The sequence below is a fragment of the Phyllobates terribilis genome, unplaced genomic scaffold (genome assembly GCF_046119375.1).
Source record: "Phyllobates terribilis strain yellow unplaced genomic scaffold, ASM4611937v1 Scaffold_12__6_contigs__length_324123572, whole genome shotgun sequence".
In the NCBI taxonomy this organism is placed as follows: Eukaryota; Metazoa; Chordata; class Amphibia; order Anura; family Dendrobatidae; genus Phyllobates; species Phyllobates terribilis.
This window is the reverse complement of record NW_027362772.1, coordinates 76364682-76941397: the sequence shown is the minus strand read 5'-3', so window position 1 is coordinate 76941397 and position 576716 is coordinate 76364682. Positions and strand designations below refer to the sequence as shown.

Sequence of the window (576716 nt, the reverse complement as noted above, 5' to 3'; positions counted from 1 at the left end):
GCCTGCTCCCCCTACTGGCCTGAGACAGGAGGCATTGCATGCTAATGTTCCCCTGACCAGAGAACCTCCCCCTTGCTCTCAGACACAGCTTTATTACACTTGTGGCATCCAGGTAGGGTGACACACTACAATGACTGTATTGCAACATGGAGTCAGGGCTGTCAACTGTTTGGTTTGCACACAACAGATCAGCATTATAACTGTACAATATAAGGGCCTCCTTTTGGGCAAGGTTATGTGATGTGCAGGTCACAAAGGAAGACAGAGATAGGAGAGAGGAGGAGTCACACTAGATTTATATTCTCAACAACCTTTGCTCCAAACAGTGTGTTGGGCTTGCTCCCGCCTGCTTTTCTGTGAGGAAACTAATCGGGGTTACACAGACAGTTGTCCTGGGACAAGAACTCTGCCCTTAAGTGGATAAATTTTTTATTAGTCACCATCCTCGGATGGGTTATGACTCGCCCTCCCAGAGCGGTGGGGTACACGGAGCCGGGCCTTGCAGATGTCGCGGGGATGCAGTCGTGGCCTCGACCCGTTCCGTGCCCAGGGCAGTCACCTGAAAAATGGGCTTTTTGGATGAGTGGTTGTTCGACTACGCCACCTGTGGTTTCTGGTGAAGGCCAACAGCGCTGCAACAGTCCTCTGAGGCTGGTGTTCTGGCAGCTCAGTTGGTAATACTCCCCACAGGCGGAGTAGGCCTCAGGGCAGTGTTTGACGTACTGCGTGGAGGTTTGGTGGGTGCAGTGCCGCGCAGGAATAAACAAGCTGAGGTGGTGAATGAAGTCATCCGGGTCTTTACTCACTTTAGATGCACTTTCAGCCGCAAAGCTTCTCTCTGCTACACGCGGCGTACTGCGGCCACCGGGAAGGGGGTTCAGCACTTCCCAGGTAGATCAGGAGCACCTGTCAAAACCCCGTTGGTGTGTTCCTCTCCTTCTTATCTCCTCCCGCTTGTGTTCCTCCCTGGGATCCACTAAGCCGCCGGGCTTTTCCAACAGTGACGTGAAGTACACAGTCAGATATCGGGGGCCGGTCACCCCTCTTGCAGCAGGAATCCCTCTGGCTAAGCCAGAGTGGAGAATACAGGTGGCGACTCTGCTCCGTCCATATCACCCTGGGATACTTTTGCCTGTGGAGCCTATCTCCTCTGCTCCCCTCCAAGGCCTTCTTAGAACAGGACCCTGACCGGGCAGAGACACTTGTTAACTCTGTCCCGCTCCTCGTCTCAAGGCCAGAGAATGAGGACCGTGAATCTTCAGCCAGCTGCAGATTCTTGCTGGACCCTGACAGAAGACTCACAATCAAAAACCTTGAACTAAAGATGGCCATATATTATATATGATTCTATAAGTGCTTCCTGTAAGTGTTTCCTCCACCCTCACCCACTACTTAGTTCCCCCTATCTTTGGTTCCCCCCCATCTCCTCTATCCCGGGACGGGGCAGCACCCTGGTGCATTTAGGCCCCCTACAGGACAGGAGTAGTGTAGTGTTGAGTGTGAAGTGGGGTCCTGGGTGATGCTCCATCCTTACCTGGAAGAGGAGATACCACACCTCTATCTGAGGTGCAGTACCCCTGTGGCGACTGAACCCTCAGGGGCGCCACAGTTATCTTTTAGTTTTTCATAAAATACTTTGTGCAGATATCTCAAATGCTAGGTGCTATGTTCTGCAACTTAGAACTAAGGAATAGGAGGGAAAAGCTGTCCTTGCACTGAGACTCAGCTTAACCCTACGCTGGCATGGGTGCCCTATTTCTTGTGAATAGCCCCACCGAAACTCCTGCACTGAACTCAAACGAAGACCTGTAGGAAGGGGAAAGGGGTCCCTAAAAGATCTAAGGACTGGATGCAAAAACAGGAGACCTTCCAACAGAAACATTAATTGCAGAAACGAAGATTAACGGGAACAAAACTGGTGAAACAAGAAGTCCCAGGATGTCAATTGTCCAAAGCACAAAGAACTTAACATGCAACTTAGCCAGAGCACGAGCGAAACAACACTGATGTCAAGCGGGGAATGGGAGACAAGTGCTGAGTAATAAGGAGTGCAGAGATCACGTGACCAAGACACCCAGCACCAGAGGAAAAGACAAGAAGCCAGCAAACCACAACAAGATGGCCGATAGTAAAACAACATAGATTCTAACACTAGGAGGACGTTATCCCCTGACTGCATTTTGACCACTATACAGATGGTGGAGGAGGGATAATGCTATGGGCTTGTTCCTCGGGGGTCGGCCTCTGCTTCTTAGTTCCAGCGAAGAGAAATCTTAATACTTATGCACAAGACATTGTGGACAATTGTAGCTTCCAGCTTTGTGGGAACAGTTTGGGGAAGACCATTTTCTGTTCCCCATGACTGTTCCCAGTGCTAAAGGTCCATAAAGACATGGTTGTGGACAATTGGGGTGGAAGAACATGACCGACTGGTCCTCAACCCCATCTACGAATGTAGACTGTGAGCCCGGCCTCTCCTCAACATCAGGATATGACTTCACAAATGTTTTTCTGGATGAAAGGGGAAAAATTCCCACACACTCCTCCAAAATCTTGAAGAAAACCTTCCCAAAAGATCAAGAGCTGTTATATCTGTAGAGGAGCCAACTCCATGTTAATATCTATGGATATAGAATAGGCGGAAAAGCTCCTAGAGGTGTAATATGTGTTGGTCTGAATACCAACCAGGCAGTGTTGGACTTAATATTGACTAATAGGCCTGATAGAATAACTGAGGTACAGATAGGGGGGCACCTAGGTAATAGCGATCATAATATTATCAATTTCAAAATGCCCTTCAGTAGGGTTATCAATAAGGGAACAACTAAAACATTAAACTTTAGGAGGGCGAAGTTTGATCAGCTGAAAGAAAACCTTCAACTTATTGACTGGGACAAAGTTCTTAATCAAGGAAATACGAATAGTAAATGGGAAACCTTCAAAAGAATTCTGAATACTCAGTGCGAGAGGTATATACCGTATGGGAATAAAAGGGCCAGAAATAAGAGGAAACCAATATGGTTGAATAAGAACGTAAAAGGGGCGTTAAATAGCAAAAAAGAGGCATTCAAGAGATTAAAACAGGAAAACAGCAAGGAGGCACTAATGTGTTACAAGGAAAAAACGAGAACCTGCAAAAAACAAATAAAAATAGCAAAGGAGGAAACAGAGAGACGTATTGCTAGGGAAAGTAGATCAAATCCCAAACTGTTCTTTACGTATATAAATAGTAAAAGGATTAAATCGGATAATATTGGACCGATAAAAAGTGATGAAGGCAAAATCATAGAGAAAGATGAGGATAAAGCTAATCTATTAAATAAATTTTTTTCGTCAACTTTCACAAAGGAAAAAGAACTAACAGGCGAAATGAGAAGTGACAAACTTAATCCTCCACTAAGTATGACAAATCTAACCCAAGCTGGGGTACAGAAACGCCTCAGTAACATTAAAATAAACAAATCACCAGGACCTGATGGCATACACCCACGGGTACTAAGGGAACTAAGTAATGTGATAGACAGACCGTTATATCTTATATTTAAGGACTCTGTTGAGACTGGGTCTGTACCACTTGATTGGCGACAGGCGAATGTAGCGCCAATATTCAAAAAGGGAGCAAAAAGTAACACCGGAAACTATCGGCCGGTGAGTCTGACGTCCGTTGTGGGCAAAATTTTTGAAGGCTTTATTAATGAGGCAATCATGGAGCATCTTGATGCTAATAATCTATTAACCCCGAACCAACATGGATTCATGAGGAATCGCTCCTGCCAAACAAACCTGATTGACTTCTACGAGGAGGTTAGCTCTCGAGTAGATCAGGGGGAACCAGTGGATGTCGTGTATCTCGACTTCTCAAAAGCGTTTGATAGCGTGCCACATAATAGGTTGGTATACAAAATGAGAATGATGGGGCTGGGGGAAAATGTCTGCAAGTGGGTAGCTAACTGGCTAAAGGATAGAAGGCAGAGGGTGGTTATAAATGGAATATACTCAGATTGGGTAAGCGTCACTAGTGGGGTACCACAGGGGTCTGTACTAGGCCCAATGTTATTTAATATCTTTATTAACGACATAGTCAACGGGATAAATAGTAAAATATCAATATTTGCAGATGACACAAAGTTATGTAAAACAATTAATACAAAAGAGGATAGTGAAGACCTACAGAGGGATTTGGATAAGCTGGGTAGGTGGAGCATTAAATGGCAAATGAGGTTTAACGAGGAGAAATGTAAGGTCATACATATAGGAAGGAAAAATGGAAGTCACCAGTACTCACTGAATGGGAAACCATTGGGGAATTCAGAGATGGAGAAGGACTTGGGCATCTTGATTGATAGCAAACTAAATTGGAGTGCCCAAAGTCAGGCCGCTGCTGTAAGGGCAAACAGGGTAATGGGATGTATCAGAAGAGGTATAGCTGCAAAGGATGAGAACATTGTTCTTCCACTGTACAAAGCACTGGTCAGACCACACTTGGAATACTGTGCTCATTTATGGGCCCCAATATATAGAAAGGATATAAATGAGCTTGAAAAGGTACAAAGGAGGGCAACAAAATTAATAAGGGGAATGGAGGGACTGCAATACCCAGAGAGGTTGGCAAAACTAGGACTATTCAGCCTGGAAAAGAGAAGGTTGAGGGGGGACATAATAAATGTGTACAAATATGTTAGGGGACAGTATAGAGACCTTGCCCGGGATTTGTTCAAAAGGAGGGATATTACGGTAACAAGAGGGCACTCACTAAGACTGGAAGAGAAAAGGTTTCAGCACCAGCATAGGAAGGGGTTCTTTACGGTAAGAGCAGTGAGAATATGGAATTCACTGAGTGAGGAGACGGTAATGTCGGATTCACTAAACCAGTTCAAGCGGGGACTGGATGCTTTTCTAGATACCAGGCAGATTTCAGCATATACTTAAAAATAAAATAAAATAGTAGGTTGATACAGGGATTTATTCTGACTGCTGGTTTCAGAGTCGGGAGGGAATTTTTCCTCAGGTGAAGATTGGCTAAATCATTTGGGGTTTTTGCCCTCCTCTGGATCAACTTTAGCAATTACAGAACTAACAGGTCGAACTTGATGGACGCAAGTCTTTATTCGGCTTTACTAACTATGTAACTATGTAACTATACTTTTGTCGATATAATACATCTCAAAATCCCCCCGCCTTTGACCTTTCATCTTGAGTTTCACATATATTAGTTACCACTTCCCTATTTCATAAAAACATCTAGATAAGTATTTATTATATTCTCTGAACTGTTTTACTTTAAAAAGACAGAGGCGGCACCAGATTACCGACCACATCAAAAAGGGATTAACTGTCTAGAAATGTCAACGCATGCAGAATAGATATTTGTTCAGAAAATGAATATTGACAGCTGTAGTCGGTGTCCTATACTATAGCCGAGCTTTGTTAGTCATTTTGATCACTTCATACCTGGTAGAAATGATTTTAACTACTTCTGGGCCTCTCATAGACTATAGTCTGGGCAGTCTGACGTGACAATCTAAAAGATTTTGGGTACTAGAACTTTATCCGAACTTTAAGCAGAACTCGAACCCATAGAAGTCAATGGGGACCCAAATTATGGTGGTTGTAAAATATTCTCTCTATCTTCCGGGAGAAGTCCGTGTTCAGAGTTCAGCACCGGAAACTTTACAGTCCGGGTGACTCATCTCCAGTCATGTATAGACCGACTCGCACAGCTGGAGTGAAGCAGCACTGCTTGCTCAAAGTTTGCCCTGAGTTACAAAATCCCTTTACTAGATGGGTTCTGCTGATCACATTCCTCGCCTCTTGAGTGGAGAGCAGATAGAAAGAGCGTCTCTGGCTCTGGAGGTCACGTACACAAACTATCCACTGATTTGAATGGACACTGTGTAATACTTCATTTATCCTGTGGAGGCGCTGTGGGGAAACTCAAACATTTACCACCAGGTTTCCCCACATGTTATATTTGATTCTGACTTTTCCAAAGTTCAAAATTACCTCATTACCGAAAATGCAGAGGCAGTAGTAGTACGCAGCACCCCCAATGCGTGACGTGGGCTAAAAGTCTCTCTGCCATATGAGAAGACCCCAGTATTATAACACTTTAGGGGTGGGACGCATAGTTACAAATTTATATTGGGTCCCTGAAGCCAAAAACTCCCACCAAAGCCGAGCACGTCAGAATTTGCTCAGTTCTTCAAGGCTACAAATAGCACAAGAATGTGGAAGGAAAATGGTTAACACATCTCTTTGGGGAATTGCACACCATGATCTTGTGGTTCATTCTCTTCTTCTCACACTTTGCACATGGTATGTCACTTATCTGTACATCTGGTCATCTCCTTGCCTTATAAGGCCTTTTCAAGTTGAAGCACAGGTATGGATTATTTAAAGGGTTTGTCCACTTTACGATGTACAGTACAGACCAAAAGTTTGGACACACCTTCTCATTTAAAGATTTTTCTGTATTTTCATGACTATGAAAATTGCACATTCACACTGAAGGCATCAAAACTATGAATTAACACATGTGTAATTATATACTTACAAGAAAGTGTGAAACAACTGAAAATATGTCTTATATTCTAGGTTCTTCAAAGTAGCCACCTTTTGCTTTGATGACTGCTTTGCACACTCTTGGCATTCTCTTGATGAGCTTCAAGCTTGAAGGATCCGAATGTGGTGGATATTCGGATGTGTTGAGGCACAGAATTCCTTAGGATGGGGGATATTTGGGAGAAGTCTTGGAGGAACAAATAAGTGTGGAGGAGAGGAGGTGGTCCTGGTAGGACCAGAGATTACGTGACGGAATATATTGGGAGATTAGTTCAGAGATGTATGGAGGAGAAAGGTTATGGATGGCTTTGTAGGTCAGTGTTAGTAGTTGAACTGGATATGTTGGGCAATTGGGAGCCTGTGAAGGGATTTGTAAAGGGGGGTAGCAGAGGAGTAGTGAGGAGAGAGGTAAACTAGTCGGGCAGCAGAGTTAAGGACAGACTAGAGAGGTGCGAGAGTCTTAGCAGGTAGGCCAGAGAGGAGGATGTTGCAGTAGTCGAGGCAGGATATGATGACGGCATGCACAAGCAGCTTAGTAGATTGAGGGTTGAGGAAAGGATGGATTCTGGAAATATTTTTGAGCTGGAGGCAACAGGAGGTGGCGAGGGCTTGGATGTGTGGTTTGAAGGACAGAGCAGAGTCGAGGGTTACACCGAGGCAGCGGATTTCTGGTATAGGGGAAAGAGTGATGTAATTTATTGTGATAGATAGTAGAGATGAGCGTTGTTCTACTCGAACTGTTCGCCAATCTCAAATTCGAGCTGTTTTGGGCGGTGTTCGAGCCGGTCGGCGAACACGAACAATTTGAGAAAAATTCGGCTGTTCGAGGTTATGTTCGATAACTGTTCGTGCACCAAAATCATAACTGGATTTTTTCTCAGTAATGATGAAAATTAATGTTAATACGCAGTTTGAGTGTACAGCGGGGCGGGGGGAGGGGCAGGGGATGGATCTCTGCAGGAACAATGAAGATCTCCATTTTTTTTTCTCTTTCCCGCATTTGCAGTGGGAGGTGCAATCTGTCAGCCTATCAGCAGCGCACACACGGAGCGAAGTGCTTTTTTTCACACAAGCAAGGGCATGTGTGATTGGCAGTGTATGTCACATGTCCTTGCCCTATAAGACCAAGCCATTTTCCCCGTCGCCACCATTTTCTCACTGCTGCAGCTGCGTGTTAGACGGCACCGCTGTTGCTGTGTGCGCTATACCTTGTTAATTTCAAGCCAATTTTCGCACAAATATACAGATAGCTTGGGAGTAGGGAATAGTTGTGATTGCAGTCCTTTTAAGGACTAGGTTACAGCATTTCCTACGACTTTTATCAGGCAGGTCTGTGCTCTTAAATAGATAGATTGTGGGAGTAAAGACTAATTGTAATTGGAGTCCTTTTCAGGACTAGGTTACATCAGTTCCTATCAGTTTTTGCCAGGCAGGTCTGTGCCAGTGCTGTGCAAGTTTTTTTCACAGCATTTGGCTGAATCTAGCAAAGCTAATCCTTTTTGGCCTATTGCAGAGTGTGTTAGTCAGTGGAGTAGCCTATCTGTGTTGCAAGATATACCACCTGTGTATAGAATACCAATTTTTTTACTGCACCTAGTGAAGTAAAATCTTTTGGGCATAGCATCATTCTATTAGTCCATCTATACTGACCTCCATCAGGTTGCAAACTGAATATAATTTTTTTCTGCATCTAGCTCTGAAAAAATATTTGGGCTTCTAGCAGTGTGTGGGACTTGGTCTATTAGTCCATCTATACTGACCTCCATCAGGTTGCAAATTAAAAATAATTTTTTTCTTCATTTATCTCTGAAAAAATATTTGGGCTTCTAGCAGCGTGTGGGACTTGTTCTATTAGTCCATCTATACTGACCTCCATCAGGTTGCAAATTAAAAATAATTTTTTTCTGCATCTAGCTCTGAAAAAATATTTGTGCTTCTAGCAGTGTGTGGGACTTGGTCTATTAGTCCATCTATACTGACCTCCATCAGGTTGCAAATTGAATAAAAAAAATTTCTGCATCTAGCTCTGAAAAAATATTTGGGCTTCTAGCAGTGTGTGGGACTTGGTCTATTAGTCCATCTATACTGACCTCCATCAGGTTGCAAATTGAATAAAAAAATTTTCTGCATCTAGCTCTGAAAAAATATTTGGGCTTCTAGCGGTGTGTGGGACTTGGTCTATAAGTCCATCTATACTGACCTCCATCAGGTTGCAAATTAAAAATAATTTTTTTCTGCATCTAGCTCTGAAAAAATATTTGGGCTTCTAGCAGTGTGTGGGACTTGGTCTATTAGTCCATCTATACTGACCTCCATCAGGTTGCAAATTAAAAATAATTTTTTTCTTCATTTATCTCTGAAAAAATATTTGGGCTTCTAGCAGCGTGTGGGACTTGTTCTATTAGTCCATCTATACTGACCTCCATCAGGTTGCAAATTAAAAATAATTTTTTTCTGCATCTAGCTCTGAAAAAATATTTGGGCTTCTAGCAGTGTGTGGGACTTGGTCTATTAGTCCATCTATACTGACCTCCATCAGGTTGCAAATTGAATAAAAAAATTTTCTGCATCTAGCTCTGAAAAAATATTTGGGCTTCTAGCAGTGTGTGGGACTTGGTCTATTAGTCCATCTATACTGACCTCCATCAGGTTGCAAATTGAATAAAAAAATTTTCTGCATCTAGCTCTGAAAAAATATTTGGGCTTCTAGCGGTGTGTGGGACTTGGTCTATTAGTCCATCTATACTGACCTCCATCAGGTTGCAAATTAAAAATAATTTTTTTCTGCATTTATCTCTGAAAAAATATTTGGGCTTCTAGCAGCGTGTGGGACTTGTTCTATTAGTCCATCTATACTGACCTCCATCAGGTTGCAAATTAAAAATAATTTTTTTCTGCATCTAGCTCTGAAAAAATATTTGGGCTTCTAGCAGTGTGTGGGACTGGGTCTATTAGTCCATCTATACTGACCTCCATCAGGTTGCAAATTGAATAAAAAAATTTTCTGCATCTAGCTCTGAAAAAATATTTGGGCTTCTAGCAGTGTGAGGGACTTGGTCTATTAGTCCATCTATACTGACCTCCATCAGGTTGCAAATTGAATAAAAAAATTTTCTGCATCTAGCTCTGAAAAAATTTTTGGGCTTCTAGCGGTGTGTGGGACTTGGTCTATTAGTCCATCTATACTGACCTCCATCAGGTTGCAAATTAAAAATAATTTTTTTCTGCATCTAGCTCTGAAAAAATATTTGGGCTTCTAGCAGTGTGTGGGACTTGGTCTATTAGTCCATCTATACTGACCTCCATCAGGTTGCAAATTAAAAATAATTTTTTTCTTCATTTATCTCTGAAAAAATATTTGGGCTTCTAGCAGCGTGTGAGACTTGTTCTATTAGTCCATCTATACTGACCTCCATCAGGTTGCAAATTAAAAATAATTTTTTTCTGCATCTAGCTCTGAAAAAATATTTGTGCTTCTAGCAGTGTGTGGGACTTGGTCTATGAGTCCATCTATACTGACCTCCATCAGGTTGCAAATTGAAAAAAAAAATTTCTGCATCTAGCTCTGAAAAAATATTTGGGCTTCTAGCAGTGTGTGGGACTTGGTCTATTAGTCCATCTATACTGACCTCCATCAGGTTGCAAATTAAAAATAATTTTTTTCTGCATCTAGCTCTGAAAAAATATTTGGGCTTCTAGCGGTGTGTGGGACTTGGTCTATTAGTCCATCTATACTGACCACCATCAGGTTGCAAATTAAAAATAATTTTTTTCTGCATCTAGCTCTGAAAAAATATTTGGGCTTCTAGCAGTGTGTGGGACTTGGTCTATTAGTCCATCTATACTGACCTCCATCAGGTTGCAAATTAAAAATAATTTTTTTCTTCATTTATCTCTGAAAAAATATTTGGGCTTCTAGCAGCGTGTGGGACTTGTTCTATTAGTCCATCTATACTGACCTCCATCAGGTTGCAAATTAAAAATAATTTTTTTCTGCATCTAGCTCTGAAAAAATATTTGGGCTTCTAGCAGTGTGTGGGACTTGGTCTATTAGTCCATCTATACTGACCTCCATCAGGTTGCAAATTGAATAAAAAAATTTTCTGCATCTAGCTCTGAAAAAATATTTGGGCTTCTAGCAGTGTGTGGGACTTGGTCTATTAGTCCATCTATACTGACCTCCATCAGGTTGCAAATTGAATAAAAAAATTTTCTGCATCTAGCTCTGAAAAAATATTTGGGCTTCTAGCGGTGTGTGGGACTTGGTCTATTAGTCCATCTATACTGACCTCCATCAGGTTGCAAATTAAAAATAATTTTTTTCTGCATTTATCTCTGAAAAAATATTTGGGCTTCTAGCAGCGTGTGGGACTTGTTCTATTAGTCCATCTATACTGACCTCCATCAGGTTGCAAATTAAAAATAATTTTTTTCTGCATCTAGCTCTGAAAAATATTTGGGCTTCTAGCAGTGTGTGGGACTGGGTCTATTAGTCCATCTATACTGACCTCCATCAGGTTGCAAATTGAATAAAAAAAATTTCTGCATCTAGCTCTGAAAAAATATTTGGGCTTCTAGCAGTGTGTGGGACTTGGTCTATTAGTCCATCTATACTGACCTCCATCAGGTTGCAAATTGAATAAAAAAATTTTCTGCATCTAGCTCTGAAAAAATATTTGGGCTTCTAGCGGTGTGTGGGACTTGGTCTATTAGTCCATCTATACTGACCTCCATCAGGTTGCAAATTAAAAATAATTTTTTTCTGCATCTAGCTCTGAAAAAATACTTGGGCTTCTAGCAGTGTGTGGGACTTGGTCTATTAGTCCATCTATACTGACCTCCATCAGGTTGCAAATTAAAAATAATTTTTTTCTTCATTTATCTCTGAAAAAATATTTGGGCTTCTAGCAGCGTGTGGGACTTGTTCTATTAGTCCATCTATACTGACCTCCATCAGGTTGCAAATTAAAAATAATTTTTTTCTGCATCTAGCTCTGAAAAAATATTTGGGCTTCTAGCAGCGTGTGGGACTTGTTCTATTAGTCCATCTATACTGACCTCCATCAGGTTGCAAATTAAAAATAATTTTTTTCTGCATCTAGCTCTGAAAAAATATTTGGGCTTCTAGCAGTGTGTGGGACTTGGTCTATTAGTCCATCTATACTGACCTCCATCAGGTTGCAAATTAAAAATAATTTTTTTCTGCATCTAGCTCTGAAAAAATATTTGGGCTTCTAGCGGTGTGTGGGACTTGGTCTATTAGTCCATCTATACTGACCTCCATCAGGTTGCAAATTAAAAATAATTTTTTTCTGCATCTAGCTCTGAAAAAATATTTGGGCTTCTAGCAGTGTGTGGGACTTGGTCTATTAGTCCATCTATACTGACCTCCATCAGGTTGCAAATTAAAAATAATTTTTTTCTGCATCTAGCTCTGAAAAAATATTTGGGCTTCTAGCAGTGTGTGGGACTTGGTCTATTAGTCCATCTATACTGACCTCCATCAGGTTGCAAATTAAAAATAATTTTTTTCTGCATCTAGCTCTGAAAAAATATTTGGGCTTCTAGCGGTGTGTGGGACTTGGTCTATTAGTCCATCTATACTGACCTCCATCAGGTTGCAAATTAAAAATAATTTTTTTCTGCATCTAGCTCTGAAAAAATATTTGGGCTTCTAGCAGTGTGTGGGACTTGGTCTATTAGTCCATCTATACTGACCTATATCAGGTTGCAAATTAAAAATAATTTTTTTCTTCATTTATCTCTGAAAAAATATTTGGGCTTCTAGCAGCGTGTGGGACTTGTTCTATTAGTCCATCTATACTGACCTCCATCAGGTTGCAAATTAAAAATAATTTTTTTCTGCATCTAGCCCAGCCAATAGTTTTGGCCTAATACCACAGTTTGGCCACTCAGCTCTGCTCGGTTACCATCCATTGTTTTTTTGTGCAAACAACTCCAGAGTTGTGAATTAGTTAACCACCAAAATGAGTGGAAAAAGGCCTGCTGCTGGTGGAAAGGGGAATAGGCGTGTTGGGAAGGGGAAAAAAGGTTGTGTCCGTGGGGTAGGTGCAGAAGAAAGACCATCTTCCAGCCAAACTAAAATGTCTACTTCTTTTAGCGGACAATGTGATAAGATCCCTTTCTTACGGCCACGCCAATCGCTACAAATTCCAGATGAGGCACAAAAACAGCAGGTGCTTCAACGGATATCAAGTGCTCCTTTAAGTGGGCTCTCCTCCACATCAACTTCAACATCACAAATACTCCAGTCCTCAAAGGTGTCACCCAAATCGCACTTGCTTCCTCACAGCTCCCAAATCTCCAGCTGCCCGTCTGAGTATGAGGTAGAACAGATGGTTGAGTCTGCAGAGCTGTTTACTCATACTATAGCCTGGGAATCAGAGGTCGACTCCAGCGCTTCTGTGAATCCAGACGAGGAAATGATCTGCACTGATGCCCAGAATCTTTATGAGTCGGATCCAGGACCAGACGCAGAAGGTTCTGACCATAATGTAGACCCTCATTCCCAAACTGTAACTCCTGTTGGTGGAGACAATGAGGAAGACGATGATAAGACTCAAATACCTGATTGGAGCGACAACTTTAGTTTTTTGTCAGGGCAGGAACAGGTTGGCTCTGAGGACGACGGGTGTGATAACGCACAGGGTGATGATGATGAGGTCGGAGATCCCACTTACTGTCAACCCACAGTCAGCCAAGAGATGAGGTCAGCAGAGGAGGTGGAGGAAGATGCTAGTGACGACGAGGTCAGGTTGCGCCTTCCTGGACAGAGACGTAGTACTGGAAGCACGTCAACAACTGCATCCTCAAACACAACTCTGCCTCTCACCACAAGTCGTGGTGGCTCTTCAGGCCGCATGGGTGCTAAGCCTTGCATAGCCTGGGCATTTTTTCAGATCGATAAAGATGACCCAACTCGTGTTATCTGTAACATTTGTCAGCAAAAGCTAAGTAGAGGCCAAAAAATACATAGTTTGAGTACTTCATGCATGAACCGGCACATGGACATGAAGCATAAGTTGCAGTGGGAAGCTCAGTGTGCTACAATGCGGCCTAGCCGGCCGGGCCAATCACCGTCTGCCATATCTTGTGCATCCGCGGCCTCTTCATCCTCTGTGACTGGGGGGACAGCAGTCACACCTGTTTTGGGGCGCAGACCTGCCACCTCTTTACCCGCAACAGCCAGCGTGATTGGCAGGTCATCATTTTCTTTGGAGGTGGTAACACCAGCTGGTGTTGAGCGCTGTCCGACATCAATAGCACCACCTTTGGATCAAGGCAACCTAACATGTCCGCCTGCATCTTCCTCACAGACCGGCAGTTTGCCGGGGACACCCTTTTCAACCCCGTCTAAGCACAATAGCCAGCCCTCGGTCCCTCAGATGTGGACAAGTAAAAGACCATTTCCTCCTAGCCATGAGAAAGCTAAGAGGTTGAATTTCACCATCTGCAAGCTCTTGGCTACAGAAATGCTGCCTTTCCGCCTGGTGGACACAGAGGATTTTCGAGACCTTATGTCCGTCGCAGTGCCCCAGTACCAGATGCCCAGTCAGCACTACTTCTCAAAGAAAGGTGTGCCTGCGCTCCACCAGCATGTCGCACACAACATCACCGCTTCTTTGAGAAACTCTGTGTGTGACAGGGTGCATTTCACCACAGACACTTGGACGAGTAGGCATGGACAGGGGCGTTACATGTCGCTGACTGGGCACTGGGTAACTATGGTGACAGCAGGACAAGGGGCTGCTGTCCAAGTCTTGCCGTCCCCACGAGTTGTGCGTCAATCCTCTTTATGTCAAAGTTCCTCCACTGCTTCTGCCTCCTCAACCTCCTCTCGGTCTTCCACCTGCACCCAAAGCCTGTCTGGTCATGCCACAAGCTTTCTAACTGCGCAGAAGGGATCCTGCACACCTCCTTACTATGCTGGCAGTAGGGCTCAACGTCATCAGGCGGTTTTTACATTGAAATGTCTGGGAAATGTGAGTCACACAGCTGAGGAGTTGTGGTCAGCTCTGGAGAACCAATTTCATGAATGGTTGTCTCCACTGGACCTGAAACCAGGGAAGGCCGTGTGCGACAATGCTGCAAACCTGGGTGCGGCCCTTCGCCGGGGCAATGTCACACACGTGCCTTGTATGGCTCACGTGTTGAACCTGGTTGTCCAGCAATTTTTAGCCCACTATCCCAGACTAGATGGCCTTCTGCAGAGGGCACGGTCGCTGTGTGCTCACTTCCGCCGTTCGCATCCCGCAGCTCAGCGACTTACATCTCTACAGAAGTCGTTGGGCCTGCCACTTCACCGGCTAAAATGCGATGTGCCTACCCGGTGGAATTCAACTCTGCACATGTTGCAGCGACTGTGGCAGCACCGACAAGCCCTGGTGCAATACGTTCTGACGTATAGCCTGGGCCAACGAGATTCAGAGGTGGGGCAAATCACGCTGGAGGAGTGGTCTCAGATCAGGAACCTATGCACCCTTCTGCACAGTTTTGAAATGGCGACGAAGATGTTTAGTGCTGACGATGCCATTATCAGCATGACTATTCCGGTGATTTACATGCTGGAGCACATGTTAAACAGAATTCGGAGTCAGGTGGTGGCACAAGAGGAGGTGGAGGAAGTAGAGGAGGAGGAGTTGTATGCGGAAGGGCTAACATCTGCAAGGTCCAGACGGTCGGCAGCACCAAGGCGGCAGGCATGTGAGGGTGGGGGAGATGGTTTTACCAGGGCGCATGGTAGCAGCCAAACTAGTGAGGAAGGTGCAGGAGCCCAGGAAGAAGTGGAGGACGAACTGATGGAAGACTCATCAGATGAGGGAGACCTTGATCACATTTCTGTTGTGCGAGGTTGGGGGGAGAGGACAGAGGAAGGAAGCATGATTGTTACCTCGCCACCAACACAACAGGGACTTGGTGCTCCTGGATGCGCAACACACATGAGTGCCTTCTTGCTGCACTACCTGCAACATGACCCTCGAATTGTGAGAATTAGAAATAATCCTGACTACTGGGTTGCCACACTGTTAGATCCCCGGTACAAAAGTAAATTTGCAGAAATTATTCCTGCCATAGAAAGGGATGCACGCATGCAGGAGTATCAGCAGAGACTGTTGCAGAATCTTACATGTGCTTTTCCACAAAATACCAGTGGTGCACGTAGTGAATCTCACAGTTCCAACTTGCCAACCGTGGGACCGTCAAGTGTTCAGCACTCAAACCGTAACAGAACCACAGTATCTGCTGGTAACATCAATTTTGTGGAATCATTTCACCACTTTTTTAGCCCATCCTTTGCAAGGCCACAGGAGACAAGAAGTCTGACACATAGTCAACGCCTAGAGACGATGGTACAGGAGTATCTCCAAGTAAACATTGAAGCCACGACTGTGTCACTGGACCCTTGCTCTTTTTGGGCTTCCAATCTGGATAAATGGCCGGAGCTAGCCACTTACGCCTTGGAGATCTTGTCATGCCCCGCAGCCAGCGTTCTGTCTGAACGTGTGTTCAGCGCTGCTGGTGGTGTGCTGACAGATAAGCGCACGCGGCTCTCCACTGATAATGTAGACAGACTCACGTTCATAAAGATGAACAAATCATGGATCCGAAACGACTTTTCTACCCCTGTGTCATCCTGGGGAGAGTAAAAGCTTGATGATTGGTTAAAATCACCCTACCAACCGTTTTAAGCTTTCAAATTACTAATCATGTTTATCTGTATCTTGACTGGAAAATAATTTGGGCTTTGTAGCAGTGTGCAGCACTGATCCTATTAGGCCATCTATAATAAGCTTCACCAGATTTAAAATTAAAAATAATTTTTAGCTGCATCTAGCCCGGAAAATAATTTTGGGGCTCCGAGATGCGCAAGACACATAAGTGCCTTCTTGCTGCACTACCTGCAGCATGACCCTCATATTGTCAGAATTCGAAGTAATCATGACTACTGGGTTGCCACACTCTTAGATCCCCCAAACTTTTCGATCAACCTTTTCATTTTAATAAAGACCAAAAAAATGGTCATTTTTGAAATTATAAGCATTAGCAGGTTGTTAGAAACTGAAATCAAACAGTTTTCAACTCAAAACTTTATTCTAGGTGATGTTACATTTTCACATAGGACCCCTTGTTCGAAAGGAGCTTCTGAACTCTCTCGTCCATTGAATTTGTCAGGTTTTGGATGGTTTCTGCTTCAATTGTTTTGCATGAGGACAGAATACCCTCCCAGAGCTGTTGCTTAGATGTGAACTGCCTCCCGCCATCATAGACACTCCTTTTAATGATGCTCCAAAGGTTCTGAATGGGGTAGAGGTCAGGGGAGCATGGGGGTCACACCATAAGTTTGTCCCCTTTTATGCCCATATCAGCCAGAGATGCAGATGTTTTATGTGCAGCATGAGATGGTGCATTATCATGCAGAAAAATGATCTTGCTGTGAAATACACGGTTCTTCTTCTTGAACCATGGCAGGAAGTGCTGTTTGAGAAAATCCACATACATTATGGAGTTCATCTTTAGCGCCTTCAGGGATCCTAAAGGGGCCGACAATCTCTCTCCCCATGATTCCAGCCCAAAACATTACTCCACCTCCTCCTTGTTGGCGCTGTAGCCGTGTTTGCGTGGGGTGTCCATCAACCAGCCATCCTCCACTCCATTCATCTGGACCATCGAGCGCTGCACGGCACTCATCCGTGAACAAAACAGTTTTGAAATCAGTCTTCATGTAATGTTTGGCCCACTGGAGCCGTTTCTGCTTGTGTGAAGTGGATAGAGGAGGTCGACAGGATGGCATATGCACAGCTGCAAACCTCTGAAGGACCCTGCATCTTGTTGTTCGGGGGACGTTGGAGGCACAAGCAGCTTCAAAAACTTGTCTGCTGCTATGACAAGGCTCTTTTGCCGCTGCTGTTTCAACCTGACGTAATTGCCTGTAGGAAAGAGTCCTCAATTTGCCCTTATCAGCACGCACACGTGTGTACTGTGAATCAGCTACATACTTCTTGATTGCCAAGACACTTCATCCTGATCATCGCACAATGTTGATTGTAGTCATGCCTTGACCTAAACACTCCACAATTTGTTGCTTCTCAGCAGCCGACACATCCTTTTTCTTTCCCATTTTGGCAGAAAATGTAGGCTGCTTAATAATGTGAGAGAGCCTTCTTAAGTAGTCTTGCCTTTCATTGGACACACCTGCCAAACTAATTAGCACAGGTGTCTGCAATTGCTTACAGTGATATAAAGAGCCCTGACACACATCACCATCAATGAGTTTAACTGACAAACAAACAAATTCTTCCCTTATCACTCCTAAACACTTTTTGCATAATAATTTGGAACGCGGTGTACATGTGCTTTTCCACAAAACACCAGTGGTTCACGTAGTGAATCTTACAGTTCTAACTTGCCAACCGTGGTCTGTATGGAATTGTTCAATAAAGGGCCCAAAATTAAGATAACATAGATGGGAGAGGTCTCTATGAATAGGAATTCCTAAGTATTTGATACCCTGTGAGGGCCAGGCAAAGGGAAAGTTGGACTGGATGGAATCCTATATGGATTTAGGGAGGGAGACATCGAGGGCCTCAGACTTCGCTGCATTGATTTTAAAATTTTACCATGTAACAAAGTGATCTATTTCAGCCATAACAGCAGGGATGGATATATGTGATTGAGTGATATATACTAGGACATCATCAGCAAATAGAGAGCACTTGTACTCGGTGCCTCCCACCTCAATCCACCTAATATTGGGGTTATGGCGAATTGATGAGAGCAGGTGCTCCGTCACTAGGATGTATAAGAGAGGGGACAGAGGACATCCCTGCCTTGTCCCATTGGTGATTGTGAAAGGTGATGAAAATGTTCTGACGCACCCCCTGGGCCTTGGGACACCCGGAGCCGGACACTTTTTGGTGGATGCTGGTGGTTGTAGTCTTCGTGGCGGCGATCCGGTTCCGTGGCTCAGGGCGGTCAAACCAGTGGCGGAACTATTTATGTGGTTTTGATGTTTAAATGTCCGACTACGCCACCCGTGGATTGCGGTCAGAGTGAACCGCCGCTACAGGGCAGACCGCTAAGGCTGGTGTTGTGGGTGCAGCAGAGCGTAGCATAACTCCCCACGGGAGGAGTATAGCCTCAGGGCAGTGTATGCGGAGGATGGGGGTGATGGTGCAGGGCAGCAGCAGTAACGACACGGAGTCAGTGATGCAGTTCAGGGCCTTTACTCACAGTTCTTATTATCCAGACCACGTCTGCAGGTAACGGCTGCCCACGTCGTACTGTGCTCACCAGGTGAGGGGCTCAGACAACTCCCAGATAACTTTGGAGCGCTTCACAGGACCCCCTTTGTGTGTCCTTTGTCTGGCCTTTCTTACCAACACTTCTGTCCGGCTGCCTCGGGCCTCCTCTTGGTAAACTTGGCGCCAGTTTCCCTGACCCTATGTGGTGCCTTCCTAGCGGGTGGAGCAAGGGGCTGCGCCACATAAAATGTCAGAGCCTCCGGTTTCTAGCTGAGGGTCGTTTCCTGCCTCCACTAGTTCGGGGACCGGTCTCCCCCTTTGGCCTGACCCCTCCACGCAGGTGGATTCGGGCGTGCGGTGGCGACTCGCCCGTCCGCACCCCTGGGATCCCTTCATTCCTCGTTCCTGGAGCCTTCTCCACTCCTCTTCCTTCCTTCTCCCTCTTGCAGGCCTGGGCCTCTGTTACTAGGCCCGCCTCCGGAGCAGAGCTCATGCAGAGCCCCTGCTCCCTGCCACTTCTGCACAGACTTCTCTGCACTGAACTAAGATGGTGCCCACCTTTTATACTCCCTTCTCAATGCACCCAGGAACTGCTTCCTCCCTGCTCCTGCACTGCAGGGTTCCCCTTCCTCAGTGTTCCCTCCCCCCACTCCAGCCAGGGACAGGGACTGTCGTGCCCATCTCAGGGGCATATTGGTCGCCCTGCCCCACGGCAATGTGGTGTAATGCATGCAGGTGTCGGGTCCTGATCCACACTCCATCCTTATCTGAGAGTGAGATATCACACCTCTGGGTGAGGTGCAATACGTCTGTAGCAACCGAGCCCTCGGTGCTACAGTTCCATTTATCTTCAGCCTAGGTGACGTATTGTGATACAGGGCCGTGATTTTGGCTATAAAAGGGTCCCCTAGACCCCTACCCCAAGCTTTTTAAGAGAATCATATATGGCGTGCCAGGAGACTCTATGGAATGCTTTCTCAGCATCCAACGAGAGTATCTACTTACAAATTTTTAACTGCATCTAGCCCAGGAAATACTTTGTGCCTAGTAGCAGTGTCTGCTAGTCAGCGGATTATCCCGGCTGTTAAGCAAGCTACACCACCTGTAGTTTGGACACTTAATTTTTTCAAAGGAAATGCTTCGGGACCACGGGATACTTAGTGAAGAGCATCAGGAGGCACCCCAAGGCATAGGGGCTGGGACTGGCACTAGGATGCCTTGCGGTGGACAGCCGAGCTCGATCCTTATAAAAGCTTTTTAACTGCAGCAGCTTTAGTGGACGCTACTGGAGCTGGAATTACGCGGCTGCTGGCATGAGACTTGCCCTCCAATAGATCCTTGTAAATGGATTTAAAGTGTATTCATTCAAATTAGAGGGACAATTTAAATTAAAAAGCTTAGAGCTGCCTCCACCACAGGGGGGCTCTCTCGACCCACCAGCGGACAGGCACCAGTATTGGGAGAGGGGGGCTGGCCGTCAGGGTTCACCGCGGCTCTGGCACAAACCCGGCGACACGGAGGTGGCACGGGCAGGAGCGGACTGGCCGTCTCGGCTTCTCACTTTTTGGATTTTAGAAGGGCATGACATGCCTATATCTGTGTCTCCCCCTCCTTTTACTCCTCCACCTCTTTTCTTTTCGCATGACTATATGTACTTGTCACTTTTCCATGTGTTAGTTGTGTCTTCTGAGCAGTTTGTCAGCTTTTGGACACCTTTGAAGGTGTTTTCTATGTGTTTCTATGTGTTTTTGTTTGCCTGCCATTGGTTTTAACGGTGTTCGAAGGTGTTCGACGAACAGTTCGACGAACAGTTCGGCGAACACACGGGTGTTCGACGAACCGAACCGAACTCGAACACTACGGGGGTGGCTCAACACTAATAGATAGATCAGATGGGGAAGATATGCGAGATGGAGGAGAGATGATGAGTTCAGATTTGTCCACATTGAGTTTGAGGAAGCGAGAGGAGAAGAAGGAGCATATGACTGATAGACACGCTGGGATTCTGGACAGCAGAGAGGTGACGTCTGAGCCAGAGAGGTAGATCTGGGTGTCCTCAGCGTACAGGTAATACTGGAAACCGTGGGACTTTATGAGCTGTCCCAGGCCATGGTATAGATGGAGAAGAGTAGGGGTCCTAGGACAGAGCCTTGAGGGATTCCAACAGAGAGAGGGTGGAATGAGGAGGTAATGTGGGAGCGGGAGACGCTAAACGTGTGGTTGGAAAGGTATGAGGAGATCCAGGATAGGGCAAGGTCTTTGACACCAAAGGAAGAGAGAATCTGTAGTAGGAGGCAGTGGTCAACTGTGTCGAAGGCAGAGGACAAGTCTAGAAGGAGGAGTATGGAGTATTGTCGTTAGCTTTGGCTGTAAGTAAATCATTAGTAATTTTAGTAAGGGCAGTTTTGGTGGAATGGTAGGGACGGAAACCAGATTGTTGGTTGTTGAAGAGAGAGTTAGTTGAGAATTGGGAGGAAAGTTTAGCGTAAACATGTTGCTCAAGGAGTTTGGAGGCGAATGGGAGCAGCGATATGGGGCGATAGCTGGACAAAGCGGTTGGGTCGAGGGATGGTTTTTTGAGGATAGGCATGATTGTGGCATGTTTGAAAGCATAGGGGAAGGTACCAGAAGTTAGTGATAGATTAAAGAGATGGGTTAGGGATGGGATGAGTGTAGGAGTGAGGTTGGGGAGGAGGTGGGATGGGGTGGGGTCAAGTGCACAATTGGTGAGGTGTGATTTGGAGAGGAGGCGGGTAAGCTCCTTCAGTGATGTTGGAGAGATAGGTTATGGGGGAAGGGCTGTGGTCTGGAAAACAAAGGGGTTGTGGTGGTCGGACAATGAAGGCTTGCCTTGTTTGGTCAATCTTGTTTTTGAAGTGTGTGGCAAAGTCCTCAGCAGCGATGAGGGAGGTCAGAGGGGGCAGTGGAGGGTGGAGGATGGACTTAAGAGTGTTGAATAGTTGTTTGGGATTGTAGGATAAGGAGGATATGAGGGTTGTAAAGTAGGCCTGTTTAACGGAGGTGAGGGCTGATTTGAATGCGAATGTTGCTTGTTTGAATGCAGTGAAGTCATCTTGCGAATGTGTTTTCTTACAACGCCGCTCTGCAACCCTGAACGCTTGCCGAAGCTTTTTAGTGAGGTTATTGTGCCAGGGTTGTCTATTGATTTGTCGCACTCTGCCGTGCACAAGAGGGGCAACCAAATCAATAGCTGATGTGAGAGTGGCATTGTAGAAAGCAGTGGCGCTGTCTGTGTCATGGAGTGAAGATATGGATGTGAGTGGTAGAATAGAGTCAGAGAGTGTGTGAGTATCTAGATGTGCAAGGTTTCAGCAAGGGCGTGCTAGTTGCTGGACATGAGTGACAGGCGAGGAGGACAGGGATGAGAAAGTGAGTAGATGATGGTCAGATAGGAGGAGAGGGGCGATTGAGAGGTTAGATAGGGAGCAGAATGGGTTGAAGATAGGGTCCAGTGTATGTCCGTCTGTGTGGGTGGCTGAGGAGGACCACTGAGTGTTGTGAAAAGTATTATCAATATACTGAGCACAGTGCAGAAAGTATGTAAAAAAGTACCAAAATCTAATCCACTCATTGCATTATAGTAACCAAACTAAGCAAATAAAAGAGGGTTTTTTTTCCATAAAAGGAACACCTGATAACATAGGATAAAGGGCGTCCTAATACTCCAGAAAGGCTTCAGTGTTGAGGTTTTTTAACTTTTAATGAACTTTTAATTTGTTTCAATAAACCTACATTTTTTGTCCAGTTGGTTGTGCCGGAGACTTAGTTCATACTTGCCAACTCTCTTTGGAGTCTGTGAGGTCTTCCCCGTTTCCGAGAACCTACCAGACGTTCTAGAGAGTTAGCAAGTGTGAATTCAACCCTTACCATGCTCTGCATCTACAATTTTTTGTTCAAAATGACCTTAAACTTCTGTGCCTTCAAATCGCTACATATCTGCATGTATGTTTAGTTTTTTCCCGATCGGTTGGTGGGCACCGCTATGGGTGATACATATAACATGGTGGTTGAGAGATGTGATCATTGGTACCATGTTCTAGAAGCTATAGACCCAACCCTGTTTGATCCATGAGGTGCTGTAAGTTTGCCATGACATTGATGGAGGGAGATGGTGATGATTAAAATTGGTGAGTGCGTGCCTATATGGAGCATCGACATTGAGCCAGTGGCTTACATGGACAAGGAAGTCCTACAAGGAGCAGATTTCTGTCACAGCTGAAAATAGTGCGGCAAGGGTGCAGAGGCATTTGGTAGATGGAGGTAGGAGCCTGCCTACAATAGTGAGGCAGAATAAAGACTGAGTGAATAATGCATAGATGACGACTCCGTCTTGACCCACTAATGGATTCTGAAATGTGTTAAAGAGACTGTACCTGACAGCTGCCTCGTTCCCAGCTCTGTGAGAGTAAAGTTGATTTACACATCAGCAGACAACTAGCCTGCTGCCCAAGTTTGTCCATCTTCTAAATGATTTTGCAAAGTTACTTAGTTGCAAGTAGATTGTATGGATAAAGGCATAGGGATAACCTCCACGTCACACCTACAGGAGCTTTTAAAACATCCAATTCTACACCCATAGACATTAATATGAAGTTGGTCCTTTTGGAGATATAACAGCTTCCACGCTCCTGGGAAAATATTTTGGAGGTAGCTTTGGGAATTTTTGCCCCTTCATCCAGAAGAGCATTTGTGAAGTCAGTCACTGATGTTGGGGAGAGGCCATGTTCTCCTTCTCCATTGTAGTTCATCTAAAGATGTTGGATGGTGTTGAGGTCGAGGATCATGTTCTTCTACACCAAACTGCCACAAAACGTGGAACTTGTTTTCTGTACTGATGGAACACAATAAGCTTTCCCCAAACTGTTCCCATAAGGTTGGAAGCTTCAATTGTCTGCAATGTCCTGTGTTTAAATATTAAGATTTCCTTTCTCTAGGGATAAGGCTGAGGCTGACCCCTGATAACAGCCCATAGCATTATCCTCCTCCACCAACTGTACAGGGGATTGTTCTCCTGGCATTTACCAAACCCAGACTCCTTTGCTGATGTTATACCAGAGGAGGTCTGGACTTTTCGTTGGTGACTATTTTGCCCTCTGCTCCTCAGCATTCTGTGATCCCGCTTTGTAACTTTACGGAGTCTCCACTTGCATAAAGACTGAAAGATAAACCTGAATTCAATGCTTAAGATATGGGGCCCAGTGACTTTTCTCTACATAATGTAGCTGCTAGGACAATGTCCTGACAAGCTTGCAAGCAGTTTAGTCCCTTTTCCTACCATTATCCCTGTAGGAGTTAGGTGTCCTTGCCCCTGTGTTAAGCATGCCACTATAAATGGGGAAATCTACAAATAAACGATCAGATACTCTTGTAGACTATTCTCATCCTGTCTGTACAGTAGAATCACTGCTTTATTATGTGCCTGTTTGCAGATTATTGTTTTATTCGTTTTTGCGATATCTGTTGTTGGAGTTTTGTGGTTGTAACATGAAGATCTGAATGATAAGATCCAAACTGTGAGTAGTCAGAGCGTCAGCAGTTCATCGAAAACCGCAAAAATAATAACAGCAAAAAAAGTGACTTTATATTTTGCACTTTCATGAGTAGATCAATAGGAGTGAGATACCATATTTATTTGGAAACCAATTTGGAAATTTCTTCGCGAAATAGGAGACAAACTGCACAGCGCTTTCAGTTGACTCCCGTTCACTAGACCTTGATGTTTGTAAATGGTGGAGCTTCATGCAGGGCTTCTTCTGCTCACATTGATTATGCCGGGGTATCACCATTGGTCAAAGGAGTTTGGTAAATATTCACAAAAGTGTCTTAATAGTTGTGTGACGTGAATCTAGAGGGTGTTGTATCTGCGGTGTGCGCCTAGTGTGTGAGTGGTGTGTTTTCATAATGTGTTCAGCAAGTCAATGATGCATGTACGGCATGTTAGCATGTGCCGAGCCGTGATACACAGACTTCTCAATTCAGCCTTACTTTGGAGGACCATGCGTTATACTGAGACCCCATCTGTGATGGCACTGTAGGCAAATTAGTCACTTACTTCTAGGTTCCTGATCATTTGGGATCCCAGCAGAAGACAAATCAGATTATCAAAGGTTGACTTGTCCAACAAAAATGAATTGCCCAAAGTAGACAACCCTTAAAACACACATGAACGTTTAGGCAAAAGGCTACACTGTGAAATGTGATTTTAAGGAGAGCCGGTCATGTTGATAATGGCATCAGATTTATAGGCATGAGATTATAAAACAAGAGAAGCTGATTAGATTGATGTACATTTTGGTACTTATTTTATTTACTTTCAATAAATAAAATGTGTATTGTATTTATTGAAATCTCCGGTATTTGGATGATTCATGTAGGCATTGCTACTCATATGAATCCAGTGGGTGATTCTTCTCAGATGAGTCCAGTGGGCTGTCCAACTCAAATGAGTCTAGTGACCTGACCTATTCAGCGATTGACAGTCTTGTATGACTGTGCAAGCAGAGATAGCTGTCAATCATTGAGTAGGACTGCCCACTGGACTCATGTGTGGGTGGTTCTTCTCATATGAGTCTAGTGGGCAGTCCAACGCATGTAAGTCCAGTGGGCAGTCCTATTCAGTGATTGACAGTCTTGTATGACTGTGCAAGCAGAGATAGCTGTCAATCATTGAGTAGGACTGCCCACTGGACTCATGTGTGGGTGGTTCTTCTCATATGAGTCTAGTGGGCAGTCCAACGCATGTAAGTCCAGTGGGCAGTCCTATTCAGTGATTGACAGTCTTGTATGACTGTGCAAGCAGAGATAGCTGTCAATCATTGAGTAGGACTGCCCACTGGACTCATGTGTGGGTGGTTCTTCTCATATGAGTCCAGTGGTCAGTCCTACGCATGTAAGTCCAGTGGACAGTCCTATTCAGTGATTGACAGTCTTGTATGACTGTGCAAGAAGAGATAGCTGTGAACCATTGAGTAGGTCCAAACAATTTATTTATATGAGTATGACTGCCCACTGGACTCATATGAGTAAGACTGCCCACTGGACTCATATGTGTGTAGTTCTTCTCATATAAGTCCAGTGGACAACCCTACTCAAATGAGTCCACTGGGCAGTCCTATTCAGTGATTGGCAGTTTTGTATGACTGTGCAAGCAGAAATAGCTGTGAACCATTGAGTAGGTCCAAACAATTTATTTATATGAGTATGACTGCCCACTGGACTCATATGTGTGTAGTTCTTCTCATATGAGTCCAGTGGACAGCCCTACTCATGAGTCCAGTGGGCAGTTCTACTCAAATGAGTCCAGTGACCTGTCCTATTCAGCCACTGACAGTCTTGCTTGTATGACTGTGCATGCAGAGATAGCTGGCTATCACTGAGTAGGACCACCCAATGGACTCATATGAATAGGACAGCCCACAGGACTCATGTGTGGTACTTCTCATATGAGTCCAGTGGGCAGTCAAACTCATGAGTCAAGTAGGTAGTCATACTCATATGAGTCCAATGGGCAGTTCTACTTATATGAGTCTAATAGGCGGTCCTACTCATATGAGTCCAGTGGGTGGTCCTACTCAATGATTGACAGCTATTTCTGAATGCACAGTTATACAAGTAAGACTGTCATTTGCTGAATAGGATCGGCCACTCTATTTATATGAGTAGGACAGGGCACTAGACTCATATAAGTAGGACCGCCCACTGGACTCATATAAGAAGAACTGCCCACTGGACCCGTATACGACAAAAACAAGGGATTTCAATAAGTAAAATACAAGTTATGCTGAATCTTATCCCATAAACTTGTATAACATTCTGCTCAGCTTCTCCTCTATACCATGCTGCCTACAGATCGGACTAACTGTACAACATGATAGTTTCCCTCTAAAGTAAAATTTAAGGAATACCAAAACCTTACCATTTTCCTTTTGGATTTTTTTTTTTTTTTTTGTTACCATAGGGTTGTAAATACAGTGATGGCAATCCCATGATTTTACTCTTGTGACATGTCTCATCGTAGCACTAACCTTACACAGTGTACATTCTCTATTCACAGCGCTTATTAAAAGCTAAGAACGAGGTCAAACTTTTCCTCAATCCATTACTGAAAATAAAAGTAAAACAAATAGATGTTTTCTTCTCCATAGAAGTGACTGAGATCAAACATCTCCGCTGCTTAATTCAATTAGGAGAAACATCAATCACGTTTAATAGAAAACCCAGCCGAACAGTCCCCCTTCTTCTCCCAGCCCTGAGTACACACTCTGATCTTGTAATTCCCTCATTCAATTAGAGAGTAAATCAATCAAAGTTAATTAAAAATGAGAACACTGTCCTGGATGAAATAACTGTACTGTCTGACTATTCTCGCTGAGTTGCAAAAAAAAACAAAAAAACTGTCGGCTTCCGGCAATATTGCTCCGATTGTATATCAGATGATCAGCCACTTCTGAAATGACCTCATTTATCATAATGGAGGACATTTAAATAAATTAACCTGGTTATTAATAGGTAAAAGGAACTTTTTTTTAAGAGAAACAGCGCCACCTCTCGTCCTTGGCTGTACTTGGTATTGCAGTCCAGCACCATTGAAGTTAATAATAGTATGCGGCAATACCAGAATTAGTCCCTGGACAAGCATATCGCTGTTTCTAGAAAGGAAATTTACCTTTTTTTTCTAATTTAGGACAACCCCTTTGTCCAGATATTGGTATTTATTGTTATTTATAGTATTACAGTAATAGCGAACACAAGATTGTTTTCTGACCTCTTTCAACATTGACTGATAAGGTATTTACCTCCAATAGGTGTCACCAGTGATAGTTTTCGTTCTTTCTGGGAGAAAGCTAAATTTGCATATTTTTTCCCATGGTGCATTGCCAAAAATGCCATACACAACTTGTTGTAAGTAGAGATGAGCAAACCTTTTGATGTTCGGGTTCGGCGACTAAACCCAAACATGAAAAAAAGGTCAGTGTTCAGGTACTCGAGCCCGAACATGAACTCAAACAGGGCCCCGAACAACTGTAGATTCCCATGCTGTCATCTGCGTGACAGCGCGGAAAACAGGGGCTATGATCGGCGGGAACATCGTCAGGTGTCAACATGGTCCCGGAGCTGTGACAGTGACCCGCGGTAAAAGCTTACCACGGGTCATAGGCGCCTACTTCTCCCATCAACCGGTGCCTGCTGTCACTATTAACAATGAGCGCAAGCGTCGCTGATGAGAGAAGTAATCTATTCTTTAAATAAAAATAATAAACACCATATACTCAATTACACCTTGACCCCGATGCTCTCGTCCCCTGAAAAAAAATAAAAAAACATCATATACTCATCTTAAAACCTAATCCCCGATGCCCTCATCTCCTGTAATAAATAAAAAATAATAAACCACCATAATACTCACCTATTTGCCGTATTCTATATAATAGCAAGTGTCCCACGGCGATCTCATGAATAGAACGGCCACATTGTGACATGTGACCGCTATATTCAGCAGCCGCGATACACTGACAGGAGCGTCATCGCTCCTGCAGTGTATCGCGAGGAGCTGCAGGCAGAGAGGTCTCATGAGTTTAATCAGCTGATTCAACTCCGATGACCTCTCTGCTGGAAGTTCAGCCTGTACACTGACACAGAAGTGATTACACTCCTGTGTCAGTGTATAGCCTGCTGTCCTCTAGAGCAGTCATATCAGTCACTGCTGATGTGACTGCTCTAGCAGTGGCCCAGATCGCCGTGGGACAATCTGGATTGTCATCGCGTCGGACAGGTGAGGGATAGGTTTTTTTTTTATTTTTGGTTTGTCACAGGTGATGAGGTCTTCAGGGCGTTAGGTAAGTTTTTTTTTTTGTAAATTAAGAATTAATAATAAAAAAAATGTGTTGTTATTTCAAATAAAGGATTTTTTTCTGGCTGTGTCTTTATTTCTCAAATTTTACTTTGGGATTAGTAATGGGGGCGTCTTATAGACGTCTCTCCATTACTAACCTGGGCTTCATGTCAGCCACCAATGCAAGGCTGACATGAACCCCAACCCTATTACCCCACTTGCCACCACTCCAGGGCAAGTCGGGAAGAGCAAGGCTAAGCTCCAGATTTGGTGCATCGTAGTATGCACCAATTCTGGGGATGCTGAGAGCTGATATTATTAGCCTCGGAGGGGGCCAGAATCCATGGCCCCTACCCTGGCTATTAATATCAGCTTACAAGCTGTCTGTTTAGCCTTTGCTGGTTAGATTTTATAGGGGGACCCTAAGTCAATTTGTTTCTGAGGCCCCCCTATAATCTAGCCAGTAAAGGCTAAGCAAACAGCTGTGAGCTGTTATTAATAGCCAGGGAACATCTTTGGCTAATGGTCCCTTCCCTGGCTAGTAATATCATCTGCATGTACTGACAAAACAAGTGTGGCATTAGAACGCAGTGTTTTGGATGCAGCAAAAATAATCACCCCGGGTCCGACGGTAATCCAAGGGTTAAAGCGATGTCCCACGTTTCTTTTTTCAAATATCTTTATTTCGCTCCAAAAAGCATTAATTGCTGTACAAAAACGCTTTAAAAAAACATGCAAAAACGCACCAAAAACTTGTTTTTTCCGCAGCAAAGTGAATGAGAAACCTGAAGTGTCATGCACACGTTGAGTATTTTTTGACTTGCAGATTTGGTGCAGAAAATAATCTTCAGCATGTAAATTCTCTATGTGTTATTGCCGCATTTTTTGCCTGCGTTTTTTTCAGTGCATTCAATGGGTGAAAAACACAGGAAAAACGCACCAAAAATGAAAATAGAAAATAATCTTCAGCATGTCAACTCTCTGTGCATTTTTGTCTGCGTTTTTCACCCATTGAATGCACTGAAAAAAGGCAGGCAAACTCGAAACAAAACGCAACAAAATTGTAGCAAAAACTCAGGCAAAAAAACACAGCAAAATCATGGCTAAAAACGCAGGTACAATTGCAGAAAAATCACAATTTTGCCAATATCGAATTTTTTATAACAAAAACAAAAATAGAAAATAATCTTCAGCATGTCAATTCTCTGTACGTTTTTGCTTGCATTTTTCACCCAAAATTGTGGAGAAAACACGGCATAATAGTGGCAAAAATGCATTCTAAAAAACGCAGGTAAAATAGCGGAATAATCACAGGCAAAATCGTGGGAAAAATGCTAGCAAAAAAAAAGACAAAATTGTGGCAAAAACACAGGCAAAAAAATGCAGCAAAATTGTGGTAAAATCGCAAGCAAAAACGGAAACAAAAAAACGCAGGTACAATCACGGCAAAATCACAGGCAAAAAAACGCAGGCACAATCATGGCAAAATTGCTGCAAAAATGGAGGCAAAAAACACAGCAAAATTGCAGGCAGCAATGCTAGCAAAAAAACAAAGGAAAAATCGCAGCAAAAACACAGGCTAAAAAAAACATACACAATCGCGCCAAAATCACAGGCAAAAAACGCAGGCACAATAGTGGCAAAATCGGGAAAAAAATCGCAGGCTAAAATGCAGGCAAAAAACACCGGTACAATTGAGGCAAAATTGCGGCAAAAATTCAGGCAAAATAATGCAGAAAAATCAAGGCAAAAACACATGCAAAAAAATGCAAGCACAATCGCGGCAAAAACGCAAGCAAAAAATAGCGGGAAAAACGCAGGCGAATAAACTCAGCAAAATCACAGAAAAAATGCAGGCAAAAAAAAATCAGGCACAATCATGGCAAAATCGTACCAAAACACAGGCAAAATAACGCAACAAATCACGGCAAAAATGCATGGGAAGAACCATAGGCACAATCATGGCAAAATCACAGGCAAAAAAATGCAGATATAATCGCGGCAAAAGCGCAACAAAAACGGAGACAAAAAAAAACAGGCAAAAGTGCGGCAAAAACGCACACAAAAAAATGCAGGTAAAATCACAGCAAAAACGCACACAAAATAACGCAGCAAAATCAAGGCAAAAATACAGACAAAAAACACAAGCACAATAGCGGCAAAAACAAAGCTAAAAATCGTGGCAAAAACACAGGCAAAAAAACACAGCAAATTTACAGCAAAAATGCAGGCAATAAAAAGCAGGCAAAATCGCACCAAAACACAGGCAAAAAAGACAGCAAAATCGCGGCAAAAACGCAGGGAAAAAACACAGGTACAATCGTGGCTAAATTGTGGAAAAATCACAACAAAAACGAAGGCAAAAAGACACAGGCAAAAAAACGCAGGTACAATCGCGGCAAAATGCCTGCGTATTTGCTGCGATTTTACATGCAATTCTGGCACGATTTTGAGTGCATTTTAGCCACGATTTTGCTTGCGTTTTTGCTGTGATTTTGTTGCATTTTTGCTGCAATTTTAATTGCGATTTTGCCTGTGTTTTTTCAATGCATTCAATGGGTGCCTGCGTTTTTGCCACGATTTTACCTGTGATTTTGCTTGCGTTTTTGCCAGCGACTTTGCAGCGCCTTTGCCTGCATTGTTGTCACGATTTTGCCGTACTTGTGCCTGCGGTTTTTGCCTGCCTTTTTTGCCACAATTTTGCTGTGCTTTTTGCTTGCGTTTTTGCAGAGATTTTGTTGCGATTTTGCCTGCATTTTTTCAGTGCATTCAATGAGTGAAAAATGCACAGGGAATTGACCTGCTGAAGATTATTTTTTATTTTAGTTTTTGGAGCTCCGGTGACCTCACTTACAGCACCACTGATTTATGACAATTTTCTCATGCGGCAGTGCAGCTTTCAGCTGAGGAACTCATGTGACCACTCTCACGACAGCTCATCGCGATACACTGCAGGAGCGATCAACTGCAGATTCGGCTGTGCTATCAGTGAGATTGCCGTGGGACACTCAAAGTTAGGCCACGGCCCCATTATCAGTATTTGGTCAGTATTCGGTCAGTATTTTTTCTCAGGAGTGGGAGCCAAAACCAGGTGACCAAATGCTGATAGTGGGGCCGTGGCCTTACTTGGACTACGGCGGACAAGTGAGGATTATGGTGGTTTATTATTTTTTAATTTATTACAGGAGACGAGGACATCTTGGATTAGGTGTTAAGGTGAGTAAATGGTGTTTTTTTTCTTCAGGGGATGAGAACATCGGGGACAAGATGTAGGTGAGTATAATATGTTTATTATTTTTATTTAAATAATTAATTATTAATTTCATTTTTTTTTTTACTTTCACTTTCACTGTGGAAGCGCCTCTGATGAGAGACTACTGCTCCCATCCAGCGGCGCCTGCGATCGCTATTTACAATGACAGCAAGTACGTTTTTACCGCAGGTCACTGTCACAGCTGTGGGATCATGCTGACACCTGAAAGTGAGATCCCGCAGCGCTGTGACCCGCGGTAACCAATCACAACCCCTGTTTCCTGCTCTGTCACGCAGATGACAGCATGTAAAACTAGGGATGTTTGTCCTCGGGCTAACTTTTGCCGATGTATGCGAAAAAGGATCGGGAACCCAAACACGAATGCAAATGAGCAGCGTCTGTGCCGAAAAAAACTAATGTTTGCCGAACATGTTTGCTCATCTCTAGTCGTAAGAAGATCTAGTCTCTCCCAAAGCTGTGTCAAGGCCATTGGCTATTACCTAAAAGTGCTGGAAAAAGAAGGACGGTAAATAAAAGTGTAGTTTATGTGAAACAGCTGTCGCTTACTTTCCTCTTTATGGGTATATACTGTATTTAACCATAATGCATGATCTAGTCTGCCCCCCCAAAGGAGCTAAATCTCTACTGATTCCAAACCATTATCCAATCAAACAAAAAAAGTGGTCATAAAGAAGGTAGGTAAAAATTAGGTACTTACAATACTTACACCCCTTTTTAACTCCTATTTTTTAACTCCACTTTGTTTCCAAAGGGATCAAGCCTCAGAAACTGAGCAAGGCTGGAGTGCCTCTCCATGATAGGCATGGGAAACACCTTTGCACTTTGGGATAGCAGGAAACCATTATCCAATCAAACAAAAAAGCGGTGATAAAGAAAGTAGAGAAAATTAAGTACTTACAATACTTACACTACTTTTTTAACTCCTATTTTCTAACTCCACTTTGCTTCCAAAGGGATCAAGCCTCAGAAACTGAGCAAGGCTTGAGTGCCTCTTCATGATAGGTATGAGAAAATCTTTGCACTTTCGATTGCAGTCTTGTTTGATGCCCTGGAATATAAAGTAAAAGATTCTGTACCCAGGAATGGCCTATAATACGATACAGCCTATAATCTTAATAAGCCAGACGTTTAGATGTGTTAATCCAAGATAAATACACTATTTTGTTTCCGTTGACTTGTGAATGTATGTGTATTTATGTGCCTGGTCAATAAGAACAGACCAATATCTGTATAACCCTGATTGTTGTCTCCTCTTTGATTCTGGAAAAATGAATATTTACTAATTATGTTGATTAACCTTTGTGGACCCTGTGGCTTACTGACTTACAAGACAGGAGGACAAACTAAGCAAATTCATTAAATGCTCAAACAATGAAACATGAGGCTGCCTTTTCCCCAACCTGTGACTGATGACCTTACATAGATATAAATACAAACAGAGATGTCTGTAGTTCTGCAAGCAGAATCAAGGAGTATCAGTAAGACTTTACAAGGAGAATGAGAGACATCCTTCAGGACAGTATATGGATAGCATGGCGGTTCCATCCAAAGAGACACAGATTTGGATTCTACATGATTCCCGGTCTAAGGGTATCGGCCCTGACTGGAAAGATACAGATCTGCTCCATTAACCATCAGAGAGACCATGGATACATTTGGGGAGACCAGGTTGGGATGAGGAAGTCACCTGGCCCCATGGATGTGTTGTTTGGGGTTGTCAGGAGGGACCCACCGATCGCCTGGAACTCAAGGAGACATTCGGAGAAGCCAGATTGGGACCCGCCGGTCATCTGGCCCCATGGAAACTCTTGGAGAGGCCAGGGTGGGATCCTCGGGTCTCCTGGCCTTGCATCTCAATGGACTGCTAGTTTCCTAAGCTTGCCATACGTCCTCGATGTGGGGGCCCACCAAAAGCGGGGGGCCACTGGTTGAGGTAATTGACACTGGAAGTCCCAAAGTCGCAGCTGTTCTATCCCAGGCCGGGGGAGCGGAAGGGTGAGACTGTGTAATGTTGTACCATTTTGGGTATTTGCTGGGACTGTTATATATGTTTATTGTCTGCTTTGTGGTTCAATAAAGTATTGCCACGCTGTTTTACCCTCACCCTGTGTTGTCTGAGTAGTGTTACGCCCATGGAATACCCTGGTTCTTCACAATACCATTTGCTACTTTTTTGACTATTTCTGGAGATCATACTGTTAGGGCCAACAAGGAGACCTGGTGCCTTATTGTTTTAAAAATGCTATATGATTTGCCAGGAACGGAATCATTTTGAGAAAGAAGAGCATGTCTGTCCTGCACTACTGTAGGCTGATCCACAGCCTGTTCAGAGACTATTCCATTTTGGACAGTTCAGATATCAATGAAGAAGAGGATTAAAACCCCATTCCTTTCCCCATTTCCAAAGAAACATAGACCAGGCCCCACTTCCCATAGAGAGACAAAGACCTAACTCCCCTTCCTATAGAGAGACAAAGACCTGCCCTCACTTTCTGTAGAGAGACAAAAACCTATCCTCACTTACTGTAGACAAACAATGACCCACTCCCACTTCCCATAGATAGACAAAGACCTTCCTCCACTTCCCATAGAGACACAGACCTGTCTCAATTTCCTGTAGAGAGAAAAAGTCCAGCCCCCACTTCCTGTAAGGAGACAAAGTCCCACCCCAACTTCCTAAAGAGCTACAAAGACCCTCCTCCACTCCTGGTAGACAGACAAAGACTCACCTCCACTTCCTATAGAGATAAAGACACCCTCCTCCACTCTTGGTAGACAGACAAAGACTCACCTCCACTTCCTTTAGAGATAAAGACACCCTCCTCCACTCCTGGTAGACAGACAAAGACTCACCTACACTTCTTATAGAGATAAAGACACCCTCCTCCACTTCTGGTAGACAAAGACTGACCCCCAGTTGCATTAAGGAGACAAAGACATACCTCCACTTCATGTAGAGTGACAAAGACCTGCCCCCACTTCCCATAGAGAGACAAAGGCCCATCTCTATTTCCAGTAGAGTGACAAAGACCTACCCGCATTTCCTATGGAGAGACAAAGACCTGTCCCCATTTCCTGTAAGAGACAAAGACCCACCCCCACTTCCTGCACAGAGAGAAAGACCCATCTCTACTTCCTCTAGAGTGACAAAGGCCTACCCCTACTTCCTGTAGAGAGACAAAGACCTGCCTGCACTTCCCATAGAGAGACAAAGACCCATCTTTATTTTCCGTAGAGTGACAAAGACCTACCCACACTTCCTATGGAGAGACAATGACATGTCCCCATTTCCTGTAAGAGACAAAGACCCACCCCCACATCCTGTAGAGAGCCAAAGACTGGCCAACACATCCTGTAAGAAACAAAGACCCACCCCCTCTTCCTGTAGAAAGATAAAGACCTGTCACCACTTCCTGTAGAGAGACAAATACCTTCTCCCACTTCCTGTAGAGAGACAATGACCACCACCCCCACTTCATGTAAAGTGACAGAGACCTACCCCAACTTCCTGTAGAGAGACAAAGACCCGCTCCCATTTTCTGTAGAAAGAAAAACGCCCACCCCCACTTTCTGTAGAGAGACAAAGACCCGCCGCCACATCCTATAGAGACAAAGACCTGGCCCCACTTTCTGTAGAGAGACAAATACTCTCCCCCACTTCATGTAGAGAGACAAACACTTGCCCCCATTTCCCTTAGAGACAAAGACCCACCCCCACTTCCCGTAGAGAGACAAAGAACTGACCCTACTTCCTGTAAAGAGACAAAGACCTGCTACCACTTCCTGTAGTCCATCTATAGGTCATTGCTGCTTGACATTTATTACATTTGAGAACAGACAGTTAGTCCGAAGGGAGACACCTAGTGGTCGGCACTTTTGAGTGATTTTTCGAGGGTAAGATAATATAAATTTTACATAAAGTGATTTGAAGACTGTCTTTTTATTACATTATATATCAAATAACAATTTATCTGAAAGTACAGGGATAAATTACAGTACGTGAAAAAAATAAAATCTACCTGCTTATGAATTTATACAAGATTCAATGAACTCAATAAGGGCCGTTAAACTGTTAATCTTTTAACATAATTGATTACTATTTCCCCCACTATAATATCCTACAAGTGTATATGTATGTGAGTGATAGATCCTGAAAAATGGATGCATAAAGCTATAGACATAAAAAAATGTGTTCTGGAAAGACTCCGGCATCAGGATGTAATTGTGCATACCGCCATCTAGTGGTACAAACACATCTTGCAGTCTTTATATTCCTTGTTAGTTCTTTGAGTTTGTTATCCAGTTATTACTTGCATCCCTAAAGCATCAACAGGGAAAAAAATGTCCCAAAGTGCATTGGTGTATATGATGAAAATGTCAAAGAGCCCTTTAAGTATGTATCGGACTCTTTTCGAGTAGTTGCAGGGAATAGCAACTACTCATCCGCTATCTCTTGTGCATGATTAGACACTCGTGACATATACTTCTCGGACCCATTATTGTGAATACAAATTTACTACAAATAAATAGTGTCACAAACTGGCCACAAAAAAAGTGCTGCACATCATAACACTAGTGGCATAAACATAATAAACCGCAATAAAATTAAATTAAAGAGTAACTAAACTTTCAAATTGTATGTTGCTAATTCAATCCAAACTTGAAAGTTGCTTACTGTATTTACTACTTGTACTACTTTTCTGTACTTACTATGCAATGGGAGTACAAACTTTGGCAGTGGAGGGGGAGGCGCCATTGAAGTGTGCTCACTCCCAGGCAAGGTATTTAGTGCATGAAGATAGCTCTGTGATTCTACCCTTATAAGCCCTGCTACATTGTGTCTCTCTTGCACTGTGCCATCAGCAGTAACTCCTCCAGCACTATTGTACCCAGCACTAGCAAAATTAGGCAGCGTTGCTGTGCTGTCTTTTGAAACACATAGAAATACACAGTGTGATCCTCCTGAGTTCTGAGAGGAAGACACCTGCACTCGATACCTTGCAGGGGAGTGAGCACTCTCCTAAGGTGCTTCCCGTCCACTGCCAGAGTTGGTACTCCTTTGAAAGTACAGAATAGTCAGACAAATTAATTATGGAGTAAGCAGGAGTTTGGAAGCAACTAAGATACAAGATTTCTCCATATAAGAAAAGGGTTTGCAAAGTTAAGTATCTTTCAATATTGGACAGAATTAGAAAAAAATGTTTAGCTACTCTTTAAAGGTATAGTACAGAGTTATTAGCACCATTGGGCAGAACATTACAAACATAGTTACTAGTGATGAGCGAGCACTAAAATTCTTGGGTACTCATTGCTCGGATCAAGCAAATTGGAATACTCGGGTGCTCGGTCCAAGTAACAAGCCCAATGTAAGTTTATGGGAAACACGAGCATTTATCAGGTGGCTCCCCCCGGCGGTCTGCAGAGGGCCTAATAATTGCCAAAATCGATGGGAACATTGCTCAAATGACATAGGAACAGCATGAGGAAGACCCCTGGAAGAATCTCATCCATCAGGTCACTGCTGTCAACAACATTGTCAGAGGTGTAACGCCACTTTTACAGACTCACAATAAAACATACAAAAACTAAACCAAAATGGATTTTCCTGGGAAAAATGTTAAGGAACATCCTTTCCAGGGTAATGACTTGTATATAAGGCAAAATAAATAACCAAAAACAAAAATGTTCTTCCACACCTTGGGCTATGTTCACAAGTAACGTTTTTGATGCGTTTTTTCATTTTGCATTGCTTTCAAAGGTGAAAAATGCATTCACCAGGAAATGTCAATTTAACATTTTACTACCTTATCTGGCCATGTGGTGTGTGACACATCATCAGACACATCCTGTTTCATTTATGAAGGAGGGACTCTGGAAGTAACAAACACTATTTTTATAGGGCCATCAGGCAGCCCTTACTATTTTTAAAGGGTCAGCAGTCGGCTATGCTTTGTTGTTACCATTATTAAAGAGGGGTTCAGCTATACTGTTATTATGTATGCAGTGACTGCAAGGGCTGCCAAATATTTGGACGCACCCCAATACCCCTTTGAAGAGATATTGAGGAGGGTCTCAGTTAAAAAAAATGCTCCCATTATAAAGGAGTGGGTCTCCTATAGTGGTAATGCCCATGCAGTGACTGCAAGGGATGCCAAAATTTGGGAAAAACCCCAATACCAATTTAAAGACATATAGAGCTGGGCCACAGTAACAACATGTTCCCATTAGAAAGGAGCAGGTCTGCTATACAGTTATAGGGTATGCAGTGAGTCCAATGGCTGCCAAAATTTAGGAAATACCCCACTAAAAATTTAAAGACACATAGAGCAGGGCCACAGTAATGACATGTTCCAATTAAAAAGGAGTGGGTCTCCCTTACTGTTTGCCCATGCAGTGAATTCAACAGCTGCCAAAAATTTGGAGGAACTTCAATGCCCCTTGCAACAGACGTAGAGGTCAGAGGGCCTCCTGAAAACAATGTTCCCATTTTTAGGAAGTGTGTCTCCCATACTGTTTGCCTATGCAGTGAATGCAATGGCTGCCAAAAATTTGGCGGAACTCCAATGCCTCTTGCAAGAGACTTAGATATGGTAATATGGTAGATATTGTGGTGATATGGTGGTGGAGGATGAGGATGAGAATAAGAAGGAGGACAAGAGCAAATAGACAAAATCAGAAAGCCTACCCATGTCTGGGTGTGAATACAGAGGTGCATGCGAATAGAGTTAGACTTCCCAAAAAAAAGACATTGTATTTGAGTTTATGCTACGCTGCTATCATTGGGTGGTGTTGATAAGTCTGGCCCAATCCAGCCCTTGTTCATTTTTATAAAAGTCAGCCTGTCAGCATTTTTACTAGACAGTCGAAAGCGCTTAGCGGTCATAATTCCACCGGCGGCACTAAAGCTGAAGCACAGCAAGGGCGGCGGAAGCTGTAGCTCACTTTCTAAAATGGGCACACACGTGGCGTACTTTGACAAGCAGATGCGACAGATCTGGGTAGGTTTTGAGAAACAGCTGAGGTTAAGCACATGGGCAATGCATGGTACGTGTGTGCGTTCACCTCGCTTCAGAGCCACCACCAGGTTCCGGCCATTGTCACACACGACCATGCCTGGCTGTAGGTTCAGTGGTGTCAGCGACAGATCTGCCTGCTCTTTCAGAGCTGTCCACAACTCTTCAGCGGTGTGCGGCTTGTCACCTAAGCATATTAGCTTCATCACAGCCTGTTGCCGCTTGGCCGAGGTAGTGCTGCAGTGCTTCCAGCCTCTGACTGATGTGCTCATTTCGGAGATGGAGGCTGAAAAGGAGGAGGAGGGGCAGGAGCTGTAGAATGTGGGGGCAACCCTGATTGACCCATGGCCCGCAATTCTTGGCATCGGGAGGATGTGTTCCGTCCCAAGGTCTGACTGTGTCCGGGCTTCCACTATATTAACCCAGTGTGCTGTCAGCGAGATGTACCGTCCCTGCCCACAAGCACTTTTCCAGGTGTCCGTGGTTAGGTGGAATTTCCCAGTAACTGCATTTTTGAGGGCACCTTTGACATTGTGGGACACGTGCTCGTGTAATGCAGGGACGGCACACGGGAGAAATAGTGGTGGCTGTGGACTGAGTACCGAGGTTACGGAAAGCTTCCATCTCCACGAGCCTAAAAGGCAACATTTCGAGCGCAAGCAGTCACGAAATGTGTGAATTTTGCACTGCGGCCTGTGGGACGTTGGCTGCGTATTTTCACTTGCATTCCAAGGACTGGGGTAGGGACAACTGAACGTTGCACTGGGACAAGGACGCGCTTGCTGATGGTGCTAGTTGAGAGTGTGCAATGACATGGGCAGGTCGGGAGGCATCTTTGCATGCGCCATGGACAGGGGATTGGCGTGCACGTGACGCGCCCCTGGGCCTGCTGTGTTGCGCAGCGTCTCACGCACGGGGGCTTACCCGGAACCGGATCAGATGAGGGTTGTAGTCTCCGAGTGGTCCGTGCCCAGGGAGTCAAACGCGATGTGTGGCAGTCTTGATAGATGTTATTTGAGTGTCGACTACGCCACCCGTTGATTTGCAGCTATGGAGCTGCCGCTGCAGGGCAGACCGCTGAGGCCGGTGTAGAATTGTGCAGCGTGATAGTATAACCCCCAACGGGAGGGGTATGGCCTCAGGGCAGCCGACGTGGAAAATGGGGGTAGCAGGAACTACTCAGAGACGGTGCGGTGTAATTCAGGGTCTTTACTGGTAACAACGATAGACCCTCCCGGAGTACTTGCTAGCGAACGGGGCCTGGTCAGTCCTTGAGCAGATGGGATCTCCCCTGGCCAGGCGGAGTTGTAGGCCTCCCAAACTGACTGTACTCTTCTGGCTACCTTGCTAGAAGCGGATATAAGTAGCCCACGTCCCTGAGTGTACCGTGTGGTGCTCACCCGTATGGCCGGTGACTCGGGGCCTTCTAATGGCTTCCGCTCCACAATGGTGGTGCTGGTCCCACGCGTGCCTTCGGGTTTCTGGGCCTGAGGACCTGAAATCCCCTGCTGGTCGGCTTCTGCTGCTGGGTAAGAGTTAGTCCCCACAGCCTCGGACGCCGGGTCCGGTAAGAAAGCTTCTCAGTCAGGGCGAGCTCTGCAGCTGCCAGCCCCTGACTTGTAGTAGTATTGCTCCCACTGAGCTTCTGCTGTTTCTTCCTGTGACTGTTTCTTGTCTCTACTCTCCTTGACTGACTAACCCTGCTTCAGCCCCGGGTTTTTATATAGGGGAAGTTCTTCCCCTCCCAAGACTGGGCAGGAGGTGTGGCATGCACAGGATCCCTGGCCAAGAGACCTCCCACCTGCTCTCAGACATAACACTGCTTGTTACTGTGGAAACCAGACCCCTGGGGTGCCACACACGCACAACAGCCGAAGAAGCAGTGGTGTCACCCACATACACTGTTTCTGAACCCTGGGGTTCGGCCCACTTAGTAGGGTGCTTTGCTGCCATGTGCATGATCATGCTGGTGGTGGTGGTCTGGCTGCTAGTTTTGCTACCCCTGCTGATGCTGGCCTGGCAGGTGGTGCAAATGGCCTTTTTGTGGTTATCTGCAGAATCTTTAAAAAACAACCAGACTCGGGAAGACCTAACAGTTGTACTAGCAACTTCCATCGTGTTGATGTTACAGGGAATGCTTTCCCGCCTTGTGTCTGCAGCCACCACACTGCTTCTTACTGCCTGTTGTAGTGCTACGCCTCCCTTCCCCCTGTGTGCTGCTGTCCTTGCTCTGCATGTCCCCCTTGTGTTCTTTAGCCCAAACAAGTCTCTTCTGCTTGTTGCCTGTCCTTAGTAGTGGTTTCCTAGCAGCTATTTTACCATGAAGGCTTGCTGCACAAAGTCTACTCTTAACAGTTGTTGAAGAGATGTGTCTGCTGCTAGAACTCTGTGTGGCATTGACCTGGTCTCTAATCTGAGCTGCTGTTAACCTGTGATTTCTGAGGCTGGTGACTCGGATAAACTTATCCTCAGAAGCAGAGGTGACTCTTGGTCTTTCTTTCCTGGGGCGATCCTCAAGTGAGACAGTTTCTTTGTAGCGCTTGATGGTTTTTGCAACTGCACTTGGGGACACTTTCAATGTTTGGCCAATTTTTCGGACTGACTGACCTTCATTTCTTAAATTAATGATGGCCACTCGTTTTTCTTTACTTAGCTGCTTTTTTCTTGCCATAATACAAATTCAAACAGTCTATTCAGTAGGACTATCAGCTGTGTATCCACCTGACTTCTGCACAACACAACTGATGGTCCCAACCCCATTTATAAGGCAAGAAATCCCACTTATTAAACCTGACAGGGCACACCTGTGAAGTGAAAACCATTTCCGGTGACTACCTCTTGAAGCTCATCAAGAGAATGCCAAGAGTGTGCAAAGCAGTCATCAAAGCAAAAGGTGGCTACTTTGAAGAACCTAGAATATAAGAGATATTTTCAGTTGTTTCACACTTTTTGTTAAGTATATAATTCCACATGTGTTAATTCATAATTTTGATGCCTTCAGTGTGAATGTACAATTTTCATAGTCATGAAAATACGGAAAAATCTTTAAATGAGAAGGTGTGTCCAAACTTTTGGTCTGTACTGTATATGTTGTGGAATATCTATACTAACTCTAAACAAGCAAATCTCTTCCTGACTCAGCAGCACCTCTCCCTACTCTGCCTGATTCCGAAGTAGACTGTGATGAGCATGGCGGCGCCAGGTCTGATATACCCCTGATGATGCTGTGCAGCGAGCCAATCACTGTAATGACACAACCAACATGGCTACGGCATTACAGTGAGTGGCAGGCAATCCCTGCATGTTCATTGGCTCTCTAAAGAGCGCCAAACATGCAAGGAGGGGACCCAAGTTCCCACCCGAGCAACCCGGAAATTCTCGCCGAGCGACGAGCTTGTTGAGCACCGTGATGCTTGGGCAAGTATCGAGCCGTGGCGAGCACATTAGCTCGTCACTAATAGTTACTTTCTCAACTCTCTACATGCAATATATCACAAGATTTAACTTTTTGGGGAGATTTCTGTGACAGTGTTTCATATAATATTTCTAGCGGTTTGTCAGTTATATAGTATCTCTGGTGGTCTTCACAGATTAAGAGGACAACATTGACATCCATCATTTATGATGCTTTGGGGCGGTTTGAGGGGTAATATCTAATATCACTGGAGGTCCAGCCAGGTCTACTATTTTTGGTAGTTTGGGGAAAAGAAAAGAGTATCTTTAATTACATTTTAGTTTAATCTTATATACACATCAGATCCCTTCTTTTCCTTCTCGCAATCACTCAAACATTAAAATTCTGTCTGAATTCAGTCACCACTAGAGGGAGCTCACTGCATAAGGATTTAGATAATACTTATGGGGCTTAATAATAAAATCACCAGGCACTGAATTATCCATAATGGTGGATATTGATTTGAATGATTTGGACAACGCAGGCACAACACAGCATTTACTAACTGCAGCATCTTTTCAGGTCCTGACTATTAACTGTGAACTATATATCTCAGCAAATGTTTAAAAACATGAAAAGAAGTTCACTTTTTTTTTTTGTTTTGCCATGTCTAAATTAGTTATCAGCGTTTTCTGCAAACTATATGTTAACCACTAGAGGGCGACAGATGCACACGAGACTGAATCTAAGTGTTTCCATTATAACTCCCAAGCTATACTAGAACAGCAATGTTCAGGGCAAAAATAAAAATGGGACCCTCAAAGACTAAAATATTGTACCAACAACTCAGTCCCATTTAATGAATATATAAGGCAATGTGCAGTGTGTTACACGGATATAGCAGTGCTTGCAGAGACATTACTGGGGTCTTTAGGGTGGGGTGACCTGGACTGCAGAAGCTTGATAAACTTGATGTATTTGTCAATAAGTTTAAAAAGTTATGAAAAATTTATAATTGTACTTCAGTAACCAGATAAACATCTGACTAAAAGATCTAAAAACACAGAGGCAGCAAACTGTGCCTGTGTCAGTCCCAAAATTTTTGGCCACAACTGTATTTGAGCATCTACTTTATGGTACCACTGTTACTATATCATCATTTTTGCTGCTGTGACGACACAGATACTAATCTTAATTACCCAGACATCTAGATTTGTTAGGCAAAGAGAAATACACTATTGTGTTTGCGATGACTTTTGAATGTATGTGTTTTTCTTTGGCCATTCAAGAGGGACATACCAGTATTTGTATAAACCTGAATGTTGACTTCTCTTGGTCTGGAAACAATAATGTTTGTTAATATGCTAATTACATATTGTGCTAGGCCAGCTGGTTGTTGATAGTGTTGAGCCACCCCCGTAGTGTTCGAGTTCGGTTCGGTTCGTCGAACACCCGTGTGTTCGCCGAACTGTTCGTCGAACTGTTCGTCGAACACCTTCGAACACCGTTAAAACCAATGGCAGGCAAACAAAAACAAATAGAAACACATAGAAAACACCTTCAAAGGTGTCCAAAAGCTGACAAACTGCTCAGAAGACATAACTAACACATGGAAAAGTGACAAGTACATATAGTCATGCGAAAAGAAAAGAGGTGGAGGAGTAAAAGGAGGGGGAGACACAGATATAGGCATGTCATGCCCTTCTAAAATCCAAAAAGTGAGAAGCCGACACGGCCAGTCCGCTCCTGCCCGTGCCACCTCCGTGTCGCCGGGTTTGTGCCAGAGCCGCGGTGAACCCTGATGGCCAGCCCCCCTCTCCCAATACTGGTGCCTGTCCGCTGGTGGGTCGAGAGAGCCCCCCTGTGGTGGAGGCAGCTCTAAGCTTTTTAATTTAAATTGTCTCTCTAATTTGAATGAATACACTTTAAATCCATTTACAAGGATCTATTGGAGGGCAAGTCTCATGCCAGCAGCCGCGTAATTCCAGCTCCAGTAGCGTCCACTAAAGCTGCTGCAGTTAAAAAGCTTTTATAAGGATCGAGCTCGGCTGTCCACCGCAAGGCATCCTACTGCCAGTCCCAGCCCCTATGCCTTGGGGTGCCTCCTGATGCTCTTCACTGAGTATCCCGTGGTCCCGAAGCATTTCCTTTGAAAAAATGAAGTGTCCAAACTACAGGTGGTGTAGCTTGCTTAACAGCCGGGATAATCCGCTGACTAGCAGACACTGCTACTAGGCACAAAGTATTTCCTGGGCTAGATGCAGTTAAAAATTTGTAATTAGATACTCTCGTTGGATGCTGAGAAAGCATTCCATAGAGTCTCCTGGCACGCCATATATGATTCTATTAAAAAGCTTGGGGTAGGGGTCTAGGGGACCCTTTTATAGCCAAAATCACGGCCCTGTATCGAAATACGTCACCTAGGCTGAAGATAAATGGAACTGTAGCACCCTGAGGGCTCGGTTGCTACAGAGGTATTGCACCTCACCCAGAGGTGTGATATCTCACTCTCAGGTAAGGATGTAGTGTGGATCAGGACCCGACACCTGCATGCATTACACCACATTGCCGTGGGGCAGGGCGACCAATATGCCCCTGAGATGGGCACGACAGTCCCTGTCCCTGGCTGGAGTGGGGGGAGGGAACACTGAGGAAGGGGAACCCTGTAGTGCAGGAGCAGGGAGGAAGCAGTTCCTGGGTGCATTGAGAAGGGAGTATAAAAGGTGGGCACCATCTTAGTTCAGTGCAGAGAAGTCTGAGCAGAAGTGGCAGGGAGCAGGGGCTCTGCATGAGCTCTGCTCCGGAGGCGGGCCTAGTAACAGAGGCCCAGGCCTGGAAGAGGGAGAAGGAAGGAAGAGGAGCAGAGAAGGCTCCAGGAACGAGGAACGAAGGGATCTCAGGGGTGCGGACGGGCGAGTCGCCACCGCACGCCAGAATCCACCTGCGTGGAGGGGTCAGGCCAAAGGGGGAGACCGGTTCCCGAAACTAGTGGAGGCAGGAAACGACCCTCAGCTAGAAACAGGAGGCTGTGACATTTTATGTGGCGCAGCCCCTCGCTACACCCGCTAGGAAGGCACCACATAGGGTCAGGGAAACTGGCGCCAAGTTTACCAAGAGGAGGCCCGAGGCAGCCGGACAGAAGGGTTGGTAAGAAAGGCCAGACAAAGAACACACAAAGGGGGTCCTGTGAAGCACTCCAAAGTTATCTGGGAGTTGTCTGAGCCCCTCACCTGGTGAGCACAGTACGACGTGGGCAGCCGTTACCTGCAGATGTGGTCTGGATAATAAGAACTGTGAGTAAAGGCCCTGGACTGCATCATTGACTCCATGTCATTACTGCTGCTGCCCTGCACCATCACCCCCATCCTCCGCATACACTGCCCTGAGGCTATACTCCTCCCGTGGGGAGTTATGCTACGCTCTGCTGCACCCACAACACCAGCCTCAGCGGTCTGCCCTGGAGCGGCGGTTCACTCTGACCGCAATCCACGGGTGGCGTAGTCGGACATTTAAACATCAAAACCACATAAATAGTTCCGCCACTGGTTTGACCGCCCTGAGCCACGGAACCGGGTTGCCGCCACGGAGACTACAACCACCAGCATCCACCAAAAAGGGTCCGGCTCCGGGTGTCCCAAGGCCCAGGGGGCGCGTCAGAACATTTTCATCACCTTTCACAATCACCAATGGGACAAGGCAGGGATGTTCTCTGTCCCCTCTCTTATACATCCTAGTGACGGAGCACCTGCTCTCATCAATTCGCCATAACCCCAAAATTAGGTGGATTGAGGTGGGAGGCACCGAGTACAAGTGCTCTCTATTTGCTGATGATGTCCTAGTATATATCACTCAATCACATATATCCATCCATGCTGTTATGGCTGAAATAGATCACTTTGTTACATGGTCAAATTTTAAAATCAATGCAGCGAAGTCTGAGGCCCTCGATGTCTCCCTCCCCAAATCCATATAGGATTCCATCCAGTCCAACTTTCCCTTTGCCTGGCCCTCACAGGGTATCAAATACTTAGGAATTCCTATTCATAGAGACCTCTCCCATCTATGTTATCTTAATTTTGGGCCCTTTATTGAACAACTCCATACAGACTACGTGAACCACTGGTGTTTTGTGGAAAAGCACATGTACACTGTGTTCCAAATTATTATGCAAAAAGTGTTTAGGAGTGATAAGGGAAGAATTTGTTTGTTTGTCCGTTAAACTCATTGATGGTGATGTGTGTCAGGGCTCTTTATATCACTGTAAGCAATTGCAGACACCAGTGCTAATTAGTTTGGCAGGTGTGTCCAATGAAAGGCAAGACTACTTAAGAAGGCTCTCTCACATTATTCAGCAGCCTACATTTTCTGCCAAAATGGGAAAGAAAAAGGATGTGTCGGCTGCTGAGAAGCAACAAATTGTGGAGTGTTTAGGTCAAGGCATGACTACAATCAACATTGTGCGATGATCAGGATGAAGTGTCTTGGCAATCAAGAAGTATGTAGCTGATTCACAGTACACACGTGTGCGTGCTGATAAGGGCAAGTTGAGGACTCTTTCCTACAGGCAATTACGTCAGGTTGAAAGAGCAGCGGCAAAAAAGCCTTGTCATAGCAGCAGACAAGTTTTTGAAGCTGCTTGTGCCTCCAACGTCCCCCGAACAACAAGATGCAGGGTCCTTCAGAGGTTTGCAGCTGTGCATACGCCATCCTGTCGACCTCCTCTATCCACTTCACACAAGCAGAAACGGCTCCAGTGGGCCAAACATTACATGAAGACTGATTTCAAAACTGTTTTGTTCACGGATGAGTGCCGTGCAGCGCTCGATGGTCCAGATGGATGGAGTGGAGGATGGCTGGTTGATGGACACCCCACGCAAACACGGCTACAGCGCCAACAAGGAGGAGGTGGAGTAATGTTTTGGGCTGGAATCATGGGGAGAGAGATTGTCGGCCCCTTTAGGATCCCTGAAGGCGCTAAAGATGAACTCCATAATGTATGTGGATTTTCTCAAACAGCACTTCCTGCCATGGTTCAAGAAGAAGAACCGTGTATTTCACAGCAAGATCATTTTTCTGCATGATAATGCACCATCTCATGCTGCACATAAAACATCTGCATCTCTGGCTGATATGGGCATAAAAGGGGACAAACTTATGGTGTGACCCCCATGCTCCCCTGATCTCTACCCCATTCAGAACCTTTGGAGCATCATTAAAAGGAGTGTCTATGATGGCGGGAGGCAGTTCACATCTAAGCAACAGCTCTGGGAGGGTATTCTGTCCTCATGCAAAACAATTGAAGCAGAAACCATCCAAAACCTGACAAATTCAATGGACGAGAGAGTTCAGAAGTTCCTTTCGAACAAGGGGTCCTATGTGAAAATGTAACATCACCTAGAATAAAGTTTTGAGTTGAAAACTGTTTGATTTCAGTTTCTAACAACCTGCTAATGCTTATAATTTCAAAAATGACCATTTTTTTGGTCTTTATTAAAATGAAAAGGTTGATCGAAAAGTTTGGGGGATCTAAGAGTGTGGCAACCCAGTAGTCATGATTACTTCGAATTCTGACAATATGAGGGTCATGCTGCAGGTAGTGCAGCAAGAAGGCACTTATGTGTCTTGCGCATCTCGGAGCCCCAAAATTATTTTCCGGGCTAGATGCAGCTAAAAATTATTTTTAATTTTAAATCTGGTGGAGCTTATTATAGATGGCCTAATAGGATCAGTGCTGCACACTGCTACAAAGCCCAAATTATTTTCCAGTCAAGATACAGATAAACATGATTAGTAATTTGAAAGCTTAAAACGGTTGGTAGGGTGATTTTAAACAATCATCAAGCTTTTACTCTCCCCAGGATGACACAGGGGTAGAAAAGTCGTTTCGGATCCATGATTTGTTCATCTTTATGAACGTGAGTCTGTCTACATTATCAGTGGAGAGCCGCGTGCGCTTATCTGTCAGCACACCACCAGCAGCGCTGAACACACGTTCAGACAGAACGCTGGCTGCGGGGCATGACAAGATCTCCAAGGCGTAAGTGGCTAGCTCCGGCCATTTATCCAGATTGGAAGCCCAAAAAGAGCAAGGGTCCAGTGACACAGTCGTGGCTTCAATGTTTACTTGGAGATACTCCTGTACCATCGTCTCTAGGCGTTGACTATGTGTCAGACTTCTTGTCTCCTGTGGCCTTGCAAAGGATGGGCTAAAAAAGTGGTGAAATGATTCCGCAAAATTGATGTTACCACCAGATACTGTGGTTCTGTTACGGTTTGAGTGCTGAACACTTGACGGTCCCACAGTTGGCAAGTTGGAACTGTGAGATTCACTACGTGCACCACTGGTATTTTGTGGAAAAGCACATGTAAGATTCTGCAACAGTCTCTGCTGATACTCCTGCATGCGTGCATCCCTTTCTATGGCAGGAATAATTTCTGCAAATTTACTTTTGTACCGGGGATCTAACAGTGTGGCAACCCAGTAGTCAGGATTATTTCTAATTCTCACAATTCGAGGGTCATGTTGCAGGTAGTGCAGCAAGAAGGCACTCATGTGTGTTGCGCATCCAGGAGCACCAAGTCCCTGTTGTGTTGGTGGCGAGGTAACAATCATGCTTCCTTCCTCTGTCCTCTCCCCCCAACCTCGCACAACAGAAATGTGATCAAGGTCTCCCTCATCTGATGAGTCTTCCATCAGTTCGTCCTCCACTTCTTCCTGGGCTCCTGCACCTTCCTCACTAGTTTGGCTGCTACCATGCGCCCTGGTAAAACCATCTCCCCCACCCTCACATGCCTGCCGCCTTGGTGCTGCCGACCGTCTGGACCTTGCAGATGTTAGCCCTTCCGCATACAACTCCTCCTCCTCTACTTCCTCCACCTCCTCTTGTGCCACCACCTGACTCCGAATTCTGTTTAACATGTGCTCCAGCATGTAAATCACCGGAATAGTCATGCTGATAATGGCATCGCCAGCACTAAACATCTTCGTTGCCATTTCAAAACTGTGCAGAAGGGTGCATAGGTCCCTGATCTGAGACCACTCCTCCAGCGTGATTTGCCCCACCTCTGAATCTCGTTGGCCCAGGCTATACGTCAGAACGTATTGCACCAGGGCTTGTCGGTGCTGCCACAGTCGCTGCAACATGTGCAGAGTTGAATTCCACCGGGTAGGCACATCGCATTTTAGCCGGTGAAGTGGCAGGCCCAACGACTTCTGTAGAGATGTAAGTCGCTGAGCTGCGGGATGCAAACGGCGGAAGTGAGCACACAGCGACCGTGCCCTCTGCAGAAGGCCATCTAGTCTGGGATAGTGGGCTAAAAATTGCTGGACAACCAGGTTCAACACATGAGCCATACAAGGCACGTGTGTGACATTGCCCCGGCGAAGGGCCGCACCCAGGTTTGCAGCATTGTCGCACACGGCCTTCCCTGGTTTCAGGTCCAGTGGAGACAACCATTCATGAAATTGGTTCTCCAGAGCTGACCACAACTCCTCAGCTGTGTGACTCACATTTCCCAGACATTTCAATGTAAAAACCGCCTGATGACGTTGAGCCCTACTGCCAGCATAGTAAGGAGGTGTGCAGGATCCCTTCTGCGCAGTTAGAAAGCTTGTGGCATGACCAGACAGGCTTTGGGTGCAGGTGGAAGACCGAGAGGAGGTTGAGGAGGCAGAAGCAGTGGAGGAACTTTGACATAAAGAGGATTGACGCACAACTCGTGGGGACGGCAAGACTTGGACAGCAGCCCCTTGTCCTGCTGTCACCATAGTTACCCAGTGCCCAGTCAGCGACATGTAACGCCCCTGTCCATGCCTACTCGTCCAAGTGTCTGTGGTGAAATGCACCCTGTCACACACAGAGTTTCTCAAAGAAGCGGTGATGTTGTGTGCGACATGCTGGTGGAGCGCAGGCACACCTTTCTTTGAGAAGTAGTGCCGACTGGGCATCTGGTACTGGGGCACTGCGACGGACATAAGGTCTCGAAAATCCTCTGTGTCCACCAGGCGGAAAGGCAGCATTTCTGTAGCCAAGAGCTTGCAGATGGTGAAATTCAACCTCTTAGCTTTCTCATGGCTAGGAGGAAATGGTCTTTTACTTGTCCACATCTGAGGGACCGAGGGCTGGCTATTGTGCTTAGACGGGGTTGATAAGGGTGTCCCCGGCAAACTGCCGGTCTGTGAGGAAGATGCAGGCAGACATGTTAGGTTGCCTTGATCCAAAGGTGGTGCTATCGATGTCGGACAGCGCTCAACACCAGCTGCTGTTACCATCTCCAAAGAAAATGATGACCTGCCAATCACGCTGGCTGTTGCGGGTAAAGAGGTGGCAAGTCTGCGCCCCAAAACAGGTGTGACTGCTGTCCCCCCAGTCACAGAGGATGAAGAGGCCGCGGATGCACAAGATATGGCAGACGGTGGTTGGCCCGGCCGGCTAGGCCGCATTGTAGCACACTGAGCTTCCCACTGCAACTTATGCTTCATGTCCATGTGCCGGTTCATGCATGAAGTACTCAAACTATGTATTTTTTGGCCTCTACTTAGCTTTTGCTGACAAATGTTACAGATAACACGAGTTGGGTCATCTTTATCGATCTGAAAAAATGCCCAGGCTATGCAAGGCTTAGCACCCATGCGACCTGAAGAGCCACCACGACTTGTGGTGAGAGGCAGAGTTGTGTTTGTGGATGCAGTTGTTGACGTGCTTCCAGTACTACGTCTCTGTCCAGGAAGGCGCAACCTGACCTCGTCGTCACTAGCATCTTCCTCCACCTCCTCTGCTGACCTCATCTCTTGGCTGACTGTGGGTTGACAGTAAGTGGGATCTCCAACCTCATCATCATCACCCTGTGTGTTATCACACCCGTCGTCCTCAGAGCCAACCTGTTCCTGCCCTGACAAAAAACTAAAGTTGTCGCTCCAATCAGGTATTTGAGTCTTATCATCGTCTTCCTCATTGTCTCCACCAACAGGAGTTACAGTTTGGGAATGAGGGTCTACATTATGGTCAGAACCTTCTGCGTCTGGTCCTGGATCCGACTCATAAAGATTCTGGGCATCAGTGCAGATCATTTCCTCGTCTGGATTCACAGAAGCGCTGGAGTCGACCTCTGATTCCCAGGCTATAGTATGAGTAAACAGCTCTGCAGACTCAACCATCTGTTCTACCTCATACTCAGACGGGCAGCTGGAGATTTGGGAGCTGTGAGGAAGCAAGTGCGATTTGGGTGACACCTTTGAGGACTGGAGTATTTGTGATGTTGAAGTTGATGTGGAGGAGAGCCCACTTAAAGGAGCACTTGATATCCGTTGAAGCACCTGCTGTTTTTGTGCCTCATCTGGAATTTGTAGCGATTGGCGTGGCCGTAAGAAAGGGATCTTATCACATTGTCCGCTAAAAGAAGTAGACATTTTAGTTTGGCTGGAAGATGGTCTTTCTTCTGCAGATGTTACTGTTGCTTTAACACCTACCCCACGGACACAACCTTTTTTCCCCTTCCCAACACGCCTATTCCCCTTTCCACCAGCAGCAGGCCTTTTTCCACTCATTTTGGTGGTTAACTAATTCACAACTCTGGAGTTGTTTGCACAAAAAAACAATGGATGGTAACCGAGCAGAGCTGAGTGGCCAAACTGTGGTATTAGGCCAAAACTATTGGCTGGGTTAGATGCAGAAAAAAATATATTCAGTTTGCAACCTGATGGAGGTCAGTATAGATGGACTAATACAACAAGTCCCACACACATCTAGAAGCCCAAATATTTTTTCAGAGGTACTGTAGATGCATATAAAAATTAGTTTTAATTTGCAACCTGATGGAGGTCAGTTTAGATGGACTAATAGAGAAAGTCCGACACACTGCTAGAAGGCCAAATATTTTTTCAGAGCTAGATGCAGAAAAAAATTATATTCAGTTTGCAACCTGATGGAGGTCAGTATAGATGGATTAATAGAACAAGACCCACACACAGCTAGAAGCCCAATATTTTTTCAGAGATAGATGCAGAAAAAAATATATTCAGTTTGCAACCTGATGGAGGTCAGTATAGATGGACTAATACAACAAGTCCCACACACAGCTAGAAGCCCAAATATTTTTTCAGAGGTAGATGCAGAAAAAAATATATTCAGTTTGCAACCTGATGGAGGTCAGTATAGATGGACTAATACAACAAGTCCCACACACAGCTAGATGCCCAAATATTTTTTCAGAGGTACTGTAGATGCAGATAAAAATTAGTTTTAATTTGCATCCTGATGGAGGTCAGTATAGATGGACTAATAGAATGATGCTATGCCCAAAAGATTTTACTTCACTAGGTGCAGTAAAAAAATTGGTATTCTATACACAGGTGGTATATCTTGCAACACAGATAGGCTACTCCACTGACTAACACACTCTGCAATAGGCCAAAAAGGATTAGCTTTGCTAGATTCAGCCAAATGCTGTGAAAAAAACTTGCACAGCACTGGCACAGACCTGCCTGGCAAAAACTGATAGGAACTCATGTAACCTAGTCCTGAAAAGGACTGCAATTACAATTAGTCTTTACTCCCACAATCTATCTATTTAAGAGCACAGACCTCCCTGATAAAAGTCGTAGGAAATGCTGTAACCTAGTCCTTAAAAGGACTGCAATCACAACTATTCCCTACTCCCAAGCTATCTGTATATTTGTGCAAAAATTGGCTTGAAATTAACAAGGTATAGCGCACACAGCAACAGCGGTGCCGTCTAACACGCAGCTGCAGGAGTGAGAAAATGGTGGCGACGGGGAAAATGGCTTGGTCTTATAGGGCAAGGACATGTGACATACACTGCCAATGACACATGCCCTTGCTTGTGTGAAAAAAAGCACTTCGCTCCGTGTGTGCGCTGCTGATAGGCTGACAGATTGCACCTCCCCACTGCAAATGCGGGAAAGAGAAAAAAAAATGGAGATCTTCATTATTCCTGCAGAGATCCATCCCCTGCCCCTCCCCCCACCCCGCTGTACACTCAAACTGCGTATTAACATTAATTTTCATCATTACTGAGAAAAAATCCAGTTATGATTTTGGTGCACGAACAGTTATCGAACATAACCTCGAACAGCCGAATTTTTATCAAATTGTTCGTGTTCGCCGAACGGCTCGAACACCGCCCAAAACAGCTCGAATTTGAGATTGGCGAACAGTTCGAGTAGAACAACGCTCATCTCTAGTTGTTGACTTAAAGAGCAGGGGGATACCAACTATGCAAATTGATGACATGTTCAAACAATGAGACCTGAGACCTGCTCATTTCCCCCTGACCTGTGACTAATGACCTTAGCCATATAAAGTACAGACCAAAAGTTTGGACACACCTTCTCATTTAAAGATTTTTCTATATTTTCTTGACTATGAAAATTGTACATTCACACTGAAGGCATCAAAACTATGAATTAACACATGTGGAATTATATACTTAACAAAAAAGTGTGAAACAACTGAAAATAAGTCTTATATTCTAGGTTCTTCAAAGTAGCCACCTTTTGCTTTGTTGACTGCTTTGCACACTCTTGGCATTCTCTTGATGAGCTTCAAGAGGTAGTCACCAGAAATGGTCTTCCAACAATCTTGAAGGAGTTCCCAGAGATGCTTAGCACTTGTTGGCCCTTTTGCCTTCACTCTGCGGTCCAGCTCACCCCAAACCATCTTGATTGGGTTCAGGTCTGGTGACTGGAGGCCAGGTCATCTGGCGTAGCACCCCATCACCCTCTTTCTTGGTCAAATAGCCCTTACACAGCCTGGAGGTGTGTTTTGGGTCATTGTCCTGTTGAAAAATAAATGATAGTCCAACTAAACGCAAACCGGATGGAAAAGCATGCCGCTGCGAGATGCTGTGGTAGCCATGCTGGTTCAGTATGCCTTCAATTTTGAATAAATCCCCAACAGTGTCATCAGCAAAGCACCCCCAACACCATCACACCTCCTCCTCCATGCTTCACGGTGGGAACCAGGCATGTAGAGTCCCTCCGTTTACCTTTTCAGCATCGCACAAAGACACGGTGGTTGGAACCAAAGAACTCAAATTTGCACTCATCAGACCAAAGCACAGATTTCCACTGGTCTAATGTCCATTCCTTGTGTTCTTTAGCCCAAACAAGTCTCTTCTGCTTGTTGTCTGTCCTTAGCAGTGGTTTCCTAGCAGCTATTTTACCATGAAGGCCTGCTGCACAAAGTCTACTCTTAACAGTTGTTGAAGAGATGTGTCTGCTGCTAGAACTCTGTGTGGCATTGACCTGGTCTCTAATCTGAGCTGCTGTTAACCTGCGATTTCTGAGGCTGGTGACTCGGATAAACTTATCCTCAGAAGCAGAGGTGACTCTTGGTCTTCCTTTCCTGGGGCGGTCCTCATGTGAGCCAGTTTCTTTGTAGCGCTTGATGGTTTTTGCAACTGCACTTGGGGACACTTTCAAAGTTTTCCCAATTTTTCGGACTGACTGACCTTCATTTCTTAAAGTAATGATGGCCACTCGTTTTTCTTTACTTAGCTGCTTTTTTCTTGCCATAATACAAATTCTAACAGTCTATTCAGTAGGACGATCAGCTGTGTATCCACCAGACTTCTGCACAACACAACTGATGGTCCCAACCCCATTTATAAGGCAAGAAATCCCACTTATTAAACATGACAGGGCACACCTGTGAAGTGAAAACCATTTCCGGTAACTACCACTTGAAGCTCATCAAGAGAATGCCAAGAGTGTGCAAAGCAGTCGTCAAAGCAAAAGGTGGCTACTTTGAAGAACCTAGAATAATACAAGAAGGCCAAAACAAGATATACTTCCAGCGGAAATAAATATAAATGTATAAATACAAAGTTCATGAATATTCAACCAGCCAGAATAAAGGACCAATATAGGCAGAAGGGACAATCGGAAAAAACACCAAGAAAGAGAAGGAGAAGCCGACCATAAAGTCCCAAATGTCAAATGTGGTGAATAATTTCATGTTTATTAACAACAGGTGCCAACAATGAATTACAGATCAGATACATGATAAAAATAATTAAAAACATCTAAAAACAGGGGCGAGTGTCCGGATAGTATATGATATTCCGTGTGGGAGAAAATAAGAAAAATGAATGAATAAATAATCTATAAATACATAAAATAGATTCAAAATAGTTGTAAATAAAGTGCACAGCAGGATATAAGAGAAAGTGTCAGTGCAGTGAGTATTTTGATGTTTGCCCCAAAATTGTATACAAAATATGTAATATATATAGACATATATAGTAAGTCAGTAGCAGTATCAATGCATGATCTATGTTTATCAATATATATATACTGGGGAGACAGGGCAGAGAAAATCAATGCCACAAAAGAAATCAGCAATGCAAGTGCCTGAAAATAAGTGGTTAAACCAATGTGCACCTAAGGTAGGTATCTATCCTAGCATAGTCAGCATATAACGGGGTTGAAATTTACCTATAGATATGTAGTAAGAGGCTCCAACAGACCAGGCACGCGTCCCATTGAAGCTCACGCTCTGACGCTCACACTCACGCTCTGACGCTCGCACTTGCATTGCTGATTTCTTTTGTGGCATTGATTTTCTCTGCCCTGTCTCCCCAGTATATATCTAATATATATAATTGTCTTATCCCGTCTGTCTGTCTGTCTGTCTGTGAGTCTGTGTGTCTGTCTGTCCAGGAAATCCCACGTCGCTGATTGGCCGCGGCCTGACCAATCATGCGGGATTTGAGAACAAGATGTCGGCCGTTAGCGGCTTACCCTCACCCACTCAACCTCACACCCTCAGACGCTCACGCTCGGACGCTCACGCTCGGACGCTCACGCTCTGACGCTCACGCTCGGACGCTCATGCTCTGACGCTCACACTCACGCTCTGATGCTCACGCTCGGACGCTCACGCTCGGACGCTCACGCTCTGACGCTCACGCTCGGACGCTCATGCTCTGACGCTCACACTCACGCTCTGAAGCTCACGCTCATGCTCGGACGCTCACGCTCTGACGCTCACGCTCACGCTCTGACGCTCACGCTCTGACGCTCATGATCGGACGCTCACGTTCACGCTCTGACGCTCACGCTCTGACGCTCACGCTCTGGCGCTCACGCTCAGGCGCTCACGCTCACGCTCTGACGCTCATGCTCTAGCGCTCACGCTCTGACGCTCACGCTCTGAAGCTCACGCATTGACGCTCACGATCTGACGCTCACACTCACGCTCTGACACTCACGTTCACGCTCTGACGCTCATGCTCTGGCGCTCACGCTCACGATCTGGCGCTCACGCTCACGCTCTGACGCTCACGCTCTAACGCTCATGCTCTGACGCTCACGCTCACGCTCTGAAGCTCACGCTCTGACGCTCACACTCACGCTCTGACGCTCACCCTTTGACGCTCACACTCTGACTCTCACACTCTGACGCTCGGACGCTCACGCTCGGATGCTCACGCTCTGACGCTCACGCTCTGACACTCACGCTCACGCTCTGACGCTCACGCTCACGCTCTGACGCTCACGCTCTGACGCTCACGCTAGGATGCTCACGCTCTGACGCTCACGCTCGGACGCTCACGCTGACGCTCAGGCTCACACGCTCACGCTCTGACGCTCACGCTCACGCTCTGACGCTCACGCTCTGACGCTCACGTTCACGCTCTGATGTTCACGCTCTGACGCTCACGCTCTGACGCTCACGCTCTGAAGCTCACGCTCTGACGCTCACATTCACGCTCTGATGCTCACGCTGACGCTTTGACGCTCACGCTGATGCTCTGACGCTCACGCTCACGCTCGGACGCTCACGCTCGGACGCTCACGCTCTGACGTTCACGCTCGGACGCTCACGTTCACGCTCTGACGCTCTGACGCTCACGCTCTGACGCTCATGCTCGGACGCTCACGTTCACGGTCTGAAGCTCACGCTCTGACGCTCACACTCACGCTCTGACGCTCACCCTCTGACGCTCACACTCTGACTCTCACGCTCTGATGCTCTGACGCTCATGCTCTGATGCTCACGCTCTGACGCTCGCGCTCTGACGCTCACGCTCAGACTCTCACGTTCACGCTCTGACGCTCACGCTCAGACTCTGACGCTCACGCTCTGTTGCTCACGCTCTAACGCTCACGCTCTGACGCTCACGCTCTGATGCTCTGACGCTCATGCTCTGACGCTCAAGCTCTGACGCTCACCCTCTGACGCTCACACTCTGACTCTCACACTCTGACGCTCGGACGCTCACGCTCGGATGCTCACGCTCTGACGCTCACGCTCTGACACTCACGCTCACGCTCTGACGCTCACGCTCTGACGCTCACGCTCTGACGCTCACGCTAGGATGCTCACGCTCTGACGCTCACGCTCGGACGCTCACGCTGACGCTCAGGCTCACACGCTCACGCTCTGACGCTCACGCTCACGCTCTGACGCTCACGCTCTGACGCTCACGCTCGGACGTTCACGCTCTGACGCTCTGACGCTCACGCTCTGACGCTCATGCTCGGACGCTCACGTTCACGGTCTGAAGCTCACGCTCTGACGCTCACACTCACGCTCTGACGCTCACCCTCTGACGCTCACACTCTGACTCTCACGCTCTGATGCTCTGACGCTCATGCTCTGATGCTCACGCTCTGACGCTCGCGCTCTGACGCTCACGCTCAGACTCTCACGTTCACGCTCTGACGCTCACGCTCAGACTCTGACGCTCACGCTCTGTTGCTCACGCTCTAACGCTCACGCTCTGACGCTCACACTCTGATGCTCTGACGCTCATGCTCTGACGCTGAAGCTCTGACGCTCACGCTCTGATGCTCTGATGCTCACGCTCTGATGCTCTGACGCTCACGCTCTGATGCTCGCGCTCTGACGCTCGTGCTCTGACGCTCACGCTCTGACGCTCGCGCTCTGACGCTCACGCTCAGACTCTGACGCTCACGCTCTGACGCTCACGCTCACACGCTCATGCTCTGACGCTCACGTTCACGCTCTGACGCTCACGCTCAGACTCTGACGCTCACGCTCTGATGCTCACGCTCGGACGCTCACGCTCGGAAGCTCACGTTCACGCTCTGACGCTCACGCTCTGACGCTCAAGCTCTGATGCTCTGACGCTCATGCTCACGCTCTGATGCTCTGACGCTCACGCTCTGACGCTCGCGCTCTGACTCTCATGCTCCGACGCCCACGCTCACGCTCTGACGCTCACGCTCTGAAGCTCACGCTCTGATGCTCTGACGCTCACGCTCGGGCGCTCACGTTCACTCTCTGACGCTCACGCTCACGCTCTGACACTCACGCTCTGAAGCTCACGCTCTGATGCTCATGCTCAGACTCTGACACTCACGCTCTGACGCTCACGCTCTGAAGCTCACGCTCTGACGCTCTGATGCTCTGACACTCACGCTCGGACGCTCACGTTCACGCTCTGACGCTCTGATGCTCACGCTCTGACACTCACGCTCTGACGCTCACGCTCTGACGCTCACGCTCGGATGCTCACGTTCACGCTCTGACGAAAACATGCTCACGCTCTGATGCTCATGCTCAGACTCTGATGCTCACGCTCTGACGCTCACGCTCGGACGCTCACGCTCTGACGCTCACGCTCTGACGCTCACGCTCGGATGCTCACGTTCACGCTCTGACGAAAACATGCTCACGCTCTGACGCTCAAGCTCTGATGCTCTGATGCTCACGCTCTGATGCTCGTGCTCTGACGCTCACGCTCTGACGCTCGCGCTCTGACGCTCACGCTCAGACTCTCACGTTCACGCTCTGACGCTCACGCTCAGACTCTGACGCTCACGCTCTGTTGCTCACGCTCTGACGCTCACGCTCTGATGCTCTGACGCTCATGCTCTGACGCTCAAGCTCTGACGCCCACGCTCTGATGCTCTGATGCTCACGCTCTGATGCTCTGAATTTCACGCTCTGATGCTCGCGCTCTGACGCTCACGCTCTGACGCTCGCGCTCTGACGCTCACGCTCAGACTCTGACGCTCACGCTCACACGCTCATGCTCTGACGCTCACGTTCACGCTCTGACGCTCACGCTCAGACTCTGACGCTCACGCTCTGATGCTCACGCTCATGCTCGGACGCTCACGCTCGGAAGCTCACGTTCACGCTCTGACGCTCACGCTCTGACGCTCAAGCTCTGATGCTCTGACGCTCATGCTCATGCTCTGATGCTCTGACGCTCACGCTCTGACGCTCGCGCTCTGACGCTCACGCTCTGACGCCCATGCTCACGCTCTGACGCTCACGCTCTGAAGCTCACGCTCTGATGCTCTGACGCTCACGCTCGGACGCTCACGTTCACTCTCTGAAGCTCACGATCACGCTCTGACACTCACGCTCTGACGCTCACGCTCTGACTCTCATGCTCAGACTCTGACGCTCACGCTCTGACGCTCACGCTCGGACGCTCACGCTCGGACGCTCACGCTCGGATGCTCACGTTCACGCTCTGACTCTCATGCTCAGACTCTGACGCTCACGCTCTGACGCTCACGCTCGGACGCTCACGCTCGGATGCTCACGTTCACGCTCTGACGCTCACACGCTCACGCTCTGACGCTCACGCTCTGATGCTCTGACGCTCATGCTCTGACGCTCAAGCACTGACTCTCACGCTCTGATGCTCTGATGCTCACGCTCTGATGCTCTGACGCTCACGCTCTGATGCTCGTGCTCTGACGCTCGCGCTATGACGCTCACGCTCTGACGCTCGCGCTCTCATGCTCACGCTCTGATGCTCTGACGCTCACGCTCTGATGCTCGCGCTCTGACGCTCGCGCTCTGACGCTCAAGCTCTGATGCTCGCGCTCTGACGCTCACGCTCAGACACTGACGCTCACGCTCTGATGCTCACGCTCGGAAGCTCAAGTTCACGCTCTGACGCTCACGCTCTGACGCTCAAGCTCTGATGCTCTGACGCTCATACTCACGCTCTGATGCTCTGACGCTCACGCTCTGACGCTCGCGCTCTGACGCTCACGCTCTGACGCCCACGCTCACGCTCTGACGCTCACGCTCTGAAGCTCAGGCTCTGACGCTCACGTTCACGCTCTGACGCTTATGCTCTGACGCTCAAGCTCTGACGCTCACGCTCTGATGCTCTGACGATCACGCTCTGAAGCTCACGCTCTGACGCTCACGCTCTGATGCTCTGACGCTCACGCTCTGACGTTCACGCTCTGACGCTCACGCTCAGACGCTCTTGCTCTGACGCTCACGCTCGGACGCTCACGCTCTGACGCTCTTGCTCTGACGCTCACGCTCGGACGCTCACGCTCTGATGCTCACGCTCAGACTCTGACGCTCATGCTCTGACGCTCACGATCGGACGCTCACGTTCATGCTCTGACGCTTACACTCACGCTCTGACGCTCACGCTCTGACGCCCACGCTCACGCTCTGACGCTCACACTCTGAAGCTCTGATGCTCTGCTCTGACACTCACGCTCTGACGCTCACGCTCTGATGCTCATGCTCAGACTCTGACGCTCACGCTTTGACGCTCACGCTCGGACGCTCACGTTCACGCTCTGACGCTCACGCTCACACGCTCACGCTCTGACGCTCTGATGCTCATGCTCTGACGCTCAAGCTCTGACGCTCATGCTCTGATGCTCTGGCGCTCACGCTCTGATGCTCTGACGCTCACTCTCTGATGCTCACGCTCTGACGCTTGCACTCTGAGGCTCACGCTCAGACTCTGACGCTCACACACTCATGCTCTGACGCTCACGCTCTGATGCTCTGACGCTTATGCTCTGACGCTCAAGCTCTGACGCTCACGCTCTGATGCTCTGACGCTCACGCTCTGATGCTCTGACGATCACGCTCTGAAGCTCACGCTCTGACGCTCACGCTCTGATGCTCTGACGCTCACGCTCTGACACTCTGACGCTCAAGCTCTGATGCTCACGCTCAGACGCTCTTGCTCTGACGCTAATGCTTGGACGCTCACGCTCTGACGCTCACGCTCAGACTCTGACGCTCACGCTCTGATGCTCACGCTCACACTCGGACGCTCACGCTCTGACGCTCACGCTCTGACGCTCAAGCTCTGATGCTCTGACGCTCATGCTCACGCTCTGATGCTCTGACGCTCACGCTCTGACGCTCGCACTCTGATGCTCTGACGCTCACGCTCTGACGCCCACGCTCACGCTCTGACGCTCACGCTCTGAAGCTCACGATCTGATGCTCTGACGCTCACGCTCGGACGCTCACGTTCACGCTCTGACGCTCACGCTCTGACACTCACGCTCTGACGCTCACGCTCTGACGCTCATGCTCAGACTCTGACGCTCACGCTCTGACGCTCACGCTCTGATGTTCACGCTCGGACGTTCACGCTCGGAAGCTCACGTTCACGCTCTGATGTTCACACGCTCACGCTCTGATGCTCACGCTCTGACGCTCAAGCTCTGATGCTCTGACGCTCATGCTCACGCTCTGATGCTCTGACGCTCACGCTCTGACGCTCGCACTCTGATGCTCTGACGCTCACGCTCTGACGCCCACGCTCACGCTCTGACGCTCACGCTCTGAAGCTCACGCTCTGATGCTCTGACGCTCACGCTCGGACGCTCACGTTCACGCTCTGACGCTCACTCTCACGCTCTGACACTCACGCTCTGACGCTCACGCTCTGACGCTCATGCTCAGACTCTGACGCTCACGCTCTGACGCTCACGCTCTGATGCTCACGCTCAGACGTTCACGCTCGGAAGCTCACGTTCACGCTCTGATGTTCACACGCTCACGCTCTGATGCTCACGCTCTGACGCTCAAGCTCTGATGCTCTGACGCTCATGCTCACGCTCTGATGTTCTGACGCTCACGCTCTGACGCTCGCACTCTGACGCTCACGCTCTGACGCTCACGCTCTGAAGCTCACGCTCTGATGCTCTGACGCTCACGCTCGGACGCTCACTTTCACTCTCTGACGATCACGCTCACGCTCTGACACTCACGCTCTGACTCTCATGCTCAGACTCTGACGCTCACGCTCTGATGCTCACGCTCGGATGCTGACGCTCGGATGCTCACGTTCACGCTCTGACGCTCACACGCTCACGCTCTGACGCTTACGCTCTGATGCTGTGACGCTCAAGCTCTGACGCTCAAGCTCTGACTCTCATGCTCTGATGCTCTGATGCTCACGCTCTGATGCTCTGACGCTCACGCTCTGATGCTCGCGTTCTGACGCTCGCGCTATGACGCTCACGCTCTGACGCTCACCCTCAGACTCTGACGCTCACGCTCTGACGCTCACGCTCACACGCTCACGCTCTGACGCTCACGTTCACGCTCTGACGCTCACGCTCATACTCTGACGCTCACGCTCTGATGCTCATGCTCGGATGCTCACGTTCACGCTCTGACGCTCACACGCTGACGCTCTGACGCTCACGCTCTGATGCTCTGACGCTCATGCTCTGACGCTCAAGCTCTGACGCTCACGCTCTGATGCTCTGGCCCTCACGCTCTGATGCTCGCGCTTTGACGCTCGCGCTCTGACGCTCACGCTCTGACGCTCGCGCTCAGACGCTCACGCTCAGACTCTGATGCTCACGCTCTGAAGCTCACGCTCACACGCTCATGCTCTGACGCTCACGTTCACGCTCTGACGCTCACGCTCAGACTCTGACGCTCACGCTCTGATGCTCACGCTCACACTCGGACGCTCACACTCGGACGCTCACGCTCAGACGCTCACGCTCGGAAGCTCACGTTCACGCTCTGACGCTCACACGCTCACTCTCTGACGCTCATGCTCTGACGCTCAAGCTCTGATGCTCTGACGCTCATGCTCACGCTCTGATGCTCTGACGCTCACGCCCTGAAGCTCGCGCTCTGACGCTCACGCTCTGACGCTCGCGCTCTGATGCTCTGACGCTCATGCACACGCTCTGATGCTCTGACGCTCACGCTCTGACGCTCGCGCTCTGACGCTCACGCTCTGACGCTCGCGCTCTGATGCTCACGCTCAGACTCTGACACTCATGCTCTGACGCTCACACTCACACGCTCACGCTCTGACGCTCACGTTCACGCTCTGACACTCACACTCAGACTCTGATGCTCACGCTCTGATGCTCATGCTCGGATGCTCACGTTCACGCTGTGACGCTCACACGCTCACGCTCTGACGCTCACGCTCTGATGCTCTGACGCTCATGCTCTGACACTCAAGCTCTGACGCTCACGCTCTGATGCTCACGTTCTGATGCTCTGACGCTCACGCTCTGATGCTCGCGCTCTGACGCTCGCGCTCTGACGCTCGCGCTCAGACTCTGACGCTCACGCTCTGACGCTCACGCTCACACGCTCACGCTCTGACGCTCACGTTCATGCTCTGACGCTCACGCTCAGACTCTGACACTCACGCTCTGATGCTCACGCTCACGCTCGGACGCTCACACTCGGATGCTCACGCTCTGACGCTCACGCTCGGAAGCTCACGTTCACGCTCTGACGCTCACACGCTCACTCTCTGACGCTCACGCTCTGACGCTCCAGCTCTGATGCTCTGACGCTCATGCTCACTCTCTGATGCTCTGACGCTCACGCTCTGACGCTCGCGCTCTGACGCTCACGCTCTGACGCTCAAGCTCTGATGCTCTGACGCTCATGCTCACGCTCTGATGCTCTGACACTTACGCTCTAACGATCGCGCTCTGATGCTCACGCTCTGACGCCCACGCTTACGCTCTGACGCTCACGCTCTGATGCTCTGACGCTCACGCTCGGACGCTCACGTTCACGCTCAGATGCTCACGCTCACGCTCTGACATTCACGCTCAGACGCTCACGCTCTGACGCTCATGCTCAGACTCTGACGCTCACGCTCTGACGCTCACGCTCGGACGCTCACGCTCGGATGCTCACGTTCACGCTCTGACGCTCACACGCTCACGCTCTGACGCTCACACTCTGATGCTCTGACGCTCATGCGCTGACGCTCAAGCTCTGACGCTCACGCTCTGATGCTCTGACGCTCACGCTCTTATGGTGTGACGCTCACGCTCTGATGTTCACGCTCTGACGCTCACGCTCTGACGCTCGCGCTCTGATGCTCGCGCTCTGACGCTCACGCTCTGACACTTGCGCTCAGACTCTGACGCTCACGCTCTGACGCTCACGCTCACACGCTCACGCTCTGACGCTTATGCTCTGACGCTCAAGCTCTGAAGCTCACGCTCTGATGCTCTGACGATCACGCTCTGAAGCTCACGCTCTGACGCTCACGCTCTGATGCTCTGACGCTCACGCTCTGATGCTCACGCTCTGACGCTTGCACTCTGAGGCTCACGCTCAGACTCTGACGCTCACACACTCACGCTCTGACGCTCACGCTCTGATGCTCTGATGCTCATGCTCTGACGCTCAAGCTCTGACGCTCACGCTCTGATGCTCTGATGCTCATGCTCTGACGCTCAAGCTCTGACGCTCACGCTCTGATGCTCTGACGCTCACGCTCTGATGCTCACGCTCTGATGCTCTGACGCTCACGCTCGGACGCTCACGTTCACGCTCTGACGCTCACGCTCACGCTCTGACACTCACGCTCTGACGCTCACGCTCTGACGCTCACTCTCTGACGCTCATGCTCAGACTCTGACGCTCACGCTCTGACGCTCACGCTCTGACGCTCACGCTCGGACGTTCACGCTCGGAAGCTCACGTTCACGCTCTGATGCTCACGCTCACACGCTCACGCTCTGACGCTCACGCTCTGATGCTCTGATGCTCATGCTCTGACGCTCTGATGCTCTGATGCTCATGCTCTGACGCTCAAGCTCTGACGCTCACGCTCTGATGCTCTGACGCTCACGCTCTGATGCTCACGCTCTGACGCTTGCACTCTGAGGCTCACGCTCAGACTCTGACGCTCACACACTCACGCTCTGACGCTCACGCTCTGATGCTCTGACGCTCACGCTCTGACGCTCGCACTCTGATGCTCTGACGCTCACGCTCTGAGGCCCACGCTCACGCTCTGACGCTCACGCTCTGAAGCTCACGCTCTGATGCTCTGACGCTCATGCTCGGACGCTCACGTTCACGCTCTGACGCTCACGCTCACGCTCTGACACTCACGCTCTGACGCTCACGCTCTGACGCTCACTCTCTGACGCTCATGCTCAGACTCTGACGCTCACGCTCTGACGCTCACGCTCGGACGTTCACGCTCGGAAGCTCACGTTCACGCTCTGATGTTCACACGCTCACGCTCTGATGCTCACGCTCTGACGCTCACGCTCAGACGCTCTTGCTCTGAAGCTCACGCTCTGACGCTCACGCTCTGTTGCTCTGACGCTCACGCTCTGACGCTCTGACGCTCACGCTGTGACGCTCACGCTCAGACGCTCTTGCTCTGACGCTCACGCTCGGACGCTCACGCTCTGACGCTCACGCTCAGACTCTGACGCTCACGCTCTGACGCTCACGATCGGACGCTCACGTTCATGCTCTGACGCTTACACTCACGCTCTGACGCTCACGCTCTGACGCCCACGCTCACCCTCTGAAGTTCACACTCTGAAGCTCTGATGCTCTGACGCTCACGCTCGGACGCTCACGCTCTGACGCTCACGCTCTGATGCTCACGCTCTGACGCTCACGCTCTGACGCTCACGCTCGGACGCTCACGTTCACACTCACGCTCTGACGCTCATGCTCTGATGCTCACGCTCTGACGCTCACGCTCGGACGCTCACGCTCTGACGCTCACGCTCGGAAGCTCACGTTCACGCTCTGACGCTCTCACGCTCTGACGCTCACGCTCTGACGCTCAGCTCTGATGCTCTGACACTCATGCTCACGCTCTGATGCTCTAACGCTCACGCTCTGACGCTCGCGCTCTGACGCTCACGCTCTGATGCTCACGCTCTGAAGCTCACGCTCTGACGCTCACGCTCGGACGCTCACGTTCACGCTCTGACGCTTATGCTCTGATGCTCAAGCTCTGACGCTCACGCTCTGATGCTCTGACGATCACGCTCTGAAGCTCACGCTCTGACGCTCACGCTCTGATGCTCTGACGCTCACGCTCTGACGCTCTGACGCTCACGCTCTGACGCTCACGCTCTGACGCTCTTGCTCTGACGCTCACGCTCGGACGCTCACGTTCACACTCACGCTCTGACGCTCACGCTCTGATGCTCACACTCTGACGCTCACGCTCGGACGCTCACGCTCTGACGCTCACGCTCGGAAGCTCACGTTCACGCTCTCACGCTCTGACGCTCACGCTCTGACGCTCAAGCTCTGATGCTCTGACACTTATGCTCTCACGCTCAAGCTCTGATGCTCTGACGCTCACGCTCTGATGCTCTGACGATCACGCTCTGAAGCTCACGCTCTGACGCTCACGCTCTGATGCTCTGACGCTCACGCTCTGACGCTCTGACGCTCACGCTCTGACGCTCACGCTCTGACGCTCTTGCTCTGACGCTCACGCTCGGACGCTCACGTTCACACTCACGCTCTGACGCTCACGCTCTGATGCTCACGCTCTGACGCTCACGCTCGGACGCTCACGCTCGGACGCTCACGCTCTGACGCTCACGCTCGGAAGCTCACGTTCACGCTCTGACGTTCACGCTCTCACGCTCTGACGCTCACGCTCTGACGCTCAGCTCTGATGCTCTGACACTCATGCTCACGCTCTGATGCTCTAACGCTCACGCTCTGACGCTCGCGCTCTGACGCTCACGCTCTGACGCCCACACTCACGCTCTGATGCTCACGCTCTGAAGCTCACGCTCTGACGCTCACGCTCGGACGCTCACGTTCACGCTCTGACGCTTATGCTCTGACGCTCAAGCTCTGACGCTCACGCTCTGATGCTCTGACGATCACGCTCTGAAGCTCACACTCTGACGCTCACGCTCTGATGCTCTGACGCTCACGCTCTGACGCTCTGACACTCACGCTCTGATGCTCACGCTCAGACGCTCTTGCTCTGACGCTCACGCTCGGACGCTCACGCTCTGACGCTCACGCTCAGACTCTGACGCTCACGCTCTGACGCTCACGATCGGACGCTCACGTTCATGCTCTGACGCTTACACTCACGCTCTGACGCTCACGCTCTGACGCCCACGCTCACGCTCTGACGCTCACGCTCTGAAGCTCACACTCTGAATCTCTGATGCTCTGCTCTGACACTCACGCTCTGACACTCACGCTCTGATGCTCATGCTCAGACTCTGACGCTCACGCTCTGACGCTCACGCTCGGACGCGCACGTTCACGCTCTGACGCTCACGCTCACACGCTCACGCTCTGACGCTCACGCTCTGATGCTCTGATGCTCATGCTCTGACGCTCAAGCTCTGACGCTCACGCTCTGATGCTCTGACGCTCACGCTCTGATGCTCACGCTCTGACGCTTGCACTCTGAGGCTCACGCTCAGACTCTGACGCTCACACACTCACGCTCTGACGCTCACGCTCTGATGCTCTGACGCTTATGCTCTGACACTCAAGCTCTGACGCTCACGCTCTGAGGCTCTGACGCTCACGCTCTGATGCTCTGACGATCACGCTCTGAAGCTCACGCTCTGACGCTCACGCTCTGATGCTCTGACGCTCACGATCTGACACTCTGACGCTCACGCTCTGATGCTCACGCTCAGACGCTCTTGCTCTGACGCTAATGCTTGGACGCTCACGCTCTGACGCTCACGCTCAGACTCTGACGCTCATGCTCTGATGCTCACGCTCACACTCGGACGCTCACGCTCTGACGCTCACGCTCAGAAGCTCACGTTCACGCTCTGACGTTCACACGCTCACGCTCTGACGCTCACGCTCTGACGCTCAAGCTCTGATGCTCTGACGCTCATGCTCACGCTCTGATGCTCTGACGCTCACGCTCTGACGCTCGCACTCTGATGCTCTGACGCTCACGCTCTGAGGCCCACGCTCACGCTCTGACGCTCACGCTCTGAAGCTCACGCTCTGATGCTCACGCTCGGACGCTCACGTTCACGCTCTGACGCTCACGCTCACGCTCTGACACTTACGCTCTGACGCTCACGCTCTGACGCTCACTCTCTGACGCTCATGCTCAGACTCTGACGCTCACGCTCTGACGCTCACGCTCGGACGTTCACGCTCGGAAGCTCACGTTCACGCTCTGATGTTCACACGCTCACGCTCTGATGCTCACGCTCTGACGCTCAAGCTCTGATGCTCTGACGCTCATGCTCACGCTCTGATGTTCTGACGCTCACGCTCTGACGCTCGCACTCTGACGCTCACGCTCTGACGCTCACGCTCTGAAGCTCACGCTCTGATGCTCTGACGCTCACGCTCGGACGCTCACGTTCACTCTCTGACGCTCACGCTCATGCTCTGACACTCACGCTCTGACGCTCACGCTATGACGCTCATGCTCAGACTCTGACGCTCACGCTCTGACGCTCACGCTCTGACGCTCACGCTCGGATGCTGACGCTCGGATGCTCACGTTCACGCTCTGACGCTCACACGCTCACGCTCTGACGCTCACGCTCTGATGCTCTGACGCTCAAGATCTGACGCTCAAGCTCTGACTCTCACGCTCTGATGCTCTGATGCTCACGCTCTGATGCTCTGACGCTCACGCTCTGATGCTCGCGTTCTGACGCTCGCGCTATGACGCTCACGCTCTGACGCTCGCGCTCTGACGCTCACGCTCAGACTCTGACGCTCACGCTCTGACGCTCACGCTCACACGCTCACGCTCTGACGCTCACGTTCACGCTCTGACGCTCACGCTCAGACTCTGACGCTCACGCTCTGATGCTCATGCTCGGATGCTCACGTTCACGCTCTGACGCTCACACGCTCACGCTCTGACGCTCACGCTCTGATGCTCTGACGCTCATGCTCTGACGCTCAAGCTCTGACGCTCACGCTCTGATGCTCTGACCCTCACGCTCTGATGCTCGCGCTCTGACGCTCGTGCTCTGACGCTCACGCTCTGACGCTCGCGCTCAGACGCTCACGCTCAGACTCTGATGCTCACGCTCTGACGCTCACGCTCAGACTCTGACGCTCACGCTCTGATGCTCACGCTCACGCTCGGACGCTCACACTCGGACGCTCACGCTCAGACGCTCACGCTCGGAAGCTCACGTTCACTCTCTGACGCTCACACGCTCACTCTCTGACGCTCACGCTCTGACGCTCAAGCTCTGATGCTCAGACGCTCATGCTCACGCTCTGATGCTCTGACGCTCACGCCCTGAAGCTCGCTCTCTGACGCTCACGCTCTGACGCTCGCGCTCTGATGCTCTGACGCTCATGCTCACGCTCTGATGCTCTGACACTCACGCTCTGACGCTCGCGCTCTGACGCTCACGCTCTGACGCTCACGCTCGGATGCTCACGTTCACGCTCTGACGCTCACGCTCTGACGCTCACGCTCTGATGCTCTGACGCTCATGCTCTGATGCTCAAGCTCTGATGCTCACGCTCTGATTCTCTGACGCTCACGATCTGATGCTCTGACGCTCACGCTCTGATGCTCGCGCTCTGAAGCTCACGCTCTGACGCTCACGCTCTGATGCTCGCGCTCTGACACTCACACTCTGACGCTCACGCTCTGACGCTCGTGCTCAGACTCTGACGCTCACGCTCTGACGCTCACGCTCACGCTCTGACGCTCACGCTCTGACGCTTATGCTCTGACGCTCAAGCTCTGACGCTCACGCTCTGATGCTCTGACGCTCACGCTCACGCTCTGATGCTCTGACGATCACGCTCTGAAGCTCACGCTCTGACGCTCACGCTCTGATGCTCTGACGATCACGCTCTGACGCTCACGCTCTGACGCTCACGCTCAGACGCTCTTGCTCTGACGCTCACGCTCCGACGCTCACGCTCAGACTCTGACGCTCACGCTCTGACGCTCACGATCGGACGATCACGTTCATGCTCTGACGCTTACACTCACGCTCTGACGCTCACGCTCTGACGCCCATGCTCACGCTCTGACGCTCAAGCTCAGACGCTCACGCTCTGACGCTCACGCTCGGATGCTCACGTTCACGCTCACGTTCACGCTCACGCTCTGACACTCACGCTCTGATGCTCACGCTAGGAAGCTCACGTTCACGCTCTGACGCTCACACGTTCACACTCTGACACTCACGCTCTGACGCTCAGCTCTGATGCTCTGACACTCATGCTCACGCTCTGATGCTCTGACGCTCACGCTCTGACGCTCGCGCTCTGACGCCCACGCTCACGCTCTGATGCTCACGCTCTGAAGCTCACGCTCTGACGCTCATGCTCGGACGCTCACGTTCACGCTCTGACGCTCACGCTCTGACACTCACGCTCTGACGCTCACGCTCTGACGCTCATGCTCAGACTCTGACGCTCACGCTCGGACGCTCACGCTCTGACTCTCACTCTCGGATGCTCACGTTCACGCTCTGACGCTCACGCTCACACGCTCACGCTCTGACGCTCACGCTCTGATGCTCTGATGCTCATGTTCTGACGCTCAAGCTCTGACGCTCACGCTCTGATGCTCTGACGCTCACGCTCTGATGCTCTGACGCTCACGCTCTGATGCTCACGCTCTGACGCTCGCACTCTGACGCTCACGCTCAGACTCTGACGCTCACACGCTCACGCTCTGACGCTCACGCTCTCATGCTCTGACGCTTATGCTCTGACGCTCAAGCTCTGACGCTCACGCTCTGATGCTCTGACGCTCACGCTCTGATGTTCTGACGATCACGCTCTGAAGCTCACGCTCTGACGCTCACGCTCTGATGCTCACGCTCTGACGCTCTGACGCTCGCGCTCTGACGCTCACGCTCAGACGCTCTTGCTCTGACACTCACGCTCGGACGCTCACGCTCTGACGCTCACGCTCAGACTCTGACGCTCACGCTCTGATGCTCACGCTCACACTCGGACGCTCACACTCTGACACTCACGCTCGGAAGCTCACGTTCACGCACTGACGTTCACACGCTCACGCTCTGACGCTCAAGCTCTGATGCTCTGACGCTCATGCTCACGCTCTGATGCTCTGACGCTCACGCTCTGACGCTCGCACTCTGACGCTCACGCTCTGACGCCCACGCTCACGCTCTGATGCTCACGCTCTGAAGCTCACGCTCTGATGCTCTGACGTTCACGCTCGGACGCTAACGTTCACGCTCTGACGCTCACGCTCACGCTCTGACACTCACGCTCTGGCGCTCACGCTCTGACGCTCATGCTCAGACTCTGACGCTCACGCTCTGACGCTCTCGCTCTGACGCTCACGCTCGGAAGCTCACGTTCACACTCTGACGTTCACACGCTCACACTCTGACACTCACGCTTTGACGCTCAAGCTCTGATGCTCTGACGCTCATGCTCACGCTCTGATGCTCTGACGCTCACGCTCTGATGCTCGCACTCTGACGCTCACGCTCTGACGCCCACGCTCACGCTCTGACGCTCACGCTCTGAAGCTCACGCTCTGATGCTCTGACGCTTACGCTCGGACGCTCATGTTCACGCTCTGACGCTCACGCTCTGACACTCACGCTCTGACGCTCATGCCCAGACTCTGACGCTCACACTCTGACGCTCACGCTCTGACGCTCACACTCGGACGCTCACGCTCGGATGCTCACGTTCACGCTCTGACGCTCACATGCTCACGCTCTGACGCTCACGCTCTGATGCTCTGACGCTCATGCTCTGACGCTCAAGCTCTGACGCTCATGCTCTGATGCTCTGACGCTCACGCTCTGATGCTCGCGCTCTGACGCTCGCTCTCTGACGCTCACGCTCTGATGCTCGCGCTCTGACGCTCGCGCTCTGACGCTCACGCTCTGACGAACGCGCTCTGACGCTCACGCTCAGACTCTGACGCTCACGCTCTGACGCTCTCGCTCACACGCTCACGCTCTGACGCTCACGCTCTGACGCTTATGCTCTGACGCTCAATGTCTGACGCTCACGCTCTGATGCTCTGACGATCACGCTCTGAAGCTCACGCACTGACGCTCACGCTCTGATGCTCTGACGCTCACGCTCTGACGCTCTGACGCTCACGCTCAGATGCTCTTGCTCTGACGCTCACGCTCGGACACTCACGCTCTGACGCTCACGCTCAGACTCTGACGCTCACGCTCTGACACTCACGCTCGGACGCTCACGTTCACGCTCTGACGCTTACACTCACGCTCTGACGCTCACGCTCTGACGCCCACGCTCACGCTCTGACGCTCACGCTCTGAAGCTCTCGCTCTGAAGCTCTGATTCTCTGATGCTCACGCTCTGATGCTCACCCTCGGACGCTCACGCTCTCGCTCTGACGCTCACGCTCGGACGCTCACGCTCTCGCTCTGACGCTCACGCTCGGACGCTCACGCTCTGACACTCACGCTCGGACGCTCACGTTCACGCTCTGACGCTTACACTCACGCTCTGACGCTCACGCTCTGACGCCCACGCTCACGCTCTGACGCTCACGCTCTGAAGCTCTCGCTCTGAAGCTCTGATTCTCTGATGCTCACGCTCTGATGCTCACCCTCGGACGCTCACGCTCTCGCTCTGACGCTCACGCTCGGACGCTCACGCTCTCGCTCTGACGCTCACGCTCGGACGCTCACGCTCTGATGCTCACGCTCTGACGCTCACGCTCTGACGCTCACACTCGGACGCTCACGCTCTCGCTCTGACGCTCACGCTCGGACGCTCACGCTCTCGCTCTGACGCTCACGCTCGGACGCTCACGCTCTGACGCTCACGCTCGGACGCTCTTGTTCACGCTCACGCTCTAACGCTCATGCTCTGATGCTCACGCTCTGACGCTCACGCTCGGACGCTCACGCTCTGACGCTCACGCTCGGAAGCTCACGTTCACGCTCTGACGCTCACACGCTCACGCTCTGACGCTCAAGCTCTGACTCTCACGCTCTGATGCTCTGACGATCACGCTCTGAAGCTCACGCTCTGACGCTCACGCTCTGATGCTCTGACGCTCACGCTCTGACGCTCTGACGCTCACGCTCAGACGCTCTTGCTATGACGCTCACGCTCGGACACTCACGCTCTGATGCTCACGATCAGACTCTGATGCTCACGCTCTGACACTCACGCTCGGACGCTCACGTTCACGCTCTGACGCTTACACTCACGCTCTGACGCCCACGCTCACGCTCTGACGCTCACGCTCTGAAGCTCTCGCTCTGAAGCTCTGATTCTCTGATGCTCACGCTCTGATGCTCACCCTTGGACGCTCACGCTCTCGCTCTGACGCTCACGCTCGGACGCTCACGCTCTCGCTCTGACGCTCACGCTCGGACGCTCACGCTCTGATGCTCACGCTCTGACGCTCACGCACGGACGCTCACGTTCACGCTCACGCTCTGACGCTCACGCTCTGAAGCTCTCGCTCTGAAGCTCTGATTCTCTGATGCTCACGCTCTGATGCTCACCCTTGGACGCTCACGCTCTCGCTCTGACGCTCACGCTCGGACGCTCACGCTCTCGCTCTGACGCTCACGCTCGGACGCTCACGCTCTGATGCTCACGCTCTGACGCTCACGCACGGACGCTCACGTTCACGCTCACGCTCTGACGCTCATGCTCTGATGCTCACGCTCTGACGCTCACGCTCGGACGCTCACGCTCTGATGCTCACGCTCGGAAGCTCACGTTCACGCTCTGACGCTCACACGCTCACGCTCTGACGCTCACGCTCTGACGCTCGGCTCTGATGCTCTGACGCTCATGCTCACGCTCTGATGCTCTGACGCTCACGCTCGGAAGCTCACGCTCGGAAGCTCACGCTCAGACTCTGACGCTCACGCTCTGACGCTCACGATCGGACGATCACGTTCATGCTCTGACTCTTACACTCACGCTTTGACGCTCACGCTCTGACGCCCACGCTCACGCTCTGACGCTCACGCTCAGACGCTCACGCTCTGACGCTCACGCTCTGACGCTCACGCTCGGACGCTCAAGTTCACGCTCACGATCTGACGCTCACGCTCTGATGCTCACGCTCTGATGCTCACGCTCGGAAGCTCACGTTCACGCTCTGACGCTCACATGCTCACTCTCTGACACTCACGCTCTGACGCTCAGCTCTGATGCTCTGACACTCATGCTCACGCTCTGATGCTCTGACGCTCACGCTCTGACGCTCACGCTCTGACGCTCGCGCTCTGACGCTCACGCTCTGACGCTCACGCTCTGAAGCTCACGCTCTGACGCTCATGCTCGGACGCTCACGTTCACGCTCTGACGCTCACGCTCTGACACTCACGCTCTGACGCTCACGCTCTGACGCTCATGCTCAGACTCTGACGCTCACGCTCGGACGCTCACGCTCTGACTCTCACGCTCGGATGCTCACGTTCACGCTCTGACGCTCACGCTCACACGCTCACGCTCTGACGCTCACGCTCTGATGCTCTGATGCTCATGCTCTGAAGCTCAAGCTCTGACGCTCATGCTCTGATGCTCTGATCCTCACGCTCTGATGCTCTGACGCTCACGCTCTGATGCTCACGCTCTGACGCTCGCACTCTGACGCTCACGCTCAGACTCTGACGCTCACACTCATACGCTCACGCTCTGACGCTCACGCTCTGATGCTTATGCTCTGACGCTCAAGCTCTGACGCTCACGCTCTGATGCTCTGACGCTCACGCTCTGATGCTCTGACGATCACGCTCTGAAGCTCACGCTCTGACGCTCACGCTCTGATGCTCACGCTCTGACGCTCTGACGCTCACGCTCTGACGCTCACGCTCAGACTCTGACGCTCACGCTCTGATGCTCACGCTCACACTCGGACGCTCACACTCTGACGCTCACGCTCGGAAGCTCACGTTCACGCACTGACGTTCACACGCTCACGCTCTGACGCTCACGCTCTGACGCTCAAGCTCTGATGCTCTGACGCTCATGCTCACGCTCTGATGCTCTGACGCTCACGCTCTGACGCTCACGCTCTGACGCTCACGCTCTGACGCTCGCGCTCTGACGCTCACGCTCTGACGCTCACGCTCTGATGCTCACGCTCTGACGCTCATGCTCGGACGCTCACGTTCACGCTCTGACGCTCACGCTCTGACACTCACGCTCTGACGCTCACGCTCTGACGCTCATGCTCAGACTCTGACGCTCACGCTCGGACGCTCACGCTCTGACTCTCACGCTCGGATGCTCACGTTCACGCTCTGACGCTCACGCTCACACGCTCACGCTCTGACGCTCACGCTCTGATGCTCTGATGCTCATGCTCTGAAGCTCAAGCTCTGACGCTCATGCTCTGATGCTCTGATCCTCACGCTCTGATGCTCTGACGCTCACGCTCTGATGCTCACGCTCTGACGCTCGCACTCTGACGCTCACGCTCAGACTCTGACGCTCACACTCATACGCTCACGCTCTGACGCTCACGCTCTGATGCTTATGCTCTGACGCTCAAGCTCTGACGCTCACGCTCTGATGCTCTGACGCTCACGCTCTGATGCTCTGACGATCACGCTCTGAAGCTCACGCTCTGACGCTCACGCTCTGATGCTCACGCTCTGACGCTCTGACGCTCACGCTCTGACGCTCACGCTCAGACTCTGACGCTCACGCTCTGATGCTCACGCTCACACTCGGACGCTCACACTCTGACGCTCACGCTCGGAAGCTCACGTTCACGCACTGACGTTCACACGCTCACGCTCTGACGCTCACGCTCTGACGCTCAAGCTCTGATGCTCTGACGCTCATGCTCACGCTCTGATGCTCTGACGCTCACGCTCTGACGCTCGCACTCTGACGCTCACGCTCTGACGCCCACGCTCACGCTCTGACGCTCACGCTCTGAAGCTCATGCTCTGATGCTCTGACGTTCACGCTCGGACGCTCTGATGCTCTGACGCTCATGCTCACGCTCTGATGCTCTGACGCTCACGCTCTGACGCTCGCACTCTGACGCTCACGCTCTGACGCTCACATGCTCACTCTCTGACACTCACGCTCTGACGCTCAGCTCTGATGCTCTGACACTCATGCTCACGCTCTGATGCTCTGACGCTCACGCTCTGACGCTCGCGCTCTGACGCTCACGCTCTGACGCTCACGCTCTGAAGCTCACGCTCTGACGCTCATGCTCGGACGCTCACGTTCACGCTCTGACGCTCACGCTTTGACACTCACGCTCTGACGCTCACGCTCTGACGCTCATGCTCAGACTCTGACGCTCACGCTCGGACGCTCACGCTCTGACTCTCACGCTCGGATGCTCACGTTCACGCTCTGACGCTCACGCTCACACGCTCACGCTCTGACGCTCACGCTCTGATGCTCTGATGCTCATGCTCTGAAGCTCAAGCTCTGACGCTCATGCTCTGATGCTCTGATCCTCACGCTCTGATGCTCTGACGCTCACGCTCTGATGCTCACGCTCTGACGCTCGCACTCTGACGCTCACGCTCAGACTCTGACGCTCACACTCATACGCTCACGCTCTGACGCTCACGCTCTGATGCTCTGACGCTTTTGCTCTGATGCTCAAGCTCTGACGCTCACGCTCTGATGCTCTGACGCTCACGCTCTGATGCTCTGACGATCACGCTTTGAAGCTCACGCTCTGACGCTCACGCTCTGATGCTCACGCTCTGACGCTCACGCTTTGACGCTCACGCTCAGACTCTGACGCTCACGCTCTGATGCTCACGCTCACACTCGGACGCTCACACTCTGACGTTCACGCTCGGAAGCTCACGTTCACGCACTGACGTTCACACGCTCACGCTCTGACGCTCACGCTCTGACGCTCAAGCTCTGATGCTCTGACGCTCATGCTCACGCTCTGATGCTCTGACGCTCACGCTCTGACGCTCGCACTCTGACGCTCACGCTCTGACGCCCACGCTCACGCTCTGACGCTCACGCTCTGAAGCTCATGCTCTGATGCTCTGACGTTCACGCTCGGACGCTAACGTTCACGCTCTGACGCTCACGCTCACGCTCTGATACTCACGCTCTGATGCTCACGCTCTGACGCTCATGCTCAGACTCTGACGCTCACGCTCTGACGCTCTCGCTCTGACGCTCACGCTCGGACGCTCACGCTCGGAAGCTCACGTTCACGCTCTGACGTTCACACGCTCACGCTCTGACACTCACGCTTTGACGCTCAAGCTCTGATGCTCTGACGCTCATGCTCACACTCTGATGCTCTGACGCTCACGCTCTGACGCTCGCACTCTGACGCTCACGCTCTGACGCCCACGCTCACGCTCTGACGCTCACGCTCTGAAGTTCACGCTCTGATGCTCTGACGCTCACGCTCGGACGCTCATGTTCACGCTCTGACGCTCACGCTCTGACACTCACGCTCTGACGCTCACGCTCTGACGCTCATGCTCAGACTCTGACGCTCACGCTCGGACGCTCACGCTCGGATGCTCACGTTCACGCTCTGACGCTCACATGCTCACGCTCTGACGCTCACGCTCTGATGCTCTGACGCTCATGCTCTGACGCTCAAGCTCTGACGCTCACGATCTGATGCTTTGAAGCTCACGCTCTGATGCTCGCGCTCTGACGCTCAGGCTCTAACGCTCACGCTCTGACGCTCACGCTCTGATGCTCGTGCTCTGACGCTCGCGCTCTGACGAACGCGCTCTGACGCTCACGCTCAGACTCTGACGCTCATGCTCTGACGCTCACGCTCACACGCTCACGCTCTGACGCTCACGCTCTGACGCTTATGCTCTGATGCTCAAGCTCTGACGCTCACGCTCTGATGCTCTGACGATCACGCTCTGAAGCTCACGCTCTGACGCTCACGCTCTGATGCTCTGACGCTCACGCTCTGACGCTCTGACTCTCACGCTCAGACGCTCTTGCTCTGACGCTCACGCTCGGACACTCACGCTCTGACGCTCACTCTCAGACTCTGACGCTCACGCTCTGACACTCACGCTCGGACGCTCACGTTCACGCTCTGACGCTTACACTCACGCTCTGACGCTCACGCTCTGACGCCCACGCTCACGCTCTGACGCTCACGCTCTGAAGCTCTCGCTCTGAAGCTCTGATTCTCTGACGCTCACGCTCTGATGCTCACCCTCGGACGCTCACGCTCTCGCTCTGACGCTCACGCTCGGACGCTCACGCTCTCGCTCTGACGCTCACGCTCGGACGCTCACGCTCTGATGCTCACGCTCTGACGCTCACGCTCTGACGCTTACGTTCGGACGCTCACGTTCACGCTCACGCTCTGACGCTCATACTCTGATGCTCACGCTCTGACGCTCACGCTCGGACGCTCACGCTCGGACGCTCACGCTCGGAAGCTCACGTTCACGCTCTGACGCTCACACGCTCACGCTCTGACGCTCACGCTCTGATGCTCTGATGATAACGCTCTGAAGCTCACGCTCTGACGCTCACGCTCTGATGCTCTGACTCTCAAGCTCTGACACTCACGCTCAGACGCTCTTGCTCTGACGCTCACGCTCGGACACTCACGCTCTGATGCTCACGCTCAGACTCTGACGCTCACGCTCTGACACTCACGCTCGGACGCTCACGTTCACGCTCTGACGCTTACACTCACGCTCTGACGCTCACGCTCTGACGCCCACGCTCACGCTATGACGCTCACGCTCTGAAGCTCTCGCTCTGAAGCTCTGATTCTCTGATGCTCACGCTCTGATGCTCACCCTTGGACGCTCACGCTCTCGCTCTGACGCTCACGCTTGGACGCTCACGCTCTCGCTCTGACGCTCACGCTCGGACGCTCACGCTCTGATGCTCACGCTCTGACGCTCACGCTCTGACGCTCACGCTCGGACGCTCACGTTCACGCTCACGCTCTGACGCTCATGCTCTGATGCTCACGCTCTGACGCTCACGCTCGGACGCTCACGCTCTGACGCTCACCCTCGGAAGCTCACGTTCACGCTCTGACGCTCACACGCTCACGCTCTGACGCTCAGCTCTGATGCTCTGACTCTCATGCTCACGCTCTGATGCTCTGACGCTCACGCTCTGACGCTCGCGCTCTGACGCTCACGCTCTGACGCCCACGCTCACACTCTGACGCTCTGATGCTCTGACGCTCACGCTCGGACGCTCACGCTCACGCTCTGACGCTCACGCTCTGACACTCACGCTCTGACGCTCATGCTCAGACTCTGACGCTCACGCTCTGACGCTCACGCTCGGACGCTCACTCTCTGACGCTCACGCTAGGATGCTCACGTTCACGCTATGACGCTCACGCTCACACGCTCACGCTCTGACGCTCACGCTCTGATGCTCAGACGCTCATGCTCTGACGCTCAAGCTCTGACGCTCATGCTCACGCTCTGATGCTCTGACGCTCACGCTCTGACGCTCGCACTCTGACGCTCACGCTCTGACGCCCACGCTCACGCTCTGACGCTCACGCTCTGAAGCTCACGCTCTGATGCTCTCACGTTCACGCTCGGACGCTAACGTTCGCGCTCTGATGCTCACGCTTACGCTCTGACACTCACGCTCTGACGCTCACGCTCTGACGCTCATGCTCAGACTCTGACGCTCACGCTCTGACGCTCTCGCTCTGACGCTCACGCTCGGACGCTCACGCTCGGAAGCTCACGTTCATGCTCTGACGTTCACACACTCACGCTCTGACACTCACGATTTGACGCTCAAGCTCTGATGCTCTGACGCTCATGCTTACGCTCTGATGCTCTGACGCTCACGCTCTGACGCTCGCACTCTGACGCTCACGCTCTGACGCCCACGCTCACGCTCTGACGCTCACGCTCTGAAGCTCACGCTCTGATGCTCTGACGCTCACGCTCGGACGCTCATGTTCACGCTCTGACGCTCACGCTCTGACACTCTCGCTCTGACGCTCACGCTCTGACGCTCATGCTCAGACTCTGACGCTCACGCTCTGACGCTCACGCTCTGGCGCTCACGCTCGGACGCTCACGCTCTGACGCTCACGCTCGGATGCTCACGCTCGGACGCTCACGCTCCGATGCTCACGTTCACGCTCTGACGCTCACATGCTCATGCTCTGATGCTCATGCTCTGATGCTCTGACGCTCATGCTCTGACGCTCAAGCTCTGACGCTCACGCTCTGATGCTCTGACGCTCACGCTCTGATGCTCGCGCTCTGACGCTCGGGCTCTGACGCTCGGGCTCTGACGCTCACGCTCTGACGCTCACGCTCTGATGCTCACGCTCAGACTCTGATGCTCACGCTCTGACGCTCACGCTCTGACGCTCACGCTCTGACGCTTATGCTCTGACGCTCAAGCTCTGACGCTCACGCTCTGATGCTCTGACGATCACGCTCTGAAGCTCACGCTCTGACGCTCACGCTCTGATGCCCTGACGCTCACGCTCTGACGCTCTGACGCTCACGCTCAGACGCTCTTGCTCTGACGCTCACGCTCGGACACTCACGCTCTGACGCTCACGCTCAGACTCTAACGCTCACGCTCTGACACTCACGCTCGGACGCTCACGTTCACGCTCTGACGCTTACACTCACGCTCTGACGCTCACGCTCTGACGCCCACGCTCACGCTCTGACGCTCACGCTTTGAAGCTCTCGCTCTGAAGCTCTGATTCTCTGACGCTCACGCTCTGATGCTTACCCTCGGACGCTCACGCTCTCGCTCGGACGCTCACGCTCTCGCTCTGACGCTCACGCTCGGACGCTCACGCTCTGATGCTCACGCTCTGACGCTCACGCTCTGACGCTCACGCTCGGACGCTCACGTTCACGCTCACGCTCTGACGCTCATGCTCTGATGCTCACGCTCTGACGCTCACGCTCGGACGCTCACGCTCTGACGCTCACGCTCGGAAGCTCACGTTCACGCTCTGACGCTCACACGCTCACGCTCTGACGCTCACGCTCTGACGCTTATGCTCTGACGCTCAAGCTCTGACGCTCACGCTCTGATGCTCTGATGATCACGCTCTGAAGCTCACGCTCTGAGGCTCACGCTCTGATGCTCTGACGCTCACGCTCTGATGCTCTGACGCTCACGCTCAGACGCTCATGCTCGGACACTCACGCTCTGATGCTCACGCTCAGACTCTGACGCTCACGTTCTGACACTCACGCTCGGACGCTCACGTTCACGCTCTGACGCTTACACTCACGCTCTGATGCTCACGCTCTGACGCCCACGCTCACGCTCTGACGCTCACGCTCTGAAGCTCTCGCTCTGAAACTCTGATTCTCTGACGCTCACGCTCTGATGCTCACCCTCGGACACTCATGCTCTCGCTCTGACGCTCACGCTCAGACGCTCACGCTCTCGCTCTGACGCTCACGCTCGGACGCTCACGCTCTGATGCTCACGCTCTGACGCTCACGCTCTGACGCTCACGCTCGGATGCTCACGTTCACGCTCACGCTCTGACGCTCATGCTCTGATGCTCACGCTCTGACGCTCACGCTCGGACGCTCACGCTCTGACGCTCACGCTCGGAAGCTCACGTTCACGCTCTGACGCTCACACGCTCTGACGCTCACGCTCTGACGCTCAGCTCTGATGCTCTGACGCTCATGCTCACGCTCTGATGCTCTGACGCTCACGCTCTGACGCTCGCGCTCTGACGCTCACGCTCTGACGCCCACGCTCACACTCTGACGCTCTGATGCTCTGACGCTCACGCTCGGACGCTCACGCTCATGCTCTGACGCTCACGCTCTGACACTCACGCTCTGACGCTCATGCTCAGACTCTGACGCTCACGCTCTGACGCTCACGCTCGGACGCTCACTCTCTGACGCTCACGCTAGGATGCTCACGTTCACGCTCTGACGCTCACGCTCACACGCTCACGCTCTGACGCTCACGCTCTGATGCTCTGACGCTCATGCTCTGACGCTCAAGCTCTGACGCTCACACGCTCTGACGCTCACGCTCTGACGCTCAGCTCTGATGCTCTGACGCTCATGCTCACGCTCTGATGCTCTGACGCTCACGCTCTGACGCTCGCGCTCTGACGCTCACGCTCTGACGCCCACGCTCACACTCTGACGCTCTGATGCTCTGACGCTCACGCTCGGACGCTCACGCTCATGCTCTGACGCTCACGCTCTGACACTCACGCTCTGACGCTCATGCTCAGACTCTGACGCTCACGCTCTGACGCTCACGCTCGGACGCTCACTCTCTGACGCTCACGCTAGGATGCTCACGTTCACGCTCTGACGCTCACGCTCACACGCTCACGCTCTGACGCTCACGCTCTGATGCTCTGACGCTCATGCTCTGACGCTCAAGCTCTGACGCTCACGCTCTGATGCTCTGACGCTCACGCTCTGATGCTCTGACGCTCACGCTCTGATGCTCGCGCTCTGACGCTCGCGCTCGGATGCTCACGCTCTGACGCTCGCACTCTGACGCTCATGCTCAGACTCTGACGCTCACGCTCTGACGCTCACGCTCACACTCTCACGCTCTGACGCTCACGCTCTGACGCTCAAGCTCTGATGCTCTGACGCTTATGCTCTCACGCTCAAGCTCTGATGCTCTGACGCTCACGCTCTGATGCTCTGACGATCACGCTCTGAAGCTCACGCTCTGACGCTCACGCTCTGATGCTCCGACGCTCACGCTCTGACACTCTGACGCTCACGCTTTGACGCTCACGCTCGGACGCTCACGTTCACGCTCTGACGCTCACACTCATGCTCTGACGCTCACGCTCTGACGCTCACGCTCGGACGATCACGCTCTCGCTCTGACGCTCACGCTCGGATGCTCACGCTCTGACGCTCATGCTCAGACTCTGACGCTCACGCTCTGACGCTCACGCTCGGACGCTCACGCTCTCGCTCTGACGCTCACCCTCGGACGCTCACGCTCTGACGCTCATGCTCAGACTCTGATGCTCACGCTCTGACGCTTACGCTCGGACGCTCACGCTCGGACGCTCACGTTCACGCTCTGACGCTCACACTCTGACGCTCACGCTCTGATGCTCACGCTCTGATGCTCACGTTCACGCTCTGATGCTCACGCTCTGAGGCTTACGCTCACGCTCTGATGCTCACTCTCACGCTCTGACGCTCACGCTTGGACGCTCACGCTCTGACGCTCACGCTCATGCTCTGACCCTCATGCTCGGACGCTCACGCTCACGCTCTGACGCTCACGCTCTGACGCTCACGCTCAGACGCTCATGCTCGGACGCTCGGACGTTCACACTCTGACGCTCACGCTCTGACGCTCACGCTCACGCTCTGACGCTCACGCTTAGACACTCACACTCAGACACTCACGCTCAGACGCTCACGCTCTGACGCTCACGCTCAGACGCTCACACTCGGACGCTCGGACGTTCTCACTCTGACGCTCACGCTCTGACGCTCACGCTCACGCTCTGACGCTCACGCTCATGCTCTAACGCTCAAGCTCTGACGCTCACGTTCATGCTCTGATGCTCACGCTTGGACGCTCATGCTCGGACGCTCACACTCACGCTCTGACGCTCACGCTCTGACGCTCATGCTCTGACGCTCACGCTCAGACACTCACACTCAGACGCTCACGCTCTGATGCTCTGATGCTCTGACGCTAACGCTCGGACGCTCACGCTCGGACGTTCACACTCTGATGCTCACACGCTCACCCTCACACGCTCACACCCTCACATTCTCACCCTCCCATGCTCACCCGCTCCCACGCTCACCCTCCCACGCTCACCCGCTCCCACGCTCACCCTCCCACGCTCACCCGCTCCCACGCTCACCCTGTGCTAGCCGATTATCTCCCGGCTGCTCGCAGCAGAAGTACCCAGACCGGCGGCCTCGCTCCCCGGTCCTCCAAAATTCATTAGGGGCCCCAGGGGGATACATTGGGGAGTTAATTTAAAGTAGTGCGCAACCCATTTAAACACTCCTTTGCTGATTAGTTGCGCCCGGTCGGCCGCATACATATTCTAGAATACCCGATGCGTTAGAATCGGGCCACCATCTAGTATATTGATAAGCATAGATCATGCATTGATACTGCTACTGACTTACTATATATCTCTATATATATTATATATTTTGTATACAATTTTGGGGCAAACATCAAAATACTCACTGCACTGACACTTTCTATTATATCCTGTTGTGCACTTTATTTACAACTATTTTGAATCTATTTTATGTATTTATAGATTATTTTTTCATTAATTTTTCTTATTTTCTCCCACACGGAATATCATATACTATCCGGACACTTGCCCCTGTTTTTAGATGTTTTTAATTATTTTTATCATGTATCTGATCTGTAATTCATTGTTGGCACCTGTTGTTAATAAACATGAAATTATTCACCACATTTGATATTTGGGACTTTATGGTCGGCTTCTCCTTCCCACCTCTCTTTTTTGAAGAACCTAGAATATAAGACATATTTTCAGTTGTTTCACACTTTTTTGTTAAGTATATAATTCCACATGTGTTAATTCATAGTTTTGATGCCTTCTGTGTGAATGTACAATTTTCATAGTCATGAAAATACAGAAAAATCTTTGAATGAGAAGGTGTGTCCAAACTTTTGGTCTGTACTGTATGTAAATATAAAAAGGGTTTTTCTATCCTGCTGCTAAGAGAATGAGAGCATCAGAGAGACTATTAAGGACAGTAGTTTGGTAACATGGCTCCATCCAGAGAGACACAGATTTGGATTCTATAGGATTCCAGCCTAAGAGTATGTGCCCACTATGCATTTTTCAAGCGTTTACGCTGCGGAATTTCCGCAGCGTAAACGCTTGGGAAACGCTTGGTAATCCGTCCCCCATGGTCCCCAATGACAAGCCGCACTGTCAATGCCCATGCTGCGGATTTTTCCGCAGCGTTTATGCTGCGCTCAAAAATCCGCAGCATGTCCATTAATTTTGCGGACACGCAGTGTAATCGCTGCCATTGACTTGCATTGAAACACATATAATCCGTGTCAGTACATTCGTACACATGGATTATATGCGTTTCTATGTGCGGATGGTACCCAGGTCTGGAGGAGAGAAGATTCTCATCCAGACCTGGGTACCATTGTACCTGTGGAAAAAAGAATAAAATAAAAAATAAAGATTATATTCACCTTCTGGCGGCCCACGCAGTGCTTGTTCTCCTTTGCCGGCAGATCGCGAAGGACTGAAGGACCTGCGGTGACGTCACAGTCATGTGACGGCAGGTCTTTCAGTGCAGGGCAACGCGATCTCCCGACAGCCAGCACAGGAGCGCAGCAAGACTCCTGGGGCCATCGGAAGGTAAGTATAGGTTTATTTTTTTTATTTTTAAACATTCTTTACAGTCACACTATATAAATCCATGATGGTTGCATGGATTTATATAGTGTGACCAAGTTGTCAAGCACTTTCCAAGTGATGCTAAAATCGCTTGGAAAGCGCTTGACACCCGCATGCGGAAATGCATGTGAAGAACGCTTCACATCTGCATGTATTTGGCAGGAAAAACGCATGCACAATCTGCATGCGTTTTTTCTGCCAAGGAGATGCAGAAATGCTGCAGAAATTTTCTGCTTCATTTCTGCATCGTGGACACATAGCCTAAGGGTACATGGTCATGGCTGGAAGGATACAGATCTGGTCCATTGGCCATCAGAGTGCCCATGGATAAATTTGGGGAAGCCAGGTTGGAACAATGAGGTCACCTTGCCCCATGGATATGTTGTTTGGGGGTGCCAGGTGGGAACCCTCCGGTCGCCTGGAACCCATGGAGACATTCGGAGAATCCAGATAGAGACCAGCCAGTCATCTGGCCCCATGGAAACTCTCAGAGAAGCCAGGGTGGGACCCACAGGTCTCCTGGCCTTGTACCTCGATGGACTGTCAGTTTTCTAAGCTTGCCACTACCCCCTCTTTGTGGGGGCCCACCAAAAGCAGTGGGCCACTGGTTGAAGAAGTTGGCCCTGAAAGTCTCAAAATCGCAGTTGTTCTTTACCCAGCGGGCCAGTAGAGGGGTAAGACTGTGTAATTTTGCACCATCTTGGGTATTTATTGGGACTGTTCTATGTGTTTATTGTCCATTTGGTGGTTTAATAAAGCATTGCCACACTGATCTACCCTTACCCTGTGTTGTCTGAGTAGTATTATGCCCACGGAAGACCCAGTGTCTTCACATTTTGGTGGCAACAGTGGGATACTACTCAGCCCAGTGGATCTGGGGGAGCTGCAGGGGGACTGGTGTTAGCACAGACCGTCCAAGGGGCTCCACAACCAGGGAAGCATGTAGACAGACCCAGCAGACCATAGGTGAGGCATACACAGCGGGTTTCGGATGCTACCATGTCCCATCCCACCAGCCCGGCCTTAGGAGGAGGACCGGAGAGGATATACAGCAGCAACAAGAAACGGCAACTACAGAAGCTGAGCCACCTTCAACGGATTGAATACCACGCCACCGACATTCATCGGATTTACATGGTTTTACATTTTACATGGAGATGGCTCTTCTTAGTAAGCACCTGTACACACCAGCTTTCTGTTTTGGATGTGCCGGTCAGTTTTTTTTTTCGTTTATATGCATAGGCCTTCTGACTTAGCATTCCGTCTCTAAGCCACAGTTTTAATTGCAGCAGGTTCTTACCTTCCTATACACATGCAGACGTTAGTCTCTAAGACAGGAAACACATTGGTAGGTCCTCGTATTGAGAGATGCCTTATCGTGGCTACCAGGTACACATGAATTGGCCAATTTATGCGCTAAAATTTCTTAATTATTTCTATTTTTCTGAGCGGTATTGCTGTTCAAGTTTCATATACTTCATGGTTGCATACTTAGCGCTACAGAGTACTACTTTATTTGTTAGTTCTTCAGGACAGTAGTTTGGTAGCATGGCTCCATCCGGAGAGACACAGATTTGGATTCTACAGGATGCCAACCTAAGGGTACACGGTCCTGGCTGGAAGTATACAGATCTGCTCCATTGACTATCAGAGAACTCATGGAATACTCGGGTGCTCGACCCGAGCAACGAGCCCAATGTAAGTCTATGGGAAACTCGAGCATTTTTCAGGTGGCTCCCCCAGCGGTCTGCAGAGGGCCTAAAAATTGCCAAAATCGATGGGAACAGTGTTCAAGTGACATGGGAACAGCATGAGGAAGACCCCTGGAAGCATTTCTGACTCCCAGGTCACTGCTGTTAACAACGTTGTCAGAGTATTACGCCACTTTTACGGTCTCACTATAAAACATACAAAAACGTCCACATCCTTGTCCCACTGCAGCGTTCAGTTGTCCCTACCCCATTCCTTGAAATGCAAGCGCAAGTATGCAGGCAGCCAGCCACCCACCCACAGGCTGCAATACTATACTGCCAAATTTTTGACAGCTGCTTGCACTTGAAATGTGGCCTATTAAGCTCGTGGAGGCAGAAGCTTTTCACAACCTCATGCCAGCGGCGGCCAGGTGTCCATACTCGGCCCCCGGCCGTCACTATATTTCCCGGAATCGCCTCTGCCTTCCACAAGCACGGGTCCCACAACATTACCCGTGTCCTCCCCTGTACACTTACTGGGAAGGACGCCTAACCACAAACACATGGACAGGTGAATGTGGCCAGGGACGGTACGGAGCCAGTCCACAACTTTTTTTGCTGACAGTTGTATTTAGCTCGGTGAAAGGACTGGCATAGAGGGAAACCGTATCTACTCTGCGTGTCATTTCTCACAGGAACTTCTGTAATGCAGCTTGTTGCAGAAGCAATGGCAGCCCATCCAATATCAACTCGCACTTGTCTGTGGTGCTTTTACACACACACACATCTTTCTTTGTGCATTTAATTTCTTGAATACAGAGTTGGACAATGGCCTGTTCTGTAATGTGGTTTGAGAAATAACATGCTTAAGCATGGCTGATCCACATTAAAAAAGCAGCCATTGAGTGTCCAGGAACCTTTCCACACACTTTTCTTAGCCAGGACTGCTTCTCGGCAGGGATGGACCGGCCCACCAGAGAATCCTCTGGTGTGCCTTGGCTTCTACCTCAGGAGAGTTCATGATAGCGCTAACTTTGCAGCTGCTATGGGGCTCTTGAGCTGGGGAGAAAGGTGAGCCCTCAGAATCAAATCCCCTGGTGGGCACAATGTTTTTCAATCTGAAACAGCTTCTCAGTGGTGTATTTCACCACAGCCATATTCTTTAGCTCGGTGAAAGGACTGGCATAGAGGGAAACCGGCTGTCATTTCTCCGTCACCAGGTTCCGCCCATTGTCACACACGACCATGCCTGGCTGTATGTTCAGCGGTGAGAGCTACAGATCAGGCTGCTGTGTTACAGCTTTCAACAACTCAGCTGCACTGGGCGGTTTGTCAATTAAGCATTAAGCATGTTATCTTCAGCACAGCCTGTTGCCGCTTGGCCAAGGCAGTGCTGCAGTGCAGTCAGCTTGTGACTGATGTGGCCATTTCGGAGATGGAGGAGGAGGTGCATGAGCTGAACAATGTGATTACATTGTTGCTAAATTGGTGACGTTGTTTTTTATACTAAAGAAAGATCCCATTGCTTTGTTATTTTTAAGTTTTTTTTTTAAGACAAATGCATTCACCGGGAAATGTCATTTTAACATTTTACAACCTTAGATGGCAATGTGGTGTGTGACACATCATTAGACACATCCTGTTTTATTTATGATGGAGGAACTCTGAAAGTCATAAAGCCTATTTTTATAGGGACATCAGACAGCCCTTACTATTCTTAAAAGGCCAGCAGTCGGCCCTAGCTATTGTTAGAGAGCCATCAGTCGGCTATGCTTTGTTGTTCCCATTATTAACAAGTGGGTCTCATATACTGTTATTGCGTATCCAGTGACTGCAAGGGCTGCCAAAAATTTGGACGCAACCCAATACCCCTTTGAAGACACATAGAGGAGGATCTCAGTAAAAAAAAATTTCCCATTATAAAGGTGCGGGTCTCCTATAAGTGGTAATGCCCATGCTATGACTGCAAGGGCTGCCAAAATTTGGGAAAAATCCCACTAAGAATTTAAAGACACATAGAGCAGGGCCACAGTAACAAGGTACGACATGCTCCCATTAGAAAGGAGAGGGTCTGCTATACAGTTATAGGGTATGCAGTGAGTCCAACGGCTGACAATTTTAGGAAAAACCGCACTAAGAATTTAAAGACACGCAGAGCAGGGCCACAGTAACAAGGTACGACATGTTCCCATTAGAAAGGAGAGAGTCTGCTATACAGTTATAGGGTATGCAGTGAGTCCAACGGCTGACAATTTTAGGAAAAACCCCACTAAGAATTTAAAGACACATGGAGCAGAGCCACAGTAACAAGTATGACATGTTCCCATTAGAAAGGAGAGGGTCTGCTATACAGTTATAGGGTATGCAGTGAGTCCAACGGCTGACAATCTTAGGAAAAACCCCACTAAGAATTTAAAGACACACAGAGCAGGGCCACAGTAACAAGTACGACATGTTCCCATTGGAAAGGAGAGAGTCTGCTATACAGTTATAGGGTATGCAGTGAGTCCAACGGCTGACAATTTTAGGAAAAACCCCACTAAGAATTTAAAGACACACAGAGCAGAGCCACAGTAACAAGTACGACATGTTCCCATTAGAAAGCAGAGAGTCTCCCATAGTGTTGGCCTATGCAGTGAATGCAAGGGCTGCCAAAAATTTGGAGGCACTTCAATGCCCCTTGGAAGAGACGTGGAGGAGGGCCTCATAAAAAAATGTTCCCATTAGAAAGGAGCAGGCCTCCTATACTTGTAATGCCCATGCACTAGGTGTATGGGCTGACAAACATTTACCCCTGGGGGGTATACATGAACATACTGTATCAAAAAAAATTTTTACGGGCATCATAAACACCCTTTAAAAAAATTAGGTGGGTGTTGAATCACGGACCACGGTCACCCTGATGATATGGTGGTGGAGGATGAGGAGAAGGAGGAGGACAAGAGCAAATAGCCAAAATCAGGAAGCGTATACCCATGTGTGGGTGTGAAAAGGTGCATGGGAATACACCTCCCAAGAAAAGACACTGGATTGGAGTTTATGTTACGCTGCTATCATTCAGTGGTGTTGAAAAGTCTGGCCCAATCCAGCCCTTGTTCATTTTTATAAGAGTCAGCCTGTCAGCATTTTCAGTTGACAGGCGGATGCGCTTATAAGTTATAATTCCACCAGCGGCACAAAAAACCCGCTCTGATAAAATGCTGGCCGAAATTGTGCCACAACAAACACCCACATTTTCTCGCCTGACCTTCTTGTCCCAATTTCTAGGGGACCGCAGCACACCACTAGAGGAGTGTCAAAAGGTTGTTGGTTGGATAGCAGATAATGCTTCCAGTCACTTAGCCACCACCACCACCACCCTGTCTTCCACACGGTCATGTCTCAGTAGCCGTGAGTCTGGACCGCATATTCCTCCTCCTTCCTCCCACCATGCCGAGTACCCAGAGACAACTGATCCCAAACTTGGACACTCTGAAGAGCTGTTCACTTTTCCATTTATAGATTCGGGCCTCTCGCACGGTCCACTTGAAGCGGGGCAAGAGGATATCGCGTGTAGCGATGCCCAAATATTTGAGCAGCCACGGTCACACTAAGTCGACGGTGGGAAAGTGTATGGGCATTACAAGTATAGGAGGCCAGCTCCTTTCTAATGGGAACTTGTCGTTACTGTGGCCCTGCTCCATGTGTCTCTAAATTCTTAATGGTGTTTTTACTAAAATTGGTCAGCCGTTGGACTGACTGCATACCCTATAACTGTATAGCAGACTCTCTCCTTTCTAATGGGAACATGTCGTACCTTGTTACTGTGGCCCTGCTCTACGCGTCTTTAAATTCTTAGTGGGGTTTGTCCTAAAATTGTCAGCCGTTGGACTCACTGCATACCCTATAACTGTATAGCAGACCCTCTCCTTTCTAATGGGAATTTGTCGTTACTGTGGCCCTGCTCCATGTGTCTTTAAATTCTCAGTGGGGTTTTTCCTAAAATTGTCAGCCGTTGGACTCACTGCATACCCTATAATTGTATAGCAGACTCTCTCCTTTCTAATTTGTACATGTCGTACCTTGTTACTTTGGCCCTGCTCTATGTGTCTTTAAATTCTTAGTGCGGTTTTTCCCAAATTTTAGCAGCCCTTGCAGTCACAGCATAGGCATTACCACTATAGGAGACCCCCTCCTTTATAATGGGAACATTTTTTTTTACTGAGACCCTCCTCTATGTGTCTTCAAAGGGGTATTGGATTGCGTCCAAATTTTTGGCAACCCTTGAAGTCACTGGATACGCAATAACAGTATAGGAGACCCACTTGTTAATAATGGGAACAACAAAGAATAGCCGGCTGATGGCTCTCTAACAATAGCTAGGGCCAACTGCTGGCCTTATAAGAATAGTAAGGGCCGTCTGATGTCCCTTTTAAATATAGGCTTTATGACTTTCAGAGTCCCTCCATCATAAATAAAACAGGATGCGTCTGATGATGTGTCACACACCACATTGCCAGCTAAGGTTGTAAAATGTTAAAATGACATTTCCCGGTGAATGCATTTGTCTTAAAAAAAAACTTAAAAAAATCCCAAAACAATAGGATCTTTCTTTAGTATAAAAAACAGCGTCACCAATTTAACAACAATGTAATCACATTGTTCAGCTCATGCACCTCCTCCTTCATCTCCGAAATGACCACATCAGTCACAAGCTGACAGCACTACAGCACTGCCTTGGCCAAGCGGCAACAGGCTGTGCTGAAGATAACATGCTTAATGCTTAATTGACAAACCGCCCAGCGCTGCAGAGTTGTTGAAAGCTGTAACACAGCAGCCTGATCTGTGGCTTTCACCGCTGAACATACAGCCAGCCATGGTCGTGTGTGACAATGGGCGGAACCTGGTAACGGAGAAATGACAGCTGGAGTAGATACGGTTTCCCTCTATGCCAGTCCTTTCACCGAGCTAAAGAATATGGCTGTGGTGAAATACAACTCCCACTGAGAAGCTGTTTCAGATTGAAAAACATTGTGCCCACCAGAGGATTTGATTCTGAGGGCTAACCTTTCTCCCCTGCTCAAGAGCCCCATAGCAGCTGCAAAGTTAGCGCTATCATGAACTTTCCTGAGGTAGAAGCCAAGGCACACCAGAGGATTCTCTGGTGGGCCCGTCCAACCCTGCCGAGAAGCAGTCCTTCCTAAGAAAAGTGTGTGGGAAGGTTCCCGGACACTCTATGGCTGCTTTTTTAATGTGGATCGGCCATGCTTATGCATGTTATTTCTCAAACCACATTACAGATCAGGCCATTGTCCAACTCTGTATTCAAGAAATTAAATGCGCAAAGAAAGATGTGTGTGTGTCAAAGCACCACCGACAAGTGCGAGTTGATGTTTGACGGGTTGCCATTGCTTCTGCAACAAGCTGCACTACAGGACTTCCTGTGAGAAATGACATGCAGGGTAGATACGGTTTCCCTCTATGCCAGTCCTTTCACCGAGCTAAATACAACTGTCAGTTAGAAAAAGTTGTGGACTGGCTCCGTACCATCCCTGGCCACATTCACCTGTCCAAGTGTTTGTGGTTAGGCCGTCCTTCCCAATAAGTGCACTGGGGAGGGCACGGGTAATGTTGTGGGACCCGTGCTTGTGGAAGGCAGAGGCGATACCGGGAAATATAGTGGGGGCTGGGGACCAAGTATGGATACCCGGCCGCCGCTGGCATGAGGTTGTGAAAAGCTTCCGCCTCCACAAGCTTAAAAGGCCATATTTCAAGTGCAAAAAGCTGCCCAGAAATCTGGCAGTTTCAGTTTAGTGTTGCAGTCTGTGGGTGGGTGGCTAGCTGCATACTTACGCTTGCATTCCAAGTAACAGAAAACTAAGCAGATGGTGGCCTCTCTCATCATGGCCTCACCTCGGCACTATGAACTCTCCTGAAGGAGAAGCCAGGGCCCGCCGGAGGAGTCTCCGGTTCTCTGGTGGGCCCGTCCAACCCTGCCGAAAAGCAGCCCTGGCTAAGAAAAGTGTGGGGGAAGGTTCCCAGACACTCTATGGCTGCTTTTTTAATGTGGATCGGCCATGATTATGCATGTTATTTCTCAAAACGCATTACAGATCAGGCCATTGTCCAACTCTGCATTCAAGAAATTTAATGTGCAAAGAAAGATGTGTGTGTGTGTCAAAGCACCACTGACAAGGGCGAGTTGGTGTTGGACGGGCTGCCATTGCTTCTGCAACAAGCTGCATTACAGGACTTCCTGTGAGAAATGACACGCAGGGTAGATACGGTTTCCCTCTATGCCAGTCCTTTCACCGAGCTAAATACAACTATCAGCAAAAAAAAGTTGTGGACTGGCTCCGTGCCGTCCCTGGCCACATTCACCTGTCAACCTATTTGTGGTTAGGCGGTCCTTCCCAGTAAGTTCACTGGGGAGGGCACGGGTAATGTTGTGGGACCTGTGCTTGTCGAAGGTGGAGGCGATGCCGGGAAATATAGTGGCGGCTGTGGAACGAGTATGGACACCCGGCCGCCGCCAGCATGAGGTTGTGAAAAGCTTCTGCCTCCACGAGCTTAAAAGGCCATATTACAAGTGCAAAGAGCGTCCCAGAAATCTGCCAGTTTAGTGTTGTGGCCTGTGGGTGGGTGGCTGGCTGCATACTTGCACTGGCATTCCAAGTAACAGAAAACTAAGCAGATGGTGGCCTTTATCATCATCATGGCCTCACCTCAGCACTATGAACTCTCCTGAAGGAGAAGCCAGGGCCCGCCGGAGGAGTCTCCGGTTCTCTGGTGGGCCCGTCCTACCCTGCCGAAAAGCAGCCCTGGCTAAGAAAAGTGTGGGGGAAGGTTCCCGGACACTCTATGGCTGCTTTTTTAATGTGGATCGGCCATGCTTATGCATGTTATTTCTCAAACCGCATTACAGATCAGGCCATTGTCCAACTCTGTATTCAAGAAATTAAATGTGCAAAGTAAGATGTGTGTGTGTCAAAGCACCACCGACAAGTGCGAGTTGATGTTGGACGGGCTGCCATTGCTTCTGCAACAAGCTGCATTACAGGACTTCCTGTGAGAAATGACACACAGGGTAGATACGGTTTCCCTCTATGCCAGTCCTTTCACCGTGCTAAATACAACTGTCAGCAAAAAGAAGTTGTGGACTGGCTTCGTACCGTCCCTGGCCACATTCACCTGTCCATGTGTTTGTGGTTAGGCGGTCCTTCCCAGTAAGTGCACTGGGGAGGGCACGGGTAATGTTGTGGGACCCGTGCATGTGGAAGGCGGAGGCGATACCGGGAAATATAGTGGTGGCTGGGGACCGAGTATGGACACCTGGCCGCCGCCGGCATGAGGTTGTGAAAAGCTTCCGCCTCCAAGAGCTTAATAGGCCACATTTCAAGTGCAAGCAGCTGTCAAAAATTTGGCAGTATACTATTGCAGCCTGTGGGTGGGTGGGTGGCTGCCTGCATACTTGCGCTTGCATTTCAAGGAATGGGGTAGGGACAACTGAACGCTGCAGTGGGACAAGGATGTGGACGGTGATTGTTGCAAGTCTGCAACGACAGGTGCATGGCGGGAGGCATCTTCGCATGCGCCAAGAATCACTTATGATGGGCACACTTTTAGGCAGTGACCTGGAAGTCAGAGATGCTTCCAGAGGTCTTCCCCATGCTGTTTCCATGTCTTTTCAGCACTGTATGCATGTGTCTGATGATGTGTCACACACCACATGGCCAGATAAGGTTGTAAAATGTTAAAATTACATTTCCTGGTAAATGCATTTGTCTTGGTTGAAAGCAATGCAAAAGTGCAAAAACGCATCAAAAACGCAACGTGTGAACATAACCCAAGGTGTGGAGGAGTATTTTTGGTTTTGGTTATTTATTTTGTCTTCTATACAAGTCATTACCCTGGAAAGGATGTTCCTTAACATATTTCCCAGGAAAATCCATTTTGGTTTCGTTTTTGTATGTTTTATTGTGAGTACGTAAAAGTGGCGTAATACTCTGACAACGTTGTCAACAGCAGTGACCTGGGAGTCAGAAAAGCTTCCAGGGGTCTTCCCCATGCTGTTCCCATGTCACTTGAGCACTGTTCCCATCGATTTTGGCAATTTTTAGGCCCTCTGCTGACCGCCGGGGGGAGCCACCTGAAAAATGCTCGAGTTTCCCATAGACTTACATTGGGCTCGTTGCTCGGGTCGAGCACCCGAGTATTCCAATTTGCTTGACCCGAGCAACGAGTACCCGAGCATTTTAGTACTCTCTCATCACTAGTCATAACATTTTTCATTGGACAGCCCCTTTAAGTCCTGAGATAAAGTGGACTGAACAGGAATGTAGAAGTCATAAATGGAAGTAATTTAGGAGTTAGGTGTGTAGAGTGGCCCCTTTGCCTAACTGAGCTGGTTACAGCATACTGCAACCACTACACATACTGTGCCTTACCAAGCGAATGTAACCATCAAGAGTTGTGCCACAGTTTTAGCAAAAAGTAACATTTAAGATTTATTAAAGGGGAACTCATCACCTCCACCTCCGCCTCACACTTAATCGTGCTCCGACTGTTATGACATGATATCCCTTCCTTCATCTCATTATTTTTAGTGTCTACAACATTCGTTTATTATTCATCTACGCAAGGAAAGCACAAAAGGAGGAATTACCACCATCGATATCAGCTAAGTGTTAAGAGGAAACCAAAAATGTAGTAATAAGCAAAATTAATGTCAAGTCAGGCAAAAGAAAGCATCATGGAAAACCCCATAGGGGGAAGAGCTGTCAAGAATTTCGGATTTGCATATGTGGATTTAACTTAAGATAAAGACTTTTGTTAAGTGAATAAACATGTGATGTGGTTGGTTACAGGACAAGATATGAAGCGCCGTCTGATGATTTCGATAACATAAATCCTCATTCAGAATCTTCTTCTCTAGGCCATCACTGAAATGTTTAGTTTATATTACCAGTTCCTATGAGAGCATTATACACATCACACATTATGGGGGTTATTAATTCTTCAACACCAATTTTTGTATTAAAGGGATTTTCTGGTGCTATGTACAGTGGCATGTAAAAGTTTCGGCACCTCTGGTCAAAACTACTGTTATTGTGAACAGTTAAGCAAGTTGAAATGAAATGATTTCTAAAAGGCTTAAAGTTAAAGATTACACATTTCCTTTGTATTTTAGAAAAAAAAATATTTTCATCTTTTACATTTTAAAAATTACAAAAAGGAAAATGGGCTGATGAAAAAGTTTGGGCTCCCTGCATGGTTAGTACCTAATAGTGCCCGCTTTTGAAAGTATCACAGCTTGTAAATGCTTTTTGTAGCAAGACAAGAGTCTTTCAATTCTTGTTTGAGGGATTTTTATTCATTCATTGTTCCTTGGATAATTCTTCCAGTTCTGTGAGATTCCTGGCTCATCTTGCATGCGCTGCTATTTTGAAGTCGAACCACAGATTTTCAATGATGTTCAGATCAGGGCACTGTGAGGGCCATTGTAAAATCTTCAGCTTGTGCCCTTTGAGGTCGTCCATTGTGGATTTTGACATGTGTTTAGGATCAGTATCCATTTGTAGAAACCATCCTCTTTTCACTTTCAGTTTTTTTGCAGATGGTGTTATGTTTGCATCAAGAATTTGGTGAAATTTCATTGAATCCATTCTTCCCTCTACCCATTAAATGTTCCCTGTGCCATTGGCTACAACACAACTCCAAAGCATGATTGATCCACCCCCATGCTCAATGGTTGGCGAGATGTTCTTTTCCTAAAATTCTTTTTTCTCCACACATAACTTTGATCATTGTGGCCAAAATGCATCAGGTTTGTTTAGATGTTCTTTGGCATACTTCTGATGCTGAATTTTATGGTGAGGACGCAGGAGAGGTTTTCTTCTGAAAACTCTTCCATGAAGGCCATATTTGTGCTGGTGTTTCTGAACATTAGAACAATGTACCACAACTCCACAGTCTGCTAAATCTTTCTGAAGGTCTTTTTCAGTCAAGTGGGGGTTCTAATTTGCAATCCTACGAGCAGCTCTCGCTGAAATTTTGCTTGATCTTCCAGACCTTATCTTGACCTCCACTGTTCCTGTTAACTGCCATTTCTTAATTACATTTCAAACTGAGGAAAAGGCAACTTGAAAACTCTTTGAAGAACCCATGACTGCTGTTTTTTGTCACAAGGTTAGAGGAGGCTGGGTTTTTATCTAGCTGGGAAATTTGCATCATCTGGCCGTTCCTAACGATGATAGTGAACAAGCTATAACCCTAACAAGCTAATTAAGGTCTGAAACCTTGGTCAAAGTTATTTGAGCACACAAATCTTCAAGGGTGCCCAAACTTCTGCATCGGCCCATTTTCCTTTTCGCAAAGAAATATTTTTTTTAACTAAAATACAAAGGAAATGTTTTATCTTTAACTTTAGCCATTTTAGAGATCATTTCATCTTCTTCACGGCAGGGCTCAGAAGGGAAGGAGCGCAATTTGACTTTTAGAGCTAATTTTCCATTCAAAAAGTAAAATGGCGCTCCTTCCCTTCTGAGTCCTGCCGTGCACCCAAACAGTGGTTTATGACCACATATGAGGTATTTGTGTACTCAGTAGAAATTGCCCAACAAATTATAGGATGCATTTTATCCTGTTACCCATGTGAAAATTAAAAAATTTAGGCTAAAAGAAAATTTTTGTGAAAAAAAAGTACTTTTTCGTTTTCACAGATCAATTTGTGAAGCACCTTGGGGTTTAAAGTGCTGACTATGCATCTAGATAAGTTCCCTGGGGGGTCTAGTTTCCAAAATGGGGTCACTTGTGGGGGAGTTCCAATGTTTAGGCACACAGGGGTTCTCCAAACGCAACATGGTGTCGGCTAACAGTTTGAGCCGATTTTCCATTCAATTTGTTAGCGGACACCATGTCGCATTTGGAGAGCCCCTGTGTGCCTAAACATTGGAGCTCCTCCCACAAGTGACCCCATTTTGGAAACTAGACCCCCAAGGGAACTTATCTAGATGGGTGGTGAGCATTTTGAATCCCCAGGTTCTTCACAAATTAATCCGTAAAAATGAAAAAAGAAAATTTTTCTGGAAATTTTTTTTTTTTATTTTTCCGAATCAATTTGTGAAGCACATGGGGGTTCACAATGCTCACCACCCTTCTAGATAAGTTCCCTGGGGGGTTTAGTGTCCGCTAACAAATTGAATGGAAAATCGGCTCAAATTGTTAGTGGACACCATGTTGCGTTTGGAGAGCCCCTGTGTGCTTAAACATTGGAGCTCCCCCACAAGTGACCCCATTTTTGAAACTAGACCCCCCAAGGCACCTATCTAGATGCATTGTGAGCACTTGGAACCCCCAGGTGCTTCTCAAATTAATCCGTAAAAATAAAAAAGTGTTTTTTTTTCCACTTTTTAATTTTATGAATCAATTTGTGAAGCACCTGGGGGTTCCAAGTGCTCACTATGCATCTAGATAGGTGCCTTGGGGGGTCTAGTTTCCAAAATGGGGTCACTTGTGAGGGAGCTCCAATGTTTAGGCACACAGGGGCTCTCCAAACGTGACATGGTGTCCGCTAACAAATTGGAACCATGTCACGTTTTGAGAGCCCCTGTGTGCCTAAACATTGGAGCTCCCCCACAAGTGACCCCATTTTGGAAACTAGACCCCCCAGGGAACTTATCTAGATGGGTGGTGAGCATTTTGAACTCCCAGGTGCTTCACAAATTAATCTGTAAAATGAAAAAATAATTTTTTTGTGGAAATTTTTTTTTTCATTTTTACGGATTAATTTGTGAAGCACCTGGGGGTTCAAAATGCTCACCACCCATCTATATAAGTTCCCTGGGGGGGTCTAGTTTCCAAAATTGGGTCACTTGTAGGGGAGCTCCAATGTTTAGGCACACAGGGGCTCTCCAAACACGACATGGTGTCCGCTAACAAATTGGAACCATGTCACGTTTGGAGAGCCCCTGTGTGCCTAGACATTGGAGCTCCCCCACAAGTGACCCAATTTTGGAAACTAGACCCCCCAGGGAGCTTATCTAGATGGGTGGTGAGCATTTTGAACTCCCAGGTGCTTCACAAATTAATCCGTAAAATGAAAAAATAAATTTTTTGTGGAAATTTTTTTTTTTTCATTTTTGCTGATTAATTTGTGAAGCACCTGGGGGTTCAAAATGCTCACCACCCATCTAGATAAGTTACCTGGGGGGTTTAGTTTCCAAAATTGGGTCACTTGTGGGGGAGATCCAATGTTTAGGCACACAGGGGCTCTCCAAACACGACATGGTGTCCGCTAACAAATTGGAACCATGTCGCGTTTGGAGAGCACCTGTGTGCCTAAACATTGGAGTTCCCCCACAAGTGACCCCATTTTCGAAACTAGACCCCCAGGGAACTTATCTAGATGTATAGTGAGCTCCCCCAGGTGCTTAACAAATTGTGTAGTGTATGTCAGGTTGGTGTGCGGTGTGCTATAGTGTAGTGTATACACCACACACACAAACAACCTCACATACACTACAACACACACACCAACCTGACATAGGTTGGTGTGTGTGTTGTAGTGTATGTGAGGTTGTTGTGTGTGTGTGATGTTGTATATGTCATGCTAGTGTGGGTGAGTTCTGTAAGGAAGGTCAGGATGTGTTTAGTCCGGGGACATGTGATGAATTTTGAAGCATTCATTCAAACACAGTCCCGGTTTGTCAGGACACTTTTCACATTGGAAACGGGTGACCTTTCTTATCCCCCTTTTATGGCAGACTGGGCACCTTTTTCTAACTGTGACCTCACCGGGAAAATGTTGCCCTGGTACCACACGGGAGACTTGAGTTCCAGGGGTGCTGGGGCCCGCTTCTTCTTCACCTCTAAAAATCAAGGCCTTTATCACCGCCTCCTGGTAGTTGAGGAAGGTGTTGGTGGTCTGGCCTGCACATCGTGATAGCACATATGCGTTATACAGTGCCCTTTGAACGATGTGCACGGCCAGTTTTTTATACCAGACTTTCGCCTTCCGCATTGCACTGTAGGGCTGGAGGACTTGATCAGAAAGATCAACTCCCCCATGTGCTTGTTGTACCCCAGGGCACAGTCCGGTTTGTGGACCGGTGCTGGGGTACCTCTAACGGTTGTGGCCGTGATGCCGGGACCATGGATTGTGGTCAAGAAAAAGACGTCCCTTTTGTCTTTGAACTTCACCACAACCGTGTTGCCGCTACATTGGGCTCGGCTCTCACCCTTTGGGAGAGGCAGCTTAATTAGCGTCAAAGGGAGACCCCTCTGGGTTCTGCGCACAGTACCGCAAGCGGCGGTAGCTCTGGCAGAGAGGGACTGAAATAGTGGGATGCTTGTGTAAAAGTTATCAACGTATAGATGATAATCTTTATCAAGCAGTGGGTGGATCAAATCCCACACTATTTTCCCACTTACCTTCAGAGCAGGTGGACATTCTGGGGGCTGGATCCTCGAATCCTTTCCTTCGTACACTCTAAAGCTGTGAGTGTACCCTGAGGCACTCTCGCACAGCTTGTAGAGTTTTATTCCATACCTCGCCCTCTTACTGGGCAGGTATTGTCGGAATTGAGGGATTCATCCACAGAAATTTCCCTTTCGGGAACGTACACTTCAGCAAACTTGTTGCTGAAGTGTTCAATGACCGGACGAATTTTGAACAGTCTGTCAAAATTCGGGTCATCGCAGGGAAGGCTGTCCGCGCTATCCCTGAAATGTAAAAATTTGTGAATGACCTCAAATCTTTTGTGGGTCATCACCATTCCGAACACTGGAGTTTAATATAAAATATCAGTACTCCAGTATTGGCGGATTTCTGGTTTCTTCACAATCCCCATGTGAAGTACCAGTCCCCAATATTTCAACATTTCTACTGAGTCAACGAGACTCCAAGTAGAAAACATTGAATTTTGGTTTGCAGCAAAAAATTGTTGGGCGTAGATATTGGTCTGCTCCACCATGAGACTGACAATGGCCTCAGAGAAATAGACTTTGAAAAAGTCTATTTCTCTGAGGTTTGCTGTCTCAAACTGGATTCCTGATTGGGGAAGGAAATCAGGAATCCGTGGGGTGTAGTTTTCAGGGACGGGGGTCCACACTGGGGCCCTGGTGCTAGGTTGGCCGTGACTAGCACCAGGTGGAGGGTTACTCACAGATGGCTGTGGGTCTTCTTCCACGGCCTCCGGACGATGTCTTGATCTCTGACGTCATCTTGGTGCTGGCTCGGTGTCACTGGAGGAGGAAGAATGGGAGGAATAGAGGAACGTGGGGTCCTCTCCCTCACTATCAGCTTCGGAGGCAATAATAGAATATGCCTCCTCAGCTGTGTACGCCCTAGACTGGGTTGAGCGAGACGGGCGGGACATTTTGTGTGCTGTGTGCAAAAAAAAATCAAAACTTTATTATTAATGTCAGTGTACGTGTGTGTATGTGTGAGTGCTTGGTGTAAACTTCTGCAATCAGGTGTAGGGGACTGTCAGGCGTAGGGGACTGTCAGGCATAGGGGGCGCACTCAGGCACACGGGGCGCAGGAGGGGCGCACTCAGGCACACGGGGTGCACTCAGGCACATGGGGCGCACTCAGGCACAAGGGGCGCAGGAGGGGGCGCACTCAGGCACACGGGGCGCAGGAGGAGGCGCGCTGAGGCGTAGGAGGGAGCAGAAAGGGGGGCAGGAAGCCGGCAGTAGCAGCAGCAGGGGGGGTGATCACTGGGGCAGAAGGGGACAGAAAGGGGGGCAGGAGCAGACAGCAGCAAGGGGGGTAGGAGGCCGGCAGCAGCAGGGGGGTTTATCACTGGGTTGGGGGGGTGATCACTGGGGACGGGGGGGTGATCACTGGGGATGGGGGGGTGAGCACTCGGGACTGGGGGGTGATCACTGGGGACTGAGGGGGTGATCACTGGGGACTGGGGGGGTGATTACTGGGGACGGGGAGGTGATCACTGGGACAGGGGAGTGATCACTGGGACAGGGGGATGATCACTGGTACAGGGGGGATGATCGGTGATCACAGGCGCAGGGGATTTACAGTAAGCCTGCTGCTGCCTGTGATCACCGTACACCGGCTGGCAGAAGGAGAGCACCAGCCGGTGGATGGAGATGTGGGAGAGGGAGCGGAGGGAGCGGTAGGAAATTGGACTGGGGTAGAGGGGGAGGGTGGGGTCGGGGGCTAAGTGGGGGCTGGAGTCGGACAAGGGGGGGAAGTAATTACCGGCGGTGACAGCGGCGGCAATGGGGGGCGGCGGCGGATCGCTGGCAGAGGCGGATCGCTGGCGGTGGGGGTCGCTGGCGGGTCGCTGGCGGGTCTGGGGTCGACGTTGGCAGCGGGTAACCAAACTCCTCAGCTTCCACGGACGGGATGAAAGCTGCAGAGTTTGATTAGCCATAGTAAAGATCCTCCTCCACATCTGATTGGAGAGCTAGCGTCACATGGACATGTAGCACCCCGAGGGCTCGGCTGCTACAGGGGTATTGCATCTCGAACCAGAGGTGTGGTATTCCACTCCCGGGTAAGGATGGAGTGTGGACTAGAACTCAGTTAGCTGCATGCACCACATACATCCCATTTCCGGGGGACAGATCAACGGTACTCCCACCAGATAGATGTGCAGGTACGACAGCGTCTGTCCCTGGCTGGAGTGGGAGGGGGGGAGGAATATCCCAGTGGTGCAGGAGCATAGAGGGGAGGGACTCTGGGCATAGGAAGGAGCCCATTGGTGGCTAGTCACCTGGGCTCGGGTGTCAGAGGGAGTATAAAAGGTGGGCACCATCTTAGGAGTTCAGTTCAGTCAGACAGAAGAAGAGGAGAAGAGTAGTGACAGGGAGCAGCAGCCCTGTCTGGGTGCTGCTCCTGAAGGGAGCAAGAGAGAGAAAGACAAGAGGAAAGGAACAAGGAACAAGGAAGGAATGGAACCTGGAGAAAGGCCCAGAGACATGAAGGAAGAGGGAACCCGAACACGCTAGGAGTCAGCGGGTGAAGGGTTGGCAGATCAGGGTACCGGATCCCGAACTGGTGGAGGCCACTTATCCTCAGCCAGGAACCGGAGGTCGTGGCCACGTCTTGGCGCGACCACTCACTACACTCACCATGAAGGCACGCCACATAGGGTCAGGGAAACCGGAGATAGGTTTCGCCACCAGAAGGCCTGAGGAAGCTGGACATGGGTGGGTCCCTAGTGGGGACGGCCAGAGAAAGGAACGGAGAAAGGAGTTCAAGGTCACACTCTGGAACTGCCTGGGGGTTGGTCGAGCCCCGTACCTGGTGGACGCAGCACGGCTCGGGTCGTCATCACCTGCAGGACTGACACTGATAACATCTGTGAGTAAAGCATTGAAAACTGCAATCAGTCTCTGTGTTCCATCGCACTACCAGCACTAAAGGTACCGGGACGCCCTTTCTATCACTCCCTTCACCCGCACCAGCTGCCCTGAGGCCATACCTCTCCCGTTGGGGGTTATACCACCATTGCTGCACACATACCACCGGCCTCAGCGGACTGTTCTGCAGCGGCGGCCTTGCGACCGCAAATCAACGGGTGGCGTAGTCGACACTTAAACAACATCTACAAAGACTGCCACACACTTAGTTTGACCACCCTGGGCACGGACCGGGTCCCCGCCACTCGGAGACTACTACCCCCATCGGATCCGGCTCCGGGTATTCCCCCGCGCACACGTGCGCCGCACTACAGCACTGGCCCAGGGGGCGCGTCAGACACTAGCCCCAATCAGATCTAGGGGGGGGGACAGAGGTGACACTCCCCCCAGCCAATGGCTGATGCTATAAGCATCAGGCCATGCCCAGATTGTAAATATTTCACCAATTTTCATTGGTGAAATATTTAATTCATTCCGATTGGCAGTTTCACTAAAAGTGAAAGTGAAACTGCCAATCGGAGGGGTCCTAGGCACGGGCGGGTTAATCCACCCCCCGTGGGGTCAACTTCAGGTTGTCTAGTTGCATCAGCAACTGTGACACCTGAGTGACCACACTCGCACGCGCTGCAGGGGCGCGATCCCTCCATGTCACAGACGCTGTGACATGGGTCGGGAACGCACCGATTTCCATTGCACAGATGCTGTGACACGGGTCGGGAAGAGGTTTTAAAGGAAATAAAAAGTTAGTTTTGTTTGTTTGTTTTTTTTAGGTTTATTTTTATGTTTGACTTATTTATCTTTTGCCATATTACATACTTTTACACCTGCTAAGATTATTATATTTCTAACTGTCATGTAAGTAAAATCTGTATATTTACCAGTCTCCAGGTAACAGGAGGACTCTACAGTAAGTTTGTTTATGATGTTAAAAGCGGATTCTCCATGCTTTCCCCCATAGCCCCCATTGTAATTATGTAGAAAACATTACTTGTCATTTCAAATGAGTGTACATAATCTGTCCATTGTATGCACATGAGGAATACCATTATTTCTGGCCATTATATGACTTGAATCCTGCATTGTTCTCCATTTTTCCCCTCTGCAGTCTCTTTTTCCAATTTTCAGTTATCTCTGTGCTAGTGGGTGTAGACGTGCTGTTATGATGTCTCCCATGCACAGCACACACAGACAAGAAGGATTGCTGCTCTCCTGTCTTTGTATAGCATGTGTTCAAAAGCAGCAGCATGAAGGACATTATGCAGGGTGGGCCATTTATATGGATACACCTAAATTAAATGGGAATGGTTGGTGATATCAACTTCCTGTTTGTGGCACATTAGTATATGGGAGGGGGAAAACTTTTCCAGATGGGTGGGGACCATGGCGGCCATTTTGAAGTCGGCCATTTTGGATCCAACTTTATTTTTTTCAATGGCAAAAGGGTCATGTGACACATCAAACTCATTGAGAATTTCATAAGAAAAACAATGGTGTGCTTGGTTTTAAGGTAACTGTATTCTTTAATGAGTTTTTTACAAGTTTATGATCACTTATAAAATGTGTTCAAAGTGCTGCCCATTGTGTTGGATTGTCAATGCAACCCTCTTCTCCCACCCTTGTCACACTGATAACAACACCGCAGAAGAAATGCTAGCACAGGCTTCCAGTATCTGTTGTTTCAGGTGCTGCACATCTCGTATTTTCACAGCATAGACAATTCACTAACTGTAAACATGCGTCCTTGAACGCAGGTTCACTTTAAATCTATTGCCATGTGGGAAGCTTCCTGCACGGCAATAGCTAACAGCTGCTGGCCAATCACAGGCTGGCGGCTGATGTCAGCAAGCATGTCGCTGACGTATGACGTCACTGTCATGCGCCAGCGATCGTGCTTCCGGTAATGGGAGAGACAGGCACCGTTGCAGCCCTGCAAGGTAAAAAGAAACTTTTTTTAAAACTTTTTTTTTGTAAAAGATGCATTGTGGGGGCGGGATGGAAACATGGGGGCCTTATGGAGAGACATGGGGCCCTTATGCAGAGACATTAGGGCCTTATGGAGAGACAAGGTGGGCTTATAGAGACATGGGAGGCCTTATGGAGAGACAACGGGGGCAGGATGGGGAGACAATGGGGGCAGGATGGAGACAATGGGGGTGGGATGAAGACAATGGGGGCAGGATGCAGGACATTATTACTGTGGGGGCTAATTCTAAATATTATTACTGCTGTTACATATTTTATTTTTGAGGATACTGTTTTCAGTGAGGGGGGATCCTGTTCCTGAGCAGGGCGACACTATGTCACTTTTTTTATTTCATCTGTGTAGTGTAGAAGTTGGGGAAAATTGTGGTATGAGCTCTGCAAGCTGCTCTAGATAACTGTGTTATTTTATGCAGAGATGAGTCCAGGCTGGAAGAAGTGATGGTGGTGAAATCTGATCCTTAAATGGGCTGACAGTCTGTCTTATCTTAAACAAGAAGAATGTTAGGAGTTGTGAATATATTCAAGATAATCTCCTGTCATCACTGTGCACTGGCAGGCGGGTTTTTACAGAGCTCTACATATGCAAAACCGACACCTCTTGCAGCAAGCAGGAGGGAGGGGGGCTGAGAAGCAGGGAGTGAGATCCCTCACAGCATCTGTGAGTGGCATAGGATAGCCCATCCCCCGACCATGTGCTCCCTTTGTTTAGGAAACTATAATTCAACAGTGAGTTATGGGAAAATGATATGTCTGAGTGATACACAAAATAGATTTTCGTAAACAAAAAAAAAAGGAGTGTATCACCATTCCTTTCTTCACCGCCAAGCAAGCAAGGATAGGGAGATATGTGGCACAGCCTTTCATAAATCCCTAGGGCCACTGTGTTTAGTCTACATACGTAGCAGCGGCCTGGCTGGATCCGATGACACCAGAACCGGCTCACTAGGATCGTCCAGTAAGGAGGTATAGCCCATCTTAGTTTTGGGGAATCTGTAGCTGGAAGAGAACCAGGGTTGAGACTTGGGCTTTTTCAGGGGGCAGTAGGGGGAGTGACCCAGAGAGTTTAAAGGTCTCTTTAGCTAGAGCCCAGTGTCTTTTTTCTGGTTAGGTCGTGACATCAAGATGTGTGGGAAAAGTTCTTCAACCAAGTGAGGGCCCACAGCCTCCCATGTGGCAGCCCTCCCCCACCAGCCAGGTCTTCCCATCTAAACCGGTAACTGGCTTGTAATAACTGCTTTATATCTTTTTTACCCATGCTATTGTGCTTGCAACTCTGACCATTGTGTATGTATAACCCTTATGTATATAGTGTTTGTCTAGTGCGCCCTTACGGCAATTAAATATATAATTTAACCTTTGGCTGTTCTTTTATCTCGATCTATAAACCGCACATCATTTGTTTGTTCCAATGAACACGCTACCGGGCTGGTTTCTAGCCCGATATAAGTCTGTTATATCAAATAGAAACTGGGGCCAGCTCTCGCTGTCTGACCAGGCTCTACTTCACTGGAGCTAGTGAAAGAGCCTCTCAGCCTGTCAAGGTTGTGGGCAAGTGTGGTGCCACATCAGTGACTGAGTGGGTCTCCTTTCCTCACTCCCTGGTGCCTCCCTGTACCCGTGTGTACATGGGGTGTCTGTGCACACCTATACCAATCTGACCTTACGCATCCCTCCGGGGGTTTGGAATGTCCAATTGGTGCAAAGGGCAGATACGTACCACGTGCTTTGACTGACGTAATTGTGACGTCAGGTGGGTGGCAGGGTGTGGATCTATCACAAGTGGTGGCAACAGCGAGATTCTGCGGGGTCCCCCTGTTGCCGTTTCCTCACAGGCATCTTCAGACTCAATGGTGAGTCCATGAGGCAGCAGAAGAGAAGTGGCTTATAAATGGATAAAGAAGCATATTTCTCCTCTAAGATATATTACAAAGTTTATTTTATTCACTTGTACAATTGATTTATGCAAAGTTTCTTGACAATTTAGTTACGTATTACTGTTGATAATGATTTTCCTTTCTTTTGCCAGTGGGTATGTAACGTCTGGCACAATGACCAGTTCATCTGGATATCAACAGTAACATTTAGATGTGGGGCTAAAAAATTCTGTTGGCACAAAACTCACCTGACACATGTGCCGAAGACAATATTCAGCTTGTAGCAGAAATAATAAAGTGATGGCTCGTGCCCATTAGACTGATAGAGAAAGAGATTGGGAGAGATTGGTGAATGTTTTTGGTATGTCATTTTGAACTTTCAGGTGGAAACTTCAGATCCATCCCCCACCAGGAAATATTGTAAGTAAAGGCGGCTGTGAAACAATACTTCTACTATCTAAAGAAAAAGGAACAGTTTGGGAAGTTTTCTTTTTATTTTGACACAGAGAAAAGTCACTCTTTGTTAATCTATCGACAATGAGAAGATTGATGGACAATGTACTGCACTCTAGTTATTGTGTGGCACCATCTAAGAATTACTTGGCTTTATAAGTTCTCGTAATGGTTAACTATCATATAAGTCAATGTCCGACCCTTTAACAAGCTTTGCAACATAACTAGGGATATTAGCCAACTTTAAAACCATCCGGAGACAGCTGTTTTCGAGTTCTTGTTTTATTTTGGCAAAGTATGACATTCAGGGTACGCAGGATGCACTTTGAATCTAGGTAATGAATGGAATTAGCAGGGCAATGGCGGTGCACTATGTGTTATGTTTCTGGGCATTGTATGACACTGATTGGGTAGAATATGGGCCATTTGACTATGATCTAGGCATGGGTGGCTAGTAGACTGTAGCAAATAGCTTCACAAGACTCTGGTCAAGCAGCCTCTTTAGTAGTCTATGGCTAACATACCAGAGACCTCCTAGCAGGCATCCCTGACACCTCTTCTGATTGGCAAGACTGGTGTGACATACTCATGATGTTAGGCCAGTACTACTAATCAGAAGAGGTACTGGGGATGCCTGCAAGAAGGAGGAGGCTCACAGAGCCCTGGTCCAGCACCAAGGTCCTGCAAATCTTTTTGATCTACTCTACTGTTTCATGCTCATAGGACATCTTTGGTAGTACTTTATGGGAACATCTCTAGGGAGCACAGCATGGGGGAAAGCATTTAAACGCTGAATAAGCTGATGGGTCTATGCAAGGTAGATGTAGCAAAACTGAGAAGTCTGGTGAAGGATCAGATGGTCTTTCTTTATCATGTAGGACATCATGTCATTAGAGTTGCTAGTGGGACAAAAAACATGGGTGGTGTGAATCAGCACCATACATGGTACTAAATGTCTTCTCATTGTGCAACAAGCATCACAGTCTGAGACACAGGTGTGACTGTGAAAATATCCCCACCAGTGAATGATCACACTGTGTGTCATGAGTTATCAGTGATATTTCCTGTTTTATCACCTAACACCTCAACCACATTCTCCAGGCTATGTCTTTTCTATCTTTGCTCACCAGCTTTGGTGTAGGCAATCTGCAGGTTCTAGACCTTGTAGCACTAGCAATGATCTAATAGGTTTTGCTTTAAACATATGAAAAGGATTGTACCAAAGTTGTAAGTTTCCCTTATCCAAAGGCTCTTCAAAGCTTTGTCATTGTCTATAGCATTGCCAAAGATGGCTGACCACCAGAGATCAGCCTATCCCTATGGATAGGGAATAACTTAAAATCTTGGCATAACCGTTTAGAGTCATCATGAAGGCTTTTTCAATCAAGCACAGTGAATTAAAAGCAGAAAACTGCACGGGCAGTGAGAATATCTACAAGAAAGAAGAAAAAAAGATCAGCTCACTGTTTCATTGATTTTTGGTGGTCATGCGATATTCATTGAGTTTTATGCACTGATTCATGAACTGAGTCTACAAACAGCAATAGAAGCAAAACAGGTAATGGAAGATCCAGACCGAGAAATTAGATAAGATAAAATTTCTCTTTTATTTAATCTTCAATAAAATCATGTGGTGAATAAAAATATATTAAAAGGACAGGTGAGAAGCATTGCTCTACGCGTTTCGAACCCCAACAGGTTCTTAATCAATAGTTGATTATTAATCAATAATTAAGAATATCTACCGTATTTCGAGTCTGACTGACTCTAAATTGCAAGTTTATAGATCTACGTTTAAGAGTCAGCCAGACTCGAAACGCGTCAGATATTTTCTAATGTCAGTCACTTACACAATAAGCATGATTGCTTAGCACCAGCCTCCTCAACAATGCAGTGACACATCTTTTATTCACCTAGCCTAGACTATTTTGGGTATGGACATCTGTGGCACTCTTGTGGTAGTACTTCACCACATTCCCTTTTTAGTCAGTCCCTACTTGATCGCTCTATGGCTCTGCATCACTAAGTCATAGGGTGGCACATTAATAGGTGAGTACATTTTTCCCCCTCTCTACTATGTCTCAGGCAGGGTTGGACTGGGGCACCGGGACACCGGAGAATTCTCCGGTTGGCCCAGGTCCTCAGCGGGCCCACGAGCAGGATGCACGGGGCCCCTGCTTAACATGGCTGCCGGTGCTCCTCACTGCAAGGGCCTGTAGGGCTGATGAGGGCAATTTGACCTGCTTCTCAGACCCTCAGGCTTCGGGGGGGCCCATAGCCAAATTGCCCTCATCCTGTGCAGCGGGCAGGGATGGATCCCTCCAGCTCCACTGCTGACAGGAGGAAAACGGCAGCAGAGCGGAGGGATCTGTCCTCTGCTTCCTGCCTGGTGCTTCCTCTTTGACACAGGCACGCACTGCTTGATGACATCATCATGCAGCGCGAGCCTATGTGTCAGGGAGAAAGATGGCGGGCAGGAATCTGAGGACAATGTTGCGGGGGAGCGGGTTGAGAGGTAAGTGTTTATTTTTTAAACTAATACACTGGACTGGAGATGGTGAGAAATGGGGACAGCAAAGGTGATGGAGGTCGTGGGGGGAGATGAGGGAGAGCAATTGTGATGGTGGGGGAGATGAGGGAGAACAATAGTGATGGTGGGGGAGATGAGGGAGAGCAATGGTGATGGTAGGGGGAGATGAGGGAGAGCAATGGTGATGGTGGGGGAGATGAGGGAGAGCAATGGTGATGGTGGGGGGAGATGAGGGAGAGCAATAGTGCTGGTAGGGGGATGAGGGAGAGCAATGGTGATGGAGGAGGTGGGGGATGAGGGAGAGCAATGGTGATGGAGGAGGTGGGGGGAGAAGAGGGAGAGCAGTGGTGATGGAGGAGGTGGGGGAGATGAGGGAGAGCAATGGTGATGGAGTAGGTGGGGGGATAAGAGGGAGAGCAATGTTGATGGAGGAGGTGGGGGGGTGAGGGAGAGCAATGGTGATGGTGGGGGAGATGAGAGAGAGCAATGGTGATGGTGGGACGAGATGAGGGAGAGCAATGGTGATGGTGGGGGGAGATGAGGGAGAGCAACGGTGATGGTGGGGGCAGATGAGGGAGAGCAATGGTGATGGAGGAGGTGGGGGGATAAGAGGGAGAGCAATGGTGATGGAGGAGGTGAGGGGAGATAAGGGAGAGCAATGGTGATGGTGGGGGGAGATGAGGGAGAGCAATGGTGATGGAGGAGGTGGGGGGATGAGGGAGAGCAATGGTGATGGAGGAGGTGGGGGGAGAAGAGGGAGAGCAGTGGTGATGGAGGAGGTGGGGGAGATGAGGGAGAGCAATGGTGATGGAGGAGGTGGGGGGATAAGAGGGAGAGCAATGTTGATGGAGGAGGTGGGGGGGTGAGGGAGAGCAATGGTGATGGTGGGGGAGATGAGAGAGAGCAATGGTGATGGTGGGACGAGATGAGGGAGAGCAATGGTGATGGTGGGGGGAGATGAGGGAGAGCAACGGTGATGGTGGGGGCAGATGAGGGAGAGCAATGGTGATGGAGGAGGTGGGGGATAAGAGGGAGAGCAATGGTGATGGTGGAGGTGAGGGGAGATAAGGGAGAGCAATGGTGATGGTGGGGGGAGATGAGGGAGAGCAATGGTGATGGAAAAGGTGGGGGGAGATGAGGGAGAGAAATGGTGATGGTGGGGGGAGATGAGGGAGAGCAATGGTGCGGGTGGGGGGAGAAGAGGGAGAGCAATGGTGATTGAGGAGGTGGGGGGAGAAGAGGGAGAGCATTGGTGATGGAGGAGGTGGGAGAGAAGAGGGAGAGAAATGGTGATGGAGGAGGTGGGGCGAGATGAGGGAGGGTGATGGAAGAGGTGGGGGGAGATGAGGGAGAGCAATGGTGATGGAGGAGGTGTGGGGAGAGGAGTGAAAGCAATGGTGATGGAGGAGTGGGGAGCGATATGGCAATGGGGAGGTGGGGGAGATATGGCAATGGGGAAGGTGGGGGGGATATGGCATGGTGATGGAGGAGGTGGGGGGAGATATGACATGGCAATGAGGATGGAGGAGGTGGGGGAAGATATGGCATGGCAATGGGGTAGGGGGGAGATATGCATGGCATGGTGATGGAAGAGGTAGGGGAGATATGCATGGCATGGTGATGGAGGAGGTGGGGGGAGATATGCATGGCATGGTGATGGAGGAGGTGGGGAGAGATATGCATGGCATGGTGATGGAGTAGGTAGGGGAGATATGCATGGCATGGTGATGCAGGAGGTGGGGGGAGATATAACATGGCACTGGTGATGGAGGAGGTGGGGGAGATATGGCAAAGATGATGGAAGAGGTGGGGGAGATATGGCAATGATAATGGAGCAGGTGGGGGAGATATGGCAATGATGATGGAGCAGGTGGGGGGATATATAGCAATGATGATGGAGGAGATGGGGGAGATATGGCAATGATGATGGAGGAGGTGATGGGGGAGATATAGCAATGATGGAGGAGGTGGTGGGGGGAGATATGGCAATGATGATGGAAGAGGTGGTGGGGGTAGATATGACAATGATGGTGGAGAAGTGGGGGATGATATGGCAATGATGATGGATGAGGTAGGGGAGATATGGCAATGATGATGGAGGAGGTAGTCGAGATATGGCAATGATGGAGGAGGTAGGGGAGATATGACAATGTTGGAGAAGGTGGGGAGAGTAATGATGGAGAAGGTGGGGGAGAGCAATGATGGAGGAGGTGGGGGAGAGCAATGATGGAGGTGGGGGTGAGAAATGATGGGGAATTATTTGGACGCTATATGCTGTTAATATCTGGTCTGGTTATGGTGTGGTGGTATTTCTTCCTTGTATGTGGAATTATTTGGTTACTATGTGGTGGTAATATGTGGTCTGGTCATGGTGTGGTGGTATTTCTCCCTGGTATGTTGTATTATTCGGTCACTATGTGGTGGTAATATGTGGTCTGGTCATGGTGTGGTGGTATTTCTCCTTTGTATGTATTATTTGGTCATTATGTGGTGATAATATCTGGTCTGGTCATGGTGTGGCAGTATCTCTCCCTTGTATGTGGTACTATTGGTGGATTGTGTTGTGTATGGCGGTCATTTGTTCTCTCTGATATTAATTAGGAGAATACTTTATTTCCATTATTGATGAAATACTTGGAACAAGATGCACTTACAGGGGTTCTCTGGGGAAAGCAAATAATCCATTCTCCACAGGATAAGTGATACACTATTGATTAGTGGGGGTTTGACTGCTGGGACCTGCACCGATTGGTAGAATATGGAGCTTTTATCCCCATTAGACTGGAGCTCATGTGCGACTTGACCACTGATCCATTCATTCCCTGTTTTTTTTTTTTGGGAAGCCCTAAAGAGAATGAATGAAGCTGCGGTCAGACGTCCCACCTGCCGCTGCATTTTAAAATGGGGATAAGTGTCCAGTCAGGGATAAAACTTCCCCATTCTTCCGATAGATGCGTTTTCCAATGTTCGGACTCGAATGATCACTAAGTTATCACCGATCCTGTGGGGCCCTTGGATCAGTGATAACTTGTTTTAACCAAAGAACCCTTTTAATGCAAACTACCGTAATTGTACATCCCAGTTCTAGCGGTGCACAGTAGATGGGCAGGAGCCGCCTGTGATTTACAGTCAACGCTCCACTATAACAGGGATAATGGCTAACAGTTATTTGCATATAGCTGTAGGGTGGGCCCTAAGGATCAATTCCTCCTGTGGACTCCAGACACCCCAGTCCGACACTAGGTATCCTTGAGCTCCAACCCACTCTTATGCCCCTGAAAGTGACCACAATTGGTGGGAAACCAGCATCTAAATTCCATGGGTTACACTCAAGGGTCTGAAGCCTCTGTCCAGTCCCACGTCCTCCTTCTTGACTGGTGGCTCCTTTGCCTGAAAAGGCCATAAGTCATACAGGAGGAGATGACCCTGGGAGAGGAATAGAGCTAGAGTGACAGAGGTTTCAGATCTACCATAGCTCTTCAGCCTCATTTGCATATCAATTCTAACACTGATTTCTCTGGAATGGAGACAGGCCATCTAAAGGTATTGCTGGACTTGTCTTTCAAAGAGCTACAAGCACATATAAATAGTTTAGAGGGTGAAATCCTGCTGACGAATTCTCTTTATTTCTCCAGCCTCCGACTTGTAAGAGGGCAATTAAAGCATTGCTTTCCAACCCTCTTACGAGCATGTTGTTGTAATTTTACATACCAAAACACAACAAGGGCAAAGAAATGGCTTGGGAGGAATATATTATAAATTAGCCAAAAGGGGTGAACCCCATATTAGAATCCCTCTCTAGTGAACCATACATTTTAACTTTTATTGTTAATTGTATTTAAAATGCATATGGGGTATTATTAAAATATTGTCCCTAATCTGCAATTAATTGATTTCAATGTATTCGCCTATATTGTTTTAGTATCACTTATATAGCAGAATAGGACAAGTCATAAAACAGCACCAGTCCTCCTAACATGTTTCACCGCATATGTGGCATCATCAGGGGATGGGACACTGGCATGAATCCCCTGATGACACTTCATATGCGGTGAAACATGTTTGCGGGACTCGTGCTGTAATATGTTGTTATTTTATGTCTTTATTTTTAGGGCCCTTTTTATAAGTATCGGTATGTCCCTGTGAATGCATATATGTAATATACTGTAGTATCATTAATTCTGTTCAGTTTATTTTTCCAGAAATGAATTCTTTCTTCACATATTTACTCACTTATGAACAAAAATCCAACCAGACCAAAGAGGAAACTGATAGTTATCTCGGTTTGCATTTTTGAAGAAGTTTCTATTCTTACAGAGTTGTCTACACAAGATAACTGGCACTGAGCTGCCGTTCTTCCTCTTGAAGATACTTCAACTTCTGAAATATTTCAATATTTTTCAATGGCAGAATTATTTTTTTCATCTAAAGAAAAAAATAAAGGAAGTGCCATGCAATACTACATTTCCCTAAAGGGATCAAAGCAGGAGAAATGTGTTGTTGCACAAAACTTTCCTTGGCTATATGATACCAATTCCTGGGGGGTTTCATGTTCATAAACTGATCACTAGCAGGTTCATATTTAGAGAGGGGTTGTCCAGGAATTAAAAAAGAGTCAACATGTTTTGGAGAAAGAGCTCCACTTTTGCTCATGGTCGTTTCTAGTATTGACCCTCAGCCCCACTCAAGTGAGCTGCAATACCAGATACTGCCAGAGTGGCGCTGTTTTTTGCAGTTTTCATTTTTTTCTCCCCTTCTTCCAAGAACCATAACTTTTTTTTTATTTTTTCATGTGCATATTATGCAGCGTTGTTTCTTTAAAATACACTGATGGGCAGGAAAAAAAATTCCAAGTGGGATGAAAGGTAAAAAAAATGCATTTCCACCATTTTTATCAATTTTAGGGTGTACACAATGTGGTTAAAGTGACTTGGCAACATGATTCTACAGGTCAGTACGATTGCTCCAATACTAGATTTTTTGAGATACTTAAAGAGGTTGTCCGATCTTAACCAACAAGTCTGCAGTCACTCTATGGCTGCGCAATGAGGATTCTCCGAGTTGGTGGTCATGTGGCCACAAGTATGTGATTTGCATACTTTCAGCCACATTCCGACTAGACTGTATCTGGCTTCGCTCAATACATTTGCATTGAGGGAGGCATCTCACGTCTAGTTGGCATGTGACCACATGTATGCAAATCATATACTTCCAGTCATGGCATGCGGCTCACGGCGCAGTAACCCGAAGTTCCTAATAGCATGCAGTGCGAGCGATGTGAGGATTCACAAGTCTACAGTCACGTGGAGTGACTGCAGAATAGTGGTCTAAGGCCAGACACCCCCTTTAACTGTTTTATTTTCCACTTGGAGCTGTTTGAGCGCATGTTTCTAGTGTTACCATTTTAGAGTGCATATGACTTTTTGATCACTTTTTAGTGCAGTTTTTTCTTTCAGTGCTTTTTTTTTTAGTTCAGGAAAAGGAAGTTATTTAAACTTTTATCTTTTTTGATACTTATAATATTAAAAACAAAAGAAATTAACCTCAAGTATGTCCCCATCTATGACATATATATGTCACAAGTTAAGAAGAACATATGAATGCAAGATCTTAAAATAGGAACCGCGTACGGGGAAGTAACAAAGTAATCAAGTAATAGAGAAGTAGACCAGAAGTTTCTGTTTTACTTTTCTGTCGTCCAAACAGGGTTGTGCTTTTCTCTGTATCAAGGATTTTTCTGTTTTGATGTTACATTTTTTACGTAGTCGAACATTTTTTTTACTTATATAGTGCCATTAATTTTTACAGAGCTTTACAGGCATCAGTATGTCTTTGAAGCAGATCTGAGCAAAGTGTGGCCCGCAGGCCACGTACGGCTCTTTGGCTGCTCCAGTGTGGCATGAGGACCAGGACAGGCAAAGGGTTTCATGCAAGCCACCTATCATGATTCCACCCCTCAGTGTGTCTGGTATGCAGCTACTGACGGCTCATCTATCCAATCTGGTGCAGGGGCGTGCTGAAGTTGTTAGTACTTTGATAGACAGCTCATTGTCCAGTCTGGTGCAGGGGTGTGCTTAGCTGTCGATTTTTTGATTGACAGCTCAACCATACAATCAGAGACTGAGAGGTGCTGGGCTGTCTCCAGGTGTTCATTGTCCCAGGTGATTGCCTGGCTACTTAGCTAGGCTATTAGTCCCAGGCATCTGCAGGATGTTGCTTCAGCTAAAAGTGGTTCGTTTTCTCTGTGCTTAGAGTTTTGCTTGATAATCTTTCATTGCCTGACCTTGGACCTCATTCTCACCCTCCATCAGTTTAACCCCTTTGTTCTGATCCGCTATCCTCTGGTATTTCGACCTTGGATCGTTACCTGACTATGCCTTTGTCTCTTCCCTCTGTTGATGACTTACCCTCCTGGATTTTGACCTCGGACTCCTTGACTATCCCGACTCATGGCTGTACGTGAGAAGTGACTCAGAGTCACACCACCATTGTTAAATTTTAGAAAGCCAATTAACCTGTCTGGAGGAAACCAAAGTTGGCTTTTCATATTGTGCACATGTGGCACTAGTGTTGGGCTACCTCAGTATGGCTAGTGCCATTGCAGTATTATATTACATCTCCATTTTACTATAGCTTTTTCATTGGACTAAATAAGGGGGTGAATTCTTCTAGACTGAGTTTTACCCTAGTTTGCCTCACTTGGAGTACTCTCTGTTAGGAAAGGTTGACATGTAGGTTGGCAGAAGTCATCCATTCATAGTACTTAAGACCGCAGTCCTAGTTGGATGAACAGAAGTGAGGGCATGTCGAGTTCCTTCACAGTGGAAGAACGGTCATGGTAGGGGCTGGAACAGAAGATTGGGACAGACAACAAACTGGAAGACGAGGTCAGAACTGAAGAACAAGTTTTTGATTACTTAATGACTTAATTGATCAGGTTTGGAGGACGGCAATTAAAAAAGGTTGTTGCAACTGGGCATTGGTTGCTCCGCAGGGGCACTGGTGGAGGCATGCACCAATGAGACTCAAGCCTTGAGTACAGACGGACATTCAAGGGGAGGAATTAGAGAGCAGGAAAGGACGTGATCTGGAAAAAATACATACATGGGTGGGATCGGGCATAGAGAGGGGTGTGGAGAGCAATAAGGGACTGAGGAATTCCTAAAAATTAGTGTGGTGATATCATAGATGTAGATTTCATCTACTTTTTCCAAGTTTTATATTATAATTATATCTTAGAATTTGAAATACATTGCTTAATAAGCTAGGTGCAAAAATAGGAATTCATAGAAAGCTCATGTTTGACAAAGCCTATGCAGTCACAATGGAGGTCTTCACCTTTCCTCATTATTTGTCAACAGTGGTAACTAAAGCTTCACATAATGCTAAATTGTGAAATTGACAAAATTGTGAAACGCGTTGCATGGTTACACTCTGATTACAATAGAAGTGTGTTCTGTATTTATGTCTCTTACAAGGGGGAACAAATGTCATCAAATACAGTGATTCCTGGCTTCAGAAGATAGAAATGCAGAGAAAAATAGGATATCATTATAAATAAAAGTATTTAAATTCTTAAAAACTTTTGACTTGTCGTTGTACCACCACACATTTTAATTAGGGGGGGTCTATGTGTGGCGCCCCTGAGGGTTCGGTCGCAACAGGGGTACTGCATCTCTTAAATGAGGTGTGGTATCTCCCCTTCGAGGTAAGGATGGTGTAACTGTCAGGACCCCACCTCTGCATCCAACACTACACCTCTCCCACCTGAGGGGGGCTAATATGCACCAGGGTGCTGTCCCAGCTGGGATAAGTGGAGATGGGGGAACCAAAGTTAGGGGGAACCTAGTAGTGGGTGAGGGTGGAGGACGCACATTTAGGTTACACTTGATATTTCATATTTAATATTCAGCCATCTTGGGCTTATGGTCTTTTTGATTGTGATCTTCATCACTGAACGTGGCTTTCTGTGTGAACCTGCAGTTGATGGGGACATGGTCCTCGTACTCTGGCCTTGAGTCGAGGAGCGGGTTAGAGTTAACGGTTGTCTCTACCCGGTCAAGGTCCCTGCCCAAGAAGGCCTGGAGGGGAGCAGAGGAGTAAAGCTCCGCAGGCAAAAGGATCCCAGGGGGATGCAGACGGAGCGGTATACGCCACCTGTCCTCACTATTCTGGCCTAGTCAGAGGAATTCCTGCTGCAAAAGGAGTACCGGCCCCCGATATCTGACTCTGTCACTTCACGTCTTGGTCGGAGAAGCCCAGAGGCTCAGTGGATCCCACCGGGTAACGGACGGAGCGGAGTTGCCACCCGTACACTTGTTTTGTGCATAGTCCAGAGGGAGACCTGGCCTTAGTACACGTACCACACACGGACAGGAGATGACCTAGTGGGAAAAGACTAGGAACACTCTGGTGCGGGGTCCTGACCAAAGCACCTGACTACTCGGAGGTTGCCGACCACCGGTCCTGGTGGCCCCAGCTCGCCATGAGGAGCAGGGAGAAGCCTTGCAGCTGTGCATTCTACCGTGAGTAAAGCTTGGAAGACTACCCCTAAGGCCTCCAGTTTCTTATTGCAACGCGGCACCGCACAATACCGCGCCACATCTCCCACTACAATCCCCATCCTCCCGTCTCCTCTGCCCTAAGGCCCTGCCCCGCCTGTGGGGAGTAGTACCATCTGCTGCTGCCACTACATCCCGCCTCAGAGGACTGAACGCAGCGCTGGTGGAGGATCACCAGAAACCACAGGTGGCGTAGTCAATATAACCACTCGAATCACTGTCACCGTCCCTCCTAGCCCTTAACTTTTTAATGTGACAACCCTGGGCATGGACCGGGCCTAGGCCACGACTACATCCACCCTGCACAGTGGCCTGGCTTCCGAGTACCCCCCCAACTCTCAGGGTGGGCTAGCGAGCGGGGAAGGAGAGGCGTACCCTGGTCCAACCGACTCGGACGTATTACTATCATCGATCGCTCTCTCCTCCACCCGGGCGTCACAAAAACTTGGCGTAGTCGGCAGGATTGCGTGCCCGCAGCAACGGAAAGAAATTGCCCATTGCTACCGGGTACTGCGCGCCTTTTACCTTAGACTGTTGTTTTCCACTTAAAATGGCGCCCGCCCAAGAAGAACGGATGCCATAATGTGTAGAAAGGACAGCGTCCTAGCACCTCCTATCGTGGGCCTTGCTCCCCCATGGTGCCAAAAGAGCAGACCGCCCCTTCCATTAGAGACTGTCCGCGGGGTAGTGTCCGTCAAAACGAATGGGATGTCTGGAGGAGTGCCTGTTGGCCTGCTGCCCTGGAGCCGCCCCGAAAAGAGGAGGGAACGTAGGAAACCACAAGGTGCGGCCATAACAGTCCGAGACTCACCATACTCAGGAGCAGTCATGGACGCTGCTGAGGGAAGTCCACCCGAGACTTCCAAAGTCGGCCCAAGTCCTACTCCTGTCGAAGAGCAGGGAGGCATGTTCCTGACCCCGAGGGAAGCTGAATTCCTTCGTAGGGAACCCCAGACCTTGCCCGAAGGGTTGCTCAGGCCCAGCATGCAGCGTCCCCCGCGTGGCGGAAAGAGATGCTGCAGAGGATCCGGGCCCGCCGCCAAAGAGCAGCAACCCAGGAGGAAGAAGAATCGGAGGTCGCGTGCAGCCCAGGATCGGGTAAGAGTGATACCCCCGTCCCGGCTGCTGAGCCCACCGTGCCCCTCCTGGATCTGATGACGGAGTACCTACTACCGGGCGTGGTCACTTGGGAGCAAGTCTTTGCCTCGAAGCTGGAAGCCTCTGCCACTGCTGGAGGCCTGTAATGCCCCCTGCCTTCCATCTCGGAGGAACTTGTGCCTGCTGGGGAATCTACAGACCCCAACCCGGAATGGTCCGCACTCACCGAGGACCTGCAGCAACCCCTGCTGTCACCGCAACCTGCATCTCCAGTTACTTGGCCGGCGGCGCAGGAGCTGGCCTGGGACAACCAGGGGGGGGGACCTGATGGGCTTCCCCCAGGAGACCCGGGCTGAAGCGCGAAGGAGGAGCGAGCTGTGTAGGCAGCAAATCCTCCAGCTTGACAGGGAGCGACGGCAGAGGGAGATTCGCTGCGAGCACCTGGAGGTGCGCGCCAAGGCCGCAAAATCCAAGGCCCGCAAGGAGGAGGCAGCCTGTACAAACCCTCGGGAAGAAGGGCAAATTGTCCACTTTCACCAGGAGGCAGGATGGGGCTTCATTCGGAGTCCCCAGTTCGAGCAAGACGTCTTCGTCAGCCGGCGGGACGTCGAGCCGCAACTAAAGAAGGGACACCCTGGCCGGAACCTCTTCCCGGGTGACCTGGTTTCGTACACCCGCCACCACGGGGTGCGGGGGTGATACGCCCTGGATGTGCATAAAGTGTCCAGGAGTGACGCACCCTCGCGCTTTACAGTGGAGGATCAGCCAGCCTCCGTCGGGAGGAATGAACCTTTTCCCCGGTGGGGACATATGGAGTAAGCGGCCCCAGCGGCTGTAACCTTTTGCAGTTGACTTGTTCTTGTTTTATGTTAATTACCATGTTTTCCTCCCGGTTTAAAGAGACACTTGTCCCTGCGGACTGGCAGTAGACAGACTCTTCTATTGTATATAGTTTAAGCATCTATTTAGGTGCTCCCTATTGGTTTTATGTAAAACCGCTCTACTACTACCTCAGACCTCAGAAGAAAAACCTGTCTGGAGTGGCTCTCCTGGAGGTCCAACTCCGGATCTTCATGCCCTGCAGCCACCCCAGGGCCCACGTTGAGGGTTTGGGACAGGTCCCTCTTGCTTCTGAACTGACTCTTTTCTACTGCACTTTAATTGGTCTGTCTATATGCATAATGTTTCTGTGATGTTTTTATACTTTTGTATACTTTTGTACTATTCAAAGTTTGTAACGTTTAAGAAAAAGTGCCTCCCATAATGGGAAGATCGTTATGTTGTTATACAAAAATTTAAAAAGTCTGTACCATGTTTTGCTCTCTTTGCAGCCCGCGGACGTGCTGTGTTTCACCAGGGGGGAATGTGGCACCCCTGAGGGTTCGGTTGCCACAGGGGTACTGCTTCTCTTAAATGAGGTGTGGTATCTCCCCTTCGAGGTAAGGATGGTGTAACTGTCAGGACCCCACCTCTGCATCCAACACTACACCTCTCCCACCTGAGGGGGGCTAATATGCACCAGGGTGCTGTCCCAGCCGGGATAAGTGGAGATGGGGGAACCAAAGTTAGGGGGAACCTAGTAGTGGGTGAGGGTGGAGGACGCACATTTAGGTTACACTTGATATTTCATATTTAATATTCAGCCATCTTGGGCTTATGGTCTTTTTGATTGTGATCTTCATCACTGAACGTGGCTTTCTGTGTGAACCTGCAGTTGATGGGGACATGGTCCTCGTACTCTGGCCTTGAGTCGAGGAGTGGGTTAGAGTTAACGGTTGTCTCTACCCGGTCAAGGTCCCTGCCCAAGAAGGCCTGGAGGGGAGCAGAGGACTAAAGCTCCGCAGGCAAAAGGATCCTAAGGGGATGCAGGCGGAGCGGTATACGCCACCTGTCCTCACTATTCTGGCCTAGTCAGAGGGATTCCTGCTGCAAAAGGAGTACCGGCCCCCGATATCTGACTCTGTCACTTCATGTCTTAGTCGGAAAAGCCCGGAGGCTCAGTGGATCCCTCCGGGTAACGGACGGAGCGGAGTTGCCACCCGTACTCTTGTTCTGTGCATAGTCCAGAGGGAGACCCGGCCTTAGTACACGTACCACACAAGGACAGGAGAGGACCTAGTGGGAAAAGACTAGGAACACTCTGGTGCGGAGTCCTGACCAAAGCACCTAACTACTCGGAGGTTGTTGACCCCCGGTCCTGGTGGCTGCAGCGCGCCGTGAGGAGCAGGGAGAAGCCTTGCAGCTGTGCATTCTACCGTGAGTGAAGCTTGGAAGACTACCCCTAAGGCCTCCGGTTTCTTATTGCAATGCGGCACCGCATGATACCGCACCACATCTCCCACTACAATCCCCATCCTCCCATCTCCTCTGCCCTGAGGCCCTGCTCCGCCTGTGGGGAGTAGTACCATCTTCTGCTGCCACTACATCCCGCCTCAGAGGACTGAATGCAGCGCTGGTGGAGGATCACCAGAAACCACAGGTGGCGTAGTCAATATAACCACTCGAATCACTGTCACCGTCCCTCCTAGCCCTTAACTTTTTAATGTGACAACCCTGGGCACGGACCGGGCCTAGGCCGCGACTACATCCACCCTGCACAGTGGCCCGGCTTCCGAGTACCCCCCTAACTCTCAGGGTGGGCCAGCGAGCGGGGAAGGAGAGGCGTCCCCTGGTCCAACCGACTCGGACGTATTACTATCATCTATCGCTCTCTCCTCCACCCGGGCTTCACATATGAATCTAAACAGTCCTCCTTCTGCTCTCCGATGAGATGAGAGCAATGAGTGAGATGAATCAATGGAGCACAACGATCACTTTAGTGCTTATACCCCTTTTTCTCGTGATTGTTGGGGGTGATCACTTGTGGACCTCCTGTGATCAGATCTTCTGACATTTCACTATGACATATGAAAAGGTTTTTTGTTTTTATTTTATGATAGTTACCCTTTAAAAGTCTCCTAATTGGACGAGATTGACCAAGTGACTTGACTAAAATAAAAAAATACAATGAACACAAGTGTTTAATAAATCCTTTTTATTTCAGTCTCTATATAGTAAAAAAAACATATACTTTACATATTTTGTACCCCCAGAACTATTACTGCTGTACAATTACAAGTTTTTATGTTATTTAAAGGCATTTTTTTCACTTGACTTTTCTTTTTTTTTTACTACCGGCAAGTAGTTGCTAACTGCGTACCTGTTCTGCTTTAACAATCTGTTCAAGCGGTCATGTATCATTCCTTCCGGTGATTCTCCTGCTTCTAGTGACATCACGTCAACAGAGCAACTCCTTCTCTTCTGCTCTGCTCTGTCGACGGGCGTCATAACTGATGTCATGCTTATTGACAGCTGGCTCCCTACTACCTAACTGCGGGGAGTAGGCTGTCAATCAGCGTGACATCAGCAGTGATGCCCCGTCAACAGAACAGACCGAAGAGGAAAAGTAGCTATGGTGACATGAGGTCAAAGGAAGCAGGAGAATCGACACCTGAGATCGTTGCAGGGCAGAATAGGCAGGTAGTTAACAACTACCTACCGGTAAGTTCTTAGCCCCAAAGGAAAAAACAAAAAATAAATAACCCCCTTAAATGCATGTATTTTTGGCTGTAAAGCATTTTTGAACTGAGGTTTCTACAGCCTCTGTGTATCATAGTACATCATAGCAGACTGCAGAATCCGGTTCATGGCTAACTCCGTCAGCAAACTATTCCTGAATGATCTTCTAAGCTGATTTATGATTGTGTCCAAGTTCAATTTTTAACTGGCCAGACATAAATTTAGAAGACCTTTTAAATGCCCCGGGATCCTTATAGACTGGCCCTGGTTATTATAATATTGATGTTCAGATCTTTTAGATGAAGGTGTTCTCTAATGTGGCTTGTGCAAAGAAAAAAAGAATATAAAATAGAATATAACATTAAAGTTGCTATTTTTGAGTACAATATGACACGAACAGCATAAACCTAAAAAACATACAATACACATAAATAAATATACATTCTGTTGTGTTATTTATAGGCATAAACATATTTTTTTTGGTCAGTTTTTCAACATAGGTTAACTCAGAAAGTGTTTCTCTAGCGCCACCTATAAGTGACTTTCCTGTGAATCATTGTCCAAACCTTTATCCTGATAAAGCCAACAGTTGACGATTGAGTCATATATAATGGGATGGACATTGATCTACAACAGTGGTCGGCAAACTTTTTTGCACCAGGGACCGGCTTTAAGCAAGACCAGTTTTCAATGGCCCGGTGGGGGTGGGGGCGGGGCTTTGGTCATATGTGGGTGGGGTTATGGAGGGGTGGAGCTTAGTACATACTTATCATATAATTATGACATTTATAATGAGAATGTGATTCAACTTACCATAGGTTCAGAATGAGTGGGAGCACCAGGCTTGTTTCCCTGGATCAGTGGGAGCACTGGGCTTGTTTTCCTGCAACAAGACGGTCCCATCTAGGTCCCATCTGATGATGATGACCACTACTGCTGCTACTGGACACAGCCACTGCTGCTATGAATTTTCACTGTTATTTGCTTTTTTCACTTTAACCAGAAAATCTGCTGCTGGGCCGCACGACACCAGAACACAGCTACAGGAGTCATAAGGGTGGGACACCTGACATCATATCTAGCTGCCCATTAGCATCCAGAGCCCCTCCCCCTCCAACTCGCAGCTAGCAGGAGGGGAAGGAGCGCTGGACACACATGACCTGCTTGTCCCTGCTCCTGCCTGAGCACATTCTGCGAGTAGGGCCGCATGGATAATTATCTATTCACTGCCAGTCCCTCCTCCTCTTTTCTTATAGGCTACTGATCACATGCTGGCTTTCTCCCTGCTGATCCTCTACAACTGTCAGCGGCGCCGCAGACCGGCTGAAAAACCCCAACGGTCCGGTCCTGGTCCGCGGACCGGCGGTTGGGGACCTCTGATCTACAAGATAGCCATCTATAGGTTGCTCTACAGAGACAGTTTTCTTCTTACAGGGTCAAAGCTATATTATATACTTTTTCAAAAAGATTGTCCAGTGAACACAAATTTTCAAAAATCAGTGATAACTTTCTGACCGGTGAAGGTCCAACCACTGGGACCTGCACTGATCATCAGTAGGGAGATCTCCATTCCCAATGGAGCACGTAGCTTAAATTTTAGCTCTATTTTTCATTCCCATATGTGTTGAATCTCACAAAACTCGAATTCAATAGCTTTGCTGAATTTTCCCAGGAAATTCAACTTATGGAAAATCTGAAGTACTCTAAAGACTCCAATTGCCCTGAAAAGACATGAATGACACGCTAAGGTTTCATAGGACTGTGTCCAAACCCTTTTAAACTCTAACGCAAACACAATCTTGGTAATGATCTCAACATATATGGCTTTGGGGAAATGGATGATAACTGTTCTTCACACTGTGCTGTCACACACTATTTGCACAGTTTATTCAGTGTTTTATGTCTTTCTCTATTTCTATGGCTAAACTTTGAGCTGTGATGTGCTCTCACTATCCAGATTCACCATAAATTGCCTGCTGTATTTCCTCCACTATATTTACAGTCTATAATAGACCCTCTTGATTGCCTGTGCTATTCTAAGTTTTGTGATAGCAGCAAGGCTATATGGGGAAGCCTCACCTCGGAGCACAATATTTCACGTGATACTTCTCTGGCTCATGCAATCTTCAGTGTATAAAATGTTATATAAAATTTAAGCAAAGCAAAAATTGCAAGTTGTTCGAATTCGCCCATTTCAGAGAACCCCTAAAAATAAGACGCAAATTTGATTAGATTCTCATCAAATCGATCACTCATTTCTATTGTGTGATTATGGGGTTCACTCATCAATAATCTACTTCCTAAGTCTGAGGATTCCTTTTTGCCAAGACCTCCATATTATGGAAGGTGATGCATCTATAGAGTATGATAATGACTAGAGATGAGCGGATTGATTTGTGGGACTCCAGTCCAGCGTCCATGTAAGTGGTACCTTGAAGCTAGACGGTTGGCCTGCAAATATCTTACCTTCTGATGTCCCCTGGCACGGCATTTGATCTGTTAAGGCTAGTGTAACATCACTTGTGCTGTATGAAACACAGATAAAGTCACGCCAGCCCTGGCTAATCAAAAGCTGTGCAAGTAATGTCGAGAGGTAAGAGATTTGCGGGCCTCCCATCTAGCCGCTAGATACTATTGACCTGGCTGCAGGACAAGAGTCCTGCGAATCGATCCTCTCATCTCTAGTAAAGACCCAAAGTTCTTAAGCTCTTAGATATGCGACCAAGAAAGTCTAAGTAGAGGAGTTGTGTTGAGATCAAACTGAGTAAATATAGATGGTAGGACAATAATATTTTTTGGTTCCAATTTGTATTCTAGCAGTTTTTGATGCAATTTTTCTCTTTGGAGCTTCTCAAAACTAGATTTTAGAGTCTACCATAACTCCATTCTTAGTAAATCCCAGACATGGTAGTATCACCAGATGAAGACCAAGTGAAAGATTTTGATGAAGGTTGCCTTCTCTTGATATGCTTGGCCACGAATCGTGGGCATAGTCTTGTTTTACTGAACAATTCCAACAAGTTATTCTTGAATTTGGCTCCAATGAAGGCATAAAGAATAGGGTTCAGGCAACAATGTAAATAACATATGCAGGATGTGATGGATAACGCAAAGTCAATGTTACTTGTGACAGCACAATCATTAATTATTTCCAGCAGGGTCAACATATCGAAAAAAGCTACGATATTGTATGGAGTCCAACACAAGAAGAAAGCTACCACAACAGCTATGATAAGCCTCATCGCCCTCTGCTTCTTAAACCCCTGAGATCTCAGCAGAGTAATTATTATGTGGGAGTAGCAGAACAGCATAAAAATTAGAGGCATCAAAAAGACTAAGATTTGGAACAATATAGTCGTAGTTATCTTCCAGGACTTGGCATGGCCCTCGGGATAGTAAGGGTCACATGAAGAGAAATTGGTGCGAGACTCGAATGAGACGGTATAATACAGAGCATCCGGGATGCAAAAAATAAGACATAAAAACCACACGGCAAGGCAACTCCAGTGAACGTGTTTCTTCTTGTTTTTCTTGTAGATCTGGACAGCGTATACGATGGAGAGATAGCGGTCAATGCTGATACAGGCAAGGAGGAAAGTGCCTGCATAGAAGTTGATCTTGAAAAGTGACGCAACTATCTTACATAAGGCTTCTCCAAATATCCAGCCTAAAGTTGTTTGTGCCGCCCAGAATGGTAACGTAGAAACTAGCAGCATATCTGCCAGTGCCAGGTGAACAATGAACACATCCGTACTCTGCATCTTCAGCTTATTGGTCAACATCACCAATATGACGAGCCCATTGCCCAGCAATCCAGCTATGAACAATATGCTGTAGAAGGTTGGTAAAAAAATTTGGTCAAAAATCTTGTTCTCCTCATGAAGACATATACCATAATCTTCACCGTCGGAAACGTCAGAGTATGGAAATGTGATGTTGTCATAGTCTCCATTACCCTATGAGGAATACATAACAATGATCAGAATACAACACAAAGACCAGAACTATTATAGGACATTATTACACAATGGTACGGCCCGAAGACCAATCTGATTGCATGTAATAGATTAATACAACTGATTTACCAATTTTTTTTACTAGTTTCTAAAGCAGTGGTCTCCAACCTTTCTTACCTTAAAGCCAAGGCCCCACTATCAATATTTGGTCAGTATTTGGTCAGTATTTTTTCTCAGGAGTGGGATCCAAAACCATGTGAGGAACAATCAGAGAAAAGATATATTAGAAACAAGTCACCAATTCTGCATTTATCACCCACTCCTGGTTTTGACTCCCATTCCTGAGAAAAAAAACTGACCGAATACTGACCAAATACTGATAGTGGGGCCATGGCCTAAAAGAGAGTATCCGGGACTTTGATAATTTTTTCCTATGAGGCTAAGAACTTACAGGCAGGTATTTGCTAACTATCTGCCGTGTCTGATCAGCACCGATCTCTGCTGTCATAAAGCAGTCATTGGACCTCTCCTGCCAGCGATTCTCATGTTTCTAGTGAAGCATGACAAAGCAGTTTCTTCTCTTCAGATTTGCTCTGTTGATAGGGCATCACTGCCAATGTCATACTGATTGACAGCTGGCTCCCCGCTGCCTAACTGCGGGGAGTCGGCAGTCAATTAGCATGACCGGCAGTGATTTCCCATCGACTGCATATCGGAAGAGATGGTGCTGCTCTGTCGGGGGAGGTGAAATGAAGCAGAAGAGTCACCACCAGATATTATCGTCAGGTAGAACAGGAAGGTACTAGTTATCAACTACCTGCCTGTAAGTTCTAAGCCCCATAGGAAAAAATAACCAATGTCCAAGATAATTCCTGAGAGATGGCCGCAAGCCACATACAGCTCCCAGTGACACCCAGAGTCTACCAATACCGGTATAATGACAGCCAAAGCTTCTCCACTGAGAGTGCTCCCAGACCTTTTATCCAATATTCAATATGCCTATATCTAGGGGTTCCCACTATATCCAGGTAAATGCAGTATTCTTGCATCAAGCACACCCATCACACTATAGCACCCAGATTCAAGCAGTTCCCTAACTGGCAGCATTATCCTATTTCTAGATTACCATACTTATTCAACATCTGCCCACCTCCTGAGAGTACAAGGACATCCAAATTTTCTACTCACGACTCATAAAAGCCACCATTTGGAGACCTTCTCATCATAACTGTTTGATAGACCTGGTGCTAATACACCAAGCTGTCAGACAGCATCATGAGCCAGAGATCATTGACCTGCGATCCATATTAAGGACCCCTGTTTTAAAGTAATTAAATAGCTGTATTATCCATATTAGTATAGCCCCTGCTAGTGGTGACTGAAGGCAGCCAAAGTTTTATCATTAACCAGTAGGTCCGTGTAAAGGGCAGCAACTTTGTATGAAAAAGAAGCATAGACACCTATATAGTATGAAAAGCAAATATGGATCATTAACTTTAAAAGGATTTTCTAGGACTCGTTTTTTTAAGAATCAATTACCGTGCAGTCTTTAATAACATATTTGTAGTTTACTCTTTTCGCAGTATAGTCACAGACCTTCGTATTCCAGCTTATGTCCCTTCTTTCCACTGACCTTCCAAATCACAAGGCCATACACTCAGCATGTGATTTTGGATGCCAACTTTTGTGTATGCCGTATGCACTCCACGCGTTGTCAACACTAAAGTCCTGTGCAGGCTTGAGCCCTGCAGCCATGCGTGGTGAATACGCAGCGCATGCGCAGTGCGAAAAATTATGCAGTGGGCAATTTCAGTACATGTCCCCAAAGCAGGTGGCACATGCTAAGGAGGTGGGGTGAAGAATACAGCACAAGTGCACCAAAGGATGAAACTTTTAGGTATTTTGTATCTCATGGACAACCACATTAATAAAGCCACGGTACATTTGGAGGAACAGATCTGGTCTCTCTAAGGTCCTTTGATTTCTGTGTCCAATTCTAACAATGGAAAATTTGCTGTAAAGTAGGGGGGTGGCAAGCCTAAAATATAAAGTGGGAGATCTACTGGAACAAGCACCAAAGATGACCATGTGGCAAACTCTGAATATCAAGATATACCTGAAACTTATGGCTAAAAGTTCTCGATAAGTTGGTTACTCTTCTCTGAAGTTGTATTGATGGTATTGTTGTGGGCTCCAGATGTACTGAAATTGTAACCTAAAGAATATTTCATCTTCGGATTCCAGGTTTCAATCTAGAATTATCCTTATTGAGGACTACAGCCTATAGTATACTCCGGAGCTGCACCTTCAATTCTGTAAACTTCTACGTTAGAAACGTCTACTTGGCCAGCAGTGTGTCGATGGTCATGATTGCATAAAGATGGACAAAAAGTACAATTCTCAAGAAGGTCTTCACTTGTTCTTAATCATGAGAAGATATGACTCTTAGTGGTTGCAGCTCATTTACGGTACGAGACTTAGTGGTCAGGTTCAGGCAGGGGCACAAACGTAATTACAGTGTCGGTCTCTTTTTTTAGCAAAACAAAACATTTGTAGAGTTAAGAAAAGTTTCAGAAATTCCTAGATCTCACACAGTCAGTCCCTGCTTGAACACTGTTCCTCTTCTGACAGACTGGGGACCATCTTTTGGACTCTTTCTCAACTGTTTTACCTTGAAGGATCCTTACCAGATACTCACACTCTGGAAACTACTTTGGCGCACACTGTCTGATGACTCATTGTCTCGTCATTTTGCCACCAAGTGTTGGTAACACCCTCACCAAAGAGCGTAGTGGGCACCTTCTATACAGTCACATGTTGTCGTCAACACTCAGGGCTGTCGAGCAACGGCTCTATCCAGTTACTCAGCTCAACCCGCAGGACAATGACCACAGTAAAAAGAAACAAGCATGAGGCAAGAACGCAACAGTACAGCACAAAGAAAAACTATTGGAAACAAATGTGCATGAACAGTGTTAAAATTGTGTAATTCTTATAATAATAATGAATATGATATGATAATTATCAGGACATCACTTGCCCCTTGACCCACATCTAAATGTCCCATTTCATAAAAAGAGCAAAGCTAATCTGTAAAGGATATGTCTTGGGACAAGCTTGTTGACTGGTTCAAACAACAATAAGCAGAACTTTGAATTCAGCTCTGTAGTATAATACAGGATGTAACTTAGGATCAATACAGGATCAGTAATGTATTGTATGTATACAGTGACTGCACCAGCAGAATAGTGAGTGCAGCTCTGGAGTATAATATAGGGTGTAACTCAGGATCAGTAATGTAATGTATGTACACAGTGACTGCACCAGCAGAATAGTGAGTGCAGCTCTGGAGTATAATACAGGATGTAACTTAGGATCAGTACAGGTTCAGTAATGTAATGTATGTACACAGAGACTGCACCAGCAGAATAGTGAGTGCAGCTCTGGAGTATAATACAGGATGTAACTCAGGATCAGTAATGTAATGTATGTACACAGTGACTGCACCAGCAGAATAGTGAGTGCAGCTCTGGAGTATAATACAGGATGTAACTCAGGATCAGTACAGGATCAGTAATGTAATTTATGTGCACAGTGACTGCACCAGCAGAATAGTGAGTGCAGCTCTGGAGTATAATACAGGATGTAACTTAGGATCAGTACAGGATCAGTAATGTAATGTATGTACACAGTGACTGCACCAGCAGAATAGTGAGTGCAGCTCTGGAGTATAATACAGGATGTAACTCAGGATCAGTAATGTAATGTATGTACACAGTGACTGCACCAGCAGAATAATGAGTGCAGCTCTCGAGTATAATACAGGATGTAACTCAGGATCAGTAATGTAATATATGTACACAGTGACTGCACCAGCAGAATAGTGAGTGCCGCTCTGGAGTATAATACAGGATGTAACTCAGGATCAGTAATGTAATGTATGTACACAGTGACTGCACCAGCAGAATAGTGAGTGCAGCTCTCGAGTATAATACAGGATGTAACTCAGGATCAGTACAGGATAAGTAATGTCATGTATGTACACAGTGACTGCACCAGCAGAATAGTGAGTGCAGCTCTGGAGTATAATACAGGATGTAACTCAGGATCAGTACAGGATCAGTAATGTAATGTATGTATACAGCGACTGCACCAGTAGAATAGTGAGTGCAGATCTGGAGTATAATACAGGATGTAACTCAGGATCAGTACAGGATAAGTAATGTAATGTATGTACACAGTGACTGCACCAGCAGAATAGTGAGTGCAGCTCTGGAGTATAATACAGGATGTAACTCAGGATCAGTACAGGACAAGTAATGTAATGTATGTACACAGTGACTGCACCAGCAGAATAGTGAGTGCAGCTCTGGAGTATAATACAGGATGTAACTCAGGATCAATACAGGATCAGTAATGTAATGTATATACACAGCGACTGTACCAGCAGAATAGTGAGTGCAGCTCTGGAGTATAATACAGGATGTAACTCAGGATCAGTACAGGATCAGTAATGTAATGTATATACACAGCGACTGTACCAGCAGAATAGTGAGTGCAACTCTGGAGTATAATACAGGATGTAACTCAGGATCAGTAATGTAATGTATGTACACAGTGACTGCACCAGCAGAATAGTGAGTGCAGCGCTGGAGTATAATACAGGATGTAACTCAGGATCAGTACAGGATAAGTAATGTAATGTCTGTACACAGTGACTGCACCAGCAGAATAGTGAGTGCAGCTCTGGAGTGCAATACATGATATAACTTTGGAGGATAATGCAATCTGTAACGTAAGATCAATTCAGGATATGTATTGAAATGTGTTTACATATTGAATCAAAATCAGGACGTAACTCAGGATCTATGCAAGATAAATAATGCAAACAAGTATATGAAGTTTATGCCCAATCCACGGGCCGCATGGCTGTATGATCTCAGCCAGACATTTTTGACTCTGAAATATCGCAGCATCGCTGTCGGGGACCGTGCCGCATGGAAGATTAGTCGGACAGGTTGGTCTTGGGTGGTTTCTCCCTGCTCCCTCCCCTTGAGCGTCAGGTGTCTCCTTTCATGTGTGTATAGGGAGAGAACGCGCAAGAGAATTGGGTGGAGAGAAGCCACCGGGGCTGAAATCAAGCAGCCGATGTCTGATACATGCTGCCCGTCTATCTAGCAATCCTCATCTATCTATATGATTTGGTTAGATTCCCACTTTACATCACTTCACAATATCCCATACTGTACTAAACTGTTACAGCTAAACATTTACTAAAACGTAAATGCTTTCATTTTCAAGAATTAGTCATGATTAGTAATAAGAATATAGAAAGACATTTTTAAGGTTAGGAAACTTTACAACTGATAACGAAAACTATACTATAACACCTCCGAAATGCTAGACCCAAATGTGATGATAACTGTCATGAAGATACATTTTGGCATTGACAACTTAATTGTTTTTTTCATCAATTAACAACATTCAATTCTACATTAAAAGCACAAAGAATTACTAAATTCTAAACGTCACAAATCTTATATTAAATTTCCAGAATTCTAAGTTAAATTGATTACATTTTATTCAAAATTAAATAATTGAAATAATTGAATTCTACCAATTTTTTTTATTCATTTTGCTAGTTACTTAATTATGTTGTAAATGGAACTAATTAAACTTAACTGAATTCTGTTGTTAGTCCCTGAATTATATATTTTTTCAAATGTTGCAGTTAAATTTACTAAATTCTCTTGCAAAATTGACAAAATTATTTTATTACATTTTTTGATATGTATTGCAGAAATCAATGAATTCTTTTTGCTAATTATTTTGCTCCATTTCCAAAATTCAATTGTTGTGCAATCAAAAATGAAAATATTCTTTACTCACCATGTCGACACTATAGGACATGTTAAGCAGAAGCCCTTGTTTCAGTTTTAGTCAGCTCAACACAACATGGTTTTGTGGAATGTAAAGCATAGTCAGAAACACTCATAAGATATATGACAGGGAGGTGGGGATGTAGAATATAAGCACGTGCCTTTTGTCTGTGCCCACAAGCATGCATCATCTCATAGTAGAAAATCCATGAATCTAATATGTCAATCTGTGTCAAGCTGTTGGAAAAAAATAAGACCCAGCATGCCCTGCATTATTGGAACTAAGTGGCTCTGTAATAGTTGGAGAGCTACAGGTTTTAAATCAACAATGTAGCTATAGGAAGTGTAGAGGTAACATGAACATTCAGTCCCCAACACTTTCTGCCATACTGAAATACCTCAATATCATCAGTGGCACATATTACGGATTTTACATTGGGGTTCAAGAGCTTCAGGTTACACCTCTATTTAACACCATTACTCTATAGGTCCAATAAAGAAATTTGTGCCTACAGCAAAGGACAAGTGTGATGCTTACAGCAAAGGGTACATTTCAATTTAATGTAAGAGACATCACAATATTACGAAGCTAAAATGTAGACAACTGAAAACATATTGTGCTAACACCACTCATATACTGGTCACAGGTCAACACATGCAATTAGCATACTGGAAACATGCCACATTTGCCACTAATGGACTCGACACATTATGCACATGGTTCTCACACATTAGACACATGATGGACATAACACTAAAAACTGTACACATACCACAAATTCCACAGATACAATGGAAACATACTACAAATAGTATATAAATGAGAACGATAGTAGTGGTCTGTGAAAAATACATAGATTAAATGATAGGTAGAGAAAGCAATTGCAGAGTTGTCAAAAGCTGCAGACTCTATATGAAATGATCAGACAGATATACTGTATATTCAATACCTGCCTATATTTCCAGCTGCCTGTAAATTACATTCCTTTATTTTTCATTCTTGAAGTACAATAAACCAGGAAGGCAGTTTAACGTCCCTCAGTACTTTTTTTTCTAGCAAAGAAAATAGAATGAAATGAAAGTGTGCTTGCTGGCTTGATACATGGCCCAGCGATAAGCAACCATTTTTTGCATTTCTTGTGTATTTATCTTTATGATGGGTGTAATTTTCTTATTTTATTTTACCAAAAACGGTGCACTCTCTGTGCTCTTACATGATGGAGAACATGAATCACTCACTTTTGATCCCCAAAGCAGGGGTGCACATATGATTGGTACAACCTGTGCAGCAGCATGCCAATAGGTAAAGGGCCCATTTCCATCTCCAAAGCAGGTGGAATTGTGCATTAAGAAGAGCTATTGGACAGCAAAGGGCCCCTGTTCTTGTCCAGGGGCCTTCTTCTGTCTGAGTCTGCTAGTGCTCCAAAGTGCAACACACCGTAGATTCTTTGAGCAGAAACCAAGGGCAGGAACAATAAATGAAGTTCATGACTCACTGGGTGAATATTTTGAGTGGCAGCAATGCACCACCAAAAACCAGGATGTGTGGTGAAACCTCCACAGCAGGGAGCTACATATGCTTCTACGTTCAGGTGATGGTCATCCATCTCCTCCTATACTTCCTCCGTAACCTCAAAAGGCATGACCCCATCCCCGACAGCATCAGGGCACAGCCACCAGCCTTTGACGTTGCATGTTTGAACATTCATATCAGCAGCACAAAGTGGTGATTGATTATATCATGCTGCAGGCAAACTGGAGCTTTGGTTATTTTGATATCCGCTATTGGCAGTTGATAAAGAATGATAATTGCCTAATAAAACCCTCTGAATAGGCTAATAGTCATCTACCTCATATGTCTCTTGGAACACTCATCAGGATGCAACAGGGATGGAGGAAGAATAGCAACTTGTACATGTTCATTGCCACTCTATGACTGTTGGAGACCTCAAGGTGCATGTTTCATGTAGCAGAAAGTTTTGGGGAAGGGAGAAGGAGCAACAGGAGGATGTGGAGAAGGACATTTAGTTATTACATTTTTTTATAGATACCACGGCAAAAAATATTTGCAAATGAAAGAAATGCAATTTATTGATGCAGCCAAAATTATCTCAACATGAAACAGGCAGACGTTTCGGTTAGGGTGGCCTCTATTGGGGCCAAATGTGAGAAAGATGTGGAATTGCTCCATGAACTCATGAGTTATTCCAGGCACAGGCAGGGTATGAGGCTAACAATGAGAGTGGAAATGACGACAATGATGACACCGGGCAGGAAAAGTAACAGTCATATTGGTTGTGCTGGCGAGCATGGCAAGCTGCATGCTTGATTGCTTGTGGGATGTTTTTAGACCCACAATGTAAAAAAATTAATTAAATAATTTTTTCTGGTTTCCAAAAGGGAGTCAATATTGGCTCATAACCAGGATGGGTTGCGTGTCTTGCTTGGCAAAGCTTTTCCAAGCACACACCTGCCAATGGTATGTCTGGCCAGGAGATCTCATTTTGCTCCTTGCAGTGCCAATGCTCATCAGTAGTGATGAGCGAACGTGCTTGCCACTGCTCAGTACTCGCCAGAGCATCTCACTGCTCGAGATGCTCAGCGCTCTGCGAGTATTTCCTGGTTGCTAGTGCGGGATCTCGGGTCCCCTCCCTGCATGTTTGGCACTTTTTAGAGAGCCAATGAACATGCAGGGATTGCCTGCCACACACTGTAATCCCGTAGCCACGTTGGTTGTGGCATTACAGTGATTGGCTGGCTGCACAGCATCATCAGGTGTATATAAGACCGGGCGCCGCCATGCTCGTCACAGTCTACCCGGGAATCAGGCAGAGTAGGGAGAGCTGCTGCTGCGTCAGGGAGAGATTTGCTTGTTTAGAGTTAGTATAGGTATTCCACAACATATATCTATAATATCTATCTGAACTAACAGTCCTTCTGAGGACTAATCCAGCTGCATATACTCAGTGCAAGGCAGGCAGGCAGGCAATGTATGTGGCAGACTGCAGTGTATGATATAGCACAAGAGGGTCCATTGAACGACCTGTTAGTTTAGGTATTCCACAACATATACAGTACAGACCAAAAGTTTGGACATACCTTCTCATTTAAAGATTTTTCTGTATTTTCATGACTATGAAAATTGTACATCCACACTAAAGGCATCAAAACTATGAATTAACACATGTGGAATTATATACTTAACAAAAAAGTGTGAAACAACTGAAAATATGTCTTATATTCTAGGTTCTTCAAAGTAGCCACCTTTTGCTTTGATGACTGCTTTGCACACTCTTGGCATTCTCTTGATGAGCTTCAAGAGGTAGTCATCGGAAATGGTCTTTCAACAATCTTGAAGGAGTTCCCAGAGATGCTTAGCACTTGTTGGCCCTTTTGCCTTCACTCTGCGGTCCAGCTCACCCCAAACCATCTCGATTGGGTTCAGGTCTGGTGACTGTGGAGGCCAGGTCATCTGGCGTAGCACCCCATCACTCTCTCTCTTGGTCAAATAGCCCTTACACAGCCTGGAGGTGTGTTTGGGGTCATTGTCCTGTTGAAAAATAAATGATGGTCCAACTAAACACAAACCGGATGGAATTGCATGCCACTGCAAGATGCTGTGGTAGCCATGCTGGTTCAGTATGCCTTCAATTTTGAATAAATCCCCAACAGTGTCACCAGCAAAGCACCCCCACACCATCACACCTCCTCCTCCATGCTTCACGGTGGGAACCAGGCATGTAGAGTCCATCCATTCACCTTTTCTGCGTCACACAAAGACACGGTGGTTGGAACCAAAGATCTCAAATTTGGACTCATCAGACCAAAGCACAGATTTCCACTGGTCTAATGTCCATTCCTTGTGTTCTTTAGCCCAAACAAGTCTCTTCTGCTTGTTGCCTGTCCTTAGCAGTGGTTTCCTAGCAGCTATTTTACCATGAAGGCCTGCTGCACAAAGTCTCCTCTTAACAGTTGTTGAAGAGATGTGTCTGCTGCTAGAACTCTGTGTGGCATTGACCTGTTCTCTAATCTGAGCTGCTGTTAAACTGTGATTTCTGAGGCTGGTGACTCGGATAAACTTATCCTCAGAAGCAGAGGTGACTCTTGGTCTTCCTTTCCAGGGGCGGTCCTCATGTGAGCCAGTTTCTTTGTAGTGCTTGATGGTTTTTGCAACTGCACTTGGGGACACAATCAAAGTTTGCCCAATTTTTTCAGACTGACTGACCTTCATTTCTTAAAGTAATGATGGCCACTCGTTTTTCTTTACTTAGCTGCTTTTTTCTTGCCATAATACAAATTCTAACAGTCTATTCAGTAGGACTATCAGCTGTGTATCCACCAGACTTCTGCACAACACAACTGATGGTCCCAACCCCATTTATAAGGCAAGAAATCCCACTTATTAAACCTGACAGGGCACACCTGTGAAGTGAAAACCATTTCCGGTGACTACCTCTTGAAGCTCATCAAGAGAATGCCAAGAGTGTGCAAAGCAGTCATCAAAGCAAAAGGTGGCTACTTTGAGGAACCTAGCATATAAGACATATTTTCAGTTGTTTCACACTTTTTTGTTAAGTATATAATTCCACATGTGTTAATTCATAGTTTTGATGCCTTCAGTGTGAATGTACAATTTTCAAAGTCATGAAAATACAGAAAAATCTTTAAATGAGAAGGTGTGTCCAAACTTTTGGTCTGGACTGTAAGGCTGAGTTCACACGATGCGTTTTTCATGCGTTTCCGCGGCGTTTTTGCAGTTGCGTAAACGCCGCGGAAACGCATGAAAAACGCATGGTAGAAGGGCAGCAATGTTCCCCAATGGAAATCCGCATGTGCTGTGCCCATGATGCGGATTTTTCCGCAGCGTAAACGCTGCGGTCAAAAATCCGCAGCATGTCAATTAATTTTGCGGAAACGCTGCTCTTTTGCCGCCATTGACTTGCATTAGACCGCATGGAATCCGCATCACTGTATATGTTGATGCGCTTTTCATGCGGTCTAATGTGCGGATGGTACCCGGGTGTGGATGAGAGGACTCTCATCCAGACCCAGGTACCATTAAAAAAAAAAGAATAAAATAAAAAATATATATATTCTCACCTTCTGACGGCCCGCGCTGCGTCCTGCCGGCTTCCCGGGCACTTCGCGGTTGAATGAAGAAGGACCTTCGCTGACGTCAGAGTCATGTGACGGGTCACGTGACGCTGACGTCGGCAGGTCCTTCAGTCTTCACTGCCGGTAGCCGGGACCGAGCGAAGCAGGTTGCATGGATTTATATAGTGTGAAGTTGACAAGCACTTTCCAAGTGATGCTAAAATCGCTTGGGAAGCGCTTGTCAACCCGCATGCGGAAATGAAAGTGAAGACCGCTTCATTTCCGCATGTCCCTGGCAGGAAACCGCATGTACAATCCGCATGCGTTTTTTCCTGCCAGAGAGATGCAGAAACGCTCAGGAAAAAATCCTGAGCATTTCTGCATCGTGTGCACATACCCTAAGTGTGCTCCAAATTCAGGCATTTCAGGTCTCCATTTAAATTTTGTTGCAGTGTGTCAGTGAAGTTATTGACACGAGGTCGCTGTGAAAAATAGTAATCTACAGGCCAGCTATTTAAAACTGTTATTTTCCTTCACATGTATCACATATCACTGCGGTTCAAATCCAGCCATTTGTAGTGAACGTGGAAAATATTGTCCTCCATTTAAAATGGGCAAAGCGCGTGGCAAGGGAAAGGGAAGTGGACGTGATGTTGATCATGGTGCATGCAGAGGATGAGGCCAAGGCCGTGGGCAAGCTGAAATTGTGCCACAACAAACACCCACATCTTCTTGCTCGACCTTCCTGTCCCAATTAATAGGGGACTGCAGAACACCACTATTGAACACAGAGCAGTGTGAAAAGGTTATTGTTTGGATAGCAGATAATGCTTCCAGTCACTTAGCCACCACTACCACCCTGTCTTCCACACGGTCAAGTCTCAGTAGCCGTGATTCTGGACTGCATATTCCTCACCCTGATCCTCCTTCCTCCCACCATGCCGAGTGCCCAGAGACAACTGATCCCACACTTGGACACTCAGAAGAGATGTTCCCTTTTCCATTTATAGATTCAGATCTCTCGCCCGGTCAAATTTAAGCGGGGCAAGAAGCATAGTCTCACGAAGGCGACGGTGGGAAACTATCACAAGAGGTGGATGATGAGACACAATTGCCAGAAAGTCAGGAGGAGGACCAGGGTGCGGAAGTGGAAGATGAGGTGGTGGACGATGAAGTCACTGACCCAAGGTGACAAGCAGAGCAAGGACAGCAGTACACAGGGGGAGGGAGGCGTAGCACCACAACAGGCAAGAACAAGCAGTGTGGTGGCCTCAGACAGAATGCGGGCAACCATTCCCCGTAACATCAACACGACGGAAGTTGCCAGTACAACTGTTAGGTCTTCCCAAGTATGGTTGTTTTTTAAAGACTATGCCTATAACCCCAAAAAGGCCATTTGCACCACCAGCCAGGCCAGCATCAGCAGGGGTAGCAAAACTACCAGCCTGACCACTACCAGCATGATCAGGCACATGGCAGCAAAGCACCCGACTAACTGGGCCGAACCGAAGGGTCAAGCAACAGTGTCTGCGGGTGATACCACTGCTTTTTCCGCTGTTGTTCATGCACACCAATCCCCTGTCCATGGTGCATGCCAAGATGCCTCCCGCCCTGCACCTGTCGTTGAACACTCTCAACTAGCATCATCGGCAAGCACGTCCATGTCCTTGTCCCAGGGCAGCGTTCAGTTGTCCCTACCCCAGTCCTTGGAACACAAGCACAAATACGAAGCTAACGCCCCACAAGCCACACTACTAAATTCACACACTTCGCAAATGCTTGCACTCGAAATGTTGCCTTTTAGGCTCATGGAGACCGAAGTTTTCTGCAACCTGATGGTGGCGGCCATCCCTTGGTACTCGGTCCCCAGCCGCCACTATTTCTCTTGGTGTTCCGTCCCCGCATTACACAAGCACGAGTCCCACAACATTAGCCATGCCCTCAACAACGCAGTTACTGGGAAAGTCCACCTAATCACGGACACGTGGACAAGTGCTTGTGGGCAGGGACGGTACATATCGCTGATGGCACACTGGGTTAACATAGTGGAAGCCAGGACCCAGTGGGCCCTAGGGACGGAACACGTCCCCCCGACGCCGAGAATTGCGGGCCCTGGGTCAATCAGGGTTGCCCCCACCTTCTACAGCTCCTGCACTTCCTCCTCCTCCTTCTCTTCAGCATCCATCTCCGAAATTACCACATCAGTCGCAAGCGGGAAGCACTGCAGCACTACCTCGGCCAAGCAGCAACAGGCTGTGCTGAAGCTAATATGCTTAGGTGACAAACCACACAACACTGAAGAGTTGTGGACAGCTCTGATAGAGCAGGCAGATCTGTGGCTGACACCGCTGAATCTACAGCCAGCCATGGTCGTGTGTGACAATTAGTGTTGAGCCACCCCCGTAGTGTTCGAGTTCGGTTCGGTTCGTCGAACACCCGTGTGTTCGCTGAACTGTTCGTCGAACTGTTCGTCGAACACCTTCGAACACCGTTAAAACCAATGGCAGGCAAACAAAAACACATAGAAACACATAGAAAACACCTTCAAAGGTGTCCAAAAGCTGACAAACTGCTCAGAAGACATAACTAACACATGGAAAAGTGACAAGTACATATAGTCATGCGAAAATAAAAGAGGTGGAGGAGTAAAAGGAGGGGGAGACACAGATATAGGCATGTCATGCCCTTCTAAAATCCAAAAAGTGAGAAGCCGACACGGCCAGTCCGCTCCTGCCCGTGCCACCTCCGTGTCGCCGGGTTTGTGCCAGAGCCGCGGTGAACCCTGATGGCCAGCCCCCCTCCCCCAATACTGGTGCCTGTCCGCTGGTGGGTCGAGCGAGCCCCCCTGTGGTGGAGGCAGCTCTAAGCTTTTTAATTTAAATTGTCTCTCTAATTTGAATGAATACACTTTAAATCCATTTACAAGGATCTATTGGAGGGCAAGTCTCATGCCAGCAGCCGCGTAATTCCAGCTCCAGTAGCGTCCACTAAAGCTGCTGCAGTTAAAAAGCTTTTATAAGGATCGAGCTCGGCTGTCCACCACAAGGCATCCTACTGCCAGTCCCAGCCCCTATGCCTTGGGGTGCCTCCTGATGCTCTTCACTGAGTATCCCGTGGTCCCGAAGCATTTCCTTTGAAAAAATTAAGTGTCCAAACTACAGGTGGTGTAGCTTGCTTAACAGCCGGGATAATCCGCTGACTAGCAGACACTGCTACTAGGCACAAAGTATTTCCTGGGCTAGATGCAGTTAAAAATTTGTAATTAGATACTCTCGTTGGATGCTGAGAAAGCATTCCATAGAGTCTCCTGGCACGCCATATATGATTCTCTTAAAAAGCTTGGGGTAGGGGTCTAGGGGACCCTTTTATAGCCAAAATCACGGCCCTGTATCGCAATACGTCACCTAGGCTGAAGATAAATGGAACTGTAGCACCCTGAGGGCTCGGTTGCTACAGAGGTATTGCACCTCACCCAGAGGTGTGATATCTCACTCTCAGGTAAGGATGTAGTGTGGATCAGGACCCGACACCTGCATGCATTACACCACATTGCGGTGGGGCAGGGCGACCAATATGCCCCTGAGATGGGCACAACAGTCCCTGTCCCTGGCTGGAGTGGGGGGAGGGAACACTGAGGAAGGGGAACCCTGTAGTGCAGGAGCAGGGAGGAAGCAGTTCCTGGGTGCATTGAGAAGGGAGTATAAAAGGTGGGCACCATCTTAGTTCAGTGCAGAGAAGTCTGAGCAGAAGTGGCAGGGAGCAGGGGCTCTGCATGAGCTCTGCTCCGGAGGCAGGCCTAGTAACAGAGGCCCAGGCCTGGAAGAGGGAGAAGGAAGGAAGAGGAGCGGAGAAGGCTCCAGGAACGAGGAACGAAGGGATCTCAGGGGTGCGGACGGGCGAGTCGCCACCGCACGCCAGAATCCACCTGCGTGGAGGGGTCAGGCCAAAGGGGGAGACCGGTCCCCGAAACTAGTGGAGGCAGGAAACGACCCTTAGCTAGAAACAGGAGGCTGTGACATTTTATGTGGCGCAGCCCCTCGCTACACCCGCTAGGAAGGCACCACATAGGGTCAGGGAAACTGGCGCCAAGTTTACCAAGAGGAGGCCCGAGGCAGCCGGACAGAAGGGTTGGTAAGAAAGGCCAGACAAAGGACACACAAAGGGGGTCCTGTGAAGCACTCCAAAGTTATCTGGGAGTTGTCTGAGCCCCTCACCTGGTGAGCACAGTACGACGTGGGCAGCCGTTACCTGCAGACGTGGTCTGGATAATAAGAACTGTGAGTAAAGGCCCTGGACTGCATCACTGACTCCGTGTCATTACTGCTGCTGCCCTGCACCATCACTCCCATCCTCCGCATACACTGCCCTGAGGCTATACTCCTCCCGTGGGGAGTTATGCTATGCTCTGCTGCACCCACAACACCAGCCTCAGCGGTCTGCCCTGGAGCGGCGGTTCACTCTGACCGCAATCCACGGGTGGCGTAGTCGGACATTTAAACATCAAAACCACATAAATAGTTCCGCCACTGGTTTGACCGCCCTGAGCCACGGAACCGGGTTGCCGCCACGGAGACTACAACCACCAGCATCCACCAAAAAGGGTCCGGCTCCGGGTGTCCCAAGGCCCAGGGGGCGCGTCAGAACATTTTCATCACCTTTCACAATCACCAATGGGACAAGGCAGGGATGTTCTCTGTCCCCTCTCTTATACATCCTAGTGACGGAGCACCTGCTCTCATCAATTCGCCATAACCCCAATATTAGGTGGATTGAGGTGGGAGGCACCGAGTACAAGTGCTCTCTATTTGCTGATGATGTCCTAGTATATATCACTCAATCACATATATCCATCCATGCTGTTATGGCTGAAATAGATCACTTTGTTACATGGTCAAATTTTAAAATCAATGCAGCGAAGTCTGAGGCCCTCGATGTCTCCCTCCCCAAATCCATATAGGATTCCATCCAGTCCAACTTTCCCTTTGCCTGGCCCTCACAGGGTATCAAATACTTAGGAATTCCTATTCATAGAGACCTCTCCCATCTATGTTATCTTAATTTTGGGCCCTTTATTGAACAACTCCATACAGACCACGGTTGGCAAGTTAGAACTGTAAGATTCACTACGTGAACCACTGGTGTTTTGTGGAAAAGCACATGTACACTGTGTTCCAAATTATTATGCAAAAAGTGTTTAGGAGTGATAAGGGAAGAATTTGTTTGTTTGTCAGTTAAACTCATTGATGGTGATGTGTGTCAGGGCTCTTTATATCACTGTAAGCAATTGCAGACACCAGTGCTAATTAGTTTGGCAGGTGTGTCCAATGAAAGGCAAGACTACTTAAGAAGGCTCTCTCACATTATTCAGCAGCCTACATTTTCTGCCAAAATGGGAAAGAAAAAGGATGTGTCGGCTGCTGAGAAGCAACAAATTGTGGAGTGTTTAGGTCAAGGCATGACTACAATCAACATTGTGCGATGATCAGGATGAAGTGTCTTGGCAATCAAGAAGTATGTAGCTGATTCACAGTACACACGTGTGCGTGCTGATAAGGGCAAATTGAGGACTCTTTCCTACAGGCAATTACGTCAGGTTGAAAGAGCAGCGGCAAAAAAGCCTTGTCATAGCAGCAGACAAGTTTTTGAAGCTGCTTGTGCCTCCAACGTCCCCCGAACAACAAGATGCAGGGTCCTTCAGAGGTTTGCAGCTGTGCATACGCCATCCTGTCGACCTCCTCTATCCACTTCACACAAGCAGAAACGGCTCCAGTGGGCCAAACATTACATGAAGACTGATTTCAAAACTGTTTTGTTCACGGATGAGTGCCGTGCAGCGCTCGATGGTCCAGATGGATGGAGTGGAGGATGGCTGGTTGATGGACACCCCACGCAAACACGGCTACAGCGCCAACAAGGAGGAGGTGGAGTAATGTTTTGGGCTGGAATCATGGGGAGAGAAATTGTCGGCCCCTTTAGGATCCCTGAAGGCGCTAAAGATGAACTCCATAATGTATGTGGATTTTCTCAAACAGCACTTCCTGCCATGGTTCAAGAAGAAGAACCGTGTATTTCACAGCAAGATCATTTTTCTGCATGATAATGCACCATCTCATGCTGCACATAAAACATCTGCATCTCTGGCTGATATGGGCATAAAAGGGGACAAACTTATGGTGTGACCCCCATGCTCCCCTGACCTCTACCCCATTCAGAACCTTTGGAGCATCATTAAAAGGAGTGTCTATGATGGCGGGAGGCAGTTCACATCTAAGCAACAGCTCTGGGAGGGTATTCTGTCCTCATGCAAAACAATTGAAGCAGAAACCATCCAAAATCTGACAAATTCAATGGACGAGAGAGTTCAGAAGCTCCTTTCGAACAAGGGGTCCTATGTGAAAATGTAACATCACCTAGAATAAAGTTTTGAGTTGAAAACTGTTTGATTTCAGTTTCTAACAACCTGCTAATGCTTATAATTTCAAAAATGACCATTTTTTTGGTCTTTATTAAAATGAAAAGGTTGATCGAAAAGTTTGGGGGATCTAAGAGTGTGGCAACCCAGTAGTCATGATTACTTCGAATTCTGACAATATGAGGGTCATGCTGCAGGTAGTGCAGCAAGAAGGCACTTATGTGTCTTGCGCATCTCGGAGCCCCAAAATTATTTTCCGGGCTAGATGCAGCTAAAAATTATTTTTAATTTTAAATCTGGTGGAGCTTATTATAGATGGCCTAATAGGATCAGTGCTGCACACTGCTACAAAGCCCAAATTATTTTCCAGTCAAGATACAGATAAACATGATTAGTAATTTGAAAGCTTAAAACGGTTGGTAGGGTGATTTTAAACAATCATCAAGCTTTTACTCTCCCCAGGATGACACAGGGGTAGAAAAGTCGCTTCGGATCCATGATTTGTTCATCTTTATGAACGTGAGTCTGTCTACATTATCAGTGGAGAGCCGCGTGCGCTTATCTGTCAGCACACCACCAGCAGTGCTGAGCACACGTTCAGACAGAACGCTGGCTGCGGGGCATGACAAGATCTCCAAGGCGTAAGTGGCTAGCTCCGGCCATTTATCCAGATTGGAAGCCCAAAAAGAGCAAGGGTCCAGTGACACAGTCGTGGCTTCAATGTTTACTTGGAGATACTCCTGTACCATCGTCTCTAGGCGTTGACTATGTGTCAGACTTCTTGTCTCCTGTGGCCTTGCAAAGGATGGGCTAAAAAAGTGGTGAAATGATTCCGCAAAATTGAATTTACCACCAGATACTGTGGTTCTGTTACGGTTTGAGTGCTGAACACTTGACGGTCCCACGGTTGGCAAGTTGGAACTGTGAGATTCACTACGTGCACCACTGGTATTTTGTGGAAAAGCACATGTAAGATTCTGCAACAGTCTCTGCTGATACTCCTGCATGCGTGCATCCCTTTCTATGGCAGGAATAATTTCTGCAAATTTACTTTTGTACCGGGGATCTAACAGTGTGGCAACCCAGTAGTCAGGATTATTTCTAATTCTCACAATTCGAGGGTCATGTTGCAGGTAGTGCAGCAAGAAGGCACTCATGTGTGTTGCGCATCCAGGAGCACCAAGTCCCTGTTGTGTTGGTGGCGAGGTAACAATCATGCTTCCTTCCTCTGTCCTCTCCCCCCAACCTCGCACAACAGAAATGTGATCAAGGTCTCCCTCATCTGATGAGTCTTCCATCAGTTCGTCCTCCACTTCTTCCTGGGCTCCTGCACCTTCCTCACTAGTTTGGCTGCTACCATGCGCCCTGGTAAAACCATCTCCCCCACCCTCACATGCCTGCCGCCTTGGTGCTGCCGACCGTCTGGACCTTGCAGATGTTAGCCCTTCCGCATACAACTCCTCCTCCTCTACTTCCTCCACCTCCTCTTGTGCCACCACCTGACTCCGAATTCTGTTTAACATGTGCTCCAGCATGTAAATCACCGGAATAGTCATGCTGATAATGGCATCGTCAGCACTAAACATCTTCGTCGCCATTTCAAAACTGTGCAGAAGGGTGCATAGGTCCCTGATCTGAGACCACTCCTCCAGCGTGATTTGCCCCACCTCTGAATCTCGTTGGCCCAGGCTATACGTCAGAACGTATTGCACCAGGGCTTGTCGGTGCTGCCACAGTCGCTGCAACATGTGCAGAGTTGAATTCCACCGGGTAGGCACATCGCATTTTAGCCGGTGAAGTGGCAGGCCCAACGACTTCTGTAGAGATGTAAGTCGCTGAGCTGCGGGATGCGAATGGCGGAAGTGAGCACACAGCGACCGTGCCCTCTGCAGAAGGCCATCTAGTCTGGGATAGTGGGCTAAAAATTGCTGGACAACCAGGTTCAACACGTGAGCCATACAAGGCACGTGTGCGACATTGCCCCGGCGAAGGGCCGCACCCAGGTTTGCAGCATTGTCGCACACGGCCTTCCCTGGTTTCAGGTCCAGTGGAGACAACCATTCATGAAATTGGTTCTCCAGAGCTGACCACAACTCCTCAGCTGTGTGACTCACATTTCCCAGACATTTCAATGTAAAAACCGCCTGATGACGTTGAGCCCTACTGCCAGCATAGTAAGGAGGTGTGCAGGATCCCTTCTGCGCAGTTTGAAAGCTTGTGGCATGACCAGACAGGCTTTGGGTGCAGGTGGAAGACCGAGAGGAGGTTGAGGAGGCAGAAGCAGTGGAGGAACTTTGACATAAAGAGGATTGACGCACAACTCGTGGGGACAGCAAGACTTGGACAGCAGCCCCTTGTTCTGCTGTCACCATAGTTACCCAGTGCCCAGTCAGCGACATGTAACGCCCCTGTCCATGCCTACTCGTCCAAGTGTCTGTGGTGAAATGCACCCTGTCACACACAGAGTTTATCAAAGAAGCGGTGATGTTGTGTGCGACATGCTGGTGGAGCGCAGGCACACCTTTCTTTGAGAAGTAGTGCCGACTGGGCATCTGGTACTGGGGCACTGCGACGGACATAAGGTCTCGAAAATCCTCTGTGTCCACCAGGCGGAAAGGCAGCATTTCTGTAGCCAAGAGCTTGCAGATGGTGAAATTCAACCTCTTAGCTTTCTCATGGCTAGGAGGAAATGGTCTTTTACTTGTCCACATCTGAGGGACCGAGGGCTGGCTATTGTGCTTAGACGGGGTTGATAAGGGTGTCCCCGGCAAACTGCCGGTCTGTGAGGAAGATGCAGGCGGACATGTTAGGTTGCCTTGATCCAAAGGTGGTGCTATCGATGTCGGACAGCGCTCAACACCAGCTGCTGTTACCACCTCCAAAGAAAATGATGACCTGCCAATCACGCTGGCTGTTGCGGGTAAAGAGGTGGCAGGTCTGCGCCCCAAAACAGGTGTGACTGCTGTCCCCCCAGTCACAGAGGATGAAGAGGCCGCGGATGCACAAGATATGGCAGACGGTGGTTGGCCCGGCCGGCTAGGCCGCATTGTAGCACACTGAGCTTCCCACTGCAACTTATGCTTCATGTCCATGTGCCGGTTCATGCATGAAGTACTCAAACTATGTATTTTTTGGCCTCTACTTAGCTTTTGCTGACAAATGTTACAGATAACACGAGTTGGGTCATCTTTATCGATCTGAAAAAATGCCCAGGCTATGCAAGGCTTAGCACCCATGCGACCTGAAGAGCCACCACGACTTGTGGTGAGAGGCAGAGTTGTGTTTGAGGATGCAGTTGTTGACGTGCTTCCAGTACTACGTCTCTGTCCAGGAAGGCGCAACCTGACCTCGTCTTCACTAGCATCTTCCTCCACCTCCTCTGCTGACCTCATCTCTTGGCTGACTGTGGGTTGACAGTAAGTGGGATCTCCAACCTCATCATCATCACCCTGTGTGTTATCACACCCGTCGTCCTCAGAGCCAACCTGTTCCTGCCCTGACAAAAAACTAAAGTTGTCGCTCCAATCAGGTATTTGAGTCTTATCATCGTCTTCCTCATTGTCTCCACCAACAGGAGTTACAGTTTGGGAATGAGGGTCTACATTATGGTCAGAACCTTCTGCGTCTGGTCCTGGATCCGACTCATAAAGATTCTGGGCATCAGTGCAGATCATTTCCTCGTCTGGATTCACAGAAGCGCTGGAGTCGACCTCTGATTCCCAGGCTATAGTATGAGTAAACAGCTCTGCAGACTCAACCATCTGTTCTACCTCATACTCAGACGGGCAGCTGGAGATTTGGGAGCTGTGAGGAAGCAAGTGTGATTTGGGTGACACCTTTGAGGATTGGAGTATTTGTGATGTTGAAGTTGATGTGGAGGAGAGCCCACTTAAAGGAGCACTTGATATCCGTTGAAGCACCTGCTGTTTTTGTGCCTCATCTGGAATTTGTAGCGATTGGCGTGGCCGTAAGAAAGGGATCTTATCACATTGTCCGCTAAAAGAAGTAGACATTTTAGTTTGGCTGGAAGATGGTCTTTCTTCTGCAGATGTTACTGTTGCTTTAACACCTACCCCACGGACACAACCTTTTTTCCCCTTCCCAACACGCCTATTCCCCTTTCCACCAGCAGCAGGCCTTTTTCCACTCATTTTGGTGGTTAACTAATTCACAACTCTGGAGTTGTTTGCACAAAAAAACAATGGATGGTAACCGAGCAGAGCTGAGTGGCCAAACTGTGGTATTAGGCCAAAACTATTGGCTGGGTTAGATGCAGAAAAAAATATATTCAGTTTGCAACCTGATGGAGGTCAGTATAGATGGACTAATACAACAAGTCCCACACACAGCTAGAAGCCCAAATATTTTTTCAGAGGTACTGTAGATGCAGATAAAAATTAGTTTTAATTTGCAACCTGATGGAGGTCAGTATAGATGGACTAATAGAGAAAGTCCGACACACTGCTAGAAGGCCAAATATTTTTTCAGAGCTAGATGCAGAAAAAAATTATATTCAGTTTGCAACCTGATGGAGGTCAGTATAGATGGATTAATAGAACAAGACCCACAAACAGCTAGAAGCCCAATATTTTTTCAGAGGTAGATGCAGAAAAAAATATATTCAGTTTGCAACCTGATGGAGGTCAGTATAGATGGACTAATACAACAAGTCCCACACACTGCTAGAAGCCCAAATATTTTTTCAGAGGTACTGTAGATGCAGATAAAAATTAGTTTTAATTTGCAACCTGATGGAGGTCAGTATAGATGGACTAATAGAGAAAGTCCGACACACTGCTAGAAGGCCAAATATTTTTTCAGAGCTAGATGCAGAAAAAAATTATATTCAGTTTGCAACCTGATGGAGGTCAGTATAGATGGATTAATAGAACAAGACCCACACACAGCTAGAAGCCCAATATTTTTTCAGAGGTAGATGCAGAAAAAAATATATTCAGTTTGCAACCTGATGGAGGTCAGTATAGATGGACTAATACAACAAGTCCCACACACAGCTAGAAGCCCAAATATTTTTTCAGAGGTAGATGCAGAAAAAAATATATTCAGTTTGCAACCTGATGGAGGTCAGTATAGATGGACTAATACAACAAGTCCCACACACAGCTAGAAGCCCAAATATTTTTTCAGAGGTACTGTAGATGCAGATAAAAATTAGTTTTAATTTGCAACCTGATGGAGGTCAGTATAGATGGACTAATAGAGAAAGTCCGACACACTGCTAGAAGGCCAAATATTTTTTCAGAGCTAGATGCAGAAAAAAATTATATTCAGTTTGCAACCTGATGGAGGTCAGTATAGATGGATTAATAGAACAAGACCCACACACAGCTAGAAGCCCAATATTTTTTCAGAGGTAGATGCAGAAAAAAATATATTCAGTTTGCAACCTGATGGAGGTCAGTATAGATGGACTAATACAACAAGTCCCACACACAGCTAGAAGCCCAAATATTTTTTCAGAGGTAGATGCAGAAAAAAATATATTCAGTTTGCAACCTGATGGAGGTCAGTATAGATGGACTAATACAACAAGTCCCACACACAGCTAGAAGCCCAAATATTTTTTCAGAGGTACTGTAGATGCAGATAAAAATTAGTCTTAATTTGCAACCTGATGGAGGTCAGTATAGATGGACTAATAGAGAAAGTCCGACACACTGCTAGAAGGCCAAATATTTTTTCAGAGCTAGATGCAGAAAAAAATTATATTCAGTTTGCAACCTGATGGAGGTCAGTATAGATGGATTAATAGAACAAGACCCACACACAGCTAGAAGCCCAATATTTTTTCAGAGGTAGATGCAGAAAAAAATATATTCAGTTTGCAACCTGATGGAGGTCAGTATAGATGGACTAATACAACAAGTCCCACACACAGCTAGAAGCCCAATATTTTTTCAGAGGTAGATGCAGAAAAAAATATATTCAGTTTGCAACCTGATGGAGGTCAGTATAGATGGACTAATACAACAAGTCCCACACACAGCTAGAAGCCCAAATATTTTTTCAGAGGTAGATGCAGAAAAAAATATATTCAGTTTGCAACCTGATGGAGGTCAGTATAGATGGACTAATACAACAAGTCCCACACACAGCTAGAAGCCCAAATATTTTTTCAGAGGTACTGTAGATGCAGATAAAAATTAGTTTTAATTTGCAACCTGATGGAGGTCAGTATAGATGGACTAATAGAGAAAGTCCGACACACTGCTAGAAGGCCAAATATTTTTTCAGAGCTAGATGCAGAAAAAAATTATATTCAGTTTGCAACCTGATGGAGGTCAGTATAGATGGATTAATAGAACAAGACCCACACACAGCTAGAAGCCCAATATTTTTTCAGAGGTAGATGCAGAAAAAAATATATTCAGTTTGCAACCTGATGGAGGTCAGTATAGATGGACTAATACAACAAGTCCCACACACAGCTAGAAGCCCAATATTTTTTCAGAGGTAGATGCAGAAAAAAATATATTCAGCTTGCAACCTGATGGAGGTCAGTATAGATGGACTAATACAACAAGTCCCACACACAGCTAGAAGCCCAAATATTTTTTCAGAGGTAGATGCAGAAAAAAATATATTCAGTTTGCAACCTGATGGAGGTCAGTATAGATGGACTAATACAACAAGTCCCACACACAGCTAGAAGCCCAAATATTTTTTCAGAGGTACTGTAGATGCAGATAAAAATTAGTTTTAATTTGCAACCTGATGGAGGTCAGTATAGATGGACTAATACAACAAGTCCCACACACAGCTAGAAGCCCAAATATTTTTTCAGAGGTACTGTAGATGCAGATAAAAATTAGTTTTAATTTGCAACCTGATGGAGGTCAGTATAGATGGACTAATACAACAAGTCCCACACACAGCTAGAAGCCCAAATATTTTTTCAGAGGTACTGTAGATGCAGATAAAAATTAGTTTTAATTTGCAACCTGATGAAGGTCAGTATAGATGGACTAATACAACAAGTCCCACACACAGCTAGAAGCCCAAATATTTTTTCAGAGGTACTGTAGATGCAGATAAAAATTAGTTTTAATTTGCAACCTGATGGAGGTCAGTATAGATGGACTAATAGAGAAAGTCCGACACACTGCTAGAAGGCCAAATATTTTTTCAGAGCTAGATGCAGAAAAAAATTATATTCAGTTTACAACCTGATGGAGGTCAGTATAGATGGATTAATAGAACAAGACCCACACACAGCTAGAAGCCCAATATTTTTTCAGAGGTAGATGCAGAAAAAAATATATTCAGTTTGCAACCTGATGGAGGTCAGTATAGATGGACTAATACAACAAGTCCCACACACAGCTAGAAGCCCAATATTTTTTCAGAGGTACTGTAGATGCAGATAAAAATTAGTTTTAATTTGCAACCTGATGGAGGTCAGTATAGATGGACTAATAGAATGATGCTATGCCCAAAAGATTTTACTTCACTAGGTGCAGTAAAAAAATTGGTATTCTATACACAGGTGGTATATCTTGCAACACAGATAGGCTACTCCACTGACTAACACACTCTGCAATAGGCCAAAAAGGATTAGCTTTGCTAGATTCAGCCAAATGCTGTGAAAAAAACTTGCACAGCACTGGCACAGACCTGCCTGGCAAAAACTGATAGGAACTGATGTAACCTAGTCCTGAAAAGGACTGCAATTACAATTAGTCTTTACTCCCACAACCTATCTATTTAAGAGCACAGACCTCCCTGATAAAAGTCGTAGGAAATGCTGTAACCTAGTCCTTAAAAGGACTGCAATCACAACTATTCCCTACTCCCAAGCTATCTGTATATTTGTGCGAAAATTGGCTTGAAATTAACAAGGTATAGCGCACACAGCAACAGCGGTGCCGTCTAACATGCAGCTGCAGCAGTGAGAAAATGGTGGCGACGGGGAAAATGGCTTGGTCTTATAGGGCAAGGACATGTGACATACACTGCCAATGACACATGCCCTTGCTTGTGTGAAAAAAAGCACTTCGCTCCGTGTGTGCGCTGCTGATAGGCTGACAGATTGCACCTCCCCACTGCAAATGCGGGAAAGAGAAAAAAAAATGGAGATCTTCATTGTTCCTGCAGAGATCCATCCCCTGCCCCTCCCCCCACCCCGCTGTACACTCAAACTGCGTATTAACATTAATTTTCATCATTACTGAGAAAAAATCCAGTTATGATTTTGGTGCACGAACAGTTATCGAACATAACCTCGAACAGCCGAATTTTTATCAAATTGTTCGTGTTCGCCGAACGCCTCGAACACCGCCCAAAACAGCTCGAATTTGAGATTGGCGAACAGTTCGAGTAGAACAACACTCATCTCTAGTGACAATGGCCGGAACCTGGTGGCGGCTCTGAGGCGAGTCAAGCTCACACACTCACATGTGCTTAACCTCGTAGTTCAGCAGTTTCTCAAAACCTACACGGATCTGTCGGATCTGCTTGTCAAAGTACGCCGCCTGTGTACCCATTTTAAAAAGTCACCTAAAGCTTCCGCCGCTCTTGCCGTGATTCAGAAGCGTTTGCCGCTTCCAGCTCACTGACTGGTGTGTGAGGTCCCCATGCGTTGGAACTCTACATTTCAGATGTTGGGAAGGATTTGTGAGCAGAAGAGGGCAGTTGTTGAGTACCAGCATCAACAAGGCCGTCGGTATTCAGGTCAGACTCCACACATAAAACCTCAGGAGTGGACATGGATGACAGACATCTGTACCATCCTCCAAAACTTTGAGGACTCCACCAAGATGGTGAGCGGCAATGACGCCATAATTAGTGTCACCATCTCGCTTCTATGACTTCTGAAACGCTCTCTGCTCTCAATTAAAGAGGATACATTGCTGGCGGAGCACGATTAGATGGAGCAAGGAACCATACAGAGTGATTACACACAGCCCAGCCTCATCTTATCCCAACGTGGATTGGGTGACAATGAGGAAGAGGAGGAGGATGAGGAGGAAGAACAGGAGCTAGTTTCATGTGCTATAGACGTACTACCTGCACAACTGCCATATTGTTTGTTCAGCATGGATGGCCTGAGGACAGGGAGGAGGAGGAAGAGGAGGAGGATGAGGAGGAGAGCATGGTCAGTCATCCTATTGGTGAGGACACGGAAGTCTTGCCTCTTTGCAGTCTGACACATATGACTGAGTTTATGTTAAGTTGCCTTTCCCGTGACCCTCGCATTGTCAAAATTTTGGGTGACAGTCATTACTGGTTGGACGCTTCTAGACCCATGCTACAGGGAGAACTTTACGTCTCTTATTACTTTGTAGGACAAACCTAAAAAAACGGGGCAGTACGAGAAGGCCCTTGTTGCGGAATTAGTGAAAAAATTCCCATCTGAAAACGCTGGCGGCAGAGGTCACAGTTCGTTGGACAACCAAGGAGTACAGGCGAGAGAGCCACAACTCCAATCCAGCAGAGGCAGGGCAACACTGTCAAATTTCTGGGACAGTTTTCTCAGACCCTCCCATCGCACAGGCCCTGAGACGGGGTGTACTCTCACAAGGAGTGCAAAGTTTCGGAACATGGTGAGGGAGTACCTTGCCGACCGTACCAACGTCCTCCGTGATTCCTCTGTGCCTTATAATTATTGGGTATCCAAGCTGGACACGTGGCATGAACTGGCCCTCTACGCCTTGGAGGTCCTGGCCTTCCCCGCCACTAGCGTTTTGTCAGAGCGGGTTTTTAGTGCCGCTGGTGGAATTATAACCGATAGGCGCATTGAAAATGCTGACAGGCTGACTCTTATAAAAATGAACAAGGGCTGGATTGGGCCAGACTTCTCAACACCATCGAATGATAGCAGCATAACACAAACTCAAATACAGTGTCTTTTTTTGGGGAGGTCTAACTCTATTCCCATGCACATCTGTCTTCACACCCAGACATGGGTATACGCTTCCTGATTTTGTCCATTTGCTCTTGTCCTCCTCCTTATCTGCATCCTCATCCTCCACCACCATATCACCCCCATATGTACCATATCAACATATCTACTTCTCTTGCAAGGGGTATTGGAGTTCCTCCAAATTTTTGGCAGCTGTTGCTTCACTGCATAGGCAAACACTGTGGTAGACCCACTTCCTAATAATGGGAACATTGTTTTTAGGAGGCTCTCTGACCTCTACATCTCTTGCAAGGGGCATTGGAGTGCCTCCAAATTTTTGGCAGCCCTTGCAGTCACTGCATGCGCAATAACAGTATAGGAGACCCACTCAATAATAATGGGAACAACAAAGCATAGCTGGCTGATGGCTCTCTAACAATAGTGAGGCTGACTACTGGCCCTTTAAAAATAGTAAGGGCCATCCGATGGCCCTATAAAAATAGGTTTGTGACTTTCAGAGTCCCTCCATCATAAATGAAACAGAATGTGTCTGTTGGCCAGATAAGGTTGTAAAATGTTAAAATGACATTTTCTGGTGAATGCATTTGTCTTAAAAAATAACGTAACAAAAACGGCAGGATCTTTCTTTAGTATAAAAACCAGAGTCGCCAATGTAACCTCAATATAATCACATTATTCAGCTCCTGCACCTCCTCCTCTAGTTCGGCCTCCATCTCCGAAAGACCACATCAGTCACAAGCTAAAAGCACTTCAGCACTGCCTTGGCCAAGCGGCAACAGGCTGTGCTGAAGATAACATGCTTAATGCTTAGGTGACAAACCGCCCACCATTGCATAGTTGTTGAAAGCTGTAACACAGCAGCCTGATCTGTGGCTCTCACCGCTGAACATACAGCCAGGCATGGTCGTGTGTGTGACAATGGGTGAAACCTGGTGACAGAGAAATGACAGCCAGAGTAGATACGGTTTCCCAAAAGTCAGTCCTTTCACTGAGCTAAAAAATATGGCTGTGGTGAAATATAACTTTGTGGTTAGGCGGTCATTCCCAGTAAGTGCACTGGGGAGGGCACGGATTATGTTGTGGGACTCATGTTTGTGGAAGGCGGAGACCACATCGGGACAAATAGTGGCGGCTGGGGACCAAGTATGGACACCCGGCCGCTGCCGCCATGAGGTTGTGAGCAGCTTCCGCCTCCTCAAGCCTAAAAGGCCACATTTCAAGTGCAAGCAGCTTTAGAGGACTTCCTGGGAGAAATGACAGCTGGAGTAGATACGGTTTCCCAAATCCTTTCACCGAGCTAAAGAATATGGCTATGGTGACATACAACTCTCAGAAAAAAAAGCTGTGGACTGGCTCTGTACCGTCCCTGGCCACATTCTCTTGACCATGTGTTAGTGGTTAGGCGGTTCTTCCCAGTAAGTGAACTGGGGAGGGCACGGGTAATGCTGTGGGACCCGTGCTTGTGAAAGGCGGAGACGACACCGGGACAAATAGTGGCGGCTGCGGACCGAGTATGGACACCCAGCCGCCATGAGGTTGTGAAAAGCTTCCACCTCCACGAGCCTAAGAGGCCACATTTAAAGTGCAAGCAGCTGCTCAGAAATCTAGCAGTTTACTATTGCGGCCTGTGGGTGGGTGGCTGACTGCATACTTGCGCTTGCATTCCAAGTAACAGAAAGCTAAGCAAATGGTGGCCTCTATCATCATCATGGCCTCACCTCGGCACTATGAACTCTCCTGAAGGAGAAGCCAGGGCCCACCGGAGGAGTCTCCGGTTCTCTGGAGGGCCTCTCTAACTCTGCTGAGAAGCAGCCCTGGCTAACAAAAGTGTGGGGAAAGGTTCCCAGATACTCTATGGCTGCATTTTCAATATGGACTGGCTCTGTACAGTCCCTGGCCACAATCACTTGACCACATGTTTGTGGTTAGGCGGTCTTTCCCAGTAAGTGCACTGGGGAGGGCATGGGTAATGTTGTGGGACCCGTGCTTGTGGAAGGCAGAGACGACATCATGAGAAATAGTGGCGGCTGGGGACCGAGTATAGACATCCGGCTGCAGTCACCATGAGGTTGTGGACAGCTTCTGCCTCCTCGAGCCTAAAAAGCCACATTTCAAGTGCAAGCAGCTGTCAAAAATTTGGCAGTATAGTATTGCAGTCTGTGGGTGGGGGCCGGCTGCATACTTGTGCTTGCATTCCAAGGAATGGGGTAGGGACAACTGAATGCTGCGCTGGGACAAGGATGTGGACGGTGACTGTTGCAAGTCTGCAACGACAGGTGCATGGCGGGAGGCATGTTCACATATGAGCCAAGGATCACTTATGATGGGCACACTTAGGCAGTGACCTGGGAGTCAGAGATGCTTCCAGGGGTCTTCCCCATGCTGTTCCCATGTCTTTTCAGCACTGTATGCATGTGTCTGATGATGTGTCACACACCACATGGCCAGATAAGGTTGTAAAATGTTAAAATGACATTTCCTGGAAAATGCATTTGTCTTGGTTGAAAGCAATGCAAAAATGCAAAAAGTTAAAACGCATCAAAAACGCTAAGTGTGAACAAGGTGTGGAGGAGTGTTTTTGTTTTCGCTTATTTATTTTGCCTCATATGCAAGTTATTACCCTGGAAAGGATGTTCTTTAACATATTTCCCAGGAAAATCCATTTTGGTTTAGTTTTTGCATGTTTTATTGTGAGTCCGTAAAAGTGGCGTAATACCTCTAACAACGTTGCTGACAGCAGTGACCTGGGAGTCAGAAATTCTTACAGGGGTCTTCCCCATGCTGTTCCCATGTCATTTGAGCACTGTTCCCATCGATTTGGGCAATTTTTAGGCCCTCTGCAGACCTCCGGGGGGAGCCGCGGGAAAAATGCTCCAGTTTCCCATAGAGTTACATTGGGCTCGTTGCTCGGGTCGAGCATCCAAGTATTCCAATGTGCTCAACCTCAGCATCGAGCACCCGAGCATTTTAGTGCTCGCTCATCACTACTCACCAGTCTGTGCCAGCACTAGGGCTATAACAAGTTGTTGAGGCAACGGCAGCATAGATGACAGGATGGACCAGCTGTTTTATCTGCCACTGTGTCAACCTGAAATACTGCAGCAGAGATGCACCGACTGAACAGCCAGGTTCAGTTGAACCTGGACTATGTGCTATCTCAACCAGATACCCAGAGCTCTAATTCCATTGGCTTCTGGTTCAGCACATTGGACCAGTGGCATGAACTGCCCCAGTTTATGATGACCATACTTTCATGTCCAGCTTCCAGTGTACTTTCAGAGATGATATGCAGCGTGGCAGGTTGCTTGTCTCACCCAAAGGGAACAGACTATACTCCTCAGGTGTGGAAATATTTATATTTGTCAAAATCAATGAGACATAGATTAGTGCCAACTTTTATCCACCTACAACTTGCCCTACACTGCCAGATATCTCCTTGCCTGATAGGATACGCTAACATGTTACTTCCACAAAAGGGATCATTTTTGCACAGCTTGTTGTGAAGCCATTGTTTCTTCACTTTCAAAACCGCAAACCTGTTCCTTGTAGCAAAAAAAGGGATAATTCATTTTCCAATGTTTGGTAGAAAATGTTGCTAATCCCCCAAAAATATGGATAATTTTTGCACTGCTTGTTGAGTAGCCAGTCAATTTTAAAAAGTAAACCTGTTGCTATGCCTTTAAAATATATTCCTAGAATCTGCGCCTCTGTGCATCCAGCTTCACATAGCAGAATGGACAGTCCTTTTCCTGTCTTCTAATACTACATTTCCCAACAGCGTTTACTTCTCAGTGTTGCAGACCTCTCCCTCTTCTGTATGCTCTTTACTGCCCCACCTGTGAGTTATCATCAAACTAATGCAAGTGTAAAACTCATTTATTGCCTCTGTGCACTTTCTTCTCCTGTACATTACATTGCCTGACCGATTTTACTTTCTACATTAGTACCGATGTGGTTTTATATAATTAGCTGGTTCTAGTAGAGTTCAACTTTCCTGCATCCCTCCACAACAGCAGTGCAGAATTGTGTTTGTTGCCGGCTGCTAACAGGTTAACTCTATTGATGCATAAAGCAGAAGATTATCATCTACAGTATGCATCATTAGAACATTTTCAGTTTCAAATCACAGGTCTCTCATCAGCAGGCAACAAACACTGCTCAAATAAACTAGTATACAGCTAATACTGCAATATATACTTTCAGCCGTTTTATGCACAGCCCCATCCTGCAGTACATAAAATTGTTCATCCCTCTCCTGTGTTATATATCTCTTCTCAGCCCCTGGACACAATCCATTATGCAGACTTTGTTCAAATCAGCCCCATCCTGCAATATTTCAACATTTTTATATATATACATATTTTTACATTTATATATTTATATATTTTTACATTGATGACGTATCCTTAGGATAGGTCGTCAATGTCTGATCGGCAAGGTTTCGATACCTGGCAACTCTGACGATCAGCTGTTATTGGTATCGGAAACAATGGCCGCTGGCCAAAAGTGCTCACTTGGCGAGCTGCTCTGTCTACTTCTAGTGGCCGTCGCAGGGTACTACACATCCGCCTCCTATTGATTTGAATAGGAAGCGGATGTGTAGTATCCTGTGGCGGCCACTACAAGTAGACGGAGCAGCTTGGCAAGTGAGTACTTCCAGCTGTCGCTGACACTGATAACAGCTGATCAGCGGGGCTACATGGTGTTGAACCCCAGCCAATCAGACCTAAGTAAAGGTCATCAATGTAAAAGTAGTGGACAACCTCTTTGATTCTCATTTTTCTACATAATACATTTATTGGAGAGCATGATTAGGAACATTCAATTTGCTTTGAATAAGATTGCTGAAAAATTGAATTTCTTGTAAAATCCACATGATTTGCCACAGATCCGCTCATATCTATTGGCTACTACTGTTACGGGTCCGGGAGGTGGAACCTCTGTGCTACGGTGCAAGGAGGGAGCCAGAGGGGCGTAACTAAGTATCGACTCGGACCGACCCTGGTCGTACGGCGGCTAACGACTCCGTGACCAGGGAGGGACCGAGCCGAGGGACCAGGTGCTACGCTGGGGACGACCTTGTAAGGGAGCAGGTGACTCCCACGGTATTGATGGCAGGGACTGACCGGAATAGCAGGTAGGCACAGCAGGCAGGCTGGCGAGCAGAAGCCTCCAGGTAGGCTATCAGGTAGACACGGCAAGTGACGGCAGGAGTCTCTAGGTGGGCTGGCAGGTGGTCACGGCAAGTGACGGCAGGAGCCTCTGGGTAGGCACGGCAGGTAACAAGCAGGAAACAGGCAGGTCACAGGCAAGTGCTCCCAGGTGAGCGGGCTGGCAGGCACGGCAGGTAACAGGCAGGCAACAGGCCAGTGCTCCCAGGTGAGGGGACTGGCAGGCTCGGCAGGTAACAGGCAGGCAAAAGGCCAGTGCTCCCAGGTGAGTGGACTGGCAGGCATGGCAGGTAACAGGCAGGCAACAGGCAAGTGCTCCCAGGTGAGCGGGCTGGCAAGCACGGCAGGTAACAGGCAGGTAACAGGCTTTCGGGCAAGACTGGTAGTCAAGCTAGCAGCAGGACCTGAGGGCTGAAGCAGAGGTCAGAAACACTGTGCAACAACTTTTGCTTGGGCACCTCCATTTTGGAGGAGGTGCCTTATATATGGGAGGATCCTCGGCTATTGGCCGAGGACTCCTTAGGACGGCACGCGCGGCCCCTTTAAGAGGGAGGGAGCGCGCGCGCCCTAAGCACAGTGCCCGGGGAGCTGCGCGCGCTGGCAGCAGGTAGAAGAGCGCTGGAGAACGCACAGCGGGGAGCGAGGAGGTGAGTGGGACAGCGTCTCTGCCTAGCAGGGGGCAGAGACGCCGATGCTACAACTACTATAAATGACATATTCTGAAAATAGTGCCTGGAATAACTACAACTGTATTGATGTTGCTAATAAGTTTTGTTATTCACAGTTTACAGTCTTTGACTTCTGCTTTCATATTGAATCTGTTTATCGCCTTACATTTTCGACATTATAGATCAATGATGTCCAACACGTGGCACTCTGGTTGTTGCAAAACTTAAATATCCAATATGCGGAGAGTATCTCAGGAACCTTAGTTTTTTAACAGCTAGAGAATTGGATATTGCGGATTATACTTAAAAATAAAAAGTAATAGAAAGTTTTACCACAACTGTGTCACAGTGGGAACATTGTGGTTTATCAGACGCTATGTGCTGTAGGTTCACAGGCTGCAAGTAGTGCCGATTGGTGTTCTCTGGAGGCCACAATCTTGGCACAAACATCTTAAAGATGAGCGAGTTGAGTGCACCTCAGAACATCTTTATGAAATTGTCTCTCCTCACCTAAATCCTTACATAAATGTCATGATATCACCCTCTCAATTAGATTCCCCATCAGTTTTCCTGAATTGAATAAGTTTGGAGAACACCTTATACAAATTAATGGCAGCTTAAATCAAATTTCATAATTTTTTAAAAACATGAATGTTCACCTGTGGTTTGTAACAAGAGACGGTTATAGTATCCTAGAATGTTAGAAGGGACCTCAAGGGTCCTCGTGGCTCAATGAAGGCTTCACTAAACCATCTCAGACAGATGTCTGTCCAGCCTCTGTTTGGAGACTTCCATTGAAAGAGAATTCACCACCTCTTGTAGAAGCCTGTTCCACTCATTGAGTCACAAAAAATTCATTCACAAAAAATTCCCATTCCACGCATTGGTTCACAAAAGTTTTTCTAGAACTGTTTCTAATTAGATAAAAAAGACAACTCATCGTTGATATACCTTCCCAGTCTACCAACGTAGAGGACTTTATTGCATTTATGGGAAAAATGTATCCGCCGCTCGGTTTGCAAAAGTCATCAAACTTTATTCCGAATACAGATCAAAGATTTAGTTAAAGTGAATCTGTCAGTAGGATCAACCCTCCTAAGCCATCTATATGGTCATGTAGGTCATAGGAATCTGAATAAAATGACACTTTGATATCTTCGATCCGAAGTCTTATTCCAGAGAGATCCACGTTTTTCTCAATATTTAAATGAGTTGTTAAGATCTATGAGCTGGATATAGATCTCCCTGAAGATCTGCCTCCAGAGCTTATTATAAACTAGATGGTGGCCCGATTCTAACGCATCGGGTATTCTAGAATATGGGTCGCGGCCGGCCGGGCACGACCAATCCGAGAAGCGGAGTTTAAATTGCGCACTAATATCGCTGATTGGTCGCGCGAAGCGGGGTTTGAAGGTGTTGTCCACTACTTTAAATTAAACCCCAATGTATCTGACGCGCCCCCTGGGCCGTGGGGTACTCGGCTGCCGGGCCTCTGGTTGCCGGGGGATATCACGGTAGCTGGCCCAGTCCGTGACCCAGGGCGGTCAGTAAAAGAGGGGATAGTTATAAGGAATTTAAAGTGTTCGTGATGCCACCTGTGGAATGCGGCTAAGGGGGTGCCACCGCTGTGGAGCAGTCCTCTGGAGCTGGTGTTACGGCAGCAGGGATGGTGTGGCTCTCCACAGGTAGAGCTAGCTCCAGGGCAGCATGGGGTGTAATGGATGGTGGTGCAGGGGAGAGACGGCAGGACGGTCCCGGAGGAAAGACGGACACTCACACGGGGATAAGCTTCAGTACCTTTACTGGTGTTGGTGCAGGCACGGTCCAGGGTACTCCGGACGAAGGGCGCACTGGGCCTGTGCTGCTGCTGCTGTGCAGGGGAATACCCGGAGCCGGATCGCTGAGATGCTGGGGGTTGTAGTCTCCGTGTCGGTGACCCGGTCCGTGCCCAGGGTGGTCAAACCAGTGGCAGTCTATTTGTATTGTAATAAGTGTCCGACTACGCCACCCGTGGATTGCGGTCAGTGGGGACCGCCGCTGCGCTGCCGACCGCTGAGGCTGATGTTGGTTGCGCAGCTGAGTATGGGATAACTCCCCACGGGAGTAGTATTGCCTCAGGGCAGCTAATGTGGATGATGGTGGTAGTGATGGTGTGAGTGTCCCAGTACTGATGGTGCTGGTACGGCGATGAAACACAGAGACTTGTAATTGCAGTTTCCAAAGCTTTACTCACGGTTGTTATTCAGGTCAATGCTGCAGGCGATGACTGCCCAAGCAGTGCTGCGTCCACCAGGTGAGGGACTCGGTCAACTCCCAGGCAATTACAGAGCGTGGTTCAGAGCTCCCCTCTCTTCCTTTCTACTGGCCGTCCCCACCAGTGACCCACCTTTGTCCAGCTTCCTCGGGCCTTCTGTTGGCGAAACCTCTCCCGGTTTCCCTGACCCTATGCGGTATGCCTTTCTGGTGGATGTAGTGAGGGGTCGCACCAAGATATGGTCACAACCTCCGGTTTTGGCTGAGGATTAGTCACCTCCACCAATTTGGGTTCCGGTACCCTGCTCTGCCAACCCTTCACCCAGTATCTCCTCTGGGCATATGGGGTTCCTTCTGCCTTCGTGTCTCTGGGCCTTTCTCTGTGTTCCTTGCTTCCTTTCTCCTCTGTTCCAGTTCCTTTCTTACTTTCCTTTCCGTTCCTTCTCCTCTCTCTCTCTGCTGCTTCTGGCCTCCACTCCAGGCCTGCCTCTGGAGCTGGGCCCAAACGGAGCCACAGCTCCCTGTCAGCCCTCTCTGGCTGAGCTCCTCTCCTCTTCTCCTCCTGCCTGAACTGAACACTGATCTAAGATGGTGCCCACCTTATATACCTCACTCTATGTGTGAGCAAAGGTGACTAGCAACCAATGGGCTCCTATCTATGCCCAGAAACCCACCCCTATCTGCTCCTACACCACTGGGTGTACTTTCCCCTCCCCACTCCAGCCAGGAACAGAAGCTGTCGTGCCTGCACTCTGTCTAGTGGGAGCACCGTTGGTCTGTTCCTCGGAAATGGGGTGTGTGTGGTGCATGCAGCCTACCGAGCCCTAGTCCACACTCCATCCTTACCCGGGCGTGGAATATCACACCTCTGGTTTGAGGTGTAGCAGCCGAGCCCTCGGGGTGCTACACAGGTATAGGGCCTCCTGATCCGTGGCTTTCCTCGCTAAGCTTCTGACCTGCCTGGAGCTAGGCCTAGCTTGGTTACTGTCTCTCTTTGCACCTGCTGACCTGATGGTAGGGCTTTCTCTTGGAGATCACTCTCCCAGGACGCTGGGGCCTCCATGACTCCTAGCCCTGGTGCTGTAATCAGCGTTTGGTGAACATGGGACCTGTAGTCCTCCAAGGGTTCTGGTGGTTCCTACTGGGTGTAAAGGGACCCTGTAGGAACGGACCCGGTGTCCGGTATATATATCTCGGGGTGAGCCTGGTATGCTCCTCTGCCCCTTTCTACTTCTTCCTTCTCCTCTCGCCTTTGGCCACTCAGGGCCCTCACTAGGCCTTCATACGTGCTGTAGGCCTTGGCTCTCCTAAGCACAGCAGCCAGCTAGCTGCCTCTTCGCTGCTCTCTGAGCGTCAGCACGCTCTCTGCTCAACTCTGAGCTCTGTCCCTCTCTGACTGAGAGACTAACTAACTAACTGAGCTGCCTGGCTCCACCCTCCCTTTATATATCCCTAACGGGCTCCCTCTGCTGGTCTGAGGTGGTAGGGTGGAGGTGTGTGAATGTAGTGAGGGCCTCTTGTGGAGAAGTCCATCCATGCACCCTTCTGGGTTCTGTTGCACCAATGCACAGCAGGGCGCCACATCCCCCCCTAGTAAAACTCAGTACTCCTGGACTGAAGCATTTTTCTCAAAACAGGTTAAACAATAACATTTCTTCCCTTTATGGGAGGCACTTTTCTTGAACGTTACAGGTAACATTATAATACAATAATAACAATTATAATGACATTTATTCAGTTACAGTATGTCCCGTAACCTGGTGTCCATTTCACCGATGAAGGAACATGAGGGACCCGTCTGAAAACCCTCAACGTAGGCCCTGGGCGTGGCTACATGGCATAGGTGATCCAGGTGCTCGACCACGTCTTCGGCCACGCCAAACGGGTTTTTGTTCCGTGGTCACTTAAGGGGCACTCCAGGGAGTGCAACTATGTACATGACACTTTTTGGACTGCTCACAGTCCTCAGCCACCGAGTCCTTTCATATATACCCTTACGGGTAACTAAATACAATGAGAAGTGTCCGTGTCACATAAATTGTCCATTAGCAAGGCAAAATAAATAAATAAGCTAAATACATGAAATTATTACAAGAACATACCCTACGGGGTAACTATTTATACTGTCAGTGTTTCTCTATTTACTCTCCATACCTGACAGGGGTCTGGCCTTTTGTGCTACGCGATGACCTACATAGTACTGGAATACGTGTAGTGTGGATGTTTGTGCTATTTTCCGCTCTATGTGTTGGTGGACTGCAAGACTGCCTTTACCTCTCTACGGGACTGGCAAGTACACTGGTTACTGGGCCTACTGGTTCTGCTTCTACCGGTGATCCTTCTTCCGGGGATTCTTCCTGAGCAGGCTCTTCTGGGGCACTTACAGGTCTTACTTGCAGTGGAGAGTCTTCTGGCTGTTGGTAGAAGTGTAGCACAGGTATTATTACCGCTCCATCCAGTTGAGGCCAATCTGCCGGGAAATCTCCTAAGACAGTATGGAGTACTTCTTCTTTAGGCTCCTCCGGTACGGTGAGAGGCACTTCCTCCTGGGGCTTCAGCGGACTTGGGCACAACTTGAGATGGTCTCTCGATACCGTTGCAGTTGTTCTTCTTCCGTCTTTGCTAATTAGACAGGTTTTTCTATTGTCGAATCTGGAATTCAACACAGTGTAAAGTTCCCTTTCCCACTGGTCGTCAAGTTTGTGGCTTTTTCTCTTTGGCTTCAGCATAACTTCTCCAGGTGTCAAGGGTTCGGCTGGTGCACTCTTGTTGTACTGTGCTTCCTGCTTATCTCTCACCCTACTTAGACTGTCTTCGACACAGGCCTGTTCTCTCCTGTACTGCTCCTGTCGAGTCATATCCCAGTCTTCAGTGGACATATCTGCTTCTGGCTCTACCACTCCAAGCTCCAGGTCCATGGGCAACTTTCCGGATCTTGCTCTCATGAGGTATGCTGGAGTACAATTGGTGGAACTCACAGGTATGTGATTGTACAAATCTACCAGGTCAGGTAGTTTGTCCGGCCACTGGTTTCTTTCTTCTAAAGGTAAGGTCTTCAACAGGTTGATGACTATGTTATTCATCTTTTCACATAACCCATTGGTTTGGGGGTGGTACGGTGTAGTCCGGATCTTCTTACACCCGTACAGATGGCAAAACTCTTTGAACAACTCGGCTTCAAAGGCAGGGCCTTGATCCATCAGCACCTTATCCAGGTATCCATGGGGTCTGCAGAAGTATGCTTGAAACGTCCTTGCTGCAGTTTCTGCCGTCAGATCCTTGACGAGGGCTACCACCAGGAACCGGGAGTAGTGATCCACCATGGTTAGGGCATACGAGTAGCCTGACCTGCTGGGTGACAGCTTGACGTGATCCAGGGCAATGTTGATTGACTGCAGGGGTGCCTTCTGGCTGCTGTAGTCTTTCCTTCTGAGGCTACGGGGTCCACAATCCCGGCACCACTTCTCTATGGAACTCTGCATTCCAACCCAATAAAACCGACTCTTCAGGAGAGTTTCCAGCTTTTTACAGCCAAAGTGCCCTGCTTGATCGTGGTAGGCCTCAAATACCATCTGGATGTCTGTCCTGGGCACTACGACCTGCCATACCATCTCATGGGTCCTAGGGTTGACGTACCTTCGGCACAGCTTCTCTCTATAGATGAACAGCCGGCTTCTCTCATTCCACAGTTGCTTGGCTTGGGGAGGAGCGTCCTTCTCCAGGGAGGAACCTTCCTGGGTTATCAGTTCTTTGATACGGCTGACAACCGGGTCGCTGTCCTGGGTCTCCTTCCAACTGTGGTGAGGTAAAGGGTTTAGTGTCTTACCACAATACCTCCTGGAGGTGCGCTGCTCGTGGACCATCCCATTTCTATGGAAGGCAGGTAGCTCAATCTCCTCCAGGTCATCCACTTATTCTTCAGTGTCTGACTGGTGAGGCATTCTGGATAGGGCATCGGCGTTGGCGTTCTTGTGGCCTGCCCGGCACTTGATGGTGAACTGATAGTTTGACAGACGGGCCATCCAACGCTGTTCCATGGCTCCTAACTTGGCTGTCTCTAGATGTGTCAAGGGGTTTTTGTCAGTATAGGTCATGAACTTAGTGGAGGCCAGGTAGTGCTTGAACCGTTCAGTGTTGGCCCAGACCAAGGCCAGGAGCTCCAACTTGAAAGAGCTATAGTTTTCTGGATTCCTTTCGGTAGGACGGAGCTTCCAGCTGGCAAAGGCAATCACCTTCTCTTTGCCATACTGCTTCTGGTTTAACATAGCTCCTAGTCCCTCATTGCTGGCATCAGTGTACAGCAGGAAAGGTTGGCTGTAGTCAAGGTAGGCCAGGATTTCTTCACCAGTCAGGATCTCTTTCATCACTGCAAAGGACTCAGCCTGCTCTTTACCCCACTGGAAGGGGGGGGTTCTTGCCTCTGTGGGACTGTCCTACCAGGAGATCTTGCAAAGGCGCTGCCTTCTTGGTGTAGTCCTTTACAAACCTCCGGTAATATCCGACCAGTCCCAGGAACTGACGTACCTCCTTGAGATTCTTCGGCTCCGGACATTTCTGGATGGCAGTGACCTTCTCCGGGTCTGGTGCTTCCCCTTCTGGACTGACGATGTGCCCCAGGTACTGAACCTTCCGTTTAAGCAGGTGGCACTTGGAAGGCTTCAATTTCATCCCATACCGGGACAACGATTCAAATACCTCCGCCAGGTGCTTCAAATGGTCCCCATACATCTTGGAATACACTATCACGTCATCCAGGTATAGCAGCACGGTCTCGAAGTTACGGTGTCCCAAACAGCACTCCATCAATCTCTGGAACGTTCCAGGGGCGTTGCAGAGTCCGAACGGCATACTGTTGAACTTGCAGATTCCCATCGGGGTAGTGAAAGCCGTTTTCTCCCGTTCCTCCTCAGCAACTGCTACTTGCCAGTACCCACTAGTGAGGTCAAGGGTAGAGAAGTAATTTGCAGACTTTAATGCAGCCAGGGATTCCTGTATACGGGGCAAAGGGTATGGATCTTTATGTGTTATGCGATTTACCTGTCTGTAATCTACACACATCCTCATGCTTCCATCCTTTTTCCTGACCAGGACCAGGGGAGCTGCCCAGGGGCTACAGCTATCTCTTATTACCCCTGCCTTCCTCATGTCATGCAACATTTCCTTCGCTTTCTGGTAGTGTGCTGGTGGGATTGGCCTGTAACGTTCTTTGATGGGTGGATGGTCACCTGTGGGTATATAGTGTTGTACCCCTTTAATCCTCCCGAAATCAAGTGGGTGTTTGCTGAATACTAGTGTTGAGCCACCCCCGTAGTGTTCGGGTTCGGTTCGGTTCGTCGAACACCGGGATGTTCGAGGAACTGTTCGTCGAACTGTTCGTCGAGCACCTTAGAACACCGTCGAATACCGTTAAAACCAATGGCAGGCAAACAAAAACACATAGGAACACATAGAAAACACCTTCAAAGGTGTCCAAAAGCTGACAAACTGCTCAGAAGACGCTTTCTTTAAAAAAGCCGGCCGGCAATTCAGCAGCGGCATACACCGGTACCCGACAATTTAGACATGAAGGAATAGAGCATCACACATAGATTAGATAGATAGAAACATGTCAGTCACATATATATGAAGTACAGTGACAGTGTTGCTTACTGTACTTGTCATTTAGTGTAAAGGATTTATTAAAAAATATAATAGTGTTTTCGTGCACCGTCTCTTTAAAAAAGCCGGCCGGCAATTCAGCAGCGGTACCCGACAATTTATAACAGACAGAATAGAGCTTCACACATAGATTAGATAGATAGAAACATGTCAGTCACATATATATGAAGTACAGTGACAATGTTGCTTACTGTACTTGTCATTTACTGCAAAGGATTTATTAAAAAAAATAATAGTGTTTTCATGCACCGTCTCTTTAAGAAAGCCAGCCGGCAATTCAGCATCTGTACCCGACAATTTAGAATAGAAGGAATAGAGAATCACACATATATTAGATAGATAGAAACATGTCAGTCACATATATATGAAGTACAGTGACAGTGTTGCTTACTGTAATTGTCATTTAGTGTAAAGGATTTATCAAAAAAAATAATAGTGTTTTCATGCACCGTCTCTTTAAGAAAGCCGGCCGGCAATTCAGCATCTGTACCCGACAATTTATAACAGACAGAATAGAGCTTCACACATAGATTAGATAGATAGAAACATGTCAGTCACATATATAATAAGTACAGTGATAGTGTTGGTTACTGTACTTGTCATTTAGTATTAAAATAAAGGATTTATTATTAAAAAAAATTGGCGTGGGATTCCCCGTAATTTTAGTCTCTAGCGGAGGTTAAGCAGACGGCTGGGGCAGATGTTTGAAGCCTGGGAAGGGAGTAATACCCACGGAGCTTCCCAGGCTACTAATATCAGCCCCCAGCTGAATACCTAGCCTTTACTAGCTATTAAAATGGAGGACCCCCCCAAAAAAATGACGTGGGGTCCCCCTAATTTAATAGCTAGCAAAGGCTAGGCAGACAGCTGGGGGCTGATATTAATAGCCCAGGAAGGGAGCCATGAATATTGGCCCCCTCCCAGGCTAGAAACACCAGCCGTCAGCCGCCCCAGAAATGGCGCATCCATAGGATGCGCCAATTCTGGCACTTAGCCTCGCTCTTCCACGCTGCCCTGGTGCGGTGGCAGGGGGTAATAGGGTTGGGGTTGATGTCAGCTTATAATGCCAGCTGACATCAAGCCCAGGTTAGTAATGGAGAGGCGTCTATAAGACACCCCCATTACTAACCCCATAGTCAAAGTTAAAAAAAAAACACAAACACCCAGAATAAAGTCCTTTAATTGAAATAAAGACACAATTCTTTATTGTTCTAAATTAAACCATACTTACCATCACGCCCATTCCAGCTGAAGCCAACGATCTCCTGCAATAAAAGAAAAATAATAAAGCAACCTCATCCTTACCTTTCTATGGTTCCCAGGACAGCTCCAGCTCTGCTACATCGAGATGACAGGCTGGACCGCAGCAGAACGCTGCCATCCAGCCTGTCATCCCGCGGACACTGAGAAGCGCAGGCATGCTTGCGCTCCTCAGTGTCTGACTGTGACGGCATCCAGATGAGCCGACAATGAACTCGGCTCACCTCATGTACGTCACTGACAGCGTGGGAAAATTCTCCTGCACTCAGCGCTTCAGCGTGAGAATTTTCCCACGCTGTCAGTGACGTGCATGAGGTGCGCCGAGTTCATTGGACATGACCTCAGCTCATCTGGATGCCGTCACAGCCAGACACTGAGTAGCGCAAGCAAGCCTGCGCTTCTCAGTGTCTGCAGGATGACAGGCTGGATGGCAGCGTTCTGCTGCGGTCCAGCCTGTCATCTCGATGTAGCAGAGCTGAAGCTGTCGTGGGAGCCATGGAAAGGTAAGGATGATGTTGCTTTATTATTTTTCTTTTATTGCAGGAGATCGTTGGCTTCAGCTGGAATGGGCGTGATGGTAAGTATGGTTTAATTTAGAACAATAAAGAATTGTGTGTTTATTTCAATTAAAGGACTTTTTTCTGGGTGTTGTGTTTTTTTTAAATACTTTACTAGAAATTCATGGTGGTCATGTCTAATATTGGCGTGACCCCATGAATTTCGGGCTTAGGGCCAGCTGATAATGCCAAGCTGGCCTTAACCCCTTTATTACCCAGTGAGCCACCGCACCAGGGCCCTGGATGAGTTGGGTACAGCGCCAGAAGATGGCGCTTCTATGAACGCGCCATTTTCCGGGGCGGCTGCGGACTGCAATTTGCAGCGGGTGGGGCCCAGAAAGCTTGGGCCTCCCTGCGCTGCAGATTCCAGCCCCCAGCTGCCTAGTTGTACCTGGCTGGACACAAAAATAGGGCGTAGCTCCACGCATTTTTTTTTTAGATTCATGAAATTCATGGAATAATTAAGAAAAAAAGGGCTTCCCTATATTGTTGTGTCCGGCTAGGTACAAATAGGCAGCTGGTGGTTGGGAGCAGCCCGTTCCTGCCTGCTGTACCTGACTGGACACAAATATAGGGCGAAGCCCCACATCAATTTTTTTTTCATTATTTCATGAATTTCCTGAAATAATTTAAAAAAAATTGACGTGGGGCTTCGCCCTATATTTGTGTCCAGTCAGGTACAGCAGGCAGGAACGGGCTGCCCCCAACCACCAGCTGCCTATTTGTACCTGGCCAGACACAACAATATAGGGAAGACCTTTTTTAAAAAAATTATTTCATGAAATAATTAAAAAAAAATTGACGTGGGGCTTCGCACTATATTTGTGTCCAGCCAGGTAAAGCAGGCAGGGACGGGCTGCCCCCAACCACCAGCTGCCTATTTGTACCTGGTTGGACACAACAATATAGGGAAGCCCTTTTTTTCTTAATTATTCCATGAATTTCATGAAATAATTTAAAAAAAAAATGCGTGGGGCTTCGCCCTATTTTTGTGCCCAGCCAGGTACAACTAGGCAGCTGGGAGCTGGAATCCGCAGCGCAGGGAGGCCCAAGCTTTCTGGGCCCCACCCGCTGCAAATTGCAGTCCGCAGCCGCCCCAGAAAATGGCGCGTTCATAGAAGCGCCATCTTCTAGCGCTGTACCCAACTCATCCAGGGCCCTGGTGCGGTGGCTCACTGGGTAATAAAGGGGTTAAGGCCAGCTTGGCATTATCAGCTGGCCCTAAGCCCGAAATTGATGGGGTCACGCCAATATTAGACATGACCACCATGAATTTCTAGTAAAGTATTTAAAAAAACACAAACACCCAGAATAAAGTCCTTTAATTGAAATAAACACACAATTCTTTATTGTTCTAAATTAAACCATACTTACCATCACGCCCATTCCAGCTGAAGCCAATGTCTTCTGCAATAAAAGTAAAATAATAAACCAACATCATCCTTACCTTTCCATGGTTCCCAGGACAGCTTCAGCTCTGCTACATCGAGATGACAGGCTGGACCGCAGCAGAAAGCTGCCATCCAGCCTGTCATCCCGCGGACACTGAGAAGCGCAGGCTTGCTTGCGCTCTGCAGTGTCTGGCTGTGACGGCATAAAGATGAGACAAGTTCATGTCCAATGAACTCGGCTCACCTCATGCACGTCACTGACAGCGTGGGAGAATTCTCCTGCACTCAGCACTTCAGCGTGAGAATTCTCCCACGCTGTCAGTGACGTACATGAGGTCAGCTGAGTTCATTGGACATGAATGAGCTCACCTCATGCACGTCACTGACAGCGTGGGAAAATTCTCACGCTAAAGCGCTGAGTGCAGGAGAATTTTCCCACGCTGTCAGTGACGTGCATGAGGTGAGCTCATTCATGTCCAATGATCTCAGCTCACCTCATGCACGTCACTGACAGCGTGGGAAAATTCTCCTGCACTCAGCGCTACAGCGTGAGAATTCTCCCACGCTGTCAGTGACGTGCATGAGGTGAGCTCATTCATGTCCAATGAACTCAGCTGACCTCATGTACGTCACTGACAGCGTGGGAGAATTCTCACGCTGAAGTGCTGAGTGCAGGAGAATTCTCCCACGCTGTCAGTGACGTGCATGAGGTGCGCCGAGTTCATTGGACATGACCTCGGCTCATCTGGATGCCGTCACAGCCAGACACTGCAGAGCGCAAGAATGCCTGCGCTTCTCAGTGTCTGCGGGATGACAGGCTGGATGGCGGCGTTCTGCTGCGGTCCAGCCTGTTATCTCGATGTAGCAGAGCTGAAGCTGTCGTGGGAACCATGGAAAGGTAAGGATGAGGTTGCTTTATTATTTTTCTTTTATTGCAGGAGATCGTTGGCTTCAGCTGGAATGGGCGTGATGGTAAGTATGGTTTAATTTAGAACAATAAAGGAATGTGTCTTTATTTCAATTAAAGGACTTTATTCTGGGTGTTTGTGTTTTCTTTTAACTTTGACTATGGGGTTAGTAATGGGGGTGTCTTATAGACGCCTCTCCATTACTAACCTGGGCTTGATGTCAGCTGGCATTATAAGCTGACATCAACCCCAACCCTATTACCCCACTGCCACCGCTACAGGGCAGTGGTAAGAGCGAGGCTAAGTGCCAGAATTGGCGCATTCTAAGGATGCGCCATTTCTGGGGTGGCTGACGGCTGGTGTTTCTAGCCTGGGAGGGGGCCAATATTCATGGCACCCTTCCTGGGCTATTAATATCAGCCCCCAGCTGTCTGCCTAGCCTTTGCTAGCTATTAAAATAGGCGGGACCCCACGTCATTTTTTTGGGGGGTCCCCCATTTTAATAGCTAGTAAAGGCTAGGTATTCCGCTGGGGGCTGATATTAGTAGCCTGGGAAGCTCCGTGGGTATTACCCCCTTCCCAGGCTTCAAACATCTGCCCCAGCAGTCTGCTTAACCTCCGCTAGAGACTAAAATTAAGGGGAACCCCACGCCAATTTTTTTTTAAATAAATCCTTTATTTTAACACTAAATGACAAGTACAGTAATCAACACTGTCACTGTACTTCATATATATGTGACTGACATGTTTCTATCTATCTAATCTATGTGTGATTCTCTATTCCTTCTATTCTAAATTGTCGGGTACAGATGCTGAATTGCCGGCCGGCTTTTTTAAAGAGACGGTGCATGAAAACACTATTATTTTTTTTTAATAAATCCTTTACACTAAATGACAAGTACAGTAAGCAACACTGTCACTGTACTTCATATATATGTGACTGACCTGTTTCTATCTATCTAATCTATGTGTGATTCTCTATTCCTTCTATTCTAAATTGTCGGGTACAGATGCTGAATTGCCGGCCGGCTTTTTTAAAGAGACGGTGCATGAAAACACTATTATTTTTTTTAATAAATCCTTTATACTAAATGACAAGTACAGTAATCAACACTGTCACTGTACTTCATATATATGTGACTGACATGTTTCTATCTATCTAATCTATGTGTGAAGCTCTATTCTGTCTGTTATAAATTGTCGGGTACCGCTGCTGAATTGCCGGCCGGCTTTTTTAAAGAGACGGTGCATGAAAACACTATTATTTTTTTTGATAAATCCTTTACACTAAATGACAAGTACAGTAAGCAACACTGTCACTGTACTTCATATATATGTGACTGACATGTTTCTATCTATCTAATCTATGTGTGAAGCTCTATTCTGTCTGTTATAAATTGTCGGGTACCGCTGCTGAATTGCCGGCCGGCTTTTTTAAAGAGACGGTGCATGAAAACACTATTATTTTTTTTGATAAATCCTTTACACTAAATGACAAGTACAGTAAGCAACACTGTCACTGTACTTCATATATATGTGACTGACATGTTTCTATCTATCTAATCTATGTGTGATGCTCTATTCTTTCTGTTTTAAATTGTCGGGTACCGGTGTATGCCGCTGATGAATTGCCGGCTTTTCATGTTTCACTGTGAGCACTGTTCCCATCGATTTGGGCAATCACTGTAATGCCACAACCACCATGGCTGTGGCATTACAGTGAGTGGCAGACAATCCCTGCATGATTGGTGCTCTAAATAGCGCCAGACATGCAGGACACGCTTTTGGTGCACGAACAGTTATCGAACATAACCTCGAACAGCCGAATTTTTTGGAAATCGTTCGGGTTCGTCGAACAACTCGAACACCGCCCAAAACAGCTCGAATTTGAGATTGGCGAACAGTTCTAGTCGAACACCGCTCATCTCTACTGAATACCTGCTTGTATTCCTGGACCACCCTGTATACACCTTGTTTTTGATGGACTGGAGTGGCGTCAGTCCCAACATGGAGCTGTTGACACCAATCCTCCAACTGAGCTTCGGAGTCATTGTCCTCCACTGTATCTGGTGGGGTCAAAGACTCCACTGTGTGTATGGCGTTGTTATCCACAGTATACAACCTGGCGACAGTGGCATATCTTGGTAATTTAACTTCATCTTCCCCATAAATTAGGAGACGTACGGGTACCCTCCCATTGCGTACATCCACTACCCCTCTGGCAGTTAAGAGTGTAGGTCTGTGCTCCAAACTAATGGGCTCCACTACTGCCTGATAGTTCTGTCCTTTGAGACCTATTGCTGCTCTACACCAAATCAGTATTTCACTCATCGGGGGAATCACAATGGGTATCGGGTCTGTCACCCGTACATTACCAATTTCACCATCTGATAGCTTTACCTGCTGCTGGTACATAAGGGCTCGGATCTCTTTCTGGAGCACCTTCCTCTGCCCTGGTTTGGCGGTGTCAGCAATCTGTTGGAGCAAAAACAACACTTCTCCCAAACAGTTACCGACAATATTCGTACCAAGTATCATATACAAGCTTAGCCTCCAGGATTAGACTCCACTGCAATCAGTCCTTGGTCCTTTAGTTCCGCTCTCCCCACCTTCACGGTCACATCCTTAACCCCTACTAGGTTAAGAGGAAGGCCGGTAGAGGCATACACGGAGAGGTTCGGGGCTGGTGGCCGGAGGTCATCTATGGACCAGAACCTTTTGTAGAGGACATCAGACATGATAGTTACCTGAGATCCAGTGTCCAGCAGGGCAGGTGTCGCGATGCCATCCAGCACAATGAACAGGAAGGGTCTTCCTCCCACGAACCGATGGTACCAGTTTGATGGGCCTGCTTGATTTAATCCTGGGTGTCGGCCCTCGGCCCCAGGGTTTGCTCGTTTAAAGGACAGTTCTGCGCTGTGTGGCCTGCCTTCTGGCAGCGGTAGCAGATGAGTTCTCCTGAGGGCGATGTTGGTCGTTGGTCCTCCCACGGGGTGGCGTTGTCCTCCTCCGGGGTGGTGTTGTCCTCCTACGGGGTGGCGTTGTCCACCTTCTTCTTCTCATCCAGGGGACATCCTCAGGGCTGTCGGCGAGTAGGATCCTTCCTTCCGGCTCGGGCTCCTCCTGTAGCTGCAGGGTGCTCAGGACAGTGGCCAGGGTTTTACTTAACTGGCGCACTTCAGAGCGCAGGCTGTCCAGCTCCCTAGGGGGCACTGTTTGCATCTTTGTTTCCGCCGTTAGTGAAGGAGTAGTGGGTGCTGCGGGCACTGGGGTAGCCCCACCCTGGTAACGCTGAATAGCAGTATCTGATGTTTCCAGGGGCAGCAGACCCTTTATAGCCATGTCCTTAAGGGTGTCAACGGTGGCATCTGGACGGTCTAAGGCCCACCACCGTACAGTTCTGCTCTCCTCCTGGGACCTCAACCCCCGGATGAACTGTTCCGTCAGCATCTTATTTTCATTTTGTATGCTGGCTGGACTAACCTGTTTCAGGGCCCGCAGCGCTTCCTGTAAACGCCAGGCGTAGTCCCGGACACTGTCCTCAGGTTTCTGGACACAATGGTAGAACCTCATCCGGATATCTGTCTCAGTGCAGTTTTCAAACACAGTTTGCAGTCTCTTAAAGATGATGGATACTGATTCCTGGTCTGCGGCTGCCCAGGTTTCAACTTCCCGCTCGGCGGCACCAGTCAATTGTCCCAACACAACAGCGGCTCTCTGCTTACCAGTCATAGAATACATGTCCAGTACACCGCATATTTTCCTCTTGAATCCGGACAGGGTGTCTGGTTTGCCATTATACTGGGGAAGCCATTTCGCTCCAGGGATATACGGCAGGGCCATGGGTATTAACGGAGTCACGACCCCTGCTGGTGGAGCGGCCGCTCAGGCCTGTGCAGCTCCGGGCGCAGTTTGGGCATCTGGAGCGTTAACCGGTGCTCCGGCGGCTTGCTCGTCGTCGGCCATGGTTGCGCCCCCCTAGTGAACCGGAGCTTACCTTCTTAACTTTCTCATCAGGTAGGCCGCAGCTCCGCGGGCGACGGTCTTCTTCCAGGACCTTGCGTCGCTCGCGTCTGACGTCAGAGCGTCCTCTGGGCTCCTTCCAGGACCTGACGCTTCCTAGTTCGACTTCAGGGACGGGGCGTGTCCTGGGCTTCGCGCGCTTCCAGCAGTTACGCCTCTCCGATTCCCACGGTTACGCCCCTCTTCTTCCCACGCGGCGACAGGAAGATGGCGGACAATGGCGGGAAATCTCGGTAATGGCGGGAAAACTTCACCACAGTGAGTATTACAGTCTCTTAAGGCGCACAGTACCCGGTGGCAATGGGCACGGAATCCTGTTCGTGACGCCGAGGCTGATGCGCCCCCTGGGCCGTGGGGTACTCGGTTGCCGAGCCTCTGGTTGCCGGGGGATATCACGGTAGCTGGCCCGGTCCGTGACCCAGGGCGGTCAGTAAAAGAGGGGATAGTTATAAGGGATTTAAAGTGTTCGTGACGCCACCTGTGGAATGCAGCTAAGGGGGTGCCGCCGCTGTGGAGCAGTCCTCTGGAGCTGGTGTTACGGCAGCAGGGATGGTGTGGCTCTCCACAGGTAGAGCTAGCTCCAGGGCAGCGTGGGGTGTAATGGATGGTGGTGCAGGGGAGAGGCGGCAGGACGGTCCCGGAGGAAAGTCACTTTGGGACTCTCCCCAGTGAGCGGGTATAGGGACTCTTGATCCGTGGCTTTCCTCGCTAAGCTTCTGACCTGCCTGGAGCTAGGCCTAGCTTGGTTACTGTCTCTCTTTGCACCTGCTGACCTGATGGTAGGGCTTTCTCTTGGAGATCAATCTCCCAGGACGCTGGGGCCTCCATGACTCCTAGCCCTGGTACTGTAATCAGCATTTGGTGAACCTGGGACCTGTAGTCCTCCAAGGGTTCCGGTGGTTCCTACTGGGTGTAAAGGGTCCCTGTAGGCGCGGACCCGGTGTCCGGTATATATATATATATATATCTCGGGGTGAGCCTGGTATGCTCCAATGCCCCCTTTCTACTTCTTACTTCTCCTCTCGCCTTCGGCCACTCAGGGCCTTCACTAGGCCTTCACACGTGCTGTAGGCCTTGGCTCGCCTAAGCACAGCAGCCAGCTAGCTGCCTCTTCGCTGCTCTCTGAGCGTCAGCACGCTCTCTGCTCAACTCTGAGCTCTGTCCCTCTCTGACTGAGAGACTAACTAACTAACTGAGCTGCCTGGCTCCACCCTCCCTTTATATATCCCTAACGGGCTCCCTCTGCTGGTCTGAGGTGGTAGGGTGGAGGTGTGTGAATGTAGTGAGGGCCTCTTGTGGAGAAGTCCATCCATGCACCCTTCTGGGTTCTGTTGCACCAATGCACAGCAGGGCGCCACATATCCCCCCGGGGAACCTAATAAATTTCGTAAATACCTCATGCTGCCAATACTGCCTGTGCGCGGCGCTATCGCTGACCGCGCACAGGCAGCATGTGACCCCCGGCTGCAGCCGGCTCTTGCTTCCGGTTACGTCACGACTATTTGCAGCTGCAGCCAGTGGTCTCCTGTTCCGCGTTCCACGCTGAGTGACAGGTTGTTGGCGGGGTTATCCCCCATCGCGTCACACCCGGCATCCACTGCTTGAGAGAGAGCGCGGTGGATGCCGGGTGTGACGCGATGGGGGATAAACCCGCCAACGACCCGTCACTCACCATGGAACACGGAACAGGAGACCCCTGACTGCAGCCGCAAATAGTCGTGACATAAGCGGAAGCAAGAGCCAGCTGCAGCAGGGGGTCACGTGCTGCCTTTTCGCGGTCAGCGATAGCGCCACGCACAGGCAGTATGTGCAACATGAGGTATTTACAAAATTCATTAGGGGCCCCGGGGGGATACATTGGGGGGTTAATTTAAAGTATACGCACCAATATCGCTAATTGGTCGTGGCCGGCCGGGCGCGACCAATCAGCGAAGCGTGGTTCAAATCCCGTGCCAATTCGCGGCCAGCCTGCGCCTGTCGCTGATTGGTCGAGGCCGGCCGCGACCAATCAGCGAAGCGTGGTTCAAATTCAGCGCCAATCTGCGGCCGGACTACGCCTGTCGCTGATTGGTCGCGGGTGGCTGCCGCGATCAGTCAGCGACGCGGGATTTCTATTACAGACAAACAGACAGAATTAGACGATTATATATATAGATGAAAGGTGGAGTTACCAGTGTGAGACAAGTAATGACTTACTGTCTGCTCTCCTGAACTACATGTCTCACACTGGTAACGTCTGCTTTGATTTAAAATCATCTCTGGAGGCAGATTATTAGGGAGATCTGTGTCTGGCCCATAGATCTTACCAGCTCATTTACATAGTAAAAAACATGAATTTCTCTGGAATAAGACATTGGATCTCAGATGTGAAGGTATCATTTTATCCAGCATCCTATGACCTACATGCCCATATAGACGGTGTAGGAGGGTTGATCCTACTGACAGATTCCCTTTAAGACTCGATAGAGAAAGATGACTATGAATTTTCAACTCTTCATGTGTTCCAACCATGGTCTTGACTCTAAACGCACAAGGATAGGAAGGTGGAAGTGGATGACACAGAGTCTAAGGCAGGCAGTCATAGGATTGAATTGCCGGAAATAAAATTTTATTGAAAAAGACATCCGGCATAGATACAATTACATGTAGGTTACCAAAATGTCTACCAGTTTACATTGCATGCAGTCTTTTCAGTTCCAGTCGGTCAATATGACTTGACTTGAACGTTGTGTCACAAAAGGACTTACGACCATATAAACTACTCAACTAAATCACATCGACATCTTGATGGTCTCTATTAGGCCTCTGGTATAATATACCCAGCCAAGAGTGTTTTCCGGCAGTTTGGTCTTCAGGGAACAATGCACAGGTCAAACTAAGCCTCGCAGCAGGAATCCCAGTCTAGCATGAAGATGCCCGGGATTTCAGTGGCCGACGCCGTTAAGAAGAGGCGCCAAGGATTGTACGGGGATGGTGAGAATCGTAGGTGAGTGTGACGCTCGCAGCCCTGCCCTGGGAAGATGGGGGAATACTCGGAGCCGGGTCAGATGTTGAGGGGGATGCAGCCGTGGCCTGGACCAGTTCCGTGCCCAGGGCCGTCACATTAAAAAGGATGTAAGGGCTTTCAGGGTTGAGTGGTATTTGTTGACTACGCCATCTGTGGTGTCTGGTGAAGGACCACCAGCGCCGCTAGCAGTCCGCTGAGGCCCGATGTCATGGCGGCTAGAGTTCTCACTGCTCCCCACAGGCGGAGCGTGGCCTCAGGGCAGGCAAGACAGGATGAAGGGGGGTAGCAGTAGTGCGGGAGAGTACGGGCACCGCGTCGCGTGGTATGGCACGTAATGAACAGTCCGGAGGCCATAGGGGTGAACTTCCAAGGCTTTTACTCACTCAGAGATGTTAGCGGGAAGGCGACTCCCTGCTCCCCGCGGAGTCCTGCGGCCACCAGGGACGGGGGTCCGACTACCTCCGAGGAAGTCCAGTGTTTGGTAGCGACCCTGCACCAGAGTGTTCCTGCACTACAGACTTCACCCTTTCCCGTCTGTGCGTGTGTGGATAGGCCGGGTCTCCCTCTGAGCTCCTCTCAGGTGTAGGGCTCGGGTGGCAATTCCTCTCCATCCGACGCCCGGCGGGATCCTCAAGGCCTAACCGGGCTTTCCCATCCTGGACATAGAGTACGAGGTTGGGTGTCGGGGCTGGTACCCCTCTTGCAGCCGGAATCCCTCTGAATAGATCAGATAGGCGAGGACAGGTGGCGTGCTCCGCTCCGTCTGCATCCTCCCCGGGACCCATTTGCTAGGGAGCCACACTCTAACGCTCCCGGGCCTTCTTGATCCTGGTCCTCGGCCGGGTTGAGACATACCTATGTCTGCAACCTTCCTCTCGTCCAAAAGATCGGGGCACGAGGGCTGTGTCCCACGCCGGTGCAGGCCCACTCAGGATCTGCGCTCCCGGAGGGAAGTCACATTACACACAGTAATTTTGACCGCTTGACAGACCAAGAACCTAGATCAAAGATGGCATTCTATTAAGTAAGAAATTAGAAGTGTAACTAACTAACTGTTCCTCCACCCACACCCACTAACTGGTTCCTACCACTTTGTGTTCCCCAGTTTCCCTGTAACCAGGGGAGCAGCACCTAGTGCATACAAGCTCCCTCTGGTGGAAATGTGGTGTTGGATGCAAAAGGCTAGGTCACTACCATCACACCGGCCTTACCTCAGAGGAGGAACACCACACTCCATAGAAGAAGTGCAGCATTCCTGTGGCGGTCGAACACTCAGGGGCGCCACATTCCCCCCTGGTAAAACACAGCACGTTCGCGGGCTGCAAAGGAAGTAACACTTAGGAAATTTTCTTTTTATAATAACACAACTATCATCCCTTTATGGGAGGCACATTTCTTAAACGTTGCATAACAATGTATAAAAGTGTAAAAGTGCAAAAGTACAAAATTATAAAAGTACAAAGCATAAATTAGGACAAGATACTTTTGAGAATGGCAGCAGACTGGTTAAAAGTAGCGACAGTCAGTTCAGTAGCAAGAGGGACCTGCCCTAAACCCTCTACGTAGGCCCTGGGGTGGCTGCAGGGCATGAAGATCCGGAGTTGGACCCCCACACAAGCCACTCCAGACAGGTTTTGCTTCTGAGGTCTGAGGTAGAAGAAGAGACACGGTTTTGTATAAAACCAATAGGAAGCACCTAAATAGATGCATAACTATATACAACACAGTCCGCCGCCTGCCATAGTCCGCAGGGACCAAAGTCTCTGTAAACAGGGAAAAACACAAAAATAGCAGCATTCAACTAAACTTTAAACAACTACAACAGCAGCCGGGGGCTGCTTTAGACTTCAGGCTCTCGTCTTGGGAAAGGCTCATTCCTCCCGACGGAGGCTAGCCGGTCACCTGAGGCTGAGGGGGGGGTGGCGTCGCTCCCAGACACTTTGTGGACGTCCAGGGCGTACCACCCACGCTCCCCCTGGTGGCGAGTGAAAGTCACTGTGTCGCCCGGGAGAAGGTTCCGACCGGGGTGTCCCTTCTTAAGGCGCGGCTCGACGTCCCACCGGCTGACGAACACATCGTCCTGGAACAGGGGACACCGGATGAACCCCCACCCCGCCTCATGTTGAAAGTGAACGACTTGGCCTTCGTACCGGGGACTGGGACGGGTGGCCTCCTCCTGACGCGCCCGAGTCTTTGCAGCTATGGTCCTGACCTCGAGGCGCTCGCAGCGCTGCTCCCGCCGACGTTGTTCCCTTGAGAGCTGAAAGATCTGGTCGCTGCACCATTGGCTCCTCCTTCGCGCTTTAGATCGGGTCTCCTGAGGGAAGCCTATTAGGTTGCCCCCCTGGTTTTCCCAGGCCCACTCCTCAGCCTCGGGCCAGGTTACTGCTGGTGCGGGTAGCGGGGTAAGGACGGGTTGCTGCGAGTCCTCTGTAGACGCGGACCAGTCCGGGTTGGAGCCGGTAGTTTCCTCCGCAGCTTCAGGCACCTCCGTATCTGAGCTTGGGCGACATCGCAGGTCCCCACCAATGGCTGCCGATTGCAGCTCAGGAGCTAGCGCTTGCTCCCAGGTGACCGCGTGGGGAACTATGTACTCAGCCATGAGGTCCAGGATAGTCTCTGTTGGCTCCGCAGCCGGGGCAGGGGTTGCACACTCACCCGCCGTGAGGTCACCCTCGACCTCTGTCTCCGAGTCGACTAGTCCTGGAACCTCCACTCCTCGGCGGCGGTCTCGGATACGCAGCAGCATCTCCTCTTTCCACGCTGCCGTTGCCGCCTCCTGGGCCTCTTTCTGCCTCCTGGCGAGTCCCGGAGCTTCTTTATGGAGAAATTCAATATCTCCCGAGGTTAACACGCTGCCGCCTTGCTCTCTGCCAGGTGAAGGGCCTGAACCGGGTTCAGTAGTTGCATGGACTTGCTCCCCAGAGGCATCCTTGTCCGCCTCCGTTGACTGCCAAGCTCCGACTGCCATGGCCGCACCTTGTTGCCTTTCTTCTTCTTCCTCTTTCGGGGCGGTTCCTGGGCGGAATGCTGACAGACCCGCCTTCGTTCAGCCCATCCAGTTTGACGGGCATTACCCCGCGGACAGTCTCTGATGGAAGGGGCAGTCACATTTTTGGTGCCAAGCGGAAGCCCAGCCCATGGGAGGCGTTCAAAGACAGTCTTTTCACAGCGTTATGGCGCCTGTTCTTCTTGGGCGGGCGCCATTTTAAGTGTAAAGCAACAGTTCAAGGTGTAAGGCACACAGTACCCTATAGCAATGGGCACTCCTCTCCGTTGCTGTGGGCACGATATCCTGCTGACTACGCCAAGTATGTGACGCTCGCAGCCCTGCCCTGGGAAGATGGGGGAATACTCGGAGCCGGGTCAGATGTTGAGGGGGATGCAGCCGTGGCCTGGACCAGTTCCGTGCCCAGGGCCGTCACATTAAAAAGGATGTAAGGGCTTTCAGGGTTGAGTGGTATTTGTCGACTACGCCACCTGTGGTGTCAGGTGAAGGACCACCAGCGCCGCTAGCAGTCCACTGAGGCCCGATGTCATGGCGCCTAGAGTTCTCACTGCTCCCCACAGGCGGAGCGTGGCCTCAGGGCAGGCAAGACAGTGTGAAGGGGGGTAGCAGTAGCGCGGGAGAGTACGGGCACCGCGTCGCGTGGTATGAACAGTCCGGAGGCCATAGGGGTGAACTTCCAAGGCTTTTACTCACTCAGAGATGTTAGCGGGAAGGCGACTCCCTGCTCCCCGCGGAGTCCAGCGGCCACCAGGGATGGGGGTCCGACTACCTCCGAGAAAGTCCAGTGTTTGGTAGCGACCCTGCACCAGAGTGTTCCTGCACTACAGACTTCACCCTTTCCCGTCTGTGCGTGTGTGGATAGGCCGGGTCTCCCTCTGAGCTCCTCTCAGGTGTAGGGCTCGGGTGGCAATTCCTCTCCATCCGACGCCCGGCGGGATCCTCAAGGCCTAACCGGACTTTACCGTCTTGGACATAGAGTACAAGGTCGGGTGTCGGGGGCCGGTACCCCTCTTGCAGCCGGAATCCCTCTGAATAGATCAGATAGGCGAGGACAGGTGGCGTGCTCCGCTCCGTCTGCATCCTCCCCGGGACCCATTTGCTAGGGAGCCACACTCTAACGCTCCCGGGCCTTCTTGATCCTGATCCTCGGCCGGGTTGACACATACCTACGTCTGCAACCTTCCTCTCGTCCCAAAGATCGGGGTACGAGGGCTGTGTCCCATGCCGATGCAGGCCCACACAGGATCTGCGCTCCCGAAGGGAAGTCACATTACACACAGTAATTTAGACCGCTTGACAGACCAAGAACCTAGATCAAAGATGGCATTCTATTAAGTAAGAAATTAGAAGTGTAACTAACTAACTGTTCCTCCACCCACACCCACTAACTGGTTCCCACAACTTTGTGTTCCCCAGTCTCCCTGTAACCAGGGGAGCAGCACCTAGTGCATGCAAGCTCCCTCTGGTGGAAATGTGGTGTTGGATGCAAAAGGCTAGATCACTACCATCACACCGGCCTTACCTCAGAGGAGGAACACCACACTCCATAGAAGAAGTGCAGCATTCCTGTGGCGGTCGAACCCTCAGGGGCGCCACATGAGCAGTGAAGTTTTACATTATTATTTTTTCCTATATCTCATGTTCATTATGCCCTAGATTGTCTCCAGACCCCAAAATATAATAACGGACATTTATTTAGCGTAAAATATAATTGTTGCAGATTGAATCTCCCGGTAAAATCCACTCAATTTGGCAAATTTGAATCTCCTCAGATCCTTCTTAGATGCGGGAACAGGATTTTGGATTTGCACACAATCCATATCTACAATCTCCGACTGCTACTTGCATGCCCTATTGGTCATAGTTGTCAACTCTCCCGAAACATCCGGTAGCCTCTCGGAAAAATAAGTGACTCCTTGGTCTCCAAGGAAAGATGTAGATCCACCATACAGACATATACCTAAGCCTCCTGATACCGCCAAAATCAGTGCTTCCTCCCTTAGCGGGCCTGCAAGGGGGGTGCGATTAATAGAAAAACTCTCTCATAGGCCTCCTTAGTGACCACCCCATAAATTATTAAATATGTAATAACTACGTCCATAGTTAGCACTGGGTGCCATGTTTTTTTTTTTGCTTATATCTATGTCCCCATCAGTTAGAAGAAGTCACTGAGAAGAAGCAGAAGTAGTTAATATGGAGTTGTCTCACTATCAAGAAGTGAAAAAACACAAACGTTAAGTGACCAGAGGAAATGCAATTTAAAATGATCATATGACATGCCGTGAGAGAAGTCAGTGATCATGGGTCGAATGACAGGGATGCAAGAACAATCACCTCCTTTGGCATTGTTCATAGATTTCTGTTACTAGAAATCTAACCAGGAAGAATAGTTAAAGGGATTGTACTGGATTAGACATAATTGGCTGCATGCTGCAAAAAACAGCACCACCCCTGCTCTCAGGTTGAATGTGGTATTGCAGCTTAATCCCATTCAATTTAATGGAACTGAGCTTCAGTGCCCAACACAACCCATGGACAGGTGAGGCACAGTTACAATTCAGAACTGATTGATAAATGCAGTAACCTCTAATAACCAGCATACTTCCCAATATGGAAGGATGGGAAAGAAAGAAGTATTTTGCAAATATACTACAATTTATTTTTAGAACTAATTCACACTCCTAACCCTGCTCACAGAAATAGTGCTCCTTGTGAAGCCCCTTAATGATACCCCCTATAAAACTCCTTTGATAGCCCTTATGCAATATGATGCCCCCCACAAATCCTTTCCACACAGTATGATGCATTAGAGCTGCTCCCACACATACTGATGCCCCACAGTGCCTCCCATACAGTATAGTGCCCACCAACATTATGATTTCCCAAAAGTGCCACCTTTACACATTATAAAGCCTCACTGGGCACTCCCACACACAATAATGCTCTTCACACATAATAATGCTGCAACGATGTCTTCTCGCACAGTGTGATGCCCCCCACACATACTGATGCCCCCACAGTACTTCCCACACAGTATAGTACCCGTAAACATTATGATTTCCCAACATTGCCTCCCTTACCCATTTTTAAGTCCCTTACCCAAACACAATAATGCCCTCCACACCCAAAGTGCCCCTTACCCACATATGGTGCTCGTCCACTCCATCCCACTGGCATATAAAAAAAAAATACTCTCCTAGGCCAATTCCCAGTTTTCCACTCTGTGTGTAGCCCTGTGCAGCAGGCGCGAGATAGTGGCATCAGTGCGCCTCCTGCGATGAGCTCCAGTCAACACAGGAAAATGGTGCAATTGGGAATTGACGTTCCCAACTCCACCATTGTATTCTACTGCATTTGTAGTCTAAAGATGCAGATAAAGTTGAAAACGGGAATGCTGACGGTCTTATGGTACTGCAATCCAAATCTAGAACTGCCCTGATAGGTCATGGATGGTTGGGAGGCATGATGACCCTTGATGTCCCTCGCTGGTCTATATGATGAATTAAAAGTAAGCACATGATGGGAAAATAAAGTTGGAGCTCTGTTAATATAAAGTTTTAGAAAATTGTATAAGAATGCTATTATTAGGGTTACTTAAAGAAGTTGTCCACTACTTGGACAACTCCTTCTCATACCCCACTCTTGGCCCCGATAAAATAAAAAAACTTATGCTCACCTCCTGAGTTGGCACCGTTCCAGCGGTGTCATCACTCGCGGTCCTGGGTCACCCATGTGGTTGTTGTGACACTTGGTGTCCGGCGCCCAATCAGCGCTGAAATCACTGACTCCACCTTCATACGAATTGAACATGAAGAAGTCAGAGATCAGCTGCCGCCCAGACTTCCTCTTCATGTTCAATTTGACAGAAGGAAGGGACAGTGACACAGGTACTGATTGGTCGCTGGGGTCACATGTCACAACAACCGAACGGGAGACCAGGGACCACGAGTGCCAACACTGCTGGAACAGCACCAACACGAGAGATGAGTATAAGCTTTTTTATTTTATTAGGGCCAATAATTTAGTTCAAGAAGGAGTTGTCCTAGTAGTGGAGAACCCCTTCAAAGAACCACTTTCATGAAACTTCTGTCACGTTGTCCTTCAGACAAATCCACCAGACTAGTCCATCAGCATCCTTCAAGTGTAAAACTCATCACAAGGACAAGCTGATCTTCTCAAGAAGGAGGTGGATGGACTGGTCTGGTCACACGATCCTCCATCGGTAGATATTTTATGGACAGAAGTTCTGGTCTGTTTGTGAGGAACACTGCACTAACAACCACTTTAATGAGGCCAAGTTATAATAATGGACACCGCTCACTGATAGGAATAATGTCGCTTTTGAAAACAATGCAGACTTTGTTTACTAACCCCAAAAGGATGGAAATGGACACGATCTACGGAAGGAAACATACAAGACAAGGGCGAGGTGAGGTTTAAATAGTCTCACAGTCATGTGCATGCAAAACCACAAGTGTAACTTATACAGCGTCTTTATACTCCTGTTATCTCCTATTGATGTGAGCTCTAGTGCGGTCTTAAAATGTAACCGTCGTTTTAATTTTTATTTCATATGTCAATAGTACATATGAAAAGAATCAGCTGTGTAATGTATCTTATCAGAGAAATATGATTCTTCCTCCTCCTGGACTGATATTTCACTCTCAATTCATGGGTAAATTCTGTATTCAGTGAAACATTTCTAAGACTATTCCATTACTCAGATAAGAGATGACAGTTGGTGCTCATAACATTCTATGAAGGGGAGAAGCTAGAGGCCGACACAGACATTCTGCTGCAAGTTCAACTGACATGACAGTTATATTTTAAAAATCTCGGAATTCAGGTAAGAGACGAGATACAATGTAACATTCTGCACTGATCAATTTAATAACATATCTTTATTTGCAGAGTAGCCAAATTGCATCGATTTATCAGGAATTTGTCAGCAGTTTTTTTATGTAATCTGAGAGCAGCATGATGATAGAGGCAGAGACCCTGATTTCAGCAATGTGTCACTTACTAGGCTGTGGGCTGTGTTTCAATAACATTAGTGTTTTCTCAGCAAGAAATTATCACTACAGGGCTAAGTGTCTCATGCCTTCTCGTCCAACTCCGCCCCCAGTACACAGAAAGCAGCCAATCAGTGATGTGGGCGGGGTTATACACAGCTCAGCATTCCGAGCTCTGCTAGATCTGCAGCAGAGAAAACTGTGATTGTATCAAAACTGTGACACCCAGTAAACTAAGTGATACATCACCGAAAACAGGGTCTTAGCCCCTACAACATGCTGCTCTCAGATTATATAGCAAAAGCCTGTTGTCAGATTATCTTTAAATAATAGAACACTGTCTGGTTTGTTTTAGCACAATGGGGAGCTTTGGAGTCTATCTAGTTATCTATATCTAATTTATCTATCTATTCTAATATCTATCAATCTATTCCTATCTATGTATCACCTATCTATCTATTATCTATCTATTATCTATCTATTATCCATCTATTTATCTATTATCTATCTATTATCCATCTATTTATCTATTATCTATCTATTATCTATCTATCTGTCATCTATCTATCTATTATCAATTTATCTATTATCTATCACATATCTATCTATTATCTGTCTATTATCAATCTCTGTATCTATTATCTATCTTTTATCTATCTATTTATCTATTATCTATCTATTATCTATCACATATCTATCTATCTACCTATTATCTATTATCTATCTATTATCTATCTATCTATTATCTATCTATCATCTATCTATTATCTATCTATCTATTATCTATCTATTATCTATCTATCATCTATCTATCTATTATCTATCTATTATCTATCTATTTATCTATTATATATCTATCTATTATCTATCTATCTATTATCTATCTATCATCTATCTATATATCTATCTATTATCTATCTATATATCTATCTATTATCTATCTATCTATTATCTATCTATCTATCTATCATCTATCTATATATTATCTATTTATTATCTATCTATTATCTATCTATTATCTATCTATCTATTATCTATCTATCTACCTATTATCTATCTATCTATTATCTATCTATCTATTATCTATTTCTCCTATCTATCTCTATCTATCTATCTATCTATTATCTATCTATTATCTATCTATCATCTATCTATTATCTATCTATTATCTATCTATCATCTATTATCTATCTATCTATTATCTATCTATCTATCATCTATCTATTGTCTATCTATCTATCTATCATCTATCTATCTATTATCTATCTATTATCTAGCTATCTATCATCTATCTATTATCTATCTATTATCTATCTATCTATCTATTATCTATCTACTATCTATATATCATCTATCTATTATCTATCTATCTATTTATTATCTATCTATTATCTATCTATCTATCTATTATCTATTATCTATCTAATTATTATCTATCTATTATCTATCTATTATCTATCTATCTATTATCTATTATCTATCTATCTATTATCTATCTATTATCTATCTACTATCTATATATCATCTATCTATTATCTATCTATCTATTATCTATCTATTATCTATCTACTATCTATATATCATCTATCTATTATTTATCTATCTATTTATTATCTATTTATTATCTATCTATTATCTATCTATCTATCTATCTATTATCTATTATCTATCTAATTATTATCTATCTATTATCTATCTATCTATTATCTATTATCTATCTATCTATTATCTATCTATTATCTATCTACTATCTATATATCATCTATCTATTATCTATCTATCTATTATCTATCTATTATCTATCTACTATCTATATATCATCTATCTATTATCTATCTATCTATTTATTATCTATCTATTATCTATCTGGGTAATGTGCATTGACCAAATTTAAGTACATAAAGAGGAACACTAATAATAATTTTGACTTTTTCTTCCTAGTTTCAGACGGATCCTGTGGCAGCAGAAGTCTCTGCACCTGTTCTCACTCATGGAGGAAGGAAGGGGGTCAGGTGCCTCGGATAAGTGTTGTGCGTGTAAGAACAAAAGCAAAGTTTTCACACCTTTTTGCTTCATCTGGTGATATTATTGTTCTCTACTCATCTCGTCTCCGGTTCCTGTCATGTCAATTTTTTTTTTCCGTTCTGCTTTAATGTATAATTACATCTACATTTAAACTTATTTTTTAAGTATTATTTTACTCAAAATCATCTATCTGTTATCTATCTATTATCTATCTATTATCTATCTATCTATCTATTATCTATCTATCTATTATCTATCCATTATCTATCTATTATCTATCTATCTATCATCTATCTATCTATTATCTATCTATTATCTATCTATCTATTATCTATCTATTATCTATCTATTATCTATCTATCTATTATCTATCTATTATCTATCTATCTATTATCTATTATCTATCTATTATCTATCTATTATCTATCTATCTATTATCTATCTCTTATCTATCCATCTATTATCTATCTATCTATTATCTATCTATCTATTATCTATCTATATATTATCTATCTATTATCTATCTATTATCTATCTATCTATTATCTATCTATTATCTATCTATATATTATCTATCTATTATCTATCTATTATCTATCTATCTATTATCTATCTATATATTATCTATCTATCTATTATCTATCTATTATCTATCATCTATCTATTATCTATCTATCTATCTATCTATCTATCTATCTATCTATCTATCTAGTATTCTGCCCCTCCACATTACTGGTGAGTGTATTAATGTGTTAGTCCCTGTATTGCTCACTTTGCCACAAGCCTTGGCATCCTTTCAGGCAGTTGTACCGTCCTTTGCACCCCCGTTTCCCAGGCCGAACCCCATCAGGGCAGTTTGATGGACGCTTTGCTCGATGGTGATTGTCAGGCTTCTAGAGATAATGACAGTGATGATTCCCTCATTTTTACTAATGTTGGTTAGAAAACATGTAGGGGTTTCAGAAACATGTGTGGCTCCCGCTTTTTGAGCTGGGCATTTTGTCTACGTTGCTTTTCACAGGCAGGTATCTGTCGGGCCTGGGTCCTGCTCTGCCCCATCCATGTTGAGATCGACTGACACATAAAGAGGTTTAATGCTAGAGATAGGACCATACTGATTGGGTCACCTTGTCGCGGTGGGATGGCTTTTACGCTTCTTTGATCAAAATAATGTCAGCTAAGTCCCCTATGTTATTTACATGTACTATTACTATTTACTTACTGCAGGGTATTTGCTCATTTTGCTTTTTTTCTTAGGTTTTGTGGGCTTCAGAAACCTGATATGAAGAGGTTCTCCCATGTGATGTTTCTCCATTGGGGTATCATTTATCTGTTACCATAAAGGAAAAAATTTGGAGGAATTGATTTGTTGACCTTTTATCTTTGTCGTCAGCTTCCAAGAATTTTGGAGCTAAATTAGATAAAAAGGGTGATAAGTCTGACGAGGATAGAAGACGTCCAATTCTTCAAGATTTTAATAACTGGCTGCAGGTTTTCTGCATTTAGTGTAGTGTTATGGGGGAAACTTTCCCTAAAAAAGTGTTCAGGGTTATTTCACCACCTTCATATTGTAATGAAGGCTTACAAAAAATTTTGAAGGCATTGGATGGTTTCTTTATCATGAAATTTTTGACAAAAATGTTGATTTTTCCTAATTTGCACTTTGGGGTAAATACGTGGGTTTATGACTAAATTTAATGATACCTAGGGTACAACCACTAGTCTTCAGGATACTGCTGCTCCCATTCTCAAGAAGGGAAACATCGTAACGCAGGTTCGCCCCATTACTAATTTTTCACCTTTCACCCTTGGGTGTAGTTCCTTAAAAGTAACCTAATTATCATTTCCATACCGTGCTTCTTTAAATGATGAGACTGATGCATCTTTAGTATCTGTTAGTTCGTCGTTTGATAAGGATGTCTCAATTTTTGGCCTTGATGCCCTGATGCCAAAGGTTGACATTCATTCGGTTTAATGTTTTTTTCTTATTTTGATGATTTTTTATCTATTGTTTGCTCTTAGAAATCAGGAAAAATTCAAATTCACCTATTTATGCAGATTTTTTCCATGAAATTTGATCCTTCTCCGTAAAATTAAAGTCCATTATTATGTTCTTGGGTCTGTAGAAACGCAATATGTAAAAAAAAATAAATTAAAATCCTTATATTCACTTTACTGCTCAGCACTTGGCCCCTTCGCTACTCACCTCCACCCGTCTGGTCCTCATTGCATCTTATGTTTCCATGATGCCCGCGTTGGATTCACTTTGCCTCTCATGCTGTACCGGACAGTCTGGATGTGTAGTCTGGAGTCCCCCTATAACAGCAGTCTGGATGTGCAGTCTGGAGCCCCCTATAACACCAGTCTGGATGTGTAGTCCGGAGCCCAATATAACAGCAGTCTGGATATGTAGTCTGTATCCCCCCCTATAACAGCAGTCTGGATGTGTAGTCTGGAGCCCCCTATAACAGCAGTCTGGATGTGTAGTCTGGAGCCCCCCTATAAAAGCAGTCTGAATGTGTAGTCTGGAGCCCACTATAACAGCAGTCTGGAGTGTAGCCTAGTGCTCCCCTATAACAGCAGTCTGGATGTGTAGTCTGTATCCCCCCTATAACAGCAGTCTGGATGTGTAGTCTGGAGCCCCCTATAACAGCAGTCTGGATGTGTAGTGTGGAGCCCCCCTATAAAAGCAGTCTGAATGTGTAGTCTGGAGCCCACTATAACAGCTGTCTGGAGTGTAGCCTAGTGCTCCCCTATAACAGCAGTCTGGATGAGTAGTCTGGAGCCCCCCTATAACAGCAGTCTGGATGTGTAGTCTGGAGCCCCCTATAACAGCAGTCTGGATGTGTAGTCTGGAGCCCCCTATAACAGCAGTCTGGATGTGTAGTCTGGAGCCCCCCTATAACAGCAGTCTGGATGTGTAGTCTGGTGCTCCCCTATAACAGCAGTCTGGATGTGTAGTCTGGAGCCTCCAATAATAGCAGTCTGGATGTGTAATCTGGAGCCCCCTATAACAGCAGTCTTGATGTGTAGTCTGGAGCCCCCCTATAACAGCAGTCTGGAGCCCTCTATAACAGCAGTCTGGATGTGTAATCTGGAGCCCCGTATAACAGCAGTTTGGATGTGTAGTCTGGAGCCCCCTATAACAGCAGTCTGTATGTGTAGTCTGGAGCCCCCTAAAACAGCAGTCTGGATGTGTAGTCTGGAGCCCCCCTATAACAGAAGTCTGGATGTGTATGTGACGCCCAGCTGCGCTTGGTATCACAGATCCTAGAAGGGTGTATTGATGGATTCCTCCACAAGAGGCCCCCATAACCATTCACACATCTCCACCTTCCACCTCAGACCACCAGAGGGAGCCAGTTAGGGATAGATAAATAGGGAAGGTGGAGCCAGGCAGCAGTTAGTGTGAGTTGTGAGTCGAGTTCAGTCTGGTTTAACAGTGAGTCCAGTACAGCCTGAGAGGAGTTACCTCAGAGGACAAAAGCCTGTTCCAGCTCCTGCAATTGCTATCCTGCAGTGGAGCTTATCCAGACCAAGACTCAGAGTAGCTCAGAGTGGTGAGCTTTAGGTGTGCCGGCGCCATAAGATCGGTGAAGCGCGGCAAGCTGCCGTTAGTGTGTATAGCCTAGTGAGGGCCCGAGTAGGCCGAAGGCGAGTGGAGAGTTAGTACATAGGGGGCAGAGGAGCTTAACTAGCTCACCCCGAAGAAGTTACCGGACACCGGGTCCGAAGCTTACCGGGATCTCTATGACCCAGTAAGATACAACCGGAATCCCTGGAGAACTACAAGTCCCAGGATCGCTAAAGTGCTGATGTGTAACAGAGCCAGGAGACACATAGGCCTCGCAAGCTGAGGAGCGTGTACTCCAAGAGAAGGCCCTACCACAAGGTCAGCCAGCACAGGACAGAGACAAAGTTAGGCCTAGCTCCAGGCAGGTCAGAAACTTACTACGCAGAAGCAAGAAACAGGAGGCACAAAACCCGCTCATTGGGGAGGATCCTGACATGCACCCTTCACCCTACAGTGCTCCGGGACGTGCCTGAATTTCCATCAGTAAAAGGTACTGAAGTGACTAGCATGTCTGTCCCTGATCTTGCTCTGACCCGGCTCGGTCTCGCCTGTCCTGCATTTCCCCGTCATACACTGCCCTGAGGCCTAGCTCCACCTGTGGGGAGCTATACCATCGAGCTGCCTTATCATCGGCCTCAGTGGACTGCGCAGCGCTGGTGATCCTCACCAGAAGCCACAGGTGGCGTCACAAACTCTTTCTTAAAAAATTAATAAACATTTACGCTTTTAAAGAGTGACCTCAGGGTACAGGCCCGGGAGCCGACCGCCGCGACATCCCCAAGGCTAAAGGCCCACGTAACCAAGTCATCCCCATCCCCTGGGCTTGTCATCTTTTCTGGCGTCACGAACAGGATTACGTGCCCGCTGCAACGACGCCGTGTTTTGCCCGTTGCCACCAGGTACTGTGCGCCTTTATTCTGAACTGTGTACGTAAAGTTGTGGTGAAGGTAGCCGCCATTGTTGGGCCGCCGAGCGAGAAGAAGGGCGTAACCGCGGGAAAATTGGGGGCGTACCTGTAAAAGAGCGCGAAACCCCGGACACGCCCCACGCTTCGACATCAAACCAAGAAGCGCCAGGTCCTGTAAGGAACGTCGCTGAACGCTCTGACGTAGGACGCAAGCGACGTAAGGTCCTGAAGACGACCGTCACCTGCGGAGCTGCGGCCTACCGGAAGAAGAACTAGAAGGTAGGCCACGGTTAACTAGGGGGGGCGCCAAGATGTACGACGAGCAACAGCAGAACGCCGACCTGCCGGTCAACGTCCCTGAAGTTCAACCCGCGCCCGATGATGAGCAGGCCGAGGCTGCCGCTCCACCAGTAGCGCCTGTAACACCAGTCATTCCTATGACTTTACCGTACATTCCTGGAGCAAAGTGGCTCCCCCAGTACAACGATAAACCAGATACCCTGTCTGGATTCAAACGGAAGATATGTGGTATCTTGGACATGTACTCTATGACCGGCAAACAAAGAGCCGCCGTTGTATTAGGACAACTGACTGGTGCTGCGGAACGGGAGGTGGAAACATGGTCGGCTGCAGACCAGGAGCAGTGTCCACAATCTTTCAAAAATTACAGACTGTCTTTGAGGACCTTACTGAGGCGGACCTCCGGATGAGGTTCTACAGCTGTTCCCAACAGCCAGAGGACAATGTTCGGGACTACGCCTGGCATCTTCAAGGGGCCCTGCGGGCCCTAAACCAGGTTAGTCCAACCAGCGTTGAGAACGAGAACAAAATGCTGAAGGAACAGTTTGTCCGGGGACTGAGGTCTCCAGAGGAGAGCAGGACTGTGCGTTGGTGGTCTCTGGATCATCCAGATGCCACCTTTGACAACCTTAAGGACATGGTTATAAAAGGACTGTAGCCCCTGGAAACCAATGCCATCCAATGTTACCAGGGTGGGGCTACCCCAGTGCCTGCTACACCCACCTTATCCCCAGTGGCTGCTGAAGCTAAAGTTCCAGCTACTTCCCCTAGAGAACTGGACAGTCTGCGCTCTGAGGTGCGTCAGTTGAGCAAAACCCTGACCACTGTGCTGAGTGCTCTGCAGCTGCGGACGGAGCCCGAGGAAGGAGGGAAAATCCTGCTAGCCGATAGCCCTGAGGATGTCCCCTGGATGCGCAGGAGGAGGAGGCCAACACCGCCCTCGCCGAGGACCAGTGACCAGCGTCGTCCACAGAAGGACCCTACCTGCTATCGCTGCCGCAAGACCGGACACATCGCACAGAATTGTCCTTTAAACGAGAAAACCCTGGGGCCGAGGGCCGACACCCAGGAGTAAACTCACCAGGCCCATCAGACTGGTACAACAGGTTCGTTGGAGGAAGACCTTTCCTATCCATTGTGTTGGATGGGATCCCGACGCATGCCCTGCTGGACACAGGATCTCAGGTAACCATCATGCCTGACGTCCTCTACAAGAGGTTCTGGTCCATGGATGACCTACGTCCGCCAGCTCCAAATCTGTCTGTATATGCCTCAAATGGACTCCCCCTTAACCTACTCGGGGTTAACAATGTGACTGTAAAGGTGGGGAGAGTGGAGCTGAAGGACCAGGGACTAATTGTAGTAGAGACTAATCCTGATGACACCAATCCGTATATGGTATTAGGCACTAACATTGTTGGTAACTGTTTGGGAGAGGTTGTGTTCTTGCTCCAACAGATCACCGACACTGCCAGGACAAGACAGAGGAGGGCACTGCAAAGGGAGATCCGAGTCCTGATGTATCAACAGCAAGTAAGGTTAACAGAAGGTGAAATCGGTAACGTGCGGGTGACGGACCCAATACCCATTGTCATCCCCCCAATGAGTGAAATGCTTATCTGGTGTAGAGCTGCCATAGGTCTTAGAGGACAGAGCTACCAGGCGGTAGAAGAACCCCCTTGCTCCGAGCATAGACCCACGCTCTTAACCGCCAGGGGAGTGGTAGATGTACGTAATGGGAGGGTGCCCGTCCGTCTTCTCAATTTAGGGGAAGAGGAGGTCAAACTGCCACGTTATGCCACTGTTGCCAAATTACATGCTGTCAATAACAACTGCATTCACGAGGCAGAGTCCTTAACTTCACCACACAAAGTGGAGGATAATGACCCTGCAACCCAGGTGGAGGATTGGTGTCAACAGCTCCATGTTGGGACAGACACCACTCCTGCCCATCAAAAACAGAGTGTACACCGGGTGGTACAAGAATACTCGCAGGTGTTCAGTAAACATCCACTAGACATTGGGAGGATTAAGGGGGTTCAACATCATATCCCCACAGGAAACCATTCCTCAATCAAAGAACGTTATAGGCCTATACCCCCAGTTCACTACCAGAAGGCAAAAGAAATGCTACATGACATGAGGAAGGCGGGAGAGATAAGGGATAGTTGTAGTCCTTGGGCAGCTCCCCTAGTGCTGGTTAGGAAAAAGGATGGGAGCATGAGAATGTGTGTAGATTAGAGTCAAGTAAATCGCATTATACATAAGGATGCATACCCTTTACCGCGCATAGAGGAGTCCCTAGCTGCCTTAAAGTCTGTAAATTACTTTTCCACCCTTGACCTCACTAGTGGGTACTGGCAAGTAGCTGTGGCTGAGGAGGATCGGGAGAAGACTGCCTTTACCACCCCGATGGGACTCTGCGAGTTTAACAGTATGTCGTTTGGACTCTGCAATGCCCCCGGAACGTTCCAGAGATTGATGGAGTGCTGCCTGGGACACCGCAACTTCGAGACTGTGTTACTTTACCTGGACGATGTAATTGTGTACTCCAGAACATACGAGGACCACTTGAAACACATGGCAGAGGTATTTGAGTCACTGTCCCGGTACAGGATGAAGTTGAAGCCCTCAAAGTGCCACCTGCTCAAGAGAAAGGTACAGTACCTGGGGCACATTGTCAGTCCGGAGGGGGTAGCACCAGACCCAGAGAAAGTCACAGCCATCCAGAAGTGGCCGGAGCCGAAGAACCTCAAGGAGGTGCGTCAGTTCTTGGGACTAGTAGGATACTACCGGAGGTTCGTAAAGGACTACACTAAGAAAGCAGCTCCTCTGCAAGACCTCCTGGTAGGGCAGTCCCCCAAAAGTAGAAATCCCCCATTCCACTGGGGTAAGGAGCAAGCTGAGTCGTTTCAGGAGATGAAGGAGATCCTGACAGGCGATGAGATCCTAGCCTACCCTGACTACAGCCAACCGTTCCTGCTGTATACAGATGCCAGCAACGAAGGGCTGGGCGCTGTTCTAAGTCAGAAGCAGAATGGCCAAGAGAAAGTGATCTCATACGCAAGCAGGAAGCTCCGCCCGACTGAGAGGAACCCAGAGAACTATAGCAGCTTCAAGTTGGAGTTCCTGGCCTTGGTCTGGGTCATCACTGAAAGGTTCAAGCACTATCTGGCCTCCAGTAAGTTCACTGCCTTTACTGATAACAACCCCTTGACCCATCTTGAAACAGCCAAGCTCGGGGCACTGGAACAACGATGGATGGCTCGGCTGTCAAACTACCAATTTACAATTAAATACCGGGCGGGCCACAAGAACGCCAACGCCGATGCCCTGTCTAGGATGCCTCACCAGTCAGACAAAGAAGAAGAAGTGGATGACCTGGAAGAGATAGAGCTACCTGCCTTTCATCGGAGTGGGATGATCCGCGAGCAAAGAGCTTCCAGGAAGCAGCGTGGAAAGACGTTAAACCCCCTGCCTCACCACAGCTGGAAGGAGACCCAGGACAGCGATCCGGTTGTCTGCCACATCAAGGAGCTGATAACCCAAGAAGGTGCCTCCCTGGAGAAGGAAGTGTCTCTCCAAGCAAAGCAGCTGTAGAATGAGAGAAGCCGGCTGTTTATCTACCGTGAGAAGCTGTGCCGGAGGTACGTCAATCCGAAAACCCATGAGATGGTATGGCAGATAGTGGTCCCGAAGATAGACATCCAAATGGTATTAGAGGCTTACAACGATCAGGCGGGGCACTTTGGGTGGAAAAAGCTAGAGACCCTGCTGACGTGTCGATTCTACTGGGTAGGAATACGCAGCTCAATTGAACGGTGGTGCCGAGACTGTGGACCCTGTGGCCTAAGAAGAAAAGACTTCAGCAGCCAGAAGGCACCCCTGCAACCCATCAAGACGACTAGGCCCCTGGAGATAGTGGCCCTGGACCATGTCAAGTTGTCCCCCAGCAGGTCAGGGTACTCCTGTGCTCTGACCATGGTAGATCACTACTCACATTTCCTGGTGGTCGCCCCCGTCAAAGACCTGACGGCAGAGACAGCAGCAAAGACGTTCCAAGCGTATTTCTGTAGACCCCACGGATACTCTGAGCAGGTGCTGACAGACCAAGGCCCGGCCTTTGAGGCTGAGTTGTTCAAGGAGTTCTGCCATTTGTATGGTTGTAAAAAGATAAGAACTACACCTTACCACCCACAAACCAATGGTCTCTGCGAAAAGATGAACAACATCATCATCGACCTGCTAAAGACCATACCACTTGAGGAGAGAAACCAGTGGCCAGACCTACTACCAGACCTAGTGGATCTGTACAATCATATACCAGTCAGTTCCACCAATTGCACTCCGGCATATCTCATGCGGGCAAGGCCAGGAAAGCTGCCCATGGATCTGGAGCTTGGTGTTGTTGAGCCTGAAGCTGATATGACCACTGAAGACTGGGACAAGACCAGACAAGAGCAGTACAGAAGGGTACAAGCTTGTGTCGAGGACAGTCTTACACGGGTGAGAGAAAAGCAGGAAATGCACTACAACAAAAACGCACCCGCAGAACAATACCTGGTGAGACAGTATTGAAAAGGAAAAGACGTAATCACAAACTTGATGACCAGTGGGAAAAAGACCCCTACACTGTGTTGCTATCAAGGTTTGACAATAAGAAGACATGCATAATCAGTCGAGATGGAGGAAAAACGTCTACAACATTGTCCAGGGACCACCTAAAGTTGTGTCCAGATTTACTGAAACCTCAGGAGCAAGTGCCTGAAGAACCTGAAGAAACAGTGATCCACACTGACCTAGGAGACTTCCCAGCTGATTGGCCTCAAATAGGAGGTGCAGTAATCATTCCAGTACTCCAATTCTATGAACAGCCAGAAAACCCTCCACAGCAAGTTGAACCTGTAAGTGCTGCAGAAGAGCCAGCTCAAGAAGTATCCCCGGATGAAGGATCCCCGGTAGGAGCAGAGCAAGAGGGCCCAGCCAATGGTAGACTTGCCAGTCCAAGAGAGAGGTTAAGGCAGTTTTACAACTTCGTCACACGTAGAACTGGTAGAGACACTGAAAATACAGACACTGATACCCCACAGACCACCGCACTACGCAGATCAGCACGTAGCAGGAGAGGTAAACCCCCTGCTACGAAGTAGATGGTCAAAATTTCTGAAAGTTTAGATAGTTACCCCTGGGGTATTGTGTATTAAAATTGGAATGTACTGTATTATTGTGTACTTTCTTATATGTATGTCTTTATTAATTTGTGTTTTACCTAATGACTTCCTTCCTTTATGGCATAAAAGAACTTCATGGCTGAGGACTGTGTGCAGCCCAAAAACTGCTTTTGTATAAAATTGCACTCCCTGGAGTGCCCCTTTTAGGTGACCTCAGAAGAAAAACCTGTCTGGAGTGGCTCTTTTGGAGGTCCAACTTGGGATCTTCATGCCCTGCAGCCACCCCAGGGCCTACGTAGAGCGTTTAGGACAGGTCCCTCAAAAACCACCAAGTACTCTACCTTGTGAGATGGACATCCAGTTTGGGAACCTCACCTTAGGAGACTTGAATTCTGAGGACACTCTGCATTTGTTATTGTTATGCAACGGTTAAGATTTGTGCCTCCCATAAAGGGAAGATTGTTCTTGTATTGCTTATGTTTCCTATTGTTGTTGTTTTATAAAATGTACTTCAGCCTGGGAGTGCTGAGCTTAACTAGGGGGGAATGTGACGCCCAGCTGCGCTTGGTATCACAAATCCTAGAAGGGTGTATTGATGGATTCCTCCACAAGAGGCCCCCATAACCATTCACACATCTCCACCTTCCACCTCAGACCACCAGAGGGAGCCCGTTAGGGATAGATAAATAGGGAAGGTGGAGCCAGGCAGCAGTTAGTGTGAGTTGTGAGTCGAGTTCAGTCTGGTTTAACAGTGAGTCCAGTACAGCCTGAGAGGAGTTACCTCAGAGGACAAAAGCCTGTTCCAGCTCCTGCAATTGCTATCCTGCAGTGGAGCTTATCCAGACCAAGACTCAGCGTAGCTCAGAGTGGTGAGCTTTAGGTGTGCCGGCGCCATAAGATCGGTGAAGCGCTGCAAGCTGCCGTTAGTGTGTATAGCCTAGTGAGGGCCCGAGTAGGCCGAAGGCGAGTGGAGAGTTAGTACATAGGGGGCAGAGGAGCTTAACTAGCTCACCCCGAAGAAGTTACCGGACACCGGGTCCGAAGCTTACCGAGATCTCTATGATCCAGTAAGATACAACCGGAATCCCTGGAGAACTTCAAGTCCCAGGATCGCTAAAGTGCTGATACGTAACAGAGCCAGGAGACACATAGGCCCCGCAAGCTGAGGAGCATGTACTCCAAGAGAAGGCCCTACCACAAGGTCAGCCAGCGCAGGACAGAGATAAAGTTAGGCCTAGCTCCAGGCAGGTCAGAAACTTACTACGCAGAAGCAAGAAACAGGAGGCCCAAAACCCGCTCATTGGGGAGGATCCTGACATGCACCCTTCACCCTACAGTGCTCAGGGACGTGCCTGAATTTCCATCAGTAAAAGGTACTGAAGTGACTATCGTGTCTGTCCCTGTTCTTGCTCTGACCCGGCTCAGTCTCGGCTGTCCTGCATTTCCCCGTCATACACTGCCCTGAGGCCTAGCTCCACCTGTGGGGAGCTATACCATCGAGCAGCCTTATCATCGGCCTTAGTGGACTGCGCAGCGCTGGTGATCCTCACCAGAAGCCACAGGTGACGTCACAAACTCTTTCTTAAAAAATTAATAAACATTTACGCTTTTAAAGAGTGACCTCAGGGTACGGGCCCGGGATCCGACCGCCGCGACATCCCCAAGGCTAAAGGCCCGGGTAACCGAGTCATCCCCATCCCCTGGGCTTGTCATGTAGTCTGGAGCCTCCCATAACAGCAGTTAGGATGTGTAGTTTGGAGCCCTCCTATAACAGCAGTCTGGATGTGTAGTCAGGAGCCCCCTATAACAGCAGTCTGGATGTGTAGTCTGGAGCCTCCAATAACAGCAGTCTGGATGTGTAATCTGGAGCCCGCTATAACAGCAGTCTGGATGTGTAGTCTGGAGCCCACCTATAACAGCAGGCTGGAGGGTAGTCTGTATCCTCGCTATAACAGCAGTCTGGATGTGTAGTCTGGATCCTCCGTATAACAGCAGTCTGGATGTGTAGTCTGGAGCCTCTCTATAACAGCAGTCTGGATGTGTAGTCTGGAGCCCCCCCCTATAACAGCAGTCTGGAGGTGTAGTCTGAAGCCCCCCATAACAGCAGCCTGGATGAGTAGTCTGGAGCCCCCTATAACAGCAGTCTGGATGTGTAGTCTGGAGACCCATATAACAGCAGTCTGGATGTGTAGTCTGGAGCCCCCTTTAACAGCAGTCTGGATGTGTAGCCTGGTGCCCCCTAGAACAGCAGTCTGTATGTGTAGTCTGGAGCCCCCTATAACAGCAGTCTGGATGTGTAGTCTGGAACCCCCTATAACAGCAGTCTGGATGTGTAGTCTGGAGCTCCCCTATAACAGCAGTCTGTATGTGTAGTCTGGAGCCCCCTATAAAAGCAGTCTGGATGTGTAGTCTGGAGTCCACTATAACAGCAGTCTGGATGTGTAGTCTGTATCCCACACTATAACAGCAGTCTGGATGTGTAGTCTGGAGCCCCCCTATAACAGCAGTCTGGATGTGTTGTCTGGATCCCCTCTATAACCGCAGTCTGGATGTGTAATCTGTATCCCCCCTATAACAGCAGTCTGGACGTGTATTCTGGAGCCCCGCTATAACAGCAGTCTAGATGTGTAGTCTGGAGTGCACTATAACAGCGGTCTGGATGTCTAGAATGAAGTCCCCTATAACAGCAGTCTGGATGTGTAGTCAGGAGCCCCCCTATAACAGCAGTCTGGATGTGTAGTCTGGAGCCCCCCTACAACAGCAGTCTGGATGTGTTGTCTGGAGCTCCCCTATAACAGCAGTCTGGATGTGTAGTCTGGAACCCCCTCTAACAGCAGTCTGGATGTGTAGTCTGGAGCCCCCCTATAACAGCAGTCTGGATGTGGAGCCTGGAGCCCCTATAACAGCAGTTTGGATGTGTAGTCTGTATCCCCCCTATAACAGCTGTCTGGATGTGTAGTCTGAAGACCCCCTATAACAGCAGTCTGGATGTGTAGTCTGGAGCCCCTCTATAACACCAGTCTGGATGTGTAGTCTGGAGCCCCCCTATAACAGCAGTCTGGATGTGTAGTCTGGAGCATCCTATATCAGCAGTCTGGATGTGTAGTCTGGAGCCTCCAATAACAGCAGTCTGGATGTGTAATCTGGAGCCCGCTATAACAGCAGTCTGGATGTGTAGTCTGGAGCCCCCCTATAACAGCAGGCTGGAGGGTAGTCTGTATCCTCGCTATAACAGCAGTCTGGATGTGTAGTCTGGATCCTCAAAATAACAGCAATCTACATGTGTAGTCTGGATCCTCCGTATAACAGCAGTCTGGATGTGTAGTCTGGAGCCTCTCTATAACAGCAGTCTGGATGTGTAGTCTGGAGCCCCCCCCTATAACAGCAGTCTGGAGGTGTAGTCTGAAGCCACCTATAACAGCAGCCTGGATGAGTAGTCTGGAGCCCCCTATAACAGCAGTCTGGATGTGTAGTCTGGAGACCCATATAACAGCAGTCTGGATGTGTAGTCTGGAGCCCCCTTTAACAGCAGTCTGGATGTGTAACCTGGTGCCCCCTAGAACAGCAGTCTGTATGTGTAGTCTGGAGCCCCCTATAACAGCAGTCTGGATGTGTAGTCTGGAACCCCCTATCACAGCAGTCTGGATGTGTAGTCTGGAGCTCCCCTATAACAGCAGTCTGTATGTGTAGTCTGGAGCCCCCTATAAAAGCAGTCTGGATGTGTAGTCTGGTGTCCACTATAACAGCAGTCTGGATGTGTAGTCTGGAGTCCACTATAACAGCAGTCTGGATGTGTAGTCTGTATCCCACACTATAACAGCAGTCTGGATGTGTAGTCTGGAGCCCCCCTATAACAGCAGTCTGGATGTGTTGTCTGGATCCCCTCTATAACCGCAGTCTGGATGTGTAATCTGTATCCCCCCTATAACAGCAGTCTGGATGTGTATACTGGAGCCCCGCTATAACAGCAGTCTAGATGTGTAGTCTGGAGTGCACTATAACAGCGGTCTGGATGTCTAGAATGAAGTCCCCTATAACAGCAGTCTGGATGTGTAGTCAGGAGCCCACCTATAACAGCAGTCTGGATGTGTAGTCTGGAGCCCCCCTACAACAGCAGTCTGGATGTGTTGTCTGGAGCTCCCCTATAACAGTAGTATGGATGTGTAGTCTGGAACTCCCTCTAACAGCAGTCTGGATGTGTAGTCTGGAGCCCCCCTATAACAGCAGTCTGGATGTGGAGCCTGGAGCCCCTATAACAGCAGTTTGGATGTGTAGTCTGTATCCCCCCTATAACAGCTGTCTGGATGTGTAGTCTGAAGACCCCCTATAACAGCAGTCTGGATGTGTAGTCTGGAGCCCCTCTATAACACCAGTCTGGATGTGTAGTCTGGAGCCCCCCTATAACAGCAGTCTGGATGTGTAGTCTGGAGCATCCTAAAACAGTAGTCAGGATGTGTAGTCTGGAGCCCCCTATAACAGCAGTCTGGATGTGTAGTCTGGAGATCCCCTATATCAGCAGTCTGGATGTGTACTCTGGAGCCCCCCTATATCAGCAGTCTGGATGTGTAGTCTGGAGCCCCCTATAACAGCAGTCTGGATGTGTAGTCTGGAGCCCCCTTATAACAGCAGGCTAGAGGGTCGTCTGTATACCCCGCTATAACAGCAATCTGGATGTGTAATCTGGATATCCCCTATAACAGCAGTCTGCATGTGTAGTCTGGAACCCACTATAACAGCAGTTTGAATGTGTAGTCTGGAGTCCCCCTATAACAGCAGTCTGGATGTGTAGCCTGGAGCCCCCTATAACAGCAGTCTGGATGGGTAGTCTGTATCCCCCGTATAACATCAATCTGGATGTGTAGTCTGGAGCCCCCCTATAACAGCAGTCTGGAAGTTTAGTCTGGTGCTTCCCTATAACAGCAGTCTGTATGTGTAGTCTGGAGCCCTCTATAACAGCAGTCTGGATGTGTAGTCTGGAGCCCCCTATAACATCAGTCTGGATGTGTAGTCTGGAGCCTCCTATAACAGCAGTCTGGATGTGTAGTCTGGAGCCCCCCTATAACAGCAGTCTGGATGTGTAGTCTGAAGACCCCTATAACAGCAGTCTAGATGTGTAGTCTGGAGCCCCCCTATAACAGCAGTCTGGAGTGTAGTCTAGTGCTCCCCTATAACAGCAATTTGCATGTGTAGACTGAAGCCCCCTATAACAGCAGATTGGATGTGTAGTCTAGTGTTCCCCTATAACAGCAGTCTGGATGTGTAGTCTGGAGCCCCCTATAACAGCAGTCTGGAGTGTAGTCTAGTGCTCCCCTATAACAGCGGTCTGGATGTGTAGTCTGGAACCCCCTATAACAGCAGTCTGGATGTGTAGTCTGGAGCCCCCTATAACGGCAGTCTGGATGTGTATTCTGGAGCCCCCTATAACAGCAGTCTGGATGTGTAGTCTGGAGCCCCCTATAACAGCAGTCTGGATGTGTAGTCTGGAGCCCCCCTATAACAGCAGTCTGGATGTGTATTCTGTATCCCCCCTGTAACAGCAGTCTGGATGTGTAGTCCGGAGCCCAATATAACAGCAGTCTGGATGTGTAGCCTGTATCCCTCCTATAACAGCAGTCTGGATGTATAGTCTGTATCCCCCCTATAATAGCAGTCTGGATGTGTAGTCCGGAGCCGAATATAACATCAGTCTGGATGAGTAGGCTGGAGCTCCCTATTACAGCAGTCTGGATGTGTAGTCTGGAGCCCCCCTATAACAGCAGTCTGAATGTGTAGTCTGGAGCCGCAAATAGCAACAGTTTGGATGTGTAGTCTGGAGCCCCCCTCTAACAGCAGTCTGGATGTTTAGTCTGGAGCCCCCCTATAACAGCAGTCTGGATGTGTAGTCTGGATCCTCCAATAACAGCAGTCTGGATGTGAAGTCTGGAGCCCACTATAACAGTAGTCTGGATGTATAGTCTGGAGCCCTCTATATCAGCAGTCTGGATGTGTAGTCTGGATCCTCCAATAACAGCAGTCTGGATGAGTAGTCTGGAGTCCCCTATAACAGAAGTCTGTATGTGTAGTCTGGACCCCCGTAAACAGCAGTCTGTATGTGTAGTCTGGAGCCCCCTATAACAGCTGTCTGGATGTGTAGTCTGGAGCCCCCCTATAACAGCAGTCTGAATGTGTAGTCAGGAGCCCCCCTATAACAGCAGTCTGGATGTGTAGTCAGGAGCCTCCTATAACAGAAGTCAGGATGTGTAGTCAGGAGCCCCCCTATAACAGCAGTCGGGATGTGTAGTCTGGAGCCTCCACTAAGAGTAGTCTGGATGTGTAATCTGGAGCCCCCCTATAACAGCAGACTGAATGGTAGTCTGTATTCGCGCTATAAAAGCAGTCTGGATGTGTAGTCTGGTTCCTCCTTATAACAGCAGTCTGGATGTGTAGTTAGGATCCTCTCTATAACAGCAGTCTGGATGTGTAGTCTGGAGCCCCCTATAACAGCAATCTGGATGCGTAATATGGAGCCCCCCTAAAACAGCAGTCTGAATGTGTAGTCAGGAGCACCCCTATAACAGCAGACTGGATGTGTAGCCTGGAGCCCCCCTATTACAGGAGTCTGGATGTGTAGTCTGGTGCCTCCCTATAACAGCAGTCTGGATGTGTAGTCTGGAGCCCCCTATAACAGCAGTCTGGATGTGTAGTCTGGAGCCCTCTATAACAGCAGTCTGGATGTATAGTCTGGAGCCCCGCTATAACAGCAGTCTGGATGTGTAGTCTGGAACCTCCTTATAACAGCAGTCTGGAAGTGTGGTCTGGAGCCCCCTATAACAGCAGTCTGGATGTGTAGTCTGGAGCCCCCTATAACAGCAGTCTGGATGTGTAGTCTGGAGCCCCCTATAACAGCAGTCTGGATGTGTAGTCTGGAGACCCCTATAGCAGCAGTCTGGATGTGTAGTCTGGAGCCCCCTATAACAGCAGTCTGGATGTGTAGTCTAGTGCTCCCCTATAACAGCAGTCTGGATGTGTAGTCTGGAGCCCCCCTACAGCAGCCGACTGGTTGTGTAGTCTGGAGCCCCCCTATAACAGAAGTCTGAATGTGTAGTGTGGAGCGTCCCTATAACAGCAGTCTGGAGTGTAGTCTAGTGCTCCCCTATAAGAGCAGTTTGGATGTGCTGTCTGGAGCCCACCTATAACAGCAGTCTGGATGTGTAATCTGAAACCCCCTATAACATCAACCTGGATGTCTAGTCTGGAGACCCCTATAACAGCAATCTGGGTGTGTAGTCTGGACCTCCCTATATCAGCAGTCTGGATGTGTGGTCTGGAGCCCCCCTATAACAGCAGTCTGTATGTGTAGTCTTGTGCCCCCTATAACAGCAATCTGGATGTGTAGTCTGGAGCCCCCTAAAACAGCAGTCTGGATGTGTAGTCTGGAGCCCCCTATATCAGCAGTCTGGATGTGTAGTCTGGAGCCCCCCTATAACAGCAGTCTGGAAGTGTAGTCTGGAGCCCCCCTATAACAGCAATCTGGATCTGTAGTCTTTAGCTCCCTATAACAGCAGTCTGGATGTGTATTCTGGAGCCCCCTATAACAGCAGTCTGGATGTGTAGTCTGGAGCCACTTATAACAGCAGGCTGGATGTGTAGTCTGGAGCCTCCTATAACAACAGTCTGGATGTGTAGTCTGGAGCCCCCTATAACAGCAGTCTGCATGTGTAGTTTGAGCCGCCCATAACAGCAGTCAGGATGTGTAGTCTGGAGCCCCCTATAACAGCAGTCTGGATGTGTAGTCTGGAGCCCCCCTATAACAGCAGTCTGGATGTGTAGTCTGGAGCCCCCCTATAACAGCAGTCTGGATGTGTATTCTGGAGCCCCCTATAACAGCAGTCTGGATGTGTAGTCTGGAGCCCCCTATAACAGCAGTCTGGATGTGTATTCTGGAGCCCCCTATAACAGCAGTCTGGATGTGTAGGCTGGAGCCCCCTATAACAGTAGTCAGAATGTGTAGTCTGGATCCCACTATAACAGCAGTCTGGATGTGTAGTCTTGAGTCCACTATAACAGCAGTCTGGATGTGTAGTCTGGAGCCCTCCTATAACAGCAGTCTGGATGTGTAGTCTGGAGCCCTCCTATAACAGCAGTCTGGATGTGTAGTCTGGAGCCCCCTATAACAGTAATCTGTATGTGCAGTCTGGAGATGCCTAAAACAGCAGTCTGTATGTGTAGTCTGGAGACCCCCTATAACAGCAGTCTGGATGTGTAGTCTGCAGCCTCCTATAACAGTAGTTTGGATTTGTAGTCTGGAGCCCCCTATAACAGCAGTCTGGATGTGTAGTCTGGAGACCCCTATAGCAGCAGCCTGGATGTGTAGTCTGGAGCCCCGCTATAACAGCAGTCTGGATGTGTAGTCTAGTGCTCCCCTATAACAGCACTCTGGATGTGTAGTCTGGAGCCCCCCTATAGCAGCAGACTGGTTGTGTAGTCTGTAGCCCCCCTATAACAGAAGTCTTGATGTGTAGTGTGGATCCTCCCTATAACAGCAGTTTGGATGTGCTGTCTGGAGCCCACCTATAAAAGCAGTCTGGATGTGTAGTCTGGAACACCCTATAACAGAAGTCAGGATGTGTAGTCTGGAGACCCCTATAACAGCAGTCTGTGTGTGTAGTCTGGTGCCCCCTATAACAGCAATCTGGATGTGTAGTCTGGAGCCCCCTAAAACAGCAGTCTGGATGTGTAGTCTGGAGCCCCCCTATAACAGCAGTCTGGAAGTGAAGTCTGCAGCCCCCCTATAACAGCAGTCTGGATGTGTAGTCGGGAGCCCCCTATAACAGCAGTCTGGATGTGTAGTCTGGAGCCCTCTATAACAGCAGTCTGGATGTGTATTCTGGAGTCCCCCTATAACAGCAGTCTGGATGTGTAGGCTGGAGCCCCCTATAACAGTAGTCAGAATGTGTAGTCTGGATCCCACTATAACAGCAGTCTGGATGTGTCGTCTGGTGCTTCCCTATAACAGCAGTCTGAATGTGTAGTCTGGAGCCTCCGATAACAGCAGTCTCGATGTGTAGTCTGGTGCCTCCCTATAACAGCAGTCTGGATGTGTAGTCTGGAGACCCCTAGAGCAGCAGTCTGGATGTGTAGTCCGGAGACCCCTATAGCAGCAGTCTGGAGTGTAGTCTAGTGCTCCACTATAACAGCAGTCTTGACGTGTAGTCTAGAGCCCCCTATAACAGCAGTCTGGATGTGTAGTCTGGAGATGCCTAAAACAGCAGTCTGTATGTATAGACTTGAGCACCCCTATAACATCAGTCTGGATGTGTAGTCTGCAGCCTCCTATAGCAGTACTTTGGAGTGTAGTCTGGAGACCCCTATAACAGCAGTATGGATTTGAAGTCTGGAGCCCCCTATAACAGCAGTCTGGATGTGTAGTCTGGAGACACCTATAGCAGCAGTCTGGATGTGTAGTCTGGAGCCCCGTTATAACAGCAGTCTGGATGTGTAGTCTAGTGCTCCCCTATAACAGCAGTCTGGATGTGTAGTCTGGAGCCCCCCTATAACAGAAGTCTGGATGTGTAGTGTGGAGCCTCCCTATAACAGCAGTCTGGAGTGTAGTCTAGTGCTCCCCTATAAGAGCAGTTTGGATGTGCTGTCTGGAGCCCACCTATAAAAGCAGTCTGGATGTGTAGTCTGGAACCCCCTATAACAGAAGTCTGGATGTGTAGTCTGGAGACCCCTATAACAGCAGTCCGTATGTGTAGTCTGGTGCCCCCTATAACAGCAATCTGGATGTGTAGTCTGGAGCCCCCTAAAACAGCAGTCTGGATGTGTAGTCTGGAGCCCCCTATAGCAGCAGTCTGGATGTGTAGTCTGGAGCCCCCCTATAACAGCAGTCTGGAAGTGAAGTCTGCTGCCCCCCTATAACAGCAATCTGGATGTGTATTCTGGAACCCCCTATAACAGCAGTCTGGATGTGTAGTCTGGAACCCCCTATAACAGCAATCTGGATGTGTAGTCTGGAGCCGCTCATAACAGCAGGCTGGATGTGTAGTCTGGAGCCCCCCCTATAACAGCAGTCTGGTTGTGTAGTCTGGAGCCACCAATAACAGCAGTCTGGATGTGTATTCTGGAGCCCCCTATAACAGCAGTCTGGATGTGTAGTCTGGAGCCCCCTATAACAGTATTCAGAATGTGTAGTCTGGATCCCACTATAACAGCAGTCTGTATGTGTAGTCTGGAGTCCCCTATAACAGCAGTCTGGATGTGTAGTCTGGTGCTTCCCTATAACAGCAGTCTGGATGTGTAGTCTGGAGCCCCCCTATAACGGAAGTCTGAATGTGTAGTGTGGAGCTTCCCTATAACAGCAGTCTGGAGTGTAGTCTAGTGCTACCCTATAAGAGCAGTTTGGATGTGCTGTCTGGAGCCCACCTATAACAGCAGTCTGGATGTGTAATCTGGAACCCCCTATAACAGCAGTATGGATTTGAAGTCTGGAGCCCCCTATAACAGCAATCTGGATGTGTAGTCTGGAGACCCCTATAGCAGCAGTCTGGATGTGTAGTCTGGAGCCCCGCTATAACAGCAGTCTGGATGTGTAGTCTAGTGCTCCCCTATAACATCAATCTTGATGTGTAGTCTGGAGCCCCCTAAAACAGCAGTCTGGATGTGTAGTCTGGAGCCCCCTATATCAGCATTCTGGATGTGTAGTCTGTAGCCCCCCTATAACAGCAGTCTGGAAGTGTAGTCTGGAGCCCCCCTATAACAGCAATCTGGATGTGTAGTCTTTAGCTCCCTATAACAGCAGTCTGGATGAGTAGTCTGGAGCTCCCTATTACAGCAGTCTGGATGTGTAGTCTGGAGCCCCCCTATAACAGCAGTCTGAATGTGTAGTCTGGAGCCGCAAATAGCAACAGTTTGGATGTGTAGTCTGGAGCCCCCCTCTAACAGCAGTCTGGATGTTTAGTCTGGAGCCCCCCTATAACAGCAGTCTGGATGTGTAGTCTGGATCCTCCAATAACAGCAGTCTGGATGTGAAGTCTGGAGCCCACTATAACAGTAGTCTGGATGTATAGTCTGGAGCCCTCTATATCAGCAGTCTGGATGTGTAGTCTGGATCCTCCAATAACAGCAGTCTGGATGAGTAGTCTGGAGTCCCCTATAACAGAAGTCTGTATGTGTAGTCTGGACCCCCGTAAACAGCAGTCTGTATGTGTAGTCTGGAGCCCCCTATAACAGCTGTCTGGATGTGTAGTCTGGAGCCCCCCTATAACAGCAGTCTGAATGTGTAGTCAGGAGCCCCCCTATAACAGCAGTCTGGATGTGTAGTCAGGAGCCTCCTATAACAGAAGTCAGGATGTGTAGTCAGGAGCCCCCCTATAACAGCAGTCGGGATGTGTAGTCTGGAGCCTCCACTAAGAGTAGTCTGGATGTGTAATCTGGAGCCCCCCTATAACAGCAGACTGAATGGTAGTCTGTATTCGCGCTATAAAAGCAGTCTGGATGTGTAGTCTGGTTCCTCCTTATAACAGCAGTCTGGATGTGTAGTTAGGATCCTCTCTATAACAGCAGTCTGGATGTGTAGTCTGGAGCCCCCTATAACAGCAATCTGGATGCGTAATATGGAGCCCCCCTAAAACAGCAGTCTGAATGTGTAGTCAGGAGCACCCCTATAACAGCAGACTGGATGTGTAGCCTGGAGCCCCCCTATTACAGGAGTCTGGATGTGTAGTCTGGTGCCTCCCTATAACAGCAGTCTGGATGTGTAGTCTGGAGCCCCCTATAACAGCAGTCTGGATGTGTAGTCTGGAGCCCTCTATAACAGCAGTCTGGATGTATAGTCTGGAGCCCCCCTATAACAGCAGTCTGGATGTGTAGTCTGGAACCTCCTTATAACAGCAGTCTGGAAGTGTGGTCTGGAGCCCCCTATAACAGCAGTCTGGATGTGTAGTCTGGAGCCCCCTATAACAGCAGTCTGGATGTGTAGTCTGGAGCCCCCTATAACAGCAGTCTGGATGTGTAGTCTGGAGACCCCTATAGCAGCAGTCTGGATGTGTAGTCTGGAGCCCCCTATAACAGCAGTCTGGATGTGTAGTCTAGTGCTCCCCTATAACAGCAGTCTGGATGTGTAGTCTGGAGCCCCCCTACAGCAGCCGACTGGTTGTGTAGTCTGGAGCCCCCCTATAACAGAAGTCTGAATGTGTAGTGTGGAGCGTCCCTATAACAGCAGTCTGGAGTGTAGTCTAGTGCTCCCCTATAAGAGCAGTTTGGATGTGCTGTCTGGAGCCCACCTATAACAGCAGTCTGGATGTGTAATCTGAAACCCCCTATAACATCAACCTGGATGTCTAGTCTGGAGACCCCTATAACAGCAATCTGGGTGTGTAGTCTGGACCTCCCTATATCAGCAGTCTGGATGTGTGGTCTGGAGCCCCCCTATAACAGCAGTCTGTATGTGTAGTCTTGTGCCCCCTATAACAGCAATCTGGATGTGTAGTCTGGAGCCCCCTAAAACAGCAGTCTGGATGTGTAGTCTGGAGCCCCCTATATCAGCAGTCTGGATGTGTAGTCTGGAGCCCCCCTATAACAGCAGTCTGGAAGTGTAGTCTGGAGCCCCCCTATAACAGCAATCTGGATCTGTAGTCTTTAGCTCCCTATAACAGCATTCTGGATGTGTATTCTGGAGCCCCCTATAACAGCAGTCTGGATGTGTAGTCTGGAGCCACTTATAACAGCAGGCTGGATGTGTAGTCTGGAGCCCCCTATAACAACAGTCTGGATGTGTAGTCTGGAGCCCCCTATAACAGCAGTCTGCATGTGTAGTTTGAGCCGCCCATAACAGCAGTCAGGATGTGTAGTCTGGAGCCCCCTATAACAGCAGTCTGGATGTGTAGTCTGGAGCCCCCCTATAACAGCAGTCTGGATGTGTAGTCTGGAGCCCCCCTATAACAGCAGTCTGGATGTGTATTCTGGAGCCCCCTATAACAGCAGTCTGGATGTGTAGTCTGGAGCCCCCTATAACAGCAGTCTGGATGTGTATTCTGGAGCCCCCTATAACAGCAGTCTGGATGTGTAGGCTGGAGCCCCCTATAACAGTAGTCAGAATGTGTAGTCTGGATCCCACTATAACAGCAGTCTGGATGTGTAGTCTTGAGTCCACTATAACAGCAGTCTGGATGTGTAGTCTGGAGCCCTCCTATAACAGCAGTCTGGATGTGTAGTCTGGAGCCCTCCTATAACAGCAGTCTGGATGTGTAGTCTGGAGCCCCCTATAACAGTAATCTGTATGTGCAGTCTGGAGATGCCTAAAACAGCAGTCTGTATGTGTAGTCTGGAGACCCCCTATAACAGCAGTCTGGATGTGTAGTCTGCAGCCTCCTATAACAGTAGTTTGGATTTGTAGTCTGGAGCCCCCTATAACAGCAGTCTGGATGTGTAGTCTGGAGACCCCTATAGCAGCAGCCTGGATGTGTAGTCTGGAGCCCCGCTATAACAGCAGTCTGGATGTGTAGTCTAGTGCTCCCCTATAACAGCACTCTGGATGTGTAGTCTGGAGCCCCCCTATAGCAGCAGACTGGTTGTGTAGTCTGTAGCCCCCCTATAACAGAAGTCTTGATGTGTAGTGTGGATCCTCCCTATAACAGCAGTTTGGATGTGCTGTCTGGAGCCCACCTATAAAAGCAGTCTGGATGTGTAGTCTGGAACACCCTATAACAGAAGTCAGGATGTGTAGTCTGGAGACCCCTATAACAGCAGTCTGTATGTGTAGTCTGGTGCCCCCTATAACAGCAATCTGGATGTGTAGTCTGGAGCCCCCTAAAACAGCAGTCTGGATGTGTAGTCTGGAGCCCCCCTATAACAGCAGTCTGGAAGTGAAGTCTGCAGCCCCCCTATAACAGCAATCTGGATGTGTAGTCGGGAGCCCCCTATAACAGCAGTCTGGATGTGTAGTCTGGAGCCCTCTATAACAGCAGTCTGGATGTGTATTCTGGAGTCCCCCTATAACAGCAGTCTGGATGTGTAGGCTGGAGCCCCCTATAACAGTAGTCAGAATGTGTAGTCTGGATCCCACTATAACAGCAGTCTGGATGTGTCGTCTGGTGCTTCCCTATAACAGCAGTCTGAATGTGTAGTCTGGAGCCTCCGATAACAGCAGTCTCGATGTGTAGTCTGGTGCCTCCCTATAACAGCAGTCTGGATGTGTAGTCTGGAGACCCCTAGAGCAGCAGTCTGGATGTGTAGTCCGGAGACCCCTATAGCAGCAGTCTGGAGTGTAGTCTAGTGCTCCACTATAACAGCAGTCTTGACGTGTAGTCTAGAGCCCCCTATAACAGCAGTCTGGATGTGTAGTCTGGAGATGCCTAAAACAGCATTCTGTATGTATAGACTTGAGCACCCCTATAACATCAGTCTGGATGTGTAGTCTGCAGCCTCCTATAGCAGTACTTTGGAGTGTAGTCTGGAGACCCCTATAACAGCAGTATGGATTTGAAGTCTGGAGCCCCCTATAACAGCAGTCTGGATGTGTAGTCTGGAGACACCTATAGCAGCAGTCTGGATGTGTAGTCTGGAGCCCCGTTATAACAGCAGTCTGGATGTGTAGTCTAGTGCTCCCCTATAACAGCAGTCTGGATGTGTAGTCTGGAGCCCCCCTATAACAGAAGTCTGGATGTGTAGTGTGGAGCCTCCCTATAACAGCAGTCTGGAGTGTAGTCTAGTGCTCCCCTATAAGAGCAGTTTGGATGTGCTGTCTGGAGCCCACCTATAAAAGCAGTCTGGATGTGTAGTCTGGAACCCCCTATAACAGAAGTCTGGATGTGTAGTCTGGAGACCCCTATAACAGCAGTCCGTATGTGTAGTCTGGTGTCCCCTATAACAGCAATCTGGATGTGTAGTCTGGAGCCCCCTAAAACAGCAGTCTGGATGTGTAGTCTGGAGCCCCCTATAGCAGCAGTCTGGATGTGTAGTCTGGAGCCCCCCTATAACAGCAGTCTGGAAGTGAAGTCTGCTGCCCCCCTATAACAGCAATCTGGATGTGTATTCTGGAACCCCCTATAACAGCAGTCTGGATGTGTAGTCTGGAACCCCCTATAACAGCAATCTGGATGTGTAGTCTGGAGCCGCTCATAACAGCAGGCTGGATGTGTAGTCTGGAGCCCCCCCTATAACAGCAGTCTGGTTGTGTAGTCTGGAGCCACCAATAACAGCAGTCTGGATGTGTATTCTGGAGCCCCCTATAACAGCAGTCTGGATGTGTAGTCTGGAGCCCCCTATAACAGTATTCAGAATGTGTAGTCTGGATCCCACTATAACAGCAGTCTGTATGTGTAGTCTGGAGTCCCCTATAACAGCAGTCTGGATGTGTAGTCTGGTGCTTCCCTATAACAGCAGTCTGGATGTGTAGTCTGGAGCCCCCCTATAACGGAAGTCTGAATGTGTAGTGTGGAGCTTCCCTATAACAGCAGTCTGGAGTGTAGTCTAGTGCTACCCTATAAGAGCAGTTTGGATGTGCTGTCTGGAGCCCACCTATAACAGCAGTCTGGATGTGTAATCTGGAACCCCCTATAACAGCAGTATGGATTTGAAGTCTGGAGCCCCTATAACAGCAATCTGGATGTGTAGTCTGGAGACCCCTATAGCAGCAGTCTGGATGTGTAGTCTGGAGCCCCGCTATAACAGCAGTCTGGATGTGTAGTCTAGTGCTCCCCTATAACATCAATCTTGATGTGTAGTCTGGAGCCCCCTAAAACAGCAGTCTGGATGTGTAGTCTGGAGCCCCCTATATCAGAATTCTGGATGTGTAGTCTGGAGCCCCCTGATAACAGCAGTCTGGAAGTGTAGTCTGGAGCCCCCCTATAACAGCAATCTGGATGTGTAGTCTTTAGCTCCCTATAACAGCAGTCTGGATGTGTATTCTGGATCCCCCTATAACAGCAGTCTGGATGTGTAGTCTGGAGCCACTTATAACAGCAGGCTGGATGTGTAGTCTGGAGCCACTTATAACAGCAGGCTGGATGTGTAGTCTGGAGCCCCCTATAACAGCAGTCTGCATGTGTAGTTTGAGCCGCCCATAACAGCAGTCTGGATGTGTAGTCTGGAGCCCCTTATAACAGCAGTCTGGATGTGTAGTCTGGAGCCCCCCTATAACAGCAGTCTGGATGTGTAGTCTGGAGCCCCCCTATAACAGCAGTCTGGATGTGTATTCTGGAGCCCCCTATAACAGCAGTCTGGATGTGTAGTCTGGAGCCACTTATAACAGCAGTCTGTATGTGTAGTCTGAAGCCCCCTATAACAGCAGTCAGGTTGTGTAGTCTGGAGCCCCCAATAACAGCAGTCTGGATGTGTATTCTGGAGCCCCCTATAACAGCAGTCTGGATGTGTAGTCTGGAGCCCCCAATAACAGCAATCTGGATGTGTATTCTGGAGCCCCCTATAACAGCAGTCTGGATGTGTAGTCTGGAGCCCCCAATAACAGCAGTCTGGATGTGTAGTCTGGAGCCCCCTATAACAGTAGTCAGAATGTGTAGTCTGGATCCCACTATAACAGCAGGCTGGATGTGTAGTCTTGTGTCCACTATAACAGCAGTCTGGATGTGTAGTCTGGTGTTTCCCTATAACAACAGTCTGGATATGTAGTCTGGAGCCCCCCTATAACAGCAGTCTGGATGTGTAGTCTGGAGCCTTCCTATAACAGCAGTCTAGATGTGTAGTCTGGAGCCCCCTATAAAAGTAGTCTGTATGTGTAGTCTGGAGATGCCTAAAACAGCAGTCTGTATGTGTAGTCTTGAGCACCCCTATAACAGCAGTCTGGATGTGTAGTCTGGAGCCCCCCTATAACAGCAGTCTGGATGTGTAGTCTGGAGCCCCCTATAACAGTAGTCTGTATGTGCAGTCTGGAGATGCCTAAAACAGCAGTCTGTATGTGTAGTCTTGAGCACCCCTATTAAAGCAGTCTGGATGTGTAGTCCGCAGCCTCCTATAACAGTAGTTTGGATTTGTAGTCTGGAGCCCCCTATAGCAGCAGCCTGGATGTGTAGTCTGGAGCCCCGCTATAACAGCAGTCTGGATGTGTAGTCTAGTGCTCCCCTATAACAGCAGTCTGGATGTGTAGTCTGGAGCCCCCCTATAGCAGCAGACTGGTTGTGTAGTCTGTAGCCCCCCTATAACAGAAGTCTTGATGTGTAGTGTGGATCCTCCCTATAACAGCAGTCTGGAGTGTAGTCTAGTGCTCAGCTATAAGAGCAGTTTGGATGTGCTGTCTGGAGCCCACCTATAAAAGCAGTCTGGATGTGTAGTCTGGAACCCCCTATAACAGAAGTCTGGATGTGTAGTCTGGAGACCCCTATAACAGCAGTCCGTATGTGTAGTCTGGTGCCCCCTATAACAGCAATCTGGATGTGTAGTCTGGAGCCCCCTAAAACAGCAGTCTGGATGTGTAGTCTGGAGCCCCCCTATAACAGCAGTCTGGAAGTGAAGTCTGCTGCCCCCCTATAACAGCAATCTGGATGTGTATTCTGGAACCCCCTATAACAGCAGTCTGGATGTGTAGTCTGGAACCCCCTATAACAGCAATCTGGATGTGTAGTCTGGAGCCGCTCATAACAGCAGGCTGGATGTGTAGTCTGGAGCCCCCAATATAACAGCAGTCTGGTTGTGTAGTCTGGAGCCCCCAATAACAGCAGTCTAGATGTGTATTCTGGAGCCCCCTATAACAGCAGTCTGGATGTGTAGTCTGGAGCCCCCTATAACAGTATTCAGAATGTGTAGTCTGGATCCCACTATAACAGCAGTCTGTATGTGTAGTCTGGAGTCCCCTATAACAGCAGTCTGGATGTGTAGTCTGGTGCTTCCCTATAACAGCAGTCTGGATGTGTAGTCTGGAGCCCCCCTATAACAGAAGTCTGAATGTGTAGTGTGGAGCTTCCCTATAACAGCAGTCTGGAGTGTAGTCTAGTGCTCCCCTATAAGAGCAGTTTGGATGTGCTGTCTGGAGCTCACCTATAACAGCAGTCTGGATGTGTAATCTGGAACCCCCTATAACAACAGTATGGATTTGAAGTCTGCAGCCCCCTATAACAGCAATCTGGATGTGTAGTCTGGAGACCCCTATAGCAGCAGTCTGGATGTGTAGTCTGGAGCCCCGCTATAACAGCAGTCTGGATGTGTAGTCTAGTGCTCCCCTATAACAGCAATCTGGATGTGTAGTCTGGAGCCCCCTATATCAGCAGTCTGGATGTGTAGTCTGGAGCCCCCCTATAACAGCAGTCTGGAAGTGTAGTCTGGAGCTCCCCTATAACAGCAATCTGGATGTGTAGTCTTTAGCTCCCTTTAACAGCAGTCTGGATGTGTATTCTGGAGACCCCTATAACAGCAGTCTGGATGTGTAGTCTGTAGCCACTTATAACAGCAGGCTGGATGTGTAGTCTGGAGCCCCCTATAACAGCAGTCTGCATGTGTAGTTTGAGCCGCCCATAACAGCAGTCTGGATGTGTAGTCTGGAGCCCCTTATAACAGCAGTCTGGATGTGTAGTTTGGAGCCCCCCTATAACAGCAGTCTGGATGTGTAGTCTGGAGCCCCCCTATAACAGCAGTCTGGATGTGTAGTCTGGTGCTTCCCTATAACAGCAGTCTGAATGTGTAGTCTGGAGCCTCCGATAACAGCAGTCTCGATGTGTAGTCTGATGCCTCCCTATAACAGCAGTCTGGATGTGTAGTCTGGAGACCCCTATAGCAGCAGTCTGGATGTGTAGTCCGGAGACCCCTATAGCAGCAGTCTGGAGTGTAGTCTAGTGCTCCACTATAACAGCAGTCTGGATGTGTAGTCTGGAGCCCCCTATAACAGCAGTCTGGATGTGTAGTCTGGAGATGCCTAAAACAGCAGTCTGTATGTGTAGACTTGAGCACCCCTATAACAGAAGTCTGGATGTGTAGTCTGCAGCCTCCTATAACAGTAGTTTGGAGTGTAGTCTGGAGACCCCTATAACAGCTGTATGGATTTGAAGTCTGGAGCCCCCTATAACAGCAGTCTGGATGTGTAGTCTGGAGACCCCTATAGCACCAGTCTGGATGTGTAGTCTGGAGCCCCGCTATAACAGCAGTCTGGATGTGTAGACTAGTGCTCCCCTATAACAGCAGTCTGGATGTGTAGTCTGGAGCCCCCCTATAACAGAAGTCTGGATGTGTAGTGTGGAGCCTCCCTATAACAGCAGTCTGGAGTGTAGTCTAGTGCTCCCCTATAAGAGCAGTTTGGATGTGCTGTCTGGAGCCCACCTATAAAAGCAGTCTGGATGTGTAGTCTGGAGACCCCTATAACAGCAGTCCGTATGTTTAGTCTGGTGCCCCCTATAACAGCAATCTGGATGTGTAGTCTGGAGCCCCCTAAACCAGCAGTCTGGATGTGCAGTCTGGAGCCCCCTATAGCAGCAGTCTGGATGTGTAGTCTGGAGCCCCCCTATAACAGCAGTCTGGAAGTGAAGTCTGCTGCCCCCCTATAATAGCAATCTGGATGTGTGTTCTGGAACCCCCTATAACAGCAGTCTGGATGTGTAGTCTGGAACCCCCTATAACAGCAGTCTGGATGTGTAGTCTGGAGCCGCCTATAACAGCAGTCTGGATGTGTAGTCTGGAGCCCCCCCTATAACAGCAGTCTGGTTGTGTAGTCTGGAGCCCCCAATAACAGCAGTCTGGATGTGTATTCTGGAGCCCCTTATAACAGCAGTCTGGATGTGTAGTCTGGATCCCACTATAACAGCAGTCTGTATGTGTAGTCTGGAGTCCCCTATAACAGCAGTCTGGATGTTCAGTCTGGTGCTTCCCTATAACAGCAGTCTGGATGTGTAGTCTGGAGCCCCCTATAACAGCAGTCTGGATGTGTAGTCTGGAGATGCCTAAAACAGCAGTCTGGACGTGTAGTCTGGAGCCCCCCTATAACAGAAGTCTGGATGTGTAGTGTGGAGCCTCCCTATAACAGCAGTCTGGAGTGTAGTCTAGTGCTCCCCTATAAGAGCAGTTTGGATGTGCTGTCTGGAGCCCACCTATAAAAGCAGTCTGGATGTGTAGTCTGGAACCCCCTATAACAGAAGTCTGGATGTGTAGTCTGGAGACCCCTATAACAGCAGTCCGTATGTGTAGTCTGGTGCCCCCTATAACAGCAATCTGGATGTGTAGTCTGGAGCCCCCTAAAACAGCAGTCTGGATGTGTAGTCTGGAGCCCCCTATAGCAGCAGTCTGGATGTGTAGTATGGAGTCCTCCTATAACAGCAGTCTGGAAGTGAAGTTTGCTGCCCCCCTATAACAGCAATCTGGATGTGTATTCTGGGACCCCCTATAACAGCAGTCTGGATGTGTAGTCTGGAACCCCCTATAACAACAATCTGGATGTGTAGTCTGGAGCCGCTTATAACAGCAGTCTGGATGTGTAATCTGGAGCCCCCCTATAACAGCAGTCTGGATGTGTAGTCTGGAGCCCCCCCTATAACAGCAGTCTGGTTGTGTAGTCTGGAGCCCCCAATAACAGCAGTCTGGATGTGTATTCTGGAGCCCCCTATAAGAGCAGTCTGGATGTGTAGTCTGGAGCCCCCTATAACAGTATTTAGAATGTGTAGTCTGGATCCCACTATAACAGCAGTCTGAATGTGTAGTCTGGTGCTTCGCTATAACAGCAGTCTGGATGTGTAGTCTGGAGCCCCCTATAAAAGTAGTCTGCATGTGTAGTCTGGAGACGCCTAAAACAGCAGTCTGTATGTGTAGTCTTGAGCCCCCCTATAACAGCAGTCTGGATGTGTAGTCTGGAGCCCCCTATAACAGCAGTCTGGATGTGTAGTCTGCAGCCTCCTATGACAGTAGTTTGGAGTGTAGTCTGGAGCCCCCTATAACATCAGTCTGGATTTGTAGTCTGGAGCCCCCTATAACAGCAGTCGGAATGTGTAGTCTGGAGACCCCTATAGCAGCAGTCTGGATGTGTAGTCTGGAGCCCCGCTATAACAGCAGTCTGGATGTGTAGTCTAGTGCTCCCCTATATCAGCAGTCTGGATGTGTAGACTGGAGCCCCCTATAGCAGCAGACTGGTTGTGTAGTCTGGAGCCCCCCTATAACAGCAGTCTGGATGTGTAGTCTGGAGACACCTATAACAGCAGTCTGTATGTGTAGTCTGGTGCCCCCTATAACAGCAATCTGGTGTGTAGTCTAGAGACCCCTAAAACAGCAGACTGGATGTGTAGTTTGGAGCCCCCCGATAACTGCAGTCTGGATGTGTAGTCTGTAGCCCCCCTATAGCAGCAGTCTGGATGTGTAGTCTGGAGCCCCTCTATAACAGCAATATGGATGTGTAGTCTGGAGCCTCCCTAGCGCAGCAGTCTGGATTTGTCGTCTGGAGCCCCCTATAACAGCAGTCTGGATGTGTATTCTGGAGCCCCGTATAACAGCAGTCAGGATGTGTAGTCTGGAGCCTCTTATAACAGCAGGCTGGATGTGTAGTCTGGAGCCCCCTATAACAGGAGCCTGTATGTGTAGTCTGGTGCCCCCCTATAACAGCAGTCAGGATGTGTAGCTTGAGCCGCCCATAACAGCAGTCTGGATGTGTAGTCTGGAGCCCCCTATAACAGCAGTCTGGATGTGTAGTCTGGAGCCCCCCTATAACAGCAGTCTGGATGTGTAGTCTGGAGCCCCTTATAACAGCAGACTGGATATGTAGTCTGCAGCCCCCTATAGCAGCAATCTGGATGTGTAATCTGGAGCCCCCCTATAACAGCAGTCCGGAGATGTAGTCTGGAGGCCTCTATAACAGCAGTCTGGATTTGTATTCTGGTGCCCTCTATAACAGCAGTCTGGATGTGTAGTTTGGAGCCCCTATAACAGCAGTCTGGATGTGTAGTCTGGAGCCCCCTATAACAGCTGTCTGAATGAGTAGTCTAGAGCGCCCTATAACAGCAGTTTGAATGTGTTGTCTGGAGCCCCCCTATAACAGCAGTCTGAAGATGTATTCTGGAGCCCGATATAACAGCTGTCTGGATGTGCAGTCTGGAGCCCCACGATAACTGCAGTCTGGATGTTTAGTCTGGAGCCCACCTATAGCAGCGGTCTGGATGTGTAGTCTGGACCCCTCCTATATCAGCAGTCTGCATGTGTAGTCTGGAGCCTCCAATAACAGCAGTCTGGATGTGTATTCTGGAGCCCCCTATAACAGCAGTCTGGATGTGTAGTCTGGAGCCTCCCTATAACAGTAGTCTGGATGTGTATTCTGGATCCTCCATATAACCGCAGTCTGGATGTGTAGTCTGGAGCCTCCCTATAACAGCAGTCTGGAAATGTTGTCTGGAGCCCCCCTATAACAGCAGCCTGGATGTGTAGTCTGGAGCCCCCTATAACAGCAGACTAGATGTGTAGTCTGGAGCCCCATATAACAGCAGTCTGGATGTGTAGTCTGGAGCCCCCTATAACAGTAGTCTGTATGTGTAGTCTGGAGCCCCCTGAAACAGCAGTCTGTATGTGTAGTCTGGAGCCCCCTATATCAGCAGTCAAGATGTGTAGTCTGGAGCCACCCTATAACTGCAGTCTGGATGAGTAGTATGGAGCCTCCTATAACAGCAGTTTGGAGTGTAGTCTGGAGCCCCCTATAACAGCAGTCTGGATATGTATGTAGTCTGGAACCCCCTATAGCAGCAGTCTGGATGTGTAGTCTGGAGCCCCACTATAACAGCATCTGGATGTGTAGTCTAGTGCTCCCCTGTAACACCAGTTTGGATGTGTAGTCTGGAGCCCCCCTATTACAGCAAACTGGAGTCAAGTCTAGTGCTCCCCTATAACAGCAGTCTGGATGTGCAGTCTGGAGCTCCCCGATAAATGCAGTCTGGATGTGTAGTCTGGAGCCCCCTATAACAGCAGTCTGGATGTGTAGTCTCGAGTCCCCTATAACAGCAGTCTGGATGTGTAGCCAGGAGTTTCCCTATAACAGCAGTATGGATATGTAGTATATAGCCCCCGATAACAGCAGTCTGGATGTGTAATCTGGGGCCCCCCTATAACAGAAGTCAAGATGTGTAGTCTGGAGCCCTCTATAACAGCAGTCTGGATGTGTATTCTGGAGCTCTCTATAACAGCAGTCTGGATGTGCAGTCTGGAGCACCCTATAACAGCAGTCTGGATGTGTAGTCTAGAGCCCCCTAAAACAGCAGTCTGGATGAGTAGTCTGGAGTGCCCTATATCAGCAGTCTGGATGTGTTGTCTGGAGCCCCCCTATAACAGCAGTCTGAAGTTGTATTCTGGAGACTCCTATAAAAGCAGTCTGGATGTGCAGTCTGGAGCCCCCCTATAACAGCAGTCTATATGTGTAGTCTGGAGCCCCCCTAAAACAGCAGTCTGGATTTGTAGTCTGGACCCCCCTATATCAGCAGTCTGTAGTGTAGTCTGGATCCTCCCTATAACCGCAGTCTGGATGTGTAGTCTGGAGCCCCCCTATAACAGCAGTCTGGATGTGTAGTCTGGAGCCCCCCTATAACAGCAGTCTGGATGTGTAGTCTGGAGCCCCCCTATAACAGCAGACTGGATGCGTAGTCTGGAGCCCCATATAACAGCAGTCTGGATGTTTAGTTTTTAGGCCCCAATAACAGTAGTCTGTATGTGTAGTTTGGAGCCCCCTAAAACAGCAGTCTGTATGTGTAGTCTGGACCACCTATAACAGCAGTCTGGATGTGTAGTCTGGAGCCCCCTATATCAGCAATCTAGATGTGTAGTCTGGAGCCCCCCTATAACAGCAGTCAGGATGAGAAGTCTGGATCCTCCTATAACAGCAGTTTGGAGTGTAGGCTGGAGCCTCCTATAACATCAGTCTGGATTTTTAGTCTGGAGCCCCCATAGCAGCAGTCTGGTTGTGTAGTCTGGAGTCCCCATAACAGCAGTCTGGATGTGTAATCTGGGGCCCCCCTATAACAGCAGTCTGGATGTGTAGTCTGGAGTCCCCTATAACAGCCATCTGGTTGTGTAGTCTGGAGCCCATCTATAACAGCAGTCTGGATGTGTATTCTGGAGCCCCCCTATAACAGCAGTCTGGATATGTAGCCTGGAGCCCCCCATTTCAGCAGTCTGGATGTGTAATCTGGAGCCCCCCTATAACAGCAGTCCGGATGTGTAGTCTGGAGCCCTCTATAACAGCAGTCAGGATGTGTAGTCTGGAGAAACCTATAACAGCAGTCTGGATGTGTAGTCTGGAGCCCTCTATAACAGCAGTCAGGATGTGTAGTCTGGAGCCCTCTATAACAGCAGTCTGGATGTGTAGTCTGGAGCCCCATATAACAGCAGTCTGGATGTGTAGTCTGGTGGCCCCTATAACAGCAATCTGGTGTGTATTCTGGAGCCCCCTAAAACAGCAGTCTGGATGTGAAGTCTGGAGCCCCCCGATAACTGCAGTCTGGATGTGTAGTCTGGAGCCCCCCTATAGCAGCAGTCTGGATGTGTAGTCTGGAGCCCCCCTATAACACCAGTCTGGTTGTGTAGTCTGGAACCCCCTAAAACAGGAGTCTGGATGTGTAGTCTGGAGCCCCCTATAGCAGCAGTCTGGATGTGTTTTCTGGAGCCTCCCTATAACAGCAGACTAGATGTGTAGTCTGGAGCCACCTATAACAGCACTGTGGATGTGTAGTCTGGAGCACCTTATAACAGCAGTCTGGATTTGTAGTCTGGAGCCCCCTATACCAGCAGTCTGTATGTGTAGTCTGGAGCCCCCATATAACAGCAGTCTGGATGTGTAGTCTGGAGCCCTCTATAACAGCAGTCTGGATGTGTAGTCTGGAGCCCCCCTATAACAGCAGTCTGTATGTGTAGTCTGGAGCCCCCTATAACAGCAGTCTGGATGTGTAGTCTGGAGCCCCCCTATAACAGAAGTCTGGAGTGTAGTTTGAGCCCCCCATAGCAGCAGTCTGGATGTGTAGTCTGGAGCCCCCTATAACAGCAGTCTGGATGTGAAGTCTGGAGACCCCTATAACAGCGGTCTGGATGTGTAGTCTGGAGCCCCCCTATAACAGCAGTCTGGACATGTAGTCTGGAGCCCCCTAAAACAGCAGTCTGGATGTGTAGTCTGGAGCCCCCCTATAACAGCAGTCTGGAAGTGAAGTCTGGAGTCCCCCTATAACAGCAATCTGCATGTGTAGTCTGGAGCCTCCCTAGAGCAGCAGTCTGGATGTGTAGTCTGGAGCCACCTATAACAGCAGTCTATAGACTGGATGAGTAGTCTGGAGAGCCCTATAACAGCAGTCTGAATGTGTTGTCTGGAGCCCCCCTATAACAGCAGTCTGAATGTGTATTCTGGAGCCCGCTATAACAGCAGTCTGGATGTGCAGTCTGGAGTCCCCCAATAAATGCAGTCTGGATGTGTAGTCTGGAGCCCCCCTATAACAGCAGTCTGGATGTGTAGTCTCGAGTCCCCTATAACAGCGGTCTGGATGTGTAGCCTGGAGTACCCCTATAACAGCAGTATGGATATGTAGTCTGTAGCCCCCTATAACAGCAGTCTGGATGTGTAATCTGTAGCCCCCCTATAACAGCAGTCAAGATGTGTTGTCTGGAGCCCTCTATAACAGCAGTCTGGATGTGTATTCTGGAGCCCCCTATAACAGCAGTCAAGATGTGTTGTCTGGAGCCCTCTATAACAGCAGTCTGGATGTGTAATCTGTAGCCCCCCTATAACAGCAGTCAAGATGTGTTGTCTGGAGCCCTCTATAACAGCAGTCTGGATGTGCAGTCTGGAGCACCCTATAACAGCAGTCTGTATGTGTAGTCTGGAGCCCCTATAACAGCAGTCTTGATGTGTAGTCTGGAGCCCCTTATAACAGCAGTCTGGATGTGTAGTCTGGAGCCCCCTATAACAGCAGTCTGTATGTGTAGTCTGGAGCCCCCTATAACAGCAGTCTGGATGTGTAGTCTGGAGCCCCCCTATAACAGAAGTCTGGAAGTGTAGTTTGAGCCCCCCATAACAGCCGTTTGGATGTGTAGTCTGGAGCCCCCTATAACAGCAGTCTGAATGTGAAGTCTGGAGTCCCCTATAACAGCGGTCTGGATGTGTAGTCTGGAGCCCCCCTATAACAGCAGTCTGGACATGTAGTCTGGAGCCCCCTAAAACAGCAGTCTGGATGTGTAGTCTGGAGCCCCCCGATAACTGCAGTCTGGATGTGTAGTCTGGAGCCCCCCTATAACAGCAGTCTGGAAGTGAAGTCTGGAGCCCCCCTATAACAGCAATCTGCATGTGTAGTCTGGAGCCTCTCTAGAGCAGCAGTCTGGATGTGTTGTCTGGAGCCCCCTATAACAGCAGTCTATAGACTGGATTAGTAGTCTGGAGCGCCCTATAACAGCAGTCTGAATGTGTTGTCCGGAGCCCCCCTATAACAGCAGTCTGAATGTGTAGTCTGGAGCCCGCTATAACAGCAGTCTGGATGTGCAGTCTGGAACCCCCCGATAAATGCAGTGTGGATGTGTAGTCTGGAGCCCCCCTATAACAGCAGTCTGGATGTGTTGTCTGGAGCCCCCCTATAACAGCAGTCTGGATGTGTAGTTTGGAGCCCGCTATAACAGCAGTCTGGATGTGCAGTCTGGAGCCCCCCGATAAATGCAGTCTGGATGTGTAGCCTGGAGTACCCCTATAACAGCAGTATGGATATGTAGTCTGTAGCCCCCTATAACAGCGGTCTGGATGTGTAATCTGGGGCCCCCCTATAACAGCAGTCAAGATGTGTTGTCTGGAGCCCTCTATAACAGCAGTCTGGATGTGTATTCTGGAGCCCTCTATAACAGCAGTCTGGATGTGTAGTCTGGAGCCCCTATAACAGCAGTCTGGAAGTGTAGTCTGGAGCCACCTATAACAGCAGTCTGGATGTGTAGTCTGGAGCCCCCCTATAACAGCAGTCTGGATGTGTAGTCTGGAGCCCCTTATAACAGCAGTCTGGATATGTAGTCTGCAGCCCCCTATAGCAGCAGTCTGGATGTGTAATCTGGAGCACCCCGATAACTGCAGTCTGGATGTGTAGTCTGGAGCCCACCTAAAACAGCGGTCTGGATATGTAGTCTGGACCCCTCCTATATCAGCAGTCTGCATGTGTAGTCTGGAGCCTCCAATAACAGCGGTCTGGATGTGTATTCTGGAGCCCCCTATAACAGCAGTCTGGATGTGTACTCTGGCGCCCCCCTATAATAGCAGTCTGGAGGGTAGTCTGTATCCCCCCTATAACAGTAGTCTGGATGTGTATTATGGATCCTCCATATAACCACAGTGTGGATGTGTAGTCTGGAGCCTCCCTATAACAGCAATCTGGATATGTTGTCTGAAGCCCCCCTATAACAGCAGTCTGGATGAGTAGTATGGAGCCCCCTATAACAGCAGACTGGATGTGTAGTCTGGAGCCCCATATAACAGCAGTCTGGATGTGTAGTCTGGAGCCCCCAATAACAGTAGTCTGTATGTGTAGTGTGGAGCCCCCTGAAACAGCAGTCTGTATGTGTAGTCTGGACCACCTATGACAGCAGTCTGGATGTGTAGTCTGGAGCCCCCAATATCAGCAGTCAAGATGTGTAGTCTGGAGCCCCCCTATAACTGCAGTCTGGATGTGTTGTCTGGAGCCTCCTATAACAGCAGTTTGGAGTGTAGTCTGGAGCCCCCTATAACAGCAGTCTGGATATGTATGTAGTCTGGAGCCCCCTATAGCAGCAGTCTGGATGTGTAGTCTGGAGCCACGCTATAACAGCATCTGGATGTGTAGTCTAGTGCACCCCTGTAACACCAGTTTGGATGTGTAGTCTGGAGCCCCGCTATTAAAGCAGACTGGAGTGAAGTCTAGTGCTCCCCTATAACAGAAATCTGGATGTGCTGTCTGGAGCCCACCTATAACAGCAGTTTGGATGTGTAGTCTGGGACACCCTATAACACCAGTCTGGATGTGTAGTCTGGAGCCCCCTATAACAGCAGTCTGGTTGTGTAGTCTGGAGCCCCCTAAAACAGGAGTCTGGATGTGTAGTCTGGAGCCCCCTATAGCAGCAGTCTGGATGTGTTTTCTGGAGCCCCCCTATAACAGCAGACTGGATGTGTAGTCTGGAGCCCCCTATAACAGCACTCTGGATGTGTAGTCTGGAGCCCCTTATAACAGCAGTCTGTATGTGTAGTCTGGAGCCCCCTATAACAGCAGTCTGGATGTGTAGTTTGGAGCCCCCCTATAACAGAAGTCTGGAAGTGTAGTTTGAGCCCCCCATAACAGCAGTCTGGATGTGTAGTCTGGAGCCCCCTATAACAGCAGTCTGGATGTGAAGTCTGGAGTCCCCTATAACAGCGGTCTGGATGTGTAGTCTGGAGCCCCCCTATAACAGCAGTCTGGACATGTAGTCTGGAGCCCCCTAAAACAGCAGTCTGGATGTGTAGTCTGGAGCCCCCCGATAACTGCAGTCTGGATGTGTAGTCTGGAGCCCCCCTATAACAGCAGTCTGGAAGTGAAGTCAGGAGCCCCCCTATAACAGCAATCTGCATGTGTAGTCTGGAGCCTCCCTAGAGCAGCAGTCTGGATGTGTAGTCTGGAGCCCCCTATAACAGCAGTCTATAGACTGGATGAGTAGTCTGGAGCGACCTATAACAGCAGTCTGAATGTGTTGTCGGGAGCCCCCCTATAACAGCAGTCTGAATGTGTAGTCTGGAGCCCCCCTATAACAGCAGTCTGGACGTGTAGTCTGGAGCCCGCTATAACAGCAGTCTGGATGTGCAGTCTCGAGCCCCCCGATAAATGCAGTCTGGATGTGTAGTCTGGAGCCCCCTTATAACAGCAGTCTGGATGTGTAGTCTCGAGTCCCCTATAACAGCGGTCTGGATGTGTAGCCTGGAGTACCCCTATAACAGCAGTATGGATATGTAGTCTGTAGCCCCCTATAACAGCAGTCTGGATGTGTAATCTGGGGCCCCCCTATAACAGCAGTCAAGATGTGTAGTCTGGAGTCCTCTATAACAGCAGTCTGGATGTGCAGTCTGGAGCACCCTATAACAGCAGTCTGGATGTGTGCTCTGGAGCCCCCTATAACAGCAGTCTGGAAGTGTAGTCTGGAGCCCCCTAAAACAGCAGTCTGGATGTGTAGTCTGAAGCCCCCTATATCATCAGTCTAGATGTGTAGTCTGGAGCCCCCCTATAACAGCAGTCTGGATGTGTAGTCTGGAGCCTCCTATAAGAGCAGTTTGGAGTGGATTCTGGAGCCCCCTATAACAGCAGTCTGGATGTGTAGTCTGGAGCCCACTATAACAGCAGTCTCGAGTGTAGTCTTGTGCTCCCCTATAACAGCAGTCTGGATGAGTCGTCTGGAGCCCCCTATAACAGCAGTCTGGATGTGTAGTCTGGAGTCCCCTATAACAGCGGTCTGGTTGTGTAGTCTGGAGCCCTCTATAACAGCAGTCTGGATGTGTAGTCTGGAGTCCCCTATAACAGCGGTCTGGATGTGTAGTCTGGAGCCCCCCTATAACAGCAGTCTGATTGTGTAGTCTGGAGCCCCCCTATAACAGCAGTCTGGATATGTAACCTGGAGTCCCTCATTTCAGCAGTCTGGATGTGTAATCTGGAGCCCCCCTATAATAGCAGTCCGGCTGTGTATTCTGGAGCCCTCTATAACAGCAGTCTGGATGTGTAGTCTGGAGCCCCCTATAACAGCAGTCTGGATGTGTAGTCTGGAGCCCCCTATAACAGCAGTCTGTATGTGTAGTCTGGAGCCCCTATAACAGCAGTCTGGATGTGTAGTCTGGAGCCCCCTAAAACAGTAGTCTGGAGCCCCCTATAACAGCAGTCTGGATGTGTAATCCGGAGCCCCCTTATAACAGCAGTCTGGAGGTGTATTCTGGAGCCCCCTATAACAGCAGTCTGGATAAGTATTCTGGAGCCCCCTTGAACAGCAGTCTGGATGTGTAATCCAGAGACCCCTTATAACAGCAGTCTGGATGTGTAGTCTGGAGCCCCCCTATAACAGCAGTCTGGAAGTGAAGTCAGGAGCCCCCCTATAACAGCAATCTGCATGTGTAGTCTGGAGCCTCCCTAGAGCAGCAGTCTGGATGTGTAGTCTGGAGCCCCCTATAACAGCAGTCTATAGACTGGATGAGTAGTCTGGAGCGACCTATAACAGCAGTCTGAATGTGTTGTCTGGAGCCCCCCTATAACAGCAGTCTGAATGTGTAGTCTGGAGCCCGCTATAACAGCAGTCTGGATGTGCAGTCTGGAGACCCCCGATAAATGCAGTCTGGATGTGTAGTCTGGAGCCCCCCTATAACAGCAGTCTGGATGTGTTGTCTGGAGCCCCCCTATAACAGCAGTCTGGACGTGTAGTCTGGAGCCCGCTATAACAGCAGTCTGGATGTGCAGTCTCGAGCCCCCCGATAAATGCAGTCTGGATGTGTAGTCTGGAGCCCCCTTATAACAGCAGTCTGGATGTGTAGTCTCGAGTCCCCTATAACAGCGGTCTGGATGTGTAGCCTGGAGTACCCCTATAACAGCAGTATGGATATGTAGTCTGTAGCCCCCTATAACAGCAGTCAAGATGTGTAGTCTGGAGTCCTCTATAACAGCAGTCTGGATGTGCAGTCTGGAGCAACCTATAACAGCAGTCTGGATGTGTGCTCTGAAGCCCCCTATAACAGCAGTCTGGATGTGTAGTCTGGAGCCCCCTAAAACAGCAGTCTGGATGTGTAGTCTGAAGCCCCCTATATCATCAGTCTAGATGTGTAGTCTGGAGCCCCCCTATAACAGCAGTCTGGATGTGTAGTCTGGAGCCTCCTATAAGAGCAGTTTGGAGTGGATTCTGGAGCCCCCTATAACAGCAGTCTGGATGTGTAGTCTGGAGCCCACTATAACAGCAGTCTCGAGTGTAGTCTTGTGCTCCGCTATAACAGCAGTCTGGATGAGTCGTCTGGAGCCCCCTATAACAGCAGTCTGGATGTGTAGTCTGGAGTCCCCTATAACAGCGGTCTGGTTGTGTAGTCTGGAGCCCTCTATAACAGCAGTCTGGATGTGTAGTCTGGAGTCCCCTATAACAGCGGTCTGGATGTGTAGTCTGGAGCCCCCCTATAACAGCAGTCTGATTGTGTAGTCTGGAGCCCCCCTATAACAGCAGTCTGGATATGTAACCTGGAGCCCCTCATTTCAGCAGTCTGGATGTGTAATCTGGAGCCCCCCTATAACAGCAGTCCGGCTGTGTATTCTGGAGCCCTCTATAACAGCAGTCTGGATGTGTAGTCTGGAGCCCCCTATAACAGCAGTCTGGATGTGTAGTCTGGAGCCCCCTATAACAGCAGTCTGTATGTGTAGTCTGGAGCCCCTATAACAGCAGTCTGGATGTGTAGTCTGGAGCCCCCTAAAACAGTAGTCTGGAGCCCCCTATAACAGCAGTCTGGATGTGTAATCCGGAGCCCCCTTATAACAGCAGTCTGGAGGTGTATTCTGGAGCCCCCTATAACAGCAGTCTGGATAAGTATTCTGGAGCCCCCTTGAACAGCAGTCTGGATGTGTAATCCGGAGACCCCTTATAACAGCAGTCTGGATGTGTAGTCTGGAGCCCCCCTATAACAGCAGTCTGGATGTTTAGTCTGGAGCCCCCCTATAACAGCAGTCTGGATGTTTATTCTGGACCCCCCCTATATCAGCAGTCTGGATATGTAGTCTGGAGGCTCCAATAACAGCTGTCTGGATGTGTATTCTGGATTCCCCTATAACAGAAGTCTGAATGTGTAGTCTGTAGCCCCCCTATAACAGCAGTCTGGAGGGTAGTCTGTATCCCCCTTATAACATCAGTCTGGATGTGTAGTCTGGATCCTCCCTATAACAGCAGTCTGGATATGTAGTCTGGAGCCTCCCTATAACAGCAGTATGGATGTGTAGTCTGGAGCCCGATATAACAGCAGTCTGGATGTGTAGTCTGGATCCCCCTATAACAGTAATCTGTTTGTTTAGTCTGGAGCCCCCTAAAACAGCAGTCTGTATGTGTAGTCTGGAGCCCCCTATAACACCAGTCTGGATGTGTAGTCTGGAGCCCCCTATATCAGCCGTCTAGATGTGTAGTCTGGAGCCCCCCTATAACAGCAGACTGATTGTGTAGTCTGGAGTCCCCCTATAACAGCAGTCTGGATGTGTAGTGTGGAGCCCCCTATAACAGCAGTATGGATGTGTGGTCTGGAGCCCCCTATAACAGCAGTCTGGATGTGTATTCTGGAGCCCCCTAAAACAGCAGTCTGGATGTGTAGTCTGGAGCCCCCTATAGCAGCAGTTTGGATGTGTAGTCTGGAGCCCTCTATAACAGCAGTCTGGATGTGTAGTCTGGAGCACCTCTATAACAGCAGTCTGGATGTGTAGTCAGGAGCCTCCATAGAGTAGCAGTCTGGATGTGTAGTCTGGAGCCCCCTATAACAGCAGTCTATAGACTGGATGAGTAGTCTGGAGCGACCTATAACAGCAGTCTGAATGTGTTGTCTGGAGCCCCCCTATAACAGCAGTCTGAATGTGTAGTCTGGAGCCCGCTATAACAGCAGTCTGGATGTGCAGTCTGGAGCCCCCCGATAAATGCAGTCTGGATGTGTAGTCTGGAGCCCCCTATAACAGCGGTCTGGATGTGTAGCCTGGAGTACCCCTATAACAGCAGTATGGATATGTAGTCTGTAGCCCCCTATAACAGCAGTCTGGATGTGTAATCTGGGGCCCCCCTATAACAGCAGTCAAGATGTGTAGTCTGGAGTCCTCTATAACAGCAGTCTGGATGTTCAGTCTGGAGCACCCTATAACAGCAGTCTGGATGTGTGCTCTGGAGCCCCCTATAACAGCAGTCTGGATGTGTAGTCTGGAGCCCCCTAAAACAGCAGTCTGGATGTGTAGTCTGAAGCCCCCTATATCATCAGTGTAGTCTGGAGCCCCCCTATAACAGCAGTCTGGATGTGTAGTCTGGAGCCTCCTATAAGAGCAGTTTGGAGTGGATTCTGGAGCCCCCTATAACAGCAGTCTGGATGTGTAGTCTGGAGCCCACTATAACAGCAGTCTCGAGTGTAGTCTTGTGCTCCCCTATAACAGCAGTCTGGATGAGTCGTCTGGAGCCCCCTATAACAGCAGTCTGGATGTGTAGTCTGGAGTCCCCTATAACAGCGGTCTGGTTGTGTAGTCTGGAGCCCCCTATAACAGCAGTCTGGATGTGTTGTCTGGAGCCCCCCTATAACAGCAGTCTGGACGTGTAGTCTGGAGCCCGCTATAACAGCAGTCTGGATGTGCAGTCTCGAGCCCCCCGATAAATGCAGTCTGGATGTGTAACCTGGAGCCCCTCATTTCAGCAGTCTGGATGTGTAATCTGGAGCCCCCCTATAACAGCAGTCCGGCTGTGTAGTCTGGAGCCCTCTATAACAGCAGTCTGGATGTGTAGTCTGGAGCCCCCTATAACAGCAGTCTGGATGTGTAGTCTGGAGCCCCCTATAACAGCAGTCTGTATGTGTAGTCTGGAGCCCCTAAAACAGCAGTCTGGATGTGTAGTCTGAAGCCCCCTATATCATCAGTGTAGTCTGGAGCCCCCCTATAACAGCAGTCTGGATGTGTAGTCTGGAGCCTCCTATAAGAGCAGTTTGGAGTGGATTCTGGAGCCCCCTATAACAGCAGTCTGGATGTGTAGTCTGGAGCCCACTATAACAGCAGTCTCGAGTGTAGTCTTGTGCTCCCCTATAACAGCAGTCTGGATGAGTCGTCTGGAGCCCCCTATAACAGCAGTCTGGATGTGTAGTCTGGAGTCCCCTATAACAGCGGTCTGGTTGTGTAGTCTGGAGCCCCCTATAACAGCAGTCTGGATGTGTTGTCTGGAGCCCCCCTATAACAGCAGTCTGGACGTGTAGTCTGGAGCCCGCTATAACAGCAGTCTGGATGTGCAGTCTCGAGCCCCCCGATAAATGCAGTCTGGATGTGTAACCTGGAGCCCCTCATTTCAGCAGTCTGGATGTGTAATCTGGAGCCCCCCTATAACAGCAGTCCGGCTGTGTAGTCTGGAGCCCTCTATAACAGCAGTCTGGATGTGTAGTCTGGAGCCCCCTATAACAGCAGTCTGGATGTGTAGTCTGGAGCCCCCTATAACAGCAGTCTGTATGTGTAGTCTGGAGCCCCTATAACAGCAGTCTGGATGTGTAGTCTGGAGCCCCCTAAAACAGTAGTCTGGAGCCCCCTATAACAGCAGTCTGGATGTGTAATCCGGAGCCCCCTTATAACAGCAGTCTGGAGGTGTATTCTGGAGCCCCCTATAACAGCAGTCTGGATAAGTATTCTGGAGCCCCCTTGAACAGCAGTCTGGATGTGTAATCCGGAGACCCCTTATAACAGCAGTCTGGATGTGTAGTCTGGAGCCCCCCTATAACAGCAGTCTGGATGTTTAGTCTGGAGCCCCCCTATAACAGCAGTCTGGATGTTTATTCTGGACCCCCCCTATATCAGCAGTCTGGATGTGTATTCTGGATTCCCCTATAACAGAAGTCTGAATGTGTAGTCTGGAGCCCCCCTATAACAGCAGTCTGGAGGGTAGTCTGTATCCCCCTTATAAGATCAGTCTGGATGTGTAGTCTGGATCCTCCCTATAACAGCAGTCTGGATATGTAGTCTGGAGCCTCCCTATAACAGCAGTATGGATGTGTAGTCTGGAGCCCGATATAACAGCAGTCTGGATGTGTAGTCTGGATCCCCCTATAACAGTAATCTGTTTGTTTAGTCTGGAGCCCCCTAAAACAGCAGTCTGTATGTGTAGTCTGGAGCCCCCTATAACACCAGTCTGGATGTGTAGTCTGGAGCCCCCTATATCAGCCGTCTAGATGTGTAGTCTGGAGCCCCCCTATAACAGCAGACTGATTGTGTAGTCTGGAGTCCCCCTATAACAGCAGTCTGGATGTGTAGTGTGGAGCCCCCTATAACAGCAGTATGGATGTGCTGTCTGGAGTCCATGTATAACAGCAGTCTGGATGTGTAGTTTGGAACCCCTATAACAGCAGTCTGGATGTGTAGTCTGGAGACCCCTATAACAGCAGTCTGGATGTGTGGTCTGGAGCCCCCTATAACAGCAGTCTGGATGTGTATTCTTGAGCCCCCTAAAACAGCAGTCTGGATGTGTAGTCTGGAGGCCCCTATAGCAGCAGTCTGGATGTGTAGTCTGGAGCCCTCTATAACAGCAGTCTGGATGTGTAATCTGGAGCACCTCTATAACAGCAGTCTGGATGTGTAGTCAGGAGCCTCCATAGAGTAGCAGTCTGGGTGTGTAGTCTGGAGCCCCCCTATAACAGCAGTCTGGATGAGTAGTCTGGAGCCCCCTATAACAGCAGTCTGGATGTGTAGTCTGGAGCCTCTTATAACAGCAGTCTGAATGTGTAGTCTGGAGCCCTCCTATAACAGCAGTCTGGATGTGTAGTCTGGAGCCTCCATAGAGTAGCAGTCTGGATGTGTAGTCTGGAGCCCCCCTATAACAGCAGTCTGGATGTGTAGTCTGGAGCCCCTTATAACATCAGTCTGGATGTGTAGTCTGGAGCCCCCTATAACAGCAGTCTGTATGTGTAGTCTGGAGCCCCCCTATAACAGCAGTCTAGATGTGTAGTCTGGAGCCCCCTATAACAGCAGTCCGGATGTGTAGTCTGGAGTCCCCTGTAACAGCAGTCTGGATGTGTAATCTGGAGTCCCCTATAACAGCAGTCTGGATGTGTAATCTGGAGCCCCTTATAACAGCAGTCTGAATGTGTTGTCTGGAGCCTCCTATAACAGCAGTCTGGATGTGTAGTCTGGAGCCCCCTATAACAGCAGTCTGAAGTGTAGTATAGTGCTCCCCTATAACAGCAGTCTGGATGTGTCGTCTGGAGCCCCCTATAACAGCCATCTGGATGTGTATTCTGGAGTCCCCTATAACAGTGGTCTGGATGTGTAGTCTGGAGCCCCTCTCTATCAGCAGTCTGGTTGTAGCCTGGAGTCCCCATAACAGCAGTCTGGATGTGTAGTCTGGAGCTCCCTATAACAGCAGTCTGGATGTGTAGTCTGGAGTCACCTATAACAGAGGTCTGGATGTGTAATCTGGAGCCCCCCTATAACAGCAGTCTTGATGAGTAGTCTGGAGCCCCCTATAACAGCATTCTGGATGTGTAGTCTGGAGCCCCCTATAACTGCAGTCTGGATATGTAGTCTGGAGCCCCCTATAACAGCAGTCAGGATGTGTAGTCTGGAGCCACTATAACAGCAGTCTAGATGTGTAGTCTGGAGCCCCCTATAACAGCAGTCTAGATGTGTAGTCCGGAGCCCTCTATAACAGAAGTCTGGATGTGTAGTCTGGAGCCCCCTATAACAGCAGTCTGGATGTGTAGTCTGGAGCGCCCTATAACAGCAGTCTGGATGTGTAGTCTGGAGCCCCCTATAACAGCAGACTGGATGTGTAGTCTGGAACCCCCTATAACAGCAGTCTGTATGTGTAGTCTGGAGACCCCATAACAGCAGTCTGGATATGTAGCCTGGAGCCCCCCATTTCAGCAGTCTGGATGAGTAATCAGGAGCCCCCCTATAACAGCAGTCCGGATGTGTAGTCTGGAGCCCTCTATAACAGCAGTCTGGATGTGTAGTCTGGATTCTCGTATAACAGCAGTCTGAATGTGTTGTCTGGAGCCTCCTATAACAGCAGTCTAGATGTGTAGTCTGGAGCCTCCTATAACAGCAGTCTGGATGTGTAGTCTGGAGCCTCCGATAATAGCAGTTTGGATGTGTAGTCTGGAGCCCCCCTATAACAGCAGTCTGGATGTGTAGTCTGGAGCACTCCATAATCGCAGTCTGGAGTGTAGTCTAGTGCTCCCCTATAACAGCAGTCTGGATTTGTCGTCTGGATCCCAATATAACAGCAGTCTGGATGTGTAGTCTGGAGTCCCCTATAACAGCGGTCTGGATGTGTAGTCTGGAGTCCCCTATAACAGCGGTGTGGATGTGTAGTCTGGAGCCCCCCTATAACAGCAGTCTGGATGTGTAGTCTGGGGCCCCCCTATAACAGCAGTCTGGATATGTAGCCTGGAGCACCACATTTCAGCAGTCTGGATGTGTAATCTGGAGCCCCCCTATAACAGCAGTCCGGATGTGTAGTCTGGAGCCCTCTATAACAGTAGTCTGGATGTGTAGTTTTGATCCCCCTATAACAGCAGTCTTGTTGTGTAGTCTGGAGTCCCCATAACAGCAGTCTGGATGTGTAGTCTGGAGCCCCCTATAACAGCAGTCTGGATGTGTAGTGTGGAGCCCCCCATAACAGCAGTCTGGATATGGAGCATGGAGCCCCCCATTTCAGCAGTCTGGATGTGTAATCTGGAGCTCCCCTATAACAGCAGTCCGGATGTGTAGTCTGGAGCCCTCTATAACAGCAGTCTGGATGCGTAGTCTGGATTCCCCTATAACAGCAGTCTGAATGTGTTGTCTGGAGCCCCCTATAACAGCAGTCGGGATGTGGAGTCTGGTGCCTCCCTATAACAGCAAACTGGATGTGTAGTCTGGAGCCTCCGATAAAAGCAGTCTGGATGTGTAGTCTGGAGCCCCCCTATAACAGCAGTCTGGATGTGTAGTCTGGAGTCCTCTATAACAGCAGTCTGGAGTGTAGTCTAGTGCTCCGCTATAACAGCAGTCTGGATGTGTCATCAGGAGCCCCCTATAACAGCAGTCTGGATGTGTAGTCTGGAGTCCCCTATAACAGCGGTCTGGATGTGTAGTCTGGAGTCCCCTATAACAGCAGTCTGGATGTGTAGTCTGGAGCCCCCTATAACAGCAGTCTGGATGTGTAGTCTGGAGTCCCCTATAACAGCAGTCTGGATTTGTAGCCTGGAGCCCCCCATTTCAGCAGTCTGGATGTGTAATCTGGAGCCCCCCTATAACATCAGTCCGGATGTGTAGTCTGGAGCCCTCTATAACACCAGTCTGGATGTGTAGTCTGGAGCCCCCTATAACAGCTGTCTGTATGTGTAGTCTGGAGCCCCTAAACAGCAGTCTGGATGTGTAGTCTGGAGCCCCCTAAAACAGCAGTCTGGATGAGTAGTCTGGAGCCACCTTTAACAGCAGTCTGGATGTGTAATCCTGAGCCCCCCTATAACAGCAGTCTGGATGTGTAGTCTGGAAAACCCCTATAACAACAGTCTGGAGTGTAGTCTGGAGTCCCCCTATAACAGCAGTCTGGATGTGTAATCTGGAGCCCCCCTGTAACAGCAGTCCGGATGTGTAGTCTGGAGCCCTCTATAACAGCAGTCTGGATGTGTAGTCTGGAGCCCACTATAACAGCAGTCTGTATGTGGAGTCTGGAGCCCTTATAACAGCAGTCTGGATGTGTAGTCTGGAGCCCCCTAAAACAGCAGTCTGTATGTGGAGTCTGGAGCCCTTATAACAGCAGTCTGGAAGTGTAGTCTGGAGCCCCCTATAACAGCAGTCTGTATGTGGAGTCTGGAGCCCTTATAACAGCAGTCTGGATGTGTAGTCTGGAGCCCCCTAAAACAGCAGTCTGGATGAGTAGTCTGGAGCCCCCTATTACAACAGTCTGGATGTGTAATCCTGAGCCCCCCTATAGCAGCAGTCTGGATGTGTAGTCTCGAGAACCCCTATAACAGCAGTCTGGATGTGTATTCTGGAGCCCCCTGTAACAGCAGTCTTGATGTGTAGTCTGGATCCTCCCTATAACAGCAGTCTGGATATGTAGTCTGGAGCCTCCCTATAACAGCAGTCTGGATGTGTAGTCTAGAGCCCCCTATAACAACAGTCTGGATGTGTAGTCTGGAACCCCCTATAACAGCAGTCTGGATGTGTAGTCTGGAGCGCCCTATAACACCAGTCTGGATGTGTAGTCTGGAGCCCCCTATATCAGCAGTCTAGATGTGTAGTCTGGAACCCCCTATAACAGCAGTCTGGATGTGTAGTCTGGAGCCTCCTATAACAGCAGTGTGGAGTGGATTCTGGAGCCCCCTATAAGATCAGTCTGGATGTGTAGTCTGGAGCCCCCTATAGCAGCAGTCTGGATGTGTAGTCTGGAGCCGCCCTATAACAGCAGTCTGGATGTGTAGTCTGGAGCCCCAGTATAGCAGCAGACTGATTGTGTAGTCTGGAGCCCCCCTATAACAGCAGTCTGGATGTGTAGTGTGGAGCCTCCCTATAACAGCAGTCTGGAGGGTAGTCTAGAGCTCCCCTATAACAACAGTATGGATGTGCAATCTGGAGCCCACGTATAACAGCAGTCTGGATGTGGTTTGGAACCCCTATAACAGCAGTCTGGATGTGTAGTCTGGAGAACCCTATAACAGCAGTCTGGATGTGTGCTCTGGAGCCCCCTATAACAGCAGCCTGGATGTGTAGTCTGGAGCCCCATAAAACAGCAGTCTGGATGTGTAGTCTGAAGCCCCCTATATCATCAGTCTACATGTGTAGTCTGGAGCCACCCTATAACAGCAGTCTGGATGTGTAGTCTGGAGCCTCCTATAAGAGCAGTTTGGAGTGGATTCTGGAGCCCCCTATAACAGCAGTCTGGATGTGTAGTCTGGAGCCCACTATAACAGCAGTCTGGAGTGTAGTCTTGTGCTCCCCTATAACAGCAGTCTGGATGAGTCGTCTGGAGCCCCCTATAACAGCAGTCTGGATGTGTAGTCTGGAGTCCCCTATAACAGCGGTCTGGTTGTGTAGTCTGGAGCCCTCTATAACAGCAGTCTGGATGTGTAGTCTGGAGTCCCCTATAACAGCGGTTTGGATGTGTAGTCTGGAGCCCCCCTATAACAGCAGTCTGGTTGTGTAGTCTGGAGCCCCCCTATAACAGCAGTCTGGATATGTAACCTGGAACCCCTCATTTCAGCAGTCTGGATGTGTAATCTGGAGCCCCCCTATAACAGCAGTCCGGCTGTGTAGTCTGGAGCCCTCTATAACAGCAGTCTGGATGTGTAGTCTGGAGCCCCCTATAACAGCAGTCTGGATGTGTAGTCTGGAGCCCCCTATAACAGCAGTCTGTATGTGTAGTCTGGAGCCCCTATAACAGCAGTCTGGATGTGTAGTCTGGAGCCCCCTAAAACAGTAGTCTGGAGCCCCCTATAACAGCAGTCTGGATGTGTAATCCGGAGCCCCCTTATAACAGCAGTCTGGAGGTGTATTCTGGAGCCCCCTATAACAGCAGTCTGGATAAGTATTCTGGAGCCCCCTTGAACAGCAGTCTGGATGTGTAATCCGGGGACCCCTTATAACAGCAGTCTGGATGTGTAGTCTGGAGCCCCCCTATAACAGCAGTCAGGATGTTTAGTCTGGAGCCCCCCTATAACAGCAGTCTGGATGTTTATTCTGGACCCCCCTATATCAGCAGTCTGGATATGTAGTCTGGAGGCTCCAATAACAGCTGTCTGGATGTGTAGTATGGAGCCCCCCTATAACAGCAGTTTGGAGGGTAGTCTGTATCCCCCTTATAACATCAGTCTGGATGTGTAGTCTGGATCCTCCCTATAACAGCAGTCTGTATATGTAGTCTGGAGCCTCCCTATAACAGCAGTATGGATGTGTAGTCTGGAGCCCCATATAGCAGCAGTCTGGATGTGTAGTCTGGATCCCCCTATAACAGTAATCTGTTTGTTTAGTCTGGAGCCCCCTAAAACATCAGTCTGTATGTGTAGTCTGGAGCCCCCTATAACACCAGTCTGGATGTGTAGTCTGGAGCCCCCTATATCAGCCGTCTAGATGTGTAGTCTGGAGCCCCCCTATAACAGCAGACTGATTGTGTAGTCTGGAGTCCCCCTATAACAGCACTCTGGATGTGTAGTGTGGAGCCCCCTATAACAGCAGTATGGATGTGCTGTCTGGAGTCCATGTATAACAGCAGTCTGGATATGTAGTCTGGATCCTCCCTATAACAGCAGTCTAGATGTGTAGTTTGGAACCCCTATAACAGCAGTCTGGATGTGTAGTCTGGAGTCCCCTATAACAGCAGTCTGGATGTGTATTCTGGAGTCCCCTATAACAGCCGTCTGGATGTGTATTCTGGAGCCACCCTATAACAGCAGTCTGGATGTGTAGTCTGAAGCCCCCCTATAACAGCAGTCTGGATTTGTAGCCTGGAGCCCCCCATTTCAGCAGTCTGGATGTGTAATCTGGAGCCCCCCTGTAACAGCAGTCCGGATGTGTAGTCTGGAGCCCTCTATAACACCAGTCTGGATGTGTAGTCTGGAGCCCCCTATAACAGCTGTCTGTATGTGTAGTCTGGAGCCCCTATAACAGCCGTCTGGATGTGTAGTCTGGAGCCCCATATAACAGCAGTCTGGATGAGTAGTCTGGAGCCACCTATAACAGCAGTCTGGATGTGTAATCCTGAGCCCCCCTATAACAGCAGTCTGGATGTGTAGTCTGGAGAACCCCTATAACAGCAGTCTGGAGTGTAGTCTGGAGTCCCCCTATAACAGCAGTCTGGATGTGTATTCTGGACCCCCCCCCCCTATATCAGCAGTCTGCATATGTAGTCTGGAGCCTCCAATAACAGCAGTCTGGATGTGTATTCTGGAGCCCCCCTATAACAGCAGTCTGGATGTGTTGTCTGGAGCCCCCCTATAACAGCAGTCTGGATATGTAGCCTGGAGCCCCCCATTTCAGCAGTCTGGATGTGTAATCTGGATCCCCCCTATAACAGCATTCCGGATGTGTAGTCTGGAGCCCTCTATAACAGCAGTCTGGATGTGTAGTCTGGAGCCCCCTATAACAGCAGTCTGTATGTGTAGTCTGGAGCCCCCCTATAACAGCAGTCTAGATGTGTAGTCTGGAGCCCCCTATAACAGCAGTCCGGATGTGTAGTCTGGAGTCCCCTGTAACAGCAGTCTGGATGTGTAGTCTGGAGTCCCCTATAACAGCAGTCTGGATGTGTAGTCTGGAGCCCCTTATAACAGCAGTCTGAATATGTTGTCTGGAGCCTCCTATAACAGCAGTCTGGATGTGTAGTCTGGAGCCCCCTATAACAGCAGTCTGAAGTGTAGTATAGTGCTCCCCTATAACAGCAGTCTGGATGTGTCGTCTGGAGCCGCCTATAACAGCCATCTGGATGTGTAGTCTGGAGTCCCCTATAACAGCGGTCTGGGTGTGTAGTCTGGAGCCCTCTATAACAGCAGTCTGGATGTGTATTCTGGAGTCCCCTATAACAGTGGTCTGGATGTGTAGTCTGGAGCCCCCCTCTATCAGCAGTCTGGTTGTGTAGCCTGGAGTCCCCATAACAGCAGTCTGGATGTGTAGTCTGGAGCTCCCTATAACAGCAGTCTGGATGTGTAGTCTGGAGTCCCCTATAACAGAGGTCTGGATGTGTAATCTGGAGCCCCCCTATAACAGCAGTCTTGATGAGTAGTCTGGAGCCCCCTATAACAGCATTCTGGATGTGTAGTCTGGAGCCCCCTATAACTGCAGTCTGGATATGTAGTCTGGAGCCCCCTATAACAGCAGTCAGGATGTGTAGTCTGGAGCCACTATAACAGCAGTCTAGATGTGTAGTCCGGAGCCCTCTATAACAGAAGTCTGGATGTGTAGTCTGGAGCCCCCTATAACAGCAGTCTGGATGTGTAGTCTGGAGCGCCCTATAACAGCAGTCTGGATGTGTAGTCTGGAGCCCCCTATAACAGCAGACTGGATGTGTACTCTGGAACCCCCTATAACAGCAGTCTGTATGTGTAGTCTGGAGACCCCATAACAGCAGTCTGGATATGTAGCCTGGAGCCCCCCATTTCAGCAGTCTGGATGAGTAATCAGGAGCCCCCCTATAACAGCAGTCCGGATGTGTAGTCTGGAGCCCCCCTATAACAGCAGTCTGGATGTGTAGTCTGGATTCTCGTATAACAACAGTCTGAATGTGTTGTCTGGAGCCTCCTATAACAGCAGTCTGGATGTGGAGTCTGGTGCCTCCATATAACAGCAGACTGGATGTGTAGTCTGGAGCCTCCGATAATAGCAGTCTGGATGTGTAGTCTGGAGCCCCCCTTTAACAGCAGTCTGGATGTGTAGTCTGGAGCACTCCATAATCGCAGTCTGAAGTGTAGTCTAGTGCTCCCCTATAACAGCAGTCTGGATGTGTCGTCTGGATCCCAATATAACAGCAGTCTGGATGTGTAGTCTGGAGTCCCCTATAACAGCGGTCTGGATGTGTAGTCTGGAGTCCCCTATAACAGCGGTGTGGATGTGTAGTCTGGAGCCCCCCTATAACAGCAGTCTGGATGTGTAGTCTGGGGCCCCCCTATAACAGCAGTCTGGATATGTAGCCTGAAGCACCACATTTCAGCAGTCTGGATGTGTAATCTGGAGCCCCCCTATAACAGCAGTCCGGATGTGTAGTCTGGAGCCCTCTATAACAGTAGTCTGGATGTGTAGTTTGGAACCACCTATAACAGCGGTCTGGATGTGTAGTCTGGAGTCGCCATAACAGCAGTCTGGATGTGTAGTCTGAAGCCCACCTATAGTAGCAGCCTGGAGGGTAGTCTGTATTCCCCTTATAACATCAGTCTGGATGTGTACTCTGGAGCCCCCCTATAACAGCAGTCTTGTTGTGTAGTCTGGAGTCCCCATAACAGCATTCTGGATGTGTAGTCTGGAGCCCCCTATAACAGCAGTCTGGATGTGTAGTGTGGAGCCCCCCATAACAGCAGTATGGATATGTAGCATGGAGCCCCCCATTTCAGCAGTCTGGATGTGTAATCTGGAGCTCCCCTATAACAGCAGTCCGGATGTGTAGTCTGGAGCCCTCTCTAACAGCAGTCTGGATGCGTAGTCTGGATTCCCCTATAACAGCAGTCTGAATGTGTTGTCTGGAGCCCCCTATAACAGCAGTCGGGATGTGGAGTCTGGTGCCTCCCTATAACAGCAAACTGGATGTGTAGTCTGGAGCCTCCGATAAAAGCAGTCTGGATGTGTAGTCTGGAGCCCCCCTATAACAGCAGTCTGGATGTGTAGTCTGGAGTCCTCTATAACAGCAGTCTGGAGTGTAGTCTAGTGCTCTCCTATAACAGCAGTCTGGATGTGTCATCAGGAGCCCCCTATAACAGCAGTCTGGATGTGTAGTCTGGAGTCCCCTATAACAGCGGTCTGGATGTGTAGTCTGGAGTCCCCTATAACAGCAGTCTGGATGTGTAGTCTGGAGCCCCCTATAACAGCAGTCTGGATGTGTAGTCTGGAGTCCCCTATAACAGCAGTCTGGATTTGTAGCCTGGAGCCCCCCATTTCAGCAGTCTGGATGTGTAATCTGGAGCCCCCCTATAACAGCAGTCCGGATGTGTAGTCTGGAGCCCTCTATAACACCAGTCTGGATGTGTAGTCTGGAGCCCCCTATAACAGCTGTCTGTATGTGTAGTCTGGAGCCCCTATAACAGCAGTCTGGATGTGTAGTCTGGAGCCCCCTAAAACAGCAGTCTGGATGAGTAGTCTGGAGCCACCTATAACAGCAGTCTGGATGTGTAATCCTGAGCCCCCCTATAACAGCAGTCTGGATGTGTAGTCTGGAAAACCCCTATAACAACAGTCTGGAGTGTAGTCTGGAGTCCCCCTATAACAGCAGTCTGGATGTGTATTCTGGACCCCCTCCCTATATCAGCAATCTGCATATGTAGTCTGGAGCCTCCAATAACAGCAGTCTGGATGTGTATTCTGGAGCCCCCTATAACAGCAGTCTGGATGTGCAGCTTGGAGCCCCCCTATAGTAGCAGTCTGGAGGGAAGTCTGTATCCCCCTTATAACACCAGTCTGTATGTGTAGTCTGGAGCCTCCCTGAAACAGCAGTCTGGATGTGTAGTCTGGAGCTCCCTATAATAGTATTCTGGAGGTGTAGTCTGGAGTCTCCTATAACAGCCGTCTGGATGTGTAGTTTGGAGCCCCCCTATAACAGCAGTCTGGATGTGTTGTCTGGAGCCCCCCTATAACAGCAGTCTGGATATGTAGCCTGTAGCCCCCCATTTCAGCAGTCTGGATGTGTAATCTGGAGCCCCCCTGTAACAGCAGTCCGGATGTGTAGTCTGGAGCCCTCTATAACAGCAGTCTGGATGTGTAGTCTGGAGCCCACTATAACAGCAGTCTGGAAGTGTAGTCTGGAGCCCCCTATAACAGCAGTCTGTATGTGGAGTCTGGAGCCCTTATAACAGCAGTCTGGATGTGTAGTCTGGAGCCCCCTAAAACAGCAGTCTGGATGAGTAGTCTGGAGCCCCCTATTACAGCAGTCTGGATGTGTAATCCTGAGCCCCCCTATAACAGCAGTCTGGATGTGTAGTCTCGAGAACCCCTATAACAGCAGTCTGGATGTGTATTCTGGAGCCCCCTGTAACAGCAGTCTTGATGTGTAGTCTGGACCCTCTATAACAGCAGTCTGGATGTGTAGTCTGGAGTCCCCTATAACAGCGGTCTGGATGTGTAGTCTGGAGCCCCCTATAACAACAGTCTGGATGTGTAATCTGGAGCCCCATAAAACAGCAGTCTGGATGTGTAGACTGGATCCCCCTATAACAGTAGACTGTTTGTGTAGTCTTGAGCCCCCTAAAACAGCAGTCTGTATGTGTAGTCTGGAGCGCCCTATAACACCAGTCTGGATGTGTAGTCTGGAGCCCCCTATATCAGCAGTCTAGATGTGTAGTCTGGAACCCACTATAACAGCAGTCTGGATGTGTAGTCTGGAGCCTCCTATAACAGCAGTGTGGATGTGTAGTCTGGAGCCACCCTATAACAGCAGTCTGGATGTGTAGTCTGGAGCCACCCTATAACAGCAGTCTGGATGTGTAGTCTGGAGCCCCAGTATAGCAGCAGACTGATTGTGTAGTCTGGAGCCCCCCTATAACAGCAGTCTGGATGTGTAGTGTGGAGCCTCCCTATAACAGCAGTCTGGAGGGTAGTCTAGAGCTCCCCTATAATAACAGTATGGATGTGCTGTCTGGAGCCCACGTATAACAGCTGTCTGGATGTGGTTTGGAACCCCTATAACAGCAGTCTGGATGTGTAGTCTGGAGAACCCTATAACAGCAGTCTGGATGTGTGCTCTGGAGCCCCCTATAACAGCAGTCTGGATGTGTAGTCTGAAGCCCCCTATATCATCAGTCTAGATGTGTAGTCTGGAGCCCCCCTATAACAGCAGTCTGGATGTGTAGTCTGGAGCCTCCTATAAGAGCAGTTTGGAGTGGATTCTGGAGCCCCCTATAACAGCAGTCTGGATGTGTAGTCTGGAGCCCACTATAACAGCAGTCTCGAGTGTAGTCTTGTGCTCCCCTATAACAGCAGTCTGGATGAGTCGTCTGGAGCCCCCTATAACAGCAGTCTGGATGTGTAGTCTGGAGTCCCCTATAACAGCGGTCTGGTTGTGTAGTCTGGAGCCCTCTATAACAGCAGTCTGGATGTGTAGTCTGGAGTCCCCTATAACAGCGGTCTGGATGTGTAGTCTGGAGCCCCCCTATAACAGCAGTCTGGTTGTGTAGTCTGGAGCCCCCCTATAACAGCAGTCTGGATATGTAACCTGGAGCCCCTCATTTCAGCAGTCTGGATGTGTAATCTGGAGCCCCCCTATAACAGCAGTCCGGCTGTGTAGTCTGGAGCCCTCTATAACAGCAGTCTGGATGTGTAGTCTGGAGCCCCCTATAACAGCAGTCTGGATGTGTAGTCTGGAGCCCCCTATAACAGCAATCTGTATGTGTAGTCTGGAGCCCCTATAACAGCAGTCTGGATGTGTAGTCTGGAGCCCCCTAAAACAGCAGTCTGGAGCCCCCTATAACAGCAGTCTGGATGTGTAATCCGGAGCCCCCTTATAACAGCAGTCTGGAGGTGTATTCTGGAGCCCCCTATAACAGCAGTCTGGATAAGTATTCTGGAGCCCCCTTGAACAGCAGTCTGGATGTGTAATCCGGAGACCCCTTATAACAGCAGTCTGGATGTGTAGTCTGGAGCCCCCCTATAACAGCAGTCTGGAGGTTTAGTCTGGAGCCCCCCTATAACAGCAGTCTGGATGTTTATTCTGGACCCCCGCTATATCAGCAGTCTGGATATGTAGTCTGGAGGCTCCAATAACAGCTGTCTGGATGTGTATTCTGGATTCCCCTATAACAGAAGTCTGAATGTGTAGTCTGGAGCCCCCCTATAACAGCAGTCTGGATGTGTAGTCTGTATCCCCCTTATTACATCAGTCTGGATGTGTAGTCTGGATCCTCCCTATAACAGCAGTCTGGATATGTAGTCTGGAGCCTCCCTATAACAGCAGTATGGATGTGTAGTCTGGAGCCCCATATAACAGCAGTCTGGATGTGTAGTCTGGATCCCCCTATAACAGTAATCTGTTTGTTTAGTCTGGAGCCCCCTAAAACAGCAGTCTGTATGTGGACTCTGGAGCCCCCTATAACACCAGTCTGGATGTGTAGTCTGGAGCCCCCTATATCAGCCGTCTAGATGTGTAGTCTGGAGCCCCCCTATAACAGCAGACTGATTGTGTAGTCTGGAGTCCCCCTATAACAGCAGTCTGGATGTGTAGTGTGGAGCCCCCTATAACAGCAGTATGGATGTGCTGTCTGGAGTCTATGTATAACAGCAGTCTGGATGTGTAGTTTGGAACCCCTATAACAGCAGTCTGGATGTGTAGTCTGGAGACCCCTATAACAGCAGTCTGGATGTGTGGTCTGGAGCCCCCTATAAGATCAGTCTGGACGTGTATTCTGGAGCCCCCTAAAACAGCAGTCTGGATGTGTAGTCTGGAGCCCCCTATAGCAGCAGTCTGGATGTGTAGTCTGGAGCCCTCTATAACAGCAGTCTGGATGTGTAGTCTGGAGCCCCTCTATAACAGCAGTCTGGATGTGTAGTCAGGAGCCTCCCTAGAGTAGCAGTCTGGGTGTGTAGTCTGGAGCCCCCCTATAACAGCAGTCTGGATGAGTAGTCTGGAGCCCCCTATAACAGCAGTATGGATGTGTATTCTGGAGCCTCTTATAACAGCAGTCTGGATGTGTAGTCTGGAGCCCTCCTATAACAGCAGTCTGGATGTGTAGTCTGCAGCCTCCATAGAGTAGCAGTCTGGATGTGTAGTCTGGAGCCCCTTATAACATCAGTCTGGATGTGTAGTCTGGAGCCCCCTAAAACAGCAGTCTGTATGTGTAGTCTGGAGCCCCCCTATAACAGCAGTCTGGATGTGTAGTCTGGAGCCCCCTATAACAGCAGTCCGGATGTGTAGTCTGGAGTCACCTATAACAGCAGTCTGTATGTGTAGTCTGGAGTCCACTAAAACAGCAGTCTGGATGTGTAGTCTGGATTCCCCTATAACAGCAGTCTGGATGTGTAGTCTGGAGCCCCTTATAACAGCAGTCTGAATGTGTTGTCTGGAGCCTCCTATAACAGCAGTCTGGATGTGTAGTCTGGAGCCCCCTATAACAGCAGTCTGAAGTGTAGTATAGTGCTCCCCTATAACAGCAGTCTGGATGTGTCGTCTGGAGCCCCCTATAACAGCCATCTGGATGTGTAGTCTGGAGTCCCCTATAACAGCGGTCTGGATGTGTAGTCTGGAGCCCCCCTATATCAGCAGTCTGGTTGTGTAGCCTGGAGTCCCCATAACAGCAGTCTGGATGTGTAGTCTGGAGCTCCCTATAACAGCAGTCTGGATGTGAAGTCTGGAGTCCCCTATAACAGAGGTCTGGATGTGTAATCTGGAGCCCCCCTATAACAGCAGTCTTGATGAGTAGTCTGGAGCCCCCTATAACAGCATTCTGGATGTGTAGTCTGGAGCCCCCTATAACTGCAGTCTGGATATGTAGTCTGGAGCCCCCTATAACAGCAGTCAGGATGTGTAGTCTGGAGCCACTATAACAGCAGTCTAGATGTGTAGTCTGGAGCCCCCTATAACAGCAGTCTAGATGTGTAGTCCGGAGCCCTCTATAACAGAAGTCTGGATGTGTAGTCTGGAGCCCCCTATAACAGCAGTCCGGATGTGTAGTCTGGAGCGCCCTATAATAGCAGTCTGGATGTGTAGTCTGGAGCCCCCTATAACAGCAGACTGGATGTGTAGTCTGGAACCCCCCTATAACAGCAGTCTGTATGTGTAGTCTGGAGACCCCATAACAGCAGTCTGGATATGTAGCCTGGAGCCCCCCATTTCAGCAGTCTGGATGAGTAATCAGGAGCCCCCCTATAACAGCAGTCCGGATGTGTAGTCTGGAGCCCTCTATAACAGCAGTCTGGATGTGTAGTCTGCATTCTCGTATAACAGCAGTCTGGATGTGGAGTCTGGTGCCTCCATATAACAACAGACTGGATGTGTAGTCTGGAGCCTCCGATAATAGCAGTCTGGATGTGTAGTCTGGAGCCCCCCTATAACAGCAGTCTGGATGTGTAGTCTGGAGCACTCCATAATCGCAGTCTGGAGTGTAGTCTAGTGCTCCCCTATAACAGCAGTCTGGATGTGTCGTCTGGATCCCCCTATAACAGCAGTCTGGATGTGTAGTCTGGAGTCCCATATAACAGCGGTCTGGATGTGTAGTCTGGAGTCCCCTATAACAGCGGTGTGGATGTGTAGTGTGGAGCCCCCCTATAACAGCAGTCTGGATGTGTAGTCTGGGGCCCCCCTATAACAGCAGTCTGGATATGTAGCCTGGAGCACCACATTTCAGCAGTCTGGATGTGTAATCTGGAGCCCCCCTATAACAGCAGTCCGGATGTGTAGTCTGGAGCCCTATATAACAGTAGTCTGGATGTGTAGATTTGATCCCCCTATAACAGCAGTATGGATGTGTAGTTTGGAACCCCCTATAACAGCGGTCTGGATGTGTAGTCTGGAGTCGCCATAACAGCAGTCTGGATGTGTAGTCTGGAGCCCACCTATAGTAGCAGCCTGGAGGGTAGTCTGTATCCCCCTTATAACATCAGTCTGGATGTGTACTCTGGAGCCCTCTATAACAGCAGTCTGGATGTGTAGTCTGGAGTCCCCTATAACAGCGGTCTGGATGTGTAGTCTGGAGCCCCCCTATAACAGCAGTCTTGTTGTGTAGTCTGGAGTCCCCATAACAGCAGTCTGGATGTGTAGTCTGGAGCCCCCCTATAGTAGCAGCCTGGAGGGTAGTCTGTATCCCCCTTATAACATCAGTCTGGATGTGTAGTCTGGAGCCGTCTATAACAGCAGTCTGGATATGTAGTCTGGAGTCCCCATAACATCAGTTTGGATGTGTAGTCTGGAGCCCCCTATAACAGCAGTCTGGATGTGTAGTCTGGAGCACCCCTATAACAGCAGTCTGGATGTGAATTCTGGACCCCCCCCCCCCCCCCCTATATCAGCAGTCTGGATATGTAGTCTGGAGCCTCCAATAATAGCAGTCTGGATGTGTATTCTGGAGCCCCCTACAACAGGAGTCTGGATGTGTAGTCTGGAGCCCCCCTATAGTAGCAGTCTGGAGGGTAGTCTGTATGCCCTTATAACATCAGTCAGGATGTGTAGTCTGGATCCTCCCTATAACAGCAGTCTGGATATGTAGTCTGGAGCCTTCTTATAACAACAGTCTGGATGTGTAGTATGGAGCCCCCTATTACAGCAGTCTGGATGTGTAATCTGGAGCCCCATATAACAGCAGTCTGCATATGTAGTCTGGATCCCCCTATAACAGTAGTCTGTTTGTGTAGTCTGGAGCCCCCTATATCAGCAGTCTAGATGTGTAGTCTGGAGCCCCCCTATAACAGCAGTCTGGATGTGTAGTCTGGAGCCTCCTATAACAGCAGTTTGGAGTGTATTCTGGAGCCCTCTATAACAGCAGTCTGGATGTCTAGTCTGGAGCCCCCCATAACAGCAGTCTGTATGTGTAGTCTGGAGCCCCCCTATAACAGCAGTCTGGATGTGTAGTCTGGAGTCCCCCTATAGCAGCAGACTGATTGTGTACTCTGGAGCCCCCCTATAACAGCAGTCTGGATGTGTGCTCTGGAGACCCCTATAACAGCAGTCTGGATGTGTAGTCTGGAGCCCTCTATAACAGCAGTCCGGATGTGTATTCTGGAGCCCCCCTATAACAGCAGTCTGGATATGTAGCCTGGAGCTCCCCATTTCAGCAGTCTGGATGTGTAATCTGGAGCCCCCCTATAACAGCAGTCTGGATGTGTAGTCTGGAGCCCTCTATAACAGCAGTCTGGATGTGTAGTCTGGAGCCAACGAAAACAGCAGTCTGGATGAGTCGTCTGGAGCCCTCTATAACAGCGGTCTGGATGTGTAGTATGGAGTCCCCATAACAGCAATCTGGATGTGTAGTCTGGAGCCCCCCTATAGTAGCAGCCTGGAGGGTAGTCTGTATCCCCCTTATAACATCAGTCTGGATGTGTAGTCTGGAGCCCTCTATAACAGCAGTCTGGATGTGTAGTCTGGATTCCCCATAACAGCAATCTGGATGTGTAGTCTGGAGCCCTCTATAACAGCAGTCTGGATGTGTAGTCTGGATCCTCCCTATAACAGCAGTCTGGATAGGTAGTCTGGAGCCTCCTTATAACAGCAGTCTGGATTTGTAGTCTGGAGCCCCCAATAACAGCAGTCTGGATGTGTAATCTGGAGCCCCATATAACAGCAGTCTCATATGTAGTCTGGATCCCCCTATAACAGTAGTCTATATGTGTAGTCTGGAACCCCCTATAACACCAGTCTGGATGTGTAGTCTGGAGCCCCCCTAAAACAGCAGCCTGGATGTGTAGTCTGGAGCCCCCTATATCAGCAGTCTAGATGTGTAGTCTGGAGCCCCCCTATAACAGCAGTCTGAATGTGTAGTCTGGAGTCCCCCTATAACAGCAGTCTGGATGTGTAGTCTGGAGCCACCCTATAGCAGCAGTCTGGATGTTTAGTCTGGAGCCCCCCTTTAACAGCAGTCTGGATGTGTAGTCTGGAGCCTCCAATAACAGCAGTCTGGATGTGTATTCTGGAGCCCCCTATAACAGAAGTCTGGATGTGTAGTCTGGAGCCCCCCTATAATAGCAGTCTGGAGGGTAGTCTGTATCCCCCTTATAACATCAGTCTGGATGTGTAGTCTGGATACTCCGTATAACAGCAGTCTGGATGAGTAGTCTGGAGCCCCCAATAACAGCAGTATGGATGTGTAGTCTGGAGCCCCCTATAACAGTAGTCTGTTTGTTTAGTCTGGAGCCCCCTAAAACAGCAGTCTGTATGTGTAGTCTGGAGCCCCCTATAACACCAGTCTGGATGTGTAGTCTGGAGCCCCCTATATCAGCCTTCTAGATGTGTACTTTGAAGCCCCCCTATAACAGCAGTTTGGAGTGTATTCTGGAGCCCCCTATTACAGCAGTCTGGATGTGTAGTCTGGAGCCCCCCTATAGCAGCAGACTGATTGTGTAGTATGGAGTCCCCTATAACAGCAGTCTGGATGTGTAGTGTGGAGCCCCCTATAACAACAGTATGGATGTGCTGTCTGGAGTGCACGTATAACAGCAGTCTGGCTGTGTAGTTTGGAACCCCTATAACAGCAGTCTGGATGTGTAGTCTGGAGACCCCTATAACAGCAGTCTGGATGTGTGGTCTGGAGCCCCCTATAACAGCAGTCTGGATGTGTAGTCTAAATCCCCCTATAACAGTAGTCTGTTTGTTTAGTCTGGAGCCCCCTAAAACAGCAGTCTGTATGTGTAGTCTGGAGCCCCCTATAACACCAGTCTGGATGTGTAGTCTGGAGCCCCCTATATCAGCCATCTAGATGTGTACTTTGAAGCCCCCCTATAACAGCAGTTTGGAGTGTATTCTGGAGCCCCCTATTACAGCAGTCTGGATGTGTAGTCTGGAGCCCCCCTATAGCAGCAGACTGATTGTGTAGTCTGGAGTCCCCTATAACAGCAGTCTGGATGTGTAGTGTGGAGCCCCCTATAACAACAGTATGGATGTGCTGTCTGGAGTGCACGTATAACAGCAGTCTGGCTGTGTAGTTTGGAGCCCCCTAAAACAGCAGTCTGGATGTGTAGTCTGGAGCCCCCTATAACAGCAGTCTGGATGTGTGGTCTGGAGCCCCCTATAACAGCAGTCTGGATGTGTAGTCTGGAGCCCCCTAAAACAGCTGTCTGGATGTGTAGTCTGGAGCCCACTATAGCAGCAGTCTGGATGTGTAGTGTGGAGCCCCCTATAACAACAGTATGGATGTGCTGTCTGGAGTCCACGTATAACAGCAGTCTGGCTGTGTAGTTTGGAGCCCCCTATAACAGCAGTCTGGATGTGTAGTCTGGAGACCCCTATAACAGCAGTCTGGATGTGTGTTCTGGAGCCCCCTATAACAGCAGTCTGGATGTGTAGACTGGAGCCCCCTAAAACAGCAGTCTGGATGTGTAGTCTGGAGCCCTCTATAACAGCAGTCTGGATGTGTAGTCTGGAGCCCCCCCTATAACAGCAGTGTGGATGTGTAGTCAGGAGCCTCCCTAGAGTAGCAATCTGGGTGTGTAGTCTGGAGCCCCCCTATAACAGCAATCTGGATGAGTAGTCTGGAGCCCCCTATAACAGCAGTCTGGATGTGTAGTCTGGAGCCACATATAACAGCAGTCTGGATGTGTACTCTGGAGCCCTCCTATAACAGCAGTCTGGATGTGTAGTCTGGAGCCTCCCTAGAGTAGCAGTCTGGATGTGTAGTCTGGAGCCCCCCTATAACAGCAGTCTGGATGTGTAGTCTGGAGCCCCTTATAACATCAGTCTGGATGTGTAGTCTGGAGCCCCCTATAACAGCAGTCTGCATGTGTAGTCTGGAGACCCCCTATAACAGCAGTCTGGATGTGTAGTCTGGAGCCCTCTATAACAGCAGTCTGGATGTGTAGTCTGGAGCCCCCCTATAACAGCAGTGTGGATGTGTAGTCAGGAGCCTACCTAGAGTAGCAGTCTGGATGTGTAGTCTGGAGCCCCCCTATAACAGCAGTCTGGATGTGTAGTCTGGTGCCCCTTATAACATCAGTCTGGATGTGTAGTCTGGAGCCCCCTATAACAGCAGTCTGCATGTGTAGTCTGGAGCCCCCTATAACAGCAGTCTGGATGTGTAGTCTGGAACCCCATATAACAGCAGTCTGGATGTGTATTCTGGAGCCCTCCTATAACAGCAGTCTGGATGTGTAGTCTGGAGCCTCCCTAGAGTAGCAGTCTGGATGTGTAGTCTGGAGCCCCCCTATAACAGCAGTCTGGATGTGTAGTCTGGAGCCCCTTATGACATCAGTCTGGATGTGTAGTCTGGAGCCCCCTATAACAGCAGTCTGTATGTGTAGTCTGGAGCCCCCCTATAACAGCATTCTGGATATGTAGTCTGGAGCCCCCCTATAACAGCAGTCTGGATGTGTAGTCTGGAGCCCCTTATAACATCAGTCTGGATGTGTAGTCTGGAGCCCCCTATAACAGTAGTCTGTATGTGTAGTCTGGAGCCCCCCTCTAACAGCAGTCTGGATGTGTAGTCTGTAGCCCCCTATAACAGCAGTCTGTATGTGTAGTCTGGAGCCCACTATAACAGGAGTCCGAATGTGTTGTCTGGAGCCTCCTATAACAGCAGTCTGGATGTGTAGTCTGGAGCCCCCTATAACAGCAGTCTGATGTGTAGTATAGTGCTCCCCTATAACAGCAGTCTGGATGTGTCGTCTGGAGCCCCCTATAACAGCAGTCTGGATGTGTAGTCTGGAGCCCCCTATAACAGCAGTCTGGATGTGTAGTCTGGAGCCCCCTATAACAGCAGTCTGATGTGTAGTATAGTGCTCCCCTATAACAGCAGTCTGGATGTGTAGCATGGAGCCCCCTATAACAGCAGTCTGGATGTGTAGTCTGGATGCCCCTATAACAGCAGTCCGAATGTGTTGTCTGGAGCCTCCTATAACAGCAGTCTGATGTGTAGTATAGTGCTCCCGTATAACAGCAGTCTGGTTGTGTCGTCTGGAGCCCCTATAACAGCCGTCTGGATGTGCAGTGGGGAGTCCCCTATAACAGCGGTCTGGGTGTGTAGTTCGGAGCCCTCTATAACAGCAGTCTGGATGTGTATTCTGGAGTCCCCTATAACAGCGGTCAGGATGTGTAGTCTGGAGCCCTCCTATAACAGCAGTCTGGTTGTGTAGTCTGGAGCTCCCTATAACAGCAGTCTGGTTGTGTAGTCTGGAGCTCCCTATAACAGCAGTCTGGATGTGTAGTCTGGAGTCCCCATAACAGCAGTCTGGATGTGTAGTCTGGAGTCCCCTATAACAGCGGTCTGGATGTGTAATCTGGAGCCCCCCTATGACAGCAGTCTTGATGAGTAGTCTGGAGCCCCCTATAACAGCATTCTGGATGTGTAGTCTGGAGCCCCCCTATAACAGCAGTCTGGATGTGTAGTCTGGAGCCCTCTATAACATCAGTCTGGATGTGTAGTCTGGAGCCCCCCTAAAACAGCAGCCTGGATGTGTAGTCTGGAGCCCCCTATATCAGCAGTCTAGATGTGTAGTCTGGAGCCCCCCTATAACAGCAGTCTGGATGTGTAGTCTGGAGTCCCCCTATAACAGCAGTCTGGATGTGTAGTCTGGAGCCCCTCTATAGCAGCAGTCTGAATGTTTAGTCTGGAGCCCCCCTTTAACAGCAGTCTGGATGTTTATTCTGGACCCCCTCCCCTATATCAGCAGTCTGGATATGTAGTCTGTAGCCTCCAATAGCAGCAGTCTGGATGTGTATTCTGGAGCCCCCTATAACAGAAGTCTGGATGTGTAGTCTGGAGCCCCCCTATAACAGCAGTCTGGAGGGTAGTCTGTATCCCCCTTATAACATCAGTCTGGATGTGTAGTCTGGATCCTCCCTATAACAGCAGTCTGGATATGTAGTCTGGAGCCTCCCTATAACAGCAGTATGGATGTGCTGTCTGGCGTCCACGTATAACAGCAGTCTGGCTGTGTAGTTTGGAACCCCTATAACAGCAGTCTGGATGTGTAGTCTGGAGACCCCTATAACAGCAGTCTGGATGTGTGGTCTGGAGCCCCCCATAACAGCAGTCTGGATGTGTAGTCTGGAGCCCCCTAAAACAGCAGTCTGGATGTGTAGTCTGGAGCCCCCTATAGCAGCAGTCTGGATGTGTAGTCTGGAGCCCTCTATAACAGCAGTCTGGATGTGTAGTCTGTAGCCCCCCTATAACAGCAGTGTGGATGTGTAGTCAGGAGCCTCCCTAGAGTAGCAATCTGGGTGTGTAGTCTGGAGCCCCCCTATAACAGCACTCTGGATGAGTAGTCTGGAGCCCCCTATAACAGCAGTCTGGATGTGTAGTCTGGAGCCCCATATAACAGCAGTCTGGATGTGTAGTCTGGAGTCCTCCTATAACAGCAGTCTGGATGTGTAGTCTGGAGCCTCCCTAGAGTAGCAGTCTGGATGTGTAGTCTGGAGCCCCCCTATAACAGCAGTCTGGATGTGTAGTCTGGAGCCCCTTATAACATCAGTCTGGATGTGTATTCTGGAGCCCCCTATAACAGCAGTCTGTATGTGTAGTCTGAAGCCCCCCTATAACAGCAGTCTGCATGTGTAGTATGGAGCCCTCTATAACAGCAGTCTGGATGTGTAGTCTGGAGCCCCTTATAACATCAGTCTGGATGTGTAGTCTGGAGCCCCCTATAACAGCAGTCTGTATGTGTAGTCTGGAGCCCCCCTATAACAGCAGTCTGGATGTGTAGTCTGGAGCCCTCTATAACAGCAGTCTGGATGTGTAGTCTGGAGCCAACGAAAACAGCAGTCTGGATGAGTCGTCTGGAGCCCTCTATAACAGCGGTCTGGATGTGTAGTATGGAGTCCCCATAACAGCAATCTGGATGTGTAGTCTGGAGCCCCCCTATAGTAGCAGCCTGGATGTGTAGTCTGGATTCCCCATAACAGCAATCTGGATGTGTAGTCTGGAGCCCTCTATAACAGCAGTCTGGATGTGTAGTCTGGATCCTCCCTATAACAGCAGTCTGGATAGGTAGTCTGGAGCCTCCTTATAACAGCAGTCTGGATTTGTAGTCTGGAGCCCCCAATAACAGCAGTCTGGATGTGTAATCTGGAGCCCCATATAACAGCAGTCTCATATGTAGTCTGGATCCCCCTATAACAGTAGTCTATATGTGTAGTCTGGAACCCCCTATAACACCAGTCTGGATGTGTAGTCTGGAGCCCCCCTAAAACAGCAGCCTGGATGTGTAGTCTGGAGCCCCCTATATCAGCAGTCTAGATGTGTAGTCTGGAGCCCCCCTATAACAGCAGTCTGGATGTGTAGTCTGGAGTCCCCCTATAACAGCAGTCTGGATGTGTAGTCTGGAGCCCCCCTATAGCAGCAGTCTGGATGTTTAGTCTGGAGCCCCCCTTTAACAGCAGTCTGGATGTGTAGTCTGGAGCCTCCAATAACAGCAGTCTGGATGTGTATTCTGGAGCCCCCTATAACAGAAGTCTGGATGTGTAGTCTGGAGCCCCCCTATAATAGCAGTCTGGAGGGTAGTCTGTATCCCCCTTATAACATCAGTCTGGATGTGTAGTCTGGATCCTCCGTATAACAGCAGTCTGGATGAGTAGTCTGGAGCCCCCAATAACAGCAGTATGGATGTGTAGTCTGGAGCCCCCTATAACAGTAGTCTGTTTGTTTAGTCTGGAGCCCCCTAAAACAGCAGTCTGTATGTGTAGTCTGGAGCCCCCTATAACACCAGTCTGGATGTGTAGTCTGGAGCCCCCTATATCAGCCTTCTAGATGTGTACTTTGAAGCCCCCCTATAACAGCAGTTTGGAGTGTATTCTGGAGCCCCCTATTACAGCAGTCTGGATGTGTAGTCTGGAGCCCCCCTATAGCAGCAGACTGATTGTGTAGTCTGGAGTCCCCTATAACAGCAGTCTGGATGTGTAGTGTGGAGCCCCCTATAACAACAGTATGGATGTGCTGTCTGGAGTGCACGTATAACAGCAGTCTGGCTGTGTAGTTTGGAACCCCTATAACAGCAGTCTGGATGTGTAGTCTGGAGCCCCCTATAACAGCAGTCTGGATGTGTAGTCTAAATCCCCCTATAACAGTAGTCTGTTTGTTTAGTCTGGAGCCCCCTAAAACAGCAGTCTGTATGTGTAGTCTGGAGCCCCCTATAACACCAGTCTGGATGTGTAGTCTGGAGCCCCCTATATCAGCCATCTAGATGTGTACTTTGAAGCCCCCCTATAACAGCAGTTTGGAGTGTATTCTGGAGCCCCCTATTACAGCAGTCTGGATGTGTAGTCTGGAGCCCCCCTATAGCAGCAGACTGATTGTGTAGTCTGGAGTCCCCTATAACAGCAGTCTGGATGTGTAGTGTGGAGCCCCCTATAACAACAGTATGGATGTGCTGTCTGGAGTGCACGTATAACAGCAGTCTGGCTGTGTAGTTTGGAGCCCCCTAAAACAGCAGTCTGGATGTGTAGTCTGGAGCCCCCTATAACAGCAGTCTGGATGTGTGGTCTGGAGCCCCCTATAACAGCAGTCTGGATGTGTAGTCTGGAGCCCCCTAAAACAGCTGTCTGGATGTGTAGTCTGGAGCCCACTATAGCAGCAGTCTGGATGTGTAGTGTGGAGCCCCCTATAACAACAGTATGGATGTGCTGTCTGGAGTCCACGTATAACAGCAGTCTGGCTGTGTAGTTTGGAGCCCCCTATAACAGCAGTCTGGATGTGTAGTCTGGAGACCCCTATAACAGCAGTCTGGATGTGTGTTCTGGAGCCCCCTATAACAGCAGTCTGGATGTGTAGACTGGAGCCCCCTAAAACAGCAGTCTGGATGTGTAGTCTGGAGCCCTCTATAACAGCAGTCTGGATGTGTAGTCTGGAGCCCCCCCTATAACAGCAGTGTGGATGTGTAGTCAGGAGCCTCCCTAGAGTAGCAATCTGGGTGTGTAGTCTGGAGCCCCCCTATAACAGCAATCTGGATGAGTAGTCTGGAGCCCCCTATAACAGCAGTCTGGATGTGTAGTCTGGAGCCACATATAACAGCAGTCTGGATGTGTAGTCTGGAGCCTCCCTAGAGTAGCAGTCTGGATGTGTAGTCTGGAGCCCCCCTATAACAGCAGTCTGGATGTGTAGTCTGGAGCCCCTTATAACATCAGTCTGGATGTGTAGTCTGGAGCCCCCTATAACAGCAGTCTGCATGTGTAGTCTGGAGACCCCCTATAACAGCAGTCTGGATGTGTAGTCTGGAGCCCTCTATAACAGCAGTCTGGATGTGTAGTCTGGAGCCCCCCTATAACAGCAGTGTGGATGTGTAGTCAGGAGCCTACCTAGAGTAGCAGTCTGGATGTGTAGTCTGGAGCCCCCCTATAACAGCAGTCTGGATGTGTAGTCTGGTGCCCCTTATAACATCAGTCTGGATGTGTAGTCTGGAGCCCCCTATAACAGCAGTCTGCATGTGTAGTCTGGAGCCCCCTATAACAGCAGTCTGGATGTGTAGTCTGGAACCCCATATAACAGCAGTCTGGATGTGTATTCTGGAGCCCTCCTATAACAGCAGTCTGGATGTGTAGTCTGGAGCCTCCCTAGAGTAGCAGTCTGGATGTGTAGTCTGGAGCCCCCCTATAACAGCAGTCTGGATGTGTAGTCTGGAGCCCCTTATGACATCAGTCTGGATGTGTAGTCTGGAGCCCCCTATAACAGCAGTCTGTATGTGTAGTCTGGAGCCCCCCTATAACAGCATTCTGGATATGTAGTCTGGAGCCCCCCTATAACAGCAGTCTGGATGTGTAGTCTGGAGCCCCTTATAACATCAGTCTGGATGTGTAGTCTGGAGCCCCCTATAACAGTAGTCTGTATGTGTAGTCTGGAGCCCCCCTCTAACAGCAGTCTGGATGTGTAGTCTGTAGCCCCCTATAACAGCAGTCTGTATGTGTAGTCTGGAGCCCACTATAACAGGAGTCCGAATGTGTTGTCTGGAGCCTCCTATAACAGCAGTCTGGATGTGTAGTCTGGAGCCCCCTATAACAGCAGTCTGATGTGTAGTATAGTGCTCCCCTATAACAGCAGTCTGGATGTGTCGTCTGGAGCCCCCTATAACAGCAGTCTGGATGTGTAGTCTGGAGCCCCCTATAACAGCAGTCTGGATGTGTAGTCTGGAGCCCCCTATAACAGCAGTCTGATGTGTAGTATAGTGCTCCCCTATAACAGCAGTCTGGATGTGTAGCATGGAGCCCCCTATAACAGCAGTCTGGATGTGTAGTCTGGATGCCCCTATAACAGCAGTCCGAATGTGTTGTCTGGAGCCTCCTATAACAGCAGTCTGATGTGTAGTATAGTGCTCCCGTATAACAGCAGTCTGGTTGTGTCGTCTGGAGCCCCTATAACAGCCGTCTGGATGTGCAGTGGGGAGTCCCCTATAACAGCGGTCTGGGTGTGTAGTTCGGAGCCCTCTATAACAGCAGTCTGGATGTGTATTCTGGAGTCCCCTATAACAGCGGTCAGGATGTGTAGTCTGGAGCCCTCCTATAACAGCAGTCTGGTTGTGTAGTCTGGAGCTCCCTATAACAGCAGTCTGGTTGTGTAGTCTGGAGCTCCCTATAACAGCAGTCTGGATGTGTAGTCTGGAGTCCCCATAACAGCAGTCTGGATGTGTAGTCTGGAGTCCCCTATAACAGCGGTCTGGATGTGTAATCTGGAGCCCCCCTATGACAGCAGTCTTGATGAGTAGTCTGGAGCCCCCTATAACAGCATTCTGGATGTGTAGTCTGGAGCCCCCCTATAACAGCAGTCTGGATGTGTAGTCTGGAGCCCTCTATAACATCAGTCTGGATGTGTAGTCTGGAGCCCCCCTAAAACAGCAGCCTGGATGTGTAGTCTGGAGCCCCCTATATCAGCAGTCTAGATGTGTAGTCTGGAGCCCCCCTATAACAGCAGTCTGGATGTGTAGTCTGGAGTCCCCCTATAACAGCAGTCTGGATGTGTAGTCTGGAGCCCCTCTATAGCAGCAGTCTGAATGTTTAGTCTGGAGCCCCCCTTTAACAGCAGTCTGGATGTTTATTCTGGACCCCCTCCCCTATATCAGCAGTCTGGATATGTAGTCTGTAGCCTCCAATAGCAGCAGTCTGGATGTGTATTCTGGAGCCCCCTATAACAGAAGTCTGGATGTGTAGTCTGGAGCCCCCCTATAACAGCAGTCTGGAGGGTAGTCTGTATCCCCCTTATAACATCAGTCTGGATGTGTAGTCTGGATCCTCCCTATAACAGCAGTCTGGATATGTAGTCTGGAGCCTCCCTATAACAGCAGTATGGATGTGCTGTCTGGCGTCCACGTATAACAGCAGTCTGGCTGTGTAGTTTGGAACCCCTATAACAGCAGTCTGGATGTGTAGTCTGGAGACCCCTATAACAGCAGTCTGGATGTGTGGTCTGGAGCCCCCCATAACAGCAGTCTGGATGTGTAGTCTGGAGCCCCCTAAAACAGCAGTCTGGATGTGTAGTCTGGAGCCCCCTATAGCAGCAGTCTGGATGTGTAGTCTGGAGCCCTCTATAACAGCAGTCTGGATGTGTAGTCTGTAGCCCCCCTATAACAGCAGTGTGGATGTGTAGTCAGGAGCCTCCCTAGAGTAGCAATCTGGGTGTGTAGTCTGGAGCCCCCCTATAACAGCACTCTGGATGAGTAGTCTGGAGCCCCCTATAACAGCAGTCTGGATGTGTAGTCTGGAGCCCCATATAACAGCAGTCTGGATGTGTAGTCTGGAGTCCTCCTATAACAGCAGTCTGGATGTGTAGTCTGGAGCCTCCCTAGAGTAGCAGTCTGGATGTGTAGTCTGGAGCCCCCCTATAACAGCAGTCTGGATGTGTAGTCTGGAGCCCCTTATAACATCAGTCTGGATGTGTATTCTGGAGCCCCCTATAACAGCAGTCTGTATGTGTAGTCTGAAGCCCCCCTATAACAGCAGTCTGCATGTGTAGTATGGAGCCCTCTATAACAGCAGTCTGGATGTGTAGTCTGGAGCCCCCCTATAACAGCAGTGTGGATGTGTAGTCAGGAGCCTCCCTAGAGTAGCAATCTGGGTGTGTAGTCTGGAGCCCCCCTATAACAGCACTCTGGATGAGTAGTCTGGAGCCCCCTATAACAGCAGTCTGGATGTGTAGTCTGGAGCCCCCTATAACAGCAGTCTGGATGTGTAGTCTGGAGCCCTCCTATAACAGCAGTCTGGATGTGTAGTCTGGAGCCTCCCTAGAGTAGCAGTCTGGATGTGTAGTCTGGAGCCCCCCTATAACAGCAGTCTGGATGTGTAGTCTGGAGCCCCTTATAACATCAGTCTGGATGTGTAGTCTGGAGCCCCCTATAACAGCAGTCTGTATGTGTAGTCTGGAGCCCCCCTATAACAGCAGTCTGGATGTGTAGTCTGGAGCCCCCCTATAACAGCAGTCTGGATGGGTAGTCTGGAGCCCCTTATAACATCAGTCTGGATGTGTAGTCTGGAGCCCCCTATAACAGCAGTCTGTATGTGTAGTCTGGAGCCCCCCTATAACAGCAGTCTGGATGTGTAGTCTGGAGCCCCCTATAACAGCAGTCTGGATGTGTAGTCTGGATTCCCCTATAACTGGAGTCCGAATGTGTTGTCTGGAGCCTCCTATAACAGCAGTCTGGATGTGTAGTCTGGAGCCCCCTATAACAGCAGTCTGATGTGTCGTCTGGAGCCCCTATAACAGCCGTCTGGATGTGTAGTCTGGAGTCCCCTATAACAGCGGTCTGGTTGTGTAGTCTGGAGCCCTCTATAACAGCAGTCTGGATGTGTATTCTGGAGTCCCCTATAACAGCGGTCAGGATGTGTAGTCTGGAGCCCTCCTATAACAGCAGTCTGGTTGTGTAGCCTGGAGTCCCCATAACAGCAGTCTGGATGTGTAGCCTGGAGTCCCCATAACAGCAGTCTGGATGTGTAGTGTGGAGCCCCCTATAACAACAGTATGGATGTGCTGTCTGGAGTCCACGTATAACAGCAGTCTGGCTGTGTTGTTTGGAGCCCCCTATAACAGCAGTCTGGATGTGTAGTCTGGAGACCCCTATAACAGCAGTCTGGATGTGTGTTCTGGAGCCCCCTATAACAGCAGTCTGGATGTGTAGACTGGAGCCCCCTAAAACAGCAGTCTGGATGTGTAGTCTGGAGCCCTCTATAACAGCAGTCTGGATGTGTAGTCTGGAGCCCCCCCTATAACAGCAGTGTGGATGTGTAGTCAGGAGCCTCCCTAGAGTAGCAATCTGGGTGTGTAGTCTGGAGCCCCCCTATAACAGCAATCTGGATGAGTAGTCTGGAGCCCCCTATAACAGCAGTCTGGATGTGTAGTCTGGAGCCACATATAACAGCAGTCTGGATGTGTAGTCTGGAGCCCTCCTATAACAGCAGTCTGGATGTGTAGTCTGGAGCCTCCCTAGAGTAGCAGTCTGGATGTGTAGTCTGAAGCCCCCCTATAACAGCAGTCTGGATGTGTAGTCTGGAGCCCCTTATAACATCAGTCTGGATGTGTAGTCTGGAGCCCCCTATAACAGCAGTCTGCATGTGTAGTCTGGAGCCCCCCTATAACAGCAGTCTGGATGTGTAGTCTGGAGCCCTCTATAACAGCAGTCTGGATGTGTAGTCTGGAGCCCCCCTATAACAGCAGTGTGGATGTGTAGTCAGGAGCCTACCTAGAGTAGCAATCTGGGTGTGTAGTCTGGAGCCCCCCTATAACAGCACTCTGGATGAGTAGTCTGGAGCCCCCTATAACAGCAGTCTGGATGTGTAGTCTGGAGCCCCATATAACAGAAGTCTGGATGTGTATTCTGGAGCCCTCCTATAACAGCAGTCTGGATGTGTAGTCTGGAGCCTCCCTAGAGTAGCAGTCTGGATGTGTAGTCTGGAGCCCCCCTATAACAGCAGTCTGGATGTGTAGTCTGGAGCCCCTTATAACATCAGTCTGGATGTGTAGTCTGGAGCCCCCTATAACAGCAGTCTGTATGTGTAGTCTGGAGCCCCCCTATAACAGCATTCTGGATATGTAGTCTGGAGCCCCCCTATAACAGCAGTCTGGATGTGTAGTCTGGAGCCCCTTATAACATCAGTCTGGATGTGTAGTCTGGAGCCCCCTATAACAGCAGTCTGTATGTGTAGTCTGGAGCCCCCCTCTAACAGCAGTCTGGATGTGTAGTCTGGAGCCCCCTATAACAGCAGTCTGTATGTGTAGTCTGGAGCCCACTATAACAGGAGTCCGAATGTGTTGTCTGGAGCCTCCTATAACAGCAGTCTGGATGTGTAGTCTGGAGCCCCCCTATAACAGCAGTCTGGATGTGTAGTCTGGAGCCCCTTATAACATCAGTCTGGATGTGTAGTCTGGAGCCCCCTATAACAGCAGTCTGCATGTGTAGTCTGGAGCCCCCCTATAACAGCAGTCTGGATGTGTAGTCTGGAGCCCTCTATAACAGCAGTCTGGATGTGTAGTCTGGAGCCCCCCTATAACAGCAGTGTGGATGTGTAGTCAGGAGCCTACCTAGAGTAGCAATCTGGGTGTGTAGTCTGGAGCCCCCCTATAACAGCACTCTGGATGAGTAGTCTGGAGCCCCCTATAACAGCAGTCTGGATGTGTAGTCTGGAGCCCCATATAACAGAAGTCTGGATGTGTATTCTGGAGCCCTCCTATAACAGCAGTCTGGATGTGTAGTCTGGAGCCTCCCTAGAGTAGCAGTCTGGATGTGTAGTCTGGAGCCCCCCTATAACAGCAGTCTGGATGTGTAGTCTGGAGCCCCTTATAACATCAGTCTGGATGTGTAGTCTGGAGCCCCCTATAACAGCAGTCTGTATGTGTAGTCTGGAGCCCCCCTATAACAGCATTCTGGATATGTAGTCTGGAGCCCCCCTATAACAGCAGTCTGGATGTGTAGTCTGGAGCCCCTTATAACATCAGTCTGGATGTGTAGTCTGGAGCCCCCTATAACAGCAGTCTGTATGTGTAGTCTGGAGCCCCCCTCTAACAGCAGTCTGGATGTGTAGTCTGGAGCCCCCTATAACAGCAGTCTGTATGTGTAGTCTGGAGCCCACTATAACAGGAGTCCGAATGTGTTGTCTGGAGCCTCCTATAACAGCAGTCTGGATGTGTAGTCTGGAGCCCCCTATAACAGCAGTCTGATGTGTAGTATAGTGCTCCCCTATAACAGCAGTCTGGATGTGTCGTCTGGAGCCCCCTATAACAGCAGTCTGGATGTGTAGTCTGGAGCCCCCTATAACAGCAGTCTGGATGTGTAGTCTGGAGCCCCCTATAACAGCAGTCTGATGTGTAGTATAGTGCTCCCCTATAACAGCAGTCTGGATGTGTAGCATGGAGCCCCCTATAACAGCAGTCTGGATGTGTAGTCTGGATGCCCCTATAACAGCAGTCCGAATGTGTTGTCTGGAGCCTCCTATAACAGCAGTCTGATGTGTAGTATAGTGCTCCCGTATAACAGCAGTCTGGATGTGTCGTCTGGAGCCCCTATAACAGCCGTCTGGATGTGTAGTGGGGAGTCCCCTATAACAGCGGTCTGGGTGTGTAGTTCGGAGCCCTCTATAACAGCAGTCTGGATGTGTATTCTGGAGTCCCCTATAACAGCGGTCAGGATGTGTAGTCTGGAGCCCTCCTATAACAGCAGTCTGGATGTGTAGTCTGGAGTCCCCTATAACAGCAGACTGGATGTGTAGCCTGGAGCCCCCTATAACAGCAGTCTGGATGTGTAGTCTGGATGCCCCTATAACAGCAGTCCGAATGTGTTGTCTGGAGCCTCCTATAACAGCAGTCTGATGTGTAGTATAGTGCTCCCGTATAACAGCAGTCTGGATGTGTCGTCTGGAGCCCTCCTATAACAGCAGTCTGGATGTGTAGTCTGGAGTCCCCTATAACAGCAGACTGGATGTGTAGCCTGGAGCTCCCTATAACAGCAGTCTGGATGTGTAGTCTGGAGTCCCCATAACAGCAGTCTGGATGTGTAGTCTGGAGCTCCCTATAACAGCAGTCTGGATGTGTAGTCTGGAGTCCCCTATAACAGCGGTCTGGATGTGTAATCTGGAGCCCCCCTATGACAGCAGTCTTGATGAGTAGTCTGGAGCCCCCTATAACAGCATTCTGGATGTGTAGTCTGGAGCCCCCCTATAACAGCAGTCTGGATGTGTAGTCTGGAGCCCTCTATAACATCAGTCTGGATGTGTAGTCTGGAGCCCCCCTAAAACAGCAGCCTGGATGTGTAGTCTGGAGCCCCCTATATCAGCAGTCTAGATGTGTAGTCTGGAGCCCCCCTATAACAGCAGTCTGGATGTGTAGTCTGGAGTCCCCCTATAACAGCAGTCTGGATGTGTAGTCTGGAGCCCCCCTATAACAGCAGTCTGAATGTTTAGTCTGGAGCCCCCCTTTAACAGCAGTCTGGATGTTTATTCTGGACCCCCCCCCCCTATATCAGCAGTCTGGATATGTAGTCTGTAGCCTCCAATAACAGCAGTCTGGATGTGTATTCTGGAGCCCCCTATAACAGAAGTCTGGATGTGTAGTCTGGAGCCCCCCTATAACAGCAGTCTGGAGGGTAGTCTGTATCCCCCTTATAACATCAGTCTGGATGTGTAGTCTGGATCCTCCCTATAACAGCAGTCTGGATATGTAGTCTGGAGCCTCCCTATAACAGCAGTATGGATGTGCTGTCTGGCGTCCACGTATAACAGCAGTCTGGCTGTGTAGTTTGGAACCCCTATAACAGCAGTCTGGATGTGTAGTCTGGAGACCCCTATAACAGCAGTCTGGATGTGTGGTCTGGAGCCCCCCATAACAGCAGTCTGGATGTGTAGTCTGGAGCCCCCTAAAACAGCAGTCTGGATGTGTAGTCTGGAGCCCCCTATAGCAGCCGTCTGGATGTGTATTCTGGAGCCCTCTATAACAGCAGTCTGGATGTGTAGTCTGTAGCCCCCCTATAACAGCAGTGTGGATGTGTAGTCAGGAGCCTCCCTAGAGTAGCAATCTGGGTGTGTAGTCTGGAGCCCCCCTATAACAGCACTCTGGATGAGTAGTCTGGAGCCCCCTATAACAGCAGTCTGGATGTGTAGTCTGGAGCCCCATATAACAGCAGTCTGGATGTGTAGTCTGGAGTCCTCCTATAACAGCAGTCTGGATGTGTAGTCTGGAGCCTCCCTAGAGTAGCAGTCTGGATGTGTAGTCTGGAGCCCCCCTATAACAGCAGTCTGGATGTGTAGTCTGGAGCCCCTTATAACATCAGTCTGGATGTGTATTCTGGAGCCCCCTATAACAGCAGTCTGTATGTGTAGTCTGAAGCCCCCCTATAACAGCAGTCTGGATGTGTAGTATGGAGCCCTCTATAACAGCAGTCTGGATGTGTAGTCTGGAGCCCCCCTATAACAGCAGTGTGGATGTGTAGTCAGGAGCCTCCCTAGAGTAGCAATCTGGGTGTGTAGTCTGGAGCCCCCTTATAACAGCACTCTGGATGAGTAGTCTGGAGCCCCCTATAACAGCAGTCTGGATGTGTAGTCTGGAGCCCCATATAACAGCAGTCTGGATGTGTAGTCTGGAGCCCTCCTATAACAGCAGTCTGGATGTGTAGTCTGGAGCCTCCCTAGAGTAGCAGTCTGGATGTGTAGTCTGGAGCCCCCCTATAACAGCAGTCTGGATGTGTAGTCTGGAGCCCCTTATAACATCAGTCTGGATGTGTAGTCTGGAGCCCCCTATAACAGCAGTCTGTATGTGTAGTCTGGAGCCCCCCTATAGCAGCAGTCTGGATGTGTAGTCTGGAGCCCCCCTATAACAGCAGTCTGGATGGGTAGTCTGGAGCCCCTTATAACATCAGTCTGGATGTGTAGTCTGGAGCCCCCTATAACAGCAGTCTGTATGTGTAGTCTGGAGCCCCCCTATAACAGCAGTCTGTATGTGTAGTCTGGAGCCCCCTATAACAGCAGTCTGGATGTGTAGTCTGGATTCCCCTATAACTGGAGTCCGAATGTGTTGTCTGGAGCCTCCTATAACAGCAGTCTGGATGTGTAGTCTGGAGCCCCCTATAACAGCAGTCGGATGTGTAGTATAGTTCTCCCCTATAACAGCAGTCTGGATGTGTCGTCTGGAGCCCCTATAACAGCCGTCTGGATGTGTAGTCTGTAGTCCCCTATAACAGCGGTCTGGTTGTGTAGTCTGGAGCCCTCTATAACAGCAGTCTGGATGTGTATTCTGGAGTCCCCTATAACAGCGGTCAGGATGTGTAGTCTGGAGCCCTCCTCTAACAGCAGTCTGGTTGTGTAGCCTGGAGTCCCCATAACAGCAGTCTGGATGTGTAGTCTGGAGCTCCCTATAACAGCAGTCTGGATGTGTAGTCTGGAGTCCCCTATAACAGCGGTCTGGATGTGTAATCTGGAGCCCCCCTATGACAGCAGTCTTGATGAGTAGTCTGGAGCCCCCTATAACAGCATTCTGGATGTGTAGTCTGGAGCTCCCTATAACTGTAGTCTGGATGTGTGGTCTGGAGCCCCCTATAACAGCAGTCAGGATGTGTAGTCTGGAGCCCCTATAACAGCAGTCTAGATGTGTAGTCTGGAGCCCCCTATAACAGCAGTCTAGATGTGCAGTCCGGAGCCCTCTATAACAGAAGTCTAGATGTGTAGTCTGGAGCCCCCTATAGCAGCAATCTGAATATGAAGTCTAGAGCCCCCTATAACAGCAATCTGGATGTGTAGTGTGGAGCGCCCTATAACAGCAGTCTGGATGTGTAGTCTGGAACCCCCCTATAACAGCGGTCTGGATGTGTAATCTGGAGCCCCCCTATGACAGCAGTCTTGATGAGTAGTCAGGAGCCCCTCTATAACAGCAGTACGGATGTGTAGTATGGAGCCCTCTATAACAGCAGTCTGGATGTGTAGTCTGGATTCTCCTATAACAGCAGTCTGAATGTGTTGTCTGGAGCCTCCTATAACAGCAGTCTGGATGTGGAGTCTGGTGCCTCCCTATAACAGCAGACTGGATGTGTAGTCTGGAGCCCCTCTATAACAGCAGTCTGAATGTGTAGTCTGGAGCCTCCGATAATAGCAGTCTGGATGTGTAGTCTGGAGCCCCCCTATAACAGCAGTCTGGATGTGTAGTCTGGAGCCCTCTATAACCGCAGTCTGGAGTGTAGTCTAGTGCTCCCCTATAACAGCAGTCTGGATGTGTCGTCTGGATCCCCCTATAACAGCAGTATGGATGTGTAGTCTGGAGGCCTCTATAAAAGCGGTCTGGATGTGTAGTCTGGAGTCCCCTATAACAGTGGTGTGGATGTGTAGTCTGGAGCCCCCCTATAACAGCAGTCTGGATATGTAGCCTAGAGCCCCCCATTTCAGCAGTCTGGATATGTAATCTGGAGCCCCCCTATAACAGCAGTCCGGATGTGGAGTCTGGAGCCCTCTATAACAGCAGTGTGGATGTGTAGTTTTGATCCCCCTATAACAGCAGTATGGATGTGTAGTCTGGAGTCCGCATAACAGCAGTCTGGATGTGTAGTCTGGAGCCCCCCTATAGTAGCAGCCTGGAGGGTAGTCTGTATCCCCCTTATAACATCAGTCTGGATGTGTACTCTGGAGCCCTCTATAACAGCAGTCTGGATGTGTAGTCTGGAGTCCCCTATAACAGCGGTCTAGATGTGTAGTCTGGAGCCCCCCTATAACAGCAGTCTTGTTGTGTAGTCTGGAGTCCCCATAACAGCAGTCTGGATGTGTAGTCTGGAGCCCCCCTATAGTAGCAGCCTGGAGGGTAGTCTGTATCCCCCTTATAACATCAGTCTGGATGTGTAGTCTGGAGCCCTCTATAACAGCAGTCTGGATGTGTAGTCTGGAGTCCCCATAACAGCAGTTTGGATGTGTAGTCTGGAGCCCCCCTATTGTAGCAGCCTGGAGGGTAGTCTGTATCCCCCTTATAACATCAGTCTGGATGTGTAGTCTGGAGCCCTCTATAACAGCAGTCTGGATGTGTAGTCTGAAACCCCCCTATAACAGCAGTCTGGATATGTAGTCTGGAGCACCCCAATAACAGCAGTCTGGATGTGAATTCTGGACCCCCCCCCCTCCTATATCAGCAGTCTGGATATGTAGTCTGGAGCCTCCAATAACAGCAGTCTGGATGTGTATTCTGGAGCCCCCTATAACAGCAGTCTGGATGTGAAGTCTGGAGCACCCCTATAGTAGCAGTCTGGAGGGTAGTCTGTATCCCCCTTACAACATCAGTCTGGATGTGTAGTCTGGATCCTCCCTATAACAGCAGTCTGGATATGTAGTCTGAAGCCTCCTTATAACAGCAGTCTGGATGTGTAGTCTGGAGCCCCCTATAACAGCAGTCTGGATGTGTAATCTGGAGCCCCATATAACAGCAGTCTGCATATGTAGTCTGGACCCCCCTATAACAGCAGTCTGGATGTGTAGTCTGGAGCCCCATATAACAGCAGTCTGGATGTGTAGTCTGGAGCCCTCCTATAACAGCAGTCTGGAGGTGTAGTCTGGAGCCTCCCTAGAGTACCAGTCTGGATGTGTAGTCTGGAACCCCCCTATAACAGCAGTCTGGATGTGTAGTCTGGAGCCCCTTATAACATCAGTCTGGATGTGTAGTCTTGAGCCCCCTATAACAGCAGTCTGTATGTGTAGTCTGGAGCCCCCCTATAACAGCAGTCTGGATGTGTAGTCTGGAGCCCCCTATAACAGCAGTCTGGATGTGTAGTCTGGAGTCCCCTATAACAGCAGTCTGAATGTGTAGTCTGGAGTCCACTAAAACAGCAGTCTGGATGTGTAGTCTGGATTCCCCTATAACAGCAGTCCGAATGTGTTGTCTGGAGCCTCCTATAACAGCAGTCTGGATGTGTAGTCTGGAGCCCCCTATAACAGCAGTCTGAAGTGTAGTATAGTGCTCCCCTATAACAGCAGTCTGGATGTCTCGTCTGGAGCCCCTATAACAGCTGTCTGGATGTGTAGTCTGGAGTCCCCTCTAACAGCGGTCTGGCTGTGTAGTCTGGAGCCCTCTATAACAGCAGTCTGGATGTGTATTCTGGAGTCCCCTATAACAGCGGTCTGGATGTGTAGTCTGGAGCCCCCCTATAACAGCAGTCTGGTTGTGTAGCCTGGAGTCCCCATAACAGCAGTCTGGATGTGTAGTCTGGAGCTCCCTATAACAGCAGTCTGGATGTGTAGTCTGGAGTCCCCTATAACAGCGGTCTGGATGTGTAGTCTGGAGCCCCCCTATAACAGCAGTCTGGATGTGTAGTCTGGAGCCCCACTATAACAGCAGTCTGGATATGTAGCCTGGAGCCCCTCATTTCAGCAGTCTGGATGTGTAATCTGGAGCCCCCCTATAACAGCAGTCCGGCTGTGTAGTCTGGAGCCCCCTATAACAGCAGTCTGGATGTGTAGTCTGGAGCCCCCTATAACAGCATTCTGGATGTGTAGTCTGGAGCCCCACTATAGTAGCAGCCTGGAGGGTAGTCTGTATCCCCCTTTTAACATCAGTCTGGATGTGTACTCTGGAGCCCTCTATAACAGCAGTCTGGATGTGTAGTCTGGAGTCCCCTATAACAGCGGTTTGGATGTGTAGTCTGGAGCCCCCCTATAACAGCAGTCTTGTTGTGTAGTCTGGAGTCCCCATAACAGCAGTCTGGATGTGTAGTCTGGAGCCCCCCTATAGTAGCAGCCTGGAGGGTAGTTTGTATCCCCCTTATAACATCAGTCTGGATGTGTAGTCTGGAGCCCTCTATAACAGCAGTCTGGATGTGTAGTCTGGAGTCCCCATAACAGCAGTTTGGATGTGTCGTCTGGAGCCCCCCTATTGTAGCAGCCTGGAGGGTAGTCTGTATCCCCCTTATAACATCAGTCTGGATGTGTAGTCTGGAGCCCTCTATAACAGCAGTCTGGATGTGTAGTCTGGAGCCCCCTAAAACAGCAGTCTGTATGTATAGTCTGGAGCCCCCTATAACACCAGTCTGGATGTGTAGTCTGAAGCCCCCCTATAACAGCAGTCTGGGTATGTAGTCTGGAGCACCCCAATAACAGCAGTCTGGATGTGAATTCTGGACTCCCCCCTCCTATATCAGCAGTCTGGATAGGTAGTCTGGAGCCTCCAATAACAGCAATCTGGATGTGTATTCTGGAGCCCCCTATAACAGCAGTCTGGATGTGAAGTCTGGAGCCCCCCTATAGTAGCAGTCTGGAGGGTAGTCTGTATTCCCCTTATAACATCAGTCTGGATGTGTAGTCTGGATCCTCCCTATAACAGCAGTCTGGATATGTAGTCTGGAGCCTCCTTATAACAGCAGTCTGGATGTGTAGTCTGGAGCCCCCTATAACAGCAGTCTGGATGTGTAATCTGGAGCCCCATATAACAGCAGTTGGCATATGTAGTCTGGATCCCCCTATAACAGCAGTCTGGATATGTAGTCTGGAGCCTCCTTATAACAGTAGTCTGTTTGTGTAGTCTGGAGCCCCCTAAAACAGCAGTCTATATGTGTAGTCTGGAACCCCCTATAACACCAGTCTGGATGTGTAGTCTGGAACCCCCCTATAACAGCAGTCTGGATGTGTAGTCTGGAGCCCCCTATATCAGCAGTCTAGATGTGTAGTCTGGAGCCCCCTATAACAGCAGTATGGATGTGTAGTCTGGAGCCCCCGTATAACAGCAGTCTGGAGGGTAGTCTGTATCCCCCTTATAACATCAGTCTGGATGTGTAGTCTGGATCCTCCCTATAACAGCAGTCTGGATATGTAGTCTGGAGCCTCCCTATAACAGCAGTCTGGATGTGTAGTCTGGAGCCCCCTATAACAGCAGTCTGGATGTGTAGTCTGGATCCCCCTATAACAGTAGTCTGTTTGTTTAGTCTGGAGCCACCTAAAACAGCAGTCTGTATGTATAGTCTGGAGCCCCCTATAACACCAGTCTGGATGTGTAGTCTGGAGCCCCCTATATCAGCCGTCTAGATGTGTAGTTTGAAGCCCCCTATAACAGCAGTGTGGAGTGTATTCTGGAGCCCCCTATTACAGCAGTCTGGATGTGTAGTCTGGACTCCCCCTATAGCAGCAGACTGATTGTGTAGTCTGGAGTCCCCCTATAACAGCAGTCTGGATGTGTAGTGTGGAGCACCCTATAACAACAGTATGGATGTGCTGTCTGGAGTCCACGTATAACAGCAGTCTGGATGTGTAGTTTGGAACCCGTAAAACAGCAGTCTGGATGTGTAGTCTGGAGACCCCTATAACAGCAGTCTGGATGTGTGGTCTAGAGCCCCTATAACAGCAGTCTGGATGTGTAGTCTGGAGCCCCCTAAAACAGCAGTCTGGATGTGTAGTCTGGAGCCCCCTATAGCAGCAATCTGGATGTGTAGTCTGGAGCCCTCCTATAACAGCAGTCTGGATGTGTAATCTGGAGCCCCCTATAACAGCAGTCTGGATGTGTAGTCTGGAGCCCTGTATAACAGCAGTCTGGATGTGTAGTCTGGAGCCCCCCTATAACAGCAGTCTGGATGTGTAGTCAGGAGCCTCCCTAGAGTAGCAGTCTGGGAGTGTAGTCTGGAGCCCTCCTATAACAGCAGTCTGGATGTGTAGTCTGGAGCCCCATATAACAGCAGTCTGGATGTGTAGTCTGGAGCTCTCCTATAACAGCAGTCTGGATGTGTAGTCTGGAGCCTCCCTAGAGTAGCTGTCTGGATGTGTAGTCTGGAGCCCCCCTATAACAGCAGTCTGGATGTGTAGTGTGGAGCACCCTATAACAACAGTATGGATGTGCTGTCTGGAGTCCACGTATAACAGCAGTCTGGATGTGTATTTTGGAACCCGTAAAACAGCAGTCTGGATGTGTAGTCTGGAGACCCCTATAACAGCAGTCTGGATGTGTGGTCTAGAGCCCCTATAACAGCAGTCTGGATGTGTAGTCTGGAGCCCCCTAAAACAGCAGTCTGGATGTGTAGTCTGGAGCCCCCTATAGCAGCAATCTGGATGTGTAGTCTGGAGCCCTCCTATAACAGCAGTCTGGATGTGTAATCTGGAGCCCCCTATAACAGCAGTCTGGATGTGTAGTCTGGAGCCCTGTATAACAGCAGTCTGGATGTGTAGTCTGGAGCCCCCCTATAACAGCAGTCTGGATGTGTAGTCAGGAGCCTCCCTAGAGTAGCAGTCTGGGAGTGTAGTCTGGAGCCCTCCTATAACAGCAGTCTGGATGTGTAGTCTGGAGCCCCATATAACAGCAGTCTGGATGTGTAGTCTGGAGCCCTCCTATAACAGCAGTCTGGATGTGTAGTCTGGAGCCTCCCTAGAGTAGCTGTCTGGATGTGTAGTCTGGAGCCCCCCTATAACAGCAGTCTGGATGTGTAGTCTGGAGCCCCTTATAACATCAGTCTGGATGTGTAGTCTTGAGCCCCCTATAACAGCAGTCTGTATGTGTAGTCTGGAGCCCCCTTATAACAGCAGTCTGGATGTGTAGTCTGGTGCCCCCTATAACAGCAGTCTGGATGTGTAGTCTGGAGTCCCCTATAACAGCAGTCTGAATGTGTAGTCTGGAGTCCACTAAAACAGCAGTCTGGATGTGTAGTCTGGATTCCCCTATAACAGCAGTCCGAATGTGTTGTCTGGAGCCTCCTATAACAGCAGTCTGGATGTGTAGTCTGGAGCCCCCTATAACAGCAGTCTGAAGTGTAGTATAGTGCTCCCCTATAACAGCAGTCTGGATGTGTCGTCTGGAGCCCCTATAAGAGCTGTCTGGATGTGTAGTCTGGAGTCCCCTATAACAGCGGTCTGGCTGTGTAGTCTGGTGCCCTCTATAACAGCAGTCTGGATGTGTATTCTGGAGTCCCCTATAACAGCGGTCTGGATGTGTAGTCTGGAGCCCCCCTATAACAGCAGTCTGGTTGTGTAGCCTGGAGTCCCCATAACAGCAGTCTGGATGTGTAGTCTGGAGCTCCCTATAACAGCAGTCTGGATGTGTAGTCTGGATTCCCCTATAACAGCGGTCTGGATGTGTAGTCTGGAGCCCCACCATAACAGCAGTCTGGATATGTAGCCTGGAGCCCCCCATTTCAGCAGTCTGGATGTGTAATCTGGAGCCCCCCTATAACAGCAGTCCGGCTGTGTAGTCTGGAGCCCTCTATAACAGCAGTCTGGATGTGTAGTCTGGAGCCCCCTATAACAGCAGTCTGGATGTGTAGTCTGGAGCCCCCTATACCAGCAGTCTGTATGTGTAGTCTGGAGCCCCCTATAACAGCAGTCTGGATGTGTAGTCTGGAGCCCCCTAAAACAGTAGGGTGGATGAGTAGTCTGGAGCCCCCCTATAAAACCAGTCTGGATGTGTAATCCGGAGCCCCCTTATAACAGCAGTCTGGAGGTGTATTTTGGAGCCCCCTATAACAGTAGTCTGGATAAGTAGTCTGGAGCCCCCTAGAACAACCGTCTGGATGTGTAATCCGGAGACCCCTTATAACAGCCGTCTTGATGTGTAGTCTGGAGCCCCCCTTTAACAGCAGTCTGGATGCTTATTCTGGACCCCCCCCCCCCCTATATCAGCAGTCTGCATATGTAGTCTGGAGCCTCCAATGACAGCAGTCTGGATGTGTATTCTGGAGCCCCCTATAACAAAAGTCTGGATGTGTAGTCTGGAGCCCCCCTATAACAGAAGTCTGGAGAGTAGTCTGTATCGCCCTTATTTATAACATCAGTCTGGATGTGTAGTCTGGATCCTCCCTATAACAGCAGTCTGGATATGTAGTCTGGAGCCTCCCTATAACAGCAGTCTGGATGTGTAGTCTGGAACCCCCTATAACAGCAGTCTGGATGTGTAGTCTGGAGCCCTGTATAACAGCAGTCTGGATGTGTAGTCTGGAGCCCCCCTATAACAGCAGTCTGGATGTGTAGTCAGGAGCCTCCCTAGAGTAGCAGTCTGGGAGTGTAGTCTGGAGCCCTCCTATAACAGCAGTCTGGATGTGTAGTCTGGAGCCCCTTATAACATCAGTCTGGATGTGTAGTCTGGAACCCCCTATAACATCAGTCTGTATGTGTAGTCTGGAGCCCCCTTATAACAGCAGTCTGGATGTGTAGTCTGTAGCCCCCTATAACAGCAGTCTGGATGTGTAGCCTGGAGCCCCCTATAACAGCAGTCTGGATGTGTAGTCTGGAGCCCCTTATAACAACAGTCTGGATGTGTAGTCTGGAACCCCCTAAAACAGCAGTCTGTATGTGTAGTCTGGAGCCCCCCTATAACAGCAGTCTGGATGTGAAGTCTGTAGCCCCCTATAACAGCAGTCTGGATGTGTAGTCTGGAGTCCCCTATAACAGCAGTCTGTATGTGTAGTCTGGATTCCCCTATAACATGAGTCCGAATGTGTTGTCTGGAGCCTCCTATAACAGCAGTCTGGATGTGTAGTCTGGAGCCCCCTATAACAGCAGTATGAAGTGTAGTATAGTGCTCCCCTATAACAGCAGTCTGGATGTGTCGTCTGGAGTCCCCTATAACAGCGGTCTGGGTGTGTAGTCTGGAGCCCTCTATAACAGCAGTCTGGATGTGTATTCTTGAGTCCCTTATAACAGCGGTCTGGATATGTAGTCTGGAGCCCCCCTATAACAGCAGTCTTGATGAGTAGTCTGGAGCCCCCTATAACAGCATTCTGGATGTGTAGTCTGGAGCCCCCTATAACTGCAGTCTGGATGTGTAGTCTGGAGCCCCCTATAGCAGCAGTCAGGATGTGTAGTCTGGAGCCCCTATAACAGCAGTCTAGATGTGTAGTCTGGAGCCCCCTATAACAGCAGTCTAGATGTGTAGTCCGGAGCCCTCTATAACAGAAGTCTGAATGTGCAGTCTGGAGCCCCCTATAACAGCAGTCTGAATGTGTAGTCTGGAGCGCCCTATAACAGCAGACTGGATGTGTAGTCTGGAACCCCCCTATAACAGCAGTCTGTATGTGTAGTCTGGAGCCCCCCATAACCGCAGTCTGGATATGTAGCCTGGAGCCTCCCATTTCAGCAGTCTGGATGTGTAGTCTGGAGCCCTCTATAACAGCAGTCTGGATGTGTAGTCTGGATTCTCCTATAACAGCAGTCTGAATGTGTTGACTGGAGCCTCCTATAACAGCAGTCTGGATGTGGAGTCTGGTGCCTCCCTATAACAGCAGACTGGACGTGTAGTCTGGAGCCTCCGATAATAGCAGTCTGGATGTGTTGTCTGGAGCCCCCCTATAACAGCATTCTGGATGTGTAGTCTGGAGCCCTCTATAACCGCAGTCTGGAGTGTAGTCTAGTGCTCCCCTATAACAGCAGTCTGGATGCGTCGTCTGGATCCCCCTATAACAGCAGTCTGGATGTGTAGTCTGGAGTCCTCTATAACAGCAGTCCGGATGTGTAGTCTGGAGCCCTCTATAACAGCAGTCCGGATGTGTAGTCTGGAGCCCTCTATAACAGCAGTCTGGATGTGTAGTCTGGATTCTCCTATAACAGCAGTCTGAATGTGTTGACTGGAGCCTCCTATAACAGCAGTCTGGATGTGGAGTCTGGTGCCTCCCTATAACAGCAGACTGGACGTGTAGTCTGGAGCCTCCGATAATAGCAGTCTGGATGTGTAGTCTGGAGCCCCCCTATAACAGCATTCTGGATGTGTAGTCTGGAGCCCTCTATAACCGCAGTCTGGAGTGTAGTCTAGTGCTCCCCTATAACAGCAGTCTGGATGTGTAGTCTGGAGTCCTCTATAACAGCGGTCTGGATGTGTAGTCTGGAGTCCCCTATAACAGAGGTGTGAATGTGTAGTCTGGAGCCCCCTTATAACAGCAGTCTGGATGTGTAGTCTGGAGGCCCCCTATAACAGCAGTCTGGATATGTAGCCTGGAGCCCCCCATTTCAGCAGTCTGGATGTGTAATCTGGAGCCCCCCTATAACAGCAGTCCGGATGTGTAGTCTGGAGCCCTCTATAACAGCAGTCTGGATGTGTAGTTTTGATCCCCCTATAACAGCAGTATGGATGTGTAGTTTGGAACCCCCTATAACAGCAGTCTGGTTGTGTAGCCTGGAGTCCCCATAACAGCAGTCTGGATGTGTAGTCTGGAGCTCCCTATAACAGCAGTCTGGATGTGTAGTCTGGAGTCCCCTATAACAGCGGTCTGGATGAGTAGTCTGGAGCCCCCCTATAACAGCAGTCTGAATGTGTAGTCTGGAGCCCCACTATAACAGCTGTCTGGATATGACGCGCCCCCTGGGCCATATTCTTTAGGGGGAATATCCGGAGCCGGATCAGATGGGAGTTGTAGTCTTCCGAGTGGCTGTGACCCGGTCCGTGCCCAGGGTGTCAAACTCAGTTGTATGTGGCAGTCCTACAGATGTTACTAAGTTCTTAATGTCGACTACGCCACCCGTTGTGTTGCGGTCACTGTGGCCGCCGCTGCAGCAGGGTCCGCTGAGGCTGGTGGTGTAGGTGCAGCTTTGGTGATATAACCCCCAACGGGTGGGGTATAGCCTCAGGGGGATCAGGTGCAGAGGATGGGAGTTGTGGTGATGCAGTGTAGACGGCAATCAGAGACAGAGTCGGGTTATGCAGTTTAGGATGTTTACTCACTGCTGATGTTCCGGTCACTCCAGCTTCGAGTGACCTCCCGAGCCGTGCTGCGTCCACCAGGTTCTGGATCCAGCCAACTCCCAAATAAGTCCGGAGCGTGACCCTGAGCTCTCCTTCTGTCCTTTCTCTGGCCGTCCCCACTATTGATCCACCCAGGTCCAGCTCCCTCGGGCCTTCTGTTGGGAGACCCTTGGCCTTGGGTTCCCTGACCCTCCTCGTGGTATGCCTTCGTGGTGGATGTGGTGGGTGACCGTGGCAAACGCTGCCCACGGTCTCCGGTCTCTGGCTGGGGTGTGTTTTTGCCCCCACCAGCTTGGGTTCCGGTACCCTGATGCCGACTCTTCACCCGGGGATTTAAGTTGGGTTCTTGGAGTCCTTTTCTTCTGTTTCCCCTCTGGGTCTCTCTCTCTTCTCCTCTCTCACTCTGAGTCTCTCTTCTCCTCCGCTCGCTGACTTTCTCTCTGCAACTGACCCTGTTCTTAGTTGGTGCCCACCTTATATACACCCTCTATGTGTGAGCTCAGGTGACCAGCACCCAATGAGCTCCTATCTTTACCCAGGCTGCTCCCCCTATCTGCCCCTACACTACTTGGGATGTACCACCCCCCTCCCACTCCAGCCAGGAACAGACTCGGTCGTACCTGCACATTTCTAAGTGGGAGTACCGTCGGCCTGTTCCTCGGAAATGGGATGTATGTAGTGCATGCAGCCTACCGAGCTCAGTTCCACACTCCATCCTTACCCGGGAGTGGAATATCACACCTCTGGGTTGAGGTGCAATACCCCTGTAGCAGCCGAATCCTCAGGGTGCTACAGATATGTAGCCTGGAGCCCCTCATTTCAGCAGTCTGGATGTGTAATCTGGAGCCCCCCTATAACAGCAGTCCGGTTGTGTAGTCTGGAGTCCTCTATAACAGCAGTCTGGATGTGTAGTCTGGAGCCCCCTATAACAGCAGTCTGGATGTGTAGTCTGGAGCCCCCTATAACAGCAGTCTGTATGTGTAGTCTGGAGCCCCTATAACAGCAGTCTGGATGTGTAGTCTGGAGCCCCCTAAAACAGTTGTGTGGATGAGTATTCTGGAGCCCCCCTATAACACCAGTCTGGATGTGTAATCCGGAGCCCCCTTATAACAGCAGTCTGGAGGTGTATTCTGGAGCCCCCTATAACAGTAGTCTGGATAAGTAGTCTGGAGCCCCCTAGAACAGCAGTCTGGATGTGTAATCCGGAGACCCCTTATAACAGCCGTCTTGATGTGTAATCTGGAGCCCCCCTATAACAGCAGTCTGGATGTTTAGTCTGGAGCCCCATATAACAGCAGTCTGGATGTGTAGTCTGGAGCCTCATTATAACAGCAGTCTGGATGTGTAGTCTGGAGCCCCCTATAACAGCAGTATGGATGTGTAGTCTGGAGCCCCATATAACAGCAGTCTGGATGTGTAGTCTGGATCCCCCTATAACAGTAGTCTGTTTGTTTAGTCTGGAACCCCCTAAAACAGCAGTCTGTATGTGTAGTCTGGAGCCCCCTATAACACCAGTCTGGATGTGTAGTCTGGAGCCCCCAATATCAGCCGTCTAGATGTGTAGTTTGAAGCCCCCCTATAACAGCAGTTTGGAGTGTATTCTGGAGCCCCCTATTACAGCAGTCTGGATGTGTAGTCTGGAGCCCCCCATAGCAGCAGACTGATTGTGAAGTCTGGAGTCCCCCTATAACAGTAGTCTGGATGTGTAGTGTGGAGCCCCCTTTAACAACAGTATGGATGTGCTGTCTGGAGTCCACGTATAACAGCAGTCTGGATGTGTAGTTTGGAACCCCTATAACAGCAGTCTGGATGTGTAGTCTGGAGACCCCTATAACAGCAGTCTGGATGTGTGGTCTGGATCCCCCTATAACAGCAGTCTGGATGTGTAGTCTGGAGCCCCCTATAGCAGCAGTCTGGATGTGTAGTCTGGAGCCCTCTATAACAGCAGTCTGGATGTGTAGTCTGGAGCCCCCCTATAAGAGCAGTCTGGATGTGTAGTCAGGAGCCTCCCTAGAGTAGCAATCTGGGTGTGTAGTCTGAAGCCCCCCTATAACAGCAGTCTGGATGAGTAGTCTGGAGCCCCCTATAATAGCAGTCTGGATGTGTAGTCTGGAGCCCCATATAACAGCAGTCTGGATGTGTAGTCTGGAGCCCTACTAAAACAGCAGTCTGAATGTGTAGTCTGGAGCCCCCTATAACAGCAGTCTGTATGTGTAGTCTGGAGCCCCCCTATAACAGCAGTCTGGATGTGTAGTCTGGAGCCCCCTATAATAGCAGTCTGGATGTGTAGTCTGGAGCCCCCTATAACAGCAGTCTGTATGTGTAGTCTGGAGTCCGCTAAAACAGAAGTCTGGATGTGTAGTCTGGATTCCCCTATAACAGGAGTCCGAATGTGTTGTCTGGAGCCTCCTATAACAGCAGACTGGATGTGTAGTCTGGAGCCCCCTATAACAGCAGTCTGAAGTGTAGTATAGTGCTCCCCTATAACAGCAGTCTGGATGTGTCATCTGGAGCCCCTATAACAGCCGTCTGGATGTGTAGTCTGGAGTCCCCTATAACAGCGGTCTGGGTGTGTAGTCTGGAGCCCTCTATAACAGCTGTCTGGATGTGTATTCTGGAGTCCCCTATAACATCGGTCTGGATGTGTAGTCTGGAGCCCCCCTATAACAGCAGTCTGGTTGTGTAGCCTGGAGTCCCCATAACAGCAGTCTGGATATGTAGTCTGGAGCTCCCTATAACAGCAGTCTGGATGTGTAGTCTGGAGTCCCCTATAACAGCGGTCAGGATGTGTAATCTGGAGCCCCCCTTTAACAGCAGTCTTGATGAGCAGTCTGGAGCCCCCTATAACAGCAGTCTGGATGAGTAGTGTGGAGTCCTCTATAACAGCGGTCTGGATGTGTAGTCTGGAGTCCCCTATAACAGAGGTGTGGATGTGTAGTCTGGAGCCCCCCTATAACAGCAGTGTGGATGTGTAGTCTGGAGCCCCCTATAACAGCAGTCTGGATATGTAGCCTGGAGCCCCCTATTTCAGCAGTCTGGATGTGTAATCTGGAGCCCCCCTATAACAGCAGTCCAGATGTGTAGTCTGGAGCCCTCTATAACAGCAGTCTGGATGTGTAGTTTTGATCCCCCTATAACAGCAGTATGGATGTGTAGTTTGGAACCCCCTATAACAGCAGTCTGTATGTGTAGTCTGGAGACCCTATAACAGCAGTCTGGATGTGTAGTCTGGAGCCCCTTAAAACAGCAGTCTGGATGAGTCGTCTGGAGCCCCCTATAACAGCAGTCTGGATGTGTACTCTGGAGTCACCTATAACAGCGGTCTGGATGTGTAGTCTGGAGCCCCCCTATAGTAGCAGCCTGGAGGGTAGTCTGTATCCCCCTTATAACATTAGTCTGGATGTGTAGTCTGGAGCCCCCCTATAACAGCAGTTTGGATGTGTAGTCTGGAGTCCACATAACAGCAGTTTGGATGTGTTGTCTGGAGCCCTCTATAACAGCAGTCTGGATGTGTAGTCTGAAGCCCCCCTATAACAGTAGTCTGGATGTGTAGTCTGGAGCACCCCTATAACAGCAGTCTGGATGTGAATTCTGGACCCCCCCCCTATATCAGCAGTCTGGATATGTAGTCTGGAGCCTCCAATAACAGCAGTCTGGATGTGTATTCTGGATCCTCCCTATAACAGCAGTCTGGATATGTAGTCTGGAGCCTCCTTATAACAGCAGTCTGGATGTGTAGTCTGGAGCCCCCTATAATAGCAGTCTGAATATGTTGTCTGGAGCCCCCTTATAACAGCAGTCTGGTGTGTAGTCTGGAACCCCCCTATAACAACAGTCTGGATGTGTAGTCTGGAGCCCCCTAAAACAGCAGTCTGTATGTGGTCTGGAGCCCCCTATAACAGCAGTCTGGATGTGTAGTCTAGAGCCCCCTATAACAGCAGTCTGGATGTGAAGGCTGGAGCCCCCCTATAGTAGCAGTCTGGAGGGTCGTCTGTATCCCCCTTATAACATCAGTCTGGATGTGTAATCTGGATCCTCCCTATAACAGCAGTCTGGATATGTAGTCTTGAGCCTCCTTATAACAGCAGTCGGGATGTGTAGTCTGGAGCCCCCTATAACAGCAGTCTGGATGTGTAATCTGGAGCCCCATATAACAGCAGTCTGCATATGTAGTCTGGATCCCCCTATAACAGTAGTCTGTTTGTGTAGTCTGGAGCCCCCTAAAACAGCAGTCTATATGTGTAGTCTGGAACCCAGTATAACACCAGTCTGGATGTGTAGTCTGGAAACCCACTATAACAGCAGTCTGGATGTGTAGTCTGGAGCCCCCTATATCAGCCGTCTAGATGTGTAGTCTGGAGCCCCCCTATAACAGCAGTCTGGATGTGTAGTCTGGAGCCTCCTATAACAGCAGTTTGGAGTGTATTCTGGAGCCCTCTATAACAGCAGTCTGGATGTGTAGTCTGGAGCCCCCCATAACAGCAGTATGGATGTGTAGTCTGGAGCCCCCCTATAACAGCAGTCTGGATGTGTAGTCTGGAGTCCCCCTATAGCAGCAGACTGATTGTGCAGTCTGGAGCCCCCCTATAACAGCAGTCTGGATGTGTAGTGTGGAGCCTCCCTATAACTGCAGCCGGGAGAGTAGTCTAGAGCTCCCCTATAACAACAGTATGGATGTGCTGTCTGGAGCCTACGTATAACAGCAGTCTGGATGTGTAGTCTGGAGCCCCCTATAAAAGCAGTCTAGATGTGTGCTCTGGAGCCCTCTATAACAGCAGTCTGGATGTGTAGTCTGGAGCCCTCTATAACAGCAGTCTGGATGTGTAGTCTAGAGCCCCCCTATAACAGCAGTCTGGATGTGTAGTCTGGAACCCCCCTATAACAACAGTCTGGATGTGTAGTCTGGAGCCCCCTATAACAGCAGTCTGTATGTGGTCTGGAGCCCCCTATAACAGCAGTCTGTATGTGTAGTCTGGAGCCCCCTATAACAGCAGTCTGGATGTGTAGTCTAGAGCCCCCTATAACAGCAGTCTGGATGTGTAGTCTGGAGCCCCCAGTAACAGCAGTCTGGATGTGTAGTCTGGAGCCCCCCTATAACAGCAGTCTGGATGTGTAGTCTGGAACTCCTCTATAACAACAGTCTGGATGTGTAGTCTGGAGCCCCCTACAACAGCAGTCTGTATGTGGTCTGGAGCCCCCTATAACAGCAGTCTGGATGTGTAGTCTAGAGCCCCCTATAACAGCAGTCTGGATGTGTAGTCTGGAGCCCCCAATAACAGCAGTCTGGATGTGTAGTCTGGAGCCCCCTATAAAAGCAGTCTGAATATGTTGTCTGGAGCCCCCTTATATCAGCAGTTTGTATGTGTAGTCTGGAGTAGAGATGAGCGTTGTTCGACTCGAACTGTTTGCAAATCTCAAATTCGAGCTGTTTTGGGCGGTGTTCGAGCCGTTCGGCGAACACGAACGATTTGAGAAAAATTCGTCTGTTCGAGGTTATGTTCGATAACTGTTCGTGCACCAAAATCATAACTGTATTTTTTCTCAGTAATGATGAAAATTAATGTTAATACGCAGTTTGAGTGTGCAGCGGGGTGGGGGGAGGGGAAGGGGATGGATCTCTGCAGGAATAATAAGGATCTCCATTTTTTTTTCTCTTTCCCGCATTTACAGTGGGGAGGTGCAATCTGTCAGCCTATCAGCAGCGCACACACGGAGCGAAGTGCTTTTTTTCACACAAGCAAGGGCATGTGTCATTGGCAGTGTATGTCACATGTCCTTGCCCTATAAGACCCAGCCATTTTCCCCGTCGCCACCATTTTCTCACTGCTGCAGCTGCGTGTTAGACGGCACCGCTGTTGCTGTGTGCGCTATACCTTGTTAATTTCAAGCCAATTTTCGCACAAATCTACAGATAGCTTGGGAGTAGGGAAGAGTTGTGATTGCAGTACTTTTAAGGACTAGGTTACATCATTTCCTACGACTTTTATCAGGCAGGTCTGTGCTCTTAAATAGATAGGTTGTGGGAGTAAAGACTAATTGTAATTGCAGTCCTTTTCAGGACTAAGTTACATCAGTTCCTATCAGTTTTTGCCAGGCAGGTCTGTGTCAGTGCTGTGCAAGTTTTTTTCACAGCATTTGGCTGAATCTAGCAAAGAAAATCCTTTTTGGCCTATTGCAGAGTGTGTTAGTCAGTGGAGTAGCCTATCTGTGTTGCAAGATACACCACCTGTGTATAGAATACCAATTTTTTTACTGCACCTAGTAAAGTAAAACCTTTTGGGCATAGCATCAGGTTGCAAATTGAATATAATTTTTTTCTGCATCTAGCTCTGAAAAAATATTTGGCCTTCTAGCAGTGTGTGGGACTTTCTCTATTAGTCCATCTATACTGACCTCCATAAGGTTGCAAATTAAAAATAATTTTTATCTGCATCTAGCTCTGAAAAAATATTTGGCCTTCTAGCAGTGTGTGGGACTTGTTCTATTAGTCCATCTATACTGACCTCCATCAGGTTGCAAATTAAAAATAATTTTTATCTGCATCTAGCTCTGAAAAAATATTTGGGCTTCTAGCAGTGTGTGGGACTTGGTCTATTAGTCCATCTATACTGACCTCCATCAGGTTGCAAATTAAAAATAATTTTTATCTGCATCTAGCTCTGAAAAAATATTTGGCCTTCTAGCAGTGTGTGGGACTTGTTTTATTAGTCCATCTATACTGACCTCCATCAGGTTGCAAATTAAAAATAATTTTTATCTGCATCTAGCTCTGAAAAAATATTTGGCCTTTTAGCAGTGTGTGGGACTTGGTCTATTAGTCCATCTATACTGACCTCCATCAGGTTGCAAATTGAATATAATTTTTTTCTGCATCTAGCTCTGAAAAAATATTTGGGCTTCTAGCTGTGTGTGGAACTTGTTCTATTAGTCCATCTATACTGACCTCCATCAGGTTGCAAACTGAATATATTTTTTTTCTGCATCTACCTCTGAAAAAATATTTGGGCTTCTAGCTGTGTGTAGGACTTGTTCTATTAGTCCATCTATGCTGACCTCCATCAGGTTGCAAACTGAATACAATTTTTTTCTGCATCTAGCTCTGAAAAAATATTTGGGCTTCTAGCTGTGTGTGGGACTTGTTCTATTAGTCCATCTATACTGACCTCCATCAGGTTGCAAATTGAATATAATTTTTTTCTGCATCTAACCCAGCCAAAAGTTTTGGCCTAATACCACAGTTTGGCCACTCAGCTCTGCTCGGTTCCCATCCATTGTTTTTTTGTGCAAACAACTCCAGAGTTGTGAATTAGTTAACCACCAAAATGAGTGGAAAAAGGCCTGCTGCTGGTGGAAAGGGGAATAGGCGTGTTGGGAAGGGGAAAAAAGGTTGTGTCCGTGGGGTAGGTGTTAAAGCAACAGTAACATCTGCAGAAGAAAGACCATCTTCCAGCCAAACTAAAATGTCTACTTCTTTTAGCGGACAATGTGATAAGATCCCTTTCTTACGGCCACGCCAATCGCTACAAATTCCAGATGAGGCACAAAAACAGCAGGTGCTTCAACGGATATCAAGTGCTCCTTTAAGTGGGCTCTCCTCCACATCAACTTCAACATCACAAATACTCCAGTCCTCAAAGGTGTCACCCCAATCGCACTTGCTTCCTCACAGCTCCCAAATCTCCAGCTGCCCGTCTGAGTATGAGGTAGAACAGATGGTTGAGTCTGCAGAGCTGTTTACTCATACTATAGCCTGGGAATCAGAGGTCGGCTCCAGCGCTTCTGTGAATCCAGACGAGGAAATGATCTGCACTGATGCCCAGAATCTTTATGAGTCGGATCCAGGACCAGACGCAGAAGGTTCTGAACATAATGTAGACCCTCATTCCCAAACTGTAACTCCTGTTGGTGGAGACAATGAGGAAGACGATGATGAGACTCAAATACCTGATTGGAGCGACAACTTTAGTTTTTTGTCAGGGTAGGAACAGGTTGGCTCTGAGGACGACGGGTGTGATAACACACAGGGTGATGATGATGAGGTTGGAGATCCCACTTACTGTTAACCCACAGTCAGCCAAGAGATGAGGTCAGCAGAGGAGGTGGAGGAGGATGCTAGTGACGACGAGGTCAGGTTACGCCTTCCTGGACAGAGACGTAGTACTGGAAGTACGTCAACAACTGCATCCTCAAACACAACTCTGCCTCTGACCACAAGTTGTGGTGGCTCTTCAGGTCGCATGGGTGCTAAGCCTTGCATAGCCTGGGCATTTTTTCAGATCGATAAAGATGACCCAACTTGTGTTATCTGTAACATTTGTCAACAAAAGCTAAGTAGAGGCCAAAAAAGACATAGTTTGAGTACTTCATGCATGAACCGGCACATGGACAGGAAGCATAAGTTGCAGTGGGAAGCTCACTGTGCTACAATGCGGCCTAGCCGGCCGGGCCAACCACCATCTGCCCCATCTTGTGCATCTGCGGCCTCTTCATCCTCTGTGACTGGGGGGACAGCAGTCACACCTGTTTTGGGACGCAGACCTGCCACCTCTTTACCCGCAACAGCCAGCGTGATTGGCAGGTCATCATTTTCTTTGGAGGTGGTAACACCAGCTGGTGTTGAGCGCTGTCCGACATCGACAGCACCACCTTTGGATCAAGGCAACCTAACATGTCCGCCTGCATCTTACTCACAGACCGGCAGTTTGCCGGGGACACCCTTATCAACCCCGTCTAAGCACAACAGCCAGCCCTCGGTCCCTCAGATGTGGACAAGTAAAAGACCATTTCCTCCTAGCCATGAGAAAGCTAAGAGGTTGAATTTCACCATCTGCAAGCTCTTGGCTACAGAAATGCTGCCTTTCCGCCTGGTGGACACAGAGGATTTTCGAGACCTTATGTCCGTCGCAGTGCCCCAGTACCAGATGCCCAGTCGGCACTACTTCTCAAAGAAAGGTGTGCCTGCGCTCCACCAGCATGTCGCACACAACATCACCGCTTCTTTGAGAAACTCTGTGTGTGACAGCGTGCATTTCATCACAGACACTTGGACGAGTAGGCATGGACAGGGGCGTTACATGTCGCTGACTGGGCACTGGGTAACTATGGTGACAGCAGGACAAGGGGCTGCTGTCCAAGTCTTGCCGTCCCCACGAGTTGTGCGTCAATCCTCTTTATCTCAAAGTTCCTCCACTGCTTCTGCCTCCTCAACCTCCTCTCAGTCCTCCACCTGCACCCAAAGCCTGTCTGGTCATGCCACAAGCTTTCTAACTGCGCAGAAGGGATCCTGCACACCTCCTTACTATGCTGGCAGTAGGGCTCAATGTCATCAGGCGGTTTTTACTTTGAAATGTCTGGGAAATGTGAGTCACACAGCTGAGGAGTTGTGGTCAGCTCTGGAGAACCAATTTCATGAATGGTTGTCTCCACTGGACCTGAAACCAGGGAAGGCCGTGTGCGACAATGCTGCAAACCTGGGTGCGGCTCTTCGCCGGGGCAATGTCACACACGTGCCTTGTATGGCTCACGTGTTGAACCTGGTTGTCCAGCAATTTTTAGCCCACTATCCCGAACTAGATGGCCTTCTGCAGAGGGCACGGTCGCTGTGTGCTCACTTCCGCCGTTCGCATCCCGCAGCTCAGCGACTTACATCTCTACAGAAGTCGTTGGGCCTGCCACTTCACCGGCTAAAATGCGATGTGCCTGCCCGGTGGAATTCAACTCTGCACATGTTGCAGCGACTGTGGCAGCACCGACAAGCCCTGGTGCAATACGTTCTGACGTATAGCCTGGGCCAACGAGATCCAGAGGTGGGGCAAATCACGTTGGAGGAGTGGTCTCAGATCAGGGACCTATGCACCCTTCTGCACAGTTTTGAAATGGCGACGAAGATGTTTAGTGCTGACGATGCCATTATCAGCATGACTATTCCGGTGATTTACATGCTGGAGCACATGTTAAACAGAATTCGGAGTCAGGTGGTGGCACAAGAGGAGGTGGAGGAAGTAGAGGAGGAGGAGTTGTATGCGGAAGGGCTAACATCTGCAAGGTCCAGACGGTCGGCAGCACCAAGGCGGCAGGCATGTGAGGGTGGGGGAGATGGTTTTACCAGGGCGCATGGTAGCAGCCAAACTAGTGAGGAAGGTGCAGGAGCCCAGGAAGAAGTGGAGGACGAACTGATGGAAGACTCATCAGATGAGGGAGACCTTGATCACATTTCTGTTGTGCGAGGTTGGGGGGAGAGGACAGAGGAAGGAAGCATGATTATTACCTCGCCACCAACACAACAGGGACTTGGTGCTCCTGGATGCGCAACACACATGAGTGCCTTCTTGCTGCACTACCTGCAACATGACCCTCGAATTGTGAGAATTAGAAATAATCCTGACTACTGGGTTGCCACACTGTTAGATCCCCGGTACAAAATTAAATTTTCAGAAATTATTCCTGCCATAGAAAGGGATGCACGCATACAGGAGTATCATCAGAGACTGTTGCAGAATCTTACATGTGCTTTTCCACAAAACACCAGTGGTGCACGTAGTGAATCTCACAGTTCCAACTTGCCAACCGTGGGACCGTCGAGTGTTCAGCACTCAAACCGTAACAGAAACACAGTATCTGCTGGTAACATCAATTTTGCGGAATCATTCACCACTTTTTTAGCCCATCCTTTGCAAGGCCACAGGAGACAAGAAGTCTGACACATAGTCAACGCCTAGAGACGATGGTACAGGAGTATCTCCAAGTAAACATTGAAGCCACGACTGTGTCACTGGACCCTTGCTCTTTTTGGGCTTCCAATCTGGATAAATGGCCGGAGCTAGCCACTTACGCCTTGGAGATCTTGTCATGCCCCGCAGCCAGCGTTCTGTCTGAACGTGTGCTCAGCACTGCTGGTGGTGTGCTGACAGATAAGCGCACGCGGCTCTCCACTGATAATGTAGACAGACTCACGTTCATAAAGATGAACAAATCATGGATCCGAAATGACTTTTCTACCCCTGTGTCATCCTGGGGAGAGTAAAAGCTTGATGATTGGTTAAAATCACCCTACCAACCGTTTTAAGCTTTCAAATTACTAATCATGTTTATCTGTATCTTGACTGGAAAATAATTTGGGCTTTGTAGCAGTGTGCAGCACTGATCCTATTAGGCCATCTATAATAAGCTTCACCAGATTTAAAATTAATAATAATTTTTAGCTGCATCTAGCCTGGAAAATAATTTTGGGGCTCCGAGATGCACAAGACACATAAGTGCCTTCTTGCTGCACTACCTGCAACATGACCCTCAGATTGTCAGAATTCGAAGTAATCCTGACTACTGGGTTGCCACACTCTTAGATCCCCCACACTCTTCGATCAACCTTTTCATTTTAATAAAGACCAAAAAAATGGTCATTTTTGAAATTATAAGCAATAGCAGGTTATTAGAAACTGAAATCAAACAGTTTTCAACTCAAAACTTTATTCTAGGTTATATTACATTTGCACATAGGACCCCTTGTTCGAAAGGAGCTTCTGAACTCTCTCATCCATTGAATTTGTCAGGTTTTGGATGGTTTCTGCTTCAATTGTTTTGCATGAGGATAGAATACCCTCCCAGAGCTGTTGCTTAGATGTGAACTGCCTCCCGCCATCATAGACACTCCTTTTGATGATGCTCCAGAGGTTCTGAATGGGGTAGAGGTCAAGGGAGCATGGGGGTCACACCATAAGTTTGTCCCCTTTTATGCCCATATCAGCCAGAGATGCAGATGTGTTATGTGCAGCATGAGACGGTGCATTATCATGCATGAAAATGATGTTTCTGTGGAATACACGGTTCTTCTTCTTGAACCATGGCAGGAAGTGCTGTTTGAGAAACTCCACATACATTATGGAGTTCATCTTTACCCCTTCAGGGATCCTAAAGGGGCCGACAATCTCTCTCCCCATGATTCCAGCCCAAAACATTACTCCACCTCCTCCTTGTTGGCGCTGTAGCCGTGTTTGCGTGGGGTGTCCATCACCAAGCCATCCTCCACTCCATCCATCTGGACCATCGAGCGTTGCACGGCACTCATCCGTGAACAAAACAGTTTTGAAGTCAGTCTTCATGTATTGTTTGGCCCACTGGAGCCGTTTCTGCTTGTGTGCAGTGGATAGAGGAGATCGACAGGATGGCGTATGCACAGCTGCAAACCTCTGAAGGACCCTGCATCTTGTTGTTCGGGGGACGTTGGAGGCACCAGCAGCTTCAAAAACTTGTCTGCTGCTATGACAAGGCTTTTTTGCCGCTGCTCTTTTAACCTGACGTAATTGCCTGTAGGAAAGAGTCCTCAATTTGCCCTTATCAGCACGCACACGTGTGTACTGTGACTCAGCTACATACTTCTTGATCACCAAGACACTTCATCCTGATCATCGCACAATGTTGATTGTAGTCATGCCTTGACCTAAACACTCCACAATTTGTTGCTTCTCAGCGGCCGACACATCCTTTTTCTTTCCCATTTTGGCAGAAAATGTAGGCTGCTTAATAATGTGGGACAGCCTTCTTAAGTAGTCTTGCCGTTCATTGGACACACCTGCCAAACTAATTAGCACAGGTGTCTGCAATTGCTTACAGTGATATAAAGAGCCCTGACACTCATCACCATCAATGAGTTTAACTGACTAACAAACAAATTCTTCCCTTATCACTCCTAAACACTTTTTGCATAATAATTTGGAACACAGTGTACATGTGCTTTTCCACAAAACACCAGTGGTTCACGTAGTGAATCTTACAGTTCTAACTTGCCAACCGTGGTCTGTATGGAGTTGTTCAATAAAGGGCCCAAAATTAAGATAACATAGACGGGAGAGGTCTCTATGAATAGGAATTCCTAAGTATTTGATACCCTGTGAGGGCCAGGCAAAGGGAAAGTTGGACTGGATGGAATCCTGTATGGACATCGAGGGCCTCAGACTTCGCTGTATTGATTTTAAAATTTGACCATGTAACAAAGTGATCTATTTCAGCCATAACAGCAGGGATGGATATATGTGATTGAATGATATATACTAGGACATCATCAGCAAATAGAGAGCACTTGTACTCGGTGCCTCCCACCTCAATCCACCTAATATTGGGGTTATGGCGAATTGATGAGAGCAGGTGCTCCGTCACTAGGATGTATAAGAGAGGGGACAGAGGACATCCCTGCCTTGTCCCATTGGTGATTATGAAAGGTGATGAAAATGTTGTGACGCGCCCCCTGGGCCTTCGGACATCCGGAGCCGGACCCTTTTTGGTGGATGCTGGTGGTTGTAGTCTCCGTGGCGGCGACCCGGTTCCGTGGCTCAGGGCGGTCAAATAAGTGGCGGAACTATTTATGTGGTTTTGATGTTTAAATGTCCGACTATGCCACCCGTGGATTGCGGTCAGAGTGAACCGCCGCTGCAGGGCAGACCGCTGAGGCTGGTGTTGTGGGTGCAGCAAAGCATAGCATAACTCCCCACGGGAGGAGTATAGCCTCAGGGCAGTGTATGCGGAGGATGGGGGTGATGGTGCAGGGCAGCAGCAGTAATGACACGGAGTCAGTGATGCAGTCCAGGGCCTTTACTCACAGTTCTTATTATCCAGACCACTTCTGCAGGTAATGGCTGCCCACGTCGTACTGTGCTCACCAGGTTAGGGGCTCAGACAACTCCCAGATAACTTTGGAGCGCTTCACAGGACCCCATTTGTGTGTCATTTGTCTGGCCTTTCTTACCAACCCTTCTGTCCGGCTGCCTCGGGCCTCCTCTTGGTAAACTTGGCGCCAGTTTCCCTGACCCTATGTGCTGCCCTCCTAGCCGGTGTAGCGAGGGGCTGCGCCACATAAAATGTCACAGCCTCCGGTTTCTAGCTGAGGGTCGTTTCCCGCCTCCACTAGTTTCGGGGACCGGTCTACCCCTTTGGCCTGACCCCTCCACGCAGGTGGATTCGGGCGTGCGGTGGCGACTCGCCCGTCCACACCCCTGGGATCCCTTTGTTCCTCGTTCCTGGAGCCTTCTCCGCTCCTCTTCCTTCCTTCTCCCTCTTCCAGGCCTCGGCCTCTGTTACTAGGCCCGCCTCCGGAGCAGAGCTCATGCAGAGCCCCTGCTCCCTGTCACTTCTGCTCAGACTTCTCTGCACTGAACTAAGATGGTGCCCACCTTTTATACTCCCTTCTCAATGCACCCAAGAACTGCTTCCTCCCTGCTCCTGCACTACAGGGTTCCCCTTCCTCAGTGTTCCCTCCCCCCACTCCAGCCAGGGACAGGGACTGTCGTGCCCATCTCAGGGGCATATTGGTCGCCCTGCCCCACGGCAATGTGGTGTAATGCATGCAGGTGTCGGGTCCTGATCCACACTCCATCCTTACCTGAGAGTGAGATATCACACCTCTGGGTGAGGTGCAATACCTCTGTAGCAACCGAGCCCTCGGGGTGCTACAGTTCCATTTATCTTCAGCCTAGGTGACGTATTGCGATACAGGGCCGTGATTTTGGCTATAAAAGGGTCCCCTAGACCCCTGCCCCAAGCTTTTTAAGAGAATAATATATGGCGTGCCAGGAGACTCTATGGAATGCTTTCTCAGCATCCAACGAGAGTATCTAATTACAAATTTTTAACTGCATTTAGCCCCGGAAATACTTTGTGCCTAGTAGCAGTGTCTGCTAGTCAGCGGATTATCCCGGCTGTTAAGCAAGCTACACCACCTGTAGTTTGGACACTTAATTTTTTCAAAGGAAATGCTTCGGGACCATGGGATACTCAGTGAAGAGCATCAGGAGGCACCCCAAGGCATAGGGGCTGGGACTGGCGGTAGGACGCCTTGCGGTGGACAGCCGAGCGCGATCCTTATAAAAGCTTTTTAACTGCAGCAGCTTTAGTGGACGCTACTGGAGCTGGAATTACGCGGCTGCAGGCATGAGACTTGCCCTTCAATAGATCCTTGTAAAAGGATTTAAAGTGTATTCATTCAAATTAGAGAGACAATTTAAATTAAAAAGCTTAGACCTGCCTCCACCACAGGGGGGCTCGCTCGACCCACTAGCGGACAGGCACCAGTATTGGGAGAGGGGGGCTGGCCGTCAGGGTCCACCGCGGCTCTGGCACAAACCCAGCGACACGGAGGTGGCACGGGCAGGAACGGACTGGCCGTGTCGGCTTCTGACTTTTTGGATTTTAGAAGGGCATGACATGCCTATATCTGTGTCTCCCCCTCCTTTTACTCCTCCACCTCTTTTCTTTTCGCATGACTATATGTACTTGTCACTTTTCCATGTGTTAGTTATGTCTTCTGAGCAGTTTGTCAGCTTTTGGACACCTTTGAAGGTGTTTTCTATGTGTTTCTATGTGTTTTTATTTGCCTGCCATTGGTTTTAACGGTGTTCGAAGGTGTTCCACGAACCGAACTCGAACACTACGGGGGTGGCTCAACACTAGTCAGGAGTCCCCTATAACAGCGGTCTGGATGTGTAGTCTGGAGCCCCCTATAACAGCAGTCTGGATGTGTAGTCTGGAGCCCCCCTATAACAGCAGTCGGGATATGTAGCCTGGAGCCCCACATTTCAGCAGTCTGGATGTGTAATTTGGAGCCCCACTATAACAGCAGTCCGGATGTGTAGTCTGGAGCCCTCTATAACAGAAGTCTGGATGTGTAGTCTGGAGCCCCTTATAACAGCAGTCTGGATGTGTAGTTTGGAACCCCCTATAACAGCAGTCTGTATGTGTAGTCTGGAGCCCCCTAAAACAGCAGTCTGGATGAGTAGTCTGGAGCCCCCTCTAACAGCAGTCTGGATGTGTAATCCGGAGCCCCCTTATAACAGCAGTCTGGAGGTGTATTCTGGAGCCCCCTATAACAGCAGTCTGGATGTGTAGTCTGGAGCCCCCCTATAGTAGCAGTCTGGAGGGTAGTCTGTATCCCCCTTATAACATCAGTCTGGATGTGTAGTCTGGATCCTCCCTATCACAGCAGTCTGGATGTGTAATCTGGAGCCTCCTATAACAGCAGTCTGGATGTGTGGTCTGGAGCCCCCTATAACAGCAGTCTGGATGTGTAGTCTGGAGCCCTCTATAACAGCAGTCTGGGTGTGTAGTCTGGAGCCCCCCTATAACAGCAGTCTGGATGTGTAGTCTGGAACCTCCCTAGAGCAGCAGTCTGGATGTGTAGTCTGGAGCCCCCCTAAAACAGTAGTCTGTATGTGTGGTCTGGAACCCCCTATAACAGCAGTCTGGATGTGTAGTCTGGAGCCTCCTATAACAGCAGTTTGGAGTGTATTCTGGAGCCCTCTATAACAGCAGTCTGGATGTGTAGTCTGGAGCACCCCATAACAGCAGTCTGGATGTGTAGTCTGGAGACCCCCTATAACAGCAGTCTGGATGTGTAGTATGGAGTCCCCCTATAGCAGAAGACTGATTGTGTAGTCTGGAGCGCCCCTATAACAGAGGTCTGGATGTGTAGTCTGGAACCTCCCTATAACAGCAGTCTTTATTGTAGTCTAGAGCTCCCCTATAACAACAGTATGGATGTGCTGTCTGGAGCCCACGTATAACAGCAGTCTGGATGTGTAGTTTGGAGCCCTCTATAACAGCAGTCTGGTTCCGTAGTCTGGATACACCTATAACAGCAGTCTGGATGTGTGGTCTGGAGCCCCCTATAACAGCAGTCTGGATGTGTAGTCTGGAGCCCTTTATAACAGCAGTCTGGATGTGTAGTCTGGAGCCCCCCTATAACAGCAGTCTGGATGTGTAGTCTGGAACCTCCCTAGAGCTGCAGTCTGGATGTGTAGTCTGGAACCCCCCTATAACAACAGTCTGGATGTGTAGTCTGGAGCCCCCTATAACAGCAGTCTGTATGTGGTCTGGAGCCCCCTATAACAGCAGTCTGTATGTATAGTCTGGAGCCCCCTATAACAGCAGTCTGGATGTGTAGTCAAGAGCCCAGTATAACAGCAGTCTGGTGGTGTAGTCTGGAACCCCCAATAACAGTAGTCTGGATGTGCAGTCTGGAGCCCCCTATAATAGCAGTCTGAATATGTTGTCTGGAGCCCCCTTATAACAGCAGTCTGGATGTGTAGTCTGGTGACCCCATAACAGCAGTCTGGATGTGTAGTCTGGAGCCACCTATAACATCAGACTGTATGTGGTCTGGAGCCCCCCATAACAGCAGTCTGGATGTGTAGTCTGGAGCCCCCTATAACAGCAGTCTGTATGTGGTCTGGAGCCCCCTATAACAGCAGTCTGTATGTATAGTCTGGAGCCCCCTATAACAGCAGTCTGGATGTGTAGTCAAGAGCCCCGTATAACAGCAGTCTGGATGTGTAGTCTGGAACCCCCAATAACAGTAGTCTGGATGTGTAGTCTGGAGCCTCCTATATCAGTTTTCTGGATGTGTAGTCTGGTGCCCCCCTGTAACAGCACTCTGATGTGTAGTCTGGAGACCCCCTATAACAGCAGTCTGGATGTGTAGTCTGGAGCCCCCTATATCAGCAGTCTGGATGTGTAGCCTGGAGCCCACTATAACAGCAGTCTGGATGTTTAGTCTGGAGCCCCCTATAACAGCAGTCTGGATGTGTAGTCTAGTGCTCCCTATAACATCAGTATGGATGTGTAGTCTGGAGCGCCCTATAACAGCAGTCTGAAGTGTAGTCTAGTGCTCCCATATAACAGCAGTCTGGATGTGTAGTCTGGAGCCTCTTATAACAGCAGTCTGGATGTGTAGTCTGGAGCCCCCTATAATAGCAGTCTGGATGTGTTGTCTGGAGCCCCACTACAACAGCAGTCTGGATGTGTAATCTGGAGCCTTCTATATCAGCATTCTGGGTGTATAGTCTGGAGCCCCCCTATAACATCAGTCTGGATGTGTAGTCTGGAGCCCCCTAAATCAACATTCTGTTTGTGTAGTCTGGAGCCCCCTATAACAGCAGTTTGGATGTGTAGTCTGGAGTGCCCCTATAACAGCAGTCTGGAAATGCAGTCTGGAGCCCCCTATAACAGCAGTCTGGAGTGTAGTCTAGTGCTCCCATATTACAGCAGTCTGGATGTGTATTCTGGAGCCCCCTATAACAGCAGTCTGGATGTGTAGTCTGGAGCCCCCTATAACAACAGTCTGGATGTGTAGTCTAGTGCTCTCCTATAACAGCAGTCTGGATGTGTAGTCTGGAGGCCCCTATAACAGCAGTCTCGATGTGTAGTCTGGAGCCCCCTATAACAGCAGTTTGGATGTGTAGTCTGGAGCCCCCTATAATAGAAGGCTGGATGAGTAATCTAGTGCTCCCCTATAACAGCAGACTGGATGAGTAGTCTAGTGCCTCCATATAACATCAGTCTGGATGTGTAGTGTGGAGCCCCCTATAACAGCAGTCTGGATGTGTAGTGTGGAGCCCCCTATAACAGAAGTCTGGATGTGTAGTCTGGAGGCCAGTATAACAGCAGTCTGGATGTGTGGTCTGGAGCCCCCCTATAACAGCAGTCTGGATGTATAGTCTGGTGCCTCCCTATAACAGCAGTCTGGGTGTGTAGTCTGGAGCCCCCTATATCCGCTGTCTGGATGTGTAGTCTGGAGCCCCCTATATCCGCTGTCTGGATGTGTAGTCTGGAGCCCCCTATAACAGCAGTCTGGATGTGTAGTTTAGTGCTCCCCTATAACAGCAGTCTGGATGTGTAGTCTGGAGCCCCCCTGTAACAGCAGTCTGGATGTGTAGTCTGGAGCCCCCCTATAACAGCAGTCTGGATGTTTAATCTGGAGCCCCCTATAACAGCAGTCTGGATGTGTAGTGTGGAGCCCACTATAACAGCAGTCTGGATGTGTTGTCTGGAGTCCCCTATAACAGCAGTCTGGAAGTGTAGTCTAGTGCTCCCCTATAACATCAGTATGGATGTGTAGTTTGGAGCCCCCTATAACAGCAGTCTGGATGTGTAGTCTGGAGCCACTTATAACAGCAGGCTGAGTGTGTAGTCTGGAGTACCCCTATGACTGCAGTCTGGATGAGTAGTCTGGAGCCCCCTTTAACAGCAGTCTGGATGTGTAGTCTAGTGCTCCCCTATAACAGCAGTCTGGATGTGTAGTCTGGAGCCCCTTATAACAGCTTTCTGAATGTGTAGTCTGGAGCCCCCTATGATAGCAGTCTGGATGTGTTGTCTGGAACACCCCTATAACAGCAGACTGGATGTGTAATCTGGAGCCTCCTATATCAGCATTCTGGATGTATAGTCTGGAGCCCCCCTATAACATCAGTCTGGATATGTAGTCTGGAGCCCCCTATAATAGCAGTCTGGATGTGTAGTCTGGAGCCTCCTATATCAGTTTTCTGGATGTGTATTCTGGTGCCCCCCTATAACAGCACTCTGATGTGTAGTCTGGAGCTCCCCTATAACAGCAGTCTGGATGTGTAGTCTGGAGCCCCCTATAACAGCAGTCTCGATGTGTAGTCTGGAGACCCTTATAACAGCAGTCTCGATGTGTAGTCTGGAACCCGTATAATAGCAGTCTGGATGAGTAATCTAGTGCTCCCCTATAACAGCAGTCTGGATGTGTAGTCCAGAGCCCACTCTAACAGCAGTCTGGATGTGTAGTCTGGAGCCCTCCTATAACAGCAGTCTGGATATGTAGTCTGGAGCCCCCTATAACAGCTCTCTGGATGTGTAGTCTGGAGCCCACTATAACAGCAGTCTGGATGTATAGTCTGGTGCCCCCTATAACAACAATCTGTATGTGTAGTCTGCAGCCCCCTATATCAGCAGGTTGGATGTGTAGTCTGGAGCCCCCTATAACAGCAATCTGGACTGTAGTTTAGTGCTCGCCTATAACAGCAGTCTGGATGTGTAGTCTGGAGCCCCCCTATAACAGCAGTCTGGATGTGTAGTCTGGAGCACCACTATAACAGCAGTCTGGATGTTTAGTCTGGAGCCCCCTATAACAGGAGTCTGGATGTGTAGTCTGGAGCCCAATATAACAGCAGTCTGGATGTGTTGTCTGGAGCCCCCTATAACAGCAGTCTGGATGTGTAGTCTAGTGCTCCCCTATAACATCAGTATGGATGTGTAGTTTGGAGCCCCCCTTTAACAGCAGTTTGAATGTGTAGTCTGGAGTCACCCTATGACAGCAGTCTGGATGTGTAGTCTGGAGCCCCCTATAACAGCAGTCTGGATGTGTAGTCTGGAGCCCTCTAAAACAGCAGTCTGTATGTGTAGTCTGGAGTCCCCCTATAACAGCAGTCTCGATGTGTAGTCTGGAGCCCCCTATAACAGCAGTCTGGATGTGTAGTCTGGAGCCCACTATAACAGAAGTCTGGATGTGTAGTCTGGAGCCCCCCTATAACAGCAGTCTGGATGTTTAGTCTGGAGCCCCCTATAACAGCTGTCTGGATGTGCAGTCTGGAGCCCTCTATAACAGCAGTCTCGATGTGTAGTCTGGAGCCCCCTATAACAGCAGTCTGGATGTGTAGTCTGGAGCCCACTATAACAGAAGTCTGGATGTGTAGTCTGGAGCCCCCCTATAACAGCAGTCTGGATGTTTAGTCTGGAGCCCCCTATAACAGCAGTCTGGATGTGTAGTCTGGAGACTCCTATAACAGCAGTCTGGATGTGTAGTCTGAAGCCCTCTATAACAGCAGTCTGGATGTGTAGTCTGGAGCCCCCTATAACAGCAGTCTGGATGTGTAGTCTAGTGCTCCCCTATAACATCAGTATGGATGTGTAGTTTGGAGCCCCCTATAACAGCAATTTGGATGTGTATTCTGGAGTCCCCCTATAACAGCAGTCTGAATATGTAGTCTGGAGCCCCATTTAACAGCAGTCTGGATGTGTAATTTGGAGCCCCCTATAACAGCTGTCTGCATGTGCACTCTGGAGCCCTCTATAACAGCAGTCTGTATGTGTAGTCTGGAGCCCCCCTACAACAGCAGTCTGGATGTGTAGTCTGGAGCCCCCTATAACAGCAGTCTGGATGTGTAGTCTGGTGTCTCCCTATAACGGCACTCTGATGTGTAGTCTGGAGCCCCCCTATAACAGCTGTCTGGATGTGTAGTCTGGAGCCCCCCTATAACAGCCCTCTGATGTGTATCCTGGAGCCCCCCTATAACAGCAGCCTGGATGTGTACTCTGGATTCCCCTATTACAACAGTCTGGATGTGTAGTCTGGAACCCCCCATAACAGCAGTCTGAATGTGTAGTCTGGAGCCCCCTATAACAGCAGTCTGGATGTGTAATCTGAAGCCCCCTATAACAGCAGTCTGGATGAGTAGTCTGGTGCCCCTTATAACAGCAGTCTGGATGTGTAGTCTGGAGCCCCCTATGATAGCAGTCTGGATGTGTAGTCTGGAGCCCCCTATGATAGCAGTCTGGATGTGTTGTCTGGAGCACCCCTATAACAGCAGTCTGGATGTGTAATCTGGAGCCTCCTATATCAGCATTCTGGATGTATAGTCTGGAGCCCCCCTATAACATCAGTCTGGATGTGTAGTCTGGAGCCCCCTATAACAGCAGTCTGGATGTGTTGTCTGGAGCCTCCTATATCAGTTTTCTGGATGTGTAGTCTGGTGCCCCCCTATAACAGTACTCTGATGTGTAGTCTGGAGCCCCCCTATAACAGCAGTCTGGATGTGTAGTCTGGAGCCCCCTATAACAGCAGTCTCGATGTGTAGTCTGGAGACCCCTATAACAGCAGTCTGGATGTGTAGTCTGGAGCCCCCTATAATAGCAGTCTGGATGAGTAATCTAGTGCTCCCCTATAACAGCAGTCTGGATGTGTAGTCCAGAGCCCACTATAACACCAGTTTGGTTGTGTAGTCTGGAGCCTCCTATAACAGCAGTCTAGATGTGTAGTCTAGTGCTCCCCTATAACATCAGTATGGATGTGTAGTCTGGAGCCCTCTATAACAGCTGTCTGGATGTGCAGTCTGGAGCCCTCTATAACAGCAGTCTCGATGTGTAGTCTGGAGCCCCCTATAACAGCAGTCTGGATGTGTAGTCTGGAGCCCACTTTAACAGAAGTCTGGATGTGTAGTCTGGAGCCCCCATATAACAGCAGTCTGGATGTTTAGTCTGGAGCCCCCTATAACAGCAGTCTGGATGTGTAGTCTGGAGTCCACTATAACAGCAGTCTGGATGTGTAGTCTGGAGCCCTCTATAACAGCAGTCTGGATGTGTAGTCTGGAGCCCCCTATAACAGCAGTCTGGATGTGTAGTCTGGAGCCCCCTATAACAGCAGTCTGGATGTGTAGTCTGGAGCCCTCTATAACAGCAGTCTGGATGTGTAGTCTGGAGCCCCCTATAACGGCAGTATGGATGTGTAGTTTGGAGCCCCCCTATAACAGCAGTTTGGATGTGTAGTCTGGAGTCCCCCTATAACAGCAGTCTGAATATGTAGTCTGGAGCCCCATTTAACAGCAGTCTGGATGTGTAGTTTGGAGCCCCCCTATAACAGCCCTCTGATGTGTATTCTGGAGCCCCCCTATAACAGCAGCCTGGATGTGTAGTGTGGAGCCCACTATAACAGCAGTCTGGATGTGTTGTCTGGAGCCCCCTATAACAGCAGTCTGGATGTGTAGTCTAGTGCTCCCCTATAACATCAGTATGGATGTGTAGTTTGGAGCCCCCCTATAACAGCAGTCTGGATGTGTAATCTCGAGCCCCCTATAACAGCTGTCTGCATGTGCAGTCTGGAGCCCTCTATAACAGCAGTCTGTATGTGTAGTCTGGAGCCCCCCTACAACAGCAGTCTGGATGTGAAGTCTGGAGCCCCCTATAACAGCAGTCTGGATGTGTAGTCTGGTGTCTCCCTATGACGGCACTGTGAGGTGTAGTCTGGAGCCCCCCTATAACAGCTGTCTGGATGTGTATTCTGGAGCCCCCCTATAACAGCAGCCTGGATGTGTACTCTGGATCCCCCTATTACAACAGTCTGGATGTGTAGTCTGGAACCCCCCATAACAGCAGTCTGAATGTGTAGTCTGGAGCCCCCTATAACAGCAGTCTGGATGTGTAATCTGAAGCCCCCTATAACAGCAGTCTGGATGTGTAGTCTGGAGCCCCCTATGATAGCAGTCTGGATGTGTAGTCTGGAGCCCCCTATGATAGCAGTCTGGATGTGTTGTCTGGAGCACCCCTATAACAGCAGTCTGGATGTGTAATCTGGAGCCTCCTATATCAGCATTCTGGATGTATAGTCTGGAGCCCCCCTATAACATCAGTCTGGATGTGTAGTCTGGAGCCCCCTATAACAGCAGTCTGGATGTGTTGTCTGGAGCCTCCTATATCAGTTTTCTGGATGTGTAGTCTGGTGCCCCCCTATAACAGTACTCTGATGTGTAGTCTGGAGCCCCCCTACAACAGCAGTCTGGATGTGTAGTCTGGAGCCCCCTATAACAGCAGTCTCGATGTGTAGTCTGGAGACCCCTATAACAGCAGTCTGGATGTGTAGTCTGGAGCCCCCTATAATAGAAGTCTGGATGAGTAATCTAGTGCTCCCCTATAACAGCAGTCTGGATGTGTAGTCCAGAACCCACTATAACAGCAGTTTGGTTGTGTAGTCTGGAGCCCTCCTATAACAGCAGTCTGGTTGAGTAGTCTGGAGCCCCCTATAACAGCTCTCTGGATGTGTAGTCTGGAGCCCAATATATCAGAAGTTTGGATGTATAGTCTGGTGCCTCCCTATAACAGCAATCTGTATGTGTAGTCTGGAGCCCCCTATATCAGCAGGTTGGATGTGTAGTCTGGTGCCCCCTATAACAGCAGTCTGGACTGTAGTTTAGTGCTCCCCTATAACAGCAGTCTGGATGTGTAGTCTGGAGCCCCCCTATAACAGCAGTCTGGATGTGTAGTCTGGAGCCCCCTATAACATCAGTCTGGATGTGTAGTCTGGAGCCCCCTATAACAGCAGTCTGGATGTGTGGTCTGGAGCCTCCTATATCAGTTTTCTGGATGTGTAGTCTGGTGCCCCCCTATAACAGTACTCTGATGTGTAGTCTGGAGCCCCCCTATAACAGCAGTCTGGATGTGTAGTCTGGAGCCCCCTATAACAGCAGTCTCGATGTGTAGTCTGGAGAACCCTATAACAGCAGTCTGGATGTGTAGTCTGGAGCCCCCTATAACAGCAGTCTCGATGTGTAGTCTGGAGAACCCTATAACAGCAGTCTGGATGTATAGTCTGGAGCCCCCTATAATAGCAGTCTGGATGAGTAATCTAGTGCTCCCCTATAACAGCAGTCTGGATGTGTAGTCTGGAGCCCTCTATAACAGCTGTCTGGATGTGCAGTCTGGAGCCCTCTATAACAGCAGTCTCGATGTGTAGTCTGGAGCCCCCTATAACAGCAGTCTGGATGTGTAGTCTGGAGCCCACTTTAACAGAAGTCTGGATGTGTAGTCTGGAGCCCCCATATAACAGCAGTCTGGATGTTTAGTCTGGAGCCCCCTATAACAGCAGTCTGAATGTGTAGTCTGGAGTCCACTATAACAGCAGTCTGGATGTGTAGTCTGGAGCCCTCTATAACAGCAGTCTGGATGTGTAGTCTGGAGCCCCCTATAACAGCAGTCTATATGTATAGTCTGGAGCCTCCTATAACAGCAGTCTGGATGTGTAGTCTGGAGCCCTCTATAACAGCAGTCTGGATGTGTAGTCTGGAGCCCCCTATAACAGCAGTCTGGATGTGTAGTCTAGTGCTCCCCTATAACATCAGTATGGATGTGTAGTTTGGAGCCCCCCTATAACAGCAGTTTGGATGTGTAGTCTGGAGTCCCCTATAACAGCAGTCTGAATATGTAGTCTGGAGCCCCATTTAACAGCAGTCTGGATGTGTAGTCTGGAGCCCCCCTATAACAGCCCTCTGATGTGTATTCTGGAGCCCCCCTATAACAGCAGCCTGGATGTGTAGTGTGGAGCCCACTATAACAGCAGTCTGGATGTGTTGTCTGGAGCCCCCTATAACAGCAGTCTGGATGTGTAGTCTAGTGCTCCCCTATAACATCAGTATGGATGTGTAGTTTGGAGCCCCCCTATAACAGCAGTCTGGATGTGTAATCTGGAGCCCCCTATAACAGCTGTCTGCATGTGCAGTCTGGAGCCTTCTAAAACAGCAGTCTGTATGTGTAGTCTGGAGCCCCCCTATAACAGCAGTCTGGATGTGTAGTCTGGAGCCCCCTATAACAGCAGTCTGGATGTGTAGTCTGGTGTCTTCCTATAACGGCACTCTGATGTGTAGTCTGGAGCCCCCCTATAACAGCTGTCTGGATGTGTAGTCTGGAGCTACCCTATAACAGCCCTCTGATGTGTATTCTGGAGCCCCCCTATAACAGCAGCCTGGATGTGTACTCTGGATCCCCCTATTACAACAGTCTGGATGTGTAGTCTGGAACCCCCCATAACAGCAGTCTGAATGTGTAGTCTGGAGCCCCCTATAACAGCAGTCTGGATGTGTAATCTGAAGCCCCCTATAACAGCATTCTGGATGTGTAGTCTGGTGCCCCTTATAAAAGCACTCTGGATGTGTAGTCTGGAGCCCCCTATGATAGCAGTCTGGATGTGTAGTCTGGAGCCCCCTATGATAGCAGTCTGGATGTGTTGTCTGGAGCACCCCTATAACAGCAGTCTGGATGTGTAATCTGGAGCCTCCTATATCAGCATTCTGGATGTATAGTCTGGAGCCCCCCTATAACATCAGTCTGGATGTGTAGTCTGGAGCCCCCTATAACAGCAGTCTGGATGTGTTGTCTGGAGCCTCCTATATCAGTTTTCTGGATGTGTAGTCTGGTGCCCCCCTATAACAGTACTCTGATGTGTAGTCTGGAGCCCCCCTACAACAGCAGTCTGGAGCCCCCTATAACAGCAGTCTCGATGTGTAGTCTGGTGACCCCTATAACAGCAGTCTGGATGTGTAGTCTGGAGCCCCCTATAATAGAAGTCTGGATGAGTAATCTAGTGCTCCCCTATAACAGCAGTCTGGATGTGTAGTCCAGAGCCCACTATAACAGCAGTTTGGTTGTGTAGTCTGGAGCCCTCCTATAACAGCAGTCTGGATGAGTAGTCTGGAGCCCCCTATAACAGCTCTCTGGATGTGTAGTCTGGAGCCCACTATAACAGCAGTCTGGATGTATAGTCTGGTGCCTCCCTATAACAGCAATCTTTATGTGTAGTCTGGTGCCCCCTAAAACAGCAGTCTGGACTGTAGTTTAGTGCTCCCCTATAACAGCAGTCTGGATGTGTAGTCTGGAGCCCCCCTATAACAGCAGTCTGGATGTGTAGTCTGGAGCCCCCTATAACAGCAGTCTGGATGTGTAGTCTGGTGCCCCTTATAACAGCAGTCTGGATGTGTAGTCTGGAGCCCCCTATGATAGCAGTCTGGATGTGTTGTCTGGAGCCCCCCTATAACAGCAGTCTGGATGTGTAATCTGGAGCCTCCTATATCAGCATTCTGGATGTATAGTCTGGAGCCCCCCTATAACATAAGTCTGGATGTGAAGTCTGGAGCCCCATATGATAGCAGTCTGGATGTGTTGTCTGGAGCCTCCTATATCAGTTTTCTGGATGTGTAGTCTGGTGCCCCCCTATAACAGCACTCTGATGTGTAGTCTGGAGCCCCCCTATAACAGCAGTCTGGATGTGTAGTCTGGAGCCCCCTATAACAGCAGTCTCAATGTGTAGTCTGGAGACCCCTATAACAGCAGTCTGGATGTGTAGTTTGGAGCCCCCTATAATAGCAGTCTGGATGAGTTTTCTAGTGCTCCCCTATAACAGCAGTCTGGATGTGTAGTCCAGAGCCCACTATAACAGCAGTTTGGATGTGTAGTCAGGAGCCCACCTATAACAGCAGTCTGGATGAGTAGTCTGGAGCCCCCTATAACAGCTCTCTGGATGTGTAGTCTGGAGCCCACTATAACAGCAGTCTGGATGTATAGTCTGGTGCCCCCTATATCAGCAGGTTGGATGTGTAGTCTGGTGCCCCCTATAACAGCAGTCTGGACTGTAGTTTAGTGCTCCCCTATAACAGCAGTCTGGATGTGTAGTCTGGAGCCCCCCTATAACAGCAGTCTGGATGTGTAGTCTGGAGCCCCCTATAACAGCAGTCTGGATGTGTAGTCTGGAGCCAACTATAACAGCTGTCTGGATGTGTAGTCTGGAGCCCCCTATAACAGCAGTCTGGATGTGTAGTCTGGAGCCCCCTATAACAGCAGTCTGGATGTGTAGTCTAGTGCTCCCTATAGCATCAGTATATATGTGTAGTCTGGAGCCCCTTATAACAGCAGTTTGGATGTGTAGTCTGGAGCCCCTTATAATAGCAGTCTGGATGTGTTGTCTGGAGCCCCCCTATAACAGCAGTCTGAATGTGTAGTCTGGAGCCCTCTATAACAGCAGTCTGGATGTGTAGTCTGGAGCCCTCTATAACAGCTGTCTGGATGTGCAGTCTGGAGCCCTCTATAACAGCAGTCTCGATGTGTAGTCTGGAGCCCCCTATAACAGCAGTCTGGATGTGTAGTCTGGAGCCCACTATAACAGAAGTCTGGATGTGTAGTCTGGAGTCCCCCTATAACAGCAGTCTGGATGTTTAGTCTGGAGCCCCCTATAACAGCAGTCTGGATGTGTAGTCTGGAGCCCCCTATAACAGCAGTCTGGATGTGTAGTCTGGAGCCCTCTATAACAGCAGTCTGGAGGTGTAGTCTGGAGCCCCCTATAACAGCAGTCTGCATGTGTAGTCTAGTGCTCCCCTATAACATCAGTATGGATGTGTAGTTTGTAGCCCCCCTATAACAGCAGTCTGGATGTGTAGTCCGGAGCCCTCCTATAACAGCAGTCTGGATGTGTAATTTGGAGCCGCCTATAACAGCTGTCTGCATGTGCAGTCTGGAGCCCTCTATAACAGCAGTCTGTATGTGTAGTCTTGAGCCCCCTTATAACAGCAGTCTGGATGTGTAGTCTGGAGCCCTCTATAACAGCAGTCTGTATGTGTAGTCTGGAGCAACCCTACAACAGCAGTCTGGATGTGTAGTCTGGAGCCCCCTATAACAGCAGTCTGGATGTGTAGTCTGGTGTCTCCCTATAACGGCACTCTTATGTGTAGTCTGGAGCCCCCCTATAACAGCAGTTTGGATGTGTAGTCTGGAGCCCCCCTATAACAGCCCTCTGATGTGTAGTCTGGAGCCCCCCTATAACAGCAACCTGGATGTGTACTCTGGATCCCCCTATTACAGCAGTCTGGATGTGTAGTCTGGAGCCCCCTATAACAGCAGTCTGGATGTGTAATCTGAAGCCCCCTATAACAGCAGTCTGGATGTGTAGTCTGGAGCCCCCTATAACAGCAGTCTGGATGTGTAATCTGAAGCCCCCTATAACAGCAGTCTGGATGTGTAATCTGAATCCCCCTATAACAGCAGTCTGGATGTGTAGTCTGGTGCCCCTTATAACAGCAGTCTGGATGTGTAGTCTGGAGCCCCCTATGATAGCAGTCTGGATGTGTTGTCTGGAGCCCCCCTATAACAGCAGTCTGGATGTGTAATCTGGAGCCTCCTATATCAGCATTCTGGATGTATAGTCTGGAGCCCCCCTATAACATCAGTCTGGATGTGAAGTCTGGAGCCCCATATGATAGCAGTCTGGATGTGTTGTCTGGAGCCTCCTATATCAGTTTTCTGGATGTGTAGTCTGGTGCCCCCCTATAACAGCACTCTGATGTGTAGTCTGGAGCCCCCCTATAACAGCAGTCTGGATGTGTAGTCTGGAGCCCCCTATAACAGCAGTCTCAATGTGTAGTCTGGAGACCCCTATAACAGCAGTCTGGATGTGTAGTTTGGAGCCCCCTATAATAGCAGTCTGGATGAGTTTTCTAGTGCTCCCCTATAACAGCAGTCTGGATGTGTAGTCCAGAGCCCACTATAACAGCAGTTTGGATGTGTAGTCAGGAGCCCACCTATAACAGCAGTCTGGATGAGTAGTCTGGAGCCCCCAATAACAGCTCTCTGGATGTGTAGGCTGGAGCCCACTATAACAGCAGTCTGGATGTATAGTCTGGTGCCTCCCTATAACAGCAGTCTGATGTGTAGTCTGGAGCCCCCCTATAACAGCTTTCTGAATATGTAGTCTGGAGCCCTCTATATCAGCAAGTTGGATGTGTGCTCTGGAGGCCCCTATAACAGCAGTCTGGACTGTAGTTTAGTGCTCCCCTATAACAGCAGTCTGGATGTGTAGTCTGGAGCCCCCCTATAACAGCAGTCTGGATGTGTAGTCTGGAGCCCCCTATAACAGCACTCTGGATGTGTAGTCTGGAGCCCACTATAACAGCAGTCTGGATGTGTAGTCTGGAGCTCCCTATAACAGCAGTCTGGATGTGTAGTATAGTGCTCCCTATAGCATCAGTATGGATGTGTAGTCTGGAGCTCCTTATAACAGCAGTTTGGATGTGTAGTCTGGAGCCCCCTATAACAACAGTCTGGAGTGTAGCCTAGTGCTCCTATATAACAGTAGTCTGGATGTGTAGTCTGGAGCCCCTTATAACAGCAGTTTGGATGTGTAGTCTGGAGCCCCTTATAATAGCAGTCTGGATGTGTTGTCTGGAGCCCCCCTATAACAGCCGTCTGGATGTGTAATCTGGAGCCCCTATATCAGCATTCTGGATGTATAGTCTGGAGCCCCCATATAACATCAGTCTGGATGTGTAGTCTGGAGCCCCCTATATCAGCATTCTGTTTGTGTAGTCTGGAGACCCCTATAACAGCAGTCTGGATGTGTAGTCTGGAGTCCCCCTATAACAGCAGTCTGGAAATGGTGTCTGGAGCCCCCTATAACAGCAGTCTGGAGTGTAGTCTAGTGCTCCCATATAACAGCAGTCTGGATGTGTAGCCTGGAGCCCCCTATAACAGCAGTCTGGATTTGTAGTCTGGAGCCCCCTATAACAACAGTCTGGATGTGTAGTCTAGTGCTCCCCTATAACAGCAGTCTGGATGAGTAGTCTGTAGCCCCCAATAACAGCAGTCTGGATGTGTAGTCTGGAGCCCCCTATAACAGCAGTCTCGATGTGTAGTCTGGAGCCCCGTATAACAGCAGTCAGGATGTGTAGTCTGGAGCCCCTATAATAGCAGTCTGGATGAGTAATCTGGAGCCCCCTATAATAGCAGTCTGGATGAGTAATCTAGTGCTCCCCTATAACAGCAGTCTGTATGTGTAGTCTGGAGCCCCCTATAATAGCAGTCTGGATGAGTAATCTAGTGCTCCACTATAACAGCAGTCTGGATGTGTAGTCTAGAGCCTTCCTATAACAGCAGTCAGGATGTGTAGTCTGGAGCCCCCCTATAACAGCAGTCTGGATGTATAGTCTGGTTCCTCCCTATAACAGCAGTCTGGGTGTGTAGTCTGGAGCCCCCTATATCAGCTGTCTGGGTGTGTAGTCTGGAGCCCCTTATAACAGCAGTCTGGACTGTAGTTTAGTGCTCCCCTATAACAGCAGTCTGGATGTGCAGTCTGGAGCCCTCTATAACAGCAGTCTGTATGTGTAGTCTTGAGCCCCCTTATAACAGCAGTCTGGATGTGTAGTCTGGAGCCCTCTATAACAGCAGTCTGTATGTGTAGTCTGGAGCCCCCTATATCAGCTGTCTGGGTGTGTAGTCTGGAGCCCCTTATAACAGCAGTCTGGACTGTAGTTTAGTGCTCCCCTATAACAGCAGTCTGGATGTGCAGTCTGGAGCCCTCTATAACAGCAGTCTGTATGTGTAGTCTTGAGCCCCCTTATAACAGCAGTCTGGATGTGTAGTCTGGAGCCCTCTATAACAGCAGTCTGTATGTGTAGTCTGGAGCAACCCTACAACAGCAGTCTGGATGTGTAGTCTGGAGCCCCCTATAACAGCAGTCTGGATGTGTAGTCTGGTGTCTCCCTATAACGGCACTCTTATGTGTAGTCTGGAGCCCCCCTATAACAGCAGTTTGGATGTGTAGTCTGGAGCCCCCCTATAACAGCCCTCTGATGTGTAGTCTGGAGCCCCCCTATAACAGCAACCTGGATGTGTACTCTGGATCCCCCTATTACAGCAGTCTGGATGTGTAGTCTGGAGCCCCCTATAACAGCAGTCTGGATGTGTAATCTGAAGCCCCCTATAACAGCAGTCTGGATGTGTAGTCTGGAGCCCCCTATAACAGCAGTCTGGATGTGTAATCTGAAGCCCCCTATAACAGCAGTCTGGATGTGTAATCTGAATCCCCCTATAACAGCAGTCTGGATGTGTAGTCTGGTGCCCCTTATAACAGCAGTCTGGATGTGTAGTCTGGAGCCCCCTATGATAGCAGTCTGGATGTGTTGTCTGGAGCCCCCCTATAACAGCAGTCTGGATGTGTAATCTGGAGCCTCCTATATCAGCATTCTGGATGTATAGTCTGGAGCCCCCCTATAACATCAGTCTGGATGTGAAGTCTGGAGCCCCATATGATAGCAGTCTGGATGTGTTGTCTGGAGCCTCCTATATCAGTTTTCTGGATGTGTAGTCTGGTGCCCCCCTATAACAGCACTCTGATGTGTAGTCTGGAGCCCCCCTATAACAGCAGTCTGGATGTGTAGTCTGGAGCCCCCTATAACAGCAGTCTCAATGTGTAGTCTGGAGACCCCTATAACAGCAGTCTGGATGTGTAGTTTGGAGCCCCCTATAATAGCAGTCTGGATGAGTTTTCTAGTGCTCCCCTATAACAGCAGTCTGGATGTGTAGTCCAGAGCCCACTATAACAGCAGTTTGGATGTGTAGTCAGGAGCCCACCTATAACAGCAGTCTGGATGAGTAGTCTGGAGCCCCCAATAACAGCTCTCTGGATGTGTAGTCTGGAGCCCACTATAACAGCAGTCTGGATGTATAGTCTGGTGCCTCCCTATAACAGCAGTCTGATGTGTAGTCTGGAGCCCCCCTATAACAGCTTTCTGAATATGTAGTCTGGAGCCCTCTATATCAGCAAGTTGGATGTGTGCTCTGGAGGCCCCTATAACAGCAGTCTGGACTGTAGTTTAGTGCTCCCCAATAACAGCAGTCTGGATGTGTAGTCTGGAGCCCCCCTATAACAGCAGTCTGGATGTGTAGTCTGGAGCCCCCTATAACAGCACTCTGGATGTGTAGTCTGGAGCCCACTATTACAGCAGTCTGGATGTGTAGTCTGGAGCTCCCTATAACAGCAGTCTGGATGTGTAGTATAGTGCTCCCTATAGCATCAGTATGGATGTGTAGTCTGGAGCTCCTTATAACAGCAGTTTGGATGTGTAGTCTGGAGCCCCCTATAACAACAGTCTGGAGTGTAGCCTAGTGCTCCCATATAACAGTAGTCTGGATGTGTAGTCTGGAGCCCCTTATAACAGCAGTTTGGATGTGTAGTCTGGAGCCCCTTATAATAGCAGTCTGGATGTGTTGTCTGGAGCCCCCCTATAACAGCCGTCTGGATGTGTAATCTGGAGCCCCTATATCAGCATTCTGGATGTATAGTCTGGAGCCCCCATATAACTTCAGTCTGGATGTGTAGTCTGGAGCCCCCTATATCAGCATTCTGTTTGTGTAGTCTGGAGACCCCTATAACAGCAGTTTGAATGTGTAGTCTGGGGTCCCCCTATAACAGCAGTCTGGATGTGTAGTCTGGAGACCCCTTTATCAGCAGTCTGGATGTGTACTCTAGTGCTCCCCTATAACAGCAGTCTGGATGTGTAGTCTGTAGCCCCCCTATAACAGCAGTCTCGATGTGTAGTCTGGAGCCCCCTATAACAGCAGTCTGGATGTGCAGTCTGGAGCCCCCTATAATAGCAGTCTGGATGTGTAATCTAGTGTTACCCTATAACAGCAGTCTGGATGATTAGTCCGGAGCCCACTATAACAGCAGTCTGGATGTGTAGTCCGGAGCCCTCCTATAACAGCAGTCTGGATGTGTAATCTGGAGCCCCCTATAACAAATGCCTGCATGTGCAGTCTGGAGCCCTCTATAACAGCAGTCTATATGTGTAGTCTGGAGCCCCCCTACAACAGCAGTCTGGATGTGTAGTCTGGTGCCCCCCTATAACGGCACTCTGATGTGTAGTCTGGAGCCCCCCTATAACAGCAGTCTGGAGGTGTAGTGTGGTGCCTCCTATAAAAGAAGTCTGGATGTGTAATTTGGAGCCCCCCTATAACAGCACTCTGATGTGTAGTCTGGAGCCCCCCTATAACAGCAGTCTGGATGTGTAGTCTGGAACCTCCCATAACAGCTGTCTGGATGTGTAGTCTTGAGCCCCCTATAACAGCAGTCTGGATGTGTAGTCTGAAGCCCCCTATAAGAGCAGTCTGGATGTGTTGTCTGAAGCCCCTTATAACAGCAGTCTGGATGTGTAGTCTGGAGCCCCCTATAATAGCAGTCTGGATGTGTTGTCTGGAGTCCCCCTATAACAGCAGTCTGGATGTGTAATCTGGAGACCTCTATAACAGCAGTCTGATTGTGTAGTCTGGATCCCCCTATAATAGCAGTCTGGATGTGTAGTCTGGAGCCTCCTATATCAGTTTTCTGGATGTGTAGTCTGGTGCCCCCCTATAACAGCAGTCTGATGTGTATTCTGGAGCCCCCCTATAACAGCAGTCTGGATGTGTAGTCTGGAGCCCCCTATAACAGCAGTCTCGATGTGTAGTCTGGAGCCCCCTTTAACAGCAGTCTGGATGTGTATTCTGGAGCCCCCCTATAACAGCAGTCTGGATGTGTAGCCCAGAGCCCACTCTAACAGCAGTCTGGATGTGTAGTCTGAAGCTCCCTATAGCAGTTGTCTGGATGTGTAGTCTGGAGCCCACTATAACAGCAGTCTGGATGTGAACTCTGGAGCCCCCCTATAACAGCAGTCTGTATCTATAGTATGGTGCCTCCCTATGACAGCAATCTGGGTGTGTAGTCTGGAGCCCCCTATATCAGCAGTCTGGATGTGTAGTCTGGAGCCCTCCTATAACAGCAGTCTGGATGTGTAGTCTGGAGCCCACTATAACAGCAGTCTGGATGTGTTGTCTGGAGCCCCCTGTAACAGCAGTCTGGATGTGTAGTCTGGAGCCCCCCTATAACAGCAGTCTGGATGTATAGTCTGTTGCCTCCCTATAAAAGCAGTCTGGGTGTGTAGTCTGGAGCCCCCTATATCAGCTGTCTTGATGTGTAGTTTGGACTCCGCTATAACAGCAGTCTGGACTTTAGTTTAGTGCTCCCCTATAACAGCAGTCTGGATGTGTAGTCTGGAGCCCCCTATAACAGCAGTCTGGATGTGTAGTCTGGAGCCCCCTGTAATAGCAGTCTGGATGAGTAATCTAGTGCTCCCCTATAACAGCTGTCTGGATGTGTAGTTTGGAGCCCACTATAACAGCAATCTGGATGTGTAGTCTGGAGCCCCCTATAACAGCAGTCTGGATCTATAGTCTGGTGCCTCCCTATAACAGTAGTCTGGATGTGTAGTCTGGAGCCCCCTATAACAGCAGTCTGGATGTGTAGTCTGGAGCCGACTATAACATCAGTCTGGATGTGTAGTCTGGAGCCCCCTATAACAGCAGTCTGGATGTGTAGTCTAGTGCTCCCTATAACAGCAGTCTGGATGTGTAGTCTGGAGCCCCCCTATAACAGCAGTCTGGAGTGTAGTCTAGTGCTCCCATATAACAGCAGTCTGGATGATTAGTCTGGAGCCCCCTATAACAGCAGTCTGGATGTGTAGTCTGGAGCCCACTATAACAGCAGTCTGGATTTGTAGTCTGGAGCTCCCTATAACAGCAGTCTGGATGTGTAGTCTAGTGCTCCCCTATAACATCAGTATGGATGTGTAGTTTGGAGCCCCCCTATAACAGCAGTCTGGATGTGTAGTCTGGAGCCCCATTTAACGTCAGTCTGGATGTGTAGTCTAGTGCTCCCCTATAACAGCAGTCTGGATGTGTAGTCTGGAGCCCCCTATAACTGCTGTCTCGATGTGTAGTCTGGAGCCCCCTATAACAGCAGTCTGGATGTGTAGTCTTGAGCCCCCTATAATAGCAGTCTGGATGTGTAGTCTGGAGCCCTCCTATAACAGCAGTCTGGATGTGTAATCTGGACCCCCCTATAACAGCTGTCTGCATGTGCAGTCTGGAGCCCTCTATAACAGCAGTCTGTATGTGTAGTCTGGAGACCCCCTACAACAGCAGTCTGGATGTGTAGTCTGGTGCCCCCCCTATAACAGTACTCTGATGTGTAGTCTGGAGCCCCCCTGTAACAGCAGTCTGGAAGAGTAGTCTGGATCCCCCTATTACAGCAGTCTGGATGTGTAGTCTGGAACGCTCCATAAGAGCTGTCTGAATGTGTAGTCTGGAGCCCCCTATAACAGCAGTCTAGATGTGTAGTCTGAAGCCCCCTATAACAGCAGTCTGGATGTGTAGTCTGGAGCCCCTTATAACAGCAGTCTGGATGTGTAGTCTGGATCCCCCTATAATAGCAGTCTGGATGTGTTGTCTGGAGCCCCCTATAACAGCAGTCTGGATGTGTAATCTGAAGCCTCCTATATCAGCATTCTGGATGTGTAGTCTGGAGCCCTCCTATAACAGCAGTCTGGATGTGTAATCTGAAGCCTCCTTTATCAGCATTTTGGATGTGTAGTCTGGAGCCCCCTATAACAGCAGTCTAGATGTGTAGTCTGAAGCCCCCTATAACAGCAGTCTGGATGTGTAGTCTGGAGCCCCATATAACAGCAGTCTGGATGTGTAGTCTGGAGCCCCCTATAACAGCAGTCTGGATGTGTAATCTGAAGCCTCCTATATCAGCATTCTGGATGTGTAGTCTGGAGCCCCCATATAACATCATTCTGGATGTGTAGTCTGGAGCCCCCTATATCACCATTCTGTTTGTGTAGTCTGGAGCCTCCTATAATAGCAGTCTGGATGTGTAGTCTGGAGACTCCTATATCAGTTTTCTGGATGTGTAGTCTGGTGCCCCCCTATAACAGCACTCTGATGTGTATTCTGGAGACCCCTATAACAGCAGTCTGGATGTGTAGTCTGGAGCCCCCTATAACAGCAGTCTTGATGTGTAGTCTGGAGCCCCCTATAAAAGCAGTCTGGATGCATAGTCTGGAGCCCCCTATAATAGCAGTCTGAATGAGTAATCTAGTGCTCCCCTATAACAGCAGTCTGGATATGTAGTCTGGAGCCCACTATAACAGCAGTCTGGATGTGTAGTCTGGAGCCCTCCTATAACAGCAGTCTGGATGTGTAGTCTGCAGCCCCTTATAACAGCTGTCTGGATGTATAGTCTGGAGCCCCTTATAACAGCTGTCTGGATGTATAGTCTGGAGCCCACTATAACAGCAGTCTGGATGTGTAGTCTGGAGCCCCCTATAACAGCAGTCTGGATCTATAGTCTGGTGCCTCCCTATAACAGCAATCTGGGTGTGTCGTCTGGAGCCCCCTATATCAGCAGTCTGGATGTGTAGTCTGGAGCCCCCCATAACAGCAGTCTGGATGTGTAGTCTGGAGCCCCCTATTACAGCAGTCTGGACGTGTTATCTGGAGCCCCTATAACAGCAGTCTGGATCTGTAGTCGGGAGCCCCCTATAACAGCAGTCTGGATGTGTAGTCTGGAGCCCCCTAAAATAGCAGTCTGGATGTGTAATCTAGTCCTACCCTATAACAACAGTCTGGATGTTTAGTCCGGAGCCCACTATTACAGCAGTCTGGATGTGTAGTCTGGAGCCTCATTATAACAGCAGTCTGGATGTGTAGTCTGGAGCCCCCTATAACAGCAGTCTGGATGAGTAATCTAGTGCTCCCCTATAACAGCAGTCTGGATGTGTAGCCCAGAGCCCACTATAACAACAGTCTGGATGTTTAGTCCGGAACCCACTATTACAGCAGTCTGGATGTGTAGTCTGGAGCCCTCCTATAACAGCAGTCTGGATGTGTAATCTGGAGCCCTCTATAACAGCAGTCTGTATGTGTAGTCTGGAGCCCCCCTACAACAGCAGTCTGTATGTGTATTCTGGTGCCCCCCTATAACGGCACTCTGATGTGTAGTCTGGAGCCCCCCTATAACAGCAGTCTGGATGTGTAGTGTGGTGCCTCCTATAACAGAAGTCTGGATGTGTAGTTTGGAGCCCCCCTATAACAGCACTCTGATGTGTAGTCTGGAGGCCCCCTATAACAGCCGTCTGGATGTGTTGCCTGGAGCCCCCTATAACAGCAGTCTGGATGTGTAGTCTGAAGCCCCCTATAACAGCAGTCTGGATGTGTAGTCTGGAGCCCCTTATAACAGCAGTCTGGATGTGTAGTCTGGAGCCCCCTATAATAGCAGTCTGGATGTGTTGTCTGGAGTCCCCCTATAACAGCAGTCTGGATGGGTAGTCTGGAGCCTCCTATATCAGTTTTCTGGATGTGTAGTCTGGTGCCCCCCTAAAACAGCACTCTGATGTGTATTCTGGAGTCCCCCTATAACAGGAGTCGGGATGTGTAGTCTGGAGCCCCCTATAACAGCAGTCTCGATGTGTAGTCTGGAGCCCCCTATAACAGCAGTCTGGATGTGTAGTCTGGAGCCCCCTATAACAGCAGTCTGGATGAGTATTCTAGTGCTCCCCTATAACAGCAGTCTGGATGTGTAGCCCAGAGCCCACTATAACAACAGTCTGGATGTTTAGTCCGGAACCCACTATTACAGCAGTCTGGATGTGTAGTCTGAAGCCCTCCTATAACAGCAGTCTGGATGTGTAATCTGGAGCCCACTATAACAGATGTCTGCATGTGCAGTCTGGAGCCCTCTATAACAGCAGTCTGTATGTGTAGTCTGGAGCCCCCCTACAACAGCAGTCTGTATGTGTATTCTGGTGCCCCCCTATAACGGCACTCTGATGTGTAGTCTGGAGCCCCCCTATAACAGCAGTCTGGATGTGTAGTGTGGTGCCTTCTATAACAGAAGTCTGGATGTGTAGTTTGGAGCCCCCCTATAACAGCACTCTGATGTGTAGTCTGGAGGCCCCCTATAACAGCCGTCTGGATGTGTTGTCTGGAGCCCCCTATAACAGCAGTCTGGATGTGTAGTCTGGAGCCCCTTATAACAGCAGTCTGGATGTGTAGTCTGGAGCCCCCTATAATAGAAGTCTGGATGTGTTGTCTGGAGTCCCCCTATAACAGCAGTCTGGATGGGTAGTCTGGAGCCTCCTATATCAGTTTTCTGGATGTGTAGTCTGGTGCCCCCCTATAACAGCACTCTGATGTGTATTCTGGAGTCCCCCTATAACAGGAGTCGGGATGTGTAGTCTGGAGCCCCCTATAACAGCAGTCTCGATGTGTAGTCTGGAGCCCCCTATAACAGCAGTCTGGATTTGTAGTCTGGAGCCCCCTATAACAGCAGTCTGGATGAGTAATCTAGTGCTCCCCTATAACAGCAGTCTGGATGTGTAGCCCAGAGCCCACTATAACAACAGTCTGGATGTGTAGTCTGAAGCCCCCTATAACAGCTGTCTGGATGTGTAGTCTGGAGCCCACTATAACAGCAGTCTGGATGTGAAGTCTGGAGCTCCCCTATAACAGCAGTCTGGATCTATAGTATGGTGCCTCCCTATAACAGCAGTCTGGGTGTGTAGTCTGGAGCCCCCTATATCAGCAGTCTGGATGTGTAGTCTGGAGCCCCCTATAACAGCAGTCTGGATGTTTAGTCCGGAGCCCACTATTACAGCAGTCTGGATGTGTAGTCTGGAGCCCTCCTATAACAGCAGTCTGGATGTGTAATCTTGAGCAAACTATAACAGATGTCTGCATGTGCAGTCTGGAGCCCTCTATAACAGCAGTCTGTATGTGTAGTCTGGAGCCCCCCTACAACAGCAGTCTGTATGTGTATTCTGGTGCCCCCCTATAACGGTACTCTGATGTGTAGTCTGGAGCCCCCTATAACAGCAGTCTGGATGTGTAGTGTGGTGCCTCCTATAACAGAAGTCTGGATGTGTAGTTTGGAGCCCCCCTATAACAGCACTCTGATGTGTAGTCTGGAGGCCCCCTATAACAGCCGTCTGGATGTGTAGTCTGGTGCCCCCCTATAACAGCACTCTGATGTGTATTCTGGAGTCCCCCTATAACAGGAGTCGGGATGTGTAGTCTGGAGCCCCCTATAACAGCAGTCTCGATGTGTAGTCTGGAGCCCCCTATAACAGCAGTCTGGATGTGTAGTCTGGAGCCCCCTATAACAGCAGTCTGGATGTGTAATCTAGTGCTCCACTATAACAGCAGTCTGGATGTGTAGCCCAGAGCCCACTATAACAACAATCTGGATGTTTAGTCCGGAGCCCACTATTACAGCAGTCTGGATGTGTAGTCTGGAGCCCTCCTATAACAGCAGTCTGGATGTGTAATCTGGAGCCCACTATAACAGATGTCTGCATGTGCAGTCTGGAGCCCTCTATAACAGCAGTCTGTATGTGTAGTCTGGAGCCCCCCTACAACAGCAGTCTGTATGTGTATTCTGGTGCCCCCCTATAACGGCACTCTGATGTGTAGTCTGGAGCCCCCCTATAACAGCAGTCTGGATGTGTAGTGTGGTGCCTCCTATAACAGAAGTCTGGATGTGTAGTTTGGAGCCCCCCTATAACAGCACTCTGATGTGTAGTGTGGAGGCCCCCTATAACAGCCGTCTGGATGTGTTGTCTGGAGCCCCCTATAACAGCAGTCTGGATGTGTAGTCTGAAGCCCCCTATAACAGCAGTCTGGATGTGTAGTCTGGAGCCCCTTATAACAGCAGTCTGGATGTGTAGTCTGGAGCCCCCTATAATAGCAGTCTGGATGTGTTGTCTGGAGTCCCCCTATAACAGCAGTCTGGATGGGTAGTCTGGAGCCTCCTATATCAGTTTTCTGGATGTGTAGTCTGGTGCCCCCCTATTACAGCACTCTGATGTGTATTCTGGAGTCCCCCTATAACAGGAGTCGGGATGTGTAGTCTGGAGCCCCCTATAACAGCAGTCTGGATGAGTAATCTAGTGCTCCCCTATAACAGCAGTCTGGATGTGTAGCCCAGAGCCCACTATAACAACAGTCTGGATGTTTAGTCCGGAACCCACTATTACAGCAGTCTGGATGTGTAGTCTGAAGCCCTCCTATAACAGCAGTCTGGATGTGTAATCTGGAGCCCACTATAACAGATGTCTGCATGTGCAGTCTGGAGCCCTCTATAACAGCAGTCTGTATGTGTAGTCTGGAGCCCCCCTACAACAGCAGTCTGTATGTGTATTCTGGTGCCCCCCTATAACGGCACTCTGATGTGTAGTCTGGAGCCCCCCTATAACAGCAATCTGGATGTGTAGTGTGGTGCCTCCTATAACAGAAGTCTGGATGTGTAGTTTGGAGCCCCCCTATAACAGCACTCTGATGTGTAGTCTGGAGGCCCCCTATAACAGCCGTCTGGATGTGTTGTCTGGAGCCCCCTATAACAGCAGTCTGGATGTGTAGTCTGAAGCCCCCTATAACAGCAGTCTGGATGTGTAGTCTGGAGCCCCTTATAACAGCAGTCTGGATGTGTAGTCTGGAGCCCCCTATAATAGAAGTCTGGATGTGTTGTCTGGAGTCCACCTATAACAGCAGTCTGGATGGGTAGTCTGGAGCCTCCTATATCAGTTTTCTGGATGTGTAGTCTGGTGCCCCCCTATAACAGCACTCTGATGTGTATTCTGGAGTCCCCCTATAACAGGAGTCGGGATGTGTAGTCTGGAGCCCCCTATAACAGCAGTCTCGATGTGTAGTCTGGAGCCCCCTATAACAGCAGTCTGGATTTGTAGTCTGGAGCCCCCTATAACAGCAGTCTGGATGAGTAATCTAGTGCTCCCCTATAACAGCAGTCTGGATGTGTAGCCCAGAGCCCACTATAACAACAGTCAGGATGTGTAGTCTGAAGCCCCCTATAACAGCTGTCTGGATGTGTAGTCTGGAGCCCACTATAACAGCAGTCTGGATCTATAGTATGGTGCCTCCCTATAACAGCAATCTGGGTGTGTAGTCTGGAGCCCCCTATATCAGCAGTCTGGATGTGTAGTCTGGAGCCCTCCTATAACAGCAGTCTGGATGTGTAGTCTGGAGCCCACTATAACAGCAGTCTGGATGTGTAGTCTGGAGCCCACTATAACAGCAGTCTGGATGTGTAGTCTGGAGCCCTCCTATAACAGCAGTCTGGATGTGTAGTCTGGAGCCCCCCCTATAACAGCAGTCTGGATGTGTAGTCTGGAGCACCCTATAACAGCAGTCTGGATGTGTAGTCTAGTGCTCCGTATAACATCAGTATGGATTTGTAGTTTGGAGCCCCCTATAACAGCAGTCTAGAGTGTAGTCTAGTGCTCCCCCCATATAACAGCAGTCTGGATGTGTAGTCTGGAGCCCAGTATAACAGCAGTCTGGATGTGTTGTCTGCAGCCCCCTGTAACAGCAGTCTGGATGTGTAGTCTGGAGCCCCCTATAACAGCAGTCTGGATGTGTAGTCTGGAGCCCCCTAAAATAGTAGTCTGTATGTGTAATCTAGTCCTACCCTATAACAACAGTCTGGATGTTTAGTCCGGAGCCCACTAATACAGCAGTCTGGATGTGTAGTCTGGAGCCCTCCTATAACAGCAGTCTGGATGTGTAATCTTGAGCCCACTATAACAGATGTCTGCATGTGCAGTCTGGATCCCTCTATAACAGCAGTCTGTATGTGTAGTCTGGAGCCCCCCTACAACAGCAGTCTGTATGTGTATTCTGGTGCCCCCCTATAACGGCACTCTGATGTGTAGTCTGGAGCCCCCTATAACAGCAGTCTGGATGTGTAGTGTGGTGCCTCCTATAACAGAAGTCTGGATGTGTAGTTTGGAGCCCCCCTATAACAGCACTCTGATGTGTAGTCTGGAGGCCCCCTATAACAGCCGTCTGGATGTGTTGTCTGGAGCCCTCTATAACAGCAGTCTGGATGTGTAGTCTGAAGCCCCCTATAACAGCAGTCTGGATGTGTAGTCTGGAGCCCCTTATAACAGCAGTCTGGATGTGTAGTCTGGAGCCCCCTATAATAGCAGTCTGGATGTGTTGTCTGGAGTCCCCCTATAACAGCAGTCTGGATGGGTAGTCTGGAGCCTCCTATATCAGTTTTCTGGATGTGTAGTCTGGTGCCCCCCTATAACAGCACTCTGATGTGTATTCTGGAGTCCCCCTATAACAGGAGTCGGGATGTGTAGTCTGGAGCCCCCTATAACAGCAGTCTCGATGTGTAGTCTGGAGCCCCCTATAACAGCAGTCTGGATGTGTAGTCTGGAGCCCCCTATAACAGCAGTCTGGATGTGTAATCTAGTGCTCCACTATAACAGCAGTCTGGATGTGTAGCCCAGAGCCCACTATAACAACAATCTGGATGTTTAGTCCGGAGCCCACTATTACAGCAGTCTGGATGTGTAGTCTGGAGCCCTCCTATAACAGCAGTCTGGATGTGTAATCTGGAGCCCACTATAACAGATGTCTGCATGTGCAGTCTGGAGCCCTCTATAACAGCAGTCTGTATGTGTAGTCTGGAGCCCCCCTACAACAGCAGTCTGTATGTGTATTCTGGTGCCCCCCTATAACGGCACTCTGATGTGTAGTCTGGAGCCCCCCTATAACAGCAGTCTGGATGTGTAGTGTGGTGCCTCCTATAACAGAAGTCTGGATGTGTAGTTTGGAGCCCCCCTATAACAGCACTCTGATGTGTAGTCTGGAGGCCCCCTATAACAGCCGTCTGGATGTGTTGTCTGGAGCCCCCTATAACAGCAGTCTGGATGTGTAGTCTGAAGCCCCCTATAACAGCAGTCTGGATGTGTAGTCTGGAGCCCCTTATAACAGCAGTCTGGATGTGTAATCTGGAGCCCCCTATAATAGCAGTCTGGATGTGTTGTCTGGAGTCCCCCTATAACAGCAGTCTGGATGGGTAGTCTGGAGCCTCCTATATCAGTTTTCTGGATGTGTAGTCTGGTGCCCCCCTATTACAGCACTCTGATGTGTATTCTGGAGTCCCCCTATAACAGGAGTCGGGATGTGTAGTCTGGAGCCCCCTATAACAGCAGTCTGGATGAGTAATCTAGTGCTCCCCTATAACAGCAGTCTGGATGTGTAGCCCAGAGCCCACTATAACAACAGTCTGGATGTTTAGTCCGGAACCCACTATTACAGCAGTCTGGATGTGTAGTCTGAAGCCCTCCTATAACAGCAGTCTGGATGTGTAATCTGGAGCCCACTATAACAGATGTCTGCATGTGCAGTCTGGAGCCCTCTATAACAGCAGTCTGTATGTGTAGTCTGGAGCCCCCCTACAACAGCAGTCTGTATGTGTATTCTGGTGCCCCCCTATAACGGCACTCTGATGTGTAGTCTGGAGCCCCCCTATAACAGCAATCTGGATGTGTAGTGTGGTGCCTCCTATAACAGAAGTCTGGATGTGTAGTTTGGAGCCCCCCTATAACAGCACTCTGATGTGTAGTCTGGAGGCCCCCTATAACAGCCGTCTGGATGTGTTGTCTGGAGCCCCCTATAACAGCAGTCTGGATGTGTAGTCTGAAGCCCCCTATAACAGCAGTCTGGATGTGTAGTCTGGAGCCCCTTATAACAGCAGTCTGGATGTGTAGTCTGGAGCCCCCTATAATAGAAGTCTGGATGTGTTGTCTGGAGTCCACCTATAACAGCAGTCTGGATGGGTAGTCTGGAGCCTCCTATATCAGTTTTCTGGATGTGTAGTCTGGTGCCCCCCTATAACAGCACTCTGATGTGTATTCTGGAGTCCCCCTATAACAGGAGTCGGGATGTGTAGTCTGGAGCCCCCTATAACAGCAGTCTCGATGTGTAGTCTGGAGCCCCCTATAACAGCAGTCTGGATTTGTAGTCTGGAGCCCCCTATAACAGCAGTCTGGATGAGTAATCTAGTGCTCCCCTATAACAGCAGTCTGGATGTGTAGCCCAGAGCCCACTATAACAACAGTCTGGATGTGTAGTCTGAAGCCCCCTATAACAGCTGTCTGGATGTGTAGTCTGGAGCCCACTATAACAGCAGTCTGGATCTATAGTATGGTGCCTCCCTATAACAGCAATCTGGGTGTGTAGTCTGGAGCCCCCTATATCAGCAGTCTGGATGTGTAGTCTGGAGCCCTCCTATAACAGCAGTCTGGATGTGTAGTCTGGAGCCCACTATAACAGCAGTCTGGATGTGTAGTCTGGAGCCCACTATAACAGCAGTCTGGATGTGTAGTCTGGAGCCCTCCTATAACAGCAGTCTGGATGTGTAGTCTGGAGCCCCCCCTATAACAGCAGTCTGGATGTGTAGTCTGGAGCACCCTATAACAGCAGTCTGGATGTGTAGTCTAGTGCTCCGTATAACATCAGTATGGATTTGTAGTTTGGAGCCCCCTATAACAGCAGTCTAGAGTGTAGTCTAGTGCTCCCCCCATATAACAGCAGTCTGGATGTGTAGTCTGGAGCCCAGTATAACAGCAGTCTGGATGTGTTGTCTGCAGCCCCCTGTAACAGCAGTCTGGATGTGTAGTCTGGAGCCCCCTATAACAGCAGTCTGGATGTGTAGTCTGGAGCCCCCTAAAATAGTAGTCTGTATGTGTAATCTAGTCCTACCCTATAACAACAGTCTGGATGTTTAGTCCGGAGCCCACTAATACAGCAGTCTGGATGTGTAGTCTGGAGCCCTCCTATAACAGCAGTCTGGATGTGTAATCTTGAGCCCACTATAACAGATGTCTGCATGTGCAGTCTGGAGCCCTCTATAACAGCAGTCTGTATGTGTAGTCTGGAGCCCCCCTACAACAGCAGTCTGTATGTGTATTCTGGTGCCCCCCTATAACGGCACTCTGATGTGTAGTCTGGAGCCCCCTATAACAGCAGTCTGGATGTGTAGTGTGGTGCCTCCTATAACAGAAGTCTGGATGTGTAGTTTGGAGCCCCCCTATAACAGCACTCTGATGTGTAGTCTGGAGGCCCCCTATAACAGCCGTCTGGATGTGTTGTCTGGAGCCCTCTATAACAGCAGTCTGGATGTGTAGTCTGAAGCCCCCTATAACAGCAGTCTGGATGTGTAGTCTGGAGCCCCTTATAACAGCAGTCTGGATGTGTAGTCTGGAGCCCCCTATAATAGCAGTCTGGATGTGTTGTCTGGAGTCCCCCTATAACAGCAGTCTGGATGGGTAGTCTGGAGCCTCCTATATCAGTTTTCTGGATGTGTAGTCTGGTGCCCCCCTATAACAGCACTCTGATGTGTATTCTGGAGTCCCCCTATAACAGGAGTCGGGATGTGTAGTCTGGAGCCCCCTATAACAGCAGTCTCGATGTGTAGTCTGGAGCCCCCTATAACAGCAGTCTGGATGTGTAGTCTGGAGCCCCCTATAACAGCAGTCTGGATGTGTAATCTAGTGCTCCACTATAACAGCAGTCTGGATGTGTAGCCCAGAACCCACTATAACAGAAGTCTGGATGTTTAGTCCGGAGCCCACTATAACAGCAGTCTGGATGTGTAGTCTGGAGCCCCCTATAAGAGCAGTCTGGATGAGTAATCTAGTGCTCCCCTATATCAGCAGTCTGGATGTGTAGCCCAGAGCCCACTATAACAACAGTCTGGATGTGTAGTCTGAAGCCCCCTATAACAGCTGTCTGGATGTGTATTCTGGTGCCCCCCTATAACGGCACTCTGATGTGTAGTCTGGAGCCCCCCTATAACAGCAGTCTGGATGTGTAGTGTGGTGCCTCCTATAACAGAAGTCTGGATGTGTAGTTTGGAGCCCCCCTATAACAGCACTCTGATGTGTAGTCTGGAGGCCCCCTATAACAGCCGTCTGGATGTGTTGTCTGGAGCCCACTATAACAGCAGTCTGGATGTGTAGTCTGAAGCCCCCTATAACAGCAGTCTGGATGTGTAGTCTGGAGCCCCTTATAACAGCAGTCTGGATGTGTAGTCTGGAGCCCCCTATAATAGCAGTCTGGATGTGTTGTCTGGAGTCCCCCTATAACAGCAGTCTGGATGGGTAGTCTGGAGCCTCCTATATCAGTTTTCTGGATGTGTAGTCTGGTGCCCCCCTATAACAGCACTCTGATGTGTATTCTGGAGTCCCCCTATAACAGGAGTCGGGATGTGTAGTCTGGAGCCCCCTATAACAGCAGTCTCGATGTGTAGTCTGGAGCCCCCTATAACAGCAGTCTGGATGTGTAGTCTGGAGCCCCCTATAACAGCAGTCTGGATGAGTAATCTATTGCTCCCCTATAACAGCAGTCTGGATGTGTAGCCCAGAGCCCACTATAACAACAGTCTGGATGTTTAGTCCGGAACCCACTATTACAGCAGTCTGGATGTGTAGTCTGAAGCCCTCCTATAACAGCAGTCTGGATGTGTAATCTGGAGCCCACTATAACAGATGTCTGCATGTGCAGTCTGGAGCCCTCTATAACAGCAGTCTGTATGTGTAGTCTGGAGCCCCCCTACAACAGCAGTCTGTATGTGTATTCTGGTGCCCCCCTATAACGGCACTCTGATGTGTAGTCTGGAGCCCCCCTATAACAGCAGTCTGGATGTGTAGTGTGGTGCCTCCTATAACAGAAGTCTGGATGTGTAGTTTGGAGCCCCCCTATAACAGCACTCTGATGTGTAGTCTGGAGGCCCCCTATAACAGCCGTCTGGATGTGTTGTCTGGAGCCCCCTATAACAGCAGTCTGGATGTGTAGTCTGAAGCCCCCTATAACAGCAGTCTGGATGTGTAGTCTGGAGCCCCTTATAACAGCAGTCTGGATGTGTAGTCTGGAGCCCCCTATAATAGCAGTCTGGATGTGTTGTCTGGAGTCCCCCTATAACAGCAGTCTGGATGGGTAGTCTGGAGCCTCCTATATCAGTTTTCTGGATGTGTAGTCTGGTGCCCCCCTATAACAGCACTCTGATGTGTATTCTGGAGTCCCCCTATAACAGCAGTCTCGATGTGTAGTCTGGAGCCCCCTATAACAGCAGTCTGGATGTGTAGTCTGGAGCCGACTATAACATCAGTCTGGATGTGTAGTCTGGAGCCCCCTATAACAGCAGTCTGGATGTGTAGTCTAGTGCTCCCTATAACAGCAGTCTGGATGTGTAGTCTGGAGCCCCCCTATAACAGCAGTCTGGAGTGTAGTCTAGTGCTCCCATATAACAGCAGTCTGGATGATTAGTCTGGAGCCCCCTATAACAGCAGTCTGGATGTGTAGTCTGGAGCCTCCCCTATAACAGCAGTCTGGATGTGTAGTCTGGAGCCCCCTATAACAGCAGTCTGGATGTGTAGTCTAGTGCTCCGTATAACATCAGTATGGATTTGTAGTTTGGAGCCCCCTATAACAGCAGTCTAGAGTGTAGTCTAGTGCTCCCCCCATATAACAGCAGTCTGGATGTGTAGTCTGGAGCCCCCTATAACAGCAGTCTGGATGTGTTGTCTGCAGCCCCCTGTAACAGCAGTCTGGATGTGTAGTCTGGAGCCCAGTATAACAGCAGTCTCGATGTGTAGTCTGGAGCCCCCTATAACAGCAGTCTGGATGTGTAGTCTGGAGCCCCCTATAACAGCAGTCTGGATGTGTAATCTAGTGCTCCCCTATAACAGCAGTCTGGATGTGTAGCCCAGAGCCCACTATAACAACAGTCTGGATGTTTAGTCCGGAGCCCACTATTACAGCAGTCTGGATGTGTAATCTGGAGCCCACTATAACAGATGTCTGCATGTGCAGTCTGGAGCCCTCTATAACAGCAGTCTGTATGTGTAGTCTGGAGCCACCCTACAACAGCAGTCTGTATGTGTATTCTGGTGCCCCCCTATAACGGCACTCTGATGTGTAGTCTGGAGCCCCCCTATAACAGCAGTCTGGATGTGTAGTGTGGTGCCTCCTATAACAGAAGTCTGGATGTGTAGTTTGGAGCCCCCCTATAACAGCACTCTGATGTGTAGTCTGGAGGCCCCCTATAACAGCCGTCTGGATGTGTTGTCTGGAGCCCCCTATAACAGCAGTCTGGATGTGTAGTCTGAAGCCCCCTATAACAGCAGTCTGGATGTGTAGTCTGGAGCCCCTTATAACAGCAGTCTGGATGTGTAGTCTGGAGCCCCCTATAATAGCAGTCTGGATGTGTTGTCTGGAGTCCCCCTATAACAGCAGTCTGGATGGGTAGTCTGGAGCCTCCTATATCAGTTTTCTGGATGTGTAGTCTGGTGCCCCCCTATTACAGCACTCTGATGTGTATTCTGGAGTCCCCCTATAACATTAGTCGGGATGTGTAGTCTGGAGCCCCCTATAACAGCAGTCTCGATGTGTAGTCTGGAGCCCCCTATAACAGCAGTCTGGATGTGTAGTCTGGAGCCCCCTATAAGAGCAGTCTGGATGAGTAATCTAGTGCTCCCCTATATCAGCAGTCTGGATGTGTAGCCCAGAGCCCACTATAACAACAGTCTGGATGTGTAGTCTGAAGCCCCCTATAACAGCTGTCTGGATGTGTAGTCTGGAGCCCACTATAACAGCAGTCTGGATGTGAAGTCTGGAGCTCCCCTATAACAGCAGTCTGGATCTATAGTATGGTGCCTCCCTATAACAGCAATCTGGGTGTGTAGTCTGGAGCCCCCTATATCAGCAGTCTGGATGTGTAGTCTGGAGCCCCCTATAACAGCAGTCTGGACTGTAGTTTAGTGCTTCCCTATAACAGCAGTCTGGATGTGTAGTCTGGAGCCCTCCTATAACAGCAGTCTGGATGTGTAGTCTGGAGCCCACTATAACAGCAGTCTGGATGTGTAGTCTGGAGCCCACTATAACAGCAGTCTGGATGTGTAGTCTGGAGCCCTCCTATAACAGCAGTCTGGATGTGTAGTCTGGAGCCCACTATAACAGCAGTCTGGATGTGTAGTCTGGAGCCTCCCCTATAACAGCAGTCTGGATGTGTAGTCTGGAGCCCCCTATAACAGCAGTCTGGATGTGTAGTCTAGTGCTCCGTATAACATCAGTATGGATTTGTAGTTTGGAGCCCCCTATAACAGCAGTCTAGAGTGTAGTCTAGTGCTCCCCCCATATAACAGCAGTCTGGATGGGTAGTCTGGAGCCCCCTATAACAGCAGTCTGGACTGTAGTTTAGTGCTTCCCTATAACAGCAGTCTGGATGTGTAGTCTGGAGCCCTCCTATAACAGCAGTCTGGATGTGTAGTCTGGAGCCCACTATAACAGCAGTCTGGATGTGTAGTCTGGAGCCCACTATAACAGCAGTCTGGATGTGTAGTCTGGAGCCCTCCTATAACAGCAGTCTGGATGTGTAGTCTGGAGCCCCCTATAACAGCAGTCTGGATGTGTTGTCTGCAGCCCCCTGTAACAGCAGTCTGGATGTGTAGTCTGGAGCCCCCCTATAACAGCAGTCTGGATGTATAGTCTGTTGCCTCCCTATTAGTGTTGAGCCACCCCCGTAGTGTTCGAGTTCGGTTCGGTTCGTCGAACACCCGTGTGTTCGCCGAACTGTTCGTTGAACTGTTCGTCGAACACCTTCGAACACCGTTAAAACCAATGGCAGGCAAACAAAAACACATAGAAACACATAGAAAACACCTTCAAAGGTGTCAAAAAGCTGACAAACTGCTCAGAAGACACAACTAACACATGGAAAAGTGACAAGTACATATAGTCATGCGAAAAGAAAAGAGGTGGAGGAGTAAAAGGAGGGGGAGACACAGATATAGGCATGTCATGCCCTTCTAAAATCCAAAAAGTGAGAAGCCGACACGGCCAGTCCGCTCCTGCCCGTGCCACCTCCGTGTCGCCGGGTTTGTGCCAGAGCCGCGGTGAACCCTGACAGCCAGCCCCCCTCTCCCAATACTGGTGCCTGTCCGCTGGTGGGTCGAGCGAGCCCCCCTGTGGTGGAGGCAGCTCTAAGCTTTTTAATTTAAATTGTCTCTCTAATTTGAATGAATACACTTTAAATCCATTTACAAGGATCTATTGGAGGGCAAGTCTCATACCAGCAGCCGCGTAATTCCAGCTCCAGTAGCGTCCACTAAAGCTGCTGCAATTAAAAAGCTTTTATAAGGATCGAGCTCGGCTGTCCACCGCAAGGCATCCTACTGCCAGTCCCAGCCCCTATGCCTTGGGGTGCCTCCTGATGCTCTTCACTGAGTATCCCGTGGTCCCGAAGCATTTCCTTTGAAAAAATTAAGTGTCCAAACTACAGGTGGTGTAGCTTGCTTAAGAGCCGGGATAATCCGCTGACTAGCAGACACTGCTACTAGGCACAAAGTATTTCCTGGGCTAGATGCAGTTAAAAAATTGTAATTAGATACTCTCGTTGGATGCTGAGAAAGCATTCCATAGAGTCTCCTGGCACGCCATATATGATTCTCTTAAAAAGCTTGGGGTAGGGGTGTAGGGGACCCTTTTGTAGCCAAAATCACGGCCCTGTATCGCAATACATCACCTAGGCTGAAGATAAATGGAACTGTAGCACCCTGAGGGCTCGGTTGCTACAGAGGTATTGCACCTCACCCAGAGGTGTGATATCTCACTCTCAGGTAAGGATGGAGTGTGGATCAGGACCCGAAACCTGCATGCATTACACCACATTGCCGTGGGGCAGGGCGACCAATATGCCCCTGAGATGGGCACGACAGTACCTGTCCCTGGCTGGAGTGGGGGGAGGGAACACTGAGGAAGGGGAACCCTGTAGTGCAGGAGCAGGGAGGAAGCAGTTCCTGGGTGCATTGAGAAGGGAGTATAAAAGGTGGGCACCATCTTAGTTCAGTGCAGAGAAGTCTGAGCAGAAGTGACAGGGAGCAGGGGCTCTGCATGAGCTCTGCTCCGGAGGCGGGCCTAGTAACAGAGGCCCAGGCCTGGAAGAGGGAGAAGGAAGGAAGAGGAGCGGAGAAGGCTCCAGAAACGAAGAATGAAGGGATCCCAGGGGTGCGGACGGGCGAGTCGCCACCGCACGCCCGAATCCACCTGCGTGGAGGGGTCAGGCCAAAGGGGGAGACCGGTCCCCGAAACTAGTGGAGGCAGGAAACGACCCTCAGCTAGAAACCGGAGGCTGTGACATTTTATGTGGCGCAGCCCCTCGCTACACCCGCTAGGAAGGCACCACATAGGGTCAGGGAAACTGGCGCCAAGTTTACCAAGAGGAGGCCCGAGGCAGCCGGACAGAAGGGTTGGTAAGAAAGGCCAGACAAAGGACACACAAAGGGGGTCCTGTGAAGCGCTCCAAAGTTATCTGGGAGTTGTCTGAGCCCCTCACCTGGTGAGCACAGTACGACGTGGGCAGCCGTTACCTGCAGACGTGGTCTGGATAATAAGAACTGTGAGTAAAGGCCCTGGACTGCATCACTGACTCCGTGTCGTTACTGCTGCTGCCCTGCACCATCACCCCCATCCTCCGCATACACTGCCCTGAGGCTATACTCCTCCCGTGGGGAGTTATGCTACGCTCTGCTGCACCCACAACACCAGCCTCAGTGGTCTGCCCTGCAGCGGCGGTTCACTCTGACCGCAATCCACAGGTGGCGTAGTCGGACATTTAAACATCAAAACCACATAAATAGTTCCGCCACTGGTTTGACCGCCCTGAGCCACGGAACCGGGTCGCCGCCACGGAGACTACAACCACCAGCATCCACCAAAAAGGGTCCGGCTCCGGGTGTCCCAAGGCCCAGGGGGTAGCATCAGAACATTTTCATCACCTTTCACAATCACCAATGGGACAAGGCAGGGATGTCCTCTGTCCCCTCTCTTATACATCCTAGTGACGGATCACCTGCTCTCATCAATTCGCCATAACCCCAATATTAGGTGGATTGAGGTGGGAGGCACCGAGTACAAGTGCTCTCTATTTGCTGATGATGTCCTAGTATATATCACTCAAACACATATATCCATCCATGCTGTTATGGCTGAAATAGATCACTTTGTTACATGGTCAAATTTTAAAATCAATGCAGAGAAGTCTGAGGCCCTCGATGTCTCCCAATCAACATTGTGCGATGATCAGGATGAAGTGTCTTGGCAATCAAGAAGTATGTAGCTGATTCACAGTACACACGTGTGCGTGCTGATAAGGGCAAATTGAGGACTCTCTCCTACAGGCAATTGCGTCAGGTTAAAAGAGCAGCGGCAAAAAAGCCTTGTCATAGCAGCAGACAAGTTTTTGAAGCTGCTGGTGCCTCCAACGTCCCCCGAACAACAAGATGCAGGGTCCTTCAGAGGTTTGCAGCTGTGCATACGCCATCCTGTCGACCTCCTCTATCCACTGCACACAAGCAGAAACGGCTCCAGTGGGCCAAACATTACATGAAGACTGATTTCAAAACTGTTTTGTTCACGGATGAGTGCCGTGCAACGCTCGATGGTCCAGATGGATGGAGTGGAGGATGGCTGGTTGATGGACACCCCACGCAAACACGGCTACAGCGCCAACAAGGAGGAGGTGGAGTAATGTTTTGGGCTGGAATCATGGGGAGAGAGATTGTCGGCCCCTTTAGGATCCCTGAAGGGGTAAAGATGAACTCCATAATGTATGTGGAGTTTCTCAAACAGCACTTCCTGCCATAGTTCATGAAGAAGAACCGTGTATTGCACAGCAAGATCATTTTTATGCATGATAATGCACCGTCTCATGCTGCACATAAAACATCTGCATCTCTGGCTGATATGGGCATAAAAGGGGACAAACTTATGGTGTGACCCCCATGCTCCCCTGACCTCTACCCCATTCAGAACCTCTGGAGCATCATCAAAAGGAGTGTCTATGATGGCGGGAGGCAGTTCACATCTAAGCAACAGCTCTGGGAGGGTATTCTGTCCTCATGCAAAACAATTGAAGCAGAAACCATCCAAAACCTGACAAATTCAATGGACGAGAGAGTTCAGAAGCTCATTTCGAACAAGGGGTCCTATGTGAAAATGTAACATCACCTAGAATAAAGTTTTGAGTTGAAAACTGTTTGATTTCAGTTTCTAATAACCTGCTAATGCTTATAATTTCAAAAATGACCATTTTTTTGGTCTTTATTAAAATGAAAAGGTTGATCGAAAAGTTTGGGGGATCTAAGAGTGTGGCAACCCAGTAGTCAGGATTACTTCGAATTCTGACAATATGAGGGTCATGTTGCAGGTAGTGCAGCAAGAAGGCACTTATGTGTCTTGCGCATCTCGGAGCCCCAAAATTATATTCCGGGCTAGATGCAGCTAAAAATTATTATTAATTTTAAATCTGGTGGAGCTTAGTATAGATGGCCTAATAGAATCAGTGCTGCACACTGCTACAAAGCCCAAATTATTTTCTAGCCAAGGTACAGATAAACATGATTAGTAATTTTAAATCTGGTGGAGCTTAGTATAGATGGCCTAATAGAATCAGTACTGCACACTGCTACAAAGCCCAAATTATTTTCCAGCCAAGATACAGATAAACATGATTAGTAATTTTAAATCTGGTGGAGCTTATTATAGATGGCCTAATAGAATTAGTGCTGCACACTGCTACAAAGCCCAAATTATTTTCGAGCCAAGATACAGATAAACATGATTAGTAATTTGAAAGCTTAAAACGGTTGGTGAGGTGATTTTAACCAATCATCAAGCTTTTACTCTCCCCAGGATGACACAGGGGTAGAAAAGTCGTTTCGGATCCATGATTTGTTCATCTTTATGAACGTGAGTCTGTCTACATTATCAGTGGAGAGCCGCGTGCGCTTATCTGTCAGCACACCACCAGCAGCGCTGAACACACGTTCAGACAGAACGCTGGCTGCGGGGCATGACAAGATCTCCAAGGCGTAAGTGGCTAGCTCCGGCCATTTATCCAGATTGGAAGCCCAAAAAGAGCAAGGGTCCAGTGACACAGTCATGGCTTCAATGTTTACTTGGAGATACTCCTGTACTATCGTCTCTAGGCGTTGACTATGTGTCAGACTTCTTGTCTCCTGTGGCCTTGCAAAGGATGAGCTAAAAAAGTGGTGAAATGATTCCGCAAAATTGATGTTACCAGCAGATACTGTAGTTCTGTTACGGTTTGAGTGCTGAACACTCGACGGTCCCACGGTTGGCAAGTTGGAACTGTGAGATTCACTACGTGCACCACTGGTATTTTGTGGAAAAGCACATGTAAGATTCTGCAACAGTCTCTGCTGATACTCCTGCATGCGTGCATCCCTTTCTATAGCAGGAATAATTTCTGAAAATTTACTTTTGTACCGGGGATCTAACAGTGTGGCAACCCAGTAGTCAGGATTATTTCTAATTCTCACAATTCGAGGGTCATGTTGCAGGTAGTGCAGCAAGAAGGCACTCATGTGTGTTGCGCATCCAGGAGCACCAAGTCCCTGTTGTGTTGGTGGCGAGGTAACAATCATGCTTCCTTCCTCTGTCCTCTCCCCCCAACCTCGCACAACAGAAATGTGATCAAGGTCTCCCTCATCTGATGAGTCTTCCATCAGTTCGTCCTCCACTTCTTCCTGGGCTCCTGCACCTTCCTCACTAGTTTGGCTGCTACCATGCGCCCTGGTAAAACCATCTCCCCCACCCTCACATGCCTGCCGCCTTGGTGCTGCCGACCATCTGGACATTGCAGATGTTAGCCCTTCCGCATACAACTCCTCCTCCTCTACTTCCTCCACCTCCTCTTGTGCCACCACCTGACTCCGAATTCTGTTTAACATGTGCTAATCATGTAAATCACCGGAATAGTCATGCTGATAATGGTATCGTCAGCACTAAACATCTTCGTCGCCATTTCAAAACTGTGCAGAAGGGTGCATAGGTCCCTGATCTGAGACCACTCCTCCAGCGTGATTTGCCCCACCTCTGGATCTCGTTGGCCCAGGCTATACGTCAGAACATATTGCACCAGGGCTTGTCGGTGCTGCCACAGTCGCTGCAACATGTGCAGAGTTGAATTCCACCGGGTAGGCGCATCGCATTTTAGCCGGTGAAGTGGCAGGCCCAACGACTTCTGTAGAGATGTAAGTCGCTGAGCTGCGGGATGCGAACGGCGGAAGTGATCACACAGCGACCGTGCCCTCTGCAGAAGGCCATCTAGTCCGGGATAGTGGGCTAAAAATTGCTGGACAACCAGGTTCAACACGTGAGCCATACAAGGCACGTGTGTGACATTGCCCCGGCGAAGGGCCGCACCCAGGTTTGCAGCATTGTCGCACACGGCCTTCCCTGGTTTCAGGTCCAGTGGAGACAACCATTCTTGAAATTGGTTCTCCAGAGCTGACCACAACTCCTCAGCTGTGTGACTCACATTTCCCAGACATTTCAAAGTAAAAACCGCCTGATGACGTTGAGCCCTACTGCCAGCATAGTAAGGAGGTGTGCAGGATCCCTTCTGCGCAGTTAGAAAGCTTGTGGCATGACCAGACAGGCTTTGGGTGCAGGTGGAGGACCGAGAGGAGGTTGAGGAGGCAGAAGCAGTGGAGGAACTTTGACATAAAATGGATTGACGCACAACTCGTGGTGACGGCAAGACTTGGACAGCAGCCCCTTGTCCTGCTGTCACCATAGTTACCCAGTGCCCAGTCAGCGACATGTAACGCCCCTGTCCATGCCTACTCGTCCAAGTGTCTGTGGTGAAATGCACCCTGTCACACACAGAGTTTCTCAAAGAAGCGGTGAGGTTGTGTGCGACATGCTGGTGGAGCGCAGGCACACCTTTCTTTGAGAAGTAGTACCGACTGGGCATCTGGTACTGGGGCACTGCGACGGACATAAGGTCTCGAAAATCCTCTGTGTCCACCAGGCGGAAAGGCAGCATTTCTGTAGCCAAGAGCTTGCAGATGGTGAAATTCAACCTCTTAGCTTTCTCATGGCTAGTAGGAAATGGTCTTTTACTTGTCCACATCTGAGGGACCGAGGGCTGGCTATTGTGCTTAGACGGGGTTGATAAGGGTGTCCCCGGCAAACTGCCGGTCTGTGAGGAAGATGCAGGCGGACATGTTAGGTTGCCTTGATCCAAAGGTGGTGCTATCGATGTCGGACAGCGCTCAACACCAGCTGGTGTTACCACCTCCAAAGAAAATGATGACCTGCCAATCACGCTGGATGTTGCGGTTAAAGAGGTGGCAGGTCTGCGCCCCAAAACAGGTGTGACTGCTGTCCCCCCAGTCACAGAGGATGAAGAGGCCGCGGATGCACAAGATATGGCAGATGGTGGTTGGCCCGGCCGGCTAGGCCGCATTGTAGCACAGTGAGCTTCCCACTGCAACTTATGCTTCATGTCCATGTGCCGGTTCATGCATGAAGTACTCAAACTATGTATTTTTTGGCCTCTACTTAGCTTTTGCTGACAAATGTTACAGATAACATGAGTTGGGTCATCTTTATCGATCTGAAAAAATGCCCAGGATATGCAAGGCTTAGCACCCATGCGACCTGAAGAGCCACCACGACTTGTGGTGAGAGGCAGAGTTGTTGACGTGCTTCCAGTACTACATCTCTGTCCAGGAAGGCGCAACTTTGTCACCCTGGCCTGGATGCCACAAAATGTAATAAAGCTGTGTCTGAGAGCAAGGGGGAGGTTCTCTAGTCAGGGGAACATTAGCATGCAGTACCTCCTGTCTCAGGCCAGTAGGGGGAGCAGGCTGCCCCTATAAAAGCTGGTGCTGGGGGCAGGGTTAGAGAGAACTTTACGGCCTGTCTCAGGACTGAGACGTGTCCCAGAGCAGAGAAGGGACAGACAGTTTTGTATTGCACCTAAGAGGAAGTGTGGCAGGAGGAGAGCCACAAGCCAGAGACAAGAGGCGAAGTGAGCCTGTCTTGGCAGATAACGGACTTAATTTACCAGACTTTGGTGTCTGAGGCTGGAAGGATTCCACATCCCCCAGCAGATAACCAGTTCGCAGGGGACTGTATATTCCTTGGCCTAAGAAGCCTGGAGGCCCTGCCACAACGGAAGGGACCAGCAAAGCCGTACAAGGCTGGGAGCAGAAAGGAACCCACGTCGCAGGCCATACAGGCGAGAATACACGGAAAGCTCGGAAACGTGGGCTGTTACCCTATAACGAGGAGATAGCCAGAAGGAGCACAGAGATCATGGTAGACCTACACCCTCACCCTGACCAGGGCCAATTTCCCCGTTGCTCTCAGACATCCAGGTCCCCTCCTAGCTGGGACTGTTTGAGGGTCAATTTACCTGTTCTAGTAAAGACCCTGGACTGCAACCTGTTGTCTGCGTGCTCCTTGCTCCTCCAGCACTATCAGCACTGGGACTCTCACTACCATCACTCCCACCATCCACTACACTGCCCTGGGGCCGCACTCTTCCCGTGGGGAGTCACACCATCCCAGCTGCATACATCATCAGCCCCAGCGGTCTGCCTTGCAGCGGCGGTTCCTAATGACCGCAAATCCACGGGTGGCGTAGTCGGGCATAATCATCAGCACATAACGGACTACCACTGGCCTGACCACCCTGAGCCACGGTACCGGGTTGCCACTACTACTCCCACCGTTCGCCTGTTGCCCGGATCCGAGTGCCCCACGGCCCAGGGGGCGAGTCACAACCTGACCTCGTCGTCACTAGCATCCTCCTCCACCTCCTCTGCTGACCTCATCTCTTGGCTGACTGTGGGTTGACAGTAAGTGGGATCTCCAACCTCATCATCATCACCCTGTGCGTTATCACACCCGTCGTCCTCAGAGCCAACCTGTTCCTGCCCTGACAAAAAACTAAAGTTGTCGCTCCAATCAGGTATTTGAGTCTCATCATCGTTTTCCTCATTGTCTCCACCAACAGGAGTTACAGTTTGGGAACGAGGGTCTACATTATGCTCAGAACCTTCTTCATCTGGTCCTGGATCCGACTCAAAGATTCTGGGCATCAGTGCAGATCATTTCCTCGTCTGGATTCACAGAAGCCCTGGAGTCGACCTCTGATTCCCAGGCTATAGTATGAGTAAACAGCTCTGCAGACTCAACCATCTGTTCCACCTCATACTCAGACGGGCAGCTGGAGATTTGGGAGCTGTGAGGAAGCAAGTGCGATTGGGGTGACACCTTTGAGGACTGGAGTATTTGTGATGTTGAAGTTGATGTGGAGGAGAGCCCACTTAAAGGAACACTTGATATCCGTTGAAGCACCTGCTGTTTTTGTGCCTCATCTGGAATTTGTAGCGATTGGCGTGGCCGTAAGAAAGGGATCTTATCACATTGTCCGCTAAAAGAAGTAGACATTTTAGTTTGGCTGGAAGATGGTCTTTCTTCTGCAGATGTTACTGTTGCTTTAACACCTACCCCACGGACACAACCTTTTTTCCCCTTCCCAACACGCCTATTCCCCTTTCCACCAGCAGCAGGCCTTTTTCCACTCATTTTGGTGGTTAACTAATTCACAACTCTGGAGTTGTTTGCACAAAAAAACAATGGATGGGAACCGAGCAGAGCTGAGTGGCCAAACTGTGGTATTAGGCCAAAACTTTTGGCTGGGTTAGATGCAGAAAAAAATTATATTCAATTTGCAACCTGATGGAGGTTAGTATAGATTGACTAATAGAACAAGTCCCACACACTGCTAGAAGCCCAAATATTTTTTCAGAGGTAGATGCAGAAAAAAAATATTTTTAATTTGCAACCTGATGGAGGTCAGTATAGATGGACTAATAGAGAAAGTCCCACACACTGCTAGAAGGCCAAATATTTTTTCAGAGCTAGATGCAGATAAAAATTATTTTTAATTTGCAACCTGATGGAGGTCAGTATAGATGGACTAATAGAGAAAGTCCCACACACTGCTAGAAGGCCAAATATTTTTTCAGAGCTAGATGCAGATAAAAATTATTTTTAATTTGCAACCTGATGGAGGTCAGTATAGATGTACTAATAGAGAAAGTCCCACACAATGCTAGAAGGCCAAATATTTTTTCAGAGCTAGATGCAGATAAAAATTATTTTTAGTTTGCAACCTGATGGAGGTCAGTATAGATGGACTAATTGAGAAAGTCCCACACACTGCTAGAAGGCCAAATATTTTTTCAGAGGTAGATGCAGAAAAAAAATATATTCAGTTTGCAACCTGATGGAGGTCAGTATAGATGGACTAATAGAACAAGTCCCACACACTGCTAGAAGGCCAAATATTTTTTCAGAGGTAGATGCAGATAAAAATTATTTTTAATTTGCAACCTGATGGAGGTCAGTATAGATGGACTAATAGAGAAAGTCCCACACACTGCTAGAAGGCCAAATATTTTTTCAGAGCTAGATGCAGACAAAAAATTATTTTGAATTTGCAACGTGATGGAGGTCAGTATAGATGGACTAATAGAGAAAGTCCCACACACTGCTAGAAGGCCAAATATTTTTTTCAGAGCTAGATGTAGAAAAAAATTATATTCAGTTTGCAACCTGATGGAGGTCAGTATAGATGGACTAATAGAACAAGTCCCACACACAGCTAGAAGCCCAAATATTTTTTCAGAGGTAGATGCAGATAAAAATTATTTTTAATTTGCAATCTGGTGGAGGTCAGTATAGATGGACTAATAGAACAAGTCCCACACAATGCTAGAAGGCCAAATATTTTTTCAGAGCTAGATGCAGACAAAAAATTATTTTTAATTTGCAACCTGATGGAGGTCAGTATAGATGGACTAATAGAGAAAGTCCCACACACAGCTAGAAGCCCAAATATTTTTTCAGAGGTAGATGCAGATAAAAATTATTTTTAATTTGCAACCTGATGGAGGTCAGTATAGATGGACTAATAGAACAAGTCCCACACACTGCTAGAAGCCCAAATATTTTTTCAGAGCTAGATGCAGAAAAAAATGATATTCAATTTGCAACCTGATGGAGGTCAGTATAGATGGACTAATAGAACAAGTCCCACACACTGCTAGAAGCCCAAATATTTTTTCAGAGCTAGATGCAGAAAAAATTATTTTGAATTTGCAACCTGATGGAGGTCAGTATAGGTGGACTAATAGAACAAGTCCCACACACTGCTAGAAGCCCAAATATTTTTTCAGAGCTAGATGCAGAAAAAAATTATATTCAATTTGCAACCTGATTGAGGTCAGTATAGATGGACTAATAGAGAAAGTCCCACACACTGCTAGAAGGCCAAATATTTTTTCAGAGCTAGATGCAGAAAAAAATTATTTTGAATTTGCAACCTGATGGAGGTCAGTATAGATGGACTAATAGAACAAGTCCCGCACACTGCTAGAAGCCCAAATATTTTTTCAGAGCTAGATGCAGAAAAAAATTATATTCAATTTGCAACCTGATGGAGGTCAGTATAGATGGACTAATAGAACAAGTCCCACACACTGCTAGAAGCCCAAATATTTTTTCAGAGCTAGATGCAGAAAAAAATTATATTCAATTTGCAACCTGATGGAGGTCATTATAGATGGACTAATAGAACAAGTCCCACACACTGCTAGAAGCCCAAATATTTTTTCAGAGCTAGATGCAGAAAAAAATTATATTCAATTTGCAACCTGATGGAGGTCAGTATAGATGGACTAATAGAACAAGTCCCACACACTGCTAGAAGCCCAAATATTTTTTCAGAGGTAGATGCAGAAAAAAATTATATTCAGTTTGCAACCTGATGGAAGTCTGTATAGATGGACTAATAGAACAAGTCCCACACACTGCTAGAAGCCCAAATATTTTTTCAGAGCTAGATGCAGAAAAAAATTATATTAATAGAACAAGTCCCACACACTGCTAGAAGCCCAAATATTTTTTCAGAGCTAGATGCAGAAAAAAATTATATTCAATTTGCAACCTGATGGAGGTCAGTATAGATGGACTAATAGAACAAGTCCCACACACTGCTAGAAGCCCAAATATTTTTTCAGAGCTAGATGCAGAAAAAAATTATATTCAGTTTGCAACCTGATGGAGGTCAGTATAGATGGACTAATAGAACAAGTCCCACACACTGCTAGAAGCCCAAATATTTTTTCAGAGCTAGATGCAGAAAAAAATTATATTCAATTTGCAACCTGATGGAGGTCATTATAGATGGACTAAAAGAACGAGTCCCACACACTGCAAGAAGCCCAAATATTTTTTCAGAGGTAGATGCAGAAAAAAAATATATTCAATTTGCAACCTGATGGAGGTCAGTATAGATGGACTAATAGAATGATGCTATGCCCAAAAGATTTTACTTCACTAGGTGCAGTAAAAAAAATTGGTATTCTATACACAGATGGTGTATCTTGCAACACAGATAGGCTACTTCACTGACTAACACACTCTGCAATAGGCCAAAAAGGATTTGCTTTGCTAGATTCAGCCAAATGCTGTGAAAAAAACTTGCACAGCACTGGCACAGACCTGCCTGGCAAAAACTGATAGGAACTGATGTAACCTAGTCCTGAAAAGGACTGCAATTACAATTAGTCTTTACTCCCAACCTATCTATTTAAGAGCACAGACCTGCCTGATAAAAGTCGTAGGAACTGATGTAACCTAGTCCTCAAAAGGACTGCAATCACAACTATTCCCTACTCCCAAGCTATCTGTAGATTTGTGCGAAAATTGGCTTGAAATTAACAAGGTATAGCGCACACAGCAACAGCGGTGCCGTCTAACACACAGCTGCAGCAGTGAGAAAATGGTGGCGACGGGGAAAATGGCTGGGTCTTATAGGGCAAGGACATGTGACATACACTGCCAATGACACATGCCCTTGCTTGTGTGAAAAAAAGCACTTCGCTCCGTGTGTGCGCTGCTGATAGGCTGACAGATTGCATCTCCCCACTGTAAATGCGGGAAAGAGAAAAAAAATGGAGATCTTCATTATTCCTGCAGAGATCCATCCCCTGCCCCTCCCCCCACCCCGCTGTACACTCAAACTGCGTATTAACATTAATTTTCATCATTACTGAGAAAAAATCCAGTTATGATTTTGGTGCACGAACAGTTATCGAACATAACCTCGAACAGCCGAATTTTTCTCAAATCGTTCGTGTTCGCCGAATGGCTCGAACACCGGCTAAAACAGCTCGAATTTGAGATAGGCGAACAGTTCGAGTCGAACAGCGCTCATCTCTTCTCCCTATAACAGCAGTCTGGGTGTGTAGTCTGGAGCCCCCTATATCAGCTGTCTGGATGTGTAGTCTGGAGACCCCTATAACAGCAGTCTGGAGTTTAGTTTAGTGCTCCCCTATAACAGCAGTCTGGATGTGTAGTCTGGAGCCCCCTATAACAGCAGTCTGGATGTGTAGTCTGGAGCCCCCTATAATAGCAGTCTGGATGAGTAACCTAGTGCTCCCCTATAACAGCAGTCTGGATGTGTAGTCCAGAGCCCACTATAACAGCAGTCTGGATGTGTAGTCTGGAGCCCTCCTATAACAGCAGTCTGGATGTGTAGTCTGGAGCCCACTATAACAGCTGTTTGGATTTGTAGTCTGGAGCCCCCTATAACAGCTGTCTGGATGTGTAGTCTGGAGCCCACTATAACAGCAGTCTGGATGTGTAGTCTGGAGTCCCCTATAACAGCAGTCTGGATCTATAGTATGGTGCCTCCCTATAACAGCAATCTGGGTGTCTAGTCTGGAGCCCCCTATAACAGCAGTCTGGATGTGTAGTCTGGAGCCCCCTATAACAGCAGTCTGGACTGTAGTTTAGTGCTTCCCTATAACAGCAGTCTGGATGTGTAGTCTGGAGCCCTCCTATAACAACAGTCTGGATGTGTAGTCTGGAGCCCCCTATAACAGCAGTCTGGTTGTGTAGTCTGGAGCCCACTATAACAGCAGTCTGGATGTGTAGTCTAGTGCTCCGTATAACATCACTATGGATTTGTAGTTTGGAGCCCCCTATAACAGCAGTCTGGAGTGTAGTCTAGTGCTCCCCCCATATAACAGCAGTCTGGATGTGTAGTCTGGAGCCCCCTATAACAGCAGTCTGGGTGTGTTGTCTGGAGCCCCCTGTAACAGCAGTCTGGATGTGTAGTCTGGAGCCCCCCTATAGCAGCAGTCTGGATGTGTGGCACCCCAGGGGTCTGGTTTCCACAGTAATAGCAGTATTACGTCTGTGAGCAGGTGGGAGGTCTCCTGGGCAGGAATCCTAAGCATACCACACCTCCTGCCCAGTCCTGGGAGGGGAAGGACTTCCCCTACATAAACTGGGGCTGAGGCAGGGTTAGAGAGAGGAGTTCCAGACAGAGACGGAGTCTGGTCTGGACACGCAGAAACAGGGACAGATAGACATCAGGAGCTCTGTAGGAGCCAAGGAGAAGCGCCAGGGGCTGGAGCTGTGCAGAGCTCGCCCTGGGAGAAGGTACTAAAACCGGACACAGGAGTCCGAGGCTGTGGGGACTAAGATATACCCAGCAGCAGAATCCATCCGGCAGGGGATTCCAGGTCCTCTGGCCATAAAAGCCCGGAGGCTCAGTCACAACGAAGGGACCAGCACCGCCATCCCGGAGCGGAGGCTAACAGGAGGCCCCAGGTCACCAGCCATACGGGTGAGCACCACACGGTATACCCAGGGACGTGGGCTACTTGTAACCGCCGAAAGCAGGGTAGCCAGGAAGGGTACAGACTAACGGGAAGGCCTACAACTCCACCTGGCCAGGGGAACTCCGGCTTACTCGCAGACTAACCAGGCCCCAACTACTAGCCAGTACTCCCGGGGGAATTTGCCTTGTACCATCAGTAAAGGCCCTGAACTGTACCCTCGCGTCTCCGTGCTTCCTTGTCGCACCGTTAGTGCTGGGACATCCACACCATCACTCCCAACATCACCCACATCCGCTGCCCTGAGGCCATACCTCTCCCGTTGGGGGTTATATCAACATTGCTGCACACCTATACCACCGGCCTCAGCGGTCTGCCCTGCAGCGGCGGTTTCATAACCGCATTCAACGGGTGGCGTAGTCGGACACTAATACCATCATACCAATAACTGCCACTTAGTTTGACCACCCTGGGCGCGGACCGGGTCACCGCCACACGAAGACTACTACCCCCATCGGATCCGGCTCCGGGTATCCCCCGCGCGCACGCGCACCGCACTACAGCACTGGCCCAGGGGGCGAGTCAACTTTGGCGTAGTCGGAAGGATTACGTGCCCGCAACCACCGGGTACTGCGTGCCTGAAAAAAAAAAAGAGACTTTTATACTTACCTGTGGTGAAGTTTCCCGCCGTCCGGAGTCGTTTCCCGCCATCTGGAGCCGATTCCCGCCATCCGACGCCATCTTCTGCCTTCTTCCCGCCATCCGTGGAGTTTTCCCGCCATTGGACGCCATCTTGAGGGCGCCGCGCGGGAAGAAGAGGGGCGTGGACTCCGAAAGCCCGCGAGAACTGAAGCCCCGCCTCACGTCCGGACGTTGCGTAAGGTCCTGGAAGGAGCCCAGCGGACGCCGACGTCACAGGAGCGCGACGGAAGGTCCTCAACCCTGACGATCGACTGCGGAGCCGCGGCCTACGGAAGAGGATCATCGCAAGGTAGGCCACGGTCCACTAGGGGGGAGGAGGATGTCGGATACGGAGGAGAGCTTCACCGCCACAGCCGCCGCCAGCGCCACCGCTGCTGCGGTCATGCCTTTCACCATGCCCTATATCCCGGGGGCAGCCTGGCTACCCCAGTACTCAGGGGAGTCACATACCCTAAATGACTTCAGAGAAAGGCTGGATAGCCTCTTCCAGGTGTATCCCCTCTCGGAGGCGCAAAAAGTGAGCATCCTGGTGGCCCAATTAATCGGGGCAGCCCAAAGGGAGGTAAAGTCCTGGCCACCTGGGAGGAAGAGGATTGTCAGAGACATACTAACCCGGCTGAAAGACACATTTGACACCCGCACCTCAGCCGAAATAAAACTAAGATTTTATGGGTGCAAACAACGGGCACATGAGAGTATAAGAGACTATGCTCTAAACCTACAAGAGGCCCTGAGAGCCATTAAGCAGGCAGACCCTGACAGCGTGGGAAATGAAGATAAGCTGTTGACTGAATAATTAATTGAGGGTCTACTGTGCAATGCCCACCGAACCCAGTTGCGGGCAATGGCCTTACAGGACCCTGACCTGGACTTTGCACAGTTCAAGGACAGAGCCATCCGGGTGCTCCGAGAACCGGCACCAGGTGGCGCTGTGACCCACAGGCGCCCTGCTATCACTTATCACCAGGAGACGGCGCCCTTGTCTGCAGGGCCTGTGGGAGCTGATGCGCAGGCTTTAAACAGTGACCCGGCTACAGACCTGCACCATCAGGTCCAAGAGCTAACTAAAAGCGTTGCCGCGCTAACCCGAACTGTGCAGTCTTTACAGGTTTCTACTGCAGGGAAGATCGAGCTGGCATCCGGACCGGAGGACATCCCGTGGCGCCGACCAAGGAGGACCCCACCGGCCAGAGGAAGACCCAGCGATCGATACAACGAGGACGGACGACCTATTTGCCGCCGCTGCAATCAACCCGGACATGTGGCAAGGTACTGTCATTTAAACGGGCACAACCTGGGGTAGAGGGCCAACCCCCAGGCATAAGACCATCAGGCCCATCAAACTGGCGTGATAAATACGTAGGGGGACGTCCAATCTTGCCTGTGGTACTGGATGGCATTCCTATGAGTGCCCTACTAGACACTGGGTCACAGGTCACCACCATCCCGTACGTGCTCTTCAAGCAGTACTGGAATGATTCGGACATAACCCGCTACCCAGACGACGACCTGAGTATCATCGCCAGCAATGGTCAGCCCGTGCCGCAGGTGGGATTCAAGGAGGTGACCATTAAAATCGGTAAAGTCGAACTGGCGGCACAAGGACTGATTATAGTGGACATAGACCGTCATGAGAGTCACCCTAGAATCACCCTGGGAACCAATGTAATTGAAAATTGTCTTGCAGAGGTGATTCTCATTTTACAGCAGGTTGCCAAGAACGCCAGTTCCGGCCAGCAGCGTGTGCTCCAAAAAGAGATCCAGGCACTGATGAAGCGGCAACAGGTGGAACTATCTGGTGGTGAGATAGGTAGCGTGAGAATGTGTGACCAGGTCCCTATTGCCATGCCCCCAAAAAGTGAGATGATGATTTGGTGCCGGGCAGCTATTGGTCTAAGAGGTAGAGACTACCAAGCAATGGTAGAACCCATCTACTCAGACAGTAGGCCCACCATTTTGACAGCACGGGGGGTGGTCGATGTACGCCATGGGGGGGTGCCCGTTCGCATCATAAATATCGGTGAGAGAGAAGTACACCTGCCCCGGTATGCCACGCTAGCTAAATTGTTCACCATAAACCAGAATTCTGTACAGGCCGTGGAACCCTTGCCTCCATCTCAACCAGAGGCAGGTAACGGCTCTAAGAAACCAGTGGGGGACTGGTGTCAGCAACTACATCTGGGTACCGAATCCACTCCCTCACACCAGAAACAAGGAGTCTTTCGGGTGGTTCAAGAGTACGAGAGAGTGTTTAGTAAACACCCGTTAGACTTCGGGCGAGTAAAGGGGGTTGAACACCACATCCCCACGGGAGACCATCCTCCCATAAAGGAGAGATACCGACCCGTACCCCCTGCACACTACCAACACGCCAAGGGGATGCTTAGAGACATGAAGGAGGCTGGGGTAATCAGGGACAGCTGTAGCCCCTGGGCAGCTCCACTAGTCTTAGTGAAAAAGAAGGACAACACTATGAGAATGTGTGTAGACTACAGGAAGGTCAACCGTATCACACACAAAGATGCGTACCCGTTACCAAGGATAGAAGAGTCCTTAGCTGCATTAAAATCTGCTAACTTCTTCTCTACTTTGGATCTAACTAGCGGGTACTGGCAGGTTCCTGTAGCAGAGGCAGACCGGGAGAAGACCGCATTCACCACCCCGATGGGTCTCAGCGAATTTAACTGCATGCCGTTCGGGCTCTGCAACGCACCAGGAACCTTCCAACGGTTGATGGAATGCTGTCTGGAACACCGGAACTTCGAGACGGTCCTGTTATACCTGGACGATGTCATCGTCTATTCCAAGACCTACGAGGACCACCTGAAACACCTGGCAGAAGTGTTCGAAGCTCTGGCAAACTACGGCCTAAAGGTGAAACCCTCCAAGTGTCACCTCCTGAAACCAAAGGTGCAATACCTGGGACACGTGGTGAGTGCTGACGGAGTGGCTCCTGACCCTAATAAGATCACCGTGATTAAGGACTGGCCAAGACCCTCCAGCATAAAAGAAGTGCGGCAGTTCCTCGGGTTGGTAGGCTACTACCGAAGATTCATTCCCGGTTTCACCAAAATGGCAGCCCCTATGCAGGACCTCCTGATAGGTCAATCTCGAAAAGCCAAAAACCAGAAGCCGCCCTTCAGGTGGGAAAAGCTGGAAGAGGAGTCCTTTAGCCAGCTGAAGATGGCCGTCACGGGGGAAGAAATCCTGGCATATCCAGACTACAGCCAGCCCTTTATCCTCCACACGGACGCAAGTAACATCGGGCTAGGAGCCGTGCTGTCCCAGATCCAGCAAGGAAAAGAACGGGTAATCGCTTACGCTAGCCGAAAGCTACGACCCACCGAGAGGAACCCTGAGAATTATAGCTCATTCAAGCTGGAGTTCCTGGCAGTAGTGTGGGCAGTGACCGAACGTTTCAAGCATTACCTTTCCTCCTCCAAATTCATCGTGTACACGGATAACAACCCGTTGACACACCTGGACACTGCAAGGCTCGGTGCTCTGGAACAGAGATGGATGGCTCGCCTGTCCAACTTTGAATTCACCATCAAATACCGGGCAGGACGCTCAAATGCCAACGCGGATGCCCTGTCTAGAATGCCGAACTTACCGGACGTAGGGGAAGATCCAGAAGATCTGGAAGAAGTTGAGCTCCCTGCGTTCCACCGTCATGGGATTACCCTGTATTCCCACCGTGTGAAGGACAGGCGCTCCGCGACGTTCAATCCCTTGCCCCACTACAACTGGGCGGAGACGCAAGACAGTGATCCTGCAGTCCGTCTGGTGAAGGAAATGCTGACCTAAGCCGATGCCAGTCTGGACCCAGACGCCCCAGAGGAGACTAAGCAACTGTGGAAGGAGAAAAGTAGGCTGTTCCTCTACAGGGAGAAGTTGTGCCGGAGAATGGTTAACTCTCGAACACATTAGTTGACCTGGCAGGTAGTGGTCCCCAGACGAGACGCGGCTATGATTCTGGAGGCGTACCACAACGGAACAGGACATTTCGGGTGGAAGAAGCTGGAGTTCTTATTGCGTGAGCGGTTCTACTGGGTAGGCATGAGAGGAGCCATCGAGAGGTGGTGCAGAGACTGTGGACCGTGCCACCTAAGAAGGAAGGACCGTGCCAGCCAGAAGACTCCCTTGCAGCCCATCATCACCCGACAGCCACTGGAACTGGTAGCCCTGGACCATGTGAAACTGGCTCCAAGCAGATCTGGGTATGTCTACGCCCTCACAATCGTAGATCATTACTCCCGGTTCCTGGTGGTGGTCCCGGTCAAGGACTTAACGGCTCAAACAGCAGCTAGAGCCTTCCAGCAGCACTTCTGCCGTCCACACGGGTACCCGGACCAAGTGCTGACAGACCAAGGGCCAGCCTTCGAAGCGGAAGTCTTCCAGGAGTTCTGCAACCTGTATGGCTGCACGAAGATAAGAACAACGCCCTATCACCCACAAACTAATGGACTCTGCGAGAAGATGAACCAGGTGGTGATAGACCTCCTGAAAACATTGCCCCTGGAAGAACGCAGTATGTGGCCTGAGAAGCTGCCTGATCTGGTGGACCTATACAACCACATCCCTGTAGGTTCTACCAACTGTACCCCGGCTTACCTAATGAGAGCGAGACCTGGTAAGCTGCCTATCGACCTGGATATGGGAGTCCTGACGCCCGAGGACACCTCGCCAGAGGCAGACTGGGATACAGGACGGCAGCAGCAGTATCGGAAAGTGCAGGAGAGCATGGAGCGAAGTCTGTCTCAAGCTAGAGAAAGGCAAGAGAGGGCTTATAATCAGTATGCTCCCGCTGTTCCCCTGGTACCTGGAGAGCAGGTCTTGAAGAGGAAAAGACGGCTCCACAAGTTGGACGACCAGTGGGAGAAGGACCCGTACACCGTACTGCCATCAAGCCATGAGAGCCCAAAGATTTGCGTGATCAGTAAGGATGGAGGAGAAACCACAGCCGTTGTCTCCAGAGACCACCTGAAGAAGTGTCCCGAGCAGCTGCAAAGCCCCGAAGAAGAAGATCAAGAAAACCCTCGACCCGCAGAGGAAAGGGAAGAAATGATCAGGACTGTACTCGGAGACTTCCCCCGGTCTTGGACACAAGTAAACAGTGCTGTCGTGGTACCCGTCCTCACCTTTCTCCAGCCAGCCCCGCAAGTGCCTACAGAAGAACCAGTAGAGCTGGAAGAGCAGCCGGCCCAAGAGGCAGAAGAGTCCACACCAGCAGTACAGGAGGATCAACCCTCTGCTAGTAGTGAGCCTGCCGTGCCCCTAGTGAGCCAAAGAGTGCGCAGAAAGCTGCCCAGCCTGCCCATAACACCTCCTACACCCTGTAGTGCAGGACCAGTTAGTGAGCTCCGTAGGTCCACTAGGGTTACCAGAGGCCAGATGCCCGTACGTTGGAGAATCTAAGTTGGCTAGTTGCTTTAACTATTTTATGTTTACCTGTTTTGTTGTAGCCGTTGCTAATTATGTTTTTCAGTTACAGATTTCTTTATATGGACTGACAGGTTATGGACAGTGAGTAACCAGAACTCTGTTGTAAATATGTTTGGAGCGTAACCCAGGAATGGACTAAAGACTGTTGAAGACTCGGGGCAGGACAGACCCCTACCTGGTTACGGCTCCCTGTTCTTTGGTGAAATGGACACCCTTATTGCTTCCCGGTTACGGACACGCCGTGACCATCTCATGTATTTAATTGTTATTGTTTATACCCTGTTATGTTTAGTCCAGGAGTACTAAATTTCACTAGGGGGGAATGTGGCACCCCAGGGGTCTGGTTTCCACAGTAATAGCAGTATTACGTCTGTGAGCAGGTGGGAGGTCTCCTGGGCAGGAATCCTAAGCATACCACACCTCCTGCCCAGTCCTGGGAGGGGAAGGACTTCCCCTACATAAACTGGGGCTGAGGCAGGGTTAGAGAGAGGAGTTCCAGACAGAGACGGAGTCTGGTCTGGACACGCAGAAACAGGGACAGATAGACATCAGGAGCTCTGTAGGAGCCAAGGAGAAGCGCCAGGGGCTGGAGCTGTGCAGAGCTCGCCCTGGGAGAAGGTACTAAAACCGGACACAGGAGTCCGAGGCTGTGGGGACTAAGATATACCCAGCAGCAGAATCCATCCGGCAGGGGATTCCAGGTCCTCTGGCCATAAAAGCTCGGAGGCTCAGTCACAACGAAGGGACCAGCACCGCCATCCCGGAGCGGAGGCTAACAGGAGGCCCCAGGTCACCAGCCATATGGGTGAGCACCACACGGTATACCCAGGGACGTGGGCTACTTGTAACCGCCGAAAGCAGGGTAGCCAGGAAGGGTACAGACTAACGGGAAGGCCTACAACTCCACCTGGCCAGGGGAACTCCGGCTTACTCGCAGACTAACCAGGCCCCAACTACTAGCCAGTACTCCCGGGGGAATTTGCCTTGTACCATCAGTAAAGGCCCTGAACTGTACCCTCGCGTCTCCGTGCTTCCTTGTCGCACCGTTAGTGCTGGGACATCCACACCATCACTCCCAACATCACCCACATCCGCTGCCCTGAGGCCATACCTCTCCCGTTGGGGGTTATATCAACATTGCTGCACACCTATACCACCGGCCTCAGCGGTCTGCCCTGCAGCGGCGGTTTCATAACCGCATTCAACGGGTGGCGTAGTCGGACACTAATACCATCATACCAATAACTGCCACTTAGTTTGACCACCCTGGGCGCGGACCGGGTCACCGCCACACGAAGACTACTACCCCCATCGGATCCGGCTCCGGGTATCCCCCGCGCGCACGCGCGCCGCACTACAGCACTGGCCCAGGGGGCGAGTCAGATGTATAGTCTGTTGCCTCCCTATAACAGCAGTCTGGGTGTGTAGTCTGGAGTCCCCTATATCAGCTGTCTGGATGTGTAGTCTGGAGCCCCCTATAACAGCAGTCTGGAGTTTAGTTTAGTGCTCCCCTATAACAGCAGTCTGGATGTGCAGTCTGGAGACCCTATAACAGCAGTCTGTAGTGTAGTCTGGAGCCCCCTATAATAGCAGTCTGGATGAGTATTCTAGTGCTCCCCTATAACAGCAGTCTGGATGTGTAGTCTGAAGCCCCCTATAACAGCAGTCTGGATGTGTAGTCTGGAGCCCCTTATAACAGCAGTCTGGATGTGTAGTCTGGAGCCCCCTATAATAGCAGTCTGGATGTGTTGTCTTGAGTCCCCCTATAACAGCAGTCTGGATGTGTAATCTGGAGCTCCCTATAACAGCAGTCTAGATGTGTAGTCTGGAGCCCCCCTATATCAGCATTCTGTTTGTGTAGTCTGGATCCCCCTATAATAGCAGTCTGGATGTGTAGTCTGGAGCCTCCTATATCAGTTTTCTGGATGTGTAGTCTGGTGCCCCCCTATAACAGCACTCTGATGTGTATTCTGGAGCTCCCCTATAACAGCAGTCTGGATGTGTAGTCTGGAGCCCCCTATAACAGCTGTCTCGATGTGTAGTCTGGAGCCCCTATAACAGCAGTCTGGATGTGTAGTCTGGAGCCCCCTATAATAGCAGTCTGGATGAGTAATCTAGTGCTCCCCTATAACAGCAGTCTGGATGTGTAGCCCAGAGCCCACTATAACAGCAGTCTGGATGTGTAGTCTGAAGCCCCCTATAACAGCTATCTGGATGTGTAGTCTGTAGCCCACTATAACAGCAGTCTGGATGTGAAGTCTGGAGCCCCCTATAACAGCAGTCTGGATGTGTAGTCTGGTGCCTCCCTATAACAGCAGTCTGGATGTGTAGTCTGAAGCCCCCCTATAACAGCAGTCTGGATGTGTAGTCTGGAGCCCCCTATAACAGCAGTCTGGATGTATAGTCTGGAGCCCACTATAACAGCAGTCTGGATGTGTAGTCTGGAGCTCCCCTATAACAGCAGTCTGGATCTATAGTCTGGTGCCTCCCTATAACAGCAATCTGGTTGTGTAGTCTGGAGCCCCCTATATCAGCAGTCTGGATGTGTAGTCTGGAGCCCCCCATAACAGCAGTCTGGATGTGTAGTCTGGAGCCCCCTATTACAGCAGTCTGGACGTGTAATCTGGAGCCCCCTATAACAGCAGTCTGGATCTGTAGTCGGGAGCCCCCCTATAACAGCTGTCTGGAGGTGTAGTCTGGAGCCCCCTATAACAGCAGTCTGGGTGTGCAGTCTCGAGCCCCCCTATAACAGCAGTCTGGATGTGTAGTCTGGAGCCCCCTATAACAGCAATCTGGATGTGTAGTCTGGAGCCCCCTAAAATAGCAGTCTGGATGTGTAATCTAGTGCTACCCTATAACAACAGTCTGGATGTTTAGTCCGGAGGCCACTATAACAGCAGTCTGGATGTGTAGTCTGGAGCCCTCATATAACAGCAGTCTGGATGTGTAATCTGGAGCCCCCTATAACAGCAGTCTCAATGTGTAGTCTGGAGACCCCTATAACAGCAGTCTGTATGTGTAGTCTGGAGCCCTCTATAACAGCAGTCTGTATGTGTAGTCTGGAGCCCCCCTACAACAGCAGTCTGTATGTGTATTCTGGTGCCCCCCTATAATGGCACTCTGATGTGTAGTCTGGAGCCCCCTATAACAGCAGTCTGGATGTGTAGTATGGTGCCTCCTATAACAGTAGTCTGGATGTGTAGTTTGGAGCCCCCCTATAACAGCACTCTGATGTGTAGTCTGGAGCCCCCCTATAACAGCAGTCTGGATGTGTAGTCTGGAACCTCCCATAACAGCTGTCTGGATGTGTAGTCTGGAGCCCCCTATAACAGCAGTCTGGATGTGTAGTCTGAAGCCCCCTATAACAGCAGTCTGGATGTGTAGTCTGAAGCCCCCCTATAACAGCAGTCTGGATGTGTCGTCTGGAGCCCCCTATAATAGCAGTCTGGATGTGTTGTCTGGAGTCCCCCTATAACCGCAGTCTGGATGTGTATTCTGGAGCTCCCTATATCAGCATTCTGTTTGTGTAGTCTGGAGTCCCCCTATAACAGCAGTCTGGATGGGTAGTCTGGAGCCTCCTATATCAGTTTTCTGGATGTTTAGTCCGGTGCCCCCCTATAACAGCACTCTGATGTGTATTCTGGAGCCCCCCTATAACAGCAGTCTGGATGTGTAGTCTGGAGCCCCCTATAACAGCTGTCTCGATGTGTAGTCTGGAGCCCCCTATAACAGCAGTCTGGATGTGTAGTCTGGAGCCGCCTATAATAGCAGTGTGGATGAGTAATCTAGTGCTCCCCTATAACAGCAGTCTGGATGTGTTGCCCAGAGCCCACTATAACAGCAGTCTGGATGTGTAGTCTGAAGCCGCCTATAACAGCTGTCTGGATGTGTAGTCTGGAGCCCACTATAACAGCAGTCTGGATGTGAAGTCTGGAGCCCCCCTATAACAGCAGTCTGGATCTATAGTATGGTGCCTCCCTATAACAGCAATCTGGGTGTCTAGTCTGGAGCCCCCTATATCAGCAGTCTGGATGTGTAGTCTGGAGCCCCCTATAACAGCAGTCTGGACTGTAGTTTAGTGCTTCCCTATAACAGCAGTCTGGATGTGTAGTCTGGAGCCCCCTATGACAGCAGTCTGGATGTGTAGTCTGGAGCCCACTATAACAGCAGTCTGGATGTGTAGTCTGGAGCCACCTATAACAGCAGTCTGGATGTGTAGTCTAGTGCTCCGTATAACATCAGTATGGATTTGTAGTTTGGATCCCCCTATAACAGTAGTCTGGATGTGTAGTCTAGTGCTCCCCCATATAACAGCAGTCTGGATGTGTAGTCTGGAGCCCCCTATAACAGCAGTCTGGATGTGTTGTCTGGAGCCCCCTGTAACAGCAGTCTGGATGTGTAGTCTGGAGCCCCCCTATAACAACAGTCTGGATGTACAGTCTGTTGCCTCCCTATAACAGCAGACTGGGTGTGTAGTCTGGAGCCCCCTATATCAGCTGTCTGGATGTGTAGTCTGGAGCCCCCTATAACAGCAGTCTGGAGTTTAGTTTAGTGCTCCCCTATAACAGCAGTCTGGATGTGTAGTCTGGAGCCCCCTATAACAGCAGTCTGGATGTGTAGTCTGGAGCCCCCTATAATAGCAGTCTGGATGAGTATTCTAGTGCTCCCCATAACAGCAGTCTGGATGTGTAGTCTGGAGCCCCCTATAATAGCAGTCTGGATGAGTATTCTAGTGCTCCCCTATTACAGCAGTCTGGATGTGTAGTCCAGAGCCCACTATAACAGCAGTCTGGATGTGTAGTCTGGAGCCCTCCTATAACAGCAGTCTGGATGTGTAGTCTGGAGCCCCCTATAACAGCTGTCTGGATGTGTAGTCTGGAGCCCTCTATAACAGCAGTCTGGATGTGTAGTCTGGAGCCCCCCTATAACAGCAGTCTGGATCTATAGTCTGGTGCCTCCCTATAACAGCAATCTGGGTGTGTAGTCTGGAGCCCCCTATATCAGCAGTCTGGATGTGTAGTCTGGAGCCCCCTATGACAGCTGTCTGGACTGTAGTTTAGTGCCCCCCTATAGCAGCAGTCTGGATGTGTAGTCTGGAGCCCCCCTATAACAGCAGTCTGAATGTGTAGTCTGGAGCCCCCTATAACAGCAGTCTGGATGTGTAGTCTAGTGCTCCCTATAACATCAGTATGGATGTGTAGTCTGGAGCCCCCTATAACAGTAGTCTGGAGTGTAGTCTAGAGCTCCCATATAACAGCAGTCTGGATGTACAGTCTGTTGCCTCCCTATAACAGCAGTCTGGATGTACAGTCTGTTGCCTCCCTATAACAGCAGTCTGGATGTGTAGTCTGAAGCCGCCTATAACAGCTGTCTGGATGTGTAGTCTGGAGCCCACTATAACAGCAGTCTGGATGTGAAGTCTGGAGCCCCCCTATAACAGCAGTCTGGATCTATAGTATGGTGCCTCCCTATAACAGCAATCTGAGTGTCTAGTCTGGAGCCCCCTATATCAGCAGTCTGGATGTGTAGTCTGGAGCCCCCTATGACAGCAGTCTGGATGTGTAGTCTGGAGCCCACTATAACAGCAGTCTGGATGTGTAGTCTGGAGCCCTCTATAACAGCAGTCTGGATGTGTAGTCTGGAGCCCTCTATATCAGCAGTCTAGATGTGTAGTCTAGTGCTCCGTATAACATCAGTATGGATTTGTAGTTTGGATCCCCCTATAACAGCAGTCTGGATGTGTAGTCTAGTGCTCCCCCCATATAACAGCAGTCTGGATGTGTAGTCTGGAGCCCTCTATAACAGCAGTCCGGATGTGTAGTCTGGAGCCCCCTATAACAGCAGTCTGGATGTGTAGTCTGGAGCCCCCTATAACAGCAGTCTGGATGTGTAGTCTAGTGCTCCCTATAACATCAGTATGGATGTGTAGTCTGGAGCCCCCTATAACAGTAGTCTGGAGTGTAGTCTAGAGCTCCCATATAACAGCAGTCTGGATGTACAGTCTGTTGCCTCCCTATAACAGCAGTCTGGATGTACAGTCTGTTGCCTCCCTATAACAGCAGTCTGGATGTGTAGTCTGAAGCCGCCTATAACAGCTGTCTGGATGTGTAGTCTGGAGCCCACTATAACAGCAGTCTGGATGTGAAGTCTGGAGCCCCCCTATAACAGCAGTCTGGATCTATAGTATGGTGCCTCCCTATAACAGCAATCTGAGTGTCTAGTCTGGAGCCCCCTATATCAGCAGTCTGGATGTGTAGTCTGGAGCCCCCTATGACAGCAGTCTGGATGTGTAGTCTGGAGCCCACTATAACAGCAGTCTGGATGTGTAGTCTGGAGCCCTCTATAACAGCAGTCTGGATGTGTAGTCTGGAGCCCCCTATAACAGCAGTCTGGATGTGTAGTCTAGTGCTCCGTATAACATCAGTATGGATTTGTAGTTTGGATCCCCCTATAACAGCAGTCTGGATGTGTAGTCTAGTGCTCCCCCCATATAACAGCAGTCTGGATGTGTAGTCTGGAGCCCCCTATAACAGCAGTCTGGATGTGTAGTTTGGAGCCCCCTGTAACAGCAGTCTGGATGTGTAGTCTGGAGCCCCCCTATAACAGCAGTCTGGATGTACAGTCTGTTGCCTCCCTATAACAGCAGTCTGGGTGTGTAGTCTGGAGCCCCCTATATCAGCTGTCTGGATGTGTAGTCTGGAGCCCCCTATAACAGCAGTCTGGAGTTTAGTTTAGTGCTCCCCTATAACAGCAGTCTGGATGTGTAGTCTGGAGCCCCCTATAACAGCAGTCTGGATGTGTAGTCTGGAGCCCCCTATAATAGCAGTCTGGATGAGTATTCTAGTGCTCCCCTATAACAGCAGTCTGGATGTGTAGTCCAGAGCCCACTATAACAGCAGTCTGGATGTGTAGTCTGGAGCCCTCCTATAACAGCAGTCTGGATGTGTAGTCTGGAGCCCACTATAACAGCTGTCTGGATGTGTAGTCTGGAGCCCTCTATAACAGCAGTCTGGATGTGTAGTCTGGAGCCCCCCTATCACAGCTGTCTGGATCTATAGTCTGGTGCCTCCCTATAACAGCAATCTGGGTGTGTAGTCTGGAGCCCCCTATATCAGCAGTCTGGATGTGTAATCTGGAGCCCCCTATAACAGCAGTCTGGACTGTAGTTTAGTGCTCCCCTATAGCAGCAGTCTGGATGTGTAGTCTGGAGCCCCCCTATAACAGCAGTCTGAATGTGTAGTCTGGAGCCCCCTATAACAGCAGTCTGGATGTGTAGTCTGGAGCCCCCCTATAACAGCAGTCTGGATGTGTAGTCTAGTGCTCCCTATAACATCAGTATGGATGTGTAGTCTGGAGCCCCCTATAACAGTAGTCTGGAGTGTAGTCTAGAGCTCCCATATAACAGCAGTCTGGATGTACAGTCTGTTGCCTCCCTATAACAGCAGTCTGGGTGTGTTGCCCAGAGCCCACTATAACAGCAGTCTGGATGTGTAGTCTGAAGCCCCCTATAACAGCTGTCTGGATGTGTAGTCTGGAGCCCACTATAACAGCAGTCTGGATGTGAAGTCTGGAGCCCCCCTATAACAGCAGTCTGGATCTATAGTATGATGCCTCCCTATAACAGCAATCTGGGTGTCTAGTCTGGAGCCCCCTATATCAGCAGTCTGGATGTGTAGTCTGGAGCCCCCTATAACAGCAGTCTGGACTGTAGTTTAGTGCTTCCCTATAACAGCAGTCTGGATGTGTAGTCTGGAGCCCTCCTATAACAGCAGTCTGGATGTGTAGTCTGGAGCCCCCTATGACAGCAGTCTGGATGTCTAGTCTGGAGCCCACTATAACAGCAGTCTGGATGTGTAGTCTGGAGCCACCTATAACAGCAGTCTGGATGTGTAGTCTAGTGCTCCGTATAACATCAGTATGGATTTGTAGTTTGGATCCCCCCATAACAGCAGTCTGGATGTGTAGTCTAGTGCTCCCCCCATATAACAGCAGTCTGGATGTGTAGTCTGGAGCCCCCTATAACAGCAGTCTGGATGTGTTGTCTGGAGCCCCCTGTAACAGCAGTCTGGATGTGTAGTCTGGAGCCCCCCTATGACAGCAGTCTGGATGTACAGTCTGTTGCCTCCCTATAACAGCAGTCTGGGTGTGTAGTCTGGAGCCCCCTATATCAGCTGTCTGGATGTGTAGTCTGGAGCCCCCTATAACAGCAGTCTGGAGTTTAGTTTTGTGCTCCCCTATAACAGCAGTCTGGATGTGTAGTCTGGAGCCCCCTATAACAGCAGTCTGGATGTGTAGTCTGGAGCCCCCTATAATAGCAGTCTGGATGAGTATTCTAGTGCTCCCCTATAACAGCAGTCTGGATGTGTAGTCCAGAGCCCACTATAACAGCAGTCTGGATGTGTAGTCTGGAGCCCTCCTATAACAGCAGGCTGGATGTGTAGTCTGGAGCCCCCTATAACAGCTGTCTGGATGTGTAGTCTGGAGCCCTCTATAACAGCAGTCTGGATGTGTAGTCTGGAGCCCCCCTATAACAGCAGTCTGGATCTATAGTCTGGTGCCTCCCTATAACAGCAATCTGGGTGTGTAGTCTGGAGCCCCCTATATCAGCAGTCTGGATGTGTAGTCTGGAGCCCCCTATGACAGCAGTCTGGACTGTAGTTTAGTGCTCCCCTATAGCAGCAGTCTGGATGTGTAGTCTGGAGCCCCCCTATAACAGCAGTCTGAATGTGTAGTCTGGAGCCCCCTATAACAGCAGTCTGGATGTGTAGTCTGGAGCCCACCATAACATCAGTCTGGATGTGTAGTCTGGAGCCCCTTATAACAGCAGTCTGGATGTGTAGTCTAGTGCTCCCTATAACATTAGTATGGATGTGTAGTCTGGAGCCCCCTATAACAGTAGTCTGGAGTGTAGTCTAGAGCTCCCATATAACAGCAGTCTGGATGTACAGTCTGTTGCCTCCCTATAACAGCAGTCTGGGTGTGTAGTCTGGAGCACCCTATATCAGCTGTCTGGATGTGTAGTCTGGAGCCCCCTATAACAGCAGTCTGGAGTTTAGTTTAGTGCTCCCCTATAACAGCAGTCTGGATGTGTAGTCTGGAGCCCCCTATAACAGCAGTCTGGATGTGTAGTCTGGAGCCCCCTATAGCAGCAGTCTGGGTGTGTAGTATGGAGCCCCCTATATCAGCTCTCTGGATGTGTAGTCTGGAGCCCCCCTATAGCAGCAGTCTGGATGTTTAGTCTGGAGCCCCCTATAACAGCAGTCTGGATGTGTAGTCTGGAGCCCACCATAACAGCTGTCTGGATTTGTAGTCTGGAGCTCCCTATAACAGCAGTCTGGATGTGTAGTCTAGTGCTCCCCTATAACATCAGTATGGATGTGTAGTTTGGAGCCCCCCTATAACAGCAGTCTGGATGTGTAGTCTGGAGTCCCCCTATAACAGCAGTCTGTATATGTAGTCTGGAGCCCCATTTAACAGCAGTCTGGATGTGTAGTCTAATGCTCCCCTATAACAGCAGTCTGGATGTGTAGTCTGGAGCCCCCTATAACAGCAGTCTGGATGTGTAGTCTTGAGCCCCCTATAATAGCAGTCTGGATGTGTAATCTAGTGCTCCCCTATAACAGCAGTCTGGATGTGTAGTCTGGAGCCCTCCTATAACAGCAGTCTGGATGTGTAATCTGGAGCCCCCTATAACAGCTATCTGCATGTGCAGTCTGGAGCCCTCTATAACAGCAGTCTGGATGTGTAGTCTGGTGCCCCCCCTATAACGGCACTCTGATGTGTAGTCTGGAGCCCCCCTAAAACAGCAGTCTGGATGTGTAGTGTGGTGCCTCCTATAACAGCAGTCTGGATGTGTGATCTGGAGACCCCCTATAACAGCACTCTGATGTGTAGTCTGGAGCCCCCCTGTAACAGCAGTCTGGATGTGTAGTCTGGATCCCCCTGTTACAGCAGTCTGGATGTGTAGTCTGGAACCCTTCATAACAGCTGTCTGAATGTGTAGTCTGGAGCCCCCTATAACAGCAGTCTAGATGTGTAGTCTGAAGCCCCCTATAACAGCAGTCTGGATATGTAGTCTGGAGCCCCTTATAACAGCAGTCTGGATGTGTAGTCTGGATCCCCCTATTATAGCAGTCTGGTTGTGTTGTCTGGAGCCCCCTATAACTGCAGTCTGGATGTGTAATCTGGAGCCTCCTATATCAGTTTTCTGGATCTGTAGTCTGGTGTCCCCCTATAACAGCACTCTGATGTGTATTCCGGAGCCCCCTATAACAGCAGTCTGGATGTGTAGTCTGGAGCCCCCTATAACAGCAGTCTCGATGTGTAGTCTGGAGCCCCCTATATCACCATTCTGTTTGTGTAGTCGGGAGCCTCCTATAATAGCAGTCTGGATGTGTAGTCTGGAGCCTCCTATATCAGTTTTCTGGATGTGTAGTCTGGTGCCCCCCTATAACAGCACTCTGATGTGTATTCCGGAGCCCCCTATAACAGCAGTCTGGATGTGTAGTCTGGAGCCCCCTATAACAGCAGTCTCGATGTGTAGTCTGGAGCCCCCTATAACAGCAGTCTGGATGTATAGTCTGGAGCCCCCTATAATAGCAGTCTGAACGAGTAATCTAGTGCTCCCCTATAACAGCAGTCTGGATGTGTAATCTGGAGCCCACTATAACAGCAGTCTGGATGTGTAGTCTGGAGCCCTCCTATAACAGCAGTCTGGATGTGTAGTCTGGAGCCCCCTATAACAGCTGTCTGGATGTATAGTCTGGAGCCCACTATAACAGCAGTCTGGATGTGTAGTCTGGAGCCCCCTATAACAGCAGTCTGGATCTATAGTCTGGTGCCTCCCTATAACAGCAATCTGGGTGTGTAGTCTGGAGCCCCCTATATCAGCAGTCTGGATGTGTAGTCTGGAGCCCCCTATAACAGCAGTCTGGATATATAGTCTGGAGCCCCCCTATAACAGCAGTCTGGATGTGCAGTCTGGAGCTCCCCTATAACAGCAGTCTGGATGTATAGTCTGGTGCCTCCCTATAACAGCAGTCTGGATGTGTAGTCTGGAGCTTCCCTATAGCAGCAGTCTGGATGTGTAGTCTGGAGCCCCCCATAACAGCAGTCTGGATGTGTAGTCTGGAGCCCCCTATTACAGCAGTCTGGAGATGTAATCTGGAGCCCCCTATAACAGCAGTCTGGATCTGTAGTGGGGAGCTCCCCTATAACAGCTGTCTGGAGGTGTAGTCTGGAGCCCCCTATAACAGCAGTCTGGGTGTGCAGTCCTGAGCCCCCCATATAACAGCAGTCTGGATGTGTAGTCTGGAGCCCCCTATAACAGCAGTCTGGATGTGTAGTCTGGAGCCCACTATTACAGCAGTCTGGAGGTGTATTCTGGAGCCCCCTATAACAGCAGTCTGGGTATGCAGTCTAGAGCCCCCCTATAACAGCAGTCTGAGTGTGCCGTCTGGAGCCCCCTATAACAGCAGTCTGGGTGTGCAGTCTGGAGTCCCCCTATAACAGCAGTCTGGATGTGTAGTCTGGATCCCCCTATTACAGAAGTCTGGAGGTGTAATCTGGAGCCCCCTATAACACCTGTCTGGGTGTGCAGTATGGAGCCCCTCTATAACAGCAGTCTGGATGTGTAGTCTGGAGCCCCCCTATAACAGCAGACTGGATGTGTAGTCTGGAACCGCCCTTTAACAGCAGTCTGGATATGTAGTCTGGAGCCCCCTATTACAGCAGTCTAAAGGTGTAATCTGGAGCCCTCTATAACAGCAGTCTGGATGTGTAGTCTGGAACCCCCCTATAACAGCAGTCTGGATGTGTATTCTGGAGCCCCCTATAATAGCAGTCTGGATGTGTAGTCTGGAGCCCCCTATTACACCAGTCTGGAGGTGTAGTCTGGAGCCCCCTATAACAGCAGTCTTGGTGTGCAGTCTGGAGCCCCCCTATAACAGCAATCTGGGTGTGCAGTTTGGAGCCCCCCTATAACAGCTGTCTGGATGTATAGTCTGGAGCCCAGTATAACAGCAGTCTGGATGTGTAGTCTGGAGCCCCCTATATCAGCAGTCTGGATCTATAATCTGGTGCCTCCCTATAACAGCAATCTGGGTGTGTAGTCTGGAGCCCCCTATATCAGCAGTCTGGATGTGTAGTCTGGAGCCCCCTATAACAGCAGTCTGGATGTATAGTCTGGAGCCCCCCTATAACAGCAGTCTGGATGTGCAGTCTGGAGCTCCCCTATAACAGCAGTCTGGATGTATAGTCTGGTGCCTCCCTATAACAGCAGTCTGGATGTGTAGTCTGGAGCTTCCCTATAGCAGCAGTCTGGATGTGTAGTCTGGAGCCCCCATAACAGCAGTCTGGATGTGTCGTCTGGAGCCCCCTATTACAGCAGTCTGGAGATGTAATCTGGAGCCCCCTATAACAGCAGTCTGGATCTGTAGTGGGGAGCCCCCCTATAACAGCTGTCTGGAGGTGTAGTCTGGAGCCCCCTATAACAGCAGTCTGGGTGTGCAGTCCTGAGCCCCCCATATAACAGCAGTCTGGATGTGTAGTCTGGAGCCCCCTATAACAGCAGTCTGGATGTGTAGTCTGGAGCCCCCCTATAACCGCAGTCTGGATGTGTAATCTGGAGCTCCCTATATCAGCATTCTGTTTGTGTAGTCTGGATCCCCCTATAATAGCAGTCTGGATGGGTAGTCTGGAGCCTCCTATATCAGTTTTCTGGATGTGTAGTCCGGTGCCCCCCTATAACAGCACTCTGATGTGTATTCTGGAGCCCCCCTATAACAGCAGTCTGGATGTGTAGTCTGGAGCCCCCTATAACAGCTGTCTCGATGTGTAGTCTGGAGCCCCCTATAACAGCAGTCTGGATGTGTTGCCCAGAGCCCACTATAACAGCAGTCTGGATGTGTAGTCTGAAGCCGCCTATAACAGCTGTCTGGATGTGTAGTCTGGAGCCCACTATAACAGCAGTCTGGATGTGAAGTCTGGAGCCCCCCTATAACAGCAGTCTGGATCTATAGTATGGTGCCTCCCTATAACAGCAATCTGGGTGTCTAGTCTGGAGCCCCCTATATCAGCAGTCTGGATGTGTAGTCTGGAGCCCCCTATAACAGCAGTCTGGACTGTAGTTTAGTGCTTCCTATAACAGCAGTCTGGATGTGTAGTCTGGAGCCCTCCTATAACAGCAGTCTGGATGTGTAGTCTGGAGCCCCCTATGACAGCAGTCTGGATGTGTAGTCTAGTGCTCCGTATAACATCAGTATGGATTTGTAGTTTGGATCCCCCTATAACAGCAGTCTGGATGTGTAGTCTAGTGCTCCCCCCATATAACAGCAGTCTGGATGTGTAGTCTGGAGCCCCCTATAACAGCAGTCTGGATGTGTTGTCTGGAGCCCCCTGTAACAGCAGTCTGGATGTGTAGTCTGGAGCCCCCCTATAACAGCAGTCTGGATGTACAGTCTGTTGCCTCCCTATAACAGCAGTCTGGGTGTGTAGTCTGGAGCCCCCTATATCAGCTGTCTGGATGTGTAGTCTGGAGCCCCCTATAACAGCAGTCTGGAGTTTAGTTTAGTGCTCCCCTATAACAGCAGTCTGGATGTGTAGTCTGGAGCCCCCTATAACAGCAGTCTGGATGTGTAGTCTGGAGCCCCCTATAATAGCAGTCTGGATGAGTATTCTAGTGCTCCCCTATAACAGCAGTCTGGATGTGTAGTCCAGAGCCCACTATAACAGCACTCTGGATGTGTAGTCTGTAGCCCTCCTATAACAGCAGTCTGGATGTGTAGTCTGGAGCCCCCTATAACAGCTGTCTGGATGTGTAGTCTGGAGCCCTCTATAACAGCAGTCTGGATGTGTAGTCTGGAGCCCCCCTATAACAGCAGTCTGGATCTATAGTCTGGTGCCTCCCTATAACAGCAATCTGGGTGTGTAGTCTGGAGCCCCCTATATCAGCAGTCTGGATGTGTAGTCTGGAGCCCCCTATGATAGCAGTCTGGACTGAAGTTTAGTGCTCCCCTATAGCAGCAGTCTGGATGTGTAGTCTGGAGCCCCCCTATAACAGCAGTCTGAATGTGTAGTCTGGAGCCCCCTATAACAGCAGTCTGGATGTGTAGTCTGGAGCCCACCATAACATCAGTCTGGATGTGTAGTCTGGAGCCCCCTATAACAGCAGTCTGGATGTGTAGTCTAGTGCTCCCTATAACATCAGTATGGATGTGTAGTCTGGAGCCCCCTATAACAGTAGTCTGGAGTGTAGTCTAGAGCTCCCATATAACAGCAGTCTGGATGTACAGTCTGTTGCCTCCCTATAACAGCAGTCTGGGTGTGTAGTCTGGAGCCCCCTATATCAGCTGTCTGGATGTGTAGTCTGGAGCCCCCTATAACAGCAGTCTGGAGTTTAGTTTAGTGCTCCCCTATAACAGCAGTCTGGATGTGTAGTCTGGAGCCCCCTATAACAGCAGTCTGGATGTGTAGTCTGGAGCCCCCTATAGCAGCAGTCTGGGTGTGTAGTATGGAGTCCCCTATATCAGCTCTCTGGATGTGTAGTCTGGAGCCCCCCTATAACAGCAGTCTGGATGTTTAGTCTGGAGCCCCCTATAACAGCAGTCTGGATGTGTAGTCTGGAGCCCACCATAACAGCTGTCTGGATTTGTAGTCTGGAGCTCCCTATAACAGCAGTCTCGATGTGTAGTCTGGAGCCCCCTATATCACCATTCTGTTTGTGTAGTCTGGAGCCTCCTATATCAGTTTTCTGGATGTGTAGTCTGGTGCCCCCCTATAACAGCACTCTGATGTGTATTCCGGAGCCCCCTATAACAGCAGTCTGGATGTGTAGTCTGGAGCCCCCTATAACAGCAGTCTCGATGTGTAGTCTGGAGCCCCCTATAACAGCAGTCTGGATGTATAGTCTGGAGCCCCCTATAATAGCAGTCTGAATGAGTAATCTAGTGCTCCCCTATAACAGCAGTCTGGATGTGTAATCTGGAGCCCACTATAACAGCAGTCTGGATGTGTAGTCTGGAGCCCTCCTATAACAGCAGTCTGGATGTGTAGTCTGGAGCCCCCTATAACAGCTGTCTGGATGTATAGTCTGGAGCCCACTATAACAGCAGTCTGGATGTGTAGTCTGGAGACCCCTATAACAGCAGTCTGGATCTATAGTCTGGTGCCTCCCTATAACAGCAATCTGGGTGTGTAGTCTGGAGCCCCCTATATCAGCAGTCTGGATGTGTAGTCTGGAGCCCCCTATAACAGCAGTCTGGATGTATAGTCTGGAGCCCCCCTATAACAGCAGTCTGGATGTGCAGTCTGGAGCTCCCCTATAACAGCAGTCTGGATGTATAGTCTGGTGCCTCCCTATAACAGCAGTCTGGATGTGTAGTCTGGAGCTTCCCTATAGCAGCAGTCTGGATGTGTAGTCTGGAGCCCCCCATAACAGCAGTCTGGATGTGTAGTCTGGAGCCCCCTATTACAGCAGTCTGGAGATGTAATCTGGAGCCCCCTATAACAGCAGTCTGGATCTGTAGTGGGGAGCCCCCCTATAACAGCTGTCTGGAGGTGTAGTCTGGAGCCCCCTATAACAGCAGTCTGGGTGTGCAGTCCTGAGCCCCCCATATTACAGCAGTCTGGATGTGTAGTCTGGAGCCCCCTATAACAGCAGTCTGGATGTGTAGTCTGGAGCCCACTATTACAGCAGTCTGGAGGTGTATTCTGGAGCCCCCTATAACAGCAGTCTGGGTATGCAGTCTAGAGCCCCCCTATAACAGCAGTCTGCGTGTGCCGTCTGGAGCCCCCTATAACAGCAGTCTGGGTGTGCAGTCTGGAGTCCCCCTATAACAGCAGTCTGGATGTGTAATCTGGATCCCCCTATTACAGCAGTCTGGAGGTGTAATCTGGAGCCCCCTATAACAGCAGTATGGATGTGTAGTATGGAGCACCCTATAACAGCAGTCTGGGTGTGCAGTCTTTAGCCCCCTATAACACCTGTCTGGGTGTGCAGTATGGAGCCCCTCTATAACAGCAGTCTGGATGTGTAGTCTGGAGCCCCCCTATAACAGCAGACTGGATGTGTAGTCTGGAACCCCCCTTTAACAGCAGTCTGGATATGTAGTCTGGAGCCCCCTATTACAGGAGTCTGAAGGTGTAATCTGGAGCCCTCTATAACAGCAGTCTGGATGTGTAGTCTGGAACCCCCCTATAACAGCAGTCTGGATGTGTATTCTGGAGCCCCCTATAATAGCAGTCTGGATGTGTAGTCTGGAGCCCCCTATTACACCAGTCTGGAGGTGTAGTCTGGAGCCCCCTATAACAGCAGTCTTGGTGTGCAGTCTGGAGCCCCCCTATAACAGCAATCTGGGTGAGCAGTTTGGAGCCTCCCTATAACAGCAGTCTGGGTGTGCATTCTGGAGCCCCCCTATTTCAGCAGTCTGGATGTGTAGTCTGGAGCCCCCTATTACAGCTGTCTGGGTGTGCAGTCTGGAGCCCCCCTATAACAGCAGTCTTTATGTGTATTCTGGAGCCCTCTATTACAGCAGTCTGGAGGAATAATCTGGAGCTCACTATACCAGCAGTCTGGAGGTGTAATCTTGAGTGCCCCTACAACAAATCAATTAGATATGCTCAACAGGAAAAAAAAACCTTAAAATATCAAAAATAGGTAGTATGTGTGAGTTCATCTGTCAAAAAGCATCATAACCAGTAGGAGAGGACATTTAGAACATGGAAGGATGCATCCAAAGGGAAAATATGCAAAGTACAAGGTAATAGGAAAGGTATTAAACTGTAATGTAATTCATGACACCAGTGATCACTTAAAGAAATTAAACAATTTGCAAGCAGGCAAAATTGTGATACTGTTTACATGTGACATTGAATCACTTTATACCAGAATAGGCCAATGTGATTGTTTGCATACCACCATTTTTTTTCTCCAAACAATTAACATTAATTTAAGTCTGGCTAAACTTACTGTTCAGTTACTAGAATTCACAATTACTATTGTTTTTTATTTTTAATGGGTCCTTTTACATGCAGCTCCAGGGTACTGCTATGGGCGCATCGTGCGTGCCTTCGTATGCTAATTTTTATAATGGGGCTGTGGGAGACCTATTCCTCATTTTAATTATAGAGGTGCAGTCTAGTGCCCCCCCTAAAATAGCAGTCTGGATGTGTAGTCTGGACCTCTCCCTATAACCGCACTTTAGATGTGTAGTCTGGAATGTCCCCTGTAACAGCAGTCTGGATGTGTAGTTTAGGTCATTTCCTATCACAGAAGTCTGTATACATAGCTTGTACCTCCCTTTATAACAGCAGTCTGGATGTGTAGTCTAGAGCGCCCCCCCATAACAGCAGTCTGAATGTGCAGTCCTAACCTACCCCCTATACCTTGATTTTTCCCATATACAGCCAACCAGTGGCATTGCTGTATATTGTACAATCACTCAGCTAATAATAGCAAGTTAAAGTCCCCTATGGGGACAACAAAATACAGTAAAAAAAATGGTTTCAAAAATATGAAAACAGTTATCCTTCTTTTCTCTAATTAAAAATAAAGAAATAAAAAAATACACATATGTAGTATTTCCACATGCGTAATAGTGCGATCTATCAAAATATAAAATTAATTAACCTAATGGGTAAACATCGTAAAAAGGAATAATATTGACACGCCAGTATGGCATTTTTTGGGGACGCTGCAACACTGCCAAAAAATGTGATCAATGCTGTATCTACCCTAAAATGGTATCAATAAAAACCTTAAAAAAGTAAAAAAACTTACCAGTCAAATAATTAAACCCTCACACAGCTCAATCGACAGAAAAATGAAAATGTTGTGACTGTTGAAAAATGGTGAGACAAGTTTTTCTTTCACGAATTTCCAAATTTTTTATTTAAATAAAAAAAACCTTTGCATATATGAATTTTCATTATGGCATTGACCTGGAAACTTATAATTAAAGTTAATTTTTTTTGCATTGTAAACACTGGAAAAACAACCCCCCCAAAAAATAGTAAAATTTCATTTTTTTTCTTCACAGTTTCCGCAATTGGAATTTTTCCCCCTTTTCCAAAATGTTACATCATAAACTTAACGATATTATTCAAAATTACAACTCATCTTGCAAAAAGCAACCCTAATATGGCTACATCGAAAAAAAACCAAAAAAAAACCTGATGGCTCTTAGAAGAAGGGGAGGAAAAAATGAAAATGAAAAAAATTAATAATTGCTCGGTCGGAAAGAAAATTCATTTTTTTCAACCTCTCTTCTCTCCATTGTTTATTATACTGTGAGGTCTGGAGAGGCCTGATAATAACCGTCTCTTTAAGGCAATCGGGGCACTCTTAATTTGGACCAAATCAAATCTGCCGGCCAAATAAAAATAATCTGGTTGAGCCTAATTTTTTGGGTAAATTATTTTTTTATTTTGATAGATCGCACTTTTATGGATGTGAGAATACATTTTTTTTACTTTATTTATATTGGGGTAAATTGAACTTTTATATATTTTTTTTATTTATATTTTCATATTTTTTTTAATCTTTATTCTATTTTGTGGTTCCCTTAGGGGACTAGAACCTAATGAAGAGTTCTATAGGTTCTAATGGTGCAACCTAAAGATTCTATTTCACCCTTCTATACTTTTTCGAGAAAGAGTTGTTGGATGGCAGATCTGTCTTTTAGTAAAACTCGAGGTTTCTAATAAATGCAATTTATTTCTTATTCTATAACCAGTGGGCGAAAAAACAGCAGTAAATTTCCCATCGACCCACATATTGTGTTAAAAAAGGACAAATTTCGTTTTCATTGTCACTCATTGTCTTCCAGTTTCATTCTTCATTCTAGACTGTTCCAACAAAGGAACGGCACTGAGTCATGGGCATACATTGACTAATGCATATATATATATATATATATAAATATATATATTTATATACGTCACTCTTGTGTACTGACTCAGTCTGACCCTATCTCCTGTATGCTGAGCAGTTTAGGTTGGCGGATGCTCCAGTGTCGGAGTCGGTACTGCGTAGGTGAGATGGTCGAGGATCAGCAAAATTCTGTTGACTTTTAAAGAAATCAGTGGGCGAGATACACTATAAATATGTGAAAAGTGATTTATATAAGAGTTTTTCCAAGAAATAATAAGAGATATTGTGACTGCGCGGAGAGACTTCTAACTTGAAGACCTCCAAGTGTGCCAGGTGGGATCTGCACAAAGACGACCACAGTAGACCTTTTAACCCATCAGCCAATTTTTCATTTTTTACTTTTGGATTTTTCTCTCCTCTATTTCCAAAAGATATAACTTTTTTATTTTAGTCATACAATAGTTTTTGTTTTGGGACGAGTTATGATTTTGAATGACACCTTTGACTTTACCATAAAGAAGGGAAGAAAATTCCAAGTGGGATGAAACGGTTAAAAGAAATGCTATTTAACATTTTTTTTGGAGGATTTGCTTTTACTATGTTCCTTGTATGGTAAAAATGATTGGAAAACATGATTCTCCAGATCAGTACAATTACTATTAAACTAGATTTTTATTTAAAGCGGTAAAAAAAAAAATTGAGAACTTTGTAAAACAAAAAATTGGCCATGTGTCACCATTTTCCAACACCTGTAACATTTTTATTTTTCCCTCAATAGAGCTTGTTTTTTTACCATGGATGGCGGAGTTTTATTTTCACCAATTTTGGTTACTTAAAACATTTTAATAATTTTTAAATTGCAGAGATCAACAGCATCATTCTCAGTAGCGATTGGAGCTCAGCTCAGGTCGCTGCTGGTAACTATGCATCGACTGGAAGTGTATAATAATATGTGAATTTATATGAGGACAGATGCTGCTGGAGATGAACATTGCTGAGTTCCATGTACTTCCTAACTGTGTCACAAGTATCCATGACTTCATTATAGGAACCAGAGCTGCTGAAAGTCACAAGTTAAAGGGGTTGTCCAGAATTAGAAAATATACTGTACCTTTTTTTTCAATATCAGACACGGCTGATTGGGAGCGATTTCCAGGAAAAATGCACAAGTGTTTATTAATCTTTTTTTTTTTTTTCAAACACTAGCAGTGGGATCCATTGATCTATTTGGGGTCTGTCTGGTTTCCAATAGAAAAAAAAGTCCTGCATCTAAAACTCTCTCTTCTGGTCTAAAAATAAACAATAAATGGAATATTAAACTGGACATGTGAACATAGTCTTATTGGATAGCTCTGACTGCTGCACATCCCCTCATCTGCTGCAGAACCTCATAATACACCTCAGCTGCTGCAGAACATCATAATACACCTCAGCTGCTGCAGAACCTCATAATATACCTCAGCTGCTGCAGAACCTCATAATATACCTCAGCTGCTGCAGAACCTCATAATATGCCTCAGCTGCTGCAGAACCTCATAATATACCTAAGCTGCTGCAGAATCTCATCATACACCTCAGCTACTGCAGAACCTAATAATATACCTCAGCTGCTGCAGAACCTCATAATACATCTCAACTGCTGCAGAACCTTATAATACACTTCAGCTGCTGCAGAACATCATAATACACCTCAACAGCTGCAGAACATCATAATTCACCTCAGCTGCTGCAGAACCTCATCATACACCTCAGCTGCTGCAGAACCTCATCATACACCTCAGCTGCTGCAGAACCTCATAATATACCTCAGCTGCTGCAGAACTTCATAATACACCTAAGCCGCTGCAGAACCTCATAATATACCTCAGCTACTGCAGAACCTCATAATATACCTCAGCTGCTGCAGAACCTCATAATACATCTCAACTGCTGCAGAACCTCATAATACACCTCAACTGCTGCAGAACATCATAATACACCTCAACTGCTGCAGAACATCATAATTCACCTCAGCTGCTGCAGAACCTCATCATTCACCTCAGCTGCTGCAGAACCTCATAATATACCTCAGTTGCTGCAGAACTTCATAATACACCTAAGCCGCTGCAGAATCTCATCATACACCTCAGCTACTGCAGAACCTCATAATATACCTCAGCTGCTGCAGAACCTCATAATATACCTCAGCTGCTGCAGAACCTCATAATACACCTCAACTGCTGCAGAACATCATAATTCACCTCAGCTGCTGCAGAACCTCATCATACACCTCAGCTGCTGCAGAACCTCATCATACACCTCAGCTGCTGCAGAACCTCATAATATACCTCAGCTGCTGCAGAACTTCATAATACACCTAAGCCGCTGCAGAACCTCATAATATACCTCAGCTACTGCAGAACCTCATAATATACCTCAGCTGCTGCAGAACCTCATAATACATCTCAACTGCTGCAGAACCTCATAATACACCTCAACTGCTGCAGAACATCATAATACACCTCAACTGCTGCAGAACATCATAATTCACCTCAGCTGCTGCAGAACCTCATCATTCACCTCAGCTGCTGCAGAACCTCATAATATACCTCAGTTGCTGCAGAACTTCATAATACACCTAAGCCGCTGCAGAATCTCATCATACACCTCAGCTACTGCAGAACCTCATAATATACCTCAGCTGCTGCAGAACCTCATAATATACCTCAGCTGCTGCAGAACCTCATAATACACCTCAACTGCTGCAGAACCTCATAATACACCTCAGCTGCTGCAGAACATCATAATACACCTCAACTGCTGCAGAACATCATAATGCACCTCAGCTGCTGCAGAATATCATAATAAACCTCATCTATTGCAGAACCTCATAATACACCTCAGCTGCTGCAGAACCTCATAATACACCTCAGCTGCTGCAGAACCTTATAATACACCCCAACTGCTGCAGAGCCACATAATACACCTTAGCTGCTGCAGAACATCATAATACACCTCAGCTGCTGCAGAACGTCATAATACACCTCAGCTGCTGCAGAGGCTCATAATACACCTCAGCTGCTGCAGAACCTCATAATACACCTCAGCTGCTGCAGAACCTCATAATACACCTCAGCTGCTGCAGAACCTCATAATACACCTCAGTTGCTGCAGAACCTCATAATACACCTCAGTTGCTGCAGAACCTCATCATATACCTCAGCTGCTGCAGAACCTCATTATACACCTCAGCTGCTGCGGAACCTCATTATACACCTCAGCTGCAGCGGAACCTCATTATACACCTCAGCTGCTGCGGAACCTCATAATACACCTCAGCTGCTGCAGAACATCATAATACACCACAGCTGCTGTAGAAATTCGTAATACCTCAGCTGCTGCAGAACCTCATAATACACCTCAGCTGAACCTTGCAAAATAAACACTAAAATGATATTCATGGAATAATCCATCCTGAATGAAGCACCCAGAATCTTATTTCTTTTCAGCCACTACACTGGCTCCACCTTGTGTACTGGTTACCCATCCGTTACAGGGTCCAATGTAAACTCATAGCTGTCACCCACAAAGCTCTCCGCAGTTCTGCTCCTCTTTATATCTCCTCCCTCATCTCTGTCTAGCACCCCACCCGTGCCCTCCTATCTGCAACTGATCAAAGACTAACATCCTCCTGTGACAGGGTGTTTGACAGAGCAGTCAGGGACGCCAGGCCGGTGAACGATCCAAAAGACCTTTATTAAGACTGGGAGAATATAACTCCAAACATACAGTACAGACCAAAAGTTTGGACACACCTTCTCATTTAAAGATTTTTCTGTATTTTCATCACTATGAAAATTGTACATTCACACTGAAGGCATCAAAACTATGAATTAACACATGTGGAATTATATACTTAACAAAAAAGTGTGAAACAACTGAAAATATGTCTTATATTCTAGGTTCTTCAAAGTAGCCACCTTTTGCTTTGATGACTGCTTTGCACACTCTTGACATTCCCTTGATGAGCTTCAAGAGGTAGTCACCGGAAATGGTCTTCCAACAATCCTGAAGGAGTTCCCAGAGATGCTTAGCACTTGTTGGCCCTTTTGCCTTCACTCTGCGGTCCAGCTCACCCCAAACCATCTCGATTGAGTTCAGGTCTGGTGACTGTGGAGGCCAGGTCATCTGGCATAGCACCCCATCACTCTCCTTCTTGGTCAAATAGCCCTTACACAGCCTGGAGGTGTGTTTCGGGTCATTGTTCTGTTGAAAAATAAATGATGGTCCAACTAAACGCAAACCGGATGGAATAGTATGCCGCTGCAAGATGATGTGATATCCATGCTGGTTCAGTATGCCTTCAATTTTGAATAAATCCCCAACAGTGTCACCAGCAAAGCACCCCCACACCATCACACCTCCTCCTCCATGCTTCACGGTGGGAACCAGGCATGTAGAGTCCATCCGTTCACCTTTTCTGCGTCGCACAAAGACACGGTGGTTGGAACCAAAGATCTCTAATTTGGATTCATCAGACCAAAGCACAGATTTCCACTGGTCTAATGTCCATTCCTTGTGTTCTTTTGCCCAAACAAGTCTCTTCTGCTTGTTGCCTGTCCTTAGCAGTGGTTTCCTAGCAGCTATTTTACCATGAAGGCCTGCTGCACAAAGTCTCCTCTTAACAGTTGTTGAAGAGATGTGTCTGCTGCTAGAACTCTGTGTGGCATTGACTTGGTCTCTAATCTGAGCTGCTGTTAACCTGCGATTTCTGAGGCTGGTGACTCGGATAAACTTATCCTCAGAAGCAGAGGTGACTCTTGGTCTTCCTTTCCTGGGGCGGTCCTCATGTGAGCCATTTCTTTGTAGCGCTTGATGGTTTTTGCAACTGCACTTGGGGACACTTTCAAAGTTTGCCCAATTTTTCGGACTAACTGACCTTCATTTCTTAAAGTAATGATGGCCACTCGTTTTTCTTTACTTATCTGCTTTTTTCTTGCCATAATACAAATTCTAACAGTCTATTCAGTAGGAGTATCAGCTGTGTATCCACCAGACTTCTGCACAACACAACTGATGGTCCCAAAACCATTTATAAGGCAAGAAATCCCACTTATTAAACCTGACAGGGCACACCTGTGAAGTGAAAACCATTTCCGGTGACTACCTCTTGAAGCTCATCAAGAGAATGCCAAGAATGTGCAAAGCAGTCATCAAAGCAAAAGGTGGCTACTTTGAAGAACCTAGAATATAAGACATATTTTCAGTTGTTTCACACTTTTTTGTTAAGTATATAATCCATATGTGTTAATTCATAGTTTTGATGCCTTCAGTGTGAATGTACAATTTTCATAGTCAAGAAAATACAGAAAACTCTTTAAATGAGAAGGTGTGTCCAAACTTTTGGTCTGTACTGTAGATATGATTCCTTATAGTCTGCTATGTAGCCACACAAAAGGAATAAATACAGGGGCGCCACCCGGTAATCCGCTGCCAAGGAAAATTCAACAACAGTCTTTAGACTAAGTCTTCAAATCCAGCAGAGTGGGGAAGACATCACAATGCCATGTGGCAACTGATCTCCAATCTCCAATAGTCCATACACCTGCACAGCAGCAGATTCCCTCCCTTCACAGGACACAGCATCAACTAACTAAATATGCGGCTTAGTGTTCCACCCCTCTTGGAATCAGCCCCCTTATTGGGCAGATAATCACATCCACACCCTTAACTATAGCTCGAAGGATGAAGAAGCTCCCAGAAGCCCAGTCTCCAGCCTGTCTGCTGAGTTGTGTATTTAAGGGAAGCCCCCTCCAAAGAGGAACACAGACACACCTGCCCCCCCCCCCCAGATGCAGGACAGGAAATGTTAGTGTAGGCCTGATTACAGTATGGTCCATGAAAACAGGCTGAGGAAGGAGGGGGGCACTGCTACACCTCCATAAGCTGAACCTCACACTTCTGTCTCTAAGACTTCTCTCGTGCTGCTCTTTCCACAGGCCTATCACCTCAATTCACCAACCTAACTCTTTCCTGTTCCCCCTCATATGTCCCTCCTACTCCTCTGTCTCCACATCCTCCATGCAGACAAGCTTGCGAGCAGGGCCCTCACTCCTCCTGTAACTGTTGAACTATGAGTTACTTTTTACTGTCTTGATTGTATATGCCCCCGCTTAATTGTAACGTGCTGCGGAATATGTTGGCGCTATAGAAATAAAATTATTATTATGTGTAATAAATACTTTCGATAGTCACTTTATGTTCAGTCACTTCGTCTCCTTTGATAGATAATATGATAAATTGGCAAATTACATTCTTGCCCCCAAAAATCCTCCAAAGTGCCAGCCAATAGATGTCTCCTTTCTTTCTAACGTGCTGTCCACTGCCTGTTGTTAAAGGTTTTTTTTCAAGAACTGCAGTTCAGCTTGTAATTAGGGATGAGTGGACCCGTGGAAGTTCGGATTCTGGTACCCGACCCAAACTTTATTCCAAAGTTCGGTTCGGGTACCAGAACTGTACCCAAACTTGTAGCAGAACTCGAACCCTATTGGAAACAATGGGGACCCAAACTTTTGAGCTGGAAAATTTTCACTCTCTCCAGCAGACTTCCCTCGAAACTCTAATGTCATGCTAGGTATGGGAAGGACTCAGCGTACGACGAGGGGAGAAGGAGGAGAAGCCCAGCAACTAGGGAAAGGGACAGTGGAGACCCCTAGGTAGATCTTACGACACCCTGGCTCCCCTATACCTTAACTCTGGCTATCCCTAGTGCTAGGCCCTAGGTAGGGAGGGGACGGGGTGAGCACTAGTCAGTCTTCACTGCAACTAAAGACAAATAAGGTAAACAGACAAGGGGATACACTTAGCTATGAGAAGACACAGAAGCGATCATGACAACAATCACAAAGGAACTCCAAGAAGAAACTAGCCAACTGCTAGAACTCCATGCCTAAACAGAGGAATATACTTCTATCACCAGCGATTCTCTGGAGAGACTGGTTGTTATTTAAAGGTCCAGCAAGGATGTGTTAATTAGCAGCAGAAAGTGGAGCTCTTTGCTTAGTCCTAGAGAGTGAAGGATGGTGAAAGTTTTAAGAAGGTGTCTGCAAGGCCAAGCGCAGTGACCTTCTACAGTCAGATCCAGAATGACTGTCTGTCACACCCGACACACCCGTGACATCTAAACATTGCAACGGACATCAAAGAGAAGTCAGTGTACAACGTTTAGCAGTGGACAATAACTTTGGGTTCGCTCATCTCTACTTGTAATCTTTTGAACTGCTGATCGGTGGGGTTACCAGGTGTCAGACCCCCACCAATTTCCAGTGATCATCAATGTGTTATGTCTGGAGTCTGGACAATCCCTTTAAGTATAATCAACCTGTAGTAGCAGAGATGTTGAGACCAATTACAGGAAGTGGGGACGGGTCTCTATTTATACAGAGTGGTCCAAAAGTAGTTGGACAGAAAGTGTAATAAAGTTATGAAGGGGGAGATTTATCAAACATGGTGTAAAGTGAAACTGGCTCAGTTACCCTTAGCAGCCAATCAGATTCCACCTTTCATTTTCCAAAGAGTCTGTGAGGAATGAAAAGTGAAATCTGATTGGTTGTTAAGGGCAACTGAGCCAGTTTCACTTTACACCATGTTTGATAAATGTCCCCCTTCATAACCTTATTAACTTTCTGTTCACCTACTTTTGGACCACCCTGTATACAGGACAAGATTGATTTAAAGGTAGCGCCTGGCTGTGTTAGTGGTGATGGAACTGATAAGAACACAAGAAAATCATCTCATCATGGCTAATTTTACAGGTTCACTCTTTAGGAATTAGTATGAGATAACAGGAATAAAGGCCAAGATTCATAGTAAAGACTGAAGATTTTAGAGAAGATGTGGCTCATCAGCAAGATTACCTTCTGTGGGTTTCCTTTCAAGGCGTTTTTGCAGTCAAGGTGTGAAAAGCTGCAATGCTCAGAGAAATTGTGGTCAGATAGAAGGATGTGCTGAGGTGCAGATTTTCAGCTCTTCTGCTCAGTATAGAAATAAAGTTATAGAGTAACTAGAACTATAAAAATCATGAAAGAAAATATAGAAAAACAAACCAAAAAAACCCAAACACTATGAGAAAAAAAGAAATGTCTTATCATAAAATAAGAGAAACCTGCAGGGATTCACATTCACAAAATGTGCCTGATGCTTCTTAGCAAGCTTGGACTGGCCAACCAGAGAAGCGGAGAATCCTCCGGTGGGCCCTGGCTTCTCCTTCAGGAGAGTTCATAGTGTAAACCTTGCAGCTGCTATGGGGTTTTCGAGTGTGGAAGAAAGGTGGGCTCTCAGAATCAAATCCTCTTGTGGCTCAATGTTCTTCAGTCGGACACAGCTCCTTAGTATAACTGTAGGCTATGTGCACACTGAGTTTTTCAAGAAGTTTTTGAAGCAGAAATTCCAAGTGGGTTCATGCACATGGCGTCTTTTAGACAAGTTTTCGCAGGTGAAGCCGCTTCATGAAAAACACCAGTGGTCACTTTCCTAAGGCGGCTCTGCTGGAGGCTGTGCTGTCAGTTTTGCGGTGATTCTGACGCGCCCCGTGGGCCTGTGTTGTGGAGGCAATACCCGGAGCCGGATCGCTGGGGGGTTGTAGTCTCCGTGGTGCTGACCCGGTCCGTGCCCAGGGTGGTCAATTCAGTGGCAGTCTTATTAGTGAGATAATAGTCCGACTACGCCACCCGTGGATTGCGGTCAGTGGGGGCCGCCGCTGCAAGGCAGACCGCTGAGGCCGGTGTTATGTGTGCAGCTAAGAATGGGATGACTCCCCACGGGAGAAGTATAGCCTCAGGGCAGTTAATGTGGATGATGGGAGTGATGGTGCACGAGCGTCCCAGCACTGGTAGTGCTGGTGCGGCGATGAAACACAGAGACGTGTGGTTGCAGTTTCCAATGCTTTACTCACAGTTCTTTACTGGTCCTAGTCACCTCGGTACCGGCGGTGACTGCCCAAGCCGTGCTGCGTCCACCAGGCAAGGGGCTCGACCAACTCCCAGGCAATTCCAGAGCGTGGCACAGGGCTCCCTTCTCTTCCTTTCTCTGGCCGTCCCCACTAGTGACCCACCTTTGTCCAGCTTCCTCGGGCCTTCTCTTGGCGAAACCTATCCCCGGTTTCCCTGACCCTATGTGGTATGCCTTCCTGGTGGATGTAGTGAGGGGTCGCACCAAGTTGTGGTCACAACCTCCGGTCTTTGGCTGAGGAATTTATTGCCTCCACCAATTTGGGTTCCGGTACCCTGTTCTGCCAACTCGTCACCCGCAATCTCCTGGGCCTATGGGGTTCCTTCTGTCCTCGTGTCTCTGGGCCTTTCTCCGTGTTCCTGTTCCTTTCTTACTTTCCTTTCTGTTTCTGTTCCTTCCTTCTGGCTCTGGCCTTCACCCTAGGCCTGCCTCGTGGAGCTGGGCCCAGACTGAGCCACAGCTCCCTGTCAGCCCTCTCTGTCTGAACTCCTCTCACTGAACTGAACATTGTCCTAAGATGGTGCCCACCTTATATACCTCCCTCTCTGTGTGAGCCCAGGTGACTAGCAACCAATGGGCTCCTACCTTTGCCCAGAGACCCACCCCTATCTGCTCCTACACCACTGGGTTTTCCTTCTCCTCCTCACTCCAGCCAGGGACAGATGCTGTCGTGCCTGCACTCCTGTCTCATGGGAGCACCGTTGACCTGTCCCTCGGAAATGGGGTGTGTGTGGTGCATGCAGCTACTGAGTCCTGGTCCACACTCCATCCTTACCCGGGAGTGAAATATCACACCTCTGGTTTGAGGTGCAATACCCCTGTAGCAGCCGAGCCCTCGGGGTGCTACAATTCCACCGACAGCTTTCACTCTATACTGTTAAGAAGAAAATCAGTATGTTACTTTAACCTCTTCAGGGTTTCTGTACCCTGAAGCGGTTAAAAGAAGTTACCTAAGATGAAACATGTGTACAACAATGTCGCTTTAACATTACTCTGCACTATGTTCATTTTATGGGGCGCTTTTGTGATGATTTTCCGTCAGATTGCGGGTCAGATTCGCCATAATCCAAATTTTCAGATCAGAAAAATAGGTGCCAACTTGATTAGATAGAGGGCAAGAAATAGTTAAAGGGGTTGCCCGGTCCATATCGATATGTCTGCAGTTAATCTGTATGACTGCAGACTTACGAATCCCCCTGGAGCACACAGTGTGCACTGCGAAGATTCACCGGTTTCTGAGCTGGTACTAGAGGGTATGTATGTGTTATCCAGAGCCTATCCAGCAGGCGTAGCTTCGCTCCATGCACTTGTATGGAGCGAGGAAGTGTATGGAGTGAGGCCGCGCCCTCTAATCAGCCACACCCACTAGACAGTCAAGTCACTAGTCAGGCTCTGGCCGGCAGTATGTATAACTCATACATACCCTCCAGTCCCAGCTCTGACAGTGGCGAATCCCTATAAAACAGCGAGGTGTGGATTCATAAGTCTGAAGTCAGACAGAGTGATTGCAGACTTGTCAATTTGGACTGGACAACCCCTTTAACCTCATCCCAAAAAAAACCCTAAAATATTATATGCACTTCTCCTGCACATAGTGAATGGAGAGACTTGGCCGGAACTGCCCGAAACACCAGAGTGAAGAAGGACTGATTGGAGGACTGGTTGGACAGGTATGGAGAGGGCCAGGGAGAGGTAAAGAATTAAACATTTTTAGAACTCCATCTTGACCAATTGAATTGCGCGACTCTGCCCAAATCAAATTTTGGGAGATTTGTTCAATAGAAAATGTAAAATACAAAATACATAAATAATACAAAATTTTCGAGATTACTTTCAAATTAGATTCTAATGAGAAATTCAGGTTAATTTTTTTTAAATAATATTTTTTTTTTTGTAGCGCCAACTTTTTCCACAGGACTTTATATTACAGAGGGGACTTGTACTGACAATATCACACATTACAGAGTAACACATAATTCAACAGATACCAAGAGGAGTGAGGTTTCCGCTTGCAAGCTTACTATTTATGAGGAAATAGGGGAGATACAAAAGGTATAAAGTGCTTGTCGTTTATAGTCCAGCTATTAATCTAATAAGCAGAGGAAATCAAGTTACACTGCATGAACCCGTCACCAGCCAGTATCAGCATGAGTATAGATACATGAGGGCACTGACTATGTTGAAACAGATTCTGGGGAAAATGTAGGGAATAAAAATGAGGAATAGTTACCTATGTGAGGTAAGGTGATAGGCCAGTCTAAAGAAATGTGTTTCTAGAGCATGTTTAAAACTGTAGATACTGAGAATTAACCAGATTGTCCAGGGTAGTGCATTCCAGAAAACTGGTGCAGCACAAAAGAAGTCTTGGAGATGGCAGTGGGTGGTTCAGATTATAGAAGTTGTAAGTCTTTTATCATTAGCAGTACAGAGTGTATAATTTGAGTGGTAGACAGGGATGAGGGAGAAGATGTAGGGCAATGCAGAACAGTGGAGAGGACAGGTAGGGTGGTAGACAGAGATGACAGAGGATAGGTAAGGCAGCCCATCAAAGAGTATAGCTAGGGTGACAGACAGATAATGGAGGAGATGCAGGGTAGGACAGCATTGTGTAGTGAGTGTGACAAGTTTCTATGGGACTCTGTGCTGAATGGGTAACCAGTGCAATGGCTGGCACAGGGTGGAGGCATCGGTGAAGTGGTTGGACACAACCCAGGCTGCCGCATTCAGGGCACATTGGAGAGGGTAGAGTTTAGTAAGAGGGAGACCAATAAATATAGAGTTACAGTAGCCAAGACGAGAATGTGAGTATAAGAGCAACAGAAAGAGTTTTTGTAGAGCGAAAGGTAAGAAAAGGCTGAATTCTAAAAATCTTTTGAGGTACAGGTGACATGATTGAGTGAGTGTCCGGATGTAGGGCGTTAAGGAAAGATCTGAGTCAAATATGACTCCCAAGACAGCAAGCATGCTACTGGGGAGTAATATCTGAAGCAGACACGTTGATAAAGTGAAGCAAAAATGCAGCAAATTTTTAAGGACCTGCATAAATCCACACCCTACTTACTAATTTGCATGCAAACTCATTATATACAGCCATGCATGTGTAGCACCCTGAGGATTCGGCTGCTACAGGGGTATTGCACCTCAACCCAGAGGTGTGATATTCCACTCCCGGGTAAGGATGGAGTGTGGAACTGAGCTAGTAGGCTGCATGCACTACACACATCCCATTTCCGGGGAACAGACCGATGGTACTCCCACTAGAGAAATGTGCAGGTACGACAGTGGCTGTTCCTGGCTGGAGTGGGAGGGGGGTGGAACATCCCAGTAGTGTAGGGGCAGATAGGGGGAGCAGCCTGGGTAAAGCTAGGAGCTCATTGGGTGCTGGTCACCTGGGCTCACACATAGAGGGAGTATATAAGGTGGGCACCATCTTAGATCAGGGTCAGTCTGTGAGACGTCAGTCAGTCAGCCACAGTCTGTCAGTCAGACAGTCTGTCTGAGAGCCTGAGAAGCAGAGCAGAGGAGAAGGAAGAGAGACCCAGAGGCGCAGAGGGGACCCCAAGATCCCAAAATAAGGACAAAAGGGTGAAGGGTCGGCAAAAGGGTACCGGATCCCAAGCTGGCAGAGGCTACAGCACACCTTAGCCAGGAACCGGAGGTCGTGGGCAGGATCTGCCACGACCCTCACCAAATCCACTAGAAAGGCATACCAAGCATAGGGTCAGGGAGCCCAGAGGAGGCTTGACCACCAAGAGACCCGAGGGAGCCGGCCAAAAGTGGATCCCTGGTGGGAACGGCCAGAAGAAGGGAGAGTCAGAAAGGAGCTCAGGACCATACTCAAGAATTGCCCGGGAGTTGACCGAGTCCAGGACCTGGTGGACGCAGCACGGCTTGGGTGGTCACTGCTGTACACAGTGACCCGAGCAACACCAGTAAGTAAAACCCTGGAACTGCATTTTATGCCTCTGAGTCTCCTTGCTGCACCTTCACAACCACCATCCTCCACGGCTGACCCCCTGAGGCTATACCCCTCCTGTTGGGGGTTATACTACCAAAGCTGCACACATACCAACAGCCTCAGCGGACCCTGCTGCAGCGGCGGCCTTTTGACCGCAAATCAACGGGTGGCGTAGTCGACACAAAGAACTCTAATAACATCTGTAGGACTGCCACACACTGAGCTTGACACCCTGGGCACGGACCGGGTCACAGCCACTCGGAGACTACAACCCCCATCTGATCCGGCTCCGGGTATTCCCTAACAGCACTGGCCCAGGGGGTGCGTCACATGCACGCACACTCACTATGTGGATGCACACTCACTACATACCTGCATAACTTTGTGCACACGTATCTATAACATTACTCACTTATGTCATTGATGGTTATTCAAGAACATTTCTTTAATGTTCAGTGACAAGATCATTGAAGAGATACCTGAGAACTATTTTTTTCTTTTTATTCACGCAAAACAAATTCCAGACACAGCAGGAAATAAAGCTTTAAAAGTAACTATATGATGGTAAATAAGTCTGGAGACTTCATAAGGTGTGAAATGTGATTTTAATAAAAAGCAGGAAGAAAAAGCTTTCAGAAAGATGTCAATTCTAATGTTGCAGCTGGAGTATGATTTTCCTACCATGTGTGCAGCAGTACAGGGACACAGTAAGTTTTGAGGCCCACTGCCATCCAAAAAATTGCTCCCGACTGTTGGATGTCATAGTTTACAATTACTTAGTGGATTAATGAATAGGAGCTGTGCAGCAGTTTTCATCAGCAGCAACATAGTAAACAGAGCTTTGCTGTTCCAGCTGTTCACTATTTACCTGTGTCAGCGCCATTGCTGAAAACAGCTGATTGCTGGGTGTCAATAATATGCAGCCAGGGGAGTCGTGCAGACCCACCCTGTTGTTATCTTTTTGTCATGAACAGCCCTCTGCTGTCCACTATTGTCTGTAAAATTACACAATTGACCAATGATTAAAGGAGAAAGCCGCAGTTGTTTCCACTGCTAGGCCGATTATTGGGGAACTCACAATGAGCATATGGTATATACACAATTGTTTCCAACACATGGAATATATATACACATACCTTGGTATGGTCACTGCCAACTCCCCAATAACCCAATAAAGATTATTAGCTTCCATTACCAATTGTCTATACAGACCGATTGGACACGGGTTTCCAGTAGTGTATGGCTTCAGGGGTACAGTTTACAGAACAAGAGGAACAGAACTATTAACTTTTATATTTAATCCAGAATTATAGGCAGTGTTTATAAAAATCTACGAGAGATTTTTCAAAGAGGACAAAACAAAACAGCATATACAATTATATAAAATAAAAAGGAATAACAAAGAAACTTACTAAAGTCACAGAAATCACAGAAATGGTGCAGATTTATGAAGGGAAGCTCTCCTGGTGAAACATCCGAAAACGTGGATAAATCCTACACAGTAATGTATCTTCCGGTATTGAACATGGATCAAAACTGACATTGGATTTTTATCAGCACATGTTACCCTCACACACCTCTCCTCTTGTAACTCACAACAGGGCTGGACTTTAGAGACCTATAGGATGTGCCTTAGTCCTGAGAAATTATGAGATTCTCAACTTTTGCCATATGAAGGTCCCAGGCGAAATACATTGTTGTCATATTTTTTATCTTGATTTTATCTGTTCATAGATAGGAGACATGCCATAGAAACTGTCATTTATCTGGTCGATATCCAGTTGGCGGCACGCCAGAAATTGCCCAGTGACGTGAAACCATGCTTTGCATTCGCCATTTCACCACGTTTCCAAAAATATGACTTTCCTATCTATTATGTCGACTCAGTTCATAAAACCTCACTTCAGAATTTCTACAAAGCAGACAAAGACAAAGAGATCTTTACGTTTCTCATAGTTCTTATCTCTTGGTCGTAAAACTGCTTCTGCACAATCCTGTGCATTGGCTTCACATCTGTTAGCCATTAGGAGTTTCCTAAGGAGGGGGCCAGCTACATAAAGGGGGTTATGTGAAGTTAACTTGTTTAGAGTGCAAGCTGTTTCTCTCATCTTTGCAGGGATTTTAATTTTCTCTATGACAGTGGGGGTCTCAGGTGTCAGACCCCCATTGATATAATATTAACGACCTATCCTAGATCATAAGTTATCCAGTCTTTTTAATAATTTTGTAAGCTTTTTTTGCTTAAAAATAATTTTCTTGTTCTTTTTCTTTACTGTTTAAGAGAAATAATGAAAAAAATTGTAAAAAAGACCCAAAATAAAGCAAAACAAAAATGCAGGCGGGAAAAAAAAAAGGTGAAAAATTGTGCAGGAAACGGCTCAAAAATGCTTAAAAAAAGACACCTCAGGTTTACAAAAACCTTGAGGAAAAAGTAGAATTTCCTTTTCAGCTTTAAAAATAGTCATTTATTGACTGCCATGAAAAATGCAGACTGTGGCCAGAAAACTGCAATGGAAATTACTCATATTTTTTATGTCAATGGGGAAAAACTGCAGTAACAGCGATGTTTTTTAAAGCACCAATGGCCAAAAGCACAAATGGGGAAAAAAAACACACACTGTGTGAATGAGACTATAGAAATCACATTCATTTTGCTGTTGCTGTAAAATGCTGCACACGAAAAATGAAGAGGAAAAATATACAAAAAATACTCTGAAGAAACTAGCACATGTGCCGTGCCCAATGTTATTCAATGTTATTCAATGGAAGCCCCTGATGGACGGCCTGCTGACGTGCCCTTCCGTCGGCGTTCATGTTGGGTTGTTCAGTTCAACTGGAGGGTCGACTGTCCAAAATAAAGCCTTCCTAGTCAAATTAGTTCTCATACTTTGCGCTGATGAGGGGCAATAACCCGAAACACCGTGTCTGCAAATTGAGATTCTGGTTTGGCTTTTATCCTAAGCCATATCGCAGGGCTCGTTAAAGGGTCAATAATAACGTGTAGGATCGCTGCTTCCAACAGGTGGCGATATAGAGTTCAAGTACTCTTCCTGAAGAGGCAGTTTGCACTGTCTAAACAAGGCAACTACACACGTAATACACATGTGGTTTTACAGTACAGCAGGTATGAAAAGGAAAAGTCATTTTTCAAATAATTTTTCAGCCATCTTTTGGAGCGAACTCCATCCAAAAGTCTTCTCCAAAATCTCTGTATGCACATACCCTTACAAAACCATCGTAAGGAAATACTCACTATAAAAAGATAAATTAAATTGAAGTTTTTCAATACCCGAGCAAAATGTTTCCCCTCTCGCTCGCTCTACTCTTCACCACAATGATGCCACAGACCATTTACAGAGATCTGGTCTCTTCACACCTAGATTGTGTCTGCACACACCCAATATTAACTAGAAACTTCTCTGATTTTGCCTTTATCAAAATAAGTATATTTCTCACAACTACTCCACCCAATTAGTTGTAAAACAAACAATATTCAGTGGCAACTAAAGGGAACCTGTCAGGTGATCAATACTGCCCAAAGCTCCGGCAGCAAGAATTGGGGACAGGCTGCATCGTTTCGGAGAAAATAGAGTCAGGAATGAGGAGAACAGTCATCTGGGTGGGTCCCTGGTGGCCAAGCCCAATTAGGTTGAAAGGTCTTTTCCCATCTGTGTATGGCTGGGGTGGGGAACCTCAGACAAGGGGGCCATTTATGGCCTTCGATGACCTTTTCTTCAGCTCCCGGAAGATTCCTGAAAACCACAGTGCTTGGCCTGGCAGCTGTGTTTTGATGGCCACCGTCCTTTTAATTTATTATTATTATTATTAAATATTTATATAGCGCCATTAGGTTCCATGGCACTTTACAAGTGTAGGGGTAGACAGGGACATGAACAAGCAACATCAGACGAGGCGCACTGGTACAGTAGGGCAGGGGGTCCTGTCCACGAGGGCTCAAAGTCTTTAGGGGGTGGGGAGACAGAAGGAAGGGGAGAGGAGAGGGTGAGATGGTGTAGCAGATGGGTCTCAGTGTGGGCTGTAGGCCTGAAGGAAGAGGTGGGTCTTTAGGTTTTTCTTGAAGGTTCCCAGGGTAGGGGAGAGTCGGATGTGATGGAGGAGAGAGTTCCAGAGTATGGCGGATGCACAAGAGAATCCTTGTAGGCGGTTGTGGGAGGAGGAAATGAGAGGGGAGAAGAGGAGAAGTTCTTGAGAGGAGCGAAGATCGCGCGGGGGGACATATCTGGAAACCAGGTCGGAGATGTAGGGAGGGGACAGGTTATGTATGGCCTTGTATGTTAAGGTTAGGGTTTTGAACCGTGGTCTCAGGGCAATGGGGATCCAGTGAAGGGCTTGGCAGAGGGGGGAGGCAGGGGTGAAACGGGGAGATAGGTGGATGAGTCTGGCAGCGGAATTGAGGATGCTGCGGAGAGGTGCGAGGGAGGAAGCGGGGAGGCCAGTGAGCAGGGGGTTGCAGTAGTCAAGACGGGAGATGATGAGGGCATGGATAAGCGTTTTTGCCGAGTCCTGGTCAAGGAACCAGCGGATTCGGGCAATGTTCCTCAGTTGGAGTCGGCAGGCGGTGGTGAGGGCTTCGATGTGGGGCTTGAAGAAGAGGGAGGAGTCGAGGATTACCCCGAGGCTCTTGGCGTGGGAGACGGGTGAGAGGGTGCAGTCGTTGATTGTGATGGATAAGTTGTGGAGCTGGGGAGAGCGGTTGGGGGGGGGAGACGATTATCTTGGTCTTGTCCATGTTGAGTTTGAGGAATCGGGCGGAGAAGAAGGATAAGATGGCGGATAGGCATTGGAGAATTTTGGAGAGTAGGGCGGAAATGTCGGGGCCAGACAGGTAGAGCTGGGTGTCGTCAGCGTAGAAGTGGTATTGGAGGCCCTGGGATTCGATGAGTTTCCCCAGGCCGAGGGTGTATGCGGAGAAGAGTAGTGGTCCCAGGACTGAGCCTTGGGGAACTCCAACAGAAAGGGGGTGAGGCGAGGATGAGGTGTGGGAGTGGGTGACGCTGAAAGTCCGGTCCGTTAGGTAGGAGGAGATCCATGAGAGGGCTAGGTCAGTGATGCCAAGGGATCCTAGGATGTGGAGTAGGAGGGGGTGGTCGACTGTGTCGAAGGCGGTGGAGAGGCCGAGAAGAAGGAGGACGGAGTAGTGTCGCTTGCTCTTGGCGGTCAGTAGGACGTTGGTGACTTTAGTTAGGGCTGTTTGGGTGGAGTGGTGGGGTCGGAAATCGGATTGAAGGCGGTCGAAGAGGGAGGAGGAGGAGAGGTGGGAGGACAGCTCGGCATGAACGTGCTGTTCAAGTAATTTTGAGGCAAAAGGGAGGAGAGATATTGGGCGGTAGTTGGAGACTATTGCAGGGTCAAGGGAGGGTTTTTTGAGGATGGGTGTGATTGTGGCATGCTTGAAGGATGATAGGAAAGTGCCGGATTTAAGTGATAGGTTGAAAAGATGGGTTAGGGCGGGGATGAGGACAGTGGTGAGGTTAGGGATGAGGTGGGAGGGGAGGGGGTCGAGGGCACAGGTGGTGAGGTGTGAGTGAGCTAGCAGAGAGGAAAGGAGGTCTTCTGTCATGGGGGAGAAACTACATTTGGGTGAGGGGGGTTGGGCGGCCGAGCGGCTTGTAGATCGAAGCTTTGTCTGACTTTGTCAATCTTGTCCTTGAAGAAGGTGGCGAAGTCGTCGGCTGAGATGAGGGGCGAGGGGGGGGTGCAGGGGGACGGAGTAGAGAGTTGAAGGTACTGAAAAGTTGCTTGGGGTTGCGGGATAGGGCGGTTATTAGGGAAGAGAAGTAGTCTTGTTTTGCATTCGTGAGAGCAGTCTTGAAGGCGATGAGGGACTGTTTGAACAGGGTGAGGTGTTCAGTGGAGTGGGATTTCTTCCATTTCCGCTCAGCCACTCTAGACATCTGCCGAAGTTTTTTCGTGAGGGGCGTTAGCCAGGGTTGTCTGTGTGCACGGGTTGTGACGTGTGAGAGCGGGGCAGCTTGGTCGAGGGCTGTGGTGAGGATGGTGTTGTAGAGGGTGGCGGCGGCGTCGACGTCCTGAGAAAAAGCTAGGCCGGAGAGAGGGAGGAGGGACTCAGAGAGTGAGTGGAAGTCGATGAGTTTGAGGTTTCTACAGGGGTGGGGGAGTGTGCGGGGAGGGGCGATCAGAGAGGGGGGGGGTCAGTAAGTTGTGGTCAGATAGGGGGAGAGGTGAGTTTTCGAGGTCAGCGAGGGAACAGAGGCGGGTGAAGACAAGGTTCAGTGTGTGACCGTCGGTGTGTGTGGCGGATGAGGTCCATTGGAAGAGACCGAGGGAGGAGGTTAGGGATAGGAGTCTAGAGGCGGCGGTGCAGGGGGTGTCAACGGGGATATTGAAGTCACCCATGATGATGGTGGGGATGTCAGAGGAGAGTAGGTGGAGGAGCCAGGTTGTGAAGTGGTCAAAGAAAGTGGAGGGGGATCCTGGGGGATGGTAGATAACTGCCAGTTGGAGGTTGCAAAGGGAGAAGATGTGCACGGAATATGCATCGAAGGAGGGGAGGGGGTAGGAGGGGGGCGGCGTAATCGGCATGAAGGAGCACGTGTTGGCCAGGAGTAGGCCGACGCCTCCACCGTGGGTGTTGTTGGGGCTGGGGGGTGTGGGAAAATGTAAGTCCACTGTAGGAGAGGGCGGCCGGGGAGGTTGTGTCAGAGGGGGTGAGCCAGGTTTCCATGATGCCGAGGAAGGAGAGTTTTTTGGAGATGAAGAGGTCGTGGATGTATGGAAGTTTATTGCAGACTGAGCGGGCATTCCAGAGGGTGCCCGGAAGGGAGACTGGGGAAGCAGGGGCGGGAGGGATGGGTCTGAGGTTGTTGAGGCTACGGGAGTTGGTTATATGTCGTGGGAGTGGGGGGGTGGTGTGATGGGGCTGGCCAGGATTAGGGGAGATGTCACCCACAATTAGGAGGAGCAGGGAGAGGGTGAGAAGGTGCGGGCAGGAGAGCTTGCGTGGCGGGCGTGTTTGTTTGGAGTTGGAGGGTTGAAAGTGGAGGAACAATTCAGAGGAGAGGGTGAGGTGAGTAGGTAGGATGGAGGGAGAGATGAGCATTTCATTACTGGGAGGAGTGATGAGTGGGGGTAGTAGGAAGTCGAGAAGGATGGGAGTGAGGGTGAGAAGAAGTGGGAACATTGCGGGGGCGAGTAGTGGGCGCGAGGTGACAGGGGTAGGGGCACCCCAGGAGCGATGTAGGTGGGGTGAGTCCTAGTGGTGGACAGGTGGACGCATGTGAGGTGCTGCTGGGGGATAGGATGCGATCAGGGATGGGGAGCAGTTCAGGGATGAATTAATTAATTTCTTCTTGATCTGGGAGAACATGCATGCATCCTTCACTACTGAACACTGAGGCATGTGCATTGAAAGATTAGGTCCTGACACCAGTGCCAGTGTCAAGACGTACTTTGTGGGCGGTGTTAGTGCACAATATGTATGGCCCCCGAAGGATAGCTTAAATATCCAAATGGCTCTTGACTGAAAGAATGTTCCCCACCCCTGGTGTATGGGGAGTCACCTGTGAATCAAGCTGAACCAGGCAGAAGAATCTGGTTAAATCCCACCCAGATGACTGTCTCTTCCCAATTCCCGACCATCTTAAATTATGTTTTCTCTTAAAAACTGCAACATTTCGGACCATAATATTGAGGCCAACTATAAGAATGCTGTGAAGACCTGGGGTCTTCCGTGGGCATAACGCTACTCAGACAACACAGGGAGAGGGTAAAACAGCTTCGCAATACTTTATTGAACCACAAAGCGGACAACAAACAGACAGAACAGTCCCAGCAAATACCCAAGATGGTACAACATTACACAGTCTCACCCTTCCTTCTCCGCCCGCCTGGGATAGAACAGCTGTGACTTTGGAGACTTCCAGGGCCGACTACCTCAACCAGTGGCCCCCCACTTCTGGTGGGCCCTCACAGAGAGGAGGTAGCTTAGGAAGCTATCAGTCCACCGAGGTACAAGGCCAGGAGACCCGAGGGTCCCAACCTGGCCTCTCCGAGAGTTTCCATGGGGTCAACTGACTGGCTGATCCCAGTCTGACATCTCTGAATGTCTCCGTGGGTTTCAGGAGACAGGTGGGTCCCTCATGGCAACCCCAAACAACATATCCATGGTCTCTCTGATGGTCAATGGAGCAGATCCGTATCTTTCCAGTCAGGGCCGGTACCCTTAGACTGGAATCATGTAGAATACAAATCTGTGTCTCTTTGGGTAATGCCAGGCAATCCATCTACTTTTCTGATGGATGTCCCCCATTCTCCTTGTTAAGTCTTTTTGATGCTCCTTGATTCTCTGTCCCAAGTCTGACTGCTGCAAAAACACATGTCCCTTCTGCTTCTCTTGGCTCCGCCCCCTGAATGGCAGAACTGCTCTCACCCTCCCCCCCAAAAGCTAAGAGGTATCTTTCTCAGGTCGACCACATCACCTGGGTCTACATTTGAGACTCCCTGTGGTGAAGGCTCCATCGGATCTTCATTCAACACTTACACAATTGGCCTAGACGATTTTTGAACAATGGTTAGAGGCTCTTGAGATACTAATGAGATTATTGGAATGCTGGACACTTTACAAGTTAAATTAGTGCACATAAAGTGACAAGCAAGCAGAACATTAATAAAACACGGGCAGTAATCTCGAATCAAACACAATAAGGTATTTATCTTGGATTAGCAAATCTAATAATCTGACTAATTAAGATTTTAAGTTGCCTGTTTCCAGATGCCTTTTTCCGATTCTTCCTGCCCACGGTGCGGACAAGGAACCCAGTAGAAGACATTTGTGTAGGGTGTAGACTTTTTAGCATTTACGCTGCAGAATATAGAGGACTGTCAATGTTATAGATGCCCTGTGGTTGTCATTGTTTTGGGCGTACTGTGGGTACTGTGACTCTCTTGTTATAGGGCCACTGTGGCTGTCACTATTATAGGATGACTGAGGCTGCCAAAACTCTGTGGCTGTCACTGCTATGAGGGCATTGTGGATGTTGCTGCTACGATCACATTGTGGCTGTCTGTGTTATAGGTTCATTGTGGCTGTCACCATTAGGTGAGCACTGGAGATAGCACTGTGATTGTGAGCTTTGTGGTTGTCTTGTTATAGCGGTTCAGTACTGTGCAAAAGTTTTAGGCAGCAATGGAAAAAAATGCTGCAAAAGTTAAAATGCTTTACAAAATAAAAGTGTTAATAGCTTATTTTTTCAATTAACGAAATGCAAAGTGAATGAACAAAAGAGAAATCAGAAATCAATATTTGGTGACCCACCATCTGTCTCCATCACTTATTCTAGACACACTTACACAGTTATAGAAGGTACTAAGCAAGAGGTTGTTCCAAACATCTTGGAGAGCAAACCCAAGATCTTCTGTGGATGTCGCTTATGCAAATCCTACAGTCTATTCATGTAGTCCCAGACAGACTGGATGATGTGAGATCAGGACTCTTTGGGAGCCGGATCATCATTTCCAGGACTCCATGCTCTTAATGACATTGGCTGGATGTTTTGGGTCATTGTCAGGTTGTAGAATAAATTTAGAGCCAATCAGACGCCTCATGGATAAGTATCTGCCTGTATTTCTCAGCATTAACGACTTCATTAATCCTGACCAAATTTCAAACTCCATTTGCTGCAATGCAGCCACAAACTTGCAGGACCCTCCACCATGCTCCACTGTTCCTGCAGGCTCTCCAGCTCTTCAGCAAACAAACTGCCTCCTGTTAAAGCCCAATAGTTGACATTTTGACTCATCAGTCCACAGCACGTGATGCCATTTATTGCCATCTCCCATCCCAGTTCCTATGTTTTTGTGCATAGTTGAGTCACTTGTCCTTGATTCCATGTCAGTATTATGGTTTTGACCACAATTCTTCCATATATAGACCACTTCTTGTCAGAATTCTCCAAACAGTAGATGGGTGTAGCTCAGTCCCACTGGTTGTTCCTGGTTCTGAATTGATGGCTCTGCTGGACATCTTCTGATTTAGAAGGGAGGTAACATGGTGTGTCTCATCTGCTGCACTAAGTTTCTTTGGCCGACCACTGTGTCTACAGTTCTCCACGCTGCCCATTTCTTGGTGTCCTCAATGCTGAAATATTAAAACAGATACTTATCCATCATGCGATACAATCAGGGAGGCATCTGATCAGATCTAAATTTATTCAGTAGACGGACAATGACTCCAAACATCCAGTCAATGTTATTTAGAACTACTGTATCTTCAACATAAAGAAGAACATGGAGTCCAGAGAGTGGTGATACAGCCCCCACAGAGCCCTGATTTCACATCATCATTATCCAGTCTGTCTGGGATCACATGAAGAGACAGGAGGATTTGCACAAGTGACATCAACAGAAGATCTGTGGTTAGCTCTCCATGATGTTTGGAACAACCTCAAAACCTGTGTATCTAGAAGAACTGATGAAGGCAAGGGGTGGTCATGGTCACCAAGTATTCATGTGATTTAGATTTCTCTTTTCTTTAATCACTTTGCATTTTTTTTATAAGTTGATAAAAATAAACTATTGACTCTTTTATTTTAGAAAGCATTCTTCTAACTTTGCAGCAAGCATTGTTTCCACGACTGCCTAAAACTTTTGCACAGTACATTACCTTGGCAGTCATTGTTATACAGGCACTGTGTGTGTTACTAGCCCCTGCTTGTTATTGCTATGGAGGTCCTGGGGCTGTCACTGTTACGGGGGACAATATGACTATGGATGAAATTCAAATCACAAATATGGCTCTCTAAAAAAGTTTTATGTCTTTTCCAAATATTCTAGCAAAAAGTTGATGGGAAGAGGGAAAAGTTAAAAGCTTAGATACCTATTGATACAGCTAGATATTGACGTGTAAAGAATGTTTCCAGCACTCAATATCACAATTCTCTAATGTATTGGAGAAATCATATGCATTCAGCGATATTACTGTATCTTTGAAAAATTGGGAACAAATATGTGCCGGTCAGATGATAAATCTCATGGACTGCTGCTGTTCTGCTCGACCTGTCCTATCATAGTCGATTATATAATTGTTTTGCTTGCAGACATTTAAAAAAAAAAAAAAAGAGAGAGAAAAGTGAAGCAGCATTGCCATCTAGTGCCGAACGCTCAGCATCACACTGGTAAACTTTGGGACTGGACTGGCAATCTAAGTGTTAAAACATAGTAATAAACCCAGTATTCTTAATTGCAAGCAATGTCTTAAAAAAAAGTAAAAAATCAATTTAGTAACTATATGAGTCCTTTTCCTAGATTGAAAAGGCTTCATCGAGCAGCTGCAACTGCAGAGGGAAGTTGCAGAGAAATGTAGTTTTCGATGGTGCCTATGGGTCGTCTTTATTATCTAGTAATGTACTTTTCATCTTGATCAAATTAAATCATTTTTATTTCCTATATCAATAGTTCACGTAAAAATAAGGAACTTTGTAATATATCTTATCATAGAAATCTGATTCTTTTTCTTTGTGGACTGATATTTTTTTCTCAAAAGCCTCAATTCATGGGTAAATTGTGTCTTTCATGACTACAGATTTTCTCATTACTGAGATAGGAGATGACAGTTGGTGCTCATAAAGTTCTATGGAGAATGTTCGTCTGCCTCTAGCTCCTCCCCCTCCATAGAATCTTATGAGCACCAACTGTCATCTCCTATCTCAGTTATGGGAAAATCTACGTATATTCACCAAAGACACATTTTACCCATGAATTGAGAATGAATGATCAGTCCTGGAGAAAGAAGCAGATTTCTCTGAAAAAATATATTACAGAGTTAATTATTTTCACTTGTGCTCTTGATTTATGAAAGAACAATTAAAATGATGGTTAATCTTTAAATTATTGTATATTATAAAGTAATGCAACCCAAGATGTAACTGCTACGCACGCAGGTGGTGCCAGTGGTTCATGGATCCACTGTGACGCGGGCCGCACTTACCTAGGAGGGGCATAGCTAAGCGGTTACCAGGTGTTCACTGGAGCTCCTGATGGTGGAGTCAGGCTTGGCTGCAGGAAGCCGCCAGATACCACTCCTTGGCAGTCACCGGTACTGCAGCTGCTGACCCCAGGGCTCAGGCACACAGACACGGATAGGAGTAGGGCTCCGTTCGGACTACTAGGTTCAGGATCCTCTGCAGATTGGTAACTGACATGGAGTCTCAGTCAGGGCTCCTTCGGAGACTGGTTGTAGCAGTCCAGATATAAGGAGTACTTGGATAGGCACACTTTCAGACACACAGGTCTCGGATACTGATTCAAGGACTGGCCACATACGGACCTGGGAATGAGGTTCAGGCACTGGCCGCACTAGGACAAGGGACTTCGAATTCAGGACTGGCCACACAAGGACAAGGGACTTTGGGTTCAGGACTCTGGCCACACCAGGACCATTGGACCTCACAACTTCACTAGAAGACCACCTCACTCACTAATGATTCATTATGTTGCTAGGCACCTCCCTAAAGGGGTGGGTGCCTTATATACAAGATGGCTCCCAGCAAACTTTGAGAAATTGTCAAATATGCAATACCCATAAACATCTGGGTACAGATATCACTGTCACCTCTGTACCTTCTATAACCTCATCTGTCTGCTTCGCCCAGATTCATTACATTTGTGCCTTTCATTTGTCTAGTTTTTGGTGTTTTTTGCTTGTATTTTTCTTTTGTGCTTTATTCTTCTTTTCATTTTTGCCTTTTTTAAAGACTCTTTTTTTATCTGTTCGCTTGTTGTTTATATTTGTCATTGTGTCGGGTTTGGGGATCTTAGAGGTTTTCATCTGATTCATCAATTTTGACAAAGTAGCAACATTTGAAAAAATTTTTTTGCAATTGAACTCCATTGTATCCCCCATGTATTGATTTTATATATGTCTGAATTATTATGCAAATTTTGCACGCTTTAGCGGAACATGAAACTTGTTTGCACGAAAAAAATTTGTAAAAAAAAATGTAATGACAAAAAAATTCATGAACCACGTGAGCCATCTTGAAGACTTTGGCGCAAGAAATGTCAACGAATACTACAAGAATACTAAATAAAAAGAGACTTCCAAAAAAATTTTAAAAAAGGATCAGGGTCCAAATGTTTATGTTACAAGTTCCAAAGATCTCTTATTACTGTAACTGATTGGGACTAGGAGGAAAAGTTAGTATTGTTCAGTTGAATTTTGCATGGAGAGGTGAGTGGGTTATGTGACATCATGTCTATTGATTCTGATAAAAGAATCCGGTGTCTTCAAATCATCACCACTCTATCTTCTGTAAGCATGGCCGGTCCTAGTGTGTTGCTTCTCACTATGTATGGATAAGCAGTGAGGGTGGGTAGTCAAGAAGTCCGAGGTCAAAAGCCAAGAAAGTACATCATAGACAAAGGGGTGAGACATAGGCGTATTCAGGAAACAGTCCGAGGTCAATATTCCAAGAACATAGCAGATCACGACAAAAGGGTTAGGCAAATGGATGGTCAACACAAATCCTAGGTCAAGCAGCAAAGATCAGAAGACCAGACTAGGAGCACCGAGCAAGCACACACCTTATGAGCAAAGCTACAATTGGCAGCAATCAAAGGCAGAGACCTGGTTAAATATCCAGGTAATTACTGTCACCAAGATACACATGGATGAAGCTCCGGCACACCCTGGTCCTGATTCGATGGCTAAACTGTCACTTCAGACACTGACAGCTCAGCAGCAGTGCCCCAGCATTCGATTGGGCAGCTGAGCTCTCCATCACCATACTGACACCTCAGCACGCCCCACTCACAATGGTCACCTCGCAGTGTCTCCTTGCATCAGGTCTAGATATGAGCTAACCAGAACTTAAAAGTTCAGAGTTTGTACCGGACACTTAGTGTCCTGTGCTAAACGCCGAACACAGACTTCTCACGGAAGTCCATTGCAATGTTCAGAGTTTCGGGGGAAGTCAGGAACAGAGAGAGAGAGAGAATATTTTCCAGCTCCAAAGTTTGGGTCCCCATTGTTTTCAATGGGGTTCAGGTTCTGGTTCAAGTTCGAGTACAGTTCTGGTACCCGAATCGATCTTTGGAATAAAGTTCGGGTTGGGTACCAGAACCCGAACTTACATGGGTTTGCTCATCTCTAATCAGGTCGGTTCAATGAGGTTTGTTTCCTGCTGCACTCCTTTGCACTGCTACTGAAGCATGGTGGTTCCATCTGGCCTCCGAGGGAATGGCCAGTCTCTGCAGGAATTTAACCGTGCTCCTTCCACCACCCCTTGCCCGAACACTTGGTTTCTACCTTTCTACCCCGTTTATTCATGTGTTTGCTTTCTTTTGTATTCTACTTCCAGTTGCCTGATCTCTACATTCCTGATCTTGGCTTTTCCTACTGATCCTGTGCTGCCTTCGCGACCTCGGGCCGTCTGACCATGTTTAGTTTTTGCCCTTCTGTACCACGCACCCATGCATCTGACCCTCCGGTCAGCTGCTGTAGACCCGGGGACTGCCCTGGAGTGGTACCTAAGGACTTCCTGTAGCCAAGGCTAACCTCACCACCAGAAGCCCTAGCGAAAACCAGGTAGTCGCTTAGTCATGCTCCTCCAGAGTTAGCCCTGCCTGTAGCACAGTGGGTTCACACCCAAAACTGTTACAGTGCCTTAATGGTTGTTGATATATTAAAAGACTAAAACTTTTATATCCATCAAAAGAATTATGATGTTCTACCTTTTTATTGTTCGTGGCATGAGGTGCCAACATGTAGGAAGAGTCATCATGCAACACAAAAGAGGACCAGAACTGCGTTGTAAACTGTAAAAAGGAGATCGGTGAGTAAATTAACATAGTTTCACTACAATAACATTTGCACAGATTTAAGGAATAAAAAAACATAACTACGGGATTCTTTAAGGAAATCTTTTCTACTTTCTTGATTGCTTGTGTATTGTCCATGTGATCATCCTGAACAGGAAGGTAAGGAGTTCTTTGTGGACCTAGGATGATTACAAGCATATACCTGTAGTAATAAACCATTAAGATCAGTACATTTTCTAAAGAAGTCAGTGGACAGTGTACACATAAGTTCATTCTGTACCAAAAAGTCAAGAAAAATGATCAATAATGTATTAGTATGAGATGTGAATTGGAGCTGGATTGTGAACTGGAGTCGATAGCATTCAGATAATGGAAAAATACATCAAATGATGAATGGTCTCTTTGCCATATACAGAATTTATCATAAATGTAACGTGACCAGATTATAGTGTGTGACTGATATAAGGAATTGTTGTAAACATTGACTTCCTCAATTGGATGGGGCTACTTATGAGCCCATCGCGGTCCCTTTCTTATATAAAACTCATCACCAAAGATAAAATAAATTTCATATTATGCTATTTATAAGAATTTTAGGCTGATTGCTCATATTGGAGGTAGTAATCCTGTCTAGAAAATATTTGACAGCTGTTATGCCTTTCTCTCAATTATTGGATGAGTATAGACTATTGAAGTCAAATGTTAGCCGTGTTATATCTGTCAGAACTGAGCCTAACAAAAGGGATAGTACAGAATTGGTTGAGGCAAAATAGGTCTCCCCATTGGTTAAGTCAGATTCTTATAAATTTTCAGTGACAGTGTTTTGTTTGTGCATGTGGTTATCATTTTAATGTCTATGACCTTTAAAGGAGTGGTCAGGCACTTCAGCCCCTTTTTTCATAATAAAATTGAAGGGGTCAAAATATACTTTTGAAAGTAGTTTTATTATCTAGGCACAAGTGGATAAATAGCTGAGAGGACTTTAGTTAAAGTAGGTGGTGAATAAATATGAGTGAATCTCCTGAAGTTCAGTTGAGGCACATTCACTCACATGGAGTTGGCAGACTCTTCTGCTGGTCTAAAATCAGTCTAAATTAAAACTGCCCCAAATGTTGTGGGGAAGGTGTTAAAATAATTAAAAAAAAACCTCCTTTTTTTGATAATTCTTTTTATGTTCCTAATCATGATCTGTTTAAGATAGAAAATAGAAATCCTGCAATTCTTACACCGGTCACTCAGTCTTTTTTATACTCTTTATGTTGTTTCTGGAAATGCACACATACATTAGCAGCAATAGATTGACGCTGACCCTATCCTTTGTATTGAAGCATCTAATGAGCGTGTGAAAAGTTCATTGTGAAAGGAGGACGGGCTATGACATCATTTACTGAGGTTGGTGGATTTTGTGTTCTCACCGATCATTAAAGACCTGCCTGTGATGATAATGAGACTTCTGAAAACTCAAAAAATATATATTTAACATAAAAATCAGATTAAAACAATTTTTTGATTACACATTTCCTTTAACAAGACACCAAGATTTCATCTATACCATTGGCTGAAGACTATCTAAGTTATGCTAGACTCTTGCACCGAAAGTGATCATAGATCCATTATCTAGCATCCATTTTCAAGTCTTCATCCGCCATTTTCCATAACATTATTAAAAGACATTTTCTGAATTTTGCGATTTTGAAAGTGAATCGAATCACGGCACTGTTTGTGCAAGACACTATAGTATAACCATTAGGTGGTGCATTTTCATACTATGCATATAAATCTGAACCAAACCCAATGGTATAACAAACTTTCTTATAAATTATGGAGGATGACTTGCTGGACTCATATTAATTCTTACTTAAAGCTTTCCTTATCTTCCTTAACAAGAACTAATAAAATATCCCTTGAAGGATCTTATATTGACTTTTTTGGCGTTTTACCGCCTTTGCCTGCCTTGCTATGTAATTAGTTAAGGGAGCTGTTAACACCATTGACGTCTCAATTCTGCATCTTGCCTTTCATAGAGATGGAATAAAATGAGATTCACCGGAATAAAGAACCCACACTCCAGGTCTGAGATCTTCTGAGATCCACCCCTAGCTATAGGCACCTCAAGATCTTGACACCGTTGAATAAATTGTAAATTCACTAAATCCAAGGGAAAATGTCCACTCGTTCTATACACATAAGGATGTTGAAGTAAAGGCCGTGTTTATGCAGAATCAGTCAATTTGGAAGTTATAAGTCTGCAGATTCTTTATCGAGTTTGTAGCCAGGAGGCCGTCAGTCATCATTGTCCTTCTGTGAAGGTTCACAAATCAAGGGCAATATCTGATAGATCTCCATACAAGACTTTTGTCTCCAGTGAAAATCACTATGTTATGCACACGCCCGGACTGACTGGCGTGTGTGGGTGTTGTGGTTCCACTGGACCATGGACCGGAGAGTGCCTGGAGGGGCGTGACTAAGTATCTGGCCGATCCGACCAAGGTGGCACGACGGCATACGACGCCAGTGCACCAGGGAGAAACCGGGCAGAGGGACCAGGTGCTACTCCAGGTCAAACTCCGGACACGGGGGTTGACCCACACTGGGATTACTGGAACAGGCAGGTTAGGCTGGCACAGACTGGTGGATGTAAGCAAACACGGCAGGTATGCAGATGGGTGGATACAGGCGAGTATGCAGGCAGGGAGGTACTGGCCGAAAGGACGGGCTGGTGCACAGAGAGGTTAAGACCCAGTACAGACTGGGTCACAGAACCGCAGATGCGGTAGACAACCACAGCAGAGAGGGAACGCCCGAAGCGGTGGGCAAGAATAGAGCAGGACGGGGCTGCAGGAGCAGCGAGCACAAGCAGGGCAGGACAGGACTGCCGGAGCAGCGGGCAGAAGCAGGGCAGGGCGGAAACCGCAGAAGCAGTAAGCAAGATAAGAGCAGAGCAGAAACCGCAGGAGCGGCAAGCAAGGCAAGAGCAGAGTGAAAACCGCAAGAGCGGCAAGCTAAGCAGGAGCAGAGCGGACACCGCAGAGCGGTAAACAAGGCAGGAGCAGAGCAGAAACCGCAAGAGCGGCAAGCTAAGCAGGAGCAGAGTGGACACCGCAGAGCGGTAAACAAGGCAGGAGCAGAGTAGAAACCGCAAGAGCGGCAAGCTAAGCAGGAGCAGAGCGGACACCGCAGAGCGGTAAACAAGGCAGGAGCAGAGCAGAAACCGCAAGAGCGGCATGCTAAGCAGGAGCAGAGCGGACACCGCAGAGCGGTAAACAAGGCAGGAGCAGAGCAGAAACTGCAAGAGCGGCAAGCTAAGCAGGAGCAGAGCGGACACCGCAGAGCGGAAAACAAGGCAGGAGCAGAGCAGAAACCGCAAGAGCGGTAAGCTAAGCAGGAGCAGAGCGGACACCGCAGAGCGGTAAACAAGGCAGGAGCAGAGCAGAAACCGCAAGAGCGGCAAGCTAAGCAGGAGCAGAGCGGACACCGCAGAGCGGTAAACAAGGCAGGAGCAGAGCAGAAACCGCAAGAGCGGCAAGCTAAGCAGGAGCAGAGCGGACACCGCAGAGCGGTAAACAAGGCAAGGGGATAGGACTCTGTTCACAAAGAACAGACGGAGAAGGAAAGGCAGAACCAGAAGCACGCACAGTACTTACATAGAAGTAGCGAGCGTACACTAAATTCACAACAGAGGTACAGAGACGACGAGAAGGAATTTAGGAGCGGGTTCAGACTCTGCAGAAAGACGCAGAAAACAGACATAGAGGGAAAAGGGAGACAAGGTTAAAGTAGAAACGAGGCACAGACAACAGGGAACAGAGGAACGGGAACAGAGACAGCAAGGCAGGAACACAAACAGGACTCTGTTCAGACGGGAACAGATACCGCAAGGCAGGAACACAAACAGGACTCTGTTCAGACGGGAACAGATACCGCAAGGCAGGGACACAAACAGGACTCTGTTCAGACGGGAACAGATACTGCAAGGCAGAGACACAAACAGGACTCTGTTCAGACGGGAACAGATACCGCAAGGCACAGACAGGCAGATCTAGGAATACAGCCCCTAGAAGGCGAAAGAACAGGCAAGAAGCATGTTCACAAGAACAGACCACAGTTCAGACACAGAACTGGAAAACAGGCAGGAAAACAGGATAGGACCTGGCATGTCAGAGACAAAAAGCCAACTGACAAGAAACAATGCTCAGGCACCATCTTGAGGAAGAAGGTGGTATAAATACCCAAAGATGGACAGCAATAGGCTGAAGGTGCAACAGGGGCGTGTCCGCAGCAGGTACAAGAAACAGGAAGTTCAGCGGGCGTCGCCCTATGCAGCCAAAACAGACAAACAGACAGCAAGGAGGGAAGCCAGAGAGACATTCTGGACAGGAGATCAAGTGCGCGCTCTTGCACAGTGGGAGATGGACCACTATGCAAGGACGCCGCCAGGTATGTTACAGTACACCCCCCCTTACGCCCCCTCTTCTTCAGGCCTGCCAGAATCTTCCGCAGGGAATTCGAGGGCCAATTCTTCACTTCGAAGAGATCACTTCCACTGTCCACCGGAAAAACTGGTCTCCTCTGGGTAGCTAGGATGCTACCTCCCATCCAGCCACCCTTAGCAACAGACGAAACGGGTGGAGTACCAGGAACAGCACACAAGGAAGTCTCTCTCCACATATTTTCAGGTGGCACCCCAGAGGGTACAGGAGACAACTGGAAGTCCTCCGCCGGGTTGGAGGGGGACAGAGACTTGGGGGTAATCTCTGCTTCGAGGTACATCTTGTCAAGCTCACAGGAAGAAATAGACGGGTTATCAGGTACATAATGAGGAAAAGTCACTGTCTCTTTGTTATCTGGTGGTACCCCGGAGGATTCAGGAAACAACTGGAGGTCCTCCGCCGGGTCAGAAGAGTGCCGAGGCTCAGAGAAAACATCTGCTTCAGAGTACACTAGGTCGGACTCACTGGACGAAGCAGGCGAGGTATCGGGTACCGAGTATAGGAAAGTCTCTGTCCATTCACCACCAGGTGGCACCCCGAAGGGTTCTGGAGACAACTGGCGGTCCTCCGCCTGGTCAGAGGGGTGTAGAGACTCACGGGTAACCTCTGCTTCAGAGTACACTAGGTCGGACTCACTGGACGAAGCAAGCGAGGTATCAGATCCAGGATATAGGAAAGTCTCTGTCCATTCACCACCAGGTGGCACCCCGAAGTGTTCTGGAGACAACTGGAGGTCCTCCGCCTGGTCAGAGGGGTGTAGAGACTCGGGAGTAACCACTGCTTCGGAGTACACTAGGTTGGACTCAGTGGACGAAGCGAGCAAGGTATCAGGTACAGAGTATAGGAGAGTCTCTGTCCTTTCGCTACCAGGTAGCACCCCGAAGGGTTCAGGAGACAACTGGAGGTCCTCCGCCTGGTCGGAGGGGTGTAGAGACTCGGGGGTAACTACCACTTTGGGGTACCCATTGTCAGGCTCACAGGACGAAGCGGACAAAGTATCGAGTACCGGGTGTAGAGAAGTCTCTCTCCATTTGTCATCGAGTGGTATCCCGGAGGATTCAGGAGGCAACAGGGGGTCCTCCGCCAGGTAGTAGAGGTGCACAGACTCTGAGGTAACCACAGCTTTGGAGCATCCTTGGACATGCACACCGGTTAAAGTGGATGAAGCATCTGATGCCGGGTGCAGGAAGTTCTCCTGTGTGGAGTCTGGAAGGGCAGAAGTCTCTTCGGGCAGGAGAACTGGTGCACTACCCACGCACATTACCCGTTGGGGCTTCTCTGGGATACAGGGAGATGAAGCTTCAGTAGGGACTGGGGTCAGGAGGTCTCAGGGAAGACAGACCCTGGCGTGACGGCTTGCCTCTACGTCTAGCACGTCTGGACTGCCTCTTGAGGTTGGGAGAAGTATTCCGGAAAGCGTAGTCACCCTGTGAGGATTCTGGGTGGGCAGTAGTCTCATTGGGCTGGAGGACTATTGCGCTACCCACACACATTACCCATTGGGGCTGCTCCGGGATATTGGGAAGTGAAGCTTCAGCAGGAGCCTCCGGGTTAGGATCATCGAAGACCATTAGAAAGGCCACCAGGAAGGCCATTAGGTCCAGGAGGATCGGATCCTGTGTTTCATATAGGGGGTTGATCCATTCCAAGGCATCACCCGCCAGGTAAGACATAATGAATGCCACCTTAACCCGATCGGTGGGAAAACATAGAGGGTAAAACTTGAAGTGTAGCATGCATTGCTCCACAAATGCACGACTTTGTCTTGGATTCCCATAATAACGTAGCGGATCCGCAGGAACGAGAGCAGATAGATCCATCTGGACGGGTGCGTAATTCGCCTGGAACTCAGCTAAAGGGAAAAAAAATAAATTATTTATTTATTTTAATGCATGTATTTGCTGGAAAACTTCTCAGAGAGCGAAGGCCGTGGGGCTCAACGGGAACCATGGCCTGAGCATGCTGTTATGCACACGCCCGGACTGACTGGCGTGTGCGGGTGTTGTGGTTCCACTGGACCATGGACCGGAGAGTGCCTGGAGGGGCGTGACTAAGTATCTGGCCGATCCGACCAAGGTGGCACGACGGCATACGACGCCAGTGCACCAGGGAGAAACCGGGCAGAGGGACCAGGTGCTACTCCAGGTCAAACTCCGGACACGGGGGTTGACCCACACTGGGATTACTGGAACAGGCAGGTTAGGCTGGCACAGACTGGTGGATGTAAGCAAACACGGCAGGTATGCAGATGGGTGGATACAGGCGAGTATGCAGGCAGGGAGGTACTGGCCGAAAGGACGGGCTGGTGCACAGAGAGGTTAAGACCCAGTACAGACTGGGTCACAGAACCGCAGATGCGGTAGACAACCACAGCAGAGAGGGAACGCCCGAAGCGGTGGGCAAGAACAGAGCAGGACGGGGCTGCAGGAGCAGCGAGCACAAGCAGGGCAGGACAGGACTGCCGGAGCAGCGGGCAGAAGCAGGGCAGGGCGGAAACCGCAGAAGCAGTAAGCAAGATAAGAGCAGAGCAGAAACCGCAGGAGCGGCAAGCAAGGCAAGAGCAGAGTGAAAACCGCAAGAGCGGCAAGCTAAGCAGGAGCAGAGCGGACACCGCAGAGCGGTAAACAAGGCAGGAGCAGAGCAGAAACCGCAAGAGCGGCAAGCTAAGCAGGAGCAGAGTGGACACCGCAGAGCGGTAAACAAGGCAGGAGCAGAGTAGAAACCGCAAGAGCGGCAAGCTAAGCAGGAGCAGAGCGGACACCGCAGAGCGGTAAACAAGGCAGGAGTAGAGCAGAAACCGCAAGAGCGGCAAGCTAAGCAGGAGCAGAGCGGACACCGCAGAGCGGTAAACAAGGCAGGAGCAGAGCAGAAACCGCAAGAGCGGCAAGCTAAGCAGGAGCAGAGCGGACACCGCAGAGCGGTAAACAAGGCAGGAGCAGAGCAGAAACCGCAAGAGCGGCAAGCTAAGCAGGAGCAGAGCGGACACCGCAGAGCGGTAAACAAGGCAAGGGGATAGGACTCTGTTCACAAAGAACAGACGGAGAAGGAAAGGCAGAACCAGAAGCACACACAGTACTTACATAGAAGTAGCGAGCGTACACTAAATTCACAACAGAGGTACAGAGACGACGAGAAGGAATTTAGGAGCGGGTTCAGACTCTGCAGAAAGACGCAGAAAACAGACATAGAGGGAAAAGGGAGACAAGGTTAAAGTAGAAACGAGGCACAGACAACAGGGAACAGAGGAACGGGAACAGAGACAGCAAGGCAGGAACACAAACAGGACTCTGTTCAGATGGGAACAGATACCGCAAGGCAGGAACACAAACAGGACTCTGTTCAGACGGGAACAGATACCGCAAGGCAGGGACACAAACAGGACTCTGTTCAGACAGGAACAGATACCGCAAGGCAGAGACACAAACAGGACTCTGTTCAGACGGGAACAGATACCGCAAGGCACAGACAGGCAGATCTAGGAATACAGCCCCTAGAAGGCGAAAGAACAGGCAAGAAGCGTGTTCACAAGAACAGACCACAGTTCAGACACAGAACTGGAAAACAGGCAGGAAAACAAGATAGGACCTGGCATGTCAGAGACAAAAAGCCAACTGACAAGAAACAATGCTCAGGCGCCATCTTGAGGAAGAAGGTGGTATAAATACCCAAAGATGGACAGCAATAGGCTGAAGGTGCAACAGGGGCGTGTCCGCAGCAGGTACAAGAAACAGGAAGTTCAGCGGGCGTCGCCCTATGCAGCCAAAACAGACAAACAGACAGCAAGGAGGGAAGCCAGAGAGACATTCTGGACAGGAGATCAAGTGCGCGCTCTTGCACAGTGGGAGATGGACCACTATGCAAGGACGCCGCCAGGTATGTTACACACTAATGACCAAATATTTAAAAGGTACAGTAGTCCTAAATGAAATTATTAAATACTTTTGGGCATAAAGTTGCACACCATGTTTGTCAGTCTGAAGATTCTTAAAACAGGGTTAATTTCCTCTCAATCTTCTCAACTTTTTTCTCACAAATAACTGAGAGGCGGGCGTCTGCTATAGAGCTCCTCCCTTAAAGACACTTTGAACACAGCTCCTCCTTCATGACTCTTTTAAAAAATCCAATTGCCAAAATCTATCAGAAATCAGCAGCTTTGGAAGTCACAGGTCTGATGCATCCATTTCTATGATTGCTCCCTCTTTTTCTACTTCTGTCAATGGGCTGTCGCCCACCTTAATTGAGGAAGCCACTGGACAACATTGCTGAAGTTTTAACAGTTATTCTCGAACTAGAGGTACAGTCCAGAGAAGGAACACAGGGTTTTTCCAATTGTGTTGCCCTCGTCTTTGAGACCTTGGTGGGGCTCACATTATTTTATCCTCGGATCAAAGGACAAGAAGTCAACTAAGTAGAGTAGATAACAAGCAAACAGGTCAAGCTGAGTTTATAACTGGCAACTAGTGGTGAATAATTATTCACTACTAGTTGCCAGTTATAAACTCAGCTTGACCTGGTTGCTTGTTAGCTACTCTTCTTAGTTGACTTCTTATTCTTTGACCTCAGCTTGAATTTTGACTACTTTGTTGCCTTACTTTTACTGTTCCTGTTCTGGACCTCCCAACTATCCTCTTCCAGCCTATTTTTCCGACCATTGGCCTGTTCATGCAAGCCCACTTAAGCGCTTGGGACAAAGGCATATAAAAGTATACTGTTATTTTATAATTGTAAGTTGAGGCCCTTACTTATATAGTCCCTGTTTTACTGTGGCAAAACTACCGCAATTAGTTACTGTTGTCCCCGGTCCAAAGCCAGAGCCAATTGGAAACTTTGCAGAGATGATGTATTTACCACAGTGTAAGGAGACATTCCACCACTGAAATCACTATAGATCACCTGAATGTGAAACATGCAAGACCACGTTAAACAGGTGGTACATGGTGCATGCACTATTTAAGCCCTTAACACTGAAAATATTTGAAGATAGTCTAGTATTTCGTAGGCTATCCTCATCAATGTCATAGACTTGAATGGCGTGGCAGGGAGAATGCACCATTCAGCGTCTCCAGGTCTTTTGGACAGGAGAGAACTAGGTGATAATGAAGGACACAAATTTCCTGTCCTGGCGATTGATTCTTGTAGGAGTGGTGGGACTCACAAAGATCTAATAGTTCTGACCTATCTAGTTGATATGTGGCAACTTATTCAGGTAGGAATATCCCTTGTACATAATGTGCTGAACAGAGAAAGACAACAGCATCAGGGTCTTCAAAAGTAGGTCAAAATAAGGTTTATTTCCACCCCATACAGTGCACGACATTTCAGATCAACAATAAGCTTTTCTCATTAGTCCAACACATTTTTGAAGACTTTCCAAGAACCAAAAGACTACTTATTGGAGGGGATCATGAAATATAAAAGGGCTGGTGATAAGGGGATGTCAATTCCATATGAAGTAGAGTCCAAGAACTCACCTCCAGGATGATATCATCAATGAAGCAAAACCAACATGATGAATATGGTGGCTCTGGGCCACCATTGGAAATAGACCAACCTTCGATTCTTCTCTTGATTTTCATTTGATGTTTATTTTCCCAACATTCGCAAAGTACTTGGATTATTGTAATGGTGCGATATGGCCCTGCGGGATTGGTTATTAGTAATTATCCCTATTTAATACGATCACTGGAGGTTGAAAGGTGATGACTAGTCAGTGGTAATATCCCTGTGACTCGGTGATTATCACAGTGGCAGGACTGATGAATTAGTTTGCAGCTGTGTATGCTGAAGTACAAATTATACATAATGAGCCACTTCAGCCTCGCTTATGTGTGGATGTGCAAGTATACTTAATCATAGGTTAATGGAGGGCAGTGTTTTGTGTGGCTCAATTAATGATATTTTAGAGGGTTATCACATATCACTACTACAATCCTTGCAGCCTCCCGAGCTTTTTTTTCGCCATTGCACGAGAGACATGGAAACATTACTTTACACTTAATTTTTAAAAATCTGTGCATGCCTAAAAAGCAATACTAATGAACACAGGGACCTTTAAAGACACCCTCTTGGTGGTCCCAAGTGACAGGCAATGCACCAGCTGATGGTGTAGCTAACTGGATGCAGAAATTGCAATTAGACTTGAGTCCTGATGACTGAAGGGACGAGATTGGGTGTACTGAGGTGTGAAAGTGGTATGTTTAAAGATGAGCAAAAAGATTTGCACTACCTAGTCCGAAATCCACTTTGGTACTCCATGGCAGCCTGGATGAGAGCAGTGCAAACATCCTTGGCCAGAAAGTGAATGCAGCCAGTCAGGACCTCTCACCTATCCAAATCAGATCTTCTCTTCTGCTTTGCACTGATGAGGAGCAAACACTCCGAATCACATGTCTGCAAATTGAGTTTCTGGTTTCGTTTCTTATCCAAAATCATGTGGCAAAGTTCAAGGATTGCCCCATCCAAAAGGTGGCACTAGAGTTCAACTCCTCTTCCTTGTGAAGAGGCTAAGGCATCCTGAGCACATTTTTATGCATATGCTTGCAGTTACTTATCGTGTTGGCACAGTGGCTCATTTTTAGTTCAGGGGAACAGCGACTTTGTTTAAATTCCTGGAAGTACAGTGACTTTTTTTTACTTCTGAGGTAACAGTGGCTTCATTTTATTCAGCAGTTACAGTGACTTTGTTTTAATTCAGGGGACATAATGTTTAATTTTTCTTAAGGGACATGGTGGTGTAAGGGTGTGACAGAGACTTGTATACCTGCTAGTGTTGAGCGAGCATGCTCGACACTGCTCGGTACTCGCCCGAGCATCTCACTAATCAGGATGTTCGGCGAGCACCGAGCATTTTCGGGTTACTCGGGCGGGAGCTCGGGTTTCCACCCTGCATGTTTGGCGCTCTTTACAGAGCCAATGAACATGCAGGGATTGCCAGCCAGTCACTGTAATGCCGCAGCCATGTTGTTTGTGGGCATTACTAATAGTGATTGGCTGGCCGCACAGCGTCACCTCAAGTATTTAAAACCGGGCGCCGCCATCTTGGACAGAGTTGCTCCGGATCAGACAGTGTAGGATCAGTGCTCCTGAGCTAGGGAGAGATTTATACTGCGTAATAGGTAGTGTAGGGTCTCTAAAGCCTGTCAAATCAAACAAACAGTCCTTCTCAGGATTAATATCCATCCCAGATATCAGGCAGGCAGGCAGGCAGGCTGTATAGGAGACGCAGTGGTTATACCAACAAACACTGCATTACAGTCCTGTGTGCTGCTGCTGCTCAAATTGCTAGACTTAGCCCCAGGTCTCAGGGGCCAGGAAAAATCCTTTTTTTTCATCTAAATCCTCTTTTTTTTTTTTTCTCAGTCAGACTGTACAAATACGCGTCTTATTAACCTTTCAGTTTCGTTTTTGAACGTTTTATTGTGAGCCCGTAAAAGTGGCTTAATACCTCTCACCACATTGTTGACAGCAGTGACCTGGGGGTCAGAAATGCTTCCTGGGGCGATCCCCATGCTGTCCCCATGTCATTTGAGCACTGTCACTATCGTTTTGGGCACTTTTTAGGCTTTCTACAGACTGCCGGGGGTGCCGGCGCAAAAATGCTCGGTCTCCCATAGACTAACATTGGGCTCGTTGCTCGGGTCGAGCACCCGAGTATTACGGTGAGCTCGGCCCGAGCTTCGAGCACCCGAGCATTTAGTCTCATCACTAATACCTGCCCCTGAAAACAACAATTGTAGTGTGAATATTGACTTGGGTTTTAGTGCTTTTTAGTGTATGATGTGAACTGTGTAAAATGTCAGCAAAATGCATAGACTGTTATAGGTACTGATCCTACTGTGTGGGTACTGTATTGGTAATGTCTAAGGTAGCCTGATACACTCAGCTCAGGGATAGGGGCGGTATAGCACATAGTTTAGTGCCAAGTTAGGGATAGGAACTCTAGAAAAAGATAAGAAGTGATGGGCCTTATTAGTGTTCAGTAAAAGGTATAGTATAGAAAACAGTCAAATGTTTGAGACCTGCCCAGCATGGATGGGGGTAGCTCAAGCAGAAAGGAGAAGATTTCCTGATTTAGTCAGTCTGGAATTAGTGTTAGGTGGTTTGTGCGATGTTCAGGTTCACATGGCAGTTGGCTGGAGGCACGTGGAGTACATAACGTTCTGGTAGCATGAGGTCATACCAGATTTCCTGTGGACATTTGTGTAACGTCTGGGGCCTACGGCCAGAACTAGGCACTGAAGAGTGTGCCTTATTCCCTTCCATACAGAGGAAGCCAGACGAGGAAATGCATGAGGGAAATGTAATGGATCTCGGGAATGCTGTGGGGCCGGATGGGAAATCCCTGGGGTTGACAGGAGGATCAAGCATAGGGATAGTCCGATCTAAGCGTAAGCTCAGGGCACCTTACAGTGACATCAGTTAAATTCAAGGGACACAGTAGCTTTATTATTGTTCAGGGGGCACAGTGGCTTCATGTTTAATCAGTTGGACACAATTGCTTCATTTTATTTTCATGGGACACAGGGGTAACATTTTTGTTCACAGTGCACAATGACTTTAAATTAATTCAAGTGAGGGGCACAGTAACAAACTTTATGTTCATGTGTGACAATGGCAAATTATATTTTTTTGGGGAGGAGGACTCATAGGCTAAGTTTATATTTAGTGGTAACGGTGACTAATCACTTATTTAGCAGTCACAACATGGAGCACGTTGTGGGTAATATTTATCTTCAGACGGCTCAGTGAGCGAATTTTTTGAGACACATTTAGGGACATGTCTGTACTTGTGGACACTGTTTAGAGCATATACATTTTTAGAGGTAAAATGTGCGCCTTTTTTATTCACAGTTCCCTCCATGTAAAATCGTTATTTTTAGGGGTACTCTGTGTGGATTGGCTGTAATAGTAAGAAAACAAAAACATCTGGGTGGTAAACTCTGCAGGTGACTTGGAGAAGTTGTCATGAATGTCTGGAGCTGGTGGAAAACAAAACAAATAGATCCACTGTTTCCAAATAGATGTCACCATTCATTTACTGGATGTAAATATTAATTCTGTGTCTTATTACGTCTGAATAGTATTGTAATCAATGTATGGTCGGCAGAGTGATATAATTTTTCTTTGTGAAGCAAATTCCGTTTATTCCCCTACCATTGTTCAGTTTATACTAAACTAGTTTCACATGGTAAAAACATACATGGCAGGTATATATACAGGTCTCTGCAAACCATGGGTTGCTGTTACACACACTCTTCCACCTTGCTCAACCCCTAGATATGTCTCTGCATACAGTGTCCCCCCTTATTATGTATAGCATCATCTTTTTTTTATTTTGCATGTAGTGTCCTCCCTTATACAGTAATAATATATAGTGACTGATGCATCTGTGTGATTGGTTAGTGTTTGTTTCAGGAGTCTGGGGTGTGATATGTATTCATATTGGGTACGATGAATTGAATCATATGTTCTATTTGTGAGAGAAAATTTACAGTCATTGCAGGCATCGCTTGTCACAATCTCTGGCTACCTGGACCCCCACAAATTACATTTTTTGGATGCACCATTGAAATGAAGGGGTGGTATGTGACTTCTCAGTTTTGAGTGCCCCTTGAAGTCCTGCATTATACATACCACAATGTGTTATTTTAAACCTGATATGAATCATTACACCATGTTGTAATATTACTCATCACCACTAGATGGCAGGAGTGTTTACATAAATATCCATTAATGACGTGATCATTGGAGAATACAGGTATCCTCTCTTGGCTTGTAAAAAAAATAGTATTTTCCTGCAGTTCCATTTTTTTTTTCTTCTTTGCCCTCAACCATACAAACTTTTCTAATCATGGTGGAATTACCTGTAAAATCTTTATTATTGAAACAAAAACTTTGTATTGTGAGTCCCAGAAGTGCAATCTACTTGCAATAACAGACCTCTGTCCAGTGTCGTGCTGCATTCATCAATCTGTCCCAGGATCCCTTATTCCCAGTTTAAAGAGAATATAAAGAAGAAAACTAAAGAAAAAAGGTAGATTTTGAGAACATAACTTGTTGTGCAGTGTGCCACCTACAGGCCAAAAGTAGAAATGCAAACTCAAATAATTATGGAGAATTAAAAATCAAGCAATGAGAGACATAAAGATTAATAAAATTGAGTGAGTATCCCAAAATTTGTTCTTGGCAGATTTGCTTGATTCAGTCTGAATAAAATTAGTTTTAAAGGATATTGCTTATGAAAGACAATTATTATGCTCGGAGGTGTCTCTAGATACTAAGTCATAAAAAACGAAGAGCTGGGAAGGGTTAAAAAAATAAATAAAAGCTAACGCTCACTTTTTACAGAACCGTCCCTCAATTGTTCTCCCACTACAACTTCCCTTTGGGTCTTCCACTAGTTTCCTCCAGTCATTTGTCAAGTATTGTGTCGGAATATACAGAAGCAAAGTACTCCAGATTTCTTAAGAATCTTTACTCCATTATTTTCTGGTTGGGCCAAAAAATTATTTTGGTTTGAGAGTCTGCAAAAGTATTTTTGGTTTCTTTGGTATTGATCCTGTCCACATGTCTGCAGCCTCTCCTGACCTCCCTGATCACTACTCGCAACCGAGATCTACTTGCCTTGACTTGTTCTTTGTCTAACCACTGTCTGAGAACAGTCTGATTTTTTTCACGGAGCCATAGACTTGTATTCCCGATTTGGGCATGTGAACGGCCCCATATACTAGGTATGAGTTCTGTCCATGAAAAACATGGATAGAACTCGTACACGAAAACCGGAGGTGTGAATGAGTCCATAGTGTCAGCTGTTCTGCTTGACTCCATCTGTGTACGTCCACACCTTCTCACATGGATTAAAGATAAAGAACGCACAATCTCTTGAGCTATGTGCACTCAGAAATTTTTTTGAAGCAGACAAAAAACTACAGTGCTGCTCATCATTATTGGCACCCCTTCATTTTTTTCATAGACTGTACAATATCTTCAGAAATAAATTGAAATGTACCAAAGTTATATCCTCAGGATTTTTTAATTAGTGGTCCAAAGTAATACAACAATAAAATATTGTTTTTCAATTTCCATGTTGCAATTTCAAAGAAGAAACAGAATAACCATTCAGCAGTAAAGGCCCCTAATAAATACTTGGTTGCACACCCTTTGGCATTGCTGACAGCCTCAAAACGTTTATTGTAGTCATCTATAAGCTTCTTGCACTTCTCAGCTGGAATTTTCTCCCACTCTTCCTTTGCAGTTTGTTCAAGCTCTTGAATGTTTGGAGGGTTCTTTTTCCCAATGGCAGATTTCAGCTCACCCCAAAGATGTTCAATGGGATTGAGGTCAGGACTCATTGCTGGCCATTTTAAAACAGTCCATTTTTTTCTTTTTCAGCCATTCCTGTGTACTTTTGGATGTGTGCTTTGGGTCATTGTCTTGCTGGAGGACCCATGATCTTTGACTCAAACCAAGTTTTCTTACACTGGTAGGATGTTTGGCTCTAAAATCTCTTGATAATTCTCAGATTTCATAATTTCTGTGAATACAGCCAAGGCCTCCAGTACCAGACTAAGCAAAGCAACCCCACAGCATTATATATCCTACACCATGATTAACTGTTGGTAAGGTGTTCTTTTCCTTATAAGCTTCATTGCACTGTCTGTAAACAAACTGTTGCTTTACATTGCCAAAATGCTCTATTTTTGTTTCATGTTTCCACAGAACATTTTCCCAGAAGGACTGTGGTTTGTCAAGGTCCTCTTTGGCAAAGATCAGTCATTCTTTTTTATGTCTTTTCTTCAGCAGTAGTTCCTTCTTTGGCCTTCGTCCATAAAGCTCTATTTGGTTTAGTGTGTGGCATATGGTACTTGTTGAAACCATGACCCCAGACTGTTCCAGGTTTGCCTTCAGGTCTTTGGATATTTGAAGTTGTGCTTTTTCCACCATTTGCACCAACCTTTGAAGACATCTCTTCTCAATTTTCCTCTTTCCCCCACATCCAGGGAGGTTCTTAACGGTTCCTTGCTTTTCAAACTTCTTAATAACATTGCGCACTGTTGAAACTGGGATACCAAGTAGAGATGAGCGGTGTTCGACTTGAACTGTTCGCCAATCTCAAATTCGAGCTGTTTTGGGCGGTGTTCGAGCTGTTCGGCGAACACGAACGATTTGAAAAAAATTTGGCTGTTCGAGGTTATGTTCGATAACTGTTCGTGCACCAAAATCATAACTGGATTTTTTCTCAGTAATGATGAAAATTAATGTTAATACGCAGTTTGAGTGTACAGCGGGGCGGGGGGAGGGGCAGGGGATGGATCTCTGCAGGAATAATGAAGATCTCCATTTTTTTTTCTCTTTCCCGCATTTACAGTGCGGAGGTGCAATCTGTCAGCCTATCAGCAGCGCACACACGGAGCGAAGTGCTTTTTTTCACACAAGCAAGGGCATGTGTCATTGGCAGTGTGTGTCACATGTCCTTGCCCTATAAGACCCAGCCATTTTCCCCGTCGCCACCATTTTCTCACTGCTGCAGCTGCGTGTTAGACGGCATCGCTGTTGCTGTGTGCGCTATACTTTGCTAATTTCAAGCCAATTTTCGCACAAATCTACAGATAGCTTGGGAGTAGGGAATAGTTGTGATTGCAGTCCTTTTAAGGACTAGGTTACATCATTTCCTACGAATTTTATCAGGCAGGTCTGTGCTCTTAAATGAATAGGATGGGAGTAAAGACTAATTGTAATTGCAGTCCTTTTCAGGGCTAGGTTACATCAGTTCCTATCACTTTTATCAGGCAGGTCTGTGCCAGTGCTGTGCAAGTTTTTTTCACAGCATTTGGCTAAATCTAGCAAAGCTAATCCTTTTTGGCCTATTGCAGAGTGTGTTAGTCAGTGGAGAAGCCTATCTGTGTTGCAAGCTACACCACCTGTGTATAGAATACAATTTTTTTACTGCACCTAGTGAAGTAAAACATTTCGGGCATAGCATCATTCTATTAGTCCATCTATACTGACCTCCACCAGGGTGCAAATTAAAAATAATTTTTTTCTGCATCTAGCTCTGAAAAAATATTTCAGCTTCTAGCAGTGTGTGGGACTTGGTCTATTAGTCCATCTATACTGACCTCCATCAGGTTGCAAATTCAATATAATTTTTTTCTGCATCTAGCTCTGAAAAAATATTTCAGCTTCTGGCAGTGTGTGGGACTTGTTCTATTAGTCCATCTATACTAACCTCTATCAGGTTGCAAATTCAATATAATTTTTTTCTGCATCTAGCTCTGAAAAAATATTTCAGCTTCTAGCAGTGTATGGGACTTGTTCTATTAGTCCATCTATACTGACCTCCATCAGGTTGCAAATTCAATATAATTTTTTTCTGCATCTAGCTCTGAAAAAAATATTTTGGCTTCTAGCAGTGTGTGGGACTTGGTCTATTAGTCCATCTATACTGACCTCCATCAGGTTGCAAATTCAATATATTTTTTTTCTGCATCTAGCTCTGAAAAAATAATTAAGCTTCTAGCAGTGTGTGGGACTTGGCCTATTAATCCATCTATACTAACCTCCATCAGGTTGCAAATTCAATATAATTTTTTTCTGCATCTAGCTCTGAAAAAATATTTAGGCTTCTAGCTGTGTGTGGGACCTGGTCTATTAGTCCATCTATACTGACCTCCATCAGGTTGCAAATTAAATATAATTTTTTTCTGCATCTAGCTCTGAAAAAATATTTAGGCTTCTAGCAGTGTGTGGGACTTGTTCTATTAGTCCATCTATACTAACCTCCACCAGGTTGCAAACTAAAAATAATTTTTTTTCTGCATCGAGCTCTGAAAAAATATTTAGGCTTCTAGCAGTGTGTGGGACTTGTTCTATTAGTCCATCTATACTGACCTCCATCAGGTTCCAAATTCAATATATTTTTTTCTGCATCTAGCTCTGAAAAAATATTTACGCTTCTAGCAGTGTGTGGGACTTGGTCTATTAGTCCATCTATACTGGCCTCCATCAGGTTGCAAATTCAATATAATTTTTTTCTGCATCTAGCTCTGAAAAAATATTTCAGCTTCTAGCAGTGTGTGGGACTTGGTCTATTAGTCCATCTATACTGACCTCCATCAGGTTGCAAATTCAATATAATTTTTTTCTGCATCTAGCTCTGAAAAAATATTTAGGCTTCTAGCAGTGTGTTGAACTTGGTCTATTAGTCCATCTATACTGACCTCCATCAGGTTGCAAATTCAATATAATTTTTTTCTGCATCTAGCTCTGAAAAAAATATTTCAGCTTCTAGCAGTGTGTGGGACTTGGTCTATTAGTCCATCTATACTGACCTCCATCAGGTTGCAAATTCAATATAATTTTTTTCTGCATCTAGCTCTGAAAAAATATTTAGGCTTCTAGGTGTGTGTGGGACTTGGTCTATTAGTCCATCTATACTGACCTCCATCAGGTTGCAAATTCAATATAATTTTTTTCTGCATCTAGCTCTGAAAAAATATTTCAGCTTCTAGCAGTGTGTGGGACTTGTTCTATTAGTCCATCTATACTAACCTCCAACAGGTTGCAAATTAAAAATAATTTTTTCTGCATCGAGCTCTGAAAAAATATTTAGGCTTCTAGCAGTGTGTGGGACTTGTTCTATTAGACCATCTATACTGACCTCCATCAGTTTGCAAATTCAATATATTTTTTTCTGCATCTAGCTCTGAAAAAATATTTAGGCTTCTAGCAGTGTGTGGGACTTGGTCTATTAGTCCATCTATACTGGCCTCCATCAGGTTGCAAATTCAATATAATTTTTTTCTGCATCTAGCTCTGAAAAAATATTTCAGCTTCCAGCAGTGTGTGGGACTTGGTCTATTAGTCCATCTATACTGACCTCCATCAGGTTGCAAATTCAATATAATTTTTTTCTGCATCTAGCTCTGAAAAAATATTTAGGCTTCTAGCAGTGTGTGGGACTTGTTCTATTAGTCCATCTATACTAACCTCCACCAGGTTGCAAACTAAAAATAATTTTTTTCTGCATCGAGCTCTGAAAAAATATTTAGGCTTCTAGCAGTGTGTGGGACTTGTTCTATTAGTCCATCTATACTGACCTCCATCAGGTTCCAAATTCAATATATTTTTTTCTGCATCTAGCTCTGAAAAAATATTTAGGCTTCTAGCAGTGTGTGGGACTTGGTCTATTAGTCCATCTATACTGGCCTCCATCAGGTTGCAAATTCAATATAATTTTTTTCTGCATCTAGCTCTGAAAAAATATTTCAGCTTCTAGCAGTGTGTGGGACTCGGTCTATTAGTCCATCTATACTGACCTCCATCAGGTTGCAAATTCAGTATAATTTTTTTCTGCATCTAGCTCTGAAAAAATATTTAGGCTTCTAGCTGTGTGTGGGACTTGGTCTATTAGTCCATCTATACTGACCTCCATCAGGTTGCAAATTCAATATAATTTTTTTCTGCATCTAGCTCTGAAAAAATATTTCAGCTTCTAGCAGTGTGTGGGACTTGTTCTATTAGTCCATCTATACTAATGACGCGCCCTGGGCCTATGTGATGTAGCGTTGCGCACGCAGGGACTACCCAGAGCCGTATCTGATAGGGGTAGTAGTCTCGTGGCGGTGACCCGGTCCGTGCCCAGGGAGTCAGACTAAGTGGCGGTATATTAGCAGTAGATGTAGAACGACTACGCCACCCGTTGAATGCAGCTATGGAGCTGCCGCTGCAGGGCAAACCGCTGAGGCCGGTGGGAGGATGGTGCAGAGTGGATGGTATAACCCCCAACGGGAGGGGTATGGCCTCAGGGCAGCCGACGTGGATGATGGGGGTAGCAGGAATCACTCAGAGACGATACGGTGTAGTTCAGGGTCTTTACTGGTGACAAAGATAGACCCTCCCGGAGTACTGGCTAGCGGTCGGGGCCTGGTCAGTCCTTGAGCAGATGGGATCCCCCTTGGCCAGGCGGAGTTGTAGGCCTCCCCAACTAATTGTACTCTTCTGGCTACCTTGCTAGAGGCGGGGAAAGGTAGCCCACGTCCCTGAGTGTACCGTGTGGTGCTCACCCGTATGGCCGGTGACTCGGGGCCTTCTAGTAGCTTCCGCTCCACGACGGCGGTGCTGGTCCCAAACGTGTGACCGAGCCTTCGGGTTTCTGGGCCAGAGGACCTGAAATCCCCTGCCGGTCGGTTTCTGCTGCTGGGTAGGAGTTAGTCCCCACAGCCTCGGACTCCGGGTCCGGTAAGAAATCTTCAATCAGGGCGAGCTCTACAGCTTCCAGCCCTGATCTCCTCTTAGCACGACTCCCACAGAGCTCCTGATCTTTCTTTGCTATCACTGCTTCTCTTCTTCTCTCTACTCTTCTTCTCTAACCCTGCCTCAGCCCCAGGTTTATATAGGGGAAGCTCTTCCCCTCCCAGGACTGGGCAGGAGGTGTGGCATGCATAGGATTCCTGACCAAGAGACCTCCCACCTGCTCTCAGACATAACATTGCTGTTACTGTGGAAACCAGACCCCTGGGGTGCCACACTAACCTCCAACAGGTTGCAAATTAAAAATAATTTTTTCTGCATCGAGCTCTGAAAAAATATTTAGGCTTCTAGCAGTGTGTGGGACTTGTTCTATTAGTCCATCTATACTGACCTCCATCAGTTTGCAAATTCAATATATTTTTTTCTGCATCTAGCTCTGAAAAAATATTTAGGCTTCTAGCAGTGTGTGGGACTTGGTCTATTAGTCCATCTATACTGGCCTCCATCAGGTTGCAAATTCAATATAATTTTTTTCTGCATCTAGCTCTGAAAAAATATTTAGGCTTCTAGCAGTGTGTGGGACTTGGTCTATTAGTCCATCTATACTGGCCTCCATCAGGTTGCAAATTCAATATAATTTTTTTCTGCATCTAGCTCTGAAAAAATATTTCAGCTTCCAGCAGTGTGTGGGACTTGGTCTATTAGTCCATCTATACTGACCTCCATCAGGTTGCAAATTCAATATAATTTTTTTCTGCATCTAGCTCTGAAAAAATATTTAGGCTTCTAGCAGTGTGTGGGACTTGGTCTATTAGTCCATCTATGCTGACCTCCATCAGGTTGCAAATTCAATATAATTTTTTTCTGCATCTAGCTCTGAAAAAATATTTCAGCTTCTAGCAGTGTGTGGGACTTGGTCTATTAGTCCATCTATACTGACCTCCATCAGGTTGCAAATTCAATATAATTTTTTTCTGCATCTAGCTCTGAAAAAATATTTAGGCTTCTAGCAGTGTGTGGGACTTGGTCTATTAGTCCATCTATACTGGCCTCCATCAGGTTGCAAATTCAATATAATTTTTTTCTGCATCTAGCTCTGAAAAAATATTTCAGCTTCTAGCAGTGTGTGGGACTTGGTCTATTAGTCCATCTATACTGACCTCCATCAGGTTGCAAATTCAATATAATTTTTTTCTGCATCTAGCTCTGAAAAAATATTTAGGCTTCTAGCAGTGTGTGGGACTTGGTCTATTAGTCCATCTATACTGACCTCCATCAGGTTGCAAATTCAATATAATTTTTTTCTGCATCTAGCTCTGAATAAATATTTCAGCTTCTAGCAGTGTGTGGGACTTGGTCTATTAGTCCATCTATACTGACCTCCATCAGGTTGCAAATTCAATATAATTTTTTTCTGCATCTAGCTCTGAAAAAATATTTCAGCTTCTAGCAGTGTGTGTTACTTGGTCTATTAGTCCATCTATACTGACCTCCATCAGGTTGCAAATTCAATATAATTTTTTTCTGCATCTAGCTCTGAAAAAATATTTAGGCTTCTAGCAGTGTGTGGGACTTGGTCTATTAGTCCATCTATACTGACCTCCATCAGGTTGCAAATTCAATAAATTTTTTTTCTGCATCTAACCCAGCCAATACTTTTGGCCTAATACCACAGTTTGGCCACTCAGCTCTGTTCAGTTCCCATCCAATGTTTTTTTGTGCAAACAACTCCAGAGTTGTGAATTAGTTAACCACCAAAATGAGTGGAAAAAGGCCTGCTGCTGGTGGAAAGGGGAATAGGCGTGTTGGGAAGGGGAAAAAAGGTTGTGTCCGTGGAGTAGGTGTTAAAGCAACAGTAACATCTGCAGAAGAAAGACCATCTTCCAGCCAAGCTAAAATGTCTACTTCTTTTAGCGGACAATGTGATAAGATCCCTTTCTTACGGCCGCGCCAATCGCTACAAATTCCAGATGAGGCACAAAAACAGCAGGTGCTTCAACGGATATCAAGTGCTCCTTTAAGTGGGCTCTCCTCCACCTCAACTTCAACATCACAAATACTCCAGTCCTCAGAGGTGTCACCCCAATCGCACTTGCTTCCTCACAGCTCCCAAATCTCCAGCTGCCCGTCTGAGTATGAGGTAGAACAGATGGTTGAGTCTGCAGAGCTGTTTATGTGACACCCCAGGGGTCTGGTTGCCACAGTGATAGAGATATTACGTCTGAGAGCAGGTGGGAGGTCTCTTGGTCAGGGATCCTATGCATGCCACACCTCCTGCCCAGTCCTGGGAGGGGAAGAACTTCCCCTATATAAACCTAGGGCTGAGGCAGGGTTAGTGAGTAGAGAAGAAGTAGAGAAGAGAAGCAGCATAGGAAGAAACAACAGGAGCTCTGTGGGAGCAGTGCTACAAGGAGTCAGGGGCTGGCAGCTGCAGAGCTCGCCCTGACTGAGAAGTTATCACCGGACCCGGAGTCCGAGGCTGTGGGGATTAACTCCTATCCAGCAGCAGAAACCGACCGGCAGGGGATTGCAGGTCCTCTGGCCCAGAAACCCGAAGGCACGGTCACACGCGTGGGACCAGCACCGCCGTCGTGGAGCGAAAGCTACTAGAAGGCCCCGAGTCACCGGCCATACGGGTGAGCACCACACGGTACACTCAGGGACGTGGGCTACTTATACCCGCCTCTAGCAAGGTAGCCAGAAGAGTATCGTTAGTTTGGGAGGCCTACAACTCCGCCTGGCCAGGGGAGATCCCATCTGCTCAAGGACTGACCAGGCCCCAATCGCTAGCCAGTACTCCGGGAGGGTCTATCTTTGTCACCAGTAAAGACCCTGAACTACACCGTACCGTCTCCGAGTGGTTCCTGCTACCCCCATCATCCACGTCGGCTGCCCTGAGGCCATACCCCTCCCGTTGGGGGTTATACTATCACGCTGCACAATCCTACCACCGGCCTCAGCGGTCTGCCCTGCAGCAGCAGCTCCTTAGCTGTACTCAACGGGTGGCATAGTCGTCCAACATCTACCGCTGATACAGCGCCACTTAGTCTGACTCCCTGGGCACGGACCGGATCACCGCCACGAGACTACAACCCTCAACAGATCCGGCTCCGGGTAAGCTCCCGCGTGCGCAACGCTGCGTGACACAGGCCCAGGGGCGCGTCAACTTTTGGCGTAGTCGGCAGGATCTCGTGCCCGCAACCACCGGGTACTGCGTGCCTGAAAAAGACTGTTCAAACTTACCTGTGGTGAAGATTCCCGCCATCCGGCGCCATCTTCCGCTTCCTTCCCGCCATCGGTGGAGTTTTCCCGCCATCCGGCGCCATCTTCAGCCTTCTTCCCGCCACACGTGGAGTTTTCCCGCCATTGGACGCCATCTTGAGGACGCCGCGCGGGAAGAAGATTGGCGTGGACTCCGAAAGCGTGCGAGAACTGAAGCCCCGCCTCACGTCCGGACGTTGCGTAAGGTCCTGGAAGGAGCCCAGCAGACGCCGACGACACAGGAGCACGACGGAAGGTCCTCAACCCTGACGATCCACTGCGGAGCCGCGGCCTATGGAAGAGGATCATCGCAAGGTAGGCCACGGTCCACTAGGGGGGAGAAGGATGTCGGATACGGAGGAGAGCTTCACCGCTTCAACCCCCGCCAGCGCCACCGCTGTTGCGGTCATGCCTTTCACCATGCCCTATATCCCGGGGGCAGCCTGGCTACCCCAGTACTCAGGGGAGTCACATACCCTGCATGACTTTAGAGAAAAGCTGGATAGCCTCTTCCAGGTGTACCCCCTCACAGAGGAGCAAAAAGTGAGCATCCTGGTGGCCCAATTAACCGGGGCAGCCCAAAGGGAGGTAAAGTCCTGGCCACCTGGGGGGAGGACTGTCGCAGGGATACTAACCCGGCTGAGGGACACCTTTGATACCCGCACCTCAGCCGAGATCAAGCTTAGATCGGGTGTAAACAGCGGGCACATGAGAGTATAAGGGACTATGCCCTGAACCTACAAGAGGCCCTGAGAGCCATTAAGCAGACCGACCCTGACGGCGTGGGAGACGAGGACAGGCTGTTGACTGAACAATTTATAGAGGGTTTATATTGCAATGCCCACCGAACCCAGTTGCGGGCAATGGCCTTACAGGACCCTCATCTGGGATTTGCACAGTTCAAGGACAGAGCCATCCGGGTGCTTTGAGAACCGGCACCAGGTGGCGTTGTGACCCACAGACGCCCCACTACCACTTACCACCAGGAGGCGGCGCCCTTGTCGGCAGGGCCTGTGGGAGCTGATGCGCAGGCTTTGAACAATGACCCGGCTCCAGACCTGCACCATCAGGTCCAAGAGCTAGCTAAAAGCGTTGCTGCGCTAACCCGAACTGTGCAGTCTTTACAGGTTTCCACTCCAGGGAAGATCCAGCTGGCATCCGGACCGGAGGACATCCCGTGGCGTCGACCAAGGAGGACCCCACCGGCCAGAGGAAGACCCAGCGACCGATACAACGAGGACGGACGACCCATCTGCCGCCGCTGCAATCAACCCGGACATATGGCAAGGTACTGTCCTTTAAACTGGCACAACCTGGGGTAGAGGGCCAACCCCCAGGAAAAAGATCACCAGGCCCATCGAACTGGCGCGACAAATATGTGGGAGGACGTCCAGTCTTACCCGTGGTACTGGATGGTATTCCTATGAGTGCCCTACTGGACACCGGGTCACAGGTCACCACCATCCCGTACGTGCTCTTCAAGCAGTACTGGAATGACTCGGATATCACCCGCTACCCTGACGACGACTTGAGTATCATCGCCAGCAATGGTCAGCCCGTGCCACAGATTGGATTTAAAGAGGTGACCATTAAAATCGGTAGAGTCGAATTGGCAGCACAGGGACTGATCATTGTAGACATTGACAAACACGAGAGTCACCCAAAGATAACTCTAGGAACTAATGTAATTGAAAATTGTCTTGCAGAGGTGATTTTCCTTTTACAGCAGGTTGCCAAGAACGCCAGCTCCGGCCAGCAGCAAGTGCTCCAGAAAGAGATCCGGGCACTGATGCGACGGCAACAGCTAGAACTCTCCGGTGGTGAGATTGGTAGCGTGCGAATGTGTGACCCTTTCCCTATTGCCATGCCCCCGAAAAGTGAAATGATGATTTGGTGCCGGGCAGCTATTGGTCTGAGAGGTAGAGATTACCAGGCAATGGTAGAACCAGTTTACTCAGACAGTAGGCCCACCATTTTGACAGCACGGGGGGTGGTCAATGTACGCCATGGGAGGGTGCCCGTTCGCATAATAAATATCGGGAAGAGGGAAGTGTACCTGCCCCGGTATGCCACGCTAGCCAAATTGTATACCATCAATCAAGATTCCATACAGTCCGTAGAACCCTTGCCTCCATCTTCCCCGGAGGAAGGTAACGGCTCTAAGAAAACAATGGAGGACTGGTGTCAGCAACTACATTTGGGTACTGACTCCACTCCCTCACACCAGAAACAGGGAGTCTATCGGGTGGTTCAAGAGTACGAGAGAGTGTTTAGTAAACACCCGTTAGACTTCGGGCGAGTCAAGGGGGTAGAACACCACATCCCCACGGGAGACCATCCTCCCATAAAAGAGAGGTATCGACCCGTACCCCCTGCACACTACCAACACGCCAAGGGGATGCTTAGAGACATGAAGGAGGCTGGGGTGATCAGGGATAGCTGTAGCCCCTGGGCAGCTCCACTAGTCTTAGTCAAAAAGAAAGACAACACCATGAGGATGTGTGTAGATTACCGGAAAATCAACCGTATCACACACAAGGATGCGTACCCCTTACCAAAGATAGAGGAGTCTTTGGCTGCTTTAAGATCTGCTAACTTCTTCTCTACCTTGGATCTCACTAGTGGGTACTGGCAGGTTCCTGTAGCAGAGGCGGACTGGGAGAAGACCGCATTCACCACCCCGATGGGACTTAGCGAGTTTACCTGCATGCCGTTCGGACTCTGCAACGCACCAGGAACCTTCCAACGATTAATGGAGTGCTGTCTGGGCCACAGAAACTTCGAGACGGTCTTGTTGTACCTGGACGATGTCATCGTATATTCCAAGACGTATGAGGACCACCTGAAACACCTGGCGGAAGTGTTCGAAGCTCTGGCAAGCTACGGCCTAAAGGTGAAACCCTCCAAGTGTCACCTCCTGAAACCAAAGGTGCAGTACCTGGGACACGTGGTGAGCGCTGATGGAGTGGCTCCCGACCCTGATAAGATCACCGCAATTAAGGAATGGCCAAGTCCCTCCAGTGTAAAGGAAGTGCGGCAGTTCCTCGGGTTGGTAGGCTATTACCGCAGATTCATCCCCGGTTTCACCAAAAAGGCAGCTCCTATGCAGGACCTCCTGATAGGCCAGTCCCGGAAGGCCAAGAACCAGAAGCCACCCTTCAGATGGGAGAAGTTAGAAGAAGAGTCCTTCCGCCAGCTGAAGATGGCCCTCACGGGGGATGAAATCCTGGCGTACCCTGATTACAGCCAGCCCTTTATCCTCTACACCGACGCAAGTAACATCGGGCTAGGAGCCGTGCTGTCCCAGATCCAGCAGGGGAAAGAACGAGTAATCGCTTACGCCAGCCGAAAACTGCGACCCACCGAGAGAAACCCTGAGAATTACAGCTCATTTAAGCTAGAGTTCCTGGCAGTGGTGTGGGCAGTCACCGAACGCTTTAAGCACTACCTCGCTTCTTCCCGGTTCACCGTGTACACGGATAACAACCCGTTGACACACCTGGACACGGCAAGACTCGGTGCCCTAGAGCAGAGATGGATGGCCCGTCTGTCCAACTACGAATTCACAATCAAATACCGGGCAGGACGCTCCAATACCAACGCGGACGCCCTGTCCAGGATGCCAAACCTACCGGACGTAGGAGAAGATCCAGAGGGACTGGAAGAAGTTGAACTCCCCGCGTTCCACCGTCATGGGACTATCCAGTATTCCCATCGGGTAAGGAGTAAGCAAGCCGCTACGTTTAACCCCTTGCCTCACTACAACTGGGAGGAAACGCAAGACAGTGACCCTGCCGTCCGACTGGTGAAGGAGATGCTGACTCGGCCAGAGGCTCGCCTTGACCCAGACGCTCCGGAGGAAGCCAAGCAACTGTGGGCTGAGAAGAGTCGACTGTTCCTTTACAAGGGGAAGTTGTGCCGCAGAATGGTTAACTCCCGGACGCATGAACTAATCTGGCAAGTAGTGGTGCCACGGAGAGACGCAGCCATGGTGATGGAGGCATACCACGACGGGGCTGGACACTTCGGATGGAAGAAGCTGGAGTTCCTGCTGCGCGGGCGGTTCCACTGGGTAGGCATGAGGGGAACCATCGAGAGGTGGTGCAGAGACTGTGGCCCGTGCAACCTAAGAAGGAAGGACCGTGCCAGCCAGAAGACTCCCCTGCAGTCCATCGTCACCCGGCAGCCGTTGGAACTGGTAGCCTTGGATCATGTAAAACTGACCCCAAGCAGAAGTGGCTACGTTTACGCACTAACCATCGTGGATCACTACTCCCGGTTCTTGGTTGTCGTCCCCGTCAAGGACTTAACAGCTCGAACAGCAGCTAGAGCCTTCCAGCAGCACTTCTGCCGTCCACACGGGTACCCGGACCAAGTGCTGACGGACCAGGGACCTGCCTTTGAAGCGGAGGTCTTCCAGGAATTCTGCAATCTGTATGGCTGCCGGAAGATAAGGACGACACCCTATCATCCGCAAACTAATGGACTTTGTGAGAAAATGAACCAGGTGGTAATGGATCTTCTGAAAACGTTGCCCCTGGAAGAACGCAGTCTGTGGCCTGAGAAGCTGCCCGATCTGGTGGACCTATACAACCACATCCCGGTAGGTTCCACCAACTGTACCCCGGCTTACCTGATGAGGGCAAGGCCTGGTAAGCTACCTGTTGACCTGGAGATGGGAGTCCTGACACCCGAGGACACTTCACCAGAAGCAGACTGGGACACAGAGAGGCAGCAGCAGTACCGGAAAGTACAGGAGAGCGTGGAGCGAAGTCTCTGTCAAGCTAGGGAAAGACAAGAGAAAACTTACAACCAGTATGCTCCCGCTGTTCCCCTGGTACCCGGAGAGCAGGTCTTGAAGAGGAAAAGGCGGCTCCACAAGTTGGACGACCAGTGGGAGAAGGACCCGTACATCGTACTGCCCTCAAGCCACGACAACCCAAAGGTCTGTACCATCAGTAAAGACGGAGGGGAAACCACAACCATTGTATGCCAGGATCACCTGAAGAAGTGTCCCGAACAGCTATGGAACCCTGAAGAGGAACAAGAAGACCCTCGACCCGTAGAGGAAAGGGAAGACATGGTTAGTACTGTGCTCGGAGACTTCCCTCGGTCTTGGACTCAAGTCAATGGCGCAGTTGTGGTACCCGTACTCACCTTCCTCCAACCAGCATCCCAAGCACCTACGGAGCAACAGGTAGAGCTGGAAGAACAGCCGGTCCAGGAGGCAGAAGACTCCACACAAGCAGAACAGGAGGATCAACCCTCTGCTTATAGTGAGCCTGCCGTACGCCTAGTGAGCCAAAGAGCCGGTAGACAGCTGCCCAGTTTACCCTTGACAGCTCCTACACCCTGTAGTTCAGGGCTAGACAGTCAGCTCCGTAGGTCCACTAGGGCCACTAGAGGCCAGTTACCCGCACGTTGGAGGATTTGAAATGTATAAATTGTTTTATTTGTGGTTACCTGTTTTTCTTGTTGCTTGTAAATAATTATGTGTTTCTAGTTATTTTTAGGAGTCCTTGGTGGATTTACCGGGAATCCTTGTACAATTAGTTGGAGCGTAACCCAGGATGGACTAAAAGACTGATAAGGACTCGGGGCAGGACAGACCCCTACCTGGTTACGTCTCCCTGTTTTGGTGAAATGGACACCTTTGTTTTCTTCAAAACTGCACCCGGTTGCGGACACGCCGTAACCATCTTTATGTGTTTTTCTTATTGTATTATTATTGTTTATACCTTGTTATGTTTTTCTAAAAATATGTTTAGTCCCGGAGTACTAAATTTCACTAGGGGGGAATGTGACACCCCAGGGGTCTGGTTGCCACAGTGATAGAGATATTACGTCTGAGAGCAGGTGGGAGCTCTCTTGGTCAGGGATCCTATGCATGCCACACCTCCTGCCCAGTCCTGGGAGGGGAAGAACTTCCCCTATATAAACCTAGGGCTGAGGCAGGGTTAGTGAGTAGAGAAGAAGTAGAGAAGAGAAGCAGCATAGGAAGAAACAACAGGAGCTCTGTGGGAGCAGTGCTACAAGGAGTCAGGGGCTGGCAGCTGCAGAGCTCGCCCTGACTGAGAAGTTATCACCGGACCCGGAGTCCGAGGCTGTGGGGATTAACTCCTATCCAGCAGCAGAAACCGACCGGCAGGGGATTGCAGGTCCTCTGGCCCAGAAACCCGAAGGCACGGTCACACGCGTGGGACCAGCACCGCCGTCGTGGAGCGAAAGCTACTAGAAGGCCCCGAGTCACCGGCCATACGGGTGAGCACCACACGGTACACTCAGGGACGTGGGCTACTTATACCCGCCTCTAGCAAGGTAGCCAGAAGAGTATCGTTAGTTTGGGAGGCCTACAACTCCGCCTGGCCAGGGGAGATCCCATCTGCTCAAGGACTGACCAGGCCCCAATCGCTAGCCAGTACTCCGGGAGGGTCTATCTTTGTCACCAGTAAAGACCCTGAACTACACCGTACCGTCTCCGAGTGGTTCCTGCTACCCCCATCATCCACGTCGGCTGCCCTGAGGCCATACCCCTCCCATTGGGGGTTATACTATCACGTTGCACAATCCTACCACCGGCCTCAGCGGTCTGCCCTGCAGCAGCAGCTCCTTAGCTGTACTCAACGGGTGGCGTAGTCGTCCAACATCTACCGCTGATACAGCGCCACTTAGTCTGACTCCCTGGGCACGGACCGGATCACCGCCACGAGACTACAACCCTCAACAGATCCGGCTCCGGGTAAGCTCCCGCGTGCGCAACGCTGCGCGACACAGGCCCAGGGGCGCGTCATTTACTCATACTATAGCCTGGGAATCAGAGGTCGGCTCCAGAGCTTCTGTGAATCCAGACGAGGAAATGATCTGCACTGCTGCCCAGAATCTTTATGAGTCAGATCCAGGACCAAACGCAGAAGGTTCTGACCATAATGTAGACCCTCGTTCCCAAACTGTAACTCCTGTTGGTGGAGACAATGAGGAAGACGATGATGAGACTCAAATACCTGATTGGAGCGACAACTTTAGTTTTTTGTTAGGGCAGGAACAGGTTGGCTCTGAGGACGACGGGTGTGATAACACACAGGGTGATGATGACGAGGTTGGAGATCCCACTTACTGTCAACCCACAGTCAGCCAGTCGATGAGGTCAGCAGAGGAGGTGGAGGAGGATGCTAGTGACGACGAGGTCAGGTTGCGCCTTCCTGGACAGAGACGTAGTGCTGAAAGCACGTCAACAACTGCATCCTCAAACACAACTCTGCCTCTGACCACAAGTCGTGGTGGCTCTTCAGGTCGCATGGGTGATAAGCCTTGCATAGCCTGGGCATTTTTTCAGATCGATAAAGATGACCCAACTCGTGTTATCTGTAACATTTGTCAGCAAAAGCTAAGTAGAGGCCAAAAAATACATAGTTTGAGTACTTCATGCATGAACCAGCACATGGGCATGAAGCATAAGTTGCAGTGGGAAGCTCACTGTGCTACAATGCGGCCTAGCCGGCCGGGCCAACCACCATCTGCCACATCTTGTGCATCCGCAGCCTCTTCATCCTCTGTGACTGGGGGGACAGCAGTCACACCTGTTTTGGGATGCAGACCTGCCACCTCTTTACCCGCAACAGCCAGCGTGATTGGCAGGTCATCATTTTCTTTGGAGGTGGTAACACCAGCTGGTGTTCAGCGCTGTCCGACATCGATAGCACCACCTTTGGATCAAGGCAACCTAACATGTACGCCTGCATCTTCCTCACAGACCGGCAGTTTGCCGGGGACACCCTTCTCAACCCCGTCTAAGCACAACAGCCAGCCCTCGGTCCCTCAGATGTGGACAAGTAAAAGACCATTTCCTCCTAGCCATGAGAAAGCTAAGAGGTTGAATTTCACCATCTGCAAGCTCTTGGCTACAGAAATGCTGCCTTTCCGCCTGGTGGACACACAGAATTTTCGAGACCTTATGTCCGTCGCAGTGCCCCAGTACCAGATGCCCAGTCGGACCTACTTCTCAAAGAAAGGTGCGCCTACGCTCCACCAGCATGTCGCACACAACATCACCGCTTCTTTGAGAAACTCTGTGTGTGACAGGGTGCATTTCACCACAGACACTTGGACGAGTAGGCATGGACAGGGGCGTTACATGTTGCTGACTGGGCACTGGGTAACTATGGTGACAGCAGGACAAGGGGCTGCTGTCCAAGTCTTGCCGTCCCCACGAGTTGTGCGTCAATCCTCTTTATCTCAAAGTTCCACCACTGCTTCTGCCTCCTCAACCTCCTCTCGGTCCTCCACCTGCACCCAAAGCCTGTCTGGTCATGACACAAGCTTTCTAACTGCGCAGAAGGGATCCTGCACACCTCCTTACTATGCTGGCAGCAGGGCTCAGCGTCATCAGGCGGTTTTTACTTTGAAATGTCTGGGAAATGTGAGTCACACAGCTGAGGAGTTGTGGACAGCTCTGGAGAACCAGTTTCATGAATGGTTGTCTCCACTGGACGTGAAACCAGGGAAAGCCGTGTGCGACAATGCTGCAAACCTGGGAGCAGCCCTTCGCCGGGGCGATGTCACACACGTGCCTTGTATGGCTCACGTGTTGAACCTGGTTGTCCAGCAATTTTTAGCCCACTATCCCGGACTAGATGGCCTTCTGCAGAGGGCACGGTCGCTGTGTGCTCACTTCCACCGTTCGCATCCCGCAGCTCAGCGACTTACATCTCTCCAGAAGTCGTTGGGCCTGCCACTTCACCGGCTAAAATGCGATGTGCCTACCCGGTGGAATTCAACTCTGCACATGTTGCAGCGACTGTGGCAGCACCGACAAGCCCTGGTGCAATACGTTCTGACGTATAACCTGGGCCAACGAGATCCAGAGGTGGGGCAAATCACGCTGGAGGAGTGGTCTCAGATCAGGGACCTATGCGCCCTTCTGCATAGTTTTGAAATGGCGACGAAGATGTTTAGTGCTGACGATGCCATTATCAGCATGACTATTCCGGTGATTTACATGCTGGAGCACATGTTAAACAGAATTCGGAGTCAGGTGGTGGCACAAGAGGAGGTGGAGGAAGTAGAGGAGGAGGAGTTGTATGCGGAAGGGCTAACATCTGCAAGGTCCAGACGGTCGGCAGCACCAAGGCGGCAGGCATGTGAGGGTGGGGGAGATGGTTTTACCAGGGCGCATGGTAGCAGCCAAACTAGTGAGGAAGGTGCAGGAGCCCAGGAAGAAGTGGAGGACGAACTGATGGAAGACTCATCAGATGAGGGAGACCTTGATCACATTTCTGTTGTGCGAGGTTGCGGGGAGAGGACAGAGGAAGGAAGCATGATTGTTACCTCGCCACCAACACAACAGGAACTTGGTGCTCCTGGATGCGCAAGACACATGAGTGCCTTCTTGCTGCACTACCTGCAACATGACCCTCGAATTGTGAGAATTAGAAATAATCCTGACTACTGGGTTGCCACACTGTTAGATCCCTGGTACAAAAGTAAATTTGTAGAAATTATTCCTGCCATAGAAAGGGATGCACACATGCAGGAGTATCAGCAGAGACTGTTGCAGAATCTTACATGTGCTTTTCCACAAAACACCAGTGGTGCACGTAGTGAATCTCACAGTTCCAACTTGCCAACCGTGGAACCGTCGAGTGTTCAGCACTCAAACCATAACATAAACACAATATCAGCTGGTAACATCAATTTTGCGGAATCATTTCACCACTTTTTTAGCCCATCCTTTGCAAGGCCACAGGAGACAAGAAGTCTGACACATAGTCAACGCCTAGAGACGATGGTACAGGAGTATCTCCAAGTAAACATTGAAGCCATGACTGTGTCACTAGACCCTTGCACTTTTTGGGCTTCCAGTCTGGATAAATGGCCGGAGCTCGCCACTTACGCCTTGGAGATCTTGTCATGCCCCGCAGCCAGCGTTCTGTCTGAACGTGTGTTCAGCACTGCTGGTGTTGTGCTGACAGATAAGCGCACGCGGCTCTCCACTGATAATGTAGACAGACTCACGTTCATAAAGATGAACAAATCATGGATCCGAAATGACTTTTCTACCCCTGTGTCATCCTGGGGAGAGTAAAAGCTTGATGATTTGTTAAAATCACCTCACCAACCGTTTTAAGCTTTCAAATTACTAATCATGTTTATCTGTATCTTGGCTGGAAAATAATTTGGGCTTTGTAGCAGTGTGCAGTACTGATTCTATTAGGCCATCTATACTAAGCTCCACCAGATTTAAAATTAATAATAATTTTTAGCTGCATCTTGCTCGGAAAATAATTTTGGGGCTCCTAGATGCGCCAGACACATGAGTGCCTTCTTGCTGCACTACCTGCAACATGACCCTCAGATTGTCAGAATTCGAAGTAATCCTGACTACTGGGTTGCCACACTCTTAGATCCCCCACACTCTTCGATCAACCTTTTAATTTTAATAAAGAACAAAAAAATGGTCATTTTTGAAATTATAAGCATTAGCAGGTTATTAGAAACTGAAATCAAACAGTTTTCAACTCAAAATTTTATTCTAGGTGATGTTACGTTTGCACATAGGACCCCATGTTCGAAAGGAGCTTCTGAACTCTCTCGTCCATTGAATTTGTCAAGTTTTGGATGGTTTCTGCTTCAATTGTTTTGCATGAGGACAGAATACCCTCCCAGAGCTGTTTCTTAGTTGTGAACTGCCTCCCGCCATCATAGATACTCCTTTTGATGATGCTCCAGAGGTTCTCAATGGGGTTGAGGTCAGGGGAGCATGGGGGTCACACCATAAGTTTGTCCCCTTTTATGCCCATATCAGCCAGAGATGCAGATGTGTTATGTGCAGCATGAGACGGTGCATTATCATGCATGAAAATGATCTTGCTGTGGAATACACGGTTCTTCTTCTTGAACCATGGCAGGAAGTGCTGTTTGAGAAACTCCACATACATTATGGAGTTCATCTTTACCCCTTCAGGGATCCTAAAGGGGCTGACAATCTCTCTCCCCATGATTCCAGCTCAAAACATTACTCCACCTCCTCCTTGTTGGCACCGTAGCCGTTTTTGCGTGGGGTGTCCATCAACCAGCCATCCTCCACTCCATCCATCTGGACCATCGACCGTTGCACGGCACTCATCGGTGAACAAAACAGTTTTGAAGTCAGTCTTCATGTATTGTTTGGCCCACTGGAGCCGTTTCTGCTTGTGTGCAGTGGATAGAGGAGGTCGACAGGATGGCTTACGCACAGCTGCAAACCTCTGAAGGACTCTGCATCTTGTTGTTCAGGGGACGTTGGAGGCACCAGCAGCTTCAAAAGCTTGTCTGCTGCTATGACAAGGCTTTTTAGCCGCTGCTCTTTTAACCTGACGTAATTGCCTGTAGGAAAGGGTCCTCAATTTTCCCTTATCAGCACGCACACGTGTGTACTGTGAATCAGCTACATACTTCTTGATTGTGCGATGATCAGGATGAAGTGTCTTGGCAATGTTGATTGTAGTCATGCCTTGACCTAAATACTCCACAATTTGTTGCTTCTCAGCAGCCGACACATCCTTTTTCTTTCCTATTTTGGCAGAAAATGTAGGCTGCTTAATAATGTGGGACAGCCTTCTTAAGTAGTCTTGCCTTTCATTGGACACACCTGCCAAACTAATTAGCACAGGTGTCTGCAATTGCTTACAGTGATATAAAGCGCCCTGACACACATCACCATCAATGAGTTTAACTGACAAACAAACAAATTCTTCCCTTATCACTCCTAAACACTTTTTGCATAATAATTTGGAACACAGTGTACATGTGCTTTTCCACAAAACACCAGTGGTTCACGTAGTCAATCTTACAGTGCTAACTTGCCAACCGTGGTCTGTATGGAGTTGTTCAATAAAGGGCCCAAAATTAAGATAACATAGACGGGAGAGGTCTCTATGAATAGAAATTTCTAAGTATTTGATACCCTGTGAGGGCCAGGGAAAGGGAAAGTTGGACTGGATGGAATCCTGTATGGATTTGGGGAGGGAGACATCGAGGGCCTCAGACTTCGCTGCATTGATTTTAAAATTTGACCATGTAACAAAGTGATCTATTTCAGCCATAACAGCAGGGATGGATATATGTGATTGAGTGATATATACTAAGACATCATCAGCAAATAGAGAGCACTTGTACTCGATGCCTCCCACCTCAATCCACCCAATATTAGGGTTATGGCGAATTGATGAGAGCAGGTGCTCCATCACTAGGATGTATAAGAGAGGGGATAGAGGACATCCCTGCCTTGTCCCATTGGTGATTATGAAAGGTGATGAAAATGTTCTGAAGCGCCCCCTGGGCCTTGGGACACCCGGAGCCGGACCCTTTTTGGTGGATGCTGGGGGTTGTAGTCTCCGTGGCAGCGACCCAGTTCCGTGGCTCAGGGCGGTCAAACCAGTGGCGGAACTATTTATGTGGTTTTGATGTTTAAATGTCCGACTACTCCACCCGTGGATTGCGGTCAGAGTGAACCGCCGCTGCAGGGCAGACCGCTGAGGCTGGTGTTGTGGGTGCAGTAGAGCGTAGCATAACTCCCCACTGGAGGAGTATAGCCTCAGGGCAGTGTATGCGGAGGTTGGGGGTGATGGTGCAGGGCAGCAGCAGTAACGACACGAAGTCAGTGATGCAGTCCAGGGCCTTTACTCACAGTTCTTATTATCCAGACCACTTCTGCAGGTAATGGCTGCCCACGTCGTACTGTGCTCACCAGTTGAGGGGCTCAGACAACTCCCAGATAACTTTGGAGCACTTCACAGGACCCCCTTTGTGTGTCCTTTGTCTGGCCTTTCTTACCAACGCTTCTGTCCGGCTGCCTCGGGCCTCCTCTTGGTAAACTTCGCGCCAGTTTCCCTGACCCTATGTGGTGCCTTCCTAGCGGGTGTAGCGAGGGGCTGCGCCACATAAAATGTCACAGCCTCCGGTTTATAGCTGAGGGTCGTTTCCCGCCTCCACTAGTTTCGGGGACCAGTCTCCCCCTTTGGCCTGACCCCTCCACGCAGGTGGATTCGGGTGTGCGGTGGCGACTCGCCCGTCCGCACCCCTGGGATCCCTTCGTTCCTCGTTCCTGGAGCCTTCTCCGCTACTCTTCCTTCCTTCTCCCTCTTCCAGGCCTGGGCCTCTGTTACTAGGCCCGCCTCCGGAGCAGAGCTCATGCAGAGCCCCTGCTCCCTGTCACTTCTGCTCAGACTTCTCTGCACTGAACTAAGATGGTGCCCACCTTTTATACTCCCTTCTCAATGCACCCAGGAACTGCTTCCTCCCTGCTCCTGCACTACAGGGTTCCCCTTCCTCGGTGTTCCCTCCCCCCACTCCAGCCAGGGACAGGGACTGTCGTGCCCATCTCAGGGGCATATTGGTCGCCCTGCCCCACGGCAATGTGGTGTAATGCATGCAGGTGTCGGAGTCCTGATCCACACTCCATCCTTACCTGAGAGTGAGATATCACACCTCTGGGTTAGGTGCAATACCTCTGTAGCAACCGAGCCCTCGGGGTGCTACAGTTTCATTTATCTTCAGCCTAGGTGATGTATTGCGATACAGGGCCGTGATTTTGGCTATAAAAGGGTCCCCTAGACCCCTACCCCAAGCTTTTTAAGAGAATAATATATGGCGTGCCAGGAGACTCTATGGAATGCTTTCTCAGCATCCAACGAGAGTATCTAATTACAAATTTTTAACTGCACCTAGCCCAGGAAATACTTTGTGCCTAGTAGCAGTGTCTGCTAGTCAGCGGATTATCCCAGCTGTTAAGCAAGCTACACCACCTGTAGTTTGGACACTTAATTTTTTCAAAGGAAATGCTTCGGGCCCCCGGGATACTCAGTGAAGAGCATCAGGAGGCACCCCAAGGCATAGGGGCTGGGACTGGCGGTAGGACGCCTTGCGGTGGACCGCCGAGCTCGATCCTTATAAAAGCTTTTTAACTGCACCAGCTTTAGTGGACGCTACTGGAGCTGGAATTACGCGGCTGCTGGCATGAGACTTGCCCTCCAATAGATCCTTGTAAAAGGATTTAAAGTGTATTCATTCAAATTAGAGAGACAATTTAAATTATAAAGCTTAGACCTGCCTCCACCACAGTGGGGCTCGCTCGACCCACCAGCGGACAGTCACCAGTATTGGGAGAGGGGGGCTGGCCGTCAGGGTCCACCGCAGCTCTGGCACAAACCCGGCGACACGGAGGTCGCACAGGCAGGAACGGTCTGGCCGTATCGGCTTCGCACTTTTTTGGTTTTAGAAGGGCATGACATGCCTATATCTGTGTCTCCCCCTCCTTTTACTCCTCCACCTCTTTTCTTTTCGCATGACTATATGTACTTGTCACTTTTCCATGTGTTAGTTGTGTCTTCTGAGCAGTTTATCAGCTTTTGGACACCTTTGAAGGTGTTTTCTATGTGTTTCTATGTGTTTTAGTTTGCCTGCCATTGGTTTTAACGGTGTTCGAAGGTGTTCGACGAACAGTTCGGCGAACATACGGGTGTTCGACGAACTGAACCGAACTCGAACACTACGGGGGTGGCTCAACACTAATACCAAGGTCTTTGGAAATGGTGTTATACCCTTTGGAAGTCTTGTGTTTGCTAATAATAGCAGTTCTGATGTCCTCAGACAGCTCCTTTGTCTTCACCACTGTGACAAAGGAACAGGGCCTATCATGTGGCTTTTTAAAACAATGAAGTCATCATTCATTGGCTAATTCATGTCACATGGGCACCGACAATCACAGGTGAATCTCTTTTGTGATTTATCACAGGCGAGTCAAAATGTGTTTCCATACTAATTTCATGTAAAGGGTACCAATACCATTGACACAGCAAGCTGTAGGTTTTTCTATCTTTCCCTCCCATTGTTTTTGTTTTAAATTATTGTTTATCATTTGCTCTTTTGTATTTAACTTGATTACTTTATACAAAAAAACTGCTTCACTTGATTCATTTTTTTCAGGAGATATTCCACATTATGCACTTAAACTTCATGGGTGCCGATAACGATGAGCAGGACTGTATGACTTTTTTAGTGGAAACTACTTTAGGCAACTCTTCTTCTTTGGGTTCTGTGGTTTTTGAGGATTTTTTTTGATTTACTGAAGTATTTAAGCGTTTTTGCAATTTTTTTCCTGATGATTTTTTTGCATCCTTTTGATTGGACAGCACTTAGTTTAAAGAGTTTTTCATCAAGAGATGCGTCAAAGAAGTGACAATCACTTTATCTTCTCTCACCAGATGTTTTTCAGAACCTGATGTGGAAGAAAACGCTCAAAAGACTGAAATGAAAAGACAAATGAATAGAAAGGTTTTTTGGAGCAATTTTTCAGGAGTTTTTTCAGAGCTGAACATCTCTAAATGCTTATAAAAAAAACCTGGTTTAACCCAAAGCTAACTCTGCTAGTGACCCCAAGGTCCACATCAATGCCAGGCGGTAGCCGCTGGGCATTGTTGGATTAAGGAAGGGGTTAATGTTCTCAGGCCTACCAAATCTCACAATTAGGGTGCAGTCAAACAGCTGTATAAATCAGACCAAGATTGGAGCGTAGTGCACGGACTGACCGGCCCGAGCCGACCCGAGAGTGACAGGTTCATGTATACAGCTATACAACTGTCACGCTCGGGTAGGGAGAGCTGCGGCCAATCTGAGCACTGCGGTCCAATCTTGATCCAATTTATACGGCCGTCTGACTGCGCTCTTAGGGTGTGGTAGTTCACACAATGGAACACTACACACGTGAGGGTTGCTGCTCATGGTTGGTTGGATACAAAGTGTCTTTTACTTACTATGAATTTTGCCACTTGCTATTATGTATGACCCTCCTAAATTTACGTATGGAACACCTGTATTCATGAAGCTGTAGGGATTTCTCACTCTAGCAGCGGTTGAGGTAGGTACAGGCATGAAGTAGCTTAGTGCAAAAACTGGTAGATTTATTTAAAGTTAATAAATCTCCACAGAAAAGAAAACAGCCTTTCCTTGACGTAAAGGTAAAAATAAACAGGAACAGTCTCTGGATAACAGACACGGGCTCACCCGTTTAAAGCACAGTGCTTTCTGGTCAGTCTCTCACAACAGACTGCCCAATTTCACACAGGTCTTTCCAAAGCCAGAAACTGGAGGTATGGGAGCGGCAAGTCCCACCCAGCTCTTCTGGCTGTTCCTAAAACCTGGGCCCAAAATTTTGGCCTATTAAAAAAAGAACTTTTAACACTATTTATTCTATAGTGTTACGCTCGCGCCTGGACTGACTGCCGTGAGCGTGATTAGTGATCCCACTGGACCATGAACCGAGGAGTGCCTGGAGGGGCGTAACTAAGTATCAACCCGGTCCGACCAAGGTCGCACGGCGGCTCAGTCGACTCCATGAACCAGGGAGGAACCGAGCAGAGGGACCAGGTGCTACTCCAGGTCAGACTCCGGTCACAGCTGCTGACTCACACCGGGGAATGCAGGAACAGGCAGGTTAGCTGGTATGCAGACAGGTGGGTACTGGCAGGCACGGCTGGTATGACGGCAGGTGGGTACTTAGCAGGCAAGGCTGGTATGAAGGCAGGTGGGCACTGGCAGGCATGGCTGGTATGCAGACAGGCGGGTGCTGACAGGCACGGCTGGAATGCAGACAGGCAGATACTGGCAGGTATGAACGTAGGCTGGATAGAGAACAGTACAGACTGGGATACAGGAGCAGAGCTGCAGGTGCAATGGACTAGCAGAGCAAAACCGCAGGAGCGGTGAACAAGCAGAACGGAGCAAAACCGCAGGTGTGGTGAACAAGCAGAGCGGAGCAAAACCGCAGGTGAGGTGAACAAGCAGAGCGGAGCAAAACCGCAGGTGCGGGGAGCAAGCAGAGCGAAGCAAAACCGCAGGTGCGGTGAACAAGCAGAGCGGAGCAAAACCGCAGGTGCGGGGAGCAAGCAGAGCGAAGCAAAACCGCAGGTGCGGTGAACAAGCAGAGCGGAGCAAAACCGCAGGTGCGGTGAACAAGCAGAGCGGAGCAAAACCGCAGGTGCGGTGAACAAGCAGAGCGGAGCAAAACCTCAGGTGCGGTGAGCAAGCAGAGCGGAGCAAAACCGCAGGTGCAGTGAGCAAGCAGAGCGGAGCAAAGCTGCAGGTGCAGTGATCAAGCAGAGCGGAGCAAAACCGCAGATGCGGTAAACAAGCGGAGCAGAGCAGAACCGCCGGAGCGGTGAACAAGCAGAGCAGAACAGAACCGCAGGTGTGGTAAACAAGCGGAGCAGAGCTGAACCGCTGGAGCGGTGAACAAGCAAAGCAGAACAGAACCACATGTGTGGTAAACAAGCGGAGCAGAGCGGAACCGCCGGAGCGTTAAACAAGCAGAGCAGAACAGAACCGCAGGTGTGGTAAACAAGCAGAACAGAGCGGAACCGCTGGAGCGGCGAACAAGCAGAGCAGAACAGAACCGCAGGTGCTGTGAACAAGCAGAGCAGAGCAGAACCGCATGTGCGGTAAACAAGCGGAGCAGAACGGAACCGCCGGAGCGGTGAACAAGCAGAGCAGAACAGAACCGCAGGTGTGGTAAACAAGCGGAACAGAGCGGAACCGCCGGAGCGGTGAACAAGCAGGGCAGAACAGAGCAGAAGGTGAAGGCAGACAGGACAGGGCTCTGTTCACATGGAACAGACTGGAAAATACAGGAAGATGGTTAGAACACAGGAGGTAGATACGGAGGCAGGGACAAGCAGAACCAGATACATACAAGGTACTTACAATGAAGTAGCGAGTGGACACAAAACTCACAAACAGAAGTACAGAGACAACGAGTTGGAGTTAGGTGCAGGTTCAGACACTGCAGGAAAAGGGAAGGTACGGACATAGAGAGAAACAAGTAACGGGCTAGGACACTGTTCAGACAGGAACTGAACCGGGAACAAGATACAGGAACAAGCCTGGGAACCCAGCCCCCAGGGTGGCGGAAACAGACTAGAAGTCAAAGATACAGGTAGCGGCCCTGGGTACTCAGCCCCCAGGGTGGCAGGAACAGAATAAAAGTCAGATGTATAGGTAGCAGCCCTGGGCACTCAGCCCCCAGGGTGGCAGAACAGACTAGATACCGGACAGGACCTGGCAACTCAGTTGCAAAAGACAAACTGAGTGGAGGGGGTGGAGGGGGTTTAAGTATCCAGTGACTCACAGCAATAGGCTGGGGACACCTTAGGACTGTGCACACAGTAGCTATAAGAATCAAGCAGAAAGCCCTAAGCAATCAGACAAGAGACATGGACACAGCAGGTACTGGAGCAAAGAGTGCAGCATGGACTGACAGGTAAGATTGCAGTCTTGCATGGTGGGAGGTGGTGCACCATGCAAGCATGCCGCCAGGGATGTTACAGTATCCCTACCTTTACGCCCCCTCTTCCTCCAGCCAGCAAGGATTTTCTGCAGAGAATTTGGAGGCCGATCCTTCTCCTCAAGAAGATTTCCTCTTCTGTCCACTAGAGGGAACAAAGCTGGTCTCATCATCTTGGTAACTAGGATGCTTCCTTCCATCGGGCCATCCTCAGCAACAGATGAAGTGGGTGAGGTACCTGGAATAGGACACAGGAAAGTCTCTCTCCACTTATTAATATCGGGTAGCGCCCCAAAGGATTCACGGGACAACTGGAGATCCTCCACCGGGTTGGAGGGGTGCATAGACTGGGGGGAAACCACCGCCTTGACGTGCACTTTGCCAAGCGTACTGGATGAAGTGGGTGAAGTACCAGGTACAGGGTGCAGAAAAGTCTCTTTCCATTTGTTATCATCGGGAAGTACCCCAAAGGATTCAGGGGACAACTGGAGGTCCTCCACCAGGTTGGAGGGGTGCAGAGACTCGGGGTTAACCACCGCTTTGACGTACACTTTGCCAAGCTTACTGGATGAAGTAGGCGAAGTACCAGGTACAGAGTGCAGAAAAGTCTCTCTCCATTTGTTATCAAGTAGCACCCTGGAGGATTCAGGAGACAACTGGAAGTCCTCTGCCTGGTTGGAGGGGTGCAGAGACTGGGAGGTAGCCACCTCCTTGATGGACTTATTGCCAGATTTGTTAGAGATGGAGGATCCTTGCTTAGGGACCAACCTCAGTCTGGTTTCTGAGATGACACGTCTGCGAGGCGGGTCGGTGCCTAAAGCCCAATCATTGGTACAATCATCGAGACTGTGTGGGGACAATGCCTCCGCTTCCCTTCCTTCGGAGACTTCAGCGCACAGCGAGTCAGTGACTAGCAAATCTGGTGAAGAAGAAGAAGAAACTGCTGACTGTCCTGCAGATATGGGGACTGGACACCCCTTGCACCTCAGCAGTTCCCCAGGAAACACCATGCAGGATCTCCAGACCTGAGCGGGCACTAGATCTCTCGGCTCTGGTCGACCTGTGGGTAAACCAGACAGCACCTGGAATGTGAACTTCTTCATGTGTAATGCTCCAATCTGGAGCTTAATTTGTACAGACATATTTTGACTGTTTCGGAGTAGGGCTCGTCCTTCCGCTGACAATGCCCAAACCAGCTTCTGGAGTTGTCGGACGGGAATCAAACACCAACTGTTCAAGGCTTTAAGCCCGAAACTTCTGGTTAACCGAGGCCTTCACTTGCTACGGAGACAGTCATGGTCATCTGTGGAGAGGAAACACTAACGCCAAGGGCAGCCTCTCCTACAGGCCTAATGTCTTGGGATTCTCCAACCTTCGCTGGACAAAGACCGTCAGGGGGTCCAAACAACCGCAGCGGGACCACAATCCGATTTTGTAACTGAGTTCTGGCCTCTGCTTTGCCTGACGAACATAGTCATCCTTCATGGATTCTGTGCGGAGAGCTGCCTCTACAGGCTGGGGAACAGGAGGTCTTTGGGAAGACAGAACCTGGCCTGACGGTTTACCTCTATGCCTTGCACGTCTGGACTGCCTCTTGAGGTTGGGAAGGAAAGTATTCTGTGGAGCATTGTCATCCTGTGTGGATTCTGTGTGGGCAGCAGTCTCTTCAGGCTGGAGAACGGGTAGGTTACCTACACACGTTACCCATTGGGGTTGCTCTCGGATACTGGGGGGAATGGAAGCTTTAGCAGAAGCCTCAGGGTTAGGGTCATCGAAGACCATTAGAAGGGCCACCAGGAAGGCCTGCTGGTCAAAGACGATAGGATCCCATGCTTCCCATAGGAGGGTGATCCAATTCAAGGCATCACCCACTAAATAGGTCATCATGAATGCTACTTTCACTCGATCAGTGGGAAAATATTGAGCATAGAATTTGAAATGCAGCATACATTGCTCCACAAACGCACGACTTTGTTTTGGATCCCCATAGTACCGTGGTGGATCCGCAGGAACGAGTGCTGAATCTGATAGCTCCATTTGGGCTGGTGCGTAAATCGCTTGGACCTCAGCTTGAGAAAAATAATTTTTCTTGGTGCACGTATTCGCCAGACAAGGATTCAAATGTCTCTGAGAGCGAAGGGCCGTGGGGCTCAACGGGAACCATGGCCTGAGCAAACTCTTACGCTCGCGCCCGGACTGACTGGCTTGAGCGTGATTAGTGATCCCACTGGACCATGAACCGAGGAGTGCCTGGAGGGGCGTAACTAAGTATCAACCCGGTCCGACAAATGTCGCATGGCGGCTCAGTCGACTCTGTGAACCAGGGAGGAACCGAGCAGAGGGACCAGGTGCTACTCCAGGTCAGACCCCGGTCACAGCTATTGACCCACACCGGGCAATGCAGGAACAGGCAGATTAGATGGTATGCAGACAGGTGGGTACTGGCAGGCACGGCTGGTATGACGGCAGGTGGGTATTTTGTAGGCACGGCTGGTATGAAGGCAGGTGGGCACTGGCAGGCACGGCTGGTATGCAGACAGGCGGGTGCTGACAGGCACGGCTGGAATGCAGACAGGCAGATACTGGCAGGTATGAACGCAGGCTGGATAGGGACCAGTACAGACTGGGATACAGGAACAGAGCCGCAGGTGCGGTGAACTAGGAGGGCAAAACCGCAGGAGCGGTGAACAAGCAGAGCAGAGCAAAACCGCAGGAGCGGTGAACAAGCAGAGCGGAGCAAAACCGAAGGTGCGGTGAGCAAGCAGAGCAGAGCAAAACCGCAGGTGTGGTGAACAAGCAGAACGGAGCAAAACCGCAGGTGCGGTGATCAAGCAGAGCGGAGCAAAACCACAGGTGCGGTGAACAAGCAGAGGGGAGCAAAACCGCAGGTGCGGTGAACAAGCAGAGCGGAGCAAAACTGCAGGTGCAGTGCACGCACAATCGGAGCAAAACCGCAGGGTCGGTGAACAAGCAGAGCGGAGCAAAACTGCAGATGCGATGAACAAGCAGAGCGGAGCAAAACCGCAGGTGCGGTAAACAAGCGAAGCAGAGCGGAATCGCCAGAGCGGTGAACAAGCAGAGCAGAGCGGAACCGCATGTTCGGTAAACAAGTGGAGCAGAGTGGAACCGCCGGAGTGGTGAACAAGCAGAGCAGAACAGAACCGCATGTGCGGTAAACAAGCGGAGCAGAGCGGAACCGCCGGAGCGGTGAACAAGCAGAGCAGAACAGAACCGCAGGCGCGGTAAACAAGCGGAGCAGAGCGGAACTGCCGGAGCGGTGAACAAGCAGAGCAGAACAGAACTGCAGGTTCGGTAAACAAGCGGAGCAGAGCGGAACCACCGGAGCGGTGAACAAGCAGAGCAGAACAGAGCAGAAGGTGAAGGCAGACAGGACAGGGCTCTGTTCACATGGAACAGACTGTAAAATACAGGAAGATGGTTAGAACACAGGAGGTAGATACGGAGGCAGGGAAAAGGGACAAGCAGAACCAGATACATACAAGGTACTTACAATGAAGTAGCGAGTAGACACAAAACTCACAAACAGAAGTACAGAGACAACGAGTTGGAGTTAGGTGCAGGTTCAGACACTGCAGGAAAAGGGAAGGTACTGACATAGAGAGAAACAAGTAACGGGCTAGGACACTGTTCAGACAGGAACTGAACTGGGAACAAGATACAGGAACAAGCCTGGGAACCCAGCCCCCAGGGTGGCGGAAACAGACTAGAAGTCAAAGATACAGGTAGCGGCCCTGGGTACTCAGCCCCCAGGGTGGCAGAACAGACTAGATACCGGACAGGACCTGGCAACTCAGTTGGAAAAGACAAACTGAGTGAAAGTGTTGCTCAGGCACCTCCTACTGGGTGGAGGGGGTTTAAGTATCCAGTGACTCACAGCAATAGGCTGGGGACACCTTAGGACTGTGCACACAGTAGCTATAAGAAACAAGCAGAAAGCCCTAAGCAATCAGACAAGAGACATGGACACAGCAGGTACTGGAGCAAAGAGTCCAGCATGGACTGACAGGTAAGATTGCGGTCTTGCATGGTGGGAGGTGGTGCACCATGCAAGCACGCCGCCAGGGATGTTACAGTATCCCTACCTTTACGCCCCCTCTTCCTCCAGCCAGCAATGATTTTCTGCAGAGAATTTGGAGGCCGATCCTTCTCCTCAAGAAGATTTCCTCTTCTGTCCACTAGAGGGAGCAAAGCTGGTCTCATCATCTTGGTAACTAGGATGCTTCCTTCCATCGGGCCATCCTCAGCAACAGATGAAGTGGGTGAGGTACCAGGAACAGGACACAGGAAAGTCTCTCTCCACTTATTAATATCGGGTAGCGCCCCAAAGGATTCACGGGACAACTGGAGATCCTCCACCGGGTTGGAGGGGTGCAGAGACTGGGGGGAAACCACCGCCTTGACGTGCACTTTGCCAAGCTTACTGGATGAAGTGGGTGAAGTACCAGGTACAGGGTGCAGAAAAGTCTCTTTCCATTTGTTATCATCGGGAAGTACCCCAAAGGATTCACGGGACAACTGGAGGTCCTCCACCAGGTTGGAGGGGTGCAGAGACTCGGGGTTAACCACCGCTTTGACGTACACTTTGCCAAGCTTACTAGATGAAGTAGGCAAAGTACCAGGTACAGGGTGCAGAAAAGTCTCTCTCCATTTGTTATCAAGTAGCACCCCAGAGGATTCAGGAGACAACTGGGAGTCCTCTGCCTGGTTGGAGGGGTGCAGAGACTGGGAGGTAGCCACCGCCTTGATGGACTTATTGCCAGATTTGTTAGAGATGGAGGATCCTTGCTTAGGGACCAACCTCAGTCTGGTTTCTGAGATGACACGTCTGCGAGGCGGGGCGGTGCCTAAAGCCAGATCATTGGTACAATCATCGAGACTGTGTGGGGACAATGCCTCCGCTTCCCTTCCTTCGGAGACTTCAGCGCACAGCGAGTCAGTGACTAGCAAATCTGGTGAAGAAGAAGAAGAAACTGCTGACTGTCCTGCAGATATGGGGACTGGACACCCCTTGCACCTCAGCAGTTCCCCAGGAAACACCATGCAGGATCTTCAGACCTGAGCGGGCACTAGATCTCTCGGCTCTGGTCGACCTGTGGGTAAACCAGACAGCACCTGGAATGTGAACTTCTTCATGTGTAATGCTCCAATCTGGAGCTTAATTTGTACAGACATATTTTGACTGTTTCTGAGTAGGGCTCGTCCTTCCGCTGACAATGCCCAAACCAGCTTCTGGAGTTGTCGGACGGGAATCAAACACCAACTGTTCAAGGCTTTAAGCCCGAAACTTCTGGTTAACCGAGGCCTTCACTTGCTACGGAGACAGTCATGGTCATCTGTGGAGAGGAAACACTAACGCCAAGGGCAGCCTCTCCTACAGGCCTAATGTCTTGGGATTCTCCAACCTTCGCTGGACAAAGACCGTGAGGGGGTCCCAAACAACCGCAGCGGGACCACAATCCGATTTTGTAACTGAGTTCTGGCCTCTGCTTTGCCTGATGAATATAGTCATCCTTCATGGATTCTGTGCGGAGAGCTGCCTCTACAGGCTGGGGAACAGGAGGTCTTTGGGAGGACAGAACCTGGCCTGACGGTTTACCTCTATGCCTTGCACGTCTGGACTGCCTCTTGAGGTTGGGAAGGAAAGTATTCTGTGGAGCATTGTCATCCTGTGTGGATTCTGTGTGAGCAGCAGTCTCTTCAGGCTGGAGAACTGGTAGGCTACCTACACACGTTACCCATTGGGGTTGCTCCGGGATACTGGGAATGGAAGCTTTAGCAGAAGCCTCAGGGTTAGGGTCATCGAAGACCATTAGAAGGGCCACCAGGAAGGCCTGCAGGTCAAAGACGATAGGATCCCATGCTTCCCATAGGGGGGTGATCCAATTCAAGGCATCACCCACTAAATAGGACATCATGAATGCTACTTTCACTCGATCAGTGGGAAAATATTGAGCATAGAATTTGAAATGCAGCATACATTGCTCCACAAACGCACGACTTTGTTTTGGATCCCCATAGTACCGTGGTGGATCCGCAGGAACGAGTGCTGATAGCTCCATTTGGGCTGGTGCGTAAATCGCTTGGACCTCAGCTTGAGAAAAATAATTTTTCTTGGTGCACGTATTCGCCAGACAAGGATTCAAATGTCTCTGAGAGCGAAGGGCCGTGGGGCTCAACGGGAACCATGGCCTGAGCAAACTCTTACACTCGCGCCCGGACTGACTGGCGTGAGTGTGATTAGTGATCCCACTGGACCATGAACCGAGGAGTGCCTGGAGGGGCGTAACTAAGTATCAACCCGGTCCAACCAAGGTCGCATGGCGTCTCAGTCGACTCCCTGAACCAGGGAGGAACCGAGCAGAGGGACCAGGTGCTACTCCAGGTCAGACCCCGGTCACAGCTATTGACGCACACCAGGGAATGCAGGAACAAGCAGATTAGCTGGTATGCAGACAGGTGGGTACTGGCAGGCACGGCTGCTATGATGGCAGGTGGGTACTTAGCAGGCACGGCTGGTATGAAGGCAGGTGGGCACTGGCAGGCACGGCTGGTATGCAGACAGGTGGGTGCTGACAGGCACGGCTGGAATGCAGACAGGCAGATACTGGCAGGTATGAATGCAGGCTGGATAGGGACCAGTACAGACTGGGATACAGGAACAGAGCCGCAGGTGCGGTGAACTAGGAGAGCAAAAACCCAGGAGCGGTGAACAAGCAGAGCGGAGAAAAACCGCAGGTGCGGTGAACAAGAAGAGCAGAGTAAAACCGCAGGAGCGGTGAACAAGCAGAGCGGAGCAAAACCGCAGGTGCGGTGAGCAAGCAGAGCGGAGCAAAACCGCAGGTGTGGTTAACAAGCAGAACGGAGCAAAACCGCAGGTGCGGTGATCAAGCAGAGCGGAGCAAAACCACAGGTGCGGTGAACAAGCAGAGCGGAGCAAAACCGCAGGTGCGGTGAACAAGCAGAGCGGAGCAAAACCGCAGGTGCAGTGAACAAGCAGAGCGGAGCAAAACCGCATGGTCGGTGAACAAGCAGAGCGGAGCAAAACTGCAGGTGCGATGAACAAGCAGAGCGGAGCAAAACCGCAAGTGCGGTAAACAAGCGAAGCAGAGCGAAATCGCCAGAGCGGTGAACAAGCAGAGCAGAGCGGAAACGCAGGTTCGGTAAACAAGTGAAGCAGAGTGGAACCGCCGGAGTGGTGAACAAGCAGAGCAGAACAGAACCACATGTGCGGTAAACAAGCGGAGCAGAGCGGAACCGCCGGAGTGGTGAACAAGCAGAGCAGAACAGAACCGCAGGCGCGGTAAACAAGCGGAGCAGAGCGGAACTGCCGGAGCGGTGAACAAGCAGAGCAGAACAGAACTGCAGGTGCGGTAAACAAGCGGAGCAGAGCGGAACCGCCGGAGCGGTGAACAAGCAGAGCAGAACAGAGCAGAAGGTGAAGGCAGACAGGACAGGGCTCTGTTCACATGGAACAGACTGTAAAATACAGGAAGATGGTTAGAACACAGGAGGTAGATACGGAGGCAGGGAAATGAAGTAGCGAGTGGACACAAAACTCACAAACAGAAGTACAGAGACAACGAGTTGGAGTTAGGTGCAGGTTCAGAAACTGCAGGAAAAGGGAAGGTACGGACATAGAGAAAAACAAGTAACGGGCTAGGACACTGTTTAGACAGGAACTGAACCTGGAACAAGATACAGGAACGAGCCTGGGAACTCAGCCCCCAAGGTGGCGGAAACAGACTAGAAGTCAGAGATACAGGTAGCGGCCCTGGGTACTCAGCCCCCAGGGTGGCGGGAACAGACTAAAAGTCAGAGGTACAGGTAGCGGCCCTGGGTACTCAGCCCCCAGGGTGGCAGAACAGACTAGATACCAGACAGGACCTGGCAACTCAGTTGCAAAAGACAAACTGAGTGAAAGTGTTGCTCAGGCACCTCCTACTGGATGGAGGGGTTTAAGTATCCAGTGACTCACAGCAATAGGCTGGGGACGCCTTAGGACTATACACACAGTAGCTATAAGAAACAAGCAGAAAGCCGTGCCGACACCATAAGCAATCAGACAAGAGACATGGACACAGCAGGTACTGGAGCAAAGAGTGCAGCATGGACTGACAGGTAAGATTGTGATCTTGCATGGTGGGAGGTGGTGCACCATGCAAGCACGCCGCCAGGGATGTTACATATAGCCTGCTTCTCCAGGTCCTACATCACCGAGGCTAGCCACCTCGGTACCACATGCTACCCATACAGGACTTGTCAGGCGGCAACCTTATAAAGTCTCTAAATACTTTATTACCAACAAATACAGTCTGCATACCCAACAAAAATCAGGACTATAAAATCAAGGATTTCTTCTCATGCACATCCTCCAATGTGGAGTCCATGATACAATGTACAAGGTGCCCTGGAGGAAGCTATACTGGGGAAACTAATGTGATGGGTACATACCACACATGGTGTTTTTAAGCATCCAGTAACTAGAGGTGTTAACAGGGTTTAGCTAGGGGGGAGTAGCCAGGCCTGCCTCAGGGAGACTGGGTAGTCTCTGTTCTGAGCTGGAGAATGAGATTAAAGTATGCAGACCTCTTCACCAGGCTGATGAGGGTTCTGGGACTCTCTCACTGCAACTGCCACTTGGTTGCTAGTGGTATCTACAGGACAAAGTAGTAGAGAAAGAAGTTAACTGTTGTCTAGCAGAAGCAAGGAATGAACACCATGTCTGATGACTGGACTCATCCTTCCGTTCTGCACACCCCGCACCTCACTGCATCCAAGGTAAAGCGTGTGGCACTGTGGATAGGGACACTGGTGGGTGCACTGAATAGTGGGACTCAAGAGACTGTGAACTTGGGTGCATATGAGTTGTGCTGCTAACAGAGACTGTGTACTACTGTGCCTTGTGAAGAAACTGTACTGTGATGAAGCCTGTTGCTTTAATGTCCTTGAATTGCACTGGCCGTGATTCATATTAAATGCTACTGTTCAACTGTTCAGGAGGACTCTTTCAAATGTGTCTGGTCAGCAAGTAAATCCATCTATGTGTCTCTGCCTGAGAGTCAATACCCCTGTATGACTGAGAGAGCTGCAGTATATGGTCGCCGTGAGTAACGGTTGCCCCAGTATTCCAAAGAATTCATGAAACCTGTCTCGCCCATATCTAAACCTAGCGGCGTGCGCATAACATTAGTGGCCCGTATGGGGAATTCTGCGTGGGAATTAGCATGTAGAAGGAGAAGAGGCAAAGTGTCTGGAAAATACAGCAGCACAGCACCTCATTCAACTCTGCTACACCAGTGAAAAGGGCAGAAGAAGTCAAGTACAGAGAAGCAGGCACCTGCAAGATGCAAGACTTGGCTCATGTTGGACAGTTAAAATGACAACGGTATTTGTTAAAATGGTGCCCGACAGGGTAGTGTCAGTTCTGAGCTGGAGGGTGAGCTTAAAGGATGCAGACCTCTTCACCAGGCTGATGAGGGTTCTGGGACTCTCTCACTGCAATATGTGTTCTCACTGGCATATGTGTTGCTTATGTAAAGTGCTAAAAGAGTGTCCACAGTGTCCAACCACCTCCTCACCTTTAAGTAAAGGGGCAGTATTAGGGGAACACTTTACGAGGATAGTTAGGGGAGAACTACCACAACTCCAAGGGGCTGGTTAAGGTAACCAGGTAGAAGGCAAATGTCGAGGATGACATTCAAAATGGAGGGAAGAGTGTGACTGGTAGATACCACACATGGTGTTGTTAAGCATCCAGCAACTAGAGGGGTTAACATGGTGCAGCTAGGGGGAAGTGGCCAGGCCTGCCTCGAAGAGGCTGGGTAGTGTCAGTTCTGAGCTGGAGAGTGAGCTTAAAGAATACAGACCTCTTCACCAGGCTGATGAGGGTTCTGGGACTCTCTCACTGCAACTACTGCTTGGTTGCTAGTGGTATCTACAGGAGAATGTAGTGGAGAAAGGAGTTAACTGTTGTCTAGCAGAAGGATTGAACACCACGTCTGAGGACTAAACTCATCCTTCCATTCTACCCCCGTTTTACCCCCATTTTACTTTACTGCATCCAAGGTAAAGCGTGTGGCACTGTGGATAGGGACAATGGTGGGTGCACTGAATAGTGGGACTCAAGAGACTGTGAACTTGGGTGCATATGAGTTGTGCTGCTAACAAAGACTGTGTACTACTGTGCCTTGTTTAATGTCCTTGAATTGCACTGGCCGTGCTTCATATTAAATGCTACTGTTCAACTGTTCAGGAGAACTCTTGTCAAATGTGTCTGGTCAGCAAATGAATCCATCCATCTATGTGTCTCTGCATGATGGTCAATACCCCTGTGTGCCTGAGAGAGCTGCAGACTATGGTCGCCCTGAGTAACGATTCCCCCAGTATTCCAAAGAATTCATGAAACCTGTCTTGCCCCTATCTAAGCCTAGTTGCCGTGCGCTTAACACTAAGCAAAAACTACAAACGAGGATGAAGCTGCACAATTACAAAAGGCACAATTAAGAATGAGCTGGACACACCTGTGGGAAAACATTTCTCTGCACCTGGACACTGTATGACAGATTTAAAAGTCTTAATACTGAAAGGTAATTTTAAGGACAGCAGAGAGAGGAAATGTGGGAATTCAAACTGATAAGGATGTTCAACTCTTTGACAATGGTACTCAATTTAACACCTGGATTTATGACTCACTACATGGACACAGTTGACACCTCCACCAAACCCACTCCAGATCACTAAGCCATCACTCCCACCACCTCTCCATTTCTAACAAAAATATTAATTTGATTTCCTTGGCTTATCTTTAGGAAGCTTCACCCCATCCACCCTATGTACAAATGTCCTATTGCTATGCCTCTTAAATGTTGGGCTCTTGCCTCAGTAATTCATTTGTAAAATAGCCTGAAGAAGGAGCCTCTGTGCTCTGAATGCTGCAATTATAATTCTTCTGGTTATCCAATAAAGGTATCACTCCTAGAATACTTTTGTTATTTTTGCGCATAAAAGTATTTACATTGATTTTTCTGGCTAACACAATACCACAATATATTTGTACCGCTAATGCCGGCGCCCTTGTATTGGTTCCCATTCCCCCTCCATGCAGGGACATCGGCATACTCACCGCAGCGGCTGCGCGGCCCCTCCTCATCTCTCGGCACATCTCCCTGCCTCCTGCTGTCTGTGCATGCCGCACAAACTTCCTGGCAGTGCGCCTAGTACTCGCACGCTCCCCTGTTCTTAAAGGGGCAGTATGCTGAGTTTGAAAATGTCCCTAGCCAATAGCTGGGAGACATCTTGTATAAAAGGCACCGTTCCCAATAGGGAAGTGCCTGAGTAACATCTATAGTTCCCTGAGTAGTGTGTATGTATGCAACTGTATGTTGCCAGGTCCCTCGTCCTAGTATCCCATGTTGTGAGCCTTAACTTAAACCCCTGGTCCTTGCATGGCCAGGGCCTGAACCTCTGGTCCTTGTGTGGCCAGGGCCCAAACATGAAACTGCACCTGGTGGTCCCTTGAGTCTGAAGCCGCACCTGGTGGTCCCTGAACCCGCACTTGGTGGCACCTGAACCCTAAAGCCGCACCTGTCGGTCCCTGAGCCCTTTAGCCACACCTGGTGGCACAGGATCCCTAAAGCCACATCGGCGGTACCCAAACCTGTAACCATTCTGTCTGTACTGTCAGAGTCTGTTCCAGTATCCGAACGTAGCACTGTCTGCGACTCTGTGCCAGTAACCGTTCTCCTTGAGGATCCAGAACCTGTGTAGTCTGAACTGAGTCCGAATCCTCTCCTGCCAGCTACTCTGAGTCCACTCCGTGTCAGCGTACCTGACCTCTGGTGTCAGCAGCTGCAGCACCGGGGACTGCCTAGGAATGGTAACTGGCGGCTACCTGCAACTCAAGCCTGACTCCATCAGGAGCTCCAGTAAAAACCAAGTAGCCATTTAGCTTCGCGACTCCTATGTAAACCCGGTTTGTGGCACAGTAGGTCCACAAACCAAGTGCGCCACCTGCGAGCGTGACAATTTTTCTTTGTACATCAAATACATACAGAAAATCATCAACGCATCCATCTGAGGTCACATTACCCTTATAGCAATATTCCTGCTGTTGAGGTTATAGCATGATCCAGGTTATATCAAAGATTTGGCTCACTGCAAATCTCTATAAATAAAAGCATGTTGGAATTGGAACAGCAATGAAATATTTAGTAGGAAACTGTGCATGTAAGAGATCAACACTATAGAAAATTACTAAGAGACTCGAGTGCCAAGAACCAGAGTGACGGCTGCATTGCCGGCCTGTGACTTGCCGTACACTATGCCAAGATCAATTGCAGTGCTTTATTCTGTGTGCCACAACATCACTTCCATGCTATGCCTGGCTCCTGTGAGGTGTATGCTGAGCTGCCCGCCACCGCTTGGTTGTCATGCAGTATTTGAAAGAACAGATCCAACAAGGAAAGAATTTATTTGTCAGGACTGAAATGCTCTTGTAACGAATCTTCTTTCCCCATTATGGCACTTCTAAACTTACAAACTTGTCCTGATTTTATGTGAGCTTTTGCCTATAAACAAATGTGCCTTAAAGTAAACGTCCACCCGAAAACACAATTTTAATATTTTAATCTAAATATAATCAAAATTCTAGACTGATTCATTTCCTGATACATATTGTAAGGTTGCAGTCGGACTAGTCCTGTATGTGTCACCGAGGTGCCTATCCTCGGTGATGTGAAACCCTGAGAGCAGGCTTCGGCATGGATCATGCTGAGAGGCTTTTGAAAAGGTTCTGGGTTTTAGGAATAGGCACTATAGCTGGGTGGGACTGGCTGTTCCCATACCTCCAGTTCCAGGCATTGGAATGACCTACAGTGGTGTGAAAAAGTGTTTGCCCCCTTCCTGATTTCTTTTTTCATGTTTGTCACACTTAAATGTTTCAGATCATAAAACAAATGTAAATATTAGACAAAGATAACACAAGTAAACACAAAATGCAGTTTTTAAATGAAGGTCTTTATTATTAAGGGGAAAAGAAATCCAAACCTACAGGGCCCTGAGTGAAAAAGTGATGCCCACCCCCTCCTTAAAGCAAAAATTAACTGTGATTTTTCACATCTTTGGGAGTTCAATTTCCATAGCCACATACAGGCCTGATTACTGCCACACCTGTTCTAAATAAAAAAATCACTTAAATAGGACCTGCCTGACAAAGTGAAGAAGACCAAAAGATCCTCCAAAGCTAGACATCATGCTGCGATCCAAAGAGATTCAGGAACAAATGAGAAACAAAGTAATTGAGATCTATCATTCTGGAAAAGGTTGCAAAGTGTAGCATCGGCATCTCTGCCCCCTGCCAGGCAGAGACGCCGTCCCACTCACCTCATCGCTCCCCGCGCTCCCCGCTCTGTGTTCACCAGCGCTCCTCTTCCTGCTGCCGGCGCACGCTGCTCCCCGGGCACCGTGCTTAGGGCGTGCTCGCTCCCTCCCTCTTAAAGGGGCCGCGCACGGCGTCCTAAGGAGTCCCCGGCCAATAGCCGAGGGTCCTCCCATATATAAGGCACCTCCTCCAAATTGGAGGTGCCCGAGCAAAAGTTGTTGCACAGTGTTTCTGACCTCTGCTTCAGCCCTCATGTCCCGCTGCTAGCCTGACTACCAGTCTTGCCTGCCAGCCGGTTACTTGCCTGTTACCTGCCGTGTCTGCCAGCCCGCTCACCTGGAAGCACTTGCCTGTTGCCTGCCTGTTACCTGCCGTGCCTGCCAGCCCGCTCACCTGGGAGCCCTTGCCTGTGACCTGCCTGTTACCTGCTTGTTACCTGCTGTGCCTTCCCAGAGGCTCCTGCCGTCACTTGCCATGACCACCTAGAGACTCCTGCCATCACTTGTCATGACCTCCTAGAGACTCCTGCTGTCACTTGCCGTGACCCCCAGCCAGCCCACCTAGAGACTCCTGCCGTCACTTGCCGTGACCACCTAGAGACTCCTGCCGTCACTTGCCGTGTCTACCTGATAGCCTACCTGGAGGCTTCTGCTCGCCAGCCTGCCTGCAGTGCCTACCTGCTATTCTGGTCAGTCCCGGCCATCAGTACCATCGGAGTCAATTGCTCCCTTACAAGGTCGTCCCCAGAGTAGCACTTGGTCCCTCGGCTCGGTCCCTCCCTGGTCACGGAGTCGTTAGCCGCTGTACGACCAGGGTCGGTCCGGGTTGATACTTAGTTACGCCCCTCTGGGTCCCTCCTTGCACCGTAGCACAGAGGTTCCACCCCTCAGATCCGTAACAGTTTGCTCGGGCCATGGAACCCGGTGGCCCCCAAGCCCCCTCGCTTACGGACCTCTACCAGGAGGTTTCTCGTCAGAGATCCCAACAGGAAACCATTCTGAACTACCTGCGGAATGTCAACTCCCGACTGGACATGCTGTCTGTCCCACCTATATCCACCTTGAGTCGTGTGACTTCCGCTCCGGCAGCACCACTGCCCACCAATACCACGGCATCCAGCCCTGGACCCCAGCTCTCGGCACCTCCACGTTTTGCTTGCAACCCCGCCTTAGCTCGAGGTTTCATAAACCAGTGCACCCTGCACTTCGAACACTTGGCACATCAGTTCATCTCCGTCCGGGCCAAGGTGGCATTCATCATGTCCCATCTCACTGGGGAAGCACTGGCATGGCTAAATCCCCTGTGGGAGAGAGGGGATCCCCTGGTGTCCGACCTATCGTCTTTCCTCGCTGCTTTCCGGAAAGTCTTCGATGAACCAGGACGAAAATCCTCTTCAGCCTCCTCTCTGCTGCGTCTCCGCCAAGAGAGTCTCACCGTGGGCCAATATGCCATACGGTTCCGTACCCTCGCTTCTGAGCTTGCCTGGGACAACGAGGCTCTGGTGTCCGTCTTCTGGGAGGGTCTTTCCGGTCGGATTAAGGACGAGTTAGCCGGTCTGGACATTCCTACCACCCTGGATGACCTAGTGTCACTAGCTACTCGGATTGACATCCGTTTCCAAGAACGTACCAAAGAGACTACCCGGGAGAGAAAGTTTCCTCGCCTTGCTCCTACTTTCCAGAGACCTGCCTCTCAACCAGTCACTTCCCGGGCGCATTCGCCCGAACCTATGCAGATCGACCAGACCAAGATGGTCAAATCTCGCCAAGAGTCACGCCGAGCCGAGGGGAGCTGTTTCTATTGAGGCAGTATGGAGCACTTCATCCGTTCCTGCCCGGAGAGGCCGGGAAAACTCCAGTGTCTAGGACCACTCGGAGAGGTCGTCCTAGGCAAAAGTAAGCCCTCTCCGTCCCTGACTTTGTCTGTCTCCATCTCCTGGGGAGAGAACAGTGACTTTGAAATTGCTCACCTGGATTCTGGAGCTGCTGGAAACCTCATTTCCCAATCCCTGGTAGAGAGATACCAGATTCCCACGAAAACCTCTGGCTGAACCATTGTCAGTTGCCTCCGTGGATGGAAGACTCCTTCCGGTGACCATCCTGCTCGTCACTGAACCCATAACCCTGCAGGTGGGAATGCTGCACTCTGAGAAAATCTCCTTCAATGTGCTGTCCGGACTCTCTTACTCTCTATTGCTAGGTCTACGCTGGCTCCAGACACATGAACCCGTGCTGAACTGGCAATCCGGTGAAGTACTCCGGTGGGGGCAGGACTGCCATAGGACCTGCCTGGTTCCGGTTCGCCCAGCCCGTCCTCCACCTACCCCAGCTAATTTACCCGGTCTACCGGCACCTAACTGACCTTATGCAGATGTCTTCGGTAAAAAGGAAACAGAGACACTGCCACCTCATAGGCCATATGATTGCCCGATCGACCTGGTACCCGGCGCCACTCCACCCCGTGGGCGTATTTACCCGTTCTCGTCGGCCGAAACCCGGGCCATGTCGGAGTACATCAAGGAGAATCTGGCCAGGGGATTCATCCGGAAATCTACCTCCCCGGCTGGAGCCGGATTCTTCTTCGTTAAGAAGAAAGATGGTTCATTACGCCCCTGTATTGACTATAGAGGACTCAACCAAATCACGGTAAAGAACAAATACCCCCTGCCGCTCATCTCCGAGTTGTTTGACCGTCTTAAGGGAGCTAGGGTCTTTACCAAGCTAGATCTACGTGGGGTGTATAAACTGTTCCGAATCCGTCAAGGAGACGAGTTGAAGACGGCATTCAATACCCGGGACGGTCACTATGAATACCGTGTGATGCCATTCGGTCTCTGCAATGCTCCTGCCTTCTTCCAAGAATTGGTCAACGACATCTTCCGTGATCTTCTTTACTCTTGCGTGGTGGTGTACCTGGACGATATCTTGGTCTTCTCTCCGGATCTTCCCACACACCGGAGGGATGTTCGTCAGGTCCTGCTTAGGCTCAGGCAGAATCACCTCTATGCAAAGTTCGAGAAGTGCCTCTTCGAGCAGACCTCTCTTCCTTTCCTGGGCTATGTTATCTCCCAGACAGGCCTACGAATGGATCCCGAGAAGCTCTCTGCTGTACTAAAGTGGCCCCGTCCAGAGGGGTTGAAGGCGATTCAGCGATTCCTGGGCTTCGCCAACTACTATCGTCTCTTCATCCTGCACTTCTCTTCCCGGACTGCTCCCATATCTGCGCTCACCCGTAAGGGAGCAAATCCCAAGGAATGGTCGCCCGAAGCTGAGGAGGCCTTCCTTTCCTTAAAGCAAGCCTTCTCCTCTGCCCCAGTGCTGCACCATCCGGATAGCGACAAACAGTTCTACCTGGAGGTTGATGCTTCCTCCTCCGGAGCCGGAGCGGTGCTCACCCAAAAGTCTTCATCCGGGAGAATGGTAACCTGTGGCTTCTTCTCCAAACTCTTCTCCTCGTCTGAGCGCAACTACTCCATAGGAGACCGAGAACTCTTAGCCGTTAAATTGGCGCTGGAGGAGTGGCATTACCTGCTTGAAGGGGCTCTATACCCGGTGATCATCTATACGGATCACAAAAACCTGGCATATCTCCAGAATGCTGAAAGACTAAATCCGCGTCAGGCCCGGTGGTCTTTGTTCTTCGCCCGCTTCGACTTTGTCCTACATTTCCTCCCGGCGGACAAGAATGTCAAAGCCGACGCCTTGTCCTGATCCTTCCTGTCCTCCGATCAAGAGGAGGAGCCTATGCACATCATCGACCCCTTCAAAGTGATGAATGTTGCCCCCTTGGATCTGACTCGTCTTCCACCCGGTAAGACGTTTGTAGCGGTACCAGATCGTGAGAAGGTTCTTCACTGGGGTCATTCATCTAAACTAGCCGGCCATGCTGGCCAAAAGAAGTCCTTCCTACTCATTACCCGGCATTACTGGTGGCCTACCCTGCACAAGGAAGTAGTAGACTTCGTCTCGGCCTGTTCGTCCTGTGCCCGCAACAAAGTTCCCAGACATCTTCCAGCCGGTCGCCTCCTGCCTCTTCCCGTACCTGCTGCCCCGTGGCAGCACATTGCCATGGACTTTATTACTGATCTCTCTGTTTCTGCCGGTTGTACAGTCATTTGGGTGGTCGCCGACCACTTCTCTAAGATGGCCCACTTCATTCCTCTGCCTGGTCTCCCGTCTGCATTGGAGCTGGCCAAGGATTTTTTCCGTCATATTTTCCGTCTCCATGGCTTACCCCTCCACATTGTATCGGATCGAGGGGTTCAGTTCACCTCACGTTTCTGGAGAGCTACCTGTAAGCTACTGGATGTCACCCTGGATTTCTCCTCCGCCTACCATCGACAGTCCAATGGCCTAGTGGAGCGTATCAACCAAATCCTTACCAGCTACCTCCGGCACTTTGTTAACGCTCACCATACCGATTGGGTGGAGCTCCTACCATGGGCCGAATTCTCCTACAACAACCATGAGAGCGAATCTACTTCTAAATGCCCGTTCTTCATGGTCCACGGTCAACATCCCCGGATTCCTTTTCCCATCTCCGCCTCGGTGGACAACCCTGCTGCGGAGGCTCTTGTCAGCGAATTCTCCACCATTTGGGAAAATACTAGGTTCGCACTTCTTCAGTCCTCCGAGCGGATGAAGAAACATGCTGACAAGAGACGTCTGGATCCGCCTCAATTCCGCCCGGGAGATAAAGTCTGGCTCTCTTCCAAACATGTCCGACTCAAAATACCCTCCTATAAGTTGGGTCCTCGGTTTATTGGTCCATTTGAAGTTCTCAAACAAATCAACCCAGTGGCTTACAAGTTAAAACTCCCGGCCACCTTACGGATTCCCAACTCCTTCCATGTATCTCTCCTCAAACCAGTTGTGTTTAACTCTTTTTCCAATCTAGGTACTCCCCCTGCTCCAGTTTCCGCTGAGGACGTTTTTGAGGTAGAGAACATTCTGGCCACTAAGAGGGTAAGAGGAAAGACCTTTTTTCTAGTGGATTGGAAGGGGTTTGGCCCAGAGAAGAGAACTTGGGAACGCAGGGAGAACATTCATGCCCCGCTTCTCCTTGAAAAATTCCTTTCTGGCCTAAAAAAGAGGGGGCGTAAAGGGGGGGGTACTGTAGCATCGGCGTCTCTGCCCCCTGCCAGGCAGAGACGCCGTCCCACTCACCTCCTCGCTCCCCGCGCTCCCCGGTCTGCGTTCACCAGCACTCCTCTTCCTGCTGCTGGCACGCGCAGTTCCCCGGGCACTGTGCTTAGGGCGCGCGCGCGCTCCCTCCCTCTTAAAGGGGTTCTGCGCGCCGTCCTAAGGAGTCCCCGGCCAATAGCCGAGGGTCCTCCCATATATAATGCACCTCCTCCAAATTGGAGGTGCCTGAGCAAAAGTTGTTGCCCAGTGTTTCTGACCTCTGCTTCAGCCCTCAGGTCCCGCTGCTAGCCTGACTACCAGTCCTGTCTTGCCCGCCAGCCTGTTACTTGCCTGTTACCTGCCGTGCCTGCCAGCCCGCTCACCTGGGAGCACTTGCCTGTTGCCTGCCTGTTACCTGCCGTGACTGCCAGTCTGCTCACCTGGGAGCACTTGCCTGTTGCCTGTCTGTTACCTGCTGTGCCTGCCAGCCCGCTCACCTGGGAGCACTTGCCTGTGACCTGCCTGTTACCTGCTTGTTACCTGCCGTGCCTTCCCGGAGGCCCCTGCTGTCACTTGCCGTGACCACCTAGAGACTCCTGCCGTCACTTGCTGTGACCACCTAGAGACTCCTGCCATCACTTGCCAAGACCACCTGCCAGCCCACCTAGAGACTCCTGCCATCACTTGCCGTGACCACCTACACCTAGAGACTCCTGCCGTCACTTGCCGTGTCTACCTCATAGCCTACCTGGAGGCTTCTGCTCGCCAGCCTGCCTGCTGTGCCTACCTGCTATTCCGGTCAGTCCCTGCCATCTGTACCGTGGGAGTCATCTGCTCCCTTACAAGGTCGTCCCCTGAGTAGCACCTGGTCCCTCGGCTCGGTCCCTCCCTGGTCACGGAATCGTTATCCGCTGTACGACCAGGGTCGGTCCGGGTTGATACTTAGTTACGCCCCTCTGGGTCCCTCCTTGCACCGTAGCACAGAGGTTCCACCCCCCGGACCTGTAACACAAAGCCATTTCTAAAGATTTGGGACTCCAGCAAATCACAGAGAGAGACATTATCCACAAATGACAAAAACATGGAACAGTGGTGAACCTTCGAAGAAGTTGCCTCCAAGAGCACAGCAACGACTCATCCAGAGGTCACAAGACCCCACAATAACATCCAAACAACTGTAGGCCTCACTTACCTCCGTTAAGGTCAGTGTTCATGACTCCAACATAAGAAAGAGACTGGGCAAAAATGACATGCATAGCAGTGTTCCAAGACAAAAACCACTGCTGAGCAAAAAGAACATAAAGGCTCATTTCAGTTTTAACCAGAAAATTTCTTGATGATTGCCAAGACTTTTAGGAGAATACTCTGTGGACTGACAAGACAAAAGTTTAACATTTTGGAAGGTATCTGTCCCATTACATCTGGCGTAGAAGTAACACAGCATTTCAGAAAAGGAACATCATACCAACAGTAAAATATGGTGGTGCTAGTGTGATGGTCTTGGGCTGTTTTGCTGCTTCAGGACCTGGAAGACTTGCTGTGGTAAATGGAACAATGAATTCTGCTGTCTACCAAAAAATCCTGAAGGAGAATGTCTGGCAATCTGTTTGTGACCTCAAGCTGAAGCGCACTTGGGTTATGCAGCAGGACAATGATCCAAAGCACACCAGCTAGTCCACCTCTGAATGGTTTAAGAAAAACAAAATTAAGACTTTGGAGTGGCCTAGTCAAAGTTCTGACATTAATCCGATTGAGATGCTGTGGAATGACCTTAAAAAGGCGGTTCATGCTCAGAGACCTCCAATGTGGCTGAATTACAAAAATTTTGCAAGGATGAGTGGCCAAAATTCCTCTTGAGTGTTGTAAAAGACTCTGTGCCAGGTATCCCAAACACTTGATTGTAGTTGCTACTGCTAAGGGTGGCCCAGCCAGTTATTAGGCTTAGGGGGCAATCACTTTTTCACACAGGGCCCTGTAGGTTTGGATTTCTTTATCCCTTAATAATAAAAACCATCATTTTGTGTTTACTTGTGTTATCTTTGTCTAATATTTACATTTATTTTGTGATCTGAAAAATTTAAGTGTGACAAACATGCAAAAGAATAAGAAATCAGGAAGGGGCAAACACTTTTTCACACCACTGTATGTAAGGCAGGCCAGCTGCCTTACTCAGTGTCTGTGAGTGAAGGCGGAAAGACCTCTGGTGTTTTGTCTCTGCCAGAAGAGTTGCACACTTATCTGAATGGGTGGACCCTGTGCTATCATAATGACTCTTTCTTTTCTGTTTGTTTTTGGTTTGTCTTTATGCCGAAAGAAAGGGCGTTTGTTTCCCTTATGGTAAAAGTTTATGAAGTTTAATAAATTTTCCTGTTTGCATTAAGAAGCGTCGTGCCTCTGTAGATCTAGCAACTACAAAAAAGTAAAATCCCTACAATCTTTATAGTATTTGAAACTCCAACTTCCCGACATTGACATAAGAGTTGAAATTCTGGCTCCTTTTAGCCACCACTAGAAGGAGTGTATGAGCTTATTGCATACTGTTTATACATTGAACTCTATATGCAGTTAGTTCCCCCTAGTGGTTATTACACTCCTCAACATTGGAATTGCAAGATCAAGAAGGAATGATGGAAATCACCAGATCGAGATGTGTTACTGATCTGCAAATGATGAAAAATAGAAACAAAATTTTTGAAACATCTCGATTTATTCAGTAACGAGTATTAGCGCTATGTGCAGAAATCCCGGCACTTACAGCCTTGGCTTTTATCAGTGAAGTTATTAATGGTCATCTGAGGAAGGTTCTGCCCCTAAATCATCATGATTTGCTGCTGGCAGCTCTTGTGTAATCACCGACCAATGAGGTACTAGATGTGCTTGATGGAGACAAGTCCGGAGGCGCTGCAGACATGGTAGCACTTTTAGGCCACGCAGGGGACTCATAGTACCATGATCAACATGTGGACTGGCATTGTTTTGTTGAAAATTGGCTCCCAGGACACTTTGGAGAAATGGCCACATTACTGGTTCTACATCTAATCCATTCTGTGCTGCTAGTGAAATTGGACATTACATACCAAGTATAAAATGTAAGACAGAGTCTACACAAACCTTAAAAGGCGTTTGCACAACATTGGGCTACCAGTGCTTCAATGACACCATGCCATCATTCTCAAAGGCTATTAAGGATAAAAGCCACACCAGAAACTCTATTTGCAGACACGTGTGTTATAGGTGTATCAGATGTGACAGACAGTCATTCTGGATCCAGCTGTAGAATGTCATTTCGATTGGCTCTGAAGGCACCCTCTTGATCTTTTCATCTTTGTAGTGTAGTGATATCCTCCTCCTTCTAGGACCTAGCAATTACCTCCACCTTCTGCTGCTAATTTACACACCCTTGCTGGATGTTTACATACCTTCAGTCGCTCCAGAGAGTCGCCGGTGATAGCTCTATTTTCCTCTGTCTTGTCCTGAAGTACTAGCTGTCGGCTAGTGTCTTCTTGGAGTTCCCTTGGAGGATAGTAGGCGTGATCTCTCTGGTGTCTTCTCAAGCTAAGGGTAGTCCCCTCATCTGTTTACCTGTTAGTTTTTAGTTGCAGTGGGGGCTGACTAGTGCTATATCTAGGGCCTATAGCTAGGGGCAGTCAGGGATTAGGTTTCCTGCTCGGCGATAGGTTTGGAACCTATTTAGGGACGTTAGGGCTGTCAGAGTGTTGTCAGATCTGCCTAGTGGTCTCCACTCCCCATTTCCCTAGTGTTTGGGCTCCCCCCCCCCTTCCCATCGTTGTGCACTTAGTCTTTCCCTCACCTTGCATGACAATATGTTTCGGGGGATTTGCCCCTCCTCAGTGCAAAGCAAGGGGCATGATTTGGCTGGATGAGAGGCCTCTGATGGCAGTCTAAGGGACTTTTTATCTGGATCAAAAGAGCGAGGCTTATATTCCTAAAAAGATAAACAAATGAAATCACTACTTCATCAGCGCCATATAAAAAAAAGGACATTCATAGCTTAGGATGACAATGTATATGTTAGCAGCTGTGAAGAGCCGTGCTTTGTGCCTTAAAACTTATCTGGAGCGGTTGTGATTTTTTTTCTTTTCATTAGAATAAAAAGTACATTTACTGTGGTTTGACAATTTTGCAAACTTTTAAAAGAGTTTTGCAACATCCTGAAGTGCATAAAATTTCAATATGTTCTATAGAACGGAGGAACTATACTATTAAAGAAATGAGCCCATGGCAATTTGGGACTCTGTGCTTGGCTGAGCATTATGGGAGATGGCATTCAAGAACAGCTGTGCTGATCATTGCTTATGCATGACTTAGGGCGGAGGCAAGCAACCTGAGGCTGTCCAGCTGTTGTGGTACTATGTGGCCCAGAAATACAATGTAAACTCTGCAAAATGGGCAAATTGTGGGAATATTACTGAAATATGGTTGGAGCTACAGTCCCCATAAAAAGGGGGTTACTAAAACAATGACCTATAATTTAAAGTATTAGTGTAACATGAAAGCTTCTCCTATCAATAGATGGAAGAAAATTGCCTAAATAGCAATCCCTTTACCCATAATTATTTTCATTCAAATCTTACCCAACACATTTAAAGGGAATCTGTTACCACGTTTTTACTATGTAATCCGAGATCATCATGATGTAGGGGCAGAAACCCTGATTCCAGTGATGTGTCACTTACTGGGCTGCTTGCTGTCATTTTGATACAATTACAATTTTCTCTGCAGCAGATCTAACAGAGCTCAGAATGCTGAGCTCTGTGTAACCCCGCCCACACCACTGATTGGTTGCTTTCTTTGAACAATATGCATAGACAGAAAGCTGGTAATCAGTGGTGGGGGCGTGGCTGGACCAGGAGGCACGAGACACCTAGTCTTGTAGTAAAAACATCCTGCTGAAAAACCATACATTTGTTTTTTTAAATGCACAGCCTGGTAAGTGACACATTGCTGGAATCACACTCTCAGCCCCGACAATATTCTGCTCTCAGATTACATAGCAAAAAGTTGCTGATAGACTTGATATAAAGGGTTATTCCCATCTTAGGAAGTTACTAAACTTTTACAAATTGATGATAACTTGCTGGAGCACCCGGACTAATCCCAAAAACTGGATTCTGATGTGCCCTGTTTGAATACAACTTTGGCCACGGCTATCAAATTGACAAATGATAGTCAAGAAAAACATTCGGCTGTCTTCAGTAATCCCATAGACAATGAATGAACCGGTGGCGAGCACGCGTTGCCACCAATCCCTTTTGCTAGTGCATTTCAGAGCCTTGTTCTCAGGATCACTGGAAGTCTCAGTGATTGGGTCCCCAAAAATCACTTTTCACTATCTCTTAGCTAAATTGGCAAAGTCCCTTTCATCTGCTGAAATTCTATCTATCTAGATTTCGGTTTAAAAAAAAAAAAAACATTTTCTGATTGGGCAACTGAATTACTATTGGAGGATCCCCAGTTTTGGACTTCTACCTTTTAGGAATTGTCAAAAAAAAGTCTATAAAAGAATATGTCTTGCACTGGAGGACCCAAACAGATCACTGATTTAATAAGAATATTGTAATACCTTTTTTAGCATCTGTGGCAGTATTGCATACCTGATGGCTGAGTTTTCTAGACATTATAGACAGCCCCCAAGGATCTGTTCACATTTCTTTCATTGTTTCCAATTTGCTAGGTAAGGATTGACAACTCATTGACTTTCAACATGCAGGATGTGCTACTTTGTTTAGATACTTGCAAAGTCTGTAACAGGCCTACTGTCATTTATAATACCAGTAGAGGGGTGAAAAATCATCCCTGGTCTTATTGAGCCCACCACCTGTCCATACATGCTGTCAAGAGTTTGACTAGGCTCATCCTTTAGATCACTTTACACTTTTCTTTGCTGCTCCACTGACGTCTCTCCGCTACTCACTCATGTCTTTGTTGACATATCTGCAGTGGTGATTTCATGTCTACCACTGCAGCCAATCACTGTGGTCAGTCATTTTGTAACGTTCAACTCAGCATTGTGACTGAGCCCACTGTTTTCCTGCAGTGGTCACACATACTATAGTCACAATGCCACCACTGCAGACACGTCAGCAAAGATGGGCAGTTCGGCACTGCATATGAGCAACTATTACCTCTGCACCCTCTATAACTGCGCCCCTATTTTTTTACTGTAAGGGAAGTCACTGTGGTCATCAAGTTCATTTCTCTCATCATTAAAATGACCCTTCACTCTGAAAAGTGACCATACATTGCTCTTGTAGAGTGGCCCTACTTGGTGCCCCCAATTTGCCTCCCGCTGCCTCCTCCACTCGGTATTCCATTCTCCTTGCATCCAAGTTGGCCATCTCAGTGGAAAAGGGAGTATAGTGGTAAGTCTCTTCTTTTCCTGTTCTGTAGGATGGGAAAGGCAGGCGAGTCACAATTTAGGCTTACCACTGCACTCCCCATTCCGTTTTGGTGGCCATATTGGAAGCAGGAGGAAAGGAACGTCAATCTGAGCGAAGGAAACAACGAGAAGCAAATGGAGGACACCAGACAGGATGACCATAAATGAGACATCTGTAGTCACTTTTCAGCCCCTGGTTGGAGTATTGCTTTAAAGGGGTTGTCCACTACTAGGACAACCCCTTCTTGATCTAAATGTTTTGCCCTGATACAATTAAAAAGCTTATACTCACCTCCCATGTCAGAGCCGTTCCAGTGGTGTTGGCACTCGAGGTCCCGGGGCTCCCATATGGTTGTTGTGACTCGTGAGCCTGGCGCCGACTCAGCGCTGGCATCACTGTCTCCACCTTCGGACAAATTGAACATGAAGAGGAAGTCAGAGATCAGCTGCAGCCCAGACTTCATCTTCATGTTCAATTTGTCTGAAGGTGGAGACAGTGACACCAGTGCTGATTGGGCGCCGGGCACCAAGTATCACAACAACCTCACGGGAGCCCCGGGACCACAAGTGCCGACACCACTGAGTCCCAGTACCGCGAATGCCGACACAGCTGGAACGGCGCTGGCATGGGAGATGAGCATGAGCTTTTTTATTTTATCCGGGCCAAGTGTGGGGTATGACAAGAAGTTGTCCAAATAGTGGACAACTTCTTTAATATTTTAATCCTGATGGCTAAATACTGTAGAATGGGCTAGCGATGGCGCATTTTAGCTCGAGAAAGTTTTGTATTTCTAGTTTTACGTTCATGAAAGAGAGAACAGAGGATAACCGGGGCAAAAGAAGAACATGGAAAAAAAAGTGATCGTTACTAAGAAATGCGATTGCATTCTTCTAAAATAGTTTATATTTATTTAGTAGTTAGGTTTTTTTGCGCAAGGCTCATCTTAGAAATAACTTGCAACGCGTTCCGCTTTGCACAATGTGTCTCCACATTTACAGCGCACATTCTGCTTCCAATCAGACAAAGGCAACCTCATAAAAGCGCAGGTTAAGTGCTGTCTGATTGAATCCCCTGCTCAGTGAAGTCAATGGCTCAGTGAAGTCAATGGCGGCTTGGAAACACAATGTGATCAATAGGAGAAAGCAGGCAAGAACGTTCTCACAATGTCCCCATTGTTTCCTATTCAGAAGAAAGTCACCTTCGTGGGAACACACAAAGCCAACGGAACTTCACAGAGAGATGCATTCACCATATGGATGAGGAGAGACATTATATTGTCGCTCTATGTAAAATAATTAATGGCTGAGTAAACATTCTTTGTAAAATTGTTGCATCAGGATAAAGCTTTGCTTTCTTTCTTATGGGGTAAAGATTTAGGATCTGACTCCATTATAGAATTTGTGCCATTTTTTGCCTATTTTTCATTTTACTTTCTTTTAATTCACATCTTTTTTTAAAATACATTTTTTATTTATTATCCTATTGGGCTATGTTATCCAGCATTGTGAATAAGCTTTGGGTTTTCAGATGTCTGCTGCCAATTGCATCTTTTTAAAAAGTTGCATTTTTTAAAAAAAAATTTTGCATAAATGTACTCCACTTCCATTGTGGAGTGACTTTATGCATTCCTGGCTTTTTTGCGCAAAATTTGCGACATCTAGTAGAACGTGTGACTTTTGGTCGCAAAACTGGTTAAAGTGAAAAATTTAGAGCATTTTTTTTAAATTTTGCCCAAAATTAATGAACCATGTGTGTCAGTTTGAAGAACGTGGTGCGAAAAACATCAATGAAAACCACAAGACAAGGAAAGGAACTTAAAAAAATGCAAATGATAAATGGTGCTCTAAATTTAGCCTCCACCCAATATTAAGTGGCTTGTCTCGTAAAGAAAACACTAAAATTCTTGTAGGAAATTCTAAGATTATTGGAGCGACATCTCATTGATTGAAATAAGAATTGAGTAATGCCTCACTTATCCAGCAGTGGCGCTGTAGGGAAATTGATCATATTGGTGTCAGGTTCTTCTACAAATCACAGGAAATTGCAGCAGAACAAAGTTGATTTTATTACATGATCCATCTAATAAAAATTAATTGTCTAATGGTACTCCTTTTAAAGAAGTTGTCAGTTGCATACTTAATATGAGATCCGTGCGTTACTTCCCTCCCCCTGGTCAGCTACACTCTATTGTGCTCCTGGACATCTCCCACCTGCCTTTGGTTTCCAGCATCTTGGCTTCTAGTCTGCAGCATCCTGGATGTCTCACGCCTGCCTGTGGTTTCCAACATCTAAGCTTCTGGTCTGTGGCATCCTGGACGTCTCTCGCCTGCCTGTGGTTTCCAGCATCTCAACTACTGGTCAGCGGCATTCGGGATGTCTCTTGCCTGCCTGTGGTTTCCAGCATCTCAGCTGCTGGTCTGCGGCATCCTGGACGTCTCTCGCCTGCCTGTGGTTTCCAGAATCTCAGCTGCTGGTCTGCGGCATCCTGGACGTCTCTCGCCTGCCTGTGGTTTACAGCATCTCAGCTGCCTGTCTACGGTTCCCTGGACATCTCCTGTCTACCTACGGTCTCCAGTCCCTCAACTGTCCATGTCCTGCATGCCTCACCAGTCTGCCTCACCGACGTCCGTGTCCCATGTGCCTACCTGGACCTTGGGTTTGGAGTATCCACTTCACCTGGTGAGCCTAACAGATTCACACTATTAAAAATCATACTTCTTGTATAAATCATCTAAAATCACAATAAACATCCTGATAGAATATGATTCCATGAAGAGTTGTTCTGACAATTATTTATTTAGTATGGCGCCACCTGGTGTCCAAAGTGTATAACAATGTGCACGTTCACCTAATGAGCTGAGTGTTGGTGGTCACACATGCTCAGTCACTCGCCTCAAATGCAGGTATCTGCAAAGTGATCCTCTTTTTACTACAGAGCAGCCAATAGGAATATCTCTGTTAGATCCACCCCTGAGGACTATGCATGAGTTTTTATGCTTCATTCTTTTAGTCATGCATAGGAGAGTATTAGGTATGTTAACAAAACTTATTCCCAAAGGTCAAGATTAAAAAGTGGGGCACATTGCATGTGAAATATATCCTCATGTTGGAAGTCTCCTACACTAGTCTGCAGTGTTTTTTAGTCAATCATAAGTGACATACCTATAATAAAAGCACAGAAAACAACTACTATGAGGTCTGTTTTGAAGAGGGACCAGGACCTGTGAGATGGACTATCTGAGGATACCACTAAAGGGAGCTCATTGCATACAGATTTACAGAACTCCAATACAATATATGCAGTGAGCTCTCCCTAGTGGTGGTTGCATGCAGTCAGAAAAATATAATTTAAGATCCACTGGGCTGAGTAGTATCCCACTGATGCCACCAAAATTTGAAGACCCGGGGTCTTCCGTGGGCATAATACCACTCAGACAACACAGAATGATGGTAAAACCACAAAATGGACAATAAACACATAGAACAGTCCCACCAAATACCCAAGATGGTACAACATTACACAGTCCTCACCCTTCCGCTGGCCCGCCTGGGATAGAACAGCTGCAACTTTGGAACTTCCAGGGTCAACTACCTCAACCAGTGGCCCCCTTCTTCTGGCGGACCCCCACAGACAGAAGGTAGTGGCAAGCTTAGGAAGCTAGCAGTCCATAGAGGTACAAGGCCAGGAGACCCGAGGGTCCCACCCTGGCCTCTCCGAGAGTTTCCATGGGGCTAGAAAACCAGTTGATCCCAAACTGGCTTCTCCGAATATCTCCATGGGTTCCAGGCGACCGGAGGATCCCACCTGGCAACCCTAAACAACATATCCATGGGGCCAAGTGACTTCATCGTCCCAACCTGGTCTCCCCAAATGTATTCATGGTCTCTCTGATGGTCAGTGGAGCAGATTTGTATCTTTCCAGTCAAGGCCATATACCCTTAGGCCGGAATCATGTAGAATCCAAATCTGTGTCTCTTTGGATGGAGCCGCCATGCTATCCAACTACTGTCCCGAAGGATGTCTCTCATTCTCCTTGTAAAGTCTTTCTGATTCTCCTTGATTCTGCTTGCAGCACTACAGACATCACTCTTTATATTTACATCTGTGTAAGGTCATCATTCACAGGTCAAGGGTCAGGGATCAAGGTGGAAAGGGCTCATGACTCATTGTTTGGGCATTTAATCAACTTTCATAGTTTGTATCCTTCCTCTCCTTAAATAAACATTCAGTTTTATACAAATACTGGTCTGTCCTTCTTTACCAGCCACAGAAATACACATGCATTCATAAGTCAGCAGAAACACAATAGTGTATTTCTCTTGGCTTAACAAATCTAATCATCTGGCTTATTAAGATTATAAGTTGTATCGTCACAATTTGACGTTGAAACGTTTGAGCCATTTTGAAGAATTTGATGCAAAAAACGGCAATGAAGCCCAAAAGACAAAAAAAGGAAAGTGACTTGAAAAAAATGCAAATGATGAATTGAGGGCCATTATCTTTTATATAGTTGTAGTACATTTGGCGAAGTGCTCAATGGGAATTGGGTTTGCTACCAAAATTGCCATGTAGCTCTAAATTGGAGTTAATACAGACCCTGGCGGACAAAGACAGAAGAGGCCCCTGCGCAAGAACAATATGTGGGCCCTTTCCTGTCCAATAATTCATCATAATGCACAATTCCACCTGCTTTGGAGGCGGAGGGTGTGATGATACAGCATCAATCTGGCCACTGGTGCAAGGGTAAGTTATTCTTAATTATGCCAGACATACTGCTCCTTTGTTCAAGGTTTAATGTGACCCTTGTTGTATGTTAATTTGTGGAATGTCTGCTGATTACGTATTGCATTAGCTCCCTGCGATGTACTAGTCTGCACAATTTTGAGGACAAATATGCAGTCTAAGTGAACAATCAAACAATAAGGGATTTCCTCCCTCCACTTTCCCGAATCCTGTGGGATATAAAAGGGGCCCGTCCCTGTCACCGGGATGATTCTACAAGACGTCAGCCCAGGAACCACGGCTCCAGTTGGTGGAATACAGATCTAGTCTACTGCCTATCTCTTAACCCACGAAGATGTTTGAAGAACCCAGGTTGGAACAACCAGGTCACCTGGCCATATACCTCGCTGTGCTCAGTCAGCTTCCTAAGCTTGATGCTACCTCCTCTCTGTGGGTGCCCGTCAAAAGTGGGGTGCTACTGGTTGAGGTAGTTGGCCCTGGATGATCCGAAGTCGCGGAGGTTCTAATTTCGGCGAGCCAGCAGAAGGGTGAGAATCTGTCATTTGCACCATCTTGTGTATTTGCTGGTAATGTTAGTGATCCAATAAAGTCTTATTGGAGTGTGTTACCCTCAACCTGTGTTGTCTGGGTAGTGTTCTGCACATGGGTAAGGAGTAGGGGCGTTCAGTGGGATGAGCCCTGATCCGTGTGGTCTTTCTAAAGACAGCCAGGCCAGCGGACGAGAGCACCCACTGACCCTCGTTTCTCCACAGAGGGGGCTCCTTACCTCTTGGGCTTCTGTTTGGCTGCCCAGGTTGCCCCAATGATATGTCCACCTTGCATACAGACACCTCTGTATCACTCCTATGTATTACATGCATATTGCTATTCCGATCTGTTCCTTCTTGATCAATATTGAAGGAAATGTTAATGAAGACTTGAAAAACCTACTTCCGTGGTCGGACAGTTGATGACTTTTTAACAATTCGATAGACAGAAAGTTCCGCAGAATATTTTTTTTTTGCACTTTACATCTTAGCTAAACAAACCACTAGGGTTCAAAGTGATGGATGTGGAACCCCAGGGGTCTGGTTACCACAGTAATAGCAATATTACGTCTGTGAGCAGGTGGGAGGTCTCCTGGTCAGGAATCCTAAGCATGCCACACCTCCTGCCCAGTCCTGGGAGGGGAAGAACTTCCCCTATATAAACTGGGGCTGAGGTGGGGTTAAAGAAGAACACAGACAGAGACAGAGACACAGTCTGGTCTGGTGTGGAGCAGTTGCAGGGAAAGTGACAACAGGAGCTCTGTAGGAGCAGGAGTGAGTGCCAGAGGCTGGAAGCTAGATAGCTCGCCTTGGCTGAAGAGATCTCACCGGACACGGAGTCCGAGGCTGTGGGGACTGTTCCATACCCAGCAGCAGAAACCGACCGGCAGGGGATTTCAGGTCCTCTGGCCAAGAAACCCGAAGGCACGGTCACACGCAAGGGACCAGCACCGCCGTCGTGGAGCGGAGGCTACCAGAAGGCCCCGAGTCACCGGCCATACGGGTGAGCACCACACGGTACACTCAGGGACGTGGGCTACTTTTACCCGCTTCTAGCAAGGTAGCCAAGAAGAGTACAGTTAGTTGGGGGGCCTACAACTCCGCCTGGCCAGGGGAGATCCTGTCTGCTCACGGACTGACCAGATCCCGACCGCTAGCCAGTACTCCCGGGAGGGTCTATCTTTGTCACCAGTAAAGACCCTGAACTACACCGCACCGTCTCTGAGTGGTTCCTGGTGCCTGCGTGCAATTCTATCATCCCCATCATCCACGTCCGCTGCCCTGAGGCCATACCCCTCCCGTTGGGGGTTATACTACCCACGCTGCACAACTGTACCACCGGCCTCAGCGGTCTGCCCTGCAGCGGCGGTTTCGTAACCGCATTCAACGGGTGGCATAGTCGAACAATATCACATCTGCCACTAAAAACATCGCCACTTAGTTTGACACCCTGGGCACGGACCGGGTCACCGCCACGAGGACTACCACCCCCAACGGATCCGGCTCCGGGTATTCCCCAAACATGGCCCAGGGGGCGCGTCATGGACGTTCCAACAATGGAGAAACAATTAGAAGGGAGATTTTGTCTAACTGTTTCTAACAGGTGATAGTGTGAGAAGCCAGCCTACAGGAGCCGCAAAATGATGGTTATAATATGTCCTCCCAGCTCCGGGTCCCCAAAGAGCTTACACCTGGTTAGTCGATTTAGACGTGGTAATGAGCTGGCAAGCATCGCCATGCGTCCCTGTATTAGAGCTGCCTCTGTTCCCTGTACCTGTCAACAACGTGTTATTGGAAGAAAAATCGCGGCTTGTCTGTTAAGACTTTGTGAATGACTGATGGGGGCCGTTTATCTGCGCTGGAGGTGGCCGTGGAGCAACAAAGGACCTCAAGGTCCTGTAAAGTCTCCACTGGCTTGTCACTTTCCATGATAAGCAAGCCCTATTCTCCCTCGCTTCCGATATGCTTTGACAATTTGTCAGGTATCCTGCTTGTTTTCCTGCACTGCGAGAGGACAGAGTGCAGGAAATCTACTTACGACAAGCCCAGCTGGATTTCCCTGACATTTATAAGTCATGCATGAGACACTTTTGGCTTCGAAAGACACAACGGCACACAGCGATCCGCGGGAGAAATGCACATGGTGGAGATATTCTGTATCCAAAACATCTACGATGATACACGGGGAAATACCTGGCTAAAGTGACGGGATATACTGTACATTCACACCACCCAAATCCTAAGAAAATTCGGATCGACTCACATGTTGTGGCTGTGGTGCACTTTACTATGCAGAAATCAGCCTAAACCTTACCCTGTTTGGTAGAAAAGGACACAACAACCAACTTTATTATCAAATGATTATTATTGAATTATTATTATTAAATTATTATTATTATTATTATCATCAAAATATTATTATTATCAAATTATTATTATCATCAACATCATGATTATCATTATTATTATTATTATGTATCGCTATTATCTTGTTATCATTGTTGTTGTTATTATTAGTACCATTAATATTACTGTTATTTTATTTTGCTGTTGTTATCACTATGATCTATATTATTATTATTATTATTTTATATTATTATTATTATTATTATTATTAATAATGGTAATACTATTTTTGTTAGTACTACTACTACTACTAATAATAATAATATAGATCATGATCATAACAACAGCAAAATAAAATAACAGTAATATTAATGGTACTAATAATAACAACAACAATGATAACAAGATAATAGCGATACATAATAATAACAACAATAACAATGATAATAATAGCAAGATAACAGTATAATGAAAATAATAATAATAATATTAATAATTTGATAATAAAGTAGGTTGTTGTGTCCTTTTCTACCAAAACAGAGGTAAGGTTTAGTTTACTTTATTATGAAATTATTATTATTAGTAGCAGTAGTAGTAGAAGTACTAACAAAAATGTTATTATTATCGTTATTAAAAATAATAATAATAATATAAAAATAATAATAATAATAATAATAATAAATAACAATAAAGATAATAACAGCAAAATAAAATAACAGTAAAATGAATGGTACTAATAACAACCATAACAATGCTAATAATAATAATATAATAGTGATAAATAATAATAATATTGATATTATTAATAATACTAGCACTATTATTGTTAATAAAATATAAAATAATAACAACAATAATAATGATAATAAAAACAATAACGATAATAGTGATAATAACAAAATAAAATAATAAAAATAATGGTACTAATAATAACAGCAATAATAATAATAACAAGATAATAGAGATGCATAATAATAATAATAGTGATATTAATAATAATAACAACAATATTATCATTAATAAAATATAACATTGTAACAATAATAATGATAATAAAAATAATAAAGATAATAACAACAAAATAAAATAATAATAAAAATATTGGTACTAGCAACAACAATATTATTATCATTAATAATAACATAAAATAATAATAACAATGATAATAAATACAACAAAGGTAATAATAATAATAATTATAGCCTGTGTGTCCTTTCACACTAAACCTGTAGGAAAGCCTGGTCTTGCCATCCTCATCCCCCGCAAATTAAAGTGGTCCACTACTCTGACCCCCCATTCTCTCCACTTATGCCATATCAGTGCTGCAGACAATCCGCGGCCACTAATGGACTGCGTTGCTTACATGTTTCTTTTGGATGAAACTTGGACGTCAAGGAAACTTTGAGAACTGCAGCCAATCAGTGGATCCTGATTGGTTGCAGTACTCACATGGCATAACAATATCACACGAGTGTTGAGAGACCCGGCTATAACAACGCTGGAACAGCACCGATGCAGGAGGTGAATATCTGTTATTTTTATTTAACAATGAGGAATACAGTATTTAAGAAGGTGTTGTCAGTAGTAGACAATCCCTATAAGAGTTCATTTGGTGCATATAGTAGTCTAATATGTCCATTAATATTCTCATTCTTTTTAACTTTCCATCCAATCTTTTTAAGTGAACAGTTCCTTTTCACCACCATTCTGCCAGCACTTTAAGAGCTGGGACTTCCCTTTCATCATTTCTTGGTATACATTGCTACTGCCATTGTGCATTGGCTGAATTTATAAGCTCAGTCCTTTTAAAGGGAATCTGTCATCATTTTTGTTCTAAGTAATCTGAGAGTAGCATGAAGTAGAGACAGAGACCCTGATTCCAGCAATGAATCACTTACTGGGCTGCTTCTGATTGAAAACTGTTTTATCTAGCAGTTCTCTGAATTACTGAGCTGTGTATACCCCCGCCCACACCACTGATTGGCGGCATTTAACATGTTAACAGTCGCGGGTGGATCGCGATTCCACTCGTGGCTCTTGCGGGCACATGTAAGCTGAAAGAATCAGCTGACAGGTGCCCAGTTCAGTGCGGGCTCAGCACCGGAGCCCTCACTGAACAGGGGGTGATGGCCTGGGGTGTACTAATTAGTGTTGAGCCACCCCCATAGTGTTCGGGTTCGGTTCGGTTCGTCGAACACCTTAGAACACCGTCGAACACCGTTAAAACCAATGGCAGGCAAACAAAAACACATAGAAAACACCTTCAAAGGTGTCCAAAAGCTGACAAACTGCTCAGAAGACACTCTCTTTAAAAAAGCTGGCTGGCAATTCAGCAGCGGCATACACCGGTACCCGACAATTTAGACAAGAAGGAATAGAGCATCACACATAGATTAGATAGATAGAAACATGTCAGTCACATATATATGAAGTACAGTGACAGTGTTGGTTACTGCACTTGTCATTTAGTGTAAAGGATTTATTAAAAAAAATATTAGTGTTTTCATGCACCGTCTCTTTAAAAAAGCCGGCCGGCAATTCAGCAGCGGTACCCGACAATTTAGAACAGAAAGAATAGAGCTTCACACATAGATTAGATAGATAGAAACATGTCAGTCACATATATAATAAGTACAGTGACAGTGTTGCTTACTGTACTTGTCATTTAGTGTAAAGGATTTATTTAAAAAAATAATAGTGTTTTCATGCACCGTCTCTTTAAAAAAGCCGGCCGGCAATTCAGCATCTGTACTCGACAATTTAGAACAGAAAGAATAGAGAATCACACATAGATTAGATAGATAGAAACATGTCAGTCAGATATATAATAAGTACAGTGATAGTGTTGGTTACTGTACTTGTCATTTAGTGTTAAAATAAAGGATTTATTAAAAAAAAAATTAGCGTGGGGTTCCCCGTAATTTTAGTCTCTAGCGGAGGTTAAGCAGACGGCTGGGGCAGATGTTTGAAGCCTGGGAAGGGGTAATACCCACGGAGCTTCCCAGGCTACTAATATCAGCCCCCAGCTGAATACCTAGCCTTTACTAGCTATTAAAATGGGGCACCCCCCCAAAAAATGACGTGGGGTCCCCCCTAATTTAATAGCTAGCAAAGGCTAGGCAGACAGCTGGGGGCTGATATTAATAGCCCAGGAAGGGTGCCATGAATATTGGCCCCCTCCCAGGCTAGAAACACCAGCCGTCAGCCGCCCCAGAAATGGCGCATCCATAGGATGCGCCAATTCTGGCACTTAGCCTCGCTCTTCCCACTGCCCTGTAGCGGTGGCAGTGGGGTAATAGGGTTGGGGTTGATGTCAGCTTATAATGCCAGCTGACATCAAGCCCAGGTTAGTAATGGAGAGGCGTCTATAAGACACCCCCATTACTAACCCCGTAGTCAAAGTTAAAAAAAAACACAAACACCCAGAATAAAGTCCTTTAATTGAAATAAAGACACAATTCTTTATTGTTCTAAATTAAACCATACTTACCATCACGCCCATTCCAGCTGAAGCCAACGATCTCCTGCAATAAAAGAAAAATAATAAAGCAACCTCATCCTTACCCAGGGGCGGACACAGACTGTAGTGGGCCCCTGTGCAAGAAATTTTTGGGGGCCCCCCCCTGCGCTTCATAAGGCAACAAAGTTATGTAAACATAACCCCCCCATGTGCAGCTCTCACCCCCCCATGTGCAGCTCACCCCCCGGATGCATCTCTCATCCCCCCCCCCGTGCATCTCTCATCCCCCCCCCATGTGCATCTCTCACCCCCCCATGTGCATCTCTCACCCCCCCATGTGCATCTCTCATCCCCCCCATGTGCATCTCTCATCCCCCCCATGTGCATCTCTCACCCCCCCATGTGCATCTCTCACCCCCCCATGTGCATCTCTCACCCCCCCATGTGCATCTCTCATCCCCCCATGTGCATCTCTCATCCCCCCCATGTGCATCTCTCATCCCCCCACATGTGCACATCTCTCATCCCCCTCCCCCACATGTGCACCTCTCTCATCCCCCCATGTGCATCTCTTATCCCCCTCCCCCATGTGCATCTCTTATCTCCCCCCATGTGCATCTCTTATCCCCCCCCATGTGCATCTCTTATCTCCCCCCATGTGCATCTCTTATCCCCCCCCCCACATGTGCACCTCTCTCATCCCCCCCACCCCATGTGCATCTTTTATCATCTCCCCCCCACGTGCACCTCTCTCATCCCCCTCCCCCCACGTGCACCTCTCTCATCCCCCTCCCCCCACGTGCACCTCTCTCATCCCCCTCCCCCCACATGTGCACCTCTCTCATCCCCCCCACCCCATGTGCATCTTTTATCATCTCCCCCCCCCCCATGTGCATCTCTTATCACACACACACACACACCTCCCATTCCCCCCACTCCTAGTAAATTGTATTTTGAAAAAAACAAAACTTGTTATACTTACCCCCATGCGATCCCTGCAGAATCCTGGCGCTCGTCCAAATCGCTGACACCAGGTTCTCCTGACTTCCGGCCATGTGACGGCGCCGTCACATGACCGGAAATCAGGGGAATCATGAAGGCGCTGCCGCAGGAGCGCAGCGCAGCGCTGAGATGTCCCGGACCCGGCGCTTAGCATGGGGCCGGGGGCCCCATGAGGAGAGAGACTAACAAGAGGGGTCCCCCAACGGGGCTCCAAAGGGGCCCCTACCGGCTGGGCCCCACACTGGAGTCAGGGCAGACATGCCCTGATGGTGGCCCTGCTGGAGGCTGGAGGGGCCCCCTCTCCCTCGGGGCCCCCGTTCAATGAACCGGCTGCACGGGCGGTAGTTCCGCCCCTGTCCTTACCTTTCGATGGTTCCCAGGACAGCTCCAGCTCTGCTACATCGAGATTACAGGCTGGACCGCAGCAGAACGCTGCCATCCAGCCTGTCAACCCGCAGACACTGAGAAGAGCAGGCTTGCTTCTCTCCTCAGTGTCTCGCTGTGACGGCATCCAGATGAGCCGAGGTCATGTCCAATGAACTCGGCTCACCTCATGCACGTCACTGACAGCGTGGGAAAATTCTCCCGCACTCAGCGCTTCAGCGTGGGAGAATTCTCACGCTGAAACGCTGAGTGCAGGAGAATTTTCCCACGCTGTCAGTGACGTGCATGAGGTGAGCTGAGATCATTGGACATGAACTCACCTCATGCACGTCACTGACAGCGTGGGAAAATTCTCACGCTGAAGCCCCGAGTGCAGGAGAATTCTCCCACGCTGTCAGTGACGTGCATGAGGTGAGCTCATGTCCAATGAACTCAGCTCACCTCATGCACGTCACTGACAGCGTGGGAAAATTCTCCTGCACTCAGGCTTCAGCGTGAGAATTTTCCCACGCTGTCAGTGACGTGCATGAGGTGAGTTCATGTCCAATGATCTCAGCTCACCTCATGCACGTCACTTACAGCGTGGGAGAATTCTCACGCTGAAGCGCTGAGTGCAGGAGAATTTTCCCACGCTGTCAGTGACGTGCATGAGGTGAGCTGAGTTCATTGGACATGAGCTCACCTCATGCACGTCACTGACAGCGTGGGAGAATTCTCCTGCACTCAGCGCTTCAGCGTGAGAATTTTCCCACGCTGTCAGTGACGTGCATGAGGTGAGCCGAGTTCATTGGACATGACCTCGGCTCATCTGGATGCCGTCACAGCGAGACACTGAGGAGCGCAAGCATGCCAGCGCTTCTCAGTGCCTGCGGGATGACAGGCTGGATGGCAGCGTTCTGCTGCGGTCCAGCCAGTCATCTCGATGTAGCAGAGCTGAAGCTGTCATGGGAACCATGGAAAGGTAAGGATGATGTTGGTTTATTATTTTTCTTTTATTTCAGGAGATCGTTGGCTTCAGCTGGAATGGGCGTGATGGTAAGTATGGTTTAATTTAGAACAATAAAGAATTGTGTGTTTATTTCAATTAAAGGACTTTATTCTGGGTGTTGTGTTTTTTTTAAATACTTTACTAGAAATTCATGGCGGTCATGTCTAATACTGGCGTGACCCCATGAATTTTGGGCTTAGGGCCAGCTGATAATACCAAGCTGGCCCTAACCCCTTTATTACCCAGTGAGCCACCGCACCAGGGCCCTGGATGAGTTGGGTACAGCGCCAGAAGATGGCGCTTCTATGAACGCGCCATTTTCCGGGGTGGCTGCGGACTGCAATTTGCAGCGGGGGGGGGGCCCAGAAAGCTTGGGCCTCCCTGCGCTGCAGATTCCAGCCCCCAGCTGCCTAGTTGTACCTGGCTGGACACAAAAATAGGGCGAAGCCCCACGTATTTTTTTTTTAATTATTTCATGAAATTCATTAAATAATTAAGAAAAAAAGGCCTTCCCTATATTGTTGTGTCCGGCCAGGTACAAATAGGCAGCTGGTGGTTGGGGGCAGCCCGTTCCTGCCTGCTGTACCTGGCTGGACACAAATATAGTGCGAAGCCCCACTTCAATTTTTTTAAATTACTTCAGGAAATTCATGAAATAATTTAAAAAAAATTGACGTGGGGCTTCGCACTATATTTGTGTCCAGTCAGGTGCAGCAGCCAGGAACGGGCTGCCCCCAACCACCAGCTGCCTATTTGTACCTGGGCCGGACACAACAATATAGGGAAGACCTTTTTTTTTTAATTATTTCATGAAATAATTAAAAAAAAATTGAGGTGGGGCTTCGCACTATATTTGGGTCCAGCCAGGTACAGCAGGCAGGACCGGGCTGCCCTCAACCAACAGCTGCCTATTTGTACCTGGCCGGACACAACAATGTAGGGAAGCCCTTTTTTTCTTAATTATTTCATGAAATAATTTAAAGAAAATTGACGTGGGGCTTCGCCCTGTTTTTGTGTCCAGCCAGGTACAACTAGGCAGCTGGGGGCTGGAATCCGCAGCGCAGGGAGAACAAAGCTTTCTGGGCCCCACCCGCTGCAAATTGCAGTCCGCAGCCACCCCGGAAAATGGCGCGTTCATAGAAGCGCCATCTTCTGGCGCTGTACCCAACTCATCCAGGGCCCTGGTGCTGTGGCTCACTGGGTAATAAAGGGGTTAGGGCCAGCTTGGCATTATCAGCTGGCCCTAAGCCCGAAATTCATGGGGTCACGCCAATATTAGACATGACCACCATGAATTTCTAGTAAAGTATTTAAAAAAAACACAACACCCAGAATAAAGTCCTTTAATTGAAATAAACACACAATTCTTTATTGTTCTAAATTAAACCATACTTACCGTCACGCCCATTCCAGCTGAAGCCAACGATATCCTGAAATAAAAGAAAAATAATAAACCAACATCATCCTTACCTTTCCATGGTTCCCAGGACAGCTTCAGCTCTGCTACATCGAGATGACAGGCTGTACCGCAGCAGAACGCTGCCATCCAGCCTGTCATCTCGAAGACACTGAGAAGCGCAGGCTTGCTTGCGCTCCACAGTGTCTCTCTGTGAGGGCATCCAGATGAGCCGAGTTAATGTCCAATGAACTCGGCTCACCTCATGCACGTCACTGACAGCGTGGGAAAATTCTCCTGCACTCAGCGCTTCAGCGTGGGAGAATTCTCACGCTGAAGCGCTGAGTGCAGGAGAATTTTCCCACGCTGTCAGTGACGTGCATGAGGTGAACTGAGTTCATTGGACATGAGCTCACCTCATGCACGTCACTGACAGCGTGGGAGAATTCTCCTGCACTCAGCACTTCAGCGTGAGAATTTTCCCACGCTGTCAGTGACGTGCATGAGGTGTGCCGAGTTCATTGGACATGAACTCGGCTCATCTGGATGCCGTCACAGAGAGACGCTGAGGAGCGCAAGCAAGCCTGCGCTTCTCAGTGTCTGCGGGATGACAGGCTGGATGGCAGCTTTCTGCTGTGGTCCAGCCTGTCATCTCGATGTAGCAGAGCTGAAGCTGTCGTGGGAACCATGGAAAGGTAAGGATTATGTTGCTTTATTATTTTTCTTTTATTGCAGGGGATCGTTGGCTTCAGCTGGAATGGGTGTGATTGTAAGTATGGTTTAATTTAGAACAATAAAGAATTGTGTCTTTATTTCAATTAAAGGACTTTATTCTGGGTGTTTGTGTTTTTTTTTAACTTTGACTATGGGGTTAGTAATGGGGGTGTCTTATAGACGCCTCTCCATTACTAACCTGGGCTTGATGTCAGCTGGCATTATAAGCTGACATCAACCCCAGCCCTATTACCCCACTGCCACCGCTACAGGGCAGTGGGAAGAGCTAGGCTAAATGCCAGAATTGGCACATCCTATGGATGCGCCATTTCTGGGGCGGCTGACGGCTGGTGTTTCTAGCCTGGGAGGGGGCCAATATTCATGGCACCCTTCCTGGGCTATTAATATCAGCCCCCAGCTGTCTGCCTAGCCTTTGCTAGCTAATAAAATAGGGGGGACCCCACGTCATTTTTTTGGGGGGTCCCCCATTTTAATAGCTAGTAAATGCTAGGTATTCAGCTGGGGGCTGATATTAGTAGCCTGGGAAGCTCCGTGGGTATTACCCCCTTCCCAGGCTTCAAACATCTGCCCCAGCCGTCTGCTTAACCTCCGCTAGAGCCTAAAATTAAGGGGAACCCCACGCCAATTTTTTTTTAAATAAATCCTTTATTTTAACACTAAATCACAAGTACAGTAATCAACACTGTCACTGTACTTCATATATATGTGACTGACATGTTTCTATCTATCTAATCTATGTGTGATTCTCTATTCCTTCCATTCTAAATTGTCGGGTACCGCTGCTGAATTGCCGGCCGGCTTTTTTAAAGAGACGGTGCATGAAAACACTATTATTTTTTTAAATAAATCCTTTACACTAAATGACAAGTACAGTAAGCAGCACTTTCACTGTACTTCGTATATATGTGGCTGACATGTTTATATCTATCTAATCTATGTGTGATTCTCTATTCTTTCGGTTCTAAATTGTCGGGTACCGGTGTATGCCGCTGCTGAATTGCCGGCTTTTCGTGTTTCACTGTGAGCACAGTTCCCATCGATTTGGGCAATCACTGTAATGCCACAACCACCATGGCTGTGGCATTACAGTGAGTGGCAGACAATCCCTGCATGATTGGTGCTCTAAATAGCGCCAGACATGCAGGACACGCTTTTGGTGCACGAACAGTTATCGAACATAACCTCGAACAGCCGAATTTTTTGCAAATCGTTCGGGTTCGTCGAACAACTCGAACACCGCCCAAAACAGCTCGAATTTGAGATTGGCGAACAGTTCTAGTCGAACACCGCTCATCTCTAGTACTAATACGTCCCAGGCTGTAAAGGGTTTATCTTGTAAGCATGAGCTAATTCATATAGTTATATTATTTGTACTGTTTATTCTGTTACTTTCTCTCCATTCTTCCCAATTACTGTGTAAATATGTAACTAATGGTGTTTTGTAAAGACTCAATAGCTGCAGATATTTCCTTCTTGATGCGATAATTGTTCGTTTACATCTAGAATAATAATCATCTGCGGATGATAAAAGCACAGAAAACAATAGCTGTTTAATGAAAGGAACCTTGCACATTGATCAAAACAATTACCAAAATGTTGGATGATTTGTGTCTTTAGAACACGTGCAGCTATTGGGTCTGGCCGAGCCGTACGCACAATTTATGGATTATGCTGCCGCTTACACATTAATACGGTTGATTGGCTTGGGCTGTGATGGAGGGGGGTCGAAATCAGCATCAAAAATGGAATAAGTCTTGAAAATATGTTTAGTGCTCAATGTTCAATGAGACTGGTAATAGCATGCATCTCACCAATATCTGCCTTTCATCTGACCACATTGCAATTTTCTGAAAATGTCATAAAAATGTTAGAAACTGTTGTTTACCTTGAGTTGATCCATAAAGATTTTTTTTTAAATGCAATAAAAAGTAATTTAATCAGAAAAATAAAAACAGTTTACAGCAGTCTCATTATCATCAGAGGCTGATTGTCAATAAATGCTGAGAACACAGGATCCACCAATGAAAGCAGTTGATGTCACTGCTCCTCCTCCCTGCACAATGTCTTGTGTTTACAGCAGTCTCATTATCATCAGAGGCAAATTGTCAATAGACGGCTGAGAACATATCATCCACCAATCAAGGCAGTTGGTGCCACTATTCCTCCTCCCTGCACAATGTATTGTGTTTTCAGCAGTCTCATTATCATCAGATGCAGATTGTTAGTAAATGCCGAGAACACAGGATCCACCAATCAAAGCACTTGGTGTCACTGCTCCTCCTCCCGCACAATGTCTTGTGCTTGCAGCAGTCTCATTATCATCAGATGCAGATTGTTAGTAAATGCCGAGAACACAGGATCCACCAATCAAAGCAGTTGATGTCACTGCTCCTCCTCCCTGCACAATGTCTTGTGTTTACAGTAGTCTCATTATCATCAAAGACAGATTGTCAATTAATAGCAGAGAACACAGGATCCACCAATCAAAGTAGTTGGTGTCACTGCTCCTCCTCCCTGCACAATGTCTTGTGCTTACAGCAGTCTCATTATCATCAGAGGCAGATTGTCAGTAAACGCTGAGAACACTGGATCCACCAATCAAAGCAGTTGGTGTCACTGCTCCTCCTTCCTGCACAATGTCTTGTGTTTACAGCAGTCTCATTATCATCAGAGGCAGATTGTCAATAAGTGCTCACTCAGAACACAGGATCCACCAATCAAAGTAGTTGGTGTCACTGCTCCTCCTCCCTGCACAATGTATTGTGCTTACAGCAGTCTCACTATCATCAGAGGCAGATAGTCAATAGACAGCTGAGAACACATCATCCACCAATCAAAGCAATTTGTGTCACTACTCCTCCTCCCTGCACAATGTCTTGTGCTTACAGCAGTCTCATTATCATCAGATGCAGATTGTTAGTAAATGCTGAGAACACTGGATCCACCAATCAAAGCAGTTGGTGTCACTGCTCCTCCTCCCAGCACAATGTCTTGTGCTTACAGCAGTCTCATTATCATCAGAGGCAGATTGTCAGTAAATGCTGAGAATACTGGATCCAACAATCAAAGCAGTTGGTGTCACTGCTCCTCCTCCCTGCACAATGTCTTGTGTTTACAGCAGTCTCATTATCATCAGAGGCAGATTGTCAATAGACAGCTGAGAACACATCATCCACCAATCAAAGTAATTGGTGTCACTGCTCCTCCTCCCTGCACAATGTCTTGTGCTTACAGCAGTCTCATTATCATCAGAAGCAGATTGTCACTAGACAGCTGAGAACACATCATCCACCAATCAAAGCAGTTGGTGTCACTACTCCTCCTCCCTGCACAATGTCTTGTGTTTTCAGCAGTCTCCTTATCATCAGATACAGATTGTTAGTAAATGCTGAGAACGCTGGATCCACCAATCAAAGCAGTTGATGTCACTGCTCCTCCTCCCTGCACAATGTCTTGCGCTTACAGCAGTCTCATTATCATCAGAGGCAGATTGTCAGTAAATGCTGAGAACACACGATCCACCAATCAAAGCAGTTGATGTCACTCCTCCTCCCTGCACAATATCTTGTGTTTTCAGCAGTCTCATTATCATCAGATGCAGATTATTAGTAAATGCTGAGAACACTGGATCCACCAATCAAAGCAGTTGATATCACTGCTCCTCCTCCCTGCACAATGTCTTGTGCTTACAGCAGTCTCATTATCATCAGAGGCAGATTGTCAGTAAATGCTGAGAACACAGGATACACCAATCAAAGCAGTTGATGTCATTGCTCCTCCTCCCTGCACAATGTCTTGTGTTTACAGCAGTCTCATTGTCATCAGAAAAAAATTGTCAATCAATGGCTGAGAACACAGGATCCACCAATAAAACCAGTTGATGTCACTGCTCCTCCTCCGTGCACATTGTCTTGTGTTTACAGCAGTCTCATTATCATCAGAGGCAGATTGTCAATAGACAGCTTAGAACACATCATCCGTCAATCAAAGCAGTTGGTGTCACTACTCCTCTTCCCTGCACAATATCTTGTGCTTACAGCAGTCTCATTATCATCAGGGGCAGATTGTCAGTAAATGCTGAGAACACAGGATCCACCAATCAAAGCAGTTGGTGTCACTCCTCCTCCTCCCTGCACAATGTCTTGTGGTTTCAGCAGTCTCATTATCATCAGATGCAGATTGTTAGTAAATGCTGAGAACACTGGATCCACCAATCAAAGCAGTTGGTGTCACTGCTCCTCCTCCCTGCACAATGTCTTGTGCTTACAACAGTCTCATTATCATCAGAGGCAGATTGTCAGTAAATGCTGAGAACACGGGATCCACCAATCAAAGCAGTTGATGTCACTGCTCCTCCTCCCTGCACAATGTCTTGTGTTTACAGTAGTCTCATTATCATCAGAGGCAGATTGTCAATGGACAGCTGAGAACACATGATCCACCAATCAAAGCATTTGGTGTCATTGCTCCTCCTCCCTGAACAATGTCTTGTGTTTACAGCAGTCTCATTATCATCAACGACAGATTGTCAATAAATGGCAGAGAACACAGGATCCACTAATCAAAGTAGTTGTTGTCACTGTTCCTCCTCCCTGCACAATGTCTTGTGCTTACAGCAGTCTCATTATCATCAGAGGCAGATTGTCAGTAAATGCTGAGAACACTGGATCCACCAATTAAAGCAGTTGGTGTCACTGCTCCTCCTTCGTGCACAATGTCTTGTGTTTACAGCAGTCTCATTATCATCAGATGCAGATTGTCAATAAGTGCTCAGAACACAGGATCCACCAATCAAAGCAGTTAATGTCACTCCTCCTCCTCCCTGCACAATGTCTTGTGTTTACAGCAGTCTCATTGTCATCAGGAGAAAATTGTCAATAAATGTCTGAGAACACAGGATCCACCAATCAAAGTAGTTGGTGTCACTGATCCTCCCTGCACAATGTTTTGTGCTCACAGCAGTCTCATTATCATCAGAGGCAGATTGTCAAAAGACAGCTGAGAACACGTCATCCACCAATCAAAGCAGTTGGTGTCACTACTCCTCCTCCGTGCACAATGTCTTGTGTTTTCAGCAGTCTCATTATCATCAGATGCAGATTGTTAGTAAATGCTGAGAACACTGGATCCACCAATCAAAGCAGTTGGTGTCACTGCTCCTCCTCCCTGCACAATGTCTTGTGCTTACAGCAGTCTCATTATCATCAGAGGCAGATTGTCAGTAAATGCTGAGAATACTGGATCCAACAATCAAAGCAGTTGGTGTCACTGCTGCTCCTCCCTGCACAATGTCTTGTGCTTACAACAGTCTCATTATCATCAGAGGCAGATTATCAGTAAATTCTGAGAACACAGGATCCACCAATCAAAGCAGTTGATGTCACTGCTCCTCCTCCCTGCACAATGTCTTGTGTTTACAGTAGTCTCATTATCATCAGAGGCAGATTGTCAATAGACAGCTGAGAACACAGGATCCACCAATCAAAGCATTTGGTGTCATTGCTCCTCCTCCCTGAACAATGTCTTGTGTTTACAGCAGTCTCATTATCATCAACGACAGATTGTCAATAAATGGCAGAGAACACAGGATCCACTAATCAAAGTAGTTGTTGTCACTGTTCCTCCTCCCTGCACAATGTCTTGTGCTTACAGCAGTCTCATTATCATCAGAGGCAGATTGTCAGTAAATGCTGAGAACACTGGATCCACCAATTAAAGCAGTTGGTGTCACTGCTCCTCCTTCGTGCACAATGTCTTGTGTTTACAGCAGTCTCATTATCATCAGATGCAGATTGTCAATAAGTGCTCAGAACACAGGATCCACCAATCAAAGCAGTTAATGTCACTCCTCCTCCTCCCTGCACAATGTCTTGTGTTTACAGCAGTCTCATTGTCATCAGGAGAAAATTGTCAATAAATGTCTGAGAACACAGGATCCACCAATCAAAGTAGTTGGTGTCACTGATCCTCCCTGCACAATGTTTTGTGCTCACAGCAGTCTCATTATCATCAGAGGCAGATTGTCAAAAGACAGCTGAGAACACGTCATCCACCAATCAAAGCAGTTGGTGTCACTACTCCTCCTCCGTGCACAATGTCTTGTGTTTTCAGCAGTCTCATTATCATCAGATGCAGATTGTTAGTAAATGCTGAGAACACTGGATCCACCAATCAAAGCAGTTGGTGTCACTGCTCCTCCTCCCTGCACAATGTCTTGTGCTTACAGCAGTCTCATTATCATCAGAGGCAGATTGTCAGTAAATGCTGAGAATACTGGATCCAACAATCAAAGCAGTTGGTGTCACTGCTGCTCCTCCCTGCACAATGTCTTGTGCTTACAACAGTCTCATTATCATCAGAGGCAGATTATCAGTAAATTCTGAGAACACAGGATCCACCAATCAAAGCAGTTGATGTCACTGCTCCTCCTCCCTGCACAATGTCTTGTGTTTACAGTAGTCTCATTATCATCAGAGGCAGATTGTCAATAGACAGCTGAGAACACAGGATCCACCAATCAAAGCATTTGGTGTCATTGCTCCTCCTCCCTGAACAATGTCTTGTGTTTACAGCAGTCTCATTATCATCAACGACAGATTGTCAATAAATGGCAGAGAACACAGGATCCACGAATCAAAGTAGTTGGTGTCACTGTTCCTCCTCCCTGCACAATGTCTTGTGCTTACAGCAGTCTCATTATCATCAGAGGCAGATTGTCAGTAAATGCTGAGAACACTGGATCCACCAGTTAAAGCAGTTGGTGTCACTGCTCCTCCTTCGTGCACAATGTCTTGCGTTTACAGCAGTCTCATTATCATCAGATGCAGATTGTCAATAAGTGCTCAGAACACAGGATCCACCAATCAAAGCAGCTGATGTCACTGCTCCTCCTCCCTGCACAATGTCTTGTGTTTATAGCAGTCTCATTGTCATCAGGAGAAAATTGTCAATAAATGGCAGAGAACACAGGATCCACCAATCAAAGTAGTTGGTGTCACTGATCCTCCCTGCACAATGTTTTGTGCTCACAGCAGTCTCATTATCATCAGAGGCAGATTGTCAAAAGACAGCTGAGAACACGTCATCCACCAATCAAAGCAGTTGGTGTCACTACTCCTCCTCCGTGCACAATGTCTTGTGTTTTCAGCAGTCTCATTATCATCAGATGCAGATTGTTAGTAAATGCTGAGAACACTGGATCCACCAATCAAAGCAGTTGGTGTCACTGCTCCTCCTCCCTGCACAATGTCTTGTGCTTACAGCAGTCTCATTATCATCAGAGGCAGATTGTCAGTAAATGCTGAGAATACTGGATCCAACAATCAAAGCAGTTGGTGTCACTGCTGCTCCTCCCTGCACAATGTCTTGTGCTTACAACAGTCTCATTATCATCAGAGGCAGATTATCAGTAAATTCTGAGAACACAGGATCCACCAATCAAAGCAGTTGATGTCACTGCTCCTCCTCCCTGCACAATGTCTTGTGTTTACAGTAGTCTCATTATCATCAGAGGCAGATTGTCAATAGACAGCTGAGAACACAGGATCCACCAATCAAAGCATTTGGTGTCATTGCTCCTCCTCCCTGAACAATGTCTTGTGTTTACAGCAGTCTCATTATCATCAACGACAGATTGTCAATAAATGGCAGAGAACACAGGATCCACGAATCAAAGTAGTTGGTGTCACTGTTCCTCCTCCCTGCACAATGTCTTGTGCTTACAGCAGTCTCATTATCATCAGAGGCAGATTGTCAGTAAATGCTGAGAACACTGGATCCACCAGTTAAAGCAGTTGGTGTCACTGCTCCTCCTTCGTGCACAATGTCTTGCGTTTACAGCAGTCTCATTATCATCAGATGCAGATTGTCAATAAGTGCTCAGAACACAGGATCCACCAATCAAAGCAGCTGATGTCACTGCTCCTCCTCCCTGCACAATGTCTTGTGTTTATAGCAGTCTCATTGTCATCAGGAGAAAATTGTCAATAAATGGCAGAGAACACAGGATCCACCAATCAAAGTAGTTGGTGTCACTGATCCTCGCTGCGCAATCTTTTGTGCTCACAGCAGTCTCATTATCATCAGAGGCAGATTGTCAAAAGACAGCTGAGAACACATCATCCACCAATCAAAGCAGTTGGTGTCACTACTCCTCCTCCGTGCACAATGTCTTGTGTTTTCAGCAGTCTCATTATCATCAGATGCAGATTGTTAGTAAATGCTGAGAACACTGGATCCACCAATCAAAGCAGTTGGTGTCACTGCTCCTCCTCCCTACACAATGTCTTGTACTTACAGCAGTCTCATTATCATCAGAGGCAGATTGTCAGTAAATGCTGAGAATACTGGATCCAACAATCAAAGCAGTTGGTGTCACTGCTCCTCCTCCCAGCACAATGTCTTGTGCTTACAGCAGTCTCATTATCATCAGAGGCAGATTGTCAATAGACAGCTAAGAACACATCATCCACCAATCAAAGCAGTTGGTGTCACTACTCCTCCTCCATGCAAAAAAAATCTTGTGTTTACAGTAGTCTCATTATCATCAGATGCAGATTGTTAGTAAATGCTGAGAACACTGGATCCACCAATCAAAGCAGTTGATGTCACTGCTCCCCTTCCCTGCACAATGTCTTGTGCTTACAGCAGTCTCATTATCATCAGAAGCAGATTGTCAATAGACAGCTGAGAACACATCATCCACCAATCATAGCAGTTGGTGTCACTACTCCTCCTCCCTGCACAATGTCTTGTGTTTTCAGCAGTCTCATTATCATCAGATACAGATTGTTAGTAAATGCTGAGAACACTGGATCCACCAATCAAAGCAGTTGGTGTCACTGCTCCTCCTCCCAGGACAATGTATTGTGCTTACAGCAGTCTCATTATCATCAGAGGCAGATTGTCAGTAAATGCTGAAAATACTGGATCCACCAATCAAAGCAGTTGGTATCACTGCTCCTCCTCCCTGCACAATGCCTTGTGTTTACAGCAGTCTCATTATCATCAGAGGCAGATTGTCAATAGACAGCTTAGAACACATCATCCACCAATCAAAGCAGTTGGTGTCACTACTCCTCCTCCCTGCAAAAAAAATCTTGTGTTTTCAGCAGTCTCATTATCATCAGAGGCAGATTGTTAGTAAATACTGAGAACACTGGATCCACCAATCAAAGCAGTTGATGTCACTCCTCCTCCTCCCTGCACAATGTCTTGTGCTTACAGCAGTCTCATTATCATCAGAGGCAGATTGTCAGTAAATGCTGAGAACACAGGATCCACCAATCAAAGCAGTTGATGTCACTGCTCCTCCTCCCTGCACAATATCTTGTGTTTTCAGCAGTCTCATTATCATCAGATGCAGATTATTAGTAAATGCTGAGAACACTGGATCCACCAATCAAAGCAGTTGATATCACTGCTCCTCCTTCCAACACAATGTCTTGTGCTTACAGCAGTCTCATTATCATCAGAGGCAGATTGTCAGTGAATGCTGAGAACACAGGATACACCAATCAAAGCAGTTGATGTCATTGCTCCTCCTCCCTGCACAATATCTTGTGTTTACAGCAGTCTCATTGTCATCAGAAAAAAATTGTCAATCAATGGCTGAGAATACAGGATCCACCAATCAAACCAGTTGATGTCACTGCTTCTCCTCCCTGCACAATGTCTTGTGTTTACAGCAGTCTCATTATCATCAGAGGCAGATTGTCAATAGAAAGCTTAGAACACATAATCCGCCAATCAAAGCACTTGGTGTCACGACTCGTCTTCCCTGCACAATATCTTGTGTTTTCAGCAGTCTCATTATCATCAGATGCAAATTGTTAGTAAATGCAGAGAACACTGGATCCACCAATCAAAGCAGTTGATGTCACTGCTCCTCCTCCCTGCACAATGTCTTGTGCTTACAGCAGTCTCATTATCATCAGAGGCAGATTGTCAGTAAAAGCTGAGAACACGGGATCCACCAATCAAAGCAGTTGATGTCACTGCTCCTCCTCCCTGCACAATGTCTTGTGTTTACAGCAGTCTCATTATCATCAGATACAGATTGTCAATAGACAGCTGAGAACATATCATCCACCAATCAAAGCAGTTGGTGTCACTGCTATTCCTCCCTGCACAATGTCTTGTGCTTACAGCAGTCTCATTATCATCAGAGGCAGATTGTCAGTAAATTCTGAGAACACAGGATCCACCAATCAAAGCAGTTGGTGTCACTCCTCCTCCTTCCTGCACAATGTCTTGTGGTTTCAGCAGTCTCATTATCATCAGATGCAGATTGTTAGTAAATGCTGAGAACACTGGATCCACCAATCAAAGCAGTTGGTGTCACTGCTCCTCCTCCCTGCACAATGTCTTGTGCTCACAACAGTCTCATTATCATCAGAGGCAGATTGTCAGTAAATGCTGAGAACACAGGATCCACCAATCAAAGTGGTTGGTGTCACTGCTCCTCCTCCCTGCACAATGTCTTGTGTTTACAGTAGTCTAATTATCATCAGAGGCAGATTGTCAATAGACAGCTGAGAACACATGATCCACCAATCAAAGCATTTGGTGTCATTGCTCCTCCTCCCTGAACAATGTCTTGTGTTTACAGCAGTCTCATTATCATCAACGATAGATTGTCAATAAATGGCAGAGAACACAGGATCCACTAATCAAATTAGTTGGTGTCACTGCTCCTCCTCCCTGCACAATGTCTTGTGCTTACAGCAGTCTCATTATCATCAGAGGCAGATTGTCGGTAAATGCTGAGAACACTGGATCCACCAATTAAAGCAGTTGGTGTCACTGCTCCTCCTTCGTGCACAATGTCTTGTGTTTACAGCAGTCTCATTATCATCAGATGCAGATTGTCAATAAGTGCTAAGAACACAGGATCCACCAATCAAAGCAGTTGATGTCACTGCTCCTCCTCTCTGCACAATGTCTTGTGTTTACAGCAGTCTCATTGTCATCAGGAGAAAATTGTCAATAAATGGCTGAGAACACAGGATCCACCAATCAAAGTAGTTGGTTTTACTGCTCCTCCCTGCACAATGTCTTGTGCTCACAGCAGTCTCATTATCATCAGAGGCAGATTGTCAAAAGACAGCTGAGAACACATCATCCACCAATCAAAGCAGCTGGTGTCACTACTCCTCCTCCGTGCACAATGTCTTGTCTTTTCAGCAGTCTCATTATCATCAGATGCAGATTGTTAGTAAATGCTGAGAACACTGGATCCACCAATCAAAGCAGTTGGTGTCACTGCTCCTCCTCCCTGCACAATGTCTTGTGCTTACAGCAGTCTCATTATCATCAGAGGCAGATTGTCAGTAAATGCTGAGAATACTGGATCCAACAATCAAAGCAGTTGGTGTCACTGCTCCTCCTCCCTGCACAATGTCTTGTGCTTACAGCAGTCTCATTATCATCAGAGGCAGATTGTCAATAGACGGCTTAGAACACATCATCCACCAATCAAAGCAGTTGATGTCACTACTCCTCCTCCCTGCAAAAACAATCTTGTGTTTTCAGCAGTCTCATTATCATCAGATGCAGATTGTTAGTAAATGCTGAGAACACTGGATCCACCAATCAAAGCAGTTGATGTCACTGCTCCTCTTCCCTGCACAATGTCTTGTGCTTACAGCAGTCTCATTATCATCAGAGGCAGATTGTCAATAGACAGCTGAGAACACAGCATCCACTAAAGTAGTTGGTGTCACTGCTCTTCCTCCCTGCACAATGTTCTTTGCACACTTTCATTAGATTATTTAATATAAAAGATAGGGTCAGAGTCTCTGTTCATTGCTTTTAATGTACCTGTGTTACTTCCTGTAAGAACAGGAAGTTAGAGTCTAAAAAATGCCCCAGTGGTTAGTGTGTGAATTGCAAGATTTCAAATTTTTATTTTAATACAGATTGCGATATGGAAAAAACTACATAAAAAAGGTCAATTTGTGCGCTAAGTAACTTTACTTTATAATATGTGCATTGTGGTTAATGTACGTGTGTTATTTCCCCTTTGAACATGAAATTAGAGTCTAAACAAGAATTGCAAGATTTCTAAATTTTTATTTTTAATACAAATTGAGATATGGAAAAAACTTCATAAATGGGTCAATTTGTGCGCAAAGTACCCTTATTTTATAAGATGTGCATTGTGGCTAATGTACGTGTGTTATTTCCTGTAAGAACAGGAAGTTAGAGTCTAAACAAGCCCAAGTGGCCTGTATGAGAATTTCAAGATTTCCAATTTTTATTTTTAATACAAATCATGATATGGAAAAAATGACATAAAAAAGTCAATTTGTATATTAAGTATCTTCATTTTATAATATGTTCATTGTGGCTTATGTGCATAGGTTATCTCCTGCAAGAACAGGAATTTAGAGTCTAAAAAAAACCCTAGTGGCCAGTGTGAGAATTGCGAGATTTCTAATTTTTATTTTTAAGACAAATTCCGATATTGAAAAAAAATGTATAAGAAAAATATTGTGCGCTAAGTAGTTTCATTTTATAAGTATATCATAATGCAGTCTAAATGTCATATATTCAATGTTTTGCATACATGTTACAGAGTGCTGCTGTATGCTTTTGCTTATATATTATGCAGTCATAGCAACTTCTACCCGTTCACACTTGCTTTATTTTTTGTTGATCTTTTTTTTGGTAAAAAAAAGAGATTGCCAACAATTTTTAAAAAATGCATTAACAGTAGGTTAGCTACTCCATTTCATTTAAGAGGTTGGCTAATTTAAAAAGAACTTATGTTCAATTACACTGTTAAAGTGTCCCATCGTGTAAGTGTAAATGTCTGACAGCAGCTATTTTGATATTGGGACCCCATCATGTGCCATCTTGGGAATGAAGAGGTATCCGAGCATGCACTCCCCAACAATTTTCAAAGCTCCCATATTGCAAGGCTCGTTGAAGTGTCGATATTGACTTTTGGGATCGCCGCTTCCAATAGGTGGAGCTAAAGTTCAAGTCCTCTTCCTCTCTTAAGAGGCAATTTGCATATTTAATTTCCTAAAGTAGCATGTATGGCTCTTAAGTCTTCTCATTCTGACATGCCAGGCTTGATATGTTACTCACCACAAAGAGAAATGGAGAAACCCCTTAAACCCCAGTCCAGAGCCTTTCATCTAGTCAAATCAGTTCTCATACTTTGCACTGACAAGGGGCAACAGCCCGAAACACCATGTCTGCAAATTGAGATTCTTCTATAAGTCATATTGTAAGGCTTGTTGAAGGGTTTATATTGACTTTTAGAATCTCTGCCTCCAATGGGTGGCACTGGAGTTCTAGTCCTCTACCTCTCTGAAGAGACAATTTGCATATGTAATTTCCCAGAAGAGCGTGCATGGCTTTTAAGTCTATTCACTCTGACATGCCAGGCTTGACATGTCACTCTCCACAAAGAGAAACTGAGAAACGTTACCCCTTAGACACCAGTTCAGAGCCTTTCACTTAGCCAAATCAGATCTCATACCTTGCACTGATGAGGGGCAACACCCCGAAACATAGTTTCTGAAAATTGAGATTCTGGCTTGAGCTTGGTTTGGTTTGCAAGGCTCATTGAATGGTGGATAAGGCTTTTAAGTCTCCTCATGCTGACATGCCAGGCTTGTCATGTCACCCTCCACAAGGAGAAATATTACCCCAAATCTCCCATACAAATTAAGTGAAAGAGCCACAGATGTCCAACCTCCATTGCACTCTGGAAGGAGCCTTAAACATGGCTCAATTCTGAAGATACAGTTATCAATGGTGGATGAAATGTCATAAACCCACAGCGTTTCTTCCATGGTAGAACCGTTTTTGACCCCCAAGCCAAAGTCATCTTCCCGTGTCCTCTGTAGGACTAACGTTCTGCTTTGTAAACCATTCAATCTCACTTCTTTGAGTGGTGTGCAAATCAGTACTTTAGTGTCTGTCTGCTGTGAGAAGGTTAAAAAAAGAAATCGCTAGCAACATGGCTGACAGGCAGAGACCGGGCCAGTGCTCAACATATCATTACTGAGCGCGCAAACCCCACAATGACTATAGGAGATGACAGATTTTAGATAAAATGAGACAAAATAATTATTGATCGTTGGCTGTAAAGTTTAGTGAGCCTTCCCTCCCTTAGCATATGAAGTAATTAACCAATGTAGACTTAAAAAATAACCGTCCTTTTAAATTTTATCTCATAAATCAATAGTAGACATGAAAAAACAACAACTTTGTAATATGTCTTATCAGAGAAATCTGCTTTCTTCTCCTCCTGAATTGATATTTCACTCTAAATTCATTGGTAAAATATGTGTTCAGTGAAGACAGATTTTTCCCATTATTGAAATAGGAGATGACAGTTGGTGCTTTTAAAATTCTATGGAGAGGTGAGGAGCTAGATCAGGAAGGAGCTAGAGCAGGGATGAGCTAGAGACAGACATGCATTCTATTGTGAGTTCTGCTGAAGTGACAGTTACTGTTCTGCATAGAACTTCATGAGCACCAACTGTCCTATCCTAGCTCAGTAATGTGAAAATCTATATATCCTAAAGACAGATTTTTTTTCATGTGAATTGAGAATTTTGAGAATGATCAGTCCAGGAGGAGAAAGAAATGGATTTCTCTAGTAACAGATATTATATTTTTTTTTTCTGCAGGCAAAACCTGCTCTCTTGGAAAAAAGCAGATTTTGCTGCATTTTTTACTGCGGATGTTTTATTACTATACAGTTCATATTTAATAAAGGTAGTTTTATTCAATAAAAAAAGCATCAAAACTCTCCACTTTCTATGGTGAAAAAATTCTGCAAAAACTCTGAAAGAATCTATCTATCTATTATCTATCTATTATCTATCTATCTGTCTATTATCTATCTATCTATTTATCTATCTATCTATTATCTATCTATCTGTCTATTATCTATCTATCTATCTATCTATCTATTATCTATCTATCTATTATCTATCTATCTATCTATCTATCATCTATCTATCTATCTATCTATTATCTATCTATCAATCTATCTATTATCTATCTATCATCTATCTATCTGTCTATTATCTATCTATTATCTATCTATTATCTATCTATTATCTATCTATCTATCTATCTATTATCTATCGATCTATCTATCTAACATATATCTATTATCTATCTATCTATCATCTATCTATTATCTATCTATCTATTATCTATCGATCTATCTATCTAACATATATCTATTATCTATCTATCTATCATCTATCTATTATCTATCTATCTATTATCTATCTATTATCTATCTATCTATCTATTATCTATCTATCTATCTATTATCTATCTATTATCTATCTATTATCTATCTATCTATCATATATCTATTATCTATCTATCTATTATCTATCTATCATCTATCTATCTATTATCTATCATCTATCTATCTATTATCTATCTATCTATCTATTATCTATCTATCTATCTATCTATCTATCTATCTATCATATATCTATTATCTATCTATCTATCTATCTATTATCTATCGATCTATCTATCTAACATATATCTATTATCTATCTATCTATCATATATCTATTATCTATCTATCTATTATCTATCTATCATCTATCTATCTATTATCTATCTATCTATCTATCTATTATCTATCTATCTATCTATCTATCTATCTATCTATCTATCTATCTCCTATCTATCTATCTATCTATCTATCTATCTATCTATCTATCTATCCAGGAGGAAACGATCACGGTCGCAGAGGGACCGACCGCAAAGGCCCCATTCTGGAGGGGGGCCCACCGATGCCAGCGCCTATTTCAGCTAGATGTGTTTTCGATGAGGCACATTCAGCTGAAATTCATTGTGCCACAGAGACCCTCCGGGTGCCTGCACCGCTATACACGCCACCAGTCAATCAGAGGCCAGCAGCTGACGTCGGCGTGCCACTGACAGGTAGTAGTAGTGACGTCGTAGCAAGCACTCCTAAGTCAGTTGTTGGCCTCTGCACCGGCTATAGAAGAGGACGCTATGCGTCGTGGGTAATGTGTTAGAGAACAGCAGCAGAACAGTGAACATTATTATTGGATGAGCCCAGCAGCTGGAATATTATACCAGCAAGGGGGTCATTAATACTGGAAGGGGTAGAATGGGGACATTACACCAGGATGGGGGACATTATTGCCTGACGGGGCCGGGATGGAGACATTACACCAAGAAGGGGAACATTATTACTTGAAAGGGCCATGATGGGGACATTACACCAGGATTGGGGACATTATTATTGGAAAGAGCCCAGGATGGGAACATTACACCACGATCGGGGACATTGTTACTGGAAGGGGCCCAGGATTGGGTGCATATATTACTGGAAGATATAAGAGTGGTGGACTGTACTATTATATTCCTACCCCTGAAGACATCAAATGCGTCATGTATATATTGTCATGCGTTTTGTACATACTGTTATAGGATAGTAACTGTAGTTACCTGAAGGTATATGATAAGCTATAGTTAATGTTTGGGATTAGGCCACAAAGGAGGGGGAAAGTGCTAGTGCAAAGCAGGCACTTCCTGCTAGTTAGCCAAATAGGGAACTACAGTAACCAAGGTCTAGTGCAAGTGCAGTGGGCAGCTAGTGCCAGCCATAGGCGGATTATAATGAGAGCAATCTGGGCTACCACCCGAGGCCCAGGGGCCAGATTGCTCTCATCATAATATGTGCGGCGCTGCGGCACATACCGGCAGACAGTGGCGCGGGGGCCCCCGGACCGCTCCCCCAGCAGCGGCGCACGGCCGCTGCTTCTTCTTCGGTCTGGCCAGCACTGCATCTGTTAACTTCCCTGTGTGCTGGCCCGGCCGCATCAAAGCTAGGAGACATGGCCCTGTGCGCGGCCGTGTCTGCTAGTGTGACGTCACGCAGGGCGCCCAGCCTGCTCTGCTGCACAGGAGAGAAGCTGGACGACTGGAGCCGAGCCGGGGGATGGTGAGTGTGTGTGTGAGTGAGTGTGTGTGTGAGTGTATAGATGGCACCATGCGGCCTCCCACTGTGTATAGATGGCTATGTGCGGCCTCCTGCTGTGTATAGATGGCTACATGCGGCCTCCTGCTGTGTATAGATGGCTACGTGCTGCCTCCTGTTGTGTATAGATGGCTACGTGCGGCCTCCTGCTGTGTATAGATGGGTACGTGCGGCCTCCAGCTGTGTATAGATGGCTACGTGTGGCCTCCCTCTGTGTATAGATGGCTACGTGCGGCCTCCCGCTGTATATAGATGGCTACGTGAGGCCTCCCGCTGTGTATCGAAGACTATGTGTGGCCTCCCGCTGTGTATAGATGGCAACGTGCGGCATCCTGCTGTGCATAGATGGCTACGTGTGGCCTCCCGCTGTGCATAAATGGCTACGTGCGGCCTCCCGCTGTGTACAGATGGCACCATGCGGCCTCCTGCTGTGTACAGATGGCTATGTGCGGCCTCCCACTGTGTATAGATGGTGCCATGCGGCCTCCTGCTGTGTATAGATGTCGCTGTGTGGCCTCTTGCTGTGTATAGATGGCTACGTGTGGCCTCCTGCTGTGTATAGATGGCTACTTGCAGCCTCCCGCTGTGTATAGATGGCTACGTGTGGCCTCCCGCTAAGTATAGAAGACTACATGTGGCCTCCGGCCGTGTATAGATGGCTACGTGCGGCATCCTCCTGTGTATAGATGGCACAGTGCGGCCTCCCGCTGTGTATAGATGGCACCGTGTGGCCACCCGCTGTGTATAGATGGCGCCGTGCGGCTTCCTGATGTGTATAGATGGCACCGTGCGGCCTCCTGCTGTGTATAGACGGCTACGTGTGGCCTCCCGCTGTGTATAGATGGCTACGTCCGGCCTCCTGCTGTGTACAGATGGCACTGTGTGGCCTCCTGCTGTGTATAGATGACTACGTGCTGCATCCTGCTGTATATAGATGGCACCGTGCGGCCCCTGCTGTGTATAGATGGCTACGTGCGGCCTCCTACTGTGTACAGATGGCACCATGCGGCCTCCTGCTGTGTACAGATGGCTATGTGTGGCCTCCCGCTGTGTATAGATGGCGCCATGCGGCCTCCTGCTGTGTATAGATGTCGCTGTGTGGCCTCTTGCTGTGTATAGATGGCTACGTGTGGCCTCCTGCTGTGTATAGATGGCTACGTGCGGCCTCCCGCTGTATATAGATGGCTACGTGAGGCCTCCCGCTGTGTATAGAAGACTACGTGTGGCCTCCCGATGTGTATAGATGGCAACGTGTGGCATCCTGCTGTGTATAGATGGCTACGTGTGGCCTCCTGCTGTGTATAAATGGCTACGTACGGCCTCCTGCTGTGTATAGATAGCTAGGTCCGGCCTCCTGCTGTGTACAGATTGCACTGTGTGGCCTCCTGCTGTGTATAGATGGCACCGTGCTGCATCCTGCTGTATATAGATGGCACCGTACGGCCCCCTGCTGTGTATAGATGGCTACGTGCGGCCTCCTACTGTGTACAGATGGCACCATGCGGCCTCCTGCTGTGTACAGATGGCTATGTGTGGCCTCCCGCTGTGTATAGATGGCGCCATGCGGCCTCCTGCTGTGTATAGATGTCGCTGTGTGGCCTCTTGCTGTGTATAGATGGCTACGTGTGGCCTCCTGCTGTGTATAGATGGCTACTTGTGGCCTCCCGCTGTGTATAGATGGCTACGTGTGGCCTCCCGCTGTGTATAGAAGACTTCATGCGGCCTCCGGCCATGTATAGATGGCTACGTGCGGCATCCTCCTGTGTATAGATGGCACAGTGCGGCCTCCCGCTTTGTATAGATGGCACCGTGTGGCCTCCCGCTGTGTATAGATGGCACCATGCGGCTTCCTGCTTTGTATAGATGGCGCCATGCGGCCTCCTGCTGTGTACAGATGGCACTGTGTGGCCTCCTGCTGTGTATAGATGGCACCGTGCTGCATCCTGCTGTATATAGATGGCACCGTGCGGCCCCCTGCAGTGTATAGATGGCTACGTGCGGCCTCCTACTGTGTAAAGATGGCACCATGCGGCCTCCTGCTGTGTACAGATGGCTATGTGCGGCCTCCCGCTGTGTATAGATGGCGCCATGCGGCCTCCTGCTGTGTATAGATGTTGCTGTGTGGCCTATTGCTGTGTATAGATGGCTACGTGTGGCCTCCTGCTGTGTATAGATGGCTACTTGCGGCCTCCCGCTGTGTATTGATGGCTACGTGTGGCCTCCCGCTGTGTATAGAAGACTATATGCGGCCTCCGGCCGTGTATACATGGCTACGTGCGGCAACCTCCTGTGCATAGATGTCACAGTGCGGCCTCCCGCTGTGTATAGATGGCACCGTGTGGCCTCCCGCTGTGTATAGATGGTGCCGTGCGGCTTCCTGCTGTGTATAGATGGCGCCGTGCGGCCTCCTGCTGTGTATAGATGGCTACGTGCGGCCTCCTGCTGTGTATAGATGGCGCCGTGCGGCCTCCTGCTGTGTATAAATGGCTACGTGGGGCCTCCTGCTGTGTATAGATGGCTACGTGCGGCCTCCTGCTGTGTATAGATGGCTACGTGCGGCCTCCCGCTGTTTATAGATGGCTACATGGGACCTCCTACTGTGTATAGATGGCTATGTGCGGCCGCCTGCTGTGTATAGATGGCTATGTGCGGGCCTCCTGCTGTGTATAGATGGCTACGTGCGGCCTCCTGCTGTGTACAGATGGCACCGTGTGGCCTCCAGCTGTGTATAGATGGCGCCGTGCGGCTTTCTGCTGTGTATAGATGGCACCGTGCGGCCTCCTGCTGTGTACAGATGGCTACGTGCGGCCCCCTGCTGTGTATAGATGGCTACGTGCGGCCTCCCGCTGTTTGTAGATGGCTACGTGGGGCCTCCTACTGTGTATAGATGGCTATGTGCGGCCGCCCGCTGTGTATAGATGCTATGTGCGGCCTCCTGCTGTGTATAGATGCTATGTGCGGCCTCCTGCTGTGTATAGATCTCTAGGTGCGGCCCCTGCTGTGTATAGATGGCTACATGCGGCCTCCTGCTGTGCATAGATGGCTACATGCGGCCCCCTGCTCTGTTTAGATGGCTACGTGCGGCCTCCCGCTGTGCATCGATAGCTACGTGCGGCCTCCTGCTGTGTATAGATGGCTACGTGCGGCCTCCTGCTGTGTATAGATGGCTACATGTGCCCCCCTGCTGTGTATAGATGGCTACATGCGGCCTCCTGCTGTGTATAGATGGCTACATGCGGCCTCCTGCTGTGTATAGATGGCTACTTGCGGCCTCCTGCTGTTTATAGATGGCTACGTGGGGCCTCCTACTGTGTATAGATGGCTATGTGCGGCCGCCCGCTGTGTATAGATGGCTATGTGCGGGCCTCCTGCTGTGTATAGATGGCTACGTGCGGCCTCCTGCTGTGTATAGATGCCACCGTGTGGCCTCCCGCTGTGTATAGATGGCGCCGTGCGGCTTTCTTCTGTGTATAGATGGCACAGTGCGGCCTCCTGCTGTGTATAGATGGCTATGTGCGGCCTCCTGCTGTGTATAGATGACTACGTGCGGCCTCCTGCTGTGTATAGATGGCTACGTGCGGCCTCCTGCTGTGTATAGATGGCTACGTGCGGCCTCCCGCTGTTTATAGATGGCTACGTGGGGCCTCCTACTGTGTATAGATGGCTATGTGCCGCCGCCCGCTGTGTATAGACGCTATGTGCGGCCTCCTGCTGTGTATAGATGCTATGTGCGGCCTCCTGCTGTGTATAGATGGCTACGTGCGGCCCCCTGCTGTGTATAGATGGCTACATGCGGCCTCCTGCTGTGCATAGATGGCTACATGCGGCCCCCTGCTCTGTTTAGATGGCTACGTGCGGCCTCCCGCTGTGTATAGATAGCTACGTGCGGCCTCCTGCTGTGTATAGATGGCTACGTGCGGCCTCCTGCTGTGTATAGATGGCTACGTGCGGCCTCCTTCTGTGTATAGATGGCTGATTGCGGCCTCCTGCTGTGTATCGATGGCACCGTGCGGCCTCCTGTTGTGTATAAATGGCACCGTGCGGCCTCCAGCTGTGAGTAGATGGCTACATGCGGACTCCTGCTGTGTATAGATGGCTACATGTGCCCCCCTGCTGTGTATAGATGGCTACATGCGGCCTCCTGCTGTGTATAGATGGCTACGTGCGGCCTCCTGCTGTGTATAGATGGCTACGTGTGGCCTCCCGCTGTTTATAGATGGCTACGTGGGGCCTCCTACTGTGTATAGATGGCTATGTGCGGCCGCCTGCTGTGTATAGATGGCTATGTGCGGGCCTCCTGCTGTGTATAGATGGCTATGTGCGGCCTCCTGCTGTGTATAGATGGCACCGTGTGGGCTCCCGCTGTGTATAGATGGCGCCGTGCGGCTTTCTTCTGTGTATAGATGGCACCGTGCGGCCTCCTGCTGTGTATAGATGGCTACGTGCGGCCTCCTGCTGTGTATAGATGACTACGTGCGGCCTCCTGCTGTGTATAGATGGCTACGTGCGGCCTCCCGCTGTTTATAGATGGCTATGTGGGGCCTCCTACTGTGTATAGATGGCTATGTGCGGCCGCCCGCTGTGTATAGATGCTATGTGCGGCCTCCTGCTGTGTATAGATGCTATGTGCGGCCTCCTGCTGTGTATAGATGGCTACGTGCGGCCCCCCTGCTGTGTATAGATGGCTACATGCGGCCTCCTGCTGTGTATAGATGGCTACGTGCAGCCCCCTGATGTGTATAGATGGCTACATGCGGCCCCCTGCTCTGTTTAGATGGCTACGTGCGGTCTCCTGCTGTGTATAGATGGCTGCTTGCGGCCTCCTGCTGTGTATCGATGGCACCGTGCGGCCTCCTGTTGTGTATAAATGGCACCGTGCGGTCTCCCGCTGTGAGTAGATGGCTACGTGCGGCCTTTTGCTGTGTATGGATGGCTACATGCGGCCCCCTGCTGTGTATAGATGGCTACATGCGGCCTCCTGCTGTGTATAGATGGCTACATGCGCCCCCCTGCTCTGTTTAGATAGCTACGTGCGGCCTCCCGCTGTGTATAGATGGCTACGTGCAGCCTCCTGCTGTGTATAGATGGCTACGTGCAGCCTCCTGCTGTGTATAGATGGCTACTTGCGGCCTCCTGCTGTGTATCGATGGCACCATGCGGCCTCCTGCTGTGTATAGATGGCACCGTGCGGCCTCCCGCTGTGAGTAGATGGCTACGTGCGGCCTCCTGCTGTGTATAGATGGCTACATGCGGCCTCCCGCTGTGTATAGATGGCTACGTGCGACCTCACGCCTTGTATAGATGGCTACGTGCGGCCTCCTGCTGTGTATAGAAGACTACGTGCAGCCTCCTGCTGTGTATAGATGGCGCCGTGCAGCCTCTTGCTGTGTATAGATGGCTACGTGCGGCCTCCTGCTGTGTACAGATGACTATATGTGGCCTCCCGCTGTGTATAGATGGCTACGTGCGGCCTCCCGCTGTGTATAGATGGCACCGTGTTGCCTCCTGCTGTGTATAGATGGCGCCGTGTGGCCTCCTGCTGTGTATAGATGGCAACGTGCGGCCTCCTGCTGTGTATAGATGGCTACGTGCGGCATCCTGCTGTTTATAGATGGCTGCGTGTGCTCAATATTGAGTCATACAATTAATGTAAGGCTATGTGCCCACGATGCAGAAATTTTTTCCTGAGCATTTCTGCATCTCCCTGGCAGAAAAAACGCATGCGGATTGTACATGCGGATTGTACATGTGGATTGTACATGCGTTTTTCCTGCCAGGGACAACCGGATGTGAAGCGTTCTTCACATGCATTTCCGCATGCGGGTTGACAAGCGCTTTCCAAGCGATTTTAGCATCACTTGGAAATTACTTGACAACTTGGTCACACTATATAAATACATGCAACCGGCAACCGTCATGTATTTATATAGTGTGACCGTAAAAGAATGGTAAAAAATAAAAAATAAATATATAATTACCTTCTGATGGCCTGCCGACGTCAGCGGTCGCATGACCCGTCACGTTACTAAATGACATCACCACAGGTCCTTTAGTCTACCGCGAGCTGCCGGCAAGCCAGGACGCATCGGATAAAGACACCGGGGGCCATCAGAAGGTAAGTATAATGTATATTTTTAATTTTATTCTTTTTTTCTAAGGTTCTATGGTACCCAGGTCCGGAGCAGAGTCTCCTCTACTCCAGACCCGGGTACCATCCGCACATTGAAACGCATGGATTCTGCATGTACAGATGCAGTGATGCTGATTCCATGCGTTCCAATGCAAGTCAATGGCAGAAAAAACGCAGAGCTTCCGCAAAATAATTGGTAGTGCTGCAATGATAATCCGCAGTGGAAATTTCCGCAGCATGTGCACAGCACATGCGGATTATCATTGGGGAACATGGCAGGCCTTCTACCAAGCGTTTTTTAAGCATTTCAGCAGCGGAATTGCTGCTGCGGAAATTCTTAAAAAACGCATAGTGGGCACACAGCCTAAAAAAAGTTATTATAATTAATATATTAATATTGTGCCAAATTAATTTCATTGAACTATCACATCATCTATCACAGGGGATCGGGGGCCCAGGGCCCTTGCTACTCTTAATCCACCCCTGGTGCCAGCAAGTATCTATCATTCATGGCAGTAGGAGGCCTTTCTCGAATCCCTTGTGGACATTCCTGCAATGTCCAGAGCTGAGCTTAGGGCTCGGTACCGGCACTATGGAGAGTGCCTTATCCTCTGGCGTACAGGAGACGGTGGACGTGAACCGCGAAAAGGGAAGGTAAAGGATTTCAGGTGGACTGCGGGACTGGATGGGAAATCCCAGGGGCTGAGAGAGCCAGTGAATGTGGGGATAGTCCAGGAGGAACAGATAGCGATGCTGAGGGCATGCTGTGTTAAGGAAACAAGGAACGGGAAGTGTGGTGCCCAATACTGCGTGTGTCAATATGATGTCCAGTAAAGTTTTGGTTGTTGAAACGAACCGGGTGTCGATTGATCTTGAAGAGGCCTGGAGACATCGAAGGTTTGTGGCTACCAAGTAAGTGTGATCTACCCCACACATGGTAGCACATTGGGACTTGGACACAATTTTCCTGTAAAGTGCTGGGGCATTATAGAGCAGCAGCTTGGTTATGGCTACTGCCTGCGGTCACTTTACAAAGGGACCCAGGATGGGATACATATATTACTGGAAGGGGCCCAGGATGGGGGGACATTATACCAGGAAGGGGCCAGGAAAGTGATATTATTACAGGAAGGGGATCAGGATGGAGGAATGATACCAGGAAGGGGTCCAGGATATTGGACATTATTACTGAAAGGGGCCCAGGATGGGACACATTATTACCGGAAGGGGCCCAGGATGGGGGACATTATACCAGAAAGGGGCCAGGATAGGGACATTATTACAGGAAGTGGCTCAGGATATTGGACATTATTGCTGGAAGGGGCCCAGGATGGGGGACATTATATCAGGAAAGGGACATTATAGCAGGAAGAAGCTCGGGATGAGGGACATGATACCAGGAAGGGTCCCAGAATATTGGACATTATTATTGAAAGGAGTCCAGGATGCGGGACATTGTTACTTGAAGGGGCCCAGCATGTTGGACATTATTACTGAAAGAGGCTTAGGATGGGGGACATTATCACTACAAGGGGCCCAGGATGGGGGACATTATGACCAAAGGTGCCCAGGATGGAGGACATTATACCAGGAAGGGGCCCAGGATGGAGGACATTATACCAGGAAGGGGCCCAGGATGGAGGACACTATCACATTGTGCTGGGGTCAACATATATGTCTTTATAGGATTTAAAAAGCTAAAAGGCTAAATATTGCATCGGGGCCATCGGGACCCATCGGACTCTAGTTACGCCACTTCATTCCCCCGTGTACTTCCTGCGTTACATCTCAGTAGTGGATATGACTCAAAAACTGAGCATTTGTTAAGGAATTTAATATCCGTTCAGAAAGATAAATCTTTGCAGTACAGGAAGAGATTTACAACATCTGGGATCCAGTATTATTAAGCTCTCGGTTCTATGGGAAATAATTGCCCAGTGGAGAGAGATCTTTCCGCTTTTCTTCTAATAAGCCGAAGACATGCACAGCGCACTCTCCATATGTCTCCTTTACTTCTCACATATAGATGGAAAACTGACCTCTCCTGTTGCTTTGTGAGAATATTAATAATAAGATCGCTGTAATATTTCTATATTACATTACTTTTTTAGCTTAGCACACTCACATTTCAACCTAGTGTCAGCAAGGGGTAGAAAATGATGTGAACCTGTCGCCATTAAAGTAACAGCTCAGACTCAGACTTGAGAGTCTGGAAAAAAATTTGTGTAGCTTTAAAAAACACATATTTTTTTCTATTATTTTGTTTTTTTTTTTCTTAAATCCTCCTCATCGTTATCTACTCGTGTTGAGAACCCCGGTCACATCAGCTGTCTGTGACCATTGGACCACAGCACTGCAAACCTCCTACTGCTTGCAGCATCCCTGGTGGCTCCTCTGGTTATTAGCCCCACGACGTCATACTTGGATTTCATCGTGATGTAATGACACTGCGGGGTTTACTAATCAGAAGAGGCACCAAGGAGGCAGCAGGTAGTAGGAGGTTTACTGTAACATGTCTATATACAGCAGATAACACAGGATCCACAATTCACAGCAGGTGATGTCACAGCTCACCTCCTCCTCCTCCTGTACAATGACTGATAACACCTCTATATGCAGTAGATAACACAGGATCTACCATTCACAATAGGTGATGTCACAGCTCACCTCCTCCTCCTCCTGTAGAATGACTGATAACACCTCTATATGCGGTAGGTAACACAGGATCTACCATTCACAATAGGTGATGTCACAGCTCACCTCCTCCTGTACAATGGCTGATAACACCTCTATATGCAGTAGATAACACAGGATCCACCATTCACAATAGGTGATGTCACATCTCACCTCCTCCTGTACAATGACTGATAACACCTCTATATACAGTAGATAACACAGCCTCCATCATTCACAATAGGTGATGTCACAGCTCACCTCCTCCTCCTGTACAATGACTAATAACACCTCTATATACAGTAGATAACACAGGATCCACCATTCACAATAGATGATGTCACAGCTCACCTCCCCCTCCTGTACAATGACTGATAACACCTCTATATACAGTAGGTAACACAGGATCCACCATCAGGGGTAGATTAAGAGTAGCAAGGGCCCCGGGCAGTTTAGAAGGTGCCCCCCCCACACACACACACACATACCTGATGTATCACATGTCACATGATCCCCTGTGATAGATCATGTGATAGTTCAAGTGAAATTAATTTGAAACAATATTAATATATTAATTATAATATTTTTTTTTAGGCTGCGTGCCCACTATGCGTTTTTCAAGCAATTCCGCTGCAGAAACGCTTAAAAAACACTTGGTAGAAGGCCTGCCATGTTCCCCAATGATAATCCGCATGTGCTGTGCACATGCTGCGAAAATTTCCCCTGCGGATTATCATTGCGGAAAAATCCACAGCACTACCAATTATTTTGCAGAAGCGCGGCGTTTTCGCCGCCATTGACTTGCATTTGAACGCAAAATATCCGCATCACTACATGTGCACATACGGATATCATGCGGTTCAACATGCGGATGGTACCCGGGTCTGGAGGACAGCAGACTCTCCTCCGGACCCGGAACCTGTAAAAAATAAATAAATAAATAAAAAATATACATTATACTTACCTTCTGATGGCCCCCGGTATCTTTATCCGATGCGTCCTGGCTTGCCGGCAGCTCGCGGTAGACTAAAGGACCTGTGGTGACGTCATTTAGTAATGTGACGGGTCACGCGACCGCTGATGTCGGCAGGCCATCAGAAGGTAATTATATATTTATTTTTTATTTTTTACCATTCTTTTACGGTCACACTATATAAATCCATGCCGGTTGCATGGATTTACATAGTGTGACCAAGTTGTCAAGCACTTTCCAAGTGATGCTAAAATCGCTTGGAAAAACGCTTGATAACCCGCATGCGGAAATGCAAGTGAAGAACGCTTCACATCCGCATGTCCCTGGCAGGAAAAACGCATGTAAAATCTGCATGTACAATCCGCATGAACAATCCGCATGCGTTTTTTTCTGCCAGGGAGATGCAGAAACGCTCAAAAAAAAATCCAGAGCATTTCTGCATCGTGGGCACATAGCCTTACATTAATTGTATGACTCAATATTGAGCACACGTAGTCATCTATACACAGCGGGAAGCCGCACGGTGCCATCTATACACAGCGGGAGGCCGCACGTAGCCATCTATACACTGCGGGAGGCCGCACGGCGCCATCTATACACAGCGGGAGGCTGCACGTAGCCATCTATACACAGCGGGAGGCCGCATGTGGCCATCTATACACAGCAGGAGGCCGCACGTAGCCATCTATACACAGCAGGGGGCCGCACATAGTCTTCTATACACGACAGGAGGCCACACGTAGCCATCAATACACAGCAGGAGGCCGCACGTAGCCATCTTTACACAGCGGGAGGCCGCACAGTGCCATCTATACACAGCGAGAGGCCGCACGTAGCCATCTATACACAGCGGGAGGCCGCACGGCGCCATCTATACACAGCGGGAGGCCGCATGTAGCCATTTATACATAGCAGGAGGCAACACATAGTCTTCTATACACAGCAGGAGGCCACACGTAGCCACCAATACACAGCAGGAGGCCGCACATAGCCATCTATACACAGCGGGAGGCCGCACAGTGCCATCTATACACAGCGAGAGGCCGCACGTAGCCATCTATACTCAGTGGGAGGCCGCACGTAGCCATCTATACACAGCAGCAGGCCACACGTAGCCATCTATGCACAGCAGGAGGCCGCACGTAGCCATTTATACACAGCAGGAGGCCGCACGGCGCCATCTATACATAGCAGGAGGCCGCACATAGTCTTCTATACACAGCAGGAGGCCACACGTAGCCATCAATACACAGCAGGAGGCCGCACATAGCCATCTATACACAGCGGGAGACTGCACAGTGCCATCTATACACAGCAAGAGGCCACACGTAGCCATCTATACACAGCGGGAGGCCGCACGTAGCCATCTATACACAGCGGGAGGCCGCACGTAGCCATCTGTACACAGCAGGAGGCCACACGTAGCCATCTATACACAGCAGGAGGCCGCACGTAGCCATTTACACACAGCATGAGGCCGCACGGTGCCATCTATACACAGCAGGGGGCCGCACATAGCCATCTATACACAGCGGGAGGCCGCACGGTGCCATCTATACACAGAAGGAGGCCACACGTAACCATCTATACACAGCAGGAGGCCGCACACAGCCATCTGTACACAGCAGCAGGCCGCACGTAGCCATCTGTACACAGCAGGAGGCCGCACGTAGCCATCTATACACAGCAGGAGGCCGCATGGCACCATCTATACACAGCAGGGGGCCACATGGCGCCATCTATACACAGCAGGGTACCGCACGTAGCCATCTATACACAGCAGGAGGCCGCACGTAGCCATCTATACATAGCAGGAGGCCGCACGTAGCCATCTATACACAGTAGGAGGCCGCACGGTGCCATCTATATACAGCAGGAGGCCGCACGTAGCCATCTATACACAGCAGGAGGCCGCATATAGCCATCTATACACAGCAGGAGGCCGCACATAGCCATCAATACACAGCAGGAGGCCGCACGTAGCCATCTATACACAGCAGGAGGCCGCACGTAGCCATCTAAACGCAGTGAGAGGTCACACGTAGCCGTCTATACACAGCTGGAGGCCGCACGTAGCCATCTATACACAGCAGGAGGCCGCACGGCGCCATCTATACACAGCAGGAGGCCACATGTAGCCATCTATACACAGCAGGACGCCACACGTAGCCATCTATACACAGCAGGGGGCTGCACGGTGCCATCTATACACAGCAGGAGGCCGCATGTCGCCATCTATACACAGCGGGAGGCCGCACGGCGCCATCTATACACAGCAGGAGGCCGCACGGCGCCATCTATACACAGCAGGAGACCGCATGGCGCAATCTATATACAGCGGGAGGGCGCACGCAGTCACACACACACACAAATATATACAGATATATACATACACGCATAAACACATTTGAAACACAAAAATACATATAAACAGACATCACACAATGATGTCTGCACACACACACACACTCACTCACTCAGTCACTCTCACACACTCACACACACACACAGTCACTCACACACATACTCACACTCACTCACCATCTCCTGGCTCGGGTCCCGTCATCCAGCTCCTCTCTGATACAGCAGTGCAGGCCGAGCGCGCTCTGCTTGACATCACACTAGCAGACACGGCCGCACACAGGGCCGTTTCTCCTAGCTGTGACGCGGCCCGTCCAGCACACAGGGAAGTTAACAGCTGCAGTGCTGGCCCGGCAGAAGAAGAAGCAGCGACCATGTGCCGCTGCTAGGGGAGCTGTCCGGGGTCCCCCCGCCTCTGACAGCCGGTATGTGCCGTGGCGCCGTACATATTATAATGAGGGCAATCTGGCCATTGACCCCCCGTAGCCCCGGTCCACCTCGAGCCCCGGGGCCCCGGCGGTAGCCCAGATTGCCCTCATTATAATCCGCCTATGTCCACCATTCACAATAAGTGATGTCACAGCTCACTTCCTCCTTCTCCTGTACAATGACTGATAACACCTCTATATACAGTAGATAACACAGGATCCACCATTCACAATAGGTGATGTCACGGCTTACTTCCTCCTCCTCCTGTACAATGACTGATAACATCTCTATATATAGTAGATAACACAGGATCCACCATTCACAATAGATGATGTCACAGCTCACCTTCTCCTCCTGTACAATGACTGATAACACCTCTATATACAGTAGATAACACAGGATCCACCATTCACAATAGGTGATGTCACGGCTTACTTCCTCCTCCTCCTGTACAATGACTGATAACATCTCTATATACAGTAGATAACACAGGATCCACCATTCACAATAGATGATGTCACAGCTCACCTTCTCCTCCTGTACAATGACTGATAACACCTCTATATACAGTAGATAACACAGGATCCACCATTCACAATAGGTGATGTCACAGCTCACCTCCTCCTCCTCCTGTACAATGAGTGATAATACATCTATATGCAGTAGGTAACACAGGATCCACCATTCACAATAGGTGATGTCACAGCTCACCTCCTCCTCCTGTACAATGACTGATAACACCTCTATATACAGTAGATAACACAGGATCCATCATTCACAATGGGTGATGTCACAGCTCACCTCCTCCTCCGGTACAATGACTGATAACACCTCTATATACAGTAGATAACACAGGATCCACCATAGACACTAGAATGTTGCAATCTTGAAAAGACTTATTGAATTCTATGGGAGAATGTTGTGGGCATGCTCTGTAACCTGTGCAGATGTCATTGTGCAGGGAGTGGGAGGAGTTGATCCACGATGATGATGGTGCACCCTATGTGATCCATGTTTAGCAGTTACTTTTTATTGTAATTCTGTCTGTGATGATAATGAGACTGCTGAGAAGCAATTCTTCATAGATCATTTTCTGACAATACATTCCATTGGCACAAACAATTTATTGACTGGAGAATAACTTCTATACTTGGAATAAGTCATACAAGTGATGAAGTTCCACCTGATGCAAATGATTTATTTCCATCATACACGCAGAAAATATCTGGATTTTTTTGCAATATATTTTGGTAAACTTATTCTCATTTCTTGAACTTTATATAACTTGTTTCATAGATTCATGGAGAGAAAACCTTGTTGCGTTCGTACATCAGTCACATTTTCAGGGTGACTGACTTCACTGAGTCCCGTTCCTTCAGAGCCAGGTCTGGCTAGAAATTCAATATCAGACATCAGATTAGGATATGGATGAAAGTGTGCCATAAACTAAAATCAACACATTCTTCTTGAACATGAGTCTAAAATTTATTTTAACGGCCTCTATATATTTCTGATTCTCTACAACATAGAAATATTTGGTAAACAACAGTAAAATATTTATATAATACAATGAGCGAAAGCTGTATACAGTGGGTACGGAAAGTATTCAGACCCCTTTACATTTTTCACTCTTTGTTTCATTGCAGCCATTTGGTAAATTCTAAAAAGTTCATTTTTTTTTCTCATTAAAGTACACTCTGCACCCCATCTTGACTGAAAAGAAACAGAAATGTAGAAATTTTTCCAAATTTATTAAAAAAGAAAAACTGAAATATTACATGGTCATAAGTATTCAGACCCTTTGCTCAGTATTGAGTAGAAGCCCCCTTTTGAGCTAGTACAGCCATGAGTCTTCTTGGGAATGATGCAACAGGTTTTTCACACCTGGATTTGGGGATCCTCTGCCATTCTTCCTTGCAGATCCTCTCCAGTTCCGTCAGGTTGGATGGTGAACGTTGGTGGACAGCCGCATGTTTGAGACCCCTGGTCTAAGTAAACTTCTTGAAATTTTTTTTTTTTTTAATAAAGATGGTAAAATGAAGAAGTTACAGCGAAAGACATACAAATTTAAAAAATATAGTTTTTCCTACATATGAAAAACTTTCACATATTCAGGAGATATTTTATCATTTTTCATTTCAGAATTGCTAATCTTTTTACTGCACCCGTGGGGTAAATCCATATCCCTATCATCTTATACATTTTACATGACGAGGAAATCTAAAATAGTTAGCTTTTTGGCTTCACATTTTTCAACTCAAGATCATATCGAATTTCTTACATTTTTATGCCTTTAAGAATTTAACTTAGTAGTCTGAAAATTAATTTTTAGATCATGACTATAAAGAGTTAGCATGTGTAGAAAATGAAGTGTCATTGGTGATTCGGTTTTTTGGCTAGAAATTAATTGATTATTTATTAGTGATGATCGAGCATGCTCTTTGCTCGAGATTTACGAGCATGCCTTGGCGAGTACCTATTATCTTCAGTGTGCTCGGGGGTTAATTTTTTGTCGCTCAGTGAACATGATTTGCGACTGTTTGACAGCTTTAATACATCTGAGGAATGCCTGTTTTTCCAGCATTCCTCACATGTATTAAAGCTGTCAAACAGTCGCAAATCATGTTCATGGAGCTACGAAACTTAACCATTCATTAAGATAATAGGTACTCGCCCGAGCATGCTCGCAAATGTCGAGCAACGAGCATGCTCGATCATCACTATTATTTATATATATTTATATTTATTTTGCAATGCTGCATAAGTAAAATTCTGATCTGTTAAAATAAAACAAAACGTCATCGGAAAACGTTGTAAAGAGAAAAAAAACAATCCAGAATTTTTGGGGTCACAACTAGTGATGGGCGAGCACTAAAATGCTCGGGTGCTCGATGCTCGGGTCGAGCAAATTGGAATACTCGGGTGCTCGACCCGAGCAACGAGCCCAAAGAAAGTCTATGGGAAATTCGAGCATTTTTCAGGCGGCTCCCCCCGGCGGTCTGCAGAGGCCTAAAAATTGTGTGGCAGACAATCCCTGCATGTTGATTGGCTCTCTAAAGAGCAGCAAACATGCAGGGAGGGGACCCAAGCATCCGCCCGAGCATTTCGGAAGTACTCGGCGAGCTCTGAGCATCTCGAGTACTGAGATGCTCACTCATCACTAGTTAGGGTGGCTCCATGGGGTAGGGAGGTACCAATGAGTAGGCAGGATTCATGAGTAGGGTGGCTACGGGGGGTTGGGAGGCTCTGGGGGTAGGGTGGCTCCAGGGGTAGGGAGGCTCCAGTGAGTAGGCAGGATCCAGTGAGTAGGGTGGCTACGGGGGGTTGGGAGGCTCTGGGGCGGTAGGGTGGCTCCAGGGGGTAGGGAGGCTCCAGGGGTTAGGTTGGCTCCGGTTGGAGGGAGGCTCCAGTGAGTAGGGTGGCTCCAGGAGGAAGGCAGTCTCCAGTGAATAGGGTGGCTCTGGGGGGTAGTGAAGCTCCAGGGAGTAGTGATGCCCTGGGGAATAGGTTGGACTATATTGTCAAGCCAGGTCTGGCATGCCAGTAGGAGGAGACTTAAGCACCTTGCATGCTCCTCTGGGAAATTAAACATGCAAATTGTCTCATATTTAATTTCACAGAGGAGCATGCAAGGTGTTTAAGTCTTAAGTAAGATTGCTACTTCCATTCGGTGGCACTAGAGTTCAAGTCCTCTCCATCTTTGAAGAGACAATTTGCATAATAATTTCCCAGAGGAGCATGCAAGTCTCCTAATACTGGCATGCCAGACCTAGCTTGTCACTCTCCACAAGGAGAAACGTTAGACATTAGATCCAAGTCTTAGCCTCTCACCTAGCCAAATCAGATCTCACTCTTTGCACTGATGAGGGTCAAACACCCAGCAACACTGTGTCTACAAATTGGGATTCTGGTTTGACTTTTATGCTAAGTAATAATGCAAGACTAGTTAAAGAGTCAATACTGACTTGTAGGATTTCTACTTCCAATAGGTGGTGCTAGAGTTCAAGTCCTCTTCCTGTCTGAAGAGACAATTTGAATATTTAATTGTCCAATGGACACTTTAGAAACATACCAACCCACGAGGAACTTCAACTCACTATTCTCAGCTCTGGATCGTCCTTTGAGGTCTGAAAAGGGTCAGATGTGAGTCTTTTTCCACATCATTTTATAATTCACATGCACATTGAATGTTTCCAAAGGTTTATAATAAATGGCAAGTTATAATCTCTATGGAATTGATGGACTACCGAAAGGTATAACTTTGACGTGATCCATTTATGTGCCTACATCACTTGTGACATGTCAAAATGACAAAGCATATTACATAGCCATTAGGGAAAACCTACTTATTTCATGCTCTCAGAATCTGATGTACAAACCTTAATTTAATTTTTTTTTTTATCATATTTATGCAGAGGACACTAGGAGTATGTGAGTATGATATGTCAACTGGTATATAGTTTCGCATAAGTATACAGCATTTTTTTCTACATTTGTTGCAGTCGCTGTTCCCTCGGGGGTCACAATTTATTTGTATTTCTCTTCAATGTAGCAGAGACACCTAGCAAACTTTGCAATAAAAAGGAGAAAAAGAAATGAGACACATTCCAAAATGTATTATTTTTATTTAGTAATGCCAAAAAAACACCAGATACAGAAAAATTAAAACTAGTTAAAAACATGCACAAAACCAATGTGCCACAATGAGAATAACAGTCTAAGCTCAAATAATGAAACACGAGACTCCCTCGGGGGAATGGTTAAAGGAGTTAATTTGTAAGAAACATTTTTCTTCCTGCTGGGAAGGACAAAGAAATCCCCACAAGTTTCACCAAAATTTGGCTTCTTCAGGGGGTAGATTTCTAGTAAGCGCATCTGCGTTTTATATCTAATAGTTAAAGAGACAATCAAAAATATGGAGAAAGAAAAAAAGGAAGATAGGATGACATAACATAGGGTATATCAATATTTCTATTCCTACCCCTTGATCCGGATCCTTCTCACAGCCAGTATAGCATGATATCAGGTGTGTCCACAGTGAGGTCAGTGTTTGACATACTGCTAAGAAAGAGTAGTATGCACATAAGCCATAACGCAATTATATTTTGCTATACATATTAACAGCCTTAATATCAGAATGTAGATTATTGCTTACTTGCTTTTGATATATGATGCATGTACCTAAAATAAAAAAAAATTGTAATCATGTTCATGAAGGATGTATTTGGATTATTCACAGTCTAGCAGACAATCTAAAACTGAACCACCCTGTGAAACGCCTAATACTTGATTTAATCTGCGGCTCTTATTTTGATAAGCCGGCCTGGCGTGATGTCACATGTACTTCATGTCGGCCAGCTAATCAAAATAGGAGCTGTGAATGTTGGTTTTCTAGGCTTCTGTCCAGTGGCAGCCGATTACTGACTTATTTGTTGGGTCAGGTCCTGAAAATCAACAACTCTACAGTCTCTAGAGAGAGTTTTGAATGCCCAGCACAAAGTTTAAAACTACACAGCCAAAGTGGGACTTGAACCCTCAAGCCCCAGCTCTGGAGGCTGATGTCTTATCCTTTAGGTCACTGGGCATGTGCTCTTGAATGTTGATTGAACATGTTTACGACTCAATAATCTTTTTGAATTTTTGGGGGGTTAGCAAGAATACATTACAACAGACACAAGAATAATCATTAGTGATGAGCGAGTATGCTCGGGCGAGCAGCGAGTATTTACAGCTGCTTGGTGTTATGTTTGAATCACTCCCGTGTGCATGATTTGCGACTGTTTGACAGCTTTAATACATGTGAGGAATGTGTAAGAAATAGACATTCCTCACATGTATTAAAGCTGTCAGTCGCAAATCATGCACATGGGAGTGATTCAAACATATCATCGAGCAGCTGTAACTACTCGGTGCTCGCCCGAGCATACTCGGCGAAAGGGTTAACAAAACATACTCGCTCATCACTAATAATCATCCCAGTTGAGTCCTCCAGGTCTGATGGACAAGAGCAATGTTTACTTCTGAGCTGTCAATTTTCTGTCTGGCGTCCTGGGTGCCTCTGCTGTGTACTAGGCATGCTACCCCAAAGATGCTCTGAAAAATTCTCACATTTTTCAGAACCAGATGTGTCAGTTTGCAAATGGATTTTAGCTAGATATAAAAATTTACATATGTCTTATCTCTATATAGCTTATATTCTTGTATTCTTTTTAACCTAAACTTGGCATTCATTTTTATAAAAGATGGTTATGAATTCATGATGGATATAATTTGGACTTTTGGTAACATGGAGACATATTCCAGAAACACAACCCAGGAGGGATTTGAACCCACAATCCCCAGCTCCAGAGCCTGATGCCTTATCCATTAGGCCACTGTGTTGGGCAATATATTGAACCGTTTTCAAGTTTTTTTTGTTCTCAATTAACCTTTTTGTTAAATCCAGAGAGAAATATTGGAAAATACATTTTTATTTTCTTTTTTAATTTTATTATTTGAATGCCAAATGACAGTATATAAAGGAAATGATTCTTTACAAGTTATATGTCTAATTACAAAATGCATCACATCTCCTGTAGATACAACTTTTTGTGGGTAAAACGATTCATCAAACTGTTTCTGGCATAAAACACACTGAATAAGCACAAAATTGGGTGGGACAGGGTGTGTTCTAATCTGATTAATCAAAAGTCTTAGAAGAGAGCTGTCAGCATGCACCTCTTAATGAATTTATCACATCCTACTCCTTCTAACCCTTTTGTTAATACTGGTGTGCATGGCGTCAGACTTAATGACTCGCCACCATGGACGCTTAAAGTTTAAAATGTCAGCGTCCCAGATGAGATTTAAACCCAAAATTCCCAGCTCCAGAGGCTGACACCTTATCTATTAGGACACTGGGCAGTTTCATCAGAAGGGGCTGTTACATAAGAGCAATCCAAATTTTTTCCAAATATTTAATTTAGGGCGGATAAATTTGAACGAATCTGAATACTGGAAAGCTTGTAATTGCTGGAAAATACGTGGAAGAGGGGAGCGAGAGATAGAACCCTGCCGATCATAAGACATAAGAGCTTACACTCTACTTCAAAGAGAGAGGACTCCGCTGACCATAAGAGCTTATGTGGCACCCCAGGGGTCCGGTTGCCACAGTGGCATTGCCTCCCTCAAAAGAGGTAATGCCATGGCTGGAGCAAGCAGGGGTCCCCTGGCCAGGTATACTAAACATGCAACACTTTCCTGGCTCCAGACCAGCAAGGGGAGCTCCTCTCCTTGGCAACTGGGATCTGGGGGCAGGGTTAGTTAGTCTTAGTGTAAGGAGTTGAAGCAAGGACGTCGAGGAGAGAGGAGCTGGGGACTGGAGCTGCGCGGCAGCTCACCCCAGAAGAAGTACCGCACAGAAGAACCGGACACCGGAGTCCGAGGCTGTTGGGCACTGAAGGCCCAGCCGCAGAAACCGGAGGGCAGGAGACTGCAGGTTTCCTGGCCCATCAGACGCCCGGAGGCTCAGCAGCACTGCAGGGTCCAGCACTGCCACGAGGGAGCGACGCATCAGCAAGGCCCGAGCTGCCAGCCATACGGGTGAGCACAGAAACGCCGCACTCAGGGACGAGGGCCACCACACCGCTACAAGCAGTAGGGCCAAAGAGTTTAGTGGAAAGGGAAGGCCTCCAACTTCACCTGGCAAGGAGGATTCTTTACATACTTCCAGGCTGCCCGGACTTCCACTTCTAGCCAGTACTCTAGTCCCAGCTTGTTTAATCAGCACCAGTAAAGACCCTGGGACTGCACTTCCTTGTCTCTGTCTTTCTTGCTGTGCCATCAACCCCTGCACTACAACGCCCAGCACAACCTGCAATATCCACACTGCCCTGGAGCTAGCTCTTCCTGTGGAGAGCCACACCATCCCTGCTGCAGTAACATCAGCTTCAGAGGACTGCTCCACAGCGGCGGCTCCCTTTAGCCGCATTCCACAGGTGGCGTCACAAACTCTATAAAAACACTATAAATCCCCTATACATAACCCCTTTTATTTACCGCCCTGGGTCACGGACCGGGTCACCGCCACTGTGACATTCCCCCAGCATCTACCGGCCCGGCACCGGGTACCCCATGGCTCAGGGGGCGAGTCAACTTGGCGTCATGAACAGGATTCACGAAGACCGGTATAACCGGGTCCTGTGTGCCATAGACTTTATTGAACGGTGTGATCACGTGGTTTGCCGCCCGCCGAGGGGGAAGAAAGAAGCCCCGATCCGAAACTGCCAGGTAAGAGATCCTTCCGCCTGCAGTGCAGCATACTGGTGCGTGAGGAGACGCCCAGGACCTGGCTGAGGTTCACTAGGGGGGAGGAAGATGCCCAACATGGAGGAGGGTTCAGCCGCAGGCGCGGCCGCTGCCACTGTGATGCCGTTATCCATGCCATATATACCGAGGGCGGCGTGGTTGCCCCAGTACTCAGGGGAGTCGCACACCCTGAACGACTTTGAGGAGAGACTGCGCAGTTTGTTTAAAGTATACCCCCTGTATGAGGAGCAAAAAGTCAGCAACCTCATAGGCCAGGTAATCGATGCAGCCCAGAGAGAGGTGAAGTCCTGGCCGGGCAGGGACAAAGGCAGTGTAAAATAAATACTGGCCCGATTAAAGGATACCATTGACACCCGCACTGCAGCAGAAATGAAAATGACGTTTTACGGGTGCAAACAAAGAGTACAGGACAGTGTATGGGACTATGCTCTAAACCTGCAGGAGGCGCTGCGGGCCATCAAACAGGTAGACCCTGACAGTGTGAATGATGAGGACAGATTGCTAACTGAGCAGTTTATTGAGGGGCTCCTGTCCAGCGCTCACAGGACACAGCTGCGCATTATGGCTCTGCAAAACCCTGATCTGGACTTTGCACAATTTAAAGACTGAGCCATCCGGGTGCTGTGGGAATCAACACCAGGAGGCGCTGCATCCCACCGGCGCCCAGCTATAACATACCACTAGGAGGTGGCATCCTTTTCCCCAGAACCTGTGGAGGCTGACACGCAGACTCTGGACAATGACCCGTCTGCCGACCTGCGCCTTCAGGTCCAGGAGCTGACCAAAAGTGTGGCTGCGTTAACCAAAACCGTGCAGGTCATTCAAATGTCCCCCAAGGAAAAGATCCAGCTGGCTTCCAGCCCAGATGACGTCCCATGGCGACGACAGAAAAGAATTCCACCGATCAGAGGGAGGAACAGCGATCGCTACGACCAGGACGGACAACCCATCTGACGCTGCTGTCAAAAGGCGGGACACTACGCAAGATTCTGCAATTTAAACAGGCAACACCTGGGGCAGAGGGCAAACCCCCAGGAGTAAGACGACCAGGCCCACAAACCTGGCGAGACAAGTACGTGGGAGGATGACTGGTCCTACCTGTCGTGCTTGATGGCATCCAAATGAATGCGTTGCATCCTTTATAAACAATACTGGACTGACTCAGACATTACCCACAGTCCAGATGAACATCTTAACATCTATGCCAGCAATGGTCAGCCCTTGCCTCAGGTGGGGTATAAAGAGGTGACCATAAAAGTTGGCAAAGTAGAATTGCTATCACAAGGAATGATTATTGTTGATATTGATCGCCGAGAAAGTCATCCCATGATAACCTTAGGCACTAATGTAATAGAAAATTGTCTTGCAGAAATTATTGTTTTGTTACAACAGGTCGCAGAGACCGCCAGTTCCAGTCAGCAGCGGGTTCTACAGAAAGAAATCAGAGCCCTGATGAAAAGACAACAGGTAGAACTGTCTGGTGGAGAAATTGGCAGTGTTATGATGAGTGATCCGTTCCCCATTGCAGTGCCCCCTAGGAGTGAAATGTTGATATGGTGTCTGGCAGCAATAGGTCTCAGGGGTCAAGATTATCAGGCCCTGGTAGAACCCGTGTACTCCGACAGTAGGCCCACCATCTTGACAGCCAGGGGGGTAGTCGATGTCCGCAAGGGGAGAGTACCGATCCGCATCCTGAATTGTGGGGAGAAAGAGGTCCATTTACCTCGGTATGCTAACCTTGCTAAGTTATTCACTGTCAGTAACAACGCAATAAAGACAGTGGAACCCTTGCCTCCATCCAAACCGGCGGAGGATAATGGCTCCAAGGGACAGGTGGAGGATTGGTGTCAGAAGCTACAAGTGGGCACTGACTCCACCCCTGTGCACCAAAAGGATGGAGTATACCTGGTGGTCCAAGAGTATGAGCGGGTCTTCAGTAAACACCCATTAGACTTTGGGCAGGTACAAGGGGTCCAACATCATATCCCAACGGGGGATCATCCACCCATTAAAGAGAGGTACCGGCCTGTACCTCCAGCTCACTATCAATGTGCCAAAGGAGTGTTACGGGAGATGAAGGAGGCTGGGGTGATCAGAGATAGTTGTAGCCCCTGGGCAGCTACATTAGTTCTCGTGAGAAAGAAGGATGGTACAATGAGGATGTGTGTTGACTACAGGCAGATTAACCGCATTACACATAAGGATGCTTACCCATTACCCAGGATTGAGGAGTCACTAGCTGCATTAAGATCTACAAATTATTTCTCCACTTTGGATCTCACCAGTGGGTATTGGCAGGTTCCTATGGCAGAGGCGAACAAAGAAAAGACCGCGTTTACAACACCAATGGGCCTCAGCGAGTTCAACTGCATGCCATTCGGGCTCTGCAATGCCCCAGGAACCTTCCAGCGGTTAATGGAGTGCTGCCTAGGACATAAGAACTTCGAAACTGTCCTCCTGTACCTGGACGACGTAATTGTCTACTCGAAGACATATGAAGACCACCTGGAGCACCTGGCCGAGGTGTTCGAAGCCCTATCTGGTTTTGGCCTGAAGGTAAAGCTGTCCAAGTGCCACCTGCTGAAGCCCAAGGTGCATTACCTAGGTCATGTTGTAAGCACCGAAGGTGTAGCACCAGACCCAGAAAAAGTCACCGTGATCAAGGACTGGCCAAGACCCTCCACTATCAAGGAAGTGCGGCAGTTCCTCGGGCTGGTAGGCTACTACAGAAGATTTATCAAGGGTTTCACCAAGATAGCAGCACCCATGCAGGACCTCCTGGTAGGCCAGTACAAGAAGGCCAAGAACTCGAAACCTCCGTTCAAATGGGGTAAACCAGAAGACGATTCCTTCACCCGACTGAAGATGGCTCTGACCGGAGACGAAGTCCTGGCCTACCCCGACTATGGCCAACCCTTTATACTCCATACAGATGCCAGCAACGTGGGATTGGGAGCAGTGCTGTCCCAGGTACAGCAAGGCAGAGAGCGAGTGATTGCATAAGCCAGCAGGAAGCTCCAGCCCACAGAAAGGAACCCCGACAACTACAGTTCCTTCAAGTTTGAATTTCTCGCCATAGTCTGGGCTGTAACAGAGCGCTTCAAGCACTATCTCGCCTCCTCCAAATTTACAGTCTTCACGGACAATAACCCTCTGACGCACCTGGAGACTGCGAAGCTTGGTGCCCTAGAGCAACGATGGATGGCCCGACTGTCTAACTACGAGTTCACCATCAAGTATTGGGCGGGGCATAACAATGCAAATGCTGATGTGCTGTCCAGGAAGCCCAACTTGCCAGATGGGGGGGGAAACCCGGAAGAGCTGGAAGAGATAGAGATACCCACTTCCCATCGTCATGGGGTGACCCAGTTCTCCCACTGTGTGAGGGACAAGCGCTCCGCCAACAGAGAGGCCACGTTCAACCCATTGCCCCACCATGGATGGGCAGAAACGCAGGATACCGACCCGGCTGTCCGCCTAGTCAAGGAGTTGCTGACGCAAGCTGACTCGTACCCCGATCCAGATGCTCCACAGGAGACCCAACAGTTGTGGAAGGAGAAGGGCAAGCTGTTCATCTACAAGGGAAAGCTGTGTCGAAGAAGTATCAATTCCCGGACACACGAACTGGTCTGGCAGGTGGTAGTCCCGAGGCGGGATGCGTCAATGGTCCTGGAAGTGTACCACGATGGAGCAGGACACTTCGGGTGGAAGAAGTTGGAAGTCCTGCTACGAGAGCAATTCTACTGGGTTGGCATGAGGAAAGCAATCGAGAGATGGTGTCGAGAATGTGGTTCATGCAACCTGACACGAAAAGACAATAACAGCCAGAGGGCTCCCCTGCAGCCCATCATCACCAAACAGCCACTAGAACTGGTAGCCTTGGACCACGTGAAGCCAGCCCCAAGCAGGTCAGGCTATGTCTACGCTCTAACCATAGTAGACCACTACTCCCGGTTCCTGGTAGTAGTGCCAGTAAAAGACCAGACGGCAGCCAAACCATTCAAACATCACTTTTGTTGCCTGCATGGTTACCCTGAAAGAGTGCTTACCGATCAAGGTCCAGCCTTGAAGCAGAGGTGTTTCAGGAATTTTGTAACTTGTACGGCTGCAAGAAAATAAGGACAACGCCGTATCATCCCCAGACCAACGGGTTGTGTGAGAAGATGAACCAGGTGGTAATAGACCTGTTGAAGACGTTGCCTCTTGAAGAACGTAGCCTGTGGCCAGAGAAGTTACCAGATTTGGTGGACCTCTATAATCACATCCCGGTGAACTCCACCAACTGTACACCCGCTTACCTGATGAGAACAAGACCTGGTAAGCTACCCATTGACTTGGACATGGGAGTCCTAACACCAGAGACGACATCACCAGATGCAGATTGGGATACCGAGCGGCAGCAACAATACCGCAAAGTGCAAGAGTGTGTTGAAAGAAGTTTGTCCCAAGCATGACAGAGGCAAGAGAAGACTTACAATAAGCACGCACCTGCCGTTCCCTTGTCACCTGGAGAGCAGGTACTTAAGAGAAAGAGACGACTCCATAAATTAGATGACCAGTGGGAGATTGAGCCATACACCGTCCTACCCTCAAATTATGATAACACCAAAGTGTGCCTCATCAGCAAAAATGGAGGGGAAACTTCAGCGGCAGTATCAAGAGATCACTTGAAGATATGTCCTGAACAATTTGAAACACACGGAAGAAGATCAAGACAACCCTCAACCCACAGAAGGAGTGGAGGAAGTGGTCCAAACAGTACTCGGAGAATTTCCCCGGTCTTGGACGCAGGTGAACAATGCAATTGCAGTACCGGTCCTTACCTTTCTCCAAGCAGCCTCACCGGAAGCTGCAGAAGTCCCAGAACAGCTGGAAGACCAGTTGGCCCCAGAGACAGAGGTTTCATCATCAGCAGATCAGGAGAATCAACCCTCTGATAGCAGTGAACCTGTCGTACCCATGGTGAGACAAAGAATTCGTAGGAAATTACCCAGCCTACCAGTGTTACCTCAGACTACCCGTAGAGTAGTTCACACTGAACCCACCACACCAGGGGTAGACACAAGGGACCAGGGTAGAGCAATAACTACCAGTGTACTACGCAGATCGACCAGGAGTACAAAAGGTCAGCTCCCTGCCCGTTGGGGAAGCTAAAATGTAAAGAATTAAAGTATAAGAGAACCAACATGTATGCTGTATATAGTTACCCGTAAGGGTAAAGCAGAAAAGTTGTGTTTTCAAAGTGAATAGCAAAAGTTGGTCATGTGTGCATTTAGTTACCCGGTAAGGGTATAAAGACTTGTAGGTTATGGACGGTGAATAACCAAGGAACTTTCCATTGTAAATAGTTGCACTTATTAGAGTGCCCCCTTATTGGTTTTATGATTATAACAAATGACCTCAGAACAAAAACCCGGTTGGCATAGCCGAAGACGTGGTCCAACACCTGGATCATCTATGCCCTGCAGCGACGCCCAGGGCCTACGTTGAGGGTTTTCAGACGGGTCCCTCATGTTGCTCAAAATTGCACCTGACTAAAGAAGAATGTTATTAACAGTGTTTATAATGTTTTGATAACCAGTAACGTTCAGGAAATGTTATATTCATAATCTTCTAATGTGAACTGTAATTGTTATTTGTTAATTTTGAAAGGTATCCTCAGTCCAGGAGTACTGAAATTAACTAGGGGGAAATGTGGCACCGCAGGAGTCCGGTTGCCACAGTGGCATCGCCTCCCTCAAAAGAGGTAATGCCATGCCTGGAAGCAAGCAGGGGTCCCCTGGCCAGGTATACTAAACATGCAACACTTTCCTGGCTCCAGACCAGCAAGGGGAGCTCCTCCCCTTGGCAACTGGGATCTGGGGGCGGGGTTAGTTATTCTTAGTGTAAGCAGTTGAAGCGAGGACGTCGAGGAGAGTGGAGCTGGGGACTGGAGCTGCGCGGCAGCTCACCCCAGAAGAAGTACCGCACAGAAGAACCGGACACCGGAGTCCGAGGCTGTGGGGCACTGAAGGCCCAGCCGCAGAAACCGGAGGGCAGGAGACTGCAGGTCTCCTGGCCCATCAGACGCCCAGATGCTCAGCAGCACCGCAGGGTCCAGCACCGCCACGAGGGAGCGACGCATCAGCAAGGCCCGAGCTGCCTGCCACACGGGTGAGCACAGAAACGCCGCACACAGGGACGAGGGTCACCGCACCGCTACAAGCAACAGGGCCAAAGAGTTTAGTGGAAAGGGAAGGCCTCCAACTTCACCTGGCAAGGAGGATTCTTTACATACTTCCAGGCTGCCCGGACTTCCACTTCTAGCCAGTACTCTAGTCCCGGCTTGTTTAATCAGCACCAGTAAAGACCCTGGGACTGCACTTCCTTGTCTCTGTGTTTCATGCTGCGCCATCAACCCCTGCACTACAACGCCCAGCACAACCTGCAATATCCACACTGCCCTGGAGCTAGCTCTTCCTGTGGAGCGCCACACTATCCCTGCTGCAGTTACATCAGCTTCAGAGGACTGCTCCACAGCGGCGGCTCCCTTTAGCCGCATTCCACAGGTGGCGTCACGAACTCTATAAAAGCACTATAAATCCCCTATACATAACCCCTTTTATTGACCCCCCTGGGTAACGGACCGGGTCACCGCCACTGTGACATTCCCCCAGCATCTACTGGCCCGGCACTGGGTACCCCACGGCCTAGGGGCGCGTCACTTACACTCTACATCAAAGAGAGAGGACTCCACTGACCATAAGAGCTTATGACGCGCCCCCTGGGCCGTAGGGAGACCCGGAGTCGGGCCTTGTAGATGCTGGGATTTGTAGTCACCGTGGCGGGGACCCGGTCCGTGACCCAGGGCGGTCAAACCAGGGTAGTTTGTGTATAGTCCGACTACGCCACCTGTGGAATGCGGTTATTGGGAAGCTGATGGTGTGTGCAGCAAGGTGATGTGACTTCCCACAGGAAGAGTGGAGCTTCAGGGCAGCGTGTATGGATAATGGTGGTGATAGTGCAAGGTATCAGTAATGACAACACGGAGTCTTTGCAGTGCAGTCCCAGGGTCTTTACTGGTGGCAATTATATAGGCCCCAACGGGAGTACCGGCTAGGGATGAGGGCCTGGTCAGTCTGGGAACAATCCTAGAATCCTCCTGGCCAGGTGGAGTTGTAGACCTGCGATTCTGACTGTACTCTTTGACTATCCCGCTTATAGTCGTGCTGTAGCCCACGTCCCTGAGTGTAACGTGCTGTGCTCACCCGTATGGCTGGCGACTCGGACCTCGTGGATTCCTCGCTCCTCTGTGGCGGTACTGGTCCTTTCGTGTGGCTGAGCCTCCGGGCTTCTGTGGGCCAGGAGACTTGCAATCCCCTGCCCTGCGGCATCTGCTGCTGGGCCTGAAGGGTCCCACAGCCTCGGACTCCGGTGTCCAGTTCCCTGTAAGTACTGTGGCCAGGACGAGCTCTGCCAGCTCCAGTCCTCAGCTCCTTGCTCCCTTGTGTCCTACTTGACTCCTGACACTAGACTCCACTAACCCCGCCCCCAGATCCAGTTATATAGGGCAGGATCCTCCCCTTTCTGGTCTGGGGCAGGAGGTGTTGCATGTAATCTGTTCCTGGCCAGGAAACTCCTGTTTTGCTCCCAGACATGGTATTGCTACCACTGTGGCAACTAGACCCTCTGGGGTGCCACATTTACACTCTACAGGAGAAAGAGGACTCTACTGACCATAAGAGCTTACACTCTACAGGAGAGAGAGAGGACCCCGCTGACCATAAGAGCTTACACTCTACAGGAGAGAGAGGACCCCGATGATCATAAGAGCTTACACTCTACAGAAGAGAGAGAGAACCCCACTGACCATAAGAGCTTACACTCTACAGGAGAGAGAGGACCCTGCTGACCATAAGAGCTTACACTCTACAGGAGAGAGAGAGGACCCCACTGACCATAAGAGCTTACACTCTACAGGAGAGAGAGAGGACCCCACTGACCATAAGAGCTTACACTCTACAGGAGAGAGAGGACCCCGAGAATCATAAGAGCTTACACTCTACAGGAGAGAGAGAGGACCCCGCTGACCATAAGAGCTTACACTCTACAGGAGAGAGAGGACCCCGCTGATCATAAGAGCTTACATTCTACAGGAGAGAGAGAGGACCTCACTGACCATAAGAGCTTACACTCTACAGGAGAGAGAGAGGACCCCACTGACAATAACAGCTTACACTCTACAGAAGAGAGAGAGGACCCCGCTGACCATAAGAGCTTACACTCTACAGGAGAGAGAGAGGACCCCACTGACCATAAGAGATTACACTTTACAGGAGAGAGAGAGAGGACCCCACTGACCATAAGAGCTTACACTTTACAGGAGAGAGAGAGAGGACCCTGATGATCATAAGAGCTTACACTCTACAGGATAGAGAGGATCCCGCTGACCATAAGAGCTTATACTTGATTGGAGAGAGAGGACCCCGCTGATGATAAGAGCTTACACTCTACAGGATAGAGAGGACCCCACTGACCATAAGAGCTTATACTTTATAGGAGAGAGAGAACCCCACTGACCATAAGAGATTACACTCTACAGGAGAGAGAGGACCCCGCTGACCATAAGAGCTTACATTCTACAGGAGAGAGAGAGGACTCCACTGACCATAAGAGCTTACACTCTACAGGAGAGAGAGAGGACCCCACTGACCATAAGAGCTTACACTCTACAGCAGAGAGAGAGGACCCCACTGTCAATAACAGCTTACACTGTACAGAAGAGAGAGAGGACCCCACTGACCATAAGAGCTTACACTTTAGAGGAGAGAGAGAGAGGATCCCACTGACCATAAGAGCTTACACTTTACAGGAGAGAGAGAGAGGACATTGCTGATCATAAGAGCTTACACTCTACAGGATAGAGAGGACCCCGCTGACCATAAGAGCTTATACTTAATAGGAGAGAGAGGACCCCGCTGACGATAAGAGCTTACACTCTACAGGATAGAGAGGACCCCGCTGACCATAAGAGCTTATACTTAATAGGAGAGAGAGGACTCCACTGACCATAAGAGATTACACTCTACAGGATAGAGAGGACCCCGCTGACCATAAGAGCTTACATTCTACAGGAGAGAGAGAGGACCTCACTGACCATAAGAGCTTACACTCTACAGGAGAGAGAGGACCCCACTGATCATAAGAGCTTACACTCTACAGGATAGAGAGGACCCCGCTGACCATAAGAGCTTATACTTGATAGGAGAGAAAGGACCCCGCTGATGATAAGAGCTTACACTCTACAGGATAGAGAGGACCTCACTGACCATAAGAGCTTATACTTTATAGGAGAGAGAGGACCCCACTGACCATAAGAGATTACACTCTACAGGAGAGAGAGGACCCCGCTGACCATAAGAGCTTACATTCCACAGGAGAGAGAGAGGAACCCACTGACCATAAGAGCTTACACTCTACAGGAGAGAGAGAGGACCCCACTGACCATAAGAGCTTACACTCTACAGGAGAGAGAGAGGACACCGCTGACTAAAAGAGCTTACACTTTACAGGAGAGAGAGGACCCCGCTGACCATAAGAGCTTATATTCTACAGGAGAGAGAGGACCCCACTGACCATAAGAGCTTACACTCTACAGGAGAGAGAGAGGACCCCACTGACAATAAGAGCTTACACTGTACAGGAGAGAGAGAGGACCCCGCTGACCATAAGAACTTACACTAAACAGGAGAGAGAGTGGACCCCACTGACCATAAGAGCTTACACTTTACAGGAGAGAGAGAGAGGACCACACTGACCATAAGAGCTTACACTTTACAGGAGAGAGAGAGCGGACCCTGCTGATCATAAGAGCTTACACTCTACAGGATAGAGAGGACCCCACTGACCATAAGAGCTTACACTCTACAGGAGAGAGAGAGGACCCCACTGACCATAAGAGCGTACACTCTACAGGAGAGAGAGAGGACCCCACTGACCATAAGAGCTTACACTCTACAGGAGAGAGAGGACCCCGAGAATCATAAGAGCTTACACTCTACAGGAGAGAGAGGACCCCGCTGATCATAAGAGCTTACATTCTACAGGAGAGAGAGAGGACCTCACTGACCATAAGATCTTACACTCTACAGGAGAGAGAAAGGACCCCACTGACAATAACAGCCTACACTCTACAGAAGAGAGAGAGGACCCCACTGACCATAAGAGCTTACACTCTACAGGAGAGGAGAGAGAGAGGACCCCACTGACCATAAGAGCTTACACTTTACAGGAGAGAGAGAGGACCCTGCTGATCATAAGAGCTTACACTCTACAGGATAGAGTGGACCCCGCTGACCATAAGAGCTTATACTTGATTGGAGAGAGAGGACCCCGCTGATGATAAGAGATTACACTCTACAGGATAGAGAGGACCCCACTGACCATAAGAGCTTATACTTTATAGGAGAGAGAGGACCCCACTGACCATAAGAGATTACACTCTACAGGAGAGAGAGGACCCCGCTGACCATAAGAGTTTACATTCTACAGGAGAGAGAGAGGACCCCACTGACCATAAGAGCTTACACTCTACAGGAGAGAGAGAGGACCCCACTGACAATAACAGCTTACACTGTACAGAAGAGAGAGAGGACCCCACTGACCATAAGAGATTACACTCTACAGGATAGAGAGGACCCCGCTGACCATAAGAGCTTACATTCTACAGGAGAGAGAGAGGACCTCACTGACCATAAGAGCTTACACTCTACAGGAGAGAGAGGACCCCACTGATCATAAGAGCTTACACTCTACAGGATAGAGAGGACCCCGCTGACCATAAGAGCTTATACTTCATAGGAGAGAGAGGACCCCGCTGATGATAAGAGCTTACACTCTACAGGATAGAGAGGACCCCACTGACCATAAGAGCTTATACTTTATAGGAGAGAGAGGACCCCACTGACCATAAGAGATTACACTCTACAGGAGAGAGAGGACCCCGCTGACCATAAGAGCTTACATTCTACAGGAGAGAGAGAGGAACCCACTGACCATAAGAGCTTACACTCTACAGGAGAGAGAGAGGACCCCACTGACCATAAGAGCTTACACTCTACAGGAGAGAGAGAGGACACCGCTGACTAAAAGAGCTTACACTCTACAGGAGAGAGAGGACCCCGCTGACCATAAGAGCTTACATTCTACAGGAGAGAGAGAGGACCCCACTGACCATAAGAGCTTACACTCTACAGGAGAGAGAGAGGACCCCACTGACAATAAGAGCTTACACTGTACAGGAGAGAGAGAGGACCCCGCTGACCATAAGAACTTACACTAAACAGGAGAGAGAGTGGACCCCACTGACCATAAGAGCTTACACTTTACAGGAGAGAGAGAGAGGACCACACTGACCATAAGAGCTTACACTTTACAGGAGAGAGCGGACCCTGCTGATCATAAGAGCTTACACTCTACAGGATAGAGAGGACCCCGCTGACCATAAGAGCTTATACTTTATAGGAGAGAGATGACCCCGCTGACCATAAGAGATTACACTCTACAGGAGAGAGAGGACCCCGCTGACCATAAGAGCTTACATTCTACAGGAGAGAGAGGACCCCACTGACCATAAGAGCTTACACTCTACAGGAGAGAGAGGACCCCGATAGTCATAAGAGCTTACACTCTACAGGAGAGAGAGAGGACCCCGCTGACCATAAGAGCTTACACTCTACAGGAGAGAGAGGACCCCGATGACCATAAAAGCTTACACTCTACAGAAGAGAGAGAGGACCCCACTGACCATAAGAGCTTACACTCTACAGGTAGAGAGGACCCCGCTGACCATAAGAGCTTACACTGTACAGAAGAGTCACATGTTTTGGGGTGTTTGCCCCTCATCAGTCCAAAGCAGGACATCTGATTTAGCTAGCTGGGAGGCCACTGAATGGGGGGTCTAAGGGTAACATTTCTCCTTGTGGAGAGTGCCAAGTTTTCATAAGAAGACTTTTAGTTCATGCAATGCTCCTCTGGGAATTTAAACATGCAAATAGCTTCTTCACAGATTAATTAGTATAGCATAGAAAATCAGTAGGGAATATAAAGCCAGTATAAAAACAGAAGCAGGAAATGCAGCAGCCATTTTGTTATAAGTCTGTATAGTCAAAGGCTATATAAATCATGTAAAGTTCTCTAACTCTGTGACAGTCTTTCATTGCCAACAGCAGTCGCAGAAAATCCCTGGAGCGCTGCTACATTTTTAACCCCTTAGATCCCCTAATCAAAAGCTACTGTAGCATATAAATGGTTAGACAAAGGGTGTGGCCTACCTCTGCCACCCTATCTGTGACAGAGAAAGGCAAAACTGATTAATAAGTTCTATGTAGACCAAAATGGTGCCAACAACATACATAAAAACAAGCCCTCATACACGGAGTAAAGAAGTAGTTAAATATTGCGGCTTGTTCCTTTGTACAGCTCTTAAAAATAAATAAATTTGGGACCAGCTTATTATATAGAAAAAATATACTGATACATGTTAATAAGATATAGTGTCCCTTTCACATGTCTTATATTTCCAGGATTTATTTGAAGGATTGATTACAGAACGTCAAGCTGGAAAGCTCGAACATTGTACTGTTACTCAGCACAGAAGATAAAGATAGTGACTACTACCAGGTATGACCAGGTCACATTTGAGATGGATTTTGATGAACTGGAAGTTGTAAAGGAGTTCAACCTATTTGGATCGATGATCACTCAAGCAACAACACAGGTAGTTCATAGAAGGATAGCTATGGGCAAGTCAACAATGATGCCAATGGACAAAGTCTTCAAATTAAGGAACATTTCCCGAGCGACAAAGGCACGGCTTGTACATAGTTTGGTCTTTTCTATGGTAACATGCAGATGCGAAACTTGGACAATAGAGAAACAAGACAGAGGAAGAATCTATGCCTTTGAAATGTTGTGCTGGAGAAGGATATTATCAATACAATTAATGGCAGGAAAACAAACAAATCAGTTTTGGAACAAATAAAGCCAGACATGTCACTCAAAGCAAGGATTGTCAAGCTATGACTTGCCTACTTTGAACATATCATATGAAGAGAGCGATGACTGAAGAAAGACATCGTGGTTGGAAGAATATAAGGAACAAGGCGAAGATGAAGACCAACAACCTGATGGCTTGATCAGATAACAGTGGAGAAGACCCTTATGGAAATATCTAGACTTGTAGAAGATCAATTTTCCTACAGAGCGTTCATCCAATAAGTCGCCATAGCTCAAGATCGAGCTGAAGGTCGTTAGAAAAGAAAAAAAGGGTATATTTTCAACCTATGATTGTATTTTTTTTAGGTGTGGAATTTCTTTAACAGATTCCTTAATTCCTATGGTTTATGCGTTTTTCTAAATATAATGCCAAGGATTGAATTTTCTAAATCATGTACTAGGAATTAAAAACAGCTGCCCCAGATGGGACATGAACCTGCAATCCCCAGCTTTGGAGAATGATGCCACTGGGCCTCTGTTTAAATGTCTAAGCGTCACTGATGCCTGACTAATGGGTCTCTCAACCTTTTGAAACTTTTTGAAAATGGGGGTACACATAAAGAGATAAAAGACATTACCAATTTGTAAATTTCAACCGTTCTGAGAAAAAGTTACAACTCTTTGAATGCGGCAATGCAAGTGGTCCTTTGTACAATTCTTGAAATTATTAAATCATGAGATAAAGCGCCTCTTGTACAAAACTACAATTTACTAACTATAATTGCATTTTTCTTTCTAAGAAAAGTTATTCATGAAACATTTCAGATGTAAAATTATCATAATTTAGGGCTCTATATAAACAGACATCCTATCTTTTCGACAAGTGGACCTGTATTCCTGTAGCATGGCTAAATGTGTTTACTGCTGCCAATCTAAGTCATCTTTTTGAAAATCTTTTTAAAGATTGATAGAAAAGTTAAAGAACAAAATTCGACCTATGCACGAATTAGTCTTTCATATCTAAATATTACATTACCCATGAGACAGTTCTTTACGAGACAGCTTTCTTGGAGTGCGACAGAACATCTTTTTGAAAATCTTTTTGAAAATGTTCTTGAAATAAAGGTTAACTTAAATAAAGTACACTTTGAGGCAGCAAAATATATTTCTCTACTCGCCTGATGTCATCAGCTAACGATAAATCGTGTCTTTTTCCATACGCAAGTTTGAAATCTCAATCGATATGTTTTTGGCTCCATGTGAACAAATTTTTATTCATACATTCTCATTAGTTTTGAAATCTGAACAATATGGCTTAATAAGGGATTTTATGACTAATGTTCATGGTTCAAGAACTTTAGAAAGTCATGAAGCTTTTGAAAGTCATGCATTCGTACACTTGAGACAATGGAATGAACCAGTATGAATGACGTAGAGAAAATCCATTTAAAGATCTACAACTTTTTAGCTTATATTGTCTTAAATTTGCATAACTAGAAAAATAGTTAAAGGATTATTTCCTTCAATAAAAGTTAGATGATAACTTTCAGATTTGATGGGTTCCACCAATGGAACCCCCACCGATCTTGAGAATAGGTCTCTGAAATGCTCCATTGAAATGGAATGATGGCTGTCGATGTGTGCCAGCACTCCATGGGATTATCAGAGACAAAAATGAACAGTGCTAGACTTTTCCGGACAGCCTCTTATAGGATGAATGGAGCTGTGGATCACATGCTCCATTATGATGAAGCATTTAAGAGCTATATTCTTGGGATCGTTTGAGGTCCGAGTAGCAAGACCAATTCCCAAGCTATCACCTATTCTTTGGATAAGTGATAACTATTGATGTCTTTTGCCTTGGTGCAGTCATCTTCTGCTTTTGAATTTTTACTCATGTGTCAAGTAATTCTTACACCAAACACCCATTGGATAAGTCATTCAGTTGTTAACATATGACTAAACTTGGTGACATTTTTTGGCATGCCTAGGTCCCTGTTTAGGGACATAAGTGTTCAGCTTATGCACAATCACGTACAGTGTAGGGGCTCAAAAGAAAATCTTTGAGCCCGTACATCACTCTCCACTGCACAAGAATTTGCTGAGTACTTGTGCCCCATGGTTTGATTGATTGGTCGAGGGTTCCGGACCATAATCACCTCCAATCAACAGAATTTAACATGGCCTCAAATGATCTCAAAGTAAATAATATGTGTTTATAATGTAAAAAAAAAAGCAATTAATGCAAAGTTCAGAGTCTCACTTGGTCCAGGGCAGGGAATGTATTAATAGGGAGCACCTGTTGGTCAAGAACAGTGAAGATATTAATGGGTGAGTCCCTGTTGATGCAATGCACTGAATGTATTAAGAAGGGAGTCTCTGTTAGTGCAGGGCAGTGACTGTATTAATGACGGAGTCACAGTTGGTGGAGGGCTGTTGAATGTATTAGCGGGTTAGTCTCTGTTGGTGCAGGGCATCAAATGTATTAATGGGGAATCCCTGTTGGATCAGGGCACTGAATGTATTAATGAGGGAGTCCCAGTTGGTGCAATGCACTAGATGTATTAAAGAGGGAGTCCCAGTTGATGCAGAGTGCTAAATGTAGTAATGAGGGAGTCCCAGTTGGTGCAACGCACTGAATGTATTAATGAGGGAGTACCAGTTGGATCAGGGCATTGAATGTATTAATTAGGGAGTCCCAGTTGGTGCAGAGTACTGAATGTATTGATGAGGGAGTTCCAGTTGGTGCAGGGCACTGAATGTATTGATGACGAAGTCCCAGTTGATGCAGAGTACTAAATGTAGTAATGAAGGAGTCCCAGTTGATGCAGAGTACTAAATGTAGTAATGAGGGAGTCCCAGTTGGTGCAACGCACTGAATGTATTAATGAGGAAGTCCCAGTTGGATCAGGGCATTGAATGTATTAATTAGGGAGTCCCAGTTGGTGCAGGGCACTGAATGTATTGATGAGGGAGTCCCAGTTGATGCAGGGCACTGAATGTATTGATGAGGGCGTCCCAGTTGATGCAGGGCACTGAATGTATTAATGATGGAGTCCCAGTTTGTGCAGGGTAGTAAATGTATTAGCAGGTGCGTCCATGTTGGTGCAGGGTACTGAATATATTGATGAGGGAGTCCCAGTTTGTGCAGGGTATTAAATGTATTAGCATGTGAGTCCATGTTGGTGCAGGTCACTGAATGTATTGATGAGGGAGTCCCAGTTGGTGCAGGGCACTGAATGTATTAATGAGGGTGTCCCACTTGGTGCAGGGTATTTAAATGTATTAGCGGGTGAGTCCATGTTGGTGCAGGGCACTGAATGTATTAATGAGGGAGTCCCAGTTGATGCAGGGCACTAAATGTATTAATGAGGGAGTCCCAGTTGGTGCAGCGCACTGAATGTATTGCTGAGGGAGTCCCAGTTGGTGCAGGGCACTGAATGTATTAATGAGGGTGTCCAAGTTGGTACAGGGTATTAAATGTATTAGCGGGTGAGTCCATGTTGGTGCAGGGCAGTGAATGTATTGATGAGGGAGTCCCAGTTGACGCAGGGCACTGAATGTATTAATGAAGGAGTCCCAGTTGGTGCAGGGCACTGAATGTATTGATGAGGGAGTCCCAGTTGGTGCAGGGTATTAAATGTATTAGCGGGTGAGTCCCTGTTGGTGCAGGGCACTGAATGTATTGATGAGGGAGTCCCAGTTGGTGCAGGGCACTGAATGTATTAATGAGGGTGATGGGTCATAAAGATCCCGGTAAGCTCGGACCCGGTGTCCGGTAACTTCTTCGGGGTGAGCTAGTTAAGCTCCTCTGCCCCCTATGTACTAACTCTCCACTCGCCTTCAGCCTACTCGGGCCCTTACTAGGCTATACACACTAACGGCAGCTAGCCGCGCTTCACCGATCTTATGGCGTCGGCACTAGTGTTGAGCCACCACCGTAGTGTTCGAGTTCGGTTCGGTTCGTCGAACACCCGTGTGTTCGCCGAACTGTTCGTCGAACTGTTCGTCGAACACCTTCGAAAACCGTTAAAACCAATGGCAGGCAAACAAAAACACATAGAAACACATAGAAAACACCTTCAAAGGTGTCCAAAAGCTGACAAACTGCTCAGAAGACATAACTAACACATGGAAAAGTGACAAGTACATATAGTCATGTGAAAATAAAAGAGGTGGAGGAGTAAAAGGAGGGGGAGACACAGATATAGGCATGTCATGCCCTCTAAAATCCAAAAAGTGAGAAGCCGACACGGCCAGTCCGCTCCTGCCCGTGCCACCTCCGTGTCGCCGGGTTTGTGCCAGAGCCGCGGTGAACCCTGACGGCCAGCCCCCCTCTCCCAATACTGGTGCCTGTACGCTGGTGGGTCGAGCGAGCCCCCCTGTGGTGGAGGCAGCTCTAAGCTTTTTAATTTAAATTGTCTCTCTAATTTGAATGAATACACTTTAAATCCATTTACAAGGATCTATTGGAGGGCAAGTCTCATGCCAGCAGCCGCGGTAATTCCAGCTCCAGTAGCGTCCACTAAAGCTGCTGCAGTTAAAAAGCTTTTATAAGGATCGAGCTCGGCTGTCCACCGCAAGGCATCCTACTGCCAGTCCCAGCCCCTATGCCTTGGGGTGCCTCCTGATGCTCTTCACTAAGTATCCCATGGTCCCGAAGCATTTCCTTTGAAAAAATTAAGTGTCTAAACTACAGGTGGTGTAGCTTGCTTAACAGCCGGGATAATCCGCTGACTAGCAGACACTGCTACTAGGCACAAAGTATTTCCTGGGCTAGATGCAGTTAAAAATTTGTAATTAGATACTCTCGTTGGATGCTGAGAAAGCATTCCATAGAGTCTCCTGGCACGCCATATATGATTCTCTTAAAAAGCTTGGGGTAGGGGTCTAGGGGACCCTTTTATAGCCAAAATCACGGCCCTGTATCGCAATACGTCACCTAGGCTGAAGATAAATGGAACTGTAGCACCCTGAGGGCTCTGTTGCTACAGACGTATTGCACCTCACCCAGAGGTGTGATATCTCACTCTCAGGTAAGGATGGAGTGTGGATCAGGACCCGACACCTGCATGCATTACACCACATTGCCGTGGGGCAGGGCGACCAATATGCCCCTGAGATGGGCACGACAGTCCCTGTCCCTGGCTGGAGTGGGGGGAGGGAACACTGAGGAAGGGGAACCCTGTAGTGCAGGAGCAGGGAGGAAGCAGTTCCTGGGTGCATTGAGAAGGGAGTATTAAAGGTGGGCACCATCTTAGTTCAGTGCAGAGAAGTCTGAGCAGAAGTGGCAGGGAGCAGGGGCTCTGCATGAGCTCTGCTCCGGAGGCGGGCCTAGTAATAGAGGCCCAGGCCTGGAAGAGGGAGAAGGAAGGAAGAGGAGCGGAGAAGGCTCCAGGAACGAGGAATGAAAGGATCCCAGGGGTGCGGACGGGCGAGTCGCCACCGCACGCCCGAATCCACCTGCGTGGAGGGGTCAGGCCAAAGGGGGAGACCGGTCCCCGAACTAGTGGAGGCAGGAAACGACCCTCAGCTAGAAACCGGAGGCTCTGACATTTTATGTGGCGCAGCCCCTCGCTACACCCGCTAGGAAGGCACCACATAGGGTCAGGGAAACTGGCGCCAAGTTTACCAAGAGGAGGCCCGAGGCAGCCGGACAGAAGTGTTGGTAAGAAAGGCCAGACAAAGGACACACAAAGGGGGTCCTGTGAAGTGCTCCAAAGTTATCTGGGAGTTGTCTGAGCCCCTCACCTGGTGAGCACAGTACGACGTGGGCAGCCGTTACCTGCAGACGTGGTCTGGATAATAAGAACTGTGAGTAAAGGCCCTGGACTGCATCACTGACTCCGTGTCGTTACTGCTGCTGCCCTGCACCATCACCCCCATCCTCCGCATACACTGCCCTGAGGCTATACTCCTCCCGTGGGGAGTTATGCTACGCTCTGCTGCACCCACAACACCAGCCTCAGCGGTCTGCCCTGTAGCGGCGGTTCACTCTGACCGCAATCCACGGGTGGCGTAGTCGGACATTTAAACATCAAAACCACATAAATAGTTCCGCCACTGGTTTGACCGCCCTGAGCCACGGAACCGGGTCGCCGCCACGAAGACTACAACCACCAGCATCCACCAAAAAGGGTCCGGCTCCGGGTGTCCCAAGGCCCAGGGGGTGCGTCAGAACATTTTCATCACCTTTCACAATCACCAATGGGACAAGGCAGGGATGTCCTCTGTCCCCTCTCTTATACATCCTAGTGACGGAGCACCTGCTCTCATCAATTCGCCATAACCCCAATATTAGGTGGATTGAGGTGGGAGGCACCGAGTACAAGTGCTCTCTATTTGCTGATGATGTCCTAGTATATATCACTCAATCACATATATCCATCCCTGCTGTTATGGCTGAAATAGATCACTTTGTTACATGGTAAAATTTTAAAATCAATGCAGCGAAGTCTGAGGCCCTCGATGTCTCCCTCCCTAAATCCATATAGGATTCCATCCAGTCCAACTTTCCCTTTGCCTGGCCCTCACAGGGTATCAAATACTTAGGAATTCCTATTCATAGAGACCTCTCCCATCTATGTTATCTTAATTTTGGGCCCTTTATTGAACAATTCCATACAGACCACGGTTGGCAAGTTAGAACTGTAAGATTAACTACGTGAACCACTGGTGTTTTGTGGAAAAGCACATGTACACTGCGTTCCAAATTATTATGCAAAAAGTGTTTAGGAGTGATAAGGGAAGAATTTGTTTGTTTGTCAGTTAAACTCATTGATGGTGATGTGTGTCAGGGCTCTTTATATCACTGTAAGCAATTGCAGACACCTGTGCTAATTAGTTTGGCAGGTGTGTCCAATGAAAGGCAAGACTACTTAAGAAGGCTCTCTCACATTATTAAGCAGCCTACATTTTCTGCCAAAATGGGAAAGAAAAAGGATGTGTCGGCTGCTGAGAAGCAACAAATTGTGGAGTGTTTAGGTCAAGGCATGACTACAATCAACATTGTGCGATGATCAGGATGAAGTGTCTTGGCAATCAAGAAGTATGTAGCTGATTCACAGTACACACGTGTGCGTGCTGATAAGGGCAAATTGAGGACTCTTTCCTACAGGCAATTACGTCAGGTTAAAAGAGCAGCGGCAAGAAAGCCTTGTCATAGCAGCAGACAAGTTTTTGAAGCTGCTGGTGCCTCCAACGTCCCCCGAACAACAAGATGCAGGGTCCTTCAGAGGTTTGCAGCTGTGCATACGCCATCCTGTCGACCTCCTCTATCCACTTCACACAAGCAGAAACGGCTCCAGTGGGCCAAACATTACATGAAGACTGATTTCAAAACTGTTTTGTTCACGGATGAGTGCCGTGCAGCGCTCGATGGTCCAGATGGATGGAGTGGAGGATGGCTGGTTGATGGACACCCCACGCAAACACGGCTACAGCGCCAACAAGGAGGAGGTGGAGTAATGTTTTGGGCTGGAATCATGGGGAGAGAGATTGTCGGCCCCTTTAGGATCCCTGAAGGCGCTAAAGATGAACTCCATAATGTATGTGGATTTTCTCAAACAGCACTTCCTGCCATGGTTCAAGAAGAAGAACCGTGTATTTCACAGCAAGATCATTTTTCTGCATGATAATGCACCATCTCATGCTGCACATAAAACATCTGCATCTCTGGCTGATATGGGCATAAAAGGGGACAAACTTATGGTGTGACCCCCATGCTCCCCTGACCTCTACCCCATTCAGAACCTTTGGAGCATCATTAAAAGGAGTGTCTATGATGGCGGGAGGCAGTTCACATCTAAGCAACAGCTCTGGGAGGGTATTCTGTCCTCATGCAAAACAATTGAAGCAGAAACCATCCAAAACCTGACAAATTCAATGGACGAGAGAGTTCAGAAGCTCCTTTCGAACAAGGGGTCCTATGTGAAAATGTAACATCACCTACAATAAAGTTTTGAGTTGAAAACTGTTTGATTTCAGTTTCTAACAACCTGCTAATGCTTATAATTTCAAAAATGACCATTTTTTTGGTCTTTATTAAAATGAAAAGGTTGATCGAAAAGTTTGGGGGATCTAAGAGTGTGGCAACCCAGTAGTCATGATTACTTCGAATTCTGACAATATGAGGGTCATGCTGCAGGTAGTGCAGCAAGAAGGCACTTATGTGTCTTGCGCATCTCGGAGCCCCAAAATTATTTTCCGGGCTAGATGCAGCTAAAAATTATTTTTAATTTTAAATCTGGTGGAGCTTATTATAGATGGCCTAATAGGATCAGTGCTGCACACTGCTACAAAGCCCAAATTATTTTCCAGTCAAGATACAGATAAACATGATTAGTAATTTGAAAGCTTAAAACGGTTGGTAGGGTGATTTTAACCAATCATCAAGCTTTTACTCTCCCCAGGATGACACAGGGGTAGAAAAGTCGTTTCGGATCCATGATTTGTTCATCTTTATGAACGTGAGTCTGTCTACATTATCAGTGGAGAGCCGCGTGCGCTTATCTGTCAGCACACCACCAGCAGCGCTGAACACACGTTCAGACAGAACGCTGGCTGCGGGGCATGACAAGATCTCCAAGGCGTAAGTGGCTAGCTCCGGCCATTTATCCAGATTGGAAGCCCAAAAAGAGCAAGGGTCCAGTGACACAGTCGTGGCTTCAATGTTTACTTGGAGATACTCCTGTACCATCGTCTCTAGGCGTTGACTATGTGTCAGACTTCTTGTCTCCTGTGGCCTTGCAAAGGATGGGCTAAAAAAGTGGTGAAATGATTCCGCAAAATTGATGTTACCAGCAGATACTGTGGTTCTGTTACGGTTTGAGTGCTGAACACTTGACGGTCCCACGGTTGGCAAGTTGGAACTGTGAGATTCACTACGTGCACCACTGGTATTTTGTGGAAAAGCACATGTAAGATTCTGCAACAGTCTCTGCTGATACTCCTGCATGCGTGCATCCCTTTCTATGGCAGGAATAATTTCTGCAAATTTACTTTTGTACCGGGGATCTAACAGTGTGGCAACCCAGTAGTCAGGATTATTTCTAATTCTCACAATTCGAGGGTCATGTTGCAGGTAGTGCAGCAAGAAGGCACTCATGTGTGTTGCGCATCCAGGAGCACCAAGTCCCTGTTGTGTTGGTGTCGAGGTAACAATCATGCTTCCTTCCTCTGTCCTCTCCCCCCAACCTCGCACAACAGAAATGTGATCAAGGTCTCCCTCATCTGATGAGTCTTCCATCAGTTCGTCCTCCACTTCTTCCTGGGCTCCTGCACCTTCCTCACTAGTTTGGCTGCTACCATGCGCCCTGGTAAAACCATCTCCCCCACCCTCACATGCCTGCCGCCTTGGTGCTGCCGACCGTCTGGACCTTGCAGATGTTAGCCCTTCCGCATACAACTCCTCCTCCTCTACTTCCTCCACCTCCTCTTGTGCCACCACCTGACTCCGAATTCTGTTTAACATGTGCTCCAGCATGTAAATCACCGGAATAGTCATGCTGATAATGGCATCGTCAGCACTAAACATCTTCGTCGCCATTTCAAAACTGTGCAGAAGGGTGCATAGGTCCCTGATCTGAGACCACTCCTCCAGCGTGATTTGCCCCACCTCTGGATCTCGTTGGCCCAGGCTATACGTCAGAACGTATTGCACCAGGACTTGTCGGTGCTGCCACAGTCGCTGCAACATGTGCAGAGTTGAATTCCACCGGGTAGGCACATCGCATTTTAGCCGGTGAAGTGGCAGGCCCAACGACTTCTGTAGAGATGTAAGTCGCTGAGCTGCGGGATGCGAACGGCGGAAGTGAGCACACAGCGACCGTGCCCTCTGCAGAAGGCCATCTAGTCTGGGTTAGTGGGCTAAAAATTGCTGGACAACCAGGTTCAACACGTGAGCCATACAAGGCACGTGTGTGACATTGCCCCGGCGAAGGGCCGCACCCAGGTTTGCAGCATTGTCGCACACGGCCTTCCCTGGTTTCAGGTCCAGTGGAGACAACCATTCATGAAATTGGTTCTCCAGAGCTGACCACAACTCCTCAGCTGTGTGACTCACATTTCCCAGACATTTCAAAGTAAAAACCGCCTGATGACGTTGAGCCCTACTGCCAGCATAGTAAGGAGGTGTGCAGGATCCCTTCTGCGCAGTTAGAAAGCTTGTGGCATGACCAGACAGGCTTTGGGTGCAGGTGGAAGACCGAGAGGAGGTTGAGGAGGCAGAAGCAGTGGAGGAACTTTGACATAAAGAGGATTGACGCACAACTCGTGGGGACGGCAAGACTTGGACAGCAGCCCCTTGTCCTGCTGTCACCATAGTTACCCAGTGCCCAGTCAGCGACATGTAACGCCCCTGTCCATGCCTACTCGTCCAAGTGTCTGTGGTGAAATGCACCCTGTCACACACAGAGTTTCTCAAAGAAGCGGTGATGTTGTGTGCGACATGCTGGTGGAGCGCAGGCACACCTTTCTTTGAGAAGTAGTGCCGACTGGGCATCTGGTACTGGGGCACTGCGACGGACATAAGGTCTCGAAAATCCTCTGTGTCCACCAGGCGGAAAGGCAGCATTTCTGTAGCCAAGAGCTTGCAGATGGTGAAATTCAACCTCTTAGCTTTCTCATGGCTAGGAGGAAATGGTCTTTTACTTGTCCACATCTGAGGGACCGAGGGCTGGCTATTGTGCTTAGACGGGGTTGATAAGGGTGTCCCCGGCAAACTGCCGGTCTGTGAGGAAGATGCAGGCGGACATGTTAGGTTGCCTTGATCCAAAGGTGGTGCTATCGATGTCGGACAGCACTCAACACCAGCTGGTGTTACCACCTCCAAAGAAAATGATGACCTGCCAATCACGCTGGCTGTTGCGGGTAAAGAGGTGGCAGGTCTGCGCCCCAAAACAGGTGTGACTGCTGTCCCCCCAGTCACAGAGGATGAAGAGGCCGCGGATGCACAAGATATGGCAGACGGTGGTTGGCCCGGCCGGCTAGACCGCATTGTAGCACACTGAGCTTCCCACTGCAACTTATGCTTCATGTCCATGTGCCGGTTCATGCATGAAGTACTCAAACTATGTATTTTTTGGCCTCTACTTAGCTTTTGCTGACAAATGTTACAGATAACACGAGTTGGGTCATCTTTATCGATCTGAAAAAATGCCCAGGCTATGCAAGGCTTAGCACCCATGCGACCTGAAGAGCCACCACGACTTGTGGTGAGAGGCAGAGTTGTGTTTGAGGATGCAGTTGTTGACGTGCTTCCAGTACTACGTCTCTGTCCAGGAAGGCGCAACCTGACCTCGTCGTCACTAGCATCTTCCTCCACCTCCTTTGCTGACCTCATCTCTTGGCTGACTGTGGGTTGACAGTAAGTGGGATCTCCAACCTCATCATCATCACCCTGTGTGTTATCACACCCGTCGTCCTCAGAGCCAACCTGTTCCTGCCCTGACAAAAAACTAAAGTTGTCGCTCCAATCAGGTATTTGAGTCTTATCATCGTCTTCCTCATTGTCTCCACCAACATGAGTTACAGTTTGGGAATGAGGGTCTACATTATGGTCAGAACCTTCTGCGTCTGGTCCTGGATCCGACTCATAAAGATTCTGGGCATCAGTGCAGATCATTTCCTCGTCTGGATTCACAGAAGCGCTGGAGTCGACCTCTGATTCCCAGGCTATAGTATGAGTAAACAGCTCTGCAGACTCAACCATCTGTTCTACCTCATACTCAGACGGGCAGCTGGAGATTTGGGAGCTGTGAGGAAGCAAGTGCGATTTGGGTGACACCTTTGAGGACTGGAGTATTTGTGATGTTGAAGTTGATGTGGAGGAGAGCCCACTTAAAGGAGCACTTGATATCCGTTGAAGCACCTGCTGTTTTTGTGCCTCATCTGGAATTTGTAGCGATTGGCGTGGCCGTAAGAAAGGGATCTTATCACATTGTCCGCTAAAAGAAGTAGACATTTTAGTTTGGCTGGAAGATGGTCTTTCTTCTGCAGATGTTACTGTTGCTTTAACACCTACCCCACGGACACAACCTTTTTTCCCCTTCCCAACACGCCTATTCCCCTTTCCACCAGCAGCAGGCCTTTTTCCACTCATTTTGGTGGTTAACTAATTCACAACTCTGGAGTTGTTTGCACAAAAAAACAATGGATGGGAACCGAGCAGAGCTGAGTGGCCAAACTGTGGTATTAGGCCAAAACTATTGGCTGGGTTAGATGCAGAAAAAAATTATATTCAATTTGCAACCTGATGGAGGTCAGTATAGATGGACTAATACAACAAGTCCCACACACAGCTAGAAGCCCAATATTTTTTCAGAGGTAGATGCAGAAAAAAATATATTCAGTTTGCAACCTGATGGAGGTCAGTATAGATGGACTAATACAACAAGTCCCACACACAGCTAGAAGCCCAAATATTTTTTCAGAGGTACTGTAGATGCAGATAAAAATTATTTTGAATTTGCAACCTGATGGAGGTCAGTATAGATGGACTAATAGAGAAAGTCCCACACACTGCTAGAAGCCCAAATATTTTTTCAGAGCTAGATGCAGAAAAAAATTATATTCAGTTTGCAACCTGATGGAGGTCTGTATAGATGGATTAATAGAACAAGACCCCCACACAGCTAGAAGCCCAATAATTTTTCAGAGGTAGATGCAGAAAAAAATATATTCAGTTTGCAACCTGATGGAGGTCAGTATAGATGGACTAATACAACAAGTCCCACACACAGCTAGAAGCCCAAATATTTTTTCAGAGGTACTGTAGATGCAGATAAAAATTATTTTGAATTTGCAACCTGATGGAGGTCAGTATAGATGGACTAATAGAGAAAGTCCGACACACTGCTAGAAGGACAAATATTTTTTCAGAGCTAGATGCAGATAAAAATTATTTTTAATTTGCAACCTGATGTAGGTCAGTATAGATGGACTAATAGAGAAAGTCCGACACACTACTAGAAGGCCAAATATTTTTTCAGAGCTAGATGCAGAAAAAAATTATATTCAGTTTGCAACCTGATGGAGGTCAGTATAGATGGACTAATAGAACAAGTCCCACACACAGCTAGAAGCCCAATATTTTTTCAGAGGTAGATGCAGAAAAAAATATATTCAGTTTGCAACCTGATGGAGGTCAGTATAGATGGACTAATACAACAAGTCCCACACACAGCTAGAAGCCCAATATTTTTTCAGAGGTAGATGCAGAAAAAAATATATTCAGTTTGCAACCTGATGGAGGTCAGTATAGATGGACTAATACAACAAGTCCCACACACAGCTAGAAGCCCAATATTTTTTCAGAGGTAGATGCAGAAAAAATTATATTCAGTTTGCAACCTGATGGAGGTCAGTATAGATGGACTAATACAACAAGTCCCACACACTGCTAGAAGGCCAAATATTTTTTCAGAGGTACTGTAGATGCAGATAAAAGTTATTTTTAATTTGCAACCTGATGGAGGTCAGTATAGATGGACTAATACAACAAGTCCCACACACAGCTAGAAGCCCAATATTTTTTCAGAGGTAGATGCAGAAAAAAATATATTCAGTTTGCAACCTGATGGAGGTCAGTATAGATGGACTAATACAACAAGTCCCACACACAGCTAGAAGCCCAATATTTTTTCAGAGGTAGATGCAGAAAAAAATATATTCAGTTTGCAACCTGATGGAGGTCAGTATAGATGGACTAATACAACAAGTCCCACACACAGCTAGAAGCCCAAATATTTTTTCAGAGGTACTGTAGATGCAGATAAAAATTATTTTGAATTTGCAACCTGATGGAGGTCAGTATAGATGGACTAATACAACAAGTCCCACACACAGCTAGAAGCCCAAATATTTTTTCAGAGGTACTGTAGATGCAGATAAAAATTATTTTGAATTTGCAACCTGATGGAGGTCAGTATAGATGGACTAATAGAGAAAGTCCGACACACTGCTAGAAGGCCAAATATTTTTTCAGAGCTAGATGCAGAAAAAAATTAGATTCAGTTTGCAACCTGATGGAGGTCAGTATAGATGGACTAATAGAATGATGCTATGCCCAAAAGATTTTACTTCACTAGGTGCAGTAAAAAAATTGGTATTCTATACACAGGTGGTATATCTTGCAACACAGATAGGCTACTCCACTGACTAACACACTCTGCAATAGGCCAAAAAGGATTAGCTTTGCTAGATTCAGCCAAATGCTGTGAAAAAAACTTGCACAGCACTGGCACAGACCTGCCTGGCAAAAACTGATAGGAACTGATGTAACCTAGTCCTGAAAAGGACTCCAATTACAATTAGTCTTTACTCCCACAACCTATCTATTTAAGAGCATAGACCTGCCTGATAAAAGTCGTAGGAAATGCTGTAACCTAGTCCTTAAAAGGACTGCAATCACAACTATTCCCTACTCCCAAGCTATCTGTATATTTGTGCGAAAATTGGCTTGAAATTAACAAGGTACAGCGCACACAGCAACAGCGGTGCCGTCTAACACGCAGCTGCAGCAGTGAGAAAATGGTGGCGACGGGGAAAATGGCTTGGTCTTATAGGGCAAGGACATGTGACATACACTGCCAATGACACATGCCCTTGCTTGTGTGAAAAAAAGCACTTCGCTCCGTGTGTGCGCTGCTGATAGGCTGACAGATTGCACCTCCCCACTGTAAATGCGGGAAAGAGAAAAAAAAATGGAGATCTTCATTGTTCCTGCAGAGATCCATCCCCTGCCCCTCCCCCCACCCCGCTGTACACTCAAACTGCGTATTAACATTAATTTTCATCATTACTGAGAAAAAATCCAGTTATGATTTTGGTGCACGAACAGTTATCGAACATAACCTCGAACAGCCGAATTTTTCTCAAATTGTTCGTGTTCGCCGAACGGCTCGAACACCGCCCAAAACAGCTCGAATTTGAGATTGGCGAACAGTTCGAGTAGAACAACGCTCATCTCTAGTCGGCACACCTTAAGCTCCCTATTCTGAGCTTCAACTGAGTCTGGACTGTGCTCCACTGCAGTCTGACCTCTCTCAGGCTTCTCTACTGCAGGAACTCTCTCAACAGACTCAACTGCCTGGCTCCACCTTCCCTATTTATATCCCTAACGGGCTCCATCAGCTGGTCTGAGGTGGAAGGTGGAGATGTGTGAATGTTTATGGGGGCCTCTTGTGGAGGAATCCATCAATGCACTCTTCTAGGATCTGTGATACCAAGCGCAGCTGGGCATCACATTCCCCCCTAGCAAAGCTCAGCACTCCCGGGCTGAAGTACATTTTATAAAACAATAATGACCATTAACAATCTTCCCTTTATGGGAGGCATATTTCTTAAACGTTGCATAACAATATAAACGAATACAAAGCGTCCTCAGAATTCAAGTCTCTTATGGTGAGGTTCCCAGACAGGATGTCCATCTCACAGGGTAGAGTACTTGGTGGTTTGAGGGACCTGTCCCAAACCCTCAACGTAGGCCCTGGGGTGGCTGCAGGGCATGAAGATCCCGAGTTGGACCTCCAATAGAGCCACTCCAGACAGGTTTTCCTTCTGAGGTCACCTAAAAGGGCAATTATATACAATAAGTAGTTTTTGGGCTGCACATAGTCCTCAGCCACGAAGTTCTTTATGCAAACAATAAAGGAATTAATACGGTAAGGTGTCCATGTCACTTGAATTGTCTATTTGCAAGGCAAAGCACAAATTAATAAAGACATACATATAAGAAAGTACACAATTAATACAGTACATTACAATTTAATACCCCAGGGGTAACTATCTACATTCTAGCAATTTGACTATTTACTGAGTGTACCTGACAGGGGGTTTACCTCTCGTGCTACGTGTTGATCTTCGTAGCACCGGGATGCGTGAAGTACCAGTAGGTGCATTACCTCCCAATGTGTCAGGACTCAGGACTACGTGTGGAGGGGCTAAATAACTGTATTGACCTCTCTACTGGACTAGCAAGCATACCATTGGCTGGGCCTTCTTGCTCTGTTCCAACCGGGGATCCTTCTTCCGGGGATTCTGCTTGAGCAGGCACTTCTGCAGCACTTATAGGTTCTTCTTGCTGTGGGTAGAAGGTAATTACAGGGATGACTACAACTCCTCCTAGTTGAGGCCAATCTGCCGGGAAATCTCCTAAGTCAGTGCGGATCACTGCTTCTTTAGGCTCCTCCGGTTTGGTGAGAGGCACTTCTTCTTGAGGTTTTAGTAGGTTTGGACATAACTTTAGGTGGTCCCTGGACACTGTTGTAGACGTTCTTCCTCCATCTCGACTGATTATGCAGGTCTTCTTGTTATCAAATTTTGACGGTAACACAGTGTAGGGTTCTTTTTCCCACTGGTCATCAAGTTTGTGGTTTCGTCTTTTCCTTTTCAATACTACTTCACCAGGTGTGAAGGGTTCTGCGGGCACGTTTTTGTTGTAGTGAGCCTCCTGCTTTTCTCTCACCCGAGTGAGACTGTCCTCGACACAGGCCTGTACCCTCCTGTACTGCTCTTGTCTGGTTGTGTCCCAGTCCTCAGTGGTCATGTCAGCTTCAGGCTCAACAACACCAAGCTCCAGATCCATGGGCAGCTTTCCTGGCCTTGCCCGCATGAGGTATGCCGGAGTGTAATTGGTGGAACTTACTGGTATATGATTGTACAGATCCACTAGGTCAGGTAGTAGGTCTGGCCACTGGTTTCTCTCCTCAAGTGGTATGGTCTTTAGCAGGTCGATGATGATGTTGTTCATCCTTTCGCAGAGACCGTTGGTTTGTGGGTGGTACGGTGTAGTTCTTATCTTCTTACACCCGTATAGATGGCAGAACTCCTTGAAGAACTCAGCCTCTAAGGCCGGGCTTTGGTCCGTCAGCACCTGCTCAGGATAACCCTGGGGTCTACAGAAATACGCTTGGAACGTCTTTGCTGCTGTCTCTGCCGTCAGGTCTTTAACGGGGGCGACCACCAGGAAACGTGAGTAGTGATCCACCATGGTCAGAGCATAAGAGTACCCTGACCTGCTGGGGGACAGCTTGACATGGTCCAGGGCCACGATCTCCAGGGGTTGAGTCATCTTGATGGGTTGCAGGGGTGCCCTCTGGCTGCTGTAGTCTTTTCTTCTAAGGCCGCAGGGTCCACAGTCCCAGCACCACCTTTCAATGGAGCTGCGCATTCCTACCCAGTAGAATCGACACTTCAGCAGGGTCTCTAGCTTTTTACAGCCAAAGTGCCCCGCCTGATCGTGGTAAGCTTCTAATACCATCTGGATGTCTGTCTTCGGGACCACTATCTGCCATACCATCTCATGGGTTTATGGATTGACGTACAGTATCTCCGGCACAGCTTCTCACAGTAGATAAACAGCCGGCTTCTCTCGTTCCACAGCTGCTTTGCTTGCAGAGATGCGTCTTTTTCCAGGGAGGAACCTTCTTGGGCTATCAGCTCCTTAATGCGACTGACAACCGGGTCACTGTCCTGGGTCTCTTTCCAGCTGTGGTGAGGCAGGGGGTTTAACGTCATTTCATGCTGCCTCCTGGAGGCTCGTTGCTCGTGGATCATCCCATTTCGGTGAAAGGCAGGTAGCTCTATCTCTTCCAAGTCATCCACTTCTTCTTCAGTGTCTGACTGGTGAGGCATCCTGGACAGGGCATCGGCGTTGGCGTTCTTGCGGCCCGCCTGGTATTTAAAGGTAAATTGGTAATTTGACAGCCGCGCCATCCATCGTTGTTCCAGAGCCCCGAGCTTAGTTGTTTCAAGATGGGTCAAGGGGTTGTTATCAGTGAAGGCAGTGAACTTACTGGAGGCTAGATAGTGCTTGAACCTTTCAGTGATGGCCCAAACCAAGGCCAGGAACTCCAACTTAAAGCTGCTATAGTTCTCTGGGTTCCTCTCAGTCGGGCGGAGCTTCCTGCTTGCATATGCGATCACCTTCACTTGGCCATTCTGCTTCTGACTTAGAACAGCGCCCAGCCCTTCGTTGCTGGCATCTGTATACAGCAGGAACGGCTGGCTGTAGTCAGGGTAAGCTAGGATCTCATCGCCTGTCAGGATCTCCTTCATCTCCTGAAATGACTCCGCTTGCTCCTTACCCCAGTGGAATGGGGGATTTCTGCTTTTGGGGGACTGCCCAACCAGGAGGTCTTGCAGAGGAGCTGCTTTCTTAGTGTAGTCCTTTACAAACCTCCGGTAGTACCCTACTAGTCCCAGGAACTGACGCACCTCCTTGAGGTTCTTCGGCTCCGGCCACTTCTGTATGGCAGTGACTTTCTCCGGGTCTGGTGCTACCCCTTCCGGACTGACAATGTGCCCCAGGTACTGTACCTTTCTATTGAGCAGGTGGCACTTTGAGGGCTTCAACTTCATCCCGTACCGGGACAGTGACTCAAATACCTCTGCCAGGTGCTTCAAATGGTCCTCATACATTTTGGAGTACACTATCACATCGTCCAGGTATAGTAGCACAGTCTCGAAGTTGCGGTGTCCCAGGCAGCACTCCATCAATCTCTGGAATGTTCCGGGGCATTGCAGAGTCCAAACGCCATACTGTTGAACTCGCAGAGTCCCATCGGGGTAGTGAAGGCCGTCTTCTCCCGATCCTCCTCAGCCACAACTACTTGCCAGTACCCACTAGTGAGGTCAAGGGTGGAAAAGTAATTTGCAGTCTTTAAGGCAGCTAGGGACTCCTCTATGCGTGGTAAAGGGTATGCATCTTTATGTGTAATACGATTTACTTGACGGTAATCTACACACATTCTCATGCCTCCATCCTTTTTCCTAACTAGCACTAGGGGAGCTGCCCAGGGACTACAACTATCCCTTATTACCCCGCCTTCCTCATGTCATGCAACATCTCCTTTGCCTTCTGGTAGTGAGCTGGTGGTATAGGCCTGTAACGTTCTTTGATTGGGGGATGGTCACCTGTGGGGATATCGTGTTGAACCCCCTTAATCCTCCCGAAGTCAAGTGGATGTTTACTGAACACCTGGGAGTATTCTTTAACCACCCGGTGTACAGCCTGTTTTTGATGGGCAGGAGTGGTGTCTGTCCCAACATGGAGCTGTTGACACCAATCCTCCACCTGGGTTGCAGGGTCATTATCCTCCACTTCGTCTGGTGAGGTTAAGGACTCCGCCTTATGAATGCAGTTGTTATTTACAGCATGTAATTTGGCAACAGTGGCATAACGTGGCAATCTGACCTCGTCTTCCCCACAGTGGAGAAGACGGAAGGGCACCCTCCCATTGCGTACATCTACCACTCCTCTGGCGGTTAAGAGCGTGGTCTGTGCTCGGAGCAAAGGGGTTCTACTACCACCTGGTAGCTCTATCATCTAAGACCTATAGCAGCTCTACACCAGATGAGCATTTCACTCAATGGCGGGATGACAATGGGTATGGGGTCCGTTACCAGCACATTACCAATTTCACCTTCTGTTAACCTTACTTGCTGTTGGTACATCAGGACTTGGATCTCCTTCTGCAGTGCCCTCCTCTGTCTTTGTCTGGCAGTGTCAGCTATCTGTTGGAGCAAGAACACAACCTCTCCCAAACAGTTACCAACAATGTTAGTGCCAAGTACCATATACGGATTGGTGTCATCAGGATTAGTCTCTACTACAATTAGCCCCTGGTCCTTCAGCTCTACTCTCCCCACCTTTTCAGTCACATTCTTAACCCCGATTAGGTTAAGGGGGAGTCCGTTTGAGGCATAAACAGAAAGATTTGGAGCTGGCGGACGTAGGTCGTCCATGGACCAGAACCTCTTGTAGAGGACATCAGGCATGATGGTTACCTGAGATCCTGTGTCCAGCAGAGCATGCATCCGGATCCCGTCCAACTCAATGGACAGGAAAGGTCTTTCTCCGACGAACCTGTTGTACCAGTCTGAAGGGCCTGGGGAATTTACTCCTGGGTGTCGGCCCTCGGCCCCAGGGTTTTCTCGTTTAAAGGACAATTATGGGCGGTGTGTCTGGTCTTGCAGCAGCGGTAGCAGGTAGGGTCCTTTTGTGGACGGCGCTGGTCACTAGTCCTCGCAGAGGTTGGTGTTGGCCTCCTCCTCCTTCGCATCCAGGGGACATCCTCAGGGCTATCGGCTAACAGGATTTTCCTTCCTTCCTCGGGCTCCGTCCGCAGCTGCAGGGCACTCAGCACAGTGGTCAGGGTTTTGCTCAACTGGCGCACTTCAGAGCGCAGACTGTCCAGCTCTCTAGGGGACATTGCTGGAACCTTAGCTTCAGCAGCCACTGGGGAAAAGGTGGGTGTAGCAGGCACTGGGGTAGCCCCACCCTGGTAACATTGGATGGCATTTGTTTCCAGGGGCTTCAGTCCTTTTATAGCCATGTCCTTAAGATTGTCAAAGGTGGCATCTGGATGATCCAAGGACTACCAACGTACAGTCCTCCTCTCCTCTGGAGACCTCAGTCCCCGGACAAACTGTTCCTTCAGCATTTTGTTTTCATTTTCTATGCTGGTCGGACTAACCTGTTTCAGAGCCCGCAGGGCCCCCTGTAGACGCCAGTCGTAGTCCCGAACATTGTCCTCCGGCTGTTGGGAACAATTGTAGAATCTCATCCTGAGTTCCGCCTCAGTAAGATCTTCAAAGACAGTCTGTAGCTTTTGAAATATTGCTGACACTGACTCCTGGTCTGCGGCCGACCATGTTTCCAGTTCCCGTTCAGCAGCACCAGTCAGTTGTCCTAATACAACGGTGGCTCTTTGTTTGCCTGTCATAGAATACATGTCTAAGATACCGCATATCTTCCGTTTGAATCCAGACAGGGTATCTGGTTTGCCGTTGTACTGGGGGAGCCACTTTGCTCCAGGAATGTACGGTAGAGTTATGGGAATGACAGGGGTTACAGGCGCTGCTGGTGGAGCGGCCGTCTCGGCCTGCCCGGCGTTGTGCTGTTCGTCGGACATTCTGGCGCCCCCCTAGCTAACCGTGGCCTACCTTCTTTTCCTTTCTTCCGGTAGGCCGCAGCTCCGCAGGTGACAGTCGTCTTCAGGACCTTGCGTCGCTTGCGTCCTACGTCAGAGCGTTCAGCGACGCTCCTTCCAGGACCTGGCGCTTCTCGGTTTGACGTCAAGGCGTGGGGCGTGTCCGAGGCTTCGCGCTCTTTTGCAGGTACGCCCCCCAGTTTTCCGCGGTTAGGCCCTTCTTCTTGCTCGGCGGCCCAACAATGGCGGCAATCTTCACCACAGTCCAATATACAGTTTGCTCACCGTCGTTGCCGCGGGCACGCGTATCCTGTTCGTGACGCCAGGAAGAGATGACCAGCCCAGGCGATGGGGATTACTCGGTACCCGGGCCTTTGCCTGGCCTTGGGGATGTCGCGGTGGTCGGCTCCCGGGCCCATACCCTGGGGCCACTCTTTAATAAAGGGGATAATAGGTTTCTTAGTTTTATGAAAGTTCGTGACGCCACCTGTGGCTTCTGGTGAGAATCACCAGCGCTGCGCAGTCCACTGAGGCCGATGATAAAGCAGCTCAATGGTATAGCTCCCTACAGGTGGAGCTAGGCCTCAGGGAAGCATACGGACAGGGGGATGCAGGACAGGCGAGACCCAGCCGGGTAAGAGCAAGAACGGGGACGGACACGGTAGTCACTTCAGTACCTTTTACTGATGGAAATTCAGGCACATCCCTGAGCACTGTAGGGTGAAGGGTGCATATCAGGATCCTCCCCAATGAGCGGGTGTAGGGCCTCCTGTTTCTTGCCTCTGCGTAGCAAGTTTCTGACCTGCCTGGAGCTAGGCCTAACTTTGTCTCTGTCCTGCGCTGGCTGACTTTGTGGTAGGGCCTTCCCTTGGAATACACGCTCCTCAGCTTGCGGGGACTATGTGTCTCCTGGCTCTGTTACGTATCAGCACTTTAGCGATCCTGGGACTTGTAGTTCTCCAGGGATTCCAGTTATGCCTTACTGGGTCATAGAGATCCCGGTAAGCTCGGACCCGGTGTCCGGTAACTGCTTCGGGGTGAGCTAGTTAAGCTCCTCTGCCCCCTATGTACTAACTCTCCACTCGCCTTTGGCCTACTTGGGCCCTCACTAGGCTATACACACTAATGGCAGCTTTCCGCGCTTCACCGATCTTATGGCGCCGACACACCTTAAGCTCCCTATTCTGAGCTTCAACTGAGTCTGGACTGTGCTCCACTGCAGGCTGACCTCTCTCAGGCTTCTCTACTGCAGGAACTCTCTCAACAGACTCAACTGCCTGGCTCCACCTTCCCTATTTATATCCCTAATGGGCTCCCTCTTCTGGTCTGAGGTGGAAGGTGGAAATGTGTGAATGTTTATGGGGGCCTCTTGTGGAGGAATATATCAATGCACTCTTCTAGGATCTGTGATACCAAGCGCAGCTGGGCGTCACACTAGCTCTTCCTGTGGAGAGCCACACCATCCCTGCTGCAGTAACATCAGCTTCATAGGACTGCTCCACAGCGGCGGCTCCCTTTAGCCGCATTCCACAGGTGGCATCATGAACACTTCCTAAAACTACAAACCCCTTACAAATAACATTCCCCTTTTTGCTGACCGCCCTGGGCCACGGACCGGGCCAGCCACCGTGGTATCCCCCACCAGCATCCATAGGCCCGGCTGCCGAGTACCCCACGGCTCTGGGGGCGCGTCATCTCTGGCGTCACGAACAGGATACATGACCAACCCGTTATCAGCAGGTATTGTGTGCCTAAAGAACTGTTTTTCTACCCTGAATGTGGCGCCCGCCCCAGAAGAATGGGCACCATTATGTGCGTGATCAAAAACAACAATATGGAACCTCCCATCGTGGGCCGGGTCCTAGAATGGCGCCAAAAGCACACCCTGCCCCTTGCAACAATGACTGTCCGCATAGATGTGTCTGTCAAGGCAGGGAGGACGTCACAGGGAGTGACCGACAGCAGCTGCCATGGGACCGCCCCGGAAAGGGAAGGGGAGAAAAAGAGAAGGAATGGAGACAGGGTGTGGCCTTAACAAGTCTAGACAGACCGCACCCGGCAGCCAGCATGGACGGAAGCAAGGATCCAGCCTCTGCCTCTGGCCTGCAGCAGCAAGCAACCCCCTCACCCTGGAGGGGGAATCAAGCAAACTGTCCCTGGAGGATGCGGAATTCCTCCAAAGTGAGATACTGGAGCTGAGCCAGCAGGTGGAATGGGCCCAGCAAGCAGTGGTCACCAGGTGGAGGAGCGAGCTGCTGGAGAAATTAGCAGCACGGCGATGGACAGCACTGGATGCCATCAACGGCACCCCAGCCCCGGCGGAGCCCGATGAACACCAGGAGGCCATGTGCAGCACAGGAGTAAGTAGGAAGAGATCCCCTGTCATGGGCGCTGCAAGTGCCGACCTGCTCCTGGGCCTCCTATACTAGCACTCCCAGTACCCCGCCATGTACTCCCTGGAGCAGCTGCTCTGCCTGGAACCTCCACCCCCGGGCGCTGATCCTGAGGACCTCCTGCTTGGTTCCCTCCCGGAACCTCCACCCCCCCGGGCGCTGATCCTGAGGACCTCCTGCTTGGTTCCTTCCCGGAACCTCCACCCCTGGGCGCTGAGTCCAGGAACCTCCTGCTCGGTTCCCTCCCGGAACCACCACCTCCGGTACCCGAGTGGGTGTATGGCGCGCCGGCTTTTGATTGGTCCGCCCGGTTCGAGGACCAGCAGCCGTGCCCGCTACTCCCGACACCAGCACCCCTGGTGGCCTGCCCCAGCGGAGAAGAATTTAGTTGGGACAACCGGTGGGGGGACCGGAAGGGGTTCCCGCAGGAGACCCAAGCCAAAGCCCTGCAGATGAAGGAGTTCTGCAGGTGGGAGCTCCAACAGCTGGAGAAGGAGTGGCATGCTCGGCGGGCACATTGTGAGCGGTTAGAGGCCCGGAACAAGGCCGCAAAGGCTCAAGCCCGGCAGGCGGAGTCTGCCCACCCCAGCCCCCGTGAAGAAGGACTCGTGGTAAAGTTCGACTTGAAGGCTGGGTGGGGCTTTATTCGTGATCCCAACTTCACCAGGGACATTTTTGTGAACCGGCGGGATGTTGAGCTCGAGCTGGAACAGGGCCATCCCGACCGGAACCTGAACCCCGGTGACCGGTGACCTCCGGTACCCGAGTGGGGGTATGGCGCGCTGGCTTTTGATTGGTCCGCCCGGTTCGAGGACCAGCAGCCGTGCCCGCTACTCCCGACACCAGCACCCCTGGTGGCCTGCCCCAGCGGAGAAGAATTTAGTTGGGACAACCGGTGGGGGGACCGGAAGGGGTTCCCGCAGGAGACCCAAGCCAAAGCCCTGCAGATGAAGGAGTTCTGCAGGTGGGAGCTCCAACAGCTGGAGAAGGAGTGGCATGCTTGGCGGGCACATTGTGAGCGGTTAGAGGCCCGGAACAAGGCCGCAAAGGCTCAAGCCCGGCAGGCGGAGTCTGCCCACCCCAGCCCCCGTGAAGAAGGACTCGTGGTAAAGTTCGACTTGAAGGCTGGGTGGGGCTTTATTCGTGATCCCAACTTCACCAGGGACATTTTTGTGAACCGGCGGGATGTTGAGCTCGAGCTGGAACAGGGCCATCCCGACCGGAACCTGTACCCCGGTGACCGTGTCACTCACACTCGGCACCACGGGGAACGCGGGTGGTATGCCCTCAAGTTGTACCGTGTGATCGAGGACATGCCCCCGCAGGACATCGCTGAAGACCCGGCTGGGTCCAGCAAAAACCAAAAGTACCCCTGGCGGGGACCCCACTACTAGTACAGTAGATGGGACTAAACTGTATATAGTCAACCGTAAGGGTACAGCAATTTAAAGTTGTTTTAAGTGTGTTTTCATAATTACCCATCAGGGTATGCAGACTTCAGGCTGAGGACTGTGAACAGCCAAAGACTGATATTGTACATAGTTCTGCACTTCTTAAAGTGCTCCCTATTGGTTTTATGAGTGCACTCAAAAGACCTCAGAAGAAAAACCCATTTGGCGTGGCGGAAGACGTGGTCCAGCACCAGGATCACTTATACCCTGCAGCCACGCCCAGGGCCTAGGTTGAGGGTTTGCGGACGGGTCCCTCATGCTGCTACCTTTGCACTCTTTTACCAGTAAGAAGGACACCCTGTTACAGAATGTTAATAAAAGTGTTTTATAGTGTAATGATGACCTGTAACATTTGAAGTGAAGTGCCTCCCATAAAGGGAAGAAATGTTTTTGTTACAATCTTATATACGAATGCATTCTAAAAACTGCATGTCAAATATACCGTGTTTTGCTCAGTTCCAGCCCGCGGACCTGCTGTGTTTTACCAGGGGGGAGTGTGGCGCCCCTGAGGGTTCAGTCGCCACAGAGGTACTGCACATCACCCAGAGGTGTGGTGTCTCCTTCTCTCAGGTAAGGAGGGAGTGCTGCCCGGAACCCCAACACCCACATTCAACACTACACTGCTCCAGGCCGGCAGGAGGGGCAAGATCCATGTGCACAGTGCTGTGCCCTGTCCCTGGCTGGAGTGGGGGGAACCCAGAGATAGGGGGAACCAGTACTGGGTGTGGGTGGAGGAAGCAGTTTAAGGGAGCACCATTACAGGAGGTATATCAAAAGGGAAGCCATCTTAGGGTGGCAGATCAGTCAGTGAGAGGAGAGAGTGAAGACAGTCTGGGAGCAGAGTCTCTTTAGGAGCTCTGCTCCACAAGTTGGGGCCAAGATATAGAGGCCCAGGAGGGGAGCAGAGGAGAAAGGCTCCATTCTGTTGAAGGGATCCCAGGGGGTACGGCGAGTGCAGGACGGCACCCGTACGCCCCGAATCTGTCAGAAGACAGAGGGATCAGGCCGCAAGAAGGGGACCGGCCCCTGGACCAGCTGTGTTACTCCAGGTCTCGGCTGGAAAAACCGGAGGCTTCTGGCTTTTATAGTTCAGTTGCAAAAGCCTCATTCTAGTCTCCGTGAGGGTCAAGCAGGTCCAGGAACTCCAGTTAGACAGGAGGGACTTCAGAGCACCCAAGCGGGAACGTGAGTGGGGAAGCGCAGGGCAGGAAGGAGAAGACCCACCGTGAGAAGTCGGTCTAGAGAGGAACACAAGAAAGCGGGGTTCCGTCAGGTGCTCCTAACCTACCTGAGGAAGAGCTGAACCCCCTGTCTGGTGAACGCAGCGTGACGTGGGAGGCTGGCACCCGCGCAGTGTATCAGTGGAACGTACATGAGAACTGTGAGTAAAGACTTGGATGACTGCCTCTGTCCATTATTTCAGCTGCGCCATCTTTCCCCCTGCACTACAACGCCCAGCGCAACCAACAATACCTACACTGCCCTGGAGCCCTCTTCCTGTGGAGAGCCACAACATCCCTGCTGCAGTAACATCAGCTAAAGAGAACCGCTCCGAGGCGGCGGCTCCCTTTAGCCGCATTCCACAGGTGGCGTCACGAACACTTTCTAAAACTACAAACCCCTTACAAATAACATTCCCCTTTTTGCTGACCGCCCTGGGCCATGGACTGGGCCAGCCACCGTGATATCCCCCACCAGCATCCATAGGCCCGGCTGCCGAGTACCCCACGGCTCTGGGGGCGCGTCATCTCAATGAGGGAGTCTCAGTTGGTGCAGGGTATTAAATATATTAGCGGGTGAGTCCATGTTGGTGCAGGGCAGTGAATGTATTAATGGGGAATCTGTGTAAGTGCAGAGCAGTGAAGGCATTAATGGTTGAGTACATGAAACACGTGTGAACCAGCTCACACTAGATGAGTCTTCCAATAATCCTCAGCATGGAAACACTCCTCCAGTCCAATGTGATAACGTGATAATCAAAGATAAAGAATTTTCCAGCCAGTTCCCAAGTTTGTAAACTTTATTCCAAAAATAGTAAAATTGACAATCCCGATACATGTAGAAATATATAGATTTCCTACGTATTTCAGACTAAAACGAAGTCCTTATTTATGGGAATGAATAAGGAATTAGCTTTAGTCTTAAACACATTGGAAACTTTTGCTATTTTTGGATTAAAGTTCATATTTTTTTTATCTTGAAATCTGGCTGGAAGACTCTTTATCTTTGATTAATGGTTGAATCTCAGTTGGTCCAAAGAATTTAAGAGTCTTTGTTGGGTGAGATCAGTGAAGGTATTAATGGCGGAGTCCCACTTGGTCCAGCATAATGAAGGTATAAGTCCCTGTTGGTCGAAGTTAATGAAGGTATTAATGGCAGGGTCTCTGTTAGTCCAGGGCAGTGAACATTTCCTTCGGGTCCATTCTTTGAGGACTATTAGAAAATGGGTTCAGAGGCAATAAAATAAAGGGATAATATAATTACTAACACAATTGTTGCTCTTTGCCCCAGATCTTTTCCGAAAACCAGTATATGACATACATGAATCTATACTTGCAAGTTATGAAGACTTTTCATAAAAACAACTCATTTTGAGAAAATAAAGGTCTGAATATCTACCTGAATGTCGTTTGGTGCATTGTCACAAACCCATATGCAAACCCATGTAGTTGAAATGCCACAGAGCACCCTTCAGATCAGTGGAAAGATATATCCTGAGTGGAATACATTATTACAGCTTATCATATACTTTAAGTAATTTCCACTAAGTGACATCCAACAGCAGACAATGCATTATAGCTTAGATGGCTTCCATGAAACTCTGCCAAGACATTAGTAACTTACTGGCAATTTAGAGTAGATTTTATGGCTGCAGGAACTGCAACGTAGTGTCGTGGTGCATACAAACTCAGGACGGTTATTCCTGGGACTAAGCAGTAGCAACAGAGTATGACATCTCAAGGACATCACATTATCAATATTAATGTTTCTTCCATCATTGACCTACACATGAAATCTTCAGCCAATTATAGTCAATAGTGAAATACATTAAAACATGTTGCTTGGTTGACCTGAACGGTGGAGAATAGTGATGAGCGAGCATGCTCGTTACTCGAAATTTGCGAGCATGCTCGGGTGTTTTCTGAGTATCTTCGGCGTGCTCGGGTGTTATGCTTGAGTCACTGTATGTCCATGATTTGCGACTGTTTAACAGATTTAATACATGTGAGAAATGCCTATGTCTTAGGCATTCCTCACATGTATTAAATCTGTCAAACAGTTGGAAATCATGAGCACGGAGTGACTCAAACATGACACCCGTGCATGCTGAAGATACTTGGCGAGCACCCAAGCATGCTCTCCAAACAGAACACGCTCGCTCATCACTAGTGAAGAAGACTTGTCCATTTGCATTTCAGATAATCACTATTGATGGTCCATATACCCATCATACCAGATAAAATATTTGCTATATGGTAGTCCCTGTTCATATGGACTTTTAAGATGTGGACTCTTAGAAGTCCCTCTTTATGAGTGCAAAGCCATTAATTTGGTTGTCCAGGACTAGAAAAATATGGCTGCTTTTTTTTCAGAAACAGTGCCACTCCTGTTTACAGGTTGTGTGTGGTGTTGCAGCTCTGAACTATTCAGTTCTTTGGGACTGAGTTTCAATGCCAGACCCAATCTGTAGAATGAGGGAGTTGGTTTTTTTAGAAGAAGGCTGCCAAGTTTTTGTGGTTCTGGAAAACCTCTAAGGCCACGGCCCCACCATCAGTATTTGGTGAGTATTCGGTCAGTATTTTTTCTTAGGAGTGGGAGCCAAAACCAGGTGAGGAACATTCAAAGAAAAGGTATAATAGAAACAAGTCACCAATTCTGCATATATCACCCACTCCTGGGTGATAGGCTTCCACTCCTGAGAAAAAATACTGACCGAATACTGATAGTGGGCCATGGCTTAAGTCAAGCAGTGTCTTTCACTCTAGCAGGCTCAGTCCATCCATCTGTTACTGGAATGGCCATTCACATGATAAGTTGCCATTCAAGCCCTATCAAAAAGACCTAGGAATATACTGTAGGAAATGTAAAGACAAAGATAACTTCCATTGATAAAATCAGCTTTTTGTTGGTGTCTTGTGAAGTAGGACCCAGGGCACACAGCTGAACCCCATGGCATCATCCATTTTAATGGGGTTGCCAGTCATGAGAAAAACAAATAAATCTGTACTTTCTATAAAAATACTATAACAATTTCCTAATAGTCTGGAGAAAATTATTGGGATCCAATGGGTAATGTTTCTCCCTGTGGAGAGTGACAAGCCAAGCCTGGCATGCCAAGGTAAGGAGACTTTTAAGCCATGCAATGCTCCTCTGGGAAATTAAATATACAAATTGTCTCTTCAGAGATGAAGAGACCTAGAACTCTAGCGCCACCTATTGGAAGCAACAATCATAAAAATCAATATCGACCCTTTAACGAGTCTTGTCACATGACTTAGGATAAAAGCCAAACCAGAATCTCAGTTTGCAGACATTGTGTTTCAGGGTACTGCCTCTCATCAGTGCAAAGTGTGAGCTCTGGTTTGGCTGGGTGAGAGGCGTCTGACCAGGATCCAATGGGTAACATTTCTCCTAGTGGAGACTGACAATCCAAGCCTGGTGTGCCAAGGTGAGGAGACTTTTAAGCCTTTCAATGCTCCTTTGGAAAATTAAATATGCATATTGTCTCTTCAGAGAGGAAGAGAACTAGAACTCTAGTGCCACCTATTGGAAGTAGCAATCCTAAAAGTCAATATCGACCCTTTAATGAGCCTTGCCCCGGAAAAGGGGCAGTATCTCGAAACATCATGTCTGCAAATTGAGATTCTGGATTGGCTTTTATCATACAGTGGTGGCTAAAAGTATTGGCACCCGTGCAATTCTGTCAGATAATACTCAGTTTCTTCCTGAAAATGATTGCAATCACAAATTCTTTGGTATTATTATCTTCATTTAATTTGTCTTCAATGAAAAAACACAAAAAGAATTGTCCTAAAGTGAAATTATTCCACACCAAACCTAAAAAAGGGGGTGGACAAAAGTATTGGCACTGTTTGAAAAATCATGTGATGCTTCTCTAATTCGTGTAATTAACAGCACCTGTAACTTACCTGTGGCACCTAACAGGTGTTGGCAATAACTAAATCACACTTGCAGCCAGTTAACATGGATTAAAGTTGACTCAACCTCTGTCCTGTGTCCTTGTGTGTACCACATTGAGCATGGAGAAAAGAAAGAAGACCAAAGAACTGTCTGAGGACTTGAGAAACCAAATTGTGAGGAAGCATGAGCAATCTCAAGGCTACAAGTCCATCTCCAAAGACCTGAATGTTCCTGTGTCTTCTGTGCCCAGTGTCATCAAGAAGTTTAAAGCCCATGGCACTGTGGCTAACCTCCCTAGAAGTGGACGGAAAAGAAAAATTGACGAGAGATTTCAACGCAAGATTGTGCGGATGGTGGATAAAGAACCTCGACTAACATCCAAACAAGTTCAAGCTGCCCTGCAGTCCGAGGGTACAACAGTGTCAACCCGTACTATCCGTCGGCGTCTGAATGAAAAGGGACTGTATGGTAGGATACCAGGAAGACCCCACTTCTTACCCCAAGACATAAAAAAGACAGGCTGGAGTTTGCCAAAACTTACCTGAGAAAGCCTAAAACGTTTTGGAAGAATGTTCTCTGGTCAGATGAGACAAAAGTAGAGCTTTTTGGGAAAAAACATCAACATAGAGTATACAGGAAAAAAAAAGAGGCATTCAAAGAAAAGAACACGGTCCCTACAGTCAAACATGGCGGCGGTTCCCTGATGTTTTGGGGTTGCTTTGCTGCCTCTGGCACTGGACTGCTTGACCGTGTGCATGGCATAATGAAGTCTGAAGACTACCAACAAATTTTGCAGCATAATGTAGGGCCCAGTGTGAGAAAGCTGGGTCTCCCTCAGAGGTCATGGGTCTTCCAGCAGGACAATGACCCAAAACACACTTCCAACAGCACTATAAAATGGTTTGAGAGAAAGCACTGGAGACTTCTAAGGTGGCCAGCAATGAGTCCAGACCTGAATCCCATAGAACACCTGTGGTGAGATCTCAAAATGTCAGTTTGGAGAAGGCACCCTTCAAATATCAGGGACCTGGAGCAGTTTACCAAAGAAGAATGGTCTACAATTCCAGCAGAGCATTGTAAGAAACTCATTGATGGTTACCGGAAGCGGTTGTTCGCAGTTATTTTGGCTAAAGGTTGTGCAACCAAGTATTAGGCTGAGGGTGCCAATACTTTTGTCTGGCCCATTTTTGGAGTTTTGTGTGAAATGATCAATGATTTGATTTTTGCTTCATTCTCTTTTGTATTTTTCCTTGCAAGCAAATTAAATGAAGATAATAAGACCAAAGAATTTCTGATTGCAATCATTTTCAGGAAGAAACTGAGTATTATCTGACAGAATTGCAGGGGTGCCAATACTTTTGGCCACCACTGTAAGTCGTGTGGCAAGGCTCGTTCAAGGGTCGATATTGACTTTTAGGATTGCTACTTCCAATAGGTGGTGCTAGAGTTCTAGTTCTTTACCTCTCTGAACAGACAATTTGAATATGTAATTTTCCAGAGGAGCATTGCAAGGCTTACAAGTCTCCTCACCTTGGCACGCAAGGCTTGGTTTGTCACTCTCCACAAGGAGAAATGTTACCCATTGGATCCCAGTCAGACACCTATTATCCGGTCAAGCAAGATCTTATGCTTTGCACTGATGAGGGGCTGTACCCTGAAACAGTGTCTGTAAATTTTGAAATGGTTGATATTGACTTTCAGGATTGCTGCTTCCAATAGGTGGCACTAGAGTTCTAGTCCTCTTCCTCTTTAAAGAGACAATTTGCAGAGAAAATTGTTGAAAATTGTAAAACCAAAAGTCACCGTTTTGAGGAGAAAAATGCCTTTTTGGTGCCACCCATGGGTAACTACCCTGGAATTTAATGTGCAACCTATTAAACAGGCTTAAATGGGTTGTCACGTTTCCCTTTCTTATGTTTCGAGTGGTTTTCCTTGGCAGTCCAAGCAACTTTCCAAATAGCTTCTATAAACAGAAATATCCCAGTTTGTGTGACCCCACCAGAGCGGCCTGTGTGTCACTCTGCTGGTGTTTTGTCAATGGGTCATGTGAAGGGTGGACATATCATTGGTACAATGGTCCAAGAGGTAAGGGGGTCCATTTACACCTCCATAGCAGTTGGAATAGAGGAGTTATTGGGCTGCAAAGGACTTATATATTGTTCTTGAACAGGGGATCCTCTCCAGTCTGCATCCGCCATTGAGTCACATGGTTCAATGCCTCCAAACCACTGCTCTGTCAAAGTGACATCCTAACAGACGTTCGCCCTCCTTGGTTTTGATTGACACTCCTTTCCAGAACTTATTTTCTTTTAGGGGATGGGAGAAAGGAGATCTGGAACTGAACAGAGGGCAGAAGAACTCGACAAAGACTGTAAACAGACATGCTCCCCAATGTGCAGAGAACAAGAGCAAGTAGTCACGAAACCACTGGGTACAGTGCAGATTAGGGACACCAACAGTTGGAGGGTGATTGTTCTGCCATTTGGAAAAGCTTAAGAGTTAATTCTGGGAAAAAGGACAATCCCTTAAAAACTTTAACAGGAATATTAGTCAAACTAAAGACACCCATTTATAAAAAAACTTCTATAAGTTCCTGCTCTTGCATAGTACACAGCGAGGTAATACTTGCCCCAAAATAGGCCTGGTTCTCCTTCGGACATTCAGTCTGGTGTACTATGGGAAAAATTCAAATTAGGTCTCTCCCACAAGGAAGATTGTCTCTCTAGTGCCACCTAAAGGTAGCTACCCTGTAAATCACTGTAGTACTAGACCATTTTATTCCTTCTGGAGGAGAACAAATTTGCATAGTTTTTTAGAGTGAGCGTTGCCTTTTAGACCCAACTGAAACTCTGCAACAAGAACAAGTAGACTCCCCGGAGATCATTTTGAGAAATATGAGGGATTGGAATTAGACACAATCGTTGTTTTACAGGATGACAAGCCTTTGGACATGATGACACTTGAGTTCTGCATAATCTTATCTACAGCCTCTGTGATGACCTCCGTCCATCTTCCTCTCCTTGTTTGTAGATAGTAAGTAATTCATGTTGCGAATGGCACGCATTCATCTTTCTGTTCCTTCGTTCTTAGGTTTGTAAACTTTCCACCTCAGTGTCCATTTCTTAGGCTACCGTAATGTGATTACAGACCTGGTGATCAATCAAACCGCATCACTATGAAGTCCCAGCCGCCTCCTGCTTATGAATGCAGAACAGCAGCGCTTGGGTGATGTTTATAAGAACCGGATTGTGAATGTGTGTATCTACTAATACTACTGAAGGTGAGACATGTGCATATCACAAAAGCTTATGCTAATTATAATAAATGGATTAGCATTTACATATTGTCATAAAAATTCCTGAATTATAGGATGTTTAGGGACTCTACCTTCTGGGACAGTTATGGCAACAATGTCCACCTCTGGGCTCTTCATCTATCTTGAGAATGGGGCTTTGCCTGGAATGGAGAGGTGCAGTCTCGTCCATTTCTATGGGAGTTTTGCAGAACACTCTTGCTGTTAATTACTATCAGACACTTATGATGTATCATATACGTGAGACATGCTAACAAGGTGACCTATAGGACATTGTATTTTCGAGAATATTGTCTGGATTTAAGATGGGGGTGTAGATAGTGGGAAGCTGGTTGGCTTTGAGCCCTGGGCAAGAATATACCTCCCTCCTAAGATAATGAACATGGCTAGTTTGCCTCTGGGTAAGCAGGTTTAGGTCCATAACAGAGATTCTGTCATGTCTCATATGGCTGGGGTGGATTTACAAATCCTCTTATCTAGATGAACAGATTTTAAGCAACATGGACAGATGCTGCTGGTACAGTAGGGTAGAGGAGTTGTTGTGCTGAGGTGTTGAAATGGAAACTAATATGGCAGACCTGGAACAGCGATGACCGCTGTAGCAGAGGTGGAACAGCAAAGACTATTGTAGCACAGTTGGAACAGTAATGACTGATGTAGGAGAACTTGAAAAGCAATGACTTATGTTGCTGAGCTGGAACAAAAATGACTGATGTAGCACAGCTGGAGTTGCAATGACTGACAAAGCTGAGCTAGAACAGCAATGACTGATATTGCAGAGCTGGAACAGAATAATAATAATAATTTTTATTTTTATAGCGCCAACATATTCCGCAGCACTTTACAATTTTAGGGGGGACTTATACAGACAATACAGAATAAGCATATCTCATATTGAAAGGAGTGAGGGCCCTGCTCGTAAGTTTACAGTCTATGAGGAAATGGGGGAGACACAAAAGGTAAAATGTACATATATTGTATAATGCAGCCTTGATACACTAAACAGGATAAATAATAATACATGGACTGGTCGCCAGCCAGTTTGTGTACAGTCCTGACCGAGGGAGGAAATACGAGTAGTTCAGTTTTTGGCAGATTCAGTTTTAGGAGCGGTGTATAAGGAGAAAAGAAGGGGACCTAGGACTGACCCTTGAGGAATCCCGATGGTAAGGAGAAGGAGAGAGGAGGAGGAGCTGGCAAAAGACACAGAGAAGGAGCGGTCAGAGAGGTAGGAGGATACAGAAATGACTGATGTAGCAAAACTGGAACAGCAATGACTGGTGTAGCAGAGTTGGAACAGCAATGAATAGCACAGCTGAAATCACAATGACTGATGAAGAACAGCTGGAATAGCAATGACTGAGGCAGCACAGCTGGAACAAAAATGACTGATGTATCAGTGCTGGAACAGCAATGTTTGATGTTGCAGAACTGGAACAACAATGACTGTTGAAGCACAACTGGAACACCAATGACTGATCTTGTAGAGCTGGAACAGCAATGACTGTTGTAGCACAACTGGAACAGCAATGACTGTTGTAGCACAGCTGGAACAGCAATGAAAAGTGTAGAACAGCTGGAACAGCATGACTGATATAGTTGACCTGTAACAGCAATGACAGATGTAGCTGAGCTGGAACAGCAATGACTGATGTAGATGAGCTGGAACAGCAATGACTATTGTACCACAGCTGGAACTGCAATGACTGATGTAGCTAAACTGGAACAGCAATGACTGATATTGCAGAACTGTAACACTGATGAATGCTGAAGCAGTCACATTTACAAAATATCTGCTTTGACAAGACAAATTAATGACAAAATGACGAGGCTATTAGAGTATGCAGGAGTTTGCTGTTTTGTATAAAGAGTGTGCTAGTGAGGCCACTTCTTTGTCATAAACCGTGACCGAAAACATTAGATACACCAGACCTCACTTATCAACACTGTATAATTACTGCAGAACGCAGATCAGAAAAAAATTGTAGCTCGCCAGTATTTCATATCCAACATTGCATATAGCTCTTGATTTTCAGCAAGCCCGTCGGCTAGGGGACATAATATAATCCATTCAAAAAGGGAAAGGGCTGAAATCTCCGATAAAATTCATTGAATCAAAATATCGTAATGGCAGGATGGCAGAAAACCTCTTTGACGCGTTTTGACCAACCGATCGCAAACACATCTAAACGACTTTCAACTATATAATTAAGTTTGGTTGGTCGAAATGCGTCGAGGTTTTTTTGCTGTCCTGCCATGACGATTGGTAAGCTGTGCGATGATTGTTTGTTTGTGCGAAACAAGCATGCACCCTCATAATGTCCTAGATTAATATAATTTCCGGAGAACATCAAAATAATAATTGATAACTTCCCAGTAGTGCGGTGACTCTGGTGACATTTCCTCCCGATCCTCCTTGGTTCCGACCTGTCATTGAGGTTTATATTTGCAACCTAAGGATTTTTTTTCTTGCAGAAGCTGCTCACCTCACAAAATTTTCTCACCGCGCATCGTGCCCTGTAGAGAAGTGATAAATTGGTCAATCACTTAAAAAGCGCAATTTGTCACACTCAGTAGGTAGAGTACAGCCGAGAAGCATGTACGGTCCGCGACACCAGATTTAATTATACGTATGTATCTGTGAAGGATGAGATCAGGCATTATTAATGTGTCAGTGAATCTCTGCAGATATCACATATGAGGGGAATGGGAGGCGCTTGGGTTGGGTCCGTGTTTTCTCACCGCTCACTGAGGATGAAGACAGATTAGCTGCGACTGTTTCTTGGCAGAACAGATGGGAAGAGAAGGGGCATGCTGCATCTCAACAAGGAAAGAGCACAGGCTGTCTGCCAACTCCGCTCAGTTTTACAGAAGACGGGAGCTGGGATAAAAATCAGACAGGGCAGGCACAAAAAAAAGATGACTCAGAAACATAGAAAAAGCCTGGGTGCTCATTTCCAGACTGGTAACTAACAAAGTGATTGTTTACAGGAGTTCTGTGCTTTGGACAATTTATTGTAAATTAATTAATTTTGCTATAAATTTCCCCCCAAAAAATTGGATAGGTCTGAGTCCAAAATTTTTGGAATTCAACTTGCTCTATTTCAGCAACACGGTGGCAGTCGGCCATTAACCTGCTGGATTCCTTTGGGCTGCAAAAGGGAGTAAACAATAATGAAGAAAAAAACACCACCGTAGCTTCCTGGTCCCCCAAACCAATCTTCTGTTCTTTCAATTATCTATTCTTCTTTCCTTCTCTTCTTCTTCCAAGTCGGGTCCATTGGCCATATGTGGACACCTGGGAATACACATCTTGACATGTGTCCCCCCCCACCCCTCGACTCAATGTGACCCATAGGTCTCAGATTGACCTCAGGAGCCTGAATGGAGGAAGAACAAAAGACCAGGAGACCAGAAGATTGGTGCAGAGGACCAGGATGACACAGAGGCAGCTTGAGAGCAGGTGAGCATAAGGGTGAGTGTAAAGGTTTTTTTTTATCCTTTAATCCCTTCCTCCTGACAATTAAGCAGTTATGATTCAGATTAAAATTTATTTTGACTCAATCACTGGTGGACGCAGGTAGAAGAGGTCCCTGTTCAAGAACAATATTTGGGCCCTTTGTAGTCCAATAGCTCATCATAATGCACAATTCCACCTGCTTTCGAGGTGGCAGTGGCTCCTTCCCTCTTGGGCCCCTGTGTGGTTGTGTGGTGCCCCTGAGGGTTCGGTCGCCACAGGGGTACTGCATCTCTTTCATGAGGTGTGGTATCTCTCCTTCGAGGTAAGGATGGTGCAGCTGTCAGGACCCCACCTCTGCATCCAACACTACACCTCTCCCACCTGTGGGGGGCTTATATGCACCAGGGGGCTGCACCAGCCGGGATAAGAGGAGATGGGGGGAACCAAAAGATAGGAGGAACCAAGTAGTGGGTGAGGGTGGAGGACACACTTAGAGGTTACACGTACTAAATTCATATTTAATAGTCAGCCATCTTAAGTTCAAGGTCTTTGATTGTGATCTTCATCACTGAACGTGGCTTTCTGTGTGAACCTGCAGTTGATCGGGACACGGTCCTCGTACTCTGGCCTTGAGTCGAGGAGCGGGTAAGACTTAACGGCTGTCTCTACCCGGTCAAGGTCCTTACTTAAGAAGGCCTGGAGGGGAGCGGAGGAGTAAAGCTCCACAGGCAAAAGGATCCCGGAGAATACGGACGGAGCGGCATATGCCACCTGTACTCTTTATTCTGGCGTAGTCAGAGGGACTCCTGCTGCAAAAGGGGACCGGCCCCCGATACCTGACTTTGTTACTTCACGTCCTAGTCAGGAAAGCCCGGAAGGCTCAGTGGATTCCACCGGGTAACGGACGGAGCGGAGTCGTCACCCGTACCCTTATTCTGTGCATAGACCAGAGGGAGACCCGGCCTTACTACACGTACTACACACGGACAGGAGAGGACCTAGTGGGAAAGTCTAGGAACACTCTGGTGCGGGGTCCTGACCAAAGCACCTGAACTACTCGGAGGTTGTCGGACCCCCGGTCCTGGTGGCCGCAGAGCGCTGTGAGGAGCAGGGAGAAGCCTTGCAGCTGCGTGCTCTACCGTGAGTAAAACCTGGAAGACTACCCCTATGGCCTCCGGTCCTTTATTCCCGCGCCGCACCGCACTGCACCAGAATTCACTACTACTCCCTCCATCCGCGTCTCTGCCCTGAGGCCCTGCTCTGCCTGTGGGGAGTAGTACCAGCTTCTGCTGCCACTACATCCCACCTAAGAGGACTGCTGCAGCGCTGGTGGCGAATGACCAGACTCCACAGGTGGCGTAGTCATTTAATCCACTCGATTACCACCGTCCCTCCTAGCCCTTATTTTGATGTGACGACCCTGGACACGGGCCGGGCCTAGGCCACGGCTGCATCCACCTTCCACCTGGAGGCCCGGTTCCTAGTACCCCCATCTCTCAGGGTGGGCTAGCGAGTAGCGAAGTAGGCGTCACAACTTGGCATAGTCCGCAGGATTGCGTGCCCGCAGCAATGGAAGAAGATTGCCCATTGCTACCGGGTACTGCGCGCCTTTTACCACAGACTGTCGTTTTTCACTTAAAATGGCGCCCGCCCAAGAAGAACGGACGCCATAATGTGCAGAAAGGACAGCGCCCTAGCACCTCCTGTCATGGGCCTGGCTCCTCCATGGCGCCAAAAGAGCAGACCGCCCCTTCCATTAGAGACTGTCCGTGGGGTAATGTCCGTCAAAATGGATGGGATGTCCGAAGGAGTGCCTGTCAGCCTACTGCCCTGGAACCGCCCCGAAAAGAGGAGGGAACGAAGGAAACAACAAGGTGCGGCTATAAAAGTCCGCGACTCACCATTTCCAGGAGCAGTCATGGACGCTGCTGAGGAAAGTCCACCGGAGCCTTCCGAGGTCAGCCCAAGTCTTGCTACCATCGGAGAAGAGGGAGGCATGTTCCTGACTCCGGGGGATACTGAATTCCTCCGTAGGGAAACACAGGACCTTGCCCGAAGGGTTGCTGAGGCCCAGCATGCAGCGTCCGCCGCGTGGCGGGAAGAGATGCTGCAGAAGATCCGGGCCCACCACCAAGGAGCAGCAACCCAGGAGGAAGAAGCATCGGAGGTCGCGTGCAGCCTAGGATCGGGTAAGAGTGATACCCCCGTCCCGGCCGCTGAGCCCACCGTGCCCCTCCTGGTTCTGATGTCAGAATACCTGATACCAGGCGCTGTAACTTGGGAGCAAGTCTTTGCCTCAGAGCTGGAAGCCTCCGCCATTGCCGGAGGCCTGCATTGCCTCCTGCCTTCCGTCTCAGAGGAACTTGTGTCTGCTGGGGAGTCCACCGACCCCAACCCGGACTGGTCCGCATTTACCGAGGACCTGCAGCAACCCCTGCTGTCACCGCTACCTCCACCTCCAGTTACTTGGCCGGTGGCGGAGGAGATGGCCTGGGACAACCAAGGGGGGGACCTGATGGGCTTCCCCCAGGAGACCCGGGCTAAAGCGCGGAGGAGGAGCAAAATGTTTAAGCAGCAAATCCTCCAGTTTGACAGGGAGCGAAGGCAGAGGGAGATCCGCTGCGAGCGCCTGGAGGTGCACGCCAAGGCCGCAAAATCCAAAGCCCGCCAGGAGGAGGCAGCCTGTCCAAGCACCCGGGAGGAAGTGCAAGTTGTCCGCTTCCACCAGGAGGCGGGATGGGGCTTCATTCAGAGTCCCCAGTTTTTGTCAGCCGGCAGGACGTCGAGCCGCAACTAAAGAAGGGACACCCTGGCCGGAACCTCTTCCCGGGTGACCTTGTCTCGTACAGCCGCCACCACGGGGTGCGGGGGTGGTACGCCGTGGATGTGCATAAAGTGTCCAGGAGTGACACCCCCTCGCGTTTGACAGTGGAGGATCAGCCAGCCTCCGTTGGGAGGAATGAACCTTTTCCCCAATGGGGATACTTGGAGTGAGCGGCCCCGGCGGCTGTAACTTTTGCAGTTAAATGTTTATGGTTTAATATGTTTGTGATTCCCAGCTGCGCTTGGTATCACAGATTCTAGAAGGGTGTATTGAAGGATTCCTCCACAAGAGGCCCCCATAACCATTCACACATCTCGACCTTCCACCTCAGACCACCAGAGGGAGCCCATTAGGGATAGATAAATAGGGAAGGTGGAGCCAGGAAGCAGTTAGTTTAGACTGGAGTCAACAGAGAGCAAACCTGTTGAGAGAGTTCCTGCAGAGTGAGACACAGAAAGAGGTCAGTCTGCAGAGGTAAGCCCAGTCTAGACTCAGTTTTAGCTCAGAATAGTGAGCTTTAAGGTGTGCCGGTGCCAAAAGATCGGTGAAGCGCGGCAAGCTGCCGTTAGTGTGAGTAGCCTAGTGTGGGCCCGAGTAGGCCGAAGGCGAGTGGAGAGTTAGTACATAGGGGGCAGAGGAGCTTAACTGGCGCACCCCGAAGCTGTTACCGGACACCGGGTCAGAAGCTTACCGGGATCTCCACGACCCAGTAAGATATAACCGGAATCCCTGGAGAACTATAAGTCCCAGGATCGCTAAAGTGCTGATACGTAACAGAGCCAGGAGACACATAGGCCCCGTAAGCTGGGAGCGTGTACTCCAAGAAAAGGCCCTACCACAAGGTCAGCCAGCGCAGGACAGAGACAAAGTTAGGCCTAGCTCCAGGCAGGTCAGAAACTTACTACGCAGAGGCAAGAAACAGGAGGATCCTGACATGCACCCTTCACCCTACAGTGCTCCGGGACGTGCCTGAATTTCCATCAGTAAAAGGTACTGAAGTGACTATGGTGTCTGTCCCGGTTCTTGCTCTGACCCGGCTCGGTCTCGCCTGTCCTGCATTCCCCGTCATACACTGCCCTGAGGCCTAGCTCCACCTGTGGGGAGCTATACCATCAAGCTGCCTTATCATCGGCCTCAGTGGACTGTGCAGCGCTGGTGATCCTCACCAGAAACCACAGGTGGCGTCACAAACTCTTTTATAAACTTAACAAATTATCCACCCCTTTTTAAGGAGAGACCCCAGGGTACGGGCCCGGGAGCCGACCACCGCGACATCCCTGAAGGCAAGGCTAAAGGCCCGGGTACGGAGTCATCCCCCATTCCCCTGAGCGAGTCAGCTCCCAACTGGCGTCACGAACAGGATCACGTGCCCGCTGCAACGACGCAGTGTATGCCCGTTGCCACCGGGTACTGTGCGCCTTTATTCTGAACTGTGTACGTAAAGTTGTGGTGAAGTTTGCCGCCATTGTTGGGCCGCCAAGTGAGAAGAAGGGCGTAACCGCGGGAAAATTAGGGGCGTACCTGCAAAGGAGCGCGAAGTCCCGGACATGCCCCACGCCTTGACGTCGAACCAAGAAGCGCCAAGTCCTGTGAGGAACGTCGCTGAACGCGCTGACGTAGGACGCAAGCAACGCAAGGTCCTGAAGACAACCGTCACCTGTAGAGCTGCGGCCTACCGGAAGAAAGACCAGAAGGTAGGCCACGGTTAACTAGGGGGACGCCAAGATGTCCGACGAGCAACAGCAGAACGCCGACCTGCCGGTCAACGTCCCTGAAGTTCAGCCCGCGCCCGATGATGAGCAGACCGAAGCCGCCGCTCAACCAGCAGCGCCTGTAACACCTGTCATTCCTATGACTTTACCGTACATTCCTGGAGCAAAGTGGCTCCCCCAGTACAACGGCAAACCAGATACCCTGTCTGGATTCAAACGGAAGATATGTGGTATCTTGGACATGTACTCCATGATAGGTAAGCAAAGAGCCGCCGTTGTATTAGGACAACTGACCGGTGCTGCGGAACGGGAAGTGGAAACATGGTCGGCCGTCAGTGTGCGCAATATTCCAAAAACCACAGACTGTATTTGAGGACCTTACTGAGGCGGACCTCCGGATGAGGCTCTACAGCTGTTCCCAACAACCGGAGGACAATTTTCGGGACTACGCCTGGCGTCTTCAAGGGGCCCTGCGAGCTTTGAAACAGGTTAGTCCAACCAGCGTTGTGAATGAGAACAAGATGCTGAAGGAACAGCAGAGGAGAGCAGGACTGTGCGTTGGTGGTCCCTGGATCTTCCAGATGCCACCTTTGACAACTGTAAGGACATGTGTGGCGCTCCGAGGGTTTGGTTGCCACAGGGGTATTGCACCTCAACCAAAGGTATGATATTCCACTCCCAGGTAAGGATGGAGTGTGGACCAGGGCTCAGTTAGCTGCATACACACACTCACCCCATTTCCGGGGGACAGCTCGACGGTGCTCCCATTTATGCAGGCACAACTGACCATGTCCCTGGCTGGAGTGGGGAGGGGGGGGGAACCCAGTGATGTAGGAGCAGTAGGGGACGGTTTCTGGAGCATAGGAAGGAGCTCATTGGGTGCAGGTCACCTGAGCTCAGACACAGAGAAGCAGATAAAAGGTGGGAGCCATCTTTAGTCAGGGTTCAGTTCAGTGGAGAAAGGAGAGAGAGCTGACAGGGAGCTGTGGCTCAGCCTGAGCTCAGCTCCACGAGGCAGGCCTGGAGGGAAGGCCGGGGCCAGAGAGGAGAAGAGGAGAAGGAGAAGGAAGGAAAGAGGAGAGACAGAGGAGTAGAAAGGCTCCAGAAACAAGAAGGCAGAAGGGACCCTAAGAGAGCAGAACGGACAGCAACCATTGCAAGCCAGCGTTATATCGGGTGAAGGGTCAGGCCGCGGAAGGGTACCGGATTCCCAATTTGGTGGAGGTAAATCATCCATCAGCCAAGAACCGGAGGTCATGATCATTTATTGGTGCGACCCCTTGCTACACCCGCTAGGAAGGCACCACATAGGGTCAGGGAAACTGGCGCCAAGTTTTACCAGAGAAGGCCCGAGGCAGCCGGACAGAAGCGTGGTCACTGGTGGGGCACGAGAGGCCAGAGAAAGGATAGAAGGGGGTCCTGTGCCACAATCCTGAGTTGCCTGGGGGTTGACCGAGCCCCTCACCTGGTGGACGCAGCACGGCTTGGGCAGTCATTGCTGACAGAAGTGACTTGGATATCAACTGTGAGTAAAAGGCCTGAACTGCACCATTGGACTCTGTGTGATTTATGCTGCGCCTGAACCATCAACCCCAGCATCCACTTACATTGCCCTGAGGCTACACTCTTCCCGTGGGGAGTCATTCTATCCCTGTGCTGCGCGCCAGCGCCAGCCTCAGCGGTCTGCCTTGCAGCGGCGGTCATCCCTGACCGCAATCCCCGGGTGGCGTAGTCGGACATTCAAAACACTGATAAATAGACTGCCACAATTTGGTCTGACCACCCTGAGCCACGGGATCGGGTTGCCACTACTACCCCCATCAGCACCGTACACTAGAAGGCCCGGTTCCGGGTACACCACGGCCCAGGGGGCGAGTCACATGGCTATAAAAGGACTGCAGCCCCTGGTAACAAATGCCATCCAGCGTTACCAGGGTGGGGCTACCCCAGAGCCTGCAACACCCACCTTTTCCCCAGTGGCTGCTGAAGCTAAGGTTCCAGCAACGTCCCCTAAAGAACTGGACAGTTTGCGCTCTGAGGTGCGTCAGTTGAGTAAAACCCTGACCACCGTGCTGAGTGCTCTGCAGTTGCGGACGGAGCCCGAGGAAGGAGGGAAGATCCTGTTAGCCGATAGCCCTGAGGATGTCCCCTGGTTGCGAAGGAGGAGGAGGCCAACACCACCCTCGCCGAGGACCAGTGACCAGCGCCGTCCACCGAGGGACCCTGCCTGCTACCGCTGCCGTAAGACCGGACACCTCGCCCAGAGGTGTCCTTTAAACGAGAAAACCCGGGGTCCGAGGGCCGACACCCAGGAGTAAACTCACCAGGCCCATCAGTCTGGTACAACAGGTTCGTCAGAGGAAGACCTTTCCTGTCCATTGTACTGGACGGGATCCCGACGCATGCCCTGCTGGACACAGGACCTCAGGTAACCATCATCCCTGACGTCCTCTACAAGAGGTTCTGGTCCATGGACGACCTACGTCCGCCAGCTCCAACTCTTTCTGTATATGCTTCAAATGGACTCCCCCTTACCCTACTCGGTGTTAAGAATGTGACTGTGAAGGTGGGGAGAGTGGAGCTGAAGGACCAGGGGCTAATTGTAGTAGAGACTAATCCTGATGACACCAATCCATATATGGTACTTGGCACTAACATTGTTGGTAACTGTTTGGGAGAAGTTGTGTTCTTGCTCCAACAGATAGCCGACACTGCCAGGCCGAGACAGAGCAGGGCGTTGCAGAGGGAAATCCGAGTCCTGATGTATCAACAGCAGGTAAGGTTAACAGACGGTGAAATTGGTAACGTGCGGGTAACAGACCCCATACCCATTGTCGTCCCCCCAATGAGTGAAATGCTCATCTGGTGTAGAGCTGCCATAGGTCTTAGAGGACAGAGCTACCAGGCGGTAGTAGAACCCCTTTGCTCCGAGCATAGACCCACGCTCTTAACCACCAGGGGAGTGGTAGATGTACGCAATGGGAGGGTGACCGTCCATCTTCTCAACTTAGGGGAAGATGAGGTCAAGCTGCCACGTTATGCCACTGTTGCCAAATTACATGCTGTCAATAACAATTGCATTCACGAGGCAGAGTCTTTAACTTCACCAGACGAAGTAGAGGATAATGACCCTGCCACCCAGGTGGAGGATTGGTGCCAACAGCTCCATGTTGGGACAGACACCACTCCTGCCCATCAAAAACAAGGTGTACACCGGGTGGTTCAAGAATACTTGCAGGTGTTCAGTAAACATCCACTTGACTTCGGTAGGGTTAAGGGGGTTCAACATCATATCGCCACAGGCAACCATTCCCCTATCAAAGAACTTTATAGGCCTATACCCCCAGCTCACTAACAGAAGGCAAAAGAAATGCTGCATGACATGAGGAAGGCGGGAGTGATAAGGGATAGTTGTAGTCCCTGGGCAGCTCCCCTAGTGCTAGTTAGGAAAAAGGACGTGAGCATGAGAATGTGTGTAGATTACCGTCAAGTGAATCGCATTACACATAAGGATGCATACCCTTTACCACGCATAGAGGAGTCCCTAGCTGCCTTAAAGTCTGCAAATTACTTTTCCTCCCTTGACCTCACTAGTGGATACTGGCAAGTAGCTGTGGCTGAGGAGGATCGGGAGAAGACGGCCTTTACCACCCCGATGGGACTCTGCGAGTTCAACAGCATGTTATTTGGACTCTGCAATGCCCCCGGAGCGTTCCAGAGATTGATGGAGTGCTGCCTGGGACACCGCAACTTCGAGAATGTGTTACTTTACCTGGATGACATAATAGTGTACTCCAGAACGTACGAGGACCACTTGAAATACCTGGCAGAGGTATTTGACTCACTGTCCCTGTACGGGATGAAGTTGAAGCCCTCAAAGTGCCACCTGCTCAAAAGAAAGGTACAGTACCTGGGACATATTGTCAGTCCGGAAGGGGTAGCACCAGACCCGGAGAAAGTCACAGCCATCCAGAAGTGGCCAGATCCGAAGAACCTCAAGGAGGTGTGTCAGTTCTTGGGACTAGTAGGATACTACCGGAGGTTCATAAAGGACTACACTAAGAAAGCAGCTCCTCTGCAAGACCTCCTGGTAGGGCAGTCCCCCAAAGGCAAAAACCCCCCATTCCACTGGGGTAAGGAGCAAGCCGAGTCGTTTCAGGAGATGAAGGAGATCCTGACAGGTGATGAGATCCTAGCCCATCCTGACTACAGCCAACTGTTCCTGCTGTATACAGATGCTGGGCGCTGTTCTAAGTCAAAAGCAGAATGGCCAAGAGAAAGTGATCGCATAAGCAAGCAGGAAGCTCCGCCCGACTGAGAGGAACCCAGAGAACTATAGCAGCTTTAAGTTGGAGTTTCTGGCCTTGGTCTGGGCCATCACTGAAAGGTTCAAGCACTATCTAGCCTCCAGTAAGTTCACTGCCTTCACTGATAACAACCCCTTGACCCATCTTGAAACAGCTAAGTTGGGGGCACTGGAACAACGATGGATGGCTCGGCTGTCTAATTACCAATTTACAATTAAATACCGGGCGGGCCGCAAGAACGCCAACGCCGATGCCCTGTCTAGGATGCCTCACCAGTCAGACACAGAAGAAGAAGTGGATGACCTGGAAGAGATAGAGCTACCTGCCTTTCATCGGAGTGGGATGATCCACGAGCAACGAGCATCCAGGAAGCAGCGTGAAAAGACGTTAAACCCCCTGCCTCACCACAGCTTGAAAGAGACCCAGGACAGTGACCCGGTTGTCAGCCGCATCAAGGAGCTGATAACCCAAGAAGGTGCCTCCTTGGAGAAAGATGCGTCTCTCCAAGCAAAGCAGCTGTGGAACGAGAGAAGCCGGCTGTTTATCTACCGTGAGAAGCTGTGCCGGAGGTACGTCAATCCGAAAACCCATGAGACGGTATGGCAGATAGTGGTCCCCAAGACAGACATCCAGATGGTATTAGAAGCTTACCACGATCAGGCGGGGCACTTTGGCTGGAAAAAACTAGAGACCCTGCTGAAGTGTCGATTCTACTGGGTAGGAATGCGCAGCTCCATTGAGAGGTGGTGCCGGGACTGTGGACCTTGCGGTCTAAGAAGAAAAGACTTCAGCAGCCAGAAAGCACCCCTGCAACCCATCAAGACAACTCGGCCCCTGGAGATCGTGGCCCTGGACCATATCAAGCTGTCCCCCAGCAGGTCAGGGTACTCCTATGCTCTGACCATGGTGGATCACTACTCACGTTTCCTGGTGGTCGCCCCCCATCAAAGACCTGATGCAGAGACAGCAGCAAAGACGCTCCAAGCGTATTTCTGTAGACCCCATGGTTACCCTGAGCAGGTGCTGACGGACCAAGGCCCGGCCTTTGAGGTTGAGTTGTTCAAGGAGTTCTGCCATCTCTACGGGTGTAATAAGATCAGAACTACACCGTACCATCCACAAACAAACGGTCTCTGCGAAAAGATGAACAACATCATCATTGACCTGCTGAAGACCATACCACTTGAGGAGAGAAACCAGTGGCCAGACCTACTAACTGATTTAGTGGATCTGTATAATCATATACCAGTAAGTTCCACCAACTGCACTCCGGCATATCTCATGCGGGCAAGGCCAGGAAAGCTGCCCATGGATCTGGAGCTTGGTGTTGTTGAGCCTGAAGCTGATATGACCACTGAGGACTGGGACACCACCAGACAAGAGCAGTACAGAAGAGTACAAGCTTGTGTCAAGGACAGTCTTACTCGGGTGAGAGAAAAGCAGGGGAATCAATACAACAAAAACGCACCCGCAGAACCTTTCACACCTGGTGAAACAGTACTGAAAAGGAAAAGACACAACCACAAACTTGATGACCAGTGGGAAAAAGACCCCTACACTGTGTTACCGTCAAGGTTTGACAACAAAAAGACATGCATAATCAGTCGAGACAGAGGAAAGACATCTACAACAGTGTCCAGGGACCACCTAAAGTTGTGTCCAGACTTACTAAAAACTCAAGAAGAAGTGTCTTTTACTGTCCCAGAAGAACCCAAAGAAACAGTGATCCACACTGATTTAGGAGACTTCCCAGCAGATTGGCCTCAAATAGGAGGTGCAGTAATTATTCCAGTACTCCAATTCTATGAACAGCCAGAAAACCCTCCACAGCAAGTTGAACCTGTAAGTGCTGCAGAAGAGCCAGCTCAAGAAGTGTCCCCGGATGAAGGATCCCCGGTAGGAGCAGAACAAGAGGGCCCAGCCAATGGTAGACTTGCCAGTCCAAGAGAGAGGTTAAGGCAGTTTTACAACATGGTTACACGTAGAACTGGTAGAGTAACTGAGAATACAGACACTGACACTCCACCAACCACCGTAATACGCAGATCAATACGTAGCACGAGAGGTAAACCCCTTGCTAGGTACACGCAGTAGATGGTCAAAATTTCTGAAAGTGTAGATAGTTACCCCTGGGGTGTTGTGTATTAAAATTGAAGTATACTGTATTTTTGCATATTTACATGCATATGTTTATTAATTTGTGCTTTACTTTATTAATTCTTTTATGCATACCTAAAGAACTTCGTGGCTGAGGACTGTGTGCAGCCCAAAAACTGTTATTGTATATAATTGCGCTCCTTGGAGTGCTCCTTTTAGGTGACCTCAGAAGAAAAACCTGTCTGGAGTGGCTCTTTTGGAGGACCCACTTGGGATCTTCATGCCCTGCAGTCACCCCAGGGCCTACGTAGAGGGTTTAGTACAGGTCCCTCAAAACCACCAAGTACTCTACCTTGTGAAATGGACATCCCGTTTGGGAACCTCACAATAGGAGACTTGAATTCTGAGGACACTCTGCATTTGTTATTGTTATGTAACATTTAAGATTCGTGCCTCCCATAAAGGGAAGATTGTTCCTGTATTGCTTATGTTTCCTATTGTTATTGTTTTATAAAAATGTACTTCAGCCCGGGAGTGCTGAGTTTAACTAGGGGGGAATGTGACGCCCAGCTGCGCTTGGTATCACAGATCCTAGAAGGGTGTATTGAAGGATTCCTCCACAAGAGGCCTCCATAACCATTCACACATCTCCACCTTCCACCTCAGACCACCAGAGGGAGCCCATTAGGGATAGATAAATACGGAAGGTGGAGCCAGGCAGCAGTTAGTCTAGACTGGAGTTGACAGAGAGCAAACCTGTTGAGAGAGTTCCTGCAGAGTGAGACACAGAAAGAGGTCAGTCTGCAGAGGTAAGCCCAGTCTAGACTCAGTTGTAGCTCAGAATAGTGAGCTTTAAGGTGTACCGGCGCCATAAGATCAGTGAAGCGCGGCAAGCTGCCGTTAGTGTGAGTAGCCTAGTGTGGGCCCGAGTAGGCCGAAGGCGAGTGGAGAGTTAGTACATAGG

At 48.4% G+C, this 576716-nt stretch overlaps 1 protein-coding gene across 1 annotated transcript; it reads right to left on the bottom strand.

Moving 5' to 3' along the window:
* Window positions 1–123283: 123283 nt before the first annotated feature.
* LOC141172132 (C-X-C chemokine receptor type 3-like) lies at window positions 123284–133748 on the bottom strand. Its single transcript, XM_073655999.1, has 2 exons — window positions 133643–133748; window positions 123284–127753 (listed from the first exon to the last, which is right to left on the bottom strand). The coding sequence occupies exons 1-2, from the start codon at window positions 133661–133663 to the stop codon at window positions 126686–126688; spliced, it is 1089 nt and encodes a 362-aa protein (XP_073512100.1). The 5' UTR covers window positions 133664–133748; the 3' UTR covers window positions 123284–126685.
* Between the last annotated feature and the right edge of the window lie 442968 nt (window positions 133749–576716).

What these genes read in the sequence shown, in the direction of transcription:
- LOC141172132 (XM_073655999.1), bottom strand. Translation starts at nt 133,663, where the DNA reads ATGTCCTATAGTGTCGACATG. An exon ending in TGTCCTATAGTGTCGACATG is followed by an intron (nt 127,754 to 133,642) that starts GTGAGTAAAGAA and finishes TATTCCTCATAG; the next exon opens with GGTAATGGAGACTATGACAA.